Here is a 510,000-nt window from a genome sequence, read left to right on the forward strand (position 1 = left end):
CACTTTTTAGATAAAATAAAATTATCCCCTGTTTCAGCCCCGTACCTTTTGGTTTCAGGTGTTTTCAAAGGTTTCCTTTCAGAATCCTTGCTTACACAAAGTAAATTAAAGATAGCAATTTTCAGAACACCTGAATGTTGTTTGAGAGATACATGCAGATGTGTTTATATATCTACCGTCATCTGGCTTGAAAGATGTAGGTTACTTGAAAGACAAGTCTGGTAGCACCTTTTCTACCTAACACGGTTGATTAAAGAGCACAAGCTTTTGGGTGTTGCAGTTTACTTCATCAGATGCATAGAGTGGCTAGACTGATGTATCTTTAAATTGGGGGAGAAAAAATGGAGAGTAAGATAGATTTATTCTGCAGATGCCAATTACATGAGAGGTAAATTTACAAGCACCGGAATCCTCTTGATATTTCACCACCAAAGATGGCATGGCCTTCCTCCTAGGACATTTTAAACAATACATTAATCTACCACCACCACCACCACCCAAAAGGGAAATTCCTGAGATGGTTGTACACAAGAACAATCACACATCCGCGTACACAGAACAACAATCAGCACTTCCTTTTTCATACTCCTCTCAACTCTGGGGAAAACTAATGTATATAATGCTCTTTGTGACACTGCTGTTTGACACTTGAAATGTGAACACTCATTACTATTTTGCAGGTCCCTCCAATGTCAGGCAATACATCTTCCCAAAGAAACAAACTGCTGTTTTATCAATCTGACAGCGATCTAATGGAAACGGCACAGACTTTAAGCATTTGACAAAGCTCCCTTTTGTAGGGCTAGTTACCTCCCGGTTAAAGTTATCATCTAACTCTGTCAGGGATGGATGTTTTTAAATCTACTGCTGTCGTCATTATAATTAAAAAGCTCTTTGTTATATATTAGCTTTTTAAATTTGTAGCTCTTCCGGATACTCTCCTATATCCATCAGAAATTGACAGATAAAGTGTTTCTTTTGTGACAAGTATTGGCAGAAGTTGCTTGTCCATTGGCATCAATAAGGTTTATGCAGAGGGAGCAATGTTCTCGCTTAAGACCTGAATGGAAGGTGAGATTCCATGCAACAGGTTTTATTTTTAATAAAAGACTTTTATTACGCACAGAATTTTAACAACTGGTTCATCTGAACTGGTCCGAACTGGCTGAATCCCACCTGATAGCACCCCTAGTCCCTAGCTGTCATAATGGGCGAAATGATTTCTTTATATATTTGTTTTTCTTTACTACATTCTTACTTTTCTTTATTTTTATTACCTTTTCTCTTTTCTCTTCTTTCTTTCCTGCAACTTCTATTTTTTCTTGGTATTCTTTTAGTTTGTATTAATTTTTGCTGTTGTCATTATAATCTTTAATAAAATTACTATTAAAAGAAACATACTTTTGTCACTCTGACATTTTCCAATTAATCATCTATGTAGTAATAAAAGCAAAAACAAAACAAACCCTAGTTTTCAAAGATTTAGACTTCTTCATCAAGATTCATACCTTTCAAGAAGATTGGTGTACAGTTACCATAGTTTATTATTTTCTGCCTTCAGCATTTTTGCTTCTTAATTAAGATTCATGCGACTGCATTATCTGATTACTCAATTGCATAATTTTTTTGCTCTTAGAACCATCTACTTTTCAACAACAAATCTTTGATTTCCACCTTCACTATATTTAAACCAGATGAAAGCATATATCAAGGATACAAAAAAGTGCTCGCATCCTTATTTAACTGAGCCCCCAAAACTTAGCCCCCCCTTTTTTGCATTCATGAGTATTGGGGGAGGGGGTTTAAGAGGCGAAATGAATGATGTAAGTCTTGGAGATGCTTACAGCAGCCATTTTACCCTTTCTCAAAATAAGCCCTGGCTTGGAATGTGGCATTCATCACAGCACACCAACTTCGTATGGCTTTTCAGGCGAACGCACAGGGCTGTAAAGTGGCAGGGGGCAAGTAAGCCATTTAGGTCAGACGAGACACAGTTGATCCAGCAATCCAGATATAGGCTTCCATGTACAGGGGGAGAGGAGAAAAGACTTTTCAGCCAATTTAAAAACCTCTTTTTAGAAAGACCACATCTTATCAGGGTTTGTTGCCTATTTTGCTTTCAGAACAGAGTTTTTGTAATATGAACCTAATTACTTAGATTCTTCCTTCATGGAATTTTCAAACAAAACAGGATAGTTGCCGTTGGCAACATTTCCACTCTGATTTTCTGCATCAAGTAGGAAAGTTGGACTAAATTATTTAGAATCTTTTTTGTCGACTGTACTGTTCTTTGTGCAAGCAACCTATCACTCCATGTTCCTTAAGGCTCATAGAAAGTCCTGTTATACTAGCTGCATTTGCATACTATCTCATGATTTTGTTAAACATGGCTTGAGTGTGCCATAATTAGTTGAGTTCACATATAAAACTAAGTCAGGCAGGCTTATTTCTTATATGAATGCCTATGAAATGTGGTTGAAACAAAACAAAATGAAATTTGATGTTAGCATACTCCTATACATTAGCGTTTTTATTTCTTCAATTCTAAGAAATGTTTCATACCAGCTCCCAATGTCCACTCCCTGTAGCCAGTCTTGAAATGTTGAGTCTTTGCATTTTTTTACTTTTTAATGATCTCAAGAACAATTCCCGTGGCTCCTCAACTTATCTGGAAATAAATCAACTCAGCAGTCCTGTAGCAATAGCACTATAGCACTTAGATTTAGGTACTGCTTCACAGTGTTTTTACAGCCCTCTCTAAGCGGTTTACAGGGTCAGCCTAATGCCCCCCAACAATCTGGGTCCTCATTTTACTGACCTTGGAAAGATGGAAGGCTGAGTCAACCCTGAGCCTGGTGAGATTCGAACTGCCAAATTGCAGGTAGCTGGCAGGCAGCAGAATGAGCCTACATTATTGCATTCTGGCCACTGTGCCACCACAGCTCTTGGGATAACAGCACAGAAGTCTCCAACCTAATTGGGAGTGGTATAGATGCGATATGTGAAGGTATCTTTTTATTCCATAAAGCTACAATTTCACATAGCTCCCAAACTGTGTTTTGCCACTAGAGGGCACATAAAGCTCTCAGGTTGATAATGCTTAGTCACAGGTTTTACAGATAAAGAACTTGTACAAGAGAGTAATAAAAGGTATTCACTGTTGAATTTTTTATTGTTTAATTTTTGGGCAATCTTACACACTCACAAAAGAATAAACTTTGAATCCTAGAAAATATTAAAAAGATGGAATTGGGGGCCTATATAACTGGGACTAGATACCTTATTCTCAATACTGTAGGAGAAAAACAGGCAGAGGGTTTTTCTACTCACTCATCAAATGGTTGGAAATGTTACTTCACTTTAACAAATCAACTGGACCAATTAACTGAGAAAACTAACAGGGTTTGCCTGGTGCTATGTATCTACACGTAGTCCTTGACTTACAACTATTCTTTGAAGTTACAACAGCACTGGAAAAAGTGCCTTTTAACTGTTTTTCACACTTACACCATAGGAATATAAATCCTTCTCTTCCCCATTATCCTGTCAGAGCTGAAGAAGCTTCCTGGATGAGAAGCAAAATGTCTTCAAAAGAAAAAACAAGGAAGTCCAGTTGCTTTCTGAAAAAGCACCTTTGAGATTACACCATTGGAGCATCCCCATGGTCATGTGATCAAAATTCGGCCACTTGGCAACTGGCGTGTATTTATGACGGTTGCATTGTCCCAGGCTCATGTGAAAGCTTTTCTGATAAGCAAAGTCAACAGGGAAGTCAGGTTCCCTTAACAACCATGCTACTAACTGAACAACTGCAGTAACTCAGTTAACAACTGCGGCAAGAAAGGTTGTAAAGTGGGACAAAATTCACTTAACAACTGTCTTGCTTAGCAATGCAAATTTTGGACTAAATTGTTGCCGTAGGCTGAGACCTACCTGTATTGCCTAAATTTGGCTCCTCAGTCTAAACAATTATTTTTAGCAAATGGCCATACAGATTCCTTTATCTGCTGATTCCAGATTTTGATTCACAGTCCTTTGGCCACATCTTCCATATCTTCTGCCTTTGATCTTTAATCCTTTCCTTCATACCTGAGAACTCTAGTTTGCCCAAGTGACATTTTCTGTCTTTGGCCTTCGGATTTTGTTTGTTTGTATCTTAAGTGGAACCTCATCTGAGAGACCTGTTGCAAGGCCAAACTGCATAAAGTAATGCCCAGCAGCTCTTTGGTTTTAGTTATTTGTCTGGGTTGTTTTTTTGTTTTGTTTTGTTTTACAGTAATCACACTGTGGCCTTCCATCAGCATGGAAGGTTTTTTTAAAAAAAGTTGCCCTGGAATCGGTGGGATATTTTAAAACATTTTTGTATTTAGTAGTTTGCGCTTCAGAGCTCACTTCAAAGCTTGGCCAAGGCCTGAGCCTGCTAAATAGATTTGAATTTTTTGTTGTTTATTGTTTGTTCAGCAGGTCTTGCAGAATCTTGGCTGATCATGGAAGCCGTATAGGATTGGCCTTGGTTTGTACTTGTCTGGGAAACTGCCTAAGAATTTGGGCTGCACGGTAGATTGAGACTATAAACACACACACGCACACACACACACACAAGCGCACACACACCCCACATCCTGGAACAAAGCAGTTGTAAAGCTCTTCCATAATACAGCCAAGAACGCTACAGGAGTGCTGTCATCAAGAGCTGAGCTCAAGCTCAGGAGATTTTTATCATTTATATGAAGCCCACATTCTGCTAATATGTGCCATCTTAGAGATTCATTTCTAGTTTCAGACGGTTAAAATAACGGTCATTACATGTCACCGATGGCCAAATGTGGGCTGAATTGTAATAAAGGTATGTTCTTTTTCTTCTATGTTCTTCCGTGTTCTTATAGCAAATTTATCTCTTATTAACTGGGGGGGTGGGGTGGGGGAGTAAGAACAAGCATAGCCCCAAATTGCTATAGAATAAAGGGCAGTCATTCTAAGTTTGGAACGAGGGGCATATTATTATTAGACTAATCAAAAGCAAAAATTAACAAATGTAATGGAAGTCTATATTTGACGTGCGTTCACTGCTTTCCTGAGAAATTCAATCCCCAAAAGGAGCACCTTTGGATTTGGTTCTGTTAGGGAATGCCTTTTTTAGCATATATAGAAGTTGAATGTAATGAGGTAAACAGTCTTAAAATGTAGCAATCCATTATCCCAAGAGTGATTTTTCAGGAGGCAACTGGACTTTCTTGTTGTTGTTTTTTAAAGACATTCCACTTCTCATCCAAGAAGCTTCTTCAGTTCTGACAGGATACCCATTCCGCACTATCCTGTCAGAGCTGAAGAAACTTCTTGGATGAGAAGGGGAACGTCTTCGAAAGAAAAAACAAGAAAGTCCAGTTGCCTCTAGAAAAAGCACCTTTGGGACAACCATGACCTGGATGACTGAGAATCTCTACAGACTTTCAGCAACCCTTCACTTCCCATTAGAGGTTTTACATGGCACAAGATGGCTTCCACCAAATCTCAGCCATCTTGGCTTCCCTCTTTCATCACCCTCCATATTCAAAACTACAAAAATATTGTTTTTGATACCAAAAATATTGTTTTTGATAGTCCCTTTGAGGAGTGAGGGGGAAAAAAACTCTCTGCAAAGGTACAAAGGGAAAACTCTCAAATGCACGCAGCCATTTGCTCCCCCCCACTCACTCTCTCTCACACACACACACTCTAATCTGTCCACTCTTCAAGGCAGACCAGACTAGGAAACCAAAGTCATGAAGGCCAGTTTAACTCTGATTATGAAGACATAGTTGTACAATCTGTTAAATCTGAATTCACTTCCCCTTATTTATTTATTTGATTTTATTTGTCAATCGCTTACAAGATAATAGATATAAGAATAAACATAGTTATGAATACATGAAATGGATACATATAAGAAAAATAAAAATAAAAGAAACAATAGGACAGGGATGGTGCACTTATGCATGCCCCCTACAGTCCTCTTAGGAAAGTGGTGAGATCAATAGTAGACAGTCTAAGGTTAAGGTTTTTGGGGTTCGGGGAGGAAACCACAGAGTCAGGTAGAGTGTTCTAGACATTGACCACTCTGTTGCTGAAGTCGTGTTTCCTGCAATCAAGTTTGGTGCGATTAACCTTGAGTTTGTATCTATTGTGTGCTCTTGTATTGTTATGGTTGAAGCTGAAGTATTCATTGACAGGTAGGACATTGCAATGTATGATTTTATATTCTATACTTAGATCGAACCGAAGACGGCATAGTTCTAGGTTTTCTAGGTCTAGAATTTCAAGTCTGGTGGCATAAGGTATTCTGCAACGAGTAGAGGAGTGGAGAACTCTTCTTGTGAAATATTTCTGGACTTTCTCAACTGTGTTAATATCAGATACGTAATGTGGGTTCCAGACTGATGAGCTGTATTTGAGTATTGGTCTAAAAAATGTTTTGTATGCTCTAGTTAGTAGTGTGATATTACCAGAGAAAAAGCTACGTAAGACTAGGTTAACAACTCTTAACACCTTTTTGGCTATGCAGTTACAGTGGGCTCTAGCAGTTAGGTCATTAGAGATGAGTACTCCAAGGTCCTTGACATAGTTTGGATCATCAACAAGGTCTTGACTATTCAGCCTGTATTTTATTTTCTGATTTTTTTTTCCAATATGTAAGACAGAGCATTTATTTGTTGAGATTTGAAGTTGCCATTTGTTTGACCATTCTGATACATAGTCGAGGTATTTTTGAAGGGTAGCAGTATTGTCTGTGGTGTTGAATAGCTTTACATCATCAGCAAAGAGAATGCGGTTGCTCTTAATATGATCACAGCGGTCATTTATATAGAGTATGAAGAGAGTTTGTCCTAGAACACTGCCTTGGGGGACACCACTGTTGACAGGTACAGAATTTGATAGGACGCTCCTGATTTTGACCATTTGTTGTCTGTTTGACAAGAATGCTTCTATCCAGTTATGCAGTTGTCCAGAGATACCATAGGATTTTAGTTTTAGGAGTAGTTTGTTGTGTACCACTGAATCAAAGGCTTTACAGAAGTCTATGTAGATTGCGTCTATTGCTTTGCCCTCATCGAGTTGTGTAGTCCATATGTTTTTGCAGTGTAAGAGTTTCAGATTACAGGATAGTTTTTTCCTGAAACCAAATTGTTTATTAGAGAGTAGGTTGTTTGTTTCTAAGTGGAGGATAATGGATTGGTTAATAATTGATTCCATGACTTTGCAGGTAATGCAGCCTAAAGAGATTGGTCTGTAATTTTCAACTAGGCTGGGGTCTCCCTTTTTGAAGATGGGGATGACTGTGGCTTGTGACCATAGGTTTGGCAAGGAGCTGGCCCTGAAAGATTTTTCAAAGATTATGCTTAAGAGGTTCGGCTATGGCAGTGGATAGCCTTTTTAAGAAGTAGGCACATATTCCGTCCAGACCAATAGATAGAGATGGCTTTTATTTCTTCCTTCATCTTGATGAAACCAGACAGTGTCTTGTCCGAGATGTTTCTGGGGTTATAATTCTGGTCTGGACTTAGATTTCTTTTATCTGATTGTAGTTTTGGTTGCAGCTCTTCCTCTTGTTCCTCAAATATTTTTTTTCTGCCATTCCTATCCTTGTGAATGGGAGGAGAGCAGCCATCCTGAACTCCAACAGGATAGGTGAAATACAAATCTAGTAAAATATAAATATTCATTTGTAACATCCTGTTTCCTGTAACTATAAAGAAGAAAGCTTGTATAGTTTGAGGAGGCTTCCAACAGGATTTCTAATATTACTAATTGCAATATTCTTTACTGTTGGCCAATCATTCTTTCCATTTTGAACAAATGCATGGCAGCAACAATTTCATAATTCTCTGGCATTGGTTAAAATCAAAATCATTGCTGTGTCTCAGTCTAAAGTTTGTGATAATCACTGAATGGATAGATAATAATGATGATGATGATGATGATGATGATATACAAAACAGATTAAAGCTTTTGACCCAAAGTTGGTTTAGAACTATTTTAAATGAATAAGATATGTGAGAAAACAAAGGAGATTTACAAATGAAAATAATAGCCAGGCCATGTATAAAATTTTATCAATGTGGCACAACAGTTGCACAATAAAAGGTTCTTTGATAGCCCTTCCATTCACAGACAGACAATTCACAACAGTACTGCAAGACACTCTCAGGGCTGCCACAAAACATTTGGTCTTTCAGCCAAGGCAATAAATGGTGCTGTCTTATCAAAGTGGATATACAAGGCCAGCAAAGTTATTGTAGCAAACGAAGGGGAAAGCCTACAATATTTTCCTCCTTTTCCTTCAGTACACCGGAAATTAATTAAATACTTGACAATTTCTTGCCATTTCATAATATCTAGAGAGCAGCTGCCTAACGTTCTCTCATTTTGCCTAAGGGTAGGGTCACATCTAGTCACTAGCTGTCGTGGAAAAGCAAGACTATAAACCTAGTACTTATAAGGTACTTATTTAACTAAAAAAAAGTCTAATTCCATTTTCTCTATACATTTTCAACATTCTACCCTCATACTGTATAAAATGCCTTTTTTTAAGAAATGAAAGAATAATCCTATCAATATGTCAGTCATTTTTCAAAATATATGAAATACGTTTTTACTTTCAAATGTTCAGACTTTATTTTTATAGAAATACTGTGATAGGCCATTGTCAAAGTAGGAACAGGCAGGCTGTGCTAAATGCATTTTTAATATTTATTAAAAGTGGAACAAAAGTGACATTAATTATAAAGTGATTTTAGGTATGTCTTCAGAAATAAGTCTCATTAATTTCAGGCAAATTGCTTTTAGGCAAGTGCATGGACAAGATTTTGACAAAAAAAGATTCTGAAGAATTGGTTTCAAGATCCCACTACCGGAAAAAATTTAATCTATGAGTTTTTGACACTCAATAAATATTTCCAATGGTCATTTTATTGCAGGCAATTACAGCTGTGCATAATCTAGGATTACGGAAATTCTTACCCATTTGGGCAAACTGATATTTGAATGTGATTGACAGCTTCACATCAAATCTAAATTATCAGAACACATTGGAAAAAAGATATTCAACTGAGTAGAGAAAAACATTTATTTTGTTCCCATGTCATCCATTCACAGGGTGGAATTGATTCCCTCACTGTGATATCAAAAGCAATTCAGACTTTTGATCAAAGACCATCTCAGTCCTCCTACCTGTCTTGCTAACTATCTAAGGCCAATGTCATTCTCCTATGAGCTGCTCAGAGCATCCAGTAGTGGGAGGTGCTTCAGTCTCCGCATTGTTAGGCTGAGCTTGAATTGAGGAACGCTCCTCCTCCTCCAACGTGACTCCTCCATAGCATTCCCCAGTTTTAGCGAGACAGGCTGTGTTTTTTTCCTAGCTCCTTGGCCGAACCAGAACTTCAGTTTCAAAGATCCACTTTAAGTTTCTCTACAGGTTTGATTCTTTTACCCCTCTCTTTAGACTCTGCGCAATTGATTTAATTCGCCAGACTAAGTATTTTGGGGAAGTGCTGTTGCACCCCCGAGGAAGGCGGTGGGAGGATCTGTAGCAGCTTTGCGCTACCTTCCCATAGCCGGAAAGTTCCCTCTGCATTATTGTTTGCCGCTTCGTTCCCTTTCGTTTTCATTTCTCTCTAGCAGCTTGCGTTTTACCCTTTCAGAGTCATATCGCTGTTCCTTCCCCCCTTCGAATGCCGATTTCTGTAAAAAAGGACTAATTTCTCCCTTATCTGGCCGCCTCTGTATTGAGAGCTTCAGCTTCGCCTTCTTTTCTGGTGTGAGAATGCTGCTGAGAGGCACAACAATTAAATACTACTGGCGGACACCATTTTGAGTGCCACCTCGTGGCAGCACGCTTTTTCTCTTGTATCTTCTGTGCTGTGGGTGAAAGCAGACTCAAAGCAGCAGGATCTCTCCTGGTCCTTGAGAGTCATTTAACCTCGTTTTGGCCAGAGTGCACTCGAGGTTAATTCTTTTCTTTAAGGCTTGTTGGCTTAACCCCCTCAGCTCAATCTTCAGCAGCACAGCAGCAAGCACCCAGGTCTGAACCCGCCTGTGTTGATAAGCTGCTGAGGGCCCCATTTTCTTTTCCTAACTGGGCCCTAGGTGTTTTGAAATTTGGCTGATTGAGTTTATATATATATTTCCGTTTTTAGGACCAACATTTTAATATCATCTACAAGCATAATAATAATAATAATAATAATAATAATAATAATATTACATTCTTGACAGTATAATATTTTAATTTATTAAAATATTATCACTGAGATACGACTCATTTTATACACACACACACACACACACACACACACACACACACACATATATATATACATACATACATACCTACCTACCTACCTACCTACCTATAACCTTATATACTCAAAAAAAGGGGGGGGCATGAAATATCTATCAGGGCAACTGTTCTTGCCTCAGATCGGACCCTGGGCATGCCAACCGCCTCAACTTGATTTCTAGCCTATTATTGCAATATATAAATTATTTAAATGGCAGATGGTAACACCTCTAAAGGCCCTTCATTGAAGGCAAAAGCCAAAACTCATCATTTGCAGAAGCTACACCTAGCCCTTCGCAGCTTCCTCCCCCAGGTATGAGATCAACACATACTCATTCTAACAGACAATGTGACAGCAAAAGCTCACATAAACAAACAAGGGGGCACACAATTGAAACAATTAATGAGGGAAGCGGAACGCCTTTGTCGCTGGGCGGAGAACAATCTTCTTTCCATCAAGGCAGAGCACATTTTGGGCCTGTCAAATACACAAGCAGACTGGCTAAGCAGGGCCACCATAGACCAGTCGGAGTGGCACCTCCACCCATCCCTATTCCAGGAAACAGCAAAGATTTTTGGGCAACCGGTGGTGGACCTATTTGCTTCACCCCTCAATACTCAGCTCCCGAGATTTTTTACAAGGTACCCATCCCAAGGGGCAGAGAATTACAACACGCTCCGCTGTCAATGGCCCATGGGGCTCTTGTATGCCTTCCCCCCACTAGCACTGGTGCCCAGGGTCATCCAGAAACTGCTACAAGAGAAAGCGGAACTGCTCCTAGTGGCACCTCATTGGCCCAGACGGCCATGGTTTGCAGACCTTTGCAGCCTCTCAGTAGCCCCACCCTGGAGAATCCCACCAGACAGGATCTCATTATCTCAGGGGTCCCTCTTACACCCAGACCCCCAATGGTTTCAATTGACCCTCTGGAGGTTGAGCGGAGCTGTTTGAAGAGCGAAAAGCTCTAAAACAAGGGCATCAACACTATTCTAGCTGCCAGACGACCCTCAACCATTTGGATTTACAATGCCACACGGTCCATTTTCTGCAAATGGTGTAGCAAATTTCAAATTAACCCTGTTTCCCCTTCTATCGCTCAGATTTTAGAATTCCTACAGGAGGGACTTGACAAGGGGCTGTCTCCTAACATGCTGAAAGAACAGGTAGCTGCACTGACATCAGTTCTTTCTTGCGGGGGCCTCACTTCTCTCTCTCATCACCCACGTATACGGGCTTTTCTTAGTGGGGCCACCAATTTACACCCACAGCAGTGCACCGTTACCCCACCTGGGACCTTAACAAGGTCCTTTGTTCTCTCACCAAAGAACCTTTCGAGCCTTTGAGGGAGTCAGATCTCCAATATTTGACATAAAAGGTAGTTTTCCTTGTAGCTATCACCTCTGCTCATCGCATATCGGAAATCGCAGCCTTGTCTGTCAGACAAGACCTCTGTGTTTTTCATGCCGATCGAGTGGTCCTCCGTCCTGATCCCACATTATGCCCAAGGTCAATTTGCCTTTCCATAGAGCACAGGAACTCATCCTTCCAAATTTTTGTCCCAGGCCATCACAAGAGATGGAAAGGCAATGGCACAAGCTTGATGTAAGGCACGCTCTGCGAATCTACATCAAGCGTACAGAGACCTTCAGGAAATCTGAGGCCTTATTTGTTTTCTTTCAGCCCAAATCACAAGGTCACAAGGTATCACCGTCCACCATAGGCCGTTGGATAAGAGCGGCAATAGCTAAGTCATATCAGGCTCAAGCTCTGCAGGTGCCCGGAGGCATAACAGCTCACTCAACTAGGAGTGCGGCAACTTCAGCAGCTTGGGCCACTCAGGCACCAATAACTGAAATCTGCCGGGTGGAGAGTTGGGCTTTCCCATCACTGTTCATTAGACACTATAAAATTGATGTGTTTGCCTCTGCGGAGGCTTCATTCGGCAGACGGGTCCTGCAACAGGTTCTTAGGGACCCTGAGGAGATTCCAGACCAGACGGAGTCCCTCCCGTAGGACAGGCCAAGCTTTGGTATGCTCTACTGGATGCTCTGAGCAGCTCATAGGAGAAGGGGCGTTGGTACTTACCTGATACGCCTGTTCTCTTTGAGCTGCGAAGAGCATCCAGCCCCACCCTTTTTTCTGTCTGGTGGGGTCCTGTTTCGGCCAATGAACCTTTTAGGTAGTAAGGATGAGAGCATTTATTCCTCTCGTCTTCACTAAAACTGGGGAACGCTATGAAGGAGTCACGTGGAGGAGGAGGAGCGTTCCTCAATTCAAGCTCAGCCTAACAATGCGGAGACTGAAGCACCTCCCACTACTGAATGCTCTTCGCAGCTCAAAGAGAACGGGCGTATCAGGTAAGTACCAACGCCCCTTTCCAGCCTGAATCGTTTCAGGAGACAATAGACAAATAATTGCATTATTTTTCAATAACTCGATTATAAGCCTTTTAAGAAGAGTGTGAAGTATTTCTTCTTTAGCCTCATTGAGATCAATCCCCTTTTCTCCCTTATGCAAATAGTCTCTGTGTAAAGGAAATTAATTTTCTTATAATCAGCTGAGCCTTCCGAAGGATGACTCAGACAAATAAAGCAGAAATTGTTTGTGTCAAAGAACAGATAAAAACTAACAGCCACTGTAGCTACATGTCCTTGAGACTTCTGCTTCGGCCAGAGCAAGCTTCCAGGTGCAATTCCAGGTGCTGTTTATTACTTACAAAGCTCTTCATAGCATATGGCCTGTACCTGAAGGATCATGTTTTCTGTAGTTTCTGCCTATCTCATACAATCCAGCAGAATCATCATGCTTTAGGTCCCATTGATTAAAGTGTCATCTGAGGAGACCTAGAAAGTATGTCTTATCTGTCATAGAGCTTGATGTCTGATATTGTCCCCACACTTATTTAAATGAGCCCCTTTTCCTCCAGGACTTTGGCTGGAGGGTGTAGCCAACACACTATTAAATGAGTCTATGGTTCTTTCCCCGTGTATGCTTTGCATTGTATTGCTTTAAGCTCTTTTATCTTGTATGCCACCTAGAGTGGCAATGAAGTCAGGTGGCCTATATAGTAATTAATGAATAAATCAATCTAGGGGAGAGGCAGAATGGAGAAGTCCTGGGCCCATGTCCTGGGCCTATGGCCTCACGCTCTGGGATGAATAACCTGAGATTATGCTACCATATTCTTTCCGATCTTCTAAGTAACTAGAAAAAGCCACAGCCTTTCCAATGCCATTATTCACAGCTTCCCATCTTCCTTCCTTCCTTCCTTCCCATAGTTAATCAGCAGGAAAAGGATAACACAGTCCTTTTAGCTGTGTATTGAGTTTTGTAACAGAAAAGTTTGCCAATCAAAGATCCAGAGTGGTCAGCAAAATTACCTGTGGTATCTTGATCATTTCTACCACTAATTAGGGAGGAGGGGTAGTAGTGATAATGGCTGTTATGAAAAGGCAGCAAATTGTTTGTTTATTATGGCATTCTAATAAGGAAAAGATCTGTATGGGGATTTCCTTTAGGACTGAAATGTCAAGAAAAGCTGACCAGCCCACAAAGTATCTTGTGTGGACCTTGATTTTCTTCCCATTAAAGTAGTATGAGATTGTCCAGTCCTTTTTTGTTAAGACAGTAGAGAGTGAGTTTGGTATAGTGGTGAGGATACTAGACTAGAAACCAGAAAGCTGTGAGTTCAAATATTGCCTCAGTCATGAAGCCAGCTGGGTAACCTTGGGCCAATCATAGGAAGGATCAGGCAATGGCAAAATACTTCTGAAAGAAAACTGCAGGGACTTGTCCAGGTAGCGCATATTGTTTGACATTATTATTGACGAAGCTCGGTCTCATTAAATATAATAAAGGGGGGAGGGGAAGAAGGATGAAGATTGCCCTGAACATTTGGAAGCATGTGTTTTTTCTGCCTTTAAGTGACCCAAGCATTTACTGCTGTTGAAACACCCCCCCCCCCCAATTTTTTTTAACCAGGAATTAATAATAATAATTCTACCAGAACTGTTTAATTCCTCTTCAGTTCTGCAGTAACATTCAAGAAGTTCGTCTTCTGGGCAATGGCATTGGGCGTTTTCATTTCCTTGCATTTTCTAGAATGCAAATAGTCTTTGAAAGTTCAGACTGTCATTTTAAAGAGCAACACTAACCATTTTATCCACAGGAAAGGGAAAGTTAAAACCAAAGATTCACGTAGAATCTTTCCAATGCATTTCCCTTCCTTTAACTTCCATTAATTCCACAGGGGTGGGGGGGAAAAAAACCAAGGAGATTGATACAGAAAAAGTCTTGGAACAATCTGACTTTCTGGGAATGAGAGGGAAGGTGCCTATGCTAGCCAATGAAGCAAAGGCAGAACTTTTGGCATAGCTTGATCTTTGAATGGAGCATTTAATCTTCTCTCTTATTCTAATTATTGTGAAATGACATCCCCTTCCCCAAACCGTCTCATCCAGCACTGGGAGAAGCGCATCCTCCAAGGAGGGAACTCTCTTTTCTAAAAAAAAACCCCCCCCATTTTCATTTGTATTAACTATGCAGTCGCGGCCTCGTTGATGAGAATGATGAACACAACGGCCAGAGCTTTCAACTAAGCAGGATTGAGTGGAACGCCACCCACCCTGGGTTTCAGACCCAAGTAAATCTGAGAGGAAGGTCCCCTAGGTGATCCTCAGCAGTTGCCTAGAATAACTCTTGATAAGGCTATCTTGCTCACAGAGCAGATGGGAAAAAAGCTGTTTGCTTTGCTATCTTTCGGCACACATTGAACTGCTTGGATAACGGAGAGCTAAAGGAAAAATATGTTGAGGGGAGGGAGAGCTATGGCTCCACAGTAGACTACAAATGCTGGCTTCTATCTCCCCCATTACATGCACTGATAGCTACGCAAAGCAACTATGTATATTTCTTGGGAGAAGGAGAAAATATGCTAGCACTTCAGAATAGAAAACTGACTGCCACGTTGATCTGTAAAGAAAAAAAAATCCAGTCATAGCATAATATTTTCTTTACTAGGAGCAAGAAAAATGGCACGGATGGAGCATGGAAGCTTTAAGAGTCTCCAGAACTCTTAATTGGGCTGGATCATACAAAGCCAGGAGACGGGAAGGAGAATTGGTGTTTGAGGCTCAGCAATTTGGACGTGGGAAAGAAGGGTGTGTGCACAGCTGCAGCTTAGGAGGAGCTCCGGGGGCCTGATGATATCAAAGAGCTCTTGAGTGGAAAACATGGGTGCCCATAAGGCAGAGGTGTGCTGCAGCCGGTTCGCACTGGTTCAGATGAATCGGTTGTTAAGATTCTGCACAGTGCGGCAAACCGGCAAATCCCACCACTGCTGCCCCTCCCTGGGGTTGCCATTCAGGGTGGGGAAGCTGCAGGGGCATGATTGGGAGCTGCACTGATCAGCTGGGAGGCAGTGAATAAACCTGCAGCGCCGATCAGCTGGAAGGCTGCCACCCCCCTGCAGCCCAAAAGAAGACCAAAGTAAGAACCAGTAAAAGAGGAATGGAAAAATCCCTATCTGTAGATCAGCGTTTTTCAGTCTTGGCAAGTTTAAGATAGGGAAACTTCATGCTGCTTTGGGAATACTGGAATTGAAGTCCGTGCATCTTAAAATTGCCAGAGTTGAGAAAGCATGGGTCTACACAAAGTTGATCTGGGCTTTGATGATTAGATATGAGACTATGGAAATAATGCAGACAAATGTTAGAGTAAGAGTTTGATATATTTTTACTTATATCTGTACCAAAGAAAGTTGGAAGCTATTCTTTTTTAGTTTTCCTTCTTTTCCTTTTCCTTTCTTACACTTTCACTCTTTTTCTTTCCTGAGCCTTTTCTTTTTTCGATTGTTTTTTATTCATTTATCCCTTAGCTTTGTATTTTTTTTGATGTATGAAGGATCAAATACCCATTATAATTCTACATTCCTTATTTATAGAAATCATATCAAGATTTAGAATGAAATCCACTGGGAGCCATCTCATATAAGGCAGGCGCTGAGTCTCTCTAACCAAAAAGTGTTTATCGATAGAAGAGAATATTTGTAGCTCAGGGTTGAACTGTGGAGTCCTTGGTGCTCTCTGAGCTGGATAGTTTTCTTGCAGATGTTTCATTACCAAACTAGGTAACATCATCAGTAATAGAAGAGAGTGGAGTTTGCTCTTATTTTTCATATATTAGTGGATTACCCTGTCAGTGTTGATCAGTTGCTTCACAAACAGTGTTTTGATAGGTGCCATGCCTCTTCAGCCTCAGGCAGAGAAGGGCTATTCTCTGCATCCCTCCCTCAAATGTTCTTTAAAATACAGAGTTTCCTAGCATTCCTTTAAGAATCTCCAACATGCAAACTGTGGTTATTCATCCTAAAAGAAATCCTCCTTACCTGGAGCTTCAAAATTTGCTGTTTGCTGGGAAGATGTGTGGTTAAAAGTCAGTCTACATTTAGTGTACATCTGATTTTGGGAGTATTTCTTCATAACTCAACAAAAGGGTGTTTTCTGTGCACCCCCTGTTTACTGAATCTGGATGTCACAAAGCCCACATTTTGTAATTAACCCACGTGCCCCATTTTGACTGGCAGAGTGCTGCAGGAGACTGAGTGCTATCACACACCCTTGGCCACGCCCTTGGCCATGCCCATCCAACCACGTCCACCCAGCTAGGCATTAGGGCAGAGAATCAGTTGTTACAAAATTTGAAGCCCACCACTGCCATAAGAATCTAGTAATGACAGCCTTGAGAAGAATCTGGAAAAGATTAAGGGTTGGCGGGAGGGGAAAGTTGGGAAAAAAGATTTGGAACTTCATTATTGTATCTGCTGTCTGAGGTGAGAAGTCTTTATGCATAGAAATGGACAGATACATCAATCCTGATAATACACTGCTCAAAAAAATAAAGGGAACACAAAAATAAGACATCCTAGATCTGAATGAATGAAATATTCTTATTAAATACTTCGTTCATTACATAGTTGAATGTGCTGACAACAAAATCACACAAAAATTATCAATGGAAATCAAATTTAGCAACCCATAGAGGTCTGGATTTGGAGTTACACTCAAAATTAAAGTGGAAAAAACCACTACAGGCTGATCCAACTTTGATGTTGTGTCCTTAAAACAAGTCAAAATGAGGCTCAGTAGTGTGTGTGGCCTCCACGAGCCTGTATGACCTCCCTACAATGCCTGAGCATGCTCCTGATGAGGTGGCGGATGGTCTCCTGAGGGATCCCCTCCCACACCTGGACTAAAGCATCCCCCAGCTCCTGGACAGTCTGTGGTGCAAGGTGGCGTTGGTGGATGGAGCGAGACATGATGTCCCAGATGTGCTCAACTGGATTCAGGTCTGGGGAATGGGCGGGCCAGTCCATAGCATCAATGCCTTTGTCTTGCAGGAACTGCTGACACACTCCAGCCACATGAGGTCTAGCATTGTCTTGCATTAGGAGGAACCCAGGGCCAACCGCACCAGCATATGGTCTTACAAGGGGTCTGAGGATCTCATCTTGGTAGCTAATGGCAGTCAGGCTACCTCTGGCGAGCACATGGAGGGCTGTGCGGCCCCCTAAAGAAATGCCACCCCTCACCATTACTGACCCACTGCCAAACCGCTCATGCTGGAGGATGTTGCAGGCAGCAGAACGTTCTCAGCGGCGTCTCCAGACCCTGTCACGTCTGTCACATGTGCTCAGTGTGAACCTGCTTTCATCTGTGAAGAGCACAGGGCACAGGTGGCAAATTTGCCAATCTTAGTGTTCTCTGGCAAATGCCAAACATCCTGCACAGTGTTGGGCTGATGGAAAAAGTGATAGAGCTAACAGAGATGGCAAAATTGACTGTTTTAATTAGAGAAAAGAATACATCCAGTTTTGTTTCTACTTGAATTTCTACTTCTTTTCCTTGTCTAAAATGCTAACTTTGGATGTCTCCACTTGAAATGTCTCCTATGTTCTTGGAGCTTTCTTATCATCACATCCTCCCACTCATGGTTGAGTTCTCCTTTTCTTTTGACTCCATCACACACTTTCTCCGTAATGGAGGGGTGCATACTAAATGTTCTTAGCTGCAAACTAGTTTAAGTAACTCAGGTTTTCTGGTTACCATGGTTTTTTTACTCTCAAATCAAGCTTATATTTATTTTTCTTTCATGCAAGCGCCTGCCCCTCCAATACTTATAAAAGTTATATTCGTAACTTTAGTGCTTCTCTCCCTATGCATTCTATCTTCTGTATACAGCTATTTGCTGTGCAACAATGCCCCATTTGCAGGCCAACCCCCATCCCCCCGCCCCCCGATCCTGCAAATTCAGCTGTTGCTGCTGAGTTTTGGTGACAACTTTTAGCAGGGTAACAATTTGTTTTTTTTATGGAAACTAACACCGGCATTGGGAATGGGAGTGGGTGGCCTCAGCAACTATCCTTGAAGTCCTCCTTAAAGAGTAAAAATGTAGACCCCCGTCCTTCCAGCAGCCCTCCAGAATGATAGGTGGCAGAATTATGATCGCAGGTCCTCAAATATTGTCACCCTGCTTCTTTAAATTTGCGCTTTGCTCTTGGAAAATATCCTTGCACTGCCATTATTTGTTATAATTACTCCATCTCCCTTTACTTTGGGACAAAGGGGACAATTGAAATATTTGTCAAGCCTCTCAACTAAGAAGCAAACATTTGGTTTTCTACTCGGAAATGTGCTTGAGGTTATCTTGCCAATAGCTTCCCTGAGAGATTTGCTATTGTGCTTCCTGGGGAAACATTTGCTGGCGAGGGCCAAGTACATTGTTCTCGGTGATGCTTTCTTTTTTTAAAAAAAAACCCAAGATATTGTTAGAGTTCTTTCTATGTTGGTTGCACCCCTATAGCCCAGATTCACAATCTGATTTAACATAATAGCAAATGGATAGAATACCATGGTAATTTATGACATGAAGCTGCATACCCAGCATGTATGCAATCAATGCTTTCCTTTTAGGAATAGCTGCCTAGCGATCAGTGAGTGAGAAAGCATCACTAAAGCCTAGCTTTCGTTTATTTTACTGTTGTAGTTAATGTCATTATTTCCAAACCTAGAGTTCTCCCGATGTTTTGGGACTAGAACTCCCACATTCCTGCCAAGACTTGGCCAACAGCTGTTTGAGAATTGTGAAAATTACAATCTTAACATATCTGGAAGATGCCAAATATGGCCCTTATATAGTAAGGAAATGCTGCCTTATACATTTTTAAAAGATATACACCAAAAAAGAGAAGGTAATTTAAATGCTTTGAACAAAATCTACCTGCCTCGTGAAACCAACATCTCAGTAGCAAAAAAGGTTGATAGAGGATGAAGCACAGAGAAAGATTGACACATCATAGCTACCCTTTGGTTTGCTTGGTACTTTTTGTTATACCTCAACTTCCCAAATTCATAACACATCTTAATGTGTGAATGGATGGAAACCTTTGAAATGGGAGAAGCAATGCTTGAAGCAAGACTAGGAACTTCACAAGGAGCCTGTGAAAAAATAAGACTTGACAAAGTAAGATCTCTGGAAAGTTCCAAGACAAAGAATGTCAATAAAGCTGAGGAAAGGCGTAGAATGTTAAAAAGACAAGATATAAATTGAGGCAGTTGTGAGAAAAGCGACAAAACAAGATAAAATTCCCACAATAGAGATTTCACAAAATGAATGGCAGATTAAGGTCAAGATGACCAAGCCAAGGCAAGATACTGAAACAAGCACCACATTCCTGGGTATATGCTGAACACAGACAAAACAAAAACAGTGTTGACAAAACCTGATAAATATTGCAAAGATATAATCCTGAAAGCTATATTTGCAACAGTCCATGAGTGAAATACTTAAATACTTACTCTGCCCTCTTATTTGAGGATGCTAGTAGAACATAATGCATTTCAGCATACCTAGAAGATAATTGATGATTTTTATTATTTCTATGTGATTTTTAACATTTTGTTTCTGTTTTGATCTTGTTATATCCACCCATAATCCATTTGGATTGGGGGCCTGTTCCAAATCTTCTAAAAGCAAAAAAAGTCTTTATTCATTGAAGCAAACTTTTTTTTAAAAAAACCCACTGTTGTAGAAGAGAAGCAGGCTGAGGCCAGGAAAAACATGTCATCAGTTTGGAATCTTTGCAGAGCCACAAGAGACCCAATTTCAGCAACAGCCCCCTCCCCAAATGTCACTGATCCTTATGTAGCACCAATTTGGCTTGATCCTTAGTAGTCAGATTCTTATGTATAGATAGCATGAAATAACTTTTAGTGGTTTGAACTCAGCTCCTGTTCCTAGTTACTTGTGCCGGACAGCAGTGGCCACAACACATCACAGCTAAAGGCCATAAGCCAGCAGCTTAAAGGAAGTTCAGAACCAAAAACACAAACAACTCCCAAAACTTTCAATACACCGCTTGAAAACTACTGATTTTGACTGATAAACCCGCTTAATAAAATAACATTAAATCCTTACATTAATTTCAGTCGTCCCCATAAAGCTGTGTGTAGGTCATAGATTAAAAAGTTTCCACATTAAAGTTCAAAATATTCCACATTAAAGTGCAATATTCAGACAGGTCATCTTGATATCAAGATGACCTATCCGAATATTGCACTTTAATTACTGCACCAATAGCCAAGGTTATTGTTTTCAACAGAGGCTGTGGAGAAATTTCTGGGACACCAAATAATAGGCCACAGAGAGAACTAGAACTCCCCTCTTTTTATGGTCTGATAAATAATACTCCGTGGTAGACAGATTCCAAACATACAAACTGTAAACTGCCATCATGATTAATCACATTTCCGAGTCCCATACTTCAGATATAAAGTATTGCTACTAAACAGGTAGTTACATATATTGCCTGAAGGTAAAGTTAAATATCCCTACTATTTAGTAGGTAGTAAAAATTTAAGAATGGAACAAATTATTTGAGAGGTCAGGGAATTGCAGAATGTGGTAGAAACATGAGGCAGGCTAAAATAATATGTAGGGCAAGAAATAAGGCCCTAATTCTTACTTTTAAGACGAAAAAAAAAGGAAAAACTAGAGCTTTTTTTCAGTCTTAAAAATCACTGGAGCATTAAGAAACACCCACTGAAAACTGCCTCAGTTAACCAAATGCCTGGGAAAGGCCTTTTGGTTTCGGCCTTCGGGTTTGTATTCACAACGCAGAATTCCAAAGTTTGTTTATTTATTGCTTCAAAATTAATGTCCTCACTCTTCCGAGGCTTCACCACCCCATGATCTTTGCATTTTTCCTATCCACCTAGGAAGAAAAGACCAATGTTAGTTACCTTAACTTCAACTACAAGCATCCCAGGAAGCCGGGAAGTTCAAGATGGAAGACCAAAAAAAAAAGGATTAAAAATGCATTTGCTCTTTAAAAAGATATTTTTTTTTAGGTAGGATAGTGAATAGAGGCAATAATAGTACATTTAACTTAAATTTTGGCATTTTCACCAAATAAAATTACTAGAGACGCTTCTGCACACCCATTACTCTTGCCTCCCTTACCTTCTGCAGCAGTCTTAGGAGAGTATCTTCACACTCTCAAGGCCTTTGAAAGGACAGAGAATTATAACAGCTTCATAGCAGGGGGGGAGACTGAGCAAAAATTCAGGAACTAAGGGAATTAAATTAGTAGGTTTCTGGAGCTCCAGAGTGCAGCTCCACTAAATACTGCAGACTTACCTCCACAATTATCATTGTGAAGATACCTGGAAATGTGGGGGTTGGAGGTGGGAAGTGTCACAGGACAAGCAATTTTGTTGGTGGAAGGACCTAACAGCACAACAGCAATAGCACGTAGACTTATATACAACTTCACAGTGCTTTACAGCCCTCTCTAAGCAGTTTTACAGAGTCAGCCTATTGCCCCCAACAATCTGGGTCCTCGTTTTACTGACTTCGGAAGGATGGAAGGCTGAGTCAACCTTGAGCCTGGTGGGATTCAAACTGCCAAATTGCAGGCAGCTGGCAGGCAGCAGAATTAGCCTGCACTACTGCATTCTAACCACTGCGCCACTGCGGCTCTTTAACAAATCGGTTAAATGGGGGTACTTCCAGGTAATTGGTTAAAACAAAAGTGAGACACCTTTTAGTGGCTGAAGGCCAAACTTGATACAGGGAGTGGGAAATGTGTTGATGATGGGGAGATTCACCCCCTTTTTTTTTTGCATCAGAATGATGCAAAATTGGTGGCACTCTTTCTCCCTGAAGTTTAATGCAATCTACCTATCTATCTGCCATCTATTTATTATCTCTATGTATCTTTTCTCTCTCTCTCTTTCTCTCTCTCTCTTGCTCTCTTCACATACCTTAAAAACATTTACCCCAATTATGTCACTACAGGTAGTCCTTGACCAGTGGTGGGATTCAAATTTTCTTACTACCGGTTCTGTGGGCGTGGCTTGGTGGGCGTGGCAGGGGAAGGATACTGTAAAATCTCCAGTCAGAGGTGGTATTTGCTGGTTCTCCGAACTACTCAAAATTTCCGCTACCGGTTCTCCAGAACTGGTCAGAACCTGCTGAGTACCACCTCTGGCCTTGATTTACAACTGGCTGCATAGCCAGATTTCCCAAAAGGTATAATCTGCTTCTAAAATTCTGATGGCCAGGGGTCCCTGCAGTTAAGTGACTGTCATTCAGGTCCTCAGCAACCGCCCGTGTTTCTCTCCATTTGCACTATCCCAGGGTCATGTGTCAATAATTTATAACATTTTTTTTGCGGAAAACTGCCCTTCTGGTTTTTGGCAAAAATGTCCTATGACTACCGTAATTCACTTAACACCCATGGTGATTTGCTAATTGACCACCTCAAAAAAGGTTGTAAAATTGGGTCAGTCAAATGACGATCTACTTTATGACTGTCGCAATTTACGAACATAATGGGCAGGCACGATTGCAGTTGTAAGTCGAAGACTACCTGTATAATGCCTGTGGACTTCAGTGACTCCCCACTAAAGCCTGGCTGTTGGGTACAAAAACATGTTTGCCCCTGAATTAAAGAATCACAGCTTGGGTTTGGAAAAATTCAACACCAATTGAGATTGCATATCCTAACATTATAGCAATACATTTTGGTTTATAATTGTCTCACTCTTAAAAGAATATTACCATGTTTCCCCCAAAATAAGACCCTGTCTTATATTTTTTTGCCATCAAAAAAGGCATCAGGTCTTATTTTGGGGGGATGTCATCCACTGACTAACCTCGCTTGCACGCATTGCCCCTGGCCTCCTTTTCACTGTCACAGGCCTTCAGGAACTTCTACTTCTGCAGCCTTCCTGAAGGCCTCTGCAGCCGATAATGGAACTTTGTTGTCAGCTACAGAGACCTTCAGGAAAGCCTTGCCAGCCTTGCCAGCTGCAGAAGAAATGGACCAGCAAGGCAGGTGTCGGGGTGTGCGAGGCCTGGCTACAACTGTCCAAAGGTAAATAGTAGGGCAGCTCTATCCCTCATCTGCACTCTAGCTTAATTTTTACCCATGCACTTTGGAGTGGGTGGGATCTTAATTAGGGCTTATATTGGGCTCACGTGTAAAAAAATCAAGCTAGGACTTACTTTCAGGGTAGGTTATATTTTTGGGGAAACGGTATTTCAGCAACCTTTGGTGAAAAGGGCTTCTTTGTCAGATAGTTCCTATTTTCTGTTAGAGATCTTGTGACCAACTCACTGACCATTTCCTATGGTCACCCATTTCTTGATCTTTATCTGGTATAAAAATATTGCTAAGAAGATGGAAATGAGTTGTAGTTCCAGAATGTTTATACTGTAATATATTTCTAAATCTTTTGGGGGTGAAGGGGTGGGGGAATAGACAAGCATCTGGAAATTATATATTTCTCCTGCAATGCCTGTATTTACCTATAGATGGCAGACAGTTCACAATTAAGGTGATAAATGATAGCATCTGTGTCCTTTCTGCCCTGCTTAGCCTCATGTAGACAGACCTGTAACTGCTAGCAATTTTTAACATGAAATTCACAGTCATTTTTCTCTTACTCTCTGGGCTGCCACTTTTCTGAGCTGAAGATGCCAAAAAGGCTATATTTAAATCAGCTTTTTGCTTAATGAGTACACCTATACATTGATTTTAGCAAAACCTCTTGCTCTTTGGTTCCTGGCCCCAGATAAATGTAGTTGTTTAGCATGGTATTAGTACAGTAAGGCCAGGTGATTATTTAGCTCATTTTTTTAAGCAAATGGGCTTTGGCTTGTTGCCAGGCTCTGACAGTATTATTGCAATGGGAACTTGCTGAATTGCTTCCCAGTTTGAGTATAACAGAGCTAAAGAGAGAAAGAATTAAATTACCTGAAAAGTTCTTGGCTGGTTTCACAGGTTCCATGAATCAGAAGTGATGGATGCAGAAGGGAATATTTCTTCATATCTCAATTCACTAAACCACAGTGTATTAACTTGAAGGCATCTAATTACGCTGCAATTTCCCCCAGCCCCCTTTCTATTTGCTATCCTAGTGAGTGAAAAGGATGGGAAGAGAAAGGGTGCTTTAAATGTGTTCAGTACTAAGCCAACCATTAATGCATTAATTAAAAATTAACACTGACATTTATTCAATTGTTGCCTGGAATAAGAAAACATTGAAACTGGAACCTGAGAGTGCTGCTTTCTCCCATCCACAGGAAGGCTTCTCAGCCATGATTCTTGGAGAGTATTTATAATTACAGTAAAAGATTCTGACTGGATAATAAATGACTTACACACTGGTGTCTGGTATACAAACCATCCTTTACAAAACCTGAGCATAAATTGGATCCCCAGCAGTTCATTCCATGCAACATGTGACCCCCATCTTGTTCAACAACCAGAATGGCCAGACCAGCTAGGAATTTCAGACAGCTTCATGCCTCGTTCCAGAATTTGTCTTCATTGTTGGTCTGTATTTCCTAATCAAGGCTTCCTCAGTCTATTTAATTCTTGTAATTTGAATTGTTTCTATATTTATTGTTGCTTTTATAGGTTTTTTTATAATGCATTGTAAGCTGCCCAGAGTTCCTCTGGATAGTGAGATGGGCAGCATATAAATTTAATAAATACATAAATAATAAAAAGGTGGTGGGAAAAAAAGAAGATGGCGGCCATGACAGTGCAGTCCAAGCATTCTCTGCCTGGTTTTTTTGTGGATTGCAGAGGTTGAGTCACACTGTTGCAGCCTCCATCTTCACTTTTTCCACCACATTTTTATTTTTTATGTATTTATTAAATTTATATGCTGCCCATCTCACTATCCAGAGCAACTCTGGGTGGCTTATCAATGCATTAAAAATGTATTACCCTGTAGAGAACCGCATTTCTAATATTAAAAAAGTGGCTATTTTTTTTTCTGTTAAAGTAATACTTAACTGGTAAAGAAGAAGTGCAGACAAACATACTTCAAATACAAGGTTAAAAAACATAGATTATATACCGGAATGCATTTGGAAACAAAGTCAGGAAATGCATTCAATATGGCTGTCACAGGCTGAGATTGTCTTGTCAGAAGTGTATAAAAGATCAGTTGCTCTCAGTGATTTTCTTAGTACCAGATATTTGTCAGCTTTGCAGGGCCTATTACCATTTGGCAAAACTTTTTGAGTCAACTGAAAAACCATTTTGTTTGGTTCGTTTTGGTGTCTCAGAAATTCTAAAAGGCCAGACTGGAATCTTAACAGATAACAGATAATCAGAGTTGGAAGGGACCTTGTAGGTCATCCAGTCCAACTCCCCACCCAAGCAGGAAATCCTACACCATTTCTGACAGATGGGAGTCCAATCTCTTCTTGAAAGTCTCAAGTGATGGCGCTCCCACAACTTCCGAGGGCAAGCTGTTCCATTAGTTGATTGTTCTCACTGTCAGAAAGTTTCTCCTTATTTCCAGGTTAAATCTCTCCTTGTTCAGTTTCCATCCATTATTCCTTGTCTGGTCTACAGGTGCTTTAGAAAATAGCTTGACCCCTTCCTCTCTTTGGGCAGCCTCTCAAATATTGGAACACTGCTATCAGGTCTCCCCTGGTCCTTCTCTTCACTAGACTAGCTTGATGAATTGCTGCAAGAATTTAGCTATTTCTTTTCTGATAATGTACACATTGTGATCTTTTGCACAATATTCATTAGTTTTTTTGGTTCAGGGACTGGTGATAAGGATTATTTAGGCTTGGCATATTGGCAGAAGATACATAATGTGGAGTCAGTGGTATGATTGTACAATCTGTCCTTAGGTAATTGCAAATATTTATTAATCATACACCCATTTTCGGTCAACAAATGCTTTTCAGGATGTTTTGCAATTTTTTAAAAAAGTAATAAACATCCCCCACACAGCCGATATTATGGAGAAAAAGTAGAATCCTAAAGAAAAAGTTATATAGAAAAATGCCCTATTTGATAATACTCCATTTCACACCTACTTTATTGTTTAGGTTTCTTATATCAAAACCTTAAGGTTCTCAGAAGCTTGCTGATGCTCGCTTTTTCTTTCTTTCCTGGGTAGACAAATAAGGAATCGTGAATTGTGATTTTTTTTTTTTTTAGCATGAGGACAGTCCTTGTTTAGCAACTGTCTCATTTAGTGATTGCTTGCATTTAGGACTGTTTGCATGATGAAAAAATAACTTGGCAACCAATTCTCACATTTATGAGATCTATAAAGCAAAGGAAAGTACTACCATAAGCATAGTCACAGTTTCACTTAATATCTGAGTTGCCGGGCTCAATTGTGGTAGCTAAACGAGAACCCCCTGTATACCAAATTGTAGTATAGAATCCTCTGGTTTACTGCCAGGCCAATTATGCCCCTTTCAAGAATATTCCATTCCATTGCCTCAAGGCCTATCCTGTGAGCTTTCAATATTCATCCAGTATTCCATTTCCCCTGCTAAAGTTCCCACAGGAGTTTTATTTTTTTACGTGCAGTTAAAATTCTGGACCTAGCCAATTCTCCTTTGGTGAGTGCTTTGGCTACCCAGTGACTCCATTCTAAGTACATGATGATAAATTATGTCTAATTTGTATAGAGTGTTTTTTTTTTCAGTTCAAGGCCTCATTTGGGTAATAACAATTAATTGCCACTATTCTATAGTTCTGGCAAAATAAAATCAAGTAACGGTACTTGCATTCCAATCCCTTGTGGGCACAAGAATATATCAAATGCAGAGTTCAGTGTAAAACTTAAAGAGCGTCCCTAGGTTTTGTTGATTTTTTTCTTTGTAAGCACTGAGGAGAGGCAGCATTATCTTTGATAGAACATTGATTAATTGGACAATTAAAAGGAACACATATAGTAGAAGGTGTTAATTAACCTTTCTTGCTTTAACATGAAAAAAAAAATAGAGGACCCTCTTTGGCAGCCAGATATAAGAAAGGCAGTCAGCAATAAAAAGGATCAAATGAAGCATAAGTAAGAGTAGAACCAGCAGAATATGTTTAATATGTTTACCTGATTAATTGCAAGGGAACGGAGTTTTGAGCCCACAATGAGTCAAAGCACAGAATGTTAGCTGCTCTCTTGTACGCAATGGCATGACTAATTTTGAAAAGGCCACTGACAAACTTCCCATCCTACCTTCCCATAGCCTGTCCCACTTTCTCTTCTCTTATTTTTAAAACTACTCCCACCCCAAATCTCTGCAGAAGTACATTGGCTACTCCTCTCTTTCCCCACAAGCATCTCATCTCAGATGCCATAATATCTCCTGGCAAGTTCCAGTTAGAAGAAACAAGGCAGCATAACTGTTTTTAGTGGAGATCACTTAAGACTAATAATTATTGAAAAAGGGCAGGAGGAATGGCAGGATGGCTCCCACATCTCCAACCGGAACTGGTGGTGTCAACCAGATATACCCCTTTCCAGTTACAAAATTCCAGAATTGCAAGGCAGTAATGGTGATTGACCTCTGACAAATTAGCCATCAATAGACACCTAGACATAAACGATGTCTACACATCCTATGCAAAAGAAGCAATCAACAAGCCAAAAAGGGAATAAAAAGTCCCAAACATCCTTACCAGCAATCCGTACCCAGATGAACATAGATTAACTCCAAGATTAATATCAGACCAATAATCAAGTCAACAATGCCCAATCAAGGAACTTCCAAACAAGCCAACAGTAAACAGCCCAATCAAAGAATCTCTAAAAGCAACCCCACCACCATGGCAAGCCACTAGAATATAAACTAAGAGCAAACCCCATTCCTTATTAGCATTGATGATGTTAGCTAGTTTGGATAATGGAATGTCTGCAAGAAAATAACTGAACTCAGAGAGCACCAAATACCAAATACCACTCATCATGTCAACCCTGAGCTCCAAATATTCTAATTTCAGATGGGACTAGAAAACAGTCGGCTGCAATCTTGGCTACTGGAGAGCTACATTGCTTACTCCAGCATGCTAGATATCACTACTGGCATTCACTTGCCAAACTACAGTGTGGTTTAGAGAACATTAGGCTATACCCAGTGGTTCAGCTTTCTGAGGTTTTATGGCACAAGATTGGCATAATCTTTTGCACCTGCAGAAGATTATGCAGACACCATTCAAATATATCCAGCAGCTATAAATCAAACGTCCAAAACCAAAGAGAGCTTTCTAGTTGACTTAGTCCTGCAGTCTACAGCAAAATGCCTGTACGAACTCCAGTGAACGTATGATTTCCTTGGTATTCTAATGACATACTTACTTCTTCCTCAACTTTTAAAGAATATATTATTTTAAAATTCAAAATTTAAAAGGCATGTAAAGCAAATTAATCTCTAGAATCGTGTGTGATTGTAGGAAAGTTAGAACCTCACAGCATTCTTGGAAAATAATGAGTTACTGCACCACTGCCTTGCTTGGAGGTTTACCTAGAAAGAGAAGAGAAGAATAAGCTGGACTGGAAGGGATTGTTTTGGTGGGTTAGAAGGAGGAAAACAATCAGCCAATTCACCATCTAGTGGCTGGTCTTTCCTAGCAGCAGCCATTTTGTCAGAGCACCCAATAAGATCCATTCAAAATTTGAAATTGGTCCATAGACTTCTAAATTTTGGAAGCTCAATCCCAAATAACAGACAGAAGGTCCAGAGATAGGCTTCAAGTGAAATCCTGATTTTGATGGTTACCACACACATTTTACAAATAAATAAATAACATTCTTAAGATAATACAGCTAGTCCTTGACTTACCACACTACAGTTAGTGTTTGAAGTTTCAACTGCACTGAAAAAAAGTGACTTATGACCATTTTTCACACTTACCGTTTCAGCATTCCCATGATCACTTGATCAAAATTCTGCTGTTTGGCAACTGGCTCATTTTTTTTAAGACTGTTGCAGTGTCCCAGTGTCGTGTGGTCACCTTTTGCGACCTTCTGACTAGCAAAGTCAGTGGGGACGCTAGATTCACATAATAACCATGTTACTAACTTAACAGCTGCAGTGATTCGCTTAACAACTGTGGCAAGAAAAGTCATAAAATGGGGCAAAACTCACAACAAACGTCTCACTTAGCAACATAAATTTTGGGCTCAATTATGGTTTTAAGTCAAGGACTACCTGTATAAACGGGAATAGAGCAAAGGCTGGCTGTGTTGGTAGAATGGCCAGCAGTCTAGAACAGGCTTTAGATGGGACTCAGTAAATGGAACACAATGTCGGTGTTTGAAATGATACTTTTTGAAACTTATCACAGGTAAGTATTACCACAAATGCCTACATTTGTTGATAAGGTCTACAAAACATTCTATTCCAGAGTTCTAGGCAAGTACACAAAATCAAAATCTAGGAACAATCCAAGGACTGGATTTTACAAAAAAAGAGAGGATGTACTGCAATAAAAAAAGAGAGAGAGAGAACTGTACACAACAACAAGCAACAGTGATGTGGTTCTTACTCTACCTGTTCTGGAAAGCCAAGTTTTAAGTGTTCTCTGGAAGGCCATAAGAATGAGGAAGGCATTTTTGCCTCAGGGATAAATTGTTGCCAATGAAGGGAGCATTCACCAAGGATGCCCATCTCCATGCCCTCCTTTCTATGTAAACGTCCTTGGGCAAAGTGCCTTTTTTGGAGGAATCATGAAAGGATTCGGATTCTTTGACAGAGATGGTTGATGTGGGAGTGGATTCTCAGACTGCTAAAGACACAACTTTTATCAGAGCCATAAACAGGTGCAAGTTTTCCATCTTTACACAAACGGCTGGCTTTCAGTCCCCTTTATTATGAGAGCTTGACAAAACATGCAAGGCTTTGACTGCCAAAATTGGGTAAATAGAGAAACCTCATTTGAAAACAAATGAAATTCTTGTACTTTAACCTTCATCTTCTTTCGAATAAATATTACTAGTTTTTTGAATTAACTGTTCCTTATCCAGATTCCAAGGAGGAAAACATGGCAGGTATGACTTAAAGGCAGAGAACTATGTGAAAGGCAGAGAACCACCAATTCAGAAGACAAGATGAGTATCCCCTTCTCATGGTCTTTGTAGAGAAGTTCTCCCCATGTTTTATTATTGTAACCTGATTTAATCTCTTGGGGATCTCTCTTTTTCAGGGACACAGTATTGCCTGAAGGCTGTAGAACCTCCTAACAAAGTTAAGCTGTGAGACAATGTGGTTTTAAGTGACAAAACTATCTGATTCTAGGGGTATTCCATCTTTAAAGAAGGTCATAGTCACGAGGTCAAACTAATTTGGGAATCCTTTTTGACTTTCCATTCCTGAGTAGCAGTTGTGGCAAGGAAGGCCTTTACACAACTCTATGTCTCCATTGACCCTTTGTACAATGAGCTCTTTCTCTCAATCACATTTTAATTTTTCCTTACATGGGCCTTTTTTTTTTGTTTCATTACTTTTTTGGCTTTCTGATGACCTTTTAGCTTGCTGAGGCTTCCACCCTCTCCTACAGGGTGGAAGGATACATTCGATCAGTTCCTCCAAATGACTAATGGATCCAGATGGATTCCACAGAGAAATTAGGCTTTTTTTGGAGATGTGTAGGCAGTTCAACCAAGGTTTCAGTCTCTGCCTTGAATGGATATGTGATGAAGGCTTTGGATTATATTGTGCTTGTGTGGCCTTTGTGCATCAATCAAGTGGTACTCTGGCTTTCTGAGCAGTTGAAATACTAGAAGAGACACTTAGAGCCCTCAGGTGAGAACTTTGGCTTGAGTTTTGTTTGACTAGCCATTTGTTTATCTACTTGACTATCCATGACATTCCCAGGCATCTTCTCAATTCTCTTTCTCTCCTGCTTTTTCAAATCCAGTTCCATAGAGTCCACCGCCTTCATGATTCTGATCTTTGTACCAAGAGACACGTTTCTGCATGTGAACATCTTTCCCAAGGTTTTCACTGCCTCTCTACTTAGGCCTAGTTACTATGCATTTCATGATTGCTGATTCTTTTACTGCAGATTATTATTAAGATTAATTGCATGCCATCAAGTCACTGTTAAATCTTAGCAACCAAACACTGTTTATTTCTATTCTTGTTTACAAAAAAGGATGTGTAAACTGCTCAAAGTTGGTACCAACTGGAGCAGTAGATACACCCTGAACATAAATGAATAAACTATACATTTGAAGAGGAACTCAAGATCCAACGAATAAAAGGAACCTGTCTGGAGAGAAAAAGGACTGAGGTTGGTATTTCCTTGGGTACTGGGATTCTATGGGACAATAATTCCAAACCTCACCTTTCTTGAACCAAGTAAAAGGCTACTTAACTGGGACTCCTTTCACAGAAAGAGGAGCAAATTCTTTTTTTTAAACCTCCCTGATAAAAAAAACAGGCTGGCAACTCAGAAGAATGCATATTCAACAGGTGTTCTTGCTCGCATGATGTACTCAGCCATTTCCTGGGCCACTGCCACAACAACCATATGTCTTTATCTAATCGCATTGAGATAAGCATATCTGTTCACATAATATTCCAGTTCCCTGCTGCAAGGCAAGGCCAAGTGTTAAATTACTTTGAAAGCAAAATAATGGATGCTGGAAATTTTAGTGTCCTCTTATATGTAGGGTTTGTTGGGGAAGGGGAAAAAACTTTCTATGAACATGCCTAAAACAAGAAGCCATTCAAATACCTTATTAGGATGAGACAAATGAGGTACAATACAATTAGCTGTAATACTTAGGGAATCTTAGTAACTATTATAGTGAGACAGTTTGATATAGCAGTGAAAGCAGCAGGCTAGAGATCAGGAGATTATAAATTCTAGCCCAGCTTCAGGCATAAAGCCCACTGGGTGATGCTGAGCTACTCATTCTCACTCAGCCCTAGAAAGTAGGCAAGGACACACTTCTGAAAACTTGCCCAGAAAACTGCAGGGACTAGTTCAGACAATTGTCAGGAGTCAATATTGACTTGAAGGCATCTGTCTCTCTCTCAGATTTCATCAGAAATAAATGCAATATCACATCAGCATCTTGAAACCCTATTTCTCTTTCAGCTTAACAATTATATGAATACTGAATCCAAATAGAACAATTGTAGGGCAAAAGCCAGCCATATATGTGATCATTTCAAATATATCACATTTCCAGCATGAAAATTGCCATTTTAAAACAGAAAAAATATCAGCAAATATGCCTTAGTGTTGTCTATGATGTTTTATGGAGAAAAAACTATCACAACTATATACAAATCAAAATATAAGCCCAACAATAAAGCTGAAAATCAGGAAAATTAAACTCCTTATCTTTATATGGAAGCCAGTTTAGATTTAAAAAAAAACCTGGAGGGAGGATGGAATTTATTCATTCTATAAAAACTCTCTCAATGACTTATCATTATATTTCACATACTTATTAACTTCAGGATCTTTTTCTTAATGTGCATATGTGTTTGTGTGCATATAATTTTAATTACATTTATTCTTTCCTATTGAGTCATAAGAATTTTTTAACAATTTGTTTGTTATATCCCTCATAGAGAGATGAAATTCAGGTATTTATTTATAAAGCCAGCATTAAGATAACAATCATGACATTTGCTCAAAATAGCTTTCTGATTATTCTAAATAGTTTTCTGTGCTCCAGTAATGTTACATATTTTCCAGCATAGATATACTTTAGATTTTTGTGATGGGTTTAAAATAACGCATTTTGTGAAATATATTAGAACTTAGGGTTGACATTTAATTCAGCCACACGTCATGGCTGTGATTCATGTCATAACTAAATATTGAGCTTATGTGAATGCTAATTGTCTGTGGCACTTAGTAACTTAAATATGGCTTCTGGTTCTATTTTTAAAAGATGAGTTTAGCAAAGACGAGACAATTCTAATATTGACTAATGTGGAAGGATCTGATAATCTTTGTTACGGAGTTAAAATCAATGTTGAAATGTGTCTTATGTTCTCACCTTCTTTATAGGCAAATAGCAAGCCCTTCTTGGCATTTTATTTCTATCTAATTACAATGAAAGGACACATAATTCACCACTCTTATTTTTTATGTTATGTATATAGATGGCAGGATTGTTCTTTTTCTAAATCTGTCTAGATACCAGAGATAGTTTTATTCTGAAGCGCATCCTTTTCATGTGCTACACATTTAGAACTTACCTGTTTTCAGAAAATAAACTCTATATATCCAGAATCTTAGGCATTATTGGATGCCTTAATCATCAAGGAGCTAAGAACGTTTTGCTGTTTAGTCGGCTATGATTAAGATATATTCCATTAGGTGTGCCAATGTGATGTAGTGGTTAAGATGTTGGAACCACAATGGGGAAACCCTCAGTCATGGAAACTTGCTGGATGACTTTGTGGCCTCTCTCAGCCCAACCTTTCAAGGATTATTCTTGTGGGAGAAAGTGGAGGAAGAGATGGTATGTATGCTACCTTTTGCTGCTGGAGAAAAAGTGAGAAATAAGAAACCAACCAATGAATAAGTACCGTAGTAAAATATGAAGCAAGTTTTATACCAACTCAGATCATGGATCTATCACTGGCTACTTTTATATATATATAAAATATAATATAATTATATATATATAATGTACTTTTATATATATATATAATATATATATAGTGTGTCTCAAACTTATTCAGGCCAGTCTACATACCATCAAATCTTCACCTCCTTTCAGGAATGCTTAAAATTTGTCAACAATTCTACCCAAATATCCAATGAAGTACATTATGATTTGATAAGGATGCTCTGTAGTCAAGATTAAACTATTCATCGGTTAAATCAGTGAGAGATGCTAATGACTCTCCTTCCCAAGGAGATGTCTTCAACTTTGAAAAAAGGACTATGAGGCCCTCATGAAAAAGAAGTGTTGAAAAGGCTGAATACGGAACACTGATTCAAACAGACCAAGAAAAAAAAACACCACCATCATGGTTTGGTGCCATGTTTCCCATGTAATGTCAATGCTCAATATCAGCATCGAAAATCTGAACTGGAATGTTCATTTAGCAATCACTTTCAGAAAAGAAACTGTGGTTTGTGCTCATGCTTGGCCTTTACTGACACATTACCTGTTTGCTTCCAGACATCCCTTCAGACACTCTCATATTTATTATCTAAATGATAAATCACAAAGTGTCTGAATGGGATTTGATTATTCCAGAGTAGCTAACAATAAATCCTGAATGGGGGCTGCTATGCTGGGACTCATATTTACTCAGGGATATAAATAATTACTATTGTGAAGATTCTAAGCATGACTAAGTGTTGCCATAAAGCAATTCAAATTTATTAACAAGTTGTGCTGGAATATGGGGCAGAGTCACAGGAGAGAAGTGGTCTTTCCCAAGGAGCTAAGAAGTAAATCAGCCTGGAATCTTTGGTATCCCAGAAGAGTCCCAGGGTGGACACCCCCCCTCAAGCAATTCACAGGGACTATGTATCTAATATGTAGACAGATTGTGCTTTAGTCTGGTAAGAATCCAGTCTATGAGTTAACAGCAATAAAGAAACTAGTCTGAGTACATCCTGGTTTCATTCTTGGTTCCTTGTGCCTGACAATATATAGTACTAATTTCTTTCTTAAATAAAAATTATTATTGAAGCTTACTCTAAGCCACCTTCATTGATTTGAAGATGGGATTTTAGTCAATTTTCAGGAAAGGCTATGAAGGGCATTAAGAGCTTCACTTTTTGATAAAACATATAGAACTGCTATATGAAAACATTTATATTTGTTAAATATTCATGTAATAGTGACACAGTGAATTCCATTCCGGCTCTGAAAGGAATCAGACATGATATTTTAGCTCTTCTATTATTTATCTTTTCTGTTAACAATATTGTTTCAGGCTCACACCAAATTTGATTTCCACCCCTGAACCTTGGCCCACAAATCAATTTCCATCCTTCTAGACACTGATGACATTGCATCTTGGGTTGTGTCCAGGAATGGCCTGCACCAAAACCTGTGGGATTTAAAATATTTTGTTCTTAAGATAAAAGCTGGAAATCAACCTTTGAAAATGATGACAGAAGCATCACAAAGAGCCAAATAGCTTGCATAACTGGAAATTCACAGATCATATGCAAATTGAACTGGTCAAGATATACCTAGGAATTTATTTCAAATCTTCCACTGGTTGAAAAACAACAAATTGATGACCTTTTAGTACAGGCTGCTAATGCTAAAAACAAACCTGTTAGCCATTTGGGTAATAACTGTATCTCAGCCGCAGTCAAACTATTAAATGCCAAGACCAGTTTTTTCATGCAGTTTTGCACCTACAATACAGGGATGCATTTGCACTTGAAGCAGTTTTGTGAAAATTTTGGGAATCACTCTGTGTGCCCTCTCCTTTCATCACAGCAGGGCAAATATGATCTGTGCCCTGCTAAAGGCCCCAAAGAAACCCTGCAGTTGAAATACTGGTTGAAAGTAGTGTATGAAGATGGATTCTTAGCCAACCTCTCTTTGACTGATCAATTTCCCCTTCTTGGAAGAAATAATTAACTGCTGATTTCGGTTATTGTGGCCTCTCAACCCACACTTTATTCATTGTTTACTTTAGAAAAAGCTATAGGTGTGCTTACACATAAAATATTTTATTCAAATGGAATAGTTCTATTTAAATGGAATATTTTATTCAGATTTTCAAAACTGAATTTTACCTGTGTTACTCTTATCGGCACGTCTTCCAAATAACTTTACATATTATTTTAGTCTCAAACTGAATGACATTTTTTTTGACGAGATTTGATAAACTACCTTTAAAAATCATGGAGAGATTTGTTTAATATGCATATGTTCAGATGCAGAGTTTGAATCAATCACATAGGCTTTTTTGGAGATGTCTCTGGTATTACACCTGATACCTGAGTTCTGATTATTAATAGATGCCCAGGCTCATCCTCCTAATCCTAAACTAGTTTTTTCTTTTCTAGAAAAATCTCTCAAAAGTCTGTTAAAATGTGTGGGTGCAGAGTTTCCATACTGACTTATAATGTCCAATAGCATTTTACTATTTCTTATGTTGATAATCTGCCTTCATCACCATTTTACTTTTTTGCTTTTTTACATTCACTTCTTGACCCATTTTATCTCTTTTCTAATTTCTTACTGTTCTTTGGGTCTGTGACCGTAATTTTTTAAAAATAGATTTTATTAAAAGATTTCACATGTATTAAAATATATTCAAAGAAAAATATATCAAATGTGAAAAAGAAAAAAGAGACAAAGAAAAAAAGGAGACGTAAAAAAAAGGAAAAGAACATAAAACATAAAAAATATAAGAAGTGACTTCTGATTTTCCTTTTAACAGTTATACAATTGTAATCAAACCTCTCTCTCTAGAGTTACATCATAATTCCCTTCTTTCTATAATTTTTTCTTTCTAATCCTCAAAGCCATGTCACAAAATCATTAACTTTTTTTTACATATAAAGAAAACATGACTCTCAGAATAAGCATTTATAGAAGAAAAACAACAGGCAAAGATAAATGACTAATGGCAGAACAATATAGTTATCAACAGTTTTCCTATTTAGTTACCAGCAAAATTTCACGTAGATAAAAATACTTATGATATGGAGCAAAATAAGACAGAAATTTGAACTGCAACTATATCCTGATGATGGCATGTAATTGTTAAAATATACACACTTTTTGTTGAAATTTGAAATAGATGAATAGGTTATTTATAATAAATGGGCTAATAGTTATACAGATGGTTCAGTGGTAAAATATGTGGTCTAAAAGGTTGAAATTTACACTGCATTAAGAAAAAAATGATAAAATGATATATTGTTGGTACATAATACCAAAGCAATTATCTAGAAAGTATAAAGGCTTTCAAATGGAAATGTAAATAGTATGAAGGGACATTTTATCATGTTTGGTGGACATGTAAAAAAGCTAAAAAAATTAGAGTCAAATATATACATTGGTAAAGAATTTTAAAGATTAATATTCAATTGAAACCAGAACTTTTTATTTTAGGTTTGATATGTATATACAGTTAGAAAAGAATCATGAAATATTATTTCAGTATATGATTACTGTGATAACATTGTTATATGCACAAAGATGGAACCCATCAAGGAGGAATGATTGGTGAAAATGATAGAACTTGCTGAGATAACCAAACTGACTTCTTTGATTAGAGAAAGGTCATTATTGATACTCATCAATAAGGGGAGATTCCTTATAGACTTTTTGGGTCTATGACTGTGAATTTAATAAACTACAAGATCATACGTGAAGTTCATAATGGGGTGTTTTGTATATATTACTAATAAAATTCTGTACCTGTCAACAGTGTGTCCCCCAAGGCAGTGTTCTAGGACCAACTCTTTTCATACTCTACATAAATGACCTCTGTGACCATATCAAGAGCAACTGTGTTCTCTTCGCTGATGATGTAAAGCTATTCAACATCACAGACAATACTGCTATCCTCCAAAAAGACCTCGACTATGTATCAGAATGATCAAACAAATGGCAACTTTAAATCTCAACAAATAAATGCTCTGTCCTACATATTGGCAAAAAACAATCAGAAAATAAAATACAGGATGAATAATCAAGACTTTGTTGATGATCCAAACTCTGTCAAGGATCTTGGAGTACTCATCTCTAATGACCTAAGTGCTATAGCCCACTGTAACTACATAGCCAAAAAGGCATTAAGAGTTGTTAACCTTATCTTACGTAGCTTTTCTCTGGTAATATTACACTACTAACTAGAGCATACAAAACATTTGCTAGACCAATACTCGAATACAGCTCATCAGTCTGGAACCCACATTACGTATCTGATATTAACACAGTTGAGAAAGTCCAGAAATATTTCACAAGAAGAGTTCTCCACTCCTCTACTCGTTGCAGAATACCTTATGCCACCAGACTCGAAATTCTAGACCTAGACAACCTACAACTATGCCACCTTCGGTCCAATCTTAGTATATAAAATCATACATTGCAATGTCCTACCTGTCAATGAATACTTCAGCTTCAACCATAACAATACAAGAGCAAACAATAGATACAAACTCAAGGTTAATCGCACCAGACTTGATTGCAGGAAATATGACTTCAGTAACAGAGTCGTCAATGTCTGGAATACTCTACCTGACTCTGTGGTTTCTTCCCCAAACCCCCAAAACTTTAACTTTAGACTGTCTACTATTGACCTCACCCCTTTCATAAGAGGTCTGTAGGGGCGTGCATAAGTGCACCAACGTGCCTACCATCCTTGTCCTACCTATTGTTTCTTTTATTCTTCTTATATGTATCCATGTATTCATAATTATGTTTTTACTTATACCTATTATATTCTAAGCAATTGACAAAAATAAAATAAATAAATAAATAAATAAATAAATGAAATTATATATTGGTGTGTTTGGTGTTTAAAATAGCAGACCTATTTGCAGAGATTTTCTTCCTCTTTGGGCAATAGGATTGTGCAAGAGCTCATGGCATAACCCATTTCTCATATCCAGAAGGTTACAGCATCCCTGCACACTCTTAGTTAAAAGATGAAATACCAGCTGTGGTAAGGATGTTATTCAGTTGATTGCTCTGCTACCCAAAGTTGACAAAATTGATTGGAGGGATGAATGGTCTTACCTCAAGGAAGGTTTTTCCCATGCTTGGTCTTTGATTTTGCTAAAGTGGGCTGAGAGTTGGGCTGGGGGGAAGCTTTGAGGAAAGAACTATTTCTGCTAAGTAATTGCAAGTTGAAAAATCACATTCTATGGCAACATATTTACTTTATTTAGTACAAAATATAAGCTTCGAACAACAGCAATATCTTCTACATAGATAGATCTACTAATGATTTCATAATTTCAATTAGATTTTGCCCACATCACTTATCTTTTAATTACTTTTGTGCCAGCCACCATATATTTAATATAATTATATGATTTTGTATATATTTAAAAAATACCCAGTTAATTGCTTTGACCTTCTGACTGACAAGACTTTTGCAAAGTCTTGCAAAAGTCAGTGTAATTTCTCCAATTATTTTAGAGAATATGAAAGAACTGCAGCATGATAAAGAGTTTTGGGACCCTGTTCAACTCCTGATGTTTACAATACTTGAGGCATGATTACTTAATGTCCCAATAGAGACACTGAAATCCTAACCACCATTAAAAAGTAGCTTGTGAATGAACTTTAAATTTGTAGCTGAATTAAAGTGATTCTGCAAGCAATTTTTTACATTTATATTTCAATCAAACTTCAAAGCAAAAGAGATTCCCGATTTTCCCATGCAACTGATATTAATTCTATTTACAAATCAATTCAGGAGTATGATAGAAAATGAAAATAAAGTAGAAAATTTACTCAGCTATAATTCAGCTGAGAATTCATGACTGAAATAAAGTAGACATGCCTGATACAAGAATAGTATTTCTTTGAAAATGTCAACACCCCAGTTCTACTACTCCTGCTGTTGTAATAAGGCAAGTTTATTAGATAAGGAAAATAACTCTCTCTCCCTCTCAGTCTCTCTTTTCAACGCAAGCAAATGTATTTAATACAGAAAAGCTTAAGAAACAGATTTTAATGACAAATAGATTTGCTCAACTAAATATACTGGTTATATTTTAACATTATCAGGAAGCATTCATGATCTGGAAAATGTGTGAACATGAACTATTTGGGTGCTCCAAAACATTCTCCTGTTTGCAAACCTTTAAATAAACATTATGATAAACAAGGAAAACTTTCTCTTGAGCTGTTAGCACCCTGAGTGGCTGCCATTTTGATTGCAGCAGCTCTCCAGCTGTTATGGAGCATATAGCTTAACCCATACACCTTGTCTTTTGACTAAATAAGCACTTGGCCGTAAGGCTAAAGTTAAAGATATAAATCCTGTATCAGAGAAATGAAATCTATTTTGGAGAATAAAAACAGCTGGCTTCCCAGAAGAAAAAAAAAGCTGGCTAGAGATACTGAAGATTTATTTAGGATAGTCATCATACTTTTTCAGGATTCGGCAAATAAACTTGGAAGGGCACTGACACGAGAGTTTTCTTTCAGTACCTATTGAAGAGAAAAAAAATATAGAAACTGTAGGAATGATAGAGGAAACAGCTGTTTCCTGAAGCCAGCAAATATTCCAGCAATTTTGAAGTGCTTCAGCAAGAACACCTATGATCACATCCTTTTGCTGGAAGTTCAGGCTCTGTCAGTGTGAGATCTCTTTAGGATAAAAGTATGGTCTTTTATCCTATATACATCACCAAGAATAATCACGGATACCTTGTAATTCAGCATGGGTGGAGCCTACATGAATTTGGTGTAGTAGTGAAGGCACCAAATTAAAAAGCAGGAAACCAAGAGTTCTAGATCTGCCTTAGTGGAAATCTTGCCAAGAAAATTGCAGGATCTTGGTCAAGGCAGTCACTGAAGCCAACCCTCATTTGAATGTGCGTATGTGTTTATGCATGTAAAACATACAGTCTGTAATTGAAATATAGGCTTATGTTAAACGGATCCTTTGAATCTCACATGTGCATTTAAAGGTTAGAATGGGAAGATACAAAGGCAGTTTCAGGAGGTCTTGGCATTTATCATATTAGGATTTTATTGGAACTAAGTTTAATGTTGGGAACTGGGCTCATTTTAAACCCAACAAAAAGGGGTGGGATTCTCCCGGTGTAACAACTGGTTCGCTAATTGTGTCCTTTGCTGCGTGCACAGCTATTGCAATTATTTACTTTCAATGTTACTTCAGGGAAGTAACACAGTTGAGGCACGGTAATCTGCTCTGCCATGCGAATCACCTGAGCAAATACGTGAGTACAGTGCAAGGGCTGGCAGGCCCACATTGAACTGGTTCAGAGCCACCTGATCATCGCAGCTAGAGGTTCACCTGAACTGGTCCGCATCAGGAGAATCCCACCCCTGCCAACAGGGTATATTACTGTTTTAATAATGCAATATTTGTGTGTTTTAATGGATGTGGGAGTTGTATTTTATTGCTTGGGGTATGGGTGTCTAATCCAGGTCATGGTGGTTATATCCAACCATTATTAAGAAACCGAGTCCTGGTTCAAAGTTATGTTCTCTTTCCAACGTGGCAGATTGAATCTTCCTGCTTTTGGTGTAACACGTGAGCAACAAATGTTGGTAATAGCTGTACACTCCTTTGCAAAGGTGATATAGAAGCCATCTTCAGTGCAACCTTTCCCACTATGGTTCCCTCAAAATCTGTGAAATTACCACTATTGTAATTCCTACTAGCTATGGGATCTTGCGAGTCAAAATCCAACATACTGTACTGGAAGGCCATAGACTGGACAAAGCTGATTTAAGCTGTCATTCAAGTACTCTTAACATTATCATTGTTTTTATTTACTATTTTACTTTACTGACCAAACTTTTTTTTTTCATTTTTGTTTTCAGTTGTTTCTTTTAGCTTCTTCTGAGTGAGTTTTTACGGCTATGTCTTTCTGTTCGGAAACATTTATGTTAATTCTTCTCTAAGGAAACACATTTGGATAAAGAAATGTTTCACTTCTCACCCAAAGCACCACTTGAGTTTTATGCAGTTGAGCCATGTTGCTGTTTTTGATTTGATTCTCAAATGTATGATGTTCTGGAAAACAGCAATTTTCAGAGTACTGTGTACCAGCAGAATATTTGGTTGTTAGTTGGAAGAATTGTATTTGTATCTTATCCAAACATTCTTTGGTGGTGGTGGGAAATAATACTCCCTTAGGCATAAAATGAAGAGGATAGTAGGAAGGACTATGAATATTGATGGAAACTCTTTGGATGACTGAGAAAAATATACTGTAGTTCTGAAAACCCTTCTATTACAATCGAAAGTCACCCAATCAAAAGAAATGTATGGTCTGGACCACAAAAGCGTTTAATGCATTAATTTTGGTAGCATTTGACCAGCATAGTGAACTAAACTGTTACTGCAAAAACTATGCATCACCATTGGTAGGGTAGGAATAGGATGGTGTGAGAGCAACACCTACACAAATTGCAACTGAGATTGAACAAACCAAAGGGGCTTAATCTATTCAACTCACAGAGGAAGCTGCTTTATTGAGGATGAAGAGTTTTATATTTTAACAATCCCAAAACTGGGCTGTCATCTGTGAAATCCTACTATTCAAAACTCAGCTGAAAGCCTCAGCTATTCATCTATATTAACAAAATGCACGGGAAGCATTTGAAGGAATTAGAAAGAATACTAATGGTGGATAGGAAATACTATTATTTATCTATGGTGTTATCGAATTATAGGGTTAGACAGGCTCTTGGGAGTTTTCTAATCTCGCCTCCTACCCAGTACAGGAATCTCATACCATTAGTCTTTAGTGCACTGTTACAACAAAATGTGTTTCCATTATTTAAGTTATTAATATCTTTTATCCATCAATCAATATCTTCTGCAGCAAAAGAGGTGGTTTAACAGAATGATTCTGTAGCCCTCGTTACTATCACTATGCCAGAGTTGGTTGCAAATACAAAGCTAGCATCTAAAATAGTTATATGCATTTTGTTTGTTAAATTGGGTCAAAAATTTGGGAATCACCCTTTTATGGGAATATTCTCAAGCATTTTGGAAGCCCAGAAAAATTCTAGTGTTTTTATCTACAATTACTGACGTTTAGTAGTGGGCTTCGCATGAGCTGCAATAAGTTTTATCGCATTTTCTTTGCATATTTTCATCAGCACAGAGGACTGTGTCCACCCTGACACTAATTTTCATAACAGCATCTCCTCCCTCCAAAGCTGTCAGCCTTAACAATTACTTTTCATCAGTGTCATCTTTCTCATAGGAGAGGTCAACAAAACTTGTGAGTTGAGCTTGCTACCCTACCATTAATCCTACATTAATATAAAATGGAACAGGCTGAACAAAAATAAATTGAAACTCACCGTGGCCTTTCATTTGCATAATAGAAAGTGTGACGTGGACTTCAGGGAAGAATGGTGAATTGAAGATGGCTCCGGTAAAAGCAGAACCGATGACCACAGTAAATAGACTACCTCTTCTTAGTTCTTCTCTGGACAAGGCGATACTTGAGATTGTTCACAAGTGCTCCAGACAATTGCTCCTCATACGAAGACAGCAGTCTCCAGTGGATTTAGAGCTCTGGGAGATGAGGCAAAGCCATTCAAACTTGAATTGGTGCCTTTCAAAACACATACTTCCACCCTTTTCAAGAACTGCTGGTTGACTATTTTTCAGCTATTAGGAATCTTTGGATCTATCAATTTTATAGCACTGGGTTATTTTCTATCAATCCTTGGTGAAAGAAGTTTTACATACAAATTTAGGGACTTTTTTTTAAATATACAGAACAACAGAATGGAACAAAATATCTTTGCATTGGATGTATTGGAAGGTATTTTTGAACAATGGACCCAGAAGTTATTTTAAGAGTGTCTGCCTCTACACATCATCTGTATTTAAAAGATATTCAGGAAGGAAGAGGAACAAGTTTTATTGGACAGAACTGAAACTGATATGAAAGTAGATTTCAGAATGACACGTTATAAAAATAATATGGAAAATGATACTGCATTGAATATACAAATGAAACTTGCTGTCTTAATAATTAAAAGAAATATGCAAATAATAAACCAAAAGAATGACCTTGAAAATGTTCCTATATCCGATTTACACTAGAGACTTGTTAAAAGTTTTGAAGGAGTTTGTGAGGAGGAACAAAGAAAAAATGAAATAAGACCAAGTTCTGGGACAATATTTGAAGGGACTAAAATCAATATTTGTCTGGAGTTTCTCAATTACCCAGGTGATATTTTGAGCTTAAGTTGCTGGATGAAGTTGCCTTTCCCATCACTATTTTCTAAATGTTGTTATAACCACCACAGGTTCCTTACACCTTGTTACCCCTCATTGATTTCCAGTTTTCTCAGAAGTGGAGATGGGATGTCTTCAGATCCCTGGGACAAATTGATGAAGAGTAAGATTTCAAATGCTACTTGTGATCAGATATAAAATGGAACAGTGGCCTTGTCATTGCTTGGGTTGTTTTTGATCTGTAGAAAGCCAGAACATTTCCTTTAAACATCACTATAAAGAGCATCATGTAATCATTCTCTGATATTACTAACCTTCAAAGCAAATGATTCTACAGCAAACTATATTTCACTAGAACTCTTTGTCAAAGAGAAATACCCGTTAGTGAATTCAAGGTGCTTGATAAAACAGTGAAGATGGGGATATGGTCAACGATCCAGATGGCACTTACCTTGACTTATATGATTGGCATCTTAAGCATTGTGAACCTTTAGTATATAAGCTCAATCTCCAGGTATGTATCAATCTTCAGCTCAGAATTACATTTTTGTTTCTGCTTGTTCTTCCATCTATAGCTTCACCTTGCTTATGAAGACTGTAATAAGTTCTACTTACTGAGTAGGAGCAATGACACAATCACAACCAGATGCAGATATGCAACAAATAAATTCTAATTAATTGGAATTGGGTCTAAACACTGAGACCTAATGAGGCTAAAAGAAATAATGATAAGATTTGCTCATTAATGAAAGGGAAAAAATGTAGGAAGAGTTATATGAGCCAATTGGAAGCACTAAGGAAATAAAAGAGAAAAAAAGAAGAAAAAAACCTTTATTCTGTATCATGTATTTTTGAACAGAAACATAATCAACTATGATCAGCAAAAAAAATGGATGCTGGGAAATAAAAAAAGATGAGCAAAAAGTACATAATTTCATGTTTCGGCAAATAAGAAATAAATTCTGGACAACAGAAAAAAATTGCCAAAAATTTTGCATATGCATATATTTAAATCCATTTTTACAACTCACAGTGAGCATTTACAACCGTTTTGATCTTTAACAGGAAACATGAAAAATAAAGAAGAATGAAAAGGGAACTACTTTTCATGGCTGAGATGTCCATATTTATTTTTTCCCCATAGGCATTAAAATGGCAGTGAAGTATTCTGGGGAAGAGGCAAAGAACGAGAAAGGTGCAGATATATTTGACCGAAGTTTGTGCTTCAAAAGTACACTATTTGTTTTAAAAACCAAATGATATTTATTTATAATAATCAATTCCATATGTGTTCTTTCTTTCTCTGGCTAAATTGTCAATATTTGAAATCAGTTTTAAAATGACACATGGCATTAAAATGATGGCACCTCTAACCAATGTGGCATTTCCATATTTACAACAACTAAAAAGAAATTTACAAGACATGATAGCATACAATCTTGACATTTAGTAATAGTGAAAAAACAAAATGGCATCTGGGCTTTTTCTGTACAACTATGAGAATAAGACTTCTATTCACATTTAAAAAAAAAATCATCTGTAATTTGATCTGATCTACACATTTCCCAAATCCATTTCCCTCAGTTCTCCAACCTTTCATCACGTTGCCCACACCTTCACCGAACTAGAGGAACTACAAGTAATGAGATCTAAAATCTAAACAGAGCAAATCTCCTCTCTTTCCAATTTCTCTCCCGTCATCCTGATTATTAAAACTCATCCTTCTTTCCTTCTTTGTAATTCACTTTCACACTTCTCCCTCAAAACAATGAAACCTTTACTCAACTTCTTCTCAAGCAAAGTTAGAAAGAAACTGTATGATTTATGAATGCTACACCCAGGAGTCAGGGGACCCTGGATATTGTTCTGTTCTGTAAGAAGGTCGTCTGGTAGAATAGAAATCGACATAGTTTGTGGTTGATTTCAGTCCATACTGTGTTGCGTAATCCGTAGAAGCTGGGAAGTGAACCCGATCATCAAAATATGGGTCTTCGTAACTATGTGGGGATTGCAAATATAACCTATATGCATCGTAATGCTTTCTGTTGGAATCATCTTGACTGTAGTACAAGTTCTGATGCTATTTGGAAAATAAAATCAAAAGAACAAGCAACATTATTCATTTTCTTAGAACTATACAACAGATTTCCATGCATAGAGAAGTAGCAGTAAATTAGTCATATAAGAGTTCTGTGATGACATTTCTACAGTGAGAAATAATATTTATCAAATCTTGCAGTTTATTTTTATTAGCCTTTTTTAGATCCACTTTCAAGAACGCCAACAATGAGCCTGTATAATTTGCAGTATAATGAGTTAGTTTACAAGTACAGTGTGCATTTAAAATAATACTTTTGATTTGGTATTTGAGCCCGAGCATCTGTGGAGTCAAGAGACAGTTTCTTAATCAAGTATGAAGATTATGGTGATTATGCATGGTTCAATCTTTAAATAACAGTACTTTCATTTTTTGTCCTCCCAAATGAGGAGAGAGATAACCAACAGGAGATACTTATTCTTAGGAAACTGACTGCAGCCCATCTCAATCAGACACTTTCTTTGTTATTTAATGAAACATACTTAAACTACTCTTCTGAGGAACATGGTGGCTCACGTGGTTAGGGTGTGGCTGGAGGTTAGCAAGCCCATGTTCGAGACCCGGGTGCTGCCGTTGAGCTCCTGCCCTTCACTCCAGCTTCTGCCAGGAATATGAAAGGAGCCCCCAACCAGGAGTCCCCTGGACAATGGTGATGTCAAGAGTTAACCCTTTCAACCCAGAAGTGCCTCGGTGCTTCTCTCACAAGTGCTATGCTAACTAGTCTCTTACACTTTTTTCAATCTTTTCTTCATGACAAAGTTGCAGTCTCCATTCAATACTTGTCCCATTGCCTATTCATTTAAAACTAGCTAGAATGCTGCAAATGCATTATTTTCTCTCTTGCACAAATTTTGTTTGATCACCATACACAAACTACTGTCCTCTTTAGATAAATCATTCACCTATCTACAAATTTCCATCTTTGATTACCCCCGGAGAAGAGCTGCTTTTTTATTATTAGTTTGTACTTTCTCACAATTTCTGGAAATTCAAAATCGTAAGAATTGTGCCCTGCATTCGAAAAAAGTTTATTACTATGAATATAGATAGAAAATCAAAGTGCCATATTGTTTCTTCAGCTGTTCCACTAGTAAGCTCATACACTAGCATCTAATCAACCTCCTGCTAAAGGCATTTTTCTGTATTGAGGATTTAGTTCTATGACATTTTTCATTCTTGGCTAATTGCAAATCTTGTCGTGCAATTGATTTTATAATTTTTCTTTTCCTAGTGGCACATTCTCAGGATGTGATTAATTATGCCTCTGTAGGAAAAATTATTGTGCATGCATATGCCACCTGATGTGCAAATATTGCATATATACTTTCAGTGAAGATAGCAATAGCACTTAGACCAGGAATGTCAAACTGGATTTCTTTGAGGGCCGGATAAGCATTGTACTTCTCCATGGACTGGCTGGGGGGACAGGCAGGGGAAGATGGGATGGATGCCTCCCGCATCCTGCTGCAGGACCCTGTCCAAGCCAAAAATAGGGTGATGTGGCGGGGAGGCAGAGCACAGCCCCAGTTTGGCTGCCAGAGGCACCACGGGCCTGCTCTTTGCTATTTCCAGGCTGGCCCCATGGGCCTTGAGTTTGACACCCCTGACTTAAGATGTATATACCGCTTCACAGTGCTTTACAGCCCTCCCTAAGTGGTTTACAGAATCAGCATATTGTCCCCAACAATCTGTATCCTCATTTTATTGACCTCAGAAGGATGGAAGGTTGAGTCAACGGGAATCGAATTGCTGAACTGCTAGCAGCCGGGAGTCATCAGAAGTAGCCTTCAGTACTGCACTCTAACCACGGGGCCACCATGGCTCTTTCATACTCCTTTCATGTTCCACATTCCATTTTGGTATACCCATGGCTCCTTGGTTTTTATTTGTCTAAGTATTATTTGGAATGTCATTTTGCTTTTACTTATCAGACACATTTCTTAAGATATAGAGATGTTTAGGACCTTGTTTCATCTACTGCCCTATCATGTTGGCCAGAGCTTTTCTTGGAGGGACGAGGAAATACATTTATATTCCTGTGCTCGTGGATATTTCTGGGGAACAAATCTTTTTTTCATAAAATTGGACAATTTTGCATGATTTCTCAGGATAACGCCCTGTTTAATGTCCTTAGATTACCGCAACGCCATTAACATAGAAAGCACCCTCACTGGGATACAAACTGACCATCTTTAGAATAAGCTTCCACACCTTACCTGTAGGCGCCGATTTTGGTCCCTTGCTGGTGAGGAATAGGAACTGATATAAATTGGCGAAGGTTTACTAGACCCTGTAGGTAAATAGCAGTATTGTATCAAAACCAAATGTCATGCCAATTGATTATTTTATGCTTTATTGAAAGAACAAACAACCTTTTCAATCAATACATAAAAAGTAAGCTGATTTGATATCAGAAAAGATCCACTGGCATTCAGTACATTATTTTGGAAGCTATTTTATAGCTGCTTAGCAAATATAACCTTAACTTGCTTACACTATGCTTTCCCGATCCCGACCCTTGAACTTTCATAAATAAAGAAGTTAAACGGAGAGAATAATTTACATTTCTGCCTTCAGTTTCATTTTACTGGGCTCTTACCAGTATAGATGTCTTTATGTGCAATCCCATCACCTTGGCTGTTATAATATTGCATAGAAGTCTGGGTCCTATCGTATTCGGAATGAGGGTCTCTAATTCCCAAGAGTGCTGGTGAGGAAGATGTGCTGCCAACTGAGGAAAAGGAGGAGGCAGAGACGGGGGATCAAAACAAGAAGAGAGGATCAGATCCGTTCAGAAACTATACAGCCGCTTGATAATAACTAATTATTTGACTAGTGACAAAAAGTGGGCAACAAGTGTTTATCTGACAATATTAATTGTGATCTTCTGGAAGAGAAACTTTGCAGACTCAGTGCAGCAAGTAATCTGTTAAGATTAGAAATATGATGACGCAGTTCAAATCTTAACTTCAAACCCCAACTCGAGCAGTTTGTTGGTAGAATGTGCCTGTGAAAGTTACAGAAAAGAACTTCCTATTTCAGTGGGAAATAAATAAATAAATATAAAAGGTATATCTGAATACCAGACAACGATAAGCGTCAAGTAACACTTATTTCTGCCACTCTTTCACCTCCGGTCTAGTGTATCTAATACCACATGTGTATTGCAGCATCTTTTGGAAGTCACATAGCTACATCTTGGCAGCTGGCAAGAAGCTGAACAGATCAATATGCTTGGACCCTGGAATTTCTCGGGTTTGCAGGACTTCAAAAATCCAGCCCTGTCTGATATGTCCATGATTTCTGGTTAGCTGAAGCCTTCCTGTATATCTCTTTTCGTCCTCTTCTTGGCCATCCCTTATCCAGTGGGATAACATACCTGTGAGGATTGGACAAAGAAGTCCTACCTGGAGGTTGCAGCGAATGGTTATAGCTGTAGAATGCAGGGGCACAATATTCAGGAATGCAAGTAGGTGGGTATGGGGGCTAAAACTATATGTTGCCTCTCTGATTGGAGGAAGTTGTTGTTGTCCTTGGGGACAGGACTTTGCATACAGATAAAGGAAAAACTAGTTCCTCTCTTGCTTCTAATAAAATGAAAACTTGATTAATAGTAGCTAGATCTCTAGGCTGTTGAGCTTAATATTGTTTACACTGATGGGTGGATAACTGAGAGGGTTTCATTCGAGAGTTTGTTCCTGTCACATACATAGAGATAAGAAATTGAACCAAGGGCCATTCAAATGCTAAATTTGTACTCTCTTTCTGATCCAAGAGTTCCAGTACGAATATTGTTCGGGTTTAACTCTTTTTGATTGTGTTAGATTGCTTTATAAGTCATCTTGGAGAGAATTTGATTAAAAGTTTATAGTCTATCCTTACTTGGTTTTTCATATCAAAATCAAGTCAGGAAAGATAGCTTCAACTGTATAGGAGAAGAGAGGCTGACAGAACAATTTTCTAAGGTTTCAGAAGATGTGTGCAGAACCCGTTTGGTTAATGAATATCAAGTTTGGCACATGCAAGAAAGTTGATTGACTGACCAGACTGAATAATAGGTGACATCTGCTGATTTGCTGTAGACAAGGAGGGATGTGACTTGAATCTGTCACGCTCAAGTGTTGACACAGGGGTAATAAAATGATTTTGATTCCAGCCATCCTGTGGAAAAAGGAAAAAGAAGGTCACACAATAAATACATTCCATTTAATTAAGAGTATTGTTTAGACTTCATTGTGGTATTGAATCTTAATGAATATGATCTTTGTGAGAAGAGCAATTTGATATATTACCTTTTTATAAATGCTACGGAGATCACGATATTGCCATAATGTGTTGAGCACCTGGGCTGCTGCCTTGACAACCTTTAGTGATGATCTAAGAAGAAAAGATGTATCAGACATGGCCACACTTCACAATGGGTGGCATTCAGTGCTAAGTTACCATTAGGTAAAACAGTGTCCTTTAACACAATGGGAAGGCAATAATTTCTCCCTTGCAACTCCAAAATCTAATTCTGAAAGCTCCTATTAACCTAACAGGGTTCTGCTAGCAACATTCCTTGATTGAAAATTAATTTCTGCTTTACATGAACCATAATTCATTTGAAAGAAAATCAGTATGTTATGATCAAAGTAACTATCGGCAACAAATAAATAACTGGATAAATTGGAAAGGGGTCTTTTTTGCCATGTATATGTATACATTCAAACTAAATTGTGATGTTTTTCTATGTCATATATGTGTGTGTGTATGTGGGTATATGCATAATGGTTATCTTTTGAGAGCTGAATGCAACAAAATTTCATTTTAATGTATGCTGATTAGAGTACATTTCAAGTGACAATAAAGATCCTATCCTATCTCCTGATAAAACAAACAGGTTATTACACACAGATACCAAAGGACATTGATTATACACATGGGGAAAAATGAGAAGTCAACCCAGTACACCCCTTTTCCTATGTGCACAGCTTTTCATTTTTAAGAGATTAAAGTGCATAAAGGCTGTAAATAATTGATAGGTTAATAGAGAACTTATTTCATATGCTGATCCTTTTTGGATAGCATGATATGTGTGTTTCACACTGTATTGCAAAACCTTGAGCCAATTATGCCAACATACTGTGATGTTTATTTCAAAGCCACCTGGTGTAGGGAGTTAGACTGGCATGGACAGGTGTGCTGTTCCTATCTATCCAGATGTGTTCTTTATTTACGGAATGGCTATGGCATGGTTAAAGTACCTAGGAAGAATTAATCTAAATGATTAAGAGAGGAAGACAAATATTCATTAAATCACCTGTAAGAAATGAACCTCTTTATAGACCTAATGAGGAAAGATACTATATGCTAGCCAGCATAATCTGGAGAATGCTTGATCAGGATGAGGGACTCCAAGTTACCAAAGGGATATGAGATTCTTTTCTATATTTACACTTCTCTGTTGGATGATGCCGGGCCTTGTTTAATTTCCTTGCCTATGAATATTTTCTATTAAATGCTTTTTAGTTAAAGTTACCCTTTTGCTAGGCTTTACATTTAGGCTTAACATTTGTGTTTTTATATGTGTGTTTATTGCGTTCAAGTCCACAAAACGCAAAATGCAGTGTTATTTAAATTTGGGTATTTCTGGATGAGAGGTTTTTTGTTTTTTTTAATGTGGAGATTCCCATGAATGGTTTGAGTATGTAGCCATTCCAAATAAAAACAGCAGGGCTGGGCTTTCATTAGAAGAAGCGAGCTTGAATGTATCACACTTCATTTAAAAGTGCCTTAGTTACCAATCCATTTACAAGCCCAGTTAAAGATGCGGGTTTGGCTGACAGGATGTGAGTTCTGAACAGCTCCTTCCATATAAGCTGAAGGCAACAATTCTCAAATTAGTGTCTGTGACCCTCAAGCGGGCCACAAAAGGACCACTGTCATCTCCCTGCATTCACCATCAGCCAGCTGGCGGGGCACAACACAACACTTCAATCCCTACCTCTCCCTGCCAATGCAACTATAATTATCATTCAGTGAAAAATGGTATTATGTATGAACATGTAGGCAGGGGTTATTCTTTTAACTTGGAGATCCATGCACTTTTCAAATGTTTCTTTGGGATTCATATTCAAAGTTTAACAAACACTGGTCTAATTGTTTATGGAAATCAGGGTCCCTATCAGTGACGATCTTAAACATGACTTTTCTTTCCTTGAATTTTACTTTCCTTATCCTCTTTTATTTTGTTGTACCTTTTTGGTTTGATTTTCCTTATGCGATTGGAACATGAACACAGTGCCATTGATTTATTTACATTTTCCTCATATCCTTCCTTCTTTCCTTCCTTCCTTCCTTCCATTCACACAGTATTCTGCTCTGGCCCCAAGAATCTGAACTACTAAAAGTGACTATGATAGTAACATAATTCAAAGCCCTAGTAATAAGAATAAAATCTTTTTAAAAAATTATATAATCCAACTTAAAAAACAATCTCAGGCACAAATCTTATGATCTCCAAATACTTATTAAAGAGGCAGGCCAAGATTTAATTATTCTGAGTACTGGAGTCAAAAGAGACACCAATGACTGTGAAAAAACACCTACTTTCACACCATTCCCTGTAACCTGATGAGAAGGAGAGCCCCAGACATCTCCTTAAAGGTTAATCAGATAAAATTGGTAGATTCTGTCTGAAGTAGGCAGCTCTGAAGATAAATCTATATCTATGCATATAAAGCTTTACAGGTAATAACCGGAAGCAAGCAGATAACTAATGCGGTACCTGAAGGATCAGTGTTACATGATCAAACCAGTGTTTACTTTAGGAATTTGATAATTCAACTGAAATGTACTTTTATGCACTTTGACAAATATAATGGCTAAAAAATATCCTCACACTTCTAAATAATCAAGATTGCATAGGCTGTCATTATTGATTAGCAAGGGGCAACAAAATTGCATACAAAAAATGTGCCAAATTAGGGCCCCTGGCTTTGATTGGCAAATGCTTATGTAAAAATTATTTTTGACAAACCTCATGCCATTTCAGGAGAATCCCACAAGCCCAGGAACAATTTTTCATGGCATAGAAGTAGAGAGCAAGAATTCCTTTGGTACAAGTGACCCAATGTCCTAATCCATGCAAAAGAATTGCATATTTTATCTAATTAAAAAAATCATCACTAAGTGACACTGAGAGCAAAGCAAGAGAGACAGCAAGATTTCCGACACAATTTAATGCTTCATTTCACTCTCTTTTTTCCAATGTCACAGCAGACATTCCCAGCAGTTTTTTCATGCTTTGCAACATAAGCCACCTTCTAATGATCAGGCAAACGTATCAGTGGCATTTACATAATTTTTTAAAATTCTGAAGCAGGAAAAATGCTTACAAATAAATGCTCTATAACAAGGAGAGTGGAAGGCACTTTCTGGACCTTATGAAAATAAAAACAGAAGAGACGCTAAGTTTCCTCCTAAACAAATATAAAAATATAAAGCTAGTCAAGTGAATTTAATAAGCTGACAGTGCGGAAATAAACAGTTTCCCAAATCAACAGCCATTTCCTAATATGATACATTTCTGTTCTCTGAAGCTGACAAAGATTTTTATTGGAGAAATTCAAACATCCGGTACTGACCTGTCCCCTCTTCCTTTGGTTATGTTTACCAATTTTTCTATCCCTCCCGTATCAGCCAAGGCTTTGGCATTTTCCATGTTTTTACTGGTGACTTCGTGCAAAGCACAGCAGATGGCTGCTACTGTTTCATCAGAGAGAATGTTGGGCCCACTGCCTCCCGGAAGGCGATTTACCAAGTCCCGCATAGCATATTTACCTGGGAAAAAAAGGCTATGAATTATGCCACAGTATATACGTTCAACATCATAAAGAATGATGATACCGAGAAATACACACATTCAAAACAAGGGAAAGAGGTTCTATTTAATAGAGGAAAACCAATTTCATAAACAATAAATCGTCTATGCAACTCTTTAGAGCAGTGTTTCCCAACCTCAGCCATTTTTAGAGGGGGGGACTTCAACTCCCAGAATTCTCCCTTACGGCTTAGGGAATTTGGAGAATTGAAGTCCATCCATCTTAAAAGTTGCTGAGGTTGAAAAACACTGGTTTAGAGGGGGAAAAGTAGGTGTTGCAACATCAGTTTTCCAATTTAAAAAAAAGTATTAGACTCTTTTACTGGATTAGGAGAAATGTGATTAAAATGATTCTGGCAAGAAGCCAAAGTACACAAACATACACAAATCTGTTTACTTATTTTAGATAACCTTGTTTTAGCTGAGCCATTTTTAAAGATAAAAAGACACAGTTGAATTAATTGCACAGCTTTCAATGTGATTTCTTGAAATACAGCAGACCTTTCATCAGGCTGCACTCTCTTCCCCCCACCCACCCCCAAGCATAACTTGGAATACACAGACAACAAAACAAGATCAATGTTATGACCTAATCTTGGCTCTAGTGAGTATGGAAGCAATAAATGTGTATAGAAGAGAAAAGCCAGTTATTCAGACTTTGAAAGATTTCATTTCACGAACAATTGAATAGGGCACAGATCCTGTTTACGTCACGTTTCAACTGTTACAAATAGTACCTGTGGATCTCTTAGAAAGAAAACGATGGACAACGCATGATAAAGAAAGGCAATGACCTCAAGCTTTGGGCTGATAACAATTTAGGGGCTTTTAATTAGCTACTTCTTATAAACATGAAATGTATATCTGGATATAAATAATAATTAACTTAGATTTAACTAGACACCCCATGCCGTGTTTGGGTCATCCTTTTCTAGATATTTCATTACTTAAACAAAGAAACAGAATGACCATGGGCAGATTGCTACTGAATCAAGGAATTCTACTGGAAAAGGAGCAGTGTTGGCTTCTTCACTGACAGTACTGAAGGAACAATATTTTTTCATCATTCCAGGGAAGTGTGTAATGCATGTGGAATTGATTTTTCTCACTGCTTCATGAGTTGGAGGAGGCTGTCAGAATTAGTTTAAAAATAGGATCACATAACTTCCTGAGGGTTAGAACAGGATTAGTCTACCTCAGTTCTGTAGTCCGTGGACCCGTGTGTGTGTGTGTGTGTGTGTGTGTGTGTGTGCGCAATGTCATCACAGGCAGGGGTCCCCAACCCCTGGTCTGTGGCACGCCATCAAGCAAAGCGCAAACAAGCAAAGCCCCATCTGCAACATTCAAAACCACGCCTCCTCCAGTTTGTGGAAAAACCTTTTCCCACAGAACCGGTCGGTCACTGGTGCTCAAAAGGTTGGGGGCCACTGATCACAGGGATCTGCGAAGGCTTTGAGAAATGTTATGATTGAAATCTTGAGTTAGGTCTTGGGGCGGGGGGTGTCCGTGGCCATGGTCCATGGCCGCAAAAGGTATTTAAAAGGGTTCTGTGGCGGCAAAAAGGTGGAGAACCACTGGTCTACCTGATCTCCAGTGACCAAAGGAGGGGAGCAGTCTATACTCATTTTCATTGTAAGAGCAGTTGAAAAATGAAACAGGCAAGGACTAAAATAAATTGGCTAATGCATCTGACTGGCATCAGAGAGGTCCTGTTTCTAGTTCATCTGCAGTCACAGCAGCTCACTAGGTGACCATTTCTGCCCATCATAACTCATAGGGTTGTTGCGAAGAAATACAGAATGAACTATATGCAGGTAGTCCTCGATTTACAACAGATCGCTTAGTGACAGTTCAAAGTTACAATGGCACTGAAAAAAGTGACTTATGACCATTTTTCACACTTATGATCATCACAGCATCTCCACGGTCATGTGATTTACATTCAGATGCTTGGTAACTGGTTCATATTTATGACGGTTGCAGTGTACCGGGGTCATGTCACCTTTTGTGACCTTCTGACAAGCCAAGTCAATGGGGAAGCCAGATTCACTTTACAGCCATGTCACTAATTTAACAACTGCAGAGATACACTTAAGAACTGTGGCAAGAAAAGTTGTCAAATGAGGCAAAACTCACTTAACAAATTTCTCATTTGAATTTTGGGCTCAATTGTGGTTGTAAGTTAAAGACTACCTGTATGTACCTTAAATTCTTGAACAAAATGGGATAGTTACAGGTGCATGTTTGTGTGTCAGAGAAGGGGCACATAAAGCATAAATATCCAGGCCTTTGTTTGTGCCATATACAGTTGTTGCTTGTTTAAGAGCCACATGACGAGTCAATTTCTCATTGCTGGATGGGAAAGAAGCAAGGGATTACAAGACTGGCTGGGAAACTGTCATGGAATGTTCAAAATGACCATCATGTGACTGCAGCAGTCTGAAGCAGCCACAACTCTCCCAAATTTCATTCTCTCAGGAGTCATTGGTCCCGTATTTTGGGCACACTTGGTAAGTTAGTCCATTTGAGGTCCCTCGGTTCAAACACTGTTGCCCTATAGTGCATCATTTCGTTCAAAGAAAGGACATGACAAGTGTTTCAATAGTATATCGATGTGAAAAACATTAATTCTCTGCTATAGTAACTGCAGCCAACTTCCAGTATTTAAGTAAAAAGTATAAAATGAGACACATTTAAACATTTATATTGTCTCCTTACAGGAGGGGATGGGCTCTCCCCTCCAGTTGATGGCAATTTCTGTGGCTCTCTTAGATTTTCAGCTTGTGCCTCATTGAAATGTGAACTGAGTATGTATCTCATCCTTTTTTCAGCACTTCTCTCAATATTTACGAGCTGCTATGAGGCCTGTCAGATGATAAAACAGATGCAGCATAAATGATTCTTCAAGTTACCCTGTCCATGATTTATCTGCTGAATGATTCTTACATTTTGCAGAAAATGTTGAAGCCTGTTTGAATTCATACATTTCATCAAGACATTAAGCATGTCTGAAGAAGCTAGAACATGGCTAACAAAATATTAGCACATTCTCCTTATCTCAGATGTATCACCCTGGAATAATTTCACTAATTGATCAAATCCATTGGTTTCCTTATTCTTTCACCTAAACAAAATACCAAATTGCATTATTATGTACAGAGCCATATTATAAGCTTTTGCCCTACGTATGAATCGCTTTCTCAGGGGGCATACCTGCTCTTAGTATGTTTAAACTTCCCTATTTTCCTTGGTATTTTCCTAGCACAAATTTTTAAATGCTTCCTTGCACAACTTTTTAATGAATTTAATAGTTTCTAATATTTTTAATAATTAGTTTTGCAATCTCTCCACTTATTGGGAGTATTTGAGGGAATGTTATGTCCACTGCCATTACCAAACAGGCACAGGGTATTGGAAGCACTGCAGCCAGAATGCTATTCTGATTTCCTTCTACTTGATTTAAACTTCATAAAAAACTTGGGTTTAGATCTGAAAGTATAACCTGTTATACTTTCTGACCTACAAGAAGGAATTATTTCTTGGCTGGCAAGCTGTATTTCAAGCTAATTCATCTGGTCTGATTTTGAAAAATACCAAATCAACTCCTAATCATAGACTTTTCAGGAACTCAAACCAATTATCGAGATTATATGAATAACCATATTAGTAAACATTCTCCCTTCATTTAGAAAAAGAAATCCAGAGGAAGAAGGGAAGAGAGGCTCAATGGTAAGAAATGGGTCTTACCTATCCACACTGTCATTTTGAGAGAAACATAAAAGTTAAAAAAAAAAGGTTTTAAAATTATTTAAAAAAACAACAACTATAAATCTCCAAAGAGAAAGCACCATTAGAAGCTGTCAGACCCCACCATTAGATGTAAAAACATCTTTAAGATTATGGTTATATTGAAATGAGAAAAAAATCCAATCAAGTTCAGCAAATATAAATTTCAACAAAATTAATGTATCTTTGGTGGCAGTTTTTCACAGTGGAATGGCACGGAATGGATAATAGAATTCTAAAATGATTTTTTAAAAACATGTCTTCAAAGTTTCTTGTAGTTTGGATCGTATCTTTCAATACTCACCAATAAGTTCCTTGTTACGCACATCTAATGCCATATTTCTTAGGGCTGTTGCCACGGAAGAAACAACTCTATCATTGTCCATTCTTAGCAATTCCACGAGAATTGGAAGTCCTTTCTCTTTCCTGACAGCAGCTCGAATATAAGCTGCAAACTGTTGCATAAAAATAAAAGTAACTTACAAGCCTTTTCTTATTTATGAATCCATCGAAATTACTTTTCAAAACGTACATTTTTATATCTTTTCAAACAAGTTTATTCTAACTATAAATGGGAATTCTGTATCCAGTTCCCATTAAATTAAGTGTGGGTTTGGCACTGATTGAGCATCAGAAGGCTTTTTCTTATGAGTCATAGAGATATAAAATGAATTAAAATACTAAATTATGTGATCATTGTTTCAATAGCCATTAAAGATGCAGTGACACTTATAGAATAAAGACAAAATGTTTGGAAAGTCAAGCTGCTGAAGCAATTTAACATAGCAGTATGTTATTTATTTATAAGTATCTTCCAAAGTAGATATTTAAAAAGTCTCTTGGAGTGACAAAATACTTTGTAAAGTAACATTGATGAGCTCTGCAGAACAGAATTTGAAGTATTCAGTATTGTCTTTCACTTTTTCTTACTTTTTGCTGGAAACCTAGCTGTATTTCAGCAACATTAATTAGTTGAATTAAATTGTTTTTCTAGAAAAATGCTAGATTTATTAAATTTTACAATATAATCTAAAAAGTATGATAAATTATACTACACTGTTATAAAACTGTGTTCAGACAAGGCCATCCAGTATTCTTAACAGAATGCTATTTATAATACTCTTTTTTTAAAAATATCTTTTTTGTTCTTGTTATATGCTGTAACATATTAGAAAAAATAGGAGGGAACAGTTGTAGCTTTGTCCTTGAAGTGAGGGAGAATTTGAAACTGTGGGACATGTATTGCTGAATTGCCTTTTTAAAAAATGAAAATCTATAAGATTTCCCCATGGATATAACATAAATATCTGGGCAGCTGAGGCTGTTTGCCTTAGTCTCTTGATAATTGACTGGAAGTAAGGATTTCAAAGAATGTAACCTATTTCAGAATTAGAACTATGGTATGATTAAACATAAACAACTCCTCCACACGAGGTGATGTTGAGCCTTAACTAGGCTTCCATAATTCAATATATTTTCTCTCTCCTCATTTCCTCCTTACCTTTTCTCTTTTCCTTTTAAATATGCACATAAATTTTACTCTGCCATTTCTTGGTTGTAATTGGTTGGGCCATAATTGCTACAAATAACTAGGGAAGATAACTAAAAAAACCAACAACCCAAACCCTAAGTAACACTAGAATTTTAAAGATATTACAAAAATGTAAAGCTTTACTATCTTATATTAAGTCTAATACTTGCTGAAGCCCTGCAAAAGGTTCATTTTATCCCAACAACCCTTTGCAGGCCTTTAGCAAGTATTAGACGTAATATAATCTAGTAATAGATTTACATTCTTGTAATGTCTTATAAATTCTAGTATTACTTATGCTTTTTAAAGTTATCTGCCCCAGTTATTTATAGCATTTAGATTATTCATTGTAAAATTAATTGTAATTTTATTGGATTCTCTCATGTTTTAATTCCTGCACTTTGTAATTTTTAATCTCACCTTATTTTATTCGATCCATTTGAATTTTTTTTATTTTTATGTCTGTTTTACAGTAATTGTTATGTTATTGGTTCTGTGCTGGTCTATGACTAAAATATAATTGATCAATACAAAATGTTCACAATATAAGAATATCTTCAGAACTTTTAGCATTTGATGAATTTAGTCATTGGATCTGAAAAGAATGCAATGGATATTCAAACAACTCTCTGATTTTCCACTTCTATTAAACAATGAATGTTGAGGAGCAATTGGTTTTGTTCAATTGGCCCGTATATAAAGGCCTAACTATGCATGACAATGGTTGGAAAACCAGCTCAACATTTTGATGTAGAGCTGTGATATGCCTGCCAGGATCCCCAAACCAGGCTGTTTGTTGTTCAGAAGGACAGAAGATTGTTTTGAGGCCCAAATATTAATTTCCTGGTCTTGCTATTGTTGATAGCAATGGTAAGGTCATGAACTATATCAGCTTCAAGGCCAGCATAATTCTTCCTCTATTCTAAGACTATATTCCTAGCATGCTCAGGGAACGTCTATTAACCTTCTCCTTTTTCTTGCTTGTATCAAAGCTCTGATAAAAGATAGGTAACAAGGGTTCTCAGATGGCTGAGAAAGAATGTATACATATACATTCTAAATACATATACCATATTTTTTTGAGTATAAGATGCTCCAAAGCACTTAGCTTTTGGGGAGGAAAACAAGAAAAAAAAATCTACCTCTGCCTCCCAATAATTTGCTTCCTTGCAGCAAACAGCAAATAGCCTGTTTCAGCTTTCAGCATAGCCTGATTAACACGATCAGGTGTTTCAGGCTGCAGGGATCGCCATAGTCTATTGCCGCTTCCACGCGCCCCATTTTTGGCCTTTGCATCCCATTTTCAGCCTCTGCACGCCCCGTTTTTGGCCTCCGTGTGACCCATTTTCAGCCCATTCCGGGCAGCAGAGATCAGAACGGGTGGAAAATGGGGTGTGTAGAGGCCAAAAATGAGTGCACTGAGGCCAAAAGTGAGATGCAGAGGCCGAAAATAAGGAGCACGGAGGTGGCAATAGGCGATGGCAATCCCAGCAGCCTGAAACAGCTGATTGTTGGGAGGCGATCCAACCAACAATCAGCTGCTTGTGCTAATCAGGCTGTGCTGAAGCTGAAACAGGCTGTTTGCTGTTAGGAGGCAAATTGCTGGGAGGCAGAGGCCAAAGGGTGGGGGCCGGCGGGTGGATGGGGCTTCGGCAACATTTGCTGTATAAGACACACAGACATTTCCACCCACTTTTGGGGGTAGAAAAAGTGTGCCTTATACACTGAAAAATACAGTACATATTCATCCTTCAAAATCCTACCTTCTTTTTCTACCCCTAAAATATATCCTATATATCCTATATATTTTATAGGCTGTCGTTCCAGACTTCAGAATTGCAACCTAATGTTAAATCTACAGTTAAGTTGCAAATGCACTTTAAAGAATCAAGCCAATTAATTTTATTAGCTGAATAACAGTGATATGATCCACTTGCAGATTGATGTTTTGTTAGATGGAAATAATTCTAGAAATATTTCAGAAGAGACCTTGTGATTTCAAGCAAGTTTCTTGGATTAAAAAAATGTTTGCAGTTTTCTGTAATATTGCAACTTATATGCAAATTGCATATTCTACGTTGCAAGTGTCTCTCCAATAAAATACCAATGTTGCAAAGACAGTAGGAATGAACCATTATGACTCCCAAGTTGCATACATTACCTTCCAGTTGCCTGCAGAAAGATTCTGAAGAGACCCTGCCGAACCCTCCAAAGTGGCTGGGTTGGAACTTTCAGCTAGAAGAGTTAGATATGGTTTTACTACAGATGGGTGCCACAACATTTCCACGCCTTTAGGAGATTTGGACAACCCTGGTATTGGACCAACTCCATCCCACTGTACAAAATAAACACAATAAAAATATTACATTCAAACAATTATTTCTTTTTATTGTGACTCAATGTTCTCATAAAAAGCTTCCACTGTAATATAAATAGATAATGGAAAAATTCTTTTAAGTGTTATAAAAAAATAGGGCGGGGGGGAGAGAAAGAACCTGATCCTCTTGCGAAGTTTTTTTCTTTTTCTTCTTCTTTTTCCCCCAGCAGCTTGAATCAGAATCTTTGCTAGGTGATTCCTTCCCCAAAAAGTCATCCAGCTCACTGATGCCAAGAAGGCGGGCTTGAGGAACCTCCAGCTCTAGACGGTAAGAAAGGTTCCGAAGTGTGCACACACAGTTTTCGACTGTCTAAAAGTGAAACAGAAGAGATTCAAAGAAATCCAATAGTGATTTTGGGCAGATAAATTTTAGAGAATATTTAGGGAATAAATAAGTTGAGGGGGAAGAAAGAAAGAAAATATTTTTCTGAGCACTCATAGTTTCACCATCACAATTCAAGAGGGATTATAAAGCTGTTTCTCCTTAACTTTTCACTTCTCCAAGTAAAGCAATGAAGATTACATTTTTGAATATTTTAATATGGAATGATTAATATAAAAAATCATGTTAAATTCCTAAACTACTGCATTTCTCAAATCCTGAATTTGTGATATTGAAGTAATAAGAAACATCAGCCCTTTCTGAAATTTAACAAACATGGCACCACAAAGCTGATTCTGTCTTTTTGGCTGTATTATGGCTGTGGTTTTTTTTTTTAAAAAAAATCTTTGCTGAAATAATGTAGATATTTTAAGATGTTGTATATCCCGGTTGTTTTCCTTATTTTGAAGTACTAACTTAATGAATTATTGTCAGTATCAGACAGTGCTAATATAGGTAACACCTTTCTGTAGGTGTTCACAAGCTTTATCACAATGAATCTTCCCTAAACAACAGGTACAGTTTATCTCTTAAAAATGCTAAATTAGAATAAGGGGTCAATAGGAATTAGAAAGAGCTGAAAAGAAAGCAGCAGCAGCAGCAGCAGCAGCAACAAAGCCCTTGTCTGTTTATTTAAGTTTTCTGTCCACACAAAAAATATACCAATAATAACTATACACATACAAAACATTCAGTGACAAAAAGACCAATTCTGACTAAAATAATATAGACACCTGTCAATTCTACATAACTCTCGTTATGAAAAGAAATTTGATAATTAAAGCATTTGCATACCTTGCTGTCATAATCAGAAGTGTTCACACACGTATGGATCACATATAACAAAGAATCAACCAATCCTTCACAAGATCTCATTTGTTTCCTTGCCTCTTCTCCTGCAGAACTTAAATTCCTAAGGCACAAAACAAAGCAAAAAAAAAAATACAGCTCCTGTGATATATGCATGGGTGTTTTTATTATCTCAGCTATGCCTATACAACAAATTGATTATAGAAGAATATTTATTCAAGATGATACTACTGACTCGTGGGAAAGTATAAAAAATCTGGAAGTGTTCATTTTGACGTATGATGATTATTATGTACACATAGTTTATAGATCCGTGATGGTGAACCTATGCCACATGTGCTGGAAGTGGCACACAGAACCATCTCTCCAGGCATGCCAGCCATTGCCCATTTTTCTTCTGGAATCCGGCGCGCACATGTGTACTGGTCTTCGCGCATGCAGGAGCGCCAGAAACCAGAAGAGCAGCTCCCCGGGGTGCATGTGCTAGCCGGCCAGCTGGTCTTCATGCATTTGGAAGCACCAAAAAGTGGAAGAGCATCTCCCCGGAGCGCATGTGCGTGCTGGCTAACTGGTCTTCGTGTGCGCATGCACATTAGAAACCGGAAGACCAGGTGGCCGGCATTGGGAAGCTAAGCTGGCACTCCATGTGCGCTCCCGTTTCGGCATTCAGTGCCAAAAAGGTTAGCCACCACTGTTAAAGATAGTTCTGACAAGTTTTGCTACTTTTTACTATTGGATTCTTCTCAAGAATCTAAGATCGGTAAACACATTATCTGTTGTTGTTGTACAAGGACACCATTGTTATTGTGTGCTAAATGAACAGGTAAACAAAACAACAATTTAACAGAAAGTCTATTTTTACCATAGGCAACAACTAATATTGTAGAAACAGATTTCTGTCTCCCTTTCTCTGGTGTTTACCTCCAACCCTCTGGAGTTCATTTGGAGAATATAAACAAAAGGGCAGAAAAGCCAGAGAATATAACATCAATAGTGGACTAGCATCTCTGAATACAACATATTCTATTTTTCTCTAAGACCATTTGTATTTGGAGAGAAAATTCAGAATCTTCTACAATAATTACCAAGCTACAGCTTTCTTCAAACATTGTATCAGTTCACTCTGATCAAGCTACATGTTCAAATTTGACATAAAATCTGTGAATGAGATCCTCTGTATCTCCCTTATGAGCCCCCAAACTACCGTGTTTCAAGTATCTGTTTAAAACCCATCTTTTTTGGCCTTCTCTAGCCATGGTTCTACTTTAATTTGATGGTTAGGTTTTTTTGTGTGATTTTTAATTTTTTTTATAGCTATTGTAATTTGCTTCTGGATTTTCAGTAAAATATCTGTTTCCCATTATTTATGTAAAGGGGTGCCTGATTTTTTTTTTTTTAATCCCTCAATAGGGAATTAACCCTCCCCATTTATCCGGGCTTGGGACCGGCATATAGATGTGTTACTATCTATATGGCTGGGTTGACAGTATTGGAATAATGTTGCTGCAGAGTCACAAAAAGTAGCTTGGCAACAAGAATACTGTATATTATATACCATATTGTAATGTCTTGGAGGTCACATGGATAACATCAATGATGATGTCTGCAAACCCTATGGTACCTTTTAACATATGAGCACGGAAAATTTGAACTGATGGAATGATGTTTCCACCACATATATAACCACTAAGAACTGATATACCACCTGCAGAAGCAATTTAGGGTCTCTTCAAGAACCAATAGCCGAGGCAAGATCAAGCATCCGAGAGACTGAAGAGGCTATAAAACAACTAAAGAAAGGCACAGCAGGTGGATGTGATGAGGTCACAGCAGAAGCACTTGAAGTCAGGAGGTAAACTTTGCTAAGAACTGTGCTCACTAATTATGCACACCACTTGCTGATCTAGACACCAAAGCAAGCCGTCAGAGTCCCCCATACATTTTTAAAAAGCGGGGGGAACAACCACAAGTGCAGAAGTTACCATGGGATCAATTTATTTTCTAAGGCTGATAAAAATATTCCAAGTCCAAACACAAAAACAAAGAGAACAAGAGGCTTGTTGTTTTCTCTCCAAACCAGGCTTGCTATCACCAGATATTTATGTTACATCATATCATGGAAGAATGAATGCAGTTCAGCTAGCGCTGGCCTCTGAGGAGATGTCAAGCAAGATCCCCTGGTTCCTACAGCACAGATATAATATCTCAATCAGCTGAGTTTGCCTCAAAAGTGAACTATAAGAGGGTTTCCTGGAGTGCACTGGATATGCCAAGATTGTATCCCATTCTCATTGCTGTTCAATACTGCAACAGATGCCTTCATGAAAAAAATATCTTCACTAATAAGCACAGAATTGAATATGGCCAGGGACAGCTCATCATTGACTTAATGTATGCAGATGACACTGCAATTTTTGCCATGGCAACATGGTCATTTGGATTGGTAATTGGAATGGAAAACATGAAAATATTGAGTGGCAATGGCTCATCAAGAGTCAAATAGCTAATGAGCTACAATTAACAGAATTCAAATATTTCAGTTCCATAGTACAGAAAAAGTCCTCTCAACACCTCAGTGTAGCCGAAGTGATAAAAAATAAATCAGTGCCACCATCACAGCTTTTGGTTAACTTATTTGTTACTTACTGTTACTGTCTCTTACTTTTATTGTCTAACATTACCGTATACATCAATAGTTCAGTCAGTAGAACTACCAGTGCTATTCTATGGGGCTGAATCACAAGACAGTCCTACAATTAGAGATCTAAAAAGAAGATACTTTCCAAATGCATTGTCTCTGGAAGATCCTTGGCATCATGCTGATGGACTATATAAAAAAATGAAGCCATCCATCAGCAAAATAATCACTAGCCAGTAATAACTCATGAATTTCAAAAACAGTTATGGATGTAGCGTGGGCATAGTTGCATAACTTTTTATTTATTTGTATTCCTTTGTTATTTTTACAAATAATTCAAGGTGGTGAACATATCCAACGTTGCTTTTCTGATTTTTCTCACAACAACAATCTTTTGAGAGAAGGAGGGGGGAGAGGGGGGAGGAGGGAGGGAGAGAGATCCCCAATATTGGGCATAATTTACTCCCTTCCAAAGTATGCTGGAGAACATGACCTTGTGGCTGGAAAGTTCAGTGCAAGGCACCAAGGAAAACCTGAATAGGATAAATTGAAACTGAACCAGTCCTGCTGTACACTGGATCTGAATCAAGCAAAAATCACACTAATGGACAAAGCAGTTTTCCCAATGGCAGCCAGAGAAGTATACTGGTTGTAAAACTATATTCAGCCATTGGTGATGTTGGGAAATCAAGTTGTAGGATTTTGTATGGTGAGAAATAGCATAGTCACATGGTGGGCCAGTCATATGATAGAGCACAGAAAATGTAAGATTTACAAAAGAGAAAAAAAGAACCATTTCCCCATGGTAAATGCTTCCATTTTGTTCTTGTGGATCAGCAAGTTCTTATCCAGATACACAGTCACTAAAGAATGACCCATATGGCATACTCCTTGCCATGTGCTATTGCTGTCTGTCATGTTCCTTGGTGTTGTAGGACACTGTCTTATTCAGAAACAGACCGTAGCTGAGGATTGTCACCCAAAAGATTTTGGAATTTGCAATCAATATGTAGCAAATCCTCAACTTTCTACTACTTTACTTAGAAAAACGGTGAAGTTTTATTTGTTCTAGATGTGCATGGAATATTCTTCTGTGAAAGGTTCCTGCAGGCTGGCTCAACCTTTCTGTGAAAGGTTCCTGCAGAAGACCCGCACAACTAATTCAAAGGACTGAAGAAAGAGGCATACAGAACAGCCACAGCTTTGGAAAAAAGAGCATTTTCAAGGAAAAAAGATCTATAAATGTTGTTTCTGTGGAGATGAGTCAGAGGTGCTGTTACTGGAGTTCACTGAATTTTAGATGACAAATGATGAAAGAAAACGATGCGACACAAGAGCAGAGGGACTGAGATGCTATTTCCTCCATCCCTGACACTGCACGAAGCAGGCAGCATTTGCTAAAACACGACTACACGTTAAGCTGCTATGATTTGTTGCTTGGCGTGATGATAAAGAAGACAGTAACTTCTTGTTGTTTGTTCTTTTCCCCCTGAACAATCACTTGTCTTTCCCTACGTAAATTGTTGATAATAGCCTGTAGGAGCTTGAGGATTAGTGGTATGCTAGGACAAAGCAATGACTGAATACTGTAAGAATTACATTCTTTGAAATTGAATTTCCTGCCTGTCAACAGGTTCCAATTTTGGTGCTGGGCCATACTCAGCAGTAATGGAGGTGAAGATAAATGATGAAGCAAGAAAGCGGTAATTGTCATCCTTTATCTTTGATAGTTTCCCTACTTATCTAGAAGCATGGAACATAGTAAGCAGCTTCTGCTACGCATTCTTTGCCAATCTAAGAAAAAACTAGAAGTAAAGGAATGGGCATCTGGTACACATACCTACTCACTCATAACTGGTGGAGACTGGATTATGTCCAATACAAAATCCAATAGCCATTTGGATAAGCTTAAGGGTGAAATGAAATAATGTCTATTGGACCAGGAGTTTAAGAATGGGTTTCCTCATATGGTGGGAGAGATCCCTTGGTCATTTATCAACAAATCTCTGAAAGGGAATGGGCAGCTAATTCAAAACAAAAGCTTTTAAATCTAGTAATCACCCTAATAAATATATAAGCCAATGAGCTTCCAGAAAAGATTCTAAGAGGTAGTGAAGGGGCACCTGATTTGAATGGCAACTGAACTGAAATCTCCACTGAAGCTAAATTGGCTTGAACCAGCAATGCTAATGCTAAGGCAAAAATCATAAGTAGAACTAATTCTGTTACAGGCAAAGATACCTTATCCAGTTTTTATGTCAGAAGTACTACCTGGTTTTGAACTTGACATTTCAAAATCCCTGCAAGCCAATATGAAGTTCAGTAGTGCTGAGAACTTAAGGAATAAGGTTTCCTTGAGAAATTATTATACTGTTGTAAGATAAGAAAAGTCCACTTTTGAAACAAAAAAATAGCCCACTGGAAGTAGTAAGTACTTTTTAATCACAAGATTTTATTTATTTTATAAATGTATATAGCCACTCATCTCACCAAAGGCAACCAATAAAGACCAGTAACCAGGAAAGGAATTCTGAACTTATGGTGCTTGATAACTAAGAAAGACTGTAAAATAAATTGAGTAGGTTTTTAGATTTTGAGGTGAAAGTCTACAGATTTATTTCTGAATCTGGATTTACAGAATGCAGCCGAGATCAAAACGCCTTCCCCAAAGTAAAGCTGAAATAATGTAACTTAAACAATAGACTTTCTTACAAAATGGACATATTTGGCACTCATGGGCCTACTTAAACATTTTTGATAAAACATGAGAAGTGAATTTTGCTAATTAAGAGGAAAAAATGCAAACAAAACCTTCCAACAAACCATTGTGCAAAACCAATCTCTTAGAGACATACATACTAGCTATTATTATATTGATTTTGATAGAAGTAATTTGTCTTAATTTTGCAATGCATGCATTAATAAAAACCATACACACACTGATAATATGCTACAAAATAAAGTATTACTTTGATCTGGACCAAATCAACTAGGCTAACTTTGAATTAGTATTTAATCAAATACACAGGATTATTTTGTTCATATAACAGTATATCTTTGGGTCTACATTTGCAGCACTTCTTTTACTCCTGAAAAGAAAGAATATTAGCTTCAATTACAAAGATGAATGGTTTAAAAGGATGCATAAGCATTTACTAGTTAAGGTGATTATTATGAAACTATGATTTTACCTTAGACAACCTGTTGTGTTGCGCAGAACTAAAGAAGTTTGGAATTTAATTTTATGATCATCATCAAAGGAAGAATTATTCCATCCAGAATGAGGAACTATCACACTGTTTGTTAATATTCCTAGAGCATCTCGGATGATTGTCATTTTTACTGCATCACACGAAGACAGGTTCCAGAGGACACCTTTGGAAAAAAAGATGTATTAGTTGTAACAGGAAAGACCAAAAGACATATCAGCTTCAACTATCATTTCAAAAGAGCAAAGGACTGACAACAGTAAGCCCAGTAAAATTTAAAACAACAACAATGATCATAATGTTGGCAATTCTAATAGAAATGCAACCATTACCACTGCCTAACACCAAAATATCATTTTTTTTCTATGTGTTTTTTGGTCTGCCAACTTGGAACACTGAATATATTGCAAATAAGGAGCTCTTACTAGGTCTATAAAACATGAAGTGGTCACAGCTATTGATGATTTTATAAATCAGGAAGAACTTAGAATGGCATGAGATTGCAGTGCAAATGGTGAATTGATCCAACCTAAACAGCAATCCCACATCCATTTTCTCTGGAGTAAGCTCCACTGAACCCAAAAACAAATGTAGCATTGTGCACTGCTTTATAAAGGTTTTCCGATATATTTCTGTATATTCTAAGAAATGAAAGACACCTGCCATTTATAAAGGAAATATAAAGGAGTGATTTAGGAAATATGTAAGATTTTTGACTCGAGGTATTGTTAAAAATTGATTCAGTGTTATAATGGGTTAGTTATTTTTCAAAGAATCAGAATATAAAACAATCACTGTGATGGATTTATTGTAGATGAAATTACAAAAGCTATTTTTATAAATAATGAACATAATGGTATTATATTCCTTATCTTCATAAAGATTGAAAAAAAGAAAGAAAAAGAAAAAAAGTATTGCACGTATGAATTTGCAAATAAAGCCTGCACTTCTTTCTGCAGCTTTATAAATAATACTCCAATTCATAGCCCCAAAGAAACATTTAGGACCTTTTCTCTTAAAAAAAAAATCAAATAAGGGTGATCATTATAAGTGTGCTCAGTGAAGCTTGGTGTCGAGAAAATAAATGAGTCTTTCTTCGTCTTTCAAAATTCTGAACAGTGGGGTCATCCAAGGAAGCAAAACGTGTGGGATTCAGAACAGACAAGAAATACTTTTTAAGACACTGGCACAGTTAAAACTAGGTAATCATGCTGACATATCCTGATGACTGTTTTGCTTGATTGGCTTTAAAAGAGGCAAATTCATGGAAGATAAAAGCCCATTAATGGCTACAATCATAAGCCTGACCTAATGTGTAGCACTTATTGAGTCACTATAGTTTGTCAGAGACTTGAAGTGGTTTCAGCACAGGTTTTTCTTTTACAATCTTCCTGAACCAACATTTACTTCACTGTTCAAATTTAACGCTTGACAAATATTTACAAGAAGAGAATTTGAAATAACAATAATCTGTCTCACCAAATTGCAAAATATTTTTTGGGCCAAACTTCTTTAACAATGTATTTTTTTCCCCTTAGATTGTTCTGTAAAGGTAAAATGATATTTCAGTGCAGGCTTTATTTGCAAATTCATACATGCAATACTTTTTTTCTTTTTCTTTCTTTTTTTCAATCTTTATGAAGATAAGGAATATAATACCATTATATTCATTATTTATAAAAATAGCTTTTGTAATTTCATCTACAATAAATCCATCACAGTGATTGTTTTATATTCTGATTCTGGAATATCTGGAACTTCTGAGCAGTCTCTTCTTAATAAATATTCTGTTAGCATCTGGATACCAAAGAAGGAATGTAAAATTCCAACATTTCTCATTTTATGGTTCTTTCTCCACTGTCAATAGATCAGTATTAGAGCAGCAAAAATAGGATACTCTCTATGAAATTGGCTGTCAGCTTTATCTCCCAGAATCCTATCTGTTTTATCTGTGACCAAACTTTGGGGAGAATTTCTATATATGAATAACTAATACTCCCAACCAAATACTTCCTTTGCATAGTTCATCACTCTACAGAATTGTTTTCATTTTATAATATTTATTAATTTTATGAGTACAATTATCCAACCATTTTGGACTTCTTGGTATAAACAGGAATGTCACAAATAAAATCTGAACTAAAAAAAAATCCTAATTGCTGGTCAAGCGACAGTGCTATTTAAAATAACTTCTCCAGTATCTGAAATGAGTGATAATCTTCCCAGAATTTGAAAAATGGGGAGAATTTTGAAAACCCAATTGATTTTGTTACGGATTATCTCTTTCATTATAATTTTATTTCATATCATCCAATAAACCAGTAGGCATCACCCATAAAGAAACTGTAGTGAAGAGTTGATTTTTATAAAATATAGCAAAATCGCTTAGACTTACATACAGCTTCACAGTACTTTACAGCCTTCTCTAAGTGGTTTACAGAGCCAGCATATTGCCCCTAACAATCTGGGTCCTCATTTTACCCACTGCAGAAGGATGCAGACTGAGTAAACCTTCAGTCAGGGAGACTCGAACTGTCGAACTGCAGGCAGCTGGCAGTCAGCAGAAGAAGCCTGCAAGTGCAGTACTGCATTCTAACCACTGCGCTACCATGGCTCAAAATATGATTTCCATTCTTTTACCAATTCAAACATGTTAGACAACATGTTGTGTGAACATGTAAAATTTGTTTCCCTTCTCTCTTCCTTCCCTTGTAGTCCTCAATTTACAACAGTTCATTTAGTGTCCAAAGTTACAATGGCACTGAAAAAAACTGGCTTACAACTGTTTTTCACTCTTACTACCGTTTCATCATCCCCTTGGTCACATGATCAAAATTCAAGTGCTTAGCCACTGACTCATACTTATGACGGTTGCAGTGTCCTGGGGGTTATATGATCATCTTTTGCAACCTTCTGACAAGCAAAGTCAACGGGAAAGCCAGATTCATTTAACAACCTTGCTACTAACTTAACAATTGCAGCAATTGGTTTAACTGTGTAAAATGGGGCAAAATTTACTTAACAATTGTCTTACTTAGTAAGAGAAATGTTGGGCTCAAGTTTGATCTTAAGTTAAGGACTAGCTGTATAGTTATGGAAAAGACAAAAGATTTATACAGGCCCAGGAAAATGACATTTGCATAATAGTTGCACATATAGTCCTTTCTTAAGGACAGCTGGCTTCAACAAGCAGAGTCAAGAGAGAAGCCAACAATAAAATTGTAAGTCAGAGTCATGTCTTCTTTAATGACTGAGGATGATTTGCTTAACAACTACGGGGGAAGTAAGATCATAAGTCTGTCATGGTCATGTGATGACTTACTTAATGACCATGTTGCTTAATGACAGAATTGCCAACCCCGATTGTGATAGTTAAGCAAGGGTTACTTGTAATAGACAATTGTAGGCGAAAGTCTATTTACCAAGATTTGGGGGCAATTACTCAGCAAACATGATGGGCTGCAAACAGGAATAACACTTAATTAAATTTGACATGGTTTAGTTGCAACTAATTACTGACATGCATGCATTAATATCTCAGAGGAAATGGAAAGTGCTATTTTTCATACTCAATGCTAAATATGACTGATGAGTAATAGCACCACAATATACATTTGTCCAGGTGCCTCCTTATTTTTTTCTTCAGGTAACTAATCATTTTGCACTGCGAATAAATTCATATTCGAAAAAGAAGATATAGGAAAAGACACAAACTGCCTGAATCACTTTTAAAATGACTAAAATCTTCCTAGTTTAATCACAGTTGGCTCCAAAATATTCTGTATCATTTCTGACCACAGTTTTGATTCAGCTTTAGATTGTATGATATATATTCCCTTATTACTTGAACAGTAGAATGAGAATTCTGTTCTTAAGTTATTACAAACAGTCCCTAACCTCTCGCAAAGATACCTGAGCAGGGAGAATAAATGAAATTTCAATGAAAATTCTCATGAAAATGGGGAACTGTCTTAAGATCAGTTTCAATGTCGCCACAAAATTTATCATTTTGAAACCAAATTTAAAGTGTAAAGAGTGCATTTAAATAAATATTCATGTATCCATAATTACAGCAATATTATGTATTCTTCCTTGCACTTGGAGGTGTAACACACCAGGAAATCCTGGTTTCATGTGAAAGTATGCTATTCTGTTAATTTGTATGTGCAGAATCAATCCCTCAGTGTAAGTATAATGCTAAGTGCATACAATTCCCTCCACCCAATAGTACTATTTTATTTTTAACACAAGCCTAACATTAAACTTAAATCAGGCTAGTTTGAGGCCAGCATCTATGGTTATTAGTTGTGTCATTTTCCGGCTGCTGTGCTGAACTATTTTCCATCCAGTACTGCAATTTATTGGAGGCTTGCATCTGATGTTTATGTGCAGGGCAAGCTGTTGTAGGCGTTCGTGCAGAAAGAATAAGTTGTTCCTTGGTGGAGGTTTGCCTACATGCAAATTTCTGCCATTTACATGCTTATTGAAGCTTACAACATCCATATGTGGCTCCATCAAAAGAGAATGTATGTAGCTCAGGATTGAACTATGGAATCCTTAGTGTTCTCTGGGCTTAGCTGTTTGCAGATGTTTCGTTACCTGACTAGATAACTTCATTAGGTAACAACATTAACAGTATCATGAAAGCCTGAAAGTAAGATTCTTCTGCTGTCAACTTTTAATAGCCTGATTTATTAGGGTGGGTCCTTCCTAAGTTTCTTTTTCTGGCTTTTAAGCCACTGGGGAGCTTTTCCACTCTTGGCTGATTTTTCTCTAGGCCAGGGGTCCCCAATTCCCAGGCTGCGGCCTTGAGCCCTTTGGAACCGAGCCGCAAAAGTGGTGGGTGAGTGTGCACATTTGCATGCCCATTGCGCAGAACCATCCCTCCCCTCAGGGCCAGTCCACAAAGCCAGAAAGGTTGGGGAACTCTGCTCTAGGCAGCATCTTTTCCTCTCATCCATCAAGGTCTTTCCCACATGCCAATGTATTATCCAACTAAGTATCATCATTCATGAAAAATATGAATACTAGTGTTTGAGAGAATCACGGCAATGTTAGAGCTAATGTTATGAATATTACATTGAATATTATGTAAAATATTATGCATACCTTCTGTCTGTGTAATGGAATATTCAGAAACTTTGGTATTATGCATGATCCATGACATGGATGGAAAATGCACTTTGGCCAAAATTGGCATTTGTTATATACTAAATTGCCAGAGGGGCTAGTTTAATAACATCACGCTATCTACGTACTCTTTTAATTTAATCATATTGTCATCTAAGTAGTTAGTATAAGCAGCAGTTCAATAACATCCTGAATGAAACGATAAAAAAAAGAATATTTGTTCAATATCCTGGGAAAAAAATAAGTACAGGTAGGCTTTGACTTATGAGCTTAATTGAATCCAGAATTATGGTCATATGTTGTGTTGGTCACTAAGCAGGTCACCATGTGAACGTGCCAGATTTCATTACCTTTCTTCTGGCAGTTCTTAGTGATCCCATGGTCATTAAATGAACACAGTGATTAAGCAAACCGTTTAAGACAATGGATGTTTGTTGTGTGAAATGGAAATAAAAGCAGTTTCCGGCAAAATATGTTGCAAATTGTGGTTATGTGACCTTAAGACATTGCAAATGGCTGTAAAAGCAGGCCAATTGTCAAATGCCCCAAATGCAAACACATGATGACTGTGACTGTCATAACTTTGAAATTGGGTCATAAGTAGTTCTGGGGAGGTCCGTCGTAACTTTGCAAGAGAAGGACTTCCCACAGCACTATAGTTGCAATATTGTTGTTTCTTCTGACTACTGAGTTATACCAGGATTGGCAAAAAATATCAATAGAATTCCAAATTCCTCTTTTTTCAAATTATTGGAGCTACCAAAAATAGCTGTTGTAATATTATTCTCTATCATAAACAATTATATCATGATTTTTGTTTCTGTCTTAGTTTTGGAATGGAGAAATGCAGGAAACAGTTGTCAACTCACTGTATGTGAGTATTCAGAGTGAGTGACTAAGTAGTGATGGAACAGTCTTCTAGGAAGGTTGAAGGCGTCAGGTTAAGTAGGTTAGAAGCACCAGATTTATTGAACTAAAAGTTGTCTGCAGAGAAATGGTGAATAGAGATAATTTTCAAGAATGTAGGGGAGTGAAGAGAAAAAAAGTCTATGTTCTACCTCTCTTCTTTAATTTACTCCATGTATTGCAGCTTTCCTTGTTCTTTACAACTTGCAAAAACTAACAACATTCCAGAAGTTCAGCTTGGCTAATGCTTAATGCATGTGTCACACTCTGTAAAGCAGAGCGAAATGTGTGAATATTTCCTAACACTGTGAATAATTTTTTAAAACTGCGATCAACCATGTACATTCATTCATGTGTGTCAGAAGTTGAGATTTCTGAATTTGAAAGGGATTATTTTAAAGTGAATAGTTACAGTGTTTACGAGCACAAACTACCCATAAGATATAAACTCCCTAGCTTGCCAGTACTTGAATTTAAAATAAGATATGGAGGAAGTGAATCTGCCCACAGACTTTAAATTCAGCTGGTGTCAATAAGTGTTACAACGCTGTGTTCTCACAGAATATATTTCCCAAATTAGGGGATCAGTCTTCTCTATTGGCAGTTGTAAATATCACCGGATTTCAGATACCCAAGGATTAAAAATATATTTAAACAGGCTTGGACTGGAAAAATAGGAGAACTTTTATCATGAAGAAAATACACAGCACATTTCTGAACACAATGAAATCATGTAGATATGCTAAACATCCTACACTGTTTAAATAATTTCTAGAGAGAATATAGGCTTTTAGGCAATATTTTAAATTTTTACCGTTATAAATACAAACTTGTAGAAGAAACTATTTGTAGTTTAGGATTGAACTGTGGGGCCCTTGGTGCTCTCTGAGCTTGGTGGTTTTCTTGTAGGCATTTTATTACCAAAATAGGTAAGATCATCAGTGCTGATTAGCACTGATGATGTTATTTAATTTGGTAATGAAGTGTCTGCAAGAAAACCACCAAGCTCAGAGAACACAAAAGATCCCAATACAATCTTATGCATATCCAACCAGAGGTAAGGCTTACTCACATATAAGATATCATGAACTGTTCTGGATAGCACTTATATCACTTATATCTTCAGATCTTTGCAAAAGAACATGCTGGCCAGAACTGATAGGAAAATGATAGGATATGCAGAACATCTAATATGCAAAGCATCTGGAGGAAACCAAGTCATCTAACTCTGGTATAAGTCTCAGTGAACCAAACAGACTCACCTTAGATCTGTGACAATTGCCATATTTTTCGGACTATAAGATGCAAACGCACCCACCCACCCACCCAAAAAAGTGGGTGGAAATGTCTTAAGAGTGAATACTGGCTCATTTTTGTTCTCCCAAACCCTCAGTGCATCCTATTTTTTCCCTCCCTGGTGTCCTGAAACACTCTGCAAGCCAAAAATGCACCCATTTTTGGCCTCCGAACGCCTTTGTGGGTCCCATTTTGCCCTCCTTGGCGAGGCCGAAAACGGGACCCTAGAGGCCTCCGCAGGCCAAAAATAGGTGCATTTGTGGCCTGTAATGCTTCTGGACGCCAGGGAGGGCAAAAACAGGAGACGCAGAAGGAAAAAACTATTTTCTTGTTTTCCTTTTCTAAACCTAGGTGCGTCTTATGGTCTGAAAAATATGCTACTTTTTTTCAAATAAATGATAACTATTTCTAAGGAAGGCTTTTTCTTGCACGTTTATTCATTGTACCTGACTATACATCATTTATTTCCTATCTATTAAAAATTACCTGTGACAAGTTCTCTTACTTCTGCATCAATTGATTTTCTTAGCAACCGTAAAAGTGCAGCTATTCCACCAACATTTTTCATTGCTATCTTATTTTCATCTGTAGATTTCCCAAATACCAGGTTTCGCAGTGCCCCACAAGCATTCTTCTGAACTTCAAGAACTCGGTGGTCTAACAGGTCAACCAAGTGCTTGATTCCTCCTAACCTGCACACCTATAAATTATATTGAATAAAGCATTCAGTGAATATGTGAAATGAAATTCTGGAAAAATACATTTTTCTCATACAATTGCATAGACCAAATTTACTGTCCGCCTATTTAACATTTGGGATTTTTAGTTGATATACAGCATGTCTAATTTATTGAAATATAGTGTTGTGTATAGTGTTTGTATTACCTAACTCCGATTTTCAGTTAAAGTGAAAGTTCTTACGCTCAATAAACTGGAATTAAATATGAATTACACATATTTTAGTAAAACTTATTAACAGTAATTTCATAAACAAATTTGGCTGCATCTCAACAGTCTAGAGATGCGCTTTTCTCAATCTTAAAATCTTTCATATGATTGTAAAAATAATATCCAGTTTTGTTTTAGGATTGGAATCGAATAGTTTTATTCCAAAAATTAGCTGCTTCAAACGTTTTCATTCCAGGTGTTTCAACTGCTGCCTGCTGTGATTAGGATTCCCCCCTCACGTTTTTCTAGTTCAATCAATCAGTACTCAGTGTTATTGGTTTGGAGTTATTGTAATAGACAGATGTAAGAATGGAGTGCTGAAAAGAAAACAGCAAATAAGGATGTAGGCAGAGAAAATATTGCTTGCAGCTACATTTCTGCCAGTCTTTCTGGTTACTGGTTTTTTTTAAATGCTCCATTCATTTTGGCATTGTTGTTATTATTAATATATTAATTATCAAAACCTAAACATAGGTCTCATTTTGTCCATTCTGCAGATGTAGCAGACGTAGACAATTTGAAGGAACTTTGATCAAAATGTTATGGAAAGATAAGGTAATCTGTGCTACTTATCTACTACTGATATAGAGAAATTGGCCAACTTAGAAAAAGAAAGAAAAAACATAGGAACGAAAATAATGTAGTATATTTTGTGTTTGCCAAGATGACTTGTTTATCTCCTACTGGAAAGCAAACAATGGAAATAATGTAGTTCAAATCATCTTTGTAATTCATAGTGTTGCTTCAGTCTCAGGTGATCTCAATATTAATGAGTAAATCCCATCTCTGTATAAATATACTTGCTATTTGAATTGCTAAGGACAAAATCTAAGAAAATATTTATGCTTTTGTCCTAGAATTTGGAAATCTATAAAAGTCTGCACTGGGGATTTTTAATTCCCTTATAAATAGAGAAAATATGAAAAACAAAACTAGAAACAACTTTCAATTTGTTTATCTTGAAATTGACTTAATAAGATTATATTTATATAGTATATCTATTTCCTAATATAAATATTGTATTGTAAACAGGAGAGAGATGGATTTTTTTCAATGTTTAAGAGGTGGCAAATAATACTGTGTTTCTCCAACAATACGCCCCCCCCTTAGGAAATCCCCACATGTTTTCTAGGCATAAAATTAAATTAAGTCCCTCCCCCCAAATTTAGGCCTATTTTAAAACATGCGAAATGGGGGGGAAAGGCGGGGGGGGACTTGCCGTTAGAAGCACCCCACAGGCAGCCACGCCTCGCCACCATCCGCTCCTAACGGCTGATCATGGCAGAGCATGGAGGGCTCCCTACTCCTGCCAAGCCCCTTTGCTGCAGACCCGGGTCAGTGGGCGTGTGTTGTCGTGGGTGTCTGCCAGCAGCATTTCAGCCGCTTCGTGAGCCTCCGTAGCTTCCATGGTTCCCGCCGGCGCTGCCACTGGCAAGAGAGGGACAGCTGCAGCTCGGCCTGGGCACACTTGGAATGCAGGAAAGGGCTGCTCACTGGGACTTTTGGAAACTTGCAGAGCCAAAGGATAGAGCACCAAGGGTAGCAGTGGCAGAGACGCTCGCTTGGCTTTTCTCATGCCCAACCAGCCGCTCGGGATTAAATGAAAACGCACCTCGCGGGCCCGAGAAGTGGCTGAAATGCTGCCAGTGGACATCCACGCTGCTGCCACCCGCTGACCTGGGTCTGCAGCAAAGGTGCTTGATGGGGGTAGGGAGCCCTCCACGCTCAGCCATGATCGGCGGTTAGGAGTGGCTGGTGGTGAGGCATGGCTGCCCGCGGGGCACTCTAGGTGAGGGTGCGTGGGGGGGGGGTTAGAAATTAATTCACCCCCAAAAAGATGTCCTAGCCGTTTTTTCGGGGCTCCAAAAAAAAAAAAAAGACCCGCCCTTATTATATGAGAAACACGGTACTGGAAAGCATACTTTCAGTAATTCAAAGTTAAACAAGATTCTTTGTACTATTATTTTCCTTTCCATTTCATATATTTATAACTTTCACTAAAAACTTCATAAATATTCATATACTTGCTTTAAAAAGCTACAGTGAGAGAGAAAATTGAGATTTTAAAAATCTCCCCCATTAGCCTTATATGCAAATATTTAGAAAATGTTCCACTAAAGTCGCCAGGGTTGGTTTCTAAATATATGAGCAAAATATTATGTTAATGAGGGAAATAGCTAATTGCACAATGGTGTTCCAGTGACCATAATAAAGTTTAAAAGCATGACTATATTTCCATTACAGGATTTTTCAGTTCATAGAGTTTACAGTGTCTAACCTGATAAGTATTTCAATGTTAAGCCATATGTTCTAACAGTTATGAAATATTATTTAATGACAGTTGATCAGTAAGAAGTGTTCCGTACCTCGGTTTTTATTTTATTATCTCCAAAGCACAGATGCTGTAGGTAGGCTGCAGCATTCGCCTGAACTGATGGGAACTGGTGCTGAAGCATATGAATGACTTCCGGCAACTCTGGATCCCGCCATGCAAATTCTCTTCAGTAAATAAGAAAATTCAAAGGAAAGAGTGAATGCATTGTTATTTTATGAAATTTATTAGTTATCTCCCAAGAAAGGTGGGTTTAGGGATGTGTGTCATGTAACATTTGTATCTAACAATAGTTTGAATATTTGGACATCAGCACAACTAAACTAAATTAAACCAGAGGTGAAAAACTTGAAGAATGAAATTGAAAGAATCATTTAAGGATTTATTATTATTATTATTCTAGTGCTAATTGCATGTAACTGATTAAAGTATCATTTATACTTGCCTGGGATCTTTCTGGATGCTGTCTATAGATGGAGATCTTGTTGTTCCATCATCAGCAGGGACTGCATGTTGCATTCTGTTATAATTCGATTCAGACATCCGATAATGAAGTGACCTATAGGGTTCTGCATAGGTAACTGTTGTGTTCAGCGCGTAATTATTTCTTTGGTATGTAAGAGTGCTACGCTGACTAGATGATCTTTGCAGATTTCCAACACCTGGTATACCAAATAATTATGAGAATACTCCCCTGTATGGTTAACAAACATACAGTATACATAGATACCGGCATATATGCTTTGTCATTGACTTCCTTTTAATTCCTTTTCAAGAATGTTAAAAATATCTGGAATACTTCTCTATTAATTTGGGAAGAATGAAACTAAGCAGAAGATAGTTGTGACCCTTAAAATAAGTTGAAACTAATGCAGTCTTTCTCAACTTCAGCAACTTCAAGACTTATGGGCTTCAAAATTTTCAGAATTCCCCTAGCCAACATGCTAGGGGGGCAGGGAGAAGAGGGATTCTGGGAGTTGAAGCCCACACAACATAAAGCTACTAAAGCTAAGAAAAACTGGATTAATGGCTCCTAGGTTCATCATTATTTTCTCTGCTGAGCCAATCAAAGGCTTATGAATATTAAAGGTAATAAACTTATCCTAGTGCTGCTCTCATAAATTATATTTGGAAGTAAGCATTTAACAACATTCTAAAGTTTATTGCTAAATATATAGCAATAGTATTGTTCACAAAGTGGAGGAGGGCTTATGTGAGAGACAAATTCCGCAATGCCTTTTCTCATATTGCTTGTCATAGATCTACAATCCTCCAGAAGGTTTTTATGAGATTCAAAGGAGAGGAATAGTTGAGGTACTTCCTTCTGTGAACTTCCTTAAGGTAAGTTATTTTAGGATGCAAGGTACAGTGTTATGTAAAAAAAAAATATTTTGAGGTTTAATTTCAGTACTGATCAACTTTTTAATCTCTTACATTTTATCTTCCAAATGGGTTAGTCATAAAGGTGATAAATAGAGCTAAATCCATATTTAGCCTTTCTTTGAAGTTAATCAACTGAAATTAATGGAATATAAATTAGCCATGACAAAAATTGGATTTGGTTTGCAATAAATAATGCATTTAGTTAATGACTTGTTTAGAACTAAAATAAATTTGGCCTACAATAATACTTTCCTACATTTTCCTCCCTGCAAATCACAACATCTGCTCCAAATTTGCTTTGGTTTTTGTTTTGTTTTTAAAGCAAAATACTATTTTTTCACTAAGCATTCAAACTAAACAGTGTTTAATGTTTACATTGTTTTATACTTTATATCAAAACATAGGAATATTGTTTCAACCTCAAAGGTTGCCTTTGCGCAAATTATCTCTAAATCAGCCTACCTATCCTATGTTTCTGGATGAAAGGTGGAATATAAATCTAACCACAACAATAAGAATATAATGCTGGTATAGATGTTTTAGGATAATACAGAAATCACAACTTCAAACTTACCTGAGCCAGTTCGATATAATGCAGTTTGGGATCCTTGGGATACATCACCTGTTCCATGGCTTGGACTGTGGTATACTGGACTATAATAAGGTCTACCTTCATAAATGGGAGTGATATGTAAATCAGGAGATACATTAGAACGTAACTCCTGTCCAAGTTGACTATGTTGACTAGCATATGAACTCCTTAAGCCTACAAAAGAATAAAACATAAAAAAGTAATAAATGGCAATTATCATGGTATGATGATTACCATGAGTAATCTATTTTTCTTCCCCCAGATTTTTGTCAGTACTTGGGGGGAAAAAAGCCACAAGAAAAGTTCACTGCCTCAAAAGAGGAAATACTGAAGTAAGTAGGAAATAATTTAAGCCAAATAAATTCATGTCCAGACTTAGACTTTTTGAATGAATTGGCATCCTGTTATTTATTGCCCTTTATTACTCCTAAAATTTTCACTACTTACTAACTTCTTTTGAGTTGACTACCCTGTTTTCTTAATCAGTTTTTCCACATGATTTAGAAACTTATTTTTCTCTGTTGGTTTTCTTGTTTTCATTTGGATCTAAAATGAAAAGTTCAGATCATCTCCTGGTACTTTCTCTTTTTTATAACTATTATGATTTTTCTGCTTGTTTAATCTTTATCCAGTCCTCAATCTCACTGTTATCCAGTTCTGTGTTCATTCTTCAAAGTTGACAGGGAAATAAAATATGTGAAAATTGATGTACTGTAGTGCTATTATAGTTAATAATATTCTGTTTATTACTTGGGATATTGCCTTGGGTTTGGAAAGCAATCCCTTTCTTAAGTGATCATTCCAACATAAATCAAAAGTTGTCCCATAGCCATATATGATTCAGTACAAGTAAATTGCCCAAACTAGGAAGTGGATCACATTGACTTTATTTCCAATTCTCTGATTTGTGGATATTCGTTTTTTGTTCCTTTAAACCAGTGAAGCTTGCTTCACATTCTGACTGTGTCACCTTCACTGTGTCAGAAGGTTCCATGAAAAATGTGTCCTTACACCTGCAACCTTTCTTCTGAAGTGTTTGCCAGCAATGTTTAACATTTAGCATTGTAAGAACCAGAACATCTTGGATTTGGGGTGATATGGCTTGGTGCTGCTGTTATTGAAAAATAAGACTTTTTTCACGCCTCAGAAGTCTGCTGACCTTCCTCCCTCTCCTAGTTTTGGTGAGGCTGCCTGGCCAGCTTGTTGACATATAATACTACCTGATGTAGTGTTTGGATAGGTTGACTGAAATAAGAATAAAATCAATGAGAATTCAGAAACATATAGTAGATGTACACATGGTACACAATGAATCATTCCCAACAAACTGTAAGTTATCATTTTTTAATTATTTTTCCCTAGATCCATGTTGAATTGTACAATTGAGACTGTTAAACATTTAAATTTACAGTGCATATGAGAGGCTGTGTTTATTTTATATCTGACAACACCATTTCATTCTTCAAACAGATGAAAAAGCAGTCTTGTAACTTAAATGCTTATTTGTTTATTTATCCATCATATTTGTACATACATACCCTTCCCATCTCAGCTAAGTTACTCTGGACGGTTTACAAATATGTGGTTTACAAGATACCTGAAGATAATTTATCTCATAAAACCATTGTGAATGTTTATTAAAGAGTTCTGAAATAAAATGTCATCAATATTAAGATGAGACGCAACTTTTTTTCTATTATCTAAATGAAATAGCAAATGCCCTACGGATATTTTTGGAAGTCTAAATGAGACTGATATATTTAAAATGAAATAGATAGAGCAGAGGTACAGAAAAGGGGAGAATGATCATGGAGGTTATTGTGATTACTCTTAAAAATTAGATTGGTTTTTTGGGGTACAAGTACCCTACCAGAGGCTAGTTAGAATTACTCAGAGATTTTCTAAAATCAGTAAGTGCTTTATATTAAAGAGGTTAATGACTGCAATGTATAGTAAGCTGGGCTAGCTTTGCTCTGTAGAAGTAATTTAAATTATCTCGGTTCTGATAATCGGAGTTGATGATCACTAACTTGGAAAGCTTTCAAAGGAGGAATTCATGGAAGGCAGACCCTTTGAAGGTCTGCCTTATTAGTTTGAACATTTAATATTACTTTTATGCTGGAGTAGCATGCCTCCAATTGCTAAGCAGCAAGAGAACATCATGGCTCCATCTTCCTGTGAGCACACTGGAAGCAAGTATTTGACCATTCCAAGAAATAAAATGCTGGATTAAGATGGGTTTTGGTCTGATTTAGCAAGGTCACTCTTCTTTTCTTATATCAGACTTCTATAATTAGGCTACTATGGGATTGCTCAATTAGAAAATGTAATTGATTATGATATCAACATATGCGTTTGTGGAACACCACTAAGTATTACATGCCATCTTTTTAGCATCTTTTCAGTTAAATTAGCATCTAAAAACAACTGTCACCTCCAGAGAGGTAACATCCTTAACCAATACTGTATAGACAATAGTGTTAATTCTACATAAAAAGAAATCCTATTATAATATAAACATTTTTATATTTTGAAATACATATTTGCTGGCTATGTTTAACAACAAAATGGAAGATCACTTTTTTCTCTTTTGCTTCTTTATCACTTCTTTTCCTAAATTATAATCTGCTAGAACAGAAAAATGGAAGGCCATATAAAGTCCTCCTCTTAATCATTTGGAGATTTATTGTGTTTCAAATTTAATAAAATAAAAATGCTTCATGTATTACACATGGGAAATCAGAAAATACATATTGTAATGAATCAAAGAATAAATAAGGATTTTGAGAAATTCAAGTATATAAAACTTAGTCCACAAACAGCTGTTATGGTAAGGCAATTTTTTTTCTTTTGTGAAGAACACAAACCATGTGCAGGAAATATGAAATAAGGTAGGGCATGCTGTCGCAGGCATTCAGGCAGGAAGAAACCTGTTCTTTGGTGGAAGTGCACTTGCAGGCAACTTTTTCCCATTTGCATGCTGTCTATAGATGACACCTTCCCCATAATAAAAAGGCCAATTCGAGAACACCCACAGTATCAACATTTTTACAGGAATCCAGTTTACTAGAAAAGAAAACAACTCGCTACTCTTCCTGGACATCCTGATCAGCAGAGACCACAATGGCAAACTAGAAACGCGAACTGGCCACAAGATGGTGGCATGCATGGTTGCAGCAGCTCAATGCTCCCGACAACTGTTCTTCTTTGTGTGTTTTTACTTCTTTTTGTTCCTGCATTTTACTCCATCCTGCAATGGCCTAATGTACTGTCGAGAAGACCTGATAAGTATAGGACAGCAACTCAAAACTGAAGTCACCTATGCTTATACAGAATCCCACAATATCCCATTGGAGCTAGCAAGATCTCCGGGAGCTCTGTGGATTGTTGTTGGATTAAGCAAGTGTAGAAGACGGCGTAGGGAGAGAAAACAGAAGTGGGGATGCAGAGCGGGCCTGCTAACTCAATTGAGGAAGAGACTGCAGAAACCCTCATTACTATCTATGTTCCTCACAAACGCCAGATCTCATGAAAACAAAGTGGATGAACTATAGCTGCAGATCTCCCACAATCACACAATTCGTGAGTGCTATCTACTAATCATCACAGAATCCTGGCTGCACCCGCAAATCTTTGAGTGGAGCTAGTGGACTGGACCTTGCACCGTCAAGATCGCAATATAGCCTCCGGTAAGAGAAGGGGAGGAGGCCTAATTATTTATGTATGTAAAGACTGGTGCACAAACAGCAAAATAACAAACAGCCATTGCTCACCAGATTTAGAGGCCATGACTGTTCAGTGTAGATCGTTTTATCTACCATGAGAGCTAACAGTAGTTACCATCACTGTTGTATATTTACCTCCAGATGCTAATATTAGCATGGTGCACAGTCACCTTCAAGACATAATTACCATGCAACAGAGAGCTCATCCTGAGAGCGTTCACATCATTGCTGGGGATTTCAACAGAGCATGCCTAAAAACTGTGCTCCCCAAACTTTACCAACATGTTAAGTGCCCAACCAGGGGAAAAAACACACTTGATCATGTGTATTCAAATATTAAGCATGCTTATAGAGCAAAACCTCTTCCCCATTTAGGACAATCAGACCATTTCACCCTGCTTTTACTACCAGCCTACACTCCCCTTAGGAAGAGAACAAAACCTAGCAGTCAAACTATTAGATGCTTGCCTGAAAATGGCCTCTCCCAGCATCAGGACTGTTTTGCCCACATAGATTGGAGCATTTTCAAACAACAGGACTTTGAGTTATACACAGAGACTGTGCTTTTCTACATGAAGACCTGTGTAGAAAATGTCACTGTGGACGAACGCATACGGACCTTCCCAAACAGGAAAACCTGGATGACCAGCGAAGTCCAGACTCTGATCAGGGCCCATGACCTGGCTTTCAGAGCAGGTGACACCTCACAGTACAGCACTGCCAGAGCTGAGCTGAGAAGGGGCATCAAACATGCTAAGGAGATGTATAGGAGGAAGGTCGAGGGCCACTTTACTGACAGTGACCTACAGCAGATGTGGAGGGGGATACAGGCCCTGATCAACTATAAAGGCCAGGGCCCAACAAACAGTGAGAGCAGTAGCACTCTGGCAGAGGAGCTAAAAAGCTTTTTCGCACACTTTGAGACCACCAAGAACCTGGACATACTGCCTCACGAGGACCACGAAGCTGCACCTCTTTCTCTTCAGGTGCATGAGGTGAGAAAAACACTGAGAGCAGTAAAGCCCAGGAAAGCTGTTGGGCCTGATGGCATTCCTGGTGCAGTAGTTAAAGCATGTGCTGACCAGTTGGCAGAAATACTTACAGTGCTGTTCAACCTATCTTTAACACATGCCATCATCCCACAATACCTGAAGGCTGCAACCATCATCCCCATTCCCCAAAAAACAAATATAAACACTCTCAATGACTATAGGCCCATAGTGTTAACAAGCTCCATTATGAAGGTTTTTGAGCAACTAGTTTCACAGCACATCAGAGACTGCGTCCCACCGTCCTTTGATCAACATCAGTTTGCTTATAGAGCAAACCGATCTACAGAGGATGCTGTGGCCATCATACTTCACAGAGCGCTGAGTCATCTGGAGAACAAACAGAGCTATGTGAGGATGCTCTTTGTGGACTACAGCTCTGCGTTTAACACTATCATCCCAGATATACTAGTAACCAAATTGTATAATCTGCAGGTCCCCACCTCCACGTGCTCCTGGATTAAGAACTTTTTGACATACAGACCACAGTCTGTTAGACTTGGCCTCCACCTTTCTTCCACTATTACACTCAGTACAGGGTTGTGTCTTGAGCCCCCTGCTATATGCCTTTGACTGCTCACCAAGCCACGCAACAAACACAATCATAAAGTTTGCGGATGACATGATCGTGATTGGTCTCATCTCCGGAGAGGATGAGATGGCTTATGGGGCAGAAGTAGAGAACCTGTCTATCTGGTGTTCACAGAACAATCTGTCACTGAATGTCCATAATACCAAAGAAATGATTATGGACTTCAGGAAACATGGACAGGACCACGCTCCACTCATCATCAATGGAGAACAAGTGGAAACTGTCCTTACGATCAGATTCCTTGGCATCCATATTTCAGCTGATATCTCTTGGTCCCCTAATACCAAGGCCATAGTGAAGAAGGCTCAGCAGCGGCTGCATTTCCTGCGGGTTCTCAGGAAGAACAATCTGGCTAAGAAGCTGTTGCTGGCTTTCTATAAAGCCTCTGTGGAGAGCACTCTGACATATTGTCTGGTGTGTGGTATGCAGGCTCCACAGTTGAGGACAGGAAAACTGTACAGAGGGTGATAAACACAGCTCAAAAGATCATTGGTTGCCCTCTGCCCTCCCTGGAAGACTTAGCCAGGTCCCGCTGCCAAAGCAGAATCAAGCCCATTATAGAAGACCCCTCATACCCTGGCAATTATCTTTTTGACCTGCTGCTGTCTGGACGGCATTTTAGGTCAATAAAATCCCACACCGCTAGACTAACAAATAAGTTTCTTTCCCTGGGCCATCCGAACCACAAATAAACACAAAGTCACTCCCTTATTAAGATGTGAAAAGATGTGAAATCTCAATACCCCATTCAGATGTAAAACAACATATTACAGTACAATCCATCTCTTGTGAATTATACTCGGCTAAGCGTTACAGTCAGCGTTGGATGTATATTTTGTGTATATTCATAGATATTGTACTCTTAAATTGCAAATGGAGATGTGGATACTCTATTTTTACTCTAAAATTCTTCTAATTCAAAAGTCTACAGAAAAAATCACCCATACTAACCAAGTGTTCCACTACCAAAACCACAACACAACCTCCCACAAGAGAAGCTGCATTATGACTTTAAATGAGCTCAAATACACTGCAGCAACCTGGAACAGAAGAAGAAGAAAATAGAGCATCTATACAACATATCCAACAAAATGGATATCCACACAACTTTATCAAAAAGTCCATGACCACTCAACCCAATACAGCACAACCAACATAAACCCTAAAAAGAATTACACTGTCATACATCAAGAATATTTCTCAGAAACCACCAATAGACTCTTACAACCACATGGAATCAGCATAGCACACAAGCCAACTAAAGCCCTTCAAAACATCCTAAGCAGACCAAAAGACCCAACAATCCCAGAAGAAGAAAAAAAGAGTCATCTACAATGTACAATGTAGGAGCTGCAACAATCACTATGTAGAAGAAACAGGCAATGATTGGTAGAACATATCCACAAACATCAACTAGCAGTCAGGAGAAGTTACCCTAATTAGGTAACATCGTACCAACATTGTCCCATAGACAAACAGAGCACATCCATGAACACCAACTAGCAGTCAGAAGACATGATAAAAATTCCTTAATTTCTCAACATACACATAGACTTACACATAGTTTCAATTGGGAAAGTGTGACTATCCTAGACCAGGCCAAGTCCAAAAATACCAAAAATTTCTAGAAGACTGGCACTCTGACAAATCTGCCATCAGGAGACACATACACATTAACATCATCTATAGACTATGCAAAAGAGACTATCACCCGCCTCCAAAAAGACCCAAGTGTCTATGGAGATTCTCAATCATCCAGGTCATGGTTGTCTCAAAGGTGCTTTTTTCAAGAAGCAACTGGACTTTCTGGTTTTCTTTTGAAAATGTTTCACTTCTCATCCAAGAAGCTTCTTCTTCAGCTCTGAAGCAGCTTCTTGAATGAGAAGCAAAACACCTTCAAAGAAAAAAGAGAAAGTCCAGTTGCCTCTTAGAAGAAGCAATTTGGAGACAAAAAGACCCAAGCTCCTCTCCACCAGCAATCAGCACCTAAATCAGACCAACAATCAAGCAAACAATAGAGAAACTGCCAAAGGGCCAACAGTAAACAGTTCAACCAAAGAATCTCTAAGACCGGCCCCACCAATACTGATAGGGCAAGCTACCAAAACATAAACTGACAGCAAACTTCACTCCTCTCTATCACTGATGATGTTACCTAGTTTTTGGTAATAAAATGTCTGCAAGAAAACAAACAAGCTCAGAGAGCATCAAGGACTCCTCATCCCAACATATGTTCCAGATATACTAGATCAGTATTTCTTAAAATGTGGTCCTAGGACTTCTAGAAATTCCCCAAGATCCCTTTAGGAATCCCCAAAATCAAAATTATTTGCCAGTGTATGTTAAAAAATAATCTTAAAATTACATAAAACAATTGTGCACGCAAAGTAGTTCAAATAAGGCAATTAAATGTTAATTTTATGATACTTTTACCTCATTTGAGATTTACGTCATTTGTGTAATGTCATTATGTAAATGACATAAACTGATATGAATTACATCATTTACGTAACATCATTATGCAAATTATTGTAAATTATGTAATTTGTGATTTGACAGTCATTTGGAAGTAATAGATGCTATCTCCCCACAACTGGTCTGTTAAATCATGTTTCTATGAAACATTAATTTGTATCAGAACAGTATTTCAGAATTTCAGCTGTCTTATATGAAATAACTATAAACAAATTTATGCAGATGGATATTTATTTTAATTTATTATTTATTTTAGTGAGCTTATACACTGCTCCAATTATAACTGATTCTGGGAAGTTTGCATATTCTGTAAAATAAGGAAAGAATATATGGAAAATGAAGCAAATAAATAATAAACAGACCACAATTCTGTGGATATCATACTTCAAAAGAGACTCATTAAACAAACCAGTAGGGATTTTTCCTTAAAAACATTTGAGTTTTGTTTTGGACAAAATGAGCATGATGCAGCTAAAATCAAGGACTTAAAACACTCATTCATATTTTCACTGTAATTTGCTGAATCAAGCACGAAGTATCAACTTTTCAGAATCTCTTATAAGATAAATTTAAACAACTTTTCTCAGCTGCCATATTTTGTTTCTTAATACAACTTGTAAAATTTATCCATGCTGCTTTTATCTGTTTTGAAAAATATCACTGAATAAAAATGAGTTAATTTCAGAACTTATGTTTCTAATGAAAGGATTTTAAATTAAAACATAAAAATATTTTTATGATGAAATTATACTAATGATTGTGACGGAGCCAAAGGATAGGATTTTCTAAATAAACACATGCCCTGTTTTAAGATACAGCTAACAAAAAATATAAAATCCTTCCATTCCCCACCATCCAGTAAGAGTTGAAGAAGCTTCTTAAATAAGAAGTGAAACATTTTCAAAGAAAAACAAGAAAGTATAGTTTCCTCTTGAAAAAGCAGCTTTGACCTGAATGACTGAGAATCTCTATAGACATCTAACAAAGCATGTACCTGTAAGGTAATGCTGGTGCCAACGTTATCGGGTTTTCATGCCAGATAAAGTCCTATTTTTTTTATTTCTTGGATTCGATAATTCATGCTATGTTTCACCAGACCTTTGTCTTTTAAATACCCCCGACACTTGTTCATTATAGTTTTTATATTGTATTTTTAAGTAATTTATTATTGATTTTACCCGGTACTACTACTCTCTTTTTAAAAGGATGGCAATTTGCTATGTGAGCCAATAGATTGGGAGTGAGCTATCAATATTTCAAACAAATAATTAAATATAATGTTGGCTACTAAAGATATAAATATCAACTGCAAAAGTAATGTTGCAATAGCTTCTTATTTGCCTGAAGTTTTTCCCCCTGAAAAAGTAGTTTGTGTTTTTCTAATTCTAGAGATACCTCTAAAATCTAATTCTACAGATACTTCTAATATCTAATTCTAGAGAGACTAATTCTACAGATGCATCTAGATGTATCTACCTATGGTCAAATAGTGAAAATTTAATCAAAATGTTCATTTCCCCCCATCGAATTGATTCAGACTTGAAAAAAATAGCAGAAAGGTTTTTTGGAGCATAGTATTAATAATTATTAGGAAAGATAAATGTAAATTATAGAAGAATATTATACTGTACTTCCCCCCCCTTTATTTCTAAAAAAATGCTCTGAGAGATTAAGAGGACACTCTACAATGTGATTATCAACTTTTAGGCCAACTAAGACAGTATAATTTAGTTTTACCATTTTTATTGAGTTAGAGCATAATCATTTGTGCAATGAAAGCAAATTCATATGTGTGAGATCTGACATATATTTACAGCGCAGAAATATTAGTACATGTGTACTTTGTTTAGATTTAGGTTATTCTTTCTCAGCTTGAAATTCAGTTCTGACTTAACAAAAGAAAACAAACCCCTGAAAATATGCAACCACACTAACAAATTATTATTTTTTGAAAAAACCAATTCATTTTTTTTAAAAAAAAATCCAGTTTCAGAAAAATAATTGCTTCTGATAATTCCATTTCGTCATTCATGTAACATATAATTGCACAAAATGTTAAGTTGGGTCTTTACCTTTTTACTAACCTGTAAGGCTGTCTGGACGAGGTGGGACCATTCTTTCATAGATATCATACTGCTGTGCGTATTGCTCAATGTCATGAAGTGTCTGTTGCAACGATGTTCCCAAATGTTGTGGAACAGCGGTCATCCCAGAGCGCTTTGGTGATGAAGATCCAACTTGAGTTAAGGGTGGAGAGGCTACTCTTGTCTGCGTATCATTTATTGTGAGAGGTGAACCAACTCTGACTGAAGGCTGGTATTGAGGAGTTCCTCCATTGGGATTGGTTGATTGCCTAGATGTTATTGAACCAATTCGGCGCACTGCTACTGGTGAGGCAGGCCTCTGTGTAGTAAATGGAGATGCTGCTCTTTGAACAGGTAATGTTGAGAAAACATTAGAGCTGACAGACCGTGACTCAGTAATAGATGGCGAACCATAGCCACTTCCTAAAGAAGTTCTGAGTGATCCCCTTGAAGGGGAAACTCCTGTGGTGGTTACATATGAGGGAGATTGGGCCCTTGATGGAACAGAACTTACACGTCTCATGGCTCTGTTGGTGGAAGCTATGTTTGGTGCTGTCTATTAAAAAGGAGAAAAATAACGATATCAACAAAATAAATTTAAGTGTAAAGATTAAGTGAAAACCTCATATACAGATTTGGGATTAGGCCCTGTCGGATGCACTGGAAAGTACTTCTGAAAAGGACTGAACTCTCAATTTCTCCCAATGAAAAGTAAAAATCCTTTTGTTAAATTGAACCTAAAATATTGTTGAACAATTTTATTTATTACAGCATCCATCAAGAATGCATTGTTAGAGAACACTGAACATTTTCTACTAAATAAGAAAATTAAACAGAAAAATATTTGTCAGGTTTCCTTAAGAGAGGCTATAAAGATAGTAACCCTGTAAAGTGATTATAAAATTATAAGATCATAATTTTGCATGGCTGCATTTTTAGTTTAACAGTGAACTTTTCATTACAAATATAGGCTCAGATTTATATAGTTGACCTATCTCATACAAACTATAGTTATTGAAATTTGTAACAGTAAACAATGTTTTTGTTGTGTTTATTTTCATTTTTGTGAAATAGCTATGATAAATACTGTATTGTATCATTGTTTTTTATTTCTATAAATGTTATATGATTTGTTTATAATCTATGGACAATTATGGCTTAAGAAAATTATATTAATATGAATATTTGGTAAATATTATTTATTTATACTACGTATACATTAAGTTATAATTTTGTGGACTTTTCTTAAATGTATGTTCACATACACACTTTCAAAAAATTAAAATTCACTTTTGCGGGCAGCTTTTCAATCGCTGAGATATTTTTGTTCTTTGATAAACAATACATTAATTGAGCAAATGTTGCAAACTTAAAAACAATGGGTGGAACAGTACCCAGTAACAGAACATATTTCTTTCTATAATCTGCCCATTTGCCACATCTGCTCAAAAAAATTGGAAGCCTTTTCCGAGCAGATTTGGAGGAAAATAATGAAGTGAGGATGGAGGCTGTTAAGAAAAAAAAAAATCCCAGGGTACTACAAACAAGTGCCCCTTAGCGCAAAGAAAAGGAATAGTAAAGAAATCAAGATCATAATAAATAGCAGACTTCTACTACATAACCTAAGGCCTTTTCTTGTAAAATACAGACATACCTCCTTACAGAATGACAAAATATAACTATTCGCAAATGATCAGCTAATGGAACACTGAATGAATATAGGAGCTGGAATTTAGCTGTACCTGTACCAAAGCTTGTCCTTCAGCACGTGAACTTCGCGCTAAATGGTTATTATTTGCTCCTGCAAAAGAATGCTGCTGTCTGCTCTCTCCTTTTCCTCGGTTCTGGCTGTTATGGAAACTGCCTACTTCCTGGTACCCACTATCAGAATATGAATTCATCTGTGTTGAACTTCTAGAGTTACCAACAGATCCTGCAGAAATAAATCATTACAAGACTGACATTATTACAAGTTACCACAAAAGAAAAAGAAAAAAAAAAAAGCTCCCGAATTGAAAAACTTCAGATGATTTAAAATGTATATAACAGATGCTCACTTTCATGAAGCGATGTCTGCTCTGGAGAGTAAAGATTTCCTTGTTCAGACTCCGTTCCAACATGATAAGAAGTGATAGGAACACTCTCAGATGTTCTGAGCTTATTTACACCTGTGTTTGGAAATTCTGAAAGCAGAGTTTTTTGTTAAGTCATTAAAAACAGCTTACACATTGCCTTTCTATACACTCATGACTTTATTCTACATAACATTACCAACAAAGATAAAGTGGTATGGTACACTGTCCATATGAAAACAGGTAAGCGTGTGATAGCAATAATTTTGTATGCAACATTTGTATCTGAAAATTGGCCTGTTTCTGCAGATGGTTTTTTTTTTTCTGAGCAGCAAAAAGATGACACCATATATTTCCATGTAGGGAAATTTGAAAACAATAACTGAAGAAATTGTCAGATATTCTGGTATTCCTAGAATGAAATCAATACACGTTTCTGAAAATCTTTAATACCTACAATGATACCAGATGTTGAAATATGGGATCTGTATTCAAAAACTCAGTAAATCCCAGGTATTTTCCTTTCTCTGTTAAGATAGATTTTTTTTTTTAAAAAAAAATAGGGTTATCAGATTTGGAATGCAAAAATGTAGCCTAATTCAAAATGGCAACAGAGTATTCACATATTCTAACCGTCATCTGAATTTTTATACAAATAGCTCGCAACTTACAATCATTTCCTTAGCGACCATTTGAAGTTACGATAGTGGTAAAGACTTGACTTGTGGCTGCTATTTGTATTTACAACTATTGTAGCAACCCTGCAGTCATGTGATCAAAATTTGAGTGCTTGTTAACTGCCAGTTATTTACCACAGTCATTGGGTCCCAGGTCATATGATCACCAATTACAACCTTTCTAGGCGGCTTCCAACAAGCAAAGTCAATGAGGGAAGCCAGATTTGCTTAACAACTGCGTGATTCACTTAGTAACCATGACAAAAAAAGTCATATAGTTAGGCATGACTCACTTAGCAACTGCTTCATTTCCTGGCAGAAGTTCTGGTCCTAATTATGGCTGTAAGCCGAGGACTTCCTGTAGTCCAGCTCTGTTAGCTGCAATAATCCCTTTTTATATTTGTTGTGTTGGTGCTACAAGAAATTTGAGGACTTTCTGACTCAGGATTTGTTCATGTCCATGGATGGCTCCCTTTTGGTTTCAAGTTGTTACGTATGTCACATTCTGCCAGCTGATGGCCAATAGAAGTGGGGGAAAAAACTCAAAGAGGGTAAACTCAAAGTCAAGTCTCCTTGGGATATGACTGTGGGATATGATACAATGTAGCATCCATACCTCTTTTTTTTTTTTCTAAGAGCTTAAGGAAAAGTATATGCCATTCTGATAGATTAGATATCATCAGTTTATTTCTCCAAACAATTCTGTGATATTGAAGGAATAAAATTTTGGTGCTGTAGCTGATAACTTTCAATGTCTTAAATGAAGTGCAGTTAAGGCATTTCCACCAGAAGGGACAAAAAAAATAATAATAGAATGAAGCATCTGTGAATCAGAGTTTTAGAATCAGCCTTTGCTTTGTTAGTTATTTAGGTAATGTTTCCTTAACTCCACTGCTTCAAACAATTAACAGTAAGCAGTAAGCAGCTCAGGCACTTAGCGCATAGCATAGTAAAGAAAATATGTGTGGGGGTCAGCTCACTATATGAAGGAAGCATTACTAGAATTATGGTCTTGACTTAAAATATCCACTTACTATGAAATAGGCAACGGCTTACAATGTAGGCCTACTGATATATTTATCTGCATTATATAACCAAGGGAACAGAGAAGACAACAGACACTTAATACAGAAAACAATTAACAGTAAGAAGCTCAGGCACTTAGCACGTAAAAAAGAAAATGAATTATGTGTGTGGGTAAAGTCACTATACGAAGGAAGCATTACTAGAATTAGGTCCTTGACTTAAAATATTCACTTACAATGAAATAGGAAACGGATTACAATTTAGGCTTATTGATACATTTATTTGAATTACAACCAAGGGAACAAGGAAGGTTAACAGACACAATACAGAAAAAATAGATGATGTTTGTCCTGCAAACCTCAGTCAGAAGGACCATTGTTTGGACCATTGACTGCTTGGTAACAACTTGGTGATGATATTCGTGAGTATACACCATTCCTTTATGTCAAAGAAACTTTTGGCTAAATTAATCTTTGTACAGCAGAGAAGTATTTATTAGATTAACTTAGCATTAGCTGTGTCACATGCTTCATTCCCTGCTAACTGAAAGAGCAGTATTGTTTTGGCACATTTTGGCCAATATGCCACAATAGCAACCAAAGCCAAGTTTTTATCCCCAAATGCAATCATATTATTCTATGCATGCTAGAATCACTAATCTAGTGACAACCTTACAAGCCAATAGACAATTGGCTATGTCCTATCACTTTAAAGGTACATGCAATGTATGACACACAGGCAAGATGCTACATGGAAATAGGATTTGGATGAACCAGAAGAAACTTAAAGTGAATTTGAATGCTGTTTGAGGGCGGGGGGGAATACGAGTGTAGTCCTTGCATACTTATCACAATTGGGACCAGAATACTGTTGCTAAATGGTACAGTTGTTAAGTGACCACATCAAGTGATCACACCAACTTATGTCATCAATTCTGACTTACGTCATCAGTTCTGTCTGTGGTTGTTAAGTGAATTGCCTGCAATCATGAAGTATGACATCTTATCACCATGATTTATGACTTCCTGCTAGCTTTCCCATTGTTTTTGTTTGCCAGAAGCTGTCTGGGAAAATCGCAAATGCTGATCATGTGACCACAGGATACCGTGACCAATGTAAAGGTGTGCCAAGCAATGAAATCATGATCACATGACTGCAGAAACACTGCAACAGCTACAACTTTGAGGAACAGCCATAAGTTGTTTTTCAATACCATTGTAACTTTGAAATGTTAGTGAATGAATAGTCAGTAAACAAGGACTGCATCTATACTCAAGATTTTATGTAAAAACAAGGAAGAGATTGGGTCAAGAATGATGCTGAATGAATGAATGGAGAGTGAACATGAAAGATGAGCAATATAAAACATGTTAAGCAGATAGTTTGGCCACATATAGAAAATGAATGAGGACTGAATTGTATTTTAAAAAGTATAAGAGTGGCTTCAAGTTTTTTGATCTAATATTTCTAACTCTTTTTCTACACTTTGCATAATGTTGCTTACTCCAGAAAGGGAAGCTCTGTCATATGTCACAATTAGATTTTATAGTGGTCCTCTGTGTTGAGGTGGGGATAAGAAACCATTCAAAGAAAATGAAAGCATCAACGAAGGAAAAAAGGTCCATTTATGCCTCACAATCTGTGGAGCATATTTTTCATATTTTCATCGTCTCCTTTCTGACCTTCAGGGAGAACAGCTCATGGATGATAGGGAAGGGGAGATGCTGAGATCTGTGACAGCGTAAGTAACTTTGAGCAAGTGATGGCAGATGTTGGAGTGGGACTAAGAAGGTTGAGCCCAGAGGGGTTGATGGGATATGTTATATCAATTAATGCTGAATGGAGGAGAGAAGAGAGGAGACACGATGCACCCTTTCATCTGGCCCTTTCATCCACTGCTCATGTTCCTGACATTTTCTCTACTCTTCGCCTCCCATCACTGAACTCCTTTTGAAAGATAGATCTCTGTTTTGACAAATGTACACTTCAAAGAACTCTCTTTTGTACTGTGTCCAGACTAAGTATGAATGTTTCAGTTAGGGCCTGGATTGCATGGAAAAAGCTATTCTGTAAATACAACATATCATGCAAGGAACATTTGTACATCTCCTTAAAATATTATGTAACAGCTTGCCTTTAGTGTAGCTTATATTATTGTGGTTCAGAACAAGCGGGTTAACAAGAAAGCAATGAGTTGTGTAGTCATAAAAGCAAAACTATACCTGCAGGTCTCCAGGGAAAAGACTTCTCAGTAGAACTATAGAAAAGGAAACAAAGAAACCAAATTTAATTCTTTTCAGGCATTCACTTTCTTTAATGTGATAAATAGAGAGAGTTCAGTGTGATCAGTACACACACTTGTAAAAAATTTTCATGAGGGAGGAACAGTTCTACACATTTCCTTTCACCCACTATCCTTATGCACAATTTTAAGCACAGGAGGACAGTTCAAGGAAAGAAAGTGTTTTCTTCCCACATCTGCATTCAGGTTGTCTTTTTAGCTGTCTAAAGTTATAAGAGATCCTTATTTAACCCGTGAGAACTGGCTTGGAATGCCATATCCCAAACTGACCATTGCACTGCCAACAAAAAGCGATGATAAACATGGGTCTGTTGAATCCCATAGCCTATTTAACAGATAATCAGAGTTGGAAGGGACCTTGTAGGTCATCTTGTCCAACCCCACCCCCCCAAGCGAGAGATCCTACACCATTTCTGACAAATGGCAGTCCAATCTCTTCTTGAAAGTCTCAAGTGATGGCACTCCCACAACTTCCGAGGGCAAGCTGTTCCATTGGTTGATTGTTCTCACTGTCAGAAAGTTTCTCCTTATTTCCAGGTTAAATCTCTCCTCCTTCAGTTTCCATCCATTATTCCTTGTCTGGCCTACAGGCGCTTTGGAAAATAGCTTGGCCCCTTCCTCTCTGTGGCAGCCCCTCAAATATTGGAAGACCACCATCATGTCTCCCCTGGTCCTTCTCTTTACTAGACTAGCCAAGCCCAGTTCTGGCAACCGTTTGTTGTTTGTTTTAGCCTCCAGTCCCCAATTCATCCTGGTTGCTCTTCTCTGTACATTTTCTAGAGTCTCAACATCTTTTTTATAATCTGGTGACCAAAACTGGATGCAGTACTCTAGGTGTGGTCTTACTAAGGCTTTATAGAGTGGTATTAGTACTTCCCTTGATCTTGATTGTATCCCTCTGTTAATACAACTTAGGATTGCATTAGCTTCTTTGGCGACGGCTGCACACTGCTGGCTCATATTTAGCTGGTTGTCCACTAAGACTCCAAGATCCCTCTCAGAGTTACTGCTATTGAGCCTGGATTCACCCAGTCTATATGTGTACTTTTGGTTTTTCTTGCCTAAGTGTAGGACTTTACTTTTCTCTACATTCAATTTCATTTGCTAACATCCCTATTACATCTCATTACAAAAAGCAAGCAATTAATTTAGCAATCCTTCACAAGGAAAGCATAGAAGTGGACTAATTAATTATTCATTAATCTGCCAACTGTTGAAAAAGATCTTATGTCTCTGGCATATCCATCCAGTGAACTTGCCCATAAAGATCTCTGGGACTGCACAATTTAGAGCTATATTCATTAGCTTATCATAATTACTGTAAGGATGAGGGAGATCATACAGTGCAAAGATGGCAGTAATAAATATAAAGGTACATTCCAAGCTCCCTTTAAGTCTTATTGACATCAACAGGGGGAATTAAAATAAATGTATCCAATCTGCAACAAATTAGTCTTTTTGACTAATTAATAAGGACTAAATAAAAATTGTATACTAAAATCTTTCCTTGTATGATTAATTTTAATATTAGTAACATTTGTTCCTCCTTCTTACTCTTCTCATGGTTGAAAATTATTCCTGCTTAACCACCAATAAATTTTTAAATAATAAAACTTTAACAAACATAACTGAAACATTCATCTTTAACTGTATAAACAGAACTGGTGATTAAAAACAGGGCAATTTATATGAACCTAATTCTTATATAACATTAATATCTCAAGTTACACAGGGATATTACATACTAACAACTTTCTGGAAAAACTGCAATCGATAAATTAGATATTGATATTCTTAATATCAATATTCAGGCCAGAGAGGAACTACAAATTAGGTGTCATCCAACATAAATTTAATGTTCTGTTCCTACAGGATATATAGTTCCCCTCCTCCTCCAACCTTGATCTGAATGGTTACAATGCAATTTCCCTGGCAGCCAATGAGAGAGGTGGCAGTATGAATAGAAATTTGATTATATTCAGCTCTATCTCCTTCAGGCTATAGTAACTAGGTTCCTTCCTTGTGAGCACCCAGTAAATAATGGTAATTAATGCACTGCATTCTCCATTCCTTGTATACAAATGCTCAAATCTATATAAGTAAAGTTAGAAAAATATATAACTAAATATATATTTAGTTATATATTTTTCTAACTTTACCTATACAGGTTTGAGCATTTGTATACAAGGAATGGAGAATGCAGTGCATTAATTACCACATAAATATATTGTTTAATTATGTATGAGTGGTCCTTGGTGCTCTCTGAGCTTGTTTTCTTATAGACATTTCATTACCCTAACTCGGTACCATCATCAGTGCTAGTAAGGAGTGCTGTTTGCTGTCACTTTATATTCTGGTGTCTCGCCAGTCTGTGTTGGTGGGGAGGTCTTAAGATATTTTTTGGTTAGGCGGTTTACTAATGGCTGTTTGACAGTTTTTGATCGGAGTATTGTTTAATTATTAAATAAAATTTACAATAATAAATATTACAATAATAAATAAATTATACATAATAAAAATTAACATGTCTGCCTTGAAGTTTTGATTCCGTTGGGTGTGTTACTTGGAACCCTGACATCAGGGCTGTCAAACTTGCGGCCCATGGGTCAGATGCGTCACACGCTGGCCATGCACGGTTTAGCCAAGGGGGAGAAAAGTTGTGATACGTCACGTGATGCTACCATGATGATGCACACTTGATACCCCTGGCTTAATTGATGGTTGGTCTGAAGTTGACCTTGGAGTTAATCTATGCTGATGTGAGTGCTGATTACAGGTGGAGAGGTGCTGGGTTTTTTTTCTCTTTTGGGCAGCTTCATTGTCTCTTTTGCATAGTCTATAGATGTTGTTAATATCTATTGTCTACTAATAGCTGATTTGTCAGAGTGCCGGGCTTCTAGAAATTCCCTGGCATTTTTGGATTTGGTTTGGTCTAGGATTGTCACATTTTCCCAATTGAAACCATGATTAAATCTGTCTATATGTTGTGAAATTAAATTTTATCATGCCTTCTGACTGCCGGTTGGTTTTTATGGATGCGCAGTTTGTCTGTAGGACAATGTTGTTACAATGTTGCTGGGTTAGGGTAACAATTATAACTTTTTGAGGTTTAAAACTTTTTTTAATTATTTTTAAATAAAATAATAATTATGAAACGAAGAAATGCTTGCTTAGAAAATTCATTATCTGTCTATGGTCATGAATCTACAATGGAACATTCTAACAACTCAAGCAAAAACTGTTTGACTGGCATCTGACACATGGAAATGTCTCTTGATTATAGTGGAACATTATCAGTTAGACTAGAAAGAGACCTGGCATCCAGTTTTGGATTATATCTTGAAATTTAAACTAGGGCTACTGCAGGAGATTTGGGCTTTAGGAGATGTCTAGACTAAACTAGATTAAATGACTTTATAACTTAAGTCACTTGACTACTAGTAAAAGAAAAGGCAGCGGGACCCAAGATTTTTGTGTGTTCTATAAGTTTAAAGCCTTAATCAATTATAATCATTTGACCTTTGCTTTAAAATTAATTTCAGCGGAATATTAGTCTGATTATAAATCTATTATAAATGATCCCTTCCATCAGAAGAGCAAGATCAAAAGCTTCTGGAGTATTTAGCTAACCAAACAAGATCCTCCAAAAGGCCTTCAGAACCAGGACAGGAGATTTGAAGGCAACAATGAAGCCAGATTAAAAATTTAAACCCTGTATACATTTCACAATGATGAGTGCATATGGTTCCTAGTCCCACAATCCAAATATGAGAACAGTACTTGGATGGGATAGTAAGAGATAAAGTTTAAGAGAATTGCATTCAGGAATGTTGGGTAAATAGCAGCACCAGCTATAATGATTATGTGATGGTATCTTTCACCTTATTGATCATTTGTAGTATGATGTCCCACAAATAGTGATTATCTGCCTCTACCATACAGAATGCTAGACTTTTAATGTTTTTTGGTGGGGTGGGATTTGGTACTCAGTGAATAGATTGATAGGCTTCAGGATACCTTTATAAACCCCAACTATGGTTCAATGAAAAATGCATGCATCTTTTTAGGATTTGTACTTTGACGAAGGAGCAATGTTTTAGTGGAGATTGAATTATGATCGGAATTTTGCAAATGGTGTTGTGATGCTCCAATACTGTACCTTTTAATGGGAGGAAAAGTTGTGTGATGGGGAAAAAAATAGAAAAAAATGACAAGTTAAAAAAAAGTTGTAATTGAAGCTAACGGTCAAGACTTCTTAGCTTCGTGATAACTAGCACAATAAAAGTTAAGGATGCTTCCTTTTATTTATTGTACCCCTACCTTCATAGTCAATTATGAGAGAGAAAGTAATTGGCCACAATAAATAAATGCATATATACAGGGGAAAAGGAGAAAGGGTTTTGATTAAGGCTAATAAATATCTATAAACATAAGACTATCAACAGTTCACTGCAGCAGTTATGTTGAGGAATTTTCTGGATTTCTTAAAAATATTATTATTACAATTTTTAATGAGATATAAAATCTAAAAAATAAGAAAAATATATATAAATAAAAAATGAAAGAGAGAAAGAAAGAGAGGGAAGGGAAGGGAAGGGAAAGAATTTTTAGTAAGATACAAAAATTTAAAAATAATAAAAAGGAAAACTAAAATAATGGAATGAAATAGAAAGAGAGAGGGGGGAGAGAGAAGAAAAGATTGTTCACTATGGGCTCTTTTTTTTTAAAGTAAATACAGGTTTTCAGCAAAAACATCATTAATTGTGGTCACATGACTGTGGGATACTGCAAATGTAAGCTAGTTGCTAAGCGCCTGAAACATGGTCACATATCCATGGTGGTGGTTGTGATACCTAATTTTGTTGATTATGTTAACCATCCCTCTAACCCTGAAAGTAGATCACTATCCATGTTATTCTATCAATATAATACAATTATCAAACATTTGGGAATAACACTACAAGGGTAAACGTCCTTTTGCAAGTTTGAACAGCTGGTACGAGCTATAAAAAATAAGAAGCATACGTTTTTATGAAAAAAAAAATAAACCAGAGAAAACTCTACAGGGATAACTTTGATAAGAATCCAATTAGACAAGTAAGCTACTTAATAGAATTGGTGTGGACTTCCAAGCATCTGCAGAGGAAGGTTGGAATGCATTCAAAATATACCAAGCAAGTGGGGTTACTGTTACATATGTCTTTTGTTCTAAAGGGAACTATTAAATCTTTAAGGGAAGCAAGAGTATATGAAGTTTCAACAAAAATCCTGGCTGTTGTACAGAATAATTCGGATATCCTCCTAGAGAGAAAACTGGCAGTTGGAAATAGTTCAGTCTAAATAATTGCATTTTATTCTTGTAGCCTTGCAGTCTTGAGAGTTGGGCAATATAAACAGAGAAACAATCAAATGTGTGCTGTGCTTGGAAACAGGATTAGTTTTGATGGAAGAGTCCGAGTCTCCTTCAATCTTTGGCTAAAAATTGCCTATGTACTTGGCTCCTTTCATTCACATCTTACATCTCTATGGAAGAGAGTCTGATAAATGAATTGAAATTTTGTAGATTCACTTCAAGATTTGGCACTGTACCATGTTTTGAAAATGATCTGGCAAAGTATCTGGATGCAGAACCACAAAGAAATATATGTCTAATTTCCAGTCATGCATATGTTAGATTGGTTTATAGTAGCTTTATGTCTAGACCCTAACTTTCCAATATAGAAATAATAAAATATTGTATGGCTTTTATGCTAGCTGAATTTAACATCTTCTCTGAGTGTTAACAATGGGAAGACACCAGTACATATTTTAGCAACTTGCCTGGTTTTGTGGAAATAACTCCAATTATATTACAAATGTAAGCTCAACTGATATTACCACCTGGCTGATCTTGACTATACTCAGTAGGTAAACAGGGTTGGGCCAAATTAATCAGATAGGAGACCACATTGTACAGCAGAGCTGCAGGCCAACTTTTCCAAAGTTGCAAAAAAATACCTCGAAGAAGATATTGCCAAACCACTTCTATACCAGAAACACTACATATAAGAGTCCATTGAGTCACCAGAAATCTGAAGGAAACTTTGTAAAATAGAAAAGTAACATACGGTTGCCACTCTTCCAATCTAATCAATCGCTCTAATTTCTTATTCTATTCCTTCCCCCAAATCCTGAATGGGTAATTTGACATAATTTAATAACCATTTATAAGTAGTCATGACACAATATTAGAAAGAGCATGTTAAATCCTCCAAGTATTAGATGGGATTATAAAACACACAATGGCCTGAATCAATTTGAAGCCACTGAAATGAAAATCTTGCAATGTTGCATGGAATTTCAGGTTTTTTAAAATTTCTTCCTAGCGTTTTTCCTGAAGGTATGAACTCTGCTTTTTCAGATCAACCAAATGTTGATCTGATGTTTAGGACAGGAATTGACCAACACCTTGTCACCCAAGCTTGACATCATGAGCTGAGGTAGAGCAGAGCGACTGGCCAGAAGTTAACTAACCAATTAGACCAAACTGGCTCTCAAGTCCTACTGCACAGAAAAATCTCATCATTCTGAGATTAAAACTTTTGAGGAATCTATTGTTAATTTGACTCTTCAAGCAGGTGCACCTATTAAAAGGTTGAAGCAGAATCCTGAAAACAAAACAGACGGTTTTAATAAATAACAGGACTGCCCTGTGCTCATACAATTATTGTGAATAATTTTTGCAGTATGCACATATTTAGTTCACAGCTCAGCCTTGTTGTGCAGTCTGATGGGACATGACTCATCGCTTGCTTAAGGATCTACATTTGATATTTCACTGGACCACAATTACCACATTATAAAAAAAGCAAGCCACAGATCAACAAAACAGGTCTGGTAACCAGGAATAATTTACTATGGAACAAATCCAGAACAGAGAATAGCAGAATGTCACATGCTATTACCTACATGCTCCAGTGTAATCATTCAATACTATTGTCTACAGTGCATCCTGCACAACCCATTTTACACATTTATTGATTAATCTTGGTATACCACAAGGCAATTTACAATGACATTTCCTTTTACCAGTTTTAGTAATGGGTTTGTATTTGTTTATAGCCAGACATTCAATTTCTAAATCAATTAAATTACACAAATTCAGGTGTAAGAATGAGATTCTGTGTTTGGTAATTTTCCCCCAAGCCATTATTTCACTTCCATTAGATGTCAACTCTATCAGTGTGTTATAAGGAATACCTTATTAAATGCTACAGACGTTACTGTTAGTCTCCATGTAAAAAATAAATAAATTGATAAAAATCTGAAATTAGAAAAAGAAATATTTAAAAACTATGGATAATTTTTTTAGATTCCCAGAACACTCTGACACTTACCCTGAAATCAAATATCATTATATAACAAACTATCAAGAGTTGTAACACCTAGCCAATCTTGGTTAACCATGAAAAGATTAAGCAGGGTCTGAGCTAATTGATAATGACAGAAAAGGCAAAAGAAAAAAAAAATCCCAAGGCTGCATATTAGATTCAGTAGTTAAATAAATAAATAAAAATCCCAGACGACAGTAATGGCAAATCATTTTGTGATGCCTTACTTATCTAAATATGCTAATATCAACTTTCCATAAAATGTTAATAAGAATAAAATGAAAAGCAATAACAAGAATTTCTGCTCATTTCTGTTAAGTTTATTAGTAATTAGATGCAAATATAGAAATAGCTCCCAAATTATAGAATTTGCATTTCCCTTTTCTACTCCAACTCTTTGTAATATACAATTACAGCTAACTTGGGAGCACTGGGGACTTGATAGGCAGCCAAAAAATGGATTAAATATGTAAATAAACTTTTGAGACTAATCATATTATGTGAAAGAGCTGTTTCACTGGAAACATTATAATTTCATACAAGAAATGTATTTATTTAAAAACATATGACAAAATTATCATTATTGCATTACAATTAAAATCTGTTGCAGGTATATTTTAGAATATGCCTCAGTCCTCACATATTTTTTTCTTCTGTGGTTTATGCATATACTCCCAACTAATCTAGTATGTCTATGTGATTTGGCAGTGCAATCGTTTGTGGAAGGATACACAACTGTTCAAAAGACTTCTCAGGGAAGAGACTACATCTCCTTGTACAACATTCTAGACCTAGTAACTCTTGGGAAATTGAGGTGTACCATTCAAAATCTACTATCTCTACAGTATATGCTTTAGCTATTTATTGGATCTCTACAGGATTCTTTAGCTATTATTGGAAATGTAATATTGTAGCTTCTACTATAGGAAAAGAGAGGGAAGGAGTATATTTATCAGCAAAAATAACCCAAGAATGCCAGGGTCTAGCATTTGGTCTCTCCCCCCGCCCCACCCCACCCCGCCACCTGGAAAAATCTAACTTCTCAAAGGTATCAAGAAGTCAAAGAGGGATTCAGGGAGTGGGAGTTGTTCAGGGGACCTGTTTTAATGTGGACCAGGTTACTCTCATAAGTTAAAAGTGGTTTCCAATTTCATGTCTTTCAAAACGTGAGTCCTCGACATACGACCACAATTGAGCCGAGAATTTATATTGCTAAGTGAGCAATTTGTTAAATGAGTTTTGCCCCATTTTATGACTTTTCTTGCCACATTTAGTGAATCACTGCAGTTGTTAAATTAGTACCATATTTGTTAAGTGAATCTGGCTTCCTCATTGACTTTGCTTCTTAGAAGTTGACAGAAGACGGTCACATGACCACAGGGATCATCATAAATATGAAACAGTTGTCAAGCATCCAAATGTAAATCACAGGACCATGGGGATGCTACAGTGCAAGTCATAAGTGTGAAAAATGGTCATAAGTCACTTTTTAGTGCTTTTGTAACTTTGAATGGTCACTAAATGAACTGTTGTAAGTTGAGGACTACCTGTATTTCTATGTATTTATTATTCACATTGGCACATTGTTGCTGTTCTTTTTGCACCTAGTTTTTAAGATTGAATCAGTTTTAAATGCAAACAAACAAACAAAGTTGAATATCAGTCAACTAGGCAATGGATCATAGGTAGTATATGATAAGTATATCTGCATTTCTATTTTGCACTATTTGCAACATAGGTCACTGAACAATCAATATGAGCAAGAGACTCAATTAATGAAATTTTTTTGAGCTTAGGTTAAAGCAAACATAAAGAGGTGGCGGAAAGCAAAGCTTCCAGTGATCCACTGACATTGCATACTGAAGAAAGAATTCTCAGAGATTAGTGAGAATGACAAAAATCAATTCCTGTATTCCTTTGGGAGGAAGACAGTCTCTTTATTCTGTCCCACACTAGTGATTCCATTAGAATAGTGTACAAATACTATATAACACAGTAAATAGCATGAGATCAACAGAGTAATAATTTCAGAAAAATAGCCATTTCACCAAAAAAATGCCATGGAAATATTCAAAAATATGCAAGCATCAGCAATTTTAGACAGAAACTGTGTAACTTTAAAACAAAAAGAATATGCATTGAGAAGATCAAGCTGTAAAGCTACACAGCAAAGAAGCAGCTATTTGTTTTCTTAGATATTTTCTTTATGTTCACATTCTTATGTTATGTATGTACTTAAATATATTACTTATACAATTTTAAATGGTCTGGTTGTCAGGGTATGACTAGATATTAACAAGCAAAATAGACAAAAGGAAAGAACTTCTTTAAGCTGTAATTACCAAAAGATGCCTTGATTTATTTATCAAATTATCGGAATTTTTTGGACTATAAGATGCACTCCCACCCTCCAAAAGTGGATGGAAATGGCTTAGGGTGCCTAAATTTTTTTTAATTTAATATATTGTAAAAAAAAAAATAAAAAAAAAAATAATATTGGTAAAAAAAAAAAAAAAAAAAAAAAAAAAAAAAAAAATTAATTTAAAAAAAATTAATTATAAAACAAAAAAAAAAAAAAAAAAAAAAAAAAAAAAATAAAAAAAAAAAAATTAAAATCACCAAATACACCACAAAACACAAAAAAAAAAAAAAAAAAAAAAAAAAAAAAAAAAAAACAAAAACACCCCCCCCCACCTAAAAAATCACCACCCCCAAAAACAAAAAAAAAAAAAAAAAAAAAAAAAAAAAAAATGTACTGATTGGTGAGCTTTCCAAATGCAATCACAGGACTGTTGGGGGCAATTGTTGGAATTTCGTATCTGGGTTGTAAGTGGACCTGGGGAGATAGTTGTGAACAGTCGCTAAGCAACAGTGGCTAAGCAAGTAAGTTAAAGACTACTTGTACTCTCAGCCATTTAAAGAGGAAATTATATTAATAATGAAGGAATATGCCTAGAATGAGACAAGCTATTTTAAAGCAATAGCACTTAGACTTATATACCGCTTTACAGACCTCTCTAAGTGATTTACAGAGCATATTGTTCCCAACAATCTGGGTCCTCATTTTACCTACCTCGGAAAGATGGAAGGCTGAGTCAACCTGAGCCTGGTAAGATTTGAACTGCCCAATTGCAGGCAGCCGGCAGGCAGCAGAAGTAGCCTGCAGTACTGCACTCTAACCACTGCGCCACCACAGCTCTTATCATTGTAACGCTATTACATTTTTAAATCCTATTTTATTACCTATAAGAATAAACAAACATTGGAGGAATCCAAAATTTTAAAATCATTGGAGATTGTGTTGAGGTATGCCCACTCAAAAAATAAGACGCACTGGGGAAGATACCATGTATCTCAAAATCTAGGCCATATTTTAAGCATTTTAAACATTAAAAGTCAACGTAGGTCAGTCTCCCCTTTCTGAGTCCTTCAGTGACTAATCATGACAAATCCTTTCATCCTACCAATTTTCATCTGCTGCATATTTACTGAATTTTATTTTAAAATATTAATATTTTACAAAAAAGTATACTTCCATGCAAAATAGTAACAAATATAGGTAGTCCTCAAGTTACCGCCGCAATGGAGCTCAACATTTCTGTTGCTACGCAAGACATTCGTTAAGTGAGTTTTGCCCCATTTTGACGGCCTTTCTTGCTACAGTTAAGTAAACCTCGCTTCCCACATTGACTTTGCTTGTGAGAAGATCGCAAAATGGGGACCACATTATCCCGGGATACTGTAAACCAGGGGTGTCCAACCTTGGCAACTTTAAGACTTGTGGACTTCAACTCCCAGAATTCTTCTTTGCTGGCTGAGGAATTCTGGGAGTTGAAGTCCACAAGTCTTAAAGTTGCCAAGGTTGGACACCCCTGCTGTAAACCATCATAAATATGAACCTGTTGCCAAGCATCCAAATTTTGATCACTGAAGTTGCAACAGCTGCTAATGTGAAAAACGGCCCTAAGTCACTTTTTCAGTGCTGTTATAACTTTGAACCGTCACTAAATGAACAGTTGTTAGTTGGGGGGCTATCTGTCTTATCAAAATTGAATAACCTAGATAGCAAAATTAGACTATCACTAGCCAATACTGTATTCCCTAATCCAGACTTAATCTCCTCATAAAATTGTTCAGAAATTATTTGCAAAATTATGCAATTGAAGGTTTTGTCTTCATTCTCTGGGGTTGATCTACATGACCAGCTTGCTTCAGCACGAGCATAGACCACCAACAGTTTTGCAAGGCCAGGAATGCATATCATCCTATAGCTGATCCCAGCTTACCTTACCAAACTTCACCTATCTTTTCTTGTCTTACATCAAAAACACCGTTTTCAACTTGTGACAGCATAAATGTTTCTGTTCATTCAACTATTACAAGCAAACATCTCCACTCCAGTTTGTACATCACCTCACCATTTTATTCTGGACTGCTGGGCTATCTGCCTCCTTATGAAGAGACCTCATTCGCTGAGCTTGCTTCTTCTCTTCATTGCACCAATGGCCCACTGAAGTGATGGACCTTTTGGCTGCTTTGCTTTGTTCACCTTTGCCTATCACTTCTGTTCTGCTCAGCCACCCGTCCCCATGCAGTCCCCAGCAATGTATTTGAAGTTAAGGTAGAAAAAGATCAAAAGGATAAGAGACAAAAGCCCGGGTTGCTGGAATGACGGGAAGCTAACCTTGGTTTCTCCTTAAAATGTGAACTGGTGAAAACCTGGGGCTTTGTTTTTTTTAACCAGGTGAAATTGATAAGCACTGAGGATATCCACCACTTGTGAATTATGAGCATGCTCAGTGAAGGTGGATGTTAGTTAGGATAGCAGAGTCCCAGCTAGACCTTGGGAGTATCTAGCTCTAAATCATAGTCAAAGTGGGTAAGGTCCATTCCAGCAATGATTCTGGGAGAGGACAAGGTGTCAACTTCTGTAACTGGGCAAAGCCAGGAACACTGACTATATTAAAACTTTCCTCTATACCTCCATGTGTATGGGAACAACTCTCCAGGTTCCTGACCAATACTTTTGCTGTTTCCTGTCTTTTGCTCTGTAAATACACCATCGGTTTGATTTTTTTGGAGTTGGCTTTTATGGACTCCTCTGGCTCTTGACCCATAGACTGTTCTTGGATGGCCTACTTTTTCTGTCTACACCCTGTGTGAGCCAATAGCTTTGTGCTGAAATAATTCACATGCAAGAATGCCATCACTGTGGACAAAGCAGACGAATGGATTGAAATCCAAAAAGGGATTTTTTTTCCCCTGCCATCTTTATTCTCAGGTAGTTTATGCATAGAAATCAAGCAGCTTAAGTACTGAAGTACAGAAGAGCCCTTATTGTTGAGCAATGGGATGTATTTGAACCTTCACAATGGAGTGTGGAGAAAGATCACATATTCATCATAGTAACATTGATTAAATCTCTGTTACAGCAAAGTTTTTATTAGAACAATTCAAAACAACCAAGTAATAAGCTGGTCAAATAAAAATATTGCCCTTATTTATTTGTTGCCTTTAAATTAGTCTCTAGAGTCTTGGCACACCCATATATAGTTTTCTAGGCAACATTTTTAGAAGTTGCTTGCCATTTCCTTCTTCCTGTGACTTAATGAAAATATCTGGCTCAGTTACCAAGTTATCTTCTCTAAGTCCTGTCTATGTCTTAGGACTCCCCATTCCTAGTCCAGTGTTTTAACCACCAAACCAAGCGGTCCTTATTGCCCTGATATGGACTTCTAAAAAACATACTGAGGGTTTTTACTTATGGAAAATAAAACATTTGTAGGCAAGGGATGATTCCTTTACAATAACATGGTGAACAACGGTTTCCAGAAAAATGGTAAAAAATTATCAAACTTTCAAGAAAGCTATTTTAACATGAATAGTAATTAAGTAACCAAAGCATCATAATAGGCACAAAGATCATGGTTTTGAAAAGCAGCTAGACAACTTCAGAGAAGATAGCTGTGTAGAAAGATTAATAGAGGTTTCTAGGGTGTTTTTTTTTTTAGCTCTTCCTAAAAGAAATATTGTACATTGAGACATATGATGTTGCAGACAAGCTGACAAGAGATGTTAATTCTTTGCTACCGTGATACTAGGTTATATGAAAATTACTAATACAGAAAACAGAATTCTGGACTAGAGAGACGGATTTTCTTGTCTATTAATAACGCAATTACTATTGAGCACCTACTTTTTAAATGGTCTAAATTTCTTAATGAGAAATTTCTGGCAAACATAAGCTAAGACATATGCATAGTTTATTACATGTGTTCAATACTTTGAATGGCAAAGAATAATTCTCAAGAGTTGAATCCCTAGTTCAAAAGGTGATGGTCACTTCAACAGATCAATACCACTTATAGATATCAACTTTGTCACTCTTCTGCTCATTTTGATGGGCTTAGCCAGTTTAAATGAATGAATGAATGTTTTAAGTTGAATCCTGGATTAAATTTGCACATCATATATATTTTTGTGAAGTTATTGACGTTCATATCTATAGTAAGTCATTTGATGAATTGATTGGTGAATACAAGTACATTTTTTTTTCTTTTTAATTCACTGTTGTATACCACCCAGGCTCACATTCTGTGAGATAGGAGGAGGCCATATAAATATGTTACATAAATATATAAAAAGAATACATTTGATTTTTCAAATCTCATTAAGTTTATAAATCAGGGCAGCCCTCCCACAGTGAATCACTGTTCCTGAATAATACTGCAAAATTGTCGTATTATCTTGCATCAGAAATGTGGTATTTGTCCCCTAGCTTAATTACTTGCACCACCCCTCCATAAACCATTTTATGAGACATTTATTCTCACTTTGTCTTTCAAACACAGCCAGCGCTTCTCAAGAAATTATCAAATTAAAAAATTATACAATATTTGAACATTTCAGATATTCACAGGATATATAGTCATGGGATTGTTTTGTTCTCCTTCCAGCATGGAAATACACCAATCTTCTTACTGATCTATTTTATTATGTTAATTTTTACAACTGATTATTTCCCCCTTCTAGGAGAAATGAGAAAGGTATAGAAGTTTAAGCACCTAGGAGAGAGAAGAATTAGTTAGATGAATGAATGGGATGGAAATAGATGAAATGTGGGACTACGCATTATACCTAGTCATTGGTTTCCATGCATTGTAATAAAAGTAGTGACATTAAGGAAAAGGAAAATCTGATCTTAAATTAATCTGCGATGTGTGAAATTTGCTATATAAAGCAGCATATAATGTAACATTGCTTTAAAAATTATGTATTTCCAAACAAGAGAAATTTGGATAGGAGAGGGATTATCTCAGTCTACCTGGTCCTAATCTAGTACTTTCACCAGTCTCTTTCATCACCTAGCTCCAGGACATAAACTACACTGAATGTAGTTTGAACTTGAGTAAGTACATTGGATTGCAATGTTAGAATTTTCACTTGTGCAAATGTAGAAATGAAAGTAATAGGCATCATCCAAACAGAATATATATGAAGTGATATATCCAAAACTTTTCCCTCAAGAAATCTTAAGTCACTTTTCTAAATATGTAGATTTCAAGAGGACTGTTTTTTTTTAAAAAAAAAACAATAATTAAGCATTTATGCTTTAGCACTTAGTTAGTTACTTAAAGTAACTGCAGAAAAAATAATTACTACCAACCTGCCTTCCATCAAGGACCTATACACTGTGTCAAAAAGAGGGCTGTGAAAATATTTACAGACCCCTCACATCCCAGATACAAACTGTTTCAACTTCTTCCCTCAAACGACGCTATAGAGCACTGCACACCAGAACAACTAGACACAAGAACAGTTTTTCCCCAAATGCCATCACTCTGCTAAACAAAAAATTCCCTCAACACTGTTCAACTATTTACAAAGTGTACACTACTATTACAGTTAATCTTCTCATCACTCCTATCACCCATCTCCTCCCACCTGTGACTGTATGACCGTAACTTTGTTGCTTGTACCCTTACCATTTATATTGATTGTTTCCTAGTATGATACGATTGCTTATTTATACCCTATGACTTTATTAAGTGTTGTACCTTATGATTCTTGACAAATGTATCTTTTCTTTTTATGTACACTGAGAGCATATGCACCAAGACAAATTCCTTGTGTGTTTAATCACACTTGGCCAATAAAGAATTAATTAATTCATTCATTCATTCGTTCGTTCATTCATTCATTCGTTCATCTAAAGGCTGAAGAGATAGATCCTCCAATAAATCCAGGGTAGAAAGGGAAAAAGAGCAGCAATTTAAATTTTTTTATGTTTAAATATTTATTTTTAGTTCAATACTTCAAAGCATACAGGAACTATTAATATGTACTTTCTCCAGAGTGCCGCACAAAGCAGCTGAGGTTGAAGAAGCAGGAAATAAAGGACAGGTAAGAGCCCGGGTGGGCAGGTGGGCCAAACAGCAGCAAACACAGAACGGGTTAGGTGTCTGCTGCTCTTCAGAGCTCCCGGCTCTATAGAGCCGGGCAGAACCGGTAGCATCCCATACCTGACCTTATGATCTCATCCCAAAAAAGGGAGATGCTATTTGATCTAACAGATCAATAAGCAATATTGAGTACACTCAACCAATGCAACTATATGATATAATTAGAACTGTGATATTAGTTACAATTTGTGCTTTTTTTTTTTTGTTCTTCAGAAACAAAATATTTTTAATCATCTCTTCCATTCTATGGCACTGGCAGTTTTATTTCTTTTTTTGTGCTGTGGGAATGCTCAGATTGTTTTTTAAAAAGTTAACCAGAACAGTTCTGTTCTAAACCCATCAACACCTACTCTCCAGATGGGTAGTGTTAACTAAAATAAACATGACCTTATATTGATGCACTGTTGTAATAGAATTTGTGGTTACATCACACAAAAGATGTTCTTAAAGGTAACCTCTTAAATTAATTTTAGAGGAGTTTTCACATAAATCCAGAAAAGCAAATTAGGTGGCATTAAGTAAATTACATAATTTACTGGTTTTACTAGTAATAACGTTTGCAAGCCAAGGCATACATTTAAAAACAAAATACTATTGCACTTCAACTTTAATAAATGAAATGTTTTTAGGTATTTTTCAGTCATAAAATATGAGAACCTTACATGCATATAAACATACAACCTTTAAATGCTATTACTCAATTTACTTGTTGTATCAACTGAAGTTTATTTTGGCTATACACTACATGCATTTTCCTGAAATTAAACAATGTTTTAGTTTTTCAGCTAGCCCTTTCTTCCTCTGTCCCATAAAACACATAGATTGGGAAAAAATAGCTTTGGTAATTTTATATAAAAATACAATAAATAATGCAACAGCCATTTAAGGAAGACTGCATTTAAACAAATGGAAATGAATGCCAAAATATATTCAGCTGAATTATGATCGTAGGCTTGGATGATGGCAGGAAAAAACATAGATAATAAAAATAACTTTTCATTAACTTTTAGAAAAACAAAATTTCTTAGCCAAACATGTTCAAGACATAAGCAATTAATTTTAAAATGTTCATTAAAAGCAGCATCTCCAAAATGACCTTGATGTTCGTTTACATGGTATATAATTTACACAACTGATAGGAAAGCACTTTAATTGTTTCTGAGAATGAAAACATGAACCCATGTCATTCTGTCTGTTTATAATGTTCAAGGTACAAGGAATGGCCATTAAATAATTAAAGTAGCACTATGCATATTCAAAAGGATCTTATGGACAGAGGCAGTATGTGATGGGGTAGAAATGCCAGCAGAGAAGGCAGAAGTAGGCCAACGGTGTTGTGGGACCAGGCAGGACCCCGAGGCTTCTGTGCAGTGGCCTGTTGAAGCCTGGCGACCATCTTATTCTGCCCTATGATTGCTAGACCCAGGAGGATGGTGCTGTAATTATAGGAGTGCTAGACTATGTGCTCATCCCTGAGGCCTATCTATTGTTAAAATATTTAGAGGATAGAAGCTGTGGAATTTTCAGACTTGTCGTCTATGAATAGAAGGATTTTATTCTATTCACTATTGAGGATGGGCAAGTGAGAGTTGGCTTGATTCAGGGCGCACTGTACATGAGTTGGATCGTAATTGAGGTTGCTGGGGGAGGAATTGCTGGGCTGCTAACTGCAGAAGCATCTCAGCAGCCTGGACCCTTTTTGATGGGTAGATAATTCATAAGGAAGAGAACGAGATCTTTGTCCTGGGAAGGAAGTTGTTAGGTAGTTGGGGAAGAAGACATTTCAGGGGTGTTGAGAACAGGCAGAGACATTTAAGTAGTGATGGATGGAAAGAGATATTATACTATTCTACCCTTTATGCTCAGTCTAAATCCTGGTTATTGAACTTTCAAAGTCTTGGGGTTCTGACTGCTGCTACTAAATAAGGCCTCCCTCATATGTGGGAATGGAAAGAGCAAGTTGCCCTTTTAGAAGTCTGTCATCAACCGAAACTGTAGGGCAGAAGAGCTATGATTGTCTGGGGCATCCTGCTGGCAGCCAGAGGTGTTGCTCTGCAGATTACAGGGCATGAGACTTCGTTTGTTAAATTGGCTTTAGGAATCAAGTGGGACTTTTAATGCTCCCTGCCTCCCTGCTGCAAAGCAAGATCACTGTCCAGATTGATGGCAGAGTTCCCCAGGCTTATGGTCTTGCAGGGTCTTCTATCCACATTCCTTTGGGGTGGAGTCTGAGTTAGCTCAGGATTTCATGGCCACATTGTAGCCATGAATCTAAAGAAGGCCCAATATATACTGTTTGGATTTGGTTTTCCTGTTTCCATGAGTGGCAACATGATCTGGAGTTGGGGAGATTGCCATCACTCCCCTGACATAGTCAGATGACTTTCTCAACGCCTGAGAATGCTCTGGTGCTACTCCTGATTACGGAGAGGCTGAACCTATTTGATTGGTTTTCCTCAGGGGCTTAATGAAGCCAATGGTGTTAATTATTCAAGAGTTAGCGTTAAACCAAACTGTCTGAGATTTTGGTTGTCACTTGGGATAAGAGGGCTTTGGACTTGATTATGCCTATGTTGCCTTCCTCCCTCTGCACCATGCAGCCTGAAGCTATCCTTGGTTTACTGAGCAGCCGGGAAAGATGAAACGGAAGATGACTATAGGACTGCTCAAGGATGAGTAGTGAACCTGATTTTCTATGGACTAGAGCTAATGTTGCAACGATAAGGGTAGCAAAGCTTCAGTACTTTCCCATCCTTGTTGCATCTCCATACAATTGCCCAGCAATCGTGGTGAGTCCTCCAAACTCCCTTGAAATGGAAAACCAATCCCAAGCTTTTATAAACAGGGATTTGTTCTGTTGGATTCCATTCTTACGTTCCACCTTTGTATCTTAATCTTTTTGGCAAAGGCTATGATTTCAGATTTTCAGAAGAAACTCCCTGCTCTGTATGCAGTATTGGACTACAGCATTCATCACATTTTTAAGCTATGTAAAAGAATGGGCAACAAGAGCTGTATCATCTGTCTATTTGTCATAAAATCCTTCTGTTTTAAGATCTTCATCATACCATAAAATGTATTTGCGCATATAAAAACCAATTCATCTTTATACCTTGTTCCTCTAGATTTTGCATCGATTTAAGTTCACCCTTTTCATTCAATATTTCCCCATATCTAACTGTTTGTTCCTTCTTATATATTATAGGATAAGAAAATGCTTCAATAATCGATAACCAGACTGGAATTTTCAAATAACATTGTCTTTTAGTCTTCTCCCAATTTAACCACAAAGACTCTCGTATATAGTGTCTTCTAAAATATCCCTGCGTTTTAGTTTCCTTGTACCATAAAAAAGCATGCCACCCCAACAACAAGTCACTGACTGAGTTAGATAAGATTTTGACAGGTACTGATGAAAAGGTGATTAAAAAATTGTATGGCTATTTATTAGAAACTAAACTAGAAGAAGAACAAGTTAAAGAAACTATGATTGCTTGGGGGAAGAATTTTGGATATGGGATTGATTTAGAGAAATGGCAAAAATTGTGGTCTCAAAATTATAAAACGACATTGTCAACAGCATATAAAGAAAATCTGTAAAAGGTGTTTTACAGGTGGCATTTCCCCCCGACAAGAATAGCAAGAATGTTCAAGAATAAATCCGAAAAACATTGGAAATGTCATCAGATACCTGGCTCATATTACCATATGTGGTGGACTTGTGCAGATGCTAGAAAATACTGGACTAGAATCCACACGTGGTTGGAAAAAATGACAAAAAAAACATATAGATTTGAAATCAGAGATATTTTTATTGGGAATTTTATCTGATACATATAGTAAAGATTTGAAATACCTGATTGTAAATGTTTTAACAGCAACCAGGATTGCATTTGCTAAAAACTGGAAAAATGAGAAAATACCATCACAGGAGGAAACCATTAAGAAAATATTGGAATGTGCTGAAATGAGTAGATTGACATTTGAAATTAGAGAGCAAGAGGATAAACAATTCTATAAAATTTGGGACCTTTTTTATCAATTGTTAGATAATAAAATACAATGAAATATGTAGAATCTTAGAAAATAATAAATATATAAAGATGGTTTTTTTTCTTTTTTACTATATCTATAAAAAAAAATTTTTAGGATAGATTTGGGAAGATTATATGAATTGTTACAAAATGATACCAAGTAAATTATAGTTATCTCACAAAATATGACTGAATAAGATCATTGTCAAATGATTGAATAATAATGATACTAGGGTATTTAATCTCTTATTGAGAATATGAGTTATTATACTATGTAACTGTAATTGATGACTATGAAATGGATGCACAAAAAATTTGTAAACCAACCGACACACTGCTTGTATATTCATGGAAGAAAGGTTGATGTTTTTATGTTTTGTTTGTTTATGTTTGTGTTTAAAAAATCAATATAAAAACTTTTTAGAAAAACTGTATCATCTGGATGCAATATTGGGATCTAGTGATAGTTTGAGCTAGCGGTCACAAGGGATCTAGTGATAGTTTGAGCTGTTCACCAATTCAATCATGGAATTAATAAATTAAACAGGGCAAGGGCCAGAAGGCATCCTTTCAGCACATCTCTCCGATGTATATCATTAGAAAACAGCCTTGATAGTTACATATTATTCTCAAGGAGAAATGGACGTAAAAGTTCTGGATCAAATAAAGATGCTGCTTTCTCCATCATACTATTTCTGAGCTATTCCCACAAAATCCTTCTAGCTATAGAAGACAAATTTAAAGTCTTGAAATACCACATGAAATGGGGGTTCTAAATTGTGCATAGTTCCAAACAAGGTAGTGCACCACCAGAATATGGTCTACAGTTTACTGATTGTCTATTCTTATCCACAGGTCACCCTATTTCACAGGGTTACTGTGGGGAAAAGACAGGAGGGAACACTACCTATTTTACCTTGAACTCCCTAAATGAAAAGCTCTTATATCTAACTATCCGATTTATATAGTATTTATGTAGCATATATTAATCTTCTATAGTTACAGTTAAAGTTACATGCTTGAGAGGAAGTATGAAGAAGACAGGGAAAAAAAATTGAAATTGTTTGGATATACAATAAAACATGTTAACAAAATAACCTATCTTTTTGGGGGGAAGATCCTACTCTAATGACAACCCTTAGTTTGGAAGTCATTCCAGCTCTGTTTCAAAACTATTCAGCTTAAAATGGAAATGCTCATAAAGCTTCAATAGTAGGTCGCTGCAACCAGCTGCCTGCATCTATTTAATAGGAACACTGGCTGAGTTACCCAAAGTATACATGTTCTACAGAAGATTTAGATATACATTTTTAATTCCAGTTGGTGGGGACTGTTACAATTTTGGTTTTTACATCCCTGGGGAAATTGACTTGTGGCATTACAGGTTTGTGAACAGAATGACAATGAGTGCAAGTAATTAAAAATGGCTGCTCCAAGAATACTGCTTCACTGAACTGCTCGAAATAAACTGCATTTTTCTGTGAGATACATTTTTCCAATACATACTGGCTAAGACTGGGTGTTGCTCATGCTCTATTTTAAAGCAAGAAGATTTTTCAAAATTTGTGAACGTTTGATAAATTCAGTTTCCCAATACTAGTTAAGCAGAAATAATTGAGCCACAAACATTATTTTTAAATTCAGTATCAAAAATGATCAGCACAAGAATCTTATATGATGGACAGGTCACTCTCTTCTGCCTTCTCAGTGTTAAGCTTGTCCCATAATGGTTTCTTTGCTAGTCTTTCACTGATTCCCGGAAGGAAATTACACTATCATTATTTGTCAGTTTGCTACCACCTTTCAACCTCGTGACCTAAGCTGCTAAGGGCACTAAAAGAACACCAGCTGCTTACAAGTTACAATAGGTGAATATAACCCTGCAAATTATACACTGCTCAAAAAAATAAAGGGAACACTTAAACAGCACAATGTAACTCCAAGTCAATCACACTTCTGTGAAATCAAACTGTCCACTTAGGTAGCAACACTGATTGACAATCAATTTCACATGCTGTTGTGCAAATGGAATAGACAACAGGTGGAAAGCAGAGGCAGGTAGCAAGACATCCCCAATAAAGGAGTGGTTCTGCAGGTGGTGACCACAGACCACTTCTCAGTTCCTATGCTTTTTGGCTGATGGTTTGGTCACTTTTGAATGCTGGTGGTGCTTTCACTCTAGTGGTAGCATGAGACGGAGTCTACAACCCACACAAGTGGCTCAGGTACTGCAGCTTATCCAGGATGGCAGATCAATGTGAGCTGTGGCAAAAAGGTTTGCTGTATCTGTCAGTGTAGTATCCAGAGCATGGAGGCACTACCAGGAGACAGGCCAGTACATCAGGAGACGTGGAGGAAGCCGTAGGAGGGCAACAACCCAGCATCAGGACTGCTACCTCCGCCTTTGTGCAAGGAGGGACAGGAGGAGCACTGCCAGAGCCCTGCAAAATGACCTCCAGCGGGCCACAAATGTGCATGCGGCTGCTCAAACAATCAGAAACAGACTCCATGAGGGTGATATGAGGGCCCGACGTCCACAGGTGGGGGTTGTACTTACAGCCAAGCACCGTGCAGGACGTTTGGCATTTGCCAGAGAACACCAAGATTGGCAAATTTGCCACTGGCGCCCTGTGCTCCTCACAGATGAAAGCAGGTTCACACTGAGCACATGTGACAGACATGACAGGGTCTGGAGATGCCGTGAGAACATTCTGCTGCCTGCAACATCCTCCAGCATGACCGGTTTGGCAGTGGGTCAGTAATGGTGTGGGGTGGCATTTCTTTAGGGGGCCGCGCAGCCCTCCATGTGCTCGCCAGAGGTAGCCTGACTGCCATTAGGTACTGAGATGAGATCCTCAGACCCCTTGTGAGACCATATGCTGGTGCGGTTGGCCCTGGGTTCCTCCTAATGCAAGACAAGCTGGACCTCATGTGGCTGGAGTGTGTCAGCAGTTCCTGCAAGATGAAGGCATTGATGCTATGGACTGGCCCGCCCGTTCCCCAGACCTGAATCCAGTTGAGCACATCTGGGACATCATGTCTCGCTCCATCCACCAACGCCATGTTGTACCACAGACTGTCCAGGAGTTGGGGGATGCTTTAGTCCAGGTGTGGGAGGAGATCCCTCAGGAGACCATCCACATCAGGAGCATGCCCAGGCGTTGTAGGGAGGTCATACAGGCACGTGGAGGCCACACACACTACTGAGCCTCATTTTGACTTGTTTTAAGGACATTACATCAAAGTTGGATCAGCCTGTAGTGTTTTATTCCATTTTAATTTGCAACCGCTATAACTTTGGGCATGAGTCGTAAGTCCATTTTTTCAGCATCATTGTAATTTTGAATGGCATTGAGAGTGGTTGTAAGTCATGGATTACCCGCGTAGTAAATATGGTAGATGGAGGCAACTTTTATTTTTTCCACAACAGGAATAGGGCTGGAGGACCAGACATTCCATCAATCTTTTTGCAGACTGTACAAACTACTGTCTGATGTTTTGTTAAATGCTTGTATCAAAAATTCTGACAATTATACAATTAATTGTAACAATTATGATTGGAACAAGTCAAATTATTAACATGTGATTTGAGGTTTAATTACTTATTCCAAAGCTGGTGCTTGTGACTTCCCATTTCAGAAGCAACAGTAAACTATAATTTTGTGGAATCAAAGCTTGTAGACAAAGCTATCTTAAAAGAGTTTGCAGCCACAGGCCAAAGTCCCATTTCTATTTTGGCATATTGAATTTGAGGCAGTAATAGCTGAACAGGACTAATTTTCATAAGCTACAAATTGTCAAGTGCAAGAAATCAGGAACCAGGATTATTCAAATTAGTACAAGTTTATGTTATACAGGGGTGGGTTTCTACCGGTTCTGTCCACCTCTGTAGAACTGGTCGCTCTGAAGAGCAGCAGACATAGAACTAGTTCTATGTCTGCTGATGTTTTTGCCCATCTGCCCACCCGGGCTCTTACCTGATCTTTATTTCCTGATTTTTCAACTTCAGCTGCCGACCTAGGCACAGCGGCAGTTAAAAAAACAAGAAAATAGGGCTGCTTCAAAGGCTGCTTCTTGGCACACAGTGTGCTAATGATGATAAACGGGCGGGTGGCTCACAGCAGGCAGGGAAGCTCATAAATCTCGAACTGGTAGTTAACCCTGTCGTATCCAACCCCTGATGTTATGCCATCTCTAAACAAGAATCTGAACTACTAATAATCCAGGGAAATTTGTGGCAGGATAAGAACCAATGAAACTCAAAAGGGGCTGGACTTAGATCTCTTGTGGGTATAAGGGACTCCAAACTGATGATGCACGTGATCCCTCTCTTTGGCTCAGCCTGGTCATCTACACAAATTTGATCAACAGAATACTTTACATTTCCATTTTAATTAATAATGAAAGTGTAGGCACTATTTTAAAGTATTTCCTACCTCCAGACGTATTTGATTGTTTTGCTCTGAAAGTTCAGAGTTGGTAAACATAATAGAAAATATTGAATGGGAAGTACTCAAGCCAAAAGCCTTAAGATTCGATAATTGTATTTACTTTTAATCTCTTATACTCTGTACTGCCTTTCTCAATTATAAAAACTTGTTATTTATAATTAGTGAGGTTCCTGGTTTAAAAAAATTACTGCTTCTGAATTTTTGACAGATTACATAAATTGCACATATGAAAAATTGACATAATTTCATGGTAATGTTTTCCCTCTCAAGCTTCCATTATCTTAATCATGGATAGCCACCTAGTCAAAGAAAAATAATCATTACCAGTTGTTTACAGTAGGTGTTAGATTTAAAATATAGTGCTGTGGTGATTCTGAATTTACAAACATAATCAAGTTGCAGAAATTTATTTCGAAGTATTGCAACAGTAAGAAGCGTTCCTGAACCTATGAAAAGCTAAATTATTTCAAGTTTTCTTTTAAGACTGATGAAGCATTCAAATATCTCTAGATTATATGATTCCACGTATTCTAAAAAGGCTATATTTACAAAGTTCCCCAGTGCGGCTATTACAAAAATAATATGTAAGCAACAATAGGCAATGTGAATTAAAAGTAGATTAAAACAAATTTATCATTACAATAATGTAGGTTCAATATTTTTTGACTAGCTTGTGATTTGTGCTTGAGCAATGATATTAAGTGATGATTTCCAGTATTCTAAAATGGTTAGTACCCCCCCAATTTTTTTTTTTGTAGAAAATGGACATTAAACTGGTAAATTAATTCAATATGAGAAAATGCAATGTGAATGGCAAATGGATCCATAATAACCGTAATAATAACAACATTCATGTTTCAACTTGGAAAAGCATCTACATTATGACCATATATTTATCTACATTTTGGGAAGTATTAAATTCAGTCAAAACTATCCGATAGGCTATGTGTTATTTTTCATATAAACTGGTATGCTTTTAGCATATGGAAAGAGAAAATGAAATAATGGTTCAGTTTACTATTGTGAAAGCAATGTTTGAGGTTTATTAAGTAAAGAATCTAAAATAAAATTATAGATATCATAATGCACAAATTACACAAATCCCAGAATATTGTGTCAGATTATGATCACTAAATCTCAAAAGCATGATTTAAGAGGAAGACAACATCTCTACAAGAAAAGGTTAGATAGATACTAGACTGCTACCTTTTATATCAAATCATAGTTCTGTATTGTATCAATACTGAGCTGTAAGATAGTTCTAAAGTCTGCAAGACAGAATATGCTTGTATCAGTGCATTAGTTTCCAACTCTTTCATATGCACACAGCCAAAACAATTGTTGAGCTTGAGAAGCAAACTCATTCTTTTTAACACATTTCTAACAGAAATGAGAAGCATCTGGAACTGAAATTCTAAATTTGTTATATACTGTATACTGCTAGAATAGTGGCACAGAGATAAATGTTATTAGTTGTATCCATGTTTCAAGTCAAAAGTTAATTTAATAGTGCAGAAATTAATTTAATAATGAAGATAATATTTGTTATTATTTAGCAAGACTACACTGATGTAATTTAGTGAATTATCAAGTGGGGCCACCAAATTTCTTTGTTGAATCCTTGAATGAATCAAATAGCAACAACATACATGCATAAGCGCACCAATCGTGCCTACCGTCCCTGTCCTATTGTTTTTTTATTTTTCTTATAAGTATCTATCTCATGTATTCAAAACTATATTTATTCTTATACCTGTATCGTGTAAGTGATTGACAAATCAAATAAATACTAAAATACTAAAAACATCTTAAGAGCAGAAAGAGACAGACTTGAGATGTTCAGTATCAATCATGTGCATTGTAGTATGTATGTTCTCTACAGATCCAAAGATCACAAACCAGAGGTGCAAAATAGTTGTGGGTGGAGATACTTCTAGAATTAATAAGGGAGCTTCAGAATACCTGCCCATCCTATACAGTAAATCTGTTTTCTATAGCAGAATGATTCTCAAAATATAGCTATACAAAATGAACAAAGTTCATGCCTTTCTCTTCAACTACTGTGCTTTCATTTAGAGCAAGGAGAGCTGTAGTTAGTGATCTACTGCAAATCACTGAGAGAACTGCCAGTGACAATTCCAATCTGTCACCTGCCTTCCCTAACTAGAGAGCTAAATCCACGATTCCCAGGTAGCTGGCAAGAAAATGGCCATGAAATAATGCTGAATGTGGTATTTATAGACTGAGAGATTTTCATAATCCATGCTGTGATAAAATAAAGGTTTCTTCGAAAGAAGTAGCTGACAATTTGAAAATTAAATATGGATGGATACCTTGTGCTTGCAATGCTTGGCGATTCTGCTCCAAGCCGGCATCTTTCTAACTGACTGGCAACAATTTGCCTTTCCACTTCAAGTTCTCTGGTGAGTCTTTGAAACTGGAGTTCCTGTAATTAAAAACAATTTAAAATATATTGGTTATATTTTGGTTCACACATATGAAAAGAAGATTCTACTGAAAATATCTATTCTACATTAAGCACTAACTTGTCTTTCAACTAAAAATGAAAGTTAGGGACCCATTGGTAAGAACTGACTTTCATTGCTCAAAAGTTGAAGCCTGGAGATTCCCAGCTCCTGAAAAATACCAGGTGATAGGGATCATGCCACACCTATTCTTGGTCCAATGGCCTGGATACACATACACATTACTTTACCACTTGAAATGAGTTTATTATAATTAATATTTCCTATTATAAAAGTTTCTCCCTCTAAGCTTTTGGTTACAGAATGTACAATAAATTCAGTAATTGCCTTAAATGATAAGCAATGCTTATACAGGTAATCCTTGACTTACAACAGTTCATTTAGTGACCCAAGTTACAATGGCACTGAAAAAAGTGACTTCTGTTTTTCACAATTACGACCTTTGCAGCATCCCCATGGTCAGGTGATCAACATTCAGGTGCTTGGCAACATATTTATGATTGTTGCTGCGTCCCAAGATCATGTGATCACTTTTTGCGACCTTTTGACAAGCAAAGAACCTGGGGAAGCCAGGTTCACTTGACCACTGGGTTACTGTGAAGTGATTCAAAACTCACTTGACAAATGTGTCACTTAACAACAGAAATGCTGGGGTCAATTGTGAATGTAAGTCGAGGACTACCTGTACTACCATTTGGCTCCACTCTGGTTTAAGGCAGGAAACAACAGAGGATGTTAAAACTTACTTCCTGGTACATATAAGGAACACCTCAGAAAACCTTTTCCTAAACTTAAGCAAATGGGTCCAGATTTTTGGCTGATTCATCTCAAGTTTTCATCAATTAATCAGGTCTGTAATTAAAGCTATTGCCTGTGCATTCACCTGTCCCTTTCTAACCAGAGATCGAAAAAGGTCTCTTATCCTCAGATGACTGTAAAAATGCCAATTGAAACAACTTGAAAAGGTATAACATTGTCTCAACTACAAACCTACTTTGCTTCACCAAAGCATAAGGATTGGATTTAATATTTATTTAAAACATATAATATATAATATTTATTCATTTATTAGATTTTCTCCCACCTTTATTACTTTATAAATAACTCAAGACTGCAAACATACATAATTTTCCTCCTCCACCTATTTTGCCCACAATGACAACTCTGTGAGGTTACTTGGCTGAAAGAGAGTAATAGATTCAAAGTCACCCAGCTGGTTTTCATACCTAAGGCATGACTAGAACTCATAGTCTCCTGATTTCTAGCCCAGCACCTTAACCACTATACCAAACTGCCTCTCAGTAACTAACATTATCCAACATTACAGGTCAGATAGTGTTCTGTCTCACCTGTATCCACAGGTGAGAATCCAAAGTTCAAATATTCAAGCAAACAAAACCAGACCCAAAAGAGTTAACTGCTTTTGTTTTCACAGTCCTTGGCAGTCTTCCTGGAATCCGTCTGGCAAGTCTGAACTGTCCATAAATCACAATGCCACAGCCATTTCGCACCAAAAATACACTTTGCTTCAAGAGGGGGAGAGGCGTTAACACGCTCCTTATATATCCCCTGAAGGGGCGTGTCGGTCTCTTTAATTAATCCTTGGCTGGACGTCTCTTTTCTAATTGAGATTGACGTCTCAATCTTCTCCTAGTCCTAGCATCAAGCCAGCATCCGGCAGTTTCATCATCGCTTGAAGCCTCTGGCACACTTTCCTGATTAACAGTTAACACCTGAGGTGCAATCAGGAAGCGAGTTCCAGAAGAGGAAGACGCCTCTGAAACTTCTAATAAATCAGGCTCATCTCTCAGATTCAACTCCTCCTCCTCCTCCCCCAGACTCCTCTCAACGTCGCTCAGTAATGCAGGCTTGAATCTCAATGCCAGATCTTCTTCATCACTTGAGCCTACATCTGCTGACTGACCTGGTTCAAACCTCGGAGGCACAACAGATAGTCTTCAACTTATAGCCATTTATCTAGCAAGCATTCAAAGTCATGATGGCACTGAAAAAAGAGACTTATGATCTGTCCTTATATTTATGGTCATTACAGTGGCACCATGGTCAAATAATCACAATTTGAGTGCTTGACAACCAGAATGTATTTATGATGGTTGCTATATCCCGAGGTCATATGAACACCTTTTGTGACCTTCCCACATGGCTCCCACTAAGCAAAAATGGAGGAAGCTGGATTCACTTAACAGCCATGTGATTGACTTAATGACTTTGTAAAAAGGTTGTAAAATCAGACACAACTCATATAACTACACTGCTTAGCAACAAAAGTCCCGATCCCAACTGCTGTAGATCAAGGACTACCTGTACAACAAATCACTAAATAGCATTAGAAGTATGATGATATGCACGTATTTTTAGTACCCACTGCATATCATCTGTTTTGGGAGGAATTCCATAATCAGGATGATAAGCAAGTTATTACAGGTAGTCCTCACTTAATGAGTGGTTGGTCAATGAGCAATTACTCAACAACACTTCAAAGTTATGACAGACCTCTCTCGCACATATTACTGTATATTCAATATTTCATTGTTTATTTTATTGTTTCACTATTTTGCTACTGTTATACTTCTTTTCATTTCTTTTACTGTTGTAATCTGCCTTAGACTAGCCCCATGGTGAGACAGGAAGCAAATACACTGCTCAAAAAAAATAAAGGGAACACAAAAATAAGACATCCTAGATCTGAATGAATGAAATATTCTTATTAAATATTTTGTTCATTACATAGTTGAATGTGCTGACAACAAAATTGCACAAAAATTATCAATAGAAATCAAATTTAGCAACTTATGGAGGTCTGGATTTGGAGTTACACTCAAAATTAAAGTGGAAAAAAACACTACAGGATGATCCAACTTTGATGGAATGTCCTTAAAACAAGTCAAAATGAGGCTCAGTAGTGTGTGTGGCCTCCATGTGCCTGTATGACCTCCCTACAACGCCTGGGCATGCTCCTGATGAGGTGGCAGATGGTCTCCTGAGGGATCTCCTCCCACACCTGGACTAAAGCACCCTCCAACTCCTGGACAGTCTATGGTGCAACGTGACGTTGGTGGATGGAGCGAGACATGATGTCCCAGATGTGCTCAATTGGATTCAGGTCTGGGGAACGGGCGGGCCAGTTCATAGCATCAATGCCTCCATCTTGCAGGAACTGCTGACACACTCCAGCCACATGAGGTCTAGCATTGTCTTGCATTAGGAGGAACCCAGGGCCAACCGCACCAGCATATGGTCTCACAAGGGATCTGAGCATCTCATCTCAGTACCTAATGGCAGTCAGGCTACCTCCGGTGAGCACATGGAGAGCTGCGCGCCCCCCTAAAGAAATGCCACCCCACACCATTACTGACCCACTGCCAAACCGGTCATGCTGGAAGATGTTGCAGGTAGCGGAACATTCTCCACGGCGTCTCCAGACCCTGTCACGTCTGTCACATGTGCTCAGTGTGAACCTGCTTTCATCTGTGAAGAGCACAGGGCGCCAGTGGTGAATTTGCCAATCTTGGTGTTCTCTGACAAATGCCAAACACCCTGTACGGTGTTGGGCTGTAAGCACAACCCCCACCTGTGGACATCGGGCCCTCATACCACCCTCATGGAGTCTGTTTCTGATGGTTTGAGCAACCACATGCACATTTGTGGCCCACTGGAGGTCATTTTGCAGGGCTCTGGCAGTGCTCCTCCTGTCCCTCCTTGCACAAAGGCGGAGGTAGCGGTCTTGATGCTGGGTTGTTGCCCTCCTACAGCCTCCTCCACATCTCCTGATGTACTGGCCTATCTCCTGGTAACGCCTCCATGCTCTGGATACTACACTGACAGACACAGCAAACCTTTTTGCCACAGCTCACATTGATGTGCCAGCCTGGATGACCTGCACTACCTGAGCCACTTGTGTGGGTTGTAGACTCTGTCTCATGCTACCACTAGAGTGAAAGCACCGCCACCATTCAAAAGTGACCAAACCATCAGCCAGAAAGCATAGGAACTGAGAAGTGGTCTGTGGTCACCACCTGCAGAACCACTCCTTTATTGGGGATGTCTTGCTAACTGCCTATGCTTTCCACCTGTTGTCTATTCCATTTGCACAACAGCATGTGAAATTGATTGTCGATCAGTGTTGCTACCCAAGTGGACAGTTTGATTTCACAGAAGTGTGATTGACTTGGAGTTACATTGTGCTGTTTAAGTGTTCCCTTTATTTTTTGAGCAGTGTACATTTAACAAACAAGTAAATAGTGGCTCACAGATACTGGTATTATTTTTATTATGCTATATGTTACATGCGCTGTTATAACTTTGCAATCTGCTTATATTCAGCTAAGGGGCATAAAAACACCTGTAATAAATAATGTCTGCTTAGATGAAATGGAAAGTATTTTGACAGCATGTACTGATTCATTTCATTCATATTTATAAACCTTCATGACAGACGACAAAATTTTGTTATTTTGCTCCCTTTCATGAACTATTGAGAAATGTTGAGTACTACCCAAAAGGAATATTAATCTATTAAAATATGACAATCTTTTTCTCTATATCTTGTAACAGCTCTGAAACAAGCATTTTCTTTTGTATGGTTGGTTTTACCATAAACTTTCTGGAACATTCACTTGTATTATTACTTTTGCTTTAAAAAATTTTCTGAATGCTGTAAGAAAAGAAAATGGCAGGATAGCAGCAAGAATTCATATATTGCAGATATTCAACAATAATGTACTTCATAGCGTTGGCACTAGATTAAAAAATACCTGAATGTACTCAATATTGCAATTCACTCTAACTCCATTTGTTGATGCATGGGGAGCAAGGGAAATTATACTGTATGACATCAAAAGAAAAACATTTCATCTTTGGAATTTATACTTAAGAACAACAAAGCTATTTTCTATCAGGTTATTTAGTCATAAATGATTTCAGATTAGCAAATTAAACAAAAACAATGGAAGAACATCCACTGTTTCCTGTCTCTTGGCAATGAAATAAGGTGAATTCATACATAATAACAAATGTTGCTTGTATTCAGAATGGTACTCAGATTAGTATTGGAAAATTTAAAAAAGCCTCTGCTAAAGCACTTTCCTCCTAGGCACATATAATAAAGGCCAAATATTCACCTTGAATAAAAAAACAAACAATAATAAAAAATAAAAAGAACAAAGTCCAAACAATTAAGGACAGACATTTTTGTAGCTTACCTCTTAATTCTATGGCAGATAGATCAAATGAACTTTAAACACTGATACCCCAAATAATCAATCCCTCTTAATCCAAGTCATTACTGCAACCTAGATTGTCCTTATATTACCTCTGATAGCTCTCATTTTTTCTTGCAATTAAAATAATAAACAAAGGAGGTGGTTTAATTCTAGCTCAATTATTAAAGGCTTTTATTCCTGGATGCCTGTACTGGTTTCTTTACACATTCATAGCTTTCCCTCTATCTAACAATGACCTAAGGATTTTCTTTCAGTCTCTCAATCACAGTGTCCATTTATAAGAAAAGTGATAAATCTATCTTTTTAAAAAAAAAATCAAAATAGGCTTTGTAAGCTTATTTACAAAACTTTTGCAGATGACCCTTAGAAAGGATGGTTGTGAATATAAATGTGATGTATCAACAGCTGTTGTGTTTGAAGGTTTGATCCTCCACTTTTGAGTACAAATATCTCTTATGAAAGTTTTCAGAAAGAAAATAAACATCTTTCTGTATTGTTTTAATTATTTGTTATTTTATAATGTGCGTTGCCTAGCACCACTTACTGAGATGGGGTGTTGCTCCTACTTGAACGCTTCTTCTCGGGGAGCCAAAGGGAGAGTCCAGAATGGGTAGTTTCTGGTCTCCTAGCTCTGCAGACTGAGTTGAAAAACTGAAGACACACCCCCTGGTAACGGTCCCCAGTTCTGAATGACATTGAAGCAAATTCAGCTGCTCCTCGTCCTCAAACTGATGCCTTACTTGACACCGTGAAAAAAAGGGACATTTCCTCCCTACTCCGACCTGACAGAATACAGGGTGGGACTGGACTCTCCCTTCGGCTCCCCGAGGAGAAGCGTTCGGGTAGGACCAACGCACCTTCTCCACTGAACTGAAGGGAGAGTCCAGAATGGGACATACCAAAGCCGGTTGATGGCAGTCCTATGGGTGGGAACTGGATTGGTCGGAAGTCCCCACTTCTACATGAACACCCTGCAGGACTCGTCTGCCAAAGGCCGCCTCTGCTGAGACAAAGGAGTCAATTTTGTAATGTCTCACTGATGACCAGGTCGTAGCTCTACAAATGTCCAGAATCGATGCCTGCGTTGCCCAGGCTGCGGTGGTTGCTGCACTTCTGGTTGAGTGTGCAGTGATTCTCCTGGGTACCGGAAGGCTCTGTAACTCATAGCCCTTTGCAATGCAGGGTCTGAGCCAGCAACCTACTGTGGAAGATGTCACCCTGCGACCCAAAGTTGATGGCTGAAAGGAAACGAACAGAGCTCATCCTAAGGGAAGAGGTTCTATTAATGTAAATACGGAGGGCCCCCCTAACGTCTAAGGTGTGCCACTTTCTCTCCAGTGCATGGGTAGGCTCTGGACAGAAGTTAGGCAAAATCAATTCCTGTGAACGATGGAATAAGGAGTTCACCTTGGGCAAAAAGGTAGGGTCCAACCGCAGAACCACCCTGTCTGCATGGAATACGCACAGATCCTTTCTGATGGATAAGGCCGCCAACTCCGAGATACACCTGGCCGAGGTAATGGCCACCAAGAATGACACCTTGCATGTGAGTAAGCAAAGGCTGATTTTACACAAGGGTTCAAATGGGGGAGAAGTCAGTGCCGGCAGGACCTTAGACAAATCCCAGATGGGGTAGTGGTGGACCACTGGTGGCTTCAAATTCGTGGCTCCTCTAAGAAAGGCTTTCACCCTAGGGTGTTGGGCCAGAGTAGAGTCCTTGACCGAAATCACCAAGGCCAAGGCAGCCACCTGTCTCTTCAAAGTATTGGGGACGAGACCTCTATCCAACCCGTCCTGCAGGAACTCTAACACCTTTGCAATAGAAACAACAGTGGGTTCCAATTGGTGAGAAGTGCACCAACTGCAGAAAATCTTCCATGTTGCGTTATATATCCTGGTCCTGGAAGGTCTTCTGGCTGCTTGGATGGTCTGAATGACTCTTGTGGAAAACTTATCCCACTTCAGGATTCCCCGCTCAAGTGCCAGATGGTCAACCGAAACCAGGCTGGATCTGGGTGCTCGATCGGACCCTGGCTGAGAGAGATCTTGTGCAGGGGGATTCTTCAGGGTCTGGCGACTGACAGGCCCACCTGGTCGGCGAACCAAGGACGACTGGGCCAGTAAGAGGCTACCAACAGAACTTCCACCCTCTCGATCAGTACCTTCCTGATTGCCCCCAGAATCAGGGGAATGGGGGGAAGGCATACAATAGTCCTTGGGGCCACCTGCACCGGAGAGCGTTGCCCCTTCTGCTCCCCGTGCAGGGAATCGAGCAAAGAACCTCGGGAGCTGTGTGTTCTCTGGTGATGCAAAGAAATCCAGAATCGGGTGGCCGAAGCGTTCTGTCATCTCCTGGAACAGACTGGGATGCAGTCGCCATTCTGACTGGTCGACCATGGCCCTGCTCAACCAGTCTGCCTGCACGTTGGACACTCCTGAGATGTGTTCTGCTCATAGGGAAAACAGGTGTCTCTCCACCCACCTGCATAATTGAGTTGCTTCCTGCATTAGAGATCTGGAGCGAGTGCCACCCTGCCGGTTTATGTGGATCTTGGTAGCCACATTGTCCATGAGGAGATGAACATGTCTCCCCACCATCTCTTGCCTTAGATCCTTGAGTGCTAAGCGGGAAGCCCTGAGCTCTAGCCAATTTATGTTGTGGGTGAGCTCCTCTCGTGACCACCTCCCCTGGGTGACCTGTACTCCCAAGTGGGTCCCCCAACCATACAGACTGGCATCGGTGGCGATGGTAATCCTCTGGGGCTCCCTGTAGAAGCATCCCTGATCCATGGCTTTGGACTGCCACCAACGGAGAGAACGAAGAACTGGCAAGGGGACGCAAACCCTCCTTGGTGAGTCGCCCCTGCACTCCCTCTGGTAAGGGAGCAGGAACCACTGGAGGGTTCGGGAATGGAAGCGGGCCCATGGGACAATCCCAATGCACACTATCTTGCTGAGAAGTTGAGAAAGCAAGATGATAGGCGCCTCTCTGGAAGACAGAATCAGCGACATGACTTCCCTGATACTGTCTCGATGCTCCTGTGAAAAAAAACCCTAGCTGGCCAAGGTGTCTATGATAGCCCCCAAATGCAAGAGCCAAGTCGATGGAACGAGGTGACATTTATCCAAGTTTATTGAGAACCCGTGCTCTCAAAGAATCCTGATTGTCGACATCAGATCCTCCTCCACCTGGGGTCTGGAAGAGGATGCTATCAGGATGTCGTCCAAATAGCATTGGATCCTTATTGGTAAGGCTCTGAGGTGTGCCGCTACAGCTCCCAGGAGCTTGGTAAAAGTCCATGGGGCTGATGACAGGCCGAAGGGGAGAGCCCTGTATTGAAAATGGCGGCCGCCATAGCAAAACCTCAGGAACTGATGGTGGTTGGGGAGTATGGGCACATGGAGGCAGGCCTCCATCAAGGCCAAAAAATCTCCCTCCCGCAATCCCTCTAGGATGGAGTGGAGGGAGTGCATCTTGAACCTTCAGTAGATTAGATGTCTGTTGAGCCCTTTCAGGTTGAGGATTGCTTGCCACACCCCTGAGGCCTTTGGAATCACAAACAACATTGAATAGAAACCCTGTCTCTCCTGTTCTTCTGGAACCGGCTGGATGGCCCGAATGACCAGCAGATGGTGGATCGCCGATTCCATGAGATCCCTCTTTGAGGAGTCCCTGGAGACAGGGCAGCACACAAAGACTCTTGGGGTGGGGGGGGGAGGAAAGAAACTCCAGAGAGAGACCCGACCAAAAGGTTGACAGGATTCAAGCATCCATCGTGGTCTGTTCCCACCTCTGCCAGAACAGTCCCAGACAGCCCCCTATGGGAGATGAGGCTCAGGCGTCACTTGTTGCGCCTAAAGGGTCTGTTGGAGCCCCTAAAGGGCCTTCTGCCCACTTGCCTCTGACGCCCTCTGGTGGCAAAGGCCTGTCTATTGGCCAGAGATGAGGATCTTTGGAAGAAGGGCCTACTTTGATGGGGAAAGCTTGGCCCAGCTTCCCTCTGTTTAAAGGAGGGCTTCCTGTAGTAGGGAGGAGACCTGTAATCGAAGCGCCTCCCCTGGGAGGGCAGGATCTTTAGCTTGTCCCTGGTTTTCATCCAAAAAGGATCCAGGGCCTCCCCGAAAAGCCTCTCTCCCTTAGATGGAGCCGAGGCCAGCTTCCATTTGGTTCTGGCGTCCATCTGCCAATTTCTTAGCCAGAGGAGCCTATGTGCTGTTATGGAAGAGGTCATGGCTCTGGAAGAAAATTTGGCTGACATGAGGGTGGCATCAGCAGTCAATTGAGCTGCAGCTATAATCTTATTCTGGTCCTGATGCACCCTGAAATCCTCAGGTGGGATTCTGCCCTGTAACTGCCTCAGCCACCGCAAAGAGGCCCAAGTAAAAAAAGACGCAGTCGTTGATGCTCTGATGGCCCAGGAGTCAGCTTGATGAGCTCTCCAGAGCGCCATCTCCTCCTTCTGATCCTCTGCCTTTAAAATGTCCTCCACATCAGGTGGGATGACAGATTAGGAACTAGGGCCACCACTGGGCCATCTACCTTTGGCACTTCCATAATGTCCAAAAGGTCCTTGTCCACATTAAATAAGGTAGACTCAGACCCACTGGGGTGAGTGTACATCCCAGGGGACTCCCACTGCTTTTTTATCAGGTTCAAAAACATCTGGGACACAGGTACAGCGTCCACCACAGATGCTTTCTCAGTGAACAGGTAATCTTCTTGATCTTCTCCCTCTATGGGAAGGTCCCGAGTGACCGTGTCCTTTTTAAGATGAGCTGTGCTCTTAGCCTTAACCAGCAGAGTCTTGAAAAGAGCCAGCTGGAAAAGGCCCTTAAAGGAGGGGGGGGGGCTGCTACCTCCAACTCCTCATCCGAAAAATCCCTTTCTGGAAGGAGGTTCCTCTCGGAGCCATAAAATTGGCTACTTTCGGAAGGGGAGGCCGAGCACTCTCTGAAGTGGATCAGCTGTTCTGCAGAAGCCTGCCCCTGAAGGACGCCTCTGTTAGTGTCCAAATAAGACAGCTGGCGCAGCTGGTTGACCTCTGCCTGCAATTCTTGTCTTATTGTTTGGGAGATCCAGGCTCTCATGAAGGATGGCATTTCTTGCATCTGGGTGTCCTCAGGCCATAAGCCAGCTGCTGTAGGTGTAAAGGTGGCTGCAGGCACAGGTCTGGCTCTGCTGGAGACTTGGCTTGCAGATGCCGCAATCAGGATCCCCTGAGGTGGCTCAGAAAAATTGTGAGAGGTCTCTGCCCTGATTTGGAGGTTTCCCTGCAAATCCTGAGTACTTGAGCCACCAGGAGACCAGGCAGTCAAATACTGCTTATCTGCCAGTTGGTCTAGCTTGCCTGTCATCTTGTGGAGGCAGAGGAGAGGTGGCCCTCCTGGAATCTCTCACTGCCTTGTCAAACTGTTTATCTATGGTTTTCTGCACCCAGCCTGCCTATCCTCATCCCTAGAGGGTCTTTTAGGGGCTAGAGCCCTGGCTCTAATCCTAGCTGCTGCCCCCAGTCCAGCAGACTTGGGCTTGGGAGATCCCTTTACAGCCTTCTCTCTACCCTGCTAAGGAACTGACAGTTCTTGATCAGCTTCCCTGGTGACCATTTTGAGCCCGCCAAAATTAACTGTCACTTGACAGGGGGAGAGAAAGGGAAAAAGAAGTAAAGAGAAAAATTATTTAGTCTAACGCTGTCTGCTACAGCCGCAGTAGCTGTCCACCACTTCAGGAGGCTTGTGTGACCCAAAGTGGTGAGCTCAGTCCAGCTCTGTAATTCAAAAGCCGAGTCAGAGAAAAAAAGGTAAAAACGGCTGACTCTTTGAATTGCAGCAAGCCCTGACAGGTCAGAGGCTTGCGAGCCTGGCGCTGGCTGTGCCGCAATTATCTGGCAGACTCAAGCGTCTCGCAGCTGCCACGGTGCTCTGGGGACTGGATAGGGGTTCAGGATTCAATCCTGATGGCCAACCCAACCGCCAAGGGACAATCCTGGAGACGAACTGCAAGATTGTCCCCAAACGTGAGAAATGGCCGCTGCTGCCGCCTTGAAAAAAAGGGGCGTTTAGCGGCAGATGAGGCTAGCCCAAGTTAAGGGAAAGTGGATCGGGAGAAGGCGAGTTAAATAAGACGTTGCCTCCCGCCCCCAGCCTGGCCCACACGGACTCTCAGGGTCACCTCCACCCAAATTCCAACCAGAAAGGGAAAAAAAAACAGTCCACCAGCAAGGAAAGTTTAAAAATTAAATAATAAGCAAAAAAAAAATGCAAACCGGAAAAAAGGGGCGAAAAAATGAAAGTGCTAAACTGGCAAGCCAGCTTGCTGTCAAACCTGACCTAAGCCTCTCTGCGAAAAAAAGGGGGGTGAATCCAGGGGGTGAATATTCTTCTACAATCCTAATTATTCAGAGCCCTTAAAGGGTGGTCTGCACATGCTGAGACCGAGTGAAGAACTGGGGACCGTTACCAGGGGGTGTGTCCTCAGTTTTTCAACTCGGTCTGCAGAGCTAGGAGACTAGAGACTACCCATCCTGGACTCTCCCTTCGGCTCAGTGGAGAAGGGCAGCTATAAAAATAATTTTTTTTTTGTGAACACAGAAACTACTGATACAGTAATGAATTTATTACATTGTAATAATAATAGCACTTAGACTTACATACCACGTCAAAGAGGGCTCTACAGCCCTCTCTAAGCGGTTTACAGAGCCAGTATATTGCCCCCAACAATCTTGGTTGTTGCAATATTTTATCAATCTTCAAAGTAACTATGAACTAAGGAGTATTATTGAAAGAGGTAAGGGAAAACACACTAGAAATTTCACAGTTGACATTCACACGTAAAAACAATCTCTGTCAAACATTCTTTTTGATCTACACCAAGGGCAGAGGTGGGCTGCTGATGGTTCGTACTGTTTTGGGCGTACCGGTTGTTAAGATTCTGCGCAGTTTGACAAACTGGCAAATCCCACCACTGGCTGGCCCTACCCACGCCGCCCGCCCCATCTCGCCTCGCTCGCCTTGGCTGGTGGCTAGAGTCATGCCGCGCCCAGCTACTCTCAGGGCTCCTTCGCTTGATCACCCAGACACATGGCCCAGCTGATCTCCATGCCTCGCTGGCTCTGCTCACAGCGGCTGCCCATTGATTTATCAGCAGCACATAGAGAATAGAACCCACTTTGATACAGATGTTAGAATAATGTACAGGTAGTCCTTGACTTACAACAGTTCATTTAGTGACTGTTCGAAGTTACAATGGCACTGAAAAATTGACTTATGACCATTTTTCAGACTTACGACATTTGCAGCATCCCCATGGCCCTGCGATCAAAATTCAGACGCTTGGCAATTGACTCATATTTATGATGGATGCAGTGTCCTGAAGGTCATGTGATCTCTTTTTGTGACCTTCTGACAAGTGGGGAAGCCAGATTCACTTAACAACAGTTTGACTAATTTAACAACTACAGTGATTCACTTAACAACTGTGGCAAGAAAAGCCATAAAATGGGGCAAACTCAGAAATTTTCGGCTCAATTGTGGTCGTAAGTCAAGGACTACCTGTACTTGCTCTACCGCCTTGATGAAAAGCTGAGTATAAGGAATTATTCACCTACTTCTAGCCGTTTTAAATGGCTGTGGTATAGCAACCTTCATTATTTTGCAGCAAAATAAAAGGGTCATCCAAATTAAAAAGGAAGTTCAAGAGGCAAGAGTAAACAATAGTTTGAGGTAAATAAAAGTAAATAATTGTATTAGAAAACATTCAACTCTGGGCTCCCTGCCATATAAAAGAGTATTTCATTATCAACAAGTGACATGGCAATATCAACAGAAATCTAAATATTCAGAAAAGCCATATTACTATGTAACACATTCGATTCTTTTCAAAATAACAGAAAAAACACCTTTTAAATCTATAATTGCACACCTGGTCTAAAGAAAATATGCTTGCTTCTTCTTTAAATCCATCTTATACTTCCCAGTATACCAAATTAAAACTTATTTGCCAAAGAAAACATTAAATAATAGTTTTAAAATTAATTTCACAGTGTTCCCATTAAGTATTTCCATAAGATCCCTAGTCCCTTAGTTTAACTGTACAATCTAAGCTCATATATAACAGAGAGAAAATCTATATTTCAGGATACATATACAATCACCACACCATGGTAACTGATTGATCTTGGGTTTTTTTTTTTTTTACCATAAGTGTATCTTGCCATTCTGGTATGTATTTTTTTTCCAGATTTATTAGCTTTGTGAAATGCCTTTGCACCTTTTTCATTGTTAGGACATGTCAGTGAAAGCATCAAATTCTTCTATTTTTATATATTCAAATCACCTCTTTTCAATGTACAGTATATTCAGTGGAATGAATGAACACACAGACATACATAAACACACACTATAAATAGCAGGAATGAGAAGAAAGTGAGGAGGATGGAAAAAACCATTCTGAGGGAAGCTGTAAAATTTATGGAGGTCGAAGTGGTATTTTCTTCCATTCAAGTTCTGTTTCAGACTTTCCCAGAAAGGACAAGCTGCCTGCTGCTTTTCTTTTCTCAAAGTAGTTGTAGGCTTTTTTTGGTCTCCTATTTATGTGACTAGAAGAGAAGGAAGGCTAGAAAATCAAGATCATCTCTCCTTTCCTTTCAATCATTTACCTAGGTAAAGGAATCTGCCTTTTCTCTTGGAGCCAATCTGAGGAGCTTGTGTAAATTCTTTTGAAATAATTTTTGATGAAAAAAAAATAATGAAGAGAATATGATAAGCCAGAGAATGTTCTTCCATTCGGCATTTACCATAAAAATACCCTGATGGCCTCTGAGAAACCAAAGGGATATTGACAAGAACATCTTAGCAATAATTTCAATGAGCATGATTTATAGGGAAATTATCAAATTGTCCAATTGTGCATTTTTCCTTAGTGACTCAGCAGTTCTTTCTTCCTAGAGGTGTGTATATGACAAGTAAAAGCTCACCTAGCTAGCTTAGTGCCCATGGCAGAACTTCAACTTCCCAGGAAACTGGCTCCAAACACACAACCTTATAGATTATATTAACCTTTTTGATGGTTGGAGAGAAATTAATACAACCTATTTTGGAGGAGGCAGTTATTCATGGGTTGGAGGCTCTAGAGTCCAGAGCAGATCTGCTATCAGTGCAAGGCATATATCTGCTGCTACCCAAGGAAAAGGCAACCCTCACTATCGAAGTTAAAATGAAGTAGTGTTCTTGTGCAGGATTCCATTTGCATCATGAGCCTAATTTTATGGATGTTGGTGACTAAATTTATTATTATTTAGTTTTAAAATATCTATGTATTATTGTATTACATTTCCCTCCAATATTTCCCAATTGCATTTTAATGTGATTCAGGATGTGCTCAGGAGCTTTTGTTACATTTATAACTAGATACTTTTCCAGTTCAGAAAATTGCAATAATGCCATGTGTATTTGACAAATTAAAATTTGAAATGTTTTTGAAAGGGCAAATGAATTTCCACATGCAATAAGCTGCGGAATGCCAGCAATAGATTTAATTAAATATTATATTGTACTTTTGACTTCTTACTAAAATGATACAATCTTTTCAGAAAATGAGACTGCTAGTAGCAATTTTTAATTTTTGATTGGAAGCCAACAGCTATAGTGAACAGAGCAGTATTTACAGCTGGGATTTTCTCATTTTTCTCCACCCTATGCCCCAGGCACTGAGCACTGCAAGGGTCACTTGGTACCACATCAACCATCATCCACTATCTCCTACTCCAGGTGATAACTTATGGGAACATATACATTAGCCTTGTTCAAACTGACTTATTCAAAGGGAAAATAATGTTCCAGAGTTTAAACTATTATGTTTTCTACATGATTACTAGGTGCTTTAGTATTCTTTTATTTACACTAAAATACAAGCAAAACAAAATGACCTCTTCATGTTTTATGCCATTTCTTTCATTCATAAGCCTGTAGTTTGGGATAATTACTTGCAAATAAGATAGCCTTGCTTAATAGTCACGAGAACGGGGAAACCTTTAAAATCATTCTCATAGTTCAGAATACAAAGCACCTCTATTAATCTGACGACATTTATATATAACACTCAATAAACAAGATTCCAAATTACTCTCTTGGATTTTTTTGGCTAGGATCAAATGGCATGTTAATAAGAAATAAAGTAATTCTAATGCTGGCCTGTGACCGTAATAAAAATGGATTGATTAAAAAAGTTATTCTGTTGCATACAAGAATGTGACCCATTTCAGTGGAGAATTTCTAAATAAATTGAACCAAAATAAATTATAAGCTGGGTGGAGAGATGGGGGAATGTTTTTCTGAGAGAAATACGAATTATAAATTATTAGTCTATTTAGAACAGAATGAACTATATATCTAATCATATCTAGGTTGATGTTTTATTGGATACTTAGGGCATGTCAGAATATGAAAAGGCTTGTTGTACCCATAGTTTTCTGAAGTTGTGAAAATTCAGACAAAAATTCTCATGTAGGAATAAAATAACTTGGTATGCTAGAAGACTTTCTAATTTCTAATTATGTTTGATCTATCCATCCCATTTTAGGAAACATTTGCACTTCTTGTAAGCTTCCAGAAATGGACAGTATGGGCCGTAGTGCAACTTGCTCAATTAATCTTTTGAACCCAGAAATCATTTTAAGTCAAGCAGATAAGGAGCACTGCTATTTCTCTTCTGAGAAGCTACGACTCTTTTGCAACTGAAAGGAAATTGGTGATACATTTTGAAAATGTAGCAACAACCATCATATAGGCAGATTAGGTGAGAACAAATAAAATGGGAAAAACAACAATAGGTACCCTGAAGTCAAGGGGCTAAGAAAAAAGAACAAGAAGCATGGATCTCTTTTTAATGAATACTATGTAGCTTCCTTGATTTCAAAACACATTACTTTTTTTAGTTCTCCAAGAGATGGGATGAATTCCAACTTTATATTTTCTCCCCTAAAAATTACAATATATCAATTGTATCCAACTGAATTTATTCTAAAATAGGCTCCCCTTCTAACTCTAAAGATGTTTTTATAGGATTCCTATTCCTTCATAGACAAATGTATCAATTCATTTTAATACTGTTAACCAATACCTCAAATAGTACTGTAAATCAAATATGATGCTGGCAGAAACACTAAAATCTACAAATATACTTGATGTTCTTAAAATAAATCTATATACAATAGTCCTCAACTTACAACCCACAACTGGGACCAGAATTTCTGCTCCTAAGCAAGGTCATTGTTAAGTGAGTCACAGCCAACTTTCCAACCAGTTTTGCCACAATTGTTAAGCAAATCGCTTCAGTGAATCACACAATCATTAAGTAAATCTGGCTTCCTGTTAACTTTGCTTATTGGAAGCTGGCTGGGAAGTTTGTAAATTGTGATCACATGGATCCTAGGATGGTACACCCATTGTAAACACATGCTGGTATTGCCATGTGCCTGAATTTTGATATGTGGCTATGGGGATGCTGCAACCGTCCTAAATGCAAGGACCAGTTGCAAGCCAGCTTTTTCAGTTTGGTTGTAATTTTGAATGGACGCTAAATGAATAGTTTTGTTATTATCCACTACAGTATATGATGATGACCTGATAAGACTTGAAAATGAGATAAAAAAACAGTGAAACTAACCAAATATTTTATCCCAAATATGTGGCATGTCAACAAAGCTCAAAACTATCTGAATATGAAATCCTAATGTATCTACTTATTAGTTACATCTATCTACAACCATTATTATTTTTAAATACCTGTTCTTTTACAGAAGCTAGAATAGTAGTGGCAGTAGCCTCTGTTTCCATGGCAGGATTTGCAGAAGATTCTTGGTTGGTCGGTTGCAGCCCATCTTCCAAAGGGATCTGTTCAGGAGCTGGCATATTGCCTGGTGGGGGGAAAAAATTAGTTTGATATCTGATGTTTATGGATTCAATTGACATGCTACCTTTCCTGCGCTAAAAGTATTACGTAGTATTTCCCAAATCTAAATGAGTATGATATGAAATTAAGCAGTAAGAATTTCATATTTTTTCCCTCCCTGTAATAATGGCTAGGAAACAAGGGGGAGGAGGCAACCTTGAGTGCAGCTCGTCTCATTTTGACCACAAAAAAGTAATAGCATAGTATCTTATTATTCTGATTGGAAAACATATGAAAGCTGTAATGTATCTCCTAAAATAGGCATATGTTACATCTTAAAAAACAAGGGAACCCCCCCCCCAAAAAAACTCTGTCCAGTTATACCAACTTATATAATGCAGCCCTTGTCCACAAAAAATTGTTTTACTTACAAGATTGTGTATCTATGTATATCTCTATTTTAAAACATGATTAAAGTATCTTCAGTAGTCTGTAGCCCTAGATTTAAGGAATTAAAGTGTTTGCTGTAAATTTTGCTGGATAGTTACTATATGATCATTGGAATAATTTTCCCTAGATATACCTATATGTTAAAAACATCAACCTTTTCACCTTTTGATAACCCCAGGTACTGATAATGATTCAATTGTGTTTCCTGCTTCTTCTTCAAGAAGTCCTTGACTTATGATCAGAATGGACTCCTGAATTTCAATAAGGTAAGGCATCATGTGACCAAACTTGATTTTACAACCATTTTTATGAAGATTGTAAAGTGAATCATTGTTCATTGTAAGATTGTTAAGCAAGTCAATTTTTCCGAGCACCCTTTTTTTTGCCAGAAAAAACACCAGAAATCAGCAAAAACGCTAATAAATCAGTCAAATGACCATGGGACATTGCAGTTGGTCATAAATGTGAGCTGGTTGCTAGGTACACAAAATGTGGTCATGCGACCACAGAGGGGGTGATTGCAATAGTTGTAAGTAGGTGTTTTTCAAATCCATTGCAAAATTGAATGATTGTTAGCTGGTTATAAGTCAAGGGCTATCTGTATCTGAACAAGTGGCATTATATCCCTTTGTATGCATGATCAGGTAGATCATCTTCATAGATAATTCCTTCGGGACACTGGTTCCTTTCTGCCTTAGAGCAAAAAGTCACAACTTTCATTATACATATTCTTCATGCAAATGCATCAGCTTTTTTCTATTTATTAAGATTTATATTAGCAATAAATTAGAAACAGGAAGGCATAAATATCTATGGCTGCCTTAGACTAGAATGACACATCTGTACTTGACTTGAGTTATCAGATTTGGTTGGCTGATCAATTTTCAACTGCTAGAAAGTGAATCGCAAGATGCAAATCTTGTAATCATAGCTAATATCCTATTAGTTTATCTCTGTCCCAAAGAGACATTAAAATAAACCATTTCTACTTTAAAAATCTTAATTTCCTGAAGGAGTTTCTTAGGTCAACCAGAAGTCTATAAGCAAAATACAAGCTGCTTGTTTCCTAGCTACTGGTATCAAGAGATTTTCTGCTTCCAATTTTGGAAACAAGTAGTGATTTACATGCCTCCAAGATACTTTTCACTATCTCTCCTTAACATACATAGCAAGCTATACACTGTCGAAATTTCACAACTCCTATATTATAATTTCATTGGAAAAATACAGCAGAGGTCAAGTACTTTTTCTGACCTTTCTGAATTTATCAAAGTTACAGAGCTTCTATCTACATAAAAGATACATGATTTGTATTCACAGTATTTTTGCTATATAAATCTATCAGTTTAACTGATAGTTAAGCTATGTACCTTTTAACAGGTAATATTTTCAAAGAGCAAAGGGTTCCCAAGCTAATTTGATTGAGTTTAAAAGTTAATACCATGAAGAACCAATAGGTTATGATTATTTGAAACAACTAATAAATCCAATTTTCAGAAATAACTGATATTATCTTGAACGTGAAATCTACTTCAAACTGGATGTTTGCTGCTGTAATTCCCCTTTACAAAAGTTTTATTTCCAGTTAAATACTAAAACAACCAATTTTTTATTCAGTATTATTTTTATAAATTCATTAACAGCTCCATCCAAGACTAACCTTTATGACTTCAGTGTTAGCAGTGGTGAAGGCTGAAGGACAAAAAAATGAGCAACAAAAATAAACCACCCCTATCTTCCAACTGCCATGTCACCTGCCAGACTCAGGATGTAAATGTTGGGGTGCTGGTTTGCCTTAAACAAATGTGATACTTAAGTATATGCTTGAATGAGACAGAGATTTATTTTAAAGCACTAATTATTATAGAGTGAAACTGAAGAGCTGATTAATTATTACAATATTTCATTTTGTAAAATCTATTGGTTGAATTAATAAAATAAGGGCTTTCCTATTTCAAATTCTTACAATTAGCCAGATTTAACTATCTGGAAATTTGATATGAAACTTCAGTAACCCCTGTTTCCCCAATGCAGAGGAATGGTAAAAAAACATCTGGTAATCAACATCTATCTTTATACAACTAAAACTCTTATATCTGTTTGTAACGTTCAAAGGAGTGGGAGAGCGCATCAGAAGGCAACAATTTTGAATCAACATATGAAAAATGGGCTAATTCACAGAATACGTCCAAAATCTGGGACCTATGACTTGTGTGGGATTAACATTTGGCAAAGATGTGTCCACTTCAGTTCTACTGTACTGCTGTTGTCACATGGTTTTCATTTCCAGCTCTCCCTGCCAGCTTCCTACAAGGAAGTCAGTGGAGGAACCAGCAAGAAGCTGGAAGTTGCTCCTATTCCCACTGCTTTTTTGCTCATTTGGTCATTTTGTTTCTCTGTTTAAGTAAGGAAATATCTCTAAATTTCTGACCCAATAGGTCATGGGTTGGCTAGTATTGTATGAAAGAGCAAATAAATTATCTGAGAGTATTTTCTCTGGCACTCCTCAGGCTACAAAATATTTAAAAAATATTTCATAAAACATAAAGAAAACTCTCCAACCTAAAATAATTATTTTCAACGATGTCAAGAATGGCACTGCCCAGGCTACAAAAACAGTTTTTAGAAACCTAGAAATCTAAGTAGCCGGTGCTTTATTGTGAAGTATGCCTCTTCTAGAAAAAGACAAATGAAAACCAAGGGATTATTATAGCATCTTAGGGACCATGAGGGGAACAGCTTGCTTTCTGGTAGGTGGCTGCTTTGAAACTTATTCACATTTGCCATGATTGCCATTATAAAGATCACAACAATATGCACCCTACATGCTCTTGATTTGGCTTTTGTTTAACATTCATTAATTTAAATTAAAAATTAATTCCATCAAAGATCGAGCTCTTTGCGCATATTGAGAATTTTTCTAGTTTAAAATATTTAGTAGTAAAACATGGGCTAGCTAGAAACATACTGTATTTTTCAGGCTATAAGATGCTCCAAAGTATAAGATTTAGCTTAGCTTCTGGGGAGGAAAACAAGAAAAAAAAATCTGCCTCTGCCTCCCAGCAATTTGCCTCCTTGCAACAAACAGCAAACAGCCTGGTCAGCTTCGGCACAGCCTGATTAGCACAAGCAGCTGATTATTGGTAGGATCAGCCCATTGCCTATTGCGGCCTCTACATGCCCCTTTTCAGCCTCTGCATCGCATTTTTAGCCTCTGTACGCCCTATTTTTGGCCCGTTCCAGGCAGCTGGGCTTGGAATGGGCCAAAAATGGGGCATGTGGAGGCGCCAATAGTGACCTCTACAGTCTGAAACAGCTGATCGTCAGGACGCCAATCCAACCAACAACAACTGTTTGCTGCAAGGAGGCAAATTGTTGGCAGAGGCTGAAGGGTGAGAGCCGGAGGATGGGTGGGGCTTTAGCAACATTCACTGTATAAGACGCGCAGACATTTCCACCCGCTTTGGGGGGGAGTGCGCCTTATACACTGAAAAATACAGTAATTAAAAAAAAAATTACTCCCTTTATGTTAAGGTTCTACAGATTCTTAAGGCCATTCTGAAATCCCAACAGCTGTATGCACTAAGATTGCCTTTTCCAAATTTCAAGTCAGTTTTTATTGTTTCGACATACGCTTCTTATGCCTAAGCCTAAGCAGAGAACTATAGTGCAACAATCTTTTTATTTCAGTAGTTGACCACAAACAACACAGTAAGTGCTTTTTGCAACAACTTCTTTCCTACTATACAAAAAACCTTTGTATGTTTTTGTAAAGAATATCCTCTTATAGCAATAGCACTTGGACTTATATTCCACTTCATAGTGCTTTATAGCCCTTTCTAAACAGTTTAGAGACAGCTTATTGCTCCCAACAATCTGGGTCCTCATTTTACCAACCTTGAAAAGATGGAAGGCTGAATCAGCCTTGAGTCGGTCAGGATCAAACTTCTTATAAATAATTTTATATTTTAACTCCTTATGTATTTATATTCCTTATAAATAAGCATATATGGAACCTCAATTTTATTTTACATAAGTAGGCAAAAATCAGGAATAAAACTTCTGTTTTCCTGTCCTCCTCACCCCAATTATAATAGTATTCCATTAACTTTTCCCACAACTTACTCAAGCTCGAGATTCTTTTTTAAAAATATAACATATGCAAACAGTGGCTACATTTACAGATGATTTGTTGTAATAATAGTCTGTTTATCTTAGAAACAGGCCAGAGTCAATCTTGCAAAGAAGTTAAGCAGTAATGGCATTCTTAGCCAATTCCTGATTTGTACTTGTTCATTTTAAGCAGTTTTTTGTTTGCATTGTGGTAAACAGGAATAATCAGAAAGTCCAACCAAGGATAGTCCTATGAACCTATCAGCCTAATTCCACAATTACAATTAGAAAGCTGATCATATGCCATGATTTCGAACAGCAGTTTATTGTTAAATAATAGCTGCCTTCCTTCATCTTTTTAAAAAATAACTTAAAGCAAATGTGAATTTGGTTATTGTACTTTATTCACCATAGATTATATCTGACAAATAATTATAACTATTTTTATTTATTATTTTGTCCTTTACGTATATAGATCAACCAGAATTTTTTGCTTTGGGGGATTTCCAATGTGTTTGATCACAAAATGGCAACTGAGTGGCCTTCAAGCAGGAGGTTGCATATACATATAGTCCTCGAGTTATGAATGCAATGGAGCCTGCCCATTCCATTCGTTACCTGAGGATTCATGGGAGTGAATCTCGTACTTTGAACAAGATCACTTCCTGCTTTCGCCCATGCGTTAGATAATTGAATATGTGGCTTGTTAAGTGCATATAAGGTATCTTGGGGTGGAAAAAGCCATAGGGGGCCTTGTGATGGAACAGGCCACCTGCTTAAGACCACGCTAGGCCACCCCTGATCCATAGAAACCTCATTCTCCCTCCCCTGGGGTCCCCACAATTGCTTCCCCCCCACCATGCCAGGTGACTTGCCTTATGAAAATGTCTCCTCTCCAGCCTGTTTCTTTGCCTGCTTCCTCCTTTCTTGGGGTTGACCAGGCCTCTGGCAATGAAAAAAGAGGCCCAGAGGCCAGAGCACGCCCTTCCGGGCCTCCTTTCTCACCGGAGATCTGTTTGATGAGGCCTCTGGTGACAAAAAGGGAAGCTTTGGCAAGGAAATGGCAAAAAGAGGAAAGGCCTGAAGGACAGAAGTCTTCCCTCTGTTTGCAAACATCCAAGCCTCAGTTTGCAGAGAATAGAGGCCTAAAGTGCAAGATCATGCGCTACTGATCTTGCAGTATGTTAGGCCTCTGTTCTCTGCAAATGCACTGAAAGCCTGAAGCAATGAAGCAGGCAAAGAAACCGTGACAGAGAGATCTTCACAAGGTAAGTGAGTCTCCGCAGACGAAGTACCTGTGAAGGTCCAGCCAGGATTGGGGGGATAAGTGGAGTGAATGTTGCAGAGCCTCTGCGGTCATTCATAAAAGTGAACAACTACCATGGTGCTGCAATATTCACAATTTCGGGACTTGTTCGTAAATGCTAGGGAGAGCTTATTGTATAACTTTGACATTCACTAAGGGAACACTTGTAACTTGAGGATTACTTGCATCTGATTTTTAGAATTAGCTATTGAAGGCAGCTAATAAAATATACATATTTTATAAAAACACAAGAAAATCCAGTAATTTTAAATAAACTTTAATTCTAATGTTTAATCCAATTTCCCTCCTGTGCCTGAAAAGTGAGCCCTTGCCAGCTGTGGCAATCTAAGAAGAGCCTTTCCATATTTAAACACAGAGATAAAGGTCCTCCTTAATAGTCAAGTTTAACTCCTGATGATTTCATGGAAGTCTATGGAAACTATTGATGTAATTTTCCTGGCAGCACTAGAGAGATGGTTTCCCATTGTCTTCATCTGCAATGCTTCTCAATTTCCCAGCCCAACCTGCTACTCTGGAATTTTCTCATCTAAATACTAACCCATCCTGAACTTGTCTAGCTTCCAAGCCCAGACAAAGTTGCCTAAGGGCTACCTAGATAGGATGGTAATGAGAGAAGATATTCTTCTAATAGTCACATCCTAAGCTCTTTAGAATGTTAAGAACTATTGCGAAGGCCAAATCTTGTACTGTTTCCAATAAGCAAGGTAACCAGTGCAGATTTCTCTTTACGGACATGATATGATACCTATACTTTGCATCAGTGAGCAACTGATATTTGTATCATTTGTGACTTCAGGACACCTAACAAGACCTTGATTATAATAATCAAATTAGATACAGCCAAGGCACAAGAAACTGATTGATATTGGATGTAGTTGTGCAAACGCACTCCTTGCTAAAACTGTGAATCAGTATCAGTGTGCATTCTCATGCTACAAACCTGCTCTTTCAGGGAATCAAACCCTCCAATAAACAGGCTGAACAGAAATCCTCATGCTCAGTTCTCTATTCCCCAATAGCACCTCTGCCTTGTTTGGATTTAACTTTAACTTATTCTCTATCATCCAGTGCATAATCAAATTTATTTGACAATATTTGAGAATACCAGATAATTCATTAGAATTTAATAGTTAGTGCTGATGGCCCCGCTCCAAAGCTCTACGTGATCTGCTCGAGCAACTCTGTGTAAATATTGAACATCATGAAAAGGCTTTTTTTCAGACGGAAAACTTTGAAACAACATTAAGTTACAATGAGCTAGAGAGAAACTATTTTAATTATAATTGCCAGAAATTAGTCAAAACACACAATGGGAAACACAAAACACAATGAAATGAGTAACACAAAATAACATAAATGATATAATAGACTTGACATAAGTGTTTTTTTAAAATGGATGGTAGAGAATAAGTTAATGTTAAATCCAAACAAGGCGGAGGTGCTATTGGGGAATAGAGAACTGAGCATGAGGATTTCTGTTCAACACAAAATAACATAAATGATATAATAGACTTGACATAAGTGTTTTTTTAAAAAAGAGAGATTTCTGACTGCCCACCCAAAAAACTGAGAAAAGCTTGACTGTGTCCAAGCACATGACATGGGATTTCTTTCCTTACAATAATCACCCTGAGGATGATGCCTTTCGTCCCCAAAAAGAACATTCGTGTTCCTTGCAAGTCATCAAAAGATTAACAGATCCCTCTACTAAATCATAACTTAATGTTATGTGCAAGGAGACAATTTTGAATCATCTTGGTTTTTCTAAATGTTATATTCCACCCACTCAATCAAACAATTAGAAATAATTTTCTACACTTATCCTCCTTTATTAGAGTAAAAAATCTTTTTGTGATGTTGGAAAGTAATTTTGGTTCAACTACCGTGTTTCTCACAAAATAAGGCCAGGCCTTATTTTTTTTTGACCCCTGAAAAAACGGCTAGGCCGTCTTTTCGGGGGTGACTTAATTCCTCCCCCTTGCATCCTCGGGTGGGTGGGTGGCGACAGCTTAGATGTTGACCTCGGCATTGGTGGGGCACTTTGTATCGGGAGACCTTCCGCCACCATTGCTTTCCCTTCTCCCTTGCTGCCCTGTGCTGGGCGCCCCAGGTGAAGCTCTTTGCGCTCTGCCCGGCGCCAGGCAGGGATGGCAGCTGGGTGCTTCTCCTGGGATGGGCCGATCCTGCGCTGCGGCCCCGGGAGATTTGCCTCCCCATGTGGGATTGGGCTGCCCTCTTGGGCAGGGGAGGCTTTGTTGTAGTAGGGTGTCATTTTTAAAAGAATTGGCTTTACCTTCGAAGGCAAAGGGAAGGCGGCGACAGGAGGGAGGAGCCCTGGCTGGCCGCGCATGGCTGCGCCAAATGCCACGGCATTGCTCTAAACGGTCTGGCAGCAAGGGAGAAGGGAAAGAAACGGTGGCAGAAGGTCTCCCGATATGAAGTGCCCCACCAATGCAGGCAGCACCATATCCGGGCATGCAACAAAAGTACTTCCTAACGGCAAGCTCCCCCCGCCATTCCCCCCCATTTCGCATGTTTAATATGGGCCTTAATTTGGGGGGAGGGGCTTAATCTGATTTTATGCCAATAAAACATGGTGGGGCTTCCTATTGGTGGAGGCCGTATTGTTGGAGAAACATGGTATATAGATCAGATAGCGTATATTCAATATTAAATATATTATTGCTTTGAAACTAGTTTTATATATTTATTTTATGCTCTCATAATTTGCTTTTGCCCTTGTAGATGTTATTTCTTGTTTACATAGTGAAACTATAATCATTAAAGTAGATGCTTAAAACATTCTGCCAGACTTAATCCTAGTAAGTGTAGATAGAATTACAGCTCAAAGTTGTTTAATGATACACCTTTTTTTTTCTTCATGTTATGTTTCATGCTTCAAAGTTTAAAGTATTCATAAGCAACCCTTAATTTAGCAAACCTTTAAAAAAAAATCAAGCACATACATAAAAGAAGAGCTGTGGAAGCCATTGGCTGTCAGTACTTTGGTCAGGGTGCATAGTTCAAACAAGACACACATAAAGACTGAACTATGCACTCTGACTAAAGTACTGACAGCCAACGGCTTCCACAAAAGCAAAATCACCGGCTTGATCCACAAAAACACACTGAGACATAATGGAGACCTAGAAGATGAACAGACCTATGGGACAGCTGTCCTGCCCTACGTAACAGGTACTACAGACAAAATGAAAGAAAGCAAGTTTCAGAGTGAAGAGTCTAACAACTAACTACTCTGAAAAGAATAGGTATGCTTTATCACTTGCCTGCAGTTACAACAACTCTGAGCGGCTCCATTAACAAAACACAGAGAAGCTCCAATAACGGAAACCAGTTTGGTGTGATGGTTAAGGCACCAGGCAAGAAAGCAGGAAAACTTTTTCTATTCCTATCTCAGGCATGAAAATCACTGGATGATTTTGAGCCAGTCAATGTCTTTCAGCCCAATTAACCCCACAGGTGTGTTGTGAAAAAAATAGGAGGAAGGAAGATTAGGTATGTTCACCACCTGATTATTATTATTTTTTAAAATAATAAAGGTAGGGCAATATATATATAATATATCTACCAATATCAGTAGTGATGTTATGTTAAAATCCATAAAATCCGAAAAGGAAAATTTACGGAACTGTATTTATTAACTCAAATTTATACCATGTGAAATTCAAGTCTTAGGCAAAAAGCAAATACTTTGCTTGTTTGAATCTGGCAGGAAATTGCAAGCTGTGGTCAGGTACAGTAGATTCTCAATGACCAACAATCCTCACTTAATGACAGCAACAGGGAATATTGGGATTGCTGTTGCTAAGTGATGTACTCACATGATATCATGCTTTATGATCACATTGCTTAGCAATGGAAATTGTAATCTCAACTACACTGTGATTCAGCAAGGACTATCTATAGTGAGGCCTCTTTCAGAGAGACTTCACTTCAATCTGACGTCAAGTCCCAAAGCCAAGAAAAACATGGGGAGATTCTTTCAAGTAGATTTTTTTTAAACTGTTCCACATCTACAGACAGAATCTGGCCACGTTAAGGCACTCTGCTGTCTATATCAAGCATATACACCGAGAACGATTAAGGTGGGGCTGCCTTTCCCACTTTTCCTCTCACACAAATCATCTGAACTGAGCTACCTCTTATTCCTCATGAATGCACCCCCTCCCTCCTGGGAATCAGACTACTATATTCCATCACATCTAATAAGCTACTTGGAACTATAATGGCAGAAATCAGACTTTTGAGCAAAATTCCTGATTAGGAACAGGAATGCTATCACCTCTGAATAATCTCAATAATCCAATTCCAAGTTCTGAATCTCCGGCAAGTGGCCACAGAAGAAGTGGGCTGGCAGTTGGCTCCTGCTGGGTGGAGCTGTCAGTGCCACCTCTGTGAGGTGAGTCAGTAAATTATACATCCCCTGAAAATAAGATCTGGTGCCTTTTTTTTGTGGCAAAAAAATATTAAGACTGGGTCTTATTTTAAGGGAAACACGGTATGACTATATGCCGTAATCGAAGGACGTGAATCTATGTGTACGTGTGCATTTACATATAAACCAATTACTGTTCAGGATTTGATTTTTTGTATACTTGGTCATTTTCTACAGTTTCACAGAAGACAGCTGAAATCTGTTGACATCATTAGTCTGTGAATTACTAATCCCTGCTACTTCAGCTTAATTCCAAACAAGCCTAGGAGTTACAGCTGGTGCACTGCTGCTCTGAGGTTGCATTCTTCAAGAGGTGAGCAAATGTGCTACATCAGCAACAGTTATTAAAATGCTCTTCTGGACATAGCCTCAATAGGATGAGATCATAATTCAAGAGCAGTTCCAACATACATTTCTGTTTTATATCTCTAGCCACAAACAGAAAAGATGATTCCATCATATTCTCAAAAGCATCAGCTCTGATAACAAGCAACTCTTGTCTGGATTCAATTTCAATTTATCACTTTTTTCTAGCCTTTAGGAAGGTGTTGATTGATTCTATTTTTTAAGGTTGTCCAACTGAAACAAAAGCAATTAACATAAAATGATCAAATACCCCTACACACAGGTAAGAGCAACCTAAAGGACCTTACCATCCAAGTAAATTCCCCCCAAAGAGATGTTTAAAATAAGGCAAGAGGAATGATGCCGTTATTTAAGAATAATGAGGAAAAGGTACAGGTAGTCCTCAAGTTACGACGGCAAACAGGACCAGATTTTGTGTTGCTAAGCAATTCAGTTGGTAAAGTAAGAAGTTACGTGACTGTATTAATTAGTGACAACAGTCCCCACAGTCCCAGTAGCCACCATAATTTCAAGATTGAACGGGTTGTTAAAAAAAGATCTCACATGACGACATAGGAAGAGGTGGGAGTCCCTGGTGACTGAGAGTTGCAAGTGTGAACTATGGGCAGATGATGGCGCCATGGGCAGGTGTTACAGAGCTCAGGCAGATATGTGGATGCTTCAGGTGGATGAAGAACTGGCAGGGGAGGGAGGGACCTGAGAATTCTGGCCAGCTTCCCCACTGACTTTGCTTGTGGGAAGAAACCAGCAGGGAAGATCAGAAATGGCAATCATGTGACCATGGGACACTGCAAGCATTGCAATTGCAAGCTAGTTTCCAAGCACCTGAAATGCATTCACATGTCTGTGGGGATGTTACCACACCGCCACAGCATCCTGGACCCATTTTAAGTCCCTTTTGTTTAGCATCATTGTACTCTTGAACAATCACTGAATGAGCAGTTGTAACCTGAGGACTAACTATTGAATTGGGTTTCACTAGGATATTTGATAATACTCAGAACCCCCCCCAAAAATCATGCTATTAAGTCTAGTGATTTAAACAATATCGGAGCCCTAAAAATTTCAAACTAAGTTCCTGTTACTAAGCAGTCCCATATGAAAGTACAATTCAATGATGCCATTTCCCAAATCTCTCATGCAATCCAAAAGATTACCATGGTCAATTGCACTGAAATTCCATACAATCGAAATAGTCATACTTTTGTGATAGTTCCTTGGTGAAGAACAGCTAACAAGACCAACCAAAGGCCATTTCAATCCAATAGCTTATTCTAATGCCAGTTTGAAAAGGGTTTAGATCTGCTTCCTCCACAACTTCTGACTACCCATGGCTCTCTCTACATAAGTTTGTAATCACTGAGATTTGAAAAATGGACTACAATAATCCATCAGTAAGGAATCTAAGATAGGCTTCTTAAAGAGTTCAAACCATTAATCAAAATAGCAATCCCTCAGAGAGGCCTTAATGATGAATTGGCCAATTCCAATACCTCCCTATATGATGAATCAGCTTCATTGGGCAGAGATCCAAAGAACAGCTAATAGGCCATATCAAGCCAAGCAGCCTTTCAGTATTCTCAGCCTTAATCAGGAAGTGATCTACTCATCACACTACATAGGACTCACAGTCATAGAACAACCTGAGTGAATCAGCAATTCAGTGTCACAGAGGTTGTTGTTTCCATTTATAATTCAAATATGGAAACAGCTGTCATAGACTGTACCAGGTACCTCCCCAAAGTGAACATTAAAATAATATGCCCCCTAAAATCTGAGTAATTCCAATATCAATTCTGCATGGGGCTCTGTTAGTTGTTTTAAAGACTTCATTAGGCCGTAGAGTAGGCAATATGCTAATTAAATCCTGAGTCTCCGTATATCCATTTAATGTAAGTCAGTTTTCTGATAGGAATCTCAACAAGGTACCATATAGGATTTATAAACCAGGGCTACCTGATCACCCATCTTAGTCCCTAAACCTCCATATTACAGTATCTTGGAAGAAGAATGTGGGCCCACATAGCCTATTCCTGCCAGGTTTCAGTTATATACCACATTTTGGCTTCTTCATATGTTACCAAATCATGGATGATTTTGTTCTTATTAAGCCGACTAGCAAGTCTATGTTCTGTAAGTAATTGTAATTCCTCTTTAAATTCTAAGAACTGCCAGAACAATCAAAGGTAAATAGTCTATTAACTTGTTAGCTTTTCTCTATAATGGTGTGATCATTTTCCAGCATCAAATTTTCTGTTCCTACCAGTACTGAATTCACCCGTCTCCCAATACTTCCCTGCAACAGTAGAGCATGAGTACATCCTCATATCTAGCCTCAGATCACTACCAGTAAAACTGGTGGATATTATCAAAGTCATGTGATATAACAATAATAACAGGAATAGGAGTAGCCTCCAGCGAAGCATTACCTTGATGCAGTTGTGGGGCTTGCTATGCTCCAAGGAGGATGAGAGCTGAGCTATGCCAGAGATTCAACCATACATTTACCGAAACCTATACCAGATCAGTCATAGTCTGGGTTAATAAAAATTGGGCTAGGTATTCTGGTGCTGGACATCTGGGGGCAAGTGGGTTAAAGGACTGAGGAACAAGGGCCAGCTGATGCAAGACTACCAGAAGAAAAGTGGTTTATCCCTTGGAAATATAGCTAAAAAAGAAATAATGGTCTACTGTTACAAATGAAGCAATAAAAGGGTATCATTAAAGAATGCATCAGTTCTAGAAAGAACAACATCTAGAATCATAAATAACAGAACAGAGGCAAGCAGACCAATGTTGATTTATCACACAAAATAGCAAAAATGGCAAAAGGCAGCTTTACTTGAAACAGCTTACATTCTATGACAATACCTTTAATATTAAACAACGTCTGCCTATACCAGATCCTTGGGAACAACTCAACAGGTAGACAAAAATGCCAACTCCAGTCTAAGCACCTGGCTGGCTGTGTGACCAACTAATAATATAAATAGTATTAATAGAAATGGTAAAATCCTTCAGACTTTAGTTTTGCAATGGCCCACTGTCAAAGATTGATCTGTGTGGTGATTGATTTCAGTGACCACCCAGATAATAGATTGTCTACTTGCAGCCCAATCAATAGTGGTACCCAACTGTTTTTCTTTTCAGAAGGTCTTGTCTGCCTCTTCAAGTCCAGGGCAGACTACAGAGCAAAACTGAATCTTCTGGCTAGAAAGTTTACATAGTAAGAGCCCACCTTCTCCAAATACTATGACAAACTATTCAAAATACACTTTGTAAAATCAAATATCTGAGATACGTGGTCTGGTCTTATTCCCTATACGTTTTACTTTATTCAGCTGCCAGTTCTTTATTTCCTTCTCAATTTCTGATTTCCACTTATAAATACCTATACAGAGCAGTATTTTGTTACATTAGGAGCTGTCATGACATGATCCTACTCATCCTATGAGGATATCTAGAGAGGATCTATTCAAGGATGTACTTTGAAAGAGGTGAGAAGTATGAATCAGACAGCAGATCTTCTCAATGATTGCTCTCGTATTATGAAATAGAGGGGTGCTTGGGCTCTTTTTTCTGGCTTTCAAGAAGATGTCAAAAAATGTTCTCTTTCAAACAGTCATTTGGTGCTTAAATTTGGTGCATTAGAGGCCATAATCATTATTGCAGTACAAGTTTTTAAATTGGGTTTTAATTGAGGACATTGATGGCTACCTTCTATATAGCTTATATGCTATCTGGAACCACAATATCAATACATAAGCTGCAATAAATAAGCAAATCAGATTACATCAGTTCTATGTTAATAACATGCTGGCTTGACTGACACAGGCCTACTCTCTTCAGATGCAAGAATTCATTCTTTGGAAAAGCAGCAGTAAGAAATCGCAATAATACAAATTTGTTCAGAAACTATTTAACCTAAACTTACATCAGAAAGGTTACCTTAGATTTGAAGAAAAAATATCAAGCATCCAAGAGTAGTCTAGGACTTAGTAAAGACAGATGAAGTTTTATGGAAAACTGCCATAAAAACATTCTTAAAGACAGAATGATAAGACACTATTTTAATGTGATACAGAATGTAGGCTGGGCATTTCTATTACCTTAGTCACAGCAAGACTAGACATCATAGCTGCTTTCATGTAATCAGCAATTTCCTAACTTGTGTAGGTGGTAGCAATTTTGTCAGTGCGGGCATGAGATTGTTCATAAAATCACAGAAGTTGCTATCTCTCTTCTTTCCAGGTCCTTTCTCTCTGAATAACAAAGCTCTTTTAAAAATCTTTACGTTCCCCAAAGCTTATCATATTGAAATATTTGAAGGAATTGTGTACTCTATTAAAAATGAAGCCTCACTGCCTACCAAATACTTTAATTGCTTGACATGTCTCACATTTATTGTTCAAGCTTTGGTACAATGTACACATTCTTGCCTGCCAGTAGCAAATGGCTTTCTTAGACATAGTTCTTGGGCACAAATATCTTTTGGGCTTCTCTAGGGATCTCCATGATGTAAAAAGAAATATCTACATCTAAAATCACATGGATTTCTTTATGCTCTCTGAGCTTCAAATTTTTTAAATTGCCCATCAGCAGGCACAGAGAGATAAATAATATCTACATATCATTCAAGAGACAATCAAAAAGCCAAAAAGAAATCAAAAGACCAAAACGGGTCTATGAGAATTTGCCATGATCAACTTGCCACAGCCATTTCGCCACAGGACAACTCACTGCAGGACAAGAGTTACACTAATATCAAAGAAATGGCGGAATAGAATCATTAAAGAAAGGATGCAAAAGGAGAGACAGAATGAAATGTGAATGGCAAAAACTAAAATAATTGTTATTTTAAATAATTAAATAGAATTGTTAAATTGTCCCACGAGTTGCCTCGCGGTGAGTTGGCCATGGAGAGTTGTCTTGCACCAAGTTGCCTGTGGTGAGTTGGCTACCGATCAAAACACCTCAACAGCAACCAACACCCAGATGATCAGAAATTAGCACCAAGATTAACATTAGACCAACAATCAAGACGTAAACAAATCAAAACAATCAAGGACCTGCCAATTCAGACAAACGAGCTAACAGTACCGAGACTATTCCCAGCAACATTGACTGGGCAGGCCACTAGCATATAAAATGAGAGTAAACCCCACTCCCTTAGTAGATATTACCTTGTTTGGTAATAAAACTTCTACAAGAAAACAACCATGCTATGAGATCATCAAGGACCTCTCATTTCAACCCTGTTCTACAAATATTCTCTTTTACTGGTACATCTAAAATCAATCCGAAAAATTATAAGACCTCTTCACTGAAAGTTATGAAGTGTAATCTACTATATTGTTCCATAGTGAGGGTTGGTAGGTATATATTCAACTTCCCAATAAAGGACTAAAAGAGAATAACTGCCCTAGCGTCTCACAGCCCCGTGCTCCCAATCTAGTACCCCAGCCACCATGCTGCATCTTAGAGAGAGACCGTAAAATTGATAAATTTAACCACAAATTTAAATGTAAATTATATTAGAAGACATTGTGTATGCCTAAAAGGAAAAACCAAAGCAACACTAACTTTCAAAAAAGAACAACAAAGAAAAGAATAACAGATTTTGAGATTTCATTGCTTTCTTCTATAGAAAGGCCTTAATAATGTATTTACACAAATCATATGAAATCTAGAGGACACTGGAGAAAGGGTGTTGGTACTTACCTGACATGCCCGTTCTCTTTGAGCTGTGAAGAGCATCCAGTAGTGGGAGGTGCTTCAGTCTCTGCATGTCTAGGCTGGGCTTAATTTGCAGAATGCTCCTCCTCCTCCACGGGACTCCTCCCCAGCAATCCCCAGTTTTGGCGAAGACGAGAGAAATAAACGTCCTCGTCCTCACTACCCTAACAAATTCATTGGCCGAAAAAGAACCCCACCACATGGAAAAAGGGTGGGGCTGGATGCTCTTCACAGCTCAAAGAGAATGGGCATGTCAGGTAAGTACCAACGCCCTTTCTCCCATGAGCTGTTCAGAGCATCCAGTAGTGGGACATACCAAAGCTTGGCCTGTCGTACGGGAGGGACTCCATCTGGCCTGGAAACCCCTCCTGGTCCCTGTGGACCCGTTGCAGAACTCTTCTGCCAAGGGAGGCTTCAGCGGATGCAAACACATCTATTTCATAATGCCTAATGAATGGCGATGGAGAGGCCCAGGTTGCGGCTCAACAAATTTCAGTTATTGGTGCCTATGTGGCCCACACTGCCAATGTTGTGGCGCTCCTTGTTGAATGAGCTGTTATGCCCCATGGCACCTGCAGGGATTGAGTCTGATATGTTTTCACTATCGCGGCCCGTAGCCAACGGCCTATTGTAGAAGATGAGACCTTGAATCCCTGAGTGTCGTTTGTGGCTGAAACGACACAAATAAGGCTTCCATTTTTCTGAAAGTTACTGTGCAGTTAATATATATTCACAATGCTCGCCTCACATCAAGCCTATGCCATTGTAGTTCCAAGCCTTGGGATGGTCTGAGACAAAAATTAGGAAGTATCAGCTCTTGTGCCCTATGAAAAACCGAGTTAATTTTGGGAATAAACGTAGGATCAGGACGAAGGACCACCCGATCAGAATGGAAAACACAGAGATCTTGTCTGATAGACAAAGCTGCAAGTTCCGAAATACGACGAGAAGTGATCACTACAAGGAAAACTACTTTATATGTCAGAAATTGGAGACTTGACGATTTCAAGGGTTCAAAAGGGCTCTTAGTGAGTGCGACGAGGACCCTGTTAAGATCCCAGTTGGGATAATAGTGTACCACTGGAGGGCGTAAACTTGTGGCTCCTCGAAGGAAACTCCGTATGCGTGGATGATGGGAAAGAGATAGTAGACCTTCACAAATGAGAACTGACGCCAAGGCTGCCACCTGTCTTTTCAACGTATTAGGTGATAATCCCTTGTCAAGTCCCTCTAGGATTTGAGCCACAGATGGAAAGATGGGATCAATTCGAGACTTGGTACACCATTTGCAGACACTGGACCATGTGGCATTGTAAATGCGAGTTGTTGAAGGACGTCTGGTGGCTTGGATGGTGGAGATAACTCTGTGGGAAAACTTTTCACTCTTCAGACGACTCTGCTCAACCATTGAGGGTCCAGATGTTGAAGGGGTCCCTGGGTTAGCAAGACCCTGTCTGGCAGAATTCTCCATGGTGTTGATATGGATAGACTGAGGAGGTCTGCAAACCACGGCCAACTGGGCCAGTAAGGAGCTACTAGAAGCAGCTCTGCCCTCTCGTCTAGCAGTTTTTGGATGACCTTGGGAAGCAGTGGAAATGGCGAGAATGCAGACAGAAATCCCGGGGGCCAACGACAGCGGAGTGAATTGAACTTCTCTGCTCTTTGAGAGGGGTACCTGGAAAAAAATCTCGGGAGCGGAGTGTTGAGAGGGGAACAGGTCCACCACCAGCTGTCCAAATGTCCTGACCACCTCTTGAAACAGGGTCAGATGGAGGCGCCACTCCGAATGATCGATCGTGGCCCTGCTTAGCCAGTCTGCCTGTGTATTCGACAAGCCCGAAATGTGCTCTGCTCTGATGGAAAGTAGGTTGCTCTCTGCCTAACGACAAAAGTGCTCCGCTTCCCACATGAGATGTTTCGACAGTGTGCCCCCATTTGTTTATGTGAGCTTTGGCTATTATGTTGTCGGTCAATTGTGTTATGCTAATTGTGTACCTGTGGAAGGAAGCTGTGGAGAGCCAGGTGTACTGCTCGAAGCTCCAGCCAGTTTTATGCTGCACAACTGTTCTATGGCGGACCAGCGGCCTTGGGTTGTGAGCGATTGAACGTGCGCTCCCCATCCAAACAGGCTGGCATCAGTGGTAATCTGATTGGTTGGGGGGTTGGCCGTGTTCTGATTGGCTGGAGGCATGTTCTGTTCAGGTGGGGGCTTGGTTGTGCTCAGGTTAGTCTTAGTTGCTGGGGGATTTGAGCTGGTGAGCTGTGATCCTGCTGTTTGGCTTCGAGTTCGTGGTCGTGCTGCATCTTCATGGTGGGTGTCAGTTTGCTTCATGTATGGCTCGGAGGGGTTTGAAGTGGGTAGTGATGCAGCTGCAGTGCGGCCAACCCCCCAACCAATCAGAACACAGCCAAACCCCCTACCAATGAGAACACACCCCCACCCAATCAGAACACAGCCAAGCCCCCACCCAATCAAGGCACACCCCCACTAGCAGTTAAAAGGAAGAAGCAGCTGCAAGCTCACATCACTCTGAGAAGCAGAGCCGAAGACACAAGCCTGAAGATGATGAATGTTTTCGCAGGTATTTACATGTATGGCATTTAGCTTTGTTCGGGTATTTACCCACGTCATGGTAGTTGTGCTTTTAAAGTTGTAGCAATTTCGGCAGAATCTGCCATCATCAGGCTTCTGTATAGTGTTCATCTGATAGTGTTCATATATTCACTATCAAATGAACACTATACAGAAGCCTGATGATGGCAGATGAGATTCTGCCGAAATTGCTACAACTTTAAAAGCACAACTACCATGACGTGGGAAAATACCCGAACAAAGCTGAATGCTATGTATGTATGTATGTATGTATGTATGTGTATGTATGTATGTATGTATGTATGTATTGTGACTCCGAGACTTGAACCTGATCAGTTAGCAGATGTGGGTTCGAGCGATGAAGAAGATCTGGCACTGAAATTCGAGCCGGCATTATTAAGTGACTTAGAGGGGAGCAAGTAGAGGGAGAGGAGTTGGATTTGAGAGATGAACCTGATTTATTGGAGGTTTCAGAGTCCACTCCCTCTACTTCCCCAATTACACCTCAGGTGTTAACTGTTAATGAGGAAAGTGTGTCAGAGGTTTCAAGCGGTGAGGAACTGCCGGATGCTGGATGGATGCCAGAACTAGGAGAAGATTGAGACGTCAATCTCAACTAGAAAAGAGACGTCCAGCAAAGGATTAATGAGACTGACACGCCCTCTCTTAGAGGATATAAGGGAGTGTACGACTCCATAATCTTTGTTGGAAAACAAAGTGAATTTTGCCTTGGAAAGACTTGCGTCTGATTACTGTGTTGTGATTTACGAACTGTACAGAATTGCCGGACAGATTCTAGGAGGATTGCCAAAGGACTGTGATAAGAGAGCAATTGAATCTTCTGTCTCCAGTTTTGTTTACGTAAAGTATTTGAACTCTGTAACTTGAACTTTTCATCTGTGGATACAGATGGGACAGAACATATACATATATATATATAAATTAATAGAGAAACAGCTTGATAGAGTGAATATCCAAACAGCCAAATTAAGAACGCCTGAAAGGCCAAGATAATAAAGAGAGGCCTTCAACAGCTTCCCTGCACAGGTGGACACGGGCCTGGGTGCTTGTTGTTGTGCCGCTGGGTAAGGCTGTGAGGGTTAAGCCAACAATAATACATGGATGGCCTCGAATCTAATAAGAAAATGAGGTGTAATAATTCCTTAGGTTATCAGAAGGAAAAATCTCTGATTGGGAAGGAAAACTACCTCACACAGCTCAAGTTACAAATAGCGTGGCCACACAGTTGTTGTTGTTGTTTTTTTTTGAAGTAAAGGCAAAAACAATGGCTGTTATTTTTGGCGCACGCGCACTTCCCAGCAACAAACTCCCGCCACGTGGGGAAATGCCTCCAACGGCTTCTCCTTGTGGCTAAAAGGAATGGCGGGGGAAGGGGTGGAAAGAATTCTTACTGCTTTCCGCACCAAGATGGCGTTCAGAGGGGAAAACTCAACGATATGACTCGGATGAGAGCGAAAATGCCCACGCCGCTATTGCCAATATAGAGAAAGGCAATGCGGAATCACAATGGCAGAGGGTAGAACAAGCAGATGGGGGGGCTCGGAGCAATGCCAAAGCCGCCCACCGCTTCGGGCATGAAACAGCACTGCCCGAAAATGCAAATGATCTCCAACGACCAAATGGAGAGAGCTAACGTTGGGAGATCGTAAAGTGATTTGGAGGCTAAAAGCCTGAAAAAACGAACTGGACTATATCCAAACCCGCTGAGTAATACTCCTGTTTCGGCCATGGAAGAACAAAAAGCACTGCCTATCCACAACGAGGCTGAGCAAAAACTGGGGAACGCTGGGGAGGAGTCCCGTGGAGGAGGAGGAGGAGGAGGAGGAGGAGCATTCCACAAATTAAGCCCAGCCTAGACATGCAGAGGCTGAAGCACCTACCACTACTGGATGCTCTGAACAGCTCATGGGAGAATATCTAGGTCAAAAATAACTGAGGAGGGATATCATTTTTGCAATGCCATTAAATTCTGGAGGAATTTTAAACATGCACAAAGAAAACTACTGCATGCCATTTATGTATACATTAACATAATCTATGCTAACTCCCAGTGGTTTGCATCCATAAATTATAACTATATAAAACATATTTAAACCATACAAAATGACTCCATAACATTGCAAAAAACCCAGCCAAAAACAGCAACCCATAATAGTAATAAAGAAGACAGCCATTCCATCTTTAAGTGGCATTCATTTATAAAAGAATGACTATTCTGTTTTTACCAATTCCTGGTAGTCGAATAAGGATAATACTAACCTGGTGAGAAGAGAGAGCTATTCCAAAACACAGGGGCCATAGCTGAAAATTTTCACTTTTTACTCAGACGGCTTGGAGAAGAATGGAAAGAAAAAAAATGATCCCTTTTCTGTTCCGAATTAGCCCAACCTGCTGAATTTATTGAAAGGATTAGTCATGAATAAATAGCTGGCTATCATGTACAATTTCAACGTATGTCTCTCATACACTCACTTAATAAACTATATACTTTGTTTTCAAAGGGTGTGTTTATTTGCAATTTACTTAGCAAATTAGCAGGTGCTCAGTAATTCTTCTTTGCAGGACTGGAAGTGATTTTCAAATAATTTTAAGTGCATCCCACTTGATTTTTAAACTGCTGGTTTAATAATGAAATGGGATGTTTTAACTGTTAACCCCTTACAAACTCATATTAAAATGAACAGTGCATTTTATGGGTTTTTTGTGTGCTCAAAATTATACCCAGCAGCAATTAACATTGGAGGAGAATTAGACTGACAGAGTCACATTAAACAAATGAAACAATTTGTACATGACCATTTACTTGTGTTTATCAGGTAGCTAGTGAGATATGTCCAAGTAAGAATGGGTGAATCAGAATGCTTGATGGGAATCAAATTTTCGAAGCATTCAGTTGTATTAGAATATCTTTTAAACATTTAAATATTTTAAATTCAAATATTTGTATTTTCATATCAATGGTCCCTGATATAAGCTTATTCAAATGCAATTCTGGGCCAAGAACTGCATTTCATAATGTGTAGAAAAAGAATGTCTCACCAGCACATTAGTCCAGAAGTGCAAATTAGACTAATTGACTTAAGGGCAAATTAATTTCTCACCATCTGTAAAACAGGTAGTGCTTCTTTTACCTTACTGGGAAACCCAATGATGATATACTGTTATACCTCTAAGAAATACTGTTTTTTGCCCAATCTTACTTTCTTCTACTTTGTATCACCTTATGTATAGCCCCCTTACAATTTGTCTTGAAATACTTTTACGTGATTACTTATTAACTGACTGTGCAGTTTTGCTTGGCAGAATTCAAAATGACATATACAGTCAGACAAGTAAAAGAGCAGAAACGTAAAATGCAATTTTTCTCAGATTACTATACGTTCTCTCTAAAGCACTAAATTAAGACATTAACATCTATCATATTTCTTATAAGGGTTTAAAATATTTTTAATTAAAATTACTTTATCATCTGATTATTACCACAGCCAAAGGTAATTAAGTTGGTGGTTCATTTATTTAATTCAGTCTAGATGACTAAACAGTTTACATTTTTAAAAAGGCAAACTTTATATAGCAATAAAATACCCTAGAGCTTAACCAGCAGTATGCTCCAAAACGTGGGAGGACAGCAATGATTTCAATGATTTTTCTGAATGTCATCAGGGTAGAGCTGAATGAATCTCTGAGGAGTTGCTGGACCAATAAGCGGCTCTCGAGACAGAGAAGGTACACTTCCTCAGTCCCAACAGACAGCATAGCATTATTGAAGGGACACAAAGTGCACCCATTCTGCTTGACCTCACTAGACAGCCAGAAAAAAATTGGACATAAACAAACTTAGCCATGGTCTATTTTATGAAGTGATTTATAGGCGATACCTTGAATTGCACCTGGAAGCAGTAACCAGTTCAGCTCTGAATCACATGGGTATAGTGGGCATGCCCTTCATTGTCTGCATCACTATTTTCTAGACAAAGTGTAGTTGCCTCATAGTTTTCAAGAATAGGCCCACATAAAATCCATTACAATAGTCCATTTATAAGGTAATTAGTGCCTAAAGGACTCTCTGAAATGCCTCCTGATTCAAGAAGGAACACAACTGTACATCAGTGATGAGTGTGAGGGTGTTACCCACCCCTCATAATCCAGAGAAGAATCTGCAAAGCCTCTGGACATATCTTCTTGATAACAGGAGCTATTCACAATGAAAATAAATCACCTAACATACGTGAAAGAGATCATTAAAAACAGCTAGTCATACTTCCTATTTTATGTGGGAATTCAAATTAAATCTGTCAGAAAACAACAGGTAGTCCTTGCTTAACAATGGTAAGTGGGGACTGATGACTCTGTCACTAAGTGATGCAATTGTAAAGCAGCACATCATGTGTCTACTTGTGAAAACAGCAGCAGTCCCAATTGCCATCATTAGGCAAATACCATACAGAAGCAGTGTCCTGTGATTTCCACTTGCAGGTGGAAACTGCAAGTCCTACTGGCTTTCCCACTGACTTTGTTTGTTGGAAGTACCTGTGTTTCCCCGAAAATAAGATCTGGTCTTATATATTTACTTTTTGGCTCCAAAATAAGCACTAGGGCTTTTTTTTCCCCCAGGGAAACACACTTTCAAGATAATCAGTTGAGTGCCCTGCCCTGCAGCATGCGCACAAGAGGTAGCAATTGTGCAAAGACAGGTAGTATCTGACAGCTGCTACAGCCTGCCAGTCCCTTGGTGGACGCAGCAGAGGCAGAGGTGGGGAGGCAGGCGATTTGGATGTACTGCACAGGCTTCAGGAAAGCGGAGAGTCAGTGGGCCAGAGTGGGTGGCTAGCTGTGGGCAGCTCATCTTCAATGGCGGCACCAGCAGCAGATGGGGAGGAAGGCAGGCGATCCCAATGCGCTATGCGGGCAAGCCAAATATGAACCTCCTACAGCTGCCTCGGCCAACTCTTAGCTTTTCTGCAGCCCATATGGCGCATCCAAATTGCCTACCTTCCCCCCAGGGCCTCTGCCTCCATCTGCTGCTGGTATTGCCATGCAAAGATAAGCCTCCCGCGACTGCCCTGGCCCATTGACTCTCAGCTTTCCCACGGCCCATGCAGTGCATCTGGATCGCCTGCCTCCCCCGCCTCTGTCTCCTGCTTGGACAGGTAATCAACTCTCCTGTGCTATGCAGGCTGCAGCTGCTGCCAGACACTTTCGGCTTGCATGTGCCACCTCCTGTGCTAGCCATGCCCACCCCCTTCACTAAGGCTTATTTTTGGGATAGATCTTATTTTCGGGGAAATATGGTATTACTACTGGGAAAATTCTTCTAACCCACAATAAGAACTGGCCTTCCTGTAACACTTAAATAGGAAATAGTTTGATCAGAAATGTTTTCAATATCTTTTCTGTGCGATTCTTTCAGGGATGTGCAAAACATTGCTAACTGAACAATTTTAAATTCAAAACACTGCATTTTGAGATCAAAACAGTTCCAAAATGTTTGCAAACAGCCAATTTCACAGTTGAAACAAGCTATTTACAACTGAGAATGAGGCGTTTCGAATCTGAAATAGTTCACATTCAAAACATGTTGCACACACTCCTTTCAACTATTTCAAAATTAATCATGATTATAAGCATTTTTCCATAGTTATCAGAAATTGAATCTCATTTGATTGCATACTTCTTGTCCACTATTAGTCTCCTCTTCTCAAAATTATCTCTTCCCAATTCTTTCAAACCCCATGTATATGCCAACAGTCCTTCACTAAAACTGTTCCAATTTGTCAAAATCTGATGTCCAGAGCTGAATACAGTGCTTGAGAATTGGAGTCTTACCAATACAGTGTAAAATGAAATAATAACTTCCTGTAATTCAGAAACAATGCTTTTGTGGATGCACTGGCAATTATATAAATTATTGTTTTACATTCATTTTGCAATCAAGATCTTTTTCATTAACACTATTAATAAATCTAATGGGGTACTGTAGGGATCAGTTGTCTCCCCCATCTTATATGATATCTCCATAAGACCACTAAGAGAGGCAGTCTGTTGATTTGGGCTCCATTATTATCTATACTGTTAATACCTAGCTTTATGTCTTGACCCCAGGCTAAGGTGGAGGAGAGGTTGTAGAAATCTCAATGCCTATAAGCAATTAAGCTTGCACAGGAGAAACAGATTGGGACTTAATCCCAATATAACTGAGTTGCTGTTGATATAGAATCCCTATGGGTCCATGGAGGTACCATCCGCTGCTGTGAACAGGGCTACTTTTCCTCTGAAAAAATGTTGGTGTGCAATCTTGGTGTTCTCCCGGATTCAAAGCTCCTGCTGGCACAGCGAGAAGAAGCCACAGCTAGGAAAGTGTTCAAGTAGCTTTGGCGGGTCAGCCAGCTTCACCACTTTAATAATGCTTCATTTTTAAAAAGTGCAAAATTTTAAAATGCCAAATATTTTAAATTTCCATTTAGTATACCTAAAAACGTGCTTGCATTATATACACTAATTTGTATAAGTCATTTTACTTCAAATAATAATGCCAACATAGTAAGCATTTATTAAACAGATAATTGGAGAAAGCACTGGTCTTGTTTAGCATAGGTTCCTAATGAGAGATTTGAGTAAATTCAGTCCATTGACATTCAATTTGTATAAGTTGTGATAAATGTCCTCACTGAATGACTATTAATAAATAAGTTCAAGAAATCATTCCAATCTACTCAAGAAGCAATCCATCATTTTAATGTGTTTTAGTCATGTCAAGGTATTACTTAGAACACAGCATGACAATTCTGTAATAAGACCAACAATTCTTAATAATAATGCATCAAATTATTTTACTAGCGTATAAGAACATCTACAGTTAATGCCAGAGTTTGTAACTATTCACATTCCTAGTGTAATGCAGTTAAATTCAGTCTTCATCAGCTTCTAATAAATTACTAATATCTTGCGAGAAAACCAGAAGATAATCTACACTAGCAAATGATTTTATTGGCTTACATTAAGTAAATTTCTTTTGATTGGAAAATGGTAAAAAAAGAGTAAGAATTACACTTTTTTCACCTCTGAAATTGATTGTTCCACCTATGATATGAGAATGACCTAAGTTTCCTTTCTCCAGTCTTGCCTTTTCTACTATATGCACTGGACTGCCATTTAACATATCTCAAGATATAACTTTTCTATAAAAATGTGGATACTCCACAGTACACTGCTGAACTGACAAATATTGAGCAACTATTATTGTTGGAGATTTTCCATTAAAAGAAAAAGGTAACTAAGCAACCAAGCCTCCTCTAAATAAAGCAACATCTCTGCTAAATACATTATCAAAGTATCAAGCCAATACAAGTTAAATCTATATTAAATTTGAATATAAAAATAAATTCCACATAATTAAAATACTTTGCCTTACCATATCTTCCTAAAAAAAAGAACAAATATAGTAAGGAGAACAATAACTGTAGAACAAAAAAGGATAAGAAAACACATCTTACAATTTTGTGATCCTGACTCTTGGGAAGATGTTTATCTCTTTCAAGTACTAATCATCTGAATGGTATGATTAATGTTGTGAAACACATGTAGAGATAGAAGATATTTATAGTTTGTAGTTACAATCCATATTCACCATACCCTAAATAAAGAAATAAATAACTATCCATATTGGTTGGGGAGTAAATCCACCAAATTTAATATGAACTATTTTTAAATAGAAATACTTAGTTGTATTTTAATTCATTTTAAATTTAATTCAAATTTAACATGAACTATTTTTAAATAGAAATACTTAGTTGTGTTTTTAATTCAAAGAAAACTGTCATACACAAAGCTTCAGGAAAATGCTAGATGATTCAAATACATCAATTTCATATGCTTCAAATATAAGGACTAACATCTCTCCTAATCTGTTTTAAGGGTTTTCATAGGAAATAACTGAATGGATTTTATATTAAAAGCTTTCTGTACAAAGATTGCTTTTCTAAGTGTGTGTTTTTAAAAAAAATACAAATATAATGAACCCAAATGAAAAAAAGCATAGTGTTACACAGCATATCAAGAGATTTCATGGGTACTATAGTTTATTTTCTCCTCCAGTCTCCAATTCAGGGGTTTTACTCGTCTCTGGGGAGAGGAGAAAAGACAACATGAACTTGAAAAGTGGCAGCCCTGAGTTACCCAATCAACACAGTCAAAGCTGGTTAGCATCTGGATGGGACACAACAGATCAGAATGGGATGTAAAAAACAAAACAAAACAAAAAACCGTCCAGGAAGAAGACAGTGGCAAACTTCCATACTGTCGGTTCAACTTGTGAGATAGAATCAGTCAGAGCCAGGGAGATGCAGGTTCCCCTTGGAAGTGAGGCTTTTATTAATTCCTTTTTAAAAAAATACAAGGGATTTTCCTACTCCTTCTAGCTAGCATCTAGGATCCTTACATGTCAGAGCCTGAGGTCTTTCAGATGCCTGTACTTTGGGCTGTCTACTAACAACTTATTTCTAGTTTAACAAAAGAAAAGTCTAGAGGAGACATGATGGCAGTGTTCCAATATTTCAGGGGCTGTCACAAAGAAGAGTGGGGGGGGTGTCAACCTATTCTCCAAAGCACCTGAAGGCAAAACAAGAAACAATGGATGGAAACTAAGCAAGGGAAGAAGCAATCTAGAATAGGTGTTGGCTTACCTGAATGCAGTTTCTCAGCATGCCTTGGGATAATCCACACATATGGGTTGAATCTGCCTTTCTGCCCAGAGACTGAGTCATCAATCTTTGCCATGCCTCTTCTTGTCAGGGCAGGAAGCCCTCTAGCCCCAGTCACTATGTAGGTGCAGCCATTTTGATAATCTTCCTATGGCGTTGGCTATGCCTCCCACCTGGACACTAGACCAGACGGTTGTCAGGGTGGGGATGGATTATCTCAAGGCATGCTGAGAAACTGCGTTCAAGTAAGCCACCACCTATTCTCCAGCATGCCTTTAAGATAATCCACACATATGGGACATACCAAAGTTGGCAGTCCCTATGGGCGGGAAGAAGTCTGGTCCTGTGTACTCCCGTCTGTATGCACTTGCTGTAGCACATTTCTGCCGAGGGCCGCCTCTGCTGAGACGTATCTGTCCAGTCTGTAGTGCTTTACGAATGGAGACTGGGAGGACCATGTAGCCGCCCTGCAGATGTCCTCAAGTGAGTAGCTGCACTTCTGATCAAGTGAGCTGCTACCCGTCTGGGTGTTGGAGGGGCCTGGGTCTCGTAGGCCTTGGCTATACAAGCCCTGATCCAGCGGCCTATAGTTGAAGAAGATACTTTAGTGCTTGTTGAAGATGGCTAAAATGAGACGAACAGGGCCTCGGTTTATGAAACGTTGATGTACGTTTGAGGTACCTGTGAAGAGCCCTCCGAACATCCAATTTGTGCCATCTGTGATCTCTGTCGTGTGAAGGAACAGTGCAAAAGTCGGAAAGAATGACTTCCTGAGCCCTATGGAAATGAGTGTTTACCTTTGAAGGAGGGGTCGAGGCGCAGGACAACCCTGTTGTTGTGGAAAGTGCAGAGGTCTTCCCTGATGGAAAGAGCTGCCAATGCTGATGTGCGCCTGGCCGATGTAATGAAGGCAACTTTAAATGTTAAAAAGTGTAGGCTTACCAATTGAAGAGGTTCAAATAGTTCCTGAGTAAGGCTTGTAACATTGTAGACAGGTTCCAAGAAGGATATCTGTGGATTGTTAGTGGTATCAGATTGACAGCTCCTTTGAGGAAGGAGCAGACAACCGGATGATGAGCTAAAGAATTCCTCTTCCCGTAGTGCAACATGGTGGACAGGGCTGCTACCCGTCTGTGTAGCGTACTAGGGGAGAACCCCTTGTTGAGCCCTGTTTGTAGAAAGTCCAGGATCTGCGGCACTGAGGCCACAAGTGGATCCGTGCCCTTCTTGGTACGCCATTGATGGAATGCTTTCCAGGTAGCATCATATATTCTGTTTGTGGAAGGGCTCCTGGAAGCTTGTATCATTTTGATGACATTTCTTGAAAAGTTATCCCTCCTCATGATCCTCCTCTCAAGTGCCAGGCGGTCAATTGGAGCCACTGAGGCTCCGGGTGTTCCAAGACCCCCTGGCTGAGAGATATACTGTCCTGGGGGATCCTCCAAGGGCGAGACACTGACAGGCTCACTAGATCCACATACCACGACTGCCTGGGCCAGTGAGGGGCAATGAGGATGATTTCTGCCTCTTCTAGAAGTACCTTCCTTATGACCCACGGTATGAGGGGAAGAAGAGGGAAGACGTAGAGGAGGCCTTTGGGCCAGCGGCTGTGAAGGGCATTTATCCCTTGTGCGCCAGTGAGGGGAATCTGGAGTAAAATCGGGGGAGAAGGGTATTTGATGAAATGGCAAAGATGTCAAGGACTGGCCTCCCGAAACTCTGAGATATGTCCTGGAACAGATCTGGATGGAGACGCCACTCAGAGTTGTCCACCCTGGTCCTGCTTAGGTAATCTGCCTGGACATTTGCTATCCCCAATATGTGCTCTGCCTTGACTGACAATAGGTGAGACTCTACCCAGATTCCCAGTTGCTGTGTTTCGGACATGAGGGATCTGGAATGGCACCCTCCCTGGCGATTGTCGTGTGCTTTGACTGTCACATTGTCCATTAGGATCAGCACGTGTTGGCCATTCACTGTTCTTTGGAAGTGTTTTAGAGCTAAGTAAATGGCTCTCAGTTCTAACCAATTTATGTTGTGTTGAAGGTCCGCTGTGGACCATTGACCCTGTGCAATCTGGGACTGTAGATGGGTTCCCCATCCCACCAGACTCGCACTTGAAGTGACTGTGATGTGATTGGGTTCTTTGAATAGGGACCCCTTGGTAATCATTGGGGAAATCCACCACCTGAGGGATCTGAAAACATCTGGAGTCGGACCCTGACGTTGGAGGTGCTGGTGCCTGCTCTCTGAAACGGTAAGAGGAACCATTGGAGAGGCCTGGTGTGCAATCGGGCCCATGGTACTATGGCTATGCACAAGATTCATTTTTCCAGAAGTTGGGAAAGCACCACCAATGGAGCCGCTTGCTCCATTGTGACCTGTGTGATCAAGGACCTGATGCTGTCCTGATGCTCCTGGGACAAATATACCTCACATAGATTTGTGTCTATCACCGCACCTAGATGAAGAAGGCGGGTGAAGGGTATTAGCTGGCTTTTCTGTAAATTGATTGCAAATCCATGGTCCTGTAGGACCTGGATTGTGTAAGTTAGGTCTGATTTGGCTTGTTGGATGGAACTGGACTGGATAAGGATGTTGTCCAGATAGCACTGGACATGCACCGGGATTGTTCTGGGTGCACGGCCAGTGCTGCCAGCACCCTTGTGAAGGTGCTGGGGGCCGATGACAGTCCGAATGGGAGGGCCTTGTATTGATAATGGCCCCCTGTGTAATAGAACCTGAGAAACCTCTGATGGGAGGGGTAGATGGGGATGTAAAGGTAAGCCTCCATCAGATTGATTGACGTTAGGAGATTGCCCCCCCCCATGCCTTCCAAGATGGACTGCACAGATTGCATCTTGAATCTCTTGTATTCTAAATGAGCATTGGGCTTTTTGAGATCCAGGATCAGTCTCCATCCTCCCGAGGACTTGGGAACTACAAATAGAATGGAGTAAAACCCGTGCCCTTCTGGTCCTCTGGTACCGGCTCGATGGTCTGGATGACCAGCTGTGTCCATGAGTTTTTTCCTTAAGTGGTTCTTGGAAGTTGGGCAATGGGTAAAGGTCCACGGAGGAGTGGACAGAAAATCCAGGGTGAGACCAAATCGCAGTGTTTTCAGGATCCAGGAATCGGATGTGATGGTCTCCCATTGGTCTGCAAATAGGGCCAGTTGGCCGCCAATGAGAGGAAGGGTCCGGCAGTCATTTGGATTGATGGTAGGGATGACCTCCTGTGCCACAAAAGGGCCGTTTAGATTGAAACTATTGTTTATTTCTATCTCAAAATCCCGCTCTATCTGTGGGTCCATCTGATCTGTGCTAGTAGGACCTTTGGAATTGTGAGAATTCCTGGCCTGAGTCTAAGGGGTGAAATGGCTGCCAATGAGACCTGCTATCAGCCCTCCTGGTAAGAGAGGAGAACAGCTTCCTCTTATCTTTATTCTCCACTATAAAGGAATGTAAGGCCTCTTCAAATAAGGAAGAACCCATGTAGGGAGCAGAGGCCACTTTCCATTTGGTTCTAGCACCTGCTTTCCACTGTTTTAGCCGCAGACAAAGAAGTGATGTTGGAAGCCAGGGCTCTGGAGGAAAATTGGGCTACATGCAGGGAGGAATTGGCTGCAAATTTAGCAGCTGCCACCAGTTTGTTAACGTCCTGATGCATTCTGACTTCCTCAGGGGGAGTCCTAGCCTGTAATTGGCGGAGCCAGAAAAGGGACATTCTAGTGAAAAAGGAGGTGGCTGAAGCTGCTTTGACCGCCCAGGCGTTGGCCTGGTGTGTTCTGCGGAAATTTTGTTCTGCTTTTTTGTCTTCTGTTTTAAGGGCCTCTGCTATGTTGCCAAATATGGCAGAAGAAGAGACCAAGGACGCCAAAGGTTCATCCAAAGGGGGAAGTTGTAGTGACTCGGAGAGAAGAGGAGCCATATTGAAAAACTTGTTATCATTACCCCCTGGAGTGGAAAAAGATCCTGGCTGTGCCCATTGCCTCTGAACTACAACCAAAAATAACTTGGGACAAGGAATCTCCTATTGGAGAATTATAGGTTCAGGAAAAAAAACCCACTATTAGGTCCCTGAGTATCAGGTAAAGTAGTTGGGATAGGGGGCAGAGGATCAATTTGGGCAGTATTCCTAGCCTTGTGGAGGAGGGATTTAAACAGCCCCAGCCTAAACAGACCTGTGAACAGGGGTGGATCGGGTGATAAGTCCTCATTTTCTGAGAATCCCTGTTCTCCCTGAACTTCCTCCTCCATCCCGGATGCCCTGCTCCTGATGGAGCAGGCCAGAGAGACCTCCCTCTGGTGCCTGGAGAAACCCATGGAGGCTTGGTATCGCACTGGCTGCAATGGTTGAGGATCAGATCTTGGGGAAGAAGAGTGGCTCCTCCCCCTCAGGGTGTAGACTACCCCTTGAGAAATGGCCTGAGCAATAAAGGCCTTAATATCCTCAGATAATTCCAGGTCCACTCTATCTGCTGAGTGTATCCCCAATGCAGTTGGAGTAAAAGTGGCCTCAGGTATTCCAGTCCTGTCTCTGATCTGCAAATTTGCAGGAGGGAGCATGCAATCAAAAGGAAATCTCTGAGTTTGCATTTCCTCAGCAGGTAGGATGAATTCCTCCTGCTCCCTATCTCCTTCTGGTGACCAAGCCCCTGAAGCTGCAGGCAACTCCTCTGCTAATGGCGGCTAAGAGAGGGGGCTAACAGGCCCTGTTTGGGGGGAGGGGGAATAACTCTCCTGGTCAGCTTGCTTCTGAGCTCTGGAGGACTGCTTTTCCAATGCTTTTTGCCTTCTTTCTTCTGTTCTCGTTGGCTTTCTGGAATAAAAAGCCTCTCCCTTTATTTTGTTAGTAGCCTCTTTGCTAGCAGATCTGGCTTTCCTGGGACTCTGCTTGGATAGTTTAGTGCTTGTGGGCTACATGCTGCCCTTGGTCAGCCATGCTGTTTGATTGTTGGGAGGAGAGCTCTCTCGATCCTCCAATCCTGCTACTCCAAAGGGAATTCAGGCCTTGAAGCCTTCCATGACAGTGACAGTGGCGGCCCTACCAGTCTCCTGGATAGCCTGCACAACTTGCCACATGGCCAAAATGGCCACCGCTGGCCCCAAAAATCAGCTGTACAGCACAAAAGCTAAAGCGGCTACCCAGTTAAGCCTGGAAGCGTAACAATGAGCTGAGGGCGATCACTGCTTCAGTGCCCCCCTGGGGGGGGATCATTTTGGGGCTCCCCTTGACTGCCTGGGCTGTTAGGCCTTCAATTGGTAGTTCAGGGGACCGCAAAAAACAGAGCAGGCAGAAGTTCCAATTGCTCCCCTTTTACGATATTTTAGATACTTTGAAGGATTTTTTTGCAAACCTTTGGGAGAATCCACATTTTGAACTGCTGCTTTCTGCTGAAATTGTTGGAGCCAACCTTTGACACATCTCTGTAGGGTCAAGACTGAGTTGTGACAGGGGCTAGGGGGCTTCCTGCCCCGATAGGAAGAGGTGTGGCAAAGATTGATGACTCAGTCTCTGGGCAGAAAGGCAGATTCAACCCATACGTGTGGATTGTCCCAAAGGCATGCTAAGGAGAAATTTCCTGACAGTGAGAACAATCAATCAGTGAAACAGCTTGCCTTCAGAAGTTTTGAGTGCTTCAACACTGGAGGTTTTTAAGAGATTGGACAACCATTTGTCTGAAATGGTATAGGGCTTCCTGCTTGAGAGTGTGTGAGTGTGTGTGTGTGTGTGTCTAGAAGATCACCAAGGTCCGTTCCAATTCTGTTATACTTGCCATAGCATGGGCTTTTAGAAAGCTTCTCACCTGAATAACTCATAATTGGCTAACTCTCCAGGCCATTATGATTTGCCAGTGAATTGGGACACTTGGAGAGGGTATAGCTGACATGCTCTATTGTGTTTCTCTGACATTCCATTTTTCTAGGCATTACTACTGACCTGTGTGTCTTTTGGTTTTAAAATATTTTTCTCCTCTTTCTTCTCCTTTAACTACCATAACATAATTTTCTGCTGAACCCTTTTAAAAGCATATTTTGAAAAAAAAATGATATGGATGTCCCCTAAATAAAAATGGGGAAGAAGGCGTACCTAGGTGCATTAGTTGCCATTCACCTTTCCTTTCCTAAGCACCAAGAAAACTAAAAGGCTTTATTCATAAAACTGCCAGGAACTTAAGTTTGATGTAAAAAAATTCACCTTTTTCAGTAAGGTCCATTTTACCAAGAGTGAAATTTGATACAACCTTTGATGACCCAGAAATATTAATGTGCTGGTAATATGATATCATTAATGAAATATGTCACTGTCATTTTTAAATATCTGAGATTTAATTAAAATTTTCTCAAGCACTGATCTAGACATCACTGATCAGGAAACCTATGAAGGAAGTACCGTTAAAGTGTTGAAGCCAACAAGCCTGGGGAATATGTTTCAGGTCTTTAATTTATATTTTTAATAGCAAGAAACCAATTGTCAAAATCCTTTATATACTCAAAAGTTCAGAAGAGTTAGTGTGCAAGCATAGGCCTAGTAGATACTAAGAGGAAATTGTGATGAAATGTTGTCCTGATTCCTAGGAGGGAAGGAAGGCATTCCCTCTCTCCTGGGAACCCACAAAACATTCCATCACAGAAACAGACAATTCAACAGTGAGTAATTAATGAAATGTGTCACTTCCTGGTTGCAGAGACTCGGAGTACTTTGTTTTAAGAAACTATGTCAAGCAAAAATAGTGCACTTCTATACCACCAGCAGGAATTTAATACTTACACCACATTTAACGTGCTAGCTGTTGGATGATCATATAGGTAGAGGTAAAAGGTCAGTACTTCATTTCAGTTAAACATTCTGCTCAGGTGGCAGCTTGACAAATGAAAGTATAATCTCAAAATTTCAGACTTTCAGATCAGAGATTGTAGCTGACTGCTTAAAAAAAAATCAAAAAGTTCTTCTCAGGAATGATTAAGTGATCTGCCCTCATTAGTCATCAGCTTTAGAATAACCCAAGGTTCATGAATGAGGATATATACTGTTTTCTTAAAGAGGCAAGCAACTACTGCAGATCCAATATTAGATTACCTTTAATTCACATTTGAAACTGAAATAATTTTTTGACCTCACAGAGCCCAAATTTTCCAAAAACATTTTAAACTGACACTAGTGTTTAATAAAATAAAAATCTGGGTTTTCTATTAGTAATGATTACAATCTTTGGACTGTGCTATAAGAGAAATGATTGGCAACTCTGTATCTACCATGCAAATTCTATTTTTACTTCTACTCTACCATTACATTATCCTGTCCACTAAAATATAGTGCCTATTCTACTATAGATGGCACAATCCAAAAATGTTACCATTGATGTGTAATTTTTCTTCTGATGACATTTGACTATGTTTTGAAACAAATATATAGTTCTACTTTAAATCTAACTTTGCAGCTGGCTGAATTCTTGTTTGTTATTCGCCATGTAATTAAAACATAGACACAACCTTACTATATCATTAAACCAAGACCATACATCTACTCCAGAACAAACAAATCAACTTTTGCAAACACCTATTAAACAATGATTGAAAGAAAAAAAAAAACTAATGTATTTTCTAAATCTATATATAGTACTTTTATCAACTTTAGAAAAACCCAACTTGAAACAAACATGGAATGCATTTTATTACTTCAGCTGAGTACCCAGTTGCAAGCAGCCAAGCTACGAAGCTGATGGGCAAGCAGAACAAGTTTGACACTAATTAAATGGCACTGGCTAGTGTTTTTTTCCTCAAGATTCTGCTTTTCAAAGTAAACTATGACTTGGAATCTCATTGTCTTAAAAACACCCTGCTTTCAAATGTTCCTCTCTATAGCTCCAGTTACTAAGATACTACTTTACACTCCCTAACCAGATGACATTAGATGTGCAGTGAAAGCTGTTACAAAGCCTAATTACAGCAGAAAAGACAAGTCCTGAGTTAGGGACAGTTGGTTTTTCCTTTCCAAAAAGGTTTCCACTCTCCTCAGACAACTGCATATTTATAGCCTACTAGGGTTCAATTCCTGGACATTTGAAGATTTCTCTCTCTCTCTTTCCCTCCCTCTCTCTTTTAAACTTCCCATTCTGACGTTGATATTTCCTGGAGATTTCTAAAACCTGCTTAGCTTTTCAATCTCAGCTAAAGCCAGATAGGTATTGCCACGTGCTTGATTACAATTATGTTAAAAGCAATTTGACTGTCTTTCCCTAGGATACATCTGTAACTCTTCTTCTATTCGCAATTGAGAAAAGGGAGGTAAACTGGGACTTGAATAGACAAATTAAATCCTCAGTCTATGAGTGTGCCATGTATATTCTACAGTCTTTTTGATGGCTGTTCATGCCCACCTGAATGACCAAGTAATAGTGGTTTGATAGTCAATAGTTATTGTTTTATAAAGTTTTCATTTTGTTTTCTACGTCATACCTCTTTCAAGTAAGGGATAGCTTTCAAAATAAATGATATAGAATAAATGAATTCCTATTAGATGCCTGAACATTTTCAAAATGGAAATTGATTAGTTCAAGCTAATAGATGAAATTAGCTAAAACTCCTCCTACTCTACATTTCAAAAACTGTCACTGCTGGATTACAATGTCACAGAGACAGCCCCAACTGCAAATGACTCAAATTTACTATACAATATAGAAAAAAAAATGCCTCTCTTCCACCTGGTCACTTCCCTCCTGTCCATTACACATACAGCCTTCTGTTACTTTTTACCAAATCTCAATTCTTTTCCTCTTGTGATTCTTGCATCTATCATCACCATCTCCGTTTCAGGATTGACTTTTAGAGTACTGCCTATGTTTTACTTCAACCACTATGATTCTGACCAGTTGCCTTCATAGTGCCATGGTTTTTCATTTTATGACATACAGACTTCAAATTATGTAAGCCTGGCTTCAATTTTATTGGGAGTTTCACTTCTTTTCTGAGCTGAAAGAAGAGCACTTGACACAACCTTTGCTGTTACCTTTTTCTCTTCCTGATCACAGCAATCAGTAAAGTAATGGCAACCACCAATGATAGCTCCAGCTCTTTTACCTCGATCACATGTAATGGCGGTCAAATGGCAGTAACCACAAAAAGTATAGTGGCAATTTTTTATTATAGTATCGGTTAACAGGAATTATCAGTAAATAGAAGGTAAATTAATAACTAATGGTAATGAAGGGAAAGTAACCTGCTCTTTCCACCTCAGAATTTCAGATGCTTGCATGGTTAAGTATAAGAAACTTAAAACTTCACCCTGAACATGACCGTTATAGAAGGAGAATTTTCTGATTGCTGCTGTAATAACCTATAGGTTTCTGTAGGCAACAGCAAAAGGAACTGTGTAATTTGTTAGCCCCATTATTATAGACATTGCCTCCCATTGGGAAATGCAAGAGTGCCTTCAATCAAAAACACTGTTCTCCTGGCCTTAACAAGTGCCTACTCTTTTGGAGCACCATCTATTTTGAATGTTACAAAAATTAGACCCTCACATTTTCTTAAATCTAGTTCTTCACAGACACTGGTTACATATTCCATCAATAGCCTCCTATCTTGTAACTGTCAAGTGTTCTGAACAATCACCACTGCTGAAATCAGAGAACTTGTGCCACAAGTCATGCACCCACAATTAAGAACAATACTAAATAAAATGCAACCTCAAGACGTTAATACAGTCCAATTTAAGATCACAAGTAAAATAGAACAGCACAATATTGTAATAAAATTGTGTTGATCTTTAGTTTCTTTATTTTAGTTCATATAAATGTAAATTTAGTTTAGAATGTAAATATAGCAAAGTCATTGGGTTAAGAATCAGTTCTGTTGCTAAGTCTGTCCTTAATCGAATCTCTATGAAAGATTATTTAGTCAAATGTTTGTCTTGCTATGTAATCAGAAAAAACTGGGAACATGACGCTACTCGAAATGGTGGATCCTTGTCTCCTTCCTTAAGCTGAGGAGCTGCTGAAACCACACAATACTTTCAGGAACCACTGAAAACAAGCTATGCAATATATTTTAAAAACACACATTACTTTGGGACACTCATGGAGGCATAGCGGATCTTTGGTTTTGTGGGAGGAAAATGGCATGCACCATTTTGAGACAGATCTCATTGCTAGTTGGGAATCCACCATTTTCAGTTGGACCTTGTCAGTCAGTCATGTGCCATTTTGAGTACTGCAGGCAGCCTATTTGTAATTAGGAGTTTTTCCCAAGTGAGAGATTTGTAACCTACAGACTTCCTGTATATATTTCATGTACTGTTAGATTAGATTAGATTCAACTTTATTGTCATTGCACATGAACACAGGCATCGAAATGCAGTTAGCATCTAACCAGAAGTGCAAAGCAGCAATGATTACACACACACACACACACACACACACACACACACACACACAGATATACAAAATATATAACTATATATAGATATATAGAATATCTATGAATATACAGAATATCTATGGAAGGAATATATATGATTGTACAGAGTGTTTATGAACATACTGAATATAAGTATAATGCACAAAGAGTTTATACAAGTTATATTATATATTATCAGGGGAAGTATCAGTGTGTGTGTGAGGGTAGATGAGTTGAGGAGTTCAGTAAGGAGACCGCTGTGGTAGAAGCTGTTCCTTAGCCTGCTGGTCTTGGACTGCAGGCACCTAAACCTCTTCCCAGATGAAAAAAGGGTAAACAGTTTATGGGCTGGATGGGAGGAGTCCTTAACGATGCTGTGGGCTTTTCGCAGACATTGTTTCCTCTGAATGTCCACAATGGCAGGAAGTGGGATCCCTATAATGCATTGGGCGGTTTTCACCACCCTCTGTAATGCCTTCTTTTCTTTAATGGTGCCATTTCCATACCAGACTGAGATAAAGCTGGTTAGGATGCTCTTGACTGCACAGCGGTAGAATTTGATCAGTTAGATATTATATGAAAGTTATATTTCATCACCTAGATTTTTTTCTGCATTATCCATTATAGAGAGAGCAATAAATAGCAACATACATACAACCTCCTATCAAACAATGCAATCCCTCCAACTTAAAAGAAATTAGGAATTTAACATTGTCAAGTTTACTGCACTCCTTTAGTACCGAGAGCACTATTCAAATTAACATAAAAAGTCTACATCTACAAAAGTTTATTGTTACAGAATTTATGTACAATTATCTTTATTCCATTACATTCTTCATTAGTCTTACTTTTCTCTGTATTTCATAACCTCCCAACTTTTTTTTAATATAACACTAATAAGATCTCTAAGAGTTAGTTTACTTCAGATAAAACCAACAATTCAGAGAAGATAGTTAAGAAATATGAAATATAAATAAACAATTCACTTTTGCAGAAAATTAAAAAATAAGACAAAGGTTAGCATTGGTAATATGAATGAAAAGTAGAAGAACAGGAATATGCAATTTTGGAAAACAAATTAAGATATTATGGATAGACATTTCCCAATCAGACTACTGTAATGGTGCTGTCTTGAAGACCATCTGGGAGCTGCAAAAGGTCCAAACTGAGCATGTAATTTTGAGCACCCACAGTTCATCTGTATTACACAGCTACTGTGCAAGTTGCACTGGTTTCCAGTTGTAATTCAAAGACTAGTTATCATCTTTAAAGGCCTATATGGGACAGGGACAGGTTATTTGTGGGGCTGCCTCTCCCTAAGCATATCTGCCCACTCTATTATGTTAGATAGGATGGGCCTATGCGATAGGTCCCTTCCCTGAAATATTGTCATCTTGGAGGCATGCCTTTTCTATAGCTTCCCTAGCTTTTTGGAACAATCTCCCACCTGAGATAATAGTGACTCTGGATGGTTTACAATTGTTAAAACATTTAAACAGAGAATACAAGAACGAGAATAGCACAAGACAAAGGAACAGTGATGGCAAAGAAAATAAACTGAGGGAACAGAAAGAAAGGGGCATCAGTCGCAAGGAGCCAGGCTTTTAAGGCCCTTCAAGATATCACCAGGGCAGAAGATGCTTGAATTTCGTGGGGAACCTCATTCCAGAGGGTAAGTGCTACTATAGAGAAAGCATGCTTCCAGAATCTTGATAAGTGGCACTGTGTAACCAATGGAACCCAGACAGCACTATCCCTGAATTGCTTTGGAGACGGGAGACAAACCCTTAAGTAACCAGACCTTATGCTATATAGGGTTTATAGGTACTGTGTTTCCCCAGTCTTATTTTCTTTTGGGCTTGAAAATAAGCACTCAGGGTTATTTTGGGGGAGATTTTTTTTTTTTTTAGTGCAGGAGGCGGCAAGCGTGGGGGCCAACGGGAGAGGGAGTGCAACTACTGCTGGCCCTGCCCTCTTTGTCTCACTGTCTGCTTGCCAGTGGCTGCAACGCACCAAAATCTCGGCATGCTCTAGCCTCCACCCGCCCTGCCTGCTGGTCCAGCTTTTGATGGGATACTTCTCAGCTGCGGCGCCTCGCAGGGGCTCTTTGCCCTCTTGGCAGGGCAGGTAGAGGCTGGAGTGTGCCGAGAGCTTGGCCACAATTGAATCTGTGGACAAGCAGACAGTGGAATGGAGAGGGCAGGGCCTGTGGTAACTTCCCAAACAATTTTCACCCAGATGGAGATGACAAAGCTTTGTCTGTTTGCAAAGGAGACAGTTTGAAATGAAGCTCTGAGTCTCCATCATTTCTCCATCCGGACAAAAAGTTCTGCCACGAGCGGCTTTCTACTACAAGCAGCTCCATTGGCGCTATGAGCCTTGCAGTATTCTGCTGTGAGTGGCTCCACCAGCATAAAGACCCTCCACCAGTATGACATGGTAAGCAGGTGCAAGGGGCATCTCCATTCCCCCAGCTCTGTCCTAGCTTGATTTTTACACCTGTGCCTCGTCCCACCTCATACAGCCAGGTGTGGATGGGGCTTAACTAGGGCTTATTATGGGGGTAGGACTTATATTAGGCACAGGTGTGAAAATGGGACTAGGGCTTATTTTCAGGGTAGGCCATATTTTTTGGAAAACACAGTAGCAACTAGCACCTTGAATCACACCCAATGAATGTGTCTCTACTTTGAGCCTTCCAGAAGTCAGTGAAGACCTGGTTCCCAACATTTGACTAGGAAGGAGTTGAACTGAGGGAAGGGGGTGGGGAGAGAGGTTTAGGTCTACTAGTTGCTATGTTGCCTTCATGGGAAGGGTATGTTGTTTTATTGGTTTTGCTATGAATTGTGAATTGCTTAGGATCACCATATGAGATTGATAACCATATAGATTCTTCAAATAAATTTGAAAATTTCACATTTTGTGAAAAAACTCTGGATCTTTCAATGTGGGGTTTTGCAAATAAATTATTTTATGTAGATGGGAAAAACTTACACTCCTGATATTAAATTATAATTTGAAGAGAAATATTCTATATAAATTTTTGTAGTATTTTTGCATTCTCAAATGAGAAGTTGGGAATAATATGTTATATGATCTATACTTAAAAAGATCAAGAACTGAATTACTTTTATATGAATATTATATCCCTTTCTCCCCTCTTTTGTCTTTATTGTTCCCCTTTTGGTTTTAGTTTATTTTCCCATCAGCTGGGAAGACTTATAGAAAATCACAATAAAATTTCCCCCATGCTATAATCTAAGATAAAATAGATACAAAATATTTTACTAAGAGTACATTTCCATTAATTGCAAAAATAAAAAAATAAAATGAAAATGTTTGAAGTGCCATTATACAAAATAAATATTTTATCATATGTAGTGGTCAAATAAAAAAAAATCTTAAAAGTACTAAAAAAAAGTACATTTATTCAAATGTAAAAAGCATTTATTCAAAACACTTTTAAACAAAGTTTGAATTGAAACTTTAGTTTTTTCTACTAGGAATTGATTCAGAGCAAATAAATAAAAATATAACAATTATTAAGAAATCTTTGGATCAGTATTGGAAAAGTTTTTACTGACTTTTCTATCCTCTTTATTTCTGATTTCATTTTTATTTTTCCTTTATGTAACTTATCTGCACCTATCTTTGAAATAGTGGTAACTATCATTGTTTTTTTCAGTTTTATAAACTTTTAATTATTTCTTAGATGGCATAACAAACTTATTTCTATACATTTAAGTAATTTTAAGTTTTATGATTAGAATGTTTTAGTTTATCTTACTTAGTCTTTACTTAGTCTATGTATACTGTACTTTCGTTGTACTATCATCAATTATTCTTTTATTTTTTATTCAATAAAGAATGTATAAATTCATCGGACAAAAGATATAAGCATAATGATTTTGAAATAAGATGAAATAAATAAAACATAATTATGAGAGTGAAAAGATGGGAGAAGTTATATAGAAAATATAAAATGGTTAATAAGATATGAATGGTATATAAGGTGAGCATGAATTTGATTTAGGTCTGTTAAAAAAGATGTAACCCGGGGCTAAGCCACTTTTCAAAAGAAGTTTTATGTTTTATGTTTTGATTAGTTATGTTTGATTGCGAATTAATAAAACCTTGGAGGAATGAAACTAAAGGGAGAAAAATTTGGAAAAGACATGTATAAATGACAACTAAGGAGGTTTTTTTTTAATGTCTTGTTTTATGTTATGTATTTTGTGTGCTTATGACTGATTGAGAATAACTAAAACTTTGATAGAAAGAAATATAATTGAACAAAAGTGAAGGGAGAAATAATGAGAAATTTGGAAAAGATATATATGTGTAAATGGAAATGTGATAATGTGGAACTATGTTTTAAAAAATAATGCTTTATTTGCCTTGTTAAAATTTATAAGTAATTCTTAGAAAGGAGGTTTTATACTTTTATGTTTTATGTTTTGTCTTCAAAAATCAATAAAACTTGTTCTTAAAAAAAAAAGAATGTATAAATTCATATACCAATATATAATTTTGCATTTTGAAATCCAAGTCAGTGTAATTTGTTTTAGCAATACCCATTCTACAATTTTCTGATGAGGGAACTCCCTGGTACTCCAAAGATACTCCCAGGTCTCCTCTATAATTTCAGTAGGTGGCAGCACCTGGCTGGGCTCAAAAGCTAAGTTGGGTTTGGCCTGGTCAGTAATTCAGTCAAATGTCCATGAATTAACCTGAAGATTTTTCTTATTCCATTTCTTTTTCTTTCTTTTTATTTTGGCATCACCTTATAATTCCATTTGCCCTGATTTGTTCTGGCAATATTTTTTACTTCACCATACTTTATTAGTTTGCAATCAAATTAAACATATCAAAAACTTCAAACTTTCACTAAGCGTATCTAAATTAGGCTAATCCTCTGAACAGGAAATGTTGCTATTATTCTTGCGGTTAAGAAGGAGCCCATGTCAATAGATCATTATTCCATTACTTTTGTGTATCGACTTTGAGGTGTCTTGGAAATTCTAAAATGTAAACAGTCAAATCCAAATCTAGATACAAAATTTAGTTATAGATCTCTGCATTCTTCCTCTCAGCTACTTTGCATTTCCAATTAGCCTAACCATAAACGTCTTAGATGCTCAATTTCTCAGATACCTCCTTTTCCCCCCTCCATAATTCTCATTATAGCATCTAACTACAACTCCATACATAGACTAATCTCTCTTATTCTCTTATCTTCTTAAATGGCCTTTCCCCATTCCATTTAATCCTCCCCTTTTCTCTTTATTTCTGTCATTTCTCATCCTATATCTATTTTCCATTGAGTTCAGTGGCAACTACACACATTTTAGCTTTCACTCTTCAGGCTAGTTATAATAGCCTGACAAAAGACATGAATGATACAATTCTTTCAAAAAAGGAGGAGTAAGAGCAAAGTAATGCTCTCTAATCCCAACTGGATAGCTTCTCCTGACACTTAAGTGACTAGGTAATTGAACTACAATCAACATACTCCAACCAATGTATCTTGGTAGATTTATCTTTTTATTTTATTTTAGAGGTACATAAAAACACCATGTGATGAATGATAAAAACTGACTGAGAAACTGCTTGGATTATTACGCTTTTAGTATTATATCTATTATAGTATTCTCTAGGATAAAAAGATTAGTTTGCTGTATTGCAAATTACTATAACTATTTCCAAATAATGTATTTTACCTTTCAGAGACATTCTCATTTGATTGTTCATACAGTACAAATCTTATTTTCAGATAATTTTTCTCAAGCATTCTGGGGAAAATTCTATTTCATATATCATATGAACAGGAATTCACAAGTATTACTTTAAATAAAGAGAACACTTTAAAATTAAATATATCCTGTACTTAGGAACTTTATTAATGATCCTACAAAAAGGATCTAAAACTGCCTTTGAGTCACAAAGATCTTAGGAGGAAAAAAGGAAGGAGGATTGATGCTACCTTAATGCCAAAATAAACTGGTTGGAGTAACTAATGTGTATAGGGATGTTTGAGAAGTGCTAGGATGCTACAAGATATACAGAGTTTTATCTGACCTTTGCAGGTTCCATAATTGCTGTAACCTTACCAGAGGATGGTTAAAGGGAAAAATCAAATCACCTGGGAAAGGGGAGGGCGATACCTACATTTAACAGTACAGTACAATGACTTACTACTATGTTAAATAGGTTTCTATCCTCAGCTAATTTTCCAGCTATAGAGTATATTTCATCTGATTGCACATGTTAATTTGCAATCATTCAGTTTAAGTACTCTTGTTCCTGGGATTATATTAGAGAAGACTGCTACATATGCCACCTTGAGCTGAGAAATGACAACATATACATGCAACATTTTTATAATGTATAAAAATATTTGGGTACTTAAAGATCTTAGTAATCACTGCAGTTGAAAAAGCTTCAAGGTTCTAAATTCTTTTTAAAATATATATATTTTAATCTAATTTTAGTAATGCTTATTCTTTAGCAGACAGGAAGAATGTACTGTTTGCCAAATCTTTTGCTTCCCTTTACTAATTCTATATAACTATTATAAACATCCATTTAAATGTGCTGGCACTTGTGATCCTTCCTCAGAAGACAAACATATTAATTATAAAACCTTACATGTGAAAGAAGAATCCAGAATATATCATTAACAAAACACTCCATTATCACTATGTATTGAGCAAAGCAGATATACCTCTAAATATTTTGCAACATTGATTTTCAATAAAAAATGGTTATCCATAAATGCTATTTAGCATGTGACACTGTAAACCTTTTAAAGCTTGAAAATAAATCACATCATCAAAATAACTGCATTACCTGCTGAGGTGCAGAACATCCTGTCTAACTTTTCTGAGTAGATATCTTTTAATTAAATGTAATAGCCAATTCACCATGTCCTATTTATAAAAACTGCCCCAAACATGTCAGAACAGCAGCCTATATGATATAGTCTGGGACTTGCTTTGGCAGCTACTGCTGTAGTTTCTTCATTACTGAAGCATTGTAATTATTTCCTTTCATCTGCCAGGCTTTTTTAAGACAAACAGAAAAAATCTACTTTTAGACCATGTCCAGACACGTAGATGATTCCCCTTTACCTACAGCTAAACTATTCTGCTTCAAACTTTTCAACATGTTTTTATCTCCTCCAACCTAAGATATCGACCCAAGCAACCTCCTCCCCAAATATCAAATTAACTGGTGTTGGCAGCTCAAATAGATGAACAGCGGCAATCCACATAATTATTAGATGCAAACCTGGGAAAAAGATATCTTAGCAATTGTTCTGTCCCACTGCCCTTCAATATTTCAAATGGTAATTGACACACCCAGTAATTTAGCTGTACCAGACAGTTCTCTCTGGCCCATCATTAGGAAAACACAGCTTCTCTATTGCTTAAACTGATAGGTATTTTAAGAGGTGGGGGTACTTGCAACTTCATATTAACAAGAGGTTCTAATGCTTTGTAAACGCTCCACAAAAATGCCACCAGATTAATTTTCTGACAACATTTATTTTAAAAAGCCACAAAATGTTCCTTAGCACAATGCAGATTTAATGTTTTCCCTCAATCCACTGTCTCTGAATCTCCCAGAGTTTCCCCAGCACTTCGTTTCCAAAGCTCTGCTTCAAAACATATAAAAATGCTACAGTACTAACCTGGATTATATTAGAATAAAACTTGGCATAAATATGTTTGAAAGGGAGGCGTTAAGCAAGCTGTCCCCTTGCTAAGGGGGATAGGCCACACAGCAATCATTTTTGCCTTCAAAACCAATCTTCAAGTAGAGCATTGTGACTAGAATCTAACCTGATCCTACGTAATGCATGTAGTACAGACCGTGCTCCCACATATTCTCTGCAGTAGTCAGGCAGAGAGGCTGGCTGCTAGATAGATGGTCCGGTGACCTTTGAAAGCTTGGACAAGAAGAACCAATCTATTGCAGCTGGCTTTCAAGGCATTCCTCACATTCCTGCCCTATCTGAAAGCTCCAGGAACAAACAAGTCTCCCCCTCCCCAACCAATAAAACTCACAGGCACACACCTGCCTCTTAATCTGTCCAGAGCACCACAAGCTTCCATCCACAGCTCTGTTATACTCCTCAAATATGTAGCCAGAGCTAGGTTACCCCCTTGCTCTTTTTGCCTTCTCCCTACAGGGCAACTGCAGAAGTCTGTTGTTGAAGTCTACTGAGAGAAGACATGCTAAAAGCTCTCCGTGGATTTGCTCCCCCAACCGGGTTGCAAGTAGCTCTAACAAGCAAATGAGAGAAAATACAAGACTGGGCAAGGTTGAGTGACCAGAGGCTCACCAGGTTGAGAGAGAAGGAATCAACCCCCCCCCCAAGAGGGGGGGGTTACTCACTAATAGGGAATCAAGAGGGCTGGAATAAGCCCCTTTAAGAAAGACTAAAGAAGCAGACCATTTCTACAGTGGCAACCTGAGAGAAGACAGAGATGAAGGAAGGAACAGAGCTTGTAAAAAGCATTTAAGATAGCATTAACATGTAAATAGCCAGGGAAAAACTGAAAGGGTTTTTATGTTTTATCTTAAACATGGGAGGTTTAAGAAATGAAAAAAAAAAAAAAAACTAGAGAGAAAACTAACAAAATGCAACATTTGTGAGATAAAGAGTGACCATTTTCACAGAAATCATAAGCTATTCGTTTTAATTCAAGGACAAAGCTAAAAAGGGGAGCAACGCATTTAAGATACTGTTCAGTGGGTGAAGGACATTAGGTAAGCCTCGCTTAAAGAGAAGGGACAGGAAGCTTTAGAAGCGATTAATAATGCTATATAAAATGTAGTGTTTTTAAGGAGGCAGCTTTGGATAATTCTGAGGAACAGCATTTAAGCGCAAATGTAGAAAAGGCTAAGTAAAAGAGCTAAGTAAAAGCTAGGAGAAAGGTACAGTATTTTAACACAGGCATCCAAATATGCAAGGGCAAAGGAGACAAGGAATAAAGAGTGGGAAATCTGCAATAAAGGAAGTTGATAAATTAAAAGGGGGGGGGAGTATTTAGGTGGAGCCCCTTTACAGAAATAGGGAGAAGACAGAAAAATATTTAGATTTGTCGTTTTAACACAGAAGGAAAAAGATACCGGGAGGATGCATTACTGTATGTAGCAAGTATAATAATAAAAAAAAAAGAGGGGACCCAAAACTAAAACGGCAACCGCAGGAGGGACTGAAGCAGATAAGGAAAGGCGCAGGCGAGCAAAGGAAGGTAGTGACTAAAGAAAAAGGGGGAAAAAAGAAGTAATGTGCTTCATTATTGAGAGTTAGACAAGTTTCTTTAAAAAGTGGGGGACGACAGAGACCCGAGAGAGGCAGAGCAAGACGGGAAGGAAAAGTTAGCAGCAGGAGGAGGGAGCTAATCCATCCAAGCAGGAGGAAGTGGAGGGGCAGGTAAAAGCAAGGAAAAGAGCGGCGGGGACCGGACGGAGCGGGACAGGCTCAAAAAAGACTCCCACCTCCTCAGCGGGTTTTCCGGCAGGCCGTTCCCTCCTCGTCCCCGCTGCTCCTCGCCCCCCGCAGCCTCTCTCCGGTGCGGACCTCTCGGCTCTTTCTCCCCGCTCGGGGAAAGAGAGAGCGCGCGGGAGAAGCCGGGAAGGGTCACTCACCGCCTTGACTGAGCCAGGAGCCCCTCCCCTGCCGGCGCTGGGTCTTCGTGGGCGCGGAGGGGCCGCGGCCGCCCCGCCGGGAAGGGCCCCTACCCCGGGGTGTCCATGGTAGGCAGACTAACGTGCCAGAGCCGAACAGCACAAATTCTTCCTCCTCCTCCCTCGCAGTCTCTCCTCCCGCTTCTTCCCGCCCCTCGCGCCCTCCTCCTCCTCCTCCCCCTTCTCCGCTTCCCCTCGTCAGACGTCAACAAGGCGCCCTGCCCTATGCCTCGTTCAGATTGGCGGAGCGGGCCTCAGCTCGGATCCCGATTGGACGTGGCCTCCTGTTAAACTGGCCAATGGATGCCGCACCTGCGGTTGCTTAGGTTACCGATGCTGCGAAGAGACCGGCCGACGGGTAGGGGAGCTGGCAGTTCCTTCAGGGGAGGCGAGGCGGGGTATTTGCGTTTTTTTTTTTTTCTTGGGGGCGGGTTGGTGTGTTTTGTTGTGTATGCGAGGAACACCGGGGAAGGATGAATGTGTGGATGGAGATGGAATGGGAAGTACAGGCAAAATGGCTATATGGCATAGAAAGGGGAGGTTCCTATATAGAAGCACTGGGGCAGACAACGTTGATTTTAGCGCATCTGTGCCCAAAGTAAACCCCAACGGTTTTAGTGAGATTTGCTCTTTATTTAGCAAATAATGCCAGTGGAATTGCAGTGTTTTATTTTTAGTTCTTTCTCTTGTTTGCTCATACATCTAACATTCTAGCTTCCAGAAATATTTTTTTTGAAACCTAGGTTACATTCCCTCCTAATTGTTATAGCTGGGGTGAAATGGGGGCGGGGGGGGGGGAGGCCAAAATGGTTTTATCATAGGGCACTAAACTTAGTTTTTGGAGATTCCCTTAATTGCTAAAAAATTGTATGGCTGCTTTTCAACAGAAATGTGTAATGAATGCTGCAAAAACTTCCTCGCTGTTTCTTCTTCGTTGGCAATATCCTAATAAGACAGTTTTGCCACTTTACAGTTGAACCTTTTAATATATATTGAAATTAATTATTGTTTCTGTGGAGGTAATAGATGTTATTTTGAATACTTGTATTGCAGGGTAAATGTATATGGATGCAATAAATCATTCATTCTTACTTTCTTTAATTTCTGGCTACTGACTCTTAAAAAACATATTCCTGTTGCATATGAATCAAGTGCAGATTTTGAGCATATTGAATCTTTTAGTTCTAACTATATTGCAATTATTGCTGAAAGCTAATTATTAAGTGGGCAGCTGTATGTAACAGTTATACTATATGTGTGAAGATAATTGCATATGTAGATACTTAACAAGGTCATCTAAGATGTTGGAATAGTATCTATTACACAGGGTGCTTGCTAATAAGAGATCTTCAGCTTATAAGAACATTAGCATGTGATAGGACAATTCGTGATTTAAAGTATCACTGCTCCTACTCCTTGATGTTCTTGATAATTATGAAGCAAGATTTTAAATGTTTCTGAATATGTGGAGTTGCAGCTGTTTTACATACATTATAATTATAGCCATTCTCAAATCAATGAACTTTCACATTTTAAAAAACAACAACAGACCATCAAAACAACACCGGGAGGAGGTACTTGTATAAAAATGAGTAAGAATGAGGAAACACTGTGTTTATAGCAAAAATTTGACTTGGCATTTCTTCCCTTCCCTTGCACATAGTAATTATTTATTTTACTTATATGCCCCTGCAATATGATGGTTTTTGTCAGCCTTCATGCGGTAAAAATGTAAAAACATCCATAGTATGATCAAAAGATAACATAATGAAAGCCCCAAAATAAAATCAATGAATGTGAAAACAAAAGTAAGAAAATAAAAGGAGGCATGGTTCTTAAATGAAAATGCAAAATATCCTTTCTAATAAATCTATTTTTGAAATCTTCCTGAAGATCAACAAGAAGGATGCTGACCTGACCTCCATTGGGAATCATCAGTGTTGCCACAGAAAAGCAAAATCCTCTAACTTCAGCCCTTTTCACCTTTTGGAAGTGTGAGATCAGAAGTGGGTCAGATTGATTCCAGCTACAATAGGCAGTCCTGCGGGTACCCAGTGCCAAGCTATAAAAGCCTCTATAAATCAATACCAGCACCTTAAATTGTACCTAGAAACTAACTGACAAACAATGCAGGGCCTGCAGAATCAATAGTATATATTTCCAGCTAAGAGAACCACTGAGTATACAGGCTGCTGCCTTCTGGAAAAGTTGCATTTACTGAGCAGTAAATGCAAGTAAGGGCTACTCAGAAATATGCCATAGACTTAGACTCTGCAAAGCAGCTGTGAGGACCTTGGAAAAGATATTCAGGTGCCCTGATTTGATTATATCTACAAAACACTGTGAGTAATAGTGATACTCAATGGCAGTGAAAGTTGGACTTTATAAAGAAGAAAGATAGGAAGAGTATTGATGCCTTTGAACTGTGGTGTTGGAGAAGATTCGAGAATATCATGGACAATCAAGAAAACAAACCGAGGGATCATTGAACAAATCAATCCAGACTTGTCTCTTGAGGCACAAATGAGCAAGCTCAAATTATTCTATTTTCAACACATTTTGCAAAGATTTTGCCCTCTGGAAAAAGATTCCAGTGGTAGAAAAGGTGGAGGGAAAGAAAAGAAGATGACCAAAAGCAAGGTGAATAGACTCCATTACATGATGATGACTGCATGGGGAGACTTGAAAGAACAGGTTAAGGATAAATCATGGAGAAAATCTAGCTATGTGATCACGAGGAATCAAAACAACCTGATGGCACGTAATCATTTTAAGGAACAGTCTTATTTAAAGTGTGTTGTAGTCCGATGTTGTAGTCCAGGGTAGTTCCAATGGAGGCATATGTTATTGGAGCCTAGTTCCTCCTATACTGTGGTGTTACATTTCACACATCAAAAGCCTTCTAGCCATGACCTCTACCTGCTGCTCAGGCAGGAGTCATGAGTCCAGAAAAATCCCCAAATGTTCCTGTGCCCATGTGGAGATGATGCTGGTGTCATCGGAAAAAATCCAATATATAAACAACAATTCTGTCTACCTGAGTTCCATTTCAGTCTGTTTTTACCCATCTTGGCTCTTACAGCCTCTAGACACCAGGACAGGATAGCCACAGCAACTGCTCCACAACCTGCAGTGGTGGTATAAAGTTGGGTATCATCAGTGGACTGTAGTCCCACCATTTTTTATTATAGGATTTTGTAAAATCCTGCCTTTATTTTTTTTAAAAGTAACTAGGCGGCGAACATACCTAATGTGGTACTTCTTTCTCTTCCTGTTTTCCCCACAACAGTTACCCTGTGAAATGAATGGAGCTGAAAGCAATTGACTGGCTCAAAGTCATCCAGCCAGCTTCTACAGGTGAAACTCGAAAAATTAGAATATCGTGCAAAAGTTCATTTATTTCAGTAATGCAACTTGAAAGGTGAAACGAATATATGAGATAGACTTATTACATGCAAAGCAAGATAGTTCAAGCCGTGATTTGTCATAATTGTGATTATGGCTTACAGCTCATGAAAACCCCAAATCCACAATCTCAGAAAATTAGAATATTACATGCAATCAATAAAACAAGGGTTGTACATAGAACAACATAGGACCTCTGAAAAGTATAAGCATGCATATGTACTCAGTACTTGGTTTGGGCCCCTTTTGCAGAAATTACTGCCTCAATGAGGTGTGGCATGGAAGCTATCAGCCTGTGACACTACTGAGGTGTTATGGAAGACCAGGATGCTTCAATAGCAGCCTTCAGCTCTTCTGCATTGTTCGGTCTCATGTCTCTCATCTTTCTCTTGGCAATGCCCCATAGATTCTGTATGGGGTTCAGGTCAGGCGAGTTTGCTGGCCAATCAAGCACAGTAATTCCACGGTCATTGAAACAGGTTTTGGCGCTTTTGGCAGTGTGGGCAGGTGCAAGTCCTGCTGGAAAATGTAATCAGCATCCTCATAAAGCTTGTCTGCAGAAGGAGGCATGAAGTGCTCCAAAATCTCCTGGTAGACGGCTGCATTGACCCTAGACTTAATGAAGCACAGTTGACCAACACCAGCAGATGACATGGCTCCCCAAATCAACACAGACTGTGGAAACTTCACACTGGACTTCAAGCATCTTGCAGTGTGTGCCTCTCCATTCTTCCTCCAGACTCTGGCTCCTTGGTTTCCAAATGAGATGCAAAAGTTGCTTCCATCAGAAAAGAGGACTTTGGACCACTGAGCAACAGAACCAGTTCTGTTTTTCTTTAGCCTAGGTAAGAAGTTTCTGATGCTGTTTGTTGTTCATTGAAGCCCATGTCCAGGATCCATCTGTGTGTGGTGGCTCTTGATGCAGTGACTCCAGCCTCAGTCCACTCCTTGTGAAAGTCCCCAACACTTTTGAATGGCCTTTTCCTGACAATCCTCTCTAGGCTGCGGTCATCCCTGCTGCTTGTGCACCTTTTTCTTCCACACTTTTCCCTTCCACATAACTTTCTATTAATGTGCTTTGATACAGCACTTTGGGAACATCCAACTTCGTTTGCAATTACCTTTTGAGGCTTTCCCTCCTTATGGAGGGTGTCAATGATGGTTTTCTGTGCAACTGTCAGGTTAGCAGTCTTTTCCATGATTGTGCTTCCTACTGAACCAGACTGAGAGGCCATTTAAAGGCCCAGGAACCCTTTGCAGGTGTTATGGCTTCATTAGCTGATTAGAGGGGGACACTTTGAACTAGAATATTGAACCTTTTCACAATATTCTAATTTTCTGAGATTGTGGATTTGGGGTTTTCATGAGCTGTAAGCCATAATCATCTCAATTATGAAAAATCACAGCTTGAACTATCTTGCTTTGCATGTAATGAGTCTATCTCGTATATTAGGTTCACCTTTTAAGTTGCATTACTGAAATAAATGAACTTTTGCATGATACTCTAATTTTTCGAGTTTCACCTGTATGCTTAATGTGGGACTAGAACTCAGTTTCTGGTTTGTAGCCTAGTGCTCTAACCACTAGACCAAATTAGCTCTCTATTCTTTCTGTTGTGTTTTGGGAGCTGCTAAATAAACAAGGGAAAGAGAACCAAGGCCTGCAGCATCCGACATTGCAGAAGCCAGGATTGAAACAGACTGAAACAACCCACTGAGGAAGGATGGTACTGCTGCAAAACAGTGATTCCAATCCCCAGGCCCTCAACAATGGTCCATTAAGATACCTTAATTCATAGTATTGAAAGCTGCTTAAAAGGTCTAATTTATAGACTGTCTAACACAGTCCCCAACCTTTTTTGTACCACGGCCCGGTACCGGCATCACAAAATGATCTGCGGCCCAGTACTGGCATCAGCACGCATGACAAGGTAAGGCGAGCCGAGCAACCGGCCAGCCAGCCGTCCCCCGCTTCTCCCTGCCACCTTCAACTCCTCCTTTGTCGATGGGCTTCGGGACAGCTTTGGGACGGTCACTCGGCTCGCCTTGTCTTGGGTGCTGGAAGAATCCTCGTGCCTTAGTTTCATTCGAAGTCGCCCCCACTTCTATGAAACTAAGGCGCAAGGATTCCTTCAGGACCCAAACGCCGCTTTCCAACCAGAAAAACTCACCCGGAAGCATTTTCTCATCGAAACAAGATGGCGGTGCCCAGCAAACCAGCGGCCCGGTAGAAAAAGTTCCACGGACCGGTACCGGTCCGGGGCCCGGTGTTTGATGACCCCTGGTCTAACAGATCCTGGGAAATAGGACTATGTGCCACTCTAGGAATAAAGGTGGTTGGTAAAGTGACAGAGAAGGCACTACCTCCGCATTGCTCCAGCCCTAGTTTTTAGTCTGTAGCTAACTTTTTAAATTTTAAATTGTTTTTATATTGATACTTTAATTGTATTGTAAATCACCCAGAATTGCTTTGGATAGCAAGATGGGTAGTATATAAATTTAACAAAGATTTTTGAGTCCAGGAGAAGGGGAAAATGTAAGAAAGAGACTACCATCATAATTATGTTAAGAATAAGTTAAGGTGAAGAATTTCTTGGCAGGCTTTCAAGATTCTTTACATCAGTGGTCCCCAACCACTGGGCCCCGGACCCGGACCGGTCCGTGGACCATTTTGTACTGTGCTGCCTATTTTGTTTGGGCGCTGCCATCTTGTTTTGATGACGCTTGAGAAAGTGCTTCCAGGTGAGCTTGTCGGTCGTCGGTTGGCATTTGGGTGCTGAAGGAATCCTCGCGCCTTAGTTTCGTCGAGGAGGGGAGCGGCTTTGAACGAAAAGCCGTCCCGATGGCGGTGGAGTCTCGCGTTACTCAGGAGGAGATTAAGAAAGAGCCCAAAGAGCCCATCGACCGTGAGAAGGTACAAAGGAGGAGTTGAAGGTGGGGAGAAGCGGGGGACGGCTGGCTGGCCGGTCGCTTGGCTCACCTTGCCTTGGTCGTGCGTGCTGATGCCGGTACCGGTCCGTGGATCATTTTGTGATGCCAGTACCGGGCCGTGGTACAAAAAAGGTTGGGGGCCACTGCTTTACATTATCACAATAGGAATCAAGACCTTTGCAGAAGTCCAAGCAGTTCTTGTTTCTTGAGTTTGCCTGCCTTGAAGAGCTTAACAAACAGAAGCATGAAGGAAGCATGTTCCCCAACAATGTCATGGCATCAATTATCCAAGTGAACCATCAATGCAATCTCTGACCTGTATCCAGATATGAACCCTATTTGAGAAGAACCCAAATCATGTGCTTATTCTTAGATGATGCTGGTCTAAACTTCTTTCTGAATAATCATATCTAAGTAAGGGAGGTTAGGGATTGGATAATAATTATCTAAAATCCCCAAATGACCATTTCAGAAGATAATGTACCAAGATATTATGCAATCACAATTGCAGCATGGAAGGATTGTAGACACCTGGAGCAAGTCCTGGAGCATTTGTAATCTTCTCAGCCAGCTTCCAACAAGCAAAGTCAATAGAGGAAGCCAGGTTCACTTAAGAATCCAATGATTAACTTAACAACTGCAGTGATTTACTTAACAAGTTTTGCAAAAAATAATAATTAAAAAATGGTGTAAAAACTCACCTAACAATTGCCTTGCTTACCAATAGAAATTTTGAGTTCAATTGTAGTCATAGGTCAAGGACTACCTAGACTTATAATATGTTGCCTTAAGATAATTAGCTCTATTTGGGCATGGGCACCATTGGTAGTACAGGTAGTCCTTGACTTACAACCACATTTGAGCCCAGAATTTATGTTGCTAAGTTAGAAATTTGTTAAGTGAGTTTTACCCCATTTTACAACCTTTCTTGCCACATTTGTTAAGTGAATTACTGCAGTTGTTAAGTAATATGGTTGTTAAGTGACTCTGGCTTGTCCATTGACTGATGATCACATGACCCCAGGACACTGCAACTGTCATAAATATGAGTCAGTTGCCAAGCCTCCAAGTGTAAATCTTGTGACCATGGGGGATGCTGCAACAGTCATAAATGTGAAAAACGGTCATGTCACTTTTTTCAGTTCCGCTGTAACTTTGAACGGTCACTAAGTGAACTGTTGTAAGTTGAGGATTACTTGGACAAACTCTTAAGGACTGGGATTTAGTATATCCGGGATACTGAAGTTCTATCTTTTTTGCACTATTTTCCTATTTACAAATATCTACAAATGCAGCATTATTACTGCTGGAGTAAGAGCCACATCTCTTCCTATTCCTTATAACATAATTGGTTTATAGGATAGTTCAACAATTTTCCTATGATCATTTAGTAAATCTTTTGGTAGGAGAGATTCCAGGCAGCGGTTTTGAAATGAAATAAAAGCTTGTGAACTATTTCTCAAGTTTCAGAGGGTAAGAGCAGGCAAAACATAACAAAACATCCATTCTTGACTGTTTTTAGATTAGTTATCTCATGACCCTTCAGAATCAAAATGGAATGTTATGATTTAGGAAGTGAAGTTTCAAAGATTTCTTGTGGCATCTACTTTCCTAAGAGTTTCTGATATGTCATATTTTTAAAGTGAATAAGAAAAAATATCTCACACAGAGTTGGTTTGGAGAGTTTAAATTGGTTTTGTATTCTCAGAATGAGCATAACTTCATGAATGATCCAATTTTAAGTGCAGTCCTACAGTAGAGAATAGATGATTGTATTATATTTAAATTTAAAGATTGTGCTTATTTCATTCATGTAATTATGTATAATAGGTTGGATTTCTATCATTCCAGTTTCAGTTGAGCTAATCATTCTTGAAATAAATTGGATTTCCTTGTGTATAATAATTTGGAGATTTATCTGAAGTACCAATTTGATAATGTTTTCCTCTGTCCTTTTGTCTTCATCCTCTATTTTGTTGGTTGACTATAATTCACTTAGTGGTGCTACTGAGGTTATATCATAAACCTTGAGCTAAAGACCTTCAAGGCCTAATTAAAGCTTAAATGTATAACCATTATTGGATTGAATCCAGTTTTTCTATAATACTTTATTGTGCTCATGCCCTAGGTTAGTGCTATAGCACACAAATAGATGCTTGCTATATGATTAAAAACATCTACCTCTGAATGGGGTCTAGACTGTGTAAAAAAAGTTCAGATAATAGTGGAGTCAACATAGCTGACTCCTGAAAAACCTGTGCTAGTATATTGGTCAGTTTTGTACAAACAACTGTGGCTGTTTAAAAGTTGGAAAATGCCAAAAATTCATTCATTCTTTTTATCTATCTATCTATTTAGCTAGCTAGCTCAAGACAAGGTTGAAATACAAAATACAAAAAAAAAAAATCTAAAAGAAGAAAAAAGAAGCAAAAAAGAAAAAAGGACAAAAAACACAAAGCAATCAAAACATTTTTAAAAGTGCATAAAAACACCACATATACACATATCCTCTCTAGTTGAATACTGATTAATACATTAAAGTTATTAATGAAAATTATATATTGTAGTTGATCAATTAGGCCATCCCTAATTTTAGGCATAGTGGTCACTCCAGCAGCTGATGTCATGGAGAAGCAACAAGGTATTAAGAGACAGACGTGCAAGGTATGTGGTCCGACTAGCACTCCTTAAGTAACTTATTTCATTGAGCAAATACCGTCTTTCTCCAAAAATACAGCCTCCACCAATAGGAAGGCCCAGCATGATTTCTAGGCATGAGATGAAATTAAGCCCTGCTCCCAAAATTTAGGCCGATTTAAAACATGCATTTCCCCATCATTTCTTACATCATTCATTAGAACTACACGAGGTGAAGAGAAATGGGAGGGAAGGGCGGGAGGTAGGGAGAAAACTTGCCTTTAGGAGTGCCCTGCAGGTAGCCTAGGCTAGAATATCCCGATACCTGATAGAAGCTCCCCGAAGGCAGAGTCCCCAGCCATTTTAGGGCGTGGCATGCCTGCCCATGTCCCCTCGCCTTTAGGCAGTCTCGGGCAATGGAAGCTCCCCAAGTGCAGTCACCAGCCACTTTGATTGGCCAGTAGAAGCGGCTTTGGGGCAAGCGCACACACTCCCCTTGCCGCGAGTCCCCTTGGGGACTCTGCCTTCAAGGGAGCTTTCATCGGCTGATAGAAGCAGCCTCGCGGTGAGGGGAATGTGTGTGTGTCGCTCGCCCCAAGGCTGCTTCTACCGGCCGATCAAAGTGGCTGGTGACTGCGCTTGGAGAGCTTCCATCGCCCAAAAGAGACTGCCTAAAGGCGAGGGGACACGGGCAGCCACACCACGCCCTGAAGCAGCTGGGGACTCTGCCTTCGGGGAGCTTTCGGCGGCCAATGGAAGCAGCCTCGCAGCGAGGTATGTGCGTATGGGCTGCTCTAGGTGAGGGAGGAAATTAAGTCACCCCCGAAAAGATAGCCTAGCTGTTTTTTCAGGGGTCAAAAAAAATAAGGCCCAGCCTTATTTTGTGAGAAACACGGTAGGATGATTTTTAACACAAGGAAGCTGAAAAAGATCAACCATCAGATGTTTTTAAATGCAGAATAAGAGGACACAATTTTGCTTTTTGCTTAAAGCATTAATTTATTAGCCCTCTTTAGGAATACTATATGAACACAAATTATATAGAAATAAATTAGAGATAAATTCTCAGTAAATGGACTCAAATGTTAATGTTTTTTTTCCAATTTCTGAAAAGATTAAAAGAATGATGAGTTTTGAGTTGGATTACTATAATAAAATATTGTAGATGTTTAACCACTGTATTTGTTAGCCAAAAATACTGTATCTGGACCTTTGTTCATGTTGTTTTCATTAAGTGTTCATTAATTGGTGCTTCCTGACCTTTGTAATAGTTTAGGCTTAAATCTAAACCTCTGTGAGGTTTTAGGTTTAAAGTTTGTTAAAGGCATAATTTCACTTTTTTAATGCTTCCAGGAGGATGTCATCATGTTTATTATTTCATCTTAGTAGAAAATAACTTAGCACATGACAAACAACAAAGTTATTTTTAAAACATATCTATATTGCCCTTTAGTAGAGCTTTGGTGTGCCAGAAAGATAAATATAATTTCATCAAGAATGTATTAGAAATTTGGGAATGAAACTTGTATATGCTTAGTGTTGAAAAGTTACAGGAAGGTAAGTATACCATTCTGGGCAAGTAGAACACTATCACGTAGTGGGATATCTCTCTCTCTCTTTCTGTAATCAGAATAAGCAAGTTGCAGCGGTGAAAAGTCCGACGATACATTTGTATGACACGGTATCAACCAACACAATCTAGCCATGGATGTGTCCAGTGATGCCTAAGTGTCATGGATATAAATCATCCATCCACAGTTTATTTTCAGTGGCTTTTTCATGAAATATGGTGCAATGTTAACATTGAATACATTAGAAAGAAGAATTGGTGGTTTGTTTTATACAGCGTCAGTTTAATTTGAGGTTAGCCTTTTTCTTTAAAAATAAATGAGGACATTGTGAGATCAGAAAAGTGTTCAGTTTCAGGGGTTCCTTGCAAATATTTTTTTGTGAACAAAAAAGTGGGCATTTGTCATATGTTTATTACATATCACTTCAGTGTTTAAAGTAAAGTGTTTAATATAAAGTGTTTTATATGCAGTGTCAATTCACTGACTCCATGGAGATGGAGAAAGACAGATTCTAAACATAATCTATACCGCATCCAGAATTAGCTGTAATTGTTAATTTGAGATTGACTTTCAAGAACCTCTTTTCACCCCATAACTAGTAGCTCTGAGGAAAAGCCAGGTCTGAATCACTTTTGAAATATCAGCAGGGACAAAATCATCTCTGTCTCTAGAGGCAAGCTATCCTAAATGAGTAGGATCACTGTAACTTCCATCTCATGTGAGCAGAAGCAGCATTTAGAATTTTGCTTGCATTTGGACTTCCCCATGCCCAGACATTTGGTCAAGTCTTTCAGATTTAGTCTTATTCATTCTTGAAGTTGGGAAATGCAGAAGTTCAGGATTTAAGTCATGTAATCTCTCTTTATCTGGATTACTTAATCCAAATGAAAGCAGAGATGGATTATATATTAGGAAAGGAGGTGATAACAAAGGAAATCTAGAGAGGAATTTTACATTCTACATCAGCCTGAACTTAGCTTATTTTAGCATATTTAAATCTTTTTACATTTAACTCTTTAGCATTATTAGATCTTCACAATAAGTAGCACAAATCTATTGTTCAGATTGTTTTTAAATAGCTATTTTAGTATCAGTTTGTACATTGTACAAATGTTCAGTGTACAAACTGAACATTGTCATTTAGGATTTCTTTTGTAAAGCAAAATTCATTCTTTGGTTATCATACTGAAAATATTACTGGATTCTGTTCTGTGTTATTCCAAGTTGCATAGAAATGATTTGGTGCTGAAAAGTTAAGGGAAACAAATAGCTGAGACTCTTAATAGGCTCATACAACATACTTCTAAGACCTGAGTATGATATGTGGATCTAATTTGTGAGTGTTAGTGCTACTAAAATGAATGTGCATGCATCACCATCTTACCTTTTGTTCCATCAGTCTGGGTCACCGGAAATGTAGCAATCTTCTCCGATATCCTTGCCCTAACCCCAAATTCAACTCTTAAGTGAGGCTGATAATTCCTTCCTTCCATAGGCCTTTTTCCAGAGTACCTTTGAACTTCTCCCACTACCCTCATCATCATTTGATATAAAGTACATAGCATTTTCTGATATAAGCGATGAGGATGTAATTGCAAAAAGAATGCCTTCGCATCGATACGATGCCCACAAGCATTTATTTTTGAAAGAGGAGGTTAAGTGAGTAATCATTGTTGCTACTGCTTATCTAACCTCAACAGTGCTATACAGGTATGGACTGCTAGCATGTAGAGACATAAAAAGAACAGCAGGTAAAGATTGAATGGGGAGGATCAACTATGAACTCTGTCCCAGTTACTCCTGTTTTAAAAAATCCCCCAAGAATTTTCACCCTTGCAAACTCCTCTATTTTATTTCTAACTATTCTCCTAAAAGAACATTTTCCTTTTTCATCATTTATTTGTATTTCAATTTGTATGGGTTACCCTTGTCAAATCCATTTTTCTGGTGAGTTAAAAGTGCCATATAAAAACATACAAGTAGTCTTTGACTTATGACCTTACTTGAGCCTAGAATTATGTTTATATATTATGCCATCATAATGTAGAATCATCACATGACTAAGTTGATTTTGTGATGTTTGTGGCAGTCAAGCAAATCACCATGATCGTTAAGCAGATCTGCAGACATTAAGCAAATACCATAGTCATTAAGCAAAGCTATTGACTGCAATGGGCAGTTTTTGCTAAAAGACAGAAGTAAATGTTGGTTTTGTACAAAAAAGGTCATAAACTGTGGTCACATGACAGTGGGATGCTGTAAATGGCCATAAATGCAAGCCAGTTGCCAAGTGATCATGTGACTATGGGGAGATTGGCAGCCAGAATGTGGGGATCTGTTGTAACTTTGAACAGTCCTTAACTGACTGATCATAAATTGAGCATAACCTGTATAACAATCAAACCAATGCAAATTGGCAAACAAGGAAAAATACTAAACAACAAATTAGTATAACCACTGCACAGGCTCTGTCACATATACATATCCCCAAGCTCAGTGACACAAGCCATGTCTTTGAGGGCCAATTTAATCTCCAGAAGGATGATGTTTCAAGATGTAGGTGACTTCCCACTTCCACTTTTTTACCGTATGGCTGGAAGTAGGAAGCAGGAGTACGCCTACTCCTTCCCATCCTTTCATGCTGTCTCTGTAGTATTATAGCCTTATTATTATTATAGGAGTTAAGCAAGCAAGTCTTTGGAGATTGCAAGTTTGCATGTTGTATGCTCCAACATTATTTTAACCTGTTTGAGTGGGAGAGAGTTTAGCTGTACAGAGTTCTAATTCCCTATATCTTATTTTATTTTTTTGTTAACAAATTTTATTCAGTTTTTCACATAAAAACAAAAGTCTCTTTTTAGTGAACAACATATTTCCGGGTCATCACCTTGACATACAAATATGACAGCAATTATACATTCATATATGCATACTTAATTCTATTATTACCTTTTCCATTCCAAATTTTCAGTATGGAGAGAAACAAACACATTAATTCTGGCCTCTTTCATTAATCTCAATCGAAACATCTTTTTGTTTCATTTCAATTATTTCGAATATAATCCTTTAATATTTATTTTAAAAATAAAGATAAACAATATGTGTTTGCCTAATAATAATAATAATAGGTTGCCAATGTCTCTCCTTGTTTTTAATAGTCTATATGATTTATTAATTTACTTGGTTCTTTAGTCTGTCATATTCCCTTTCCATTACACGTTCTTTTTATAAATTCTAAATTAATATAAATTTTAACACTAAAGAAAAAAAACAAGTATAGGTTTCCCCCCTTTTACTGCTTTGAGTGTGACACCTCAATGGTTAAAATATACCTTTATTCCCTCATCTTGATTCCCAATAAACCACTATTTTTAAGAAGTTACAATAATAATCATTACATCTTTTGATTTGGATTCTGCAGCATAGTTCCCCCCCTTAATTTTTAATAAGAGTTATCAATATCTATATTATCCTTTTTTCTAAATATTTTTAATTGCAGAAATATTCTTATTACCCCTTGTCACCCTGCAGAATCCCCTTTTTAATTCATCAACCATTATCTCCGAAAAAACATTTTTTCAACATTTTACTATTTCTGTATTTCTTTATTTCATGCGCCTGTTTCTTACTGCTTCTCCTCCCCTTCTTTTCCCCATATCTTTTCTCATTCCAGTTTATATCCCTCTCTTTCTTAATGTCTTCCTTTCCCCTTTACTGCTGGGTCTTTCTGTCTTTCCCAACTTCACAGGTATTCCCCCTTTTGATTGCCTTCTTAAGTCTCAACTTTTTAGCCTTCCTTCTTTCCCCACTTCTTTGTAGCGTTCTTTGTATTAATTGTCTATTTAAGATGTCTTCTCCTTGAGTCAACTCCTCCTCCTCTGAAGCTCTTTCTTCTTGTTCTTCAATCGCCATTTCTATTTTTTCTAACACAGAACAAAGTGATTCACCTCTTTCCTGTAGTAATTCTCTCATATTTTTAAGTTCCATTTTTAATTCCCGAAGAGATATCATCAGTACACACTCTTATATTTTATGATCGTTAAAGTCCACAAAAAAACCACTTTTACTTTCCTTCTTTCTTCTTTCAATTTTCTAAAGATCTCAATTGTTCCAGCCCAGGGTCTATACCAAAAACAACAATCAATCCCACAGTCAATCTTTCCTTGTTTTTTTCTTTATTCTAGTTCTGCTTTCACTTTCTAAGATTCTTACTTTGTTTCAATATTTCTTTTATATTATATCCACAAAAGTTCAAACTCTGATCCAAGCTCTGTAAAGGACCTTGGAATACTCACCTCTAATGATCTAAGTGCTAGAGCCCACTGCAACTACATAGCCAAAAAGGCATTAAGAGTTGTTAACCTAATCCTACATAGCTTTTTCTCTGGTAATATCACACTACTAACTAGAGCATACAAAACATTTGCTAGACCAATACTTGAATACAGCTCATCAGTCTGGAACCCACATTATGTATCTGATATTAGCACAATTGAGCAAGTCCAGAAATATTTCACAAGAAGAGTTCTCCACTCCTCTACTCGTTGTAGAATATCTTATGCCACCAGACTTGAAATTCTAGAACAAGAAAACCTTGAATTACGCCGTCTTCGGTCTGATTTAAGCATGGTATATAAAATCATACATTGCAATGTCCTACCTGTCAATGAATACTTCAGCTTCAACCATAACAACACAAGAGCACACAACAGATACAAACTCAAGGTTAACCGCACCAAGCTTGATTGCAGGAAATACGACTTCAGCAACAGAGTGGTCAATGTTTGGAATACTCTACCCGACTCTGTAGTTTCTTCCCCAAACCCCAAAAACTTTAACCTTAGACTGTCTACTATTGACCTCACCCCTTTCCTAAGAGGTCTCTAGGGGCGTGTATAAGCGCACCAATGTACCTACCGTCCCTGTCCTATTGTTTCTTTTATTTTTCTTATATGTACCAATTTCATGTATTCATAATTATGTATACACTTATACTTACTTATTATCTTGTAAACAATTGACAAATCAAATAAATAAATAAATAAATAAAATAAAATAAAAATAAAGTTCATTCAGAAACAGGATGCTTTCCCTTGTTTGAGCTCAAGTTTTTGTCAAAAGGTGGCACTCTCCATTATACAAAGTCTTCACCTTTTTCCCCTATTTTTTTATTTAGGGTTTTTCGAACCTCAATATTCCAACACAGTCCAGTCTCCAATTTGTAAACTTTATTATTATTATTTTTTGACAATCTTAAGTCCAGCTTTATTTTATGCCTGTTTGTTGCCAAAATATTTTAGTCCAATTTAGTTAAATCTTTAGTTCCAGCTTCTTCCTTTCCCGGTTCGAAGCCCCACTTAGCTGTCAGAAATATTTTTGTATTTTTTTTCCTGTTCCTTTGTAATTTCGCTGCTCACTTTTCTTTTCTTAAAAATTCCATGTTACCTTAATCCCGGGGTACTTTTGTTTAGTTGCATCGCCCAATTGTCCCGGTTCAGATGTTATCCACCTCTTCCTTCCTTCTTGCACAAATCTTAATCCAGCTGAGTCCTCCTCTTTGGGGTGGCCATTTTAAACCACCGCTGCAGTCGTCTTTGGGGGGAAAAAGACCAAGCCCAGGAGGGGAGATGTCACTCCCCTCACCCTGGCTTGCGGCTTCCCCTTACTCTGCCGCCCCTCCAAGGTAGCTTCAGCCCCTAATCGTAATGATTGGGGCTCTCCAACGAAAGACCACGGACCATAGCCGCAGAGAGATGTGATCTACGGTCTGTCAGCGAGGAGGCTCTGCCTTCTTCCCCTATATCTTATTTTTTAAATCAAAGTTTCCTTTGGCAGATGTCCAAGCTTCTGATACTTAAGAGGCTAATCTTAGTGATGTACAAACTTCAGTTTAAAAAATCAATCATTTCATGATAGGGAGCTCCAACTGTACCCAAAGGTAAGTATGTTTATAGAGAGGTTAGGCATCAAATACTTCATTGTCTCTCAACTCCAGAAAAAAATAATTTCTATTTAACATTATAACCAGTTTCAATCAGAAATGTTCAGCAGCAGGAGATAACCATTATAGCAATCAAAGTCCACAGCAAATGGTTCTGATAGCGATTAATGTGCCTACACAGCTACGTACCTGTCCATTAACATTTGCCTCAGAGATATATTGGGAATATTAATAGAGTGTCGAGGAGGCCAAGCATACAAACTAGGAACTGAATCCTGAAATAAATATATATATATATAAAATCACAAGCCCTTCTCTGTGTCTGCTAGCTCTCGTCAGCCACGAAACCGTAGAAATCAATGGCTGCTTTCACACTGGATTCACTAGGATTACTGAGGCAATTTTGTTTTTGCTATTTTGCAGTCAATTGGAAATGGAATTAAATGACAGTTCTACGTAGCACTTAGTGTAGATCTATATTATCTGCCAGCATTTTTGCCATCTCTCCAGGCAAGATCTTACTTAGGAGTAATTCTATTCAGCAATGATTCACACAGAACCACTTCTTTAGGGCTTCTGCCAATGGCTTGCAGTTGAGCATGGCACAGCTTTAGTGATGTATTGCCTGCTAATTGCTCCTTTGTCACTTTCCTTTCTGGTTCTTTCTCCTTCTTTTTGAAATAATGCTAGTTAGCTATTAAAGATAAGGAGAAAAATTAGAGCACAGCCTAGTCAATTTGGAAGATTGAAATTGAATCCCCCCCCCCCCTCAAATTGAGCTTCAGGTTTTATTTTAACACAACTGCAGTCCATCCAGGTATGTAAAACTATGGTCATCGCTTTCCACCTGAACCGGAATTAGGAAAGCAGTCTGGAATGGTTTCCAGTTTTGTTTGACATGGCCTTTATGCAGTTTGTTCATTAAAACTTGTTGATTTATTCTGGAAAGAAAGAATATGCATTGTATATAAGAAGAGGAATTGCTTTTTTTTTTTTTTAGCAACCATGCAAATTTTCTGCAACCATCTTTGCAGAAGTTTGTTTTTTATAGAATGCACACATGTGCAGACAGGCAGGTTCAGTCATAGTCAAAGTTATCATTTGCAAAGCCTAGAGTTAGCTTTTACTCTCCTGTGTATTTTTATTCCTGCTTCACATTATTCCACAAGTAAATCTACTTATGGAAGCTCTGTATCCAGAAATTGAAAGGAGAAAGTTAACCAATGGTAAATTCTCTGGACTGTAGTTAAGGTAAGCTAGCATAAAATATATCATGATTTTAGGTTGTCATTAAAACTTTCTGCTTCAGCCCCAATTTGGACCTGATCAGATTATGTATTAATCTTAATGAAAATGTGCTTTATCTCATCTGAACTCACCACATGGTTTGTTTAATTGTGTTTTGTTAAATATTATGGGGGAGCTATGGATCATGACCGTAAGACATAAGAAAAGTATTTTATTATTTTCCTTATATTATAATCCCAGTGAAAATTATATTTCCTGACTGCATTTTTTCTCTATTAGAAAACAGCAAGGAATTTAGGATAAGGAATTAAAACCTTGAATCTTAACCCTTTCTTTTTATAAAAATACTTTTTAAAATTTAAAAAGAAACATTTAAAACATATAGAGTACTTACATGGAATGCTTATCCATAGCCAACTTTTATATTTTCAAATGATATGAAGCATCTTAATCTAATAATTTGGGTTGTGTTTGCACATGTTAGGCTAAAGTCTGGTCACTTAATTTGTAGTTCATTGTGCCACGCAACACTATATCATGCAAACACAAGCATTTACTATAACGGGTTGTGTTGTTTCCAAGAGTTTGGAGAAGGAATGCAAATCTTTTTCTTTTTTGATGCATTAGTTACATTCTGTGTTACAGCATAACCTTTTCTAAAAACCAGCTAGAAGAACATATGCAATAATTGAAGAATCAAAGTTAGAATCCTGTTGAGCATTAATTTCTCTCTAGCTTCAAACTGTTGGTAATTAGGCATCACTGCAGAATCAACACAGGGTTGTTCTTAACAGCTCTGTATGACAGTATTCTTGTTCCAATTATATCCTTTTAATTTCCTTATCTTGGTATTTTCTACATGTCTGTTTAGTTTTTTTCTGTTTCACGTTTATAGACATGTTTCTAAAGAATTTGAATGGTACACAAAAATAAAGTATATGATCTAGGACACAGGTGTCCAACTAGTTATATCACGTTGCCATGACTTATTGTGACATTTTCCCCCTTGCGGAGCTGGGGTGGGTGTGGCCTGTACGTGACATATCCATCCCATGGGCCACCAGTTTGACATCCCTAATCTAGGAATACTGTATGTCGATATACAGTATTCACATGTGACTATGTGAATATTATATGGATACACGTACACATACAAGCATATATACAGACATATATGCACCACAGTCCTGTGCCTAGATAAAACTGTTTCCTAGCTATATATTGCACAAAGTCCCGACTAATAATTCGTATTCATATTCATGCCTTCTGTGCGCTTGGTAATGGAAGAATGTTTCTCTTTTTCTCTTACTAGTGAGGGCGCTGATTTACTGCACTAAATAGAAAAAGTGTTGCTGCTTCATTCTCTGTCCCTCATATCTGTAAGTAGTAAACATTATTAGAATCACTTTTTTCCAATATTATTCTTCCAATTTAGATATCGCTGTTTTTTCCCCTAAAAATTATGTCGTAATTTGCACCATAGGGTTTTTGGTTTGTTGCCTTTTACAGAAGTTTATGTTTTAGAACAGTGGTTGACAACCGGTGGGCCACGGCCCACTGGTGGGCCATGAGAAAATTTTGATGGGCCACAGAGAAATCTCACCCCCAGAGCACCCCCACAAAGCAATTAATCCAGGCTGTGCAAAAATACAAGGCTGCACTGCCCACATGGCCCGCAGGAACCTTCCCCATCCACTCACTCCTTACCAGGTAAACTTGCCTGCTAAATTACTATTTTTCCTTTTTCCGACCATCAGCTGTTCTGCTGTGCCAGGAGATTTAGATTAGGTAGGAAGCAGGAATGGTTGGATTTCTTGCTTTCTAGCTAGTCTTTAGATCTTTCGCTCAGCTCAGCCAAACCTCCCTTAGGACTGAAGGTTTGCTTGCAAGCAAATTCAGTGCAAACTCATGGCAAGCAAATTTGAGAGACTGAGCTAGCCGATGGCAGATAGATAGATCACTGAATGATTCTGTGAGCAACTCAATCTGCCTGCTTTGCCTGATTTTGGGTAAAAGTTGCTCTTTTTTTAAATAAAAAATTCAATATTTACATACATGGTGTGTTATGAGTTAATTTTATGAGTTTGCTTGCAAGCAAATTTTATGTGACAGACTGAGCTAGCCAATGGCAGATAGATCTCTGAATGAATCTGTTATTCTATGAGCAACTCAGTCTGCCTGCTTTGCATAATTTTGTGTAAAAGTTGCTCTTTTTTAATAAAAAATTCAATATTTATATAAATATTTATAATATTTATATACAAGCCATGCCCAGCCAGTCACATGATCAAGCCACACCCACAAATTAGGCCACACCCACAGAACCAGTTAGTGGTCCCTCGGATCTAAAATTATGAGTTTGGTGGTCCCTGAGGTCCAAAAGGTTGGCGACCCCTGTTTTAGAAAACAAAACAACCCAAACCTTTCCCTGCGCTGTTATTCTTTGCGGTTTGTATGTTTTTATAATGGAAAAAAGTGAAATAATTTTATGTGTCTACAATTGCATTGTAAGTTAAATATATGTGCATTTTTCACGTACTGTTCTAATATAAAGGAAGCATGAACAGTCACACATGACTCTGCCCCATCAAATTTTGGGGACCAGCATAACAAAGTGGATCTCATCTTCTTGCCTCTATCTGGCTATGGCAGGAACTCTGCATTTCATCATTCGACGGTTTTGATTTCGTTGGGTTTTTTTTTCCTTTCTCTTCCTTTACTGAAGTACCTCTAGCCTGTATTGGAAAACTGTTGGATGAAATATTTCTGATAATGGACAAAAATGGGGGCAGAGAAAAGTAGTTTTAAAAGTACTATTTAATTGGAGATGGGCAGGGAACTCAAGAACTGCCTTCCACAATTCAAGAAAAAGGGGGTTAGATGAAGATATGTCTACATTTGACTGCTGTATGTAGTATGACATTCTATTTTGTATTGCATTATTATTGTATGACATTTAGTGTTGCATTATTATTGTATGACATTTAGTAAAATGACAAATTTTCATTTAACCTATTTGAAGAAACAAGATATATTTTCTTCTAAATAAGTTTTGGATTTGTGTGACATGCCTGCACAAATTCATTGGACTAATTAGCCAACTTTTTTATTATCCAGGATGCTTGCAATTTTAGGTAGAGTATTCATTTCTTATTTAGTGTGTCATGATTGGTTGGGTTAATTGAATAAATTATAGTTAAATGAGCAATAAGCTTATAAATTATGAGACCCCAACCACTGTTGAGTTACTTCCTTTAGAAGGTCTTCATGGTATTCAATTCAGACTGAGTTCACACCTAAGCAATACCAAATATATAATATTGGTTATTACCAAGCAGGCTGCAGTAGCTGAGTTGGCATTCAAAACTAAATCATAATGGATGTTTGCGCTTCATGTTAAGCCACAACAAATCATGTTATGGATTAATGCATAGAACAGGCACCAGTGTTTGTATTGGTAAATACTTTTCCATTGACAGTTCTCCAACTCCTTATTCCTTAGAGTTCGGTTCATGGGTCTTTAAAGGAGAAAGATGGCTTGGTGGCTTTGCATGTCATTCTTCACAGTAATTGTCCAGATTTTTTCCCCCCCCCATCTGATCCAGCAAATGCCCATGTTCTGCCGATTCAACTTTAATATGTAAAGACTGATCTGGCCTCTTTTGACTCTTTATATATATCACAGTAGTTCTTCCTCCTTGCCCAGAAGCCCAGGGAAAAGTAGTAGGATGAAAGTGGCAAGGTTTCTTTTTGTTTGTCCCCCTCTTTTGCTCCTGCTGCTCCTGCTGTTGGCAAAGCAATTCTTCTGTGATTGGAAAGGACAGAATGATAGCAATCTATTTTTTTTTCCTCTCCATTTTGGATTGGAGGGAAGGGGACAAGAGGGTTTTGTTCCAGAACCTACAGTGGTTTGGAGTGGGGCTAATCAGTGTTATTATTTGCTGTCTCAGAATGCCAGATGGAAGAGAGCACTGTGCTTTTTCTGTGCCTGGTTTGTGGGTTCTGAGGTTTAAAACAAGGAAAACAACCACATAGCCAGCTTCAAAAGTGTTTGAATGGACTGGGGAGTGGGAGTACCGCTATGTGGAACTGACCTGATTCAGATGGTACTTATTTCCATATAAATGTTCTTGGAATCTTAGCCAAAAGCAGTTGGGTCCAAAATGAGAATCAGTAACAGATAATAGAATTTAACAGATGATGTTAGTGGAATGGAATATTGGCACGGGATAATAGTCTGCTACTGCTAGATAAACATCTTGGCATTGCTTCCCATTTATCAAAAACAAATTCTACACGGAGCTCGGGGACTTTTTAACATGCAAGAGACATTGTACTTTTGTGGCAGGTTTCGGTTACAGTGACTTTATTTCTTTTGCTTTTAGCGACTGATGTAGATTTAATCATTTTATCTGATGGATGTCGCTAGCGCATAAAAGTGGTAGCTGTCCACCTTGCCATTATTAGAAAGTCTTAGCTATCTGAGATAGAAAACGCAGGGTGTGATCATTTGGATCAATTAGTTGAAGGTCAGTTGATGCGTCACTATTATTTTCTTTTTTAAAAAAATCCATGTTAGTATTCAATATTTAATATTTCAGTTATATACTGAGGAATCCTTCCAGATCCCAAGCAGTTTTTTGAAGATTGAATAGTTTAAAATGTCTGCGACAAATGTCTGTGGAAAACAGCTTCCTCAAGGTTATAGAAGAATGTTAGAATTTTTAGGGCGTTACTAGATATTTTTTTGAAGGTGTTAATAAACATGTGGGTAAGGGCAAGCTGGTAGATATCATCTCCTTAGATTTTCAAAGCGGTACCTTATCAAAGACTTTTCAGTAAGTTTAATAAACATGGACTAAATGGACGGGTCCTCTTGTGGATAAGCAAAAGGCTAAAGAATATAAAACAAAGAGTAAAGATATTTCTCACAGTGGAGGGATATAACTATTGGGTCCCCCAAGATTCTGTCTTAGGACTGGGGTTTTGTAATTTATAAATTATATGGAATCTGCCGTAATTAATGCATCAGCCAAGTTTATTGATGACACTACATTGTTCAGAGCAGTAAAAATAATAAGGCACTGCAAAGAGCTCCAGAGGGATCTGTGCACATTAAGGGAGTGGGTGTCAGTATGGCAAATGCCATTAAACATGAACAAATATAAAGTGAAGCACATTGGTACCAAAAGTTCTAACTACTAACACAAACTAATGGGATCACTACTAGCAGTGACCGATGAGGAAAGCGATATGGTAAACAGTTCAATGAAGCTGTTGACACAATGTGCATCCACTGTAAAAAGAGATAACAGCATGTTAGGGATTAAAGAGACAATATTGAAAATAGAGATTCCAATATCATAGTCATTGTCATCAGGCATTCAGTCGTGTCCTTCAGATCTGCCATAGTCATCCCTATGTCATCCTTTAAATATCATAATACCTTTATGTAAATTATTGGTGCAAACACAGCTGGACTATTGCTTGTATTTCTGGTCACTGCACCTCAAAAAGGATTTTGGAGAACTAGAGAAGTTTCAGAGAAAGACAACTAAGATGATCGAGGGGCTGGAACAGCTTCCCTATGAAGAAAGATGTAAAAATTGGGTCTTTTGATCTAGAAAGGACACGAACAAGAGAGGGTATGATTGAGGTATATAAAATTATACATGATGTGGATAAAGTGGACAAGAAGAAACTATTCTCCATTTCTTAAAACACTGAAACCAGAGGTGATCCAGTGAAACTGAATTCTGAAAAAAATCAAAACACAAAAAGGTTTCCTAATATACAGTATATAAAGCACATACAATAAATAAACTTTGGAATTTAATTTCAATATCATGAGATGTGCTGGTTACAAGCTTAGCTGGCTTCACAAAAGGGTTGGACCAATTCTTGGAAATCATGGAGATCAGTTGCTATCAGCCTTTGTGGCCCTGTGACTGCCTTTGAAAGCTACATATGCACACACACACACACACACACACACACACACACACACACACACACACACATACATACATACATACACACACACATATACATATATGCCAGGAAACTAGTGGACTTCTTTGTACAGCTGGTTGACTGTCGTGAGAACAGACTGTTAGACAAGATGAGCCACGGTCTGATCCAGCAGGGCACTGCTTATGTCCTTACGAACGAAATTTCACTGGTAGATAAAACTGTGGATTTATAACAGAAAGAGTGAAGGAGCATGTCAATAATATTTGAGTTTTACGCAACAGCATAGTTGGCTGTGTAAGGAGGCAAAAGATAGTTGTCACCTGAAGAGCTAGTGGATGGTGGCAACTGGAGGTTTTTTGGGTGCCAGCTGCCAGCATTAAAAAAAAAAAAATTCCAGAGAGGGAGATACCCCACTCTCCCTCCCTCCCTTCTTCCCTCTCTCCACCCATCCATCCCTCCCTCTCTCCATCCCTCCATCCATCTGCTGGAGGCCTACAGAATAAGCTACCCTAGCAGCAAAATTTGTAGGCATCTTTGGCCTTTGGCTATGCTGAGATCCACCACTTCCTCAGTGGCAACATAGAAGTACCTGGGCATCTGAGTGCTGGCAGTTCAAAAGACCCGAATACACTCCGTACCTGGCCAAGGGAAATTATCAATGCTTTCATGTGAATTGGACTGAACTTGCTAGATAATACGCCTGGAATTACAACAGGTGTATGGACTATGCTAGCCCTTTCTCATCTATAGGAAGTATTTTCTTTTTCCTATGCTTATTTGGGCAAGAAGGTTTTTTTTCCCCTTTGTTATCTTGTTTAATGTCTTTTTTTCCTAGTGTGTTTTCTGCACTGACATGGCAGAAAACCAACATTTAGCATTGTAGTTTTTGAATGCTGGGAGGGAAGGTTGAAGAAATTGAGTAGATTTTTCCTGCTTCGGTGCTATTAAAGCTAAAGAACTGGTTTGGGGGAAGGTTTTTGTTTTACTTAAGGAATGGAAATGAACTTCAGTGAAATGAGAATACAGTGGAAGCTGCAATCAGTTTCTCCGAGTTTATTGATGTATGATTAGTCCATCTGTTTAACATGCAAACTTTTTAATATGATCCTGTCACTCTGAATGTATTTATAGATCAGATCTTAAGGCAGCAGGATATTTTTTTATGCAAAATATTTTTTAAAAAATTGTGGGATATTGATAAACGCTTTAAAAATGATTGCAAGCGGTTACGTATCCAGATAGCCTGATTCTATGGAGCCTTGCTGAAAAACAAGCTCTATTATGTGTGTCAGAGCTGTCTCCCTGGTCTGTACACACAGTGTTACAGTCTGAAATGAAAATCTCTCTTCTCTCTCCCCTTTTTTTGAGCTAAGCCTTTGAAAAGGACGAGCTTACTATCTACCACTGGCAAACACGGACATTTGGTCAGCAGAAATGGTTTGTATAGGGGCTTTGTAAAAAAAGACAAAAACGCAGCTGAATTGCTTGATTCAAGGCAGTTTGGCAGATCTGGGTGGCTGCCGCTTCTGCTCTCACATACACGTTCCTTTCAGGCATTTGCTCTGGTCAATAAATGTTTCAAATGCTCTGTTTTGCTAAAGAAGCCAATCCAGATAGCTTACGTACCTCTAGGAGACCCCATGATTTCCTCACCATGAAATCACTCAGGTTGTACTAAGGGCACAAGATTGAAATGCTTGTGGTATTTCAACATCCTATTTTGTATTGAGTGCCACTGAACTTGAAAGTCAACAGATGGGTAAAGACCAAAGGGCAATTTCCCCCTTGGATGATAAGTGCCTCATGAATTATCCTAAATTTGAATTTTTAAATGTTTTAAATTTCAATAATTGCGACAGGAATTCTGAAGTGAGCATTTTTATGCTGGAGTGAAACTCTCTGACTTTGACCTTGGTTCGAACCCATTGTTTTATCTCCCATACCACTGGGATGCCCACAAAGCTCATGGGAACTTTTAGATGGGAGATAGAGTTCAAGTACATTTTAGCTTGTTTTATTTTTCACTTGAAACAACTCTTAGGAAATTGCTGCTTTGGGCTGTAGTATTAGTTGTCAATTAACAAAACAAAGGCACCAGATCTGTATATGTTGCATCTCTACTCTTTCCGTGGGGGAGACCAATTAACAAGCCCTTACATCTGACAAAAGGATCAGAAAGCACAGAAAAACTTCTGGAAAACAAGTATCCAAAAATGATGCAGATGCGGAAATAAGATTTTTTAAAATACTCTGAGCCAGAAGGATGATTATTTAGCTTGGGGTTTTTTTTATTCTAAAAATGGCCAGGAAATTTGAGGTTTTGCTTTCTTCCGATACAGAAAAAGTAAAAGTAAACTTGACAATTATTTGGCAAAAATCTTATTTTGAATGCATGTTAATAAATACTACACTCCTATATTTAGTAAAAACCTAAGCAAATTCTGTCAGTTGAAAAAAGTTGCTAAAGAAAAGTATTGTTGTCAGAACATATATTAAAAGGTTTGTTATTTCTGCTTATATGAAATGTCACTGTACAATGACAATTCATAGGACAGGAATAACAAAGATTTATATGCATCTTATTCTTATTAAAGCATGCTTTGGTTTCCATCTCCTGGCACTGGAACGAGCCAACTTAGTTGATTTGAGGGCCATTTCACACTGAATGTCATACAATCATACAAGATTGACTCAGCCTTCCATCCTTCTGAGGTCGGTAAAATGAAGACCCAGATTGTTGGGGGCAATAGGCTGACTCTGTAAACCACACAGAGAGGGCTGTAAAGCCCTGTGAAGTGGTATATGTCTAAATGCTACTGCTATCATAGAGTTGCAAGGGGCGCTCATCAAGTTCCATCTTTGGGACTCATTGCAAGAAACCAGATTAAAGTATCCCAGATTCATGGCTTTTCAATCACTATTTGAACATATTCAGTGAAGGGGAGTCCATCACAATTCTGGTCCATTGTATCAGGGGTGGGCAACTATGGTCCCTTTACGACCTGTGGATTTCAACTCTCAGAATTTCTGAGCCAGCATGCTGACAGATACTAAAAGGGCCATAGTTGCTCATTCCCTGCACTAAATTATTCCTCTTATGGTGAGAAAAGTGACATAATTTCTGATGCTAGAATATTGCTTTCAATCCCCTTCCCCAGCCTTTTCTTTATACTTCACAGAGCTTGGTTATTAATCATCTTTGCCCTTCTCTGAACCTGTTCCAGGTTGTTTAAATCCTAAGTGTAGTGTTCAGAACTACAAAGATAGAGACACTTAGTTGATTAACATATAGTAAAATGGATCTATTACTTTCAATGAATTGGAAGCAATATTTTAGTTGCTGCTCCCTCAAAATACATTTACATTTTTTGTATTCACAATCAACCTTAATATCTTTTTTACCAGCATTATCACAGGCAGGTATTTCCCAAACTAAAGGTATATAATTAATTTATGTTTAAATAAAGAATTCAATTTTTATCTGTTAAATTCCATTCTTTATAAATCAATTTCCTTAATAGGTATATTTTAGATTTTTTAATCCTGCCTTTTATCCTGTAGTACTTGAGGCACGGAACATATTAATGCTCCTTCCTCCTATTTTCCACTCAACCAGAAACCTGTGAGGTAAGTTGGGGGATTGACTGCCCCATTGTCATCCAGGTGGTTTTTTTTTTATGTCTAAGGCAGGACTAGAACCCACAGTCTTCTGTTTTCTAGGCCAGCACTTTAACCCACTACATCAAAGTAGTTAAATGTTATGATTATTTAGTGTTTTCACTTCTAACAGATTATCTTTCTCCAGATGAGCTGTTCAGAACATCCATTGATTGGGATGATGCTTCTGTCACTCATCTGATAGGCTGGGCTTTAATTGAGAGGACGCTCCTCCTCCTCCATGGGACTCCTCCCTAGCGTCCCCAGTTTTTGCTCAGCCTTCGTGGATATAGGCTAGTCCCCTCATCCTGTGCATCATGTGAATGTGTAACTTGGATTATATAATACTCTTCTGAAGGAGGTACCTGCTGGTAATGAAGGTCCGTTCTGCATAGTAACTGAATCAAGTGAGAATCAAGGTCAGATTGTGGAGGCTGCCTAACCATCAGCTTCTGCTCTACCCCGGCTGCAATGCCCCTTCAAGTCGCCATGTCCCTCCAGGCCTTCGATTTGTCAGGGATATCTTCTGGGAGGAGGTATTCTGGCGTGATCCCACAACTGTCTCATTTGATTCAGTTACTGTGCAGAATGGACCTTCATTACCAGCAGGTACCTCCTTCAGAGGAGTATTATATAATCCAAGTTACACATTCACATGATGCACAGGATGAGGGAGAACTAGAGACCAGATGGAACAGGTTGAGGAAGGGTCTACTCACGTCAGTGACCAAAATCTGTCAGAGGCGGATCCCCTAAAAAAAGGGGGCATGTCAGACATTGAAGGCATTAAGCCAGACCAACCAACCTTCGGGTCTGTTTCGCCCTCAGACCTTTTTTAAGTCTCTGTTGTTTCAAGGAAAAATCTACTGCCTGCCTTAATATTCCATTCTCCTTGGCCCAACAATCATTACTGTAAGGGGCCAGTCAGACAATTTAATCTTCTCCCAACCAATAATGTAAAAGGAAGTCATAACTGTCCCACAGAGGTTCTCGGACCTCGTCCAGAAACAAGGGTTCTCTTCAGTTGCGTATTTCCCTCTTACAGGATACGATAGAAAATTTTTAATTTGGTTTTCTGATTTTGCTAAATTTCTCATCACCACGGTAGTAGATACAACAATAATGGCAATTATCATTCTCCTCTGCAATTCCATCTGAAGCAGAAGAGGCTCTCAAAAGATATACAGGGTCGAGTTGTCTCCATGTAGGGCATATCAATCTGATGTGGGGGCCATAAGAGCGGCATCGGCTGCATCCTTTTTTTTTCTTTTTTTTTTACTAGATTGTCTCTCAGGTAGCTCCGGTACCTGAGGGAGATTATCTGAAATTCCAATATCAGGGTGCACAAGGATGCCGCAAAGCTCATAGAGGCCGCAGAATTTTCTATGGACGCTAAACTCAACTCTATTAAATTATCTGCTCGAGCCAGGGCATCTCAGGTTACTGCTTGCCTACTGCTATGGCTCAGACATTGGCAAGCAGATATCACACAAATAATGGAAGCTTGCTTCCTCCCCAATATCAGGAGACAATTTGTTTGGTGCTGTCCTTGACCCATCTCTGATAGAGACTAGAAGCAGAAAATAAGTTCCTCTCTTTTCATAGACCCCAAAATAGTCCTTCCCAGATTTTTGGAGGGTTTCCTTCATTCCCTCCACCAGGGACTTTTCTCTCCAGACTCCAGGGACCATCTGGACTCATGAATCACGAACAGTCGGATAGTTTCCTATCTGGAGATAAGTACCGAAGGGGAGGGCAGACCAAAAGAATCTCTTGAGGAACTTGAAACAGAGGTCTCCGAGGCACAACACTGGCCTCACAACTGTGCCCCTATTGGTGGAAGGCTCAAGCCTTTCACAGACAGATAGGATTCCTCTATCTCTGATTTCTGGGTTAGAGATATCAGAAGATTAGGCCTGTCTATAGAATTTCTGTCCTCTCCCCAGAACCTTTGCATTACTTGCCCTCTCTTCAGGGATCCTGTTAAAGGGAGCATGATGGAGACAGCTATTGTTCATTTATTGGAGATCCAGGCAACCCGACCTGTGGCACTGGATCAGCAGGGACAATTTTAGTTTTAAAATGACTTAATCGGTCCCTAGTTTATAGGAGGTTTAAGATAAGTATACTGAACTCCATACTTCTAAGCTTCAAAAGGGGCGACTTTCTGCCCTCCATTGACTTAATGGAGGCCTATCCTCACATTCCAATTAGATCCTCACATAGCAAACCTCTTAGTTTTTGTTATAATGCTCAATGTTTTGAATATGTTGCACTGTCCTTTGGGTTGTCATTTGCCCGAGGTTCTTATAAAGGTTCTGACAGCTCTGGCTGTCCATCTCAGGGGAACACCTGTTAGATGGCAGTGTTACTTACATGACATTTCATTATTATCTTGTTCATATAAACAGGCAAAAGGGGAGGCTTAGCATCGGTCATCACCTGGAGAGACTTGCAGTCAATTTCTCATCACCCATGCATACGCAAGTTTCTTGCATGGGGCTAAAATCTTACGGCCCCCTTTAGTGCATTTACATCACATGTGGGACCTCAACAAGGTCCTTACTGCACTAAAGAAAACTCCCTTTGAGCCCCTGTAGACCACGAGTCTCCATTTCTAACGCAAGGTGGTTCTCTTGGTTGCCATTACATCGGCCAATTGCATCTTGGATCTAGTAGCCTTGTCAGCTAGACAGGAGCTTTGTATTTTTCATACAGACAGAGTGGTCCTTAGTCCAGATCCATTTTTCACCCATAGATAAATTTGGGTTTCCACAGACCATAGGAACTGATACTCCCATACATTTGTCTGAGACCAACATAAAATCTGGTATGACAATGGCACAGTCTAGATGTAAGGTAAACTCTCTGCATATATTTCAACCGCACGACTTGTGTTAGGAAATGGAGATTCTCTTCATTTCTTTTCAACCACCCACCATTGGGTGCAAGACTTCTTCCTCAATGATCAGTAGGTGGCTGAAAGCACAATTACCAAGTCCTAAGAGACACAGTCTCTTCCTGTACCCAGGGCGTCATTGTTCATTTGACCAGGAGCACTGCGATGTTGACGACATGGGCCCCAAGTGCCAATAGAGGAAATTTACAAGGCGACAACATGGGCCTCACCATCGCCTTTTATTTAGAAACTATTAGAACGAAGTCTTTGCCTCTACGGAGGCTGCCTTTGACAGGAGAGTGTTACAAAGGGTCCATAGGGACCAAGAAAAAGGGGAATCCGAACCAGACGGAAATCCTCCTGTAGAACTCGCCAAGCTTTGGTATGTCCCAATCAATGGATGCTCTGAACAGCTCATCTGGAGAAGGGGCGTTGGTACTTACCTGACACGCCCTTTCTCTGTGAGCTGTGAAGAGCATCCATCCCCACCCTTATTCATCTGGTGGGATGCTATTCCGGCCAAGTATTAGAAAGGGTGAGGGAGAAGAAATATTTCATCACTTCGACTTCGTCAAACCTGGTGACGCTAGGGAGGAGTCCTGTGGAGGAGGAGGAGCGTCCTCTCAATTAAAGCCCAGCCTATCAGACGAGCGACAGAAGCATCATCCCAATCAATGGATGCTCTTCACAGCTCACAAAGAAAGGGCGTGTCAGGTAAGTACCAACGCCCCTTTTCATATTTTAAGATTCAATGTTCATTCTCTTTGCTTTTTTGTTCAAGTCATTAATAAAAATGTTGATGAGTAACAGGTTAAAGACTGACCTTTGTGGTAACTCATGGGCCTCATTCTAGTTTGATAAAGGAATATTACTGAACAACATTTATGTATGTTTTTGAGCAGCTGTGTTTCTATCTCATTGTCATACCATTCTGTTCACAGATTATGGTTTACTTTGCCAAATAGTTAGCTGAAGTCTGCAACATTCCCACTCTCAGGCAGTTACTTTATCTCATTTTTTTTGGGGGGGGGGGTTAAACTAGCAGGATTTGTTCTTGAGAAAATCTATGTTGACTTTGGTAACTGTCACATTATTTTAAGGTACATATAGAGCAATATTTTTTATTATCTGCTTTAAAGTGGTCTGTAGTTCTCCCTTCTTCTTCTTTTGCCCTTTTGATTAGAGGAACAACATTGCCTTCTACAGTCATGTGGTAGTTAATAATTTTCTCAAGATTTCTCAAAGACACGGCATAAAATTTGGGCCACCTCATTAGGAACTTCTTTCAGTGTCCTAGGATGCGATTCATTTCCTCCTGAATTCTTAAACTAATTCAAAGCAAATAGGCATTCCCTGATAATTTTCTATGAATTTCAATATTTGCCTGATAGAACACATACTTTCTTATAGGAGCAGATCAAGTCAAGATTCTTAATATTCTCAAGCAACTCTGTTTATATTTAACTTTAACTTTTTAAATAACATCTGTCCTAGGTCAGGTTATCTATATGTACAGATACTGGATGACTTGCACCTCTTTCCACTATGCAAGTGTGCAGTTTTTATTTTCAGATATTCATTAAGCTTTTTATATAGCCACTTAAGCTGCTCCATTTTCCCTTATTGGAATTGTTTGCTTTAATGGTTTTAGGATCTCACTTTTAGGAACAGGTAACTTACTTCGAACTCCTTTTCTCATTAGCTTCTCCTGCCATGGAGCCTTACTGCCATTGTTACCATTTTTTAAAAAATTCACAGTTTAAATCTAAAATATACTTTCAACTGCTTTCTTTAGTTTCTCTTTAAATCCATAACTCTAGGATTACATAATCACTTTCCTCAGTATCCCGTTTCTTCCACTTTCTTGACTAAATCTTCCCTTCCTATTAGTATCAAATCAGTGATTGCTGATCCTGCAGTCCCTAAGGAGACTATTACAAGAATTTCCTAGAAGGATTATGCTTGGCAGGTTTACCTCTGATGAATGTCAGGGTGTATGTGGTATATAACCCCTTTCCCCTATTGCTTCTGTTACTTTTGGACAACATAACTTTTCAATATACCAGTCATGGGATTCATGCCACCAAGTTTCTTTTATATCTGTTATATATCATATTCAGAGCTCAAAAGTTGGGGTGGCCAGGATCCTTTTTGGTTGAGGTGTTTTAACAGGTGAAATCAATGTATTTCCCCTTCTACAAAGTCTGAGGCACCCAATTTTTCTAAAAGAGAAGGCTGATATTTTAAACTTTCCTCACTCTGGGGGTTTCAGAGGGGATGCTGACAAGTCACATGAAGGACTTGGCTGCATTTCGTATGTCCCTGCAAAACACCACCACCACATTCCTTTGGTATGGGCATCTGGCATATGACCTCTGGCTACAATAGTCATGCAAATTTATATGGGAAGATATTATTTTTCAAAGTGATAATACATATTTCAATAAGACTGTTGTAGATTTTCCCCAATTAACACCCACCCCCGCATAATAAAAAATACCTTCCATCTACCTGATATTTAGTCATGCTTGCTGGAACTGATGAGAGCTGTACCTGAAATATGTTGGATGGACCAGATTAGGAAAGATTTAAATTGAAACCAGAAGACAATTAATTTGCTTGTATAGTTGATGAATAACAAGTATATAAGTATGGGGTCATGCACTGAATTAACTGTGTTTGGTTTAACCATTGTTTCCTGAATGAATCACAGTTGGCTACATTCCATATGTCATGTTAAACTGTAAATCTTCTTTTAGAAGCTTCCGCAACATGCATGTTATGCTAAGCCAAAAGAAAACAAGCTTAATTTTGGGTTAATGTAATGTTTATTCATCTATATAGTCTCGATGTCTTCCTAGATAGCCGATAGCTACTCGACACAGCAGTGTCTGAATAAACATAAATAAATAAATAAATAAACAAACAAATAAATAAACACATAAATTTACAAGTATTTTACTTGGCTGGGGAAGGACTGTGTCATGCCCCTGGTGGAGACTGACTCTGAGGAAGAGGAGGAACAGCCAACAGAGTGGAAGTGTGGCTCTAGTGGTCATGGAGGAGGCTGGGGAAGGGCAGAGGCCAGCTGATCAATCAGAGGAGGATCCAGGCCCTTCCCCTATCCATCCTAGGGCACGCAGGGAGGAGAGGATCAGGGGAAAGCATGGTTTACTTGGGAGGAGAGGGCCATGATCCTCCTCATGGGTTGCAGCTGTGAGCTCTGTGTAAGAGTTTGGAACTGCGTGTTCACAGACGCTGAAGTCAAATTAGTGCTTTCCTTGGATGAGGTTCATCTTTGTTGGCGTTCTTCCCATGGACTCTCCCTGTTTATCTTCCTGGAATATGTGATAAATTATCTTGGTTTGCCTTGGAACTCTCGTCAATACAGTTTGTTTTTGGTTTCCTTTTGCTTCATTATCTACTTTTGGAATTTAAACTGTGACTAATAAAACAGCGAAGCTAAGTTGAAGGCAGTACAAGACCTTGATTCATGTTTTAGTTTTTGTGTTATTTTTGAGACGCTACGGGTCATCACAGACTGTTTATTTTTCAGCTGATTTGGACTTGTTTCTACCAACCAACAAATATGGCCAGTAGCAATACTATTGGAGTTACTGGCCCAAATTTCTATAGGAAACTAGATTGCTTTACCCCCTGTAATAGTCTGCATTATTACTTCTGGAATTTGAAAGATGTTAGGCTCTAGAAGTATATCTCCTCAGTGATGCTGGTTAATCAGTGATTGCAAAGAAAACAAGTAACCATGCAGTTGTTTATCTTCATCACAATGATTAAACAGTAATGCTTCTGTATTAATTCATTTCAGAATATTTTCTCATATACACTGGATTTTCTTAGCACTTTTATGAGACACAGTACTTGTAATTTGCTGTTGCTAAACCATGCCCACACACTTTCATTTCCTTGTAGTATAACTATATGTTAATAAGAGTACAATAAGAATATGCACAGTGAGATGATTAGTTCTGTTTTAAATAGGAAGGTTCTGTTCACTTTGCAGCATTGCATTCTGAAGAAATATGTAACTTACATATTGAGATGATTGATATGATAATAACATATATGTTGTTACAGGTTGATATGATAGCATATGTGTCATTTTAGATGTGTGACATATTCAACAAGCATCATAATTGGTAAATAGGGCGTCATTTTTACCCTTGCACATGTGACTCTTAAATTGAGATTTCAAATTTATTGTAACACGGTCAAAAGTATTCTACAACAAATCCATTACAAAATTCATTTAAAGTGGCTTTTGGGGGCCTGCTTGATGCAATAAGACTGAAAGTTTAGTTAGCATTCTTGTGGGAAATTCTTCACTGTTATTTCTTGCTGAAAGCAACGTGTTTCAGTCACAATAGTGGGCTTTCACAGACTCGTAGTGTTAAAGAAATGCAGTGTCATGATCCAAATCATTCCTGATCAAGTTTTCAAAATGTAGTTTTTGTTTTAAATTTGATAAATTTTCCATTATCCCAGATTTTTTTAAACAAGTAATTGAATTTCACTTACTTTCTATTCCTGGTTCTATTCCCAATTTAATTCTGGTTCTTTCCTAAAATAGTATTTTAGAGTGGCACATTTTTCAGACGCTATGACAATTAGATGTGAGGTCACTTTTATTTTAATATACTGCCATCGACATCTGGCATAAACTGATAATCTGATTCAATTCCCCCCCCCCAAGTTAACTTGAAAGATTCCTTTTAGTTTAAGAATAGTAGACCTGTGTTGCATAATTGTAATATTCTTTAAGAGATCTAACTAGTTTACACAGTTCAACTATCTTTCCTAATTCCTTTCAAAAAAAGAATTGCATTTGTTGGAAACATCATATACTTTTGTTTAGTTTTCTCTTTTTTTTCTTCACTGTCCCCATCCTAAACAAGTTGAATTGCTGTAGCATTTTGCAATAACACACTTGTGGGAAAGCATCCTTAATCTTAAAAATCTGGGTGACAAAGGAAATATTGTAGACTATATTAAACAGATATGTTTAAAGGAAGCCCACCATATTCCAATATGCAAAACTTATACAATACTTTGATAGTAAGAAATTAGTGTGCCATATTCTAATTGTAATTTTTGGTGCAATCTCTCTGAATACATGTTCCAATAAAAGGTTCAAAACTATATTAGTTATGTCTGGTTGACAAGAGGCATTACTTTTTAAGCAATTATATCATTAATTTAAGATTGAGCGGCACAGTGGCCTAGAGGTGAAGACATTTGCCTCCACTCTGTACATTGAGAGTTCAATCCTAGGCAGCAACAGAGTTTCTCTATCAGAACACAAAGAGAAAATATCTGCTACGAACTCCATGTAGGCATCAGGAAGGGCATCTGGCCAGTAAATGCTCAGCTCCATTCAGTTGCCCCAATTCCATCCTGATAAAAAGGGATTATAGGGTTGTAAAAAGAAAAAAAACATTAATCTTAGATGTTTGTAATAATAAGCAAGTGTCACATTCAAAAGTATTTGGACATTCTCTGGATTTTGTGAATTGGCTGATTGAGATTCAGAGCAAGAAAAGCAATGAACCAAAATCTGACACCATTCCTGATACATAACCAATATAAAATTATCTCTCAGTGATTCAGTCAATGTGGTTAAGGAGAAAAGTGGTAAAAATGTTGATTACTTTTCTCAATGTAATTTATACCCTTTAAAATAGATAACTTGTGTGTGTTCAGAATAATTATTGTAAATCATTTGTTTGTAGGGAGTACTTTAGTATTTTGATTGCCAAATAATCCTCCATTTTAAAAATCTGTTCCTGACTGGAGTATGAGTCATAGAACATTATGCTAAGCCATGTTTTATTTAACAATTGTTTATTAACCTATAAACCAATAGTTGATTTTCTTGCATAGCACTACTAAGCCATAAGCTTGTTTTATCAGGCACACTGTGTTCACACAACATGCTAAACAAAATCAAACTCAATCTGTCCAAGTGCAAGTCTCACACTGCAGATTGCCACAATGTCAGTTCATCAACAGGACAGCCATTTAAATCTAAAATGAATCTTTTCTATCTTTCAAAGTATATAAACTTATTCACCAGCAAACTGATAACTATCTCACTTTCTTTATTAAAGATGCTGCTCAAATCAATGACGCACTAAAGAGATGCCTTATGTGGTGCGTTATGTATTTTACATATTCTAAAACATTATGTTAGTAGTCCTAGACTTTCAACTATTTGTTTAGATGAACTGACATTGTTCAAAGTTACAATGGCACAGATAAAAGTGACTTATGGTTGTTTTTCATGCTTAAAACCATGGCAGCATCCCTGTGGTCATGTGATCAAAATTCAAATGCTGGCAACAGACTCAGATTTATGACCTTTGCAATGACCTGGGGTCACGTGTTCACCTTTTGTGATCCTCTGATAAGCAAAGTCAATGGGAAAGCTAAATTCACTTAACAATCATATAACTAACTTAACAACTGCAGTGATTCATTTATCTACTGCAGCAAGAAAGATCGTAAAATGGGGCAAACCTCACTTAACAACTGTCTCACTTAGCGGCAGACATTTTAGGGTCAATTGTGGAGATAAGTTGAGGACTACCTGTACTGTATAAGTTATAAGATAATGAAGATGCCACGGAAAACTTAGACCATATGCAAATAAGTAGTTTACTTTATTACTTCAATTTACTACACTTTACTAACTTGAAGGAGGGAGGAGGGAGTAGGAGGCATTGACTTATCTTTCAGTAAAAAGTCCATACTTTTCATCAGGAGAAATATATTATCAGCTTCATTTTTGTATAAATATGCCTTTTTTATATAGCATGCCAATTTTCCTGTAGAAATTAGAGTATAGGAGACAGTTTTCATCTCCACCATCCTCTGATAAAATATGTGGAAATTGAATGGAAAGATCACATGCTCTCCAAGTAAAGACAGCTATGTGGAAATGTACCAACTGTCAAGGTTCTGCACCAGGCATGGCCATAAACCACCTGTTAGCTCTTCATTCCCAAGAAGATGTAAGAAAGATCAGATGAGTAGTTTCAATGCATAGAATTAGGAAGTTATACATATAAAGAAATATAGTAGCACACAGAAACCCATATTAGGTATGTCAACACCAAGGTGGAAAAACTATGCTATCATAAAAAGACAAAGATGCTAACTTTCCTCCTGCCCAAAAGCAGCAGTTCCCAGCTTGTTATTTCACAAGGACTGGAGAAAAACCTTCAGGGCTAGTGGCACACATTGTTTCTGTTATAAATATGGCTTGCATTTTGCACTCAACAGTAACCAGATTCTTTTTTTTCAAGCTTTTGAAATAAATCTAATTTATCGAGAACCATATTTATCAATATGGCTTCCAGTGTGATATTGGCCAAAAGAAACTTGCTGTAAAATTCAAGTCCTGGAGCCATCATTTCAAATTAACAGAATGTGAGGTGCTCTTTTCACACCTCTGAAGCTTTCTGCCATCCGCCTCTTGTTTAGAAAATGGCTATATCTGGTATAAGAATCCTGATCGACCCACTTCAATTCTTAGGCCCATTGTGTTATTTCAGGGTAAGCAGCATGTTGCACCATATAAGAAACAAGAGTAGGAAATCCAATATATGAGAGAAGAGAAAGAATGCATGCTCTTAGTAGGAGACAGTTTGTCCAAAGGACCTTTCTGGTAGACAGTTCTAGGATAAGCATCACTCTCAGCAGGAATGAAGTCTAGATAACATAATGTTGGATTACCTTAAGCTAGGTTGATGGAAGGAACAGCAAGATAAAGATGCTTCACAAATGAAGGCAAATATACGTGTCCCAGGATAATGTCGCAGATTCCAATCTGGACTGGTCACCAGGACCAGAGGTTTATTTTCATAGTTTCTGTACTCTTGCTGAACCCATCTTCAGGGAACTTAAAAGATAACCAGAGAATGATTGAAGTTTGGGAAAAGAGCCCCTTGTCAGTCAACAAGAGTGCTGATTTACCACCAGCTTATCAGGTACTTAGGGGTCAAGGACTTGGCAGCACAAGGAAACAACAGCCAAGAGCCAGCATTAACACCTCAATCGACCAATAGAAAGAGACCACATAAATACAATGTGTTCCGGACTAGCAGGCTCGAAAGCCTGCAACTCTGATTGGCCCGCGAATAGCAGATCGTGATTGGTCACCGCAGACTGGTCCGATTGGCTAGTAAACGGGCTGCCGCGATTGGCCCAGCCAAGAGCGGCAAACTCAAATCGCCTTCATTGGCTGCCTAGCCGCAGCCAGCCCTATATAAGGGGCTGCTGCAGCCGGGATTCTTGCTCAGATCTGAAGTCACTAATAAAGAGCTGCTGTTGTTATCTGAGTCTTGCCTCCGTTCTTGAAACATCCTCCCAGATCTAACACAATGCATAAAATACCCAAAGGACACATTGGGTATACATAAAATACCCAAAGGACACAAAGTTCTCTGAGATTGAGCTCCAGCACAAGTCTGAAAGCTCAGAAGACTAAATGTCTAGTCCTATGACCAACCCAGATTGGATAAAGATATTTCCTAGAACTCAAAACATATTGGAGCTTTCATAGTTCAGAACAATATGGTGAATTTGTCTACAAATATAGTAAACAAGCTATCTGAAGTCACTTTGTGATCAATGTAGCATACAAATTAAGAAATAAAAGCATACATACTGTCCGCTACATCTGTCTCCCTATTTTAGAAACATTCTATAATGGTACGTAAATCCATTTACTTTTTTCATTTTTCATTATTTATATATAAACTGAAATCATATATTTATTCTGTTAAATACAACTACTTCAGGCACTGATGCATTAATTTTTAGAACCATGCTTTTTACTGCTTCATAATCTATCTGATGTTTGATGTTTCATTTCTCAGCCACCAAATGGCATTCTATAAAACAGTATGTGCATATTTTAATCCCCAACCAATATGCTTATAAGATTATCAGATGCATTCTTTATACTTTAAATAATCTTGCATCCATTTTATACCATTCCATTCAGAAACCGACTTTCACCTACATGTACACAAAATTCAAGCCTATTCATGTTATATACTTTCTCTAAATCAGCCAAAATAAAATGAGCTTTCTCACACTGAAACATTCTCTTAGACCTTCTAAAGAACAAACATCTGGTCTGCACATCCCTGCCAAAGATAATGCTGCCCTGCCCTGCACAGTTTTTGCTTCTTGTCACTTTTCATAACCCCTCAATCAGAATTCTACCAAATATCTTTCCAGGAACCATTAATAAACCACCATCCCCTCCTGCAAGTCCCTGCGTTCACTATTGTTATCTTGGGTAACAATGGGAATGAGAAAGGCATCCTTCCAAACATCAGACACAAATGTAAACTTCACACGTAGGTTAAACAAACAAACAGTTGCATCCTAAGCAGGAGTGGGATTCAAATTTTTTAACAACCGGTTCTGTGGGCATGGCTAAGTCGATGGGCATGGCTTGGTGGTCATGTTATTGGCTGGGTGTGGCCAACTCAATATCACTCACATTGAGGCACCATCTCCTCGCCTGGCCTCTCATGACTGTGGGGATGCTGCAACAGTCATAAGTGTGAAAAATGGTCATAAGTCACTTTTTTCAGTGCCACTGTAACTTTGAATGATCACTCCACACAAGCAAAGTACCAGCAAAGGAGGGGGAAAAAACTCCAGAGAAGTTCCTGAGACAGGAAGTCTAGTCCTGCCAAGAATGTAATAAGGGTTAAGGGAGAGGCAGTTTCTGTAAGCAACACCAGAATGTTTCCTTCCTGCCTTCCTTACAGGATTAGGCCAGGAATTTCTTCTAACAACCAGTTCTCCGAACTGCTTAGAATGTTAACAACCGGTTCTAGCAAATAGGTATGAACTGGTAGAATCCCACCCCTGATCCTAAGTAACAGGATAAACATAAAAACTAAAATGAAAATAAATAAACAGCAAAACATTTTTCTAGTTACATCATCTACATCTGCAATATTACCGTTTTTCACTACCATGCCATTATTTATCACACTTTTTTCATATTTTTATTGAAGACTAACATTTATAGCTTTTATTTTCATTCTCTCTCTCCCTCTCCCTCCCTCCCTCTCTCTCTCCTGTCATCTCTCATTTCCCATACCAATCATTAAAATATTTTTCCCAGCATTGTTTCATTTCAGTTTCTTTCCAAATTAGTTCATTGCTTTATTTTTAATTCTATATGCTATACTGGAAGTTCCTTGTGCAGCAGCCCTTTTTATCAACTTCCATTTTTTAAAATTTTCATCAAAATACCTCTGTATCTTCTTTGTCTCTTTTAACATTAACAATTCTTTGCTTTATTTGATGTCATTCTTTACAACCATCTTTTATCTACATCAGCATTTTTCACATTTTTTTGCAGCAAACATACAAATATATTTTTCTCATTCACAGAGTCTTATTTTATCATTCTACCTTTTTCATATTTCCCATTAACATTACTTCACACACTTCTTTCTTTTTGCATCGTTTTTCTTTTTACTTAGGTTCATGCAGCTTCCTTGTCCTTTTCCCTCATGATTTTTTATTCATTCTGATGGAAAGTTAAATTTTATTTCTTTGAATGTATAATTTTTGTTTTAAAAAATTCAACATGAAGTTAAGAACTAACACAAACTAATATAGATCAAGGAAGAGAAAAGAAAAAGAAATCAAAGAGAAAGCCAAAAATGCAAAAATTGTAAATATGAACCTTTTAATTTCTATACATATAGCAATCTCATCACAGTAATCATATTTAAATAATCTTCCATTTTCTCTAACCACTTCTTCATTAATACTGAAAGAAAAAGTTTAAGGTCCAATTGAATATTTATCTTCAAAATCCTCTGTATCGAAGTATGATTTGAATCCAAATTTTTAAAACTTTTTACATGTCCGCCAAGCATGATAAAACATCCTTTCACGTTTAAATTTCCAACATATATTTGAAGTGCCTTTATACATTCTGGATAATTTTTTAGGTGTCATGTACCAATGATAAATAATTCTATAAACATTATCTTTGAGACCATAATATAATCCAAATTTCAACTTCATATTTTCCTATTGATCCATCTCTATATTATAATCAAAATTCTTAGCCCTCTATCATATATTGTTCAACTTGTTTTTCCTCTGTTTCAAATTTAATTGAAAATTTGTACATTTTAGCAATTATACATTCATCATCATACCACAATTGTATTTCAAAATCTGACTTACTTTGCTCCAAACCATGAATCTTTTTATCCATTTTAAATAGCTCAGATAACTTTAAATAGGAACATGATTGACAACTATATGCTTCTGCTGTTAATTGTTCTCTTGATTTGATTTTAATTTCCCCTTGATAGTTTTCCAATAAGTCCTGGTACATCAACCATTTAACTTTATATGCCATTTTTCTTCCATAATAAGCTTCCTGAGCTGAGATCCAGTAAGATGTTTTCAGGCACAATCTGAGTTTATATCTGTTCCATATTCTCAATATGGCACACCTAGAAAAATAATTTTAAAGTCCATTAGTTTTAACTTTAACATATCACAAATATCCATACCATGAAACCTCAGCTTGTGACCTTGTAACTATTTATTTTATTTTATTTTATTTATTTTTATTTGTCAATTGCTTACAAGGTAATAGGTATAAGTAAAAACATAGTTATGAATACATGGATACATATAAGAAAAAATACATATAAAAGAAACAATAGGACAGGGACGGTAAGCACATTGGTATGCTTATGCATGCCCCCTATAAAAGCCTCTTCTTTTTTCCTCAACAAAAGGGGTGTGAAACTCACATCGTCATGGCAGCATCACATGACATATCAGGATTTTTTTCCCCCTTCACTGAACTGGGAGTGGGCATGGCCAGCACGTGACGTATCCGGCCTGTGGGGCGGGCGTTTGACAGCCCTGCTGAAAAACATTGATTCTTTCATCCAAACCAAACAACAAACAGGGAAATATAACTTCAAATCCAGTAAACTCAGTCCTTCTCTCTCCTTTGCATCTTGTAACGCTTTATGTTTAACCTGTAGCTTTTCCTCTTACCGCATAAATTTATGTCTTTTTTGCCATTGTTTAAATATCTTTTGTCAAAACAGGTATTATCTAAAACAAAAACATTATTCTTGGCAAAACTAGCACTAACACTAGCACTTAAACTTATATACCACTTTACAGTGCTTTACAGCCCTCTCAAGAGCTTTACAGAATCAGCCTATTGCCCCCAGCAATCTGGGTTCTCATTTTATCAAATGTAGGAAGGATGGAAGGCTGAGTCAACCTTGAGCCAGTGAAAATCAAACTGCCAAACTGCTGGAAGCAGTCAGTCAGCAGAAATAGCTTGCAATACTGCATTCTAACCACTTCACCACCATGGCTCTTATTATTATAAATATAATATATTATTATAAAAATGAAAAACATTAAGAAATTCTCCCCAACAGTGATAATTTTTATTTCATCTTAACAACTTTATAATTTCAGTCCATGTTCTAACAATATTTATTTAATTTGTTTAAAACATTTCTATAGATGCCTATCTTATAACAAAGTTTGGGTGGCTCCCAATTCAAAAATCAAATAACATAAAAACCATATTAAAACTATTAAGACCAAACCCATAAAAACAAATACCTAGCATCAAGTCAAGCTTCTGATGTATAGTCACCTAATCTTATCTCAGCATTATGGGGAAATGGTTAGGTCTTCAGTGCTTTATAAAAGACTAGAGAGCCTGCTGAACTTCAGAAGGAAAGGTACTCTATACGTCAGGAGCTACCATGGAAAAGGCACATGCCCTTATTTTGGAATAACATACAACAAACATTTCTCATAGTAATACTCAAGTATTTTACTTTTTTCTCAGCCTTAAAATCAGTTTTCTCTGTCAGTTCTATTCGATCATTCAGTTTCATAGTTTTGTTTCTGATTATTAATCTTGCAGCCTGCTAATATATCAAAGTCCTTTAATTTCTCTATTAATGCTTCTAATTCCTGTGCTGGATCTTCTAAAATTAACATCAAATCATTCATAAATGCTCTTGACTTATAAGTTTCTTTTATCTTAACTCCCATAATTCTCTAGCGTTATATCACTATTCAGTGCCTCAAGAATCAAATGAACAAAAGTAAAGATGACAACAGACATCCTTGTTGAATCTTGTTAGTTCTCCATTAACAATTATTTGTGTTTTTTGAGAAGTATCAATCAAATGTATTTGTTTAATAAAATGATTAGACATCTAAACAAAAACATCCAATTCAAATCATCAAAGACCTCTGTATTGAAGATTAAGGGTCTTCTGCGTTACACAAAATTATCAGTTGTATCAGTCTGAAGAACATTACTCTGATGTACTGCTCTGAGTTCTGTTTATAATTACATTGCACTTTCTGATGATTGGAGTTGAAGAAGTTCAGGTACAGACATATTCTTAACCAGATTTGATTAATATTCTGAATTTTAAATGTAACACGAGAAACTTACAATTAATTCTCTCATATGATAGAGGAGCTAGTGGGTTAGGATGCCCATTACATTTTAATCTTAACCAATAATTGTAAAATTACTGAAGACAATTGCCATACAAAGCTACATGAATAACTATTTTTCATATTATCTGGTGAAGATCCAGAGTTGATTAATGTTCTTTAATAGTCCTGCTCTTTAGAAAGAGCAACACCTTTCTAGTAAAACTAAAAGGGGGCTGATGAGCAGCTTATTAATTAAAATTATTAATTAAAAGAAAATGAGATTGATGCTGCTGATTGCAAGAAGTACAGTTTGAAATCTACTGTTATTGATTAAAAATGGAGTACAGTAATGTATTTGGGAATATACAGAATGGGTTATCGTAATGTCCATTTATATTTGTTTCTAATATGCTTTGTTTGCCTGGTGTCTAAGCGAGGTGGTTAAATGAAATTACATATTCTGAAGCTTCAGTGGGGGCTGTGAGCTGCCTGACCCAATTCAAGCTGTTGTGTACATTGTTGTGTACAAGTTGTTGTGTAGCCCTGAATAACTTAGGTTGTTAACCTAGTTGCCCCCCCCCCCAGCAATATCATTCAACTTGTGCATAAAAATCAGTGGCGAAGGCTCTGCTCATCATCCTGTAGTAGATTTGACTCGCAGTTCAGTGGCCAGGAGTTAAGATCACCTTAGTAGCATTTAATACGTTTATTTGGCAGAAGACCTATTTTTCCCTGCACAACAGTAACAGCTCTGTGAGATAGAAAGCAGAGTAATTGGCCTGGTGCAACCCAGGGATCTTCCATGGCTGAAGGTCACCATTGTCATCTCTGTATGTGCATATAATATGCCAATCTATTACTACTTTTGTCCTTTTGTTTAAAAAATGCATTCTTTTTTTCAATGATATACAAATGTTCTTCACCCTCTAGTGCACCCACCATAAACTTTTCTCTGATATGAAAAAAGAGCATGGAACAATACTGTCATTGTTCTTCTTGACATTTTAAAATCATTCTGCTAATAATCGCAGAGCAGTAGATGCCAACGAAAATAAAATAACACAAAACTGTACAAACCTAAACAGTATAATACAACCAGAAGAAATAAAAAGCCCAAATAGTGAAATAAATGTGCTTGCACTACTGATATAAGAGTAGTGCATCTCAACATTCATATAAAAAATAGATTGTTCAAGATATTGTGTTCTAGTTTGAATCACAAGTGAACTACTACAGTGCAGTCTACATCAAGGCTACACCAAGATAGCATTAAGATCATGTGAAGTGTCAGTATAGCTTTATACTGCCTTGGTAAGGCCATGCTTAGAATACTGTTTCCTGTTTTGGTCACACAATACAAATACGTTGTTGAGATTCTAAAAAGAGTACAGAGAAGAGCAACAAAGGTGATTAGGGGGTTAGAGGCCAAAACATGTGATGAACAGTTGCAGAAACTGAGTATATCTAATCTAACAAAGAGAAGGACTAGGTGTAACATGATAGCTGTCTTCCAATATTTGGTATAAATCATATATTAGAATGCTGAATTCCAGCTTTGCCCATGCTGTGGGCTAATTGTTTCTGACAACAATAGAACAGTAGATCTGAGTCTAGGAGAAAAGGACTCAAGTTCAGTTCCTGACAGAAGAAGTAGAGACCCCTCCCTGAATCTCTCAGAAGCTACTACCAATCAGAGAAGACCTCCAAGAAATGATAGTCCTACTCATTATAAAAGAGTTTTCTTGTGCATCTCCTGAAAAGCATTTTATCCCATGTATAAAGTGGCCAGTATTCCTTGTTTTAGGAAAAGCATGCTAGGGCACACTATCAGGATTTGAATGTACAAGTTGGTCACTAAATGAATCAACTTTGTATGCATATTTCTAAAATCCTCATAAATATGACACAATAATTGCAGTCTACATTTCTCCTCAGTCTACATTGCAGTCTACATTTCTCCTCAGAAATGACTACTATGAAAATGTAGAGCAGGATATTACTCTATGCATCATAATTCTTGCATAAATTATCTTACCTTCATAAACATGGTAGGATATTAACACACCATAGTACACATGAATAACTTTGCAAGTATGACTAAATCTACAGTAATTGGCTGAAAAAATATTGTCTTCTTAGACCTGGGCTCTGATCAGGCTGAATGGAAAACCTACCACCATCAAGCTGAGCAGTGAACTGACTGCTTCAGAGCACTTTGCTGCAGTTTTCAAGTGATGAACTACAGAAAGTTCATTACAGAGTGAGACTTATTCATTCCTTTCTCTAGATAGGAACTCCAATATAAAAAAAAAAGGTCCATTCAGGCTGTGCCCCAGGATCAGAGGTGGGATTCTACTGGTTCTGTCCACTTCTGTAGACTCAGCCTTCCATCCCTCTGAGGTCAGTAAAATGAGGATCCAGACCACTGAGGGCAAAAAGTCTAAGTGCTATTGCTGTTAGTGGCAGTGCTTTGCAAATAAATAGTCACCCAGTTAAAATTAGATTAGTTCCCTCCATAACTGCCTTCTGCAGTCTTAAAACAGAATTCTTTTGTAGAACATTTAAAGACTGATGCCATTTACTGTTATTTTATGTGGTTTTACATGAATGCTTTAATATCAGTTTTTTAACTGCATTAATTATATAAATCCATATCTGCTAATCATTGAGAGTCCTTGTGTACTCGGTAAATAAATAAAAATATAAATGCAGCTCCAGTCTGCTTGTAATATTTTGGACCAGTTGAAATTTTTCAGAGGCATTCATATACAGATCTTATTAGGTACCTAATTTGGAAAATAAGATTAAAATTTTACTTCTTTTTTCCCCCTTTTACTTACTGCTGGGAATTCTCTGGTGTATGTGTATATGCATGCATTCACAATCAATATTTCTGAAACTGATAGACCCAGCAGAGGAATCTAAGCATGAGATATTTGAGTCAATTTAGTATTTGCTGTGTGATGAACCATACTTAACAACAATGATGATAATCTCTTTGTAAAGACGGGTGAATTCAAAATGAAGTTTTAATCGTGTAAGGGGATCTGATGTGATTAATTTGCAGAGTATGCTCAGTATCATAAATGGAAATATTATGAAGACTGCAAGCGAAAATTATTTTCAGGTATCTGGTAAAAGTGAGATAAATAAAGGAGATGTAGGCAGAAGGGTGCTGCAAAATGATTAATAACCATGTTGATGTTTAAATACAGAATTTAATCCTGGTGTTCAACTAGGTATTTATTTACTTGACAATACTTTAAAATAGGCAAAGAACCAAAACATGTTGTGACTTCCACTTTTGGAAGAGTTATGCTCCAAACATCTATTAAAGTAAGCTTGAAGAATTTTTTTTTTTAAAGGTGACCTTTTCTGAAGATCAAAAGTTATAACACATCCTCATACTTCTAAAACACTTTGCATATATAACTGTAATTACAAATGGGATTACAGTTGTTCTAGTGGAAAATGATAAAGCCTTATTATAAATAATGTTGGTTGCAGTTTACAACTTCAGTTAATGTGTGGATTATTACAATTTTCTAGTGGGGAATTTACTGCTCTTTGCAACTATCCTGTTATTATAAATATTAAATAGTTCAGGTGTGATATCGGAAAGTGTTGGTGAAGTTCCATATTTCTGTGTTAATTGTGCTGTAATGTCTCATTGCTATATTAACATTTCCCAAAACATTATGGTGACCGTAAAACATATTATTGGTGGGCGGTGGAAGAGGGCCTTGCCTTTCCTAAGCATGTGTTTTGGTCTTTCCCACTCTGTGTGCCTTGACACAGCTTCAGGTTATATATTATGTCACAACATTATGCCACATTTTCCTAGCTCTTAACACCAGCTTTGCAGATATGCTCGCAGCCTTACTCTCTGTTATTTGACAGTAAAGTGAGCATAATATAATGATGATGGTACGGTGGTGGTGGTGGTGGTGATGATGATGATGATGATGCAAAAACAAAAACAAATTATATACTGTCACTCCGGGCATTACTAGCTGTAAAGTGTGTGCTCAGAAAAAAAGTAGCCCTGTCTCCTGTTGAGGAGAGAAAAACAAGAGCATCAATCTTATGACATATTAAATTAAAAATAGCAATAGCATTTAGACTTATATATCGCTTCACAGTGCTTTACAGCCTCTCTAAGCAGTTTACAGAGTCAGTATGTTGCCCCCAACAATCTGGGTCCTCATTTTACTCATCTTGGAAGGTTGGAAGAATGAGTCAACCTTGAGTCCAGTCAGGATTGAACCCCTGGCAGGCAGTAGAACTAGCCTGCAATACAGCATTCAAACCATTGAGCCACCGTCGCATCTCAGTGCCAATTTGGTCTAGTGATTAAAGCACCAAAGTAAAAGCCAGGAGTTCTGGTCCCATGTTAGCTTGAAAGCTACCTGGATGACTTTGGACCGGTCACCTTCTCTCAGCTCAACCCACTTCACCTAGTTGTTGTGAGAAAAATAGGAGGAGGAAGGAATATGTTCACTGCCTTGAGTTATTTATCGAAGTAATAAAGGCAGGATAAAAACCTAATAAATAAATAAATAAGAAATAAAAATGAGAAAAAATGAAAAAAATAAAACATAATTTTATCTTTGAGTTGTCCAATGTCCAGACAATTACGATTAGTTGGAATAAATTATTTAGCCCTGATAAGAACACAAACAGTACTTCAAAGCATAACGTCTTGTTACATTGTATGAGAAGACCGGGCATAGATGGGCTGAATCTCAGACTCAAATAATTTATGACTGTGAACTGCATTCTTGCATGTTTTTCACTGAAGGCAATAAACTTATGAAACACAAAAATCAAGGCAAATTGCCTGAAATAGCAGACACATTCAAACTATCAGATCTGTAAAACAAGCCAGCACACCTTAAAACAAAACAATCTGAGTATAAATCTGACTCGGAAACTTTATTTTATCTTAAGAGAGTTCTCCAAAGAACTAGCCTTGACCTGTCCAGGAATGTGTCCCTGACCCCCATCAATTGCAAAACTTTAGGAACACTTTCTCTAGGCTACTTAAAGATTTCTGGGTTGCACTTTCCTGCCTTAGCTGAGATAAAGTAGTAAACACTTCCGCTCTGCCCTAACCTTGGGCCTCAAGGAGTCCATGCTGTTCTCTAAAGTTACTACCCCCACCTTGCACCCCTATTCAAGTAGATATTTCTTCTTGATGATTTAGAGCTCTGATTTTAGCACCTTTCTATCCCACCCACCCCAAGGTTATTCTTACATATCATTACACCATCTTTCCCATCAGATTTATCCCACTCTTCCCAAGTTTCGAAGCGAAATGATTATGGATTGTGAGAACAAAATGTTGTTGTGTTGCTTCTGCTGATAACTCCCTGAGAAACACCCCATAAATCAGCTATTCCTTAGAGGTAGTAGTGGCTCCTCCTTCTAGAATCTATTGACTTCTCTTCCTCCTTGTCCAGTATGCCTAATGTGGAAGGAGCTGGGTCATTTCCTATGCCTTGTACTTGGCATCTTACTAACTCCAAACTGCTTTGCATCCCATAGAAATCCTCCTTCTCATCTTGGCCAACACTTAACTCCTACAAGGCCAGTATTTGCTAAGGACATTTATTAGTGTTTTAGTCGTGCATCAATTGTAGTGCATGCCCATCTTTTGCTGCCTCCCACGACCTGTGAGACTTTCCAGCATATCAAGTACTCAACCTGTTTCTATCTGCATCTAGAACCTAGCATTGTTTTTATCTTGTGCTCTTCCTCCCCATTTATCAACTGGGAAAGTGCTGTCTGTGAATCCAGAGTGCAGGGGGCGGCTTCTTTTACAAGCAAAGACTGATGGAATACAGAATGAACTATCATTGATGTTATCAATTGCAAATGAAATGCCTCTGGGTGTATTTGCTTAGTCATTGGGAAAAAGCCAACCCATTTCCAGTGTAGTTTTTAGGAAGCCAGAAATTTTGTATAAAGCCAGATACGAAATCCCTTTCTGCAATTCTGGCTCCCTGTTGTGCTTTTGCTTCTTTTGTATGTGGCCTTTGCTAGTTCAAGCTGCTCCTTTCAGAGGTCTTTAGCTCCTTTCCTCTTGTGCAAGAAAAGAGGAACACTGTTTTCTCGGTTGGTTGTTGATACCACTTGTGGGTAGAATCCATAAGTACCTTGTTGGGCTCCCTGGAGGTCATTACAACATATCATTACATGATTGGGCTTGTCTCACTTGCCCATCCACATATTCCCAGACATTGTTTATTGCAGACATCATATTACCAGACATCCCAGGCATTGGAAACTGAAGCTGCCAATATCCTATCTGAGCAAAATGTGTGGATTGGGACATCTGCAGGATTTCGCTTACATGCAAAACAAGCTTGGGTGAACAGGGGTTCGTCTACTCATCAAAATTACATACATACATACATACATACATATATATATATATATATATATATATATATATATATATATATGTTTATATGTATATGTATATGTGTATATATATATACTCATAAATTCCAGTATTAAATATGTTGATTTATTAGATTTTAGCCTGACTTTTGGGACATCATACGATATCTCACAAAAAGATCTCTTTAAGAAATATGGCAACAAAAAAAAATCAGAATATTAAATCAGCAGAAACAGTAGAATGGCATTAAAATTCAAAGCTAAGGACCGAAGTATCAAACAAAGTTACTTTCTCAAGATACTGACGTGTAAAATATATTACAGCAATTTCATTTGAAATGTAAGTATGAATTTGATTACTTATACGTTATTTGTACTGTTGATTTGGCAAAGAGCATTTGAGCATTTTGCAGTCCTCTCTTAAGGCATTTGTTGGTTATGACTAGGGAAATATTCAGCTTAGACTATACCTGCAGATATTAATTTGAGAGAGTGTGGGCCTAAGCAAAATGTACATCCCAAAAATATATAACAGTTCTAAAAATGCTCAAAGATTTCAATAAACTTAGTCAATCATTTTGGAATTAACAGCCAAACAACTGAAATTTTAGCATTAAGGACAATGTGACATGTAAATAAAGAGTGGAAGAAAAAGGAATATGTTTATAGATAATTAAACTGAATTAATATTTATGATTTTAATAGGTAATTCTCAACTTACAACCATTCATTTAATGACCGTTCGAAGTTATAACAATGAAAAAATTGGCTTACAATTAGACCTTACATTTATGACCATCACAACATCCCCATGGACACAAGTTCAAAATTTGGGTACTTGGCATCTGGCTTATATTTACGATGGTTGCAGCATCCCAAGTTCCTGTAATTTCCTTTTGCAACCTTCCCAGCTACCATCTGACAGCAAAGTGAATGGGGAAGGAAGCTTAACACTCACATAATTCACTTAACAATTGCAGTGATTTGCTTAACAACTGTGGCAAAAGGGTCAAAACATGGGACATGACTCACTTAACAACCACCTCGCTTAATAACAGAAATTCTGATCCCAATTGTGGACCACTTGTATTGAAAACAAAGCTTGTATCATAACAAATAGTGATGGACATATGGTCCAAAAAACCCACCAAGGATTAAAATTCAGGTTTTGTCATATATGAAAGAGCAAATAAATTGGCAGCTCCCAATTTTCAGATATATATCAGGCCCAATTGGCAAAAGAAAGGTCAGGACCTTATTTGTTGGAAACATGAGGAAAAGGCCTTCATCCTGCAGTGGCTAAGATGATGATGACCACACACACACATGCACATACACACACACACAGTGGTTTAACCTATATGATTGCAAAATTCTTTAATTTTCTTTAATTTTAATCTTTTCAATGTCACATCGTATTAATCATCATTATAGAATATACAGGCAGACCTTTTTTTTTTTTCATTTCGTAGATTCCTTTTACCTTGACTGCTTCCAAGAACACTAATCGAGTACTTCTCTTTCCACTACAATGGCAAGATTTTATTTTATTTTATTTTTGCCATTTGCTGGCTGCAGTTTTAGATAACGGCACATGTCACGCTGTATTAAAAGTTACTGAGCAAAGAGGAAAAAGAAGAAGCTGAAGAGAAAAGGTGTCAGCTATTTTTAGTTGCTTCCATAAATCTTCCACACTGTGTAGTTTTTGCTTAAAACTTTGACTTGCTTAATGCTTTCAAGGATGACAGCAGCTTCTCCTGCTGTCTAGGTTTTAGAATCACAACTTGGCCCTCTATGTTGAGGTTTCACCAGGACTAATCAGTATTATTTTAGGGCTATATGCCTCTTTCTTTGCCTCTGAATAGGTCCTATGCTTGTGAAACATGTTAAATATTGTGTAGATGGTGCTCTGCTTGTGCCTAGTATTTTCTGCTGGGATTATTTGACAGTTTTTTAAAAAATCCATTTTATTCCAGTAAAAAGAAACAAAACCGCAGAGCCAAAGGCTTAGGAGCCTGTTTGAAAGGAAACTAATGGTCCGAAGGACTGCAGAAGAGTGAGAGCCTATTTGTTTATCCAGCTCCTTGATTGATTAGACTGAAGAAAGTTCAATCAACAGAAAATTCTTAATAAAGGCAAATGTTTGCTTTACTGCCAAGATCATCACCCGCCAGATAATTACTGAGTGTATCTGTAAATTGATCGATCAAGATCCATGGTAGCGAAAACAATCCAACTCTGAAAGCGTGTCCATCTTTAAGACAGGTCTCAGGGCTGCCTGAAATTCCTCATAAGATTTTGTGCTTGCTTGCTGATCCTGACTTTTCACCCCATGGCAGGACTTTTGTATTACTCAGCAAATCTGATTTAATCCACCCAAGCCATCTGATGCCTCTTTCACAATTTCTCTTTTATTTTTTAAGGCGAAACAATTGATCCTGCCCCATCAAAGCCAAGGTTTCACATATATACTCTGGGTTAAATTCTGGAACTGCTTTAGAGCTTAATTGCTAGTTATCTTTAGTTTAGTTTATTTTTTTATCCTGCATATTTATAGTTTCAATTCACCTGTCTATAATTATCTATAGTTTTCAATTGCCCTGGAGCCCATGTGGTGTCAAAAACTGTTTTTCCCCACGATTCTTTCATGTCCATTCTGGTATCTAACCTCCATTTTCAGGGCCAGAGGCTTCTATGGTTTTTTTCCCCCCCTCTTAAATTACATCATTACCTGGAGATGTTCTATTTGCTTTATAGGTCAGAGTAAAACTTTATTTTATGGGAAAACATTCATTAAGTCAAAATTGTGTGTTTATTTCTGTTTTGATACATGGACAAGCTATATCTGAAGCATGACTTGTGGCCGTTTAGGGAATATGGAGGATTTGGAGAATCTGCTACTGAAGTTTGTGGCCATTTGGCAGCGTCTCAGATCTATTGTTGCAGATTTTTTTTTTATTACACAATAATGGGCAGAACACTGTTTAGTTTTCTCCATTATCCCCATGAGACTTTCTTCTAGCGGAACTGTAGCTCGATGTTTCATCTGGTCGTATTTTCTTTATGAGAATATTCCAAAGATAACCAAGATATTTGTTTGTTTGGTGTGTGTGTGTGTGTGTTTGTGTATTTAATCTTTTTAAAAGGCATGATCAAAACATTGGTAAAAAAAACAACAAATAGGATAGTCTGCATTTGTGGTACTATTCTAATGATTTTGGACAGATCTAGAAATTTTACCATTTCAGTCTGGGACCAGGAATAGAAACAGTTCTTGCTTTATTTCTTATTCTTCTGATCTGTCTCACCCCTCAGCCCACTAGATTCACAACTGTTCTTTTCATACTTTGGTATATATTAATTTCTATAACCCCATCTCAATATTTAAACAATCAGAAAAAAAAACCCACAGTATTGGTCCATATATTGGGGGCAGGTATACTAAATAGCCTTCTCTTTTGCCACAGATATTCTGCGCATATTCTAAAGATAAAGTTACAGCTTTGGACTTGATTGGTGAAGTAATTATTCCCCACATAACAACAACTATATGGAATCATGCTGTAGGTGCAGATTTATGAGGAATTACCTTATATTCTGGCATTAAGCTGCACCCAGGCAATTTCGCAGATACATGTGTGTGTGTGGTGAAACTGCTGAGGGTTTAAGTTTTCCAGTTAGAATTTCTACTTTCTGATGCCAACACAGGACCGGAGTCTGGACTTTCCAGTTTCAGCAGTTTTCATTATTCTATTGCCAGACAGCTGTTTTTCAACTTGCAAAGCAGAAGAAGAAGAAAAGAAGAAGGAAAAAAAAACCCAGAGATTGCAAGGAGGCTTAAATGTCCTGTAATCTTTTAAACTGTCATGGCATTATGCTTTGTCCAGAAGAATGGGATTTAAAAGTGCTTTTAGTGGAATTAAGATCAATTATTGGACAGATTGTTTCCTAATTGGGCATATTTACTAGCATATAAAGATAACCTGCATATTTGTTTCTTTGGGGATCTATTTTTAAACTTTAGCATTGGAATGGATCCAGTTTGCCATATTAATTGCTTCACAATAACTAACCCAACCAATGATTACTTTTTGCATCTACCTAATGGCTCATGCAATATGACTTCAGATGAGCTATTTTAAATACATCAATAAATACAGATTAGTTATTGGCCTGCTCCATCTGGGAAAGACAGCAACCTTTTTGTTAATGAAGATGATGGCATAGCCTCCCTGGAAAATAGCACACAAAATAGTTGTTGTTTTCACTGAAGTTCTTTTCAATTGATAAAATCAGATATTTCTTTTGGCTAACAAATGACTGGAGTTATATAAACAAGTTAATCCATACAAATTTAATTTATTTGTGCTCTTTGGTGGGCTTATATAATAACAATAACTTTTTATGAAATGCATTCATTCAAATTTTTCAAAATGTGTAATGCTTTGCAATTCTCTACATGACAATTGTAGAATGTATCTATTTGGTTTAATCAGACTTAAGGTCTATTAATTTTGTGGGTTTATTTATTTAAATAATCTTGTGAAAGCTATAAGGATATCCTACAAGCATAGTAGGATCAGGTCCCTTAGAGGACTAAGTCCAAAATTAAAAAAGGCCAACAACTTAGTTTTGAGGGTGGTTATTTCTGAATTGGCTGAGGTGTGTCGAGCATTGTGGTATGTCAGACATGTGCAAGAATATATGCTTGGAATGATTTTGCCATGCTAACTATTAACATGCTAGCATGTTGTTAACATCCACTTAAGAGCTAGTATAAATCATTTTCTTCCCACTGAAATGGGAGTAAAAGCATTGAAAGGGGCTGGGAGAGAAGGGGAAATTCAACCTGCTTCTTTACCCTGTTATTCTGTAGTTGGAAGGCTCTAGAACTGGTGGAACTTTGTGCTTCATAGGATAGGCTTGCCAAGTTAGAAAAGGTCTAGGAAAACCTAACTTCATGTTATTGTATATATTGATTATACTATATTTGTATAAGATGCGACAAAATTCTAACGAACTCATTTTTATGTGAAAATAACATAGGATAGAGAATTGATCCCTAAGGAATTGTCAGGCCCAAGAAACCAGGAGCCAGGATAGAGTTCAAAAGCATTGTGAATATTCTCTGCTACTTATATCCAAGAATCTGATCTACTAACAGCCAGTGCCAATTGGTGCGAAATAATAGTCAAAGGACTTTAAGTGGGGCTGGACTGAGGTCACTTTCCGAGACATAGGGACTTCGACAGATGATGCATTTGACACGCCCTCAGGCTCCTCCTGGTCATCTCCTACATGAATACCAAACCCTCTAGTAAAGTTGTGGCATCTCTCAAAACAATACCTTTTGGAAATAACTCCAGAATAAAATTCCAAACCCTTTGGAATGGACATTGATATCTCTGTTTAGCTTTCCTTGTATTGTCCATCAAGGTGACTGGCAACTTGGTTATTAAGCAATGTGGTGTGTAAGTGAAACCATGATTGTGCTTATGATCTTACTGCAGCTTTCCATTGCTTCACAGAGTGACAAAGGATGTGAAAGACTGGTTGTAAAGTTACTTTTTCATATCTTCATAACTACAAACATCAGCTAAATATGGACTGCCTATAGTCGTTGTTATCTAAGAACCATGGGATAGAGATATTTCTATCTAACTTAGCAAGTTGTTAAAAAAAATTGAAGATTTGGAATAGGCCATAAATTATCAAATGATAGAATCCAGAAAGGAGTTATTTTCCTTACCCAAAGTTTTATAACAGCCAGCTTAAAACAGGTGAAACCAAAACTGCTTTAAGAAAAAAAAATATGACATATTTTTTGCCAGACTACTTACATTTCCTGCCTATTTAAATTAATTATGGCAGCAATTTATCTCATATGTTCAAAAAATATAATATACAACCCAGAGCAATTCATAAATGAAAAAATACCTGTAATAAACAGGTCAAACTTCTCTAAAAAATCTGCTATAATCACAATAATCAGAGGCGTAGAGATTTAATCTATAATGCTTTCATCAAATTGGTTGCCAAAACCTTTTTCTGTGTTAGTGCCTGATATATCAGGTCTAACTACTTGAAAGAGTTCCACAGAAAACTCAGTGTGGATGCACTGGAGATGAAAAGGTAATGGGTCGGGCGTGGTCTATTGCACCTTTTCAATGCGATGACCTTAATACAGATGCTAATCTGTGATCAATCTTATTTCTCCTGACATTTTTCACTATTGCTGATTTAATCTAGATGGAATTTAGTCTATATTAGTCTATAAAGATTATTCAGAAGCAGTTGCATTAACCGTGTTAGTCATTCATTTAACCAGCACTTCCAGAGAATCACAGCTGAAATGGTAAAAGGAGTTCATGTGGTATAGCTGTTAAAATGTAAGGATTAGAGCCAGGTTCAGATCTATCCTCAGCTATGTAACTATGTAAACTCAGTACGTCACTCATATTCTCCTAACGCAAACTATTCAAAAGGGATGTTGGACACCCCCCTCTCCAAAAAAAAAAATTGGAGGAGAAATGCTATCTTGGACTTCTGGAAGAAAGGTAAGGTAGAAGTATATGAAACAAGCAAGATACATGAGAGCAAGTAGAAAATACCCACATTGCTGTAAAATAGAGTTTTCTCTTAGTGTTCCAGTCCTGCTGATATTAGGATTGCTGCCTTGATTTTGTTATTTCAGTTAAAATATGGATTGATAATGCTTAATAGCTTAAATAATAAAAATGGTTCAATAGGGTGCTCCATGATATACACATTGTACAAAACAAAGTTTAAGAGGGAGGAATATGCTTAGATAAAATAAAGCTCTCAGCCAGGTATATCCAACCCACATCCCAGGGGCCACATGTGGTCTTAGACAGCTAGTAATGCTGCTTTTAATATTAGTATATGATTTTATGTTATACAACTATATTTTATCTTTTATATGCGGTCCAAGACAATGCCTCTTCACTCAGTGTAGCCCAGGTAAGACAAAAAGTTGAGCCCCCATGGTATAGGCTGTTAAAAACTTTTGGGATATAGGTTTTTGACACATTAGTCAGTATACATGTTACTCTGAAGATTTGTAAGGTTATCGGGTGCTTAAATTCACTAATAGAAAGGAATCCATATATAAGACTGCAGTGTTAAATATGGAATATGGGAAGATTTAGTTTCGTACTTTTTCCCCTTCTCTGTGTACAAGTATCTTTATAGCTTTTATTTAATCTTTGGAATTTAATATCCTTGTAAATTTTGTATAAGGTTCATGATTTTTATTCTCAAATGGTTGAATCCTTCATTACTTAAGGCTGAGATCTTAGGCAATGTGTATTTGGTTGAAAGCCTTACTGGATTCAGTGAGAGTTTGGGGCAAATAAATATTAATAAAATCAGACAAGAAATTTTATAAAGTCAACAGCCTTTATTAGAGAAGTATAACATCACATTTGGCTGAACTTTTAATAAACTTTGTCCATTATAAAAAAAACATAATAAAATGTATGTACTCTAGACAGCTAAAATAACTGTCCTTGGAATAGATTTCATAATAATAAGATATTCCTATATAATAAATCCCCTTACAAAAAAAATCAAGTGAATACATTCAAAGGTGTCACTTTTTGACAAGTAATATGTTTATTTTTCAACAGTATAAGATGAGTGAAAGAGATCTTCAAGGATTTATTACAACTCAAAGAAATAGCAATATAGGTAATTTTTTAAAAAAACTTTTGATTGTTCTCTTTTCAATGTATGTATTTTAGCTTTCCTTACAATGTGATTAGTTATTTTAGTTACACATAGATTACAGGTAGACCTCAACAACTATTCATTCGGTGCCTGTTTGAAGCTACGACAACACTGAAAAAAAGTGAATTATGACCATTTTTCACAGGAATGTTGAAACATCGTGTGATTAAAATTTGGATGCTTGGCAACTGGCATGTATTTATTGTGGTTGCAGTGTCCTGGGGTCACCTTTTGTGACCTTCTCACAGACAAAGTCAATGGGGAAACCAGACTCACTTAACATTGTGTTACTGCCATAACTTAACAAGTGCGGTGATTCAGTTAATAGCTGTCTTGCTCAGAAATGGGAGCTTGGAACTCAATTGTGGCTGTAACTCAATGATTGCCTGTGTGTAGAAATTATAATTTGTAAAGTTTGATCTACTGAGTTGATTGCATTTTATGCAAGTGCTTTCTAAACTGCCAATAGTTCTTTTGCTCTATGGTGGAAGTGAAATATTTTTTAATAATAAAAGTTCAGTGTTGTATCTAGCACTTCAAAAGACTTGGAGCCATTAATGATTTTGTTGTACTTCTATAGAGCTTAAAAATGAAGGAAGAAGAAAAGAAAAGTCAGGAGGGAAATAGTGTGCCCAAAGGAGCTGATTTCCAAGCAATGTGATTAGATTTACACTCAGTCTTAAATAAATTGTTTGCTGATGCAGGCTGGATAGTATATAAAAATGAGTATAAGGACATATGTTTGCTATTTTCTATTAGCATGTTTGGCAATTTACTGCCTTAAAATAAAGGCTGAGATTGCTAAAATAATGTGCTTTGTCAGAATATCAAGATGTATAGTATTGACATTATCAGATTGGAAAAAAAGATTCTGAAACATCATGAATTACATTTATGAGAATTCATTGTAATGCATCCTTAAGTAGATACGTTGGTATAAGTTAATTTTCTTTGAGCTAGTCAGAACCAATTTGCAAGACTGATTATCTGTAGGCTACTTCTTTTCTATTAGATGCTTTCCAATGTATTTTAGTATGATGGGTTTCTTTAAGGCATGTGTTCTACTATTGATTGGATTGAATTTTCGTAATGCTTAACACAGATCTATTTAAAGCAATGGGATGAGTGTCAGGGCATTTAGATTTAAGCATGAATAAATGTGGATCCAACTTTCTTATCTTATTCACATAACGTGCTTAGGTAGAACCAAATATTAATAATCTAAATCAGGGTTATACAACATTTCTTATTGGTAGGGGTTGGTTGTTCATTTTAAAGTAAAGGGCCTAGAAGAAGTGAAATAGAAATACAGCTGAGGCGAAGCAAAACAAAAATGCCTCTCTGTGAATGAATTAGATTTTACAGTTTGGGTTTATTCAACATAGAACTTTAAAATATTTGGATACTAGATATCTATAATTATGCCTATAATATAACATCAAAATTGAACAATTGTTGTGTTATCATCCTCAGGTCTTTGGGGTGGGCAAGGTCACAAAACTGAGAATAGACAGACAGCTGCATGTAATCTATAAACCACAATGGCCTATCGTTGATCTAAGGGGAAAGTGTTGTTGTCTTTTTCCCCCTGTTTCAACTGGACATTTTTATGAAGTTTAAGTGGATTTAAGTTTTAAGTAGTAAGCAAATGATTTAAGCAATCAAATTAAAACCTGAATGTTTTGGTTGGGTAGGTTTTTTCTGCATATTTTTTTCCTACCAAAGAGTACTACTTCTTATTTTGTATTTGTAACAAATTTCCATCATTTTCATGGACTGCAACTTTGTTTAGAAAAACAAACTGTATAGATAGTGTAAACTTTCCTCTTAGTTATAGTTTAAACTATAATTTTTATTTTTGTTTACTTCAAATGTCCTAAATTTCTTACAATGTAATGTTTAATTTTATTCAACAATCTGAGTTATTTTATGCCTCTGCTAGACAATTTGGTTGTTCGTGTGAAAAATGGCCTCACAAGTTCAAAGTACAAACCTGTTGATTATGAAGAACTCTATGCAATTACTGAAGCGAAGAAATTACAGTCTGCTAACATCCTTTTAAAGGTAAGTATCTATAAATCATGATGGATGTTATATGCAATTCTAGCTGTTCAAGAAAAATGTTCTATAAAAATCTAGTGTGTAGTAGCATTCATTAAAGTATATCCTACTAGACATTAGGCAAAGTATGGATGAAAACAGGAAGTCAGCAAAGATTGCTAATTAGTAACAGTATTAACAATTGGATTGTAAAACTAGCTGAATCTTTTATCAACAGATCTGAACTTGTGCCATTAATTAGTTATTGATGCTTATAGAGTATGTGCAATTTGTGACTGCCACTTGAAATTTTTTTAAGCCTTCATTTTCTTCTATTTACTCAGTTGTCTTTTTTATCCCTCTGTTTGAAGCAGTTTATAAAATTATTAGCAACACAGTAAAACTAAAACTTTTTCGAATTATGATTGGCTTCTGGAGACTACATGGACATGTAGTTCAGCTATGGAGATTTGGCAACAATATGAATGTAGTTTGCCTTGTCTCCTGTGGAGGAAAGCAATAAAACATGTATCACAGAATTCAAATGTTTCTTATGTACCTGCATGCAGTATCACAGTGCATTTATGAGCTTGAGTTTGCATTGTGACATCATAATGAACATTTCAACAACAGAATCTCCTTCCTTCCTTCCTTCCTTCCTTCCTTCCTTCCTTCCTTCCTTCCTTCCTTCCTTCCTTCCTTCCTTCCATCCATCCATCCATAAACATTACAGAGATAATTATTTCTGGGAAATATAAATGTATATGATTTGTATGGCCTGGCATATAAGCCCAATCAACAGTAATGTATTTAGCAAATCATAAGTAATAATGTTACTTAAATTCAATCTCTCTCAGCCTAACCCGGTCTGTTCCAAGTTAAGGCAGCTACTGCTAGTAAGTATTAACTAGCCCAAGAAAATATAACGAAAGAATTTTCAGCACAAGAACATTGTGACATTTGAAACTGCTTCCTTGTCACTGTGAATTGCACATTTATCAAAGATAAACTGAATAAAGAGCCCAGCTAGTCACTGGTCCATTTAATCCAGCTTTCTATATCACACAATCATTGTATTGTGGAAGGTCTCAGCATTCAAAATGACAGGATTGTGTTCTTGTGAACAACAATGTTACATTTAGTTGATTTATTCTTAATATTTACAAATAAATGAGATTTGCCATGAAATGCTGCAGCACAGATTGATCCTGTTCAGGGTGCCATCAATAAACCATATCCTTTTTCTAAATACTCCGTTCGGTTTCTAGGTTTCCCTTTGCGCTTCCCCTTTTAAGAATCAACCAACATGCTGTGCCATATTGGGCAAGTCTGATTTCTCATTGGTCATTTTTGAATTGTTTCTTCCCTAGCTTCATTTCCTCTTTACAAAAAGACTTTTTTTCCTCGTGCATTTGGAAACCTGAGCTTGTTCATACCTGCTTTTTGTGCAACGACAGTGCTGGTTTGACTCCATGAGGACCTCCACTGATTTCACAATGAGTTAATAAGCTGTTCTAATAAGCAGCTCTTAGGTTCTGTTTGATATTTTGCCCCAGCTTTTCAATATAGAGGAATGCTTAAGTAGCTTAAAATCTGAACAAGCTATAATTAGCAATCACAATATATGAGGCAGTCATGTTTCCATAACATGGAGAGATTGGGTTGCAGTGGAAATGAATGTCATGTGAAACAGGGAAAAGTTTGTCCCTTCACTTGAGTAAGAAACACAATTACCGTATTTCCCCATGTATAAGCCACCCCTTTTTTCCAAAATTTTCAAGCCCAAAAAGTAGGGGGGTGGCATATACAAAGCAGGTACACTTTTTATACGTGAAAAATGCATAAAATAATAAAGTAGGAATAAACTGGTTTTCCAGCAGTATGCTATACTGTTTTGTAAAAAATTGTACGTGATGATACGATTACGAGTGCGAGTACGCGATAGAAATGCATACGCTAGGCATCGGCCTGAATGCTTCGTTCCTACTCTCGTTCCGATCGTAGATTGCTAGCGTCGCCGCACCGCTTTCGGCCTCATGACCGAAGTTGTAGATCTAGACGCGAATTTGTTTCTTTGTAAATTTTCTTTCTTTATAACTTGTTTCTCTAATAAAATATTTTTTTCAAAACTTCACAGTCCAAAAATTGGGGGGGGTGGCTTATACAAAGGGGGTGCTTATACATGGGGAAATACGGTACCAGGCAACTGCTGTGATTGCTTAGCTATTACTGTGTTTCTCCAACAATACAGCCTCCACCAATAGGAAGGTCCAGCATGTTTTATCCGCATAAAATCAAATTAAGCCGCTCCCCCCAAATTAAGGCCTATATTAAACATGCGAAATGGGGGGAATGGAGGGGGGCTTGCCGTTAGGAAGTACTTTTGTTGCATACCCGGATATGGTACTGCCTGTGTTGACTTTGGCATTGGTGGGGCACTTCGTATCGGGAGACCTTCCGCCATCGTTGCTTTCCCTTCTCCCTTGCTGCTGCGGCGTTTAGAGCAATGCCGTGGCATTTGGCGCAGCCAGCCAGGGCTCCTCCCTGCAACCGGAGCCCGGCGGAGTCACTTGGCTTCAGGCGCTCCTGTCACCGCCTTCCTTTCGCCTTCAAAGGCAAAGCCAATTTTTTTTAAAAATGACACCCTGCTACCAGTACGACAAAGCCTCCCCTGCCTGAGAGCGCAGCCCAACTCCACGTGGGGAGGCGAATCTCCCAGGGCCGCAGCGCAGGATCGGCCCACCCCGGGAGAAGCACCCAGCTGCCATCCCTGCCTGGCGCTGGGCAGAGTGTGAAGAGCTTCTCCTGGGGCGCCCAGCACAGCTGACAGGCGGGCCCTCGTGCCCGGCGGCGGAGTTCTCGCCAAGGCAGCTAGCGTCTCCCTGCTGGACCCTCTGCTCATCCCGTCAGGGCCGTGCCAGAGCCCTGCGGGCTGGGCAGAGCCAGGAAAACAAGCCGCAGGTGCACACCTGCCTGCCAAGTGAAAGAGCCAGGCTTGGCTTCCTTCCCAAGTCCCTCCAGCCGGAACCCAAAGGGGCCACCGGGAGAGGCTGCCCGAGGCAGTGATAGCGCCCACCCATCCGTGGACAGGGTAGCAAGGCGATGGCCTGCGCTGCGTCCTCCTCCAAGCTGAGCTCCACTGAGTCAGCACCTCTGCCTGATGCCCATTCCACTGCAGCGTTTGGAGCTGCCGGCGCATTTGGAGATGTGTGGAGATGGGGACGGGCTGGGCGAGGGGTGGAAAGGACGGGTGGGTTCAGGCTCTCTCCGCTGGCCAGGAAAGCAGCACTCTGCTGCCGGGAGAGCTCTGCTGGCAGGAAGGAGGCCCCGCCTGTCAGCTGCGCTGGGCGCCCAGGTGAAGCTCTTCGCACTCTGCCTGGTGTCAGGCAGGGATGGGGGCTGGGTGCTTCTCCCGAGGTGGGCCGATCCTGCACTGTGGCCCCAGGAGATTCACCTCCCCACGTGGGGTTGGGCTGCCCTCTTGGGCAGGGGAGGCTTTATTGTAGTAGGGCGTCATTTTTAAAATAATTGGCTTTACCTTTGAAGGCAAAGGGAAGGCAGCAACAGGAGCACCTGAAGCCAAGTGTCTCCGCTGGGCTCCGGTTGCAGGGAGGAGCCCTGGCTGGCTGCACATGGCTGCTCCAAACGCCGCGGCATTGCTCTAAATGCCGCAGCAGCAAGGGAGAAGGGAAAGCAACGATGGCGGAAGGTCTCCCGATACGAAGTGCCCCACCAACACCGAGTCAACCTCCAAGCTGTCGCTGCCTGCCCCCCTGAGGATGCGTGGGGGGGGGGATGAAGTCACCCCCCAAAAAACAGCCTAGCCATTTTTTCGGGGGTCAAAAAAAAATAAGGCCCGGCCTTATTTTGTGAGAAACACGGTATGAATTTCAGCACAGCAATCTGTGGGGACATATGATTTAGTTTGCAGTTCTTTGTGTATCCCTGCCAGAACTCTTGCTGCTGATAACAGTCTAATCCTCTTAGGAACGTCCCTCTTCTGCCAAACCAGCAGTTCTGATATCCAGAACTTGAGTGCCATTCAAATGCACGATACTTGGGTATTAGGAAAGTGGGAGGCTGCAGATTACAGCAAGATGTGTCACTTTCTCAAATGGAGTAGCTGATGGCACCCTTCTCTGTGGTTTTCTCTATGCCCCACCCTCTTCCATAATACACACAGCCAAAATATATATTATTTTGGTGCCTGAGGCTGAAAATGTCACCTCTCTGGATATTGGCAAGAAAAACTTTACTGTAGTGAATAGAATAGAATAGGACAGGACAGGACGGGACAGAACAGAACAGAATAGAATAGAATTCTTTATTGGCCAATTGTGATTGGACACACAAGGAATTTGTCTTGGTGCAAATGCTTTCACTGTACATAAAAGAAAGGATATATTTGTCAAGAGTCAAGAATCATAAGGTACAACTCTTAATAATAGTCATAGGATACAATAAGCAATCAAATCATACTAGGAAACAGTCAATATAAATCGTAAGGATATAAGCGACAAAGTTGCAGTCATATAGTCACAAGTGGGAGGGGATGGGCGATAAGGAGTGATGAGAAGATATTATAGAACATTAAATCCACTAGCTTCAATATTAAAGAAAAGTCATATCCTAACACTTCTTTGGTTCTAGTGCAGGGATGTCAAACTCACGACACTTAGTCGTCACGTGACATATCGCAACTCTTCCCCTCTTTGCTAAACTGGGGTGGGTGAGGCCAGCACGTGACACATTCAGCCTGCCGCCACCCATGAGTTTGACACCCTGTTCTAGTGTATGTGCATGCGCGTATGTGTGTGTATCTGTCTGCCTGTTTGTCTGTGTATCCATATCCATATCCTGTTCCTGTTTTATTTACAATGGATGCAATTTCTTAAAATACTGTACCAGGTACAGTTAAGTGGCTCTTCCTATATGGCTGCAAAAAAAACTATTTTTGAGTGACAAGAAAGAATAAAACAAAACAAAGCAAAACACACAAAATGCTACCCTCTAAGGGTAGTTTTGTTTCATGTTACTGACCCTATCAACACTGTTCATTTAGCATGAATACACTGAAGCCAGTATTTCTGAAAATTTAATTTACTGATTGAATTTAACTTATTTTACTGATTTGGCACTTACAGGGACAAAGAGCAAATTATTGTTGCTTTATATAATCAGGAAGAGAATGGGAGCTGCTCTATTTTAGAATAGAAGAAACTGGAAGCAACAGTTGTTTTCAAACACATGCTGCTTTAGAAAAACTTTTTTAAGGATTTCTTGTTCACATATTTCTAGCCTTCCCCGTTTCATTGCTCATGTGCCTGCATTTTTTCAACCAGCTATCTATATGATTCTTCATTTTCAGTTATTTCACATTCCCATTCAGTACGAGATGATTCTACAGGCTATTCGCCTTTTGGAAAACTGAGAACACAGTGGATTCAACAATGACATTATCTATTAATAGGTGTAAAAGAGAGTTAGGACGATGCTAAAATATAATGATGTATTAAAATAATCTGTCTGGATATATATTTGTGGTGAATTGTAAAATTCTATTGCTTATTGCTTTTTCTTGGAACCGAGAGATATAATTTATTACAGTTGTACGAGATCTTCCTTCCCATAAACCTTTCTGTACACAGAATCACTAATTTGGAGAAATTCACGCCGAAGCATGGATGCTGTCGAAGTTTTAAGGGACAGGTCAAAATGGGGCTGTTTTGCTGCATATGAAGCAAAATGTGTTGTTCTTGGCAGAAGTATGTCAGGTGTTCTTTCTGTTTTAATGGCTCTGATTGGAAGATCTCTTGCTCTTGCACTTGGGTGTAATCTTTTGAATTCTCCACTCTGGCCAAATTCAGTGGAGGATACCAGTCATATGCCTGCTGCTGTTGGTTTAGCTAGGTAGATGGAATTTTGAAGAATTTCAGGAGTATGTGGCACAGTAGTGAAGATAATCATTGGAGCAGTGGTGGGATTCAAATTTTTTTACTAACAGTTCTGTGGGCGTGGCTTGGTAGGCGCGGCAGGGGAAGGATACTGTAAAATCACCAGTCAGAGGTGGCATTTGCTGGTTCTCCGAACTACTCAAAATTTCCGCTACCGGTTCTCCAGAACTGGTCAGAACCTGTTGAATACCACCTCTGATTTGGAGGCTGACTAACACTCGAGTGAATTATGAAGGGGGAAATGGTTTCAATAGACCACTATTAGCACCAGATGGTTGTTTTAAATGGTGTCTTGGTGACTAGTGATAAGAACGTGGTTACATGCTGGCTTGCTTGTTTTAGAGGCAGCCTGCAATAGTCCAATTCCATTTTATATAGATTTATAAAAGAAAAGAAATCATGTTAATTCAGTCTCTATATTTTATGCAATTGCTCCATGGTAGTTTTGAGAATATATCTCTTTTGTCAGGATTGAGATAGTCAGCTTCAGCGACAATAATTATGCTATTATGAAAGATCAGCATTATCAGCCCCTGATGTTCCAAACCAATACCAAGTACCTGAAGAAGCATTCACACATAAATAATAAAAAAAAATCCAAGCATGGGAATTTCTCCTATTTCTGATGTGTAGCTCAAGTACAAAACTAACACAGCAGGAAATTCTGAGGGAGGAAGGAAAACTTATACCGTTGCATCTTTTTAGGGCCCTATTGAATGCTGTTGCTTTTTCTAGATATTCTTTGTAGGAATGTTCAATGAATGGATTTTGTTTCTATTGTTTTCTTTTTATTTTCCATCACTTTTTGCTTTTTTCTATGGACCATTGTGCCCTTTTCTTCCAATAAACATCCATAATACAACAGCAGAAAAAGACCTACACCCTACACAGGAAGTCCTCAACTTACAACAGTTTATTTAGTGACGATTCAAAGTTACAATGGCACAATGGTCAAAAGTGACTTATGACCATTTTTCACACTTACGACCATTGCAGCATCTCCATGGTCATGTGATCAACATTCAGATGCCTGGCAACTGACTCATTTGTAACGGTTGCAGTATCCCAGGGTCAGGTGATCAGGTTTTGTGATGTTCTGACAAACAGAGTCAATGAGGAAGCCAGATTCACTTAACAACAGTGTCACTAACTTAGCAACTCCAGTGATGTACTTAACAAATGTGGCAAGAAAGGTCGTAAAATGGGGCTAAATTTACTTAACAAATGTCTCACTTAACAACAGAAATTTTGGGCACAATTGTGGTTGTAAGGAGGACTACCTGTATACTTTTTTTTAAATGTGCCTTTATAATAGATAATAATATTGTTCACTGAATTCATGAATCTTCTCTCCACAATGGCTACAGCATCGTAAGAGGCATCCATGTGTTTTCCACTAAAAAACAACTGAAATGGAATTTGGAAGTGTGCTATTTCAGAAGCCGTTATATCTTTCTGCACTGAGCAAGTGATATATAAATAGTAATTAAATATATATAGGAAACCATTCTTGGTTTTCAGAATCAATAAGATACTTGGTGACTTAAAATGATGCTTTTATTGTGCATGGAATTTGATAGGATACCTAGATAATATCACTTTCATTGTTAACTCTTGATTTTTCCACTTCTCTTTCTTTTTCTACTTTGCATTAAGAATCCATTAAAGAGGGGAAAATGAAGCTGCTGCACCTTGTCTGTTATGGTATTAAGAACCTTCTATTTGAAAGGATTTACAGATTTTGGGAATACGCCCATAGAAACTAAAAGATTAGTTCTTGCAAAAAGAACAGCTGTGTTATTGAAAGAAGTGACAAGGGAGAAAGGGTACAATGAATATTCCATACATTTTATAATTTTATTCTAATGATACATTGGATGGCAGATACTATTTATCAATGAAGAGCACATCTCTTAATAGTTCATTTTTCACTAATATTTCCCTCAAGGAAGCTCTGTGTGGTTGAAAATATGTTCCAGTGTAGCACAATAATAAAAAAGAGGCCTTTTGTAATAGAAATCTGTAGCAAACATATGAACAGTGATACGTAGTTAGGGGAAAAGTTTTCTAAAAATGAAACCAAGAGCATATAAAATGACAGATGGAGACAGATCATCCCTGCTACCTGAAAATAAAGTGTGGAAAAATGCAATCCATTTTGTTTCTGTAAAACAAACACATATTAAAGCGGTTAATGATCTCTTGATCATATTTTAATCTTTTTTTTTTAAGATTGAAATAAAATAGCATTGTATAAAGGAAGAATGATACACTGTCTATTAAGTGTTTCACCTCCTGATAACTGGATAAGGCTTTTGTAGGTAATCTTCAACTTAGGACCACAACTGAGCCAGAAAATTCTGTAGCTAGGCAGCACAGTTATTAAGTGAGGTTTGTGCCCTTTTACACCTTTTCTTGCCACAGTTGTTAAACGAATCACTGCAGTGGTTAAGTTAGTAATACAGCTTCCATAATGACTTTGTTTCTCAGAAGGTCACAGAAGCCGATCACTTAACCCTGGGTCACTGCAACCGTCATAAATAAATGCCAATTGCCAAGTGTCCGAATTTTCATCATGTGACTGTGGGAATACTGCAACGATCTTAAGTGTGAAAAACAGTCATAGGTCACTTTTTTCAGTGTCTGTTGTAACTTCAGAAAACTCACTAAAAGAATGGTTTTAAGTCGAGGCCTACCTTTATTTTTTTTGTCATCCCAAAGAGCTAATATCAATAAATCTATTTCTTATGACAAATAAATGCCAGGATGATGGTAGTTACGATAGCAATATAGTCTGAAAGAAGTATTCTACCTTTGTTCACTAAATGGAGTATGGAAAATCTATAGATTCATTGTTGTGAAGCAATGCATAACAATTTTATCTCTGTGAAAAATAATAATTCTTAATAAGCTGTGAGTTCTAACTGGGTTGTCATAGGGATCCCTTCCATTCCTGTGAATATAAAGGCTTTCCTTTGGTTGTCTGGCTATAGATGCATTGTAATTTGTGAAAATATTTACTACAGAAATTAAAAGACTTGGATCAAGCCAATTCTGCTATTAAACAATTCTATATAAAAGCAGATTGTTACAAGAAGAGGGACATTAATTAGGCAAGTTCTCATGTACTCCCAACCATTAAACCATTAATTTCGCTATGATTGTGGAAGGAAGTTTGTGTAGAAGAATTTGGTGGATATGAACTCTTCTTTCCCATCGCTATCTGTTAGAGAAGCGTGAGTTGATCCCTCCTAATGTTCTTGCTTGGAAGCCAAAGTAAAGTAAAAGTAGTAATTTCTTTCTGATAGTGATAAGTTCTGGTAAGTTGTTTCACAACAGTTCTAGGAATTGGTTTATTTTTTTCACACTGTATTGTATCTCTACCATTCAAAATGAACCCAGGACAACAGTATTCAAAGTTTATTATGGAGGAAATGGAATTTTAGTGATAAATAAAATTGAAGGTTTTTGCTCTTGTTCTTTGGATCATATTGCCGATGTTTTGCCCTAGGTAATAAAGAAATGGTTCAGATTTAAACACCTGCTGAAAGACTTTGGCAAAATTATATGATTATATTAGGAGTTCCATTCAGTCATATGGAAATTTAGTAATATGCAAGCCGGACTTTTATTTTGCGTAAAGTACCACCAAATTGTTTGAAAAATCACACATTACTAATGTGTAGATGGAGTATTTGATTTAATATATTGATCTAGCCATTAGTTAATCTGTTTTGGCTTACTGTGATACATGGATTAGCTTTTGTGGTTAATAAACTACAGTTTATGACTTAGTGTGTTATGCAAAATGTATCTCCATAGTTCAACTACATTATATTAAATCAAATCATGACTTCATATAGTGTGTGCACTCTGCCTAAAAGTAAGAGTGTAGGCTTAGCCTAGTACAGGGGTCGGCAACCTTAAACACTCAAAGAGCCACAAAGGTTCTAACCGGAAGCCCCCTGTTCAATTCTGGAGCCAACCAGACTCTATTGTGGTTCCCCCACCATAGAGTCTCTTCCTAGCATGGCGTCCTTTTTCCTCTACCTGTCCTAACCGAAAGCCCTATCAATTGTGGAGCCGACCGGCAACAGGAAGCCACAGCAGAGGGATGAAAGAGCCACATGCGGCTCCAGAGCCACAGGTTGCTGACCCCTGGCCCAGTAGTTTGTAATTACCAGGATCAGGCTTCTTTCATACAAAAAATCACTTTTGATTCTCCAACATTTTTCACTAATCTAACTTAGTGAAAAAAGCTCTGAGGGTGTTAGAATTGCATAAATGCAAATCAAAAAATTACAGAGTCTTTCTAACCTGACAGTTATGACCTCATGACTATCAGTTAATTGCACATTTCATTTCTATATAGAATAAATAAAATATAGAAAATAAATGGATTTCCATCCATTGATCTAGGATAAAAACTGCAATCTTAAAAACAATACCATATTTGGTATATATAATTTTGTTTATGTTGCTTATTTTCTGTAACTGGGCATATTTTGCGGCTGCTAGAAAATGAGATAGAGGTGGTCAGTATATACATTATCCTGGTTTCTTGAACAGACATCCTTTTAATAATAGATACTGTATGAACCATTGACTTTCTTTTAAAATCATTTAAATGTAAGGTGTTTTAGAATATATTAATGAGGCCCTTTGGCAAGGGCATAATCTTGAAAGACAGTTGAAGATATTAAATAAGTATTTATGGAACATTGATTTTCAAGGACAATCAAACATAAATCCTGTTCAAGGTTAGCTATTTCTTCATAGAAGCCTCAACATTTATTATTAATAAAATATCTTTAAATCTTGTACCTAGATTAAAAAATTACAGCATGCTTCAAGAATGAACAAGGAACACATGCTGCTGAAACGTCATCGCCAAGTATGGTGGAAAGAGCACAAAAGATTGCACGAAAACAGGTAAGAAATTATATTAAAAACTTAATGAAGTAATTGAAAACAACAAGACTTCATATGCAGAGTCTGAAGGAAAGTGATTTTTTTAGATAAGAAAATCCTCAAATGAACCTGAAATAGTTGTGCTATTAATCTATGGAACCAGAGAATGGGGAAAAAACAACACTCTGGGGAGGAGAAATAGATCTGATTGCACTCAGAGCTCAGGTGTGTGTGTGTGTGTGTGTGTGTGTACAGGGAGGAAGGGAGGGAGGGAGGGAGTTTCTATGTACAGATTTCAAGCTGGCCTGGAAAACTTTTAACAGGCTGATTAGATAGAATTAAATCTGCTTCTAAATTCTGCTTATTCTGACTACGGTTAACTACCAATTGAGTTTCCACATGAAGGAAGAATTGGGTAAGACCCCAAAATGTGCATGCATGCAGACATTTGGGTACCAAATAAAAAAGTATATTTTACCTGACCTGAAATGTTTAATTGCAGGCAGAAATTAGAATCTGAAATTCAAGTATTCTTTGATGAAGAAAATGAATGTTTTTTCGACTTGTGGGATTTGCGTAAGTAATCTGTCAGTTTCTGGATTAAACTAAATGGTGCAGTTACTGATATGGAGAGAGAAGCAGAATGTAAGGGTTAAGAAGGAGAGTGGATAAAGAACAAAAGATTTGATATGTTTGCGTTTTTCATCTAAGTTCCCTTAAGAAGAAACTTTTCCTCTTCAAAATAAATCCAGTATCAGCTGACATGAGTATTGAGTGAGCAGTCTTTGTTTTTTTCTATGGACTGTTGTGCCCTTTCTCTCCAATGGCCATCCATAATATAACAGCAGAAAAAAGCCTACACTCTATATAGGTAGTCCTTGACTTACAACAGTTTGCTTAGTGACCGGTTTGAAGTTACAACCGCACTGAAACAAGTTACTTACGGCCGTTTTTCATGCTTATGACTGTTGCTGCATCCCCATGGCAACATGATTTACATTTAGATGCTGGACAACTGATTCACATTCATGGCAGTGCCTTGGGGTCATGTGATCACCTTCTGCAACCTTCTAACAAGCAACATCAATGATTCACTGAACAAATGTGCAAGAAAAGTCATAAAGTGGGACAAGGCTCACTTAACAAATTTCTCACTTAACAACATACATTTGATCATAAGTTGAGGACTACCTGCACTATACATACCATACTATGAATATTATATTGTGCTCAACCCTTTCCTTTTCTGGGAAGCCTGGGTTTCTTATTCTTTTCAGAGACAAAGAAGAGAAAATGTAAATTTCCTTTTCTATAATATAAGCTATTATTTGACAAATTCTTATTAATTAGCTCTTTAACCGAGCAACACCCCTAATTTCTATTTAACTTTTAATAGGATATAAATTAACAAAAGACTTGGATACATTTCAAGCAAACACAGTGCAACCTGTCTGGCAGCTAAGGGAAGATTTAAGGTACAGAGTATTAGAAATGCAAACCAACTGCAAAAGTGTGGAATATCAATTTAATCCAGATGCTGTTTTAGAAGAGGTTAGTAATTCAGTGCTTCTGCATACCATCTTTCCTCCTATATCTTACTGTGGATGATCTTCTGTCCTATTATTGCATTTGCATTATATTTGCACACTTACAGAAATACGCTGTTCAGTCAAGGTATGAAATGTGATACAGAACTAATTTCAGAATCCAGATTCTTAAAACTGTTTCTTTTCTCCCCCGACACTTTAATCTTGTTTTATGTTTGCCATGTAGATAGATAGCATGCTATTGGACATAATTTTCTGCGCTGTATTTTCGAATGCCATCAATCACTGCCTATAGATTTGAGATTGGTCACCATTATTATTTTTTTCCTGTGTCCACAATGGTAAATCTTATGATCCTCCAAACAAATTATAAATCTCATCCCTCCTATTGCTGGTCGTGTTGGCTAGCTGATGGGACAGATTTTCTCACTTCTGTCCTGTTTCATATCCACTCATTCTTTTCAAAAACACTTCAACTTTGAAAACAAATTTCCAAAAAAACAAATCCAAATCAATTTAGATAGTGAATTAGATAGTGAATAAAACATAGGTTTTGGATTTTTATATAAAATGGGCAAACCTTTTGGGATGGAATACACATAGATATGTAGAAATAATCTAGTTGATGTTAATGTTAAGGCTGCCAGGGGTGAAATTCAAAATTTTTCCCTACCAGTTCTGTGGGCGTGGCTGTTGGCATGGCTGTGGTTGTGGATTTGTATAATAGTAATAGCAACCAGGGGCGATTTTTTACAGATCCAAATCGTCCCTACCACCTTTCCCGAGCTGGGCCAAGATGGTTGAATTTCACCCCTGGGCTGGCTGTTAATTTACTATGGAACACATAGACTGAAATTATAACTAACTAGAAATAATTAGATGTATAAATAAATCCATATATACAATAACTTTTTATTCTTTGCTTTTCTGCGAACAAATTATATAGCGTTTTTTCATGGAAAATCAAACTACATGCTATAATTCAATCTGTCTTGTTTGTTAAAATCTTGATCTGGCCTATACAAAATAAACTGCTGTACCTTCATACAGCAATTTCTAAAGAATAACATTTTTCAGTCCAAATGTATGAAAATAGGAATACACATAATGTTCTCTGTGCATCTGGTTGGATGCCTTAATCTTGGGATTTTCATAGACTCAAATATTGATCTATTTTAGGAAATTTTGTCTGATGCTAATCATTTTTTCCCCTTTGGACTTCGCTTCAATGTATTCGATTCAGACTAATTTGATGATATGCTACATTTACAGATTTAGGATTTTCATATATATCTGCTTACCTTATTAATAAAATAATTAAGAAAAAACCAGAAAAGTTTGGGATATAAACCCAGGTCCAATTCCCACTCAGGCCAAATCTAGAACTCCGACCATCTAGCTCTTTAAATTTGACCTGTTTTATAGCATTTTTGTGGTAACACAAAAAGGGATAGCTTTTTTGCATTATACATGAATTCTTTGAAAGGAGATACTGTAGAATAAGAAATAGAATGAATCAATGAGCAATCTGCTGTTGTGTCAATACACGGGACCACATTTACAACGTTCAGTGTTCTTTAATTCATTAATACAATATTTCTCAAAACTAGATAGAGTTTGTGAAGAAACAACAGAAAGCAATTTTGGGAAAGCTTCATCTGGAGAGAATAGCTTTGGAAAAGGAGCTTGAGGAATTTATAGATGAAGTAAGTTCTTTGGTGTGTTTTTTTTAATGATTTTTAATTATATTAGCAAGTATGTGGCAAATGGTTCCAATGTCTTTATTTTTATTATAGGCCCTGGCATGTACTTTAGAGGAAAGGACCACATTTGTATCTGAGCTTCCACCACAGTTATTGGAGCTGGAGTGCCCATATCCTGATCTGAAGGCTTCTGTGCTTACTGAATTTTATAAACTTGCAGATGACTATTCTTTGAAGATCCAAGAAGCTGATCAAGACTTAAAAACCATAGCGAGGTAATAGAATCTCAATTCATGTTTGTTTTAGGATTAAGTAAAATGTTTTGGTATTGAAATATTCTGCTATTGCAGTTGCCTTTACCAAGGGAACGGGGAAGGGGAGATGCCCTGCTGAGCCATCATGCATAGTTCACCTTCTCTCCAGCTCAATGGGATTAAGTAGTCAGTAACTATTTGCACAGCTGAGAGAACTGCCTCATTCTAAATAGCTTGGACTGAAATAATAAGCAAAATGTTCAAAGGAGTTGAAATACCAGTCACCTATCATAAAATCCTTGGTGGGTATAAATGTAATGTCCCCCCCGCCCCGTTTAATAACTTATTTTTAGTCAGAGAAAATTGAACCTGTTGATATATTTTGAGCAGTCCCCACAGCTAAAAATACAGAGTCTTTCCTTCTGTGAACCTGAATTTATTGGTCTACATGGTTTCATTGAAATTCTTACTCAACTGAATCCATTTAGATACTATGGCAGATTCAGGGACTTGGAACACTAGAACTCAAACAACCTTTTATGTCAGGAAAGCTGAAATTGGTTGGTGGCATGAGGGCCAATGCCTCCAGCTGTCTCACTGAGCATTTCTACTGCCTAGCCCTCAGTCTCTCAAATTCAAGAGATTAATTGCTGGAATAGTTTTATGTTGTCCCTGTGGTCTTTCAGAATCAAACCTTTGATAATCCCAGTTAAATTAAAAAAAAAGTGAAACAATAAATTTCAGTCAAACAAAACAGAAGTGACACTTGTATTTGTGAATTTCAACTCAGAGGAGTGACTTGGACAATTTTCTTATTTTGAACTTACAAAAGAGATACTTATGAAGGAGTTTTTGAGAAAAATAAAGAGAGAATGAAAAAAATAAGATTTTAGGACATTACTTAAAAGAAATAAACATAGACCTTTAAAAACATAAAGAAGGTTTATAAAGTTTGCTTATTTGATTCAGGTTAAAATGTTTATGTTTTTTTTCTAGCAGATTTTAATGGATTTTTCTTGACTAAGACTGAATGAGGAGGCTTTAACAAATTATTTATAGATAAGATATGGAAAGAAGTGATTTTTGTTACATTTTTAGAGAAAGTGATAAGGTATGATATTAAAATTGAAAGAAAGTGTTAAATGTGTGAAGGGGTTTCTGACATGAAGTGAAGTTGATAAGAAATTAATTTGTGGGACAATATTTGAAGGAATTAAATTGCATTATATTGTTTCTGGTATCTCTTAATAGAATTATTTTTTATTACATTAGAATGATGAGGCTTTAAATTATGTTTATAGATATAAGATGTGGGAAGAAGAGATTTTGTTGCATTTTAAAAAAAATAATAAGTGACTGTGTAAAGGAAAATGGAATTGATTTACTTGTTTAGGATTAAATATATAGTTATTTCTGGTAACTTTTAATGGACCTGCTGATAAAGATTGAATGATGAGTATTATTTGCTAAAAGGTGAAATATGGTATGAAGAGATTTTTGGTTGAATGTTAGAGAAGGTGATAAGTTACTGAAATTGTATTTGTCCTTCTATGTGTGTCTGTCTGTACCTCTTCACCCCCTTTTTTCTCTATGTAATTTTTTTCTTTTCCACATTTTCTTTATTATTTATTCATAAAATTTATTGGCTACCCATTTTACCATAGGTAACTCTGGGCAGCTTACAATACAGTTAAAACATAAAAAGTTGAAATCAGACATTAAAACCAAGGACACATGGGGAGGGCAGGGCGGAGTAGTGGGGTAGGTGGGATCTATTATTACTTGATGAACACCTCCATTGTGCTGTTCCCCCACTGGGGCTCCAGGCCAACTGGCACAGCCAGGTCTTTAGGCCTTTATGAAAAGATAGGAGAGTTGGGGCCAACCTCACATCAGGGGGCAATATGTTCCAGAAGGTAGGAGCAACAGCAGAGAAGGCCCTCCTTCTGGACCCCACCAGCCAGAATAATTGCTGCCAGCATGAGTGGTACGGGCCAGTCCAAGTGGGGTGAAATAGTCCCTCAAGTAACCTGGACCCATGCCACGAAGGGCTTTAAAGGTGATCACTAACATTTTGAATTGCACCTGGAAGCAGACTGATAAACAATGCAGCTTGCAGAGCAGTGGTGTTGCAGGGCCCCCAAAACTGTCCACGTTGCCACATTCTGCACCAGCTGTAGCTTCTGAATATTCTTAGTTTCAATTAGTAATTTATCTTAATATTCTTAAGTAAAAGTTGTTATAAAAATGACGAAGTTTGGGGAAAAAAAGATTCTTGCCCCAACTTATCACAACTATTGCAAATGATGTTCTTAGCATATCTGATACGAGGGCTTCAGTTGAACCATTTTTTTCCTCCTAGCACACTATGTTCCACATTTTTTTTTTAACCTCTGCCCCTGCCCTCTCTTTAACTTCAAGCTAGTTTATCAGCTCCCTGGGATCCCTATGACTTTATCTATTACCATCCTTCCATTGCTGTCATTTTCTCCACCACTGGGTTACACTATAGCTGTGTTTAAGTCTGTTTTAGTTGATCCTTTGTATACTTTGTTTCTTTGTACCTATGGTTTGGGTGTTTATATATCGTTCTGGTTTCTTAGCCATGAGGGTCCTTTGTTTTATATACATATGTGTGCACCTATCCATATCCTCGTATGTGTATTACCCTGCCTTTTTGTGCCTGTGACATGGGTCATATACCACAATAATATGGATTGTATGGGTTTGGTTTAGTGCTACTGTATGAACTCTGACATTCTGGTTTATAAAACTGTGGCTTTAGCTTAGAATTATTTGAGAACACAGCAATTTTGATTTAATCAATAAGCTATGCCTAAATACCCTAAGCCCTTATTTTGCAGAATGTATAAATCAGGGTTTTTTACATTAGTGTTGGGGTTCTTATCTTAAAGAGGAGGAAAAGAGAAAAAGAAAAGAAAAATACACCTGTATCTAGCAGCCTGGAAGAACAAGCAAGGCAAAGGGGAAACCAAATCATGCTAGGTTCTTGACATGCAAATATTCCAGCTGAAAGTAGGTTTCAACTAAGGCCATCACTCAAAAAAAAAAAAAAATAGAGATAGTAATCAACATAATATGGACGCTTTGTTTGAAACAAAGGAGGTAATTTTAAGCCACTCATTCTAAACATATGTATTTGTATTCACTGATGCTTACTTGATTATACTATATTGTTTCTATGACTATAAAGCCAGTAGTTTGGTCATACCCATGATCATAATGGAGGTCTCCTTGGCCATTTTGTGAGTAGAGTAAAATAGATCAGTCAGGGAGCACTTGCTTTGCACGACTAATGTATGTGATAGAAAAGGAGAAAGCACTGTCTGAATTCCCGAATAGCTGCTGCTAGCCAGGATAGTAACTGGGATATCTGGGCAAAAGGAACTTCATGTAGTCACTCATTTTGGAGGCTTTTTCAGACTTTCCCTGCCCTCTTCTTGATTTTCTAATTATCTTGCAAATTCAATTTTCATTGATCACACTAAGAATTGGGGGAAGAATTTTGCATTGGTAATTGCTGTAGTGCCATGGCAGAGGATACTATTCTACTACTATTCATGGGAGATAGAACTACCATTCTATCTGAAAACTAGAACAAGGGACGTGTTATCTCTTTGTGCAAGTATGGATCCATTGTGCCTCTGTTTGTACACTACTGGCACCATACAGAGCACAGAGGATTGGACTAGGCAGGTTGCTGTGGAAAGTACCATCATGTTAGGAAGGATATTATCCCAAATTGACATGTTGGGCTTTGTTATTGTAGAAGGTTAATCTGAAGAAACGCGGAGGGAGGGGAAAATATGCTTGAATGTGAAACACTAGTAAACTTCGGAATGCCATCCACTTTTCAGACAAAGTGAGAGAAATGCTTTCTATGTGCCTTAAATTGATGGTATTTAATTTCTGTAGACACTAATGCATTTCATAGCTTTGTTTTTCTCAAAGCATATAATCATGTGAAAAAGAAAGTACACCCCATTGCATTTTTTGATCTTTTCTACATATTTCAACATGCAGCTGTCTGATCTTCATTTCAATAATATTGATAGATAAAAGGGTTATAAAAATATCAGGCAGTATTTATATTTTATAATTCATTGTGTGATTTAAATAAACATAAATGCAACTTTTGCATGTGGAAAAAGTAAGTACACCTCCACACTTATCACTACCTCAAATATCTAAATATTGGGTCAGTGCAAATGATTAGAACTTTGTTAGAGAGAATTTGGGAGGGATTTGTCTTATGAAACTTCAGACACTCAGTTTGATTTGCTCTTTGTTGTTGAAGTGCTTGCTATCTCCATACCAAGATCAAAAGGGTACTTTGAGGCTTCAGAGTGGTTATAGATGCTTACAAGTCTGGAAAGGTATTTTAAAAAGATTGCCAAACGATTGGACATCGACCATCCCACTGCCCGGAAGATCATCTACAAAATGGAGACGATTTCAAATGATTGGCAAGTTGCCCAGCTAGCCCTTCCCAGTTCAGTCTCTAAAAATCTCAAAATTTCATCATGTAATCTATAGGTAATTCTCCTCTATTGATGACAAAGTATATGAGTCTATCATTAGAAGCGGCACAACTTAGATCAACATAGAAAGTGTGCCAGGATAAATCCTTTACTGCCCAGAAAGAACCTCAAAACCTGACTCCTATTTGCTCATGCATACCTAGGCAAAGTCTAGGAATTTTGGAACAATGTGCTCTGGGCAGACAAGGCAAAGACAGTTATTTGGCCACATAATCAGAACACATGTTTAGCAAAAACCAAAGACAGGATTTTATGAGAAGAATTTGACACCAAAAGTAAAGCATTTTGCGGAAAAATTACAATTTGGAGCTACTTTGCTGTGTCAGAACCCGGGCAGCTCATCATGGTAGAATCCAGTGTGAATTCTTCATTGTACTAGAAGGTGCTAAGGATAGCATGAAGCTATTTGTCAGAATATTTAAAGCTGAACCGAAACGGGACCTTCTGTGACAAAACTCCTTTTTTATGACCTTATAATCCCTTAATTCAGGGAGAGTCAGAACAACTGAATAGAGCTGAGCATCTACTGGATGGATACCCTTCTTGATACCATGCGGAGTTCCCAGCAGATATTGTTTCTTTGCACCCTAGGAGAGAAACATCTGCCACTACCTAGGATTGAACTCTCAGTCATGCAAGTGGGAGGCGATCTCTTCATCACTAGGCCACCACACCGCTCAGGATAAGTCCATTAAAAATGCTGGAAAACAAAGAAATGGAGAGTCTTGGAATGGTCCAGTCAAAGTCTGATCTAAACTCTATTAGGATACTGTGGGTTAATTTGAAATGTCCAGTACATGCAAGAAACCCCTCAGATATCACACAGCTGGAAGAAATTTGCATAGAGGAGTGCGAAAACTTCTTCCTTGTTAGTGTCAGATTAGTAGACATTTATAAGAAATTTCTGCTTGAGGTTATTTCAGCGATAGCCAAGTACGATCAGAGCAAAGATATTCCTTCTTTTTCCCAGAAGGAAATGGTATATCTGTAAAAAAATTTGTCGAATAAATTATTGCAAAGTCAATTTTTCATAGCATTTTTGTTGAATTGCATCACCTTTATCATACTGCTTCAATGAATGTAAAAATTGATATTCCATTTATGTTAAAATTTGCAAAAGGTGTACTTTTTCACATTACTATATATATTATATAATATATGAAATTTATTCTTGAGGGAATATTTCTAAAAAGAAACCATAATCTAGCAAAATGAAAGATACCTCATTTTTAGACAAGTTTCTGATAAATTACTTTATTTTCTACCCTGGTTGTCTCATCTAATTATGAATTTTTAACAGGAACTTTAATCTCTGGCAGGAAATATCATGTATTGTGGTTCAGAAATGAAAAATGAAATATCAGAGGCATCAATAAACTTGAGCATTTTAAAAAAGTCAAACTTGTAACACAGTTTTGTTCTGGTTTGCTCAGAAATAATTCTGTGTCCTGTGGGCATTGCTCCTGGTTAATGTATGTGGGATTATAGTCTCTGTTTACTTAGAAGATGTTCTGCTGAGATCAACAGGATGTATTTTAAACTAAATAGGATGGCAATGTCATCCCCTTAGTAGACATTTTCACTGATGTCAGTGTAATAAAAATGATAAACAAGTTGCCGGTAATGTTAAGGGATATGGCATTTGGCTTAGCATGGTGGATCCTATTGCATAGAGAAAATCCATTTTTAAACTTGAACAGCAACAGATACCTGGTGGAAAAGCCATTTGCATGTAACTTTGCTGTCCCCCTCCCTCCCCCCAAGATTTTAATGGATCAAACCTAAGAAGATAAATGTACTTACAAAACGAGGCAGGAAGGGGAAATTTGACCATGTGCCCTCCCAGTTTCACTTTGGCTTGTAAAGTGCAAAATAATCTTTATCAGTGGAATTTAGAACCCTAGAGTTTGAAGGGGCCATTTGGGCTATTGACTCCAACGCTATGCTCCATGCACGAATCCAGATTAAAACTTCTATAACAGTGGAGGTGACTGTATTTCTCATTGAGAAATAAGAATTTTTTTAGGAGAGCATGAGGAGTGCAATTAGTGTCTATGACTAGATTTAAAAAAAAAAAAAAGCTTATAATTCCAAATTTCATTTTAGAAAAGGCTTGAAACATTTTGATGCTTCAAAGAAATCTGTCACTATATTATCTGCAGAAGACATCCTTCATCCATAAATGGTTCATTGTTGTTTCCAAGTAGACCTAAGCAGAGTCTGAGCAGAGTCACCATGATTCAGCTCTTTTAGGGCAGAGGCTGAAGCCTTGGAAATAAAATATAGGGCAGTTGGATATAGCCCAGTCCCGGGGGCTATGATTTTGCCCTGAGATTCCTCTAAGAAACTTGTTTTATTCTTCTCTGGAATCTCAGGAATCTGTTTGGTGTTTGTTTGTTGTTGTTTTTTGCTACCTTAGCTGACTATGGAATATTAAGATCTCTGTTTCATACTTTGGCTTTTTACGGTATGGCAAAGAGGACAAGTTAACCAGTTACAGCCATCTGCCAAGCACTGTGACTCCTTTGGAGAACAAGGCAGGGATGCAGCTGAATCCTGTGCCAGAGAATAAACGGAATCCGTCACTTTCTTGGTTATGGATTTCTAGGCTGTTTTCTATGAAACTGTAGACATTCTATTGGGTTTTCCGACTCTGGAGAGAAAACTGGAAAGGTCTTTGAGGCTGTTGAAGAAGGCAATAGCTTGTATGCCTTACGCTTTGTGTCTTTTCCAAAGTGTAAGTCTTGACCCAAAGCCCTAGCTGCAGAGGCGATATTTGCACCAAAGCATATACTTGCCCAGTAGACTTAACGCCAGCCCAGGGAGAATGAAGTCATTTGAAGATGGCAAAGCTGCAGGATCATGTTTCCAATGCAGTTGAGTATTCAAGGGTAAACATGCTGGTGGTATCTGAGGTAGGGCAACAGTGGGCATTTCCTGTCAGTCATATAAGGTAGACCAGACTAAGAAACCAATGCCGTATAGGTCAAAACTATTTTTATTAGTGGAGGTATAGTAACAGAATCTTGGAGATCTGAATGTGCTTCCCTGTCCCCTTGCCTTTATCTCCATGTGAAGTAGGGAGTGCTTGTCTGAGACATTTTCTCACACTAGTTTCTGGGAATGGATTCAAGCCATGCTCATCTGATCCTTGCTTATCTGAGCCTCATGGCTTTCAAGGCATTCTCTCTCCTCCACAGTTCCTGGTTATAAGCAAATCTGTTCTACTAAGGAACCATATGTTGCACAGTCCAGATTCCTGCATCATGTGGAATAAAATACTTAATTAGTGACACTTAGTTGTGTTTCTGTATGGGATCAAAGACTAATGATCCTGAACCAATGGCGGTTGAAATTAACACCTCAGGACACAGAAGAAAGTAACGCATTGGCTGTACTATGGGAAAACCTCAATCCTGAGGAGATTGTCGTCCTATTTGCTCCAAGAGAAGAATGGCTGTTGCTGAGAAGAAATACTAGATCTCTTACAATAGTAATTTCTGTTGGTTTGGAGCAGCAGAAAGAAAAGGAGCTGCAAATGGCCCATTCCGCTACCTGGTGGTTGGAGTGTATATTGCATGTCCCTCTGGTGATCATTTTGTGTGGAGCAGGATATTTTGTAATTTAGTTTGCTATTGTCATATATAGAAGTTGGATATATCACAGATAATTTTGTATCGTTTTAGATCACCAAGGGTTTCTTTGCTCATCAATGGCTTAGAATTAATTGCGAATAACATCACGGGGTTAAGTTACATTGGCATTCCTAGGGATAAAATTGGCAGATCTGAACTTGTGGGCATCTTTTTTCTTTACTTATTCGAGCATTGTTTGCTAAACTGAATAAATACTGTTCTTTGCCCAGAATTTGCGTATGAAAGCTGTGGATAGAGTGGGGAAGACAGCTGCTTAGATATCCAAATTCTGAGGCGATTGGGGTGGTAGTGGAAATCTAGTCTTCCTGACCACATTTGACCTAACATCCATGTTTACGGCAGCTATAATTTCTCTCAAAATGTAATGCAGCTTGAGCCATGAAAAAAAAAAAAAAGCTTAGCTATTATTCAGGTAATGAGGAGAACACAGGACTCTGGCAGGCCTGGATGATTTGCTGAAAAAGGCCTTTATCCATCTTGAGCATCACATGGGATAGATTCCCCATGGCTTCTCAATGGCAGAAAAGCTATTGGAAGAAACCTTGTCTCAGAGCCTCTTTATGACAATGTTATAAGCCAATAAGCAAAGGAAAGAGCTTTTGATCTGGAGATTTTATCAAGGTATGGCTTAAATTCCCCAAACTCTGAAGGCAGTGTGGTTATTCCTGGGAATATTGAGAGTTGAAATGCATACACTTTGGGAGTGCATTGGAGAAGGCATCAGGCCTAAAAGAGCAAGGCATTTTCCTCTCTATTTTTCATTGTTTAAACTCTGCCTATAGTATGGTGCCCAATTCTGGGCACCATATTTTAGGAGGGACATTGATAAACTGGACCATGTTCAGAGTTCATGTTCTGCCAAGCTTATAAGGGGCTTGAAAGAAAAAAAAAGTTATAAGGAACAGTCAACAGTGTGAAGAAAAGAAGACTCTGGGGAGACATGAACACTATTGTCAAGTATTTGTAATGCAGTCATTTAGAAGACAGGCCAGAATTGTTTAAAGTTGTTCCAAAAGACAAGAAACAATGGGTTTAAATTACAAGGAAGTAGCTTTTGGTTTGACATCATTGCAATTTTCTTAAAGTTAAGAGCTGTTCAACAATGGAATGGACTGCCTCAGGAAGATATAGATTCTTCTTCAGTGAAAACATTTAAAGAGAAGCTGGATTGTCCATCAAGGAGTATACAGTATTAATTTACCTGGGCAGTGGGGTGGAATAATTGATCTCCAAGATTTCCCTTTTCTTGTTCTATGATTCTGTAATATGTCATTGCCTAAACTCTTAAGGCTATTTTAATGGCAACTGTACTATTAAAGTTATAGATATGTGGTCTGTGCATTCTTCAAAACTAATTTGGAAGAAGTACTTTGGAACTTATGTAAGCACAGCCCTGCTATTCATTATAGCTTGGATAAGTCTTCAATGTGATTCTTAAAGCAGCTGCACCTTTTTTTAGGCCTAAGAAAGATGTAGATGCTGAGATGAATAACAGAATGTTTGCATGAGACTTGTTGTTGTTGTTTTAAATGTTCACTCCTTATGGACAACTGAAAATTTATTGTAATAAATATTTCCTAATCCATTATTACAATACTCTTTTCAGAATAAATGTGTCTAAGGAGCCTTTTTTCTGTATCTTCCATGACTCTTAAATTTGAGATTGCAGCAGGAAAGCCTACTGTATCTTTGATATCAGCTCTGCAGCTGGATGTTTTCACTCCAACAACTAACCATGATACGCTTGACGTATGAAAAAGCCGACATCTTGCTACAGTTCCACTCAAACCCAGTGAAATGGTACATGGCTTTTACATTGTCCTATCAGAGTAATAGGTGTCTATAGGGGACTATGGTAACAGGAGAGTCTCTTTCTTTAGGGGTTTTTTATGTTCTTTAGAGAATGTCAAGCCAGAGGATTAGCTTGGGGTAAAGTCTGATTCAGAAGAAATATAAAGCAGCTGCCTGAGGGTGTTTGCATATAGGCCCACTGCCAAGTTTTAGTTCTGAAACCAAATAATGATAGTTGCATTTTTTTTTCCTTGTGGAAAAATGATAGTTATGTTGCACAGTAGCTGCCAAGTTTAATATCTGCAACACATTGGGCTAAATCTTGTATAAAAATGGATCATATTCTTTTAAGGTAGCACTTATCAGTTGGAGCAGGAAAAAACATGATCCAGCTTAACCTACCACATAATGCGCAAAAGTTCAGGGTTTATAAATAAGGCATAGGTTCTTTGAAGATTAATGTGAAAAAATAATAATAAAATAAAATCCCTACCCGAGCCATAAAAGTACCATTTACGTACAGTAACATGTACCCGAATACAGCAATGTTACTTTTGGGTCCTTAATTTAAGAAGTTCAGGAGGCTGTTTGTGATGACCCGGGGCATGGCACAAAAGCAACACAGTCACATAAGTAAGAAGAGGCCCTTTAATACCTCCAACTATGCCCCTAATGTCCAGGTTATCTTCGACTGGAGAGAAAAAAACTCTCCCAAGAACAGTCTTTAAGTGGAGGAAATACAGTCTGAAAACAAAGTACATACAAACTGTAAATAAAAATCCACACAAACCATGCTGAAGTAATTAACTTTACAGGGCAGGATAAGGAATTCCAAACTGGAAAGGCCAGCAAAACACACACAGTTGGGAAGACACCAGGAACCCAGATAATAACAGATAACTCACGATTTGCTTCCAACCAGTTGCGGTGCGCAATCTCCCTTTTTAAACACTGTGTTCCCAGCTGCAGCTAATGAAGGGAATCAGGGCCCTTGCCTCCCCCATAAGCCACACAGCTCACATTGCTCCCTTCTCTGTTCTTCCCTGCGTGCCCTAGGATGAGGAGGGGGTGAGCCTGGATCTTCCTCTTAATTCCCTCTCCCTTGCTCTCCCTCTCCCCTGCTCTGCCCAGCCGGACTTTACCCTTCCCCAGTTTCTTCCACAGCCAATGGAGTCACACTCACTTCCTGTCAGCTGCTCAGTCTCCCCCTCAGAATCTGATTCTGACAGGGGCACGACACTGTTCTAGCCCCAGTCAGAACAATCCTGTAAAGTTAAACTGAGACCCAATGATACAAAAAGCAGAAGGGTAAAACAAATTGTTGCTCTTAAGGAACAGGTGGGGACAATGGAGAAGGAACAAGCATGGGAATATCAATGGCTTTCTATTTTCCTGATTGTGATCCATTCAGACAGTTGCTGTGCAAAGGTTACTTCCTGATCAACTAGCTTTTCATATGCAACATGTTTTTGATTTGAGGGTGTACCTGTAGACTCTCCCATTTAATCTTTTCTAATAGCTCTTCAGCCCAGCCATGTCAATCCCAAGAGGAGGCAAGTTGAGATAAGACCTGGCAGCCTACCTTGAAAAGACCTCAGCAAGGAAATGTTATGGATAGGCTCTCAAATGAATCAAATAATAGTGCTCATGGTGGGATCTCCAGGTCAGAAGGTATCGACAGGCTACTGGGAAAGAGCAAGATCTTGCAATGGGTAGTCAAAACATAAAAGATGTGCCTTGGGCAAATCCAGCAGGAACCCCCAAATGCTGATGCAGCCCATTGGTGAAAGTAACGGTCTGTGCTGCACAAAGACAAATCAAATAACCATGTGGAATGTCCGAGGAATGAGCCAGGGTAAAGGAACAGGTCGAAAACTGACCACCTTAGCATCATTGAGTTACAATGGATAGACAGCGACTATTTCCAGTCTGAGGAATTTATCTGCGATTACTCAGGATCCTAAGAAAACAAATGGACTAGCATTTGTATCACAAAAGTATCACAAGCCAAAAACTCGGCCAAGCAATGGAAAGCTTCTTGATAGTTAATGCGATCACATCATGACCATCCAAATCTGCACTAGACCTCTTGGTGTTACAGTTGTCCAAGTCTACATCACCAACAACTAATGCAAGAGAGCTTAAAATAGAGGGTTTCTATGGTAATATAGAAAAAAAAAAACTGAAGCAAGCGCCCCCCCCCTCAAGACTTCATTTACATACTGGGTGATTTCAGTATAAAAGTTAACAGCCAAGAAGAAACAGGCATCAATGTCAGCTTTGGATTTGGGGAAATGAATGGTGCAGTTGATTGTTTGCTTCAATGTTGCCATGAAAATCGATTTTGAATCATGAATATTTGGTACAAACAACGAAAGCGCCACTTATATGCTTGGCCCTCACCAAATAAATTGCACTGTAATCAGATTAACTATGTCCCATGGATGATCCAGTTCAGTCCTTGCAGTCAAGACATATTGTGTTTCAGATTGGAGTCAAATTATGCAACATCAAAAAGACAGCACCACTAAAGAAGTTTGACATGACCAAAATCCCTTCCACGTATGCAATTGAGGGGAAAATTAGGTTTGAGCTGCTGGGCAGTGCTGAAAAGATGCCCAACAAACTGTGGCAAGAAATTCAATCAACCTTCATTGAAACAGCAGTTGAACGCATCCCATATAGAAAAGCACAATTGGCTTTTAGATGCAACCACCAGAATAGCTGAGGAATGAAAAGCAGCCAAAGCAGCAGGAAAGGAGGAGGAAGCAAGAAGACTGAATGTGGCTTTCCAAAGAGCAGCAAGGAAAGACAATAAAGTTTACTGGGCTGTCATCGCAAGCAACTAAAAGAGGACTGATTGAAGAGCCACATTAGGAATGCATTTGCCCAAATCGAAAGGATTCAGAGACCATGTATTGCTCATAAAAACATTAAAAAGAAGCAAGGAAATGAACAGTTTGACCAACAAGGTGACAAGAACAGATGGTGTGGATATTGAGAAGAGCCAGTACGCCAGTAATCAAGAGGTCCAGTCTTCTCAAAATGATGAGGAAAGGGAAGCAGAAATAGAACCAGCTTCCTTCAGGAGGACATTGTGTGGGCAATGAGCCAATGACCAAGTAACAAGACCCCAGCTATTCAACCCATCCCTGCAGTATTGCTGAAGCCCATACCACCTACAACCATCATAGCCTTGTGCCAGAAAAATTGGGAAATGAACACATGGCCATAAGATTGGAAAAGAGCAGTATATATTCATTCCATTGCCAAATAAGGCGGACTCCATGGATTGCTCCAATTACCACACAATTGCTCTCATCTCTCATGCTAGCAAGATTCTCCCTAAGATCATACAACAATGTCTAGCACTGACCATCAAAAGGAAATTACCAGTTCAAGCTGGCTTTAGAAGAAGTCATGGCATTTGTGACCATATTGCAAATCTACACTGGATCATGAAAAAAAAAAATCTGAAGAATTTCAAAAGAACATCTACATCTGCTTTATTGTCATGGGATGTGTGGGTGACCTTGAGGAACGAGGGGAAGAGATGCTGCCTAGGAAGCAATCAGACAAGAGAGACAGGAGCTTTAATGGTCAGCAAAAGACATTTAGGAAGGACCAGCCCTAAGGGATCAAGCAGTTAAAAGCAGTATTGGGAAGTTTGTAACTTTCAGACTTGCAAGACTGTTGTTGGCTCTTCCAGATTGAACAGGCAGGAAACATGGCTAGTGGAGCTAATTCTACCTAATTCTACACTAACACAATTTTGCAAGTCTGAAAATATGAACTTCTCACCACCACTTTTAACTGCTTGACCCATTAAGGGTGGTTCCTTCCTTAGTGGAGAGAACTGGTCCAAAGAATTGCCCAGAATCAGACATGATTGAATAGATATCATCATCGTCATCATCATCATCATCATCCTATTCAGGAGGCTGTCCTGCAGACATATTCTGAACACCCTGCACCAATAAAGGAGCTTTATTTGTAGCTCAGAATTAAAATGAGGGATCCTTGGTGCTCTCTGAGCTTGGTTGTTTTCCTGCAGATGTTTCATTATCCAAACAAGGTAACATCATGAATGAAACATCTGCAAGAAAATGAGTATTCTGTGCCAGTGATGCAATATTCTGCTACAGCTGCGATTCAAAGTGTTTTCCTATGCTTAGTTGTCAGCAAAAATGTAAAGCTGTTTTGGAGCCATCTCACGATACTGTTTCGTGTGGAAAATTGGAGGAGGTCAGGTGGGTGGATCCAGCTTCTCCCTCATCATTAGGGTGATTCCAACTTAGCAAGACCCCAACTTTCAAGTCCCTCATTTCTCTATACACCTGGGATGGAAAGAAGCTGGTGGCCATTAATCGCGTGCGCTTTCCGCAGGGGGGAAAAGGGGGCAGAACAGTTCCCAGGACTGCTCCTTCACAGGGCATTATTGAGGACCCCATGTAGCACACAATAGTAGTTTGGGGGTTTGGAGGGACAAGAACTTGCTGGAACCCATGGATAAATTGCAAGTCAGCAATTCCCCATCTCTACAAAAAAACAAACCAACAAACATGTACACAGAGCATTCTAAAATAGATTGCAAAGAAACTGTTTTGCTAGCCAGGCAAGTTGGGCAAACAAAACATTAAAAGAGTTGAAACTAAACCTTGATTTTTTTTTTTTGTTTAGAAACACCTTTTCAAATAACAAAAAAATACTGTCACTGTGAATATTTGGGAGGAAAGATGAAAATGGGCAGTGACTTAGATCTGGAATACGAGCAGTCCTTTCTGTGATTTCTCTGAATGCTCAAAAAAGAAAGAGAAAGAGAAAGAAGAAAGAAGAAAAGAAGAAAAGAAAGAAAGAAAACTACTAAGAAGAAGGCCGTGAAAAAGAACAGCCACACCTGCACCTTTTGTTTTTTAATGCATGTATTGGGCTTTGCAGAACAAAGGTGAACATTTTAACCCTCCCATGTTCATCAACAATGTTTCAGTTTTGGCATAGCCGCAAATGGTGTTACATGTATCTTGCAGGGTTGTTTGGATGTGACAGAAGCCAAGATTCTTAAGCATCTCCATTTGCCCTAATGTTTCAAATGCTTTCATCTTTCATACACAACAGTAGAAATAAATTGCGTTGAAATAAAACAGACCTTTTTTCCAAGTGAAATTTGTTTTTGCAGGAGCAATGGTAGCTATTAAACTGTTGAGATGTTTCCAAAGTTTTATGCCAGGTCGCTGTTCCATTCCTCCGAAGATTTTACAAAAGTTGTTATAAGGAATTGTTGTTCCCAAGACTTGCATTGCATCTGATGTGATTTGATGCGAGTCTGTTCCTGCAGAATGCATACCATAGTAAAGGTTTGTTGTTACAGCACAGTGACCAGTTCAGATTTTCCACCTTAATGAGCAGGGGGAAAACCCTGCCAACCTATTTCATATTTTATAATGTGTCCAAATAAACTGTACTCCAGTTCATTTTGAAACCATAATTTATCATACATTCTTGAACACGAGTGGGTTGCAGCAAAATCTTGGACCAGCCTTCTGGATTGTCATGCCAAATTTCAGTCTTCAGCTGAAAGGAAGGGTTCCAGACATTTCTGGTTAGGGAATGTGCCTAAATAAATTGCTTTCTTAACTAAAAAGTTAGTAACAGGGTGGGGGGAGAGCAGGAGAGGAGGAGGAGGAAGAGATCATCTTTATTCAGTGGGCATTCAAAAGACTTGTTGAAGTGTGTCTGTGTGTGTATACATACATACATACATACATACATACATACATACATACATATAATAACCCTTTCCACTTTCAATTAAGTCTGACCTTTTAATTAATATATTCAGAATTAAAAGTGCACATATGCAAAACTTACCACATCAGACACTTTTTTTTTATTTTACAAAAAACCTTGAATTTTCTTAGTATTTGAAAAAGCGATATCCTTTACATTGATATATTTGTGTGATTTTCTATTCTTTTTCATATTTCTTTCAAAAAACAGAAATGATGCCATGTTTTAATAAGAATGTCACTCCCTGACATTTAAAATTAATGAAGCATGATCGCATAACATTCAGAGTGCGTGTTTCTGTTTCTCAGAAGTAATTTCTTTTCGCAAACTGAAACAAGTTGGGATGTGAATACTTGAATTTCTAGGATGCCAAAGGGAGAACTAGACTGAGTTAGCAAGATTTGCTGCTTAAAATGTGGCTGGATTTCATAAAGTATACTAAGCAATAATGTAGTTTGTTTCCTTTTGGTTTTTATTACTGGGCAAATCTAGCCGTTGTGAATTTTAGACCACCATTGATGGCTTTAGCATGTTATCTAGCCAATTGTGGCTTCCTTGTTGTATAGTTTAACTTATATACAATTTTCAGAAACTCTGAGCAGCTTAAAAGGCATATGCCTAAATAAAGTTAACAAGAATAGTAACAAATACTTGTGTGTGTGTGTGTGTAAAAAGTTAACAAGAATAATAACAAATAATTGTCTGGTACAGCACCAATTGAACTAGCATAACCTCCATCATCCCTTTGTAAAAAGTCAAACTTCTATCCAGGCAAAATGTAGCAGGGAGGGAATGACCCAGCTATTGGGAGGGGGAGGGTTCTTCTGAAGAAGTAAACCGTATTGAAAATGCTCTGTTACAGTGACTGTGTAGATGGTATTTCATTGCCAAGTCGGTTCTGGAACATGCTTTCTCTTCCTGATCTTTTCACACTGGCAGATTCGTCTTGGAGGTCTCAGAAATACTATAGTTAGGCCTTCAGTCACAGTGGGTTTTAAAAAAGTATAACCAGGAGTTGAGTTGCCCCTAAAAAAATAACAGATAGCCATTGGTCTCAGAGTAGTTATATGGATAAACATTAGTGGATCCATAATTACTGGAATCATGTGGGATAAAAAAAGTAGAGGTAGATTGCCTAGAATGCATTTTTATTTAGTGCACCTAAAATCTTGATTTATATAACAAAAAAGTAACATTTAGAATTTATTAGATTCCATTATCCTGTATAGAAAGGATTGCCCGAGGCAGCATTTTGTTGGAGCTGTAAGGAAGACAATATTTGCTTAAAATATATGTTTTTGCAATGTCCCATGCTTAGCAAATTTTGGGAGGAAGTAATGGGTTATATAAACATGCCCGTTAACCCAAAATTAACATTTTCAGAGGATAATATTCTGCTGAATTACATTCCTAGTACATGGACCCTGACACCTGGACTATGTAGCATTCTCCATGTCCTTATTACAGCTAAAAGACTCACATTGCAACATTGGAAAGATAAATCTATTGTCCCAATACTCAATGGACTGAAGCTTTGGTTACACTGGGTGGTTTCAAGCAGATTGCATATAGACATAAATTTTGTATGGATAAATATAATATGGGACTCATACAAAAGATAGTAGGCTAAAAACATGTTAGCTATATAAGTGTATTAGAAATGAATACCTTTATATTTTATGCTTTTCCTGTTGTATTTTTTTCACTCATTTTAAACCACTTGTTATGTATTTTTTAATCGTGTGCATTTATATGTCTGTTTCTTTTGTGTGTTTTTTCTTTCACTATTTTAAATGCCATTACAAACTTATTTTAAAATAAAATTATCTGAACCATCTGAGGCTTCCAAATAATTCTTAAGGGGAGTTACTCAATTAAACATGGTTACCCTGTGGCATGCTATGATCTGTGAATGTAATCTATATCATAGTCTTCTAACCTCCAGTTTTTTTAGAGCACTTGCTCATAACCAGAGATTTTATCACAGCGCATTTTCTACATGTCCTTTGTGTCAGTAATTGCTGTTGGCATGGGCTGGAGATCAGCAGAGATAACTCTCTGTCTAGAGAGTTAAGTGATGCCTGTAATGCAAAAACATGCTTCGTTTGCAGTATAGTGAGATATTTCCACTAGCGCTCCCTTGTCATCTCTCCCTTTCTCTGTCACATGTTTTCCTTGCAATGGGGCAGTAGCCCTGCTGACTAGCCTAACTAGCTATTCAAACTCTCAAAAGTCTGTGGGGAAACGCAGACTTAATTTTATTTTTATAGTAGGCAAACATTGTGGTCTACCTTGCTTATGTACCTTAGTGTCTCCTCATTATATGTATGCTTTTGTATTACTATTGGTATGTAGCTCTGTTTTTAGTGCATCTCAGCTGATGGTATATTTTTAAAGATGCTGCATTCCCTCTTATGCCAGCTTGGTCCATCTAATTCAGTACTGTCAACATCAGAACAAACATCCTTTATCAGTAGCCATGGTGACTAAGGTTGCTCAAAGTTGTAATTCAGCAACTTCCGGAAGTTGTAGGTTCTCTGCCCATTTTTATGCTGTCACTCTAGGCCAGGGGTGGGCAAACTTTTTGGCTCGGGGGCCACATTGACTTTTAAAATTTGACAGACGGGCCAGGTCAGCACAAGATTTTGGGGGAATTGCCCCCCCCCTTCCCCCCCCCTTCTTCTCCTCCTTCCCCTCCCCTCAGAGGCCCCCTGAGTCAGGAGTTGCTATCGCCGGTGCAGCTCCGCGCGGCTCCAGTCCCACGTTACCTCGGGAAGGGAAAGGCAAAAAGGAAGAGCCATGGTGGCGCTTTGCAATGGCAGCTGCGGCACCGGAGGCTCAGGCTCAGCGGCTCCTGGTTTTGCCTTTCCCTTCCCAAGGCAACGCGGGACTGGAGCCGTGCAGAGCTGCGCCTGTGGTAGCAACTCCTGACAGCCACAGCCGGACACCTGAGCGGAGCCCGGGCGGAGGGAAAACAGTGGGCGTTCCCTGGGCGGCGACCTCGGCCCCGCCACCAGGGAAGCAGCTGCCCAGCTCCGTGTTGTGTGTGCGATTTTATGGCGTGTGGCGCGGGGTCTCTTTTTGCTGGCCCCAATTTTTTTTTCAGAGGGGTTAGGGTTAGGTTTTTTTTCCAGAGGCGGGCCATATTAAAATGACCAACGGGCCGGATGTGGCCTGCGGGCCGTAGTTTGCCCACCCCTGCTCTAGGCCTAGGGCTTCAGATAAGTGTCTTTCCCAGCCTGACTCAGAGACTGAACAGCATCTTCTAAATGGTCAATAAATGTTCCACCACTTTGTTATAGTTCTTCCCCATTTACTATATCTATTAGTAACTGTCTTTGTCTTCTATTGGAATTTTTGACTTCTCCAGAAACCTTTTTCAAGATGTCTATATTTTATTGTCTTGAGCATTGCATATCCAGTGTTTTTTTCTATTTGGTGTCTGTACCTGTTGGGTGTTTTGTTAAGAAAGTTCATCTGGGAGCTGGACAAAATTTATGACTTTTCTGAGAACGGAACAGAAGCTATATTTTACTCCGATAGTGTCACCTTTGTGTTCTGACTGACTAGCTCCTTTCATGACTTTCCATAATTTGCCCATCATACTGCATGATACTTTAGAAGATGTTCTCCAATATTATATCACATTTGCAAACTGGGCAACAAATAAGGCACCACTGCATGCTTATATTGCCCATTAAGAAAACAACCACAGCTAAGAAATGTGTAAAATGCTGACATTGACTATGGATAGCAGCAATGAGTTCCTTTGAGTTTACAAAGAGAAATCTGTGCATCTTCCCAACAATGGAGTACTCATAAGGTTACAGACAGAGAAAGGCTGTGAATGCTGCGAATAGGGGGGACCCTGAGATTGTGCTTTGAATAGGATCTACTAGAGAAGAATCGGTTCCAATCTAAAGAGGAATTCTAGTGCTGGGCAGCAGGCTGTGAGGACATAACCTCTCAAATTATAATTGCTGTTGTTGTCTTATGGTTGAATGACATCTAATATTTAAGATCAAGTTGGAAAGGTCATTTTATATGTAATCCTTTTCAGAACCAACACTAAAAAACATACTTTCCTGATTCTTTGTTACCATTTTTGTTCCTAGATAGAAACCAGGCTTCGGTTATCTTGGCATAGGAAGGGAGAAGCATATTCCAAATACCTTAAGAGCAAATTATCCCAATGCTAATTGATTATTATTTACATTGTTTGCAGCACAATGCATATTAAATGCATTGGTGGCAGATGTGGTATTAAAAGTTAAGGTGGCTGTGTATACCTCCTTTTGAAAATTCAGTAACTGACAAATGAGAAAAATGCAATAATTTATGAGATTTTAAATAAGGATTCTTCAACATTTCAGAAATTATTGGGCTAATTCTACCTAATTGCGAGAAAGCTGATAGTGTTGTTCTTGATCTTTGATTCTCAATAAGTCTTTTAACACTTAGACTTATATCCTGCTTCACAATGCTTTACAGCCCTCTCTAAGATGTTTACAAAGTCAGCATATCATTCCCAACAATCTGGGTCCTCATTTTACCCATCTCAGAAGGATGGAAGGCTGAGTCAAACTTGAGCCCATTAGGATTGAACTCCTGGCTGTGAGCAGAGTTTGCCTGCAATGCTGTATTCTAACCACTGCATCACCACAGCTCTTTTAAGTGTCTATTGTTCTGTTATTTATCTGAAAAATAAATTTTAAATAAAGGTTTTTATAATAATCTTTTATTTTGAGAAATGGTAATATGAAAGAATAATGATGGTGCAGAACTTCATTATATAGGACTAGCTCGGATGCATCATTGGCCACAAGCTTTTAAAGCCTTTCATTCCTGTTCAAGGGCAGATTCAAACAGGAGGTTTTTAGTGTTGAACTAATCACAGCTTCTTTTACTCGTATACCAAAATTTCAGGGAACTTGGGTTGTTCAAACTTCAATCAGTGCTTTATTTATTAACCACAGTTTAAACTAAGCTCAGATGAAGCCATGAGAAGGAAGACCTGATTAGTTTAAAGATAGCCGCCAAAGTTTTCAGCTTCTTTGCAGTCATGCTGGTAAAGGCAGGAAGGTTCAAAGCTTCACCATATAATGTTAAAACACTGTCCCAAAGGATACACAGATATAGAAAAGAGAACAATTTTTTTTAAAAAAAGAGTTCATCTTCAGCTGTACAGGATCCATACTGTCTCCCGGTTATTCATTCTATTCGGAATATATTTACCCAACTTTTCAGGTATCATCAAAGTGCTATATACAGCAACAATGAACATATCATAATTGCAACATAAACCTCAGTACATCAGCAATTAAAAAGAATCAAAATTTAAAATGTGTGTGCCTTAATGCAGGGGTGTCAAACTGAATTTCTTCGAGGGCAGGATCAGCTTAGTTTTCTGTGGGCCAGCCAGGGTGGGGGGAGACAAGACAGATACCTCCTGCACCACTCTGCTGGCCAAAGTGGGGTGTGGGGAGCTGCACACAGCTCCCCTGTGCCCCGTTTTGGCTGCCAGAGTGCTGCAGGAGGCAATCCAGACCAAAAATGGAGTGCAGAGAGGGCTACGCGTGGCCTCACCCTCTCTGTGCCCTGTTTTGGCTGCCAGAGGCACCGCAGGCTGGTCCTTTGCTATTTCCAGGCTGGTCCTGCAGGCCAGATTTAAGCACTCTGCAGGCCCTTAAGTTTGATATCCCTGCCTTGATGGACTTAATGAAGCAAAGGGTATTGATCATAATTAATCATCAATTTCAGAAGGAATATCTTTCACAGTTTAGGCACAACACCCGAGAATGCTTCAAGCGAACTATAGTTTAACAGAAATTGTAAACTTCTCTGTGTTCAAAAATCCCTACATTTCTTAGCCATTTCCCTATGCTTTGTAAACAGAAGAACTGATGTAAAGAAATGGTGCACTGTTTTTGGCAAGCTTCCTGCTTTCATAATTACTATTGTATGTCATGTTCTATTTAATCTGAATTTGGTCTCTGCCCAGTGAACTTCTGTTTCACACCACCTCGAGCTACAGTCCTGACAATAAGCCCTGCTGAACACAGCATGACTTATTTGTAAGTAAACCTGCAATGGGAGTGGGCTGCAGATCCTGCCTGCTCTGGCTGGCATGAGGTCACTGTTTTATGCTTGCTGTAATTCTCCTAAAAGAGGGGAAGGAAAGAAGCCCTTGAGCGTAACTGAGCTCCCGGGGTGACATGAACGCACCCCTGCAGGGTTTGTTTGTTTTTTTGGCAATAATCTGGAGGTGGTTTGCCATTGCTGCTTTCTGAGATGGTGATCAGCTTCTTAGCCTAGCCTATAGCCTTGGGATTCCCATCCAGGTCCTGAGCAGGCCTGATCCTGTTGAGCTTCTGAGCAATTGAGGCACGGTCCTGTCCCATAAAAGCTTAGATTTCCCTAAGCAGAATCATCTTAGCATGCAGTAGAGATTGAAGTGCCAGATTAGGACTTGGGCAACCAAAGTTAAAGTTGACCTTCAACTATAGAACCTCATTGAGAGATTCAGGCCAGTCACCATTTTTCACTCTGCATTACCCCACGGGGCTGTGCGGATAAAAAAGGAGAGTGATATATACTGCCATGAGTCCCTACAGCTCCTTGGTTTATACATTTCAACAAAAAATACAAAGACGGGCTTTGTTGAAATTCATACTGGAAATAAACTATGAGTTACTTGGAGGAGAAAAATATGTTGAAAACCATTTTTGGCATATGCTATCTTTGCAAATTGGTCAAACCAAAAATTGTTCCAAGAGGAAGCGGCAAGATATTCCTATTACAAAATTAAACAGCCTTAATATTTCACTTTTCAACCCTTGAATAAATTAGATGGAATCTTTTGGAAATATAACTGACGTAGCTTGCATTGCAAACCCCAGCTGTTTCCCCAGACATTTGAGTCAGATGTGTAGGTGGTGAAGGGAATTGTTTTCATCCCTGGGTCCCAGGGGTTGAGCTGAGGTTTTAAGTGTGGTGAGTTCTTGTGTTTTAATCATGTAAACTGCTCAGAGTCATGTGAAATGGGCAGTTGTATCAATCATATCAATAAGTAAATGCAGATTTTGGAAGTATGCTATGAATTCCAATAGGCTGATCTTCCGGAGATATGCTCAGGATCAAGGTGCTTCAGTAAGAGATTCTAGGAGATTTCCTGGATTATACAGTAATCTTCCTAAAGCAAACCTGACTCAAGCTATATAAAAGCTTGAGTTAGTTAGTGGGTTGATGCCCAGCTACCCAATTGTAGTGCCTTTGGAATAATTTTACATTCATATACTAAAATTCAGCTAATCAGACAGACAGACAGTCGTGTGTGCATGCGTGCGTCTGTATGGTTGGCTTATAGAGTCCAATACTGATATGACTCATCCTGTGGGCCCTTCTCTTCATCTCTACACTATATTACTAAATATAATCTGCCGTGAGAATGTAGATTATGCTAAAAATGTGGCAATTGTATTGGAAGAATACTGCCTCATGGTTGGATGTGTTTGCTCTTTCCACAAACAACCAGTCTAGTTACACTTCACTGAATGATCAGCCAAGAAATCTACACTTGTATGTATTGAGTGAAATATACGCACCGAGAATCCTTTTAACAAGACAGATTAAATCATGGTCTGGTTTCACCTTAGGACCTGACCGGCGATCTTCGCTGTCACCTCGTGCTAAAGCCACAAAAATAATTTGTGAAGCCACTTCTGCTGGCAAGAGGAATAAAATGGGAATGATCAAGCTTGGTCACAAAAAGCTCAGATTCTCCAACTTTTGACATGGTGTGAATATGTAAATGTGTCCAATGCCGTTCAAAGTACACTGCTTGAGCAGGATTTTTATGTCTACATCTTGGAAGTTTGTTTTTTTTTTTAACAAAAAAAAAACACTATGCCAATATTTTCTGATGCTGTGTATTTTAAGCCCTGCTTCCTTCCCCTTTCAGTTGTTGTTAATGGCCGGACGTGTTTAAAACTGTGACTCTTGAAAGAGTGTAATGCAAAGAATAATTTCTGGAATGGCATGGAAAGGCGGATGCTTTTTGCCTCCAGAGCTCTTAATAGATGCAACATTGTTTTGTTTGGCTGCAAGCTATTTCCTTTGTTATGTCCGTGTTCCTCTGAGCTAGTGTGTGTTAGGCCCCTTTGGCTGTGGAGGGTTCGGGGTTTTTTTTTTTAGATTCTGTTTTTGTGCTTGAATAATAGCAGTGTTAAGAGTGTATAATACTGTAAGTCTTTCTTTTTTAAGAAATAGAAGGACAGCAAAAAAAAGGGGGGGGGGATTGTGATTTTCAATACTACTGAAACAGCCAAAGGAGAAAAGAGACTTGGTCATTTTTATTGGGAGCCACAGTAGGTCTTTTCTTGTTGACTGATCCCATTCTTACTTTGCCTTCTTTGCCTTGTGCTCATGCCTATGTATTTTAAAGCCAGGGTGGCTTTTGTCCCTTCTGCCATCTGCCAGGTGTTTTGCCCACCTCTTTCCAAAAAGATGCAAACTGGGTAAAGATAAAATAATTAATTTTAATTAATTTAAAATATTTTTTTATCAAATGATTAATTGATTTATTGTTTTTATTGATTAGTATGATTGAGTGTTTAGTGCATATAGTGTAATTACTGAATATCTGATTAGTAAAATCAGTGATTTAGTGAATTTAATTGACCAGTGTATTTAGTATTTACTGTAATAAATTAGGCTGTTTGTTGCTTAGCAAAATTATTTGATTAGAGTGATTTGAGTAACCAATTGATTGATTGATTGATTTTTAGTAATAAGTAACCTTACTATTGATTTGTTCTCTAACATATCAATTAATATTTATTAATTACCAACATTCGTTAAGTAACTGTCTCCCTATCACATTAACTAGCTATTGTAATTGATTACTGTACTATTGCCATTGACCATGACAGCCAAAAACTCCAAACCAAAAGAAAAGAAAAATATCTCTACCAATGACCTCCCAGTCTCCCGCACGAGTTTCAGATGTCTTGAAACCATCAATGAAAGCGAAATTTACATCAAATGCCGCCAATGCGATAATCTAATCCACCCTGCCTGCTTAAACACAAACAAAAGCCTAGCTGATATGGTTAAAAATTCAGATACATTCTTTTATCTATTTCCATCATGTTCTCCTAAGCTAAACAAACTGAGTACCCTACCTGACAGAGTTGAAAGCATAGAATCACTCATTCACTCAATAGAAGAACGCTTAGCAACACATTTTGAAACAGCATCACTCAAAACTAGGCATGAACGCCCCTAACTACGTCTATTCCAACCACAACTGGCCTTAAATACAAGCTACTCAATGCAAGAAGCCTTGTAAATAAAATACCTGAATTTCTCCTCTTACTAAATACGGCTAAATTCGACATTATATTTGTCTGTGAAACATGGCTCAACGCATCTCTCCCTGACTCCATTACCACAATAAGAGACTATCATGTTTACCAATCAGATCGTGAAATCCATAGAGGAGGTGGTGTTGCTATCTTCTATAAAAAGTCCCTACATCTAAAAAACATCCAAGTTACCCAGGAGCTTGCTATTCCTGACCATCATCTGTGAACTGTCCTTAAATATCACATTTCGGTTCTTGCTATGTTACAGAGCCCCTGATTATGACATCAAACATGCAAACAAGCTAAATATACTACTAACATGGGCAGCATCCTGCCCACACACTTTTATCTTTCTTGGTGACTTCAATATATCTCATATTAACTGGACCCTTAACGAATGTACAACTGAACCCACACATGCAACTTTCTACAATGCGGTAACAAATCTGGGACTAGAAAAACTAGTAACCAACAACACTAGACTTAACAACTGCCTCGATTTCATCTTCTGCAATAGTTTGAATTCAATTTACGGAATACAAATTAAAGAACCCTTTTCCAACAGTGACCACAACATGATTGACTTTTGTCTCAACATATTCCACCCAAAAATCACCACAATGATGGAATCCCCAATTATAACTTCAAAAAAAGCAGCTATGATCTTATAAACAATGATCTCTCATCCCTTGATTGGCAATTTCTATTCTCTGGATGCAATACTGTAGAAGTCCATTACAACCTATTTTTACTTGAAGTCAAAAGAGTCATCAAACTATATGTACTATTAACAACTCCCAAAACCAGAAAAAACAAATTACCCATAACAATAAGGAAGCTCCAATCCAAAAAGAAATCACTTTGGAGGAAAAACAAATCTGGTCACATTGCCAACTTCACTATTAAAGCCAACCTCTTTAACACATTCTTTGGCTCAGTATTTATAAACAGCAATGGATCATGCCCAGTATTTCCTAGTCGAACCACAGACAACTACAACGATTTAATACGTATTGATTTTACAGAAGACAATGGTGAAAAAGCACTACAGAATCTAAAACCATCTCTATCTATTGGACCGGACGGAATATGTGCCTACTTCTTTAAAAAGCTATCCACTGCCATAGCCAAACCTCTAAGCATAATCTTTGAAAAATCTTTCAGGACCAACTCCTTGCCAAAACTATGGTGACAAGCCACGGTCATCCCCATCTTCAAAAACGGAGACCCCAGCCTAGTTGAAAATTACAGACCGCTCTCTTTATGCTGCATCACCTGTAAAATCATGGAATCAACTATTAACCAATCCATCATCCTCCACTTAGAAACAAACAACCTACTCTCTAATAAACAATTTGGTTTTAGGAAAAAACTATCATGTAATCTGCAACTCTTACACTGCAAAAACATACACAAACATACACATGGACTACACAACTTGATCAGGGCAAAGCAATAGACACAATCTACATAGACTTTTGTAAAGCCTTTGATTCAGTGGTACATGACAAACTACTAAAACTAAAATCTTACGGTATCTCTGGACACCTGCATTACTGGATAGAAGCATTCCTGTCAAACAGACAACAAATGGTCAAAATTAGGAGCGTCCTATCAAATTCTGTACCTGTCAACAGTGGTGTCCCCCAAGGCAGTGTTCTAGGACCAACTCTTTTCATACTCTACATAAATGACCTCTGTGATCATATCAAGAGCAACTGCGTTCTCTTCACTGATGATGTAAAGATATTCAACACCACAGACAATACTGCTACCCTTCAAAAAGACCTTGACTATGTATCAGAATGGTCAAACAAATGGCAACTTCAAATCTCAACAAATAAATACTCTGTCCTACATATTGGCAAAAAAAATCAGAAAATAAAATACAGGCTGAATAGTCAAGACCTTGTTGGTGATCCAAACTCTGTCAAGGATCTTGGAGTACTCATCTCAAATGACCTAAGTGCTAGAGCCCACTGTAACTACATAGCCAAAAAGGCGTTAAGAGTTGTTAACCTAATCTTACATAGCTTTTTCTCTGGTAATATTACACTACTAACTAGAGCATACAAAACATTTGCTAGACCAATACTCGAATACAGCTCATCAGTCTGGAACCCATATTATGTATCTGATATTAACACAGTTGAGAAAGTCCAGAAATATTTCACAAGAAAAGTTCTCCACTCCTTTACTTGTTGCAGAATACTTTATGCCACCAGACTTGAAATTCTAGACCTAGAAAACTAGAACTAGAACTATGCCACCTTTGGTCCGATCTAAGTATAGTATATCAAATCATACATTGCAGTGTCCTACTTGTCAATGAATACTTCAGCTTCACCCATAACAACACAAGATCAAACAATAGATACAAACTCAAGGTTAATTGCACCAAACTTGATTGCAGGAAATACGACTTCAGCAACAGAATGGTCAATGTCTGGAATACTCTACCTGACTCTGTGGTTTCTTCCCCAAACCCCCAAAACTTTAACCTGAGACTGTCTACTATTGACCTCACCCCTTTCCTAAGAGGTCTGTAGAGGGCATGCATAAGTGCACCAACGTGCCTACCATCCCTGACCTATTGTTTCTTTTATTTTTATTTTTTATTTTTCTTATATGTACCCATGTATTCATAACTATGTTTTTACTTATACCTATTATTTTGTAAGCAATTGACAATAAATAAATAAGAAAGAAAGAAAGAAAGAAAGAAAGAAAGAAAGAAAGAAAGAAAGAAAGAAAGAAAGAAAGAAAGAAAGAGAGAAAGGACTCAATTTTTGCATGATGGCTGAGGCAGTGGTTAATAGTCACCCTCCACAATTAGTTCTTCAAATGGAACTGCAGGGGAAAAAATAAATAAAAACAACAACAACCAAAATAAGTGTCTTATCAGAATTTGCCCTAGACATAGAAGCATATATTTGTACCGAATGAGAAAAGAGCACTTTCAAACCGAGCACATGAGTGGACATGGACAATCAGTTTCACAAGGGTTCATGATAGGACTTGATTGTGCATCAAGGTAGCTTCTTATGGTTTCAGTGACAATTGCTGCTTCTTGGAAATGACGGGTTTATTTACACTGTGAAGCTGCTCCATCACCCACATGAACCAGTAATCATTTGTGGAGGGTAGGAATGGATGACAGCATGCGTATACACACACGCCCACAACACTGGGAACAGGCTGGAGAAGTACTTCTTCACCAGGGCTAATGGGGATAAATGCTTTGCAGGGAAGCAGCAGTAGACTTTGCAAATACATGCATGTTGATGCTTTAAATATAAAGTTGCTTTAAATTTCATTTATATTTGTATACATGTGTTTTAATTATTTTTGTCTGGGTGACAAACAAATTAGAAGTATATCTATCTACTCAGGAAGATCCAACCAGATGAAGAAAGGGGATTGGCAAATGCTTTCCTGGAAAAGAAAGATGGGAAAGCCCAGCAACCAGGGAATTGTCCAATAGGAGGATGTGGTAGCTGCAATTTGGACTGAATACCTTACAACGCGTTGCCAAAACATCTCAGTCCAAACAGGGTTTTCTTAAGATGGCTTAGAGTCAAGCAGGCATGGACACAAGAGAGGAGCAGCTTAAGATACAATGCTTGTAAGATTGTGTTAGATTTGTCCTGTTTTGTTCCTACAGCAGTTTCCAGTGGAGTAAAGAAGATCTTTGGAAATATCAGATTGTCATTGGTCAGTATCCAAGTGACATGCAAGGTAGAAGAATGCTCTATTTGGATATGCTTCAGAAACTTCTACCTCACAAATCTAGACAAAGCCTTGTAAGTTGTGGAACTTCTCCTTTTTTTTAATTCAGTTATCGGGATGAGAATTCAGTTTTAAAACTTTTTTAATAGGGTTGCTGAATGTAAGATTCCACTTAGCACTCCAGACATGGAATTGCACTTGGGACTTTTCATTTTTCCTCTTCCTTTGATCTCTGTCATTTTTCAGATGTGTTCCAGATAATCCCATTCCTCCCAAAATAGTACAAAACATTCATACGTTTGTATTTAAAAAAAAGAGAGCACAATGCAACGTAATTCACACAAGTCAGTTGTCAAACAGGTTATGGTATTCACTGAAATACCGTACTATATAATATGTGTGTGAATGGATTATGTGTTTGTAAGCAAGGTGCTCTGTGTTCAGACCTCCAGGTTCTCAAATCCACACCTGCGGTCTTTTAAATCCATCCAAGCTTAATATCTGCCTCTAAATTTACTGTCAATGGTTGTAGCTGTTCCTAAAGGTCGAGGACCGCCTGGAATGGGATTCAACAGGATATGATAAAATGCTGCCAAATCTGAAAATTGGCAGAAGTTGACACACACTCTGTATCTTACATGTAGGAGCACTTCCTGTTTTTGTATAGATTACTTTTCACTTTTTAAAATATTCATTTATTTGCGTATAGACTAGCCCAACTCACCTTCCAAGGTTGTTGCCTTGGGGAAAATAATAGAGGGAAGGAGTATTAAGTACGTTTGCTTCCTTGAATGAAAATAATAAAGGTGGGGTATAAATAAAAATAATCAATAATTCTCTACATGTTTGGTGAAAGAGCTGTTTCTTTGTGGCTTTCCTAGAGACTAATGTTGGGGCTGTTCCAATCTCTGGAAAAAAAAAAAAATCTTCAAGGGTGAGGCCATCAGAGACAGAAGTTGTCTTCAGACTCTCACACAGCCATTTCCTGAGGAGAAACAACTTTTTGAGACTTCCTCCGACTGGGTAGAATGGCATGGAAACCTATGGCCCTTGAAATATTGCTCTCAGGAGCCCCAGCCAACATGGCTAACGGGGAAGGGAATTGAAAGTTGAAATACATTAGGGCCACAAGTCCCACATTTTTTTTTGAATTCTGCTTGGAACTGTAAATGTAATGTACTGTTGTTTAAATGTTCAGCAAATTCACTAATGTTAGCTGGCAAGCAAAATAGCCATTCAATATCCGAACTAAATGCTAGGTGAGATAATATAAAAAACATGCCTACATGCCCACACTAACAGGCAGTATTCAAAAGTGCACAGTCTTAGATTTATAACTCAGCTTCTTCTCTGAGCTCAAAGCGAAACCCAGCAACATCCAATCATTTCTAAATAATGGAACATTCATTCATTGAACTCTCCACATATCACAGTGAAATCCATGATAGCTCTCCAATTAGTTTTACACAGCATTCCTGCTGCATTTGGTACAAACTTTTTTTGTACACAAAAACGATACAACTAACAAAATGTGTAATAATTGTTTTTCGGGAGAGGCAATTGAATAGATCCACAAGAGACAACTTGGGGAAAAGACTAGCTTTAAATTGCTCTGCTTTCTCTGCAGCGGATGCCTTTTATTCTTTCCTTTGGCCTCCTGTCAATATATTAGAAATATTTCTGAGTTGTTGATTTAGTTACGTTAACCCTTATAAATGCCTTGCAGGTAATAGTAGCTCTTGTTAGTGTCTGAGAAGGGCATGATTCGCTCATGCTTTTATTAGCTGACCTTCACTTGGTTTCAAATAAGGTCATTTTAAACATCCAATTAAAGCAACCTTTAGCTGTTAGGGTTTAGAAGATCATTTCTGCCTATTTCCCAAATAACCCCGCTTTTCCTTTGTTGCTTCCATTCCCCCCCGCTCCCCCTTCAGATTGCTCATGAAAAGTCTTGGGACCACTATTACTTTAGCAGGAACCAATTGAGAGTGCTGATGTTCAACTGGATACAAGCTAGGAAAACATTCATAGTGAAGGCGGTGATGACTCTCGCTGAAGCTTGCACTGCTTATGAGACTGAAACGATGGTGGCTAATAATAGAAGAAAACAGCAGGAAATATGTGCTAATCTGAAAGAGAAGGTAGGCTCAATTACACAACCCTCTATTAAATTATTGCTGTTTTGCATATCCTGTCTTGTTCAGTATTAACTTGAAAGGGGGGAAATATGCATTAGCTATACATCGGCTTCCAGCCTATCCTGAAATAAAGGCACTCATGTTAAGTCATCTTTTCAGGATGACACTGTTGACATACATGCCCTCAAATGGATTGGAGAAGTCTTGTTTCATTTTGTCACAAAAATGTGAGCAATTCATTTTTAATTTATATGCTATTAAGACTTTATATTAAAGGGTCAGCTTTACTTTACTTCTACATGTCTGTAGAATTGTATATGGAAATGTGTTTTCCTTGGATGGGGAGAGAGAGCGTTTTAATTAATCCTATCCTGATGCATTTTGGGATAACAACTAATTGACTGTGACTTATAATTGGGGGATGGAAGAAAAGGAGGGGCCCTCAATGAAATCATCACATTCCTTCAGTGTAAAGATGCTGGTCAGAAATCTTAATGTAAAAAAGGGAACGTGGAAGTCTGGAAAAGGAAACCAGTTGTTGCTAAATGATCAGTGGAAACTGAACAATAACATGTTTTGTTCTGCCAACATTGCTGGAAGTTTTGCTCTTGCTTCTCTGTGGTCTGTACTTCTGTGTGCTATAATATAATTGAAACACGATATTGATGCAATATGATTGATACATGGTACTTATGCAGGCTATATATGTTGTGTTTGCAAAATGCACTGAACCATAAGCTTACAATAGATTTTAGATTAATGTGTTGTGGAAACCTAGCTTGTGAGGTAAATACATGGTTCAGTTTACCATGGGGAAGTATGTGATATGAGCACAACTCATCACCATTATTCTGTGTCTGTTATTGTACTCTTCTTGCAATAAAATCAGACCTTAGTAGCAATATCTGAAGTTTGATGATCCCTCTGTTGAGCTAAAGAATTGCTGTCTTTAAGACAATGCTCATCCATCTGGGGTACGGGATGATCCGTCTTATTTTTGTTGTTTGGTGTCCTTTTTTTGGTATAACAAAAAATGAGTATTTGATGAGCAGCAGCAATAGCACTGTCAGAAGCTCCCTTGACCTTCAACCATGCCTAGTGCAGGTTTCCTCAGGTTATGATGGCAATTAGGACCAGAATTTCCATCTCTAAGTGATGTGGTTGTAAAGTGTGATGTTGTGTGACCACATTACTTAGTGACGGCAATCCTGGCAGTTTTGGTTGTTGCCATAACCCAGGACCTTGCAGGTCATTCTGCAGGAAGAGGTGGAAATCACAGGTTGGCAAGTGCACCAGTGCTATGGAGGAGATGTCACAAACAGGCACTACTGAGCAAAAAAGCTGCAGGAGTGGAAGCAACATCTGACTTCCTGCTAGTTTCCCCATTGAATTTGCTTCTGGATACATTGGAAACATGAAGAACAACAAGGAGTTCCAGAGGGAGAAGAAGAGCTGCATAAAGAACAGGCCAATGGGGCAACATTTGAAGCGAAAAGGGGGGGGGGGAATTAAAACTTGGAGATTAGAGGAGGTAATTAGAAAAGAGAACAGTTCATAAAATAAACAAAATATAAGGAAGAAGCAGAAGGGACAATTACGGAAGGAAATGTTAAAGAGGGAGGGGGACAAAAACTGGTGTGAGAAAAAGAGGGGAAAAATAAAGGGGAAAAGAAGTTACAAGAAACAGAATCAAGAAATAAAGAAACCTGGGAAACAAACAAGAATAAAAAGAAATAGTTTGGTTAAAAAACAGAGACAATGGTTTAAAACAAAAATTAAGAGAGGGTTCTGCAAGGTGACAAGGGATAGTATAAATATATTAGAAATTATAAACTATGTAGAAAATTGGAAAATATATGTTATTAAAGTGGAAGATGAAACTGGTATTGTTAATCAATGGAATGTTTGCTAACAGTCAAATTAAATATAGAGATAAATGGAATAAAGGTGAAAGAAGGGAAACCAAGAGAAATATATTAGTTAATATATGGAATCTTATTGAAATGAATTGAAATGAAGGATTATTGTAGGAAGATTATAAGGTGAAAAGAGAGGTATGAAAATATGTATATTAATTATATTTAATGATTTATAAAATATAATTGAAATGAATTATGAGAATGATTGTAATGAGATCAATATCAGTTTCTAGGGTGAATTTGAATAGATTAATTATGTTCTTTACTTTTTTTTGAAATTTAAAGTGTATTGGAGGTAACTTTAAGGGGAAAGTACCATGCGGAATCTGACTGAAAAGGATATATGTTATAATATAGTTAATAGGAGCTGAATGTTATGACTGTTTAAGGGGACAATTTAAAAGTTGAATGTTTAATGGGATTTGAAAGGGAACTAATTATAAGATATGAAGATGACATACTCTAATTGGCAACCATAGGGGAAACCTTGTTTTGTAATGTTTGAAATGTGGAGGAATTTTTGGGGCAATGATGAAATAAGAATATGTAATGAAATTGTAAACAGGACAGATAAAAGTACAAGTAGAATTATTATGAAGATATGAACATTTTGAAAAGGAAATGTAATAGACTTAGAAATGAATGAGAAAGCTATAAAATAAGTCTGAGGGAAGTATTTAAGGGAAAAATCAATAGAGAATATATAAAGTAGTGATAAAATATAAAACTGAATATGAAAGATGAATATGTAACTGAGGTTATATCTGTATGGAGATGTGAAAACCTGGAACAAAAAAAGATGTTTTGTTTTGTTTTGTGAAAACCCAAATAAAAATTTATTTAAAAAAAAGGAAATCACAATCATATGACCGTGGCTCACTACAATGTAATAATCACAAGGACACTGAGTGCCAGAATCACAATTATATGACCATGGGGATGCTGCAATGCCTGCAAATTGGCAATCAGTTGTAAGTCCTTGTTCAGTACTGTTAGGACTTTGAATGGTTTCTGAACAAGTTGTCAAAGATTACCTGTAGTAATTTCCTTGTTGTGAAGTTCTTAATCTCTAAGTCACCACAGGACAAATTGCTACTGGACAATTTAGCAATTTTATTCAATTATTTACAATAAATAAAAATTATTTAAATTTTTGCCAATCACATTTCATTCTGTCCCTCCTTTTGCATCTTTCTTTAATGATTCTATTCCTCCCTTTCTTTGATATTAGTATAACTCTTGTCCTGCAGTGAGTTGTCCTTGATAAGATGGCCATGGCAAGTTATCCTGCAGTGAGTTGGCCATGGCAAGTTGGCTGTGGTGAGTTGGCCATAGTGAGTTATCCATGGCATGTTCACCATGGTGACCCTCTGTTTGAACAGGGGGTTGGACTAGAAGACCTTCAGGGTCCCTTCCAAAGATAGTGTGGGCGGGAGCAATCACTAGATACAAAAGAATGGAACACTTTGGTTTACAACTTTCCCTTTTTATGTAAGGTTATTCAGAAGATGGTTGGCTTTCAGTTCCAAAGATCTCTTAGAAAATGCATTATCTTCATACTTTTAAGCAGGTTCAGACCTGGTTATAGCACTGGAGTTACATTTGTTGTACTTGTTGAAAACGTCTTCTGGGTTTAGGATGGGATAAGTTACCCATTTTAACCACCCTGTGATTTATAATACTATCAAGCATGGTATCCTTTGCAACCAACTTAGGGATTTAGGAGTGGGGGACACCCTTCTGTGCTGGTTCTCTTCCTTTTTAGGGGGCTGGTTGCTATCAGTATTGGTGGATGTAGAAGTGCTAAATCTCTACTTTGTGGAGTGTCATGTTTCTATTTTCTCCCACCTTCTGTTCTGCGTCTTCATGAAAACATTTGGGAGGTCTTCTGTTGATAGAAGGCAAAATATAACATGCAGATAATATTCAATTATATACAGCTCCACTTCTGGCTAGTTAAGTGATATTGTCAGAATTCTTTCCCAATGCCTGAATACTGTGGAATTGGAACGGGGGAGGACAGAGTTTGGCTGAGGGAAATGTTTTAACTTAGAAGGGCATAGCACTGCTCCAGATGAAGTCACTGCAAAGTTTGGAGCCTTGCTTATGGAACAAAGGGCAGCTAAGGCTAAAAGGACCTTTGGACAAATCCATTCTGTCCGTTAATCGGGCATATTCTTAGACCTCAGACCTTGGTCATGATTATTCATCCCCTAATCACTTCCAACTTGGAATTATGAATAGGACTGTTCTTAAAGAGCATTGGAAGCTAAAGCTGTTTTGGACACAATATGGGACACCCATTTGATTCAGCTGCTCTGTGTGCTGCACTGGTTCTCCGTAGGCTTCCAGATACAATTCAAGAAGCTGATTATGACCCTACTTGGCACAGGGACCAACTATTGAGATGGTTTGTGCTTGTTCCATCAGATCTGGCAAAGTTGGTTTGCTCTGGGCCCCTTCTGCATAGTAGTGTCATTTAGTGGGAACAAGGAGATATGCATTTCCCCTTGAGATTTGGATGGCCCTGAACTTATGAGGCTTTAGGAGAACCTTGAAAACATGAATCTTTGCCCAAAAGCTGGGGCCAAGTTCTTTGGTGAGCCTGATTTTATGTGCTTGAAAGAGATAGGGGAGCTTTTTGTGTGTATTGTATACTGCTTGGATATTCTGGGATTGTTTTAACTTTTGGTTTTGGACTCTTAATATATTGTCAGCCACCCAAAGAGAACCATGGCCATAGATTGTAAATTGTTTAATAAATAAATGAATAAATTTTGATAGGCAGCTTCAACTTTTTATTTCCTAGAAGCCCAGAAGTCTTTGTGTTTTATTAATATGTGAGTGTTATATTAGTTTAATGTACAAATTAATATCTTTCTCTACACTAGACAATTTTAAATGAACTATTCTTTTGTTTTTGGATGGCACAATTTAGTTTTCAAAGTTATAGGCACATAACTACTCATGTTCAGTGCCACTAGAAGTTATGGTGATTTGTAAAATGAAGGCAAGCAGAAGTATATGAATAGCTCAAAGGTTTTGTTAATAAAAAAACAATAAGATAGTTTACATTTCTAAATATCCAAGAATTTCTAAGAAGGTACAGGATATTTAAAAAGTACCAGTTTAAGAAAACAAAAAATTAATTGCTTTTAATTTAAAATAATTACAGGTAGTCCTTACTTAATGACTGGTCACTTGGTGACCATTTAGAGTCTGATGGTTGAATCTTCCCCTGCAGTCAGATGATCATGCATTGAGTACTTGTCAACCTGCTTACCTTCATGGGTTGTAGCATTCCATAGTCACATGACTGTGATTTACAACATTTTTGCCAGTCTCCGGCCTTTTGGGCTGATTTCTGGTAAAAAGTACCCTTAGAAATTGATTTCTTTTGTATTGAATTATAAGATAAAATAAAATACAAAAAAAGAAAAATAAATAGGAGAACGGTGGGGAGGAAGAGTGAGAAGAGAAGTGAGGAAGGGTAGGAAAAAAAGAAAAAGAAACATTGACTTCCAACTCTCTCTGTTGCAGTAAAAACAAGACATTAACATCAAATCACAGCTTTTGGTTTTTTTCATAGTAATATAAACAAGTCATTTCTACAAAGATCTATCAAATCTAATTGGTAAAACCCAAAATGAAAGTTTCATTCTTTTTCACTTCAAGCACAACGTTCAGAAGTGGTCTCCATGTGGAAACAAAAGTATATTCTTTTCTTTAATCAAAATAGTCAATTTTGCCATTTCAGCCAACTCCATCAACTTCTGAAACCATTCATCCATGGGAGGAATCGAAGTGTCCTTGGATTTATCTTATCTGGTGTTAAAATACCAATGATGCATCATCTTATGGAAATTTTCTTTTAGATTATAATTTAATGTAAATTTTAAACACTTCGTCCACATATTTTCCTATTGATCAAGCATCACATTATATCCAAAATTGCTTGCCTACTGAATCATACAATGTTTTTAAATGTTCATTTTCCAAATTCAATTTCAATAACATTTTATAGATCTTAGTGATAATATGATCATCGTTTCCACATAATAAAGTTTCCAATTCATTTTTAACAGTTAAACCCATAGCACTTTTTAATCCAGTTTAAATGTTTCTTTCAGTTTTTGATAAGTAAACCAATGGCAGAAATGTATTGATTTGTTAACTATAGTAATGTTTGCTTAACAATTGCCGCAGAAAAGTTTAAAAATTGGGTATAGTCACACGGGCGCCTTGACTTTTGACTGTCATGACTTATGATGGAAACTCTAGATTCTGTTGCAGTCATAAATCCAGAACTACCTGTATATATGCTATGTGCATAAATGTAAAGAATTATCCCCCCCAATGAACTTTTCAGTAGAAATAGCAAGAACTTCAAAATAAAACTAGGTTACTCTATGAACAAACAGAGTAACATTTTCAGAATCTGAAGTATATAGGGAGAGTCCATATGCCGCTCCTCTGGTTGTACTGCAGTATTCTTACAAAACAACCATTTTTTTACAATATAAAATACGATCATTTTTTTTTTTTCAATGCTCTGTAGAAAAAGTGAAAATTACATCCCCATATTATCAAATGTTTTGCCTTTTCGAGCTTCACCCATGCAGAACTTAGCATCTGATTCATGATAGATTGACCTTCTCCTTTTGATCGTTCTCAGAAAAAAAACAACCCTTCAAATCCTGGATTTATGCTTTCCTTGAAGTAGGAAAGCACCAGTTTGTAGATTTATAATAAAAAGCAATTAACAACTTCCTCCCCTAGCCTGCATTTTTCTCCAGAAATAATAGCAGCTGCTGCTTATCTTGGTTCTTAATTATGAGAACTATAATTCCACCTTCTCTCTATTCAGATTGTATCTTCATAATCTCCCCTTCATTGTTCTCTCTTTCAGCTGGCAAGCTGAGGATTTGTGAAAAGAAACCAGTCTTACTCTCATTACCTCATCAACTTATTAAGACAGGGGCCTCCAACCTGTTAGATTACCTGAAGCTTAATTTGCTCTGTTTTCAACAGTAAGACATAGGGCTTCAAAGTTTCTTTAACTATCTCACAAATACATGCTGCTTAAATCATTTCAAAATGTCATGCTACTCTACAGAGTGTTGATCTGCAGCGTATTTATTAACTAAATACAGATATGAAAAAAAAGAATGGACAAAATTAGAAGATAAAAAAAGCTTTGAAAAGCTACTTCCTGAGTGTATTTTGCGAGTGCTGTTCCTTTACTGCAGAGATGTCAAACTCACGTCATCATGGCGGTGTCATGTGATGTATTGGGACTTTCCCCCATTTGCTAAACTGTGAGTGGGCGTGGCTAGCATGTGGCACATCAGGCCTGTGGGCCGGGAGTTTGACAGCCCTGCTTTATTGGGATAGTTGATCCTAAAAGGCAAACGTTATCCAACTTATCACTATTTTTCTTTTCATTTCTAAGGCCATTGGTTGTCATTAGTTTGGTCTTCTATAAACCAGTTCCAGTTTTTTCATTGTGCCCCTCAACTTTCATTACTAGAACTTGCAATACTTGCAAAAAAGGGGACGAAATGTAAAATTATCAGTTATAAAATAAATTACATGCTTAAAAAGGGGGGAAATGTAAAGTTAACTTTAAAAAACTGACCATTGAAAAAAAAGATAGATGAGAAGAAGAAAAAAATAGAAAAGACAAAGATAAAAGCAAAACAGGAAAAAAGTAATGAAAGTACCCAATAAATTCCATTGCCATTGTACAATTTTATTTATTTATTTATTTATTTGATTTTTCAATCACTTACAAGCTAATAGGTATAAGTATAAACATAGTTATGAATACATGAAATGGATACATATAAGAAAAATAAAAGAAACAATAGGACAGGGACGGTAGGCACATTGGTGCGCTTATGCATGCCCCCTACAGACCTCTTAGGAAAGGGGTGAGGTCAATAGTAGACAGTCTAAGATTAAAGTTTTTGGAGTTTGGGGAAGAAAGCACAGAGTCAGGTAGAGTATTCCAGACATTGACCGCTCTGTTGCTGAAGTCATATTTCCTGCAATCAAGTTTGGTGCAGTTTACTTTGAGTTTGTATCTATTGTGTGCTCTTGTTATGGTTGAAGTATTCATTGACAGGTAATTGACAGGTAATTTTATACTAATATAAAAAGCATTACCATTCAGTTTCCAAATAGTAAAATGAATCTAGGGTAACGGGTAGCAAAGAATGTGTCAAATGTTTAGCTGTACATGTTGTCATTCAACTGTTTTATATAAGTTATTCATTATTCAAATTTATTAATTCTTAGTTGCCCTGAGAATTATTATTGGTATAATAATTGACATCTAGAAACGAAGAGACTCTGAGTTATAGTTCCAGTCAAAGCTAGTTGGGTGACCTTGGGCCAGTCACTTTCTCCCAGCCCTAGGAAGATGGCAGTGGCAAATCACATCGGAAAAACATTGGCAAGAAAATTGCAGTTTGTCTGTCTACCATCAGTGCTGCAAAATAACCAAGTCCAAATTGTAGTTAGAATTAAAAATTTGCCAGAGATTCCAGGGTGCTAGATAATAACACTCTCACTACAAACAATATAGTTTTCATTCCACTATGTTATTGATGTTGATAAGTATGCCCAATGATATTCTTTAAAATCAGGAAAAATAGCACCTTCATTTGCATATAGGAGCTGAAACATGATATCAGTAGAAGTATCTCGGTTGTTTGTTCCTTCCATTACAAATGAATAAGCTATCCGTCTGCTTAAAGTATTTAAATAGAACCAATATGCCTGCTGCTCAACATGATCTACATTATCTTATCCAGAAAGATTACTCTCTAAATATATATGAGTCTTGATGCAATTTTCATTTTCACCACACTGAATCTTTATTCTTAATATCACCTCCTTAGCTAAAGAATACAAGTTATAACATTCTTATCCAGGGAACAAGATATTTTATTAGGGTAACAATAGATTTATTTTTAATAGATTCCAGAAAATAAGCAAAAACTAAATTTGATCTATATCCTTCAGGGCCTCTTTACCATGTAGGGTGTTTGTTTGTTTACTTACTTACTTACTTACTTACTTACTTACTTACTTACTTACTTACCTACTTACTTACTTACCTTACTTAATTACTTACTTACTCACTCACTCACTCACTCAATTTCTGTAGCCACTCAACCAAGTGACCCTGGTGGCTTAGAATTCTAATATTAGAAAACAGCTAAAAGAATTGGATAACATTAAAACAATAAAAGCATCTATAAAATAAATAAGTACAAACAGCAACTGGGATGATTAATCAGCTAACAGTAAAGCCAAGTATCAGGACCCTTAATACATAATGAGCCTCAGGGTCAGGTACATAGCCAAGTTTGTAAAGATTTGTGAAACACCAAAATGGATTGGAGGCATTCTAATCTCTGGAGGAAAAATATTCCATAAGGCAGGGGCTAAAGCAGGAAAAAACTGCCTTCTAGATCCTGCCACTCTGGCTGACAGGCTCTGCAGCTTGCCTGATCTGTTGAATTGGATTGGACTGGTAGAAGTCCTTTTTTTGGGAAAAGGATGGTAATTCAGTCCCAAGCTACATAGGACTTTAAAGGTGACAGCCAGTACCTTGAATTGTATCGGAAACACCAGCAGCAGCCAGTGCAGCTCACAGAGTAGTGTTGTTACATGTGCTATATAGCTGACACCATTCCTTACTCGGGCAGCCCACATTAGATTTTTGTTAATTTTAATATACAGAATATTTATCATAGAACTACTTTCTGCACATTTAGATAAAGAGCTTTGGCAACCATTGAAGAAATGCCAAATATTTTCTGTATCCTAGAACTTTTACTCAAATTCGATTATAAGCACTCCTTTAATTTATACTGGGGATATCAAGGGCTCCAAGACAAAATAAAAACCAGGGGAAATCCTCTCAGAGTTAAACTTCATGCAGCTTTCTGAACCTGAATCAGACTCCAGACCAGATTTTGCAATCAATAGACACTTCCAATCGCTTGCAGATTCTTTTAATTTTACTCTTGTTTGCTTCTGATTAAGTTGTTCAAGATCTTCAAGAAAGAAGCACAGGTTTCCTTTGTGCGCATCGTATAATATGAGTAATGCTGACAGTACCGATATTTATAGCTCTGACAAAAGTAATCATTTTAATAGTGGTTAATATGAAATCAAATTACTATTGGCACTTTAAGAAATAGTGAAATGTACGTTAACATCTCATTAAAATCTAAATAGGAGCATTTCAAAAGCAGCTCAATGGAGTGTGAGGCTTCGAAATAATAGAGATATTTGATTATTAGGCATTGATTGCAGAATACATCATGCCTAGCCTATGAATGTACAGCATATTATCTTTTAATTGGTTGTAATGCAGTATGTGATTTAAATATATAATTAATTGCATGCGTATATTTTAAAGCTCCATTACATCAAATTATATTATGAAAGTTGAACAAGCACCTTAATCTTATATATGTATATATTTGTATCCTGTTCTTAAATCTATGTTATTCTCACAGCAACTAACAATATAATTAATTAAAACAGCCAACCAGAACAAATATAAAATGTTTCTGTTGAAGACTGTGGTCTTTATTTGGTTATCTGTTGAAAACTGTGGCTGGATCAAAGCGAATAATGCTAAAGGGCATTTATTTTTTTTCAGAATCTCTCTTGCACACACATACACACATACACGCGCATGCACATACACAAGTCAATCTTATATTATGAGTAACATTATAAAGGTCTTTTTTTTAATAAGATGACAATACTGTTGCTCTCATCACCAATTACATAGAAAATATGAACAATAAAAATAGACTGTTTTGTATTAGTTTAAAAAGAGAAATGCTAAAAAGATTTAAATCAATTTGCCTTGGATTAGAAAACAAATTCATTTAGTTGTTCCTTTTTAGATGAACTAGAAACTATTGAATGAAATTTAAAGGATATTAAACAAGATCTCTATAACACATTTGTTGCAGATAAATATAATCCCATTTAGTTGTCTGAAAAACTATTAGACGGATGATGACTGATCTGGAATTCAGTTTTTTCCCCTGAAGGAGCCTGAAGGTAGCACCTTTCCTGACTAATAAATTCTATTAAAAGGTGTAAGCTTCTGTGAGCTATAACTTTTCTCTTTAGAAATAGAGTGGTAGACTGATACAGTTTGAAACTGACTCAAGAATAGTATCATTAATCAATTACTAATTGTGTAGCATTAAAAACAATTGTTCTTCCTGAGACTTTCTGTGATTGCCTGAAACCCTTTGATGTGAGTTCAGTGATCTCTTCCTCAGTGGTGGAATTCAAGTCCCATTTTTCCCAAACGGTCATTTTGACATCTGCTATAGAGTGTCCTGTGAGGTTGATGCTAATGCTCTGGTGCTAATTTACCCTTGTTTGAGTCTATTACTTCTTTTGTGCAAAGTTTGTCCTATCTGTCCTATGTAGAATCAAGGGGGACATTGCTGGCAGATGATGGTGCATATTGCATTAGGGAAAGAGCATATGAAAGTGGTTCTAATCTTGTGCAAGCATTTTTGGGGGCCTATGATGAATCTGTTGGTGTAGTTGTGGGAGCAATGCAGCCACCTGGATTTCTTGTACAGCTGGTTCTTTGTCCTGTTGTTTTGCATTGCTTGTGAGAATCTGCTTCAGATTAGGTGGTTGTTTGCATTCAGATATAGGCCTGTTGTTCAGTTACTGAGAAAAGGCAGTGTTATTATCCAGGGTGAACTGTAACCTAATAATAATCATGCATTTGAGTAATTTGACTTATGAGTTGCATGTGACAACCAGTGGTGCTCTGTTTTGTCTGTTTTGATGGTCTGTTTTTGAAAGATCTATGGCAGGGGTGTCAAACTCACATCGTCACGGCATTGTCACGTCAGGTATCATGACTTTTTTCCCCTTTGCTAAACTGGGTGTGGTCAGCGTGCAATACAAATTTGACAGCCCTGGTGTATAGCTTCAGAGATGCTTTGCTGTTTAGCTAAAACTTGAAAATATAAAAATGCAAATAGCTTACCAAGAGGCTGAAATTGTAGACTAAACGCCTGTTTACTGGGAAAGAAGCAGTTGACCTCTGATTGTTACTCAAGGCTTACTAACTAACACATCAAAGGTTAAAAATACTAGGTTACTGTGAAAATGGGTTCAGGGTGGACTCTTATGTCAAGTGATAATACTGTCTTTTTCCGGTAAGCAAGATCACTGTATAAGCTTTGCCTCATTGCTTTCTTAGTGGGTAGAACTTTGCATTCTGTCCGCTGCACAGCTCACTAAACATGGCTCAAGCTGTTCGTGTGATTTCTATTCATTAACTGGGTTGGGAGATTTCTCCTTCAACATTCAGGTACATATTATAAATAGTCCTTGACTTACAACAGTTCATTTAGTTCAAAGTTGCAACACATCCCCCCCAAAATGACTTATGACCATTTTTCACAATTACAACTGTTGCAGCATCCTCATGGTCACATGATCAGAATTCAGACCCTTGGTAACTAGTTCATATTTTTGATGGTTGCAGTGTACCAGGGTAACACTGGGACACCTACTTTTTTGTCACCTTCTGAGAAGCAAAGTCAATGGGGAAGCCAGATAACAACCGTGTTACTAACTTAATCGTGGCAGTGATTCGCTTCACAGCTATGGCAGGGAAAATTGTAAAATGGGGTAAAATTCACTTAACAAATGTCTTGCTTAATAACAGAAATTTTGGGCTCAATTGTGATTATAAGTTGAGGTCTACCTGTACTACCAAAAATTGGGGTGGAATTCACACAGATCAGTGGCAAGATACGCTGTTTTGGCACCAATGATAATGTCCTTAATGGCTTGTCTTGAGGTTTATATTTACTGGAAGATGTTGGTATGAGTAGCCCTTGCTTAACCACAACTTGGACAAGCTACTCCATTGCTAAATGATGCAGTTAAGCAGAACATCACTTGGGCAAAAAGTGACTCTTTAGATTAGCTGAATGTGTGGCCAGATACTGTAGCAATAGCAATATCACTTAGACTTATATGCTGCTTCTTAATGATTTGGAGTCCTCTCTAAGTGGTTTACAGAGTCAGCATATTGCCCCCAACAATCTGGCTCCCCATTTTACTGACCTCGGAAGAAAGGAAGGCCGAGTCAACAATATTGTGAATGGTCTTCCCATTTTGGTGAGTGGATGCTTGTAGAAGCTAGAACAGTTCGTTTTCTTTCTTTCTCGTCAAGGTGAGTTTGGTTGTGTAGGTTTGTTGTTTTTGTCCTACTGAACTCATGACTGGTGGAGAGGTGCTGGAGTTTTTTTTTTTCTCTTTTGGACTGGTTGATTGTCTATAGATGTTGTTAATGTCCATGTGTCTATTAACAACCAGCCCAAAAGAGAAAAAAAAACCCAGCACCTCTCCACCATAATCAGCACTCAGATCAGCAAAGATTAACTTCAAGGTCAACTTCAGACCAACAATAAAGTAAACAATACCCCAATCAAGAAACTGCCACCAGTAAGCAGCCCAACCAAAGAATTTCTATGATTTCCCCCACCCACACAGACTGGCAAGACACCAGAATGTAAGCTGACAGCAAACAGCACTCCTTACTAGCGCTGATGATGTTACCTAGTTAGGGTAATGAAATGTCTGTAAGAAAACAAGCAAGCTCAGGGAGCACCATGTATGTATTTGGCATAATTTTTGGCAATAGTTGTAATATGTAGGCTGCGAGGGGTCTTCATTTTCCATCCTTTAGGAATGATTGCATTTTATTTTAATTTGATTAGAAAAATAATGCCTGTTGGTAGGTGTGTCGATTTCTTGGTAGGTTTTATAAATTTTTGCTTCGTGCTTCTTGTTATTGATACTGTAGGAGACGAGCTGTGTTAGTCTTTGGAGCTATAAATGCAAAAGGAGTCTGCTAACACCTTTTCTGAGTAATAAATTTTATTAAAATGTATAAGCTTTGAGGTGATCTCAGAAGGACTCAACAAACACAATATTAATTATCCAGATATTTGTAATTTGTCTCTCATATAATCTCCATCTGCATAACCAATTTATTTTCCTGCCTTTCCCCACCCCAACTTTTACCACAGTTTAAATCCTACATCAGTCTAGCCAATTTTGCATCTGATGAAGTAAGCCAAAGCTTATGCTTTTTAATAAAATTTGTTAATTGGAAAAGGTTGCTACTAGATATTTTGTGAGCTTTTGCCACAGTAGATTACCACAGCTCTGTTCCTACAATTATTGCAGTTTCTTTTCTTCCATGTGAAAACATAAAGTAAACTAAAGCTTATATATGGGAGAAAATTATATAATAAAGATGCCAAATATTTCTGGGGTTGTCCTGTTTAAAACCATTATTGCATGCTTGGGAAACTATTATCCATGGTAGACATTATGGATTCAGTTGTTAAAGTAAAAAGCTGGGCTGCAATAGGCATCAGTCTTCACTAAACAAAGACTGTAAATAATGCAACTTAGAGTAAATTAAATAAAAACAGAGTTGTTAAAGTAGGGATAAGGTATTTTTGTTCAGTTCAGTGACTTCCTTCAGTTCCAGTCAGCATGGCCAGAAATTACAGATATGGCAGTCCAGCAATATCTGGACACTTATATGTTATCCATGTCTGTTTAGTGGTGATGAAATAAACTGTATGTATGTATGTATGTATGTATGTATGTATGTATGTATGTATTTCCTTCTTTCAGTTGTGTCTGATTCTCAGCAACTGCCTCGACAAGCCCTTGAAGTTTTCTTGCCAAGGTTTTTCAGAATTGTTGGCCATTGTCTCCTTCCTAGAGCTGAGAGAAAGTGACTAGCCCAAGGTCAGCTTTGTGCCTAAGGAAGGACTAGAATTCACCATCTCCCAGTTTCTAGCCTTAATCACTACAGCAAACCGGATCTCTATGAAATTTATAACCAGTTGCAAATGCCAAGGATCTAGGGGTTGGTATAACAAAGTCATACCCTTAAAGAGGAAGATGAGTATTTGGGGTAGGTACTGAATAGAGTTATATTTAAATGCAGTACAATAGCTATCTTCTGAAGAAAAACATTTAAAAATAGCAATTAGTTTTTGCGCTCAATTTTTCTTTTCTTTGTTTTGGCTCTACTCACTTAATGAAATGAAACTCCAACTTCCCATTCTTGGACCAGTGTGAATCTGGGTCCAAAAATGTTACAAAGCTGTATAATGATGAGGGCATTACTTAATGTCTGTATTGATTTTGGAGCCCACATTAGCATTGTTAGAATATATGCTAACTAGGTACATTTTAAAGAAAATGATTGCGTATGTGACAAATTGCATATATCCATCCTTATAAGATAGACCATACTAAGAAACCAATGCCATATAGGACAAGTCTACTTTTTATTAGAGCAACTATTTGAAACTATCTTGCAAATCTGAATGTGCTTCCCCCTCCCTCACTTTATCTTGGACTGGGAAAGGGTTTGTCTAAGATGTTTTCTCAAATTAGTTTCTTGGAATGGGCTTGTCTAGTTGTTGTCCTAGTGTTGGCTCTTCCTCCTGTCCTTTAAGGCCACACCCTATGCCTTCTAGACCAAGGTATTTAAAGCTGTAACATGCTCAAACAAACGCTCCCATTTTCCTTTGCTTTGTCTAACTGAGAAGTTTAACATACAGTAGCATCATTTTGCTATGACCAGTTCTAAAGGACAGTGCTGGCCAGAAAGCAAGAAGTAGCTTGCTTCATAAGGAAAAAAAGACTACTGTGTAACTATGAGAGGTAAAGTCCTTGATAATTTAGGATTGGGCACAGTTGGAAAAGTTGATATAGTGGCTACCTCAGTGTAATACCTCTAAACATAATCTTTGAAAAATCTTTCAGGACCAGTTCCTTGCCTAACCTATGGTCACAAGCCACAGTCATTCCCATCTTCAAAAAGGGAGACCCTTGCCTAGTTGAAAATTACAGACCAATCTCCTTATGCTGCGTCACCTGTAAAGTCATGGAATCAATTATTAACCAATCCATCATCCTCCACTTAGAGACAAACAACCTACTCTCCAATAAACAATTTGGTTTCAGAAAAAAACTATCCTGTAATCTGCAACTCTTACACTGCAAAAACATATGGACTACACAACTTGATCAGGGCAAAACAATAGATGCAATCTACATAGACTTCTGTAAAGCCTTTGATTCAGTGGTACATGACAAACTACTACTAAAAATAAAATCCTATGGTATCTCTGGACAACTGCATAACTGGATAGAAGCATTCCTGTCAAACAGACAACAAATGGTCAAAATTGGGAGCGTCCTATCAAATTCTGTACCTGTCAATAGTGGTGTCCCCCAAGGCAGTGTTCTAGGACCAACTCTCTTCATACTCTACATAAATGACCTCTGTGATCATATTAAGAGCAACTGCGTTCTTTTCGCTGATGATGTAAAGCTGTTCAATACCACAGACAATACTGCTACCCTTCAAAAAGATCTTGACTGCGTATCAGAATGGTCAAACAAATGGCAACTTCAAATCTCAACAAATAAATGCTCTGTCTTACATATTGGCAAAAAAAATCCAAAAATAAAATACAAGCTGAATAGTCAAGATCTTGTTGATGATCCAAGCTCTGTAAAGGACCTTGGAATACTCACCTCTAATGATCTAAGTGCTAGAGCCCACTGCAACTACATAGCCAAAAAGGCATTAAGAGTTGTTAACCTAATCTTACGTAGCTTTTTCTCTGGTAATATCACACTACTAACTAGAGCATACAAAACATTTGCTAGACCAATACTCGAATACAGCTCATCAGTCTGGAACCCACATTACGTATCTGATATTAGCACAATTGAGAAAGTCCAGAAATATTTCACAAGAAGAGTTCTCCACTCCTCTACTCGTTGTAGAATACCTTATGCCACCAGACTTGAAATTCTAGAACTAGAAAACCTTGAATTACGCCATCTTCGGTCTGATTTAAGCATGGTATATCAAATCATACATTGCAATGTCCTACCTGTCAATGAATACTTCAGCTTCAACCATAACAACACAAGAGCACACGACAGATACAAACTCAAGGTTAACCGCACCAAGCTTGATTGCAGGAAATACGACTTCAGCAACAGAGTGACCAATGTCTGGAATACTCTACCCGACTCTGTAGTTTCTTCCCCAAACCCCAAAAACTTTAACCTTAGACTGTCTACTATTGACCTCACCCCTTTCCTAAGAGGTCTCTAGGGGGTGTGCATAAGTGCACCAACGTGCCTACCGTCCCTGTCCTATTGTTTCTTTTATTTTTCTTTTATTTTTCTTATATGTACCCATTTCATGTATTCATAACTATGTATACACTTATACTTATTATCTTGTAAACAATTGACAAATCAAATAAAATAAAAATAAAAAATACATAAAATTGTACCTGTGAAAATATAAAGCAATGGTAAGACCATTTTTAACCACTGTGTCAACCTAAGACAATTTACTGGAATATTATGTCCCCAAATTCTTCAGCTTATCAATCTTCAGATTGTTGATTGACCCCAAACATTTATAATTTAATAATTTAATAAATGCTACTTTAATTAGTGCTAGAGATAATAACAATAACATTAACTATAACATCAATCTCTTGGAAAGTCCTATCTATCATTGGAGATTGATATTAACCACTTGGAGAAGTCTAGACTTGTGATGTTAGCATGGAATAAGAAAGGACCAATAATCAGAGTTGGTCTCTACAGTAATATAATTGACTTTCTGCAGATTTGGGCAGCGGAGATAAATTGTAGCTAAATGCACTCTTCATTGAGAAAGTTTCTACTCTGTCCTGTTTTGTTTCTCAATAAATACGGTAGGTCCTTGTTGAGCCAGAATTCAACTACCTTTTTTGAATTTAATGGGAATCTTTGAAGTGTGAGAGAAATGACAAAGTGAAAAATTGTGGTCTCATGTTGGAAAAATCAAGTTACAGTGATTCATTGGCAAATGTGGGAGGAAATGCCTAATTACCAGCAGAACCAGTTGAGTGATACAAGTTATAGATCATAGCTTTGGTCTGTGATACAGAGAACTAGGAGTATGAAAATGTTTCATCATGAATTTAGTGGTTGTCTTCTTCTAAAGCCAAAAAATAAGAAAGCCTGATTTTGTTTTTGGATCTAATCTGCTGGATCATAAAACATTTCATTAAAACATTGGATTGGGTGGCTTCTCACCATAGACTGTGCATCAATTTTCTCCTAATTAGTGGTCCTCCAGTATATTGGGTTTCAATTCTCACATTGTCCCAGTCCAACACATTTGCCCAGTCCTCGTCTTGTCAGTTTAAGCACATGGTTAAACAGAATAGCAGTTTTGTTTTTTCTAATTTATTTACTTCTTTCAGCTATCCCCATTTTTATTTCATTCTACCTATCAACCAGAGAGCAGGTTTTGGATCACCCTGGAATGAGACTGACAAATCTAGCACTACAATGTATAATTTGTTGCCTTAATTAGTCATGGTTAATGCACATTACGTTCTTACGGTAGGCACTAGTCAAATAATTAACTGACTATGAAGAAGTATCCCCTCTGTGTAGCAGAGCAATCTGTGTTCACTCAGTAAATCCTCTTTTTGCCATGTATAAACTGTGAAATATATTTGAAAGTAAAATTTGTAATTACAACTGGCATCCAAAGCTGCTTGCTCCTGGCAATTGCTGCCTTGCTAAAATGTGATCTCATTTTGTGAAATGAGCTATGGGGGAAGCAATTCTGTACTGCTTTTATATTAGCTGAACAATCAGGATTGTTTAATATTGAAAAAAAGCACACTGAATGTTTACACAGTAAAGCCTATTTCCTGGTACTGTGTATGCACTTACATGTGCCCGCACGCGCGCACACATACACGCACACACACACAGGCACACAAATAAATAGTTGGTCACATTCCTACATTGAATGAGCAGGCTTCCAGGCCACAAGATTTCTAATCACTGGTGCCCATTATCATCTCTGGTGAGCTCCCAAATGTTCCAGAACCAATTTTGAAAGTCAGCAAATGAGTCTTTGAAAATTATCATATTATTCTCCGTTCTTCTAACTGAAATTGTTCAATAGAAAGTGAGCATTACATAAATATTATCTTTAAATCTGGGCAAAGTTTTGGTGACTAAAGGTCATATTCCATCCCCCACTTTTTTTTTTTTAAACCAGCCATGGGTTGTAGAAGGCAAAGGAAAAAGTATGTGGATCTGGTTCATGCATGAAGCAGTAGATCCTTGGTTTCAACTTTAGTATGTTTATGAAAATTGTTCTTCCACAGAAATGGATGTGTACAAGAATGCACATATCCACACGTGTCAATATGTTACTTCATTACTCAGAAGAGAATCAGGCACCTGCTATGATTCAGGGTCTGAAAAGAATTCCAGAACTCATTTCCTATGTGCTTTCCCTAAGGGTTTATGTGTCATTCAGTTTAGGAAAGCCTGTCTTGTTGCCATGTTACAAGCCAAGGCTCAACTAAAATAATGAATCATGGCTTGATTGAGAGCAAGAAGTTAAATATCAGTTGGACAGCACCAAAACGATCCCTTCCTGGTTTATTTAACTAATATGCTAGAGGGAACTCAGTTTTCAAGACTCCTGTTATTTTGTTCAGAATAAACACACTTACTGTGCCAGGTGTAATTGAATTTTCCTCCTGAAAAAACTGGAAGCATTCTTTCCTCTGAAGTATCTCTGAGCTGTATTTTAATTACAGCTTTTTAAAAGTTCAGGATTGAGTTAGGAAAGAATACTTTGTACTTTAACTGCATTTTCTAACAGACGGAAAACTAAATGTCCGTAGAGTTCATATCTCAAAATTCTAATTAATGCTCATATTTAAAACAAGTGGTGAGCTTTCCATTTTCTGACATACTCTTGGGTCCCCCATGGCATATTTATAATTATAGAAAAATAACATTGTAATTCCAGTACTATAATCACAGTTTTGTCATTAACATTAACATTCTTTTGATATGACAGATTCTTTTAAGATGATAGTGGAACAGGTTGCAAGGGCCAACTATATATCTAAAGCCAACTCTATTCCGAGTCCCAAAGTCTTTAATATGCAAGATATATTTTCATTATCCTGAGCACCAGCTGAATTAATTCAATTTATTTTCCATGTAATGGTAATTCTAGCCATTATAATTAATGAAGTTTTGGTGGACTCATTACTTTCTTATACAAAAAGCACTATTCCAATAAGTGGTGTGATCAGGCAATTTGATTTTAAAATAGAAAATGAAAACATATTCACAGAGATTAGGCAAAAGAAAAAAAATAATCTTATAGCTTGGGTTTAAATCACTATTCTACATTTTTCACTTAACCTGAAACTTATAAAACATTTTTTTCCTGAAAATATTTATTTACAATCAGTGCATTTAATCAAATATTTTGAACCAGTGCTCAAATTCTTTTCAGGAATTCTTACTACAAGATTTTTTCCCCAACTCAAATTCTTTTCAGGAATTCTTACTACGAGATTTTTCCCCTTTTGAATTCCATTGAAATTGTTCATATGTCTCTAAACATTTAATTATATTTTATGATTAATAGAATATATAACTTGGAACTATGTAAGGAATACTTTTGGTCTCAGCAATGAGAAGCATTCCTACAAGGCCTGTAACTTATTTACTTATATACTTTGTTAATAAATATATATCACTTTAGAAGAGCAAAGCAAGCTTATATACTTGGCAGTAGTTTAGTTCACTGCCTGAGTTCCTCAGGGAGATTGGCAGCTATATAAATTTGTTAAACAAATATATCCCACAAAACCAAGAAATCAAGATTATGTAAATTATTGGTTATAAGCTGCCTAGAGTCACCTTTTGGCAAAATGAGTGGCATGTAAACTTAATGAATGAACAAATAAAATTATACCATTGTTATGACACAATTAACATTCATGACAGAAATCCTACATTTTTCCCAATAATACAAATTTTAGGGATAGAACACAAACTATTCCTTACCCAATATTGTTATCTGATAAGTGTACAAAAAAGGTTTCAAATTTAATGGTTTCAGAATTGAAATGTCTCATTTTGAGATCAAAACCAAATCTTTGAGATCAAATCTTTGAAACAGCTATTTTCTCCTTGCGTCACTATTTGCAACTTGAATGGTCTAATTTAAAAACAATGATACTTCCATGAGGTTTGAATTACTAATAGCCATACAGACTATCATCTTTTTTAGAATTATTTGCAGAATGATTAGTTATTTTCTACTCAGGTATGTTGCTCACTTGGCACTACAATAAGCAGAAATGTTCACAGTTTCAGGATATGAATTTACAGTAGCTTTTAGTATCACATTTCCTTTTTACTACTAGCTCTTTCCTTTTTACTCTACCAACTTTGTCCCTTCTGTGAGCACTCTGGAATCAAGATGTAACTGTGTTCTATGAAAATATCTCACTAGTTTCAATAATATGCTTCTCTGTTTTGCTGCAAAATGTTTGTATATACACACATTGATGCTTGATTGTGACCAGAACTTAGTAATGTTTTCAAGAGTAGAAATACTTTAAACAAACTGTTTTAGAAATCAGTATCTGTTTAGAAATGCAAAGGTTTGCATTAAAATTTCCATCAGGGGAGACTCATAATGAATTCAGAAACATTATTTATTGATTTATTTTGTCAGCATGTATGAGAAAACAAGTATAAGTATGAACATAATATAGAATATATAGAATTTTTTATTGGCCAAGTGTGATTGGACACACAAGGAATTTGTCTTGGTGCAAATGCTCTCAGTATACATAAAGAAAAGATGCATTCGTCAAGAGTCAAGAATCATAAGGTACAATACTTAATGATAGTCATAGGGTACAATAAGCAATCAAATCATACTAGGAAACAGTCCATATAACATATAAACATATAAGTATAAACAGGTATAAGTATATACATAATAAATGAGTATGGATAAATGGGAACAGTAGGACAGGGCAGTAGGCATGCTGGTGCGCTTATGCACACCCTCTTACAGACCTCTTAGGAATGGGGTGAGGTCTACGGTAGACAGTTTAAGGTTAAAGTTTTGGGGGCTTGAGGATGTAACAACAGAGTCAAGCAGTGAGTTCCAGGCATTGACCACTCTGTTGCTCAAGTCGTATTTTCTGCAATCGAGTTTTGTTTTGTTTTTGCTAGCCTATGCTTCAGCATTTCCCCCATAACAGTTGTGTTTGATCATGGTTCCTTCATGATTATTGTTCCATGCTCCACTGTAGATTATCTGTTTTAAATAAGTGATTACAGTAACTTCCTGAGTGGTAAAATAGAAAAACTGTTTCTAATCACTTACTTTCTTGTGCTGACATTTTTTTTGGAATTCTCTATGCTTTGAGGGGAGGGGGAAATATTTTTTTATTGATTTCTTTTTCAAAACATGAGTTAACTCATTTTTATGAATTTCAGAAATACTAAATTCAGGTTGCCAATATTCTTGCATGAAGGATGTTGATATCTGGTGTCCTTTGAGTGCTGTATCTGTCTATCCAACATACATTAAAATGCATAGGTGCTTGAATTATGTACCAGAATTCCAGTAAGGCAATCCACAGAGATGATTTTGGAACAATGTGACAGTAACAGTTTTATCTGCAGTGACCATAAGCTGATTTGCAGCTTTAAACTAAGCATGTTTTCTTAAAGATTATTCTCATTAAGTTACTTAGTCTTTCAGCCAATTTGCAACTCTGCATGTATTTTATAGTCTGCCCCACCAAATCCTCCTGGGATTGCCACCCGTAACATATTGGGAGAATCAGTAGTTCCGATAATTCTGAGTTTTGTAACGGAATTTTAGAAAAATACATGAGGAGATAAATAGTGTGGACTCCTTTGCACATATAAGATATACCATACCTATGCAGAATGGACCAGCTGAGGCAATATATAAATATAGCAGGTTTTGGATTGTAAATTTCTCCATGTGCCGATCTGAAGATAGTGACTTAGGAAGCTTTGCAATTGCATCATATTGCACAGCTGTCTTATCTTTAGAGCCTTTCATCTATATTCCTATATATTACAGTTAAGATGAAGAAATTACCGTGAGTTCTTTAACGCTTGGTAAGGGGGAGCAGTAGCTACATACTAGAAACAGTGTTTTTTATAAAAATATTGTTTGGAAAAGGCCACCTGTCTGAGTTCCCAAGGTGCTGACAGGATGTCATAAGAACATCTGCTTGTCCTTCTACTAGAGACTATGCCTTTTTAAAATATCACTGGAACAGCATGAACTATAACCAAGCCACTGCTAAAGATGTGCTAGCAAGCCATCTCCACATGTCATCACTTATATTCCCTGACCATTAAAAATATGAACAGCTGATAAAATCCCCCAACACTTGGAATCTCAATGTAGACCTGAAATTCTAGAAGGATGCTGCACAACTTTCAGCTGATTCCAGAGGGACTACTTGAGAGTCTTGGCAAGCTGAAAGGATGTAGATTGGTATATCTTTTTATCTGTAACTCTATTCATATTTATTCAAATTCTTTTTAACATTTCATCTTGGCTTGAGTCCATTGTTTCTGAACCCTAAAAAAAAAAACTATTGGCATTGGTAGCCACACAAGAGTAATAACAAAGGAGTTCTTGATAGGGTCAGCCTTGCTAATAAAGTTGAAAATAGAAGAGGAAAGCTAAAAATAACCCCCAACATTGATGAGTGATGCCAACCTACCTAAAAAAAAAAAAAGAATTCTATAATCAAACTCAGAAGGAAGGACATTGTATGGAGATGAATTTGGGTGCCAGATGATGAAACTCCCAGGCAGGAAGGCTCTAAATATAGAGGAAGAATGTAAAGTCAACATCTGAAGGAAGCCTGGTCACCAAATAATGCCAGTATGGAATAAAATGAATGCAGGTGGATCAGGCTGGATCATTTTAACTTAGATGTTTATCTGATATATTATACAGGACAATAATCCATTTAAAGAAATAGAATTGTATTGATATTAAAAAGTGATATCACTAAGCATGTACTTAGTTACATCCCAATGAATAACAGCGTTAGAATTAGTGGATATGCAGCAACATCCATATAATACATTTCTATGCTCCGGTTATCAATGCAACAGAGGAAAAATTCTATAGCCAATTTCAAGAAATCCTAAATACAATATCAAGAAACTACACAGCACCTGGAACCACAAGAAAATTTGGATTGAGTAAATGCAATAATTCAGGAGATTGTTTAATTTGAATATTTGGTTGGTCTTCTCCCAGTCTCACCCAATATCCCTTGTTTGTTTGCTTATTCAATTGCTGCACTTGTCAGTTGGCATTTCGAGACCCAAGTACCACATGACTGGGTTCTTGCCCCAACTCGTGCCAACCTAGCAGATCAAAAGCAAAGTCAAGTAGATAAGTAGATACCACTTTAGTGGAAGGTAACGGTGTTCTATGCCCCTCGGCATATAGTCATGCTGGCCACATGACCACAGAAATATCTTTGGACAATGCTCGGCTAAGAAACAGAGATGAGCTCAACTTCCTATAGTCAGACAAGACTGAACAGGGGAAACCTTTACCTCTTTTTCTTTATTAACCACTTAATCAACAATTGCCTAGTCAACAAGTGACTTCAGGAAGCTGACAAAGAGGATTCAAAGCATAGGTTAACAAAGCAAAGTTATGAAGCAGTCCTGGTTGTGGTCATTAAGCAAATCATCCACAGTCATTAAGTGAAACATCAAGAGACCATGACTTGTACCCTCTTGCTGGTTTCCACATTGGCTTTGCTTGTTGGAAGGTGGCTGGGAAGATAGCAGATGGTGATCACAAAGCCACGGGATGTTGTAAGTGCACAATTGCCAAGTGCATGAATTGCAATCTTACAGCCTCAGGGATGCTGCAACAATCATAAGTGCGAAGACAAGTTGTAAGTTATTTTTTTAGTACCATCATAACTTTGAACAGACACTAAATAAATGGTTGTTAAGCAAGGACTACCTGAAATCCTTTATAGCACTTTAAGCTGCCAGCTAAACCTTCTGTTGTTCAGGATCTTTCCCTCAGAATCCTTCTGATAGTATTTATTAGACTTTCCCCTCTTTGCCAATTCTGTATCCGCTTTTTCTTCTCCAGTGAAAACTGTTACTGCCCTCTATTCCCAGTGTGCTATCAGAAAAGCAAAGTATAGCATTTGAACACAAGAATTGGTTTGTGTTATACTCTCCTCGGCATCTCCTCTAGAATGTACAAGCACATAACCACCACCAAAACCGTAATCTTGTCTGGTGACTGTAAACTTGTCACAGGTATTTTAATGACAGCAAAGATCGATGATTTTTTTTCCAGTGTAGTATACGTCAGCTAGACACTACAAAAACAGGAGAGAAAGAAGATACATGTTTTCAAATTGTGGATTTGAAGATAGTTACTAATATGAACTGCAAAAAAACAAAATTAAAAAAAACCCTTATCAATCAGGCCTGGATCAAATGCAGGTTAACTGCTCTCTTGAGAAACTCTCGGTCATGTAACGTAGCACGAGAGAAAAAAATTATTATGCTTGCCAAGGTTGAGGAAATAGAAGAAGGGGAAGACAACAGATAAAGTGGATAGGTAGGATCAAAGAGATTACTGGAATGCCCTTGAAAGAGCTAGGATTATTACAAGAGACAGGTTGCGTAGATAAGAATTTCTCTATGTGGTCCACAGGTTGAGTTGAGTCCTCTTTAATTGCTTCTGACTACCTGAATCACTGAAGCCACAATCTCTGAATACCACAGAATATATTACTAGTTATCGCTAAACGGTATGGCTGCATGACTCAGATGAACGCAACCTACACATTACCTCAGAGCCTTAGGTGCAACCTCTTCATTATCCAGGGTTAATTCTTAATGTAACTGGCCCAAAGAGTAAATGTACATACACATTGTTTAAAAAATTCATTAAATCTAGGGATAATTAATTTTAAACATTCATTTATTCTACTCATTTTGGGAAGTACAACGACATAACATTTGACTAGCCAAAGTTGTCCAGCCTTGATTTCACTGGCTTAATAGTTGAGTTGTGAGATTGGGCCCTTTTAATGTAATTTATGTTTTTGAGTTTTGTGTAAGTTGACATTGAACTTTGAGTAGTATTTTTGTTTGGTCATTGGGCCTAACTATAAATGTGCATTACAGAGGTCATTAACTGTGCATTTGTGAATGAATGAGAGAAAGGAGAGGGGATACTTAGAAGTTTAAGATTTCATTCCTAGTAGAAATTTAGTTATCTAGGTTGTACCTTCCATTACTGCCTGCTTTATAATTAAAATAAGCTTTGCTATATAGTGTTTTCCCATTTTCCTCCTCTGAGTTTTGTTTCTGTCTAGAAGCTAGATAGCCAGTTATATATTTCGCTGGAAAACTACTTGCATGCAGTAGATAATAACGTGAAAGGAATAATCCTTAGGTTTATAACCAAAAATGAATAGCTAATGTTTTTTCTAAAGTACCCTACTATATCAAATAGCTATTTTTATGTAATTTTAATCGCCAAAAGATAATAGCAACAGCAGTGTCAAAATCTGGATGTGATCTTATTAGGCAGTTTCAACCCTTTGCCGTTTCTAAGCATAAGCCTTACTTGTTTCAAATTTTCCATTCAGGTTGATTGAGGCCTGAGCTCCATGACCATATTTTAAAACACTTAGTGTAAACCTTGAAAATACTCTGGAACCTCCTCATGATGTATTGTTTTGGTTCTAAACCTGAAAGGAATTTCCAGACAAGGTGCAACTTGGCTGGATCCCAGTGGAACAGTTCTGGCAACTTTGGACTTTTTCAAAGTAATGGGGAGACATTTTGAGGTAAAAGTTCACACAATGACCTTCAGAACAATTTTCACATGTTTTATTCAGGGCTACAAATTGTAAATAAACATAACAAATGTTACCGAGTGAGTGCCTGTACAGATTTTCAAATGTTCGTAAGCCCTGTAGTATTGGCTAACATTCAGTCTACTAACTCAGAAGATTAAGCGACTGCATTCTCGTAATTAAATACAGTTTTATCGATTAAGGAGGCAAGTTATGTTTTCTGAAGAGACTCGGATTTTTAATCTTGGGATTTGTTTAGCACAGAGGAGAACATTTTATCAATGCCAGACATATTAATCCTATTGTGGGTTTGAGATTTTGTGGTGGATTCTGACTTTGGAAGCCCTGAATTGGAAATGTAGCTGCATAAGATACAGAGGTCCAGATGATTGTGAACCCTAATTAAGAGAAGCTCTATTAATCATGAGCAGTTAAGCAGAAGGAGGTGTTACAGGTTGAGTGTAAAAGTGACAGAAAAGTCATGGGTGGAATGAAGGAGCCATTATGTTCATGCCCTTGTCTTCTAATTATAATTGTCAAATTCTTTAAATTGACAGAGTTTGAATGTTTTCATTTTTTATCAGATATATTTGCTCCATGAGTGGTGGTAACTCTGGGTATTGTTGTTATTATTTTTGATTAATTGATTGATTCATGATTGATCGATTTCTATCCCACTTGTCTTCTCAGAAGGCACACTCTGATATCCTAAGCAGCATTTTTTCCGATGAAAGCAGGAAAAGTAAGCAATCTAATGACAGGGAGTATATTTGAACCTCTTGTATGGCATTTGTTATAATGTCATTTTATATGTACATCAACCATATGTGAAGGCTATACAGGAGACAGATCAAACCAAGTCAGTTTGGTTTGTATTCTGCATTCAAAATTGCCTTTATTTGCATCCAGGAAAGATTATATTTGCAGTTTATCCCCAACCTGGTTATTCAGATCTGCCAATGGTGCACCCTTTGCTGATATAATTGGGTCTGTCTATCTTGCTGCCGGTCATTCTGTTTTTCTCTCTCCTTCTAACTTTTCCAGATTTCTCAAGAGAACCAGCTCTTCAGATAATATGTCTAAAATATGATAATTTAAGCCTGATAATTTGTCCTTTGAATGAGAACTCTAAATTATTCGTTCTGTAAGCCATTTGTTTGTTTGATTTTCCTGCTATCCATGGTATTCTCAGGAGTCTTCTCCAATACTAAAGATGAAAATCATCAATTTTCTTTCTGTAGTGTTCTTCAAAATCCAATATTCACTTCCATAGAGTGCCATATTGCCCATATGAATCTGATCTCTGTAGGTATAGACATATATCTGGGCTTCTGAATATTTTTTCCAAGGCCATCATTGGTATATTACTAGGCATTGATCTATAACATATTTTTACTGCTGGTTCCTTTGATAATAGTTGATCCTAAAATGCAGAAGCAATTCACTATTTCAGTATCATCCTGGTCAATTCTAAGACTGGTTGCTCCATCTGTTGTCATTAATTTGGTCTTAGTCCCATTTTTCATTCTCTGACTTTTATGGCTAGAACTTCCAGATGTTTTCCATTTTCAGCTATTAGAGTAGTGTCATCAGCATATTCTTCCTTCAGTCTTAAAATCATGTTCATTTTTCTAATAATTCTGCTTCCTGCAATATATATTCAGCATGTAGGCTGAATAAATAAGCAGGGTGTATATAGTCTTGTGTCGTTTTTTTTTTTGCTGAACTGCAGCCAGTCTGTTTTAGCATGTTCTAGTTGAATTGTAGTTTCTTGACAAGTATTGGTTTTGTACGAATACAATGAGATGTACTGGAATTCCATTTTCCTAAGGACATTCCACAGCTTGATATGGTTGATACAATTTTACTTTCTATAATCAGTGGAGCACATGTTTACTTCTTTTTGTTATTCTTTGGCTTTCTTAATTATCCAGGGTGTGTCAGCAATAATGTCTAGTGTTCCTTGGGATTTTCTAAAATTAGCTTAAACATTTGGGATCTCTCTCTGCATACAGTTTTAATCTACATTGGATGTAGATTAGATTAATATTTTATAATAGTACTATTATTAGTACTTATTTTACTAGCCTGTCAAATTAAGGATACTGTATGATAGTTGTACACTCTATTAAGCCTCCTTTCTTTGGTATTGGCATGTAGACTGACCTATTCCAATCTGTTCATCAGACTGTGTTGTGCTCCCACATTTGATTACATAGTTTACTCAGAAACCTTGTAAATTCTTCTACTGCTTGCCATATTTTTTTAGATATTCCACCAGTTCCTGTAGTCTTCAAATTTGGAAATGATCAGAGTGCTGATTTAATGTACTCTTCTAATACTAGAGTTTCATGTAAGTAGGAAATATTTTTAGGTATCATCAATGTTGACATCTTTATTTTACATAACTTCAGTAAGCTCCTTCTCTCTTACTTTGATCTTGAAGGTCCTTGAATCAGTAATTATCTGTCCATTGTGACCAGGAGTGGGATTCAAAATTTTTAACAACCGGTTCTGTGGGCATGGCTTAGGTGGTGGCATGGCTTGGTGGTCATGTGACTGGGTGGACATGGCTTGGTGGTCATGTTATTGGCTAGGTATGGCCAACTCAATATCACTCACATTGAGGCACACATCTCCTCGCCTGGCTTCTCATGACTGTGGGGATGCTGCAACAGTCGTAAGTGTGCAAAATGGTCATATGTCACTTTTTTCAGTGCCATTGTAACTTTGAATGGTCACTCCACACAAGCAAAGTATCAACAAAGAAGGAGAACAAAACTCCAGAGACGTTCCAGAGACAGGAAATCTAGTCCTGCCAAGAATGTAATAAGGGTTAATGGAGAGGAAGTTTCTGTAAGCAACACCAGAATGTTTCCTTCCTGCCTTCCTTACAGGATTAGGCCAGTAATTTCTTCTAACAACCAGCTCTCCGAACCTCTTAGAATGTTAACAACCGGTTCTAGCGAAAACGTGTGAACTGGTAGAATCCCACCCCTGATGGTCAAGATTATACCATGTAAATTGAGTGACTTTCTTCTTCACCTTAGCTTGACTTGGAAATTGTACAACTGAAGTTCATTGTCTGTTTCACAGTCAGCCCTTGTCCATGTCTTTCCTGTTATAAATGACTGTGTTCAGATTTTTCTTGATAAGGTGCAAAAGACAGACCCAAAGTCTGCATTTGTTTTTCCCACAAAAATGGTTGTATTGTACAAAATTACACTCCTATTCTGTACTTCTAAAGTTAATACTAATTCTATGCTCATTTCTATTTTCCTACCTATGCTCATTTCTGTTTTCCTACCTATGTTATTCTGCTGTTTATATGTCCACAACTATTGATATCTTATCAGGGGTGGGATTCTACCAGTTCGGACCAGTTCTACAGAACCAGTTGTTATGATTCTGCACAGTTCGGAGAACCAGCAAATCGCACCACTGGCCTGAGAGCAGAGCCGAACCTTTCTTAGGACTGTAGCTTCTGTTTTTCAGTGCAGACTCAGGCAGCAGATTGCAGAAAGGTAGATCTGCGAGTGACTCTGGGATTCTGCACGCAACTCAATCTGCCTGCCTGCTTTGCCCTCGTTTTGGGTAAAAGTTGCTCTTTTTTGTTGCCCAAAACGAGGGTAAAAGTTGCTCTTTTTTAAATAAAAAATTCAACATTTACATAAATATTTACAATATTTACATAAAGCCACACCCACCCAGTCACATGACCACCAAGCCCTGCCCAGTCAGCAAGCCATGCCCACCCAGTCACATGGCCACCAAGCCACACCCACAAATTAGGGCATATCCACAGAACCGGTTAAGAAATTTGAATCCCACCCCTGCATCTTATTTAATGTATAAATCTCTACATCTATGTTCCTATGTTTTGTAACACTATGTTTTCCTATCTTAACTATTTCTTAGCTTTTAAAATATTTCTCCACACACACACACAAGTTCTTTAACTTTTGTAGCCAATCGTAGTCCATTTCCATGTGAAAACCTTTTTCACTTCTCAACAGACTTGTGAATGAGCTTCTCCTTCATATCCAGCACTAATTCTCCTGGTATATCATTTTTTAATTAAAGATTTTGATTACAATAGTGAAAACTGAAACTAAACTTCTAGAAAGAAAAATAATAGTAAGAAAGAATTAAAAGTGCAAGAAATAAGAAGAAGAATCTGATGGAAAGAAAATATATATATGAAGAAGTGACTTCTAACTTTCATAACAATAAGTGTAGACAAATTTACTAACTGCTCACCTCCTATAAGGTTACAGACAGATATCTCTTCATGCCATATCCTATGTTATTTATAACGATGCCATCAAAGATCAATGTTTCAATCCTTGGGTCAGCAAGAAATCTCTACAGGTTGACAGAACTCTCTCTCTGTGTGTGTGTGTGTGTGTGTGTGTGTGTGTGTGTGTGTGTGTGTGTGATTTTAATTTTGGTCAAATAAACCAACTTTAGATTGCTTTTATTTCTGACAGCTCTTATTCATTGAAATATTATTGTAGATTTTGATTTCTTTTCAATTCTTTTTTATATCAATAGAAGAGAAAGGGAGTGAATTGTGAATTTCTTGCTGCTCCATGAAGAAGCTTGCTTGCTTGCTTGTTTCAGTACCTGACTAGATAACATCATCCGTGCTAATGGGTATGGAGTTTGTTTCCTGCCAGTGTTGATGGAGGTTGATTTTCTCCTCAGTGGTTCCTTGATTAGGCTATTGTTTTCTCCTTGATTGTTTATCTGCTTAATTGTTTGCTTCCTTGTAGATCCTTTATTAAGGTATTGTTTTCTGCTTGGTTGATTGTCTGGTATTAATTCCAGCTTATCTTGGTGTAGAATGCTTGAAATAGTGTGTTTGTTTCTTAGCTTTTTCATTTTCTCTTTTGAGTGGTGTATAAATGTGATTTATCTCTATGTGTCTATTGATGGCTGATGTGTTTGGGTATCAAACTTCTAGGAATTCTATAGCCATGTTCACTTTAGTCTAGGATCACAGTTTACCAGTTGAAGCTATGATTGAGTCTGTCCATGTGTTGTGAGGTTAAGGAATTTTATCATGTCTTCTGACTGTTGGTTGGTGTTCATGGATGTGCTCTGCTAATCTTCTGCTTGTCTGTCCTCCATAGTGGCTGTAATGGTCCTTACAGTCTCTACAGTCTATATGTTGTAGATGACTCCTGTTTTTTCTTCTTCAGCTATTGGATCTTTTGGTTTAGGTAAGATGCTTTGCAGGACTTTAGTTAGTGTGCTATGGTGATGCCATGTAGTAATCAAGGACTCTACAGTTCAACTCTGAGCAACATATATTCTCTCCTATAGAACAGATTGTAACAGTCTGATAATTGTTTCTGAGATGTTTCTGATATTTGCATAGATTGTGTTGGTTGAAGAGGTTTGAAGACATTGTTAGCAATGAAAAAAGATCATTGGATTAGTAAAAATTGCAAAGCTGTCTTGCTTTATTTCAATTCCCTAGGCCATATAGTCAAATTATGGTTTCCTCTTTAATATTTCCAACCTTTGGCATTCCAGTCTCCAGCAACAAACAGCACACCTTAGAATAGAATAGAATAACAGAGTTGGAAGGGAACTTGGAGGTCTTCTAGTCCAACCCCCTGCCTAGGCAGGGAACCCCACACCACTTCAGACAAATGGTTATCCAACATCTTCTTAAAAACTTCCAGTGTTGGAGCATTCTGGAGTCAAGTTGTTCCACTGATTAATTGTTCTAACTGTTGGGAAACTCCTCCTTAGTTCTAGGTTGCTTCTCTCCTTGATTAGTTTCCATCTGGTGCTTCTTGTCCTGCCCTCAGGCACTTTGGAGAATAGCTTGACTCCCTCTTCTTTGTGGCAGCCCCTGAGATATTGGAACACATCTTGCTTTGCATGTTCTGTCTATTTCAGATTGAATGTGACTGTAAAGCTCATCAACCTTTGGGGCACAGCTCACTTAACAACTACCTTGCTTAGCAATAGAAATTTGGGGCTCCATTGTGGTTGTAAGGTTAGGACTATCTGTACTGTTGCTGCCTTAAAGAAGTGCCTTCTTGCTTTAGCCAGGTAGCTGGCATGACCTTCACACTGAGAGTGATCCTGCAAAGATGTTATACTCAATTGCTTTCTTCACTCCCTGAATCCAGAACACACCTGCTACCACAAGAAAGCAGGTTAACAAGCGTTGGAAGTATGCACAGGAGTGGGTGGTCAAAAAGGTGAAGATGATAGCTGCAACTGTCTAAAACCACTATATATATATATATATATTCTTAAGTTTTCGCGGGTACTTACATGTATGGTATTCAGCTTTGTTCAGGTATTTTCCCACGTCATTGTAGTTGTGCTTTTAAAGTTGCAGCAACGTTTCGGCAGAGAGAGAGAGAAAGAGAGAGAGAGAGAGAGAGAGAGATTGATTTGTGCAAGGTTTGTAAAAAGGAGTGAGAGTGGTGGCTGTCCAGAGTGGTAGGGAAACGTCAAACATGGAAACACATTCACCCAAAGTGAATTGGGCTGTCTTCCACTAGTGGGTTGGGGCAAACTGCTAAAACATGAGCAAATAGAAATTTTGGGGTTGCTGACTGAACAGAGCGATTGTCTCAATTTGTCTGAAGGTGCTGTTGTGGCGTGCCCAACAAGAGGAGGCTGCCCGGCTGGAAGCTGCAATTGCCGCCCGAAGAAAAGAAGAAGAAGACGAAAAGGAGAAGTTTGCGAAAGAGAAAGAATTGCTTCAAAGAGCTGAGGATAAAGAAAAAGTAGGCAATCTGTCTGTCTGCGTATTTATGTGCATGCATGTGTGCGCGCGCGTGTGTGCCTGCGCACTTTAAATGCTTTAATATATTTAAAACGTTAATTGATCTGGATACTTTATACCCTTGTAAGCAGTCTTAAGGATTATTACAGAGATTAATGAGTGCTTAGTGGATATCAGCCAGGCCAGTATATTTTGCAGTTTTGAAAAACTCTTGACTTTTTCACAGCCATGTTAAGTCTCCCCGCCCCACTCCCCCCCGCCCATCGGGGGAAAAAAACGTCCTTATTATGAAGAGCACGCTTTCAGGCATATGCCTACTGTACTCTCTCAGAGAGAGAGAGAGAGAGAGCAGAGAAGCCAGCAAGAGGCAGATTTTTGCTGTCAAGAGCAACCGTGGCAAAGACCAGAGTGGTTTGCAATGCAGCAGCAAGGTATGCTGCAATGCACCAAATAAGCTTTCCTGGGGTAATGCCTACACAAAGCAAATGAAGCGTCGCAGAGACTGCTTCAGGGAACAGTGGGCCCGATGCCCAGCAAGCAGGGCTAGGGGGAGAAGCTTGAAGTGGGTCTCAGGAAGTCTGTTTGCATTAGCTTTCCTTTTTCTGATCCTTGGAGAAGCAGAATCCAGAAGGCAAGTGATCAGCAGCCTCGGAGACGGGGAGGGGAATGAAAAGGAGGGATCGTTGAAATCACAGCATGTATTATATTGCTCCTCCGAATACCATTACTACAATGGGAGCTATTAAGTGAAATTATTATTATTATTATTATTTTTGACTAAACGTCATCTTCTACATTTTAAGGGTCAGATGCCTTGTTTAAAAGCAGCCTTTCAGAGTGGGATTCCCGGGCTCTCACAGTACAGTTCAGTGTTTTTATTGCCCGATAAGTTATAAAATAAAATAAAATCAGGTGAAATGTTTTATTTTATTTTATGTGACTTATTCTTTTTTTTTTTCATTTGAGGAGAGGGTGAAGGTTGACTATAAGTAATCCTTTTTTTTTAGAAGGACTGCCTGTATCACTTTTTTCAAGACTCACTGAAATAAATATGATTAGTGGATGCAAAGAATTTCCTCTTTCACAAATGAATTCACTAGTGAAGGAAAAAGCAATCATATGTCTATTTGGAGACAAAAAAAAATGGTACTCCATCCTGAAAAACCCAGCATTTATTCTAATGAAACATTAAACCAGATTTTTCAGAAGAGGAGAAAAGAACGGCAATAAGAAAATCTCCTGACTGCAATTTTATTATCATTTCTAAAGCTACCTTTATAGAGATAGTGCATATATTCAGGATTAAAGAATAATTTTTGCTTTCATGGCTTGAATCCCAGGATATGTGGAAGCATTTTTTTAATGCACGTTGGCACTTTTTGACTGATTTGGTTTTTTATATTGCTTCATGGACAATTTAGATTTCTCCAAATATATCTAAGAGATATTTTTTGATGGGAAAAGAGATGGTTTTTTTTTTACAGATATGGTGGTATAATAATATAATATAATTATGGCATATTATATATGATATAATATAAATTTTATAAATAAATAATTATTTGAGCCCTCTACACGAAGCGTCCTTACTGCTTTTCCAGCTTGCTCAGACTAGCAAGTTTTTTCATTCTTATTTTGTTCACGTGGCTATGAAGTGAACTAGATTTAACTTTGTCCAGAATATACTTTGGGAACTTTGGTGGTAGTGCAACCACCTGAAAGTGTGAAGTGTTGTCCATAGGATCTCTCATAAATTGTACATTTTAAAGATCATTAATTAAAAGCTGCAATCTCACAAAAAATGCCAAATTCCTCACATCTTGGCATTGAGGTTGCTTCAGCCCAGTCTACCCGCGTCGCTTTGGCCCAGTCTACCCAATGCAAAGAGGAAACATGCCAGGAGTTTGGGGAGTGGCAACAAGCTGGCCACGTCCATCCAGCTGCCCATGACCACCCAGTCAGCCACACCCAGTGTCTGGCATCTAGATGGTCATGCCCACCCAGTTGGCCACACCTGCCCAGCCCTGATGCGGTCCACCACAGCCCTGATGCGGCTCTCAATGAAATTGAGTTTGATACTCCTGTTATAGAGGGACCTTATGGTTATGTCTGTACTATTGCTAGGTTATGGAGTTCCACATTTAAGATTATGCATACCTCATTAATACATATTATTATGATCAGCATTCTAATGCTGTAGCATGACGTATAAATTTTCTAACTGTTTTATAGGCTTCACATTCTGTCTTGTTCAGTATAGGTTTTGCATTATCATACAAAATAAACCACTTCACCAACTTATAGCCCATATGGCCAGACTGAATTTGATTATTTTGAATTTTAAAACCTGTGTCTAGTTCTGCCACAGTGAAAAGTGCATATGCCCTAAGACTGAGTTGCCACTGATTATTTGGGGGATTTGTATTCACTCCTGGCAGGAATTATCCTTTTGTTGCTCTTTAAGTAGAATGGATGTGTCTGTAATTTTCCAAATAATATTATTTCCATAGGAATCAGTCATTTCTTTATGAAGGCAAAAGTCAGCTATTCATACTGTCTGTCTCCCCACCACATATATAGCACATTACTTTTTTAATGGAAAAGAATTTTAGGGCTGCTTGACATGGTAGCAGCATGGAAGATTAAAGCAACCTCCATAGATACTAACCAAGAGGCTGTATAGGTATAGACCAGGGGTGTCAAACTCAAGGCCCAAGGGCTGGATCTGGCCTGTGGGGTGCTTAGATCTAGCCAACAGGGTTGCCCTGGAAACAATGAAGGAATGGCCCTCAGTGCCTCTGCCAGTGAAAACAGAACATGGGGAGGGCTGCAGGAGGCCATTGCAGCCAAAAACAGGGCCCAGGAGGGGCACACTTGGCCCACCTGAGCTCCATTTTCACTGGCAGAGGGCTGCAGGAGGCTGTTGCGGTCAAAAACAGAGCTTGGGAGCCTGTTTTCACTGGCAGAGCATTCAGGACACTACAGGCATCTTCGACACGAGTGACATCAAGATGGTCATACCCACCCCAACCCCCCGAAGTCAAACATAACCTTAATGTAGCACTCAGTGAAATTGAGTTTGACATCCCTGGTATAGACAATGCTCAGTAGATACTAGGAGCCTTTAAAACGGTAACTCTACTCAAAAATTCCAGACTGGGAGGGTACTCTCCTTTTAAAATATATAAACAATCTGGAATCCTAGCAGAAGATCAAATTCAACATTATTTTTACTTTTTTCTGAGTTATCATCATTCAGCAGATCATATGAAATTATCATTAAAAACCCCACTCAGATTATATATACCAAATGTAAAGCCAAATAGACCTTATTAAAATGAATAAATCCAATTAAATCCATAAGTATCTTTGCTATATAGAACTATCACTGTGCTACAGTATGAAGTTAGACCAAGAACAGGATTTATATTCTGAGAATTCCAAAAGTCTGTTGACCCTTGAATGTTTTATGAGAATGATTTATCTTTTAGGCAGTATTCTGTATAACAAGCCGATTAATAAAGCAGCACAGATTTTATTGTAAGACTTAAAATATGCCCAATGATATTTATTAGAAAGGTAGGTATAACTGGAAGATATATAGATTTCTACTGTTCAGTCACATCTGATTCTTGGAGAATGCCCAGACAAGTCACTGTAGTTTTCTTGGCAAGGTTTTCCTCCTTCTAGCTCTCTCCTCCTTCCGAGGGCCGAGAGATAATGACTAGCCCAAGGTCATTCAGTTGGCTTTGTGTCTAAGCCAGGACTAGGACTAATAGTCTCTGATTTCTGGCCTGATAACTTAAATAGTGCATCAAACCGGTATATATACGCTGTGTGTAGACACACAGATACATACAAACACACACTACATACACTACTGTGACCTTTTGGGTCAATCCTTATCAGATTCCTTAATGCTTTCAATAATGATAGAACTTGTAATTGGAAAAGTTGGAATACATTCAGAGATCTATCTGCATTGAAAATAGCCCACATTGAACTGTATAACACAGTTAAACAACAACAGAGGAAATACAGTGTGACATTTTGTATTATGTCCTAAACCGTTTCATGATAATGTTTATCATAAAACGTATTATAACATTTGCCAAATTTCAATTCCATAGGAATCGTGGGTCACAAATTTGGGACAATTTTAGTAAGTTGCCCCATTTGAGGTACCTTCATATAGGTTAAACATTCCTAACTTATGTTTAATTGTTAAATATTATATAACACTTTATGGATAAACGTCAGTGTTAAATATTATACTTAAGAGTAATATTTAACAATTGGTTAACTCTATACTCATAACCATCACTTTGCTAAAGCATCAGTATTTATGGAAACCTTTTTGTCTGAACGTGACTAATAAATTTATCTTAAAAATGTAATTATTTCATTTTAAATGAGTTAATTTTTGTGAACAACTGAGTTATAAGCTCTTCAGAACTCAAAATAGGTGTTTCCACTCATCTCATTTATGTAAGTTGCTTGAGCTTCCTTTTGAAGCTTTTAGTTCCATTGACTGTGTTGAAATTAACCCATAGAAGAACAGTTTATGAATGGTTTAGGTGGGCCTGGAAATGTAATGCAAGAATTCTATTTGAAAATATTGTACAGAGATCTTAAAGTTGGCGAGTCATATGCACCAGAGATTTTTAGAGATCACTGTTTGCAGCGTTCATCTCCTTCCTTTTGTTGGAATAGCCCAGCAGATCTGTAGATACCCATTTAGAGTGAAGATTGCCATCTAGTGTAAGTCTGACTTTGAAAACTCTTCAAAAAGAGATAATCTGTTGGAGCTTCAATAAAATGGACAAGATAGATGTACTCCGATGTTGTGAAGTAGCACGATAAAACCAGAAAACTTACATATCTTGCCCTCAATGCTGAATACATTAATATGAACTGTGTGTGTATGCGTGTTGTGTTTTTTAAATAAAGCTTTTAATTTTGTTTGTTATCAAAAAACATATTTGGCACCTTAATTTTAACTGAATGGTTTATCTTTCACTCCCTGTCTAGGGTAAATATTATAAATCAAGAGCTTTGAAAGTAATCACTGCTTTGTTCCTCTTAGGAGTGTTACAAGCTATGGTAGATAGGGAGACAGACAGACATCTAATGAGCTAGAGGTGTAATAACAGCTTTTGTTTTCAGGGAAAGAAATAGAATAGTTTTGAAGTTCACAATACCTTCAATCTTTCTGGCAACTGCAAAGATAATTGCTGAACTAATTGCTGTATAATGGAAATAGTGTCTGCCATCATTGGCTATTCCTATGCAATATTTTATATGGGATTATGAAAAAAGGTCAGATTGAAGGAGCAACAAAACAAAAAAGTTCTTTATGAAATGTAATAATTGGCACTTCCAGCCTGTTCCAGTACTACCTTTTGGGGGAGAAATTTCAATATGGGAATAATTTCTGACAGATGCTACCATGCTGTAGGAAGAATTAACATTCCCTATTCTCTGTTCTCTATATTAAAATTATTTGAACCATCTCCAAGATGCAGTGTGAGACACCATACATATTGAAGCAGCCTACCCTCACTGGATTTGTAAATAAAGTAATGGTAACATGAGATGCGGGCAAATCTTGAAAGACTGCTGTGTTCTTGCATGAAACCTTGGAAGACTCCGTTCAGAGAGAGGAAGAGAATATGTTTTCATATGCTTGCAACCTTGAATGAAATTCTGCGATGGTGTCAGCATGTCTAAAACAATGTAATAAGCTCTCATGTATAGTCATTTGGGGCTAAACATTGAGAGGATGACTTGCCTATGTAACTTGGTCTTGCAGATGTGTTGATGCTTTCATATGAGTAGTATTCATAAAACGGACTCTCTTGCTCCTTAAATATCCCTCCAAACTTCCCTCCCACGATGGCTGCCCACTTTGGCTTTGTTTGCACATCTTTGCCCTGTTTATCGTCACAGTCATTTCAAGAGGGGTCTCTCGGTTGGAGCGCTTAACCTTGAAGAAGGCAACCAGAGGACTCAATATAGTATCACTCTTTCCCTGTCCTCTAATCAGGTGGCTAACTTTAAGCTTCTCCTTACCTTTTTCTCTGCCTCTCCCTCTCCCTCCCGCCTCCTCCCTCCCTCTACCCACCCTCAAAGGGACAGATGAGAAGAGAAACATATCCTTCAAAATCTCCTATTCCATGATTCAGAAACTCATGTGCAACAGGGCCTCAAATTCACGCTAGTCTCACTAGATGTGTCTGTTTTGTTCTGGCATTCAGCTCCAACAATGCAGCTCTTGATCCCAACTGTCTTCTTATCTGCTGCAATGCACCAATGCTCCCTGGTCTCACAGGCAAAGTCTGAATGAGGCAGTGGTTCCTTGTATCACACATAGAAATGCTTTTACCAAAAGTACAGCATAAGCCCAGGCTTTGATACAATCAGATGGTTCAGTAGATTTCATTGCAGAAATACATTGCCAAGTTACTACCAACATTTTATATTACATACCCCAATTGACTGGATCATTGACTTCTGTAGACCAAACAAGCAACTCTGAAGAAAGAATAGATGAAGAGGGGATGCAGTAGGAGGTGGGGATGGGGATGGGAATGATCCACCTCTCAAAATTTCTGTTCCTACCTCTCAAAATTTTACAGCAGCCTGTTTCCAGATCCTTGTGAAATCACTGGCTGAACTTTTTAAGAATTCAAGCCTATATTTATGGCAGCCTAAATGGCATCAGGATGGACTTTCAAAGCCCTGCCTCACATGTGGATGTGAAGGTCCATTCACTCATGTTTAGCTGCTGGCTGCTTTGCTGGAGTGTCTGAATGCATGGCTGCAGTGAGTTTTGGGGAGATGGAAATATCTGGAAATTGTCTCTTACGTTAGCTTTTATTATTACTAGTGCATTCAAACTACGACAGCCCACAGAGCCTGTAGAAAGTGCTGCTTGATTACTTTAAATAAATTCAAAGAGTTTAATAGGAGACAGAAATAGGATATCCCACCCCTTTGGGTTTATTCAACAGAAGAATTGTTTATTCCCATTTAATTAACCTTTGGTTTATCTCTATTGTGAGTTGTTTTCTTCTGCAGTAGAGGATATGTTTGTGCAGTTAATTAGCCTTTGCTCAAAGCAAACACATCCACACTTGTTGGATTCATTCTATAAACATTGGACCAAAACTACCAGCTATGCTGGAACATTTTCCATGTATCTTTTCATATTTTCATAGTACAGGCTCTTGAGTTCTGTTTGCTTTTATTGCTGCTGATCCAAATGTTGTCAATCTTGCTTTGTCTGCCTCCTGTGATTTTTGCTCACGGTCATTCTGCTCCAGGCCTATTTTTAAAAGAGGACAAAGAAAAACATCCAATTGGCCATCATTCTGTTTCTGTGGCAATTTCATTCACAAACTCTCATCTAGCATTCCCTTTGTTGGGATGACCTTTGGAATTTACTGTTATAAGCTTTTAAATATTAAGGGTTCCCCCACCCCCCAGTATAGTCAGGTTTCTGAATTTTGAGATAGTATTTTTGATATGTGCCATGATACAACACTCTATATGATACGTGCAAAGACATAATACTATAAACCTGTGCCCGAAAGAGGAGATGAAAAGAAAACATAGCGTTGTAATAAGTTCAGAATAGCAAGTCTTCAAACCAGCTTTTCTTATTTGTGTTTGAGATTGTGGATTGGGAAGTCAAATGGATATCGGTATGGCATGAACCAGTGAAACTGTTTTTATAGATACCAAGGTAGTGATTAGCCACTGTTAAGTTTCTCCTTCCCCTCTCCCCTCCCAGATTTTTAATGACTTTGTATTCTTAGGTGAAAAAATACTGGGCTGAAAAACAGCGCAAGTGGCAAGAGAGGGAAGCAAAAGACCTCCTGCGTCTGGCGGAATGTAAGAAATTAATGGCTGAGCAGATCATTAAAGACAAAGAGAGGTAAATGTATCAGGAAAAAAAGAGAAATCTAGTTGGAGATAACATTTAATTACATTTTCTTTTAAAAGTATGGCTATTTTATTTATCTTATAATGCTCAAAAGCACAATGTGGTTTTAAACAGAACGTTCCTGAAACTCCTTATCAAAAGATGGTTTCTTTCATCTTTAATGGATTTGGGATGAAAAGAAAAGACACAGGAGAAACGGTGGGAAAACGTTATAGTAGCTACACATACAAAAAGGTAATATTTTGGCTCCTAGTAAAAATGCCATGAATCAGGCAGAGTAATTCTGTATCGAAAATCTTGTCTAGAAGGAAAGAAAATATTAAATGCATTCAGTCTGATATCGTATGTACTGTACAGTATCTTAAGAGTAAGTGCCATCGTACTCAGTGGGTCTAGATACAAGATACAAGTAGTGTTGTAGGATAGGGTTTTACTTTGGCCTACTTAAGTCTGTTCCATTCATACCAATAAAGATATGTAGTAAGTTTCAAATATTAAACACATGGTGATCTTGGAATGGTCTCGATAAGGCTGGACAGCTTTTTTTAAAAAAATTACAAACAGGTGTGTTTAACTCAAAGTTTTGGGCTTGAAATATTTCAGTTTCAAAATGATTTGTATACCTTTGTATATCAACCTTCTACTGATGTAAAACTGAACCCACATACTGGTAAATTTTGCATAGTACTGCATAGAATTTATGTAAAGAATCATAATCCAGGATCACTGGATATCTTCCTGTAGGTACTTACCTTCAATCAATTTACCATGTCCTTGCATGAACATGGGTCTTTCTATTTGTGTTATTCTTCCATCTATCCCAGTGCTATGAACCATGACCAGCAATTGTTTTCTCCAAGATTACAAGCAGTAGGTTTTTTTCTGCTATAACTCAATTATAGTTTATATAATTGAGCTATATAAATCTATAGCTATAGATCTGTAGCATCCAGCTATTTTAGAAGGGCTGTTCCATAAAACAAATATCTTCTCTCTACTTCAGTGGGATAGGACCTCATTTTCAATTTCTAACGAGGGATTTAAGTTAAATCTAAGGAATGAATTTCTGATTATATAGGCTATTCAGTAGTATTGCTGAATATTTAACAGATTGCTTTGGAGATAGTGACTCTCATCAGTGATATGTAGTTAAGCTGCCTTTTCTTTAAATCTTATGCAAATATTCTGTCATTAGCAGGAGGTTAGAGATCACTTTCTAGTGTAATTCCATCATTATGTGCTTTCAAATTCTCTCAGTTTCAGTTAGGACCCTCCAGCCCAGGGCTGTCAAACTCCCAGCCCGCGGTCTGGATGCGTCACGTGCTAGCCACATCCATGCCTGGTTTAGCAAATGGAAAAAAAGTCCTGGTATGTCACATGATGTCACCATGACGACCTGAGTTTGACACCCTTGCTCCAGCCAGTTCTATGAGGCAAATGTCTCATTTAAATTACCTCCAGAGAGAGGTGGTATGCAGCAGGTTCTGGAGAACCGGTAGCGGAAATTTCGAGTAGTTTGGAGAACCGGCAAATCCCACCTCTGACTGGAGATTTTACAGTATCCTTCCTCTGCCACGCCCACCAAGCCACGCCCACAGAACCGGTACTAAAAAAAAATTTGAATCCCACCACTGCTCCAGAGATGGGGGATGGGAAAAGTTAAGAAACCTGAGGAGCCTAAATGCATCAGAGTCAACTCTAGACCAGTTCTCATCATGCTCCTTTTATGGTTTCCCGCTGGTTGAGATTTCTCTGATTTGGAAAGCACCAGACAGGTGAGGGGAAAAGGAGTGAGCAGGCCCTGAATCCTACAGAATTGGAATCCATGAATCCAACATTGGAACAACTATTTCAGGAAAGCTTAGAGCGTTCTTAGACTTAGTATTACATCGGTCATTCCTTAATTTTATTTATTTATATACTGCCTTTACTATTTTTATAAATAAATCAAGGTGGTGAACTTATCCAACACACCTTCCTCCTGCTATTTGCCCCCATAACGGCAGCCTTTGAGGTGAGTTGGGCAGAGAGAGAAGGACTAGCCCAACACTCCCAGCTGGTTTTCATGGCTAAGGCAGAACTAGAACTCTTGCTTTCACCTTTACGGGTGCCTTAAACACTAGACCTGTGATGGCAAATCTATGGCATGCTTGCTGGAAGTGGCACACAGAGTCATCTCTCCTGGGACGTCAGCTGTCATCCATTCTTCCTGGTTCAGGCACATGCATGCACACCGGTTAGCTGGCCTTCACACCAGAGGTGCTATTCAACCGGTTCACACCTTTTCGGGAGAACCGGTAGCGGTTAATTGGCATGGGTTGCCAAACCGGTGGCAATCCCTGGCTGGCCACGCCCCCAACCCGGTCGCTCACTTGTGATTGCTCTCCTAGCTTTCCATTCCCCACGTCCTCTTTCTCCCTGGGGAAAAGGAAGAAAGACATGGACACTGCAAGTATCACTTTCCCCGTGTGAGTTAAAGTGTCTGGAGTGAGAAGGAGTGCAATCTGACAGAGGGGGTGGGGGAATCCACTCCAGCCTTGGAGAAATTTAAAGGAGCTGCTTCCAAAATGCTTGTCTGTTAAGTGCTCTGTGTGTGTGTGTGTGTGTGTGTGTGAGAGAGAGAGAGAGAGAGAGGGGAAGGTAGAGAAAGAAAGAAAAAAAATAGAAAGAGAGAGATAAAACTCTGTGCTATTATTTTTAATTGTTCCATTATTTATCATGTGTTAATATTTTACACTGTCCCTACACCTAGAGTGATTTTTCTGCCTTTCTTTTGCCCAGGGCTACCACATATTTGTCAGGGTTTACATGCATTCAATGTCAATAGTCCAGAGCATAAAATACACATGTGTTTAACAAGAGTTGAAAGGGACCTTGGAGGTCTTCTAGCCCAAGCCCCAGCTCAGGCAAACTCTGAGTAGAAATCCTGGGAAAGGTGTCAGAATAATACTTAGAAGGAACCTTAGGGTGAACTCTATACCATTTCAGAGAAATGGCTGTCCGGTCTTTTCTTAAAACTTCCAGTGATGGAGCACCCAGAACTTCTGGAGGCAGGCAGTTCCACTGGTTCATTGTTCTCACTGTCCGGAAGTTTCTCCTTAGTTTTAGGTTGCTTCTCTCTGTTCAGTTTCCATCCATTGCTTCTTGTTTGCATTCTGCTTCTTTGGAAAATACATTGTCCCCCTTTCTTTCTGGCAGCCCCTTAAAAGCCTGTTGCCTATCACACTCTTGGGTAAAGCATGTGAGCCATTTCCTCCTTTCAGTGGTCCATGAAAGTACATCTATAGTGTGCAGATAATAAAGTCAAAAAAGGTGAACAACATTTTTACAGAACGATAGATAAATTGAGGCTGGGTGACAAGGAATGGCTGGGAGGGGAGGGGCCAGGTGAGGCACCCCTTGATGTGAGTGACATTGAGTTGGCCACGCCCACCCCGTCACATGACCGCCAAGCAGCCCTCCCAGTCACATGACCACTAAGCAACACCCATCCAGTCACATGACCACAAGCCACACCCACCAAATAAGCCACACCCACAGAATCAGTAATAAAAAAATTTGAATTCCACCACTGCTTCGCACGCATGGGAGCACAGGAAACCGGAAGAGCAGCTCCCCGGCGCGCATGTGAGCACCAGGAAACTGAGCTTCCAGTTTTCAGCATGCACATGCACACTGGCCAAACTGGAAGACTAGGTGATCAGAGCACATGTGCGTGCCAGAAACCAAAAGCTCAGTTTCCTGGCGCACACATGCGCTGGCGAGCTGCTGTTCCAGTTTCCGGCGTTCCCGCGTATGTCGTCAGTTCATTGGGAGATTAAAGTCCTACCTAAAGATTTTGTCTGAAGCTTACCAAAGTCAGCTTCACTTCCTAAAAAATTAAAAACCAGCTGATGATACTTCAGTGATGAACATGGCCTACACATTTTGGTTTCTTCGGGGATGCTTAAATGGTTTTAACCATTTCAATTAAATGGTTCTCTAATAATGCCAAAGTCCAAAATCCATGGGCTGAGGTGACTCTCTGAGAATGATGAACGACTGCAATTAAGTAAAGAGAGAGTGATAATTGTTTGAGACATAGTGTTTAATTCTTTTATGCATAAAAGGTTTTTTTTTAAAAAAATGTTTTCTTTCTCTTCCAAAAGGAACAGCCAGCCTTCATTAGCTTCCATTTCACATCAGATATTGCAACATCCAACTCCACATAGCTGTGCTTGAGGCGTCATCCCATATTATTTAGAGAGCTTATACTTTTTTAGTGAAATGATCCTCAAGGCAATTTCCAGCAACAGGTGTACAACTCACTCTCCCTCCTTTTTTTCCACACACACAGGCAGACTAATGCTTACACTCACACAGAGCACATGCTTCTCTGTTCAGTGGCAGAACTCAGATAACATACTTCTTTTCAGCCCCCACCACCACCACGACCCCATCCCCACTAGTTGACTCTCCCTTTCTCTTTTTTCACTAGTTGGGCCTTTGTAGTTAGTATTTGCCCACGGCTTCGTGCATCTGAAATGTAACACGGGAACCCACCCTCGATTTTTTCCCCCCCTTACGTTAGTCTGGCGTCTAATCCAAACAGGCATTCTCTTTCCCAGCTAAATTGCCAGACGAAAGAAGTTGAGCCCCCACATGACTGACTCGGGTAATCTTCTGCCCACACTGAGATTTTGAAAATGAATTTGCTGGAGCTGCCAGTCATGAGTACACAAATGGGAGGCCTCTATGTATCAAATGTACTTAATTCAGTTTCTCCTCTAGAGTTTTCTTTGCTATATTATCTTAGTCGGTTTCTGTTGACATGGACAACAACACCAACGTTTTTGAAGGGTGCCCAGTAGGGAAAGGTTACAGTAATATCTGTAGCTTCCTCTGTCAGAGTTTTTTCACTCTGTTTATTTTTTGGGAAGGGGAGGGAAGGAGGGAGGGGAGGGGGGGGGAAATGGGAGGAAGGAAGGGTTATGAGTTTTCCTTCTCCCTAGCTATTTATTTGCACTTCTTTTTGATTCGAAATGAAGAATTCAGTGCTTCAGAGCAACTTATCTTCATAGATCTGCTTTTGAGATCCATTAATTATGTAGCATCAACATAAATAGTTCTATTTAAAGTCCTTACTCACCAGTGCATATCTCAACAGACGTGTCAGGTGCCTGTTTCTGTGATTTTATGGGTAGTTGATCACAGACTATATTCATTATGTAAATGTCATATGAGATACGTTGTGAATTCTTCATTTGGTTTTCTTGCCTGTATAATCTTTATAAGTTTTTGTGAACATCTTCAATGTTCAGGTCTCCGAGTTAATCCATAGTACTTCAGCATGAAATCTAATTTTGAAGACACAGTTAAACTCAAGAAAAAGGGAGCTAGGCACATTGCCGAGTTCCCTGGACATAGTAATGGAAATAAGGATCATTTATTTGGATCATTTGAAAGGATTCTCCTTTTTATCAGTTTTCCTCCGACTACTTTTGGAAATTATATAAGAATATTCTGCTTGGGATGGTATTTAACTCCCAGGACTTAGCTGGTAATGGATATCTATTGGGTAAAATGAGGACCCAAATTGTTGGGGGCAGTATGCTGACTCTATAAACCTCTTGAGAGGGCTGTAAAGCAATATTAAGCAGTATATAAGTCTAAATGCTATGCTATTCTGTCCCAAATAAATATTCAGTTAAAAATAATAATACCTTAGATATACCATTGTTTGAACCAGTAGAAGGAACTTGGATTTAACAGAATTATTTTATTGTTACATAACCCACCTTTAATAGTTAACTGTAAATTACACTAAAACTGTTGCTTAACTTTTTTTATTTAGTTATATTTATTTATATAGTCGCCCATCTCGCCAAAAAGTGACTCTGGGCAAATTGGATTTGTCTGAATGAAGCAGTAAGCATCATTCCCTGTTTCAAAGGAGTTATTTCTTGTATAGAGGCAATTTTACCAATTTGGTAGCTATCTAAAGATATAGAAACCATTTGTAGCCAGGCATCATTTCATTAATTACTTACATACTTCCAATGGCACTATTTTGAATTAAGGCTGATATTTTGCTAGTAACATAAGGAGGGAATATAGTCAATAATAAGAATGTTTTTCAAATTAGCTAGTGGCTTTGAAATTTGCAAAAGGGACTGGCTCAAGGTTGACTCAGCCTTCCATTCTTCTGAGGTCAGTAAAATGAGGACCCAGATTATTTGGGGCAATATGCAAACTCTAAACCACTTAGAGATGTCTTTAAAGCAGTGTAAAGTGGTATATAAGTCTAAGTGCTATTGGTAAATGTTCTTGATAAGCCAGAAGTTGGCTTGCCATGTTTTTTGATTATAGGCATGGACCTGACTTAGTGTGATTCTTCCTCAATTAGCAATTATCAGTTAGTAATCTGAACTATGGTAGATGTGGAAAATTGCAATAAAATTTATCAGTGCATTGGGTGATAAGCCATCTAAATACAGTTTAAGACATATTATTTATTAATTCATACACAAATAATGTTTACTACAAAATGTAGACATCTGCAGTCCAATCCTATGCTTATTGAACTTAATATTTTCCCTTGAATAAATCTGAATAGCATGGTATTGTCACTGTAACATAAAGGTTCCTAGGCAAAAGACAGTTTGTAATGCTTCTTTAATTAAGGTCTTCATTGCTCCCAATAGTTGGCTGAATAATAAAGTAATATTGAGAAGACATTGATTTTCTGATTTCTTGTTCAAAGAGTTCAGTTTAGGCAAAAGCTATTGGAAAAGCGTTTGTTGGAGAAAAAAGAGGCAATCCTCAAGGAAGTCGAGGAAGAAGAAGGAAGGAAGAAGCGCCTAGATGCTCTCAGGAAACAGGTATCTTCACTGTCCATTTTCATGTGCAATTAAGGCTCAGCATAAAATTTAATTGAGATATCAATTTGTCACAAAAACAAAGAGGAAAAAATTCCTCTAGACTTAATTATTTTCTACATGTGTGCAATTAACAGAAAGCAAATTCTTGACTGCAATCAATATGCTTTTTCTTGTTTTGTCTCTTTCCCCAGAGATATAGAGGTACCCATGAATTGTAATGCCACTCACAGAACTCTGGTTATTGGATAGTGTAAAAATGGTTTTCTGCTCAGTAGTTTCTTCATTAGGATATTGTTTTCTGCTGGGTTGATTGACTTATGTTAATCCCTGTTCATCTGTGTGTAGGATGCTGGAAAGGGGGTGTTCTGGTCTACTGTTTTTTTATCATCTATTTTGAATGGTGTGTAAATGTGGCTTATCTCTATGTGTCTGGTGATGGCTCATTTGTCTGAATGCCAAAGTTACAGGAATTCTCTAGTGTTTTTTTATATTTTGCTTGGACTAAGATGCTCACAGTTTCCCAGTTGAAATTATAGTTTAGTCTGTCTATGTATTATGAGATTAAGGAGTTTCATCATATCTTCTGAATTCTATTTGGTGCTTATGGATGTGTGCTCTACTAATTTTCTGCCCAACTCTCTTACATAGTGACTGTTACAGTTCTTATACTCTATACTGTAGGTGGCTCTTGGAATTATTTTTCCCTTCAGGGATCTTTTAGCTTACTTAAGATGTACTGGCCTCTAGTTGATTTGCATGCTATGGTGATGCCATGTGCTACACACCAATGACTCCACAGTGCAATCCTGAAATATTTATATTCTCTTCTATAGCAAAAGGATATTTTTATTTTGCACAAAAAAATCAAATAAAGGCTAAAAGCAATAGTATTAGAGAGCTAAGTATGTCTTCATATATATAAATGTATTCCTTTGTCCCTGTCTTCCTTGATTATATGTTTGTATGTTATTTTGGCAGCAAGTTTTATATTGATGAAAGTAGAAAGAATGAAATCTGTATAATTTAGCGATCCAGGCTAGTCCAGTGGTTGGAAGATGTCTTTCTGATGCTTAACTTTCAAGGGAAATATTTGTATATTTGGAAATAATATATGTCATCTCCCAATTAGTCACTTTTCCTACCAACAAGTTGCTTTTCAAAATCAACAATATTCTGACACAATAGATTTTTATATATGTAGATATTTCTGATATTGTCAGATCTTTCCATTATGATTCTGAAAAAATTGTCAAAGTTTTTCTTTGGTACAATTTCAACCACAAGCATTTTTATAGCTGGAAAGGCTATGTAGGGTTGCCTGCTGAGTCTTAGGCAATGCAAGTAATTGCATTGGAAAGAGACTCCAACCTAGTAGAAGGTTGCTACCAAATGGCATCAGAATCCACAATTCCTGTTTCTGGCTTATGCTGAAATTTACATCTGCTGGGTTTGTAGACTCTGTAATCCCTAAAAAAGAAAAACAATCCAGTCCATCATTCCTGCATCCAGCATGCTTCTTCGCATTTAAGAAATGTCATAGATAGAAGTCCTGTCACTTGAAATCTTTGTGAACTCGAGGTTAAACAGTCCGGTTCCATGAACGTTTACTCAAAAATATGTTTTCATTGTATTTAATGGTTCTTAATTCATGGTAATGAACATTGGGCTACAACCATGCATGGCATCGTGTGCATGCATGACATCGCTGACTGCAGTCTTGCCTGCCCCGCCCCACCCAGTCACTCCTTATGGTATTTCTCATTTTTTTTCCTCCCGATGATCAGCTATTCCAACAATCAGCTGTGCTGGGATCCCCCTCCCTGCCTTACTGCTTCACCCAGGAGGCTTCCCTGAGGCCCAGGAAGCAAAAAAAATGGAGCATGGGGGTGGGGGTGGGGGGTGCTGCAAAAAAAAGCCATGCCTACCTAGTCACATGGCCACTCCCACCTAGCCACACCCACAGAACCAGTTGTAAAAAGTAATATCTTGAATTGGTGGGAGTTTGTATCTGGCTTCTTAACTGTATGTATTGTTAGGTTGCCTTGTGTAGTGTTACTAGATCAAAGACATCTAAGTCCTGCTCCCTCTGTTTGAAGGTATAAGACCAGATAGCATCTAGTTTCTTTCCTGCCATAAAACTGAACTCTTCTCTTCTCTTTCTTTTTCTTCAGATGACATACATAGCTGTTTCATATAAAATTCATTTCATTGTTGTCTAAACTGTGGTTTGCAACAATTTCTCTGTTTGTATGAATTGGCTGGTGTAGCATTTTTTTTTAATAGTATTTATTTCAGCTTTTGACATTGTTTCTCTAATGGCAATATTGCACTGTCCTAGCAGCTTGGTTTGACTTGTTAATGTTGGTTTGTAATTTTCATATTTCACCAGTGGTTAAATTGTTCCTTAGTGTTGGTCTCAGTGAGGAATACTTGCCAGTCATAGAGAAAATTAAACAGATTCCTTTGGGGTCCAAATCCTTACTGCTTTTCAGAGAAAACGACCACCGGTGCTTCTTCAAGATGTTCCCTGGAACGTCTGTTAGCTTGTGGGCAGCCTTTATCTGCCAAGTGCCAGTCGACACAACCCAGAATTTACTGACTTCCTCTGGCTGTTAAGTCAGAGAAGATGTATGAAATCAGAAAGTCATATGGCGTCTTGGTCCATTTTCCATACTAGAGGGTATCATTATTGTCGTTCAGTGCAAATGATGAGAACAGACTGGATTACTAAATTTTGATTGTAGAGCATCCTAGAGGATATTACAGAAGAAAGCAAATTTGCAGCATTAGAAATCGAAAACATTAGCCTGGTGATTTAAAACCCTACACTTTCAAAACCATGAACATCAAAAGGATTTCAGATTTTGGGCAGAAAGATGTGTGATGAGCAACTAATGAAGCTGACTTGCCTGTCATTCCTAATGCACTTAGAAAGGTGGACATTCCTGACAAGGAGCCATACTTGATGAGGCCTTTGCATAGAATATTCATGACGGACTCATGAATATTGTCCATCATGGCTAAAGCCTCCTCCTGAAATATTGAAAGCTGGATCAGAACAGACTAGGAGAGGCAATCTAAATGGCCCCCAAGCTATTTAAGGCTCTAAAACTCTCAACTCTGAGGTAGACAATGAAAATCAGCTAGGAAGCAAATAGGTAGTGCAGATCCTGGAGCCTACACGTAATGCAGCAATAAAACGTCTCTCAGTAACCCACGGGCTATTACTGATTGCCAAATTTGGCAACAGCAGCAAAACAGAGAATCTTGCATCAATTCTTTTTCTTAAAAACCAAGCAGTGGCCTCTGGAGATGAAGCGGCAGTTGTTTTTCTGAATTTAAACTGAAAGCTATAGTTGCTCCAAACTGCCATACTTGAGTTTACGCGAACAGAAACCTGTTCTTTCAGAACCGAAATTTGGTCTCCAATCTCAACTGGATTATTAAAATTGCCTTTGACCAGCTAATGTAAACTACAGAGATGATCCTTTTTTAATGACCACTTAAGAGCTGCAGTGGTGCAGCAGTTAGAATGCACTACTGCAGGCTACTGCAGTTTGGCAGTTCGGGTCTCACTGGCTCAAGGTTGCTCCATCCTTCCATCCTTCCAAGGTGGGTAAAATGAGGGCCCAGATTGTTGGGGGCAATAGGCTGACTCTGTAAACCACTTAGAGAGGGTTGTCAAGCACTGTGAAGCAGTATATAAGTCTAAGTGCTGTTGCTATTGTTATTCAGCAACCATTTGAACTTACAACACTGTTGGATGAGTAGTAGTTTTGATCAGTCCTCACACTTAGGTCAGTTGCAGCATCTCTGATGCACATGTGATTGCGATCCGGGTGCCCAGCTCATAATTATGGCATCACAGCATCCCTTGATCATGCAATCATTTGCGACTTTTGCCAGCTTCCTACAAGCACAGTCAATGGGGAAACCAGCAGGAAGTCACAAATGGCGACAATATGATCACCTCACCTAATGACCCTCAGTGGTATACTTAACAATAGCAACCAGAAATATCAGAATCTCCATTGTTAAGCATCACAATCACATGACTTTGGGCGTTACAATCTTGTTGCTTAGCAATGGAAATTCCTGTCCCAATTCCCATGGTTACCTGAGGGCTACTTGTATGTTGAGATGGACCAGAGTCTCTGTCTACTTCTCCAACACCCTTTTAGGAAGACGTTTGGGCCTCAGAATTTGTTGAAAAAAACTCATTATCCTTTGCTGCTGTGGCTGGAGTACGTCCACTCCATAAAGCAGTAATTCCACAGAAATGTTCACCTGATAATGTATGCATTACCTTACTATTAACCAGCGCCACCATTTTACTTAAAGTATCCCACTTATATTTTAAAGGCTACTGAACAAATGTAATAGTCACTGATGACAAGTCACTTTAAAGCTTGATTGTATTGCTTTGATATGAAAACAATAGCCATGGCAGGCTATAAAATCACTGCTCCAAAGTCATCTTCTCACAGGAGGCAGTCTCAATAAGAATCCACATTTTTATTATAAAAAAAGGGAAAAAAAGAATGCTGTTATTAATCTCAGCTCTAGGTTGAGCAGTTGATAGCATTTGGATAGCTTTTATTATTCATGTGTCCTCCTCTTGCTGATGATACAGCAATAGAATGTAGAAATATATTTAATTATTGAAGCCAATAAAACCATTGTCTTATCTGGATTTTAGAAAGACAAAAACACGGATCCACTGCCAGCAAAGAAAGCCACAATCAAAATGCTCTCTAGCTCACTTCTTGGTCTTTTTTCCTCCATCACTTGATTAGATATGTCATGAACTGTGTTCCCTTTCAGGCTGATTTATGCTCTAAGTTTTTGCTAGGGTTTTTTTTGTCTCCAAACACCACTAGCCCGCAGGTACATATTCAGGTGAAACTCAAAATATTAGAATATCGTGCAAAAGTTCATTTATTTCAGTAATGCAACTTAAAAGACAAAACTAATATACAAGATAACCTCATTACATGCAAAGCAAGATAGTTCAAGCTGTGATTTGTCATAATTGTGATGATGATGGCTTACAACTCATGAAAACCCCAAATCCACAATCTCAGAAAATTAGAATATTACATGCAATCAATAAAACAAGGATTGTATATAGAACAATATCAGACCTCTGGAAAGTATAAGCATGCATATATACTCAGTACTTGCTTTGGGCCCCCTTTGCAGCAATTACTGCCTCAGTGCGGCGTGGCATGGAAGCTATCAGCCTGTGACGCTACTGAGGTGTTATGGAAGACCAGGATGCTTCAATAGAGGCCTTCAGCTCTTCTGCATTGTTCAGTCTCATGTCTCTCATCTTTCTCTTGGCAATGCCCCATAGATTCTGTATGGGGTTCAGGTCAGGTCAGTTTGCTGGCCAGTCAAGCACAGTAATTCCACGGTCATTGAACCAGGTTTTGGCGGTTTTGGCAGTGTGGGCAGGTGCCATGTCCTGCTGGAAAATGAAGTCAGCATCCCCATAAAGCTTATGTGTGGAAGGAAGCATGAAGTGCTCCAGAATCTCCTGGTAGATGGCTGCATTGACCCTGGACTTAATGAAGCACAGTGGACCAACACCAGCAGATGACATGGCTCCCCAAATCAACACAGACTGTGGAAACTTCACACTGGACTTCAAGCATCTTGCAGTGTGTGTCTCTCCATTCTTCCTCCAGACTCTGGCTCCTTGGTTTCCAAATGAGATGCAAAAGTTGCTCTCATCGGAAAAGAGGGCTCAGTTCTCATCGGAAAAGAGGGACCAGTTCTGTTTTTCTTTAGCCCAGGTAAGGCGCTTCTGACGTTGTTTGTTGTTCAGGAGCGGCTTGACAAGAGGAATACGACATTTGAAGCCCATGTCCAGGATCCATCTATGTGTGGTGGCTCTTGATGCACTGACTCCAGCCTCAGTCCACTCCTTGTGAAAGTCCCCAACACTTTTGAATGGCCTTTTCCTGACAATCCTCTCCAGGCTGCGGTCATCCCTGCTACTTGTGCACCTTTTTCTTCCACACTTTTCCCTTCCACATAACTTTCTATTAATGTGCTTTGATACAGCACTTTGGGAACATCCAACTTCTTTTGCAATTACCTTTTGAGGCTTTCCCTCCTTATGGAGGGTGTCAATGATGGTTTTCTGCACAACTGTCAGGTCAGCAGTCTTTCCCATGATTGTGCTTCCTACTGAACCAGACTGAGAGACCATTTAAAGGCTCAGGAACCCTTTGCAGGTGTTATGGCTTCATTAGCTGATTAAAGGGGGACACTTTGAACTAGAATATTGAACCTTTTCACAATATTCTAATTTTCTGAGATTGTGAATTTGGGGTTTTCATGAGCTGTAAGCCATAATCATCGCAATTATGACACATCACGGCTTGAACTATCTTGCTTTGCATGCAATGAGTCTATCTCATATATTAGGTTCACCTTTTTAGTTGCATTACTGAAATAAATGAACTTTTGCACGATATTCTAATTTTTCGAGTTTCACCTGTACTGCAGGACAAAACATTTTGGCAACATAAATGATTTGGGACACAGTATGTAGCAAAATAAGAGAGAAAGTGAGTGGGTAGATGACCCAGGCAAATCCAGGGTCAACCTATATGTTTCTTTGTATGGTGGCTGCCTAGCAACTTAAGAAGTCCCTTTTAAAGTGAGATACTTTTTGGGGGGTGGTTGTTGTTATCTACATTTTCAGAATCATAAAATTGGTTTCCTGACATCCATAGCTCTTATTTTAAATGGATGCTCTGACAAGGCAGAGTTGAAGGGAGCAGGTCTTGGCTTCACCCAGAGGCCAAAAGAACAAGAAGCTCATAGATCCAGGAAGGGAAATTCAGACTAGCCTTTGCTGCATATAAATTGCTCCTTCATATTTCTCTGTCTTTTTTTTTTTCGGGGTGTGGGGAGGGGGCTGAGAAACAGATCTCCCTGTTTCTTTTCATTCCAATTCCTCCCCCCCCCCACCCCACCCCACCTCCTACGTTTGATCTTTTGGGACAATAATCCTAAAGGCAAGATCTTTCTTTTTTTTAATTGGTATGAGCCACTTTGGGAACAATTATCTGAAAACATGGGTTAACAGTACAATAATGAATAAATTGTCCCAAATCTATCTTCTGTTACACAATGACAAGAAATTTTAAATTGTTAATTAAAGAAAATATATTTAAGGAAAACATCCAATTGATCACCGGGTTGTTGTTGTTGCTTTTTTTTCATGAGCTTTTGAACTCCAGTCCGTGCAGATGAAAAATTGAAAACCTTCCAACAATTTTACCTCAGGGTGTTTCCAAGAAACCACAACAGCTACAAATATGAAAGTTTTGGAAAGTGAACTACATTTACTTCTTCCGCATAAATGCTCCGTGTCACTGCTTTAATATCTGTGGTGACTCATCAGATGAAAGCAAAACTGTTAGTCACTGTCAGTGCTTTCTGGTCTATTTTCATTTGTTATAAAGTTTTTTTTTTAAAAAAGCCAATTCCTGCATTCTTTTGGTATATGTGCCAGTTAAAATGGTACAAATTGAAGGAAGGGAAGTAATTTTTTATTTGTCATCATGCTTAGTTTAGAATGCTAACCAAATGGGAAAAAATATCCGGTATCACTTCTTGATAGACTGGAAAACTGATGTAATGAAGTCTCCCCTTATGCCCTCCATAATAAAATGGGAAAATGGGTCAGAAGGTGCAACTGTTAGATGGTTTAATTATTGCCTGGATGATGCCTAAATGGCTTCACACCAGCTTGTAGAATAAAGTAATAAGTAGAATGATACACGTCTGTGTTTCTGCGCAGCACTGTTCAACACTTTTTATTAATGATATGGGTGAAACAATCAATGGGATAAATATGAGATTTGTAAATCATATAAAAATCATAAAATGATAGTTCTCTTTCATTGGTGACTTTGTGATGAAAGCTGTATAGCCTCCTGTCAGAACTGAGCAAGGCGTTAGATTTAGATGATCTTTGAGATGACTTCCCACTCTTAACTCCATAATCTGAGGTAAAAAAAAATCTGAGGGTTCTGCTTTACTCAAGTTCAGTCATCTCTCATGATCTGAAGTCCATTCTGTGGCACATTTCTCCTTAGAGCCATTTCAACTCCTTCCCTCAAAATGATGCTATAGAACACTGCACACCAAAACAACTAAACACAACAACAGTTTTTTTCCCGAAAGCCATCACTCTGCCAAACAAATAATTCCCTCAACACTGTTCAACTATTACGAAGTCTGCACTACTGTTACTGTTAATCTTCTCATCACTCCTTATCACCCATCCCCTCCCACTTGTGACTGTATGACCGTAACTTTGTCGCTTGTATCCTTATGATCTATATTGATTGTTTCCTAGTATTTTGATTGTTTATTGTACCCTATGACTATCATTAAGTGTTGTACCTGATGATTCTTGACTCTTGACAAATGTATCTCTTCTTTTATGTATACTGAGAGTATTTGCACCAAGACAAATTCCTTGTGTGTCCAACCACACTTGGCCAATAAAGAATTCTATTCCATTCTATTCCAAAACTCACTTAACAATTGTCTCACTTAGCAACAGAAAGTTGGGTTCAATTGTGGTGATAAGTCAAAGACTCCCTGTACTGCTCTTATGTCAAACCATGTTATGACATCAGTTTGACATAAACTTATCTAGGCTTAGTTTTTTATATAGTTCTGAGAATTAGTTTGGACATATATATAATGGTGCCTTTGAAGATAACTGAGCAAATTCAACTGTTGCAAAATATGACTGCTCAAATGCTGATGTGGTAAATAATTGGACCATGTGACTTCTAGATCCACAAGGTATTGGCTGTCACTATATTCTGAAGTTAGTTGAAAATGCTGGTTATTATTTTTAAAGTCTTACCTTTATCAATTTCAATCTGATTTCCAGATTTGGAAATTTGAATTTCTAGATCATAGTACTGACAGAGTCTTGATCACCTCTGATGCATGATCTACATCAGAAGCCCAACTGCAGATCTTATTCTTGGTGGTTTTACTAGGCATCTTAGCAATATGGTTACCTTCTTGGACCACCTGGATAGATTGTGGTAGGGGTGTCCTGCACACAGGTGAAGTTCTCAGATTTGAATTGCCTTTTTAATTATTTTTAGACTATAATTTTCTGATAATTTTAGATATTTTTTGTGCCTTATTTAAGGAAGTGGGAAAAGCAGGAGTATAATTGTCCCTACTTCCTTTCTTCTTCAGGTTGCTATTGTGGCAGAATTTGATCCTGCTAGGATGGTGGCTGATACAGTGGCCTCTAAGGCACGGATGGGTATTGGAACTGAAGAAGAATTTATCCTACAGAAACCTCTGTTTGTGTTGCATACATTCAATGATGAGCAGGTGTGTAGCTTGTGCAGCAGATTGGCATTCTTATGTAAATAGCCATGCATTAAGCCAAAACCAAGCATACTTCATCACAGTTTAGGGCAATCTGTGAACCCAAACATTGTTTGCATGAAAAGCTTGAAGCAAAAGAACAAGAAAAATGTGACTTCTCTGGCCTCCTTGGTAGAGTTCCAGAACTTGGAAGTAGACACCAGGAAAGCCCATTTTATGTGCTTCTGGAGTGGTAAGGCGCAAGTTGACATTGGAAATCACCAGTTGATTTTTACAGGAGAAGCCAGTGGTTCAGATCGTATTCAAAAATAGCATTTCTACTGATTCAAATCAAATTGTAATTGTTGCCACCTAAGACCAGTATACTGTACATACTAATACAAATATAACGAAACTTAGACTTTGATAGAGTAAATCAGTAAAAAGTATTCTAGAAGCATAAAGATTAAAAGTGTACATTGAAAAAAATGTACAAAACAGGATAAGTGCAACATAATTAAAAAGCAGCTAAGAACATAAATCCGAAGGCATGAAATAGCTGAAATCAGCCTGAAATCTAGGGAAAGGGTTGTATAATAAACACTAAGAATTACAGTAACTAATTTGAAATAGGAATTAACTTTTAAAAGTTAAGAATTAGAGTTTAAAAAATAGGGGAGATTAGAATAACTGGTTTCAATTACATCAAATTGTCTACCTAATACCAGAAGGGCAGCCATGTTCTTGATCCATACAATTGATTCTAACTGTAGCAATTTATTACATGAGGCTTGTATTAACATCTTGTATTATCATTTTTATCCAGATAATGTCTGACACCCGAGTTCGTGTTGAGCTGGCCCTCCGAGATGCTGGACTTCATAGCACAGCTTATGCTCAAGAGCTCTTACCTAAAATCCCGCCACCTAAACTTCCAAGGAAAGACACGGTCTCCACAATTTTTAAAATATAGAGCTTTGCAACACAGCCAAATCCTTTATTTTTTTTTTAAAAAAAAACACTTTTTCTAACCAATAAGAATGCATAAATAAACTATTATAATTCAAAAGCTAAGATGGATACTGAGTTGATGGTGTTTTCTTTTCCTTTATATGGAAAATATACTGTAAATGGTGTATTGCCCAGCAGTTTTCAATGGACTATCTATTTCCCCCATCCACCCACATCCGCCCCTCAATCTTAAGCATTGTTGAATTGACTTCTTAGAACAATATACTGAAGCTGCAGTCTAATTATTTTTAGTGGAAATCATCTTTCTATCTCTTTATTTTTATTATTTTTGCCAGGTGCACACCTGCACCTGCAAGAAATTACAACCTGTAGCAATTACAACCTGTACTTGGCTATCCATATAACAATATGGGAATGTATATACTTATTTGCATCAAGACTAGAAAAGCAGTAGTTGGCCCTGAATTCAACTGGAATACCAGAATTCAGACCACAATCCTCTGCAGAGCTCACTGGCTAATTTTGAACCAAGCAAATGGGAGAGATTAACCCAAACTTTTATGTAAATCCATGAGGCACCTCTGGATGCCTTCCCGTTTCTGTTCCCAGTTGGACTCCTGCCTTCTTTTGTTTCCAAGTCTCTGGGAACCATCCTGCAATAGTTTTTAGACAACCAATTTTCTTAAAGATAGATTCTTACTTTAAGAATTAATCCATTCATACCAATTTACAACAGCTTGTTTTACCTGGGTAGTAATAACCCACTTCATTTTCATGCCAAGTTCTATCACTTGATTTTTAATAATAATAAAAGCCCTCATTAATATGAGCTTCTCCAGCTGGATTATTATTATTATACGTGGAGAATGGAAACTTTCTTTACTTATGGAGACCAATATGATTCATCATGTTTACCACAAACCTGTCATTCAAAACAATTTCATTTTGCAAATGAACTTTCTAATTTTTTTTAATTCATCCTCAGTGTTTTAGCAACAAGAGTCCTTAATAAAGTATGCAAAGTGAACTTGTAAACCATCTCAATTTGGAACATCAAAAGCATTTCCACTGTTTACGCCACCTGCATATGAAATATATGTAAACAAGGTACATCAAATCTGTAGTTTGCCAATTAGCTACAGTTCAAACTATTTGTTTCTTGGATTGGGGACTGGATAGCTGTTCCATTTTACCAAACTCCTATGTTTTATTTTCAAAGCCACCTCTTTTTTTTATAGGGGTCTTTGTGACAGCTATCTTTCTTGTGCAGTGTTTCTATATTTTGCCAACTTGCCCAACAAAAGAAAAATAATTTGTAGTTCTCAAGGCTTGCAGACTTCAAATTTAGTCCCAGCCCTGCTATTTTCTCAGCGGATTCAGTAGTTGCAGAGAGATAAGGACTGCAAACCCCAGCAGGGCTTAATCATAGTTAAACAGACTTGATGACTAAAGACAGTTTGTCCTGGTTTATGCTGACAGTAAGTCCCAGTAAACACCCCATTAACTCAATTGTTTAAAGCTAATTTCTGTCCTGTTAGATCTTCATAATATAGGGAGAAAACTCGAAGGGGTAGGATGGTATTGAAAGAAGGATGCTTTTTTGTTATGATTTTTAAGCTACAGTGGAAAATACATTTTACACACATGCGCACGCACACACACACACATACGTACATGCTCTCATTGCTTAGGGTTTGGTACAGGCCACTTTATAAACATTTTCAGTGTGTTGTGTGTTTTGTCTTGGGTGAACTGGATATATATGTGAAAATGAGGTGATTAGAAGAAAGACTCTTACAGAATCAGGAAAACTGCCAGCCTTGATTTAGTATCAAAATGTATGCATATGTAGAAAAAACATGTTCTGATGGAAGCAGAGACAAAGTGGATTTTTCTGAACAGTTCCAAATATCCAAATATAGGATCTAATCACTGTTGTTCTACTTAATTGTGTCTGAAATAGAATGTGGATTTTAAAGCAAAAGGTTTGGGCTTACTAGGGATTCCTAGCAACGCTAATGCCCGGAAGCAGTGAATAAACACTGACAAAATATTCTCAGCCAGGCAACATTATTCAGATTTCTATTGCTTTAATTCAGCAGAGATCAGAATAAAATGTCTGAAGCTCAGGAAGGGAAAGTGGATTTGGAGAAGTGACTTGCTGGCTCCAATTAAAGTAGCATCTCTTTTTAGTTTGTTTTTTTTATCCCCCATCTCATTGCATCGCTTTTTTTGTTTTCCACAAATGAGCTAATGAGTTAATAGACTAAGTAGGCATTCTGACTCTCGCCAGAAATGCTCTAGGACACTGGACAGCCAGACCGGATATGCCGTAAGTCAAAAGACTGGAGCTAATTGAACTAATTGAATGGCTGAGATATTTGCAAGTGGCATAATTTAGCATCCTATTTCCACGAACAAGAATGATGACCAGTCTGCTGATGGTATAACTTTTGCAACAGGTTGATTGGCATTTGCAGTCATCATTTCAATATGTTAAGGGCTACTTTTTATGCTAAAATCTTCGCAAATTATTTTACCATGGAATGTCAGTGTGCCAGGAGTGGCTATGTGCCAGTTGTACTTTCTCAGCCCAACCTTATACAGTTCTTGTACTGGTCAAATAAGGACAGCCAACCTGGGCAGTCAGGGAAAAGAATGAGTGAATGAAATGAATGAAGGCATGCATGCATGAATGAACAAACGAATGAACGAACTGCCGGCTGCCTGCAATTTGGCAGTTCGAATCTCACCACGTTCAAGGTTGACTCAAGCCTTCCATCCTTCCTAGGTCGGTAAAATGAGGACCCAGATTGTTGGGGGCAATAGGCTGACTCAGTAAACTGCTTAGAGAGGGCTATAAACTATAAAGCACTGTGAAGCAATATATAAGTCTACATGCTATTGCTATTATAACATATGTAAGAATTACATTTTTAATATTAAGAAGCCTGCTGAGATTCCTACAGGTGAAAGCTTCCTACCACAACCATCTTTGGACTTTGGAAATGTTTCTTTTCTTCTTTTCATAGGAAGGCACTCTTCTCTTTTGAAACATGGCTTTGCCTGACCACTTGATGGTATTTTAGGTCTTACAAATATTTAGCGATTTTCTAAAATGAATAAATAGCGGCAGGAGGTAATTTATGATGAATGTGGATAAGCTGCTAAAATATATTGTATGTTCTTGATAAATTTCATTCAGCCATGGAAGATGCCTGTATTCAAAACTTCATATCTGTACATCAAGGTTGAACATAAGCACTGTGCAATGAGAAAGTATCAATGTTAACTGTAACCAGGGGTGGGATTCCACCAGTTCGCACCTATTCACTAGAACTGGTTGTTAACATTCTAAGCAGTTCAGAGAACCGGTTGTTAGAAGAAATTACTGCCCTAATCCTGTAAGGAAGGCAGGAAGGAAACATTCTGGTGTTGCTTACAGAAACTGCCTCTCCGTTAACTCTTATTACATTCTTGGCAGGACTAGACTTCCTGTCTCTGGAACTTCTCTGGAGTTTTTTTCCCCTCCTTTGCTGGTACTTGGCTTGTGTGGAGTGACCATTCAAAGTTAGAATGGCACTGAAAAAAGTGACATGACCATTTTTCACACTTTCAACTGTTGCAGCATCCCCACAGTCATGAGAGGCCAGGCGAGGAGATGCATGCCTCGAGGTGAGTGATATTGAGTTGGCCATGCCCAGCCAATAACATGCCTACCAAGCCATGCCCACCAACTAAGTCACGTCCACAGAACCGGTTGTTAAAAATTTTGAATCCCACCCCTGACTGTAACAATGAGTCTGTGTGAAGCTATTTTTGTTCCTTTATTCCTTCATAATCCTGTTTTTTTTTTCTTACTTTGTCAATCATCTATCTGGCTTTGTACAGGCCTGTCCAACAACTGTGCAAGATCTATATTATTTTCATGATGTTTGCAGTCTTCTTTATAAATAGGACTTGGGTCACTAACCATCTAGGTTAGGAGTCCCTAAACCCTGGCTGTGGACTAGCACCAGTCCAAGGCCTGCCAGGAATCAGGCCACACAAATGAGTAAAGCCCCATTTAAGCATTCACAAAAGGTCAAGCGAGGTGCGAACCACATACACTCCCATCTGCAGAAAAAAAATGCCCTCCATGGAACTGGTCCCTGGTGCCCAAAAGGTTAGGGACTCCTGATTTAGGTGACAGTAGAGGAATCTGGTACATAAACAGCAATGGAAAAGCAGTGAAATCATATTTGCATCCAGTCAGTTACATTTTTATAGATTTAAAATTGCAATTAATTCAACCCAAAATACTAGTTCATATCTGATGGGCACCTACACATTTTTCAGGAAAGAATTGGTGGGGTAATATAACTTATTAACTGTAAAATCATTAAATATTTCACATACCATAGCTGTTGTGTAAAATGTAACTTCTTAATCTTTAACAAAATATGTTCCTTTGAGATGATTGTGGGTTAGAAGTAAGAAGATGTAGGGTTGAAGTACAGCCACCTAGGAAACGGCAAACGGCCAGATGGCTGGCTGGAATACAACAGAAGCATAAGGCAAGAGAGAAACAGCTTAATGGGAAGAAAGAAAGAAGGGGGTTTAATGAACACCATTGTCCAAGAAGGAGTTGAGGAACTGGTTTCTTTGTGCCTGAGTTAAAATGATGCTGGCTGATTTGTTTTATTTAAGTCCAACCAATGTACTTAAATTACAATATCCTAGATAATGTATGGACCCAAGCAATATAGTTAACAGATTAAACTGTGGTTTAGTGAACTATACATTGGCATTTTATGCAAGCACCATGACAGTAGCACTTCTGGGATTAGGATGTAGCAAGAGTGATGCTGCCTATTTGTTTCTTATATGCCTTGCTTTCTGGCTGAGAAATCCTGAATGCTGTTTCAATTATTGCTGGTTGCCCAAAACTTCCATGGATACACATGTTGATGTCAAACATGGCTGTAGGGTTTAGGACTGTTTTTAAAAGACTAAACTCCCTAATGTTTATTTTCTGCAGATATTGCCTTCTTTACATTTTGGGCATGTTTGGGCAAGAAGCTTTCTTGTGGTTAACTGAATAATGGTTTACTTAATTATAGGTTACTTAACCATGAATTAACTAACTGGCCTGGGTTTGCACAATACACTGGAGTATATACAAACCATCCAAGCAGAATTTCCACAGTTCATTAGGCTACCATATGTTTAGCCAGTTTATGGTTCAGTGTGTCACGCAAACCCATTTCTAATCTGGTACTTATTGATATTGGCAAGACCATTCAAATCCAAGAACAGCCCTACTGGATCAGGCCAAGATCAATCTGACTCCAGTATTTTGTTTCTTATATGCCAACAAAATACTTCTGTTGCCAACTCGCTATAGCCAACTCAACGGAGGACAACTCACTATGGCCAACTTGCTGGTGGAACAACTTGCCGTGTGGCAATCAACCATTCAATTTAATTATTTGAAAAAATTGAAAACTTATTTTAATTTTTGTCATTCACATTTCATTTTGTCCCTTCTTTTGCATCTTTAATGATTCTATTCTACCATTTCCTAAATATTAGTGTAATTGTTATCCCAGGGCAAGTTATCTCGTGGCAACTTGGCCATGACAAGTTAGTAGTTGTGGCAAGTTATCCTAGACCATATGAAGCTAGATCTGGTTCCTCATCACCATTCCCCTCAGGTTCTTATTTAGACAGACAAGACTGTCTTCGTGCTTGGAACCCATAGTATATTCGAGTAAATTTCGCAGTTAAAAAACCACTCTAGAAATACTTTTGCTTATGAAAACAAAACCCAAATGACAATATTTGGAATTACAGGTTTTGCTGGCATTGTTGAGTTAATGAGGCAGCACAGTGGTTTTCAGAGTGTAAAGTACATCTCACTCCTACCTAACCCTTTAGAAAGAAATCACATTCATGCACTCCATGAATTGTGATAGATGTTTAGATCTTTGAAATCACTGTACGCAAATTAGACTTTTCATTGCCGTGTGGCAAAAAGCTCATTACTACAATAATCTTTGACTTTAGCTTTGTAGGCTCCAAGGTCTAGCTTAAATGTCCAACAGAGGGAAAATAGGTTTATTTCAGGTTCTAGAGTACATTTCCTTTTTGGCCACTGAAGTATTATCAAAAGATTTAACCCTGTGGCAGGAACAAAGCTTAAGGCAATTCTACACATGCCCCTGAACAAATGACTTGAATGAGGCTCTCCAGTTTTGCAACTGGGGAAAAAGATGAATCACAGAAATGAGCAAGCCTACCAAAAGTCCCAGTGAATATATTACCACTGTGCAACCTTGAAAGTGAAATGAAAAAGTAGAGCCTTGCCTTCTGTTGAATCTATCTATGAGATCTAATTAAGTAATATTCATTTGTACGTATAAGAAATAGAAATTATATCCCACCTTTCTCCTAGACATTTCCTACTCAGACACAAAATCAAACGTTCAACCTCTGAAGGAAAATCGGTGGAACTGTGTCTAGGGCACAGATGTGTAGGATGTGTAGGACTTCAACTCACCCCATTCCTAAGAGGTCTGTAAGGGGCATGCATAAGTGCACAATCCTGCCTACCGTCCATTTATTCCTACCTATTTCCTGTATTCTTACTCACGTTTATACTTATACCTATTATCTTGTAAGTGATTGACAAATTAAATAAATAAATAAATAAACTCTATCCAGCATGGAATTCTGATTGTTGAAGTCCACACTTCTTAAAAGTTGCCAAGGTTGAGAAACACTGGCTACCTTTTCTAGGCTGCAAAAAATGGGATAACCACTAGATGGCAGCAAAGAAATACAGGAAACTCTTTTTGCTACCATCTAAGGCTCATTTCTGCAGTCCAAGTAAGGTAGGCCTTGCTGTGATGTTTACGGTGAAAGAACAAGTAAGATAACTTTGCCAAGTACTATTATTCTCTCAGCATTTCCGCATGAGGATTCTGCACCCATTCCAAAAACAGTCCAGACCTTTGTGACCCTATTGTGTAGGTGGTAGCTGAGTGTGCTTTATTGCTGGCTCACCTCCATTGTGTTTGAATTGAATTGCAGTGCTTTGAAATTCTGCCTTTGTGGGCAATCTTATTTCCCCATTGGCAGGAGCTCCTTCTTCTTTCACTCCCTGCCTGTTTAGCTGAAGGCAACTATTACTTTCTCTCAATAGAATTTCAGTTTAGAATATATGTTAAGGGAACTCCCATTTCAAAACAGTCACTAGAGGGGAAAAAAGCCATTAGTAGCATTGCTATTCCCTCATAAACAGGAGGAGAAGACGGATACAATTCTTCAATTTCACTTCTGCTTGTTTCAAAAATATTCTGCTATATTCAGCCCCCGCTCAATCCTGCCATTATAGCCAACCATGTTTCAAGCTGCTGTAAAATATGCCTACTTGAAAAAAAAAAGCTGATAGGCTATCAGTCTTTGTAGTGGCTCTTAAATGGAAAAAGGAATCACACCTCTGCAGCTGAGTAAATGTTACTCACAGCAATCATAGTAAACTTTTGATTTAACAGACAAATGAGGCTAAAGGGAGTGTTCATTAAATCAGGATGTCTGTTAAATACAAATAAGGTTCTATGCATGTATATTTAATATGTTTTGTGTAGCTTATGCATGAATAAAATGTTAAATGGAATTTTATGGGTGTTCAAAATGGCAAACCAGATTTTACATATGCTCAAAAACATGAAAAGTTTTCTCCATTGCACCCAAAGCCCATTAATCAAAAATCTATTAAGTTTACCCTATTTGTAGTTTTTGTCAAGCAGTCAAAAAAACCCAACAACCTATGTATGTAATTACAGTGTGTGTAAGAGAGCATGTATGAAAAGTACTTATTCACTTTCTTTCCCATTTACATTGAATGAAGTGGTATAAGGGAACATATTGCTACTCAGATGGTTGGGCACTGAAAATCTTTGTACTATCCTATTTGTTACATAACAGTAGATCAATGTTTCTCAACCATTACTTTACAACTTTAAGTTGTATGGATTCAGGGATGGGATTCAAAAATCCCAACAACCAGTTCTCTGCCCAGTTGTTGGGTGGGCGTGGCCTACCGGAACTTGCGGGAGGGCCATTTTTCACCTTTCCCAGAGCCCAGAGGCTTCCCTTGGGCCCCTGAGAGGGCAAAAACGGCTTCCCCTGGGGTTCAGAGCCCCCACCTTGAAGCCAAAAACAGGTCCATTTCCAGACTTCTGGAACTTCTGGGAGGGCTGTTTTTCGCCCTCCCAGAGCCTCCGCACAGACCCTGCATTTACCTGCATCCAAAATGGGCCACGTGGAGACTCCTGGGAGGGGCGGGGTAGGGTGGGTGGGGCCAGCCGGTTGGTTCAACTACCAATTCAGAGAACCAGATGTAAATTTAACATCTAGTTCGCCCGAACCAGCCTGAACTGAATTCTGTACATTGAAGTCCAGACAACTTATAGTAGTCAAGGTTGAAAAACACTGAGGTAGATGATTGTGTTCTGGTAGTCCCTGCCTGTACTCAGCATTTCAAGATTGGTCAAAGTTAAGATGATCATGGGTTTAGCTTGAAATCGCTTTTCTGTTTCAAGGTTTGCACAGTTCATTGTAAGATAGTAATTGGGGTTATGTTGTAAGATAGTAATTGTAAAATGTTGTAAATATTTATTAAACACATGATCATTAGTACAATACTTTCTTAAAACAGTTTCCCCCCAGTTTCTTTTATCTGTTATTTTACCACATGAACTAGCTGATTTTTTTACAGAAATTTTCAGTAGACTTATTGTGATATATGAAACAATGAATTATATAAATGTATTGTGAAATTATTACACTAAGGCGCACCTCCTCTCAAATAGCCACAAACTTAGGCCAAAATTGTGCTATACGATTTTTAACCTGTTAAAACATATCACGTGAACATAGACATTACTTTTGCAAAATGTCCAGCCTGAAATGACTGATCAGTTTGGGATTTGAATGGAATGGAAGACCAGATCATTCTTCTCTCCCCGAGGCATTCAAAAACTAAAAGAAAAAGTACTACTTCAAAAATGTTGTAAATATTTATTAAACACATGATCATTAGTACAATACTTTCTTAAAACAGTTTCCCCCCAGTTTCTTTTATCTGTTATTTTACCACATGAACTAGCTGATTTTTTTACAGAAATTTTCAGTAGACTTATTGTGATATATGAAACAATGAATTATATAAATGTATTGTGAAATTATTACACTAAGGCGCACCTCCTCTCAAATAGCCACAAACTTAGGCCAAAATTGTGCTATACGATTTTTAACCTGTTAAAACATATCGCATGAACATAGACATTACTTTTGCAAAATGTCCAGCCTGAAATGACTGATCAGTTTGGGATTTGAATGGAATGGAAGACCAGATCATTCTTCTCTCCCCGAGGCATTCAAAAACTAAAAGAAAAAGTACTACTTCAAAAATGTTGTAAATATTTATTAAACACATGATCATTAGTACAATACTTTCTTAAAACAGTTTCCCCCCAGTTTCTTTTATCTGTTATCTTACCACATGAACTAGCTGATTTTTTTACAGAAATTTTCAGTAGACTTATTGTGATATATGAAACAATGAATTACATAAATGTATTGTAAAATTATTATAAGATGAGACAGTTCTCCGATCCAACTTAATACAGCTTTTCTTTAAGTACTATATACTTTATTTCATTTAGAAACGAGTATGATTCTCCTTTCTTGGGTTTTGAGTAGCAGACAAATCTACAGTCAGAATTTGTCTGTAGCAGCATCTGATCACATTTCTGCATCTCTAATATACAGGATTTGCTGCTTCTTTCTCTCAGTTTGTCATGACAGAGCTCGTTACCTGATAGTTACTGAAATCAGCACCAGGATGCTCCTTCTTCAACTCGGATCATAGCATCACGTATCAGGAACATTTTCTGTGCTGCTTTGAGCTTGCCATACATTGACATCTTCTGCTTAAATATTTTAAGGCTGTTTGATCAATGCTTGGCAGGTGTCTAAAATAAAATGTTACCTACTGTGTTAGGAAATCACATTCTAATCTCATTTTGCAGCTATGCTGAGCCATAATACACAGGAATGGCAGATCTATTTTTGAATCAAGTGGCAATTGTCACCCGAGATATACAGTAAGAAGTAGCTTGATTCCCTCCTGCAGATATAGTGCTCCTGACAATTAAATCCCACCCAACTCGGGGGGATTCTTGGGTTAACATATTGATTTAGCTAGGATTAAGTTTGGCATTTTTCATTGATCATTATTTATATTGTCCAGTAAATGACATGGTATCATGAAGTTAACATTCAGTTAACATCTTTGTAGAATGAATAGGACTTGTGTGATGACCACTAAATGATCTCATACCATTAGCTAACAGTCTATAATAATTTCAAACTAAAATCATTATTAGGGTAGCCAAGTTGAAACAGATGACAGATAGTTATTTGAAATGTTCTAGACGGATCTTCCCCAGGGAAAAGCACTTGTATAGAACATGTTGGGCTTTAAATCACACCTTTTAAGCACTTGGTGGCTTCATTCCTTTCTTTGCCTTTAGCTGGTACTTAACTAATATTAATTCTAGGTAGTTAATAATGCAGACAATTCTTCTGAAGGCAACAAGCATAATCCAGTATATTCTTTTAGGTAAAATGATGTATTTGGAATTAAAATTAGTTTTTCCTCTACTAAATTCAAAGTATCAGTGGGATTGTTTTTCAATTCACTCTTTTTCTGTCCTTGTGCTTCATACAAAAACCCAACAGGATTAATGTACCTAACTTTTGTAATTCGCATCCATGAATATTATGCTGTTTCCAGGCTCACACATTCTGTAACACTTTAGACTATTGCATTATCTAATAATTCCTTGTCATTAATCAGCCCGAGGCGTTTTTTGATCAATGTTGCAATCAGTTGCTGAGGTCGTCGCTGATACTCAGCTAGAACTTCATGGGAGGCTTTGATCTGATCTCCTTCAAGACGATTAAGGAGAGTCACACAGATTACTGCAGCTTGAAAGCAGGGGAAAACGGAGGGGGAAAAAGTCAACTTTGTTTTTATAACAGCTATGTTCATAATCAGTATAAATTTTACTGCAAGACTGCAAGTGCTATAGTAGAATTTTAGTAAACAACTTTCAAATTAAGGGATAACTGTTGTAGACCTACAGTATAAAAACATTGCTAGGACTGTCAAATAGGTATTTACTGTACTTCAAAAGGAAAACCAAATCATTACATTGCTACCTTTTAAAACACCTGTATGGCTCTTAAAAACATATGTTGTTTTTACTCAGTTTAAAGCAGGTGCATAACTGGAGCCCCCAACGAATTCTTCGAATCTCAACAATTCTTCAAAACTCAACTAGGATAATAAGAGTGTTGGTAAGGAAGTTTTAAAACCCCTCCCAAGAGTTTGGAGGCTCCCATGGCAAGTTTTACTGCATCTACAGTATCTGTGATTGGAATGTTTTAAGAGACTAAAATAAACCATGGAGAAAAATAGTACTTAAACTTTCCCCATAAGTCATGTTTTTGGTCGGAACTGCCTGTGTATATATATATAAAAATATACAGTACTGTGAGAAATAAGAATAGATTTTATGAAAATAGAAATATCATGTATAATAAACGCTGTTGTTGAGTGTCCTAAGTTATTTGCCACAGTAGAGCAAGGGTGGGCAACTTTTGAGGGGTCAGCAGCTGCACTCGATATTTTTGGGGAGGAAAGGGTTTCAGAGTGGGTAGAACTGCACCATCCCATACGGGAATGAAAGTGGATCTGGAGGGGGTGCTTTGATTTGTAACTCTGAGGTGCTTAGTTTTAATTCAGATTTTACACGATAGCTTTCATCTAACTCAACTCAAAATGAAAGGATATTACTCTCTGTTTTCAGCAGCATTTTAAATGAAAACAGTTGTACACTGCCCCGAATGCCAGCACCAATGGAGAACCCTTTGCAGTTTCTAAAAAGATGAAACAAAATGCATAAACATACGCAAGCGCAGCACACACACAACACACACAGAGAGTGGAAACTTTTCTCAGGCTGACTTGAAAAGCTTTGGCTCTGCTAAGATTGCTATTTTTCCCATCCTCCATTGTCCATCCCACACAGTCCCCAAGAACCAATTTAAAACATCCCTGTCACCAGGAGCAGTTTTTGTCTGTAAAAGCATAGCTTTTGCACCTGCATTTTCAGCCCCCAAATTATTGTAGTTCTCCATCAAACCAAGCAGTAGAAATGGCATAAAATGCTGCTTAGCATTTGAGGTGTCAGCAATCCAATTTTAGACAGCAGGCTGCTAGGACTGAATTGCCTTTCATGCCAAAGAGACCTCCTATTTTACAAAACTTAAATGGGAGTGAAACTCAGGGGTATTGTGGGAAATACTGCAGAAACAGCTGGTTCCAAGCCCACTTTTCCAGTGTCACTTTGAGTTGGGGCCTAGACAGCTGACATCAAGCAAAGGAGAAAGGATCCAACATGCATACATACAATAGCAGTAGCACTTAGAGTTATATACCACTTCCTCACAGTGCTTTACAGCCCTCTCTAAATGGGTTTACAGAGTCAGCATATTGGCCCCTCCCAAACAATCTGGGTCCTCATTTTACCAGCCTCGGAAAGGATGGAAGGCTGAGTCAATCTTGACTCCTGTCAGGATGGAACTCCTGGCAGCAAGCTGCATTTGTCTGCAATACTGCATGCTAATCATTGCTCCAGTAAGTATATATGTGGATGTCAATGCAGCAAATTAACTCTGTCAATCTGATGGCTATATTGCAATTAAACAGCTGATGCCTTTGTAGGAGATTGAGAATGAGTCTCAGGTAAGAAATAGTAACACAGGACAGTGAAGTGAAAAAGTGGACAAGTGTTTGGCTTGGCTTACTGTGAGCTCAGCCATTATGATTTGTAAATTATGAATTTATGACTTAGCATATTGCCTGAACTCAGTTGCTCATGGCTTAATGAATCATCTAAGTGTAAGCCATGCTATTTTTCTTTTTTTTTCCCCAAAAATTTTATTAATTTTTTAAAAAACAAACATACAAACCAAACACAAAATATGAAAACATCTTTTTTGAAAGCAGCTTGATCTCGGGTTACATCTCTTCGTACAGACATAAATTCAAGTTCATGCTCACTTTTATATACCACTCCATATCTTATTACCATTCTACATTTTCTATATAGCTTCTCCCCTCTTTTCATTCTCTTAATTCTATTTTATTTATTTCATCTCAGTTTAAATCATTATACTTATATCCTTTGTCTGTCCTGTTTAAACTGTCTATTATCTTTTCTCATTTACACAAAATTTCTCCTGTAATCACTGATTGGAGTGTGACGCCTTTATATCTTTCCCCTAAATTTAACACTTCATATAATACATAGCTTTCACTTGGATTCTGCTTAGTACATTCTAAAGCTACACACTATATTTTAAGAAAAGAAAAAATTATAAATATATAATATAATTAAAACAACAATCCATATCAATTGAACTCTATCGTTAAAATTAATATTCATTTAAATCTTAAACATTTTACACATTCCTTTTCAAATAGGTATCTTGTTCACCTTTTCTGAGAGACTTCACAAAAGAAATGGAGAATACCTCTAATGAGGTAGACTGAGGTAATTACCCCACCCATTCTCCTTCTTTTCCGATGAAGCCTCAGTATATGAAGCTCCAGCACAATCCAGCTATCTTTAGGATACACCGGCCATTCAGGTTGAAGAGTCTTACGCTCTCCATAGGAGACTTCTAGTCACAGGAGGAAGAAGAGCAAAATGAAGCCCTACTAGAGAGTCCAGGTGATGAAGAATAGCATGAATCATAGAGCTGAACTGGACCTCATTGGTCCCCGATTCTAGTCCTGAAGAATTCTAAATTCTAAGCAGAGACTCTCGGTTGCCCGAGTAAAGAAACAGCATCTGCCTTAATGAGCATCATCTCCATACGGTGGAAGGAAAATCAGACAAACAGAGAAGCTGCAGAGAGATTAGCCTTAGGCAGGATGATCTTCTCAGGTTGTTTTTTTAAGTAACTAGGCTCTGATAAACAGAGCTAATGAGTGCAGGCTGTGCTCAGGATATTTCTAGTATTTAAGCCCTGCCTGAGGGTACTCAAATACTAGAATAACTTCTCTGATTTTGTGAACAAAGTTCCTTGGAGAACTTGGATTCCTCACCAGACTGGCTTTCTCTGCTTTACCCACCCAGTAATAAACTTTAGTTTATTGATCTCAGACAGAACTGGATTTGTAGGTGTGATTTCAGCTGTAAGCATCTCTGCCAATTTATGATCCTGGAGTAATAATAACTTTGTTAAAGCCATATGGGTTAGGTAAGGAAAACAAAATAGATTGAATAAAAACCAAATGCTTTATGCTGGATCACAACATTTCTTACGGGGTTTTTCAGTACAGCTAAAATATTATACAATATTATTTACTGTATAATATGTTATGTTTTAATAATATCTAGATTTTTTTTCTCTAGATCTCTTTGCTCCAGTGATCATTTAGATATGATAGCTTTACTATGCACCTTTGTAAGTGCTTTATACAATGTTACCTAACACTGTATCTCCAGATTTGCAAAAGTATTGCAGTGTGTGGCTGAATTACACATGTAAAAACATAGTTTGTTCTTCAAATTATAAGTAGCAAGTGGACAACATATCTGATCCAAGGTTGTGTGAATCAATACCTTTCAACGGGAACACTTTTTTTTCCTTTTCTGAATAATGTAGCAAAACTAAACACTAGTAGTGGGTGCAGAGGAGCCAGTAAGAAAGGCATGAGAGTCTAAGTCATCAGAGGAGAGATTTTTGGAAGATTTTCTGTGGCTGAGCAACTTTGCCAAGGGAAAATTTGGACAGCACTGAGTATAACTATGTAGTTGAAAATGCACTGCCTCTTTAATTAAGCTGCCAAGGTGCCTGAAGGCAATGCTGAAGAAGCTTCTGGACCTCAAGAGTTCACCCTCTGAGTTACTATTGTGTAAGGTTATTATCTGTGTAAAATTGGCTGTATATCTAAAATGGTTATTTTCCTGCAAGTAATAGTGCACAGATGTTCTGAGCTTTGGTCCCTCATACGGGAAGATAAAGTCATGTTACCTGCTCATAAATAGAAATACCTCAGTTTGGCAGTAGGCTGGGTTGAAAGGCCTTAGATAGGAGATAGAAAACGCCCCACTTGAGTCCCAATGTTTGGGAAGACCGCAGAGAAGAGTTTCTTAAACTCAAAAGACTAGTCTCTCTCTCTCCTGAAACTAAAACAAAAAGCAGGACTACCCAGGGGAGGAGAACCTCCCAGAAGTCCAGGGGTGGGATTCAAATTTTTTAACAATCGGTTCTGTGGGTGTGGCTTTGGTGGTGGGCGTGGCTTGGTGGTCATGTGACTGAGTGGATGTGGCTTGCGGGTCATGTTATTGGCTGGGCGTGGCCAACTCAATATCACTCACATCGAGGCACGAATCTCCTCGCCTGGCCTCTCATGACTGTGGGGATGCTACAACAGTCGTAAGTGTGAAAAGTGGTCATAAGTCACTTTTTTCAGTGCCATTGTAACGTTGAATGGTCACTCCACACAAGCAAAGGAGGGGAAAAAACTCCAGAGATGTTCCTGAGACAGGAAGTCTAATCCTGCCAAGAATGTAATAAGGGTTAACGGAGAGGCAGTTTCTGTAAGCAACACCAGAATGTTTCCTTCCTGCCTTCCTTACAGGATTAGGCCAGTAATTTCTTCTAACAACCGGTTCTCCAAACTGCTTAGAATGTTAACAACCGGTTCTAGCGAATAGGTGCGAACTGGTAGAATCCCACCCCTGCAGAAGTCCTCTGACTTACCTTTCAGGCCACAAAGCCTGCACATCGCAGCAAATACTGTGGATTCCATTTCTATGTTTCTCACGCCGGCATTGTATGCTCTTTTTAAATACTCTAGCTTTTTTTCATTAGAGAAGCAGCACAAGGCTCCATCTAACCGTCCTTGGCCTTAAAAGGGAAAGGGAAAGAGGAAAATATCAGTGTGTTATGCTTTCGTGCAGCCTGACTTCCACAGCATTGGCTTTTGCAGAGAGAATACTTTCTTCTGAAAGCCTAAAGGCAACTTTACTGACAGCCTACTTAAATAAAAAAAGAAACTCCCATTAAAAAAAATCAACTTTAATAACCTGCTGTTTGAAATACTAATAACTTATCCGCCACATAGTTTTTAACACTTCTGTAAAATGCGAGAAGTGAATGACAGAATAGAATACATAAAAAGAAGGAATGTATAAAATGCCTTCAACGGTGAAGATAATAAATTAAGGCAAATGTGTTCTTTATCGCTCTGTGCTGAGGAAAGCTGCAGAAGCCAATAATGAAAGCAGCACTAGTCCTGCAGAAAAAGACACAGCGGCATATTTGAACCTCCTGCTGGAAGTTCTTTGTAAAGCAGAAAGCTCACAAAACACAACCTCTGGATGCTTTTACTACTTGCTGCCCTGAAAAAAAAACGTCACGCTTTACAATGGCTGGCATTTAATTGGGAGAAGGGAAAAAAAAAACCAAGTTACTATAATACCTTCATTACTGTCCAAACCGCTTTCCATTTGGATAAGTGTCACCTAGCTAGCATGTCTAGGCAAATGTTGTGCTTTTGTTGATGATATTTAATTTTCATTTAATGTTGATTCTTCTTACTAGAGCGTCCAAATTCTCAGTGCCCCAAACACCAACTATTGGCCAGTCTCTCTCTGCATTACGTTTAACCCACAGAGAAAGACGGAGGGAACAACCTGGATGGAAGAGGAAAACTCAATTCCAAACACAACCCACATTTCTGTAAATCAGTCTGATTAACCCTAAATGGAACATTCTAGAAATCTGTGTCTTTGAGGGTGATGAAGACTTCCTTATGGGATGAACATAGTTTGCAAATCAATCTCTTTAATTACTGCTTTAAACCAGTTGCTGATCTCTTTGTATCTTTTGGGGGTTTTTTTTAACCCTACCCTGCAGCAGAACCAACCTATTACAAGCTATTCCATTGCAATTTTGTTTCTGTAGGTGAAATCTCTAAACTGGCTTTCATAAGAGGTGGCCCAAACTCAGATTGGCCAGCCACAGACTCCACAGATGATGACTTCTCTCTGTTTTATCCATTTTGCAAACAGCACTTAATTGTCTCCAGAGAAAAGGTCCTGGGGTATGAGAGGCACTAATGGGTACTTATGTAAATGCCAGACTTCTTGACATTTTTCTTAGGGGAAGGTAATTTGGGAAGCTATAATCCTGTCACAGAAGGTAGCTGGCATGTAATCCAGCTGTTAACATGATGATATGATGATTGACTGGAGGCTCTTTTATTTTAACTGTTTTCTATGAAATGCTTGCATCTTTTAGTCAATGAACTGGCACTGTTGAGGATGCAAATCAAGAACATTTTAGAGTTTCTTAAATGTCATAAAGGAGATGGGAAGCTGGATTAATATCGCAGTGAATTAAAAATATAGCAAAAATACTAGGCACCAGTCCCTAGGATAAACAACAGATGTGCTAATTTAAAAAAAAATTCATTTGAAGAATTTAAGAATCCTGAGATTTAAAAAAATGGGCTTTGCTTGGCATTTGAAGCAAAAATGCCTTGCCTGCACTCCTATAGCTGTATGAATCCCTGTAAAGCTTTTGGTTCATCTTTGAGAGTCTTCCAAAGTTGCCACTAAATAACACTATTTAATATGACGGCAGTGAAAGTTAGACTTTGAAGAAACAGGCTAGGAAGAATATTGATGGCTTTTTTTAAAAAAAAAACCGTTGGTGTTGGAGAAGACTCCTGAGAATATCACAACACTTAGCAAAGAAAAAAATAAATAAACATATCAAAACAAATCAACGCAGAGTTCTCACTTGAGGCACAAACAACAGGCTGAAATCATTCTACTTCAGACACGTTATTTGAACACCGAGCTCTCTACAGAAAGTCTAAAGTTCTAATGCTGGGAAAGGCGAAGGAAGGAAGGGTAGGAAGTTACCACCTACCCCTCTCCTAGAAAAATGAAATATCCTAGGAAATATTAAAAAGGCAGAATAATTCCCCTAAAAAGAGAAGTAGAACTCAGAAGCAGAAACTCACCTCACAAGCAGAAGCTCACCCCCACCTTTGTTAATGGGCAGGCCATTAAGGCCTGGGCCAGAATATTCTACATAACAAAGCCCTCTACCCATCTCACCACCTGGCCTGGGAAGATTGCATCAGCCAGCACTCAGGTGAAACCATGTGGTCCAGACAGACAAAGCCTACAAAGTTAGCTAAGACCCCCGCCCCTGGGAGTCTGACAGCCAATGGAATACATATCTTGCACGGGAATAGGAAACACTAAGGTGGGGCCCACCAGAGAGTGCATAGGGGTCTCTCAGCATCTTGGCCCACCCTTCTCTTTTCACCTTGAAGCATGTGATCATCCTTTTCACCCAGGAATTCCATGCCATGTGGTCCTGTCCACCATTAAACCATCTTTCCAATCAGCCTCCATGTTTCCAGTGTCTTTTTGGAACTGAACCCAGAAATATATTTCTTCCAACAGAAGGAAGGAAGGAAGGAAGGAAGGAAGGAAGGAAGGAAGGAAGGAAGGAAGGAAGGAAGGGCAGGCACGAGGACAACTGGCAACAAGGTGGGTGGACTCAGGTACAGTGATGTTAAGTACACCATTGGAGCGGGTATGAAATGCCAGTCTGGGGACAGATTGTCATGGATTGATCTAGCTATGTGGTTTCTAACTTGAATCCATCCATCAATCAACATGGTACTCTAACAGTTGACAACAATGAGCTGGCACAAAATCAATGTGATGGAAGGGAAAATCATTGAATACACAACGAACATTTTAACTGTGTTGAATTAAATATTCTAAGTGCATCAACTTTAGTTTTTTATTTTTCCCATCCATTTTTTTGGGGGTGGGGGGTTGTCTGGCCTCTTCACTTATTAGACGACAGCTCTTAGACCCCCATTCTCAAAAGCGCTGGTATAAATTATCAGTATTAAAGAATGTTAAAAGTTCCAATTCTGCAATATCTCTAGATTTACTGCTTTGCTGTCGCTGAAGTAATTTCCTTGATAGAAAAGTGGGTAAATGTGACAGATATCTCAGGTGACTTAGCTCTGAAATTCTTTAGGAAAAAAAATGTTCCACTTCTCTCTTACAACTTTATTTTCTACTTTCTAGTGACCATTTTAGGGTTTCAGTCAAGAAATGAAATAATAATTTTGTTTGGTTTTTGTTTTATTTTTTTGCTGTGGTAACTTGTCTTATTTATCAGTGAAACTCCATGGGGCAAAACTAAACTGAAGTTTAATTGTTGTAATTGTCCTTAAAATGACAAGACATATAATTAAAATAGAACCAAAGTATTGATGCAGAGTTGCATTTTTCTTTACTGGCTCTATATTTATTAACAAATCCTATAAAATGATAAAATGCTACCATTTTACTGCCCTCAAAATTAACAAAAGCTTATTTTTAAGAGCAACAGAAGATAGACCACTAAAATGGGGATCCAATAATATTAGTGGGATAATTACCACTAATGATGAAGCCAAATGGATTAGAAAAGTTAAGATTATGCTTAATGATGCTTATTCCTGGTGAAATAATTGCAATCAATATTTTTACTTATCTGGAAGCAAGTTCCATTGAATTTAGTTCTGAGTACTATGGATATGGGAAGAGGTTTTAGCATCAAATTAAAATCAAATATCTTAATTACGGTCTTTGATCAGTCTTTACAATAAAAAAGAAAAGTAGTTTGATACAACAATTTGTTACTGGGAAAGGAGGAAAAACCAACAGGATAATAAAATAACGTATCTAATTAAAAGTTTTGTGCAGTTAGGTAACTTGGTGAAGGTATTTGGCCACCCGATATGTGAGTGTGAGATTAGCATCCCTTAAAAATAGTAAAAAATAAAATGTATAAGTGTGTCCCACATATCTGGAAATGATTGGGGTGATCAGAACACGTCTTGGGGCTTCATAAAAGGACACTGTATGAGGACATGATTGTGAGAGAGGTCAAGAGCAGCGTCTCTGGAAATCAGAGTCCCATGAAATCCTCCCAATAGCAGAACTGATGGGAGAGGAGGTTTTAGCATAAGCATATTTATTTACTTCAAATTCATAAAGGAAACAGAGATCAAAGTGATGCTTCCCCCAAACTGGCTAGCTACTATAAAGTTTTCATATTTTCAATTTTCAGTTAAAAACATGTCACAAGGATGCTTGGGTAACTGGACTTTCTTGTTTTTTTCCTTGAAAACATTTCATTTCTCATCCCAGAAGCTTCTTCAGTTTCAGCTTCGTGAAGGAGAAGTGAAACATTTTCAAGGCAAAAATACAAGGAAGTCCAGCTGCCTTTTGAAAAGCACTTTTGGGACAACCATGACCTGGATAATTGAGAATCTCCATAGCCGCTTAAAATCATGCTTACCCTCATAAAAATCATACGTGCACATTGTATGGCCTATTAGTGTTGGGAAATCCTTTCCGCTGCATTTGAGTAACTCAGAAGCCAAGTCTTGGTCAAGCTCGGTGCTTCGTGTCACCACACGGTCTAGGATCACTTGCTCAAACTGGGGCTTGAAAAAGGAATCCACTGCCACATCTGTTATTACCACAGAGCCAGGCTCAACTCCTAAAAGTTGAAAATACACAGTGAATGAAGAAATATGAATGGGTAACTATGTCCCAGTAGATATTAGAATCTCTTACAGCAGGTGGCATCCCTTAGTTTAGGGGTCCCCACACATGGCCATGGACCAGCACAGCTGGAGGGGAGTGGTGGGTGAGTGAGAGAAACATCATCTATATTTGCATCCATTCCCCAGGACTAGCATTACCGCCTCAGTTCCAGATCAAGCATTAGATTCTCATAGGAGCATAAACCCTACTAGAAACTGTTCATGTGAAGGATCTAGGTTGCATCGTCCTTCTCCTCCAATCTGTAGAAACATTGTCTTCCACGAAACCAGTCCCTGATGCCAAAAAGGTTGGGACCACTGTTTTAGTTGATCTTGGCTATCCCTTAAAGGTAAGGGGTGTTAGATAGTACATGATGTAGGAAGTTACTAAGAAATCTTGAGGCTATAGACCGAACTAGGAAATTGAAAAACCACCCTAAAAGGCAATGACAAGCAACTTCTGTATTATAGCCAAAGCAAAGAACATAGAGATGTCCATGGAGTCACCAGCCACTGAGTTTGACTCAACTCTTTACAATAGGTTTAGCTTGATCCTAGGAATCTGAATATAGCAAAACTGAATATTTTGGTTTAGAGAAAGGTGGAACTGACACCAGTAATAAGTCATTGGTTGTGTCTGCCTGACCTGGCTGATCCAAAGATCCTCTCCATCAGTCATTTATCTCAAGAAGATTGGGCTAAATGCATAAGATTTTGATGGCTCAATTAGTCAGCCAGCAGCCATTTTGCACTATTCTCGGCGGACATGAAGGCAGTTTAGTGGGTGATACTTTTCTTCTCAATCTCTGGGTGATTCTTTTCTTCTCAATATTTTGTTGGAGCAAATAACTAAAACATGCTCCATAAAAACAAATAAGCCCCCACCCCCGTTTATGCCCTGGTCAAACCTGGTGGTGACACAGGCATACTGAAACAAATGCAGAAATGGAAGTCTTAATCATAGATAGTTGAGTGGACACTTAACTGAAAGGCAAATAATCACCATAACACAGGGAGTTAGTTGAGGTACTTAGGTTAACACCAAAGAAATCTAGGTTTTGAACTTCTCAAAACACAGTAACCTTCCCTCTTGACTCAGGGTGAATGAGGGCAATACATATTCTATCAACTAAAGTCTGTTTTAAATTTTGATTATATTTCATTTTATTTAGTTATTTATTAAATTTACATGAGCCATGGTAGTGCAGTGATATTGCAGGTTAATTCTGCTGACTGCCGGCTGACTGCAATTTGCAGCTCAAATCCCACCAGGCTCAAGGTTGACTCAGCCTTCCATCCTTCCGAGGTGGGTAAACTGAGGAGCCAGATTGTTGGGAGCAATAGGTTGACTCTGTAAACTGCATAGAGCAGGGGTCCCCAATCCCCAAGCCACAGCCCAATACTGGGCTATGGCCTATTTGGAACCGGGTTGCTTGTGTGGTGGGCTGGCTCACACACGCATGCAGCTCCACTCGCACACGCAGCATGCACACGAGTGGAGGTGCATGAACAGGTGCTCCAGCCTGTCCAGTTCCCTTTTCCCTCCACCCAGCCAGGCCACCAAGCCACAACGGTTGGGGACCACTGGCTTAGAAAGTGTTGTAAAACACTGTGAAGGGTATATAAGTGCTATTGCTATTGCTACCCGGTGGTGGGGCTCAATTTTGTACTACCGGTTCTGTGGGCGTGGTTTGGTGGGAGTGTCGGGAAGGATACTGTGAAATATCCAGTCAGAGGTGGTATTTGCCGGTTCTCTGAAATATTCAAAATTTCCGCTACCGATTCTCCAGAACTGGTCAGAACCTGCTTAATACCCCACTCTGATGTTACCCATCTCACTCTGCAAAGTGACTGTTAAATTTAGGATTCTGTTCATGCTCAATCTGTTCTATAAGCCTGTATGTATGTGTGTACAGTATGTATGAAGGGGCACAGTGGCCTAGTGTTTAAAGTGGTGGGCTTGCCAACCCAGAAGGCTGGCAGTTCAAAACCCAAACATTGTGTGATTGGGTGAGCCCTCATTCTTGCCCCATTTCCTGCCTACCTATCATTTTGAAAGCGTGCAAACGTGAGTAGATAAATAGGTACCATTTCAGAAAGTAAAAATGTTTCAGAACCAGAAGGTGAGTATACAGAAAACAATACTTCCATCAAGAGACACTGAGCATCAGCTTCTGATGCCATATATTTTTCAGATGAACAAATGGTCACAAGCCACGGTCATCCCCATCTTCAAAAACGGAGACTCCAGCCTAGTTGAAAATTACAGACCAATCTCTTTGTGCTGCGTCACTTGTAAAGTCATGGAATCAATTATTAACCAATCCATCATTCTCCACTTAGAAACAAACAACCTACTCTCTAATAAACAATTTGGTTTTAGGAAAAAACTATCATGTAATCTGCAACTCTTACACTGCAAAAACATATGGACTACACAACTCAATCAAGGCAAAACAATAGATGCAATCTACATAGATTTCTATAAAGCCTTTGATTCAGTGGTACATGACAAACTACTCCTAAAACTAAAATCTTACGGTATCTCTGGATACCTGCATAACTGGATAGATGCATTCCTGTCAAACAGACAACAAATGGTCAAAATTGGGAGCGTCCTATCAAATTCTGTACCTGTCAACAGTGGTGTCCCCCAAGGCAGTGTTCTAGGACCAACTCTTTTCATACTCTACATAAATGACCTCTGTGATCATATCAAGAGCAACTGCATTCTCTTTGCTGATGATGTAAAGCTATTCAACACCACAGACAATACTGCTACCTTTCAAAAAGACCTCGACTATGTAGCAGAATGGTCAAACAAATGGCAACTTCAAATCTCAACAAATAAATACTCTGTCCTACATATTGGCAAAAAAAATCAGAAAATAAAATACAGGCTGAATAGTCAAGACCATGTTGATGATCCAAACTTTGTCAAGGATCTTGCAGTACTCATCTCAAATGACCTAAGTGCTAGAGCCCACTGTAACTACATAGCCAAAAAGGCGTTAAGAGTTGTTAACCTAATCTTACATAGCTTTTTCTCTGGTAATATCACACTACTAACTAGAGCATACAAAACATTTGCTAGACCAATACTCAAATACAGCTCATCAGTCTGGAACCCACATTACATATCTGATATTAACACAGTTGAGAAAGTCCAGAAATATTTCACAAGAAGAGTTCTCCACTCCTTTACTCGTTGCAGAATACCTTATGCCACCAGACTTGAAATTCTAGACCTAGAAAAGCTAGAACTACGCCACCTTTGGTCCGATCTAAGTATAGTATATCAAATCATACATTGCAATGTCCTACCTGTCAATGAATACTTCAGCTTCAACCATAACAATACAAAAGCAAACAATAGATACAAACTCAAGGCTAATCGCACCGAACTTGATTGCAGGAAATACGACTTCAGCAACAGAGTGATCAATGTCTAGAATACTCTACCTGTCTCTGTGGTTTCTTCCCCAAACCCCAAAACTTTAACTTTAGACTGTCTACTATTGACCTCACCCCTTTCATAAGAGGCCTGTAGGGGACGTGCATAAGCGCACCAATGTGCCTACTATCCCTGTCCTATTGTTTCTTTTATTTTTCTTATATGTATCCATGTATTCATAACTATGTTTTTACTTATATCTATTATCTTGTAAGCAATTGACAAATAAATAAATAAATAAATAAATATTGCTTGATAGAACTCAAAAAGGCAGTCATGACTATGGAAGCATCTTCAGACAATGCTGGCTCTCTTGGCTAAGAATATATATATTCTATATCTATATGTTATTTTAAATGTTAGAAATATGATATATGTTATATGTTTGTCCACAATCATAGTGGGCTAACAGGCTTTAGATTAAAGTATCGTCCTCCAGCACCTGTTTAGTCTGTCATGAGAACCAACATAAGGAAGGAAATTAGCTGTCTCAGTTTAGTCTGGTGAGCAGATTCTTTAAAACAGAGAAAATTCATTTACATATTTAAGATAATCTTTTGAGACCTAGAAGCTCTTTTCACTCATTCTGAAAGCACATAAAGCTTTTCTTTTGATTAAAATTAATAGGCTGCTTGCAGTTGAACAAGTATGAAGAGAAGTCCATATTTTAAAGTGCAGGAATTTAATATGTTATAAATGCGATTGCAAAATACTCTTTTATGGTACGGTATTATATTTCTTTGTTTCAGTTAGTGCTCTTCTTATACAGATTCCAAGGAAAATTTATTTTGAATGACTTTAATTTAGAAAGGACATCAAGCCCCATATTTTCAGAGTGATGTTATCTCAGCCAAATACACATTTGTGATCTCTCTGTGTATAGCTTTGCTGCCTGAATTTTGTTGACTTGAAATGTATATTAAAACATGTTGAAAAATTCTCATCAAGATCTGACCTTTTCTGAGCTGTTTTTCATCTGCATCCCCTATACTTGGCAGCAGCAAAACTCTTGGCTTACCTAATCCTCCCGAGGTACCGATGCGGATAATGGTAACATCACAGCATTTTGCATGGTGTAGCAATTTGATTAGTTCATGAAGCATGATAGAAATGGAGGGAATACCCATCCCATGCTGTCAGGAGACAAGGAAAAGAAATAAGAATTTGATACTTTCTCTACAAAACCAATCTGAACTTATACAGGCCGTTTCATAGAAAAATGCATCCAAAATATTGGTGCACAATTAAAGTCTACAATGGAAACACACGATGCATGATCTAACAAAAGCTAAGAGCTCTTAACTTAGCCTTCCCTTATTAAAATCAAATTATAGGAGTTCATTTATGATGCTAAAGCAGTATTCTTTAAAATATGGCTTGGTTCATATATAGTGCTAAGCAACAGTGGCTCGATGCATAGCTTCAATAATTAAAATATGGCTTAGCTGCAGGAATCGAGTTGTTATAGAAAAAAGCAGAATTCCATATGCAGAAGATAAATATATGTATGTGTTTGTATACACACACACACACACATTTACACATTATATATTATATGCATTATATACATTTTATAGATAGGATAGATAGATGATAGATAAATAGAGATAGAGATAGATAGAAATATAGAGATATAAATATAGATATAGTATGTATAGATATAACAGAACCCAGTGGTAGCCATTCTGCATGCCACCTAAATTAACACAGGATTCAAGAATGCTTTGTTGGGTTGTTGTGCACCCTTCTTCAATACGGATGCCTTACAGAGGCTTCAAGCCCCATAATTCTTTGCAATGGCCATATTGCTTCAGGAATCTGAGTGGTGGGATTCTATTTTTTTTGCTACCGGTTCTGTGGGTGTGGCTTGGTGGGCGTGGCAGGGGAAGGATAACTAATAAAATTCCAGTCAGAGATGGTATTTGCCGATTTTCTGAACTACTTAAAATTTCCGTTACCGGTTCTCCAGAACTGGTCAGAGCCTGCCGAATACCACCTCTGTTCTGAGTTGAAGTCCATTCATTTATATAATTTGAGAAGTCGGATGTTCCTTGTAGATGGTAACACAGCACTAACATTCATTAGCATCAAGACTTTCCATAAAATATCTTTGCTTTGTCCAATAGGATGTAAGCACAAATCTTGACCTTATGGACTGGATTACTGCTGACTTAAACAAATACACACACACACACCCTCTGTTAACAAGGAAATATGTAGGCTTTACAAAGTTAGTATACAGTAGTAACCCAAGTCAGATAATATGGTTCAGAGAGGAGACTAGTATAAATCACCATCTTGTCTTCAGTGCTGCAACTACTCCCCCTTTTGACTTACGAGTTGGATTTTTGTTTCTGGCCTATTAATCTTAACGGTCTCTTCTCTCCCAGAAATATAAGCGGGCAATTTCTTTGGAAAGCTTAAACATCTGTTACATCCCACGTGTTTGACGAGCAGGAAAATAATTAATAGAAATAGCAAGAACAAACCAAGGCAAATTTTTGGCAGACTAAAAATTACAAGAAGTGGCAATTTTGAATATTCGAACCATTAGATTGGCAATAATCGCCCAAAGGAGTAGGTGAAGGAAGAGGAAAATGGGAAATTGCTAGTAAATTAATTGTTAAAGTGAATAAAGATGGAGTTGAACATGTTTTCAAATGTGGAAGAAAGGGGTCACTGGGATGATTTAGGCCTTAGATTTTGACCTATTTAAAGATTATTAAATTACACCATTTCCTAGGGTGCAAGCTTCACTGAACATAAGGCGGCATAATGTAAGGAAGTGAAATTGGGGCTGCTACCTGTGCTTTGGAAAAGCAGCTACGGCCAGGCACTTCTATCACGCTTTCAGGCAGGCACTCATACTCCCAGGCATCCATGCCAATGTTATACAACTGCCTGTGCTAACTGAGCCCTTTTCAAGGAATGACTGACATCCAGAGACATCCTCACCCACCCAAAACTTGGAGCTTACAAAAGCAAATGCTAAAGCAGAGTGGGAAAAGAGGTAGGAGTGCCAGAAAAGATGAAAGCAAAGCGCCTACAGACGGGGAAGTGGAGGTGAGGTCTGCAGGTTGACAGCTAGTACAAGCAAGCAAGAGGACTTTCATTCAACTACGAGGATCATAAGCTAAAGCAGGGGTGTCCAAGCTCCAGGGAAAGGTCCAAACTGGACTCCTACCAAGCTATGCTGCTCACTGTAGCTCAGGGGTGTTTCAACCTTGGCAACTTTAAGACTTGTGGACTTCAAGTCCCAGAATTCCCCAGCCCACATGGCCAACTGGGGAATTCTGGGAGTTGAAGTCCATAAGGCTTAATGTTGCTAAGGTTGAAACACCCCTGAGCTACAGTGAGCAGCATAGCTTGGTAGGAGTCCAGTTTGGATCTTTCCCTGGAGCTTGGCAGTAACTAGAAAAGGAGCAACCACACTGAAGCAACACCTCATCCCAATTAGTGCAAGATGTTTGGAAAAAAACAACAGGTTGTATGCTTCTTTAAAGACTTTGAGACATTAGTTTGATCTGAAAATTAAAAGATAAGTATTAAGGGACTGAGTATTAAAGACCTATTTACGTGACAATATCCTCTTGCAAAGCCTAGAAAGGCAGAGTTAACTCAGAGCAACAGCCTGTTGCTGGGGAAGATGTGCGTGACAATGAAGTGTTTTGTATAGATTTGCTATGCTGTGTTGTGTCAGTTCCTGAGAGAGCAAAGAACCCCACATATAAGAAAATGTAAGAAGTTTGTAAAAATAACACTTTGTGGAAAATGGGAAGAGAGCATATATAGTTACATCAAGTCATAGTTAGGCCTGGGTGTTATTTGGGAGTCATCCTGACACTTGTGACATCACTCAGGCCTGCAGCTCTACAATGGAGCTGGAAATCAGGGGTGTCAAACTGGTGGCCTGTGGACCAGATGTGTCACACGCAGACCCCGGCTCCCCCAGCTCAGTAAAGACAAAAAAATGTCGTGATACATCACGATATGTCATGCGATGTGATCAAGTTGGACACCCGTGAGCTGGATGGTGGACAATTGACAACTGGCAAGATGACGATGCTTCACGCTGCCTGAAAAAAATAAACAAACAAGAAACTCACAAGCACAATATGGTCACCAATTTAAAGTGCTTTAAAAATGGTCCAGACAAGATTAAGGAAGGCTCTAGTGATCAATGGCCATTAATTATGAAGGTTATAGCATTAGAAGAAGTATGTTGAGGGCAGGAGAAGAAATAACGGATGAAAACTTATCAAGGACAGAACCAACCTAGAACTAAGGAGAATTTTTCTGACAGTGAGAACAATTAACTACTAGAATAGCTTATCCAGAAGTTGTGGGTGCTTCATCACTGGAAGTTTTTAAGAAGAGGCCGGACAACCATTTGTTGCCTTGAGCAGGGGTTTGGACCTCCAATGTCCCTTCCAATTATGATTTTGTATTCTGTAGTCTGTCTTTTCTGAAGTTTTCAAATATAATCCAGTAGAGCTCTTCTTATCATTTTCATGATTTTTAAAAAAAATAAATAAATGTGGTTTGGATTATGTTGCATTTTTCATAGCATTATTTAAACTATTCTTTTATCTGGTTCCTACCACACACTAAGCAATAGTATAGTTGGAATTTTTCCTTAGCATATGATGTGAACCACCAATTGTGGCTTGCAAATTACCGTTTGTGGCTTGGTATGTAATCTAAACCTGCCAATTGGGGTTTATTTGATAAAACCAAGTTGAAGAAGTCATGGTTCCATGCAAACATGTAATACCTTCAATATCCTTGAAAGAAATTATGTTAAAAAAAAAAAAATCTTCCAGATCTGGGCTGCAAAAATCCAGGTGACCACAGATGGCAGTCAAAAGTTATTTCAAGAAGTCAAGGAGAAAAGAATAGAAATTAAAAAGCGAAACTTAGTGTAGAAGTAAAGAATAAATGAAGGATGGAAAAATGAAACTTAAGTGTAGAAATATAGAATAAATGAAGGATGGAAATATAGGTAATCCTCACTTAGGGACCATAACTGCAACTGGCTACTCCACTGGCTAATTGACACGATTATAAAGTGAAACATCCCATGACCATGACCAACTTACCGATGCTTTTCTCAAGCATTTGGGAGGGCGAAAATGGCCTTCCCGGGCTCCAGAGGCTCTGTGGAAGCCAGAAACGGGCCCATTTCTGACCTTTCTGAACTTCCGGGAGACCTGTTTTTCACCCTCCCCGAGCCTCCGCATGCGCCCTGCACTTACCAGCATCCAAAACGAGCTGTGTGGGAACTCCTGAGGGTGGGGGCGAGTGGGTGGGGCCAGTCAGGAGTGGGATTTGGGGGTTCTCCGAACTGCACAGAATCTTTGCTAGGGGCTCTCCCGAACTCCCAGGAAACTCCCAGCAGCCAATGCCTCCTTGCCCAGCTTGTTTGCTCTCTTCCCGCTAATTCTGTTCCTCTGTTTAAGTCAGGGGATATCTCAGAAAAGATGACCTAGCAAGTCACAGGTTTTCTAATAGCCTATAAAATAGACAACAAGAGTCCCAGCTAGAGAGAAGTATTATCTTCGGAGCAGAATGAAGAACGTATCAGGGTGTATAAGAAAGTCTAAAAGAATTTTGGCACAGCCATAAAATAGCTAACTAATGAGAAGCAGTGCATTTGGAACGGTATTGCTGTAATCTGTAACTGTAAGGGATAGGTTAGGAAAGAGATAAAGGTCAGGTTGAAGAATGTGGCTGGAACAACGGTGATGAGGAACCAGAAGATCAAGTCTTGGAAATGTGAAAATAGAAAGGATGGACAGAATAAGGATCGAAGGTCTGGGCATAAATAGTATATCTGAGGAAAGACAAGAGAAATAGGGTACTTACAGTAGGATAGATAAGTGCAAGTAATTAGAAACAGGGTATAAGAAATGGCAAATGCACAATAAATGAAAGAACATAAAACTCTTCAGACTAAGAAACAAAGTTTATTTTTGTAGTGCACTTTGATACTAAGCTCTCATTTCTTCAGTGACCATCAGTCTCTGTATCTCATCCAAATCCATACCATCCCAAAATCTATCACATGTGTGGTTTATATCCAAATATATTTTATTTTTTATATTGTTTCTTCCCCTTAAAATATTTTACAGAGAATCCACAATGATCTGAGAATCGGTATCTCCACTAGATAATTTAACAGTCAAGCTGAAACTAAGTTAATCAACTAAAATTAGCAAACTTCCACAAACAAGTTACCGAGACCTAATCCACAAATCAAAGGATAAGGTTGACAAATACAAAGTTAATTAAATTAGGTCTCCCAGAAGAACTGCATGTTCACAAGAATAAACACACACACATACCTCAAATGTCACTCTAGAATCAGCACGTGACACTCTGGACAAGCTCCCACTATACAAATTTGCTGCTGTGCCCCATTTCTCTGCAGCCTGCCCCTAAATGCAAACTGTTTTGCTTTTAGGAATAGATATTTCTTCTTTCCTCACAGGTGTCTAGGTCTCATTTTTATTTACTCTCGCACAGCCCTGGCTCAAGTTGGAACCCCAAATTATTCTTCTGACACAGGGCTCTGCAAATTCAGCTGCAAATTCAGCTTGGGGGATCAGATCACCCCTGTATTTTATTTTTCCCCCCCTTTTGGCAATGCTCAGGACAAGTTCATCTCTCTATGCCAGGGGTGTCAAACTCAGGGCCCTCAGGCTGAATGTGTCACACGCTGCCCCCCCCGCCACCCCCAGTTAATAGAAGGGGGAAAAAGTTGTGATACATCACATGATACGACAATGTGTCATCACGAGTTTGACACCCCTCCTCTATGTTTCCTTTCCCCATACTCTGTTGGCTGAATTGTGGTGTGTCTGAAATGCATGGAAAACTGGGCTTTTGTGAATCAACTGGATTTGTTCCAGATATAATTTTTGTTAGGTTCAAAGATGGCATGGTGCGACCTGAATTTCAAAGGCAAAAATATTCAAATAACATCAAATTTCAATAGTGGAAAAAAAAAATCCATAGACCATAATAGGGGAGCATCAAAACATCTGCAGCTGCTTCTTTTTTTTTAAATCGGGATGGGATGAAAATAGCAAAGGAGTTTTAGCTGTTTTTGAATCTTCCAGGGTTTTACTGCAATCTTTTGCTGAAAAACATTCTCCTTATTAAGGGATTCTCTCTTTCTAAGGGAGAAATGAGAGGAATGAGGAAAGGACAGCAGAACTATCTCCAAATCATCTAGCAAATGTCCTCTAGAGAAGTGGTCCAGAAAAAAAATTACAAAAACAATGTCCTACTTAGATTTAAAATGAAAGCCTTTGAAAACACTATAAAAAGTAAGAACTTGACTCTCCATTTTTACTGTCATGTGGCAATAACATGACTTACCTTTATGCAGTATTACAACTTTGCTTTCTCTAAACTCTGAGGGTTTTGTGGGTGGGGGAGGGAGGAGAGGACAGGAAAGTTGACATAAATGGCTCAGGGGTGGGCTTCAAAAATTTTAGCAACAGGTTCTCTGCCGGGTTGCTGGGTGAGCGTGGCCATGATGGGTGTAGCCTAGTCAACCTCCTGCACCACACCCAGGGGGGCATGTTTTTGCCCTTCCTGGGCTCCGGTGCTTTGCTTGAGCCTCGGGGAGGGTGAAAATGGCCTCGCTGGGCTCTGGAGGCTCTCTGGAAGCTGGAAATGGGCCCATATCCAGCCTTCCTGAACTTCTGGGAAGTTTTTCATCTTCCCTGAGCCTCCATGCACGCCCTGCACTTACCTGTATCCAAAATGGGCTGTGTGGGGACTTCGGGGAGAGGCGGGGTAAGCGGGGCCAGCCAGGAGTGGGATTTGGGGGTTCTTCAAACTGCACAGAATCTTAGCTAAGGGCTCTCCCGAATCCCTGCAAACCTCCAGCAGCCCACCAGGGGTGGGATTCTACCAGTTTGCACCTATTCGCTAGAACCGGTTGTTAACATTCTAAGCAGTTCAGAGAACCGGTTGTTAGAAGAAATTACTGGCCTAATCCTGTAAGGAAGGCAGGAAGGAAACATTCTGGTGTTGCTTGCAGAAACTGCCTCTCCCTTAACCCTTATTACATTCTTGGCAGGACTAGACTTCCTGTCTCTGGAACTTCTCTGGAGTTTTTTCCTCCTCCTTTGCTGGTACTTTGCTTGTGTGGAGTGACCATTCAAAGTTACAATGGCACTGAAAAAGGTGACTTATGACCATTTTTCACACTTACGACTGTTGCAGCATCCCCACAGTCATGAGAGGCCAGGTGAGGAGATGCATGCCTTGATGTGATATTGAGTTGGCCACACCCAGCCAATAACATGCCCACCCAGTCACATGACCACCAAGACACACCCACCACCTAAGCCACGCCCACAGAACCGGTTGTTAAAAACTTTGAATCCCACCCCTGCAGCCCAACCCTGAAATGGTTGCCAAGCTTGACCTGTCTAAGGAAGAACCTTCTCATTGGCAAGTCTTACCTTCTCCTGGAAATGCCCCAGTTATGCCAGTGCTGTATCTGGCTGGCAATTCCCACTGTGGTATGAAAGGTGGTAAAACAAGCCAGGCACAGCGAAATACAAGCAGACCACAGTGAAAGAAGCCACTATTATGTGTACAGTATGCACCAAACTCATCATCAGGCAAGATCCAACACTGGGATTCATGATTCGTCTTAGGTTCTTTAATAAAAACTAGCAGTTCATCCACACTTATTTCCATCACTGAGCCATGCTTTGACTGGCTGTCTGCTGGTGTGGGAGTTCAGGCGAGTTCTCCCCAACGGTCCCACTCATAAGCTTGCTGGAGTGGGAGGGTAGGTTCTGTATCTCCATGGCTTACTAATAAAACCAATATATTCAGCTTTCCAACTTTCTGCTTTAGCCCCTTAAGGGATAAACTGAGATTATACAACATGGCCCTGGGCACTCTTGCTGACATGCAAGTGAGGTAGAAAGAGTGGAAAATGTAAAGGATAGAAGGAGCTTCTGGTTCAAAGAAGTGATGCTTGTCGGTTAAACCACGGCCTAAAAAGTTGTTCCTTGAGCCCCAGCATCGATCTTTCTATTTTTTTTTTATCTCGTTCTTCCTCTGAAAAGTCTTAGACATACACTAAAGAATAAAGAGTATGCTGGAATGGCCAGATATACTGTATACTATTAAGAGGAGTTCCCGGGATTCCCCATGAGGTACTTACGCTGATGGAGAGCACTGGGCCCACCTTATACATGGAGTAACGGTCAGTCCCAGCACAAATGTTTTTCAAGTCATTGTCCTCTCCTTCGTGTCCAAGTTCTTTCTGCATGAACTGAGCAAAAGCCTTCATTCTGTTGGGGCTTCCTCCCACACAGACAAACTGCAAAAGGACGATAAGGGTATCAGCCACAGCAACAACAACGCTGCATCTATTGCCGCTAAGCTGTCAGAATAGTTTTGTGCATTTTTTTCAAATATCCAAAAGGATATAAAAATCCTACTTGAAAGCATGAACTAAAAGATGGTCCTGACCTGCTTGAGCCATAATGGGGACACAAGAGGTCCCCGTTTGTCAGGATTTGATCAGGATAATCTTATGGAATTTAGTCACTGTGCGACTTAAGGAGCAGAATATAAGAACCTGGTTTTATTCTTGTCATGATATCGGTAGACTGAAATCAGGGATGAGCAATTTGGATGAGGGTTTTATTTATTTAGTGAACGGCACGTGTTAGTCAGGGGCCTCTGTGACAGGAATTTTTTTCAGGCGGTGTTATCTTTATCGGTGGAGTGCTTGAATGCTTGTAGGCAATCGGGGGCGGGGGGCTCTTTTCTTGTCCCTCCATGGTTTATTCACTCATGGGAATCGAGCCGCTGAGCTGTCAACCTCAGCGGTGCACAGACCCAGTGTCTTACCACTTCTTTCACTCTGGCCCCTCTGGGGAGGGTAAGCCTTCTTTATTTACTTCAGCCAAAAACACTGTTTTAGAAAACAGAGAAGGCTGGGTGAGGCTAAGCCTTCTTTATTTTTTAAAACAGTGTTTTTGGCTCAAGTATTGCCACAAATGGCCGTTTTTACATTTCCAACCAGAGGTTCAGTGTACAGATTTTAAAACTAATTTAGTGTTTTTCTTATCCCACCTTTGTTCTTTTTAGAAATTACCTCTTCTTTTCCCATAACAATAATCCTGTGAGATGGGCTGGGCTGAAAGAGAGTGCCAGGCCCAAGGTCACCCAGCCAGTTTTCTTGCCTTTGGCAGGACTAGAACTCACAGTCTCCTGGTTTCTAGCCTGGTACCTTCACCACTAGACCAAACTGGCCATGCAAAGTAATCATATGGCCAATCGATACCATTTTGATTATTGTATACCACCTAGAGTTCCTTCTGTGAGACAGGTAACCATATAAATGTGATTAATAAATAATAAATACATTTTATAACTGAATTTCTGCGATGTAAATCGTTGAAGAGCTGTGGAGTACTGCCAAAACAGGTCTGGGGAACTATGGGTCATTAGGTAGCTGCCCAGGCTGTTTCCCACTGAACTTTGCTATAAGAAATGCACAATTTCTATCGAAAGGGGCCCTTCTATATGCTTCACCAGTTGTGAAGGTCTAGTAATCTAATACCCATGACATAAATAAAATTGAAATGTTTCCTCTCCTGAAGGAATATCCAATGAAGTGAAACAGGAGGGGGGATAATATTATGTCCGGCATATTATTTGATTCAATAAAAGGGGGTGGAGGGAGAAGAAAGAAAAGATGTGCAGGGATACAGTTTTAGATCACCCCCTATATATCTGCTTCTACATGGACTACATTGTGCCTGGAATTCTGCCCACATTTTGAAGGGACGAGTGGCACAACCATCAAAAATGCATCTGGATTTCACATCTGATATGCAAAGTCTGCATTTTATATCTGAATTTTGTCCCTGGTCCAAATGTCTTATTTGCAGCGACTGTAATTTTCAGCTGGAAATAAACCCAGCAAAATAAGCAAGCACGGCACATAAACTGCTAGTAGTTATTTGTGCTAGAAAAAAAGTTGAACCAGATGCTGAATTGGTGTGTGGTCTGCTCTATTATTTCAAGTAGGGTGCAAAATTCTGTACGTGCAGTCAGGAATTGCAACTGTAAATGGGTGTGGAATTCCAGGAAAAGAAATCAAAAATCACTTCTGAATCGAGAGGGTAGCTAATCAACGCATCTCTGTTTGCTTGCCCCACATAGCTATTGTAGTCCAAAATGACATTTGATCCAGAAGTGGTATTCAGCAGGTTCAGAAATTTTGAGTAGTTCGGAGAACTGGTAGCAGAAAATTTAAGTAGTTTGGAATAGCACCTCTGACTGGCCCCTCCCAGTCAGAGGTGGTATTATCTGCCTTCCGAATCCCAGCTGATCAGCTGGGTCTTCGTTTGTTGCCCTGTACAGGAGAATGGAGCAGGAAAGCAGGTTAGTGGGGTGGGCAGAGAATGGGGATTTTGCAGTATCCTCCTGCCACGCCCACCTAGCTATGCCCACAAAACCGGTAGTAAAAATTTTTTTTGAATCCTACCACTGATTTGATCAAAATGGCTGGCATTTCTATACACTTTTTGCACATCTTTGTAGCTCCTGATGTACATACTATAGGTTCAAACCCTGTGCATTTCCTCAGGAGAAAATAAACCCATCTCTGATTGTGCTCCAAATCTGTGATGAACCTCAAAAGAACCAATTTAAAATTTATCTTGATACTTCCATTAAAATCAATGAGGTTTTTAAATACTTAGCTTGGGTTCCACATATTTTCCAGAAATAAATTAAAGGAATTCATTGGGCTTTTTTTTACACAGCACAGATAAGGATTTCAGAAGCAAGGCAGTTTTACTTTATTTAAAATAAGAGTTATTGAAAGTTTTACAGAGAACATAAAAATTAATATAAACTAATAAAATGTAAAAGCAGTGTAGAAAGAAATAAAGATGAAATAAAAGACAATATTAGAGAAATAGAATAAAAAGAAATAGAAAGAAGCAGTGTCCAATTTCATTTGCAGCAAATATAAGTGCTAATAAAAAATTATCTCTTACTCTATAATTACAAAAGAAAGTTCACACTTTTATGCATTTTTTTGCAATCATCAATGCCACAAATCAAGTGCATTTTCCTGTTTTATGCAAAAACTCTATACTGTAAGGGTTTTCCATTCAGCCATAAGTCTAGATCTCGACTATGTGTCTGAATGATCCTCTATTTGGCAACTTCAAATTTCGATTAATTAATGGTCTGTCTTACAAATTGGTAAATGTAATCAGAATGTCAAGTATAAGTTAGGTGGTATTGATGTAGCAGATGACCCTCACTTTATTAAGGACCTAAGTGTACTTATCTCTGACGATTTATGCTCCAAAGCTCACTGTAACAGTGTTGCTAAAAAAAAGCATTAAGAGTTGTAAACTTAATTTTGCGAAGCTTTTTTTCTGGAAACGTATTGCTAATTAGAGTTTATAAAACTTATGCCAGATCAGTTTTAGAGTATTGTTCAACTGTGTGAAATCCCAACCATATATCTGACATCAGTACAATCGATCAGGTTCAGAAGTAGAATTCCTTATGCTACTAAACTCAAAGTTCTCAGTTTGGATAACTTAGAATTGCGTCACTTGTGGTAGGACCTAGGTATTGCATACAAAATTATACATTGTAATGTTTTACTTGAAATGACTTTTTCTGTTTTAATCGCAATAATATGTGCGCAAACAACCGCTTTAAACTCAATGTAAATCGTTCTAAACCTGACTGTAAAAAATATGATTTCTATAATAGAGTTGTCGAAGTCTGGAAAGCTCTGATTCAGTTGTCTCATTTACAAATTTTCACAGTTTCAGTCACAAATTGACTTCCGTGGACCTTACTTCACATTTAAGTGGTCAGTAGAGGGGCCATGCATAACTGCTCTAATGTGCCTATTGTCCCTGTCATTGTACTTTTATTCTCTTATTCTTGTTCTCATTTTTGTTTGACAAATTCCAATAAATAAATAAAAATAATAATAAACAGATGCTGTTTTTCCTCTGATCAAACAGGTTAATTTAGCCATCGCTGAGAACCAAAGCAAGTTTCCAACTGGGATTCAGTTGTTGAAGTCTTTAGGATAACAGTCATATATGTATAATGAACCCTCAATTTAAAGGACTATTTAGGGAAAACACACCAGTTAACAAAAATGCTTCTTAGTATTACATTTATGTAACTAACATAGTTTGTATGCCATTGACAATGATTTGCATCATTTGTGTTAGGGCAGTTGTTCAGATGGGTTTTAAAAACAATAGACATCCAGTATTTTGTGTGTATGGGGGGAGTACAGATACAAAATTAATCCTTTGCACCCAAGGTGCTCAAAATTGCAGTCCAGAGAATTGAGATTAAACTTCAAAAGTTTAAACAAACAAACAAAAAACAGGGCTATCAGATTTGAGCCTCAAAAATCCGGATGACCACAAGATGGCAGCAAAAATAGATTTTTGTGCATCTCTTTGCTGCATGTAGATGTTTTCGCTTCAGATCTGCTAATTCTAGCAGAGACATAGAACCTGTGAGGAATGTAGGTTCAGTTCTTAACATCTCTAGTTAAAAGGGTTAGCTAAAGAAGCGAACTATCACGATTAATAAGAATGCATCCTTTTATATGTCAGAATATCACTTCCTAAACTCTTATTATTTCTCTCGTCTGGGAATTCTGTTCCTCTTCTAATGTGAACCAGTATCAAATTTGGAGCCACGGAGCCTCTTGCTAAAAGTTTTCCATGAGACTAAACACACTTCACAATACAGTTGGTGTTTGTTTATCTGAAAATATCCCTAAGCAGCTTTGGAAGTGGCATCAACAGGCTCTTCTCCTTAGCCAGAGAAATGGGAAATGATACCACTGATGACTCAATTTCTACCATGTATTGTTTTGGAACTGGAGCCAGAGAAACTACCCCAAGGAAGAATTTAGCCCATCAAACTGGCTTTGTTTTCTCAATTCTCCTTCCTTCAACTGAGAAGCGGAAAGGTAATTGCCCATAACTGTAGCTGCGGCATACTTTTTGAGTCACTTTGCCGCTATTCCCTTAGGACCTTTAACTCATCTCTGAAGCTCGTCTGTGGTTTTGGTAACAAAAAGAAAAAAGAAAAGAAAAAGAGAAAAGAACAGCAGCAAGAACAGAATGGAAGGTGTTTAGAAAAGCAATAGCTGTGTCATCTTGAGGTTACCTTTATGTCTCCAAACATGGCTGGCAGGTTGTGCGTTTTGGTTCCTAAATCCAAGTGGTAAAGGATGTCTTCTTCCATTAAATCCAAATGAGGGTTCTTAACATAAACAAATCCATTCCTAGGAACGAAACATAAAAAGAGAAGGAGGAAGCTGTCAGTGACCGCAGAGAGGGGAAATGGCAAGATAAAATATGGGAACCCAGGAATTCAGGTGAAGTTGTAGATTGCCTGTTTATAAATTAATAATGCTGAGGTTGGCGAGAGAAAAAGAACCGTGGCCAAACAAGCCCTTTCCAGATGATCAGTTTTTAGTATAGTAAATGTGTCGCGATTGCCCACTTGGTATGCTGATTGCAAACCTCTTCCCTGGAGGTTGAAGTTCTCGGTGTTCTGCAGCAATATATTTTATATTCAGGAAATAGCATTCCCCCCACCGCCGCCGCCTTTCACTTCACTGGTGTCTTGTGTTTGCCTTCTGAAATGACTTTGTGTGACGGTTAACAGACACATTTCTTATGGTTTGTGTGAAGTCGTTAATAATGTTCGCACTGCCATTTAGTTCTGTGATCTTCTTTATTCTTTAGTCTTCACAATATCACCAGTGGGTTGTATTCTCTAGTAGTGCTCAGAAAGAACAGAAATAGCTCCTGATAGATCAAACCAAGCCTTTGTCTGTTCTAAAGGGCCCCATAAGACATAGGACTGCTGGAGTAAAGGACAAGCAGCCTCATATTCACATTGTGCTTCTCACAACCACTTAATCAGAGATCTTATAAACCAGGCTTGTCCAACCCGCGGCCCGCGGGTCGCATGCGGCCCAGGTCGGCTCATAATGCAGCCCAGTGCCCACCCCAACCTTCGTGCAAGAGGATGAGCCAGCGAGGAGGAGGAGGAGAGGCAGGCACGAGGCGGGCGAGGCCAGCGCCACACCAAGCAGCAACAGAAAAGGCGGGCGCCGTCAGAGCGCTCCTTGTGCCAAGGCAGCCACAGCCCAAGAGTCCCACTTGGCCACCTCCTGCTGTTGCCACCGCCGCCACCGCTGCTGCCGCCGGAGCTGTTGTAGTGGCTTCTGCCCCCGCCGCCGCCACTGCCGCTGCTGCTGCTGCTGCTGCACCGAGCCTCCCAGTCCTGCCGCATCCAGCCGGGCCATTTGCAGGAGGAGAGGTAGGCGCGAGGCGGGTGAGCTTTCTTCCCCCCCGCCCCCGCGTTCCTTTCTCCCTGGTTGACTATTTTTTATGATATCTTATGAAAAAAAAATGTTTTCTATGGTTTTTTTGGATGATCAGGTATCGTTACTGTTATTTTGTTTTATGTGCAGCCCAAACCAAATTTTCATCTTCTAATGTGGCCCAGGGAAGGTGAAAGGTTGGACAAGCCTGTTATAAACAAAGCATGAAGATGTTAGCCCTCTTCTGGTGCTGACCATCAGCAGCTACGATTTAGGGTATCGTATCTCTGAACACTGAGTTTTGCTTTTTTAAAATATCCTGCCAGATATTTCTGGAAAATCAATCTATTTGGGAAGAGGGGAGATAAAAATTCCTTGTTAAGCTAGGTTCCTGGTGGTTACATGAACACAACCCTATATTTTTAGTGGAAGAATATAAAAGTGGTTTGCCTTCTTCCAGATTTCCCCCCCACCCCAAGTTTCTTAATCCAGTTTACTTCTGTGCGATTTCTAGTGATGATCCATCCGAGTACAAATCAGGTCTGATTTTATTTAGTTCTTTTTTATATTAGCCAAGAACCACTTCATTTTATTAGCTGGAATTACCCCTAAGACACACGGACTCCCACTTTACTGGGATAGCACTAGCAATGGCACTTAGACTTATACACCACTTTACAGTGTTTTACAGCCCTCTCTAAGTGGTTTACAGAGTCAGCCTATTACCCCCAACAATCTGGGCCCTCATTTTACTGACCTCGGAAGGAATGGACAACTGAGTCAACCTTGAGTCCCTGTGAGGATCGAACTTAAATGTTTCCAAGCTGATGCTGAACAGCCTATCTTAGAGCTACATTAATTAAATTATCCTTTAAGCTATTCAGAAGATGACAAATTGGAGGTGTAGGAATATAGTTCAGCCTCACATTAAACTCCTTAATATTTCTTTCCTACATATGTAATGATTTGAAATAATGCTACAGCTGGACATAATGAGATCCTAGAGTTAAAGATTCTTCAAATTTCTTGCAACACCATCACACACACACACACACACACACACACACACACACACACACCACATATACACTTCCATCCCTTTTTAATAATTCTTCCAGAGATCTACTAAAACGTGAGTTAGTATATTCTGATTAAATTCATTTTTTTAATCATAGGAAGCCATACTGAAGAAAAAATAAAAAGAAATGCTTAGTTTAATGAGGAGACAAATGGAAGGCAGAAGGATTACTTGAGTGAGAGAAAAAGTCAACAAAGGTTTAAAGTGGAAAAAAATGTTCAAGAGTCAGAAGCAATAAGACAAAAGAGAAACAAAGACAAAACATATCAGCTAAAAGAGTAAAATACAACCACACGACTAAGGGATAAGAAATAAAGGCAGAACTCATGAGCCTAGAGACCCATGAATAATTCTATCACTTTTTAACATCTTATTCTTAGTTACTATGTATTCTAATTCTTTTATTTTGATTTTGTAAGCTGCCCAGAGCCCAGTCAGGTTCAGAGGGTCAAATAAATTTCATAAATAAAAAATAAATGAGGGTTTCTCCCCCCACCCCCTTCATCCTTGTTTTCAGCTGACATGCTGAGAACCAAAGAGCAGCCGGCTTGATGTGGATCAGAACCAAGAAAGTACAAACCCACCAGATGTGACATTTGTTTCAAGGTCAGTTGTGACCGAGCATCCTTGCCAAGGAAAGACTTTAACTGTATTATGTAGGCATTCAATTTATAGAAGGAGCTTACCCTTTTACAAATACTGCTTAGGATGGATGGATGACTAAGCCTCTGGACCCTGAGGTCCCAAGATCTTCAGTTCAACATTTGCTCTAGTATAAAGTTATTCTTATAGATGTAGAATTGCATGGCTGTTGTTTCAATGAATGTAATAAAGCATGCTACCATTTTATTTTGAACTGAAAGCAAAAGAGGTATATGGTCTGTATGTAATAGAAGGGACTTGGGGCTTACTGGTTGGGAACCTCTGCTGGTTAGAGGTTTTAGTAGCAGGCTGAATGACATTAAATTATCTAGGAGCTGGGAAAGATTCTACTTGGCAAATCTCTGGGAGATTCAGCACCCAAATCTAGGACTGGCTCCAATATTATATCTGAAATTAGGTAATTTCATAGAGGCACCATTGAGTTTTTTTAAAAAAAAACCAATTAACCTGCACCCCTGCATAATTTCCATTGGCTATATTGCATTGGGGGCACCCCACAAAAATCTGAACTGATGACCATTTGTTTAATTACACCATCTACTCTTGCAGACTTACCATTTTTAAAGTTCTCATAGCATTTATTATTTTCTGTGTCATTCTTTCTTGGACACTAATAATCCATAGCATTCATTTCAATTCCATCCTTTAACAGATCATTATCCTTCCCATACAAATCTCTAAAATACTCTTTCTAGAATTTCTGTTTCATCTCACATTCCTTGAAATGTTTTTTTTTTTTCATTTCATGACTTCTGCAAAGAGAAAAAATATGCATGCAATTGGTAAGCAAAGCGCAGGCATGAAGTGGGTACTTGGAGTGAGGCCTGCAAGAATATCAGGGAAGGAATGAACCAGAGGCTTGGCTAGGGCATGCATAAGTGCACCATCGTGCCTCCCATTCCTGTCCTATTGTCCCCATTTATTTGTACCTATTTCCTGTATTCTTACTCATGTTTATACTTATACCTATGACCTTGTAAGCAAGTGACAAATAAATAAATTAAATAAATAAATAAAAAGAGCAGTAGCAATAGCACTTAGATGTATAAATCATCCCACAGTGCTTTACAACACTCTCTGAGAAGTTTAAAGAGTCGACATATTGCTCCCAACAATCTGGGACCATATTTTACCGATTTTGGAAGGATGGAGGGCTGAGTCAAGCTTGAGATGGTCAGGATCGAACTCCTGGCAGTTGGAATGCAGAGTTAGTCTGCAATACTGCATTCTAACCTCTGTGCCATCATGGCTCATAATATGCCAAAACCAAAATGAAGCAGGAATCAAGAACAGGAAACCACAAAGTCAGATGCCAAAGTTGTTTCCAGCAATGGAACGTAGTCCCTGCACAGTTTATATCTACTCCCCTCTGAGTGTACACAGGGAAGCTCTTGCTGCTCAGCGATTGCCCATAATGAGGCACTGGGCTTGCTTATAGAGCTAGCATTTTGCCACTTGCCCACAAGGCAAGTTACTTTGTCAGAGTGCAGAATTCTCACGCTAGGGAAGTTTGCTCTGTTTCTTGTGGCTTGGCTTTGAGGATATGACAGTTTTATTTTTAATTCAATTCTTTCTGCTCTCTTCGCACAGTTCCAAAACTATTTTTTTACATTTTTATTTATCAGAATGACTGCACATTGTCTCTGATTCTTTCATTGTGAACAGTTCTGTATTTTCCTACATTTTCTTGAAATGGTCTTCTTTCCTATCTCATTCTCATTCATTGTAAATCATTCTGTTGCATGCATTTTTTCTCATTCACTGCTTCTTTTACTTCATTTGGCCTTGCAGATAGTATGATTGTGAATTCTCCCTTTCAGTCTTGTTTTTTTAAAAAAATTTTGTACTTTGCTATTCTGTTCTATTTTTCTTTTAATAAGTTGGTTTTTTTAGTTGTAAGCCACTCAAAATTGTTTGGGAATTGGGTGGCCTATAAATTAAATTAAGTAAATAATTTCACTAAGCAGCTTTTTTATACTTCACATTTCTCTTATATTCTGGAACGTAATTCTTTTTGCTGCGTTCCAAGCAATTTCCACAGCTATTTTCCACCTTAATGTCCACTTTTTATTGATTTTCTTGGGAGAATAATCTATCTTAAGTACATTTTCATATAGAACCTTCTCTTCCTGTAGTCATTCTAATTTTACTCTAGTTCCAATTGTTTCCTTTTCTTCAATGGCTGTTTTCCCCATTGCAGCATCCATTCTTGAAAAAAATAATGGTCTGTTCCATATTCAGAACCTCAAATTACCTCATATCCTTCACTAATTGCTTCAATTTTTCATCATAATTAAATCAACCATGTTTATGTGTATTCTTGTCATGCATAGATATGAATGAGTTTATGCATAAATGACATGTTTACAATATATTTTCTTCTATTAGATACGCATCAAATTGTCATCATCATCATCTTCATTCATTCATTCATTCTTGGGTCTTCTCTGAATATTCAATTCACTTTTTTTTTCTTTCTGCCTTGTTGCTATCATGAATTTATGTCATTTAGCAGAATAATTTTCTCCTTGAATTGAATTCATTCAGAATTTTTCAGTTTTTCCCCCAACTCATCATTGTTTTTTTTCATTATCACTATTCACTAGGGCATAATATACAACTATTAGCAATCTATAGATGTTTACTTTCATACCTATTACATCTTCTTCCTCATAGACATACCATTAGAAGAGATTTATTTTTTTTTCCTTAATTCAGGTTCTTTACTATTATTTCTCTTATGTAAACTGCAGTCTTCCATATGGTATAGCTATCGCCAGATTGGCCCATACTTTTTGACTTCACTCGTCCAAGATGGCTTTCGTTAATCAAGGTTTTTACATAATGCTTTTTAGTAAGATATAGAAAGCATAGATTAGGTTATCAATCTTGTTATAACCCAAGCACATTCATCTTTAAAAATAAAAATAGGTATGTGTAAAGAAAACTAGCACAGAAAACTTCCTGAAGAAATGTAATAGATAGGGAAGTAGAGTAGCAAGGTTACTTGGGGTAAGTGTTCATACAATTTAGTTACTCATTAAATTAAGACAATAAGCCTAAGATTTGGACAATGAAGAAACTATTTTAAGTAGGATCCCAAGGATCTCTTTGGGAATTTATATCTTTTGAACAGCCTGACACAGTGGTCAAGTCTGTTGATAATTCCAAAGAATTTAAAAAAAGAAAGAAAGAAATGAGATTCCAACCGTCTCTCCAAATTTTTTTAAAATGATAATGAAATAGTAAATTGGATTCACTGTAAGTAAATATTGATTGTCATAAGTCATGAATTTGCATGCACAATAACTGGAGTTGGGCTTGTGATCAGAAGAGGAATTTTAATTATGATAGAGAGTTCAATGAAAATGTTAATGCAGTATGTGATAGCTGTGACAAAAGGTTAATTATATACTAGGAAACATTAGAAAGAGATTTAAAACTTCTGGGACAGCTATATTTGAAATTCTACTAGCAGTTCTTCTAACCATACTGGTAAAGACTCCTTGAGTTGAGTTCTGCCCCTAGTGACTATGTGGACGTAGTCATGTAGTTTTCTTGATAACAATTTGGGAGAAGTTTGCTATTGCTACATCTGGGATGTTTTTTAAACTTCCCAGTCTAGCCTACAGATGTGAGATTTCATTGTGATCTCCTACCCAAATATTAAGCCCAATTCTTATCATTTTTTGAGATCAGATCACTTCAGATAGAGACTGCCACCTGGTGAGGCTGTAAATATTTAGGGGAACACAAAATGTGAAGAATATAAAATGTACAGGGAATCATTGTGTTGTACATTCAAATGTATCACTGTATTAATATAAATATCAAATTACTATTTGGAGTCAATCCTTTGACCAAGTTGCTTGCAAAACATGGCTTAATAAATCTCCAAACCAATGTGAATTTTGTACAAATAGTTTTTGAAGCATACCCGTTGGACATCAATGTTCTACAAGCCATTGGGTAATCTAATGTTATTAATTGTTTGACTTACTCTTTTCAGCACTATAACCCTTTCCCAGGGGCAGTTCAAATTAAAATGTCATTTAGATTCAATTGTTTCAATCTGTGCTATTAAATCAGTCAATAGATCATTCTGCTCTTTTATTGTAATAGTTGTAATAGTTGAATTACAATTCAACTATTGTATCCCTTGTTAAAATGATAATACAGATATACAATGATATATTTTTGTTGTTAGAAATCTCTTTTTAGACACTTTTCATATAATTATTGTAATATTTTCCCTTGTCCTCTTGATTAAAGGTTAAATTTTGCTCTATGCTTAAATTAAAATTATATTCAGAAGACCCAAGTTTCTGATTGCATCCTCCTTCCAATTATAATTGCAATTGAACTTAACTTCATAAGAATGTAGGCCCTTGTTTAGTTATTAAAAGAAAATTAATACATTAGGTCTTTTGAAAAAATCTGTAGCAATTCAGACCACTTACATGCAGTAAAATTTAAGTGCTTAAGCTGGATTAGAACTACAGAGAGATCAAAGTAAATCACAAAAACATAATGCTGGTGATAGTAAGGAAGGAACCTTTCAGTTTTGCTTTCTTCCACATTAAAAAAAAGTTAAATCTCTGCTAATTATAAAGAAATGTGCAAATCCTGGAAAGTTTCAATATATAGGAATGAACAAATGAAATGACTTTCTGTGCACCTACCACATAACTATTAAAGAGAAATAGCTTTTGAGAAAAAAAAATCTGGTAGCAACACAAATTCTGCATCTCACACTATTTTATATGCAAGTAGTCCTTGATTTACTACCACAATTAAGCCCAAAATTTCTGTTGTTAAGTGAGACATGTGTTAAATGAGTTTTGCCCCCATTTTATGACCTTTCTTGCCACTGTTGTTAAGTGAACCACTGCAGTTGTTAAGTTAATAACCTGGTTTTTAACTGGCTTCCCCATTAATTTTGCTTGTCAGATGGTCGCAAAAGCTGATCTCATGACCCTAAGGCGTTGCAACTGTCATAAATATGAACCAGTTGCCAAGCATCTGAATTTTGAACATGTGATCAGGATGCCGCAGCAGTCATAAGTGTGAAAAAAATGGTCATAAGTTACTTTTTTCGGTGCCATTTCTTATTTTGAACAGTCACTAAGGAACCTTTGTAAGTCGTGGACTACCTACACAAGGGTTACAATTCCTTTAGAACGAGACAGACATTTTGCCCATCTAAATAAAGCTTTCAGATCTGGTTTTACACGCATTTGGGTTTGTTTGTTTTTTAATATTTCCCTTTAGATTAAGTTATGGGGGCGGGGGGAAGCTTTTAAAAAGTTTTTAAGTGAAAGAAATGCTGATGTCCATGGCAGGACCTTCTTAGACACAGCTGTTTAGGGTCAGGTGTCAAAGGCTTACCTGCTGTGCGTTTCTTTTCCGATGTTAACGTGCTGGTTGGAATTGGCTAAAAAGACCCTCGTGCCATCCATCTTTCACAGCCTCTCAGCAAACATAGAGCCTTTGCAAATCGCAGGAATCACATACAGGATGGATGTGTGTGTGTGTGTGTATGTTTTGTACCAGGCTTTGTATCTCGGTATGGCTGCTTTGCTGAAACGATGAGGAGGACTGCCTCGAATCAAAGTCTGCGTTTGCAGCGCACGGCTCAGGGGGATGAACTAAGCTCACCTCCTCCTCAACTGCTTTGCCAAGTTGTATCAAAATTGCCCTCAGCCAACCATCTAAGATTGGCTGTTTTTGAAGGCGTGGTACTCCTGCCCCAAAGCTTTCCCTGGGCCTCATTAACGTCCTTGGAGGACATGAAGGCCAGGGCTGCTTAACCCCATGTTACTCTTTCACCAGAGTTCCACATTTGCATTTTGGCAGCCTTCCTTGTAGGGAGGAAAATGCTACCTGAGGCCACAGGTTGTTTTCCAAGCTCTGCTGCCTTGTTTTCATATGTGGGTCTCTTACACAACAGAGCCAGCCTGGTGTGGTGCTGGCTTAGAAACTAGGCCTGCCCAAGGCAGGAAGTCCAGCTGAGTCATTTTGGGCCTGACCCCCCCCCCCCAACCCAACCTACCTCACAGGGTTGTTGTCATGAGGAAAATAGGAAGAAGGAGCATTAGTATGCTTACCACCTTGACCCATATATAAAAAAGTAAATAAAAAGCCAATAATGATGAGAAAAAATACCGCAGACACGCAGGAGGTAAACAGATGTAATATGTGCATAGCATGATGCTCACTGAGCTGGGCAAAGTGCCAAGTGTTACATAAACATCAAGTTAGTTTTTAACTTACATTGATTTCCGTTTCATCTGTCAAATGGAGGCCTCAATCTCAGCTGATTTGAGGGTTCCCTCCTACACAGCCAAAAATATAGACTGACCCAAACAGTGTTGATTGTGGCTTGAGATTCCTCAGGATGACTGCTCCGGAAAACATCTTTTCCTTGGCACGATTTTGGATTGACTACTGGCTGTAAAAATCCATTTATTTTCTGCACGTTGTTTTTCAAGGCCAGTAGAAAAAATGTTTCATTATGGTTTTGGGACCCTTTGGGACCCTTAACACACAATTTAGTATTTTCCAAATAAGGACTATATTTGCAGCAGAGGTAGTTTCTGGTGTTGCCTGGCCCAATATTTAGCAGTCGTGTAACTTAGTCACAAACTGTTTAAATTTAAAATCTGTAGAGTGGATGGAATATGAGGAAGCTCCCAGCTTAGAGATTACATGCAATTCTAGAGCCAATCCACAATGTTGGAAATTTACCTAGGAACGTGACAGCATGCAGATTCTGAGACTGTAGGGAAATTTTTCTTACTCCATAATACCCCATAAATCCTCATAAGGAATGGCTTTTGAGGAGATAGAAATGGAGTTGATTTGTGAGAAAGGGACTTTCTGAATCAATACATGTCCATCCCTCCATGAAAGGATCCTATATTTATAATAATAGTCCAGTGGTTAAGAAAGGAATAGGATAGGATAGGATAGGATAGGATAGGATAGGATAGGATAGGATAGGATAGGACAGGACAGAATAGAATAGAATAGCAGAGTTGGAAGGGACCTTGGAGGTCTTCTAGTCCAACCCCCTACTTAGACAGGAAACCCTACACCACTTCAGACAAATGGCTATCCAACATCTTTTTAAAAACTTCCAGTGTTGGAGCATTCACAGTTTCTGGAACAAGAGACTTAAGCATAGGATTACATTCACCTCTTCTTTGTTAGTTAACCACGTGTGAATACAATTGCAACAACTAGTGGAGCTAGGAAAAAACATTTGGCTTCCCCCAAAACAGACCAGGGCAAATGACAGCCCACAGGCCACATCAAGACCTTTGGCTGTCTCTATCTGGCCAATTTTCCTATTGGTTCGACCCTCCCCCAAAGTCCCAGTTTCACATGTGGCCCCTTGGTAAAATTAACTGCCTGCCTGTTATGTCTGTGGAACTGGTTGGAGTCCCAATCAGGTCCGCTGTTTGAGCGGAGCACCAGCAGCTCCCATTGGTTGGCTCGTGACAGCGGCTATAGCGGCTGTCGGCAGAGCCAGCCTGTTTCCCCGCTGGTCTGCAAGTTAGCAAGCAGACGCGACAACCCTTTATTCTTAGCAATGAAGCCTGTTAGTTGTACGCTCTGGTCTCATGCCTCTTCCTTACCATCGCTCTACAACACTGCCCCTGTTCAATAAGGTGGATAAAGATCACATTTGGGAGGAATACTAATTAAAAGCGCTGAGAACATTTTGTAAACGTCACAAAAACTGGGACTGATTCCCTAAAGCACAGATTGCTCCCATAACAGGAAGTGATCATTTAACTTCTGTTTGAAGTTAGGACATTCTAAAAAAAAATTGAAGAGACGTTATGAGAGAATGGTGACCAATTCTTGCACTTGCACTTTCGACCATCACACTGTCCCATGATTACACGAGCAGCCTTTGTGCACTTCCCAACTTCGCTTGTGACAAAGTTAATAGAGAAGGTAGAACTGAAAACATACTGTTCTGACCCATGCCCTTTTCTAACAAATCAAACACAATCCAAAGGGAACAGAAACCTTTTAATGCTTCTGCAAAACAATTACCTGTGATAAGCACAAGCCTTGCCAAACTGTGCGAGGCTGCCAAAAGGTAACAGACAAGAAATGATTTGCAATACAAGAATCTTCAAATACAAACTCAGGATAGTGGAATGTCCACGAGGCCGGAGTTTCAAAACGTCTTTGCCTTCTGCAAAGAACGTTCGTTTCACAGCTGGCTTTTATCTTCTTGAAGGAGGGGCCATTACCTTGCAGCCTTACTCCCGAGTCGCCCATGCTGTTGTAGCTGCTCTTTCCTGCGAGCAATCCTGCGCGCACGCACACTTGGCACAGGCTCCTCGGAAACCTCCTCACCACTGCTGCCATCCCCCACATTCTCTGAAGGCAGCAGTCCACTCCCTAATGGTCCTGGCCCCTCATCTGACTCCTCGCTCTCCTCAGCCATCCACACCTGCTGCCAGCTAACCACAACACATACATCACAGTCATATAATGTTTTGCTAAGCAACTGTGAGGATTTGCTTAACAACCAAAGGGGAAATGAAGCTGTAAGTTTATTGTGATCACATTATATTTCACATAGCGATCGTGGCACTTAGCGATGGAGTTACCTGTCCCAATTTTGGTCCCTGACAAGGATTACTTGTATTTACTTATTTGAATCCTAAATATTCTGAAACTCTTCACCCAATTAAGGTAATGAGATTTCACCCATGAAATGCCCTCCCAGCCGACACTAGCTTGGTACTTTCAATTAAGATTGTTTCAATACCAGCTTCCATTTGAACAACTGTTTTCTCAACATTTTAAAAGCCAGGAGTATTTTTAAGAATGGTACTGGATTACTACAAATTGCTATTTAATTAATTGATTGATTGATTGATTGGCTTGTTTGTTTGTTTCCGCAAATAAATGCGGAAACAATATCCATTCTTAATGTCTTTTCGGTGTTTACAAAAATATAATTAAATAAAACAATGCAGAACACCAGCAGCAGAAAGGATGTTAAGCTCTGAAATGTCAGGGTAAAATTGTTTTCATTTCCCCAAGGCTGTAATTAGGAAGAGGTCCATTTTAATTTGAAAGTCTATTTGTTCCATAATACTTTATAGACCTTGCCATAGAAAAATCAGAATTATAATCTTGCTACCAAGATAGCTAAATCTCCTTGAGCTGAATCTTGTTTAGAGCTTTCGAAGAGAGTAGGAATTTTTTCATGCCTTCTCTGTCAAGTCCAAAAGCTCTCATCAGGTACTCTTCCTGCTTCTTGTCCTCTATCTGTTTTATGAGTGTATCTTCTGCTTTTTGGTCCCCGCCCCATTCTTCATCTCTAGGGAATGACAGGAAGTGCTCTAGCATCTTCAATTCTAAGGTCTGAGTTCTGGTGTGCCTTCCCAGCTCCTGCTGCTACTGGGAACCTGCATGAGGTCTGCTGCAAGGATGTTTGGTTTCCTAGGGATAAAAATGCCAGCACTGCCAGTAGGGGTGGGATTCAAATTTCTTAACAACCAGTTCTGTGGGCATGGCCTAATTTGTGGGTGTAGCTTGGTGGTCATGTGACTGGCTGGGAGTGGCTTGTATGTAAATATTGTAAATATATATGTCAAGATTGAATTTTTTTTATTTTAAAAAAAGAGCAACTTTTACCCAAAATCAGGCAAAGCAGGCAGGTCGATTGAGCTGCTTGAAGAATCACAGATTCACTCAGAGATCTACCTTTCTGAAATCTGCTGCCTGAGTCTGCACTGAAAAATAGAAGCTTCAATCCTAAAGAAGGTTCAGCTCTGCTCTCAGGCCACTTCTCCCTCCCACAACCCCTTGAATACCACCCCTGACTGGGCCTCAGGAAAGCCTCCTGGGTGGGGTGGGTGGGGAGGGGAGGGACAGCCAGTGGTGTAATTTGCCGGTTCTCCGAACTGCGGAGAATCGTAACAATCGGTTCTATAGAACTGGTCCTGGTAGAATCCCACCCCTGACTGCCAGCAGTGCTTTCTCTTCACCAAAACCCATCTTCTTGGTTCTCTGTCCGACTTTCCTTTCTTTCATTCTACACCAGGTAAGAGCCTCCTCTTTCTGGTTCATCACCTATTTGACGTTGGGCATCCATTGATCAAGAGGTCTCCCTACCTTGCTCCAAACTGCTTTTCATGGCCATCATAGGAAGAGGATCCTGCTTTGATCTCTCATTAGCCACAATAGCAATTTAGGGGAAGGCATTTCTCTTAGGAATTGCTATGTTCAGGGACAGTGCATGGAGTACTTGTGTAACCAAGATTCCTTCATATTTTGCTCTTGGAGGGACCAAGAATCCCACAGTCCTACACAGGTGATCCTTGACTTAAGACCACATTTGAGCCCAAAATTTCTGTTGCTAAGTGAGACATTTCTCAATTGAGTTTTGCCCCATTTTATGAACTTTCTTACCACAGTTGTTAAATGAATCGCTACAGTTGTTAAAATAATAATATGGTTGTTAAGTGAATCTGGATTCCCCATGACTTCGCTTGTTAGGAGGTGATCACATTTGACCCTGGGTGATCACATGATCCTGGAATTGCAACCATCATGAATATTTTCATTACACAACCGTGGGAAGCTGCAACAGTTGTAAGTGTGAAAAATAGTCATAAGTCACTTTTTTCAATGTCACTGTAACTTCAAATGGTCACTAAACGAACTGTTGTAAATTGAGGAGTGCCTGGCGACTCCTAAAGTAAGTCTGGTTTAAACTTAAACTTTGATATAATTTTTATTCTTCCTGTTTATCTAACATGAAACAAAATGATTTGTCAGCTGTAAGTTTATCTTTTGTGTGAGGAGTTCTACACAAAATTAATTCACAGAAAATATCAGGACTAATTTACAGAGAATATTTAATAAGGGAGAAGTTTGTGTTGGAATACAAAAGTTAATTAAGGTCAAATTAATTAAAATAAAAACCAAAAAACTGAAAAGCAACATTTATAAAGCATGTAATGAGTTGGTATTTTAAGATTCCAGTGAAACAAATAAGCAAAACAAGGAAATTAGAAGAAAAATATTCTTTTTGCATATTAAAAAAAAAAGAACATGTTTTAGGCAAGGTTCAACTATACCCCAAAGCAATGATTTTGTGATTTAGGATTCAACAGCAAACTAATTCAATTCATGCTACTATAAAATTTGATTATTTTTTTTAAAAAAATGATGTGTATCTGTAGGCTCTAAAAGAAAAGTTTCAAAAGATGCTTTGTTTTGGCAAAAATGAGATGAAAACATCAGCTGTGGAAGGCAGGTAACCTGAGGGTAAAGCAGTTTTAGTTGCTTGGAGATTTCTACTTAAAATCAATCAATCAATAAGAAAGTACTGAAATATCTTCAGCTGCTATAAATGCTGGTTATGTTATTTGTTTTCCTGTACAAATAAAACAAATGACACATCCCATTCTTTTGTTAACCAAGGCCTGTTTTCCCCAGGAAGAATAAAATAAGCTTCTATTCGATCTAATTTTACTGTGAGAAACTGCAGAAAAGCAGAGAAAGAGAATAAACATTAAAACATTTTTTTTTAAAAAACCAAGAGACAAAAGGTGAGACCTTGGCAACTTGTCTCATAAATGGCAATTTAACCTAGGTGGTAAAAAACCTGAGGAGAAGTGTTTCAAATCATCCAAAGAAGCTCTGTCTTAATTAGCTCATTAATAACAGAAGCTGGGAAATTCCTCCAGCACTTTTCAAGATTTTAGCAATATGGAAACTTTCCTAAAATCTGTGCTGTTCTTGCTTCCTTGATCTTACCCTGCTACCTCAGCTTTGACGGCTAGTCGTGAGGCATTATTTGGAGCAGCACACAAAACAACAGGAGGAGAGGGAGAAGGGGAAAGAGAATTTTAAAGTAAGACATAGGCAGGGCTGTCAAACTCCCGGCCCATGGGCAAGATGCCTCAAGCACTAGCCACACCCACGCCCGGTTTAGCGAAGGTGAAAAAAGTCCTGATATGTCACGTGATGCCGCCATGACAATGTGAGTTTGACATCCCTGATGTAAGGCATGAGAGAAACATGTGGAACTGAAGTGGGGCTGTGGCACATATCCATCAAAAATGCAAAATGCAATTCACACAGCTCTTATCCCTGCTTGCACTGATGCTTCATTGAGTGAGATAAGAGGGAAGGAAATACCAGGTGGGCTTAGAGAGAGATTGGAAGCAGTGGTGGGATTCAATTTTTTTTACTACCAGTTCTGTGGGCGTGGCTTGGTGGGTGTGGCAGGGGAAGGATACTGCAAAATCTCCAGCCAGAGGTGGTATTTGCCGGTTCTCCGAACTACTCAAAATTTCCGTTACCGGTTCTCCAGAACTGGTCAGAACCTGCTGAATGCCACCTCTGACTGGAAGCCAATTTGTTGTGAGTCTTCTTTCCTTCTGTCTGGCCAATCTGCTAGACTTCATTCTAAGACTCCTGCAATCTCTGCCAAATACCCTTGAATATTCTTTCCTTATGACAATCCCATAACGTGCCCCATTGTTCTGTATCAGCATTTCTAATCTTGAATATGTATGTTCTTCAGGCTCCAAATCCCCCCAGACAGCATGCTGTCTATGTTATCTCTATTCTGCCCTCCTAGATATACTTGGCTACCTCACTAAGTGTCAGGGTTCCAGTTAACACACCCAACAGAACAGAGGTGGTATTCAGCAGGTTCTGACCATTTCTGGAGAACTGGTAGCAGAAATTTTGAGTCATTCGGAGAACCGGCAAATGCCACCTCTGACTGGCCCCGCCCCCATCTATTATCTGCCTCCCATTGAGTCCCAACTGTTTGGTTGGGTCTCCTTTGGTTGCCCTGCACAGGAGAACAGAGGTGGGAAGCTGGTTAATGGGTGGGGAGGGAATGAAGATTTTACAGTATCCTTCCCCTGCCATATCCACGAAGCCACACCCACCAAACCACACCATGCTCATCAAGCCATGCCCACAGAACCGGTAGTAAAATTTTTTGAATCCCACTACTGCACCAGAATCAAAACTCCAAGGCAGGCATACTCCTCAAAGTACAGATTTATTAGGCATGTCATATTGGCACATCTGGCAACAAACCCGATTCTGAAAGACCCGAAGTTTTCCCCATCCAAATCAAACCCTAAAGTTCTTTCTCCCCCAGGTCACACACCTGTTATATCCTCCAACCAGGCTGCAGCCATCATTCTGGCTGGCTTTGGTCCATGCCTCTCCAACACCTGGTAGAATGTCCTTGGCTCTCCGGGGAAAGACTGTTGTTTCGGCTACCCATCCCCAGCTATCTCTATCTCCCCCCTTATGTCACAGCTCCAACTGGCTTTGCTCTGGCAGCCCTGAAAATGCTCCCAAAATGGTTTCAGTTCAAAATGGCTTCAGGGTTGACACTAGGACTCCTTCGCCACAACCCATTTTCTATTTTTCTGTAAATGTTGAAACGCCTGTTTCACCCTCTATGTTAACAGCTTCTCCAAGTCAAAATGGATTGGGGGGGTGGGGTGGGGAGACTGAAATGCATTACTGGCTTCTTAGCAACTTGTGGCCATTATGTTATATTTCAATCAACAGATACTAAATGCCCAAATCAACTATAATGGAGGTCAGTAAATTCATTCAACAATGGAAACGTTTGGAAACCTCTGAAACCTTCAGAAGGAAAATTTAGCACTTACTTTTTAAAGGCCCATCTTCTTGACCACTGTTTGAGGACATCGTGCAGTGTTTTAATTCATTTTAAGCAAGCCACTCATTGACATAAAAAGTAGAAAATAAGGCAGGAAATTCTCAATTGAATAGACCTCCATAAAGGAAATCTTAAATTTCAGATATAATAGGCAAAATTTCATTCAATACCCTCTGCAAATGGATTTGCCAGCTGCATCAGACAAGGCACTTAAACTTATATTAAATTATGTAATATTTATATTTACATCAATGTGCATACTTTCTGTTTTGCTGGATTTTGCACATCCATATTGTGGGGCCTGATATAGAGTTAGCCATTACCAGTTATTCATGAATGGCATAAACAAATGAACTAATGTCATATCCACTGTAGCCTTTTATTGCCAAATAGGTGTACTATACCAGCAGTCCCCAACCTTTGCAGCTTGGTGGCCCAATGGGGGCACAGAGGGAACCATGGTGTGTGAGCGGCAGGCCAGTGTACATGTGCATGTGTGCATGCAGCTCGACTTGTGAAAGTTGAGCTATACATGCATGTAAACACATGCTGATCTGCCACTCACACAAGCGGAGCTGTGAATGCATGCTTACTAACCTGCCACTCACACGGCACAGTTCCAAATCACCCACATCCTGCCAGTAGGCCACGGCCTGGGAGTTCAGGACCCCTGTACTACACCATATCAGAATTGCAAAATTCAAATGACAACTAGGTATCAGGAAATAACTTGAGACTTCTGTATCTTTTTGCTGCCATTCAAATGTTCATGTTCAATATGGAGGCTGCTGGCTTTGGAATCCAATGCTAAATGTTTACATTTTAGTAGGGCTGGATTAGGATTCCAAAAATCACTAGATCCAAACGGTCATTTGGAGATCAAACAGCCCTACAGCAGGAGTATCAAACTGGCCGCCCGTGGGCCGGATGCATCACGTACAGGCCACGCCCGCTCAACCTCTGTGAACGGGAAAAACATTGTGAAACTTCACATGACAGTAACGTGATGCTCCGAGTTTGACACCCATGCCCTATAGCATTTGAATTAGCTCAGATATGGTCAAATTTCAGAAAGTGCTAAAATATCCAATAGTGTGACAAAAACTTTCTCCAACAATTTACCAAATTTTAATCACCTGGTACACAGGTTATCTGCATTGCCCTGCTCCAATTTTTTTGTATAACAAAAAATAAATAAAGTGTGTGTGGGGGTAAAGTTTCCTTTATGTTAATTCAACAATTAATGTTGATGAACCCTAGTTTATGGATTAGCATGTTTTTCACGCCAGTTATGATTTAATAAACTATGATTGAGTAAATATGGTTTAGTATGGCTTTGTAAAAGATTCCAAATGTATAAATTTGCTTGGGCATTAATCAAACTTAGGCCATCTAAACTTCAGCTGCATAATATCCACGGTCTTCTGGAGTGTGCAGTCACTTCAAATCAAATAAACTTAATTAAGTTAACCTTCTATCAGATTGTGCTTTCATTAAGTACACATCATAGCGATTTATTATTTGACATTGATTATTTCCCTTAATCCTTTCACAAAGTGGAAGAATTTTGTCCACATCATCAGATTTTTTTTTAGCAATTATCACCTTCATCACTTTTATATGTGAACTGTTAAAATGATCATCCTTAATTAATGTAAATGTATCACGATTTCACTTCATGTGTGTGGATGTGATCTTTTTGGGAACCACATAAACTAAACATCCTCATGCAGTTTAGAGGAGATATGACCCCCCCAAGCCTGATTATAGACTTTAAACAACCAAAGTTAGTTTGTGTTCAGCAACAGTAGGTTTTGAATCTAAATCTATTTATTATCCAGGAAATATAAACATCATGTACTGTATTGAACTGAATTTACATCAGTAATTTCATCTTTCCAGACTACTAACTGAGGTCTCTCCCACATACAGATGTGTCCTATCCACCATTTCCACTGCGTTTAATTTAAGGGCGGGTTCATATTTTTAATTGCAAGCCCATCCCCCTTCTGTGCTGAATCTGACTGCAAGAACAGAGCAACTGCAGTGAACAATTCTTGCTGTTCTCTCCACTTCTTAAAAAAAAAAAAGAATCAAAAGGCCCTTTTTATCCAGGAGAAGATCACATCCTGCTGATACCATCTGCCAAAAAGAGGTGTGATTGAAACAAACCTTGAGGAGAGCAATAACAATGCAGATGAAAGAAAACCGATACCAGGAATATAGAAATTGATTCCTCATCTCCTTACCATTTAACCATGTATATTTATTGATCTCGTTTACTTTATTCATGGCAATAAAAACCCATAATTAACATTCAGTTTCTCAACCAATATTTCCTCTAAGTAGCTTTTGACTACTCTGCTGTTATCAAACTCAATGAGGCAACTTAGGGGTGTTCATCAGCACCCCCAGGAAAAGGTTCTTAGGCCAAAAAACATGACAATTGCTTTGCTTGCAATCCCAAGAATTATACCTCACAGGCAAAATATAGCCAAATTGGGAATTAAATGGTTGTGAAATAAACAGATGGTCAAGAAAGTCTTTCTCCTTTCAATGAGGGTTGCTTAAATAAAATAATGTTACTGGAGCCCATCAGATGAAAGAGAAAGAGAAACAATGGGCTCATTAATGAGGAAATCCCACAGTTATATTGTTTTATTTTAGCTTTTTCCACAGCAGAAGTTTAGTCTGAGAGATTTCACTTGTAAGAAGAGATTTCACTTGTAAGAAGAGATTTCACTTGTAAGTTCTTTCATGTGATTCTTAACCTGCTTAATGCTAAAGGATTAGACTGCTATGTCTAGTATCACCATCTTAATTGATAAAAAAAATGATTACATTGTGGAATCCTTTTTTTTTCTAAAAATTTTATTGCTTTTTAAAACAAACATAAACAAACAAAACAAAAACATCAAGCCATCATCCATGTATATACATACAGTGTGCCGGTTGGTTTACAAATTGTTTTGTGCTTCCATCTCGTAGTCTTCAATTGCAATTACATTGTATATACTCTCATATTTTCAATCAAATATTAAATACATTAATATCATTATTAATCAATCATTTGACTCTTCCACATTGTGGAATCCTGATCTTGCTTGCTTGCAGATGTAACATTACCCAACTAGGTACATCATCAGTCCCAAGTCATCAGTGCCAAACATAATCAGTGTCTGGCATTTAAAACCACAGGACTTGCCACAACAACCCAAGAAAACTTAAGACAGACAATCTTACCCTGGACCAGAAGAATACAGAATCAGAACCAACTCAAAGCAAAGGGAAACCTAAAGAAAGACCAAACCATCGCTATTCTCTCACCAGACAAAGGCAGAACCACAGTTATTATGAACGGAATATAAAACAATACTTACAACTAGCCCAGTGGTGGGATTCAAATTATTTTGCTACCAGTTTTATGGGTGTGGCTTGGTGGACATGGCAGGGGAAGGATACCGTAAAATCTCCAGTCAGAGGTGGTATTTTCCGGTTCTCCAAACTACTCAAAATTTTTGCTACTGTTTTTCCAGAACTGGCCAGAACCTGCTGAATACCACCTCTGAACTAGCCACAGAATTACTGGAGGACAAAGAAACCTACATCTCAGCACCCGCCACCACAATGCAAGCACTGATTATGTTATCTATGTGGGTAATGAAGTGCCTGTGACCAAACAACCAAGCTCAGAGAGCCCAGTGATTCCACAGTTCAACCCTGAGCTGGGTATATTCTCTTCTATTGGAAGAATTACATTTAGAGGCAGGAGGATTTGGTTTCTGTTTTCACAGTATCTTTGACTGCTCTATTAGATATTTGAAATGCAGAGTGAAACATCCCTGAACAATGTTCACCCATCTCTGCTCCTGATTATTAGATTAAGTCACTCATCCATCGCAATAATGAAAAGGAACAATGCAAGGACTCTTTGCATTCACTTGCTTCATTGATGATTATGAAAATCTTTCCCATTTTACATTGTTAGCATCACTGGCCTATTAAAAGATCAAGGAACAAATGGACTAACAGACATGGAACTGTGATATGAGACAACTGATACTAGATTAGGATGCCTTGTTAGGACATGTTTAAATTGTATCTGCTTCCTCAGAGGATTCCTCAAAATGAGAAAGCAGAGGTGTTTTTTAAAGTGTCTTCACTGTAGACCTTCAGCTTTCTAATCTATGAATAATAAAACTGTTACACATTATAATAGTGGATAATGATGAGGATGAGGATGATTTATCTAAAATGGATTCAATTATTCCAGGCTAGTGCTGGGATGATAGGATAGTAATTATATGTTTGAAACAGGCTGTGAGAAGAATGACAGGCCATTTTTGTGATTGTTTCCACACACCCACACCCACACCTGCATGTAATTGTTGAAAGCCCATCCTGGAGAGATTACTTTATTACCATTTTTGTATATTCCTAAGTACCAGTTATTTTCCTTTAAAAAAATGATTTGTAGTACTGTCGTGTTGTTTTAACTCCTTAGTATGTTATAGTTCCTACTATTTATTTTTATTGTTTTATTATACTTCTTGGAGTCCATATTTCAAAGGACTAAATATACATTTAAAAACACTTTACTGTCTACTTCATGTGTGTGTTTCTGTGCGTGTATGTGTGTGCATGCGTGTTTGTGTGAATGGTGAAAATTCCTTCAATCACTTCAAAATATGTTTTCAGGTAGATTGTTCTTGTGCTAGATTTCTAGGCTAAAAGCCAGTAACTGCCTCTTGTCTGTGTCTGTGCCCTCAGTTTCCCTAAAAAATTGGCAATCCAAAAGTCTAAATTTTTATCAGTCCCACACATGCACAGAGGTTGGTTATATTATTCCCAGAGAACTTGGGGTTCAGAAAATATAAGATTTCTTCCAGAACTATCCATGGCTTTTTCCTGTCACTGAGGTCCATCAAGCTAATCTTTATGTCAATATATCAGTGGAAATAGACTTGAATTTAATAATAATTTAATAACAATAATTTAATAAGTTTATAACAATAATGTTAATAAGTTTTAATAAATTAATAATAAATTAATAAGTTTAATAATAATTAAACTTGAATTTAATAACAATCACAATAATATACAGACAAACAACCGATACAAACTCAAGGTAAACTGCTCCAAATTTGACTGCAAAAAAGATGACTTCAGCAACAGAGTAGTCAACGCCTGGAACGCCCTATCCAACTCCGTTGTTACAGCCTCAACTCCTCACAGCTTCAACCTCAAACTGTCTACTATGGACCACACCCCATTCCTAACAGCTCCTTAAAGGGGGCATGCATAAGTGCACTAGCGTGCCTACTGTCCCTATCTTACTGTCCCCGTTTATCTGTATTTACTCCCTTGTTCTTGTTTATGTTCATACTTACGCTTGTTATCTTGTATATGTTTGACAAACAAACACATAAATAAATAAAATAGATTTGTAGACAGAAATTCCTTTGCCAGTTGAGATTTTGGAGACCATTTTCCTGGCCATCATTTTGGAATCACACATCATAGGGACTCCCTGAGCAGCCTACAATCTTGTGATGTACAAAACTATCACTTTTCAAGAATCTAATTTGTGGGTTTAAGGTACAAAATCCAAGGTGGGAGCTTCCAAAGTGATGGGGAGCCCAGTTTGACCTTAAAAACCTCCAAAGCCCCCTCCTCTCCAGAAATAATCTGATGAAACTGAGCAACAGCTAGTTAGATAGCAGCTCAACATAGTAAGCAACTTCTTTATGGCAAGAACCACTTAATCATTTTTTCCCAGAGAACTTGACATTTGTTAAAGCAGATTTGTATGTGTGTGCTGTTGCTAGTATTTGAACTATTCTCATATTAAGGATTATTGGCTATTTTAAAATGACCTTTGTTTTGTTTAGTGTTTCTGCATGTCATATGAATACACAGAATAGAAAAGCAAGGGAAAAATACAGTGGATTTTTTTAAAAATTAAAAGCTTAATGTGCTTTCATTATTAATAGATGGGGCCATGACCAGAGGTGGTATTCAGCAGGTTCTGAGCAGTTCTGGAGAACCGATAGTGGAAATTTTGAGTAGTTTGGAGAACCGGCAAAAACCACCTCTGACTGGAGATTTTACAGTATCCTTCCCCTGTCACGCCCACCAAGCCACCCCCACAAAACCAGTAGTAAAAAAATTTGAATCCCACCACTGGCCGTGGCATTAGTAAATGTTAAATGATGGCACACATTATATATCAGATAAAATGAATGATTCATACTGGAAAGCACCAGGTGGGGGAGATGGGGAATGGAGAGAATAGCAATTCTATTTTTAGGGTATAATCAGTCTGGATAAATGTTTACCATCCAAATCCATCCAAACATGAGAAAAAAATTAGATAGCAAAGGGTGGAATTCTTTTTCTCCATCCAGTGGTTATTTTATTCATATGTTTTTGATAAATGTATATTTTTTCAACCCAGAATGGTCCTGAGGCAGTCAATAAAAAGAGGTTGTTCTTGTCTTTTGCTTACACTCTTAGAGTGCAGGTTCTATTCATGTGTTAATAAGATAGGCTGCTCTGCATCATTCTTACTCCCCATTTCAATGATATTCCCCAAAACATCCTTTCATTATATTCCATGTAAATCAATCATTCAGTTGTTCTGACCCAGCTCCCATGACAAGCACACTGTTTTTCGTTTTTCTTTTTACTAATGTTCCCAATATTAGGACCACCAGCAAAGGGTTTCTTTCTCTCACACAGCAGGCTAACAAAGTCTGTAAGTGCCTATGGAAAGTGAAGCTTGCTCCCTTTCCCCCTGAAATGGCTCCAACCCACCAAGAATCTCCATCTCTCTCTCTTTCTCTCTCTCTCTCTCCCCCTCTCTCTCTCTCTCTCCACACTTCTACTGGAAGTCCTGGAAGGTGCGCTCACTCTTTTTCCAGCAGTAGAGACCCACATGCACACACTCCAAAGACGCGTCTGACTCTTAGCGCTGCAGATTCCAAGAAAGAATTCTGATACAGTTCAGAAGTTCGGACTATCAGTGGCTGACTGACAGGGAGACAAATATGTCTGCCACATCTATTTGTTTCTGCCCCCTGCCTTTTATCCCAGAGCTAGGGTAGGGCTTAGCTAGTAGCGATAGCTGTTTGGTCCCGAGGACCGGCTCATAGATTTCTGCTGCTCTTCTCTCATCTGCCTTCTACGTATCCATACTTTAGGCACAGGACCCAGCTGTTCTTCCTCTTCCTAATCAGCCACCTTCGCACCTGGAGGCTGTTGACTCTCCATCTGAGGGCTGATGGACAGCTTGGGCTCTGCCTCTGTCTCTATCTGACAGCTCCGTTCCCTCTTCCCCCTCAGAGCTCTCACATTGCCTTGATGCTGGCCCCGACTTCCACTTCGCCTCCTCATCTGAGTCAGCTGACAGAGGGCCAGCAGCTGATAGGCCACAGCATGTTCCCTTGGTTAGACAGTATCTCATTCTTACCTCCCCCAACCCTCCCAGTTCCAATGACAGCTAGCAATGGGAATACCCTCTTTCGTCCTAAACCATAAGTCACCTTTGAATTTTGAATTTGAATTCTTTATTGTTTATTGTCAATTGGAGACTAGAGGACAATGGGGAAACAGCTGCTGATATCCTTAGGTTTTTCAGGAGCTTAGCAAGTTGAAATCCCAGTGTTCCATATAAGCTATAATTGATTTCTCTAGTACTTCACACCCAACATAGGTAGAAACTTCTGGAACTGCTGACACATGGTTTTGAAAGAACATCCTATCAATTTGCATTTCAATTTAGATTAGAATATTTAAAGAAAAAGGCCTTGTCCTGAGGCAGCGAATAAACACATTACAGCCCCAACACATATTTTGAAGTTGAAGATCAAAAACTTCATGAAAACAGACAAGAATGAATCCATGGATGGAACATATTGCCCTATTGGACCCCAAGAACTGATACTCGCAGGAGTGAATTATGGTCAATTTTGAAATTAATGGTGGCATGTTTTGTTGGCACAAGCCTGACATTAAATTCACAGATTTCCTGGATAAACATTTAAACTGAACAGTGGGGACAGAGAATTAATGGATTCAGAACATTTCTGTCCCCAGCAACCTAAAACTAATAAGGATACCAGTGCATGCAAAATAGGTGTTTGTGCGGGTAAGATTATCAACCTTGATGCTAATCAAAACCAAGCATTTAATAGTGAGTGCCATACCATGTGCACTAATCAAACAGGTGGCAAGAGAGTAGGGGCAGGCAGGCACAACACAGGTTATGTAGACAGTAAACACAGTGTCAGACATAAAGATCTCAAGTGCCTATATACAAATACACAAAGTCTAGGGAACAAACAGGGTGAACTCGAACTATGAATACATGAAGGTAAATATGGTATAGTTGGAATAACAGAAACTTGGTGGGATGAAACTCATGACTGGAATATACTGGTAGAAGGATACAAACTATTAAAAAAAAAACAGACCCCATAAAAGAGGAGGTGGAGTTGCCCTGTATGTAAAGGACCACTATATTGCTACAGAAATGCATAAAACCAAAGATGAAAACCTCCTAGAATGCATATGGGTCAACATAAAAGAAAAAAAGAATGACATGGCCATAGGTGTATATTATAGGCCACCCAATCAAGCAGAAAAAATAGATGTCCTTTTTGCCAGCCAACTAACAAACATATGCAGGAAACACACAACAATAGTAATGGGAGACTTCAATTATCCTGATATCAATTGGAAAACTAATTCTGCACCAAGTGAGAAATCAAATAAGTTCCTAACCAACCTAGCTGACAACTTTGTTGTCCAAAACATAGAGGGCAAAACTAGAGGGACAGCCATACTGGACTTAATTTTTACAAACAGAGAAGACATGATAGAGAGTGTTTGAAACTGCAGGAACATTGGGTGAGAGTGACCATGTCATACTAGAATTCAACATAACACAAACACAAGCAACAGAACACAATGACACCGGAGTCTTGGATTTTAAAAGAGCTGCTTTCAATAAACTCAGAGAGAACTTGGGAAAGATTCCATGGATGAAAATCCTAAAGGGGAAAACAACTCAAGAATCTTGGGAAACTAAAAAATATGATCGTAGAAGCCCAGACCAGCACAATACCACTGAGAAAGTAAAACAAGAAATCCAAGAAGAAACCAGCATGGCTACACAAAGATCTCTCTGAAAAATTGAAAGGAAAAAAAGGACAAGTACAAAAAATGGAAAGAAGGACATACAACTAAAGCAGAATATCAGCAGATAGCCAGAATCAGGATAGCAAAGACTCAGAACGAACAAAGACTTGCAACAAAAGTCAAAGATAATGAAAAAAGTTTCTTCCAACATATAAATAACAAGAAAAAAAAATCAAGGAAATAGTTGGTCTACTAAAGAGAGAAGATGGCAAGGAAGTAACAGGCAACAGAGAGAAAGCAGAACTGCTTAACTCATTCTTTGCAACAGTCTTCACGCAAAAAGAAACTATAGCTCAACCCACCAAAAACATAACTGTAAAAGACAGACCAGAAATAAAAGTTAAAATAAGCAAAAAAAAAAAAAAATAGTAAGAGAACACCTGTCTGATCTTGATGAAAACAAATCACCAGGGCCTGATGGATTACATCCCAGAGTTTTAAAGGAGTTGGCAGAGGTCATCGCAGAACCACTGCACCATATCTTTCAAAAATCCTGGAGCACCGAGGAACTACCAGAGGACTAGGAAAGAGCTGATGTGGTTCCTATCTTCAAAAAAGGGGAAAAAAACAGACCCAGGAAACTATAGACCAGTCAGCCTAACATCAGTACCCGGGAAGATACTGGAAAAGATAATAAAAAAACAGATCTGCCAACACAGAAACAAGCAAAGTAATAACTAGCAATCAGCACGGGTTTGTTAAGAACAGATCATGCCAAACCAATCTTATTTCATTCTTCAACAAAGTGACTAAATTAGTAGACCAGCAAAATACTGTGGACATAATATATTTAGATTTCAGCAAGGCATTTGATAAAGTAGACCACAACCTACCTCCTAGTAAGCTAGAAAAAAGTGGAATAGATAGCACCACCACTAGATGGATTCGCAACTGGCTGGCAAACTGTACTCAACGAGTAGTCCTTAATGGGTCTAAGTCTACATGGAGGGCAGTAAGCAGTGGGGTGCCACAAGGTTCCGTCTTAGGCCCAGTAATCTTCAATATATTCACTAACGACTTAGATGAGGGAATAGAAGGGGAACTTACCAAATTTGCAGATGATACTAAACTGGCAGGAATAGCTAACACCCAAGAAGATAGGCTCAAGATCCAGATGGATCTTGACAGACTAGAACACTGGGCCGTATCTAATAAAATGAAATTCAATATAGAGAAAAGTAAAATCCTACACTTAGGCAAGAAAAACCAAAAGTACCCATATAGACTGGGTGAAACCAGGCTCAATAGCAGTAACTCTGAAAGGGATCATGGAGTCTTAGTGGACAACCAGCTAAATATGAGCCAGCAGTGTGCAGCCGCCACCAAAAAAGCTAATGCAGTCTTAAGTTGTATTAACAGAGGGATACAATCAAGATCAAGGGAAGTACTAATCCCACTCTATAAAGTCTTAGTAAGACCACACCTAGAGTACTGCATCCAGTTTTGGTCACTAGATTATAAGAAAGATGTTGAGACTCTAGAAATAGTACAGAGAAGAGCAACCAGGATGATTAGGGGACTGGAGGCTAAAACATACAACGAACAGTTGCGGGAACTGGGCTTGACTAGTCTAGTAAAGAGAAGGACCAGGGGAAACATGATAGCGGTCTTCCAATATTTGAGAGGCTGCCCAAAGAGAGGAAGGGGTCAAGCTATTTTCTAAAGCACCTGTAGACCAGACAAGGAATAATGGATGGAAACTGAACAAGGAGAGATTTAACCTGGAAATAAGGAGAAACTTTCTGACAGTGAGAACAATCAACTAATGGAACAGCTTGCCCTCGGAAGTTGTGGGAGCGCCATCACTTGAGACTTTCAAGAAGAGATTGGACTCCCATCTGTCAGAAATGGTGTAGGGTCTCCCGCTTGGGCAGGGGGTTGGACTAGATGACCTACAGATCCCTTCCACCTCTGATTATCTGTAAATCTGTAATTAATGCACCATGTTCAGCATTTTCAAGAAACAATAATTCTGAGTGCTAGAAGAAGCACCATTTAAGAATAGCAATCCTGAGCACCATAATTATAGATCTAAATAAGTATTTAATGTATAGGCTTTAAAACTGAATTATTAAAGTGACTATGCATTCTATATTATAAGAGGAAGGATAGGAAATTAATTAGTTCTTTTATGTTGTAAAAATCAATTTAAATATTAGAGAAAAAATAATACAAAGAATCAGAGTCAGCTAAACAGTTTATCATCCATTGTTTAGTTTGAGTCTTTATATGCATCATTTGTATAATTTTCTATACCACCCAAAAGGGCAGGACAACAAATTCTGGAGGAATTCCTCTGAGGAATTACAATATAACCACGCATCTATCAGTTCATTTACAATCTGTTATGTAAAGCAATGATAGACTTATCAGTCGACCATCAATCATGTTCCTACGTTTTAATCTCCACAGGCTTGCAAAATAACTTAGAAAATCTTTTCTTTTTCTTCAGTTATAGCCAATTCTGCTGAGAGGAATTTGAATAAGACAGACATATCATTCAATCTGGCGGGGTTATATGTCTCCAACAGATAATTTTGGGAAATTCTTAGTGCTCTCTGAGCTTGGTTGTTTGCTTATGGAGATACCATTACCTCATTAAGTAACGTCATCAGTGTCAGTGTGGACTTGTGTCCTGTTTGTTTACTGTTTGTCCTCTTAGTTTTGCTGGAGCTTAATTTCCTCCTTGGTACTTCCTCAATCAGAGCATTGTTTTCTATCTGATTGTTGTCCGGTATTGATCCCTGCTTATCTAAATGTTGACTGCTGGAATGAATGCCCAATCTTTTCCCTAATAATTTAATCCGCCATATTAATTGCTTCCTCTATGTATCTAATTTCTGAGACTGCTAAATCCAAGCCATATCATTTTCTTTATCGTGCCTTTGGGCCCAAAGTCATACCAGCGTGCTTCAGAGAAATAATGATAAAAATAAGGACTCTTTAAAAACAACCCTTCCTTCTCCCTAGAAAAGGTCAGAGCTATGCCAGAAGTCTTCTCCCCAAGCCTAGATTTCGGATGATATTTACTCAGTGGCACAGCTGAACAAATAGGGATGTGTTGGTTTACTCTGCTCTAAAGGCTACATCTCAACTCCCTCCATCTGGGACCTTTGGAAGTTGCTGTTCAGGACAGCAGGATTTCTATAGGAGATGTTGCTATAGAAGTTTGCAGCTGTTTCTGAAAAGTCGGGAAAAATGTCACCCCTTCAAGATACACCAAACTTGGAAACCATAGAGAACACAACTTTTATTGTAAAGTTATAGCAACAGAAGCAGTGATGGGATTCAAAAAATTTTACTACTGGTTCTGTGGGTGTGGCTTGGTAGACATGGCAGGGGAAGGATACTGCAAAATCCCCATTCCCCCCACCCCCAGACTCCTGGGGGAAGGATACTGTAAAATCTCCATTCTCTCACCACCCTACTAATCTGCTTTCCAGTTCCATTCTCCTGAGCAACAAAAGAAGACCCAACCGATCAGCTGGGACTCGGGAGGCAGAGAATAGATGGGGGCAGGGCCAGTCAGAGCTGGTATTTGCCAGTTCTCCAAACTACTCAAAATTTCTGCTACCAGTTCTCCAGAACTGGTCAGAACCTGCTGAATACCACTTCTGAACAGAACGTTGCAGATCTAAATGCAGTTCCCAATATTCTCTCCCTTTTTTCTTTATAAGAATTTTGGAGGGCCATGTCTGAGATACTTTCTCAAAGTACATTTCTGCCCTAGGCTCAGATTCTTTTATCAGACTGTTGTCTTGATTGTGGTTCTTCATACTGTTCTTCAAGGTTATTCCTTCTTCCCTTTGGAACGAGGTTCCCTGCCTCCAAGGTCTGGATGTCTCCCAACCTTTAGGTGTATCAAAGTGGCTTCAAGCCTCAGTCTTTGGCGAGTAACTGAAGCCCCTCTTGGGTTATGGAGTCTGTTTTCATTCCTATGTGGGTTTTTTTTTGCCTTGCTATCTTTTATTTTGTGTGTGTGTGTGTGCACGCGTGTGCGTGTATGTGTATGTGTGTATAATCATTATCATTTTAGCCATTGTCTCTCTACTGCAGAATGAAGGCATCTTCCGCATGTTTCCAACCAATATGGTCCTGAACTTTCTTTTGCCAATTAGGCCTGCAATACTTGCTGATGTCATCAATCCATCTTGTTTTACGACACATTTTATCAAGTGGATTCCATTCTATAACTGCCTTGCTCCACCTACCATCATCTCCTCTTGCTATGTGACCAGCCCATTTCCACTCCAATTCTTTTACTCTCTTGATGATATATACTTGTGTTTGTTCTCTAATCCATGTCTTTCTATCTTGTCTTGTAATGCTGAGCATGGATCTTTCCATGGCTCTTTATGCCATTCTTAGCCTTTGCATCAATTGTATTGATTGTGAGGTCCATGTTTTGCTGACACACATACACACGCACGATATATCTTTGGTGCATCTTTAATGTTTTATATCAAGATGTTCTATATCTTTGTAAAGATATATATTTTAATGTCTTTATTATTAACTTGTGCATTTGTAGGAGAAGAGCAAGCAGAGCTAGGAGGTGGAGTCAAGCATGCCATCAGTTTAGAGTCCTTGAGTTCCCATAAACACTCCAAGTCCAACCCCTTCCAAATTCAGTTGACCCTTATCTGACGCCAATTTAACATTGAACTTTAGTTGACCAGATCCTTGTGCATAGGCTTCAATAACTCGTCTACGTTGCAGTCTAGCAAATGGTCCTGATTCTTTGCGCCTGATAGCATTGTCCGTAATTGTTGGGAGTTGGGCAGTATATAAATTTAATGAATAAATAAAAGTGTACCAGCTTAGTCGAGAAGGAAGAAAGGAAAGAGGAAGCAATTAAAAGGTTGCCCCACCTTAATTCTCTGGGGAATAAAAGGAATGGAAACTCTGTTACTAACTCTTTAGCAGTAAAGTTGAGAACCAGTCATGCCTGTGGTATCTGCTTCGTGATGTAGCCTACTCTGAAGGGCTGATGGGAATAAAGGTAACTGATCAATTAAATAATTAAATAGAATTAAAATTTGTTCTTTATGGGAAACTTGCTTTTCCTTTACTGTAGAACTAGATCTGTGGAATTACAACCCTCTCCGACTAATCTTGGGTAAGAAGCCTACTCTGACTAAAAGTAATTTTATTCAGTGCGGTTTACTTCCAATTAAATTCGTCACCTATTTGTCATATACCATATTTCGGAACAAATGGAAACAATTTTTATACCATGTTAACTTTTCATCCATCTGAACAATATCCAGAGCCTAGACTTTTAAATTAATTACTTTGTATAGGTAGGACAGATATGGCTTTCCAAAAGCAATGTAATATCTGGACAATCGCTGAAATATTTTACAACAATATTTTCAAAATCCTACAAGAATTGGTTCTAATATGCTGTATTTTATCTTTGAGAGGTAAAATTAAAGAACCCCCCCCCCCACTATTTTATGCAGGGCATCTATACAAGGTTGAAAAATGTCAGAATGGTGGCCACAGTCACATGATTGAAACCCCATGTTTTTCTAGCATACAGCACATTAAAAAAACCAACTCCACCATTTTGGCCATACTGCAGCTGCCTCGCCCCCCGCCCCCTCCCGATATACGAAACTCCTTCTCAAACTCTAGACAAAGTTATTCATATCTTTTACCCTCTTGATCACTAAATCTAAGTTTGTTTAGCCTCGTTGTGACAGCTCTCTTCCCACACTAATACGTTTCTTTACCTACCATAAAACCTTAATTGCAGTAATATAAAAATTGAAAGTACTAATACTAAGAAAGCTTCTCCTCCTGAATAATATATCTACTATTATTTCTTATTAATTCTTAAACCTGAGAGCGTTGTGTCACTTGAAAGTTAAATTTATTAACATTTTAAAATTAAATTTAGAAAGCTCTAATAGGAGGCATCAATGGGAGGTAAGACTTTGCTTCAAGATCTATCTCAGGATTTCATTACTTGTGATAATTTCATAGACAACAATAGATAAAATTAAGTAATCTTTCATGGAAAAAAAATATTAAAGGTAAGGTTTCTAGAGGACTGAAAATGCCCGTTCCAACTCAGCTACAAATGCAAATCAGGCAATTTATGAGAAAATATAAAATATAAATACAAATCAAAACTTAAGAAATGCAAGAGTATTTTGGAAAGTACTTTTGAATGGATTTAGTCTTATAAAATTTTACTCATTAAGAGTTTCCTGCCCGTGTCAACTTTTCCATAGTTTCCTCTCTCTTAGTGGTGAATCATCCATGACCAAATAAACAAAGTGAAAGACCAAAAAACAACAACCAATATTTTAATTTTTTAGAGAAACATTCTAATAAATTAGATAAGAGCCTTCCACATCTTCTCTTGCAAGTCAGTAGAATAGATCTGGAATAATTTATGAGTCTTCCTTACTTTGTCTAGCAGGCCTCTGGAGCATCTGCATGGGGTGAGGGGGTTGTTTACAACAGAATGGTGGGTGTGACCAAGCAATTAAAACAAAAAAAACCTTTTTATGGATGTGCAAGGCCTATTGAAAAAGGTGCGGCTTCAACCCACACATTTGTACCTACCATCTTGATGCCCTTATGTAGATATCCTTGGCTGGCATCCGGGATGCTATAAAGTACTCACATTCCAAAAATAGCATATGCATTAAATGCTGCTAAAGTAAATACCATAGTTAATACTTCAGAGGCTTCAGCAAGCCTTTAAAAAAAAAACACCAGCATTATAACAATATAGGTTTCCCCCCTCTAAAGCTTCTCTTTAACACCCAAACAGGCTTATTGCAGTAGATGAGCACTACGTTTTGGATAAAATTCAATCGTATATTATAATTAGATTCCCCCTCCTCTTCTCCTTTCTGCTATCTACCATGCAACTCCAAGTTTGGTTTCAGTGGTCTGAAGCAAAAAAAAAACTTGTGGGGGTGGGGAGCTGATATAGAGGATATTATGTCTTCCCTTTATGCTAATGGAAACAGAAAGGATTAATCAGATATCTTTGAATCAAAGAAAGAAAAGGCCTTCTTCCTTTCATTTGATGCAACAAAGATTGTTGCCCTGCTCTGCAATAAAGCCAAAAGATGTGAAGCTAGTGGGTTCTTGTTTTTTTTTTAAAAAAGTTTAATCAGGTTCATTGTTTCCTGAAAATGAGATTAGTATATTTAACTTTCAAATGCCTTCAATTAGACTTGTAAGCATTTACAAATGATGCAAATAATTCTGGATTCTGTTGGCAGAATTAATTTGACATGCTGTTGATTGACTGCTGGTCTGGCTTATGATTCCTCCAATGTGCAATATTCATAAACAATTTCATTTGGTGACATTGGCCAATATAGTTCTATAATTAAGGAATTGATCCACTGCATCACACCATTAATTATCTAGCTCAATATTGTCTACCCTTGCTGGCAGCTGTGGTTCAAGATAGAAATCTAGCGTAGGAATTGAAGCTGAAATTGGTGGCATGCCATATCATACAGAATACCTTTGAAAATGAAGTTTTAATCATGCTATAAACTTCGGTATGCTGATGAAACACAACAGTGCCCAACAAACACAACAAAATGACTTAAGGGTGAAGATACTTGCAAATTCCTAGTTTTGATAATCTACCATGGATACATTGAATGAACTGAATCATTAGATAAACTGATCTTATAATAAGGGACAAGAAGACATAAAAGCCAGCTTTTGTTTCCAAGAACAGTCTATCCAGTATAATCTCATCTCATTTTCACAAATACAGAACTGATGAAAACTAGACTGTGTTGTTAGGAAGGTGACTTTCGCTGCCTGAATAATTTGCTCATTTAATTCCCATAAATCATGTAACTTCCCTCTTGAAACTAATAGGCACTTTCTGCTAGTTTCCAGCACAAGAACAGACAAACTATAATTTGGGGAGGGCTTGAAGAGACAATATTGCCTTGAGTTACCTCTAGGTGGTTAGGAAGGTGACCTCACCTGAATTTCCTTAGTCCACAACAGTAGTCCATTGTCAGCTTGTAGGTCTGGCAGGTCAACTTGTAAGTCTTGTAGGCCAGCTGGTACAAAGTATAGCACTCTGGTTGACCTGCCATACAGAGGTGGTATTCAGCAGGTTCTGACCCGTTTTGGAGAACCAGTAGTAGAAATTTTGAGTAGTTCGGAGAACTGGCAACTAACACCTCTGACTGGAGATTTTACATATCCTTCCCCTGCCACGCTCACCAAGCCATGTCCACAGAACCGGTAATTAAAAAAAGTTGAATCCCACCACTGCTGCCATGCCTCATTCTACCTTAGACAAATGCCACCTTTCCCATTGGCTGGGACCGTCTCTTGGGACAGAGCCTAGCCCCAACTCTCTTCCTCCAATGATCAGGTTGAAGACTGGCCCTTTGGCTTGTTGAATTTTGTGGGGTCCAGTAGTAGATTGATAAAATGCTGGCTCCTTTTTTTGTTTTGTTTTGACAGATTCAGCAGGGGGAAGGAGAAAAGTGAATCTTCCCTTTATTTTTTTATTTTTATTTTTAATTTGATGAACAAGGAAATTGTTAAAAGGTCTACCAATTTTCCCCTTCCAGCCTAACTAACAGGAAGAAAAGCAGGTTTAGATCTCTCTCCAATTGCCTCCAATGATCCTGAAGATCCATCCCACAGAAGGAGAAAGCAGTTGGTGCTTATTTTCCTAGTGTAGATGGGAGAAAGAAAGAAGCAGGGGAAAAAAAATCAGGCCACAAGGACTGTGATCCTGAGAGAACACCTGGCCAAAGTAGAGGAAGCGATTGAAATTCAGAATTGCATTTCTTAAGCAGGTTTCATTTCAAGCCAACTTGGGCATGGGAGCCAACCAGGCAGCTGAAGGCTGGATCTCTTTAAACAACTTTTCTTGGCTGATTCAAAACATCAAAAACTGGAGCTTTGCCCTTGGCCGGATAAAGCAAGGGTTAGCCTTGCAAGTCAGAAGCTGACTTCCAATTATCCGCTACCTTTTACAATCTTGAGAGATGGAGTTGAGAGAGAGAAAAGCGGGGAAAGAAAAGGAATAAGAAAGGCCTACTGACAATCATCCAAACAGGAGACTCTGATGATCCATTCCACAATGAAGGTATGTGAAAACCAAAGACCTTATTCAAGGTGGGAAAGAATAACTAACTAACTAACTAACTTTTATTTGTGTTAGAATGTTGTCTTTCCTTGTGTTACCTATATGTTTCTTTTTATATCTACAGGATTTGTTTATTAGCTTTAAAAGAGAATTTCTTATTCAATGTTTCTCGATGTGCAAGATTGCACTTTGTATGTGTGTGTGTGTGTGTGTGTGTGTGTCATATTTGCACTCTCATCTGCTCTGGAACATTTTTTTAAAGAGTTGACAGTAGTGCCAACATCAGAAATAAAAAGTATATTCTGGTGCAAAAGAACAGCCAGTTCCTGCTGTGAAGCTGACTTTTACCGATCTCGGTTTCCCATAACTTTGCTTAGTCTGGCTCTTCTTGGCAACATCTAATTAGGAGGCCAAAACCCTCTCCCAGAATTTAAATATCAGAATTATTATTAGTAGGGATCGTCGTCCTGCCAACGTGCTGTTATCATCCTTGTGATGTGATTATTATAATCCTTACCATCATTATTAATATTATTGCTATTATTATCGTCAGCATTTTAACACTCCTTTCAGTCATCAGCAGAGCATAATATCTTTGGGTCTCGGCACCTTTAGCTCTGTCAGTTGGAGCTCACTCTGCCTTGTCAAATGGAGGTGAGAAAGTAGGGACCCAAAGCGCCTCTGGAAATATGGGCAATAAATTGAGGATGGTTTGGAAGTTGAAATGCTTTCTGGAAACCAGGCTGAACTTTTGTTAGCAGACCACACAGTCAGTGAAGTGGATTGTCCCAGGCAGGACAAGCAGATGGGATTTATGAAGAAATTCTAGAGCCATGTTTCTCGACCTCTATGTCTTTAAGTTGTGCGGACTTCAACTCCCAGAATTCTCCCAATCAGCAAATGGTCAGGGGAATTCTGGGAGTTGAAGTCCACACAACTTAAAGTTGCAGCAGTCGAGAAACACTGCTTTAGAGGTTGTGCAAAAATCTCTAAGGGCCACAGTTGCTCACTTCTGCAAGGAACTCTACATTATGCTCCGAAACTCCAAATTATACTCCAAGAGTAAACATGTAGCGAACTACAAATGGAGGATCCCTGCCAGGACTTTGCTTGTGATCAGGGCCAAGTTGTAGTTCCCTTCCCTCCTTTATATATCTTATCAGACCTAAAGAAACTGCTTGTGTCCCACAACAAAGGCCCCTCAACCATGTTCAGGCCAAAAAGAGAAGAGATAAAACTCACCAGGACAAAACCAACTAGAGAACATTGTTGCATTTTGTTGGTCCTGATCAGTATTTGCTAGGAATGGATTTTGAATATTTTCCTTGTATATATTTTAGTGTTTTCCCCATTACTGGGATTTTGGTTAGATATGAATGCACAGAAGCAGAAAATACTAGTAGCAGCAGTAAATAGAAGCAGTTGAAAACCCCCTGGAAAAGTCATGAGAGATAAAATCTCTAGTATTGCATTTTGTTTGTGGGCATAACCTTCACTTCCGTTCTCTGTTGACAGGACTGGTCACCTACAAAGCTAGAAAATCCTGTTACAATTCTACACCAATGCCTGATCTTAACTTTAATTAACTTTTAATTTTGTTCTCCTGTCAAACACGCCAAACAGAGGCTTTGGAACTAAGCTTCCCCCTTGAATATAAAGGAGGCAAAGATTCTGAATAATAAACGGGGAGGACCTTAGCAAAAGCAAGTGAAATAGGGCTTTCCCTTCTCATTATCAGTATTATACAAATTGTTTGCGGCTCGAAGCATGCTACCATGGAAGTGAATGGGTAGGCAGTTTAGAAGAGCTAATTATAAAGCCAGTCATCCTAGTGACTTTGTGGCTACATCCATGAAATTTTTGGCAGGAGGTTGCTGTTGTTTTCTTTCAAGATGTATATGATGTTGTTGTTTTGACTTCCCAGTCTAAGTTACAGCATGGGCTTTTTCTGGTGGTCTCCTATCCATCCTTTAATAGCAATAGCACTTAGACTTATATACCACTTCATGGTGCTTTACAGCCTTCTCTAAGCGGTTTACAGGGTAAGCATATTGCCGCCAACAATCTGGGGTCCTCTTTTTACCCACATTGGAAGGCTGAGTCAACCTTGAGCCTGGTGAAGTTTGAACTGTCAGATTGCAGGCAGCCAGCAGGCAGCAGAAGTAGCCTGCAGTACTGCACTCTAACCACTGCGCCACTGAGGCTCATAAACTACAAAAAGTCAACAAGTGTGAAGGAAGAAGTTGATTTTGTTTCAGATAATGAATATATTTTTCAATTCCAAAAGTTGCACCCCATCTTTGAAAGCATGTTGATTCAGGACCTACAAGTGACCTGACAAATGACAACAATTTCTTTACTCACTTTGACCAGGGAAAAAGAAAAACAACAGCTAGTGGGCAAGTAATGAAATTAGAAAGAATAGGAGATGGTTTTCTTTACTATCCTATTTCTCAGAGTATCACCAGAAAGATACTAGTGAAAAATGTACTGTTTGTCCCCTGCTATTGAAACTAATCTTTTGTCAGCGAAGAAGCTCACAAAACAAGGCAATATGGTGACCTTTAAAGTGGATAGTTGTGTCATCACAAAAAGTGGATATCTTATTTGCAGGGGCTAAAATTACAGGTGAATTGTATCAGTTGAACTGCAGTCAGGTAGTTCGCTCTGCCAAGAAGGAAAAACATCCAAACTGAATTCATGCATGGCACAGACGAACTTGAGCACAGAAGTCCTGACACAATAAAGAAATTAACCGAGAAAGACTATCCAAGTAGAATAAAAGAAGAAAACCAGGCCACAAGAGGTTTTTCAATCAGGAGATATAATAGAAGCAATAAAGGCATCCCAGGTAAACATCTGTCCTACGTTACTAGCAAAGCATTAAAATCCAGAGAGATGGAAAGGAGAACCCAGAAAAGACTATAGCCGCTGCCACCCTGGTCCCCCAGCCCAACCCAGCCCAGACAGAGCCAGAACCAGAACTCCAGCAGCTCCAGCAACCCCAGCACCCCTAGTGCCAGCTCTTTGGAGAGCCAACCAAGGCAGCAGCAGCAGCAGATCTGTGGACAGCCAGAAGAAGAGGAAGAGAAAGGACAAGAAGAAGAAACGGGAAACAGAACTGAGAGCAGAAATAGGACTATTATAAGTAGGAGCAGTTGTTGAATGAGGGTGTTGGAATACATGTTGGAATGTATTTTGAATTGCAACAACTACAGAAGTACTGAGCCAGTAGATGGCGGTGTTTTAAGTTTACTAGATATAATCTAGGTCTAGGATATATACACTCTATGATTTTATTTTATTTGTGTTGCAAACCTTTATTTAGATAGTAGTATTTCAACATTTGTGTGGCTATCACAAAGAGAAGGGGTCACATTCTAAAAGGAATTTATACATGCTTTTAAAAAAACCTGGTTGGCTGGCTCACTTCTCATTTTCTTCACACCAATCCTTCTTTGATGAGGGTGCATCTGAAGAAGAAGCCGCTGGTGTTGCTCCGAAGCCACTTCTACTGTTTTGCAGTAGACCTGGAGGCACCTCAGCTTTGTTGCTCAGCACACTCTCCAGCAAGCTCAGATGTCAAAGAACTCAACCTAGACCCTGGCTTGGAAGCAGTGGTGGGATTCAAAAATTTTTTACTACTGGTTCTGTGGGCGTGGCTTGGAGGGCGTGGCAGGGGAAGGATACTGTAAAATCTCCATTCCCTCCCCACCCCACTAACCTGCTTTCCAGCTCCATTCTCATAAGCAGAGCAGCAAAAGAAGACCCAGCCGATCAGCTGGGACTCGGGAGGCAGAGAATAGATGGGGGGCGGGGTCAGTCAGAGGTGGTATTTGCCAGTTCTTTGAACTACTCAAAATTTCTGCTACCGGCTCTCCAGAACTGGTCAGAACCTGCTGAATTCCACCTCCGCTTGGAAGCTCTCCCAGGGTGAACCCATCCATCTGGTGCCAGTCCCAAATCAATATCAAGAATCTGGAAAGAGATGTGTCTAAACTGCAGGAGGAGAAGGAAGACTTGGTCCTCACCTTTCAGATGACCAAGAAAGACGTCACCTGAGCCAAGCTAAGCAAACGTCCCCAGAAACGTCTGCAGGAGCTGAAAAGGGAGATAACAGGATTAAAGAAAACGTTGAAGGAACAATCTAAGCTGCTGAAAAGGAAAGTATCCAGCGAGCAGACCACATCCAAATGCCACCAAGAGATCCAAGCCATGAAAACCCAATGCATTCAGCTGATTAGCCAGATGAAAAGAAGATGCTGAGAAATTCGGGAAGTGGAAGCAGCAGAAGGACAAGGAAGTCATCTAGCTAAGGGTCTAGGATCAGAAGTGGCAGTAGAAGCTGGTCAAGCTGGAGTAGGACTTCCAAAACGAAGCCACCATCCTCCAATGGAAAGCAGAAAAACCGCAGCTAACTGCAGCTAACAAGCATTCAAAGAAGCTCTCCAGAAACACCAACAAGCAGCTGTGAAATGAAAGGACATTCACAAAGGGGAGATTCGCCTCCTGGGTAAAGAACTGGCTGGTGAATGAAATTGAAGTCCCTGGGAGCATAGAAGAAGCCCGGGGCCACCTGAATGACCTTCTGGATGACTGCAAAACTCTGGCCAAGGAGATTGTGCTGTTGAAAGAATATCAGGAGGCTGGAGAGGTCATCCTGTCCAAATACAAGAGATTTTCCTACAAATCTCTGGAAATCAACCTTTCCATCAGCAAGAAGATCAACAAAGCACCCATCTATTGAAGTTCAGAAAGAAGGCAATGTAAAATTAGCTGATGTACTTTTCTATTTCAGGGCTATGTCAAGAATCCAAGATTTTATTACAGGGCACCCAAGCAGTGGTGGGATTCAAATTTTTTTACTACTGGTTTTATGGGCATGGCATGGCTTGGTGGACATGGCTTGGTGGGCATGGTATAGCTTGGTGGGCGTGGCAGGGGAAGGATACTGCAAAATCCCATTCCCTCCCCACCCCATTAACCTGCTTTCCAGCTCCGTTCTCCTGTGCAGGGCAACAAAAGAAGACCCAGCCAATCAGCTGGGACTCTGGAGGCAGAGAATAGATGGGGGTGGGGCCAGTCAGAGGGGGTATTTGCCGGTTCTCTGAATGACTCAAAATTTCCGCTACCGGTTCTCTAGAAGTGGTCAAAACTTGCTGAATCCCACCTCTGGTTAGACGGTATTTTTCTTTCTGACATGCCAGTTTTCTGTTTGTAGTGAGAATTTGGTGGGGGAAAAAAGATCACCTCACAGAAACATTTTGAATAATTGCTGAGAGTGATACAGGTAGTCCTCGACTTATGACCACAATTGAGGCCAAAATTTCTGTTGCTAAGTGAGACATTTGTTAAGAGGGTTTCATCCCATTTTATGACCTTTCTTGCCCCAGTTGTTGAGTGAATCATGGCAGTTGTTAAGTTAGTAACCTGTTAGTAAGTGAATCTGGTTTCCCCATTGATTTAACTTGTCAGAAGGTCACAAAAAGTGATTACATGACTCCTGGACACGGTAACTGTCATAAACATGAGTCAGTTGTCAAGCGTCTGAATTTTGATCACATGATCCCAGGGATGCTGCAATGGTCATAAGTCACTTTCTTCAGTGCTGTTGTAACTTCAAGCAGTCACTAAACAACAGTTGTAATTCGAGGACTACCTGTGCTCAGAAGGAAATGCGGCATTCCCAGATTCATGTGCACTGGAGAGGTTAAGAAAAGCTTAAGAGCAAGCAAGCAATTTACAAAAAGAGCAGGCTTTGGGCCTTCTTCCCAAAATGTTTACCTTAGCTTGGGCTGCTGAAAAATAAATTGTTACCTTGTGGTATGCAAGTTTTATTGACGGAATCCAATAAAGCAGTGGGCCCCAAGCATGGTGGAACAGTGGGGAGGGAGGAGAGGGGATGGTTCTGTGTGTGTGGCAGGCGCAGGCGCAACCATGCACAGCTCCATTTGCACAAGGGGCAGGTGCATGCGCCCACTGCAAACACAAATTTCACACACAAGTGTGAGCGCCTACTGCTTGCATGGTCCAATTCCGAACAGGCCCCAGCCTGGTACTAGGCCGCAGCCCGAGGATTGGGTGCAGAGGTGGTATTCAGCAGGTTCTGAGCAGTTCTGGAGAACCGGTAGCAGAAATTTTGAGGAGTTCAGAGAACCGGCAAATCCCACCTCTGACTGGCCCCGCCCCCATCTATTCTCTGCCTCCCAAGTCCCAGCTGATTGGCTGGGTCTTCTTTGGTTGCCCTACACAGGAGAACGGAGCTAGAAAGCAGGTTAGTGGGGTAGGGAGGAAATAGGGATTTTGCAGTATCCTTCCCCTGCCACGCCCACAAAGCCACGCCCACCAAGCCATGCCACGCCCACAGAACTGGTAGCAAAAAGTTTTGAATTCCACCACTGCATCTCACCGATTCTCTGTTTTTCTGAGAGGTTTTTATGGAAGAGTCGTGGAACCACGGCTCCCCCCTCTCACCCACCATTGATATGGTGCAGCTGAGAAAATTATTTTTAGTACAAGTAGTCCTCAATTTACGACCCCAATTGATCCCAAAATTTCTGCTGTTAAGCAAGGCATTTGTTAAGTGAGCTTTGCCTCATTTTACAACCTTTCTTGCCACCGTTGTTAAGTGAATCACTGCAGTTGATAAATTAGTAACCCAGTTGTGAAGTTGAACCTGGCTCCCACTAGGCTTTGCTTGTTGGAAGGTCCCAAAATGGGATCGCGTGATTTGGGGACCCAGCCACGGTCTTAAATATGAACTGGTTGCCAAGCACCTGAATGTCGATCACATGTTTACGGGAATGCCGCAGAGGTCATAAATGTGAAAAACGGTCGTAAGTCACTTTTTCCAGTGCCGTTGTAACTTTGAACGTCACTAAATCGAACTGTTGTAAGTCGAGGGCTGCCTTTACTTGATTCCACTGGTGGTTTAAACTGGTCTTCCGCTTCCGCTGCAGAGAGAAGAGAAATGTCCCACTGTTAGGATCTGTGTCTCTGGGGCAGGCCATAAATAGACAGGGATATGCAACTGAGGAGCTGGATAAAGTTGGAAACAATGATCTCATGAGAAATTGCTGGTTTTTCAGACTCCAACGTGTTTTCTTTATCTTGCCATCTCCCTAATCAAAGGAAGCAGATGGAAAGAGGTGTGACATCCTAACTCTCCACTTGTCAAAACAGGCAGGTGAACAGCACAACTTCATTTGCAATGGGACAGGAAAATCACTGGAGAGTCCCAGATGTTTTGCCTGCACTGCATTCATTTCTTGTGTTCTTCTCTGACATGTTCACAACAGGCATTTTGAAATGTTGCCTAAGGATACAGGGTATAAAATATTCCCATCAACCACCCACTTTTTTCCCCCTTCGGATACGCTTCAGCGTGTCCTGTTTTTAGCTATATATTATGTTGTATCTGGGAGGATGGTTCAAGAACGGAGGCAAGACTCAGACAGTAACTAAAGCTCTTTATTTGTGACTTCAGGTCTGAGCAGCTAAACCCAGCCACAGCAGCCCCTTTTATAGGGCTGGCTGCGGCTAGGCAGCCAATGAAGGCGATTTGAGTTTGCCGCTCTTGGCAGGGCCAATCGCGGCAGCCCGTTTACTAGCCAATCGCATCAGTCTATGGCGACCAATCACGATCGGCTTTCAGCGGGCCAATCAGATTTGCAGGCTACGAGCCTGCTAGTCCAGAACATATTACTTATACAGAAAACCCTTTTACCTTGTCTTCTCAGATAAGGTTTCTTTTGGAGCAGATTATCTGGCGCATGGCTCGTCTAGTGAAGAGAAGGACCAGGGGAGACATGATAGCAGTCTTCCAATATTTGAGGGGCTGCCACAGAGAGGAAGCTATTTTCCAAGCCACGCCCATCGAACCAGTGGTAAACCACTTTGAAACCCACCACTGCCTACAAGGTCCCTTCCAACTCTGTTAATCTGTATCTGTATCTATAGAGGATTCCCTTTTCAGGCTTCAGGGATGGAAGAGAGGAAGGGGGGTCAAGCTATTTTCCAAAACACCTGTAGGCCAGACAAGGAATAATAGGTTGAACCTGATCAAGGTGAGATTCAACCTAGAAATAAGGAGGAATTTTCTGACAGTGAGAACAACCAACCTATGGAACAGCTTGCTCTCGGAAGTTGTGGGAGCTTCATCACTGGAAGTTTTCAAGAAGAGACCGGACTGTCATCTGTCAGAAATGGTGTAGGGTCTCCCGCTTGGGCAGGGGGTTGGACTAGATGATCTACAACTCTGTTGAACTGTTATCTGTTAACTAACAAGGGAAGGTTATATGATACGACTGGTGAATGGGAGCCCCAATGCTTATACACATTATGCACGCAAGTAATGCAAGAAGAAGAATCTAGTTGTGAGACAAAAATCTGTGAATGCCGTTGATGTGCACACTTTTGCAACATTTAGAGAAGAGAACAACCCTGCTGGGTCACACCCCAATGATTTCATCATTTCTACTGGTACACACAGTAAGATTTCCCCATGTGGACATGTCTGTGAAACTGCAATGCCAGGGAATGGCATAGGACATTCTGACTTTTGACTTTACAAAGGGATGGGCATCATTCAGTGCTTGATCATGTTGAGATGATCCATGATTTTGGCCTCTTCCCACACTTCTTTCCATTAAGCAGCCTGCCGGGATTTTCCAGATCAACTCTGCTGGGAATTTTATCAGCTGTGCCTGTTTTTATGTTTACATTTGCTTTGTTCATGGAAAGGGAATGTTCTGTTTAGGGGCATTTACGGGAATGTTGTGTCAAAGCTTAATCATTGCAGATGGTTCTGGTAAACGTGAGAGTCCAGGAAGGGTGAAGGTCAGTAGCTGTTTTCCCGCCTTTTCACTTTTTTTTTTTGGTAAAGACAAATGAAATAATGCAGAAAGAGTAAAATAACATCAACAACCAAAAACCATCAATCCTGACTCTCAGTCAAGGTAGGTCAGCAATGGAGCCAATAACCCAAAGTGTTGGAATTCCCTTAATAGAGCAATAGCACTTAGCTTCACACCTCTCATAAGTGGTGTACAGTCAGCCTATTGGCCGCAACAATCTGGGTCCTCATTTTACCCACCTCAGAAGGATGGAAGGCTGAGTCAACCTTGAGCCTGGTGGGATTTGAACTGCCAAACTGCAGGCAGCCGGCAGTCAGCAGAAGTAGCCTACAGTACTGCACTCTAACCACTGCAACACCCCGGCTTTCTTACTCTCAGTCAAGGTTGGTCAGCAATGGAGCGAATAACCCAAAGTGGCGGAAATCCTTTAAACATGAAACGTGTTTAAGCAAAAACTGAAGAAGAGATCCTCTGAGGTGCTTTAACCCGAGATCCTGCACTGAGGACTTGAACAATTAAAACATGTCTCACTGAATTTCAGAAGCAGCTTGTATAATACCTGCAAGGATTCTGCCAAAAGTCCAGAGGAAGGCTCCATCCAGATGGTTCCAGCTCTTGGACCAAATATAATCATGTGATTTTGCTTAGCTGGCATTTTCAAGGAGAAATAATTGCCTGCTTCTTCTTTTTTTCCTGTTTCCAGCTGCCAAAACACTGCCACTACTCTCCAGGGGTGTTCATCTTCATTTCTTTCGCTCCGTGTGTAACCCAAAGAAAAAGTCTACTTTAATTAACAAAGCATTGTGGATGAAACAAATACATTTTATGAACAACATGTTGCTTCCAGGAATGAGTTAATCCCTCTTAACAAAAGAACAAAACAGGTTAGCCTTCTCCTTCAACCTTTTGTTGCTGCTACCTCTGAGGACCAGTTGCCTAAAATGCCTTTATGAGAAAATGCCTTATGACAGGGCTGGGAACCTGTATCAACAGAGAAGGGATCTATGCTGCAGTCTAGTTGGTCAAATTGGAAAAGAGAAATGAGAGGAAAGCAATCCTGGGCAGTCAGGATCGACTTATGTTATCCATGAGTATCAATATGCCATCACATACAACCTCTAGCTCTTGCCAGTTAAAATAGAAAGGCAAGTGCTTTGTGAAATACAATGCTAACATCTAATTGTGATGACTCCTCTGATTCTTCCTTGGAGGCTGGCTCGAGGGAGGGTGAACTCATTCCTAGCACACCTGAATTGCTGGCTGAAAGAGATTTATGATAGGACTTTAGCTGGGGACAGTTTTCAGGTCAGTGAAGAGGAGGAGGAGGAGGAGCTGCCTTCCATGTTGAATCCGACAGCACGTAAGGCAGAGAAAAGACAAGAGCAAAGGAGATCCAGTCAGATTACTTGGGAGAGAAGGCCCCACCCATTTTGATGGGCTGCACCAGAAAGCTATTTATCACAGCAGGCAGATGGAGGCGTTGCTAGGAACGGGTTTGGTTTATAGCTGTGTGCTTGTTCGTGCTTCCCGCTTGACTTCGTGCCTTGCAGACTCTGAACCTCTCTTGCCAAGTGAGCTCTCGCGGATGTACTTTCAGTTTGGTCTAGTAGCTTTAAGATTGTTTGGTGGACTTACCTGTTGGAGTAATTTGCCATTGTTTCATGGACTATTAGCCATTGCCCTGTGGACTAATCTTGGCCTGCTTGTGGCTGGATTTATTTGGGGCAGTTCTGAGGCTGGATGAAGGGAACTGCTGGGGAATATTTAATAAACTCTAGTCTAAAACACGCTTACCTGTGTGTGTGTGTATGAGTGAGTGGGGTAGCACAGTAATACAGGTCGTCCTTGACTTACAACAGTTTATTTGGTGACCATTCACAGTTACAACAGCAGTAAAAAAAGCAACTATGTTTTCGCTCCACTTAACAACTGTGTTACTAACTTAACAACTGCAGTGGTTCACTTAACAACAGTGGCAAGAAAGGTCATAAAATGGGGCAAAATTCACTAAATAACTGTCTTGTCAAGCAACAGAATCTTTTTGGCACAATTGTGGTCATAAGTTGAGGACCACCTGACACTTTATTCCTCACATTGGCCTCGGAGCCCTTGGTGGCTCCATCTTAAATGTGTCATCGGATATGGCTCCAGTTGTCTGAACAAACAAGACAAAAATAAACCTGGTACTCAGGGGTGGGATTCAAATTTTTTAACAACTGGTTCTGTGGGGGTGGCTTAGTTGGTGGATATGGCTTGGTGGTCATGTTATTGGCTGGGCGTGGCCAACTCAATATCACTCACATCGAGGCACTCATCTCCTCAGTGGGGATGCTGCAACAGTCGTAAGTGTGAAAAATGATCATAAGTCACTTTTTTCAGTGCCGTTCTAACTTTGAATGGTCACTCCACACAAGCGAAGTACCAGCAAAGGAGGGGAAAAAAACTCCGGACAAGTTCCTGAGACAGGAAGTCTAGTCCTGCCAAGAATGTAATAAGGGTTAAGGGAGAGGCAGTTTCTGTAAGCAACACCAGAATGTTTCCTTCCTGCCTTCCTTACAGGATTAGGCCAGTAATTTCTTCTAACAACCGATTCTCTAAATTGCTTAGAATGTTAAGAACCGGTTCTAGCGAATAGGTGCGAACTGGTAGAATCCCACCCCTGCTGGTGCTAGAGCAGTGGTGGCTAACCTTTTTTGGCTCACCATGCCGATAATTGCGTGCACACTCCTGTGTGCGCACTTGCATGCCAGCACCCAGAATGCAATGCGTGCTGCCCCACCCACCCCTGCACATGCACATGCGATCCCCCTGCTGCGTGCTGCACATTGTGCACCTGCGCATATGCACGAGATTCTCCACAGCGCGCCATCCATCTGTGCATGTGAGCACAATCCTCGTGCATTGTGCATCTCTGTGCATGTGTGCACCACCTCTGCGCATGCTGCACATCTCTATGCATGCACGTGTGTCTCCCGTGCACCCCCATCTATGCGCACCAGATACCCAATAATCAGCTGTCAGATGGCAGCAGCGTGCACGCATGCGCAGTGAGGCTCTTCCGGGCGAGCTCTCGCATGCCGGCAGAAGTGGCTCAGCGTGCCACTTCCGGCATGGGTGCCATAGGTTCGCCAACACGGTGCTAGAGAGTACCTTGCAGAACAATTGAAGATGGAGGAAAGCAACCACGTCAGCTTGCCTTTCATGGCTTGTGTTGCGAATGGCTGTACTCTGTAGTCAAGATTTTTATAAATAGGCTGCCTCCATCAGTGGCGTTTTGTGAGAGTGGCCATGACATATACTGGCCCTAATGTTTCCTACTTCTGTGCTAACACAAGAAGATAACTACTTGTCTACTCTGCTTAAAACAATCTCAAGTAACATCAGAACCGTTAAAAATAAAGGTGCCGAATCCGATATTTTGCCTATGTCTTGGTGTTCAGATATATAACTGTAGTTGGTTATCCAGGAACTTTAACCTTTGCCTAAAACTAGGATTTAGATCTGATTGTCATGGTAATTAGAGAGGGTGGGTATCCAAATACTTAAAATTTACTATGCTTGACCATAATATCATGAACTGTGCCTAAGGACTCATCCACAAAGCCTGAACACCATAGCATCATTGTTCTGACCTCGCTACACGTTACTCTGTATTCAGCTTGACTTGCAGCTAAACCCACCTTTCCTCAATAAAACAGACCACGTGTGTAGATTTGGATGCTTTATTAAAAGGACAGGATATGGTGAAACTGGGGAAAATAAGAATACATACAAGAAGAACCCCAATACAAAATAGACAGTGTTGAGTTTCTGGTGAGCATAACAATTAACCAATACATGTAAATCTAAATCTCACCAGCGATGCTGTGTGTATAGGATGTGGATTTTTGTCCTCGGATGAAGATGTGTTGTGGATTGGGCTGGATTCTTCCTGATGCTTTTGTTTCCTCTGAATGCTAAAGGAAATGGTGTCTGGCTTCCCAGGATACATTTGTTTTGGAATGAGAGTTGTTGGTTAGATGACCCTTAAAGGGCCGGGTCAGCTTCCAAACAATACAGATTGGTATTTGGCTCTGGCCACTAAATGGGGCCAAAGAACAACAGTATATACACAATTATATACTGGTCAGAACCTGCTGAATACCACCTCTGAATACCACCCAGGGGGCATGATGATGATAATGCTCCATTTAATATTGCTGAGGAAATGTCCTCACAACTTAGCCTCCATCTTTTAGGTAGACCATTGCTGAGACAGGGCTAAGCTGGCAAGAAAGTTCCACAACCACCACTACTCGACACCTTCGCCATCCTAGAAAAAAGGTAATCTCCCATATGAACAATCCTTGGTGCCTGGAGGAGGAAGCTTGAAGTAACAAGTCTGGAGAAAACAATCTGCTCACTACCTCTGGGCCCGCAGATCTCCTGTTAGACATCTTCCTTCCTTCCAGGTCCTGGGCTGAACATGTCTTCTGCAGTGCTGCATGGAAGAAGAGAAGCCTGGTTTTTGCTGGTTTCTCCCTCTCCTGACCTTCTGCTGATGCTGCTGTTTCTTGATTGATGGCACTGGACATTGAGAAGCCAAAAAATCGACTCGCCTGTCCTGATTTCAAACATGCATAATTGCTGCCTCATGCTGGCACCATGGGGGAGGGTGCAGAATGTTCCAGGGAGAGATAAGCAAAGAAAAGTCAGGAGTGTATGCATGATTATATTATCTCAAATCTCTTGGAGTGAAGGTCATCCAAATTGCCCAGTTACAATAAACAGGCAGGTATATATAGGTGCATGCTATAGATAGATAGATAGGTAGATCTATCCATCTATCTATCTATCTATCTATCTATCTATCTATCTATCTATCTATCTATCTATCTATCTATCTACCTATCTACCTATATATCATTATCTATCTATCTATCTATCTATCTATCTATCTATCTATCTATCTATCTATATAAAGAATATGCACCTATATATAGATGTCTGTTTGTTGTAACTGGGTATATATGAATATATATATATATATGAAGATGCTGGAGGCAGATGATCACTTTAGTGCCAATGGCTAAGGCATCATTTTATATTGTTTCAGAAGAACACAAGACATTATGCATGCTAGATATTTGAGAAAATGAAGACTACCCAAAAATGTTAATGTGGGGAAATCATCAGTTGAAAAGAAAAAGGTCTCAGTGAGGGGAGTTAAGAGACCAGAGGTGGCATTCAGCAGGTTCTGACCAGTTCTGGAGAACCAGTAGTAGAAATTTTGAGTAGTTCGGAGAACCGGCAGCTAACACCTCTGACTGGAGATTTTATAGTATTCTTCCCCTGCTACGCCCACAGAACTAGTAGTAAAAAATTTTTGAATCCCATTACTTAAGAGACATTCCAGACTGGCCTCCATAGATGGGAGGAAGTACTGGTAATCCTTGATCTACAACCATTCTTTCAGTGACCAAAATTATAACGGCACTGAACAAAATGGCATGACTTTTTTCCCCATGCTTACAACCGTTGTAGCTTCCCCACAGTCACGTGATCAAAACTTGGGCGCTTGACAACTGGCATGTATATATGACGGTTGCATTGTCCCAGGGGTCATGTGACCATCTAACAGACCAAGTCAATGGGGAAGTCAAATTCACTTAACCGTGTTTACTAACTTCACAACTGCAGTAGCGAGAAAGGTCATACAATGGAGGCAACGTTCAATGAAGAACTGTATTGCTTAGCAATGGAAATTTTGAGCTGAATTGTGGTCGTAATTCAAGGACTGTATATGATATCAAACACTTGGGTCTCTATCAGGTTTTCCCAGGGGAAAGCGGGCAGTCTGGCAAGATTGTTGTGTACAGTGGAGTTAACAGTAAAGAAACCTCTTGATCTGAGCCTCAGAGCTATTTGCATCTGACAATTAACATGCACTTCACTAGCTGTATAAAAAAAAGGCGTATTTCCACTGTATCAAGGTGTGACATGTCCTTAGGAAAATTGGAATGCCTCATGTGAATGTGGTTTTAAAATTGGAGGGGGAAAAATGTCAACGACCTATGCTATGTTGCTATTACTTTGATAGCCGAAAATGAAAATAATCCTTCAGATGTAGTAATGAAAGTTGAGAAGCACAGGGCGAAATGAAACTAAGATTAAATACAGGTAGCCCTCGACTTATGACCAAAACTGAGCCCAACATTTCTGCTGTTAAGGGGTACATTTGTTGAGTGAGTTTTGCCCCATTTTACGATTTTCGTGGCATTGTTGTTAAGTGAATCCCTGCAGTGGATAAGTTAATAGCTCAGTTGTTAAACGAAGCTACCTTCCCCATTGACTTTGCTTGTCAGAAGGTTACAAAAGGCGACCCCATGACCCTAGGATCCAGCAAGCGTCATAAATATGAACCAACCTTGATCATATATATGTTGACAGCATAAGACTACAATATGCACAAAATGGAAGGGCACTTCGATTCCCACCATGGACTAATGGCTACAGAAGTTGATGGAGCTGGCAGAGATGGCTAAATTGGCTGTTTAGATAAAAGAAAAGAATATAATTATATACTTTTGTTGCTACATGGAGACTGCTTCTGGACTATGTGCTTGAGGTGGAAAAAATGAAATGTTGATTTTGGATTTTATTGATTAGATTGATTTGTTGTTATAGAAATGACTAGCTTATATTATTTTGGAAAAGTAAAAAGTTGAGGTTCAATGTTAATGCTTTATTCTCCTGCAACAGAGAGAGTGGAAAGTCAACAATTTGGGGGTTTTTTTTCTTCCTCCCCTCCTCACTTTTCCCCCCTTTTCCTCCCCACAGTGTTCTATTATTTGCTTTCATATTTTTGTGTTTTGCTCTATAATCTAACAAAAAATGTTTTTTTAAAACAATCTTTTGGATCTATAACTTCTGCATAAATTCTTTTAGGAGTGATATTAGCATTGTGTGTGGGGGGTGAAGGAGAAGTGAGACATATTAACACGAAACTATGATTAAGTTTGCATTTATCTATTGCAAACTTATACTGGTTAAATTAAGCTTTGTAAATCTATGCTTTGTGTGGTAACAAGTTCACAGTGGAGATTATGTACTGAAAGTATCTTCCTTTCTTTTAAGAGATTATGTACTGAAAGTATCTTCCTTTCTTTTAAGATAGCCAAGTAACTTACTCTCAAAACGGGAAAGATGATCTTTTCCCACCCACCCCTATAATATTTTTGTAATTTAACAGCTATGGTGTTTAATTCCATGTTGATTCCTTACAAAATATTCTCTTTTCACATTAGGCTTGGAAGCCATCACATGTTCCCAATTAGCTTTGAAGCAGAAAATGCAACCCGTCAACCAGTGGAAAAGAAGGAAGCTTATATAAAAACTTCTATTCCAAACCAAGAATGAGATAATTGGAACAGCCTTGAAGTAAAAGGGTGAGATATTCAGGGCAATTTGAGGAATGCAAAATTCCTTAGAGAAATCTTCACACTTTATAGCATAGATGATCCTGTTTGCAAGTACGCCTCTCTATTCCACCTGGAATATCCATGCCGGATTCTTGGGAAGATCGGATACCTTTGTCATTTTGAAACAGATTGTATAAAACGTCATAAAAAAGATGTTGAGACTCTGGCAAGGGTGCAGAGAAGAACGACTAATACAATAAGAGGTCTGGAAGCAAAACGATATGATGAATAATTGAGGAAACTAGATATGTTCTGTCTAACAAAGAGAAGAACTGGGGGGATAGGATAGCAATCTTCCAGTTTTTGAGGAGGCTGTCACAGAGACAAAAGGGTCAACCTATTCTCCAAAGCATCCAAAGGCAAGACAAGAAACAACGTATGGAAACTGATCAAGGAGAGAAGCAACTTGGAATTAAAGGAGAAATTTCCTATTAGTGAAGACAATTAACTAGTGGAACAACCTTCAGAAGTTGTAGGTGTTCCATCACTACAGGATTTTAAAAAGAGACTGGACAGCCACTTGACTGGAATAGTGTAGGGCAGCGGTGGCTAAACTTTTGGGGTCCTGTGCCGAAAATTGCGTGCCCATGTGCCAGCACCCAAAGGCAACGTGCGTGCCCCTCACCCCCTGCACATGCATGTGCAATCCACCCCACCGCCACCCTATTACTTGCACTGCACATGTGCCCACCTCCCAGCTGATTTTTGGCCTGTTTGAAGCCTTTTTCAGCCTCCCAGAGGCTCGAGGGAAGCCTGTGCAGCCTTGGAGGCTGAAAAATGGGCCCATTTCATCACTTCTGGTATTTCCGGAAATACAGGAAGTGACAAAACAGGCCTGATTTTCAGCCTCCAAAGGCTGCAGAGGCTTCCCTTGAGCCTCTGGGAGGCCAAAAAAGGCCTCAAACGGGCCAAAAATCAGCTGGGAGGCACACACGTGCGCAGTGAGGTAAGTTTGGCTGGGGCTTGTGTGCCCACACAAATGGCTGTGCATGCCACCCATGGCACGTGTGCCATAGGTTCGCCATTATAAGTGTAGGATCTCCTGCTTGAGCAGAGGGTTGGAATAGAAGACCTCCAAGGTCTCTTCCAACTCTATTATTCTGTACTTTGGGGGGGGGTTTGGTTCAGGCTTGTTGAATCATTCCTCAGCAACCTAAAAGGTCAACATTTTTTCTTCTCTGTGGTCTTCCTGGAGGAGCTGTCCCATGCAGGATTGAGGGCATTTCCACATTAGTAGCATCTGACCCCATTATTCCTCAGAAAGCTTTTTTTTTTTTTTTAACATGACTCACACAGTCAGTTTTGCAGACCTTACAGTCAGGGGTGGGATTGTACAGGTTCGCACCTATTCGCACCTATTCTAAGCAGTTCGGAGAACCGTTTGTCAGAAGAAATTACTGGCCTAATCCTGTAAGGAAGGCAGGAAGGAAACATTCTGGTGTTGCTTACAGAAACTGCCTCTCCATTAACCCTTATTACATTCTTGGCAGGACTAGACTTCCTGTCTCAGGAACTTCTCTGGAGTTTTTTTTCCTCCCTTGCTGGTACTTTGCTTATGTGGAGTGACCATTCAAAGTTACAATGGCACTGAAAAAGGTGACTTATGACCACTTCTCACACTTACGACTGTTGCAGCATCCCCACAGTCACAAGAGGCCAGGCGATGAGATACATGCCTCAATGTGAGTGATGTTGAGTTGGCCATGCCCAGCCAGTCACATTACCACCAAGCCACACCCACCAACTAAGCCACGCCCACAGAACCAGTTGTTAAAAAAACTGAATCCTGCTTACAGTAGAGAGAACATCTTACCTTCAGCTAACTAATAAGCACAAGAGACATTTCCCAGTCAGAGAGATCCCACCAATTCATTCTTTTCACTCCACATATTTGTGTGCATTTGCCTATTCTTTTGCCTCACTCCCTCCACCAGAGCACATGCTATGAGCGGAAGCTGAGCACGGAAAGGTGCACTGTGAAAAAAAAAAGAGAGATTTCTCCCTCCTCCCCCCCCCACCGACTTCCCAGCTGCCATTTATAGTACTGAAATTCTCCTGCTACATTAAAAGAAAACACTTATAACTTGTAAGAAATGCCATTTTGCATCTGGGTAGCTGTAAGCATGGTTGCATGTTGCCATGGCGCCTAGATGGCAGGAGCAGAACATGAAGTTCTAAATGAAGACTATAGAAAGAGATGATGATCCAGAAACAGGCTATTGCTCGATCTTGGCGTGTGTGGTGCCGAGGTCAAGGGAAAAGGAGATGACTGGCTAAAGGCAGTGTGAAGTAAGGGTTTGCACCCATGGGAAAGTGGTCCCTCTACAAGGTCTGCCAAACTGTGTTGATTCAAAGGAAAGCAATAGCCACCCTGTTGTTTTCAGTCAAGCGGAGCGGATTCAGGGGTGAATTAGTACCCAACTCTCCAAAACAGATGACGTGCTCGGGATTAATCAGACCGGGAGCAGATCTTGATATAGTGCAAAATATTAGTGTGGAAGCACTCTCTCATCCTTTTACATGATGCTTCCAATCATGGCGGGATCGCCAGCTAAGCCCTTTGCAAAGATAAAAAAATGCACATTCTTTCTTCTCTACCAAATAGAAGCTTATGGGTGAATTTGATCTGGATTATTTCTGTTCCTTTTCTCTGCTGCTTTGATCAAATGACACTGAGTCGATCAACATCATGGCTTTGTATATGCTTTTATTCGGTCTGCTCAGGGCTTTAGGCCCCAACCCCTCCCTTACTTCCATCTGAGAGCTTGTATATTTTCCACCAGGCAGAGAATCGCTGCTACAGTGCATGTCTAATTCTATGCAAGAAAAAAGACCAATCTGTCTTCCCTACTGTGGCAGTCCTAAGGTGATTTAGCCAATCTTCCTTGGAGTTGCTGCTACATTGGGCATGCTGAGCTTTACTAACATTTATTTTCTTTCACTTTGTTGCAAATGATAAAGAGAAGCAGGTTCCCCCACCACCACCTCCTCCTCCTCCTGTGTAAACTTGGTAACTTATCTATTGTGCTCAAAGAACCTCAAACTTCATGCCAGCTGAAACCTGAATAGCCAAATCGCTCCTGTTTATTCCCACACGTTCCAGATGTTATCCAGAGCAACCGTTAAAGCCTCTTCCAGTCTTTCTTCTCACTTTACTTTACAATTAATTATTTTTCTATTATTCGAAATGGTAAGACTTCATTTTTCCCCCCGTCGAACAAAAGCAGTTTTATTGTTTTCTGAAAAACCAACTGCGAGGGGAGCGGAGTGAACTTCAGAGATCGTGTTACTCCATAAAGTGAGGGCCATAACTGAAGAGTAGAGTGTTTTATCACTCTTGAAAGAATATCTTGCTAAGATGTCTGGAGTACAGCACCATGCCTAATTCTGGAAAACCTCAATGCCCCCCCCAGAAGGGGGGCCACCCACTTGTAAGTGCCTTTGTGCAGAAGAGAAAGTAGTTGTATCACATAATGAGGAAACATGTTAAATATATTTATTTGATGAAATCTGTTGAAATGTAAATTAAATCAGTGGTGGGATTCAACCAGTTCACACCAGTTCGGGAGAACCGGTTGTTAACTTTCTGAGGAGTTTGGTGAACTGGTTGTTGGAAGAAATCCTTAGGGCAGAAAACTGGTTGTTAAATTATTTGAATCCCACCAGTGAATTAAATCCAATGTAATTCTGGACTTGCCAATTTCTTTTTTCTGTAAAGTGTAGCTTTGGCAAGTTGTTGTGCAGATATGACCGAAATGCATTGCCAAAATCATGCTCTCATTAAATGCTCCTAAGTCGATGCCATCAGAATCCAGCAATACTTACTCTCAGGTTGTTCTACAATATTTTTTTGCTGGTTATATAAAGTTGCTTCAGTGGTTCTAATTCCCTCCCTGAGGAAATCAATACAAGCTCAAATATCTGTTCTGTCTTTTGTAGCAAAGACAGATCAGAGGATTTATTCAGTTCCTCTGTTCTTTTCTTATCTGCTTTAACTCTCGAATAGCCCAGCACCTTGCTTGCTTGTTTTCCACATCCAATATAGTTAAACATGTAAAGAAATTCTTACTCTTCTGTTATGGAGTCCATGGAGATTCTCAGTCATCCATGTCAAGGTTGTCCCAAATTAAGAACCTTTGAATCTTAATTCTTCTATTAATTTCTCTTTGGCATATGCGCCTCAAACTTTTAATTATTGTTGTTGTTGTTGTTGTTATTAATTGTCACATAACTTTATTTGCCACTCAAATACTTTGGCCACCTAATGAGAAGGAAGGACTCACTGGAGAAGAGCCTAATGCTGGGAAAGATTGAGAGCAAGAGAAGAAGGGGACGGCAGAGAATGAGGTGGCTGGATGGAGTCACTGAAGCAGTCGGAGGGAGCTTAAATGGACTCCAGAAGATGGTAGAGGACAGGAAGGCCTGGAGGAACGTTGTCCATGGGGTTGTGATGGGTCAGACATGACTTCAGAACTAACAACAACAAAATTTATTTGCTAGAATTGACGTTCTTTCCCCCCCCCCCCCATTTTCCTGGGTAGGGTAAATAGATTTTGCCTATTGCTCCACTTGAAAAGCCACTTGATTTGGCTGGCCTTGTCTTTCATTCCAAGTGAGATTCAATCACCCTGGTTGGCTTCAGGCATCCTAAAGAGCCTTGTCATCTTTTCTTCCCAGGCACTTTTTCATCATTTTTTTTTCTTAAATGTTTTCCTTGTTAGCTTAAGCTGGACTCTGCGGGCGCTTTCTTACTGGCACGTATGCTAAGTGGCGCAGCATGAAGCTCATCATAGACTTATGACCATACTTTCTATCACCCTTTGTGCAGGTGTGGTGCTTTAAGCTTTAAGAAGAAGTGTGTGTGTGTGTGGGGGGGGGTTCTGGATACCAGCCGGCACATCTGCTTCCAGGCAACGAGACATCACAACCACACACCACAGCCAATTCACTTATTTTATAAGAAATGACCAGCGGTGAAGACTTCACCACAGAGACGCGAAGAGGCATAAGGGGGCAAGAGAGGGGTCACTTTCCAGCTGGTGCCTGCCATCCTTAATAGACAGCTCCAGAGTAGCTTTTACTCTGGGTCTCGGGATTTGTTTGAGAAAGGATGTTCACTTTTCACCCCCGCCCCCAAGGGGGTTTGTTGAATTCAAATGCCACAAGAACAGCATTATTATTCTGTCTCTCCCGGCTGCATCCATCACAGTCAATCTCTTCCTTGATCAGATTCTCCTGGGCCCTTCTTGTTCCATCCCTTGGAAAGAAAGATGCCTCACTCTTGCCTTTCAATAATAATAATAATAATAAAACAAAAATGCTTGCATTTGAATACCTGTCAGTCCTTCTCATTTATCCGCCCCCTGCTTTCTGCTTCTTTCCTTCCCAGTCTGTATCCTCTTCACTTTCTGCACAGGGCTTCAAAAATTTTAGCAAAGGGTTCTCTGTCCAGTTGCTGGGTGGCCTAGTCAGTCACCTGCACCACAGTGTGTAGGGGGGGTATTTTTGCCCTCCCCAGGCTCCGGAGGCTTTCCTCGAGCCTCCGGGAAAGTGAAAATAGCCTCCCCTGGCTCCGGAGGATCACTGGAAGCCAGCAACTGGTCCATTTCCAGCCCTCCCAAACGTCTGGGAGGCCCATTTGTCACTCTCACTGAGCCTCCACGCGTTCCCTGCACTTCCCTGCATCCAAAACAGGCCACATGGGGACTCCTGGGAGGGGAGGGGTGGGCAGGGCCAGCCAGGATTGGGATTTGGGGGTTCTCAGAACTGCAGCCCCTGAACTAGGGGCTCTCCTGAACCCCTGCGAACCCCCAGTAGCCCACCCCTGTTGTGTAAGCTGAAGAGTCCAATTGGAGGCATGGAGAGAAATTTATCGGGGGTGGGGTGGAGGTGGAGAACGCAAGTGTCTAATGGTGGCATTTCTTCTGAACTTTCTGGTGCATCCGCCTCCAAAGAGGTCTCTCCTCAGCCTCCCAACTATCCTTGAGAGGTTGCTGCCCTCCCAAATTTTAGTAGATGGAAATGGTGGAGGCCGTCACTGAAGACATTTGTAAATCCCTGGGTAGGAGAAGGTGAAACGTCGCCTCTTTGTTCTGTACTACAGGGTAGTCCTCGACTTACGACCCCAATTGAGCCCAGAATTTCTGTGAGACGTTTGTTTCATGAGTTTTGCCCCATTTTACTGACGCTTTTCTTGACACGGTTCTGAAGAGGAGAGGATGGAAGTAGAGTATATTGCAATAGTTTCAGATCTCTCGTTCACAGGCTGTTTACTTATGGAGAGCATCCTTGGACGAAGTGAGGTCCAGTAGGGTGTAGCGGTGTAAAGTGTTGGAGTATAATCAGAGAGATCCAGGTTCAAATCTTCTTAGCTCTAAAAGCTTCTATGAGTGACTATGGAACAACAACAATCCCTAAATCCATTCTGTCTCACAAAATTAGAAGAGAGAGGATTCTTCTGGGCACCTGGAGGAAAGCAAAATAGATTTTTTTTAAGGACACCACATTCGTGAGACTGTGGTACTGTATTTGTGGCTTTGGGTATGCCAATGTATGTGCTTAATTGGATATACTGTATATTGTTGTTCTGTTTTCTTTTTCCTGGTTTCGGTTTACTTTACTTATATTTCCATCTTTTTCTATTTAATATGTTTGATAAAGTGTTTTTTTAGGCCCTCCACACACAACAGGCACAATTAGAGCTTGGAAGGAGGTTAAATCTTTGGGATTTATCTATATCTTTGTTCTCTTGTCTGCATTGTTAAAGTATCATTATAGTTTGCTAAGTGGAACGATGCATATGTGAGGATAAATTACTAGACAACTAATGTAAATATCCAGGTTTCCTGGTGGGAACTCAACTAGAACTATCTCTAAAGAAGCAGAATAAACCTTGTTATTGGCCCTCTATCTACTTGTTTAGTTAAACCTTAACTACAAGTAGTCCTTGTTTAGTGATAACAATTGAGACTGGCAGCTTGATTACTAAGTGAAATGATTGCTAAGTGAAACTGCAACCATGCTTAGGATGTTACTTTAGCTTTCCTTTGCTTTGCCTGTGAAAGTTGTAAATGCAAGTATTGGTTGCAAAGTTACTTTTTCATCACTGTCATAACGGGGAAATAAGTGAGTCAGGTAAATAAGAACTACCAGCACCTTATTGAATAAAAGGAAACCTGTGTCCCAAAGCTACTACATTAATCCCATATTGCATATAACTTGAACCACGAGGAACATGAGGAAAAAACAGCATGTTTGCATGTGCACCTGTATGATAGCTTGTTATAACATCTCTGCCTTTCTTGGGGAAAGGGAGAGAGATCTATGAACCTGATGAAAGTAGTAATGTGAGATTTGTTTGCATTTTTGTTTTATTTTCAGCTTTAGGCTGCAATTTCCAAAACAAATGGAATCCAATTACTTTAATCTCAAGCAAATTGTTTGAGGATAGAGAAGTACAGGTCATTTTCAATTTGAACAGGAAATCAAGAGCGGTGCCATGCGATGAGACGTTATTTGTGCTGTTTCAGGGGTATTCTTTTAAATAGCTTTCAAGAGGAAATGGCAATGAAAGATGCCTCCTGGATACAGAAGAGGTGAAGATATATACAGGGCTGCAAGCCAGCTGTCAGCCTTGTCGCATAAAGCTCATTTTATTCAAGGTGTCATTGTCTCAATGTATTCCAGTCCAGTGTCACTTGAAATCCTTTCTCCCCCAAAAGAGACTTCATGTGCAGTGACCCACAGGCCCCTGATGTCAGTCATGGGCTCCCATTCAAATCAATAGGATTTGGGTAAGACTGAGGGAACGGCTGGTGTCTTATAGCTCCCTCTGAATAAAATGTCGAGAATTGTTAGCCATATGTGATAATTTGGTGGATTGGTGGCAGTGACTTCCTTAAGCTTTATAAGTGATAGGCAGCGGATGGGCGCTGCTGTTCCTGAGCAAGATTATAAATTCCTATCTGCAGCTGTCTTGATGTCTCATTAATGATAACCCATATTGGGAAAATATTTGTTTGCTTATGTACTTATGCCTGTTTTACCCATTTAATAAGAAATATCTGAAAGGTTCCCTTCTGAGGCTGGCTGTCCAGAACAAAACAAAACAAATTAGAGCAAATGAGATGCTCCACAGAGATTTCTTTTGAATGTGTGCCTAGGAATTTGGAATGCATGTCATAGAAGGAAATACAATTTATGACTCATTTTCAGCAGAAGTCTGGGGTGATGTTGGGTGAAGAGGCATCTAAGCCATAGGGCCTGAAAACATCTTTTGAATTAAATATGTAAGAGAATGCATACAAGTTTAGGGTATAAAAAAGCATATTGTGTGAGACTTATCTAATCCCACCTAGAAATACTTGCAGTGCCTGCCCAGATGCCCATAGGAAATGACATTTCTATTTTATTTCTAGCACAATGGCATTCAGAGGCATGTAGGACTTGCAAATTCCATGCAGCCACCAAGATGAACCACAAGTAGTCTTATTCTCCATAAATACTCATTAGAGCTGTAGGAAATGATATCCTGCATTCAGAGAAATTCAAACGGTGTGCCAAAATATGAATTAGACAACCTGTACAAGTTAAGCAAATTAGACAGGTTTATCTATATGTACCTATTTTGCTTATCTGATATGATTCTGCAAGTCAGACTGGGGTGAATAGAAATTACACTACATCTCTTTTTTACTTTTTACTCCCTCAGTTCATTTATTAAATTTTAGGATCTAACTGGAGCAATGGACTTTTATATTCATCTTCGCTAGGAACCCAGATAAGCCTCGACAATAAATGATAACTCACAATTTGCTTCCAACAAGTTGCTGTGCGCAATCTCCCTTTTTAAACACTGTGTTCCAGCTGCAGCTAATGAAGGGAATCAGGGCCCTTGCCTCCCCCATAAGCCATGGAACTCATGTTGCTCCCTTCTCCGTTGCTCCCTGCGTGCTTTAGGATGAAGAGGGCGTGGGCCTGGATCTTCCTCTGAATTCCCTCTCCCTTGCTCTACCTCTCCCCTGCTCTGCACAGTCATTGGAAACACACTCCCACTCCCTGTTGCTGCTCAGCCTCCCCTCAGAATCAGATTCCGACAGGGTCATGACAGAATGCATAGAATCATGGGTCTGATTTCATAAGATTCTTCTCATTCTTAGAGAGACCTGTTAAATACCAAAGAACAACTGCTGTATCAAAAGATAACAGTTCATTTTTTTTCCAGACAGATGGTGTAAAAGCCTTTTAAATAATCCACTTGCAATTTCTAAGAAAGGACAAATGGGCTTGAACACATTTTAAAACACGACTTTATGCAACTTCTTTGCCTGTTAAAAAGTATTGCTAGCGCTGGTGCTTATGATGCAAAGTCTGATTCTAGGATTTTGGAATAGCAAGACCCCAGTGAGAAATAATAATTAATGAGAGATAGAAAGTGGCAACAAACACGCCATCTGATTTTGATTTTTAGAGTGCAGTGAATAGCAGAAAGATTGCTGTGCGGCCAGTGCTTAACAGCTGGCTAGAATCCATCTCCACTTAACAGACTTCTCATCAGCATGCTAAACAAAAGGTTGTAACTTGAGGTTTCTGAATAGAAATGAGCTTTTTTCAACCTCTCTGGCTCAACAGAATGTTCACAAATGGGGGGAGGGGGATACTTTTTTGTAACATCTGTTTACTGGGTCCAGCCAGCTGTTGAGGCAGACTTTATTCTGCATTGAAAGAGACAGGGGAAAAAAAGATACCCAGACCCATTGTCTTTCCACACATTTAAAAACATGTTTACTTTTGTAGAAAGTTAGCACCCACCCTTCTCCTAGAAAAATGAAATATTCTAGGAAATATTAAAAAGGCAGAATATTTTGGATGAGAAAAGGAGAAACATGCTCTTGGAAAGAAGCTCCCACCTTTGTTAATAGCCCCAGAAAGACTGAGCCATCCTATCTACAAGACAAAAGACGTTTAGCTCCAGTGCGATGGGATTAGCCCTCACTCAGATCCAAACTGGGACAAAGCCATTAAGGCATAATAGGAATTGTTCTGTATTAACATACTCCAAAAGGTAAATTCTGATTGGTCCACATGGACTGCATTCTGATTGGCCGACTCAACAACTGTGATTGGTTTACTTGGAATCAGCCGCGATTGACCGAGCCGATCGCGGGAGATTCAAAGTACTGTCATTGGCCGGCAAGCCGCGAGCAATCCCTATATGAAGGGCTGCCGTGGCTCCAAGATCCTGAACAGGTCTATACAATGAAATAAAGAGCTTTGAAGTACACTGGTCTCGCGTCTCTCATTGGAACCGATCTACCCGATCTAACAGGAATAATAGGAAAGCTCCTTCATTACATCACCAGCAAGATTCAACCAAGCCTGGGACTCAAGACAACTTACAAAGTTACCCAGGGGTGGGATTCAATTTTTTTAACAACCGGTTCTGTGGGCATGGCTTAGTTGGTGGGCATGGCTTGGTGATCATGTTATTGGCTGGGTGTGGCCAACTCAATATCACTCACATTGAGGCACGCATCTCCTCACCTGGCCTCTCATGACTGTGGGGATGCTGCAACAGTTGTAAGTGTGAAAAATGGTCATAAGTCACTTTTTTCAGTGCCGTTCTAACTTTGAATGGTCACTCCACACAAGCAAAGTACCAGCAAAGGAAGGAAAAAAATTCCAGAGAGGTTCCTGAGACAGAAATTCTAATCCTGCCAAGAATGTAATAAGGGTTAACAGAGAGGCAGTTTCTGTAAGCAACACCAGAATGTTTCCTTCCTGTCTTCCTTACAGGATTACGCCAGTAATTTCTTCTAACAACCGGTTCTCCAAACTGCTTAGAATGTTAACAACCAGTTCTAGCGAGTAGTTGCGAACTGGTAGAATCCCACTCCTGAAGTTATCCCTGCATAGCCCTGTGGGAGTCTGATAACCAATCAGAAAACATTTCTCTCACAGGAACAGGAAGCAAGTTCAAAGCCCAAGAGAGGGTATAAATCTCTCTCTCTCACCCATGTGTTCATTTTGCCCAGGACCTTAAAACCATGTGGTCCTGCTGTCCTCCATTAAACCATCCTTCCAAGCAGTTTCCATGTTTCCATTGTCTTTCTTCCCACTTGGAACGGAATCCAGATGGACATTCCTTCCAACGCTTTATTAATTAGCCATTTCACATCTGATATTTAAAATAGATTTTATTCTTTAGAAAAAAATGTACAATTTATTTCAGTGTTGCTAACATACACAGATATTTGATGAGTAGGGGGTGGAAAAGGAAGGGAACACATTGCAAACTAATAAAGTACAGAAATCCAGAAAAGGTTAGCAAATCCACATTAAAATCAAAGTGCTTCCATTTGATGTGCCTTGTTTTAATGGTTTCAAGCAATAACCTTGTGAAGAACAGTTCCTTCATCCACATCCTTTATTCTCCAGAAGGAAGCTGACATAGGAAGTGGAAATATGCAAAACAAGTTTTCTCCCTATTTACTTATTTATTGACTATTAATATAAGCCAAGCCTGTAGTATATCTTGAGTTGACCATGCTCTCATTGCATAGGCTGCATAATGATGCAAATAAATTATATATATACACACACACACACACACACACACACACACACACATTAAAGAAGGTTCAAAGAATTGTCGCATGGGCATTTTTTTCAGATTTCTCCTGACTCTTGACTTGTGCTGAGAGCTGCTTTTTCCTAGAAATAGCCTTCCTATGTTAGATAAACATCAAGGAGAGGAGTTTGTATGTAGTTAACTTTATAAACTTTGAAAGTGGACATTTGCAATGGCAAGATAAAACTTAAGTTGGATATAGAATATATAGTGGGAGCCATAAGGAACAAGCATTCATGCTTGGGAGAACCATGCAAACTGATCTTCATTTCATCTTTAAAAATGTGAGCTAAGAAGAACTAAGCAGTTGCAAAACAGTTTCTGTGGCAAAATGGACACTTTATTAATCATAAGCCATATATGGCCAGTCTGAAGGCCGAAGACATTCCTCATGAGGTTTGTATGTGGTTCTCAGAGAGCCTTCCTCTTATAATTAGCTGTTCAAGTTTAGAAATTAACAAAATATCCAGCATGGGATGACATATTTAAGACTGTTGAATGACATTTACATTTTAAGAAATATTTTGGAATGGATCAGTCTACCTTTTAAACTGCACCATTTTATTATTTTCAAATGTCTTAAATTAAGACAAAAGGAACTGGCTTTGTGATAGATAGATAGATAGATAGATAGATAGATAGATAGATAGATAGATAGATAGATAGATAGACAGACAGACAATTTCTTTCTCATCTTCTCAAAGGAGAGCAGACCTCCACCGCGTTCCTCGGCTTTAAAAAATGGGGTGAATTTATACAATTTTATATTGACACTTCCTTGACATGAACATATCACACTCTTTTGTATGTGGAAGAAGAGGGCCCTATTTCTACAGCTCCATATTGACAATATTAAAAATGGCGTCAGTCAGAATGTCAGCTGTCAAAGTGAGGAATGTCAGACTGAGCTTTTGTTGCCATTTTCTTTGCACTTTCCCCCAGTTTAAACCACTTCTCCACCTTCTCTCCATAGAGAAAGAGACAGAGCTGCCCAGCAGTTGGCTGTTTCATCTTACACGCTCTATAGCGGGGTTTCCTAATCTGACAACTTCCTAATGTGTGGATTTCTGGGACTTCAACTCCCAGAATCCTCCTCAATGGCCATGCTGGCTGTGGAATTCTGGGATTTAAAATACACCCTTGAAAATGACTTAAGGTAGGAAATACGATAGGAACTAGCAAGTATCACAATCATGACAGACTCTGCCCCTGTCCTCTCTGGAGATATTGCAATCTTGGGCCTCTTACATGTTTCTTTATTTCACATTATTCCAGCTTGGGAGAAGCCCAAATGTGGTGTGAGAGGAGGGGCAGAGTAATAAGTCCTAAACAATGAGACCTACCCCATCCCTGTTGTAATGCCCTGTCTGATGGGTATTTTCTCCGGCGTCTGGTGATACATTGAAAAGCTATGCCAGCAAAACTAGAAGAGAAAACCAACAATTTTGCCAAGAACAGCTGAGACACCCACAAATCAGGAGAACGTGATTGGGTAATGAACAGATACAACAGAGGCAGGATAGGAACTGGCAAACAGGAACAACAAATGTTATGGTGTATTGTTTTGTTGTAGCAGAAAGCTGGGGAATTGCATCTATTCCAGTACCCTCCCCATGAAGAAAAGTACATATTCACTAGAAAACATCCTGGATAACGATTAAGGTTGGGAACATTCCACATCTTATTCTCAAACTGTATAAGGATGGTGTCTTCGTTAGGCTGAGTCAGGTTTATAAAGTGAGTACATTCCCTAGGATTACTCATCGGGCACAATGGGAAACAGAAAAGGGGCAGGGAAGAAGAAAGCAAGAAGAAAGCTCTCACTGTCAAGCTATGGGCTAAGCTTTTAATTACAGATTATAAATATTTGATGGCTCTGTGTTCTCCCCTTCTTCTCATTCCTATTTTCTGCCTAATTAAGAATTGTAGAGAATCTGAAAGTTTGCACTAAAGTTGTGACGTTGCGTCTAATAAAGACATGACACACATGTGTATATCTAAATATATGGATAATTTACAAATATAGGAAAAAAAATAGGTAGCAGATCACAACTGTTATAACAATTTTGGTTTGGTACAATGGAAGTTTTAATAAGAAATACTGATATGCCATATCATGCCACCTGATTGGCTGGATTTACTTCCTCCATGTCTGAAAAGTAATGTTGTCAAGTTTTGCCTGGAACATGTTACAATCATATCCATATGTGTGTCTGCAGGATATGATTAAAAACACCTCCAGGATGTTGGCTGTGAGAATATAGTTGAAGCCTCATCCATTTTTATATGCAAAACATGATTCAAAATTACAACAACCACAATAACAGTCATTAAAATGAACATGGTATCAACTAATCCGAAATGTAATCCATCCACAATAAAGAAAAAAAACCCTAAAACATCCACTGTCATGCTTCTTGTCTTAACTTAAGGTGCTATGGGGATTAAATTGATGCCCTCTTCTCTGTGAGGGCTCTTCAAGTATGGGAAGACAGTTATTATGTTTCTTCCAAGCCTTTTCTTCATTAGGCTAAACAAAGAGTTCCCTTAGCCATTTATTTATCTTACAGTTTAGCCTCCATCTTTGTGCTGCACTCTTTCTAGAGCCTCAACATTTGTTATATTTGTTTATCTGTTTTAATTGGACTATTGTAAACCACAATGAGTCTTGCTGCAGAATGGCAGTCTATAATAATAGTAAATAAATCAGTATATTTAATAGGCATTAAAACGTGAGCTGGGTAGCAAGACTTAAGCACTGAGGAACAGGATTTCCAAAATCAAGATCAAATTACTATTTCCTACATTTTGGCGTAGATTGTGCTTTCTTACTTGCCTGCTTCTTCTAACTTCTTGTCTCTAAACAGACTGAACTTTAAATCTTCCTACCAAATTGCAGAAAGTGAATTTCTTACTTTGTGACTTATTTTGGGAGGAGTGATTCTTATGGGTGATCAAAGAGGGTTAACTGGTAGCTGGACTGTCAAATGTGGATCTTTCTCAAATTTCGGCCAGGAGTGAGAGTAGAAGAAAAAAAAGCGGCCCTGAAAAAGAGATAGCATCTTACCGTAGTAACTTGTTTCTCCAACAAGTGCATTTTAAAAAACGTGCAGAATAATTTCTAGCCATTTTGTTTGTAATGCCAGAAGCAACCAAAAGTCTTCTGGCATCCTAGCTACAATAATACAACTGGATAGTTTTGAGTTCCACATCACTTTCTGTTCTGATGGGACGTTGGTCCTTCTGTTTATTTTCTCTCTAGGCGAACTTTACATCAATACGTGTCAAATATCATGTCATGTTTTGCAGATAACTGGCAAGTCCTCTTTCAGGTAATGCTTTCAATTGTATCAATAAGAAAACTGAACCCCCAAATCAGTATGGGAGGATCCATGCAGGAAAATGATACTTTCCTTGTGCTTTAATGACTAAGCCTGTTTCCAAGCTGACAAGTGGAGTTAGAGAAGGGTCTTGAGAATTGAAACAACCATCAATGAAGCAAGGAAAATCTAGGAACCTGAAAAGAAGCAACTGACCTAAATCTTACTAAAGAGCAGTGATGGGATTCGGCCAGTTCGCACCACTTTGGGAGAACCGGTTGTTAACTTTCTGAGCAGTTTGGTGAACCGGATGTTGGAAGAAATCATTAGGGCAGAAAATCGGTTGTTAAATTATTTGAATTCCACCACTGCTTAAGAGCTACAGTAGTGCCAAATTAGCAGTCCTTTTGAACAGACTAATACCTTTGTAGAGGAAAAAATGGCAAACAAGTTTAAAATAGCTTTATTTCTCAGTCTGTTGGGATTAGTAATTCACTCATTCCTCTGTATCAGCTGCCTTTTGGAGATGACTATCTTGTGTTTGGTATTTGTTTTTCAGACATAATAAATAGCTAATTATTTATTTTTAACTAATTACTCCTAGTGCTGTTAGTGTCATTATATGCTCATGTGGCATCTTGTCTCTTATTTGGTATTAAAAATTGTGCAAGCACTGAATTAAAAGTATTGCCTTCACCTCTATAACTTTAGTTCAGATAGGGATATTTTAACAAATGAAACAAGAAAATAATCCTTGAATATTTGAATTCGAATCTTTGAGGGGCTGCCACAAAGAAGAGGGGGTCAACCTATTCTCCAGAGCACCTGAAGGCAAGACAAGAAACAAGGGATGGAAATTAATCAAGGAGAGAAGCAACCTAGTTTTGTGAGGCAAAAATGACGTCCATGATATCGATGAGTTCAATCTTTATTAACTATTAACTGTTAACTATGAACTGTAGCCATGGTAACCGCAATAGCCGTTATATGTACGAGTCGGCTGACAGGAACGAGCAACAGCTGACGCGGTCTGACAGCTCGCTTTTATATCGCTCGCTGTCAGACGGCTCAGCCAATGAGAATGAACTTCGGTTCCCGCTCAGCTCAGCCGAACGTAACACCTAGAACGAAGGAGAAATTTCTTAACAGTAAGAACAATCAACCAATGGAACAGTTTGCTTTCAGAAGTTGTGGGCGTCCCAACACTGGAGGCTCTTAAGAAGAGACTGGATAGCCATTTGTCTGAAATTGTATAGGGTCCCCTGCTCAAACAGGTGACCTCCAAGGACCCTTCCAAATATTGTTCCAAATATTACCTTGTTGCCTGCTTTTTCAGGTAGTTACTTTTGTGCCTCAACACAGATTTCTGTTATTGATGGGCAAACATCTTGAAGCGATCATGAATGAACTCTACACTTTGTCTCTGTTGATAGTGGTGCCAGGTTTGAGAAAATCTATGTGAATAATGCCAACACTCTCCCAACACTGTAAACATGAAGGGTTTTTTTATTGATTTATTTTTTACAGGTGAAGCTTGTGATGACCTTCCATCATCTGTTACTTCTTTTCTGGATCATAATGATGAGTCATATTTCATTGTTGATCATGATACTGTGAAGAAATTCCTCGCCTTCATTTCTGCAGTGTGCCAATTGTTGGCAAATCTCAACTTTTGAACCTTTCATCTGTGCATGAGAATGAATTGGAACCCATCTTACACAAAGAAAACTAACAATGTGATCCACACACTACTGTGAAACTCCAGTCTTGGCAGCAATTTCTCCTTGAGTGAACCACCAATTTTCCTTTATCAGCTGATCAACCTTTCTCATGTGAAACTTATTGTTTGCTGTCATGGCTTCTTGATCACGTAAAATCAACACTTCCTGGTTCACCATTCCTTACTGTTTTTTAATCCCAGCCATGCACACTACTTAATCACACGGCCACCATCACTAACAACCCGCATTCAGGAGTGAATGTCAAATGGAGAGACTTCTCCGGCAGTCAAAAATTAAATTATAATGCCTTGTTAGAGCACCCCGATGAGTATTCGCTGTGGGCTTCCAGTTCACAAACAATAGCTGTAGCACTTTTCTCCTGCCAAGTGAAGTGGAAGAACAGGCAGTGAAGAAAATGCCAGAGCTTCTAGTGCATCTGTACTGCCATCTGTTGGCAACTTATACTATTGGAGGCATTACTTTTCATTCATGCCTTATAATCAGCAGTTGTTAGCCTTGATAACCTTATTAGCACAATAAGAACAAGTCCAGAAACATCATCAATTCCGTGGTCTGCCTCTGTGACTGAGAACTAGCTTGGTGTCATGGTTAAGGCACCTGGGTAGAAACTAGAGGACTGCAACTTCGACTCCCGTTTTAGGCATAATGCCAGCTGGGTGACCTTAGGCCAGTCACTTTTTCTTAGTCCTAGGAAGGTGCCAATGGCAAACTAATTCTGAAACCTTGCAAGAAAAACTACAGGGAGTTCAGGCAGTCACCAAGACTCCAAAACACCCGCGTGCACATACCTCTGTGACTTGGATTCCTTAACCATTCAAAATGTATGTGCAAAATAGCAATAGCAATAGCGCTTGGACTTAAATACCACTTCACAGTGCTTTACAGTCCTCTCTAAGTGATTTACAGCAGGGGTTGCCAACCGTTTGGACCTCAGGGACCACCAAACTCATAATTTTAAATCCCATGAACCAGAGACCCTGGGAAAATCCCCCCAAAAGTCCACCCCATTTTCCTACTGATAGAGCATTCTTTATTTGGGATTGCAGGATACCATCTCCAGCTCTGTTCTCAGGGGGAAAGAGAGAGAGAGAGAGACTTTTGGCTTCATGCAAGGAAAGTAGCAGAAGCAGCAGAAGTCCACCAGAATGGCACAGACTTTTGGAGCAGGATGCCTAGCAGGGTCCCAAAGACTCATTTCTGGTGGAGTTTGGGGGAGAGAAAGAAAGACTTTTGCTGCTTTCCTTGCGTGCAGCCAAAAGTAGAAAAAGAAAGAAGCGGAAAGAAGCAGCCCGGTGGCCAGGCGAGGCATGTCAGGTGAGTGGGGCAAGTTCCCCCCCTCCGCCCTTCCCCCCTCCCCTCACTACCTTGTGTTATTTGCAATGCAAGTGACACAAGCCTTGTGTTCCCATAGGCCATGTAGGCGGCGTAGCTTTGTGTTCCTGCTCAGCCTGGATTAATTGGTGACATTTCTCTGTGGACCACCAAAAGTTTCTCACGGGCCATCCGTGGTCCCCGGCCCAATGGTTGGTGACCACTGGTTTACAGAGTCAGACTATTGCACCCCCCCCAACAATCTGGGTCCTCATTTTACCCACCTCGGAAGGATGGAAGGCTGAGTCAACCTTGACTCAGCCTTCCAAAATAAGGATGATATATTATTTTTCTAGCAAAAGTGCTTTCTCTTTGTACTGTACCTCTGTATAGAATGCTGGGTTAATGAAGAGAAAAGGGTACAGTTACAGCACAGTGCTCTGATTTGGACTGATCAAAAATAACATTTTATTTCATGCACGTGTTGTATCAAAAAGAAGAGACAAGAGGAAATTCTGAAAGCCTCGTTAGAAAAGGGGAAAGAAGAAGCCCACCCATTGCGTGGGTTCACTTTCTATTTACAGTTCTGAGAGGGCCCCTTGAGAAATGTGATGCCATTTTTTCCCCCTCTTTTGGTACAAATTGACCCTTTGCTATCATGCCTGGTAAACCAGCCACTTCAATTATGCATGAAAATTGCAAACCACGAAGCAGCGCATTATATATGGAGAGGATTATTATTATTATTACCTTGGCTTGGCTTTGGAAGAAACAATTTGTGTATTACAGTCATTGAAATATCTTACTTTGAAATCAGGAAAGAAAAAAAGCCAAAATGACTCTGCCGATTTATGGCATAAATGTACATATATTTTGGATTTCCTTCTACAATGCAGTGAGAACTTCAAGGTGCCTGTAGGGACGAGGCAATGATTCACTCTCCCTCCTGATTGTTCTTTACCAGACAGTTTTCAGATGGCATTTTCAGCTGAATTTTGGATTTCAGGTTGCTTACAACATGTACAGTATTCGCTATTCACCCATCAATCTAGCCTACAAGCACTCCTGGCCTCTTCATTCCTATTATCTAGGCAAACTTGACATTGCCAGTGTAATGGTGACATCCAGTGAGATAAATGGGATGAATCAGGAAGGATACCCTGCTACTAATATAGTAATTTCTCATTCATTCCTCACTGACACAATATATCATCAGTGTTAAGCAGTAAATCATGCAGGAGGGAGTAGTCCATTCCCATACACTTTGATTATTCAAGTTAAAATGATGAATGGCTTTTATCTTGCTAGGATTATAGCTTCTACTTTACTTTTTCAATTTGGCCAGTTATGCAACCGAAACTATTTTTGGGTGCCTTGTGGGGTGTCTTTACCAAAAGAAGCATAGCTCTATTAATTGTCCCTGACATCTCCTTGGCTTCATAGGTAGTCGTTATCTTATGACCATAGTTGGAACCAAAATTTCCATTTTTGAGCAGGGCGGTTGTTTAGTCAACTGTGTCCAATTTTATGAGGTTTTGGACATGGTTGTTAAGTGAATCATTGCAGTCGTAAAGGAAATCCAGATTTCCACATTGACTTTGCCTGTCAGAGGCAAAGCTGGCTGGGAAGGTTGCAAATGGTGATCATATGATATCCAGGGTATTGCAACTGTCTTAAATATGGTGGTTGCCAAGTTCCTAAATATGATTGTGTGTGAAGGTTATAAGTATGAGGACCAGTTGTAAGACATTTTTGTTGTAACTTTGAATAGTCACTAAACAAATGGTTGAAAATCAAGGACTACCTGTAGTATGTTAGTTATGGTATGTGGGGAATTCCAGTTATCTTTGGATTCTTTTCCTACTTGGATAGCCTTTTTCACCAGATGGTACTGAGGGCTTCAAAGCTTGAATCCTAGAATTTGTGCTTCCGTTTCTGCATGCTTGATTGTCACTGCATGGCTAATATATAACAGGAATGTCAAACTCAAGGCCTGTGGGCCAAATGTGGCCCACGGGATGCTTAGATCTGGCCCACGGAAATTGCAAAGGAGTGGCCTGTGGTGTCTCTGCCAGCAAAAACGACTCCGTTTTCGCTGGCAGAGGGCTGCAGGAGGATCCTCCCAGCCCCACCCAGGCCACCACAGGTGCTCCCTGCCGTGAGTGGTATCAAGCTGGCCACACTCACCCTGGCCACACCACCCTGGCCATGCCCATCTGGCCCCCCGAGGTCAAACACAACTCTGATGTGCCCTCAATGAAATTGAGTTTGACACCCCTCATATATATACCCTATATCGGTGGTGGCCAACCTTTTTGTGTACATGCAAGAAGGCAATACGCACGCCCCTCTGCCCCCTGTGCATGCACGCACAATCCCCCCTTCATCACTTCCGGTATTTCTGATATAGGGCCTATTTTTCGGCCTGCAAAGGCTGCAGAGGCTTCCCTCAAGCCTCTGTGAGGCCGAAAAAGGCCCCAAAATCAGCTGGGAAGCACGCACATGCGCAGTGCGGTAAGTTTGCCTGGGGCTTGCGTGCCCGCACAAATGGCTCTGCGTGCCACCTGTGGCACGTGTGCCAGAGGTTCACCATCATGGCCATATAAGGTACATGAAACAATTCACGACAGATAGATATGTAGACATCTTTTAATCAAAAATTGTTGCATTGATGCTTAGCCGCAGTCATGAGGGATGACTGATGAACTGGAGCTCAGACCAGACATAAGCCAGGTTCTGAAGGAGTTGGTAACTCTCCGGGCTAAGTACATCTTTGCTAAAGAGAACAATATCTGTGTTCAGGATCTAGGTTTGTAGTTTCTCCCTGATTCATCCTTGTAGATGGAAACCCTTTTCTCAACTTCTCAACTGCCTTTTTACATGGTCAGGAATAGTTTAACTTCCATGACTGATGCGTTGCTAATCTCATATTTATATTAGGGGCAATAAGGTGCATATAAACTGTAGATTCAACTCCCTTAAAAAAAAGATCAAACTAAAATGTGCTGAACTGGTGGGAAAGGAAAAAATATATAACCAAGGTAAATGACGGGAACATTTCATAATTTCATGCCATGAATTCTGAAATTCACTATCCTGAAACTTGGGACTTTGATATCTTAATTATTGTTGTAAAGTTTACATTTTTTTCAAAGGTAGTGCTGCTATGATTTTTTTATTTATTTGACCAGTACGGCTCCTACTGATTTTAACTGTTACAAAGATTTCAGCATTAGAAACCAGAATGCTGGTTGAATGATTTTTCATATTCTTTGGCCATACCATCCTTAGTGGTTGAACATTGGAGGGACCACTCAACAGGCCTATAAAACAATATTGTCATGCATAATATTGAAAAACAACAATAAATACTTTGTTGGAAGATGAGTTCCCTAAATTTTGGACATAACCCAATAGAGGGTTCTTACCAAGGAGCAGTGGTGGGATTCAAATTTTTTTTCCTACTGGTTGTGAAGACCCAAAGAAGACCCAGCCAATCAGCTGGGACTCAGGAGGCAGAGCATAGATGGGGTGGGACCAGTCAGAGGTGGTATTTGCCAGTTCTCTGAACTACTGAGAATTTCCACAACTGGTTCTCCAGAACTGGTCAGAACCTGTTGAATACCACCTCTGCGGAGGAGTAAGTCTAATTGAACTCTGTGGGACTTAAACTCTGAGTGTCAGGAAACTGAGAAATTATGCTGTTAAAGAAAGAGGAAATGGCTATTTTTCAAAGCAAAGTATGGGAAAGCAATTTGTGTTTAAGCAGCAACCACATTGTGGTTGAGAACCATAGAAGAGGGGAGATTTGATCTCCAACATAAGATAACGCTCTGTAAAAACTATGGAAGACAGTTTTCTCTGCTCCTCTTTACATCAGGAGCCACAATTATGGCCTAGGAAGAACAAAGGGAATACGGTTTTCAAACTCTGATCAGAACAAATGATTTAATAAATCATTCAATAAAATGATTGAATAAACTACCCATCGTGCCAAAGTGTAAATTACACGGTAAAGAAGATGGAAAGGTGTAATTTGAAAAACAGCTGAGAAGGAAAGCTTGTGATACAGAAGTTGAGAATTGAAACCTCTATCTTCACTTTGCACTTGCTGCTTAACTAACATCTCTGCTGAAACGGCTTTTCAGTGCTTGAAAGTGAAAAAAGTGTTGGGGGAAACCATAGCATTTCGCAGCACCTCTCTTGATTTATTACTAGAATGCAGAATTGTGTTTCCCTGCCTAATTTATGGGATGAGAGCTTTTATACGTAACTCCGTGCTGCTCATTTATAAGTAAACAGATGCCTAGTGCCTAGCAACCAACATACAATTTTGCTAGTACTGGATTTAAAAGCGCAGAATTTGGGGCATAACCATTTTATGAGATGATGGTTGCTTTGATCAATCAACTGCACTATTCCTCGGCCAGAAATCCAAGCACAGAGTTTCTGGTTTGTACCCCGAAAAATGGCCAAGTGATTAATTATACATGAACTGGAGTTCTAGGTTGGCTGCTATCATGTAATTTATATTGCACAATAGTTAATTTAATTTGGTATGAGTATAGGACTCAGTGCCATGTAATGGCTGAAGTCAGGGGTGGGATTCACATTTTTTAACAACCGGTTCTGTGGGCGTGGCTTAATTGGTGGTCGTGGCTTGGTGATCATATTATTGGCTGGGCGTAGCCAACTCAATATCACTCACATCGAGGCACACATCTCCTCACCTGGCCTCTCATGACTGTGGGGATGCTGCAACAGTCATAAGTGTGAAAAATGGTCATAAGTCATTTTTTTCAGTGCCATTCTAACTTTGAATGGTCACTCCACACAAGCAAAGTACCAGCAAAGGAGGGGAAAAAACTCCAGAGAAGTTCCTGAGACAGGAAGTCTAGTCCTGCCAAGAATGTAATAAGAGTTAACGGAGAGGCAGTTTCTGTAAGCAACACCAGAATGTTTCCTTCCTGACTTCCTTATAGGATTAGGCCAGTAATTTCTTCTAACAACTGGTTCTCCAAACTGCTTAGAATGTTAACAACCGGTTCTAGCGAATAGGTGCGAACTGGTAGAATCCCACCCCTGGCTGAAGTTGAGCAGGATGTTCTTGTCCAGGTCTAAGCTATATAGCTGAAAGCTACTAATCTGTTACAGAGGGGAATTTTTTTTTCCACTTGTCCTCTCAAATGGGCTAAAGCAGTGGTGGCTAACCTTTTTGGGCTCCTGTGCTGATAATTGCGTGCCAGCACCCAGAAATACACACAGGTCCCCCGTGCCCCTGCATATGCATGCACGACCCTACCTCACATGCTGCACATCTCTGCACATGCACACGTGCCTTCCATCCCCACCCCCCGTGCATGCACACCAGATACCCAACAATCAGCTGTTGGGTGGACGGCGCGTTTGCATGCACCTGCTCTGGGCGAGGGCTCAAATCCCAGCAGTAATGGCTCTGCATCCCACTCAGTGGTGGGATTCAAATTGTTTTACTACTGGTTCTGTAGGCGTGGCTTGGTGGGCGTTGCAGGGGAAGGATACTGTAAAATCTCCAGTCAGAGGTGGAATTTGTCGGTTCTCTGAACTATTCAAAATTTCTTCTACCAGTTCTCCAGATCTGGTCAGAACCTGCTGAATGCCACCTCTGGTCCCACTTCCAGCACACATGCCACAGGTTTGCCATCATGGAGCTAAAGGATTATATTATCCACCTTGATTGGACAAACAAAAATGGATTCAGGCTACTCAGCCTAGGGCTACCTTACCAGATGCTTTCAGGGTCCATACCAAACTACAGGTAGACCTTGACATACAACCAGTGATCATTCAAAGTCACAATGGCGCTGAAAACAATGACTTACGACCATTTTTTCACACTTAAGAACGGTTGCAGCATCCCCATGGTCATGTGATCAAAATTCAGGCGCTTGGCAACTGACTCATATTTATGACATTTGCAATGTCCTGGAGTCATGTCGTCCTCTTTTGTGACCTTCTAATAAAGTCAATGGGGAAGCCAGATTCACTTAACCACCGTGCTACTAACTTAACAACTGGAGTGATTCACTTAATAACAGCAGCAAGAAAGCTCGTGAAATGAGGCAAAATTCGCCTAACAAATGTCTCACATAGCAACAGCAATATTGGGCTCAACTGTAGTTGTAAGTCAAGGACTGCCTGTATTGATATTTGACTATCAGAACCTCTATTAAGTCAGCTCTACGGCAAGCATTTTACTTGTTTGTTTCTCAGAGTAGTAACACCTACTGAGAAGGTGTTAGAAATTTTGGTCATAAGTTGAGGACTACCTGTACTGTATTGCTTTTTTTTTACAATTGCCCTTCCCCTCCTGCCCAGGCATCTATTGCAATGGCTTCTCCAGGAGCATTTGACTATGGAAATGCCATTACAGCCCTTGGTCTCCCTACTCAAAGCTATAATTGTACCCAGCCTTGCATCTGCCCAACAGATGTTGGCTTCTAAAAATCACTCTCTTTAGACCCCACCATTCTCTAACCAGATGTTAAAATCCAGACCTTGCATTAAGGAAGGCTGTACTACTAAATAAGAAAATGTAGGTAACGAAAAAAGTAGATAGATAGATAGATAGATAGATAGATAGATAGATAGATAGATAGATGTTATGACTCCCCTTCGAAATTCAAACAAACAAAACAGAAAGCAGCCGTTTCACAATTAAATCAAATGGAAAGAAGTCTTACAAGATAACGGCTGGCAGAAACCACAGCATAAATCTTTACTCTGTCCGGCAAACCAGTCCTGGCAATAAATCTTCAGCCTCAGAGCTCTTTGCTGTAACGTCTTCACTCAAATAGTTATTTTGTTCCTGGCGAAATGTACCAGCCCAGCTGTGTCCTTTTATACTCATTAAGGCAACGTGCTAATTTACTGACTTGCCCTTCTCATTTGCTCCAGCTGATTTTGCCTTTTCAACCGTCTTCTATTTTTTACATTTAACCACAAATTTTCCAAGTTCTCATCTCCACTAGAAGACTCTCTCAAAACTTCCCTGTCAGCCATTCCCGGCTGTTGATCAGATAAGGAACCAGAGGAGGTCAAAGGTCCTGACAATTCTAATACATCAGGTCTGTTGTCCTTTGTCACGTCCATCTCCTCATCCTGGTTATCAGTCCAATCAGTAAGCCAGGCTGGTTCATATTGTTCTGACATAACCTCTTCACTTGAACTCATATCAATCACAGGAGCTGAATCCAAGCCCAGAGCCACAACACTATCCCTCACCACAGGGCCCTTCCCCCAGGTCTGACGATCCGGATGCGGTTTCGAAGGGAAACGTTCATGAAAGTCCCGAATGATGTCTGGAGCATGAACTGCAGATGCATCCGTCCATGAGCAAATTTCTGAGTCATCCACTCATCCCCCTTGTGCATCCGAACCAGGTTGTAAGCCCCACGCAGATCGAGTTTAGTGAAGAGAGTAGCCTCCCGCAACCGCTCCATCAATTCCGTAATGAGTGGTAAGGTATAGCTATTCCTCACGGTGATAGAGTTTAGTCCTCTATAATCACAACAGAGACGCAGTTCTCCCGACTTCTTCTTAACAAAAAGAACGGGAGCCGAAAGAGGGGACGACGAGGGTCGAATAAATCCCCGAGCTAAGTTTTTATCCAAAAACTCTCGGAGTGCAACCAACTCGGGCTCTGACATGGAGTATAATCTCCCCTTTGGCAATGGAGCGTCCGGTATCAGGTCCACGGGACAATCATAAGCACGATGTGGGGGTAATCGGTCTGCCTCCTGTTCGCTGAAAACATCGGAGAAGTCCGACAGCTCCGAAGGAATCGAGACAGCAGGAGCGGCGATATCTTGGCCAGCGCAAACATGCCCTCAGGTGGTCCACACATTGTAGGCTTGGAAAAGAAATGGCGTTCTGCGACCAAGCCACCAACGGATCGATGCAAACGCAACCAGGACATTCCGAGCACCAAAGGGAGATGAAGGTTCGAGGTGACATAAAAACTTATCGCCTCCTCATGATCCCCAATACGCATACGCACTGGCTGTGTAGCACAGCGACGGGTCCCGACTTGAGCTCACACCCATCTACGGTTTCCACCTTAATGGGTGGATTCACGGGAATCAAAGGAATTCCAAAAATGTTTAACAAAAGCACAGTCCATAAAGTTGGTTGTAGCCCTGAATCCACCAGCGCAATGGCAGGAATTCCTTCCTTCTGGGACTGTAAGAAGATACAAGTGTCCAAAAGTAAATGCCGAGAGGACCAGGATTTACTTCAGCAATTTGGGATGGGGGTGGAGGATGGGCCCGATGTAGGGTTTCCCTGAGGTCGGGCCTACCCTGTTTCCCGATGGGCCAGGAGTGGTTTCAGACACAGGTCGGCGAGTCCTTCTCCGAGTGCAGGAATTTGCAAAATGTCCCGGACCCCCGCAATAAAGGCACAAGCCTTCCTGGAACCTTCTCGAACGTTCTCGCACCGTTAAGCGAGGGCGGAGTGCGCCTAACTCCATCGGCTCCTCAACATTAACCATGGGTTGAAAAACTCTCGGTGGCGTGGGTTGTGCACGAGAAAACGAAGATGGTTCCATAACGAGCCGTTTGCGTCCACGTTGCTGTTGCTGCTCTACCAAACGCTGCAGTTGATTTGAATCCATCTTGCTTTAAAGATGGTTTGTTTGGGCCAGGAACAATAATGTTATGACTCCCCTTCAAATTCAAATGAACAAAACAGAAAGCAGCCATTTCACAATTAAATCAAACGGAAAGAAGTCTTACAAGATAACGGCTGGCAGAAACCACAGCATAAATCTTTACTCTGTCCGGCAAACCAGTCCTGGCAATAAATCTTCAGCCTCAGAGCTCTTTGCTGTAACGTCTTCACTCAAATAGTTATTTTGTTCCTGGCGAAATGTACCAGCCCAGCTGTGTCCTTTTATACTCATTAAGGCAACGTGCTAATTTACTGACTTGCCCTTCTCATTTGCTCCAGCTGATTTTGCCTTTTCAACCGCCTTCTATTTTTTACATTTAACCACAAATTTTCCAAGTTCTCATCTCCACTAGAAGACTCTCTCAAAACTTCCTGTCAGCCATTCCCGGCTGTTGATCAGATAAGGAACCAGAGGAGGTCAAAGGTCCTGACAATTCTAATACATCAGGTCTGTCGTCCTTTGTCACGCTCCATCTCCTCATCCTGGTTATCAGTCCAATCAGTAAGCCAGGCTGGTTCATATTGTTCTGACATAACCTCTTCACTTGAACTCATATCAATCACAGGAGCTGAATCCAAGCCCAGAGCCACAACACTATCCCTCACCACAGGGCCCTTCCCCCAGGTCTGACGATCCGGATGCGGTTTCAAGGGAAACGCTCATGAAAGTCCCGAATGATGTCTGGAGCATGAACTGCAGATGCATCCGTCCATGAGCAAATTTCTGAGTCATCCACTCATCCCCTTGTGCATCCGAACCAGGTTGTAAGCCCCACGCAGATCGAGTTTAGTGAAGAGAGTAGCCTCCCGCAACCGCTCCATCAATTCCGTAATGAGTGGTAAGGTATAGCTATTCCTCACGGTGATAGAGTTTAGTCCTCTATAATCACAACAGAGACGCAGTTCTCCCGACTTCTTCTTAACAAAAAGAACGGGAGCCGAAGAGGGGACGATTTAGGGTCGAATAAATCCCCGAGCTAAGTTTTTATCCAAAACTCTCGGAGTGCAACCAACTCGGGCTCTGACATGGAGTATAATCTCCCCTTTGGCAATGGAGCGTCCGGTATCAGGTCCACGGGACAATCATAAGCACGATGTGGGGGTAATCGGTCTGCCTCCTGTTCGCTGAAAACATCGGAGAAGTCCGACAGCTCCGAAGGAATCGAGACAGCAGGAGCGGCGATATCTTGGCCAGCGCAAACATGCCTCAGGTGGTCCACACATTGTAGGCTTGGAAAAGAAATGGCGTTCTGCGACAAGCCACCAACGGATGGGTGCAAACGCAACCAGGACATTCCGAGCACCAAAGGGAGATGAAGGTTCGAGGTGACATAAAAACTTATCGCCTCCTCATGATCCCCAATACGCATACGCACTGGCTGTGTAGCACAGCGAACGGGTCCCGACTTGAGCTCACACCCATCTACGGTTTCCACCTTAATGGGTGGATTCACGGGAATCAAAGGAATTCCAAAATGTTTAACAAAAGCACAGTCCATAAAGTTGGTTGTAGCCCCTGAATCCACCAGCGCAATGGCAGGAATTCCTTCCTTCTGGGACTGTAAGAAGATACAAGTGTCCAAAAGTAAATGCCGAGGAGGACCAGGATTTACTTCAGCAATTTGGGATGGGGGTGGAGGATGGGCCCGACGTAGGGTTTCCCTGAGGTCGGGCCTACGCTGTTTCCCGATGGGCCAGGAGTGGTTTCAGACACAGGTCGGCGAGTCCTTCTCCGAGTGCAGGAATTTGCAAAATGTCCCGGACCCCGCAATAAAGGCACAAGCCTTCCTGGAACCTTCTCGAACGTTCTCACCGTTAAGCGAGGGCGAGTGCGCCTAACTCCATCGGCTCCTCAACATTAACCATGGGTTGAAAAACTCTCGGTGGCGTGGGTTGTGCACAGAAAAAACGAAGATGGTTCCATAACGAGCCGTTTGCGTCCACACGTTGCTGTTGCTGCTCTACCAAACGCTGCAGTTGATTTGAATCCATCTTGCTTTAAAGATGGTTTGTTTGGGCCAGGAACAATAATGTTATGACTCCCCTTCGAAATTCAAATGAACAAAACAGAAAGCAGCCATTTCACAATTAAATCAAACGGAAAGAAGTCTTACAAGATAACGGCTGGCAGAAACCACAGCATAAATCTTTACTCTGTCCGGCAAACCAGTCCTGGCAATAAATCTTCAGCCTCAGAGCTCTTTGCTGTAACGTCTTCACTCAAATAGTTATTTTGTTCCTGGCGAAATGTACCAGCCCAGCTGTGTCCTTTTATACTCATTAAGGCAACGTGCTAATTTACTGACTTGCCCTTCTCATTTGCTCCAGCTGATTTTGCCTTTTCAACCGTCTTCTATTTTTTACATTTAACCACAAATTTTCCAAGTTCTCATCTCCACTAGAAGACTCTCTCAAAACTTCCCTGTCAGCCATTCCCGGCTGTTGATCAGATAAGGAACCAGAGGAGGTCAAAGGTCCTGACAATTCTAATACATCAGGTCTGTTGTCCTTTGTCACGTCCATCTCCTCATCCTGGTTATCAGTCCAATCAGTAAGCCAGGCTGGTTCATATTGTTCTGACATAACCTCTTCACTTGAACTCATATCAATCACAGGAGCTGAATCCAAGCCCGGAGCCACAACAGATAGATATAGATATAGATATAGATATAGATATAGATATAGATATAGATATAGATATAGATATAGATATAGATATTTTCACCTGTTCCACATTGCTTTGCATCTTATCATTAGATTGGAAGCCTGGAAAAGAGTTGGTGTTGTTTTAAGCTCTGGGCCAGGCCAAAAATACTGTTAGGGCTTTGATAATAATGGTGATGATGATACACAAATGGGCAACCAATCTGTTTAATCTAACTTAGACTGGCAGATGTAATTTTAGATATCACAGATGTTAGGATCCAATAAAGAAGCATTTGCATACCGTATGTATGCTAGAGGGTTTAGCAAAACTGTTCATGTTATATTTGTTGCTGAAAGAATGAGCGTGTGGTTTGCCTTTTGAACTCTAATTGGCCTGCATCAAGCAGAAAACTTGGCAAACAGAGTAAATTAATCTCTGTCTGGCAGGGAAATTATTGAGGAAGATATAAGGCTCCTCTGTAATCGTTATATGTGTGAAATGGACTAATGCTTTTCATAAATTGGTTTACCCAAGGAATTAATATAATATGCAGATATGCTAAGAAGTAACAGATTTTTCTCCTGTTATAATAAATAAGGCTTATCTGGTTAGACAGGGTTTCTCTTTGCATATAAAATTATGGAGGATATTATTTCTAGCATTTATCAGGTGAAATATGGAATGCTCAGGAAGAAACAAGAAAATAGGTGCATTTTTATACATGTGCAGTTCTAGATTTACGATGTCACTTAGTGATGTTTCAAAGTTATGACTGACCTCCCCAGGGCTATCCGTATTCAAACTTCCAATAGCACCTCCTATCATCATGTGATCAGCTTGCACAATTTTAATCTTGGTAGATATGCTATCTGAATATTTTTTCCAAGAACTTCATGGTTGTCTTACCAAGAGTTATAGTTTGTGGCCTATTTCTTGAATGCTTGTTCATTTACTTTTGTTGAACCTAAAGGACAGAAGTTTTATACTAATTAACAATATTCATTATCAATTCTAAGGCTGATTATTGTATTTGTTACCATTAGCCTGGTCTTATTTACTTGGTCTTCTTTACTTTCTTGTTACTATAGCCTATACCAAAGGTTTCAGTCAGATTTGAGAGTTGAGAATGACACATTATTGAGTGTGTTTTCAACGATATGGATTTCTCTAATTGTTGAAGATCCTAAACCTGAACAACTAATAAAATTTGATTGTACTGTCAACATATAGTAGCCAAACAGTCCCACTGAGCAGACTCACATGTAACATCCACCGTGGATCATTTTAGATTTAAATGAAACATGGATGTTTGTTTTCTAAGTTAGAGTTGAGAGCTAGCTCTCAGCAATTTAAAGAATATCTTGATTCCTGGTATATTATTATATTCAGAACTTATGTTGGGTTAAGGTATTATAAACATTAGAGTTTGGGCATCTCATTATCAGCAGAGATTTTTTCATTCTCTTGTAAAGCGATGATACTATCAAGTACCTGCAATCATGTTATGAGTGGTGATTTGAAAAATCCCATTTTTATGTTTGGCAGAACAAGTAAGGATTGAGACTGTCACTTGGAAATTGTCCATCAATGATTCCAAAGACATAATTTCACATACCGTACATAGTCAAAAATGTGAATCTGATTAGCCTACACTGGAATTGTTCTGCTGTACCTTCTCCAAAAATGTGATGTGGCTGATATGGGAGATTGCTGCCATTTGTGAGATTGTATGCTCACCATATATCAAAATTTGCTGCACTTACCAAACCCTGACAGGAGTTCAGTAGAGGCAATCATAACTGGAAATGTTGCTTTCACTGTATTGAAATTATCTCTAACCATCAATGCTTATTTTGATCCTAGCAAGACAGTGATTTTTGCAGATGTCGGTTCTGTTGAGCTGGTAGCTTTCCTTAGACAACTAGACTAGTTTGCTTGTATCTACGTCACTGCACATTCAACTAAGGCTTTATCCTCAACTGATATTGTTCTATCGCCAGAACAAAGTAGAGTGCAAAACAAATATACTACAGATATAAAGCTATTCTCAGACAGAAGTAGAATTATGCAAATCTTCACACTTTCTTCTGTACATTTATCGTCTTCATTTCATATTTGTGAAGCTGTAAGCATGCAACGACAGAGTGCAGAATACTAACAAGCAGTCCTACTGACCTTCTCCATTCTTTTTGTAGAAGAAAAGATGTTATTGCTATTTCTATTAAAGATAGACTGGTTTTGCATGGGTCATAGTTTATAGTGCTTCATTCACTCTGGACCTACTGTATATGATTGACTTGACCAGCAGAAGCCCACAAGAAATTGTGAAGATTAATGGCTGCTAGAATCTGAGCTGTCAAGATGCTCACCTCCCACCTGGAAGGTTGAAAGTTCTATCCTAGGCAGTGACGGATGTTTCTCCATCAGGGTACAAAAGAGAGAATATCTGCTGTGAACTCCACTTAGGCATCAGGAAAGGCATCTGGCCAGTAAATACTCAGCTCCATTCAGGCCCCGCAACTTCACCCTGATAAAAAGGGATTACAGGGTTGTAAAAGGAAAAAAGAATAGCTACTACCATAGTATCTCTCTCTTATTATCTCTCCACCACATGTGCAAATGCTACACCAAAACTTTTACAAGATTATTTTCATTCTATGAAAGATGTTGTCAAATCAGATATTTCACAGTGCCCAATTTTCAAATACTGTGGTTTGGGGCGCTATAAAATTACTTTATATAGATCTCAATCTAATAGGACATTGTAACATTATTTCAAATAGATTTTGATCTAATGGAAAATTGAGTGCACCCTCAACATATTTGCTAATAGGAAAGGTAACAAGAGCCAAGATTCTTGAAAGGGTGGGAGGCGAAAACATAACAGAAAGCCACACCAAAGCCTCCACCAAATCAGGAAGATGCCATCTTGCTTAAGCTCAGCAGCCTTGGTCAAGTCTAACTTCCTTTGAGATGAATTGTGCGATCTAGTGTCTCTTGAAGACAGGCAAGGAACAATGTAATTAGAAGCACTGGAGGGCGGCTGGCATGGATGGTAGCTGTAAATAGTTTGAAAGAGGGAACATGCTGATGGAGGAATACAGTAAATTGCTATAGGCAAATTTTGCAAGGGCAGCACATGCTTGTTCTTTTAATGAGAAGTACAGCAGTGCAAAAACTGTTTGAATAAAATGATTGAGTAATAGTCTCTGTCTTTCCATTTGATTCTCGATGACGAGAGGATGACAAATGGATATGAATGTTAACTAGAAGAGGGTCTTCCAAAATTTGATGGAAATTGAGGGCTACAATCCAAACCACGTGACTGTCTAAGCTCCTATATAAAAATGTGGTCTAGAAAGAACAGACGGTAGAATCTTGCATAGAATAAAATTGGCCATCTTAGTAAACAAGCCCACTTCCATCCAAATGGTTGTGTAACCTTGAACGTCAGGAATATTGCAAATAACATCCAGGGAAACATCCAAGAGAAGAGGCTGGAGGAAACTTCTTCATTGAGCCGTGATAACCTTAGCCAGTCACAGGTATGCCGGGATTATACATACTGGGGTCTCACACTTGAATATCAGAACTCTCTGATAGGTGTGGGTTTTTTGACCATTCTCCTAAGAACAATAATCTCACTGTCATGGCAAAGTGGCAAAATTTCTTCCCTAGGAAGAAAAGAAATGAATAAATGACCACCATCAAATATTTGTCCAGAGTCTATCTGGAAGTCATCCATCTCAGTTCTGATACATAAATCCTTGGGTTGCAAGTGAGGGATCAGCTACCTATGGGCTAAATTTGGCCCAACTCCTGAAGCCTTTCAGTTTTTAATCCTCCCCAAAATATCATATCCACTGGTCCCATGGTGGCCCTAAAAATGAATTTAAATTTGTAATTCATACCTCGGTTTCAGGGAAATGGGCAGCTTAGAAATACAAACAAACAAACGAACAAATAATTCTACCTCAGACTCAGAGGTGGTATTCAGCAGGTTTGGACCAGTTCTGGAGAACCAGTAGTGGAAATGTTGAGTAGTTCGGAGAACCGGCCAATACCACCTCTGACTGGAGATTTCACAGTATCTTTCCTCTTTCCCCCAGGCCCACAGAACTGGTAGTAAAAATCCCACCACTGCTCAGACCCAATGTAAAACTGTACTACTTTAATAAATAGTAACAATTGGGGTAATTACGAGCCCATATATACAAATATACATATGTGTTTATGCTGTACTTTTGATTCCCGGAGTCTCTTCCTCTTCTCTCCATAAGCATTTCTTTCCCCACACACAAGAGGTGCCTCAGGATTTTCCAGAACATGCTCTCGCTTTCTCCTTTGGCCACGCCACCTTTTCTTTCCCCAAGGAGAAAAAACACACATCCCTATAGCCTTCTCTGAAGAGTCCTCCCAAGCTCTCTTTTCACCCCAGAGAGAGAGGGGGAGAGAGTGCCTCAGCCTCTCCTCACAGACGGGGCCTCTGGTTCCCCAAGCAGAAGAAGGTTACCAACCCCTACAATAAGCAAATCCAATCCAACAAGGCTACTGCCTGCCTCCCTTGCCTTAATGCTTCTGGAAAATCCATTCTGGTAAAATTGTTTGGCTTTTAGATTGTTGATGGAGGGGTGGGGGAGCAATGGCCAGGGAATATCATATTCGGCCTTGTGTGAAAGTATATCTGACAGCCTGGTTTTATGAGCTAAGAATGTAAGCGATATAAACATTGAACTGGGTGTGTGTGTGTGGGTGTGTGGTGATGAGTCAAACGGTGCCTTTTGCAGATGTTCTAAATTCTTAGGTTGTTTGTGGACCTGTGGGTTGCTTCCGCCGAGAAATGCCTCCAAGTGACGGCTTTCACGGCGAGCCATTATTCATACCCATATCAAACAATTCATATTTCTGCTGAAAGTATCACAGCCCCTTTTAGCTGGGAGAAGAGGTTTGAAGTGAAATGCCCAAGAGATCTTTCCATTCCTTTGCCAAATCCCAAAGGAGAACAGATCCCAAAGCTGAACTGAAGCATCTGTTTGTAACAACGCAGGAGCCTTTGGGATCAGTGGTGGGATTCAAAAATTTTTACTACAGGTTCTGTGGACGTGGCTTGGTGGGAAGGATACTGTAAAATCCCCATTCCCTCCCCACCCCACTAACCTGCTTTCCAGCTCCGTTCTCCTGTACAGGGCAACAAAAAGCTGATCAGCTGGGACTCAGGAGGCAGAGAATAGATGGGGGCAGAGCCAGTCAGAGGTGGTATTTGCCGGTTCTCCCAACTACTCAAAACTTCCACTACTGGTTCTCCAGAACTGGTCAGAACTGGATGAATACCACCTCTGATTGGGATCCTGATGCCTGAGTAGCAGCTCGGAAGAAAAGAGACTCTTAAAGTTTGTTCTTAAGTAGATCATTTATATTTGTGAGGGAGTTTCTGCAGAAATTAGGGATGGCTTGCCCATAAAAATTGACAAAGCCCAGAAAACACTGAGAATCTTTCTCATTTCAAAGAGCTCGTCAGAAGAGAATGGATTGCATCTCTGTGGAATCTATTTGTATTCTCTCTCTCTATAAAGCAAAATACCCAAATAGTCCAACTGGAAAAGATCAGATGCACCTTTTTCCAACTTAGCAAAGAGCTTTTGCTTGCAAAGGTTTTCTAGGACATTTCTCACACGAGTCTCACGGAAAAATGGGTCTTCTGAAAAAAAAGAAATCAGGATGTCACCAGCTAGTCCACAACTTACCTCAGTTGATTTAGTGACTTACTCGAAGTTACAACGGCACTAAAAAAAGTGACATTTGTCTGTTTTTCACATGTATGACCATTATGACCAGCATCCCCATTCATATTTGTGACAGTTGCCATGTCATGTGACCCTTTTGTGACAAGCAAAGCCAATGGGGAAGCCAGGTTCACTTAACAACCATGTTACTAACTTAACAACTGCAGAGATTCACTGTGCAACGGTGGCAAGAAAATTCGTAAAATGGGGCAAGGCTCACTTAACAAATTTCTCGCTTAGCAACATAAATTTTGGACCCAATTGTGGTCATAAGTGGAAGACTACCTATACGTGTTTGACTAAGGTATAGTAAATATTTGATTTATGAAACTAGAGGAATGAATCCACAGGGCAATTAAGCAATCCATAGAGCTTTACAGTACTAGAATAGAATAGAATAGAATAGAATAGAATAGAATAGAATAGAATAGAATAGAAGAGTTGGAAGGGACCTTGGAGGTCTTCTAGTCCAACCCCCTGCCTAGGCAGGAAACACCACACCACTTCAGACAAATGGTTGTCCAATCTCTTCTCAAAAACTTCCAGTGTTGGAGCATTCACAGCTTCTGGAGGCCGGTTGTTCCACTGATTAATTGTTCTAACTGTCAAGAAATTCCTCCTTAGTTCTAGGTTGCTTCTCTCCTTGGTTAGTTTCCACCCATTGCTTCTTGTCCTGCCCTCAGGTGCTTTGGAGAATAGCTTGATACCCTCTTCCTTGTGGCAGCCCCCAAGCACTGCTACCATGTCTCCCCTAGTCCTTCTTTTCATAAGACTGGATATACCCAGTAGTCATTCAGATATGATACATGGTGTCCCAGTAATCATGGCCCTCTATCATTTGAATCAAAAGCTTCTCTTAAGACATTTAGTGAAATGTGTACTTTCTGAAGGCAGTCTAGCAAATCTGAAACAGGAGGCCATGGATAATGGCTCCTAATGATCACAGAGTTCAGAAGCCTATAATTATAAACAAGCTCAAAATAGAATTATTTTGCCTTTTTATACATAAAAAAAGGGGGAAACAGTTGTAAGGACAGCCAAAGACAAATGAATCATTTCTTCAGACGATCATCCAGAAAAGGCTAACTCTACAATAGACAGGGATGTTGCCTTTTAGCGGGAATCTGAGTTGCAGGTTTCAAAGCTGATGGTTTATTCAGACACCTTAGGAAGAGATGTGGTTGCTGGTTGTTTCCCTCCCCCGCTATAACATCAGTGAAATTTGCATATTTTTCTAACAGGGAAGGAGATTTAGGCAGTGGTACGGAAGAGAAGAAAAAAACCTGACACCTACAAATGATGCAGTTGACATTTTTGAGAGGAAAGAGTAAATTATTTCCTTGCTTTATAGAAGATGCCCTGATTGCGCATTTGTACCTAGTCTATCTCCAAGACAATAAAGACATGCAAGAAAGTGGTGTTAGACAAGGGCAAGCATTGTATATGATCCCCTATTTTCAACTGCAGAGAAATTGTACATTGCTGCCCCCCCCCCCCAAATAGGCCAGCTCAAACAGATTGTCAGCTGTCTCATCTAGCACCTTTCTCTAACGATTTATGTGGGCCACCCAAACTGACTACTATAATTTCAGTGACGAAATCAGTTGCTGTGCCAAAGTCTATGAGAACAGAACTTTTTCTGCTTTGGAATGCAAAAGGTAAAGGGATAATAATCAAACGCACCTGTCTGCTATTGGGCTGTCTGAACTCTTCTTCATTGTCTGAGAAAAGTCCACCTGCTAAGCTCTTGGGAGGGAAGCCTATGAAGTTTCCAAATGTGAGGTTCTGAAATGATTTCGGCTTTTACTTGTGAGATGGCTTGCGTTGCTTCAGATGCAGCATTTTCCAGCTGATTCAAAAGAAAGAACTTCAGTGGGACAAGCCAGGATTAGGTTTCCTCTAGTTCCACAGTAAAAGTGTAAACTCAAATCCCCCTTCTTTACTTCTCCACTGCGGACAAGGATGGATCCCAGGAGGCAATGCGGGGACAGGTAGAGTGTTGAAAGATTGTCAAATATCCTCATTATTGTCCCATACTAAGCAGGCTTGTAGACCAGCAAATCCGATTGGTCCGGGAAACCCGGGCCGTGATTGGACGATATGAACATCTCTGATTGGTTCGTACAGGGCTTGCCGCGATTGGGTGAAACCAAGCGCGGCAAGCTTGAAAGACTGTCATAGGCTGCCTAGCTGCAGCCGGCTCTATATAAAGGGCTGCCGCGGCTGGGTTTGCTGTCTCAGAATCTGCCTCCTTAATAAAGAGCTGTTGTTCACTACCATACTTAACAATTATTTCCTCCATGACTCTTCTCTTCTACTTGCCCATTAGTTAACACAATCCTGAAACAGTTCTTCCAAATTCTCTAGTATGGCCTGTCTTACGAATTCAACCCTCTGTTTATCAAAACATCTTTCCCAAAACTGGCCAGTCAGGGCAAGATCAGTCCAATGCATACATCTGGTGTACAACTGGAAATCTGATATACAACTTGATGATTTCCTTATTTCAACGTGTGGGATCCCCTGATTTGTAATGGCTCTTCTGGCATCACCATCAAAAACAGCTTTAAATCTTTTCATGAAGTTCTGGAAATGACCTAATAACGCATCATTACCGAGCAGCACAGCCCACCCGGCTGACTCTTCTTTCAGAAGACAAAGAACAAAGGTGAACTTAGTTTGTCGGTCGATACCATAAGCAGCTCACACTATGAAATTAAAGCAGAGGTGGCATTCAGCAGGTTCTGACCAGTTCTGGAGAACCGGTAGTGGAAATTTTGAGTAGTTCAGAGAAGTGGCAAATACCACCTTGACTGGCCCCGCCCCCATCTATTCTCTGCCTCCTGAGTCCCAGATGATCGGCTGGGTCTTCTTTGGTTGCCCTGCACAGGAGAACGGAGCCAGAAAGCAGGTTAGTGGGGTGGGAAGGGAATGGGGATTTTGCAATATCCTTCTCCCCAGGAGTGGGGAGAGAATTTTGCGGTATCCTTCCCCTGCCACGCCCACCAAGCCACGCCATGCCCACACCAAGCCACACCTACAGAACCAGTAGTAAAATAATTTGAATCCCACCACTGAATTCAAGGTAAGATTTAAACTCTTCTAAATTTCTCCAGTGGGTTTCCAAAAGAATGGAGCAATACTAGTTGTGCAGCAAGTTGTGGAGGCCATTCCTGGCTGAGATATAACGTCAGCTGTGTTATTTTTGTGTCTATGTTTTGTAGATGCTTCAACGGTGCCTCTGCTACATGTTCTGCAGACGGTACTATGCCTCAACGACCTGTCACCATATTCCAGCTCTAGAAGGCAAGCTCCAATGCTTCTCTGATAAGACAGTAGTGAGGCTTTCAAGATCGATGTCAGGCCTTCCGTGTAGGCAAGATCCAGAAACAGGCATAGCAAGCATCACAAAAATGTCCTTTATTGTTGTAGGATAGGATCACAGAATCTCAAAAACCCACCCGAGTTTCTTTTTATATCAGGTTATTCCAAACAAAATAATGTCAAGGCTCTTTTGAGATCCTTCATATGCTTTTGAGATCTTTTGATCTCTTTTGAGATCCTTCTTTCAAGAGCCAACATTCTTTTCTGAAACTCTTTCCTTCACAGAGACTCAATTCTTTTCCATTCCCAAGGTCACTTTCTTTCATAGACCTTCTCTATTTCAAACAGAAGCTATGAGCAATAGCAATAGCACTTAGACCAAGGGTCTTCAAACTTGGCAAGTTTAAGACTTGTGGACTTCAACTCCCAGAATTCCTAAGCTAACATGATTGGAGGAGGAACTCTGGGAGTTGAAGTCCATAAGTGTTAAAGATGTCAAGTTTGAAGACCCCTGACTTAGACGAATATATTGCTTCTCAGTGTTTTCCAGCCCCCTCTAAGTAGTTTACAATCAGTATATTGTCCCCGACAATCTGGGTCCTCATTTTACCCACCTTGGAAGGCTGGAAGGCTGAGTCAACCTTAAGGCGCTCATAATCGAACTGCCAAACTGCTAGCAGCCAGCAGTCAGCAGAATTAGCCTGTAAAACTGCATTCTAACCACTGCGCCACCATGGCTCTGTGAGTCTAGAAGAACTCTGAAATAGCAGATCACCTCAAGTAGGGGAGCACAAACCCTGTTTGGAGTCAAGAGATTGAATTTCCAGGGAATCATTCATACCATAAAGTCAAAAGCCACTCCATTTGAAAGCAGTCAGTCAGTTCCTCCCCAGCCATACCCTGACAGACTTCAGTCACTAAACCAGCCCTTCCATCACATCTGTTTAGCCTGGGGACAAAATAAGTAAGTATTATGTAAGTATGGTGACCTATGATATCTGAGTAGAGAGAATGGTGAAGTAACCATGTCTAGAAGATCTTCAACTTTAAATTTTCTGTCTCCAAGAGGAAGAAAGGATAAAAAAGGGTGACATTTTCTATTCTTTCTGTTAAAAAGAAAAGTTGAAAAAGACTCCTCCAATTGGGGAAAGCAGAACAAAGACAACAGCAATAACAAACACAAAATCCCAAGGTGAAATCTCTTGATCGTTAACTCTATTTATAATGTTCCTAGTAGGAAAGAGGGAAAACAGTACAAAGAGCCACCAATATTTTCCAGCTAATATCACTGGCACCAAATGACAGCTCCTTTTATCTCAAAGATTCTAGTAATGGTCCCTCAATACCAAGAAGCTCTTGCAACTTATTTATTTTGGGGGCATAAATGAACTTCATCTAAGATTTAGTCTTCTCCATCAGCAAGAGCTGAATACTCCCAGGCTGCCAACGAATTTCTCAGTAGACTTTGACTCATCAATTCCAAAATCCAGGGACGGTCTTGGTGGGCATCTAAATTCCCAGCATCTTGCATCCTTCAGACATATTCTGGCTCTGTGAATAAAAGAACAACAGCTGGACAAACTACTTCCTGCTGGACATTTTTTTTATTGGTGCCTTCATTTTTACTGCCTATGGTCTGTGTCAGTATCTGATCTTGTACCAACAGGAGCTGCCCAATTACCTTTCTGTACAGTTTGTTGTCTGATAGAAGCTTATCAATTCATCCTGCTTTAGAGATTTGTTTCCACTGATGCACAAAATTCTTTGGCTTTTATTCCTTCAGAAGATTTTTTTTTTAATCTTTTGCTTTTGAAGATCACTTCTATCCTTTATTCTGTCTGAGTACCAAGGTTACAGTTCTCTCACCTCACTCATTGTTTGGATGCTTCACAATCTCACGATTATTTGCTTTCCCCACATGGCATATAATCATATCATCTACATACCTGAGAATAAAGGGCCATCTGTCATTTCAGTTTTGAGTATAGATAGGGGACAGATTTCCCTTACACGAATTACTTCTCAAGCAGCAATTGGTTCAACTTCTCACTCAAAGCCTTGCGACTTATCTCAGGCAATAAATGGATGTTTGCATAAATGCCCTTCCTCCCTAAGCTCTTCAGACTCTAATCTTTACTTTGTTTAAATCTCTTTCATGATGTCTCCATGCAGGAAGACAGTCTTCACATCCGAGAGATCTATCAGTCAGAATAGAGCTGGAAGCAGTCATGGGATTCAGAAAGTTTTACTACTGGTTCTGTGGGTGTGGCTTGGTGGACATGGCAGGAGAAGGATACTGCAAAATCCCCATTCCCTCCCCACCCCACTAACCTGCTTTCCAGCTCCTTCTGTGCAGGGCAACAAAAGACGACCCAGCCGATCAGCTGGAACTCGGGAGGCAGAGAATAGATGGGGGCGGGGCCAGGCGTGGGATTCAAATTTTTTTAACGACCGGTTCTGTGCACATGGCTTAGTTGGTGGCCATGGCTTTGTGCTCATGTGACTGGGTGGATGTGGCTTGGTGGTCATGTTATTGGCTGGGTGTGGCCAACTCAATATCATTGAGGCATGCATCTCCTTGCTTGGCTCGCATGACTGTGGGGATGCTGCAACAGTCGTAAGTGTGAAAATGGTCATAAGTCACTTTTTTCAGTGCCATTGTAACTTTGAATGGTCACTCCATACAAGCAAAGTACCAGCAAAGGAGGGGAAAAACTCCAGAGAAATTCCTAAGACAGGAAGTCTAGTCCTGCCAAGAATGTAATAAGGGTTGGGGCTTCGGATTTGAAGTCTCTTCGGTGACAGACAGAAATCCACAATTGTGCGCGGTTTCGATCCGTGCTCACCGCTGGAGCGCCCCGAGCCAGCTGGTTTCAGGGCTAAGCCACCCTGTAGAGGTGATGAAGAGGGGGGAGACTGCCAGCAGGGTTGAGGAGAGCCGCATCTCTCCTCCTCAGCTGGCCATTACTCCCTTTCCTGAATGCGGTTGCAGCAGTGGTCAGAAATGGCCACCACAAAGAAGAACTCGACCAGAAAAGAATGTGCAGGAGGAAGATAAGAAGTGAAAGTTTTGGCTGACCAGGTTAAATTGTAAAAGCAACAACTAAGGTACCCTGGAATTTAAACTTACATCGCTCCCAAAGAAGAGTCGGAAGCAGCGAAGGAAAGGGAAAAGGGAAAGGTTTGGGGGTTTTTTCTTCTCTTCCCTTCCCTATACTGATAATTAAGAGACTTAAATAAGAAATTGGAAGAATGTGCTTTGACATCAACAGGCAATTAAGCTGAAAATAAAACAAAATGTCAAAAGGATAATAAAGATTTCTGGAGACTAAATTTTTTTTTTCATAAGCAGGAAGGGAGAGAAAAAGAATAAAGACAGGATCTGGAAGAGGGAGGAGACTGCCTGGAATTAAAAAGAATCTACAGTAAAACTTCAATAAGACTTCTAAAAGATACACTTAACTGAAACCTTGTAACTAAACAGTAACCCCAGGAAGAGAAAGTGACAAAAAAGAGCAAAAAGAAACAGCCTGTGTGTATTTGGATTATTTGGTGATCTTTGGATTCTTGATTATTACATTTGAATGACTAAAATTAATCTGGTGGTTGTTTAAAAATTTATACAATGGCATCACTTCTAGATGAATTGAAAATGGAACTTAAAAAGTACAAAGAATATGCACAAGAAGGGAGAGGTTCTTTTGGCTTCGTTTTTCAATTCTTAGAAATGGTGATTTGGAACTATGAGAAACAACAAGAAACGACTGCAAAACAAGAAGACTGGGACAAAGAAGAAGCCATCTTTAATGAACAAGTAATTTTATGTGGGGAAGAAAAAGGAAAAGGGGGAAAGAGAATGGAGAATTTAAGACTTAAAAAAACAACCAAAGAAAAGAAAAATAATTCAAAAAATAAGTATAATACTGGCAAGCAACAGAAAAGGGGAATACAGAAGAGAGAAATAGAGGTAGAGAGACAAGGGGGTAAAAGGGGGAGAGAGAAGAGAGGGAAGAAGGAAAGGAAAAAAAGTTACAAAGGACCAGAACTAGATATAGAGAAACAGGACCAATTTAGAGATAATGGGTGAAAATTTAACTGAAAAAGGGATTCTGTAAAGGTACATAAGATTGTATTGTTATATTAGTAATAGAAATAATTTTAGAAAATTGGAAATAATGTATGATTAAAATGAGAGATAAAATAGTTAGTGTAATTTAGTGAAATGTTTGTTAATAAAATAAGTGAAATAAAATAAATGAGAAAATTGAATTAGGAAGGAACGGGAACATCTTAATTAATTTTTTTTAAAAAAATATAAGTGAAGGGGGGGAATTAATTATGGAAAGCTTATAATTGTTCCCATAGAATTATGATATTTAATTGAAAAGTAATGGTAAAGAAGTTAAGATTTTAATGAATATTAATATTAATGATAGAATTGAATTGAATTGGAATGGAATGTGTTGTTTTAATTACATACATTTATAATTGTTTTCTTTTTTTAAGAATATAGTGTGTATTTTAAGAATGTACCAAGCAGAATCTGAATGGAAGTTATGTATTATATTGAATGTTATAACTTTAGGGTATATATTGAAACCTAAATAAGAGTTAAATGGATAAACTTAAAAGATATAAAGGCATCATACTCCAATCAGTAACTACAGGAGAAATTTTGTTTAATGAGAAAAGATAATAGATAATTGAAACAGGACAGACAAAAATATAAATATAATGATTTGAATTGAGAAGAGATAATTAAAATAAGCAATGCTGAAAATGTAAAACAGTAATAAGATATGGAATAGAATATAAAAATGAGCATGAAGTCGAATTTGTGTCTGTACGAAGAAATGTAACCTGGTATTACACTACTTTCAAAAAAGATGTTTTATTTGTATTTTTTTTTCTTTGTGAAAATGCAAATAAAATTTACAAAAAAAAAAAGAATGTAATAAGGGTTAAACGGAGAGGCAGTTTCTGTAAGCAACACCAGAATGTTTCCTTCCTGCCTTCCTTACAGGATTAGGCCAGTAATTTCTTCTAACAACTGATTCTCCAAACTGCTTAGAGTGTTAACAACCAGTTCTAGCAAATAGGTGCGAACTGGTAGAATCCCACCCCTGGACGGGGCCAGTCAGAGGTGGTATCTGCCGGTTCTCTGAACGACTCAACATTTCCGCTACTGGTTCTCCAGAACTGGTCAAAACCTGCTGAATACCACCTCTGGTGGGAAGAGATCTTGGAGCAGAGGTTCAGCAGTTCTGGAGAACTGGTAGTGGAAATTTTGAGTAGTTCGGAGAACCGGCAAATACCACCTCTGACTGGAGATTTTACAGTATCCTTCCCCTGCCATGCCCACCAAGCCATGCCCACAGAACCAGTAATAAAAACATTTGAATCCCGCCACTGTCTTGGAGGTTTTCTAGTCCAATCTCTGCTCAAGCAGGAGACTCTATATCCCTTGCACCAGTGGTGGGATTCAAAAATTTTTACTACTGGTTCTGTGGGCGTGGCTTGGTGGACGTGGCAGGGGAAGGATACTGTGAAATCTCCAGTCAGAAGTGGGATTTATCAGTTCTCTGAACTTCTCAAAATTTCTGCTACCGGTTCTCCAGAACGGGTCATAACCTACTGAATAGCACCTGTGTCTTGCACCTTCCTTGCTGCTGTTCTATGCAGAAACAGTTTTGTGAAATTTTTGAGCAAACCTTCTTACTTTATTCAGGGAATATGCCTTGGGTAGTAATCTGACTTCTAATTGTTGGATGTCAACTCCTCCTCAAATTTGATTTTAAAGACCCATTTGCCTGTGGAGTCTGTCTTTTTGTAAGTGGCGCTGTAAGTGAGATACGACTTTTATGCTAATGATAACATCATTTGGGACATATCTCTATTTATGGGTGTCACTAACTGGCATAACTCTACTCTCTTATCACAGGGAGGGTTTCCTAAGCAATAGAGGAACCTCTTTCCAGAGTGCTACTTGGGTCTTCTGCAGCATCTCTTTTAAAATTCAGTTTTATATTTCTTTCTAATTCAAATGCATTTCCTGATTCAGGACTTACCATGAATTCTTTGCTACTGTTCCGATTCCTCTTTTAGTTGGATGTTTGGTCCTTTTCCTTTGTTTCTCCTTCTAAAAGTAAGCAAAACTATTCTTTCTAGTTTTGTTCTGGCCAGTTCTAATATTTTCATAATATTCAGGGGAGACTGTTTAACATCAATCCAATTAAGACTGCTCTAGGTATAGCCACCTCTTGAGCTTCCACCTGGCATGATAGGTTTAATACCTGGTTAAAAAGGTAAAAACACATCATACATAGATCTAAGACCTTTTTAACAAGGCGCACTTTAGAAATTATAGACTCGACCCAAGTCTTTTGCTCGTCCCTGAATTATACCGATCTCTGGCTTTGGAAGCACCGCTAAGTACTAACGCTTTAGCTTCTCAAAATAATTGCTATTTTAAAGGTCCTCAGCTTGGATTCAGATCCTCTAAGTTTTCAACCATCTGACATCACTGTTTTGTCTTGTCTTACAGCAAACTGTTATCAATCCCTTTGGGAAGGGAACAGCTGGTCTGGAGGTCAGAGAAAACAAGAAAGAAATAGGCAAAGAAATAGGACAATCCTCCATTGCAGCGTTAAGCTGTTCCCATGTGTGAGAAGAACAAAATTCTACCTGGTTTGCAGCGTTTGAGCAACACTGATCAGACTGATCAGGGGTTTAGTCTGCATTGTGGACCTTTATGAGTCCCCACTAAGGCAATGATATTAATGACCTCTGTGATCATATTAAGAGCAACTGCGTCCTCTTAACTGATGATATAAAGCTATTCAACACCACAGACAATACTGCTACCCTTCAAAAAGACCTCGACTATGTAGCAGAATGGTCAGACAAATGGCAACTTCAAATCTCAACAAACAAATGCTCTGTCTTACATATTGGCCAAAAAAAAAACAACAGAAAATAAAATACAGGCTGAATAGTCAAGACCTCGTTGATGATCCAAACTCTGTCAAGGACCTTGGAGTATTCATCTCTAATGATCTAAGTGCTAAAGCCCACTGTAACTACATAACCAAAAAGGCATTAAGAGTTGTTAACCTAGTCTTATGTAGCTTTTTCTCTGGTAATATTACACTAATAACTAGAGCATACAAAACATTTGCTAGACCAGTACTCAAATACAGCTCATCAGTCTGGAACCCACATTATGTATCTGATATTAACACAGTTGAGAAAGTCCAGAAATATTTCACAAGAAGAGTTCTCTACTCCTCTACTCGTTGCAGAATACCTTATGCCACCAGACTTGAAATTCTAGACCTAGAAAAGCTAGAACTACACCGCCTTCGGTCCGATCTAAGTATAGTATATCAAATCATACGTTGCAATGTCCTACCTGTCAATGAATACTTCAGCTTCAACCATAACAACACAAGAGCAAACAATAGATACAAACTCAAGGTTAATTGCACCAAACTTGATTGCAGGAAATACGACTTCAGCAACAGAGTGGTCAATGTCTGGAATACTCTACCTGATTCTGTGGTTTCTTCTCCAAACCCCCAAAACTTTAACTTTAGACTTTCTACTATTGACCTCACCCCTTTCCTAAAAGGTCTGTAGGGGCGTGCATAAGCACACCAATGTGCCTACTGTCCCTGTCCTATTGTTTATTTTTTCTTATATGTATCCATGTATTCATAACTATGTTTTTACTTATACCTATTATGTTGTAAGCAATTGACAAACCAAATAAAATAAATAAATAAATCCCCTTGCAGCTGTTTTCTCCACCTCACTGAAAACATCATTTTGCCCTTCCTATGGGTGGGCATATGATGGCCTGGGTCAATTTTTTTTTTGCTCTCCAATGCCCACCTACTCCACAGAGGAGATGAAATAATGAACACATCATTTGCCCATCACACATCACACATCATATATATTTATTATTTCATTGTTTTGTCAATGGTATCATCCCAATATCCCTTTTTTCTGTGGTGGCGCAGTGGTTAGAATGCAGTATTGCAGGCTACTTCTGCTGACTGCCAGCTGCCAGCAATATGGCAGTTCAATTCTCACCGGCTTGAGGTTGACACAGCCTTCTATCCTTCTGAGGTCAGTAAAATGAGGACCCAAGTTGTTGTGGGGAAGCAATAGGCTGACTCTATAAATCACTTAGAGAGGGCTGTAAAATAGTGGTATATAAGTCTAACTGCTTGTGAAGTGGTATATAAGTCTAACTACTATTGTTAGTGCTATTACAGTGCATAGTTTGGATATTGACCCAGTAAATAACCCAAGGGCTAGAATCTTTGAGAGGCCCAGAGTTTCTACACAGAGTAAAACATTGAAGTGTTTAGTTCTATAATTTGGTAGTGATGATGCGTGAAGTTTCTTCCTATGATAGAGTATGGCAGCAGTATAATAATACCACGAGGCTCCTTGAATAGAATTTCACTGTTTTGATCTTGCATTGTAGAATGGATGGGATGGAGTATTTGTGGAGATTCTCAGCCATCCAGGTCATAGTTGTCTCAAAGATGCTTTTTCAAAAGGCTTTTTCCTTGAGGAGGAAGAAGAAAACATTTCGCTCCTCATCCAAGAAGTTTAATTGGTTCTGGGAGGACAGTGGGGACTATGGAGGGATTAGTTCTGGTGAGGAGGGAAGAGGAGGTTGGAAGGACCATATTTCTTTGCAGTCATCTGGTCTTAGCACTCTCCCTGAGAGCTCCGCATTCTAGACAGAGAGAACCATTGGTTTGAAAGAGGGGTAAAAGAGGCCATTTATGTTAGCAGCCCTCTCTTAACAGAGGTGGGGGGATAAGACATCACCTATCTCCTATCTACAACACAGTCCTTTCAGCAGTTCCAAGAATATTCCACCTTCATTTGACCAGGTGGCACTGAGGGCACAGATAAACCCCGAAGTGGCCTCAGGAAATCTCAAGGAGAGAGGACTGCTGGTTGAAGGTAAATTGAAGATGCTATATCATGCATTCCTGCCCACCAGAAACCATGGTGGTTTGTATTTACCCTGGTGTGAACTGGAAGTCTGAATCTGCCCAGAGAGGAAAAGGAGCTTACCTGAAGTATCGTGAAACTGGCCCATGTCAAAATTCTTAGTACAGGGGGAGAAAGGGCTGGTGTACGTGTGTGTATCTCTGTGTTTGTGTATATAATAAAATAGAGGCATAGTTCTTGACTCATACAGTGGACATTCAAGAAGCATTGGACAAGGTTTCCAGCAGCAAACAAGGATCAGATTGTACAGCAAGCTTGCTTTTACTTCTTCCTAGGTGGTATTCCCCATACAGGTGTGCTTAACTCATCTGAAAGTCTTGCTTCTGCCAGCTCAACTTCATCCACCTATCTGCAGCCAGGTGTCTTTCTCCTCCAGGCTTGAGAGGACAGGGGCCAATATTTTCTCATCCCCAGTTGTTTGCACTCCTGGAGAAATTTGTGTCCAACAATTCCTTTACAGGTGGTGTGAGTCCTTTGTTCCCATTGGTTCTTGCTGCTTAAGACATGAAGCATGAAGACACAGGGAGAGTGCAGGATTGCAGGAGGTCAGTAGCAAACCCTTTGCACCTGTACAAAGTGCGCCCACCAAAGCCACAATCACAGAAGCAGAGATAAAAAAAAAAAAAATGGGAATCCCAGCCCTGTACTGTTGGCTTTCTCTCAAAACTGGTCTCCAAACATTCTGATGTCCACTAGCAGTCAGAAAGTGACACGGGTAATCCTTGGTGTCAGATTTTTGTAGTCTGAAGACAATAACCCTGTTCTCACACTTTTTAAATAATCTGATCAGATCTCTCCTTCACTGGACCCTTAATAGTTTTGTAAATAAAATATTGAGGTAATTTGGGTTAGAATCTTTAGGACTGGGACTCCAAAATACTTTCGTGGTCTTTCACTTTTGCACTGAAGAAGTGGGGAGGGGGGAAAAGAGAGAGAGAGAGAGAGAGAGAGAGAGAGAGAGAGAGAAGCTAGCTATCAGGACGCACTGGTAGTAAACAATACTTGGAATTATGTTGAAATAAGGTTTAGTTTTAAAATATGCTGTACTTGAATGAAAACATGTGCTGTTCTGGCACGTAATGTTAAGCCATTGAGTAACCTGTCCAAACTATGGTTACTTCTTCTTACTTGCTTCTATATCTAAATCCATTTTAAGAATGTTTTTTACTTTACAAAACATATACCCTGTTTTTAATCTTCTAGAATATTTGCACCATAATTGATCGTGATAGATCGGACTAAATAAATTCTTTCTCCTTCCTTCTAGACCAGGGGTGTCAAACTCGTGGCTCGCAGGCCAGATGCATCACCCGCTGGCCACGCCCACCCCCCCATATAGCGAAGGGGAAGAAAGTCATGATACGTCAATGTGATGTGAGTTTGACACCCCTGTTCTAGACAGGGGATCTGTTTTCAATTATTCCTCCCCCTTTTTCTTTAAAAGATTTAGATTAGGATTACCTATCAGTTTTTAGACACGTACATTTATTTTACTTATTTTACTCGCTTTTGACCACCAGTTATCTTAATCTCGTTAATGTATTACATGTTTAAGCAACTGAATTTGTGGAGGAAAAAAAGCCTTTCTATTGGGCAGTTGTGAAAGTACATTCAGAAACTGAGGGATAGAACGTTCTAATCCTACAGGGAACATAATACACCTTACTTAGGAATTTGCTCTGCTTACCAACTGTTTTCTGGATTCAATTCAAAATATTGATTTTGTCATAAAGGCCAGGATAACCTGTGGCTAGGTCAAGAAATGACTTTTCCCACATTTTCTTCATCAGCTCAGATGCCATCAAAGGCAGGCCTGCTTAGAGTTCCCTTGTGTATAGATAGTTCTCACCTTATGACAATTGAGCCCAAAATTTCTGTTCCTGAGACATTTGTTAAGTCAATTTTGCCCCATTTTATGACCTTTTTTGCCCCAGCTGTTAAGTGAATCACTGCAGTTGATGAGTTAGTAACACAGTCGTTAAGTGAATCAGGCTTCCCATTGACTTTGCTTGCCAGAAGATCACAAAAGCTGATCACATGACCCTAGGACACTGCAACTGTCATAAATATGAGTCAGTTGCCAAGCATCAGAATATTGATCACATAACTATGAGGATGCTGTAATGGTCATAAGTATGAAAAACGGTCATAAGTCACTTTCAATCCTGTTGTAACTTCAAATGAACTGTTGTAAGCCAAGGACTACCTGTACTATATTTTAATGTTGAGCTGTGGATGAAATAAGGCAAGTTTTCACTGTGGCTGAGTTTTCTCTAATATGCTGTCTTGACTCTTGTCGGTTTGGGAAAAACGGATAGCTTGTTGAGAAAGCTTTTGGAGTCTATTTTTCTGGAGCAGTCTGTTGCTGCTATTCTGCTATGTTGCCTTTATTTTACTATCAGTGCTCTAGCTTTTGCGAGAGTCTGCCTTCTGAGCAAGTTGCTTAAGATACCAATCAATCAATCAATCCAAAGTGGGATTTGGAAGTTCAGGTAACAAAGAGAGAAATTATAGCAGAATTCATGGGAACCCAGTTACATTTGGATAAATCTATAATTCGGGACTAGAATTCCATAGATTTCTTGTATAACATCTTTCTCGAAAAGAGATGGGTATCATACAGCTATAAAGAATATACTGTCCTCTGAGCTCATGTGTGGCCAACTGTTTTTCAGTCATGGTGCCAAATTTTGACAGTCCCCATTTTCAATTTTGTCAACAAACAAAATGAAAGAGCTATATGCCCTATATATGAAGGAGATATATGCCCTATATATGACATTCACTTAAATATGAGCCAGCAGTGTGTTGCAGTAGCCAAAAAAGCTAATACAATCCTTGGTTGTATAAACAGAGGCATAGAATCAAATTCACAGACTGCTTTAGAAAAGCCTAGTAAGATCCCACCTGGAATACTCCATCCAGTTTTGGTCACCACATTGCAAAAAAGATGTTGAGACTTTGGAAAAAGTCTTTGCAGAGCAAAGCAACTAAGATGATTAAAGCAGGGGTGGGATTCAATTTTTTTAACAACTGGTTCTGTGGGCGTGGCTTAGTTGGTGGGCGTGGCTTGGTGGTTATGTTATTGGCTGGGTGTGGCCAACTCAATATCACTCACATGGAGGCATGCATCTCCTCGCCTGGCCTCTCATGACTGTGGGGATGCTGAAACAGTCGTAAGTGTGAAAAATGGTCATAAGTCACTTTTTCAGTGCCATTGTAACTTTGAATGGTCACTCCACACAAGCAAAGTACCAGCAAAGGAGGGGAAAAAAACTCCAGAGAAAATCCTGAGACAGGAAGTTTAGTCCTGCCAAGAATGTAATAAGGGTTAACGGAGAGGCAGTTTCTGTAAGCAACACCAGAATGTTTCCTTCCTGCCTTCCTTACAGGATTAGGCCAGGAATTTCTTCTAACAACCGGTTCTCTGGACTGCTTAGAATGTTAACAACCGGTTCGAGTGAATAGATGCAAACTGGTAGAATCCCACCCCTGGATTAAAGGCCCGGAGACTAAAACTTATGACGAATGGTTGCAGGAATTGGATATAGCCAGAGAAAAGGACTGGGTGCGGGGGGACATGATGGCACTATTCCAGTATTTGAGGAGCTGCCACAAAGAAGAGGGAAGCAACTTGTTTTCCAAAGCACCAGAAGGCAGGACAAGAAACAATGGATGGAAACTAATCAAGAAGAGAAGCAACCTGGAATTAAGGAGAAACTTCCTAATAGTGAGAACGATTAACAAGTGGAACAGCTTGCCTTTAGAAATTATGGGTGTTCCATCACCTGAGGTTTTTAAGACAGCCACTTGTCTAAAATGGAATAGGGTCTACTGCTTGAGCAAGGGATTGGAGTAGAAGGCGTTCAAGGCAGTGGTGGAATTCAAAAATTTTTACTACCGGATCTGTGGGCATGTCTTGGTGGGTGTGGCGATGTGACTGGGTGGGCGTGGCTTTTTATTTTTTTGCTTTTTTTCAGCCCCCAACCATTTTTGGGTCCTTCTGGGCCTCAGAGGAGACTCTAGGGCAGGGCGTTTTTGCTCCCCTAAGGCTCCTCTGAGGCTCAGGAAGAAAAGAAAAAACAGAGCATGGGAGGGGCACGTAGCACCCCTCCACGCTCCATTTTGGGAGCTTCCTAGCCTCAGAAGAGCCTCTGAGGGGTGTTTTTGCTCCCCTAAAGCTCAGGAAGGCAAAAAATAGAGGGGGAGGGAGATGAGCCATTTTTTTTGCCTTCCTGGGCCTCAGCAAGGGGAATCCCGGCACAGCTGATCTTTGTACAGCTGATAGTCAGGAGGGAAAAAAAAGAAATACCTTAAGCGAACCTCAGGCGGGCGGGGTGAGCGAGCATCGGGCAGGAGGGCAACCGAGTCAGGGCCGTGGCCAGCCAGAACTTACTACCGGTTGGGCGACCCACGCCAAATTCTGGCTACCGGTTCGCCCAATTCGGTGAGAACCCGCTGAATACCACCACTGCTTCAAGGTCCCTTCCAGCTCTATTCTGACAAAATGCTATATGCACAGGCAAGTACAATCTGTGGATTAGCTACTTCTGTACTAGCTGAAAATAATACTATACTTCAGATAACAATCTTATGCTCAATGAATCAATAGTTTATTGTCGCTGCCTGAGAAGAAAACATTGAGCTGAAAACAAACGTAGGCAGTGCTGTTTATCTGGTCCCTCCAAAACATTTACCCTAATTATCTGAACTAGTATTAAAAAAATTTCCATTAACTCGAGTACCCTCTGAACAGTCCAAAATGCTTTTGGGAAAAAAACCAAAACCTCCCCCTTGCTTGGAATCAGGGTGTATGTGCTTCAAGGGTAACATAAATATTACAGGAGATGCATTTTTATTCTCAAACTAATCCAGATGCTATAAAATTACTCCTCCTCAGGTCAGTGAGGAGTTTAAACAGCCTGTGGTATGTGCCAAATGTTCTGTACTGAAGCGCACACGCCCTGGAATGTTTCAAAGGGAAAGAGGAAAGAGAGATAAACGTAGCCGTTCAGCCTATGAGTTCCATTATAATAACTGCTGACTTTCTCAGTTCTTCTGAAGGCCACCCACCAGGTGACCTGAGGAGAGGATAAACAGCTTAATTGACAAAGAGGTGTCTCTTAAGCAAGTGGGCTTGTGATTGATCCGGTTTGAGCTCAGAAACTTTTGCAAGTGTCTTATCCTGAGAATGTGCCAGTTATGAGTATTAATAACTTCTTAACTCCATAAATCAAAGCCATGCATCCCGACATATGCCTAGACCAATGCCGTTAATAATCTTGTTTGCCTCAGGTGCTTTTGTTAGGGATTTCTGAGGTTTACATCGAAAGTAGGAAAGATGCGTGATGTCAGGAGGACACCCTCAGGGCACTGCCTTTCACTGCAAAGCTTCCCAGTCGCAGCAAGAAGCAAAACAAACTTGCAGCTGTCCAGATTCTACAGCAAAACAAAGCAAAACAAATGATCTTCTCAAGGTTGCGAGACCATATTAGGCCAATTCTGTTGATCTGGGTTATTCTGTTACTGATTAAACATACGGACACCAAGAATGATAGAAAAAACAGAACGCTTTTTGTCTGCTTAAGGAATGTATCAAATTGATATCAAGTAACTAAGCATATTCCACTGTGGAAGAGTAGTCACTATTAGCACGTTTATTTTAACACTGGTGAACATCTCTTTCCATCCAAGGTAAATTAAAAGCCTTTGGTAATAGACTATTATTTTTCGACCTTGGCAACTTTAAGAGGCGTGGACTTCCACTCCCAGAATTCCCCAGCCAGCACATGCTGTCTAGAGAATTTTGGGAGTTGAAGTCCATACATCTTAAAGTTGGCTAAGGTTGAGAAACCCTGCAGTAGACCCTGGAAGGCAAATCTGGAACCTCTGAGAGATTTTCCTAGAGAGGCAAATACCACACAATCCTTTGTGATGGCTCCACTCATTCTTGCTATCCTTAGGTGTATGAAGAGCCTTATCCTGTTCAGAGGTGGTATTCGGCAGGTCCTGACTAGTTCTGGAGAACCAGTAGCGGAAATTTTGAGTAGCTCAGAGAACCGGCAAATCCCACCTCTGACTGGAGATTTTACAGTGTCCTTCCCCTGCCACACCCACCAAGCCACACCCACAGAACCGGTAGTAAAAAAAATTGAATTTCATCACTGATCTTGTTACCAGTTCAACTGACTTCAGTACAAGATTTATCAAAATGGGATGTTTCTCCCCTTTCTTCAGGAAAGAAATATGGTCACTTAGCTTAGTCCCTATTTAATTTATTCATGCTAGGTTCTCTTGGACCTTCTAGGTGTCTCATTCTCCCCGGCTCCGCTATATATGCCCTGCAAATGGTCATTGTCTCAAACAAGCGACATTCCAAAGTGAACTCCATCTACTTGTTCGAAACAGATCAGGTGGGCTAGCTTTTTCACACTGATCCCGTTTTAGGACTGTGGTTAGGTTGATCACACATCTGGTGCACCTGAATCTATTAGGACTTGGAAAGCTCCCCTATTCCCTGTTTTTGGGGCTGTAAGCTGTATCGGGAAGACAAAAGGGGGAATCGGTCCACTCACCATTGGGTCGTTTTCGCCCTCGTCCTCGCTGTCATAAGGATCCGGTGACCGGTCATGGTTGCCCGGGGTTCCTTCCCCTTCTGCTGGATATCTCAACCACAAACTAAGTCAACTTATTTTGACTTGGTATGATTCGAAAAGATGAGATAATTCAGCAAAAACCCATCATAGGTCAATTTATTTGTGATCTACTAAGATATTATGGAAACTGTCTGTATGATTGGGCTGGTCAGCTTCTCAGCCCAATCAACCTCCCAGGGCTGTTGTGAGGGGGAAAAAAACTAGGAGACAAAAGATTATGTGCACTACTTTGACCTCCTGGTAGGAAATGGTATATAAATTTAAGGAAGAAAAAAAAATCATGAATTTAGTAAGTATATAACAAGAAAAGATCTTGCATGATGCTTTGCTGAACTTAAGATATAAGATGCCAAAAGTGAGCCTGGCATCCCCATCATTTTGAGCTGGGAAATCAAAACAAAACAAGTAGTATAAGGCCTTAAATATGCAAGCCTCAATTAAAAAACAAACTACCTTACCACAGTTCCCTTGATGCAAACCCATCCATATGTGATGGGGTCCTGGTGCCCTGTGTTTTTGACCCACCAATACTAAACATGCCTCTTGGCCACTAAAAAGCTGGCCGCTGATCTCCTATGCCTTTCACATCCCCAGGGGCTTCAATACGGAGATGGCAGTGGTGGCAGCCCCCTTGGGGCACACTCAGACATAGTCCTAAGCGGCATCACATCTGAAATGAGCAATTCAAACGACCTTTCTGTGTCTCCTCTGATTTGGTCCAGAGGTCTGTTTTAATTTTAATGGATTATAATGATAAATGTTAGAGAAAAATGTTCCAGAATCCAGAGATCTAAGTGTGGTCCTTCATCATAAGACAGTATCCAGATGGGTTGTTTTTTTTAATTAAAACTTGAAAATTGCCAAAGAAGCAAATGTTTTTTTCCCCTGGAATATGATGAGGAAGATAAGGTTGATGCAATACAGATGAAGTGAAATGGCTACCAACTCTATTCCTTTCACATTTCTAATTGGGATTCGTGACTTGTTTGGCATCTCACCTGGGATCAATAGATAGGACAATCATTCTTCATCCTTTCCTCCTGGCTATGGCTAATACTAATCACCCTGGAGAACCACATAATGGATTCACAATAGACTTGTGTTCAACCTGAATGTGAGGTTGGATGGAGGTTTTTTTTCAGGAAAGGTATACCAATTGTTGCCATGTGAATTGCAATTAGAATCTCAGCAGCGGTGCTGTTTTTTAGGATGCTTGCTGTTGAGATTCTATACTACATGAGATTTCAGTTTTAATTTAATTTAAATTCCCCTTCTTTTGGTTATCTGAGTTCCCTCTCTTACATTTTTTTCTTCCACGTACTGGATCCTGATTTTTAAAAACAAATCCAACAAACAAATCAAAGAAGAGTGCTGAGCCATAAATTAATCCCTCAGGGTAAAGTGTGATCTCCAGCAACGCTTTCTCGCTGAGACAAATGCTGTAAAAATGGAAAGAAAACAACAAAAACCCAAGGAATACATTTAATGATATAAAAACAGTTACTTACATTTAATATCTCTGATATTGTAGAGTTGAGTAAAAGTTGAACAGAAAGCCTGACTTATTTTTTCTACTTTTCAGTTTGCGTTCTATCTCTACTGAACTGTTTAGTCTTAAAGCAATTTTCACAACAAAGTAGAATTTTAATTTAACACCATTCTCTTCTGATAAGCAAAACTGCTTTTCTAAACAGTGCTGAAGTGCGCCATCTTGTGGTCAAATAAACATTGCTATAATATTTTCATTCTGCAGAGTGAGGTCCTTTCTTGCATTGTGCGAAACTGAATAATGTCAATAACTTGTATGTGTAGGCAATGAATTGTATGTTATTGTAGGCAATAGAGTTCTAAGTCCTTGCAATTCCTCTGAGTAAGGAAGTCCCAAACAATGTTGCACTAGCGGCTTCTTTAAATAAAGTGCAGTTTAACACGGGGGTGGGGTGGGGTGGGGGGGAACCCTGCAATTTTACAAAGCCTAATCTGGGGAGATAGAATGAACCCCTCAAATAAAACACAGGTTGGATCACCTCCAGATTCTGTATGTCATGATCTATTAGGACAACTTGGCGTGTATTACTAAATGACTCAATGGCCATAAAAGTCAAGGAAGTTCTTGAGTCAAGGAATTCGTGATAGACAGAGCAGTACACGCCTGTGTGTATATGCTCAGACAGAGCCCCATTTAATTCAGTCTTGCTGTAAGCATATATCATCTTTCAGCCTAATGCTTTTGGGGTGAATTCCAAGTCAGATCTGAAAAGGAAAATTGCTGTCACAATTATTTCTTACCTCTCTTAATGAGAGCTTTAACTATTTCCCAAAGTCTAAACACAGCTGCAAACATTGATTTTTCTCTTATCTATCCATACCACCCAGGACTGGATTCTTTCAGTATATAATTTAAATCCTATTCCATCAGTTCCAGGCTTTGGCTTTCATCTCCTCAATTCATCAAATGTCTTTTGTTATGTTTCCCTTCTCTGTGGTCTTCCTTTCACTTACTTTCTTTTCTTTAAAAAGTGTGCCTATTATTTAGGAATTTCTTCCCCTCCTTTTAACTCATACCAGGCTTCAAAGCATCTAATAAAGAATGAAGCATTAACATCAGCAAAGAGCATTTATAAAAACAGCGGACATGAAAAGGGCTAGGAGCTATTTTATTCTTGTTGTCTGTTAGCAATTTCTTTCTTCGTTCAAGCTCCTGATAAATTCACCTCATGAAACACTCATAGATTGGTGGCAGCTATTTTTGCAAACATCCTTACCCCTGGTTTCTCAGTAAAGCTAATTTTCTGGGCTTCTATGTTGCACTGAACTATAACCTAACTACATAAGACATTAAACCACGGTGGGATTCAAATTTTTTTTACTAACGGTTCTGTGGGCGTGGCTTGGTGGACGTGGCAGGGGAAGGATACTGTAAAATCTCCAGTCAGAGCTGGTATTTGGCGGTTCTCTGAACTACTCAAAATTTCCGTTACTGGTTCTCCAGAACTTGTCAGAACCTGCTGAATACCATCTCTGCATTAAACTAAAATACAGAGGGCCAGCTTGTGATTTTATATATGGTAAGAGCGCAAAGTGTTGGGTTCTACTTTGGCTGAAGAGCCTGGCTGAAAAATGATCTGAGCAAATATAGGAATTCATTTTCCATATCCTTTGATACAGGTAGTCCTCAACTTACAACCATTCATTTAGTGACCGTTTGAAGTTACAATCGTGCTTTAAAAAATGACTTATGAGCATATTTCACACCTACAATTGTGGCAATGCCATGGTCACATGATCAAAATTCAGATGCTTGGCAACTGGCAGGTACTTAGGCAGTGTCTTGGGGTCATGTGATCACCTTTTGTGACTTTCTGACAAGCAGAGTCAATGGATAAGCTGGTTCACTTAACAACTGTGTTACTAACTTAACAACTGCAGTGATTCACTTAACAACTGTGGCAGGAAAGGTCGTAAAATGAGGCAAAACTCACTTAACAAATGTCTCACTTAGCAACAGAAATTTTGGGCTCAACTGTGGTCGTAAGTCAAGGACTACTTGCATTGGTATTGGACCATCAGAGCCTATATTAAGTCAGCTCTTCTGCAAGCATTTTACTTGTTTGTTTCTTAGAGTAGTAATACCTACTGAGGTGTTAGGTGCACTGAGGAGTAATTAAACAGAGGTTGTGGAAGTGCTGACTAGGAGGAAAACCTTCTTGTTGAACAAGCTTTGCATTTATCAGATCTAGCTGTGCCTCTGTAAATAGGGACTATTAAATTACTGATAATTGCCAACTCTTTTTCCTTGAACTTCACACAGCTTGGCGGCTGCTACTACCTTTTTAAAAGCAGCCTTTAAAAAAAATAAGAAAATCCACCTAACTTTTGATAGCCTCTCTCTTCTAGAGAGCCAATGCTGCCTATGAGTCAGGGATCAACAGTCTGCTAGGAACTTAACGATACTGTACGCCCTGTTGGAGCAGAGCCAAGAAGGACCAAAGCAATAGGACAAACTGGTCAGCCACCCCCATAGGCAAGTCCCTATTCACAGGTGAAAAAGGCCTCTTTTAAATCCAGCTGAGGGATCTTTGGCGCTCTCCAAACTTGGTTGTTGTTTTACTTGCAGACATTTCATTACCCAAACTTGGTAACATTATCAGTGCTAGCTTAACCAAGCTCAGAGAATACCAAAGACCTCTCATTTCAACCATGAGTTACAAATACTCTCCTTTATTGGTTAAATCTAGCTGGCAGATCCATCTTTTCTAAGCAGTTACTAAATCTTCCACGCAGATACGAAAAGGAAAAATTAATTGAAAAACCAATATTCCACGCAGATATGAAAAGGAAAAAATAATTGAAAAACCAATATGCACTAGCTAAGAGTAGATAATCCTGTCAGCTCACGCTGTATTAATTAAGCAAGTGTCACTGTGGTTCCCATGGGAAAAAAAGTGAAAGAAATATAGAAGGCAAATTCCCACTGCCTCTGTATTATAAAGCTGGTATCTTTGGCATTTTCAGAAGAGTGGCCAAAGCAAGCACAAATTGCGAACTTGGGGTAGTTGGATTCTTGCTTTGTCTCAAACCAAATAAATAGCAATATAGTATATAATAGATCTACATACCGCTTCACAGCAGGGCTGTCTTAAAAGCATTATGGGCCCTGGGCAAAGCAGTGTACTGGGGCCCCTACGACTACTCACAGTAATGTAAATGGTCGATAAAATTAAACATTTATTTCCATGTTAGTATTAATTTAAAAATGCAGTAAAATGTAATAAATATGTTGCTGTATTTTTAAAAAAGCAGTAAAATGTAATAAATATATTGTATTTATATGATATAAGGTGCATTGAAGGGTTAACATACACAGATCAGTATGGGGCCCCTATGCTTGTGGGGCCCACGGGCAAGTGCCCATGCATTAAGACAGCCCTGCTTCACAGTGCTTTACAGCCCTCTCTAAGCAGTTTACAGAGTCAGCCTATTGCCCCCCAACAATCTGGGTCCTCATTTTACCCACCTCGGAAGGATGGAAGGCTGAGTCAACCTTGAGCCTGGTGACATTTGAACTGGCAAATTGCAGGCAGCCGGCAGGCAGCAGTAGAAGCCTGCAGTACTTCACTCTAACCACTGTGCCACCACAGCTCTTAAAATCAAGGCCTCTTCCTGAAAGACAGTAACTAGGAAAAAAGGAACAGCTGTTGTGATATGAAATTTCTTAAAGAGAATGGTTATGCGACTATCCCAAAAGACAATGATCTTGAATGAGGCACATTACTTAGATCCATTCATAAATGTTGGGTTTCATTTTAATTATAATCTACTGCTTGCCTCCTGCACTTGATGACTGATGCTTCCTGCCTCTGCTCTTTTTCAATCAGTCTTTACCAAGTATGATTCAAAACTGACGCGTTCATCTAAACAGCTTGAGCATTCCTCCTGTATGTATCTGGAACTTCTCCAGAATCAAAACTACATGGCAGGTCTTCCAGTAATGATGAAGAGACTCTTCTAGAACCATCCAACCACCACTATGCTGGCAAAAGAAGCAATAAAAACCAGGTTTACACGGCCTCCACAATATGTGAATCACTAGCAAGGATATGGACCAGGTTTTTGTGCTTCCCACTATTGGCAATCTGGTGTCGTTTTCTATTTCAGTGCCTCAAATGTCTTTTAGACAAGTGGAATTAATGCCTTTAGAGCCGTGGTGGCACAGTGCATTGGTGGGATTCAAATTCTTTTACTACTGGTTCTGTGGGCATGGCTTGGTGGGCGTGGCAGGGGAAGGATAGTGTAAAATCTCCAGTCAGAGGTGGTATTTGCCAGTTCTCCAAACTACTCAAAATTTCCACTACTGATTCTCCAGAACTGGTCAGAACCTGCTAAATACCACCTCTGGCACAGTGGCTAGAATGCAATATTGTAGGCTAACTCTGCCGACTATCAGCAGTTCAATCCTGACTCAGGCTCAAGGTTGATTCAGCCTTCCAATGTTCTGAGGTGGGTAAAATGAGGACCCAGATTATTGGGGGCAATAGGCTGACTCTGTAAACTGCTTAGAGAGGGCTATAAAGCACTACGAAGCAGTATGTAAGTCTAAGTGCTACTGCTATTGCTTTAGTGTTGGACTTATCATCTCCACCTTCCAAACTGTTTCTTTCATGATGTAGTATAGTATAGATCACCTAGTGTTCTATTTTCTGTCTCTGCTTTGTGTTTAAAAGGGTTAAATTTGGAATAACCAAAAGCCCCTCAGTATTATTTCCAATGGTTCTGGAAAGTTCCATTCCTTTTGGTAGATATAGATTGATCATATTAACTCTTCAGCTTTTTAATTTTTTGCTTTGCTGTCCACCTCTCTTTCCTTGGTTTTGCCCTGTTTTGCCAAGTAACTGATTTTGAGGTTTGTGTTTAATAAATAAACTATATTTCCTGCTAGCTGAACTGAATAGCACATATGCTTGCTCTGATTGGATGTAGGGATTCACTAGGATGTACTGGATGCAAACTAATTTGGAAACTGCCCACAGAGATTTTCCATCACTTAGATCTCTTCAGTGGCAGAGAAGGCTTTTTTTTTTTCATTTGTTCAGGTCTTTTAGACCTGTCTGAGTTTTAGATTTTTTTCCCCTTATCATTCTGCTGAGTTCCTTTGTTAACAGATTATTCTTTAAAAGAATGTGTGGATTCTTTATGTTTTAAAGTCCTTGAAGTTAAAGTAGTTCTGTTCACATTAAAAAATGGTACTTAGACATTTAATACATTTTATTTGTTATTTATATTTCATATTTTAACACCCATCTCCTTGGACAGGGGCTCTGGCTGGTGAGAGGGGCCTGTACTGTACAATAAATACCATACATTTTTTAAAGTAATGATACTTTTTATATAGTGTTCATTACCTATACTTTGATATAGTTTATGGTCTCTAATACATTGAGCCCAATGTCATGGCTACTTAACATATGTCACGCAGAAGTGGTAATCAGCAAGCTCTGACCAGTTCTGGAGAACTAGTAGTGGAAATTTTGAGTAGTTTGGAGAACCAGCAAATACTGATGGCCCCACCCCCATCTATTCTCTGCCTCCAGAGTCCCAGCTGATTGGCTGGGTCTTCTTTTGTTGCCCTGCACAGGAGAACGGAGCTGGAAAGCAGGTTAGTAGGCTGGGGAGGGAAGGGGATTTTACAGTAACCTTCCCCTGCCATGCCCATCAAGCCATGCCATGCCCAAGGAACCGGTGGTAAGAAATTTTGAATCCCACCAGTGACGCCATGCCATAATTCATTACTGGAGCTACAAATAGCTGAATTTGCACAGCCTTCAAAGCCTCAAGCTATGTTTGCAAACCATAGTGGTTGGGTTATGCAACATGCTAAGGCAGAGGTCTCCAAACTTGGCAACTTTAAGACTTGTGAACTTCAACTCCCAGAATTCTCCAGCCAGCTATGCTGCCAAGTTTGGGGACCCCTGTGCTAAGGCAAAACCCAGCAAACAACGGTATGTCTTTGCCTGATATGGATGAATTCAGAAGTACACACCAGTCTGTAAACCCAATCACCCTTTTTTCCCTATTCAAATATAGAAAGATCTTTTCACCTGGTGTTTAGGTGCCTGAATATAATTCTGTTGCATTATCAGTCTTTGCGAGGCAGTCTGGATGAGTTATTGAAGTTCAAGACAGTTTTCCTGCTCTCCAGAATATCAGAGGCCACTTTACTCAGCCACCAATATTGGTAATTTTTGTGATTTGGGGCTGTAGCAGAAGGGAGGGGCGAAAATGAATGCTTTGGAACCAATACTCTAGGCAGGAGGAAATTCATTTATTTAAAACTGAAGCTTTGGAAACACTCCCACCCACCCATTAGATGAGTCTAATAAGAAAATAAGAAAAACACCAGAAAAGAATGGTGTACGTAGCTTGAACGCCTCCATCCGTACTGTATGTATTATTCCACTGCTACAACCAGTCAGCCATCTACAAACAGCCTAACTTATCTGAGTGGCTGGTGGCAACCATAGCAACTATTAGTTTAGGTGCTGGATCAGTTTTTGTTCTCTGATTTCATCATGGTCAAATGGTTTGAAGGCAGTGCCCATTCCTCATTTTGGATGGCTGTGCCTAAAGGCAGGTGGGAGGGAATGGCATACAGCAGTCAGTCACAGATCGGATTAAAGGTATCAGACTTGCTTTCCTGAGGTCTGGAGCCATAATAAAATGGCAACAGTAGACAAAAAAAAATGAAACATAATTTGAATGTTTTAAAAATGTTTCATATTCTCTCCCCCCGCCCTTGTGTGTGTGTGTGTGTGTGTGTGTGTGTGTGTGTGTGTGTGTCTGTCTGTCTGTCTGTCTGTCTAATACAGAGGGAGAGGGAGAGGGAGAGAGAGGGAGGGAGGGAGAGACCCACTTCAGATTTTTCAGACAAACAACTTTTCTGACTCCCACCCCAGTTCTCGTCCCTGGGTTGACACTGCTTTCTTGATACACATGATTAACTCTAGAGCAAGACACTGTATGAATATTGTTGAATGTTTATCGGTTTTGAAAAATATTTGTACAGATGGCTACATGAGCATTCTGGATCTATTTCCCTCCTCTCTGTTAGTAAAAAAAACATAAATGGTGGAAGGCCAAGATTGTTCAGTGAATTGTTCCTAATTTATTCAGTAGTTCCACTAGAGAGAGGGCCAGAATGGAAGCAAATATTTGACAAATGAATTTTTCCTGGTTTACACAGCCACTTCTTTATTTGCCTCCCTGTTATTAATATGTGCAAATCTAATCACTCATGAGAACATCCTTCTTCTTCTTCTTCTTCTTCTTCTTCTTCTTCTTCTTCTTCTTCTTCTTCTTCTTCTTCTTCTTCTTCTTCTTCTTCTTCTTCCTCCTCCTCCTCCTCCTCCTCCTCCTCCTCCTCCTCTTCCTCTTCCTCTTCCTCTTCTTCTCCGTCTCTGTCTTCTTCTTCATCTTTTTTGTCGTCTTCCTCCTCCTCCTCCTCCTCCTCCTCCTCCTCCTAAGTCACTGTTGACTCCCAGAAACTGCCTGGACAAATCTCTGAAGTTTCCTTGGCAAGGTTTTTCAGAAGTGGTTTGCCATTGCCTCCTTCCCAGGACTGAGAGATAGTGACTGGCCCAAGGTCACCCAGCTGGATCACGCCTAAGCCAGGACTAGAACTCACCATCTTCAAGTTTCTAGCCTGCTGCCTTTACCCTTATACCAAACTAGTTCTCATCCTGATTTATTGTTTCAAATTATTTTAGGATTTTAAAAAAACAAAAAAAACTTCAAATCTCTTTAGAATCTGGAGGGGGTTACCTGTACTTGATACCAGATTTGCTACATTGATACAACTGTTTCAGACAATACAGAAAGATAAAACTGTTTTTGTTTTAAAGAGATTTACATTCCTGGAAAAGCCACCAGGGAACAAGATAGGGGGACTTTTTCATTCACACAGAATAAAAGGCAAGGATTTCTTAAAGATAAGAGAATATGCCCTCAGGGTCACTGCAGACCCAAGATGAAAGGCTGCCCTACAGTGAGCGCCCCACTGTTTATCAGTTCCAGCAGCACATCCCCATAGCAGGCCAGAAGCGTTGCTGTAGACCAAGGGAGTCCAATCTTAGCAACTTTAAAACCTGTGGATATCAACTCCCAGAATTCCCCAGCCAACCAGCATGCATAGTTGAGGAATTCTGGAACTTGAAGTCCACAAGTCTTAAAGTTGCCAAGTTCCAGAGTCCTCTTTTAGAACATGGAGCTCAGAAACAGGAGATGGTCCTGTCCCAAGAAAGAATTAATGTGTGTTTGGTCACTTTTTGTATCTTTCCCTCCACAATAAATGCTTGACGATTTATCAGCAAATAGTTGCCCATTCCTGGGTCAGACATTGCAAAGTTATGCTGAATCTTGTCTCAGAGCATCAATTTAGGAATGTATCCTAATATGAACTTTAAATGTATGTTTATAAGATGGTGAAAGCTAGCCAGTGCTGGAATTCTCTGCAAGAGACTCATGTAAGAAATAATGAACTGTGAAGTGGTACTTTGTCTTCTGACTCAGCATTGCTTGGAGTTTGGAAGCGTCATTTTTGGATGAAAAATAGGATTCAGTTCCTGACCATCTGTGGCTATTTAATATTCCATGTTGTTTTTGAGTAGTGAGAGATAGCTTAGCAAAATGCCACTGTGGTTAATTATTAGCTTTCTGCCTACTTAAAACTTGCAGACCCTTTTAACACAAGCTGAATGACGCTTGAGTTGTCGTGTACCATGCAGGGTAAACACTTTTGGAATGTTTCTTCCACAGCCAGAAATGATATATGATTAAAATAATTATTAAAGTAGCCATTGCTGTTGTTTAATGGGAAACTAGTTTAAGGATAGGATAGAATTCTTTATTGGCCAAGTGAAATTGGACACACAAGGAATTTGTCTTGGTGCAAATGCTCTCAGTGTACATAAAATAAAAGATACATTCATCAAGAATCAAGAATCCACAAGGTACAACACTTAATAATAGTCATAGGGTACAATAAGCAATCAAATAATACTTCTGGGTAGATATCCCTTACACTTCCAGCTAAAAAAGATATTAGCTGGTCTTTGGGGGATTTTGTTTCTCTTAAAGTAAATGGCTCATCTATTTATTATTAGATTACATTACACATGCTTTGAATTTAATAGTAAGTGACAATTGCCTGCATTAATGTAAGACATAATCCAAGGTTTGGGGCTGGTTCTGCAGCACAATGCCCAACTGCCTTCAAATCCAACACTGTACACGGTCCCAAAAGCACTACAAAATGAATGCCTATCCAGCCCATTTTGCAAATATGGTTGCTGTCCATTCTTTTTCCAGAATGATGATTTGTGTAGCTGTACCGAAGCATTATTATCCCGTATTAATTTATTAGCCTGTGTAAACTTAGGGGTCATGCTGGCTGGGGAATTCTGAGAATTGAAATCCGCCCACCTTCAAGCTGCCAAGGTTGAGAAGCACAGGGCTAGGGCCAAAATTCATTCCCGCCCCCCACTCCAAAGTAATATGCAGTTTAAACAGAAACAGCACTATCCAGTTTTCAGCCCATTTGTCTCATGATATAAACCAGCTTCTACACTTGTTTTGTGAGATTTGTGGCACTATTTTATTTTAAAATTCTTCTTAGCCATATTCCTGCGTGCCATTTATGTACATCCTTTCTAAAAAAAAAAAAAAACACTTTGTGAAACGTCCATTCAAGATAACTACTAAAATGCAAAAAAAATTGGCAAACAAAACAAAAAAACAAGAAACAAAAAAAAACTGGCAAAGTACTTCGATACCTCATCTTCTATTGGTACATGGCATTTTTCAGTGTGTTATATTAATTTACTAACTTTAAAAAATACTATAATGTGTACTATGATACTATAATAAAGCATCCCAGTATTGTTAGGTTTACTGTTCTTGACAGTGTGAAAAGTCTGTGTCCAGAGTTTGCATAGCCATTGTCACAACATGACAATATTTTTTGCAATGCAAACTCTGCCCTTTTATTGTGTTGTGACATTGTACACACATATGGGACATAATTGTATACAAGTACACTTGTACACAAGTATGGGACACGCCTGTATATTTGTATGGGACATACCTGTATACACCAGAAACAGATTTGGCATCATGATTTCTTGACTTTGATAAAATCTTGGCTAATTGCTAACTCCCTTGGGGTGAGGCCAGATGGGAGCCAGCAGGCAGCCTTATCACACTGTGTTGACAGAGTTAATGTTCTGACATTAATTGATCCCTTCTTCCTCAATTCTAGTGGATAACTCTTGGTTATACGCTTATTAGGCAGCTTACTTCTGTTATGACAGTAATGAATGCTCCCCAGAGGCATCTAAAAGGTCAAATTGAAGACAGATCTCTCTAGGGAGCCTCCTGCCATGTGGTTGCTCAGACCTGATGCCACATAATCAAATCAGATGTTTTACTCAATTGAAACCATTCAGCCTAATCCTATACACGGTATGTTTAATCAGAAGAATTGGAATTGAGGCTTATTTTGAAGTATTCACAATATTGTGCTTTTATGAACTTGTGTCTGGAGAAAGACGGTATGCATGTAGCTAGGTATGTGTATGTACGTATTTGAAGGATCAAATCTGTGTTTGCTACCTGAAAAGGGGATAATTAAATAACCAGTAAACCAATTCTAGTCAGACACAGATCCTTCCCTTCTACCCACTATCAAAAGAGCCTTTGTAGTATCTACTCAGCTGGAATTTACCTTTAAAAAAAAAAATTATAGTACTAGCAAAAGTAACAAAAAACTGTGCTGTCCAAACTTTTGTCTGCATGCCTTTGGCGTGAAAAGCAAACAGGAAGAATGGAAATACTCCTACAGGACACTCCTTCGCCACATCTTGCTTCCTGGAGAATATAGCTTAACTATAAAACTAACCAACATGATGTGTAGACTACAATTAAGG

The 510,000-nt window shown here is 38.9% G+C and overlaps 3 protein-coding genes across 16 annotated transcripts; 1 reads left to right on the forward strand and 2 right to left on the reverse strand.

The window, feature by feature from the left end:
- Window positions 1-45,333: 45,333 nt before the first annotated feature.
- On the reverse strand, window positions 45,334-189,738 carry PKP4 (plakophilin 4). Of its 7 annotated transcripts, none has more exons than XM_087920166.1 (22): window positions 189,558-189,738; window positions 141,631-141,761; window positions 124,454-124,566; window positions 97,724-97,758; window positions 93,784-93,909; window positions 93,469-93,659; window positions 91,727-92,045; window positions 81,784-81,975; window positions 80,272-80,488; window positions 79,861-79,993; window positions 77,033-77,246; window positions 69,197-69,380; window positions 63,353-63,470; window positions 62,294-62,485; window positions 61,960-62,133; window positions 58,572-58,722; window positions 54,246-54,441; window positions 50,910-50,994; window positions 50,661-50,778; window positions 49,217-49,348; window positions 48,834-48,907; window positions 45,334-46,599 (listed from the first exon to the last, which is right to left on the reverse strand). In XM_087920166.1, exons 2-22 carry the CDS (start codon window positions 141,754-141,756, stop codon window positions 46,351-46,353), a joined length of 3,339 nt encoding a protein of 1,112 aa, XP_087776292.1. In that variant the 5' UTR covers window positions 141,757-141,761; window positions 189,558-189,738; the 3' UTR covers window positions 45,334-46,350. The 7 variants fall into 7 exon arrangements, with proteins under 7 accessions (XP_087776292.1, XP_026552975.1, XP_087776293.1 ...); XM_026697190.2 differs by having other exon boundaries at window positions 91,727-92,282; XM_087920167.1 differs by having other exon boundaries at window positions 189,408-189,738.
- Window positions 189,739-189,895: 157 nt separating this feature from the next.
- On the forward strand, window positions 189,896-353,788 carry CCDC148 (coiled-coil domain containing 148). Of its 3 annotated transcripts, none has more exons than XM_087920172.1 (15): window positions 189,896-189,954; window positions 247,427-247,487; window positions 249,469-249,590; window positions 260,349-260,452; window positions 260,934-261,007; window positions 261,828-261,982; window positions 263,589-263,684; window positions 263,775-263,956; window positions 292,761-292,899; window positions 294,760-294,966; window positions 328,396-328,536; window positions 336,356-336,474; window positions 343,226-343,343; window positions 352,593-352,733; window positions 353,536-353,788. In XM_087920172.1, the coding sequence occupies exons 2-15, from the start codon at window positions 247,433-247,435 to the stop codon at window positions 353,680-353,682; spliced, it is 1,800 nt and encodes a 599-aa protein (XP_087776298.1). In that variant the 5' UTR covers window positions 189,896-189,954; window positions 247,427-247,432; the 3' UTR covers window positions 353,683-353,788. The 3 variants fall into 3 exon arrangements, with proteins under 3 accessions (XP_087776298.1, XP_087776297.1, XP_087776296.1); XM_087920170.1 differs by having other exon boundaries at window positions 189,932-189,994; XM_087920171.1 differs by lacking the exons at window positions 336,356-336,474; window positions 343,226-343,343 and having other exon boundaries at window positions 189,904-189,954; window positions 353,536-353,737.
- Window positions 335,552-401,123, reverse strand: UPP2 (uridine phosphorylase 2). Of its 6 annotated transcripts, none has more exons than XM_026697196.2 (7): window positions 400,426-400,723; window positions 392,129-392,246; window positions 387,102-387,260; window positions 378,924-379,038; window positions 374,202-374,405; window positions 369,576-369,722; window positions 335,552-335,862 (listed from the first exon to the last, which is right to left on the reverse strand). In XM_026697196.2, exons 1-7 carry the CDS (start codon window positions 400,494-400,496, stop codon window positions 335,750-335,752), a joined length of 927 nt encoding a protein of 308 aa, XP_026552981.2. In that variant the 5' UTR covers window positions 400,497-400,723; the 3' UTR covers window positions 335,552-335,749. The 6 variants fall into 6 exon arrangements, with proteins under 6 accessions (XP_026552981.2, XP_026552983.2, XP_087776301.1 ...); XM_026697198.2 differs by lacking the exon at window positions 335,552-335,862 and adding an exon at window positions 345,622-346,093 and having other exon boundaries at window positions 400,426-400,837; XM_087920175.1 differs by lacking the exon at window positions 335,552-335,862 and adding an exon at window positions 345,622-346,093 and having other exon boundaries at window positions 387,126-387,260.
- Window positions 401,124-510,000: the final 108,877 nt, after the last annotated feature.

This window comes from Pseudonaja textilis, chromosome 1 (assembly GCF_049901715.1).
Source record: "Pseudonaja textilis isolate UNSWEBS1 chromosome 1, rPseTex1.2, whole genome shotgun sequence".
NCBI lineage: Eukaryota > Metazoa > Chordata > Lepidosauria > Squamata > Elapidae > Pseudonaja > Pseudonaja textilis.

Excerpts from the sequence above, each read along its gene's own strand:
- CCDC148 (XM_087920172.1), top strand. The coding sequence starts at position 247,433 with ATGAGTGAAAGAGATCTTCAAGGATTTATTACAACTCAAAGAAATAGC. Across the intron at positions 261,983-263,588 it reads CAGATGCTGTTTTAGAAGAG|ATAGAGTTTGTGAAGAAACA; the intron begins GTTAGTAATTCA and ends TCTCAAAACTAG. Across the intron at positions 328,537-336,355 it reads GAGCTGAGGATAAAGAAAAA|GTGAAAAAATACTGGGCTGA; the intron begins GTAGGCAATCTG and ends TTGTATTCTTAG.
- PKP4 (XM_026697190.2), bottom strand. The coding sequence starts at position 141,756 with ATGCCAGCTCCTGAACAGATCCCTTTGGAAGATGGGCTGCAACCGACC. Across the intron at positions 92,283-93,468 it reads AAGGACAAGCTTTGGTACAG|ACAGCACCAAACATAGCTTC; the intron begins GTACAGCTAAAT and ends CCTTTTTAATAG. Across the intron at positions 80,489-81,783 it reads ATTATATCGAACTGGCTCAG|GTGTTGGAAATCTGCAAAGA; the intron begins GTAAGTTTGAAG and ends TTGGTATACCAG.
- UPP2 (XM_026697195.2), bottom strand. The coding sequence starts at position 400,496 with ATGGATGGCACGAGGGTCTTTTTAGCCAATTCCAACCAGCACGTTAAC. Across the intron at positions 379,039-387,101 it reads GCCCAGTGCTCTCCATCAGC|CATGGGATGGGTATTCCCTC; the intron begins GTAAGTACCTCA and ends GTCTCCTGACAG. Across the intron at positions 369,723-374,201 it reads CACGTATGATTTTTATGAGG|GCCAAGGACGGTTAGATGGA; the intron begins GTAAGCATGATT and ends TTCCCTTTTAAG.